Source organism: Mauremys mutica, chromosome 7 (assembly GCF_020497125.1).
Source record: "Mauremys mutica isolate MM-2020 ecotype Southern chromosome 7, ASM2049712v1, whole genome shotgun sequence".
Classification (NCBI taxonomy): Eukaryota; Metazoa; Chordata; order Testudines; family Geoemydidae; genus Mauremys; species Mauremys mutica.
The window spans coordinates 118,855-642,863 of NC_059078.1; the positions used below are offsets into that span (position 1 = coordinate 118,855).

Consider the following 524,009-nt stretch of genomic DNA (forward strand, 5'->3'; position numbering starts at 1 on the left):
CAGGCAACTCAGCTGTAGGCAAGTTTACAGATTTTGACATGAATGGGTGAATTGTCACTTGGGCCTCTGGGTTGATGAATTTGGGGTCCACTAAGGAATGGTGGATAGCTGACACTTGTGCCCCAGTGCCTCTCCACGCGATAACCTTCTTTCCACCCACTCTCAAGTTTTCTCTTCACTCCGAGGGTATTTGAGAGGCATCTGGGCCTGGGGATCTTTGGTGTGATCGTGGTGTAATGAACTGTAATCGGTTGGGGTTTTGGGGGCAGTGGGCTTTTATATGTCCCAGTTCATTACATTTAAAACATCGCCCAACTGACTGGTCACTGGGTTGAGGTGGGTTGCTGGAGGCTGGTGAGGTGGGACAATAGGGTGTCTGGGGCTTTCCTTGGGTTGTAGGTGGGGTCTTGGGTTGCCCCCGGTGATAGGGTTTATTTTCGGTTTGCCCCCTCATTTTCCTGCTTTCTTGTGCTGGCCACACCCCTCTGCAGTTCACTGAAACTGGGATGCACTCAGCTCAGGGCTGCTTGGTTAACAGAGACTTTCTAAGGGCTTGGCTACACTTACAAATTTGCAGCGCTGCAGCAGGGTGTGAAAACACACCCTCTCCAGCGCTGCAAATTGCGGCGCTGCAAAGCGCCAGTGTGGTCAAAGCCCCAGCGCTGGGAGCGCGGCTCCCAGCGCTGTACGTTATTCCCCACAGGGAGGTGGAGTACGGACAGCGCTGGGAGAGCTTGCTCCCAGCGCTGGCACTTTGACTACACTTAGCGCTTCAAAGCGCTGCCGCGGCAGCGCTTTGAAGTGTAAGTGTAGCCAAAGCCTAACTAGCTATACCCGAGAGGTAGAAAGAAAGAAAACAATTCAGCTTGTAAATTCCTTTTGCTGGCTGCTTGCTCACAGCTTGAAGCCTCCTCTTAACAAAGACCCTTGTTAAAAAAAACTTAACACCTCTGCCTTCAGGCTGCTTTCTAAGCAGCTAGAAAGGAGAGAAAAAAATCCTACTGGCTTTTGGTTCCTAAAAAATCCCTCACCGCTGCTCACCATGTCAAGGTTCCTCCCCCACTCTGAACTTTAGGGTACAGATGTGGGGACCAGCATAGACACTTCTAAGCTTAATTACTAGCTTAGATCTGGTAACACTGCCACCATCCAGAAATTTCAGCGTCTGGATCACTTTCTGTCCCCCCAAAACCTTCTCCTCCCTGGGCAGCCTTGAGAGGCTTTTTCACCAAGTTCCTGGTGAACACCGATCCAACCCCTTGGATCTTAACACAAGGAGAATTTAACCATCCCCCCTCCCTTCCCCCACCAATTCCTGGGGAGTCCAGATACAATCCCCTTGGATCTTAACACAAGGAGAATTTAACCATCCCCCCTCCCTTCCCCCACCAATTCCTGGGGAGTCCAGATCCAATCCCCTTGGATCTTAACACAAGGAGAATTTAACCATTCCCCCCTTCCTTCCCCCACCAATTCCTGGGGAGTCCAGATCCAATCCCCTTGGCTCTTAACACAAGGAGAATTTAACCATTCCCCCCTTCCTTCCCCCACCAATTCCTGGGGAGTCCAGATCCAATCCCCTTGGCTCTTAACACAAGGAAAAAAATCAATCAGGTTCTTAAAAAGAAAGCTTTTAATTAAAGAAAGAAAGGTAAAAATTATCTCGGTAAAATCAGGATGGAAAATACTTTACAGGGTAATCAGATTCATATAGCCCAGAGGAACTCCCTCTAGCCTTAGGTTCAAAGTTACAGCAAACAGAGGTAAAATCCTCTCAGCAAAAAAGGAACATTTACAAGTTGAGAAAATAAAAATAAGACTAACACGCCTTGCCTGGCTATTACTTACAAGTTTGAAACATGAGAGACTGATTCAGAAAGATTTGAAAGCCCTGGCTGGGATGATTTAGTTGGGTTTGGTCCTGCTTTGAGCAGGAGGTTGGACTAGATTACCTCCTGAGGTCTCTTCCAACTCTGAGATTCTATGATTCTATGAGAGCCTGGATTGATGTCTGGTCCCTCTTAGTCCCAAGAGCGAACAACCCCCAAAACAAAGAGCACAAACAAAAGACTTCCCTCCACCAAGATTTGAAAGTATCTTGTCCTCTTATTGGTCCTCTGGTCAGGTGTCAGCCAGGTTTACTGAGCTTCTTAACCCTTTACAGGTAAAAGAGACATTAACCCTTAACTATCTGTTTATGACAAACCCCCTGCTCAAAGAAGGACCAATTCCCAACTAAATCATCCCAGCCAGGGCTTTCTCAAGCCGGGCCTTAAAAACCTCCAAGGAAGGAGATTCTACCACCACCCTAGGTAACCCATTCCGGGGCTTCACCATCCGCCTAGTGAAAAAGTTTTTCCTAATATCCAACCTAAACCTCCCCCACCACAGGCGCCAAGTTTTCCCGGCGCCGGTAGGTGCTCGTGCACCCTGCCCTGGCCCTGCCCCGACTCCACCCCTCCCTCGGCCCCTCCATGCCCCTATTGGACCCCTCCTTGAATCCCCTCCCTGGCCCCGCCTCCCCCTGAGTGCCACATCCCGCTCCCCTCCTCCCTCCCAGCACTTGCTGCCGTGAAACAGCTGTTTTGTGGGGCAAGCACTGGGAGCCAGGGGGAGAAGCAGGATGCGGTGGTGCACTCAAGGGAGGAGGCAGAGTGGAGGCGGAGGTGAGCTGGGGCAGGGCGGGGAGCTGCCGGTGGGTGCAGAGCACCCACCAATTTTTCCCCATGGGTGTTCCAGCCCTGGAGCACCCACGGTGTCGGCACCTATGTCTCCAACTGCAACTTAAGACCATTACTCCTTGTTTTGTCATCTGGTACCACTGAGAACAGTCTAGATCCATCCTCTTTGGAACCCCCTTTCAGGTAGTTGAAAGCAGCTATCAAATCCCTCCTGATTCTTCTCTTCTGCAGTCTAAACAATCCCAGTTCCCTCAGCCTCTCCTCATAAGTCATATGCTGCAGCCCCTAATCATTTTTGTTGCCCTCCGCTGGACTCTTTCCAATTTTTCCACATCCTTCTTGTAGTGTGGGGCCCAAAACTGGACACAGTACTCCAGATGAGGCCTCACCAATGTCGAATAGAGGGGAATGATCACGTCCCTCAATCTGCTGGCAATGCCCCTACTTATACAGCCCAAAATGCCATTAGTCTTCTTGGCTACAAGGGCACACTGTTGACTCATCTCCAGCTTCTTGTCCACTGTAACCCCTAGGTCCTTTTCTGCACTAGTAATTAATGCAAACTGAAATCTAGCTATACATTTCCTAAATTCAATCTTACACATAATTTATTGTTGATTAAGGTTACCATTCTGGATGCTTTTGTAACTTTTTGAGATTCTGTTCACACTATGTAAGCATTCCCACTGACTTCATTGGGACTACCTGAATGAGAAAGGCAAGGAGAATTTGATTCTCTCAGTGTAGTGTAAAGAAAAAATGCTGTGAATCTGAATTGTGATGCAGAGAGAGAGAGCCCCACTGTTCACTTCAGGAACAGGATGATATCTCTGAACTAATAATATGCCTCAAGACAGAGAAGAAGGGATATTGGTTTGTTCATAACGTCTTTGAGTCTGATATTTTATAGTCACTTTGCAACTTGCTAACTACATGTATCCTGTGTCATACAGAAACGATGTCTCATTCAGCCAGAGTGCAAGGGTGCTCTACAGTTACTGACCCATAACTGTACCTTTTGTGATTTTTAATTCCCTGCACTCTTGTTCTGGATGTCTGTTTACATGGTCACTGTATAGTTAATTATTTCACAACTTTCCAATGTGCAAATCTGTGTAGTCTGCGTTCCTGCCATCCATTAGCTATAGCACAGGGATTTCAATTTTCATTGTACAGTTATTTCTTGATAAACCTTATGTAAGTATGCAAGTCTCTCTGTTCTGATAGGCTACTATAATTCTGCTGTTTTGTTTGACTTTTGTGCTCAGCACCTTCCAGATGTTCGCCAACAATATACACCTCTATCCTGATATAATGTGACCCGATATAACAGGAATTCGGATATAATGCGGTAAAGCAGCACTCCCGGGAGACGGGGCTGTGCACTCCGGTGGATCAAAGCAAGTTCAATATATTGCAGTTTCACCTATAGCACAGTAAGATTTTTTGGCTCCCGAGGACAGTGTTTTATCAGGGTAGCCGTGTATTTCTTATTACCATCACATGTATCGTAGTGCCCCATAATTGTAAGGGATATATTTGGTTCTTTCTGAAAGGGTAAACTCTTTTCCTTCATTAGTGCAGTCATGTCGGGGATAAATAAATGGGGGGAATTGCTAGCCAGATTTTTGGAATGTGATTTTGTAAATGGAGTATCTGAAGCTGCACCCTCAAGTGGTGAGATTCAGGGCTCAGCCTATACTGGTGGCCAAAAGTTTTGCAGCCGTGGACTCTCCACTGATAAACACTTTGCTTCCAATTCTTGTGTAGATTAATTTAGGCTCTGTCAGAGCATCCTTTTGACTGCTGTTCATGCAGTACACCCTGCGCAAGACAGTCGTGGTGTGTGTTGGGTCCTAGCCCATTTTTATGTGTACAGATAAGGTGTGACATACCAGGGTACAGTCCAGAACAGTGGGGGGAGGGGGGCTGTGTCACCCCTGCCCTACAATCTTGGGTGCCTTACAATGCCTTGCTGAAATAGCTCCCACCTGGGCCACTCACGAAGAGCCTTCCAGCATGAGTGTCCATTTGTAACTGCAGTCTGACAGCCACATTTGAGTTGCACGCTGGCTCTCACCAGCCTTGGTTATACTGCAGGGTGACTACAACACACCCCCAGTCTCAGATTTCCCCCCAGATATGTATGTCCTGTATGTCCCAGCCCTCTCCCAGACAGTACAAATATTTTAAATCTATTATTCCTTTAAGGGAATAAATGCCAGTTTATCATCTCAAGTAGTTATTCAGACACTTCAGTTTAAACACACTGGATTAGGTCAAACAAGTTTATTAACTACAGAGAGAGAGATTTTGAGTACAAATAATGAGGCATAAAAGTCAGAAATGAATAAAAGAAATTAAAGTTAAGAAGTTTACTGCTATGTAAGTTAACAAACTATATCAGATTCAAGCAGAGTTTCTTTCCACTTTCTTTCACATCCTGTCAGCAGTTTTACTCACCACCCCTGCAGGTCAGGACCCCCTCCTCCAGAGGCCAGTGAATGCTTCAGGTGCAGTGAATGTAATGGGCAGGGAAAGAGAGGGGTGCCTTGTGGCGTTTTTCCCTCCTTTTTATAGTTTAAATCCCCCTCTTGAAACTATTTCCATCTGGGAAGTAGGAGACAGTCTATGTGGAAGGATGTTTCCTGTTGGCATGTTCTCACCTGTTTGAGCTTTCCTTGTTTCCTTTCCTGCTTGATTATTCTGTTTACTGCTTAAATGCAAATTAAGCAGAGCACGCATTCCTTTGTCTAGGACAGACTTGTTTGCCGACTTCTGTTTGGTCTGGGCTGTGGGGTTGGAACATGTATTAATAACACAATACACCTCTACCCTGATATAACGCGACCCGATATAACATGAATTTGGATATAATGCACTAAAGCAGCGCTCTGGGGCGGGGGGAGGCCTGCACATTCTGCGGATCAAAGCAAATTTGCTATAACGCAGTTTCACCTATAACGCAGTAAGATTTTTTGGCTCCCAAGGACAGCGTTATATCGGGGTAGAGGTGGACAGGGAAATCTCATAACTTTGCTGAACAAATTGTGTTTTCAAATGATACCTTACAAAACATGCCTTGTACAAAAAATATTACAACAGTGTGTATGGGGTAAACAAACCGACCTGGCCTGCCAGGGGCTTTCCCTGAACAAGCGGTGGCCCTAGTTTGAGAACCACTGATCTAGTCTGACCTGCATAATACAGGTCACAGAATTTCACTCAGTTACTCCAGTACTGTGCACAGTACCTTGTGTGTAGCAAAAGCATATCGTCCTCAAAGACATCCCAACTTGCTTTGAAGACATAAAAAGAGGAAGAATTTACCACTTCCCTAGGTAGTTTTTTTTCCAATGGTTATTCATCTTCACTATTAAATATGTGCATTATTTCTAATTTGAATTTGTCTGGCCTTAACTTCCAGGCAGTGATTATTATTTGCTATATTCAAGAGCCTTTCAGTACCTGGTATTTTCTTCCTGTGATGATACTCATACAAGCTAACCAGATGACATCTCAATCTTCTTCTTGAGAAACTAGATTGATTGAGATCTTTAAGTCTCTCACAGTAAGGCATTTTCTCCAGCCTTCAAATAGTTTTTGTGGCTACTCTTTTCACCCTCTTCAATTTTTCAACATCCTTTAAAAAATGTAAACGCTAGAATCCTGTTCCAATAGCTGTTTCACAAAAGCCATATACAGTCACTTCTCCACTTCTACTCCCTTGTTTATACATCAAGTATTGCATTTGCTCTCTTAGGTGCAGTATTGCACTGGGAGCCTGTGGTCAGTCTACCATTACCACTAAATACTTTTCAGAGTCACTTCTTTCCAGGATACAGCCCCCCATTCTGTAGATGTATGATCTTATAGTGTATGCAACTGCATTTTCTTGTTTAACTGATGCATAATTAGCCTGTAGAACTCACTGCAATAAGCTCATGGAGGTCAAGACCTTAACAGAATAAAAAGAGTTTGCACATTTATATGGATGAGAACATCCACAGTTATACAGATTATAAACATTTTAAAGGACATAAACCCTCACATTTCATAGTAAAATAAATATTTTTAAATGTATTTCTCATTCATTATTTCACTGCACAATTAGCATTGCATTTGCTATCTAACATGGCAAAGAATAGAAAATTCTGTGATATGAAACCCTAACTCCTAATATACAACAAATTCAGGATCTGTTTCAAGGAACTTGCTTAATGGCCCTGTATCACAGTGTGACAATAGACCTGGACACGTAGGCATTGCAGGCAGTAAAAGTTTGAGGTTATACTTTATTAGTATTCATGGGCTGATTTCCAACATGCTTCCTAGAGAGAAAATTGACCTCACCTCATGAGCTCTAATTATCAATTTAGCTTGTGCCTCCTTTCCAAACTTGCAGCATTTGATCTCCAAGGCAACAGCTTGAAAATAATCAGCCTTAAAACTAGTCTGCATAAAGGAGAAAATGGATTTTCTTTAGACGTTCTTTCAGGTTATGTAGCCATTTATGTAGTATCTTGCGGTCCAAGGTCATAATTTCCATGTGACTAAGACCTGTATGAACAGAACACAAAGAGAGCCTGCTTGTTAGCATTTGGCTCTAGTACTATACAAGCTTCCAATAGGTACACAGCATTGCTCTGTGCAGGGGCATCAAATTTTATCTCTTTTCTACAAAACCCAAGTGCTGGAAAGGATTCTATATCAAGCTATATAATATTTGTTGTCTGATGGCTTCTTCTTGTTTATTGTAATGTTTTGCTTTAAGTTAAATTAAATTAGGAAAATGTGTTCCCAGATGGCTATAATGAAGGAACTGATTAATTTCCTTACCTAATTTGGGGGGTTACTATACCAGGAGCTGAGGGAGGTTGTGTGGTCTCTGGAAGGCTGGGATTCCTATCATACCAAATTGTTTGCTTCTCCCTCCTAGTACTTTAGGCCTCTCTCCAATGTCACCCCTTACATGTGGAGCTTCCGCCTCAAATCAATTAATGCTCCTGCTGCACTGTCTCCCTTCAGATTCCCCTTAAGGCCCACTCACACCACCAGGGCCGGCTCTGGCTTTTTTGCCGCCCCAAGCAAAAAAAAAAGGGGGGGGGCGGTGTGGCGTGGAGCATCAAAGCAGGAGGGGGAAAAAACCAAACAAACAAAAAAACCTGCAGCGCGGCGGGAGCAGCGGGAAGGAGGGACCTGCAGCGCTGCCGGAGCGGCAAAACAGGAAAAAAAAAAACGGCACGGCCGGAACGGCAAAGCTGGGGGGAAAAAACAACAAAAAACCCCCTGCCGGGCAGCCGGAGCCAGGGTGCAGGGGGACTCCCTGTGCTGCAGACGTGCAGCGGAGTGCACACCCAGTCTAGCGGGGAGGAAGGGGGGGGAGCGGGGGAGAGAGAGAAGGGGGGCGGCCAGGGCTTCAGTGGGGAGCTTATCCCGCGGTCCCGACCACTGTGCCGCCTGCCGAGAGGGCTCCGCGCCGCTCCAGTCGGCAGAGAGGGAAGAACAGGGGCTGCCCTGCCCAGTTTGCTGCAGGGCGCTCCCCTCCTCCGCACTGCTGCCCCCTACAGGGCGGCCAGAGCGGCAAACCAAAAAAAAAACAAAAAAACCCGGCCGTGCTGCCCTAGGTTTGGGCAGAATGCCGCCCCATAGAATATGCCGCCCCAAGCACCAGCTTGCTCAGCTGGTGCCTGGAGCCGGCCCTGCACACCACAACCATGAGAGGACGGATGATCCAGTGGTTACGACATTAGCTTAGGTCCTCCACTGACTTCCTGTCTGACCTTGGGCAAATCGCTTAAAGTAAAATTTTCAAAAGTTCTTGAGTAAGAATTTGTCTCATTGAAAGTCAATGGAATTTAGACACCTAAGGCACTTGGGTGCTTCTGAAAATATTGTCCTTAAACTGTCTCTCAATTTCCCATCTATAAAATGGGGATAATAGCACTGCCCTGCCTCACAGGTGTGGTGCAATGATAAATACACTAATTAAAGAATATGAGGCACTCACACAATGGGAATGGGTGCCATATATGTACGTTGGACAGCTGGCCATGGTAAACTGCCTCTTAGGGTGTTACCCACACACAATTCTCTGTTACTTGCACACTCTAGGGGTGGGGCACCCACCTTTATGCAGTTCTGGGCTCAAGGCGTAACCCTCTTAATTTAGGCACCCACCCTTATCCCATTCCTAGGGCTCAGGACATAACCTTTAGGGCACACACCTTTACCCTTCTATGGGCTCAGGGCGTAACCTTTCACTATGCAGGTTTGCAGGGTCTTTTACCAGTGAAAGAGCCTTACACAATAATATCCTACTTTACCTCTATTTATTAACAGTCACCAAAACAGAACACACACCCTAAGCATATAATGCTCACCACTCCCAATAAGGCAGATTAACTTTTCTTGTTGGCCAGTCAGGATCAGGTCATCTGGGTGACTCCAACTTCTGCTCAGTGTGGTTGGCAGGGTGTTGAGGTCTGGCAGCTCTGATCCTGGGGCTGTGTCCTGGAGTTGGGTTCAAAGGACTTCCTTTTGGACCCCAGTTTATATAGCGAAACTTGAGTCTTGCTTAGGTGTACCTTAACCAATCATTTTATTAAAATATTACTAAACAATTTTCTAACCAATTCTAACATTATAAAACAATTATTTAACCAATCATACCCCATCACATTAATTGATTTACACCAAGCAAAATTAGTATGCAACAGACAGAAACAATCAAATAACCAGAGACCATATAGCTAAACAATAGAGAAGTAGGGACCATAAAGGCAAAACCATAGACGTATAGATTTTACAATCACAACGGTTGATAAGTGATTTCTTGCCAGACAGAATGTTATCAAACAAAGTTTTCTTTAACCATCTTAAGATTTGTTTCTATCTGGTGATAGCAGGTACTATTAAAACAGAATCACCTTCTTAACCGCCTGATATTACATTGTTTTAATGTAATTTAGATGGAATGTGAAGATGTGACTTCCTGTTTCTTAGCTCATGGCTGCACCTTTCCTAATATGACTGCAGACAAAGGCCTCAGACCTTACAATATGGCTACAGGAAAAGGCCATATCCATACAAGGGCATTTAAGGGAGTTTGGGCACAGTTCCACTCACGCCTAGGGCCAGATGAACACAGGAGCTTTAGGGGCTGCACCCAGGATGGCAGCCATGGACCAGATCCAGTCCCCAGGGGCCTTCCCTTTGATCAGCCACCTGGCATGAGCTGTTTCTTAATGCCTTCTGGGAAGCAGCTGCTCAGGAAGCATAAAGGTATTTCCCACCCCCCAGGACCCTAGCATATTCTCACAGGATGGGAGGGAGGAGGAGTGGAGGAACCATCCCTCCTCACAGGAAGGAGGGAGGGAGCAAACAGAACTCTACAGCTCCAATGCCTCCTCCCCCTCTGCGAGCAAGGCTGGCACCTCCATCCTCCTTACCTGCCTCCTTGTAACACCTGGCCTGAGGCTGGGGAAAGAGGTGAAGAACCCATGGAGCTGTTCCTCGTGCATGGAAGGGGAGGGACCCTGCTGCAGCCCTACCTAGCTCCCAGCCTTGGAGAGGGGTCTGAAGAACCTCACTAGGACCAGAGGTGAGGCTGGAGGTGGGGGGGCATAGTTGATGCAGGGAGTTGGGCAGATGGGGGTGGGCCAATTCGGGGGACTAGAGGGCAGAACCAATGGGGAGAACTGAGACCTGATTGTTTTTTGGGGGGAGGGTCACAGATCAGCAAAGAGGTACTAATGCAGAGGATCAGCAAGGGCCCAAAGCATTACCGTAGAGGGAGGGTTTCATTCTATGGAGGTCTTTATAATATGTGTGTCACCATAGATTACTGAAAAGCACTTTAAATGCGGCTAGAGAGACAAGGTAGGTGAGTTGGACCAACTTCTGTTGGTGAAAGAGACAAGCTTTTGAGCTACACAGAGTTTTTCTTCAGGTCTGGGAAAGGTACTCTAAGCATCACAGCTAAATGCAAGGTGGAACAGATAGTTTAGCATAGGTAAGGGGCCATTCAAAATATATTAGCTTGTTAACACCTCTGCAGTTACAGCACAAAAAGAGGGGTTAGTGGGTTACAGATTGTTGTAATAAGCCATAAATCCAGTGTCTCTGTTCAGTCCATGATTTTTAGTGTCTAGCAGAGCTACCAAGTTAAGCTCCCAGTCTCATCTTTTGAAAATGTTGTGCAGGTTTCCCTTAAGAACAAGGTCTGATAGGTCAGACATAGTGTGGTGAAGGTGGTTTTGAGTGTGTTAAGGTGTATATCCTGGACTTTCTCCTTGGAGCATATTCTGTGGTATCTGAGTGTCTGGCTGTAGATAATGGATTTCTTGGTGTGTTTGGGGTGGTTACTGGGTCTATGAAAGTAGATGTGGTGAGCTGTGGGTTTCTTGTATAGGGTTCTCTGTGAAGTTCCATTGTTGAAGTTGATTGTGATGTCCAGGAAGTTGATGCTAGTGTGTGAGTGTTCCAGAGAGGGTTTAATGGACGGGTGGTGGTTGCTGAAGTTGTGATGGAAATCTATGAAGGAGTTTAAGCCATCTGTCCAGAGGATGAAAATAGCATTGACATATCTCAGTTATATCATTGGTTTCATGGTACATTTGTCCAGAAATTCTTCTTCAAGGTGGCCTATGGTGAAGAGCTTGGCATGTTGGGGATCCATCCTAGTACCCAAGGCTGCATACTCAAATGGGGCTACACATTTATACTATTATGAAGCATAATCTAATAAACACAAATACTTTGATTTGTAACAGTTAGTGGCATACAGTTCTTGTATACAGTAGATTGCAAGGCTGCTACTATCAGGTCAGGCTCCTGTACCAGATATGGACTGAATACAGAGAGAGGTCTAGAGCAGGGATACTCAGACTTAGCCTTAGCAGCCACAAGTGGCTCTTGAATCTGTCTCCTGGGGCTCTTTGCAGCACATGATATTACAACACTGTGATTTAATTATTAATCAATATAAGTTATTAACCATTCAGGATGCTTTTATTCTGTTATTAACCAATTGTGGAATACTTGGTCAGTAATTTTGCTGTGAGAATTTATATATATATATATGAGAGAAAGAGAGAGAGTAAATGAAACAATGACTTCACACTAGTGTAGCTCTTTTGGGTAATGTTGATCGCTAATTTGACTCCTGAACCACTGAGGCCTGAGTATCACTGTACTAGATTATGTTCTCTGTGGGATACTTTATGCACTGCCTGGTATGGTTGTTACCAGCTAAGATAAGTTATGTTACATATGTAACACCTAATAGACTAACAGTATACTACAGTTTTAGCATTCCATTGCATCTCCCCCTTTAAGTTTTAAATTCATATCAATTACAAAATTTACACTTTGAAGTTCAGTACTATTAGTCTGTTGAGTATCAGAGGGGTAGCCGGGTTAGTCTGGATCTGTAAAAGCAGCAAAGGGTCCTGTGGCACCTTATAGACTAACAGATGTATTGGAGCATGAGCTTTCGTGGGTGAATACCCACTTTGTCGGATGCATGCAGTGGGAATTCACCCATGAAACTCATGCTCCAATATGTCTCTTAGTCTATAACAGGGGTAGGCAACCTATGGCACGTGTGCCGAAGGTGGCACACGAGCTGATTTTCAGTGGCACTCACACTGCCCGGGTCCTGGCCACCAGTCCGGGGGACTCTGCATTTTAATTTAATTTTAAATGAAGCTTCGTAAACATTTTAAAAACCTTATTTACTTTACATACAACAGTAGTTTAGTTATATATTACAGACTTATAGAAAGAGATCTTCAAAAATGTTAAAATGTATTACTGGCACACGAAACCTTAAATTAGAGTGAATAAATGAAGACTCGGCACACCACTTCCAAAAGGTTGCCGACCCCTGGTCTATAAAGGTGCCACAGGGCTCTTTGCTACTTTTATTAGTCTGTTAAGTGTCTCTGAATCATACCAGTGTTTAAATTACACGACCTGAACGTATAACAACTTGGTCAGCTGTCTGTTATTTTCAATGACTGTCTCCAGTCGTTTTGGAATCTTTGAGTTGTCTCCTTCTTATTCTTCCATCTGTAGAGTTTGTTCTGCTGCTATTTCATTCTAAGGAGCAAACAGAAGATGTTGATGGTTTCTACTGAACAGTTCACTATCTACGTCAATCACATATGATCTGGGTGCTGAAGTCTTTTGCTTTATGACAGCTGGAGTTCTCCATCCTTTATCTCCATCCAGTTTGACACAAATATGGCCATGAGTTTATAGACCCGGTAGTTCTCTGAGTGATGTCTGTGTGTGTTCGTAAGTTCCTTTGATTTTTTTTTAATCCAGTTTGGCTACTCTCTTCATGTCTACCACTTTGGAAATAGATTCTTTGCCAATGTCAGAAAAGTAGTTCTGAGTTGTCTTCCCATCAGGAATGGTGCTGGACGGTATCCAGTAGCAGTTATCAGTGTTAATCTATAGCCCAAAGAGCAAGGAGTGGATTTTCCTGCTGCAGGATTTCCTGCTGCAGATTCCTCTTCATTCGCTTGTGGGTATGATTCAGCCACAGGGGGTTGGGGCTGCAACTGCAAGATGGGGGTAGTCAGGGCTCTGGGTAGAGCTGGGGGGCTTTAGACCTGAGAGAGTGCTGGGGCTTCAGCCCCTCAGCTCCGTTCCTGACATCACCACCTTAGAATCATAGAATCATAGAATATCAGGGTTGGAAGGGACCTCAGCAGGGCTGGCTCCAGGCACCAGCATTCCAAGCTGGTGCTTGGGGCGGCATTCTGCAAGGGGCGGCAGTCCCTGTGTTTTCGCCCCAAAGCAGCACACTGAATTGCCGCCGTGGACAGCGGGGGCAGTCCGTGCGCCTTTAGGACAGCAGGCGCATTTCCGCAGTGGCGGCAATTCACCAGCAGCTTCTATGTTTAGCTGTCCGCGGCGGCTTCAGCTAAACATAGAAGCTGCCGCCTAATTGCCGCCGCCGTGGAAACGTGCCTGCCGCCCTAAGGGCACAGAAACTGCCCCTGCTGTCCGGTGGCAATTTGGCCGCTGCTTGGGGTGGCGAAAACTGTAGAGCCAGCCCTGGACCTCAGGAGGTATCTAGTCCAACCCCCTGCTCAAAGCAGGACCAATTCCCAACTAAATCATCCCAGCCAAGGCTTTGTCAAGTCTGACCTTAAAAACCTCTAAGGAAGGAGATTCCACCAGTGGTTTCCCCAGGAATTGAAATTAGGGGGGGTGTTCGAATTTACAGGGGGGGTGTCAGGACCAATGAGATATGTAAAAGAGATATGAATAAAGTAAATGTTTTGTTAGGATTATGCAAATTTAACATAAGAATAATGCAAGTTACACCAAAACATATAACAGGTCTAGATTTCTAAAAAAAACTATACATTTAAAAAAAAAGTATTTAATTTAAATTGACTTTTGAAAAGTAAGCCATCATAGGGTAAGAGGGAAGATCCTCTCATGGATCAGTAACTGGTTAAAAGATGGGAAACAAAGGTTAGGAATAAATTATCAGTTTTCAGAATGGAGAGAGATAAATAGTGGTATCCCTGAGGGGTCGGTACTGGGACCAGTGCTGTTCAACATATTCATAAATGATCTGGAAAAATGGGTAAACAGTGAGGTGGCAAAATTTGCAGATGATACAAAACTATTCAAGATAGGTAAGTCCCAGGCAGACTGCGAAGAATTACAAAGGGATCTCATAAAACTGGGTGACTGGGCAACAAAAATGGCAGATGAAATTTAATGTTGATAAATGCAAAGTAATGTACATTGGAAAACAATCTCAACTATACATACAAAATGAAGGAGTCTGAATTAGCTGTTAACACTCAAGAAAGATCTTGCAGTCATTGTGGATAGTTCTCTGAAAACATCCACTCAGTGTGCAGCGGCAGTCAGTGATTCCCAACATTCTGTTTGCTTCTTTAAAAAGAACAGGAGCACTTGTGGCACCTTAGAGACTAACAAATTTATTTGAGCATAAGCTTTCGTGGGCTACAGTCCGCTTCAACGGATGTATCCCACAAAAGCTTATGTTCTTTTTGCAATACAGACTAACACGGCTGCTCCTCTGAAACCTTTGCTTTTTTAAGAAAGGGATAGATAATAAGACAGAAAATATCATATTGCCTCTATATAAATCCATGGCACATGTACACCTTGAATACTGTGTGCAGATCTGGTTACCCTATCCCAAAAAAGACATACTGGAAATGCAAAAAGTACAGAGATGGGCAACTAAAATGATTAGGGGTATGAAACAGGAGAAGAAATTAAAATGACTGGGAATTTTCAGCTTAGAAAAGAGACAACTAAGGGGGGATATGCTAAAGGTCTATAAAATCTTGACTGATGTGAAGAAAGTGAATAAAGTAAATGTTTTGTTAGGATAATCCAAATTTAACATAAGGAAAATGCAAGTTACACCAAAACACATAACAGATCTAGATTTCTAAAAAAAAAAAATTTAAAAAAAAGTATTTAATTTAAATTGACTTTTGAAAAGTAAGCCATCATGGGGTAAGAGGGAAGATCCTCTCATGGATCAGTAACTGGTTAAAAGATGGGAAACAAAGGGTAGGAATAAATTATCAGTTTTCAGAATGGAGAGAGATAAATAGTGGTATCCTTGAGGGGTCAGTACTGGGACCAGTCCTATTCAACATATTCATCTGGAAAAATGGGTAAACAGTGAGGTGGCAAAATTTGCAGATGATACAAAATTATTAAAGATAGTTAAGTCCCAGGCAGACTGCGAAGATCTACAAAGGGATCTCACAAAACTGGGTGACTGGGCAACAAAATGGCAAATTAAAGTCAATGCTGATAAATGCAAAGTAATGCACATTGGAAAGCAATCTCAACTATACATACAAAATGATGGCATCTGAATTAGCTGTTAACACTCAAGGAAGAGATCTTGGAGTCATTGTGGATAGATCTCTGAAAACATCCACTCCATGTGCAGCAACAGTCACAAAAGCAAACAATGTTGGGAATCATTAAGAAAGGGATAGATAATAAGACAGAAAATATCATATTGCCTCTATATAAATCCATGGTACGTGCACACCTTGAATAGTGTGTGTAGATCTGGTCACACATCCTAAAATATATATATTGGAATTGGAAAAGGTACAGAGACGGGCAACTAAAATGATGAGGGGTATGAAACAGGAGGAGAGATTAAAGTGACTGGGAATTTTCAGTTTAGAAAAGAGATGACTAATGGGGATATGATAGAGGCCTACAAAATCTTGACTGGTGTGAAGAAAGTGAATAAGGAAATTTTATTTAATCCTTCACATAACACAAGAACTAGCAGTCACCCAATGAAATTAATAGGCAGCAGATTTTTAAAAAACAAAAGGAAGTATTTCTTCACACAATATAAAGTCAACCCAGGGAACTCTTTGCCAGGGGATGCTGTGAAGACCAAAACTATAACAGGATTTTAAAAAGAACTAGATAAATTCCTGGAGAACAGGTCCATCTGTGGCTATTAGCCAGGATGAGAGGGATGCAACGCCATGCTCTGAGTGTCCCTAGCCTGTTTGCCAGAGGCTGGGAATGGGCAACAGGGGATGGATCACTTGATGATTCCCTGTTCTATTCATTCCCTCTGAAGCACCTGGCCTTGACCACTGTTGTAAGACAGGGTACTGGGCTAGATGGACCATGGGTCTGACCCAGTATGACCATTCTTATGTAAAAATTAATTATAATAAAAATGTTTAGTACAGAAACTCCCCAACATAATGACCTCTCAAGATAGCAACAATGTGAGATAACAACCTTGGCAAATACTGCATTTTAAAAATCTTGGCCTACTGGGAAACATATTTATATAAGTTTCCATTCCCAGTCACAAATCTAGCATTCTGGAGCAAAGTGACTAAATTATAGTCCAACAAACAAATGTTTATTTAACATGCCCCTCACTTTTCCCTCCACCGCACTCCACTCACCGGTGTTGTCCTTGGTCAGTGGAGACTCAGAGTTCAGAGGTGCTTTCACGTGAGTACACCTTCCAGGTGGGGGACAAAAAGGCACAGTTTGCTCTGGCCATGGCTGTTCGTTGTGCCATGGTTCACTTTACCACTCTGTTGCCAATGGCCCTGCACAGTCACCTTCTGCTGTCACCTACCACTGTGACCTCTGCGAGTTGGTCTCTTGAGGTTCCACCAGCTCTCAGTGATTTCAGCTGAGCTCTCAGTGCAGGAACCTTGCTGCTAGTGCAGTCTGGGCTGTCTCTTACACAAAAACACTGTACCCACAGGAACACTGTCCCCACAACAGGACTAAGCAGATTGTCAGTGATTTCAGCTGCAGTGGTCACTTAACAGAACAAAAGACTATCTATAGAGCCTAATCAGCTCTGTCTTTAAACAGTGGAGAGGGACAGGTCCCCACCCTCTCTCTTGATGCCTTAAAATCATCACAGACTAAGTACAGTTCTACTGCCCTTTACTCATACAATAAGAACAACATTTCATCCCCCCTTCCCCGACATTCAAGTGGTTTGTAACCCAACCCCAGCCAAAATCTATCACTTGGACAAGACAGCTCTGTTTGCTGGATACCTAGGTAGATTAGGTGTGAATGTAAATATAATCTGGCCCTGAAGCCTTAGCCCCCAGCTCATCACTAGCTGTCAGGGAGAACTCATTTAGACTTTGCTTACAAATCATCATTTGAAATTATTAGGTTGGCCAACATCAACTAAATGAATGCACTGACATCATAAAAAACAGCTGTATAAGGAAGCAAGGAAGCTAGTCTATGTTCATACTTTTCAAATATATTATACTTTTTCAGATACACATATTTTATCAGCAAAGAATCCTGTGGCACCTTATAGACTAACAGACGTTTTGCAGCATGAGCTTTCGTGGGTGAATACCCACTTCTTCGGATGCAAGTAGTGGAAATTTCCAGGGGCAGGTATATATATGCAAGCAAGAAGCAAGCTAGAGATAACAAGGTTAGTTCAATCAAGGAGGATGAGGCTGTGAATGGCTTGCCAACTACAGAACCAGTTTCTCCTCCCTTGGTTTTCACACCTCTACTGGTAGAACAGGGCCTCATCCTCCCTGATTGAACTAACCTCGTTATCTCTAGCTTGCTTCTTGCTTGCATATATATACCTGCCCCTGGAAATTTCCACTACTTTCATCCGAAGAAGTGGGTATTCACCCACGAAAGCTCATGCTGCAAAACGTCTGTTAGTCTATAAGGTGCCACAGGATTCTTTGCTGCTTTTACAGATCCAGATTAACACGGCTACCCCTCTGATACTTGACATATTTTACCATACACTGTATAAGCTTTTAAAGTGTGTATTAATGTTTCAGTTTAAATTCAGATTTCCAAACAGTCACTAAATTGGTATGTAACTAGCTCACAAAACTTGGGGGGGTGTTGGGAAAATTCAGGGGGGGTGTACACCCCCCCTGGGGGGGGTGTAGGGAAATCACTGGATTCCACCACCTCCCTAGGTAACCCATTCCAGTGCTTCACCACTCTCTGAGTGAAAAAGGTTTTCCTAATATCCAACCTAAACCTCCCCCACTGCAACTTGAGACCATTACTCCTTGTTCTGTCATCGGGTACCACTGAGAACAGTCTAGATCCATCCTCTTTGGATCCTCCTTTCAGGTAGTTGAAAGCAGCTATCAAATCCCCCCTCATTCTTCTCTTCTGCAGACTAAACAATCCCAGTTCTCTCAGCCTCTCCTCATAAGTCATGTGCTCCAGCCCCCTAATCATTTTTGTTGCCCTCCACTGGACTCTTTCCAATTTTTCCACATCCTTCTTGTAGTGTGGGGCCCAAAACTGGACACACTACTCCAGATGAGGCCTCACCAATGTCGATTAGAAGGGAATGATCACATTCCTCGATCCGCTGGCAATGCCCCTACTTATACTGCCCAAAATGCCATTAGCCTTCTTGGCAACAAGGGCACACTGTTGATTCATATCCAGCTTCTCGTCCACTGTAACCCCTAGGTCCTTTTCTGCAGAACTGCTTCCTAGACATTCGGTCCCTAGTCTGTAACAGTGAATGGGATTCTTCCATCCTAAGTGCAGGACTCTGCACTTGTCCTTGTTGAACCTCATCAGGTTTCTTTTGGCCCAGTCCTCTAATTTGTCTAGGTCCCTCTGTATCCTATCCCTACCCTCCAGCGTATCTACCACTCCTCCAAGTTTAGTGTCATCTGCAAACTTGCTGAGAGTGCAGTCCACGCCATCCTCCAGATCATTAATGAAGATATTGAACAAAACCAGCCCCAGGACCGACCCTTGGGGCACTCCACTTGAAACTGGCTGCCAACTAGACATGGAGCCATTGATCACTACCCGTTGAGCCCGACAATCTATCCAGCTTTCTATCCACCTTTATAGTCCAATCATCCAGACCATACTTCTTTAACTTGCTGGCAAGAATACTGTGGGAGACTGTATCAAAAGCTTTGCTAAAGTCAAGGAATAACACATCCACTGCTTTCCCCTCATCCACAGACCCAGTTATCTCCTCATAGAAGGCAATTAGGTTAGTCAGGCATGACTTGCCCTTGGTGAATCCATGCTGACTGTTCCTGATCACTTTCCTCTCCTCTAAGTGGTTCAGAATTGATTCATTGAGGACCTGCTCCATGATTTTTCCAGGGACTGAGGTGAGGCTGACTGGCCTGTAGTTCCCCGGATCCTCCTTCTTCCCTTTTTTAAAGAAGGGCACTACAGTAGCCTTTTTCCAGTCGTCCGGGACCTCCCCCATTCCCCATGAGTTTTCAAAGATAATGGCCAATGGCTTTGCAATCACATCCGCCAACTCCTTTAGCACCCTCGGATGCAGCGCATCCAGCCCCATGGACTTGTGCTCGTCCAGTTTTTTTAAATAGTCCCGAACCACTTCTTTCTCCACAGAGGGCTGGTCACCTTCTCCCCATACTGTGCTGCCCAGTGCAGCAGTCTGGGAGCTGACCTTGTTTGTGAAGACAGAGGCAAAAAAATCATTGAGTACATTAGCTTTTTCCACATCCTCTGTCACTAGGTTGCCTCCCTCATTCAGTAAGGGGCCCACACTTTCCTTGACTTTCTTCTTGTTGCTAACATACCTGAAGAATCCCTTCTTGTTACTCTTAACATCTCTTGCTAGTTGCAACTCTAAGTGTGATTTGGCCTTCCTGATTTCACTCCTGCATGCTTAAGCAATATTTTTATACTCCTCTCTGGTCATTTGTCCAATCTTCCACTTCTTGTAAGCTTCTTTACCAGCTCCAGCTAAATTCCAAACACCACCTGGGGTGAAACAGGATTGGAATTTAACAACAGTTCCAGCCCATCTCAATGAATGTCTCATTTCCCCAACAGGAGAGTTATTGGCATCTACTTGTCAATCAAGGATTTTTTCCTACTAAAAACCCTCTGCAGCTAAAGGGAAGGGGAACAAGGGATGTTAATATTAACGCCTTGCTTTATACTTTAAATTTAAATTGTGTTAACTGTTTTTCTCCCTCTTTTCTTCATTGTTAATAAAAGGTTACAAAGATTTTGTATGTTATGTTTGCTGTGGTGCTAAAAAGGCTGTGGTCTCTGTATATCAGACCCTGAACCTATTTTAGCATTGTTTAATATTGGACAGTGACTGGATTATGTTAGCACCCTTGGCCCATATATGCCCTCTAAATTAATACAACAGTTCCCATAGCCAAGAAGTGTTGGACTTTAAAGGTTAATTCAGTGGTTTTGTCACTGTAGAAAGGTCTTGTTGTAGCTATCAACCAAGGTAATTTACCATCCCCAATACATGTCTCAGTTCTGGTGTATTCGCTCGTGGATTTGTAACTCTTCCACCAGGTAGAGTCGACAGCAACAAGGGCTGGGTTCAGTATCTAGGGGTTCCTCTTAACAATACAAAACAGAACTGGCTTGAGCCCTTACCCAGTAAACTGGGAAAGCTTAGCATCACCCTTGGGCAGCTTTAAGAGTCAATATTTCCCCTCTCGCATGCACTGAGTCTGTGTACAACAAAAGAAAACTTTTAATAAAAAAGAAAGGGCACCAAGCATTAGTTTGAGAAAATACCACAACCACATTCAAAAGCATGCAGCCATAAGCAAAAACCCACCCCCCCACCTTAAGGGCATGTCTACACTACAAAGTTGTCGATTTTATGTAAGTTAACATTGAGCCTCCGATTTAAGCAAGTCGATTTTGCATGTCCCCACTATGCTCATTGTGTCGGTGGAGCGCATCCTCACTAGCAGGGCTTGCATTGAAGCACAGAATGCTACACTGTGGGTAGCTATCCCATAGTACATGGAGCCGAGTGGAATTTTGGGTTGGGCTTGCAAAGCCTTATGGACCAAAACGTTTGTGCAAGTGGTTATGGGAACATGGCATAAGCCTCCCATGATGCACTTACCTATCTACCTCCCTTCCTGAAATCAATGGCAAAGAAATCAAGCCTTTTTCACCCCTTTTTTCCTAAGCCTGGGTTACCCGCACTGTAGATGTGTGGACTCACCCCTGCAGCGCCTCCTGCTGGTGACTTCTGGGAATTAGCTCGATTCAGCTCTGGAGCGCCCTCTGCAGGCCAGTGATCCACCTGTCCTCTGACCCCCGTGTCCCTCCCAGTACCCGGTGCCCTTTTACCTGGGGTGCTGCCCCCTGGCAGTAACCCCTTTCTCTCAGGGTCTCCCCTCCCCAGGGAACCCCCACCCTCTATCCCCACCTTGCCTCAGTATATGGCTACTGCCAGTCATCGTCTAGCCCCACGCCCTGGGGCAGACTGCAGTATCAGCCACTCATCACTGGCAAGTAGAGTTTAGACCTGCTGCCTTGGCCTACCCCTGGGCTGCCCTCTGCAACCCCCAGTACCCCTTGGCCTTCTGCTAGGCCACAGCCTGGGGCTTTCCAGGATGGAGCTCCCCAGCTCCTCTGCCTTTCCCCAGCCCTGCTTCACTCAGGTACCCTGTCTCTAGCTCCCTGCAGCCAGGCCCTTCTCCCTCTACAGACAGAGGGAGATTGTTTGGGCTTCTGGCTCACAGCCTCTTATAGGGGCCAGCTGGGCCTGATTGGGGCATGGCCACAGCTCAGCCTACTTTCCCCAATCAGCCCAGGCTTCTTGCCCCAGCCACAGCCCTCTCCTGGGCTGTTTAAAGCCCTTCAGGGCAGGAGCAGGGGACCACCCTGCTACATGCACAGATGCCATAGTACGGCAAGCATGGACCCTGCTCAGCTGTACGCTGTAGTTGTGAGCATTACAAACACCTCACACCTTATCCTGCAGTATTTATTTAGCCAAAGCAGGAGCTGCCATGTGGAATAATGTGATACCACCAAGCAGCCCTGCTGGAATCCATGGATTGGAGCAATTCGGAGTTGCTGGCGACAGTCACACATCACCTTGACACAGTGGAGCGCCACTTCTGGGCACAGGAAACAAGCACTGACTAGTGGGACTGCATCGTTATGCAGCTATGGGATGATGAGCAGTGTTTTTGAATGTGTGAGACCACTATCATGGAACTGTGCGAAGAGCTTTCCCCAGCCCTGAAGCACAGCAGTACTAAAACAAGAGCTTCTCTGACAGTTGAGAAGCAAGTGGCAACAGAGCTGTGGAAGCTTGCAATGCCAGCTTCCATCATAAGGAAAGCAGCAAAGAATCCTGTGGCACCTTATAGATTAACAGACGTTTTGGAGCATGAGCTTTCGAGGGTGAACACCCACTTCGTCGGATGCAAGTAGTGGAAATTTCCAGGGGCAGGTATATATATGCAAGCAAGAAGCAAGCTAGAGATAACAAGGTTAGTTCAATCAGGGAGGATAAGGCCCTGTTCTAGCCTGCCCCTGCCCAGACTAACACGGCTACCCCTCTGATACTTGACATCATAAGGAAAGGTACTAGAGATGTGTTCTCTGTGAGATATTTTATGCACTGCCAGGGATGGCTGTTATAGCTAAGGCAAGGTATATTACATATGGGATCACCTCGTGGCTAGCCATTACAATACAGTTTTAGCATTCCATTACAGTTTGGGTGTGTTCCTGATGCCAGCCTATCAACTCAAAACCTGAAAACTATGAAAATAAGTTAAGGGGAAAGTCTCCTGCATTCCCTGCTGCTTTCATATTGCCTACAACTTTATCAATAACACATTCCATAAGGCTTCTGCTTCCACTTCCAACAAGTACCAAAAAAACAACACATACCTCTGTTTCATCAAACTTGCCCTCGGGCACAAAACGTCAATGGTAGTCTCAGATTCTCTTGCATCAACAGATGGGTACATGCGACTTTCAGATGTTCCATACTCTTGGAAGTTACTCTACCTTAACATTGGTGAGGTCACTGTTAAGGTTTTGCACTAGAGTGCTAGTCACTGGAGGTCTAGCAGATCACTTGATATTGGCTGCTTTTTGGTCCAGCTCTTTCAATGCCTGTAGAAAGAGCTGTAAACAAGAAGGAATTAACAAAGTTGTCTTCACTGGAGATTGATGCTATGTGAAGGAAAACAGGAGCCACCCTTGGTGAATGAGTTCTTTGGCAGGACTGGAGCTGCCATCCACTATCATGAGTTACTAGAGGGAGAGAAATGTCCAGTGGAGAAGGCAACCAACTGTCTGGGCAGTACGTTCAGGGGGTTAGACAGCCAGACAGCACGTGCTGGATAGTAGAAGAATCAAAGAGCTGGGCAATATACACAAAGGAGCGGGGAGTCAGGTCTCTGGGATGCCTGGGCAAGGGAACAGGGAGAAAGTAACCAGGGGGCTGGGCAGCAGGGCAGGTAAGGGAAAAGAACTGAACAGCTATGTGGATGGATGAAATGAAGAGCAAAGGTCAGTGTAGTGTCGTTTTGGTTTCTTTTTTTTCCCTCCCAACCGTCTATGTATTCTTATGCCATGGCCAGCACACTGGTATGTGAGCTGCCCAGATTATTAAGGATAACATGAGAATCTCTCCTTCCCTTTCTGCAGGGACTCTGTTTTTGGAATATGGGGTCTTGGTGAGTATGGAGGAAACAGTGAGTGGAGTTAGTTTTATATTTAATGCTGAAGATGCTGGTGTTTGTAAGCATTGTGGCCTGGAAGGACAAAATGTATCTAATTAAAGTCAGTTAAAAATAAAGTTTCCTGACATGATTTCTTCCATGTAAACAGTTTCTGTAGCTGTCACAAGGATGTTGGGTGCTCACTAATGGGCCTGTGAATGAGGATGGGGGAGTGGAAGTGTCCACCTCATTGCTTTACCATGATAAAACCGCGTAAGACCCCCCTGTGCAATCCTCCCCTGCTTTGTGTATTCTTAGGTCTCTGATTTCCCCCTCTTGTCCCTTTTCTCTTCTCCCACTTCCTCTCCTCTCACTTCTTGTCTGTCTTCTCCTCTCTTCTTATAAAGTAACCTCTCTCGTGACTGTTCTGTTCACAATTCTTAGCCCCCCTTCTTCTCCCCTCTGTCTCCTTTCACACCCTCCCCCCACCTCAGTTCCTCCTCAGCCTCTCACAGTTTCTCTGGTTCAGTCTGCACCCAAGCCTGGCAGCCTCTGAATGGAGAGCAGTGTTTGCAGATGAATGCTCTGGGCTGTGACAGACAGGCAGTCCCTCTTACTGAAAGCCCTGTCTCTACACTGCTCCAAAGATACAGAACATACAAACACAGTTCTCCACTCCAGACCGAGCTTGGGACAGGAAGAAAGGCTACTCTTTTCCAATCCTCTTTCATGTTTTTCTTCTCTGCTCTTTAAATGAAGCTTGCAGAAGCTCTGTACCAGACTGAAGGGGCTGCAGGTTTGGACTGGCTCTGGAGGAGAGGTACAAAGGGGATTAGTGTTTAAAGTCATGAATGGATTGGAGAAAAGTGAAAATGTTTCTTGCTCTGTTTCCTAGTTACCAGTTTGGATTTTTGTGAAAGTAACTTGCGTTTAGATACAATGCCTCTCTGATTAGAGAAAAATGTCTTTGTGACAGGGTCCCCGTAAAACAGATACAGTCCTAGTCAGAGCAGCATTTTCTGTGAGAATGACCGTAGAAGTAGAATGTATGTCTGCGTGGGTGGGGTTGAAAGGCAGATGTAGAGGAGCAGCTAGAGTGTCGTGAATCTTGTTTGAAGGGCTTTGCTGGGCTCAGGCTATGTGGGCATAAGCGACTCTTCAGCACTAACAAAACTCTAGGAAACTTGACCCAAAGATTGTTACCAGCCCTCCCCTCTTAACACTCATACTTTGTAAGGGCCACTGAGAGACTGTCAGATGCTAAATCAAATAACAGGCACTAAACTGTTTTTCCCTTCACATCCCTATGGCTGTTGAGAGAGGAGGCACAGGCAGAGTAGTGAACGGGAAGGAGAATAGATATTTGGTGACACTTCAAGAAATGGGACTTCTACAAGCTATAGTCCTCTGAAATATCAGAAATATGTGTAAGAGGCCTCACAAACCTATAGAAGGGCCCATGTCTCTAACATAGTGGAAGGCAAGCCAGACATTCAGCTGCATCAGAGGAAGGAAAGTTGATGGGCATTCTGGGCAGAAGGCTAATTCTGTATTTTACTAGAATTCAGTCCAGCCTTTTTTTGATTTCCTAATAGCTCATTCTAATCTTGTTACTGCTGCTTTTAATGATTGCTGTATAGACTTAGGCTAAATTAACAGGAAAGATCAAGAGTCAACTTACATTAGATACTTCTACCTCTGAAAACCCAGTCGTACAACATGGTTGTCCCCTGCCATGGTTCCAGTTTGAAGCATACATAGGCCCTTAATACTGTTCTGTAACCAGGCTAAGGCATAGCCATGACCAAAGCTTTAGTCATGTTATAGAATCACAGTTAAGGTCAGCCTATCTTATAACTCAGAAGTGTGTTGTTGTACCTGAGTCCCTTAATATGACTATATTTGTAGGATAGCTGTGGCCCAAGTAAGCATATAGCTTACACGTTCCAGTCCCCTTAGCATGTATGTTACACCAATTTAGACTCACTCACTTACTAATCTATAAGAGATGCCACCGCCTTACAGCACCTCTGAATTTGGCCCATTAGATGAATTTATCACACTCAGGGTACGTCTACACTACAGGATTATTCCGATTTTACAGAAACCGGTTTTTTAAAACAGATTGTATAAAGTTGAGTGCACGCGGGCACACTAAGCACATGAATTTGGCGGTGTGCGTCCATGTACCGAGGCTAGTGTCGATTTCCGGAGCGTTGCACTGTGGGTAGTTATCCCATAGCTATCCCATAGTTCCCGCAGTCTCCCCCGCCCATTGGAATTCTGGGTTGAGATCCCAGTGCCTGATGGGGCAAAAAACATTGTCGCGGATGGTTCTGGGTACAGCCTCACCCCTCCTTCCGTGAAAGCAGCAGCAGCCAACCGTTTCGTGCCTTTTTTCCTGGGTGAACTGTGCAGATGCCATAGCACAGCAAGCATGGACCCTGCTCAGCTCAAGACAGCAATCATGGACATTTTAAAAACCTCGCGCATTCTCGTGCACTCAATGCTGAACCGGGACCTGCAAAGCCAGGCGAGGAGGCGGCGGCTATGGCAGCGTGGCGACGAGAGTGATGAGGACATGGACACAGAATTCTCTCAAACTACGGGCCCCTGCGCTTTGGAGATCCTGCTGGTAATGGGGCAGGTTCTAGCCATTGAACGCCGATTTTGGGCCCGGGAAACAAGCACAGACTGGTGGGACCGCATAGTTTTGCAGGTGTGGGACGATTCCAAGTGGCTGCGAAACTTTCGCATGCATAAGGGCACTTTCATGGAACTTTGTGACTTGTTTTCCCCTGCCCTGAAGCGCCAGAATACCAAGATGAGAGCAGCCCTCACAGTTGAGAAGCGAGTGGCGATAGCCCTCTGGAAGCTTGCAACACCAGACAGCTACCGGTCAGTCGGGAATCAAATTGGAGTGGGCAAATCTACTGTGGGGGCTGCTGTGATGCAAGTAGCCAAAGCAATCACTAAGCTGCTGCTACGAAAGGTAGTGACTCTGGGAAATGTGCAGGTCATAGTGGATGGCTTTGCTGCAATGGGATTCCCTAACTGTGGTGGGGCGATAGATGGCACCCATATCCCTATCTTGGCATCGGAGCACCAGGGCACCCAGTACATAAACCGCAAGGGGTACTTCTCAATGGTGCTGCAAGTACTGGTGGATCACAAGGGACGTTTCACCAACATCCACGTGGGATGGCCAAGAAAGGTTCATGACGCTCGCGTCTTCAGGAACACTATTCTGTTTAAACGACTGCAGCAAGGGAATTACTTCCCAGACCAGAAAATAACAGTTGGGGATGTTGAAATGCCTGTCGTTATCCTGGGGGCCCCAGCCTACCCCTTGATGCCATGGCTCATGAAGCCATACACAGGCAGCCTGGACAGTAGTCAGGAGCTGTTCAACTACAGGCTGAGCAAGTGCAGAATGGTGGTAGAATGTGCATTTGGCCATTTAAAGGCGCGCTGGCGCACATTGCTGACTCGCTCAGACCTCAGCCAAACCAATGTCCCCTTTGTTATTGCTGCTTGCTGTGTGCTCCACAATCTCTGTGAGAGTAAGGAGGAGACCTTTATGGCAGGGTGGGAGGCTGAGGCAAATCACCTGGCCGCTGATTACGCACAGCCAGACACCAGGGAGATTAGAAGAGCACACCAGGAAGCGGTGCACATTAGAGAAGCTTTGAAAACCAGTTTCATCACTGGCCAGGGTACAGTCTGACTGTTGTGTTTCTTTTTCCTTGATGAAACCCTCCCGCCCTTGATTGACTCATTCACTGTAAGCCACGCCCCCCCCCTTCGATCACAGTTTGCTTTCTAAGGAAATAAAGTCACTCTCGTTTAAAAATCATGTATTCTTTATTACTTAATTATAAAAAGAGGGAGAGAACTGACAAGGTAGCCTGGGTGGGGTTTCGGAGAAGAATAGTAGGGAAGTAAAAGGCCACTATAAAAATTTCATAATTTCATAATAATGAGAGCCTTTTGGTTGGGCTGTCCACTGGGGTGGAGTGGGCGGGTGCATGAAGCCTACCCCCACGAGTTCTTACTCGTCTGGCGGGTGAGGAGGCTAAGGAACATGGTGAGGGGGGAGGGTGGTTATACAGGGGCTGCAGCGGCACTCTGTGATCCTGCTGCCGTTCCTGAAGCTCCACCATACGCCGGAGCATGTCAGTTTGATCACGCAGCAGCCCCAGAGTTGCATCCCGCCACCGCTGATCTTCCTGCCGCCACCTCTCATCTCGAGCATCTCTCCTCTCATCTCGAGCGTCTCTCCTGTCCTCATGTTCGTCCCTCCTATCCTCACGTTGGTCCCTCCTGTCCTCACAGTCACTGGCATCTTTCCTGTACTTTGCTACCACATCCTTCCACTCATTCAGATGTGCTCTTTCATTGCGGGTCACTTCCATGATTTCCGAAAACATTTCTTCTCGCGTCTTTTTTTTCCGCCACCTTATCAGAGATAGCCTTCGGGACGGAGTAGGGATGCTTGAAAAATTTGCAGCTGCATGAGGGAGGGAAAAAAGGGAGAGGAGTATTTAAAAAGATACATTTTAGAGAACAATGGTCATACTCTTTCACGGTGAACAACACTATTCACCTTACATAGCACATGTGTTTTCACTACAAGGTCGCATTTTGCTTCTTAATATTGAGTGCCTGCGGCTTTGGTGTTACAGATCACAGACGCAGGTCCGGGCATCAGAATTCTGCTTGCATGTGGCCATGGTAAGCCATTGTCTTTCATCTTCTGCAGCCTTCATCTATCCAGCGCCCTCCTTTCCCAAATACCAAGCAAAGCCCATTGAGTGCTGCTTCTTTCCTGTTAACATGCAGCAGCAGAAACCACCCCGTGGCTGGTATCATGGAAGATCACTGCTAAACACCCCCATTTCCACCACCACCCCCAACCGTGTGGCTGGTAGCAGGAAAGATCCCTGCTAGCCAAACGCGGAAAAAAGCAGCGCCAATCGCGCCCCCCTTTCCCCCCGCTTGCCTACCTGCAGGGAAGGATTTCTTTTAAGCAACAGGCAACCAGCCCAGTAGGAATGGCCCTATCTGTCCCCTTACTTAAATTCCAGAATTTCAACCAGGTTACCATAAACGATATCACTCTCCTGAGAATAACACAGCGAGATAAAGAACGGCTGTTGCTTGAATGCCAGCAATCACCGGGACAATACGCAGGTAGGCTTTGTCATGCAATGATACCAGATTACTTGCTACATGCATGGCGTGGTCAAGTGTCCTACCATGGAAGAAGGAATAAAGCAGCGCTGCCCAGAAACCTTCTGCAAAGGCTTTTGGAGTACCTCCAGGAGAGCTTTATGGACATGTCCCTGGAGGATTTCCGCTCCATCCCCAGACATGTTAACAGACTTTTCCAGTAACTGTACTGGCCGCGAATGCATCCCAAGTACTCAGGCCAAATTAATCATTAAAAAACGCTTGCTTTTAAACCATGTCTTATATTTACAAAGGTACACTCACCAGAGGTCCCTTCCATGGCTTCATTGTCTGGGATAGTTGCTTGGGAGGTCTGGGAGGGTAATTCCGTCAGGGTGAGAAAAAGCTCCTGGCTGTTGGGGAGAACGGAGTGCTGTGTGCTCTCTACAAGCTTGTCCTCCTCTTCCTCCTCATCTTCCCCGTCCGCAGAATCCTCAGCCATGGCTGAGATTACCACCCCCACCTCGGAATCCACGGACAGGGGTGGGGTACTGGTGGCGGACCCCCCTAGAATTGCATGCAGCTCAGCGTAGAAGCGGCATGTTTTCAGCCCTGCCCTGGACCTTCCGTTTGCTTCTTTGGTTTTCTGGTAGGCTTGTCTGAACTCCTTAACTTTCACACGGCACTGTACTGAGTCCCTGGTGTGGCCTCTCTGCATCATGGCCTTGGAAATTTTTTGAAATGTTATTTCATTTCGTCTTTTGGAACGGAGTTCTGTTAGCATGGAATCCTCTCCTCATACAACGATCAGATCCAGTACCTCCCGTGCGGTCCATGCTGGAGCTCTTTTTCAATTCTCAGGAGACTGCATTGTTACCTGTGCTGATGAGCTCTGCGTGGTCACCTGTGCTGATGAGCTCTCCACGCTGGCCAAACAGGAAATGAAATTCAAAAGTTCGCGGGGCTTTTCCTGTCTACCTGGCCAGTGCATCCGAGTTCAGATTGCTGTCCAGAGCAGTCACAATGGTGCACTGTGGGATACCGCCCAGAGGCCAATATCATCGATTTGCGGCCACACTAACCCTAATCCGATATGGTAATACCGATTTCAGCGCTACTCCTCTCGTCGGGGAAGAGTACAGAAACCGGTTTAAAGAGCCCTTTATATCAATATAAAGGGCCTCGTTGTGTGGACGGGTGCAGCGTTAAATCGGTTTAACGCTGCTAAAATCGGTTTAAATGCGTAGTGTAGACCAGGCATAAGTTGCCATTAACACAGATAAGAGAAACTGTATGATTATCTCCAGAGGAGACTTGTAAGTTTAAATCTTAAGTCAGGTCTGAAGTCAGCTAAAATGTGACAATTTTTTTAAAGTGCTTACATACAAATACTAGAAGTCTAAATAATCATAGAATCATAGAATATTAGGGCTGGAAGAGACCTCAGGAGGTCATCTTGTCCAATCTCCTGCTCAAAGCAGGACCAACACCAACTAAATCATCCCATCCAGGGCTTTGTCAAGCCAGGTCTTAAAAAACCTCTAAGGATGGAGATTCCACCGCCTCCCTAGGTAACCCATTCCAGTGCTTCACCCCTCCTAGTGAAATAGTATTTCCTAATATCCAGCCTAGACCTCCCCCACTGCAACTTGAGACCACTGCTTCTTGTTCTGTCATCTGCCACCACTAAGAACAGCTGAGCTCCATCCTCTTTGGAACCCCCTTTCAGGTAGTTGAAAGCAGCTATCAAATCCCCCCTCACTCTTCTCTTCGCTGACTAAATAACCCCAGTTCTCTCAGCCATCCACCAGAGCTTCAAATTAAATCCATATAATGCCCTGGCCTGAAGACTAACAGAGAGCTCAGGATACTGGTAACTGACAAGTAGTTTTGGAGACTAGATTTTGCAATCTTTTTGATTAATTTGTTTAAATAAGGGAGGTTAGACATGAGGTGACAGTTTGTGAGGTTTCTAGTCCCTTACATTCTCCTGCAAACTTAGTTTCCATCCTGCTCTCCATATTTCTCTTCAAACCATTGTTCCCTAACACAACACTTTTTCTGTCCGTTCCAAACCACGTAACCCAGGGGTGGTCATTTTATGAGAGCAGCCTTTCTTCAGTCTCATTGAATGCAATGGCTGATAGTGGCCTTTCTCTACTAGACGCAGAATCATTGCCACTTGCAAAGGCTGTAGGGAAATGGTGGCCATCTTAACTGAGAGCAACCTGTGGGCTCATACCTGCTGGAAGTAATAGAGTAGGGCCAGGACAGATAAGGGCAATCTTCTCAAGGATGCTGCCCGATATCAGATCTTGAGAAACTATTTGAAAAACAACCTGAAAATCATGAGACTTCCAGTACTGTTGACAAGCTGATGACAAATAAGGAAATATTCATATCTGCAGGGGGCAAAATTGTCACAAGAACTAGTGAAAGACACTTGAATTCACTGCCAATGAAATAAGAACATCCACCTCCCTCACAATGTTCAGAACTAAATGCAGGCCCCCTCCCCCTTCTTTGACATAACTTTCCTGCAATATCATTCTCAAGTCCATCAGCATCTTCACACTGGATACTTTTTAAAAAAAAAACCAACAATAATAATTGGAAGCTTGCTCCTGCCAGAAGAGTTGAAGGTGAGTGAGTATTTTGGTTAACTTTTTGTGGCATGCATGCATATGGTGATGCATAACCTTATAAATATTTAGATAGATACAACATTGTGAGAATTGATATCTGGCACATTGGTTGTTTTGACTGAATGTTCCTACACTACACTGTACTGCCCGGCATGCCACAACAGCACCAACTATAGACTTCCCACCCTCCATCTGGTACTCAACTGGCCAGTAATTATCTGGGGTAGTCCGGTTCCATAGGGCAATTGTTGCTCGCTTTCATGGTGAAGTAGGCTCTTAGATGTGATCTGGAGCTAAGTGTCAGGTTTAGCTTGCCACACAAGTATAGAGATGTCTCCTTCCTCCTCCTGAAGTTCTGTGGACACTGATGGTTATTTCATGTCTTGAACAACTCAGTTCACTGATATGTGCTTATAAGGCACCACACAGTGGACATCATTCCCAGATACTGGGTGGTGCTGGGCAGCATGTGCATGCCTTTTGCAGCAAAAACTCCATGGACTACTGGTCTTGGCCTCTGGTTTTCTACAGGTTCTGCCAGAATATCTTTCACCACCTTTCCTCAAGATACCTTGTGGCTGCTTTTCAAAAACTCCAGCAGAAACATTTATTATATAATGGCATTTCTTTGCTGCACATGCTATAGTTAAGGTTATTTTGGGAGTCTCCTTAATTCCGCCCTCCTGCCCCCTCCCTCTTCTAATTTGTTCACAATTTTCTGACAGTAGCACCTGTTGGTCTGGAATTTCTCAGGATTGGTGTCAACTGAAAAGTGACTTCTTTTTAATTGAAAGCTTCAGCAAAATTACTTTGTCCATTTCTGAGGTGTGTGGGTAAAAAACCTAATGCACACACAGTGCAGGATAATCTGTGTACAATTAATAAATTTGAAGGCCAGAAGGGAACATTATGATCATCTAATCTGACCTCCTGCATAACAGGGACCATAGAACCTCACACAATAATTTCTGCACTAAACCCATGCAACTGAATTCAATCAACTGAACCCAATGAGTCTTTTGTGGGGTGTAGCCCTGCCTCCCTGTTCTCCCTCCTCAATATAGGGCATAGCTTTCCTGTCCATGGGTATATTTTTATGTAGGGTATGCAAGTCCCTGTATTTAACTGGCCAATGCAAGATCATGCATAGAGGACCAAAGAATGTAGTCTGTACTTAAAGGAAGGGGGAGTGTAACCTGGAAAGCAGTGCTTTGTAAAGGACTTGTGGTCATGATAATCAACTGAACAGTAGCTCCCAGTGCAATGCTGTGATTGAAAAGTGTAATGCAACATATATTTATATGACACACACATAAATATAAAAATCAGGAATAGAGAAGTGATATTACCTCTGCATACAGTATTGGTGAACCTACTACTGGAATACTGTGTCTAGTTCTAGTGATTGCACTAAAAAAAAAGTTGAAAAATTGGAAAGAGTTTAGAGTGGAGTCAGAAGAATAATTTGAGGATTAGAGAACATGATACATAGTAAGAGACAATTTAAAGAACTTGTTCTGGTTAGTTTGTCAAAGATAAAGTTAAGAGATGAGTTGATCACAGTTATAAGAATCCAGATGGAGTGATTTCTGACAGCTCTTTAATTTAGCGGACAAAGGTAAAAACAGCTTCCAGTCATTGGCTCTTGAACTGGACAAATCTAAACTGGAAATAAGGTGCAAATTTTTAACAGAGAGTTTAATCAACCATTGGAAAAACGTATGTAAATATAAGGTTGATTCTTTATCACTTGAAAGGTGTAAATCAGGACTAGATGTTTATGACTGTAACTTAACTACAATTTATTGTGCTTGATGCAGAAATTACGGGCGAATTCTCTAGCTTGTATTATGGCGATCAGACTAGATCAGTAGTTCCCAAACTTTAACAACCTGTGAACCCCTTTCACTAAAATGTCAAGTATCACGAACCCCCTCCTAAAAATGAATATTTCCAGGGATTTTCTCCTTTACCTGAGTATAAATTATAAAAGCAGTGATCTTGGAAATATTTTTATGACATGCTTATTACACATTATTTATCATTACAGTATTTTGATCCATATCCCAACTGCCCCCCTGGCCTCTTTCCCTCCCCTGTATCCCTCTGCCCCCCACATAGCCTCCTTCCCTCCCCCGTATCCCTGTCCCCCATAGCCTCCTTCCCATTCCTCTACCTGCCCCCCGGCCTCCTTCCCTCCCCCATATCTCTGCTGCCCCCCATATCTGCCTTCCCCCCCCGCTTCCTTCCCTCCCCCATATCCATCTGCCCCCAGGATCTCCCTCCTGTCTATCTCTGCTGCCACTCATGGGCTGCCTCTGTCCCCCATTACCTCCTTCCCTCCCCCATATTCCTCCCCTGAATACCTCTGTCCTCCCATGACTTCCCTCCGTCCTGCCTGGCCTTGCTAGGTTTTTTATGAATTTGCCAGTTGCCAGAAAAATAATTTAATCTGCTGGGTGTTTCTACATGGGTCTAAATATTTGCATTATTTTCACAATACATTGCGATATCTAATGTTAAAGTTTCTGTGTCCAGCTAAAGATGCTGCAGTGTTTCCACCTCTGCAGTTTAAGTAAGAAAGTGATGTTATCAATCTTAGCTATATGTGTTACTTCTCTAGATGCTGTAAGTGTCTGTTAAAGGGGGGGTTCTGGAATTGCCTTGCAGTTGGGGTTGCCGTGGGTTTGCATGGTGGTGGTAGTGTGCTATTTTTTTTTTGGCCTCCTCCTCCTCCATCCCCATGGCCTCCCTCCCCCCATCCCTGCTGGCCCCACAGCCTCCCCCCCATCCCTCTCCCCCCCATCCCTGCTGGCCCCATGGCCTCCCCTCATCCATCTGCCCGCCACGGCCTCCCTCTCCCCCCATCCCTGCTGGCCCCATGGCCTCCCCCCATCCATCTGCCTGCCATGGCCTCCCTCTCCCTCTAGGCCCTTCTCCCCCCATCAATCTGCCCCCCATGGCCTCCCTCTCCCCCCATCCCTGCTGGCCCCATGGCCTCCCCTCATCCATCTGCCCGCAATAGCCTCCCTCTCCCCCCATCTCTGCTGGCCTCCCCCCATCCCTCTGCCCGCCAAGGCCTCCCTCTCCCCCCATCCCTGCTGGCCCCATGGCCTCCCCCCATCCATCTGCCCCCCATGACCTCCCTCTCCCCCCATCCCTGCTGGCCCCCGTCTCCCCCCATCCCTCTGCCCCCCATGGCCTCCCTCTCCCCCCATCCCTGCTGGCCCCATGGCCTCCCCTCATCCATCTGCCCCCCATGGCCTCCCTCTCCCCCGATCCCTGCTGGCCCCATGGCCTCCCCCCATCAATCTGCCCCCCATGACCTCCCTCTCCCCCCATCCCTGCTGGCCCCCGTAGCCTCCTCGCCCCATCAATCTGCCCCCCATGACCTCCCTCTCCCCCCATCCCTGCTGGCCCCCGTAGCCTCCTCGCCCCATATCTCTCCAGGCCTCCCCTGTGGCGTCACTCCTCCCATCCGTATCCCTTCCATTGGACACTCAGGAGCCAATCAGATCTTCTCTCTGTTCTGTAAGACGTGAACGAGTTACTCAACACTGGAGCCACGTGGGAATCCGGGGGCGGGGCCAGGCTTGGAGGAGGAGTCGTCTGTCCCAGTGAGCCGGCTACTGGTAGCGTGCGACGCTCGGAGGCGGGTCTCAGAGGAAGGGGCGGGGTCGAAGTGGGGCTCGTACTGTGGTTGGCTGGAATGGGTGGGGATGCGGCGTTAGGCTCCTGGGGGCGGGGCTTAGAGTCCACTGCCCGCGGAGCGGTTCGGTTCGGGGGCGCGAGCCGCCGCCGGGGGGAGCTGGGTCGAGTTCCGCTGTTCGTCACAGCGGGTGGCCAGGTAAGGAGCGGCTGCTTGCGCGTGGCCCGGCGTGACAAGGGGTCCCCGCCTGGGCGCCGCTGGCTGCTGCCCCGCGTCCCTCCCCCGCGGGGGTCCCGGCGTCGTGCCCAGGCGGCCGGCGAGCGCGCGACACGCGCCCCTGCGCCCTATGGACGAAGGTTCGTTACCCGCTGGCGCGCGCTGTGCCCAGCCCGGTGGGACGGACGGGCCCTGGCACCTGCCTCGCGTGGCTCACGAGCTGCGGAACGGCGCCAGGGCCCCCGAGGGGAGTCGGCCAGAGCTGCCTGGCCCGGGGAAGGGCTGAGGCGGATGCATCTCCCGGCAGGACTCTCACCCGCCGGTCTTCTGGGCCTTGAATGCGGGAGATGCTCGGATACATGGCCCCGTTACCTAGCAAGTCACTGGAGAGAGGTGCCGACAGTCAGCCCCCGCCCGGATCACAGCACCTCACCCCCACCTGCTGCCCTCGACATTACCGCCGAAGTACTATTCCCTTGTGCCTCTCCCCAGCCCCCCCAGGTATCTATGCCTTGGATAGATTTGGGGGTTGAAGGGAGCTCTCCCAGCTCCTGGATGACTCTGCCTTGGATTGCAGATGGTGAGGGAAACTTCTGGGTCTGGAGCTGAATGTCTAAGAACTTGCATGGCACAAGGAGCTGGATGCCGATGCAGTGCTTAATTTGTAATGAAAGAGGTGCCCTGGGCTCAAGCAATTTTTTGACTTTCATAATTGACGTAGCAAGCCCAGAGGTGCCAGGGCTATGAACTGCCAAGCCTAGAGGTGCAGGGCTCAGCCCTGGCAAGCCCTGGCACTAATTAACCACGGGTGAGATGGTGAGGGTTTGGCAAGGAGGCATACAGTGTAATGAATTAAAATGATATTTTAAAATGAAGCAGAAATGTGTTATCTTAATTCTAGCAGAAAAGAGAAGGGTTTGAATCTAGTTACCAGGATTTGACTCAACTCCGGTTTATGCTGCAATTGATCCTAGAGAGAAGTGTGGTGGAGGGTATCTTATACCCTTATTGTGTGGATGGGGTCTCTCATAAACTATCTCAGATCATCTTGGAGGGGGCTGGAGTTCGCCACACAAGTTTTAAGGGAGCTCATTTTAGTCTTATCTCAGGGTATGTCTACACTACGGGATTATTCTGATTTTACAGAAACCGGTTTTTTAAAACAGATTGTATAAAGTCGAGTGCACGCGGCCACACTAAGCACATTAATTTGGCGGTGTGCGTCCATGTACTGAGGCTAGCGTTGATTTCCGGAGCATTGCACTGTGGGTAGCTATCCCATAGTTCCCGCAGTCTCCCCTGCCCATTGGAATTCTGGGTTGAGATCCCAATGCATGATGGGGCAAAAACAGTGTCACGGGTGATTCTGGGTAAATGTCGTCACTCAATCCTTCCTCCGTGAAAGCAACGGCAGACAATGATTTTGCGCCCTTTTTCACCTGGATTGTCCTGGCAGACGCCATAGCATGGCAACCATGGAGCCTGTTTTGCCTTTTGTCACTGTCACCGTATGTGTACTGGATGCTGCTGACAGAGGCGGTACTGCAGTGCTACACAGCAGCATTCATTTGCCTTTGCAAGGTAGCAGAGATGATTACCATCCCTATTGCACCGTCTGCCATTGTAAATTGGCAATGAGATGATGGTTATCAGTCATTTTGCACCGTTTGCATTTGGAAATTGGCGATGACGGTTATCAATCCTTTTGTACCGTCTGCTGCTGTCATGGGTGCTCCTGGCTGGCCTCGCTGAGGTCGGCCGGGGGCGCATGGACAAAAATGGGAATGACTCCCTGGGTCATTCCCTTCTTTCTGTTTTGTCTAAAAATAGAGTCAGTCCTGCCTAGAATATGGGGCAAATGTACTAGAGAACCAGAGAGCACAGCCGCTCCGTGTCAGAGCCCCAGAGATCCCGCAGAAATGATGATGAGCTGCATGCCATTCTAGGGGGTGCCCCTGCAACAACCCCACCCGTTACTTCCCTCCTCCCCAACCCTCCTGGGCTACCATGGCAGTGTCCCCCCATTTGTGTGATGAAGTAATAAAGAATGCAGGAATAAGAAACACTGACTTTTAGTGAGAGAAAATGAGGGGGAGGCAGCCTCCAGCTGCTATGATAGTCCAGGCAGTACAGAATTTTTTCTTTAGACATGAAATGGGGGGGGCTGATGGAGCTCAGCCCCCAGTTGTTAGGATGAGGATGGTTACCAATCCTTTTGTACCATCTGCTGGGAATGACCGGGAGTCATTCCTATTTTTACCCAGGCGCCCCCGGCCGAACTCACCGAGGCCAGCCAGGAGCACTCACGGGCTGCTGCTGCTGATGGATAGCAGTCATATTATACCGTCTGCCACCGGGAAGGGGATGCTGGTGTTCAGTGCTGCAGCACCCCGTCTACTAGCAGCATGCAGTAGACATAGGGTGACATTGAAAAAAGGCAAGAAACGATTTTTTTTCCTTTTTCCTTCGGGGGGGGGGCGGGAGGGTGTAAATTGATGACATACACCCTGAAACACCCGGGAAAATGTTTTTAACCCTTCAGGCGTTTGGAGCTCAGCCAAGAATGCAAATGCTTTTCGGAGACTGCGGGGACTGTGGGATAGCTGGAGTCCTCAGTACACCTCCCTCCCTCCATGAGCGTCCATTTGATTCTTTGACTTTCCGTTACGCTTCTCACGCAGCACTGTGCTGAGTCCCTGCTGTGGCCTCTGTCTATCATAGCCTGGAGATTTTTTCAAATGCTTTGTCATTTCGTCTTCTGTAACGGAGCTCTGATAGAACAGATTTGTCTCCCCATACAGCGATCAGATCCAGTATCTTTCGTACGGTCCATGCTGGAGCTCTTTTTGGATTTGGGACTGCATCGCCACCCATGCTGATTAGAGCTCCACGCTGGGCAAGCAGGAAATGAAATTCAAAAGTTCGCGGGGCTTTTCCTGTCTACCTGGCCAGTGCATCCGAGTTCAGATTGCTTTCCAGAGCGGTCACAATGGTGCACTGTGGGATACCGCCCGGAGGCCAATACTGTCGATTTGTGGCCACACTAACCCTAATCCGACATGGCAATACCGATTTCAGCGCTACTCTCGTCGGGGAGGAGTACAGAAATCGGTTTAAAGAGCCCTTTATATCGATATAAAGGGCCTCATTGTGTGGACGGGTGCAGGGTTAAATCGGTTTAATGCTGCTAAATTCGGTTTAAATGCGTAGTGTAGACCAGGCCTCAGAGTTTATGGCTACCTGCCTTTGATGTACTGCAAAATATCAGTTATGGAGTGAGGCCGATCTGGGCTGGAAACTAGTGTCTTTATTCACTGGAAGTCAGAAGTAACTAATTCCTTAGCTAAATAACAAAGTTCTAGAACTCTCAGGTGTGTTTGGTGGTGAAGTTGGTTTACTACACTGGGCACCTAAATATATACCTACCTAGTAAACTGTTGTTCTCCCTATGACACCCTTCCCCCATGTTTCAGAACAGGAGACAGAAAAATATTTGTGGTTTGAAAGCTGGAACAGAGAGAAGGCTGTTAATAGAATCTCTGAACTCCATTTATGTTGTACTGAGCTGGTCTTTCACTTTCATTCACAGCCAAGTATTTGTCAGAAATGAAGCTAATTTTTATCAAGGAATTGAGATCCGTAAAAATCCAAAGAAAGTGGAAATTTGGCAGTTTTTTAGTGCTCTCTTCTTAGATTGTTGTGAGATTTGCCTTTTTTTTAACTTGGGAGTCATTCAGCAGTCAGAACCTGCTGAAGTGTTAAGAAGCCTAGAAACTACCTTTTTTTTTTTTTTTGGGTGGGGATAGGGAATGGTATTTTTTGTCTAAATGACTTAAGCCGGTGGTGGTAATTTTGCAGAGTCAGATGTGGCACAGTAGGCCTAGCAATCGGCTCTTCAGGAAGGGTCTGTGCCATTTAAAGGGTGCCGAGCTGCTTGGTGGTGTGGAGGAGGAGCTCCTGAATAAAGAGAAGAGAATCAAAGACTGCATTCCAGTTCCCTTCCCACGACTTTAACTCTATCTGCAAGCAGGGAACCACAGTGTAATTGGGTCCCTGGCTCATTTTTGTTTGTTGTGTAGATGGGCCCCTTGTGTTATTACGTGGAGTTTGTGTTGTAGTAGCTGGAAGCCGATTATGGTGTCTGCTTGTTACTTTCCCAGGAGATGAGTGTTGAGCTACCCGGCTGGCTAATGGAGGGAAAGCAAAAGAAGAAAAGAATCTGGCTTTGTTTCTGTTGTCGGGCTGGAGGTGAATGAGCAGTGAAGTGGGGGATGGGCACAGATTTATCCTCTAGGTCTCATGGTAACAGCTGCTGCTTAAATACTTCATCTGACCCAGCCCCTAGGGTGGAGAGTGAAGAGGGGGGCTTATGCTTGTCGCCTGGATCAGTTCTGCACAGGTCACTATAGAGATGGAAACACTATTTTCAGTTCAGACTGTTTTCCTTCCAGATAGCCAGTGGGTCCTGGGTGATGTGTAGTTGTGATAATGATTTTGTGTTAAGTGCCTTCTAGCTGCAGTCAAGAGGAGTGCTTTATAGAGTCCTAGAAGCTGGAACACACTTGTAGTAATATTTCTGCTGGTTTTAGTTGTACCTGGTGTGTGTTTTGCAGGGCGCCTCAGGGAAGGTTGTGCCTCCTGTTCTAAAGCAGTGGTTTTCTACCTTTTTTAATTTGCGGACCCCTAAAAAATTTCAAATGGAGGTGTTCGACCCCTTTGGAAATCCTAGACGTGGTCTGTGGACCCCCAGGGGTCTGTTGACCACAGGGCTCCGTTGAAAAACACTGTTCTAAAGGATTTCTGTCTGCCTTGACTCCTCTTGATTGGGGAGCAAAGAGTCTCAGATTTAAAAAAAATGACATCTGAGATGGGACTTCCTAAACATGGTTCAGATCCATTTCCCTTCAGTTAACTCTTTAGCACCTGGAAACCAGTCTGTTCTCTTGTAGCTGGAAACTGCCTCTTCTGGTTTTAGTTTTCTTCCCCAGGAGCCATGAAGGATTCACTAATATTGGATTTCACTTTGTGTTCTCCTGGCCTGTGCTTTTTGCACCACACTCCTCTTTGTTACTGGTTCTCAACTTTGCAAGCAGTCCAGGAGCCAGGTGAATTGGGTAGGAACATATTTGTGGGCAGAGTGGGAACTAGCTGATGGTCTGGGCATATAAGGAGTAGGTCAGTAGTGGAAAATCTGGCTCAGGATGGGGTGAGTTAGAGGTCATTATTCACTTATATTATTGCTCGGAGACTTCAATCACGCTGAAGGTTTTTGTGCTGGGTGCTGTACAAAGCCGTAAGAAGACAGTCCCAGCCTTATGTTTTGAAAACCACTCAGCAGTGGGAAGTAGGAAACTTTCCCAGGGAAGGAGGAGTCATCATTTTCTCTCTTTGGACGTGCATTGTTAAACTTGTCTGTCTGCTGTGACTGTAATCTTCCTCCCCTTAGGCTCTTCATTCTCCTAATCTCAATCCCTTATATTTCTAGAAAAAAATATAGTGGATGAATCATTGGTAGTATGTCTGGTGTGAAGTTGAAGGATCTGGTTTTGTGGAACATTGGACCAAATCCCAGTGTATTACTGGGATGGCCTATATCTTCCAGGTAGTGGGGGCTATTCTTCTTCATTGAAGACAAGCTAGAGCAGCCAGAAGGGTTTTAAACTAACAACACAAAGGGGAGGGTGCTAAGGAGGCCTAATATGGTATAAACTTCGACTCAATCAAAGAATGTGAGTGAAGAGAAGAAATGTTTGTTGTTTATATACCACTGCTAGGAATCTGGACACCTAGCAAGAGGAGCTGGACGTTCTTATTGATGAGAAAAAACTTCATATAATTGGCATTGCAGAAACCTGGTGGGAGGATTTACATGACTGGAATGTAAAATCCTGAGAAGGACAGAATGAGTGAGAGGTGTGTGGTGGCGGTGGCATCATACACGAAAGACATCATTACCTGATTTAAAATTATTGATAATTCAGAACCACAAAGTTTTTTGAATGCATATGGATGTGCTGACTGACAAAGTACAGGCTGGTGAGGGTCTGTTACACACCACAAAATCAAATCAGAGAACAGGATGAGTTTGTAATTAAACACCTGTATGTAATGTGTAGAAAGAAATTGGTATTATGGGAAACTTCAATTTGGGAGACATATGCTGGAAGTTTCATACAGCCAGTAGTAAAACATGATAAGTTTCTGAAACTTTTAGGTAACTTTCTAATTCAAAAGGTATTGAATCTAACATGAGGTAATCCTATTTCGTACCTCACTGTGGCTGATAAAGATGAATGAGTCACTGGACTGGAAGTTGGTGTCTGCCTAGGGACAAGATCATGGCGTAGTTACATTCAAAGTGCCAAACAGAGGAAGAGCCAAACCAGTAATCTGTATACTTGGTTTTTCAAAAGGGTTACTTTCCCAAAGCTGAAGGAAAAATTTAGACAGAAAAATGTGAAAGATTGGGAGTTCTTAAAGATGATTTTATTAGATGGACAAAAAGCTACAATTCCACAATCAAGAGAGAGGACAACTTTGGCTAAAAGCCCATCCCGGTTGAGTGGTAGTAATTAGAACATCCTGGTAGTAATTAGGGGGGAAAAAAAAGGAGCAAATAGGAAAAAGGAGAACAGATATCAGTTGATATAAATTAGAAGTTATGAAGTGTAGAAAACTGATAAGGGAAGCTAAAAATATCAGGGAAAAATTATGCCTGGTAAGGCAAAGAACAACAAAGAGTTTAAGTGTATTAAGAAGACAATAAATTCTAGCAATGGTATAGGACCTTTACTAAATGAGGATGGTGAAATTGATGATAATGATGAAGAAAATGCAGAAATGTTTATTGAATATTTGTTCTGTGTTTGGAAAGATGCTGGATGATGTACGTACTTCACTTGTGGATGAGCAAGTACTTTCTGGTCTCTTAATAATAAAGGATGATGTTAAACAATATCTACAAGGGATAAATGTTATCCAGGCCTGCTGATTTAAATTGACCCAAGAATCCTAAAAGAAGTATCTGTACCAGTGATAACTTTTAATACATCTTGCAATGGCAGGAAATTTCCAGAAGACTGAAAGAGTACCAATGTTGTGCAAGTATTCAAAAAGGAAGTGGGATGACCCAGGTAACTATAGGCTGCTTAGCCTGACATTAAATCTGGGCAAAATAACGGAAAAGCTGATGCAGCATTCAGCTGATAAAGAATTAAAGGATGGGAAGGTAATGAATGTTAGTCTACATAGTTTTCTGGAAAACTGGTTTTTTTAAACCTGATTTACTTCTTTGAGATTACAAGTTTGAAAAGGTAACTGCATGGATGTAACAGACTTTTGTAAGGTGTTTGACCCTGTGACATTCCAAATCAGTAGTATACTGTATAAATAATGCACATGTTAAATGTATTAAAAACTGTCTGTCTAATCTCAAATGTAGTTGTTGACAAGCATAAGCGCCGAGTTGCTGGGTGGTGCTTGACCCACACTCTGCCCTAGGCCCTGCCCTCACTCCCCCCCTTCCTCCAAATCCCCACCCCTGCCCCACGTCTTCCCGCCCACAGTTCACCTCAGACCCTGCCCCCACTCTGCCTCCCTCCAACCGACCCTTACCGCTCAGCAGGCACCCGAAGATGAGGCTGCCCGGGGCACACAAGCTGCAGAGCGTGCCCATGGGGCGGAGGGGAGCGCCACCGGGTCTTGAGCACTGCCCACCCCTCCCAACCCCAGCTTGGCGACGGGCTGCATTCCTCTCGTGACAGCGTTACACGTTGCTGCCCTGGTCTCCGGCTCCAGCTCTAGCTCTGCCCAGACCTGCCCCCATGAGGCACACTCCAGGCACGGGACTGGAGACAGGGTAGCAGCATGTGGTGCCGGCAGGAGATCGACGCGGATGGGCAGACAGACACAAAGCCAGGGTTGGGAGTCCCAGCCTGCAGATTTGGGGGGCTCTGGTCCTGAGGGTGGGCTGTGGTCAACCCAGGCCCACCAGTGGCTATGCTTCCCCAGGTCCCTGCCCCATCCCGCCGCCTCCACTTCTCCCTCCACCAGCGTCGTGGAACAGCTGATCATCGGCGGGCAGGAGGCACTGATCACCGGAGGCACTAGGGAGCGGGGGAGGCGCTGTCCCACCCACTGTTTTTTTTTCCGTGGGTGCTCCAGCCCCAGAGCACCCACCGAGTCGGCGCCTGTGTCAACAAGGAATCGTCATTGAATGGTGGTGCTTCTAGTGGGGTTTTGCAGGGCTCAATGCTAGGTCTGCTGCTATTCAAAATTTTCATCAGTGGATCTCATGTTCTATGGGCCTGTGTTAGACAGGGTGTCAGACAAGATGATCACAGTGGTCCCTTCTGGCCTTAAAATATGAATCTAGAAGTAAATATAAGATCACGGCTGATGAAAATTTGTGGATGACACAAAGATTGGTGGAGTGGTAAGTAATAACATAGGGCAGTCATGCAGAGTAATCTTGCTCACTTGTTAAACTAGGCCTATTCAAACAAAATAAATTTTAATACTGTCAAGTTCTAGGTTAGACATCTAGGAACAAACAGTGCATGCCATACCTACAGAATGGAGTACTGTGTCATGGAAAGCAGTGACTCTGAAAAGTCTTGTAGGGATCATAGAGTACAAGGAACTGAACATGAGCACCTGTGGCAAAAGTGGCTAATGCAATCCTTGGATGTGTAAAAAGGGGAGTAGTAAGTAGAGAGATGATTTTGCCTCTGTATACAGCATTGGCGAGACTTATGCTGGAATACAGCATCCAGTTCTGGTGTCCACATTCTTAAAGGATGTTGAAAGATGTAATTGTGTACAGAAAAGAGCCACAAAAAAGATGAAAGGGCTGAAGAAAATGCCTTAGGCGTAGTCAATCCTAGAAACTTACATTGGTATAGCTACGTCTCTCAGGGGTTAAGTTCCCTGTAAGCTGCACTGCGGCCTATTAAGCCCCGCTCAGGGCTGCGGCAGGGAGAGATGCCTCTCCCCACTGGCCCCAGCGTGAAGCTGCTGCGTCCGGGGGAAAGGCGCCTCTTCCCCTGCCCTGAGCTGCAGCAACAAGAGATGGCTGGGGGGAAGTCCTCTCTCCCCACTGCAGCCCTTGGGTAGCCTGCAGCCCTGGGGCAGCCTACACCCCCCAAACCCCTCATCCCCAGCCCCACCCCAGGGCCTTCACCCCTAGCTGGAGCCCTCATTCTCTCCCACCCAACCCTCTGCCCCAGGCCTGAGCCCCCTCCTGCACCCCAAACTCCCCAGCCCCATCCCAGAGCTCGCAACCCCAGCTAGAGCCCTCACCCTCCTTCCCCCCACACCCCAACTCTGTGCCTGAGCCCCCTCCCACACTCCAAACCCCTCAACCCCACCCACACCACATGAGTTTTGTTATGTGCACCAATATGAAGGTGGTGTGTCGCACATCACCTCTATATTGGTGCACATAACAAAATTCATTCCACAGATGGACATAAAAAATAAGAGGGATTACGGCTCAGGGGTGTGAAGAATCCACATCGCTGAGAGACATAGCTATATCAGCCTAACCCTCAAATGTGGACAGCACTAGGTCAATGTAAGAATTCTTCCCTCAACTTAGCTACTGCCTCTCTGGGAGGTGGATTACTTACATCAATGGGAGAAGCGCTGCTGTGCCACTGTAGCATTTTAAGTGGAGACATACCCTCAGAGTGAGAGACTTAGGGTGATCAATCTGTTTAGCTTATCAAAAGGGAGATTTAGAGGTCACTTGATTACAGTATATAGGGGCAACTCTTAAAAAGTTGCAGCAGTGCAGCTGAACTGCTTCAGTGAAGACACTACTAGGTCGATGGGAGAAGCTCGTCGATATACCCCACCTTCCCCACTCCATTCATTTCTCCTGTTTTCTCTCCTTCCTCATTCTCTGATCTCCACAATCCTTTTCAATTCTTAACTTTTGGAGGCAAGGAGAGGAAGTTATTTCTGTGACCCCAATTTACCAACATCTGTCCTATGTCTTAGAACTGCTACACCTGCTCTGGGGAGAGCACATTAAAACAGGAATTAAACATACTATTAACAGGTGGCTCGGTTTAAGGCTCCTACAGCCATGTTACCCAGCTTTGACATTGGCTGACTTCTGTGTGTTTAAATTCTCATCCTAAAGTAGCTTTGCATGAATACCTTTGATTTTGTTGCTTCTTAGGCCATTTTCTGGTGTCCCCCCCCCTCCCCGGGGAGGGACTCTTTGCTAAAAGTAGATAAATAAAGGTTATCTTGGGTTTAAAACATTGCCTGCACATGGTGTTTGTTATAGTTTTTATGACTTGCCATTTTTGCCACTATTTCCTGGTGCATTTTTCTAAAATTTTCAATGATAAAATTAACCCTAGCAGCCAGCTCCTTGTGCTCTGATACGCTGCTGCCTAGCTAAAAAGAAAAAGTTGTCCTAATAAAATTGCCTTCTGCAGAATCCAAATTTCATGATTGACTAAGTAAACCGCTGATTACGCGCAGCCAGACACCCGGGCGATTAGAAGAGCTCTGATGCACAGCGTGCCCTGCTGTGAAGCTTTGAAAACCAGTTTCATGACTGGCCATGCTGTGGTGTGAAAGTTCTGTTTGTTTCTCCTTGCTGAACACCCACCTGCTTGGTTCACTCTGCTTCCCGGTAAGCAAGCCAACCTCCCTCCCCTCCTTTGATCTCCGCTTGCAGAGGCAATAAAGTCATTGCTGTTTCAAATTCATACATTCTTTATTAATTCGTCACACAAATGGGGGGATAATTGCCAGCATATCCCAGGAGGGGTGTGGGAGGAGGAAAGCACAGGTAGTTGTAGGGGTACCCCCTAGAATGTCCTGCAGCTCATCATAGAAGTGGCATGTCTGGGGCCCTGACCAGGAGCGGCCATTTGCCTCTCTGGTTCTTTGGTAAGCTTCATGCAGCACTGCTGCGGGTCCCTGTTATAACCTCTGTCCTTCATGCCCTTGGAGATTTTTTCAAATATTCTGGCATTTTGTCTTTTGGAACGGAGTTTGGATAGCACGGATCTGTCTCCCCATACAGCGATCAGATGCAGTACCTCCCGTTTGGTCCATGCTAGAGCTCTTTTGCGATTCTGGGTCTCCATGGTCACCTGTGCTGATGAGCTCTGCATGGTCACCTGTGCTGATCAGCTCGCTACGCTGGCCAAACAGGAAATGAAATTCAAAAGTTTGCGGGGCTTTTCCTGTTTACCTGGCCAGTGCATCTGAGTTGAGAGTGCTGTCCAGAGCAGTCACAATGGAGCACTCTGGGATAGCTCCCGGAGGCCAGTACCGTCGAATTGCGTCCACACTACCCCAAAGTTGAACCAGCAGGGTCGATTTCAGCACTAATTCCCTCATCGGGGAGGAGTACAGAAATCGATTTTAAGAACCCTTTAAGTCGACACAAATGGCTTCGTCGTGTGGACGGGTGCAGGTTAAATCGATCTAACGCTGCTAAATTCGACCTAAACTCGTAGTGTAGACAAGGGCTAAGTGCTTGTATCCTTTCTTCAGTTCTACTCTGAATGCATTTTTCTCATTCAAGACACAGCAAATGCTTTGGAGCCGCCCTGAATAGGTGTTACATGTGTTACATCCATGCAATTAGAGATATTCCTTGAATCTCTAATTGTAAACTAGCTGTTGTCACTACTTTACCTCACAGGGGGAGTGGGCCTGGTGTAGAATTGGTGCCGGGAGCAGAATCTAAAGTGTAGCAATAATAGAGAGTGGAATCATTATCCAGAATGTGTGAGAACATTTGATGCCATCACTACAGCTAATGTGAGCATTCTATTCTGTAAAGTTGGCTTGTCTGCTGTGCACATTTGTGTTCTGAGTTTTTGAACAGAGCTGAAGTCACAGGTATCCTGTGTCCTGTCTCACATGTTAGACTCAAATCAGTGGGCCTTAAATTAATGATGCATTTTTTACATTGCCAGATGATGGTGGGGTCCTCTGACACTAACACTGATCCAGAAAGAATCTAGGAACTCAATGTGAGCTGCTGTTAGGCTGTCTTGCATTCTAAGGCTGACGGGGGTGGAGCAGAATTAAGATCACTGTCCTCAAGGTATTCAAAACTTCAAATTAAGCATGGGATTGTGTGCATAGGTGCCGACTTCCTCTCTACCCTGGAGGTGCTCGGCCCACCCCCATTCCACCTCTTCATCCAAGCCCCCACCCCTGCCCTGCCACTTCCTGCCCCTGCTCCTTTCAGGCCCCGCTCCCACTCCACCCTTTCACCCAAGGCCCTACCCCTGCCCCGCGTTTTCCACTAGGTAGAAGAGAGGGAGGGAGCTTGGCTGCCGGCAGGTGCTAAACCCTGGAGCACCCACGGAGTCAGCACTTATGATTGTTTGGCTTTGCAGACGCCACCCTGAGGGATTAGAAGTGACTTGAAGAATCCCTGAGTGGGGATGGGGTAGAAAGAATTGGGCTTTAGGTAGAGTAGGTATCTTGGTGAATGTGCTGTGGCCTGATTATACATTACACTGGCTGGTGCAATGTATAATCAGACTATGTTCAGTTGTGAGTGTGGGGCTGAATTGGAGTGGGGACTTGTTCAGAATTGGAATTTGATCAGAAAGCATGTAACATAGTGATGTTCATATATGAACATTCTCTTAATTCTTTTCACACGTTAGAGGAAATGTTATGTTAATACGATTAACTTAAAAATAACAGTAAGATTAAAATTACTGGCATAACTCTCTCAAGTGAGGTGGGTACAAACTGTCAGCAGTTAACCCTTCAATCAGTTTTCCACATAATTGGCTATAAAGGGAGTTTGGCTCCTAGATCCCATCCACTTTTCTGGCTTCGCTGCTTTCCTGTTTCATGACTTCAAAAGGCAAATTCTGTTCCTAGCTGGCTTGCTATCCAGGTATTACCTTGTCATTTGCATTGGGTAGCACAATGTGGCCTTCTATGTGATGCCTGAAATTAAATTCTCATAAATCCAGATGGACTATGTGGCTCAGAGGATTGCTGAAATTGCCTTTTCCTTCACTTATTAGTCCAAATAGTCTGGCTTGCACAAAATGAGTTCGGGTGAAGTGTTGAACCATTTCCTAGTCAACCCATTATCTGCTTGATGAAACGTCACAGCTGGCACTTGCTGGCATCTTGGCAGTGTCATGAGATGGGGTAAGCACTAAGTGGGCATGGAAATCAAACTACCCTGTTGTTTTTAGAGATGGTCCTTGTGGGTAAAGTCAGTGTGGTGGTGGGGAGGGGTGGCTAAGTGAGCACTTCTGCTCCTGTGCTGGACTTGTTCTGTGTATAATCTGCATCTGAGGTACCAGTCATGTGAACAATGTTAGTCAGTCAGGTGATGACTAGTCCCAGCCAGGAATTTTTTGTACCCAGACCCCCTCCTTACAGGCTTTCTCTGCAGCTTTCCTTCAGGTACTGTCACTACTTCTCAGAGCTGGCTCAGCTGGCAGCAGGATTGGTCCATTCCCAAATAAAGCTGCAGCATCAGCTATAGAGGACAAGCTCAGATGACGAAAGCTTGGAGGAAGATGAAGAAGCAGCTCCCAACCAGTGCTTGTTGTTCCCAGTAGGGAAGGTCCTAGGTTGGAATCAGTAAGCCTCTACAATCTGTCTTCTCTTCTGTCTCTCCCCTTCCAACCACTCAAATCCCTTCAAAGGAAGCTCCTGATGAAGCCCTATCCTCTCAACCACTCCCTCTGTTCTTTTGGGGGGGTCTGTCTATTGGCTTTTCCAGTGAACTTCTGCAGTTTCCAACTGCCTAATTAGGTACCAAAGGCTTGTGGAGGAAGGTGAACTGGACTTAGACCTTGATCCCATCCCATTTCTCCTCTGTCTCAACTTGTAGATGCTGCCAGATGGCAAATATCTTTGGACAAATAGGCCTATCAGCTCTCTCATATGGCTTGTCTCTTAATATCTCTGAGAGCCAGAGCTAGGAAGAGGATGATGGACAAGCTATTTTCTTTCTTAAGTTCTTCAGAGAGCCATATTCTCCTATGTGAATGTTGGAGATCTGGTGTGCTGCTCTGACCTCTCCTCACTGTTCCTAGTAAACTGGAAAAGCCCTTCAGATTAGATTGATATATTCCATGGCTCTTCATTTGTCTCCTATGAATCCTGCAATCAGATACCATTTCTTCTGAGGAACACTTCTCCCCTGCTATCCAGCAAGTCCAGGATGGGGCAAGTTCTGCTCTATTGGCTTCAAGACAGCATGCCTCCAGTTGTGGGTGAAGAGCTTGTCTTAATATCAGTCTTCTGTTTAGCCTGTCATCTGAGTTTCCTGAGAGGCCCTGGCAGTGTTGATAACTTCCTCAGAGAAGAAGGAATCCATATCTTTCTTTACTTGGATGATCTGGTTTGGTCCCAGTGCTGGCAGACTACCCTGGGGAGTCTGAGTTATCAGGTTATTCAGGAACAAGGATTTGTGATCAGTTGAGACAAATGGCTTGTCTGCATTTGAAAGCTGATGTGGACTAAGGCAGGGTGTGAATTTAAAGTGCAATAGCTGTTCCTTATCAATGCTTATGTGTAGACAAATCCAAAAGCTACTTATTATTTCTTTCAGGGGGGCTAATTTGTCTGTGGGCCAGATTGTGCAGTCTTTTCAGCAGTGGTACAAAGGTTAGAAATCTTGTGCAGACATTGCTCCAGCACCTCACTGGGTGATCAGGAAAGGCCTTCAGCTTCAGCATCTGAAGGTGTTGTGTTCAGGTACAATCCAGAGGGTCCTCCCAGAGGCCTCTGCAAGCATTTCTGCTATCTGTGTGGGATCACAGCCTAGAAACCCCTATACAATCAATCTTGTAGAAGGAGAATATAATATGGTTCCTTCAATCTCTGGGATAGTGGACACATCTGAAATCTGTCCAGGAGGAGCCTTTGGCATAAATGCTGATAGTCAGGTTTGGTTTTGTGTGGAGTAGCACCTTAACAGAACACATCCTGTTGTTTTTTCCTAATGTTTGATTTGGTGGTTTTGAAATCCCACATTTTAGGGCACATGTAGTAGAATGCTCTGTTGTGCAGCAACAACTTTAACTCCATCTTAATGAAGGTTTTGTAAATTAATTTGACTTTATTATTGTTCCGAGAAATGGCTGAACTTGTTTGCTGAAATAAAAAAAAAAAATCAACCTGAGCCAGAAATGAAGCATGGAAAAACTTCAGCCTGAATGGATAGTTTGTTAGTTATAAGCAACTGAAAACAGGAGCTCTGTAATGGGGAGTGTTAGACAACCTTAACTTTAGGCATTGCTCTGCCTATAATAATGAGCAGGGAGGCGGATTGGGTAATCTAATGGGACGCTGTCTCTTAATTTTTGATTTTTGCCACACTTGATAAGGATGTCCATTGAAGAGATTTGTGCAGTTTTCATTTTGATTTTTTTCAATGTTTGTGCCGTGTCCTTCAATTGTATTTGTTCTTTGTGCAATTACTGCAGTGCACAAATGGCTCATAAATTGTACAGGAGTATAGCACTGAATGGATGGCCCTGTCAGAATTTGACAAAGTTTCTTTCCTTTGGGAAACTATAAGCAAAATGCACTGACCCGTGGTGACATGCATCCGTGATTAATGGATGAGTCTCATAATGCGTTGAGGTGCTTTGTGTTTCCCCTTTGCTTAAATAATGGAATCTAAGGCCTTGCCTTCACTGCTGAAAATGTAGTTTTGATGAGTGAGCTATCCCCATAGTAAAAACACATGGGCATAAGTCACTTTAGTGTTTACCACAGGGTAAACTAGGTGAGACCAACCTAGGTGGAGGGTTTCGTGCTGACCTCATCTAGTTTACCTCATGGTAAAACTAAAGGAACTTGTCTTCACTGTGTGTGTGTGTGTGTGTGTGTGTGTGTGTTTTAAAAACAACCTTGGGATAGCTCATGTATGTTAGTTACCCAAAGGTGAAAAATGCACCTTTTTTAGCAGTGATGAAAAAGCCTGATCTTTTGATATGAAGAGGGGAAAACCATTCCATAGATCAGACTTGGTACATTTTGGAAATAGTAAGCATGGTGAGGAATGAGGGTATGTCTACGCTACGAAATTAGGTCGAATTTATAGAAGTCGAGTTTTTAGAAATCGATTTTATACAGTCGATTGTGTGTGTCCCCACTCAAGACCATTAAGACCATTAACTCGGTGGAGTGCGTTCACAGTACGGAGGCTAGCGTAGACTTCCAGAGCGTTGCACTGTGGTAGCTATCCCACAGTTCTTGCAGTTTCTGCCGCTCATTGGAATTCTGGGTTGAGCTCCCAATGCTTGATGGGTCAAAAACATTGTCACGGGTGGTTCTGGGTACATGTCGTCAGGCCCCCTGTCCGTCCCTCCCTCCCTCCGTGAAAACAACTGCAGACAATCATTTCGAGCCTTATTTCCTGGGTTACCCATGCAGACGCCATACCACGGCAAGCATGGAGCCTGCTCAGCTCACCGTCACCGTACGTCTTCTGGGTGCTAAAACATGGCACTGCATTGCTACACAGCAGCAGCTCATTGCCTTTTGGTGCATTATGACTGGTAGCCATCGTCGTGGTCTCCTGGGTGCTTTTTTAGCCGACCTCGGTGAGGTCGGTCGGGGCGCCTGGACGTAAATGAGAGTGACGAAGACAGCAGCAGGACTTCGGCGGCAGCTTAATTGGCTGCTGGTGCCTTTGGCGGCACGTCGGCGTAGAGTCCTTAGGGACGTTGTGGGGCCCTCTTAGGGGCGCGGGGCCCGATTCGGGGGAATCGCTCTAAAGCCGGTCCTGCGCCAGGTCATTCTCTTTTTAAGTTTCGTCTCATGGAGATTCAGTCCTGCCTGCAGTTGTACTGCACCGTCTTCTGGCGAGCAGCCAGGAGATGAGGATGGCTTGCAGTCATACTGCATTGTCTGCTGCTAGCCTAAGATGTATAAGAGAGATGGAGTGGATCAAAACAAGAGAGAGACCAGATTTGTTTAGTATTCATTTGCCCCTCCCCTCTTCCCCCCGAATAGTGGGGGGAGGGATAGCTCAGTGGTTTGAGCATTGGCCTGCTAAACCCAGGGTTTTGAGTTCAGTATTTGAGGGGGTCATTCTGTGTGACAGTTGTGTGTGTTTCTCCTTGATGCAAACCCACCCCCTTTGTTGATTTTAATTCCCTGTAAGACAAGTCGCCCCTCCCTCCGTCAGACCAATGGCAGACAATCGTTTCGCGCCTTTTTTCAGCGCAGACGCCATAGCACAGCAAGCATGGAGCCTGCTCAGATCACCACCGCAGTTATGAGCACTGTAAACACCATGCACATTATCCTGCAGTATATGCAGAACCAGAACCTGCAAAAGCAAAACCAGGCAAGGAGGTGACAGCAGCGCGGTGACGAGAGTGATGAGGACATGGACACAGACTTCTCTCAAAGTACAGGCCCCGGCAATGTGGACATCATGGTGTTAATGGGGCAGGTTCATGCCGTGGAACGCCGATTCTGGGCCTGGGAAACAAGCACAGACTGGTGGGACTGCATAGTGTTGCATGTCTGGGATGATTCCCAGTGGCTGCGAAACTTTTTCATGAGTAAGGGCACTTTCATGGAACTTTGTGACTTGCTTTCCCCTGCCCTGAAGTGCAAGAATACCAAGATGAGAGCAGCCCTCACAGTTCACAAGCAAGTGGCAATAGCCCTGTGGAAGCTTGCAATGCCAGACAGCTACCGGTCAGTCGGGCATCAATTTAGAGTGGGCAAATCTATTGTGGGGACTGCTGTGATCCAAGTAGCCAACGCAATCAAAGAGCTGCTGATATCAAGGGTAGTGACTCTGGGAAATGTGCAGGTCATAGTGGATGGCTTTGCTGCAATAGGATTCCCTAACTGTGGTGGGGCAATAGACGGAACCCATATCCTTATATTGGCACCGGAGCACCAAGGCAGCGAGTACATAAACCGAAAGGGGTACTTTTCAATGGTGCTGCAAGCACTGGTGGATCAAAAGGGACGTTTCACCGACATCAACGTGGGATGGCCGGGAAAGGTACATGATGCTCGCGTCTTCAGGAACTCTGATCTGTTTCAAAAGCTGCAGCAAGGGACTTTCTTCCCAGACCAGAAAATAACCATTGGGGATGTTGAAATGCCTATAGTTATCCTTGGGGACCCAGCCTACCCCTTAATGCCATGGCTCATGAAGCTGTACACAGGCAGCATGGACAGTAGTCAGGAGCTGTTCAACTATAGGCTGAGCAAGTGCAGAATGGTGGTAGAATGTGCATTTGGACGTTTAAAAGCATGCTGACACAGTTTACTGACTCAAATAGACCTCAGCGAAACCAATATTCCCATTGTTATTACTGCTTGCTGTGCGCTCCACAATATCTGAGAGAGTAAGAGGGAGATGTTTATGGCGGGGTAGGAGGTTGAGGCAAATTGCCTGGCCCCTGATTACACGCAGCCAGACACCAGGGCAGTTGGCAGAATACAGGCAGGCGTGGTGTGCATCAGAGAAGCTTTGAAAACCAGTTTCATGACTGGCCAGGCTATGGTGTGAAAGTTCTGTTTGTTTCTCCTTGATGAAACCGGCCCCTGCCCCTTGGTTCACTCTACTTCCCTGTAAGCTAACCACCTTCCCCTCCCCCCTTCGATCAGCGCTTGCAGAGGCAATAAGGTCATTGTTGCTTCACATTCATGCATTCTTTATTAATTCATCACACAAATAGGGGGATAACTACCAAGGTAGCCTGGGTCGGGTGGGGGAGGAGGGAAGGACAAGGCCACACTGCACTTTAAAACTTATTGAACGCCAGCTTTCTGTTGCTTGGGCAGTCCTCTGGGGTGGAGTGGTTGGGTGCCCGGAGGTGCCCCCCCACCGCATTCTTGGGTATCTGGGTGAGGAGGCTATTGAACTTGGGGAGGAGGGCGGTTGGTTACACAGGGGCTATGGCGGCAGTCTGTGCTCATGCTGCCTTTCCTGAACCTCAACCTCAACCATACGCCGGAGCATATCAGTTTGTTCCTCCAGTAGCCTCAGCATTGCCTCTTGCCTTCTGTCACCAAGCTGACTCCACCTATCATATTCAGCCCACCACTTATTATCTTCAGCCCACCACCTGTCCTCGCATTCATATTGTGCTTTCCTGGACTCTGACCTGTCTGCCTCCATGCATTCTGCTGGGCTCTTTTCAATGTGGGAGGACTGCATGAGCTCAGAGAACATTTCATCGCGAGTGCGCGTTTTTCACCTTCTAATCTTCGCTAGCCTCTGGGAAAGAGAAGATAGTGTGAGCGTTGAAACATTTGCAGCTGGTGGAGGGAAAAAAAGGAGAGCGGTAGTTAAAAAGACACATTTTAGAGAACAATGGGTAGACTATTTAAAACGGGTTGGCAATTTAAAAGGAGGGGCTGCGGTTTTCAGGTTAATGTGCAGCACAAACCCAACTACCCCCCTCCCCCAATTCTCTGGGATGATCGCTTCACCCCTCCCCGCACCTTGTGGCTAACAGTGGGGAACATTTCTGTTTAGCCCCAGGCAAACAGCCCAGCAGGAACAGACACCTCTGAATGTCCCCTTAATAAAATCACCCTATTTCAACAAGGTGACCAAGAATGATATCACTCTCCTGAGGATAACACAGAGAGATAAAGAACGGATGTTGTTTGAATGTTATGCAATGATTCCAGACTACGTGCTACTGGCCTGGCATGGTAAAGTGTCCTACCATTGAGGACAGAATAAGGCTGCCCTCCCCAGAAACCTCTTGCAAAGGCTTTGGGAGTATATCCAGGAGAGCTTTATGGAGATGTCCCTGGAGGATTTCCGCTCCATCCCCAGACAAGTTAACAGACTTTTCCAGTAGCTGTACTGGCCGCGAATACCAGGGCAAATAAATCGTTAAACATGCTTGCTTTTAAATCATGTACAATATTTACAAAGGTACACTCACCAGAGGTCCCTTCTCCGCCTGGCGGCCCGGGAGGCAACCTTGTGTGGTTTCGGGGGGTACTGACTCCAGGTCCAGGGTGAGAAACAGTTTCTGACTGTTGGGGAAAACGGTTTCTCCGCTTGCTTGCTGTGCGCTTTCTTCCTCGTCCCCAAAACCCGCATCCCTGTTGTGTGCTACTCCATTGACGGAGTCAAAGCACAGGGGTGGGGTAGTTGTAGAGGCACTTCCTAGAATGGCATGCAGCTCCTAATAGAAGCGGCATGTCTGGGGCTCTGACTCGGAGCAGCCATTTGTCTCTCAGTTTTTTTGGTAGGCTTGCCTCAGCTCCTTAAGTTTCATGCGGCACTGCTGCAGGTCCCTGTTATAGCCTCTGTCCTTCATGCCCTTGGAGATTTTTTCAAAACATTTTTTCAAATGTTTGGGCATTTTGTCTTTTGGAGTGGAGTTCTGATAGCACGGATTTCTCTCCCCATACAGCGATCCGATCTTATACCTCCCGTTCTGTCCATGCTGGGGCTCTTTTGCAATTCTGGGACTCCATCATGGTCACCTTTGCTGATGAGATCTGTACTCACCTGCGGATTGCCACGCTGGCCAAACAGGAAATAAGATTCAAAAGTTCGTGGGCCTTTTCCTGTCTACCTGGCCAGTGCATCTGAGTGGAGAGCGCTGTCCAGAGCGGTCACAATGGAGCACTCTGGGATAGCTCCCGGAGGCCAATACCGTCGAATTGCGTCCTCACTACCCCAAATTTGACCCAGCAAGGTCAATTTCAGCGTTAATCCCCTTGGCGGGGGAGGAGTACAGAAATTGATTTTTAAGAGCCCTTTAAGTCAAAAAAAGGCTTCATCGTGTGGACGGGTGCAGGATTAAAACGATGTAACGCTGTGAAATTCAACCTAAACTTGTAGTGTAGACCAGGGCTGAGACATGTTCAGATGTGGAGGGACTTAATATTTTTGATCCAGGAGCAGTCAGATGTTCATGGATCCTGCAGTGAAGTCATAAAGAAAGCTCCTGGTGCCCTAAGTTCAGAATTATTACTTGACTGTGAGATCCAACAGAAAGCTGTGAAGTGGAAAAAGAGTTTTATGTTAGTGAGGGTTCTGGTTGGGACTTTATGAAGTCAATGGAGATGTTTTAGGGCAAATCTTCTAATCACTTTTTAAAATCCTAAGGAAATTCCCTGATGCAAAAGTTTCTGAAGTAGAATGGTGGGTGTAAATGTGAAAAATTACTTGTGTTTTTAAATTACAGTATTTTAAGTGTCTGCACAAGTCTTTCCCCCATAAACATGTAAACCTGACTTTTAAGTTGAAGTTTAACTTTTTAAAACACCAGAAGTCGCCTACTACAGGACAGGCCCAACAAAGAAAATAGCAGAACGCCACTAGCCATCACCTTCAGCCCCCAACTAAAACCTCTCCAGCGCATCATCAAAGATCTACAACCTATCCTGAAAGATGATCCCTCACTCTCACAGATCTTGGGAGACAGACCAGTCCTCGCTTACAGACAGCCCCCCAACCTGAAGCAAATAGTCACCAGCAACCTCACACCATACAACATAAACACTAACCCAGGAACCTATCCTTGCAACAAAGCCCGATGCCAACTCTGTCCACATATCTATTCAAGTGACACCATCATAGAACCTAATCACATCAGCCACGCCATCAGGGGCTTGTTCATCTGCACATCTACCAACGTGATATGTGCCAGCAATGCCCCTCTGCCGTATACATTGGCCAAACCGGACAGTCTCTATGCAAAAGAATAAATGGACACAAATCTGACATCAGGAATCATAACATTCAAAAACCAGTGGGAGAACACTTCAACCTCTCTAACCACTCAGTGACAGACTTGAAGGTGGCAATTTTACAGCAAAAGAACTTCAAAAACAGACTCCAAAGAGAGACTGCTGAACTTGAATTAATATGCAAATTAGATACAATTAACTTAGGTTTGAACAGAGACTGGGAATGGTTGGGCCTTTACACTAATTGAATCTATTTCCCCATGTTAAGTATCCTCACACCTTCTATGGGTCATCTCGATTATCACTTCAAATTTTTTTTCTCCTGCTGATAATAGCTCATCTCAATTGATTGGCCTCTTACAGTTGGTATGGCTACTTCCACCTTTTCATGTTCTCTGTATGTATAAATATCTTCTTGCTGTATGTTCCAGTCTATTCATCTGATGAAGTGGGCTGTAGCCCACGAAAGCTTATGCTCAAATAAATTTGTTAGTCTCTAAGGTGCCACAAGTACTCCTGTTCTTTTTGCGGATACAGCTGCTATTCTGAAATTTTTTAAAGAAAACAAACATATGATGAAGTGATTAATTAAGGTCCCCAACACTGCCATTATGACCCATCACCCATAATCACAACTTTACAGCTGCTCACTTTCTGTCGTTTACTCCGACAATATGAACTCTATGTCCAGTATGCTGTACCAAATTCTGCATGATCACAGACTTTCTTCTAATTAACCTTCCACCATCTCTGATAGAAAAGCTATGCTAGCATTTTGTTTTACACCTAATATCTACAACAGAAATTGGTCCAGTAAAAGATATTACCTCATATTGTGTCTCTGATATCCTGGGACCAACACAGCTACAACAACTCTGCATATCCAATATCTACAAACATCTCTGTTCCCATCCCACCTTCGTGGAGTTCTCTCATCCTTGTGGCTTTGGGGGAATTTTAACATAATTTAATTGGTTCTACTTTAGGCAGGCTTCTTGTGGCAATGAGCTTTAATCCCCATATGCCCTTACAGTTCTTCTACGTATATGTTCAATATCACAGTGAAGGGGAGCCAAATAAGTATCTAGATACTATGCTGCAACTGTCCTTTTAAAATCTGTAGGCCAACACCAGATTATATAGGATGTGAGAGATGAAATTATCTGGGATGTCTATAACAAGTACACCTACACAGGATGATAGGGATGTGGAGGTGAAGTTGGGGGATGTACTTGTCATCTTAATTCTGAATTTCAGGACTTTTTTCAGCATTTGAGAGTCTCAAGTTTTGGAGATGGATTTACTACCTTAACTCAGTATAACTGCTCGGGAATTCAGTTAATAACAATGGGAGTATGTTTCTTTGTCAAACTTGTTCCAGTGAAAACTGCCCTCTAATGCCCTCAGCCCTTTGCCTCTGGGCACTACAGGCAGGAGTACAGCTATCCTCCTGCTGTATGGTAAGGCAATGGGGTATGGGTTGCTTGTTCAGAATCTGGGGGAGAGCTGACTACACTTTTAGTTCTTGTCTACCTGGAAACGTCATTTTTGAAAGGTCATTTGGGCCACTTGGTATTGGCCACTGTTGGAAGACAGGATACTGGACTAGATGGACCTTTGGTCTGAACCAGTATGGCCGTTCTTGTTTTTATATTTTTAATAACTAGCTTTTTGGAGCCTTCTGTTCACATACAAATTATATTTTTGTATTTGGTGTCTTATCCCACACTAGTTAATCTGCTTTGGAAGTGAAATAACGCTATTCGAGAATGAGTTTTCAGTGTAAGATTTGTGTGGACACATCTGTGTTTTGGATTAGCTATTCTGCTTCTGTCAGTCCTTTCTGCTGCTGTTCCACACTGCTTAGGCTGATCCAGAGGTAAACAGTCTACCTCTGTGCCCTCTATTGTTCTCTGGTCATCTTGATCGGATGTCACCACTTCCATTTAAATGCTGGCATGTAGGCAGATGCACCCCTTTGTGGTTCCAGCTTATGGCAGGTTCACACACATGGAATCAGATACCCATGATAGCAGCTATGCTCCACGTTTCTTTCTGGTCCCATCAGTATTTCCTGGACTTCCTTGCCCTCTACAGAGAGAGACATGTCCAGTCTCATCTGAATAGAGGTCACTGGAATTCCAAGCTCTATAAGCAGTTGGCACAGCAAATGGAGGAGGAGGAGTACTCCCAGGACATGGCCCAGTACAGCTTCAGAGCAAAGGAGTTCTGGCAGAACTGTAAGAATGCAAGGGACAAGAACAGGACTTCCAACAGTGCTCCAAGTACTTGACCATACTATGAGGACGTGGATTGGATTTTTGGAAGGGCGGCCACCGCTGAAACCCAGAATGGAGTTCTGGACAGTTTGGAGTCAACCAAGGAAGGCACCCAAGCAGCTACAAACCTCAACCAGGAGAAGATTCCCCTGGACAGCCAAAATCTCTTTTGTACGCCCAACCTACAGCCAGAGAGACCCAGGTGTTGGAAACGCCCTCGGAAATTCAGGCAGACACCAGCCTGAGACTGAGGGGAGCTCTACTAGTAAGTATTGTGTGCTTTATTACAGTACATATGTACAGGGGGATTTAAACAACTTTGTTCTGCTACCAGGTGGGCACCACCATGTTGAGCAGATGTGAGCTGTGAGCCTCTCTGCATGCTCAGCCCCCATTCCCTGCGAGCATGCTCTAAGTGACCTCTGTGATAGAGAACTTAAGCTCCAAAATGTTTATTTCCCTGAATTATCAGATTTCCCCCTTGCCATGCTGCTTCAGCCCCTCCCTCCCCCCTTATGTTGCCTTATGTTAATTCTATAGCTAAAGTACTGGTGATGGACCTCCTTCAAAGTCATCCTAAATTACCTTTTGTTCCCTGAGGAACTACAACTTGTCAAAAGACATGAAATTGTATAAAAGATCCTTGGGTCCTGATTCTGTCATCTCAGATCTTCTTAAGCTTCATCGGGGGAAGTTTGAGTCTCAATACTGAGGTCCCAGTTATGCTGCTATGCCCTGAATATGGTATTTGGACATTGGATTATAACATATGAACTATTTCTGAAAGAACTCATTGCTACTACAGAGCTCACCATCTCTGCTATTAATCGGAATCTTAAGAATTGAACTCATGTCTGTATGTATATTGATCTTTTAACTATCTCTCATTTGTTTTTAACTAAACAAAAATGTATTAAATAAGAATTGGCTGTAGTGTGTGTTTGAGTAAGATCTGGAATATTCATTAACCTGGGAGGTAATGTGTCTGATCCTTTGGGATTGGTAGAACCTTTTATTTTATATGATGAAATAAGATTTTCAGAAATCCTCATATTTGACTTAGGTACCTGGATGAAGGCGTGAGGCTGGATCACTTTAAGGGAACTGTGTTGTTTGAATTTCTGAGTAACCAGTAAGGTAATAAAGAAGCTGTTTATACTGGCTTGGTAAATCTAAGTACTGGAATATCCACCAGATTTTTGAGGATTGTCTGCCCCATTCTTTGCAGTTCACCCTAATTGAGTGACCACAGCTGGCTCCCTATTAGGACCCTGGTCACACCTGGACAGTTGGGGAATCTTGCAGATGCACCTTCTCTGACTGTTCATAACATATAGAAAGGCTCTCCACCTCTGCCTCCCACTTATTGGTGAGGCTCTCTCCCTTACTGTCACAAATATTATGCAAAACAGTAAGCACATATCTCATAAGGCAGATATTGCTCATAAGTAAGGATAAGATTTTATCATGGAGGTCATGGATTCCATGACTTTCAGAGACCTCTGTGACAGCTTCAGCCCCGGGACAGCGGAGCTGGAGGCTGGGGAGGCCGAGCGGCAGGGGGCCCCAGAGCTGTCAGCCGCCCCTATGACTGGCTTGCATTAATTTTTGTTTTTGCCCATGACCTGTCCTTAACTTTTTTACTTAAAATAACCGTGACAAAATCTTAACTTTACTCATAAGCAGCCAGCCTTGTCATGAGCCAGCTCCACCTTCCCTTCACTCTTCCAAATATGTGTTCTGTTGTCATTCTGCTGCTTTGGTTAAACAACTCCTTTCTCCTGTCCAAGTGTTCAGTAAAAGGTTTCATAAACCAGGATAGCAATGGATATAAACTGGGTCCCCCCGAATGACAGTATTAGTTGGAACACCATTAATGTCCATAGTGATCCTGGAAGCAAATGTTCAATTTAAGGAAACAGGCTAGAGTTTCTGACGATCCTAGGATTGTTGACCTTTGCAGACCATCCTACGTATATATTGGTGGACCTTCTATGGTGAAGAACCAGGCCTTGTAGCATCATGGAGAAATGGAATTTCTGTAGCTGGGACTCTAGGCCTCATGTGGGGGGCAAAGAATAGGCAGGTGGGTCCCATCAATGGTCCCAGTATAATTCAGGAATCCCGACCATGTAAATCCATCAGTAACCTCCTGCGGATTGCTAAACTTTATGATCTAGGCTTCTATCTCTGGATAGCAGTGTACACCTTGATGACAACAGCCCAGGCAGCTAATTTACCACACCAAATTGGGTTGCTGCTGACCTGTAGCAACTGAGAGGGGTGAGCAGATGGTGATGGGCATGTGCTTCTCCATGCTGAGGGGAGCTCACATTGCTGCAGCTCCAAGATGACTGCACAGATTTCTAGGAAAGTAGCTGCCTGCATCCTGAAGTTATGTTGCCGTTGCTGGTCATCTCAGGTCTGTGTCACTATTCTGTCTCACCACAGAGTGTCAGTTGGCTGAGCCCAGAAGCAGCAGTCCAAGAGAGCTGCTCCTGGAACACATCTTGCAGAAGTAACCTTTGCATCCTCCTTTACCTATGTCACTGAGGCATGCAATGGTTATCTCACAACCCCTCCAAAACCATCTCACTGCATGACACCCACCTCCCACATACATATGGAGCAGCCTGTTTGCATTAATGTCAGTCAGGATTGCACCACTTAGCCATGTTCCCTGTGTGCTGCCTGACAGCAGTTTGAAAATGGTACTGGCTTGCAAAAAACAGATGAATTATGAGGTGTCCGAAGAGGAATTATAAAAGTTTGTTTAGTTTGAGCCTGAGTCCCCAAATTCAAGTAGGTTCCAGAAGGCATCCTACAATTAAATCAAAGAGCCTTGTCTCAGAATGCTGTACTATCAGGTATCTCCCCAAGTGATGTATAGTTATTTCATAAAAGCACAGAACTGTATGGATGTAGTGATTCACCAGGGAAAGTTTAAGCTGGCATAAACAAAGCGGAGTTATTCCACTTTAATTTTGGTGGGAAAATTTTATGAAAAACTCTCCCATGTAGACAAGTCTTAGGCATCATGTGCTTAGTCAATGTCTGTCTAGCGCCACTTTAACAATCTTGCCCTGTCATGCTACCTTACTTGCTGTGAAGCTGATGTAACCATTAATGTGCAAGATCATGCACCTTGGGTCTAATAATAAGAATTTGTGCTATAAACTCTTCAGTTAAAAGTGATTGAGAAGGAAAGAGACCTAGGTGTGTTGGTTGGTCACAGAATGACTATGAGCTACCAAGATGATGCATCTGTGAAGAAGACAATGCAATTCTAGGAGTATCAGATGAGGCATTTCTCATAAAGAGAAGTATTAATACCATTGTCCAAGGCACTAGTGAGACCTCATCTGGAATACTGTGTACAGTTCTGGTAACTGCATGTTCAAGAAAGATGAATTTGACTGGAACGGGTGCAGAGAAGAGCTACTAAGATGATCAGGGAGAAGGAGAGCTTGTCTTATGAAAGGAGACTAAAAGAGCTTGGTTTGTTTAGCCTAACTAAACTATGACTGAAAGGGGATATGATTGCTTTGTAAATACATTAGGGGAGTATAAACACTAGGGAGGGAGAAGAGCTCTTTAAATTGAAGGACAGTGTTGACACCTGAACAAATAGGTATAAATTGGCCATGGATACATTTAGTCTGGAAATTAGAAGAAGGTTTGTAACAACAGTCAAGGGAGGTTCTGGAATGGGATCCCTATTGGAGTTATGGGTACAAACAATTTGAGAGACCGTGACAAATTAATAAGTGGGATTGTAGGATGGGGTTCTTTGTGCTGGTGGGGGACAGGGCTCTGCAGCCATCAGAGCTCCTTTTGGATTGTCTTACATTCCTAAAGTCGCATGCTTCAGTCAAGTATCAGAGGGGTAGCCCTGTTTGTTTTTGTGGATACAGACTATGAGGAGTCCGGTGGCACCTTAAAGATTAACAGATTTATTTGGGCATAAGCTTTTGTGGATAAAAAACTCCATTTCTTCAGATGCATGGAGTGAAAATTACAGATACAGGCATAAATATACTGGCACATGAAGAGAAGGGAGTTACCTTACAAGTGGAGAACCAGTGTTGGACAAGGCCAATTCAGTCAGGGTGGATGTGGTCCACTCCCAATAATTGATGAGGAGGTGTCAATACCAAGAGAGGGAAAATTGCTTTTGTAGTGAGCCAGTCACTCCCAGTCCCTATTCAAGCCCAAATTAATGGTGTTAAGTTTGCAAATGAATTGTAGCTCTGCAGTTTCTCTTTGAAGTCTGTTTTTGAAGTTTTTTTGTTGAAAGATGGCTACTCAGAGCTCTTGTCTCAGCCCTTCCTTGGGATGTGGGACGCTGCTGTCCAAGGAAGGGCTGAAAACATGTGCCTCAGACCTCCCAAGACCTGGAAACATGTGCCTCAGACCTCCCAAGACCTGGAAACATGTGCCTCAGACCTCCCATGCCCCCATTGCTGTTTACACATGCTCCCCCGGTGAGTTCCACCTAGCTGTGGACACCCTGACTTGTAGTTTAAGCCCTTAAGGGACAACCTGGCAGGAAAGCGAGGAACACAGGCTTAGCAGAAATATTTCTTAGGGATGGTCTACACTACGCAGGTTGACATAAAGCAGCTTATGTTGACCTAATTATAAGTGTCTACACCATAGTCTTCCTCCCATCGATGTAAGTGGTCTACTACACTGACATAATAATGCCACCTCCATGAGAGGTGTAAGGCTTATGTCAGTGTAGTTAGTGACAGTGTCTGTATAGACACTGCATCCCTTAAATCAGCTGTCTTGTCAATTTCATGCTGTGAAATTGACAAGAAACCTCCGGCTCCCATGGAGAGCTGGTCAGTTGGATCTTGCTCCCAGCTGGGAGTTGGGGTGAGCCGTGAAATTGACAGGGCTGCCCTGCTTCTGGGGGATGGGGGGGAGCAGGTGGCAGGGGCTGAGAAGCCAGTGCAGCTAGGCCCTGCTCCCTGGGAGAGACACCTCATGCAGCTTTCCCTGGCTCCTGGGGTGGGGGGAGAAGAAGGGAGACAAGAAGCCCTGGGCGGCTTCCACCTGCTCCCAGCAGGGAAGGGGGAGAAGCCCTGGATGGCTTTCCTTGCTCCCGGCAGGGAATAAGGAGCGGGGGCAGCCCGCTGGGAGCCTGTCGGGCAGCCAGGCTACTGTTAGAGAGTTGCCAGTGGAGCTGAGACCAGACTTTCAATGCCCCGTGCTGCCCCTTTTAGGTCATTGGAAGTACTGCTGTTGAGGCCACGCACCACTGACCAAGGAGAGTAGTGTGGACATGCACCACTGCATTGCGGTGCCTATAAGTCGACCTAATGTAGGTTGACTTAAGTTTGTAGTGTAGACATACCCTTAGTGATGGTCACTTTACTCTTGAAAAGCCCTAAAGAGTTACATATCTTTGAAAAATAACATGCCACTCTCAGGTCTGATCTCACTCCTTCTGAGAGTCCAATGTCTCTTAGCATTTCAGGCTGGGCAGAGTCCCTCCTACCTTCTTTCTCTTTAGCCACTCCTGCTTATGGGTGATAGTAATCTGCTCCCCTGCTCAGAGAAGCACCCCCCCCCCCTTTTAAATATAGTGTTTCCATTTGCCATATAACCACACTGAGAAGCTGCAGAACCAACAGCTTTGCTGGTGCCCCTATGTAGAAAATCCAGTGTTGCATGGGTTTGGGGCCAGCAAACTTGAGACAGTTGAAGTTGATGGCTCCAGATTGCTCTGTGGTGGTTTCTCACTGATGGTCCTTCCTGGGCAGGGCGGCTATCTGGAATGCAATTCAATAACCTTACCTTGGAAAATGTTAGAAGTGTTCAGCACACAATACAAAATGGAGATCACAACTTGATACAAACACATCAGTGAGTACAGACTGACTTCTTGATGGGAATGGGAAAATTATTTATGATGCAGGAAAAAAAAAGTGTTCAATACATATATCTATTTTCTGTATTTGGAAAGAAGCATCATATGATGTACCTGTTTCATATAAGCATGTTTCCAGTACACTAGTAACTGAGAATGTTAAACAACATTTATTAGGAATAAACTTTTTAAATCAACAGGCCTGGATAACTTGCACCCACAAGTTTTAAAAGAGTTGTCCAAGGAAATCTTTGGTCTGTTGATATTCATTTTAGTAAATCTTGGAATAGTGGGGAAATTCCAGAAGACTGGAAGAATGCTAATGTGCTAATATTCAAACAGGGTAAGCAACTTGACCCCAGTTACTGTAGTTCAGTTAGCCTGACATCAGTCCCAGGCAAAATAATGGAAAAGCTGTTACAGAATTCAGTTGATTAAATAATCAAAGGATAGAAATATAATTACTGCCAGTCAATACAGTTTTATGGAAAATGGCTCTAGTCAAACCTGATTTCCTTCTTTGTTATTATGAATTCCTTTGATAAAGGTAACTGCATAGATGTAATAGACACAAACTTTTGTAAGGTACTTGACTTCGTACTGCACAATGTCTGACTAAAATATTAGCACTATACATATCGCTAAAGCACATGTTAAATGGATTAATAACTGACTAACTCATCTGAAAAAATAGTTGAGAATACAGAATCATCATTGAATAAGTGTGTCCACTGCAGTTCTGCAGGGATTGGTACTGGACCTGACACTATTCAACGTTTTCATCAATGGTCTGGAAGGAAATAATAAAATCACTGCTGATAAAATATGTGAATAATGCTAATATTGGTGGAGTGGTGATAGGGCAGACATACAGAGCCATCTGGATCACTTAGTAAACTGGGTCCATTCAAACAAAATACATTTTAGTATAGCTAAATGCAAGGTCACACATCTAGGAACAAAGAATGTAGAACATACCTACAGAATGGAAAGCAGTGACTGAAAAATATCCTAATGATCATAGTGGACAAGCAACTGAACATGAGCTCCCAGATATCCTTGGATATATGCATTGGGGGAGTAGGAAGGTGATTTTTACCTTTTTATACAGCATTGGTGAGACTGGTAGTGAAATACTGCATCTAGTTTGTGTTCACATTTTAAAAATGATATTGAAATGTTGGAGTGTGTTGTGAAAAGAGCCACAAATAAGGATTGGAGGACTGGCGATATCTGCTAGTGAGAGACTTGGAGCTCAATCTGTTTATCGTATCAAAAAGAAGATTCGAGAGGTGATTACAATGTGTAGGTATCTTCACAGGGAAAAAAATAAAGGGCTCTAATCTAGTGAAATAAGGCATGACAAGAATCAATGACTCAACGCTGAAGCCAGACAAATTTAAATTAGAAATTAGGCAGAATTTTTTAAACAGTGGGGGTGATTAACCATTGGAACAAACTACCAAGGAAAGTGTTGGATTCTCTGTCTCTTGATGTCTTCAGATCAAGACTGGATGCCTTTCTGGAAGATATGCTTTAGCCAAACACAAGTTAAGGGGCACAAGTACAAGGGTAACTGCATGATATTTAATGGTCAGTGCTACATAGGAGGTCAGACTAGATGATCTATTCTAGTGGCTCCTTCTGGCCTTAAACTGTATGAATCTATGAATATCCCATGCCGTCATAGTAAATTCTTTACTATGTTGCATCTAGTACATTACTCAAGGGCCAGTGCAGGATTGTTTAAGGTACAGCTTCTAGGGTTTTGTCCATTTCTAAATATTCCATGCTGTGAGGCTACTGGCCCCTCCTGCCAGGAAGCTTCTCCTGATATTCATCCTAAACTTCCTCCTCCCACCACCCAGTGCCTTTAAATCTCACTCCTGTTGCTGTTTCTTACAGTGCTTATTGGTCTCACTGATGCCATTCTTGTACCTGAATTTGATTTGTTGGTGCTGTAGCAGTGTGATTTTTTTTTTTGCCTGTAAACTCTCTGGGAAGTAGGAATATTCTTAGGAATGTGTTTGTAAAGCACTGTGTATGTCAAGGAGTTATTATTTAAAATTGCAATTTCGGCCCATTACTTAAGTTACTCTCCTTTGTACCTCCCTAAATAACTGTCTGCAAGGAGGTAGAGTAATCTGGATGCAGAACTCCATGTCGGATTCATCCCTAGATCCTTGTAAGCAAGACTCTCCCACCCTAATTGATGGCCTTGCAAATACAGCCCAAAATCACATTTCCTTTTAATCCTATCCATTTTGTTGTCAACTGTCCACAAGCAAACTGAAAACTGGTGAATTATTGAATAAATTCAAAATGTTCTGTGAATTTCTTCAACAAATAAGTGTTGGTCTGCGGATAGTCAGAATGAACTGCTTGAAATTATTAACTTGTGCTGGGTTGGGTACTTAATAAGTAATGTGGTATTGGTTCTTTTTGGTCCTTGATTGAATGGCCATGATGCAGCTGACATCAGAGTGAGTTTTAATTTGCATATTTGAATGTAAAGTCTGTTAGTTAATGAATTTCAAATTGCATTTCCTCAAACATTTGAGCTTAAAATTTTTGCTTTTTTGTATTCGCACTAGTAATGTTAGAATATTCATGGAAAGTGAACATAAGAGACTTCAGGGGAAGACTACCTTGTACAGAGAAGTGAAACCACATAAAGGGGAGAAATGGCAGACTGTAACCTTGCACCTCATGCGATGGTGTGATGTCCCTGATAGGTGGGCATAGCCTCAGGGAAGCCTGTATCCCCAATAGATGCTCCATTTGCCTCTCCTACTCTTGTGCCCAGAAGTCGAGAGATGTAAGGCTCAAACTGCACCTCTTGGAGCAATCCATGTGGGTTGCCTCAGACTCCGGTGGTGAAATCTTGTCAAGATTGTTTTCTGTGAGTGCCCTGGCTATGAGGTGCACCTCTGTTCCAGTGGGGAGAAGGGACCCAAGGGAGTGGCTAAGCTATAATCGGATCATCTGGCACCAATGGGCTCATTCTGTGTGCCAGTGTTGTCGGTTTTGACATCTTCAGTACGGAGTTCAGGCCAGAGGGACACAGAGTCCTCAACCTTAGGCACTAAACCCTGACAAAGTAGGCACATCTCAGAGCACATATCACACCAATGTAGGACATAGGACTCAGATTTAGAGACTAACTACCAAAGTCCTCACATTCAAGGGATGGTGGCAAGGGACCTCTTATATTCAGGATGACAATGCTTGCTTTCATCATTCTCGCTCAGGACTGGTTTGTAGATCTTTATTTACAGGATGCATACTTCCACACTGCCATCCATTTGGCTCACAAGAAACATCTAAGATTTGTGGTGGGGCTGAACCACCAAGAGTACAAGGTGCTATCTTTTGCACCAAGGGTCCAAGTGTATTGCTATCATAATAGCACGCCTACAGAGAAGGGGGTTGATGAGAATACCCTTACTTAGACTACTGGTTAATCAGGGGATGACCTTATCAGGAAACACTTGCAAACTTGGACTGAGCACTAGCCCTCTTTGTTCAGCTAAACCTCTAGATCATTCCAGAGAAATTGTCCCTGACTCCAGGGCAAATGTTAGAATTCACAGGAGCCAGAATAGGCTCTAAAGCATTCCAGTTGTGTGAATCATCCCACCACATTTCAATAATATCAATTTGATCAAATTTTGTCAAAGATGAAATGTATGCTCTTGTTTAATACTAATATTAGGAGCCTGGGTATCAGCAGTTCAGGAATGTTCTCTCTTCATGTCCTTTAGTTTCTTGATTAATTTTTCTTCTCAACATCTCAATTTTGTGCTAACTGAGCACTCGTATCTTTCATCTTTTTCCCTCTTCATATGCTGTTAGTTTAACCCCTCCTGACTAGTCTAGCCAGTCTGTCCCCAAGGAGATTGGTCGTCCTCCTACTGAGATGGAGCCCATTCTAACTGTACAGGCCCCTCTCCCCGCAGAAGGTGGACCAATGTTCCACAAAACCAAAGCACTCTACTGTACACCACTTACTTAGCCAATGATTCACTTCCAGAATCATTTGACTTCAGTCTGTCATTGCTAGAGGGAAGGAGATGAGGCAAATGGTGTGGGACTGAATTCCTGTCTTTATATCAGATTGAACTTACCTCTTTCAAGCAATGCTTAAGGCTGATTTTTATCCTGGTTTTAGGTTTCTAAGGCTTCATACCCAGAACTCCTGATTCATGGCACTAGGAGGGGTAATGTACAATCTTGCCATTATTGGTGCAAGAGCTTTTCCTATCCATCTGGAACAGCCTCCTTTATGTGTTTGACTCAGAGACTTGAGTATCTCCACCATCCTTGGTTTTGGGATCTGAATGTGTCTCCCCTCTCCTGCTCTATTTAAAAAAAAAATAGAATTCACTTTGAGGGGACAGTGTGTATAAAAGAAGCTATTGGAAAAACAAACAAATAAAATTAGGGTTGAGAAACTTGTATTGATAGGGAGCAACTATAAATATTGGATGGGTGGGTGGAGTTGCAGCAGGGGACTAGGATGAGATTGCTGCGGGTCTGGAATGGGTGTTGGAGAAGTGTGATTTACAGTAATAAATGTAATAACTTCCAAATCCCGTTGCCTCCAAATCAGATTCTGTTCTTGCTTCTGTCTCCAACCTTCCTTGCAATTTATATAAATAGCTAACACCCATCCTATTAGCGGCCCTTGTGGTGAGCTATTCCAGGGGTGAGTTCCTGTGCTACTGCTAAGAACAAATTCCTGAGCTCTAGCCTTGATAAGAGCTGCTCTGAGCATTTCTGTGATAGGAACCTTCCAAGCTCAAGTGCTTTTGCCAAGTATGGGAGAGGGCAGTTCTCTTGTGGAGGGGACCACCACAGCCATACAGGCATTATCCCCTTGCTGGAAGAAGGAATCCAGACTCCCTGGAAGGGAGGGTGGGGGGGATGGGGAGATTCAGTGCAATTGGCTAATAGCTTGGCCTTAATTTCATGATATTCTCTCCATTTGCCCTGGGTGCCAGGCGGTGACAGCTTGTGGGCAACTGGCCAAGCTATGAAAGGAGGAACGTGTGAGGCCTTCAGTTTTCACATGCTTTATCAAACTGCAAAGAATAGTGTTAGATTTAACCAGCATCATACAGGCCAGGAGAATCGGGATGCTAACCTTAACTCCTGAAGTGCTGGATTTGTGAGGAGGAATTCATCTGGCAGGACCATATGAATGAGGTTCTGAGCAGGAGGAGCAGGTCTGATGAGAGAATTGCGAACAGAGGAGGTGAAGGGTATTCAGGTCTCTGGCCAATGAACTGAACGGTTTCTACTGTACCTCTCTTGTGAGGAAAGGTGACAGTCTCTGGGATGGACATTACTGGACAGCTTTGTGTGAAGATGCAGGAGTGGTGAGATGAAAAGAACCCTTTTGTTTCCCCACTTGTCTCCTCAGTGTCAGTCTGGTCAGTAGGAAGCGCTATACTCTGATGGGACTGTTACAGGAGAGTCCCTTAGCAGGGAATGAATGGGTGGTTGATAAGAGTAATCACAAGGCAGTGGGTCTAACCACCCCACTCTCCTAGCATTTGCTTGTGGTGAAGGGAAGAGAGTGACCTTGACCCCATGTGTGGTGTTTGTAAGATATGAGGAAGTGCCAGCCCTGTGAATCTGTACCTTTGTAAGAGCTATCAACCCCTTGGTGTTAGTGATACAGCCACTGCACTGCCTTGGAGCAGTATGCATCTCTATGGAGTGCTTCCAGACAGCATAGAGAGAGTTAAGTACTTGTCAGCTGTTTCTGGGTGAGCCTACCTCACTGGTAGTGAGCTCCATTCCCACGGCTTTTCCTTTTTGACTAGGGCTGGGGGAGGGAAATAATTCCTGGAATGATGCTAAATTGTCCTGAAGTCAGAGAACAGCACATCAGCCCCCTCTAGCTTTGCTCACTGGACTGGGAGAAATCTGAGCTAATGGATGCTGTATAGAGATTGCCAGCCAAGGTTGGTTTATATCATTGTTCATTCAACAGCCTTCAGTGAAGTGCTTTGTTGCGAAATAAGCAAAGGTTAGAAATACTTCCTTTCCTAAGGCAGAGAGTGAGAGGGTTTTCAGGGTGTCAGGTCCCTGGGTAGACAGATTGGAATTAACTTACTTTTCAGCTGGAAACATGCTACCAGTGCATGGTGGGAAGTTCTATTCCAGCACTTCCATACACAGTTTACACCTCAGAATAATATAAGGCTCATCTGGCTGAGTCAGTGCAGCATTTGAAGAAGCATTGTTTACCAGAGAATGTACAAGTCCCTCAACTGCGTGAGTCACATTCCTAACTGCAAAATAGAGTATCCTTCATTCCCTAATATAGACCCTGCCATATTCCTTCACCCTCTTTCAAACCATTTTCTGGGGTGGTGATCAAGAATTTTGAAATCACTTGGAGATGGGGAAGTCTGACAGAAGTTTAGTTGGGGAGGAAAGATAGGTGGGAGGGAGTTAAAGTACAGCAGGCATCAGAATTGCAGGCTCAGTTTAGGTGGACAGTTTTCAGGGTGGATAAAAATCAATGATTAAAAAAAAAATCTGAGTTTTATTTAAAAAGGGTTTTTTGGATAGTTTTTTTCCTCAAAAAGCATTTTATCTAAAGATTACAGCTCAAAGATATCTCATCATGGAATGGGATTATAAATTCAAATTCTATAGTATGAGACAATATATTCATGTAATGTTTAAGAAAAGTTTTGTAAATGAGTTCCAATAGTTCATGGATTAGGGACCCAATTTTATGGGGTTCCAGAGGCTTCTGTATAGATTTAGGTTAATCTTTCTATCTACCCAATGGGACTCAGTCCTCAGTCTAGAGGATACCATCAGAGATGCTTAGTTTTGCAGTTCTCAAACTGTGGATTTGTGTCTCCAGAGATAACGTGCTTGTTAACAGCAAAAATGTTTTAAAATAAATATATAGAGTTGAGAAATAACAGACCTCAACCCTATTGTCCCTCTGCAAAGTTGTGTACACAGAGTCAATACCTTACCTCTCTCTAAAGTACAAAGTTTCAAAAAGTTCAATGAATAGAAGATTGTTGGGGCCGGAATTGGTCTGGACAAGGAGAAGAAGTCTGGAGATAAATGTGAGAAGAGAGGGACAGGCAGTAGAAACAAAAGTGAAACTGTTTGAGCAGCATATTCCAGAAGTCTTGAGGTCTTTCTGAGTGTAGCCTTAATTGATTTGACATCTTCCATACCATTCTCTCACTAGAAGGGAAAACCTATAATGGCAGCAGGCTGTAAAAGAAACCCAGTTTGGGAATATTTTAATGACGTTCCTCTACCTGTGCGTAAGACAGGCATGTATGCAAAATGCAAACAGTGCAACAAAGAAACGCAAGGCCTGGTTGCCCGAATGAAACAACATCATGAGAAGTGTTTCTTCTCAGGCGGAAGCTGTGTTCAGATGATGAAAGGAACATGTCTGAACATGCAGGATCTTCAGGTTGGTAAACTTTTTTATTTCTTACTTCTTTCTTAAGGACTCCCTGTCTTCTGGACTATTCTAGAATTCTCATGTTTGAGACAAAAATATAGTTGTTACTCTATGGTACTATCATTTTAGATGCAGTTGTGATAAAAAATAAACAGCTGAAATAGGCAGATGTTCCTTTTACAATTTCACCTTTAAAGTAGTACTGAGTGTCAATGAATGCAATGAGGAATACTAAATGAACAGTATGGTAATAATAATTAAATAACTGCATTGACTTATTTTATTTAGGAGAATCCATCCTCAACATACAGGATTCTGAAGACTATCCAGCTTCAAGATCACCATTTTCTATAGTTTCAGAGTTATCTGCCAATGATAGTGTTTCAGTCACATCATATATGTCACATAGCCACAGTATATCACCTGTAGCAAAAAGAAGAAAAAATCTCCATCATCCAGAAACAACCATAGATAAGTTTGTGATAAGAACCATCAGATTACAAAAAGAGGTAATTGATGAAAAAATTGCCCAGTTTGTTTATGCAACAAACTCTCCTTTCCACATGCTTGAGAACCCATACTTCATTAACATGGTTCAGTCATTAAGACCAGGATACAGTCCACCCAACAGAGCAGATGTCGCAGGCAAATTGCTGGATAAAGTGTATGAAAGAGAAATTGAGCAGTGTGCAAAAGGTCTAGAGGGTGAAATTGTTAACCTGAGTCTTGATGGGTGGAGCAATGTCCACAATGATCCTGTTGTATGTGCTTGTGTGACAACAGAAGAAGGGAATGTCTTCCTTACAGAAACAATTGATACATCAGAAAATGCACACACAGCAGAATACTTAAAAGAAGTAGCAGTAAAAGCTATAACAAACTGAAAAAAATTCAAATGTCTGGTATGCAGCTTGGTCACAGACAATTCTGCAAATGTATCCAAGATGAGGTGAAATTTAGAAGAGTGAAGAGAGTCCCAAGCTAATAACTTACGGTTGCAGTGCTCATTTGATGCACCTCCTAGCCAAAGACTTCAGTGTTCCAGAAATAAAGGCTAATGTTGAAATTGCAAAATACTTCCATAACAACCACTTTGCAGCAGCTAATCTGGAAAAAGAAATGGAAGGAATCAAGCTAACGCTCCCACAAGATGTGCGATGGAACTCAGTAGTGGGCTGTTTTGAGCACTATATCAAGAACTGGCCTAATCTGATGACAATTTGTGAACAAAATTGTGGAAAAAAAGATGGCACTGTCAGAGCCAAAGTTCTCAACATGGGGCTTAAGAGAAATGTCGAATTCATGCTGAGTACCCTGAAGCCTATTTCTGTAGCCTTGAACAAAATGCAGGGAAATAGCTGTTTTATTGCTGATGCTGTTGAAATTTGGAAGGAACTGAGTGAAATCTTAAAAAGAGAACTATTCAATGACAGAGATAAATTACAAGCATTAAAAAAACAAATGGGACAAGCACTATCTCCAGCTCATTTTCTTGCAGATATTCTCAATACTTGGTACCAGGGTCAAACCTTAACTACTGAAGAAGAAGAGTTGGCTCTGACATGGACATCCAGCAGTAATCCCTCCATAATGCCAGCTATAATAAACTTCAGAGCTAAGGGTAAACCATTCAAGAAATATACGTTTGCTGATGATGTTTTAAAGAAAGCACACCAATGAACTGGTGGAAGTCACTTAAGCATCTGGATTCAGAGACGGTTGAAGTGATAATCTCCCTTTTAACAGCAGTAGCTTCTTCTGCCGGTGTAGAAAGAATATTTTCTTCCTTTGGACTAATTCATTCCAAATTGAGAAATCGTTTGGGACCTGAAAAAGCAGGAAAGCTTGTTTTTCTTTTCCAGATTATAAACAAACAGAAAAATGAAGGTGAAGATGACTGTGTTAGCTGCAGAAGCCAATATTTTAAGTTTCTCATGTTGACCTGGCTGACGTAGTTGCTTTAATTTTTGGTTTTGTTTTTTTTAAATATTTCATGTAACTATTTTAGGTAAAAACAATTTTAACAAAAACCTGATTTTAAAAAACGTGAATGTTTAACTAAATTCAAAAATTCATATGCTTGTTTTGTTAAAATATTGTATGTTTGCAGTTGAAGAAAAAAAATCCAGAATACATAATATTGTTGTTTTAGTTAAATAAAACAATTTAAATGTCTGTCTGGTGATGTTCTCTTCCTAATACAGCATGGCAAGAAAATCCTCCAAATATTAATGATTAACCTGTTGAATTGGAGATGGTTCACCTCCCAATGGTTTCATAAATATCTGCTTCAATGAAATAACCAATCATTCCTTTTCTGATATAGATGTAAAACTACTCTGAAAAGTTTTCAAAATAGATAACTTTAAAAATGTATAGTGTGTGCTGTCTAAAAATGAAACCTATATCTATCTCTGAATTGTGAAGAATATGTATTAAGGTTATAACAACCAACAAGAATGCATTTTTATGTAGAAATCCATGATTAAATCGAGTCTTCCTAACTAGTGATTTAAATCATGTTTTTAATCAATTTGTTTTAAATCAAATCCATCCTGGCAGTTTTTGAATCTTAAATAAGGATAGGTATGATGCAAACTAGAAGGGAACTTGCTCATACATTACAGGGCTCTTCGTTTTCCTCTTAAGCATCCAGCATTGTACACTGTGGCTGGAGCAGAGATTGAACTCTTGGGCTGTTATGGTCTGCTTTTTCATAGGGTGGAATCTATGAGGGAAGCACAGAACAGAGGCCACCTCCTGTAGCAGATGTAGGTGGGACCTCACTGTATTAGGAGCTGCCCCATGGGGGTTGGATTTCATAGATTCTAAGGCCATAAAGGACCATTGTATTCATCTAGTCTGACCCCTTGTATAACATAGGACATAGAACTTCTCCAAAATAATTCCTAGAGGATATCTTTTTTTTTTTTTAAAGACATCCAATCTTGATTTAAAGATGGTCAGTGATGGAGAATCCACCACAACCCTTGTTCAGTTGTTCCAGTGGTTAATTACGCTCACCATTAAAAACTTCCACCTTATGTACAGTCTGAATTTGTCTAGCTTCAACTTCCAGACACTGGATCATGTTATACTGTTCTCTGCTAGATTGAAATGCCCATTATAAAATATTTGTTCCCCCATAAGTACTTAAACTGTAATCAAGTCACCCCTTAACCTTATCTTTGTTAAATTAAATAGGTTGATTTCCTTTAATCTATCACTATAAGGCAGGGGTTGGCAACCTTTCAGAAGTGGTGTGCTGAGTCTTCATTTATTCACACTAATTTAAGGTTTCGTGTGCCAGTAATACATTTTAACGTTTTTAGAAGGTCTCTTTCTATAAGTCTGTAATGTATAACTAAACTATTGTTGTATGTAAAGTAAATAAGGTTTTTTAAATGTTTAAGAAGCTTCATTTAAAATGCAGAGCCCCCTGGACCGGTGGCCGGGACCCAGGCACTGTGAGTGCCATTGAAAATCAGCTCGCGTGCCATAGGTTGCCTACCCCTGCTAATAAGGCATATTTTTCTAATTCTTTAATCATTCTCGTGCCTCTTTTCTGAACCCTCTCCAATTTATCAACAATCTTCTTTAATTGTGGACACCAGAACTGAACACAGTATTCAAGCAGCAGTTGCACCAGTGCCAAACACAGAGGTAAAATTACCTTCATACACCTATTTGAGATTCCACGGTTTATGCATCCAAGGATTGCATTAGCCCTTTTGGCCACAGCATCACAGTGGGAGCTCATGTTCAGCTTATTATCCACCACGATCCCCAAATCTTTCTTAGAGTTACTGCATCCCAGGATAGAGTCCCCCATCCAGTAAGTATGGGCTACATTCTTTGTTCCTAGATGTATAGATCTTTGTTTAACCTAATTAAAAAGCACATTGTTTACTTGTGACCAGTTTACCAAGTGATCCGGATCTCTAGGAATCAGTAACCTGTCGTCTTCATTATTTATCACTCCCCAATTTTTGTGTCATCTGAAAACTTTTAATGATGATTTTATGTTTTCTTCCAGGTCATTAATAAAAATGGTATAGTGTAAGTCAAAGAATTTATCCCAGCAGGACCCCAATGGAAACATACGCACTCGATGACAATTCCCTGTTTATAGTAACATTTTGAGACCTCTCAGCCAGCTTTTAATCCACCTAATATTTGCCATGTTAATTTTATATCGTTCTAGTCATGCCGCACCAAGTCAAATGCCTTAGAGAAGTCTAATATGCTGTCAACACTATTACCTCGATCAACCAAATTTATAATCTCATTTAAAAAAAACTCAGATTAGTTTGACAGAATCTATTTTCCATAAACCCATATTGATTTGAATTAATTACATTACCCTCCTTTACTTCATTATTAATCAAGTCCTGTATCAGCTGCTCCATAAGCTTGACAGGGATCAATATCAGCCTATAATTACCCAGGTCCTCCTGTTTAACCTTTTTAAACATTGGTACATTAGCTTTCTTCCAGTCTTCTGGAGCTTTCCCAGTATTCCAAGACTTATTGAAATGGTAATGGTCTAGCAAGCTCCTCAGCCAGCTCTTTTAAAACTCTTGGATGCAAGTTATCTGGACCTGCTGATTGTAAAATGTCTAACTTTTTTAGTAGCTTCTGTTTAACATTCCCCGCAGATACAAGTGGAATAGAAAGTGTTTTCATCACCATATGGTGAGACTATATCACCTGTTCCTCTTCAGAAATATATATTGAACACTTCTGCTTTTTCTGCATTATTATTATTATTAATAATAATTCTACTATTTCCATCTAGTAATGGACCAACCCCATTGTCAGGATTCCTTTAGCTCCCAATGTAGTTTAAAAAATTCCTTATGATCCTTAATTCTGCTGTCCTTAGACTTCTCCTTGTGTACTTTTGCTTCCATTATCAATTTTCTACAGTTCCTAGCTTCTGATTTATGTCAACTTCTTCTTTCTTCCATTTGTTACATATTTTTTATTTTTTTACAGCTGCCTTCACTTTGCCTCAAAACCAGGTTGTTATTTTAAGCCGCACGACCCTCCTTCCTCAATTGTGGGATTGTGGCTTTTGGGGCATCTGGTAATATGTTCTTAAATGATTCCCAATTATCATTCACATTTTTCTGATTAAATGCTTCTTCCTAACTGATTTGGCTCATAATTGTTTTCAGCTTTGAAACTGGTCCTATTAAAGCACCAAGTGTGTGTGTATATATTACTGGTCAGGACTTTATTCTGCTTGCACATTAGAAATGTGATCAAGTCATGATTGTTTGTACCTAAGTTACCATTAATTTCTAATTCTGTGATCAGTTCCTCTTTATCTGCTAGGACACGGTCTAATAAAGAATTCCTCTGTTTTGGCAAAAACACTTTTTGAGTTTGGAAATTGTCATCTGTAATGTTTAGCAATGCCAAGAATGTTGTTGTACTGGCAGCATGAGCCCTCTAGCGTATGTCACTCAAATTGAAGTCCCCCATGATTATGCAGGTTTTTTTCCTACATGTTGTAGATAGGTGCATAATGAAGTAGCCATCCTGTTCCCTACTGTGATTTGGTGGTCTGTAACAGACACCAATAAGTACCCCATCTCGTGTTTAATGTTAGGACATTGGTCCATAAACATTCAGGATAATTTTTTTCTGAGTTATCAGTGATTCAGAAAGAAGGTATTGTTATGTTTGACATAGAAAGCCACTCCCCCTTCCTTTTTGCCTACTCGATCCTTTCTAAATAGGTTGTAACCATTGATTTTAACATTTCAGTTGTCATCCCACCATGTTTCTGTAATATCAACTAGATCAAATTTATGCTTATAAAGGAGCAATTTCAATTCTTGTTTGCTACCCAGTCTCCTAGTGTTGTATATAAAAGAATTTCTTTTCTTCACTTCCTTTGGGTCCTTGATTAATTTTGTTCTAAACATCTCAGTTTTATGCAGAGTTCTCCTCTTTCCTTTTTACCCTCCCCATTTGTTTGTAGTTTAACCCCCTTCTGACTAGCATTTTGTGTTCACATTTCACATGCTTGCTTTTGTTTAGTGAGTGGAGCATAGCACTTAGTAAAAGAGGATGGGACCCAATTGTGCATGTTCCAGTTTTGAATATTAGTGCTTGCCAGTGTCCTCACCTTATTGTGCTTTCTCCCTGAGCTATTTCATAATCATGGGGGTAAGTGTTGTGAGAGAGATTGTGGGCCTGACCTGTAATCCTTGGGGAATAGCAGCTGTTCAAGGGAACAACTAGAATAGATTGAATTGAACAAGTTCCAGGCTGCACAACTCTGAGCTAATCTCCCAGAAGCAGAGACATTACTCACTAATCAGGAATGTGTGTGTACTTTTCCTAATGAGAACAAAACATTTTATCCCTGTTCATTAGAAGAAAGTTAGGGTGTACTGTTACTATGACATTCCTGAGGACCCAGTTGGGGATGTCTTCTGTACCCTTGCTTGGAAAGGTGAATTGGACTGCTAGCCAAAATCTTGCCCTGGCAAGAAATAGACTCCATTGTTTCCCTGGATTTCCTGGACTTTGTGCAGCTGGCCCAACCTTGTCTTCTGTAGGGGAAAGAGCCCACAGGAGGGCCCAAGGGCAAAGAAGGTTTCATTTACTGAAGAAAATAGTCTTCAAATTTTATGTTGTCTGTTTTTTCCAGCTTGAGGTACGTTGATCAATAAGAGAAATGAAGGTGTCTCAAGGCCGCCCAGAGTCCAAATGGTAAGTGGAAAGCATCGGGATTCTGTACTGTGCAACTCTATAGACTAATGCTACAACTCAGGTTCTAGGGGATGGGCTCTCCTTTTCCATTCATGTTTCTGATTATCTTAGTCAGTGTGATGAGTGGAATGGCCATCAGGTCTGTCAGCTCCTTTGTAGTGTCTGTTTCATGCCAAACACATCAGACCTAATGGTTGCCGCTGAGTTTCTGTTTAGCTGGGCTAGTGGGTTTCCCAAGCACATTTGAGTGTGTGTGTACCCTTCATAAATAGAAACATTCACATTCAATGCTCTTTCCCCTTTTTCATCTTCCAATCTTTGTCCTGGCTCTTCTTCTCAGCAACCACTTCCTCCCATCCTAGGATTTGGTATATGATTTATAAACTAAAGCAGTACCCAGACCTACTCTGTGTGCTTAGTGCCAGAAGTCTCTGCACATCAGATTCTGAAGCTTGTTTCTTGAAGTGTTGGAATGTAACAAGTGACTTTTAAAGTTAGAAACTGTTGCACAAGTGGATGGTTTTAACCTACCAAAAATGGAGCTTTCACAGGACACAGGCCAGCAAATATCAGACAAACTCCTACTTTTCCTGCCGTGATTTATGCCAAGGCTGGGCCAGACAGTGCTGCCAAATATGCTGCCTCAGGGAGCCTCACTCCTCCTGGAACAGGTAGAGATGCTAGTGTAATGTTTGCTGCTTGTACTCCATTGCCATATGTTGTGTGGTGTGAGCTGCCTTGTGCTTGCTGAGCTCTGTGGTGGTAATATCTTGAGCCCCCTGGAAAACTGATGTCTCCCCGAGGCCAGATCACGTTTTTGCTCTCCTGTTCATCAGGAAACCTCCATCTCCCCACCCTGTAGGAGCAGCTCCCTCCCAGTTAGCAGGGAGAAACAATTTGGTGTAGGTGAGTGAGAGACATCTGGATACCAAATTGTGGCTATTACAGCTGAGAGCCCCAACTGATTGGCTTTGCAAGGGCCACAAACTGGATCTCACTTCCATCCTTTCCTATCCTTTGACTTTCCTGTGAGTAATGCAGCTAGCAGACCCCTGACTGTCATCTATTAGACTTCCCTTCTTCTAGGGAAACCCCTGAGACAGGGTGCACACTAAATGAAATTCATGGAGTTTTGCACCACACAGAAAGGGGTGTTGTACTGGAGCATGAAGAATGTGCACGAAGGAGCCTTATATCAGGAGGCTGGCAGAAGGCTATTTACTGTACAGCTAGCTACTATAGTGAGAGTACCACTAAAATACATTCAGAGACCATAGTGGGGGCAGCAGTCTATAAGGCCATCTCTTTCAGGAGTACAGTATAGATTCAAAGATTCTAGGACTAGAAGGGACCTCGAGAGGTCATCGAATCCAGTCCCCTGCCCTCATGGCAGGACCAAATACTGTCTAGACCATCCCTGATAGACATTTATCTAACCCACTCTTAAATATCTCCAGAGATGGAGATTCCACATCCTAAATTGTATTTGCCTAGTTTATCGATAAGAATATCATGCAAGACCATATCAAATGCCTTACTAAAGTCTAGGTATACCACATCCGCCGCTTCTCCCTTATCTACATGTTATGTTATGTCTTGTTCCATCTCAGCAGTAAAACTGAGTAAACTCTTGGATGATAAAGATCAATTGGTAGGAAAATGTATTTGGGATGACATATCCAAAAAATAAATCCTAATATAATCACCAAGATTGGGGGTCTGGCTTTGCTCAGCTTTACATTATACCATTGAGCAGTGCAAATAAAACCAGGTTGAACACTAAACCAAAATGACAAAGATTGTGTTTTAAATAGAGAATAAAGAAATAACAGATTATTTAGCTACATAAGATTAGCTTTTCTGGACCTATAATCAGATGCAGCATAGAAATAAAGGAATACAGACAGAGGACAGAAGCCTGTCAGTGTCCAGAATCCCCCTGATAGTGCAGGAAATGTTAACTGTAGGAGACACCCATCTGATCCTACCAAATGATCTGTACTCAGTACGCCAGTGGAAGAGGAAAATGCCCTTGTTTCCTGCTTAGGGAAAATTCTTTCCTGAACCTATAACTTAGCATTGTTTTCAGCTCTACTTGGGAGCACTAATCACCATGGATAAATCATCTCATTTACATACCCTGAGTTATCACTCGTATCCAAGCAACGGTCCACTATACTCTGACACTCCAGTAGTAGATATTCTGCCAGTGTCTCCTGGGAGAAAGGCTGTCACTCCCCTCCCTCCATTTCCCTGTGATGGTTAGGGGAGAGAAAAGAGGTCCTGTGCACGTAAACTTCATTGTTAAAAAATTTCCAGTAGAGCTAACCTGTTTTCCCACTGAATCAAAGTAAATCCAAAACTACTGTGCTGCTCCTCGTAAGGTCCTTGTACTCTTCAGGAGCTGCCCCCAAACTCTCATCACCTCATCTCTTATCAGAGAAGTTAGATGAGAAGGACTGATTGGGCTATCTACTCATCTTCTCACCTCCCTGGACCCCAGACAGCATGAAGGATGCCATTTTGAAGAGCACTGTACATGTGAGGTCACACTGCATGGAAGAGGCCTCTGCACAGCATACCCTCATAAGTATTGGGAGTGCTTTGTGGAGGATGCCATTTTGTAGAGCAGAATGGTATCCTCCATCCATCATGATCTCGTATGCTCCATAAACGTGAGGTCACGCTGTGCGAAGCTAAATGGCATCCTCCGCACACTAGGGATTGACACAACCCCATCTGCTGATGGCACATCCCCATTTGGGGTCACGACCCACAGTTTGGGAACCAATGCCCTACTGTCTCAGGAAAAGATCTAGCAGTCTGAAGGTTTCTGCTGACTGCCCTGTGATGGTTCAGAGAAGTGGGTGGATTGGTTGGTATTTTTGTTTGTTAAATGTGGGAGAGGGAATGGCTGTGGATATAATAAATCAGTGTTACAGCTGTCCTGTGCATCCTGCTTTCACATCTTTGGATAAGTTGTCATAAAAAAGACACAGATGAACTAGAGAAGGTATAGAGAAGGGCAGTAAAAATGATTACAGGCAACAGAGTGGGTTGGTCCATATGAAATGGGATTAAAATCACTATTGTTGTCTAGTTTAGAAAGAAGAAGAGAAGGATATAAGGTAGGTTGGTTTATTTGTTTGAAATCTAAAGGGTAGTTGAGGTCTTGTTTTATTCTTTCCTCTAATATAAGCAGGGCCGGCTCTAGGTTTTTTGCCACCCCAAGCAAAAAAAAATTTGGCTGCCCCCCCGTCCCAGCCCTGGGCTCCTCGCTGCACCCCCCTGCTGCCCCAGTCCTCAGCTCTCGCCCCCCCCCCCGCTGCCCCAGCTCTGGGCTCCCCCCCCCCACCTCCTGCCACCCCAGCCCTGGGCTTTCTTCCCCCCCCCCTCTCTTTGCACCCTCTGTCCGCCGTAGCCCTAGGTCACTGGTAACTCGCTCCCAGGGCAGGTCATTCAGCAGGAATTTTAGATGTGCACATAACACAGACAGGATTGGTTCCCATATGGTTACAGGACTGCAGTAAAGTAGAACAATTTTCAGCTTGTGTGATTGGAGGATATCTGGATGCATATTATAAGACTGTCCTACATAAATGAGGAAAAGTTGAGGTGCCTTTATTATTCTTTTGTTCCACTCTTTCCTTCTATGGGGAATTTGCCAATGCAATATCACTGTCTTCCTTTTAAACAAACAAACAAACAAAAAGGCAATGGCTGTTGAAAATAGCAATTCCAGCCCTAATAATCACTGGGAAGCATTTCTTGCTCACTTTTATCCTACTTTTTCTACAGCAAGTTACAGTGGATCAGTATATTTGATTTGGGAGAAATGAAGTAACAGCTGCCCAAACTGAGCTTGAGCACTCCTCAATTTTGAGCTGTTCCAATGCGGGGGGCTGTGGCTCCGCGGGGGAGCACGGCAGCATGTATGCAGCAGCGTGTCTGGTGCTGCACAGAGCCAGAAACGCTGGTCTGAGTGGCACGGTAAGGGGGCTGGGGGGCTGGAGAAAGGGGTAGGAGGTTCTGGGGGGGGCAGTCAAGGGACAGGGAGTGGGGGGGTTGGATGGGGTGGAGGTTTGGGAGGGCAGTCGGGCAGGGAGAAGGGGGGGTTAGATGAGTCAGGGGTTCGGGAGGGGGAATCAGGTGACAGGCAGCGGTTGGATAGGCATGGGAGTCCCAGGGGTTTGTCAGGGGACAGGTAGGGTGCTAGGAGGGAAGTTGGGGGGGGGGTCTCAGCAGGGGGCAGTTGGGGACAAGGACCAGCGGCGCTTAGATAGGGGGTGAGGTCCTGGGGGGCAGTTAGGGGCAGGGGTCCTGGGAGGGGGTGATCAGGGAGCAGGGGGGTTGGATGGGTTGGGGTTTCTGTGGGGGGCAGTTGGAGGGAGTGGATGGTGGCAGGGTGGGGCTACCTTCCCTCCCCGTTGGAGTATCCTGTTTTTTGAATGTTAAAATATGGTATTCCTACCCTTCACAGTGCAGCTCTCCATTCACAGCAGGCTGCAGCATGAGGTCTCAGCTACTTCACTCCCTCCCCCTTCCATTCCAGTTGGTAGTGGCCAACGGAATGCTGGGAAATGTAGTTCTTTCCCTGCTCCAGGGCTGGCTATATATGCAGGGAGCTAACCAAGGAACTACAGCTCCCAGGGCTGCCTGTTGGTTCTCAGCTCCCATGCTGGATCCCTGCTGCCCTTGCAAATAGGCTGCACCAAGCACGTGCTTGCTTTGCTGGTGCCCAGAGCCGCCCCTGAATATAAGAGCAAGGGGGAACTTGAAGGCACCAAATTTAAGATTTCATACTTTTTGTACTCCTCATACAGTTAATCTCTGGATTTTTGTGCTCCAGAGCATAGAGGCAAATAGTTTGATTGAGAAAAGGGTTACATTATTTATATGAATAAGAGCAGCAATGCTAATTAGGATAAAAATTACAGACTTCTGATCCACATGATTCAAGATGTTAACACATTGCCAGGTATTCTCAGGAAGGAATTTCCCCCATATTATAGTACTTTATGCATCTTTTGAGATTTCTGATATTGGCCACTCTTGGAGAAGGGAGATTGCTCTAGTTGCCCATGTTCAAGAGGCCTGGAAAACTTCAGTTTTGAAAAGCTTTTAAAACATTTTATCTTATGAAATATTTAAAAATCCACAAAGCTGCCCACTTCTGCAGAAAGTGCAGATTTTCCTGAACCCATTGGCTGGTTCCAGCGAGATTCTGTGGCTGCTGTGGCATGACATGCCCAGAAAAGTACATGCTTGCACACCACTTGGAACAGGAGCCTGAGAGCTGAAACATGTTTGGATATGGGTGACCTAAACCAGGTAGGTTTGAGGTTTCACTAAGTATCTGCTGAATATTCTTTCTCTGGTGATTTATTTGGAGTATTCAGCACAGAATTGTAATCTAGATTGGCTTTGTAAATCATTTTAAAAGAATAATGGAGAGCCTGGTTCTCATTTACCCTAGGACCACTATACACTGCTCTTGTTGTGTAAATGTAATTAGTCAAGCAGTGTAAAGGGACCTTAGTGTAAATAAGAACTGGGCCCCATATCTCTGGAAAAACCCCAGGGACTGGCTCGTGCCATGTGGAGAGGTTGCCCATCCAGAGGCAAGTCAAGATGAGCAGGGTAGATTTATATAGATCTTGATGCTGTAAGAACTTTCAAATACCATATACTTTTATAAAGGTCAAAAAAGAAAGTAGTTAACACCAGTGATGGGTGTATTTCAAACCTTGGGTGTTGGCATGTTAGTGGAAGGGAAAGTGAAAATCTTTGTTTTGCATGGAAGGGAAGTCAAGAGTCCTGGTTCTGGTACATATTGCAAAAAAACTCCCACAGCTCGGGAAGACTGTGTGGAGGCGAGTACTCTGAGCAGAGAAGAATTGTGGGGCACTCTTCCACTGCAAGATGTTTTTTGTTTTTGGTTTTTTGGTTTTTTTTAAAGCTCTGAGCTGTTGTAACCCTCTCTCCAACAAGAATTGCTACTTAAAGACGAACCATCTCATACAATGCAATTTCAAGTGCATTCTTATTACTCATACCCTGAACACTGAAAAACGAAAATGGAATAAAATCCTGTTTGCGTCAAATGTTGTATGTCGTTCAAAAGGGTTTATTCATCTGGCAGTGTCTGTCTCATTATTAAATTACAGTTGCATCTGAACTGAGCTGAGATGTATAGCAAGACACAGTTCCTATTCCAAACAGCTTGCAATTTAAAAGGTTAAAACCTAAAAAAGGCCACATTTTTAAAAGGGCTCAGCACACTGGGAGCATGTTGAGTGCTGAGGACTGGTGAAAATCTAACCTTGATTTAGGTGCCTGAATAGAAGCTGAAATTATCTAAAAAATATGGCCCTGAGCTCTTTTGAAAATCTGATCCCATGAAGTGTGTGATGAGGGAGGAGAAGGGATACAGCATACAAGCAGAATGCAGGCTAAATGGTAAATGTTTGTTGTATCACACAAATATCTGTATGAGAAGTGATTTCTAATGTCATCTATTCTGTTACCCTGTAGTGTGCAGGATCAATCTTACTCCTAAACCATCTTTGCAAATAGGTGTCATTTCTTGATCCCAAATTTTTCCAATTCAGAGGATTTCATGACCTCCCTTGGCAGCTTGATCCATTGCGGAACTGTCCCTATTGCTAGATAATAGATACCAATACTTGTAAATGTCTTGCAGCGGGGACATGTCTCTAAGCTGGGGTCTGGGACCAGTGGAACCCCAGCTCCTTGGGTGTTTTGTGTACATCTCTTTAATTTTAGATTATTGTAATTATTTGAATGTGAACATCTCTCTCCTTCTGGAGACATCTTCCCATTTCTCTTCTGAAGCGGAAGGAGTGGAACAGTATAGAGCTTCTGCCTTCTCCCTCAACCTGAGAGAACATGGGTATTTCTTATTAAACTCATTTGTCTTCTTCCTCTACTGTATCCCCAAAATCACTCTATCAGTCATGTTTGGAGGTGGTTGCATAGGTGTCGCTGTGGCAGTGCTATGGGGTGTGGATGGAGAGGAGTGGGACTTTTGCAGCTGTGCAGAGAAGATTGGAGGATGGTTGGTCCCGCCTGCCTGTCTCACACACTCTTCTCCTTTTCAGCCCCTCCCTCTCGTCTTATAACCAGGCTGGGTCCAAAACTCACTGTGTCTTCCTCTGCTGCATTTAGAAGATTCAGTCTTTTCCCCCTCAGTCCTCACAGCTCAAAACCGTACCCATATGTTGCCCATATATCCCAGCCTGTTCCCTGCAGCTGCCTCCCTCACACACACCCATACACTGCTATCTTAATTTGGCCCCTGTGTGTGTGTGTGTGTGTGTGTGTGCGCGCATTATGATTTCACATGTCCTAATTTTTAAGTGCTCGACTCTTCAACTTTAATGACATTCTCTTAACATAGTTTCGTCTTTTATAGGCTGGTCTGTTAGCATCGCCTTTTCTTAAGGTTGCCTGACCCTTCTCCTTAAGACCTAGTTTTCAGTTGCTTATAACTATGCCAAATTTTAACTGGACTAATATCTTCCATGCCAGGTGTCAGCCTCAGTTAAATTAAAACAATTCAGCTGTTTTCAAGAAGGTGACTAGAGGAAAATACGATGTTTTTTCCATGTTAAAAAATCTGACCGCTTTTTCGCCCCCTATTCTGGAAAGCAGGAAATAGAAATTTGGTGGTGGTGGGGAGGTTGCATTTGTGAGCAAATCTTCACAACTTTGACCAACTTATAAGCCTTTGAAAAATTGCAGTTTGCACATGCTCAGTGACTTACTGTTTGCAGGTAATTCTGCGAAGATTCCATAAGTATCATGTATCGGAGGGGTAGCCGTGTTAGTCTGGATCTGTAAAAGCAGCAAAGAATCCTTTGGCACCTTATAGACTAACAAACGTTTTGGAGGATGAGCTTTCATGGGTGAATGCCCACTTCGTCGGATGCAAGTAGTGGAAATTTCCAGGGGCAGGTGTATATATGCAAGCCTGCTTCTTGCTTGCATATATATACCTGCTCCAAAACGTCTGTTAGTCTATAAGGTGCCACAGGACTCTTTGCTGCTTTTACATAAGTATCATGCATGCTCCAGCCTGGTTCTGAGCAGTACCTTCCCTGCAGTTACAATTCTAGGCTGCTGTGGTTTGGATCAGGACCAGGCACTAGCACTGAGGTCAGGGAGCCTCAATCTCTTGTGCTCTCAATTACCCCCCTATTGGGCCCAGACAGTGTGGAGGAGGAAACTGTATAATTATTTACTCCTGGGGAAATTCTGTGCCACTGTGCATGCACAGAAATTATGTCCCCTGCAGATTTCTCTGCTTCTTCACAGAAAAATAACTTTTTGATGGGGAAGCAAAGGGAAACCACAAGAGCAGTCAAATGACTCTCCCCAGCGGTGTGTTTTGGGTGCCCAGGGCAGCCAGCAGAGAGGTAAATCTCCATGGGGCAGGGAGGGGACTGGGGAAGACCCAGCTGATAGCTCTTACCCTGTGCCGGGCTCCGCTGCTAGACCTGGCTGGGCTGGGGAGGATGGGACTTCCTCTTCCCTGCATAGCATCCAGGGCTGTGTCAGACCCACCCCCAGATTTCTCCCCCGGCTGTAGGAAACTCTGCCCACTTCACACCCCCCCCCCCCCCGGTTTCCTGCACTCATCGCGCCTCAGCTGCAGGGGGAGGGATCACTGTACTGGGAGCTGTCCCCCAATCCCCATGCATCCAGACCCCCTCATACACAGACCCTCCTGCCAAGCCTGACTCCCCCACCGCCGCACTCCACCCTACTGAGCCCCAACCAGCTGCACCTGGATCCCCACCACAGTGAGCCCCACTCCCCCAGTATCTGGACCTCTACTGAGTTCCCCTCATCCAGACCCCCCTTCCGAGCTCTATACCCCCCACACGCAGATCCCCCCCCCCCTGCTGAGCCCCAACCACCTTCACCTGGACCCCCCCCCCCACAGAGTCCCATTACTGTTGCACCCAGAACCCTCCAACAATCCCCTTGTGGATCCAGATCCCCCCTGCACCCGGATCCTCCACTGAGCTGTCCGCACCCAGATTGTGCACACCCACACCTATACCTCCCACACTAAGGCCCTCCGCACTTGGATTTTGCCTTGCTGAACCTGCCTGCCCACACCTGATGCACCTGGCATAGAGGGGCAGAGCCCTGGGGTGTTTCGGGCTCTGGTCCTTGCACTGTGTCAGGGTTGGGTGCAGCCTCACCGCTGAGTTCGTGTCCCAGAGGGGGGCTGAACATTGATCTCCCACCTCTGTACAGCTAGGGGCCTGTGCTCCCCAATGCCATGCTGGAGCCTCCACATTTATTTGACAAATAAAATTTGCAGAATTTTAAAATATTGAGTGCAGAATGCCCTCAGGAGTCATAATTTGAATCTAGAAGAGACAAGAGCCAGATCTGTGGGGAGGGGTAGATTGTGACAAAGGGGCGAGGAAGACTGGAACTGGAGGCTGGCAAGAGGGACTGGTAATCACTGGGCAAAGAGGCTGAGACTGGGAGCCAGAGGAGACAGATCAGTGGGGAACTAGGAGGAAACTGGGACCAGCTGGACAATGAAACTGGGACTGGAAGAAAGAGGGCAGAGACTGGGACTTGGACAGAGTTATGGAGAGGGGTGAGACTAGAACTTGCTGGGCAAGGAGGCTGGGACTGGTATGAGAAGCCTGAGGAGTGGAGAATTGTATTGGCTAGGTGATGAGAATGGGATTGGGAAAGGAGCCAGGTTTTGGGGAAGACACAGATGAGAGGTTGGGGCAGAGGTCAAACTTGGGGGAATGTGCAGAAGTCTGTGCCCATTAGAACACACTTCCTTCAGAGCCTGGAATGTAACCAAGATTCTGGAGTGTTTCTGCTTCTCTGCTGTTAGCAGATCTCTGTGAAACCCTCTGATAGAAATTCCCATCCCCTTCTAATGTTGGTCCACATAGACTCTATAGAGGATGACCGGCTGTTACTGCTGTCAGTTACTCTGTTAGCTCAAGGGGCAGAGGTCTGTTTGTAGAGCAAAAGATGGATGCTGGATGACACCACATGCTGGATGACCCAAGTATGTGATGTCAGTATGATGCCACATAATGGCATTTTTGTTTTTTTGTTTACTTTGGTATAATCCTCTTCTCCCCCCCCCCCCACCCCAGGAAATTGTACGCAAAAACTGTTAAAATATTGTTGTTAAGGTTGCATAGTCAAGCACTCAAAAGTTAGGAAATGCCTGTGTAACCTTAGTTTGTTCCCCTTGTGCATGTGCATTATGATTGCAGACTTTAATTACATGATTACATGCAGTCATTTCCACAAGACCTTTACTTCATTCAGTACACAGGCTGGACCTGTGCTGGGAATGAATCAGGAATATGTAGTGAAGGAGACTGTTGTCTGTAGGATCCCTGCTTCATTTGTTTAGTGGTTGGAAGGTGTGTAGTGAAGAAGTAGGGATTGCTGGAAGAGAAAGGACAGCCTCACATTTAAGGGAGTTGAGTGCTATCTTGGAGAATTGGACTTTGTCCCTGTCTTTGCCACAGAGTTCCTATGTGATGCTGGGCAAATCACAAACTTTTCACAGGGAGTCACTAACTGTGTCTTTCTCTTTTTTCTGTGCCCTGATCTGATTTGCACATGTGCTGAGCACTCATAGTTGCAACTGAGGTCAATTGGAGCTGTGCTTTGAACATATAAAGTGCTGTGTTCTGAAAAGTCAGGTCCTAGGTCTTTCAAATTGGTCCTTAAAATAAGTGTATACTCTTGACCTTAAACTCTGTGCCTCAGTTGTCCATCTGTAAAATGGGGATAACTGCTCATCTCACAAGGGTGTTGTGAAAATAAAACCATTGATGTCTGTGGAGCACTCAAATAGCATAGCAGTGAGCATCAGAGCAAAGCATATGTGGCAATTAATAATTCGGTCTTCAGAGAAGAATTTGAATAGCGTGCAGCATGAGCAACCTTAATTCTGGCATTGCATAGCTTTTTAGTGTTTGACTTTGTAACCTAAATGATTATTTTTAATATAGTTCTGCGTGTGTGAGTTCATGTGTGACAAATATTATGACCCACTACAATGTGTTCATGGCTAGACTGAATCACTGCATTGTTCCTTTCTTTCTCACTGTTTCATTTCCCATTCCCTTGTCATGTCATATCTAAAAGATGGTGTCTTTATTTATCCCATAAAGTGTTCAGTCAATAAATAGAGATCTCATCAGTCTGGAGTAGCAGAAGGAAAATTCCTTCCTCAGTTTAGCCACATTATTGGCTCAGTTGGTGTTTCTTTCAGTTGTTACTCTGATCCTTCTGTGACACTCTGACATCACTAGTTATCCCCATTCAGTATTTATGCATTTCAGAAGTTGACCCACTTTCCATATGTCCCTGTTAAACTAGTTGCTGGACACTTCAGCTTCTTTTTCCAATTTATCTATCAAGGTCATGCATTGTTTAGATTCAGTCCTTAGTCTCTGATCTCTCCAAGCTTTGGCTCATCCATGAATTCGACCAGTGTATTTCCCCCTTGGCCCTGTAAATATTTAATTAAAATATTTAATGGTATTGGATGCCTGCCAGGCCCACTTGAAACCTCCTCCCAGCATGACATTGAACAATTGATCGCTGCTTACTTTTTTTGTCAATTTATATCCCTCTCATAATAGTGTTGTGTAGCCCACAGTTCTGTGCTTTCTTTATAAGAATTATTTATTTATATTATGATAGTCCTATTGAAAATGGCACTTTCCAAACACAGAGGAAGATGCAGTCCCTGCCCTGAGGAGAGTGTACAGCATAAAAAGACACGGGGGGTGGGAAAGCAGTATGCTGTATAAGTAATATGATTTATTTATCAGTTTGTTTGCTTTTGCACTTAAGTTCTCCTCACCAGCCTGTCTGCTCTATCCAATCCCTTCATCCCCCTGCCCACAGTCAATGCCCAGTTGCAGTTCCAGTGCCTTGTATTCCCACCCTTCCAACAGTCAATCCCTTCCCTCCACAGAAATGAAGTATTACTTATCAGTGCATTAGATAATAGATTCAGGGAGTTAGAGGGCCATCAGGAGGGAGTTAAATGAAGGTGAAAGTAGTGGCTCTTTTTGAAACTAGCCGACAACTGTGTCACATTTGTGTCATAGCAAAGTGACTGTTATGTTGGTGCCATCCAGGCTATAGGATGTTTGTTCCAGTCCTTAGTTTTGTCATTCATCAGTAGAACCCGCTGCTGCTTCCTCTTGCCTAGTCTCCTTACACCACTTTCACCTCCTGAGTGTACTTCATTTTCTTTCCTCTACTCTTCGGATGAGGTGCTTCGCTATGGCATTGAGATTAAAAGACTTGGACTGTAAGATATTTGGGGCAGGGACTGTCTTTGTTGTATGTTTGTGGTGCCTAGCACAGAAGGGCCTTAGCCTCTAAGCACTACCACAATATAAATTAAAGAGCTTTGAATTCTCCACTTCATCCAGCTTGCATCAGAGATCCTTGCAGCAGCAGTCTCTGTGTTGGTTCTTCTGGCTGCCTGATGTGCCTCAGCCTCTCTAGTTTTCACTCAAGTCTGCAGCAGCCTGCTCTCTATAAAGGGAGTAATCTATGGCTTTGTACTCAGGCATGAACCTGGTTTGTATTCCATGCTGAGATGCTTTCTTCCCTGCATATGCCATTAAGTTGACTTGTTTATCTTGTTTTAGTAGCTAGACTTCTCTATAGCTCTTGGCCTAGGAGTTAGCTGGTAACGAACTTCTGAATCAGGCTTCCATGAAAACTAAACAACCAGCACCTATTTTTTAATGTTAAATAATGATCTAGCTGTTCCTTTTGTCCCTCTCAGTCAATTCTTCTCCTTAACTGCATCTGTTTAAAATAAGATACTTCCTCTTCTCTGACTTCTTGCCCACAGCAAATGTAGCTCTTTTCTTTTTCTTTGTGAAAGGAACCTTGCCCCACTCTGGCAGTGCAAAAGAACTGGAAAGCCGACTTGACTGGCTATCTGAGGATTCCCTGAGTGGTGTAAAGCCATGGTGGAGTGGGAGCTGCCATACTTCCCAATCCTGGAATGGGAAGGTGGCTGGGGAGCCATTGTGTCTTCTGTATTGGCCTGTTGGCATGACATTTTAGAGAATTAATGAGGGCTCTAGTTATGGGGAGCAGGTGGTTAAAGGTAGCTTAAAGCCCTTCTCTATCCCTTCTCAGAGCTGCCCCAGGTGCAGAAGGGCTGGCCGCAAGGATCTGGCCCAGGTCACTGGGGTCTGGGTGTGTATCTAATGTTCATGTAATAGAGCCGATAAAGAACACAATGAAGTACACACTAATTCCAGTCTGGCTCCCTCTCTCTTTATAGAGGACGGTGACCCTGGCACACTGGCAAAGAGATGGACATTCCCCAAGAAAAAAGCAATTACATTAAAAATGTCTGGCACTGTCCTAACTATTGGTAGAACAGTCGGTTTAAAGAGCTTCAACTCTGAATGATCTGTCCCAGCTCTTTTATGCAGATTTGTCTGAGGCTGCACTTTAACTTTCCCATCAGTACTGTCAGGAACCTAATCTGAGAGCGGAAGGAGACCCTGATAAGAGACTAGTCAGAGGTACTAATGGCAGAAAGGTCCATAGGGTTGGGAATGTCTGGCTTTTGTCCAAAGATGAATGCTTGTGAAACAGATATTAACTTTGCTTGCAATAATGTTCAAATCAGTACTGGGTGATAAGATTTTATTGGCAAGCTCACTGTGACCTAGATCAGTGTTTCTCACACCTAGCTAAAATAGTCTGGCATGCCTTTGTTTTCCCTTATCCATGATTATATTAATACAGAACTTTGATCTGCCTCTTCCAATAGAGGCTTTTCAGAACAGTGATAGCAGACATACCATTTTAGCAATCCAGTGTACTCAGTTTCTTTAAACTTTCCCCAATCAGCCTCTCAGTGAGATGCTCCCAACAGTTCTCTAGTAAACACAGGGTTAATGTGTGTCCCAGAAAGAGAGCATGTTTTATGTGATCTAAGTGGATGGAGCACAGGAATTGGAGTATGGAATTCCTGTGTTCTAATCTTAGTTCTGCCACTTAATTGCTGTATTGGCCTTCTGCCTTAGTTTCCCAGTCTGTAGAATGCAGATACATCTTCCCTACCTCACAGGTATGATCTGAGGAGTAATATTTGTGCCATGCCTTCAAGGTGTAATATGCTATATAACGTCTAATTATTATTATAGGTCAGTCTTTTAAAAATAACTTGTATGGCTAGGTTCTTAGGTACCTAAATATGAATTTAGGAGCCCAGTTTTAGGCCCCTATTTGTTTGAAAATCCCAGCCACAATTTAATAATTCACCATAGAAATGAGCAGTTTCAGTTGAATAGACAGTGTAGCCAGTGTAAACTACAGTTGCCCCTACACAGATATGAATCAAACAAAATCTTGTCTCAGTTTGAAATGTTTACGTGTGAAGGATCAGTTAACTTGAATCCAGGAATTTTAGAGTTGGTAGAGGGGCTCTCTGACCCATTGAGGCTGATTTTTTTTTCTTTACAAATCTTGGAGCACTGGGGAAGTTCCAGGGGACCAGGGGAAAAAAGCTAATGTTCTACCAGTTTGTGAAAAGAGTAAACAGGAGGACTCCGGTACCTATAGGCTGGCTAGCTTGATGCAAAATCATGGAAAGGATGATAGGGGACACAATCAATAAATAATTAAAGGATGGTGGCATAATACCAAACCAACATGGCTTTATAGACAAGGGCTTGACTTTTTTTTTAATTAAATTATAAATTTGTTTGACCAAAGTAACTGACCTAATATAGTTAGACTTCTGTAAGGTATTTGATTTAGTATTGTTCAATATTGATTAAAAACGTAGAATTATACAAAATCAATTAGTACATATTAAACCTCCCCCACAGCTGCCCAGCCATGGTGGGCAGCTGGCAGACCCTGAAGCTGTCCAGCTACAGTGGGTGGGGAGGGCACCCCCCACAGCTGCCCAGCCCCTGCAGGCAGGAAGACCACGGAGCTCCCACTCCCCGCAGCAGTGGGGGATCCAGGACCCACAGCAGCAGTGGGTGCTGAACCCGCTTCCCCATTTTGTCAGGGATAATTTTTAGAGAAATTCAGGAATCGGTCATGGGCTTCTGCAAATTTTTGTTTATTGCCCATGACCTGTCCATGACTTTCATTAAAAATATCAGTGACAAAACCTTAGCCTTACTTATCTGTAATTTCTTGTACATAGTTTAAATTAGTTAGCAAAGCAGTGTTAGTTAGAGTCCCTGCAGGGACTTGTCCCAGAGACAGGGCATGCCCTGGTCCCCGGACTTCAAACCATTCTCAGTTTGCAATAAGCTGATGATGGTTAGTGACTTCAGCAGCTGCCTGAAGTGTTTGAGGGAGTCACACATGAAGGAGAAGTGCAGGATTTGTAAAAATTTTAGGTCAAGGACCCAGAAAAAATGGGACATATGTCTAAAAGCCCTCCTCATGGAGGCTACACTTTGCCTGGTATTGGAGTCATCCTGTTCTGACTCGACTCCAAGCAAGTCTGCAACGGTGTGGAGTGCTCCTCCAGCACCGAGTTCTTCCCGACACTGTTCCCCCTCACCATTGCCTAAGAAGTTCCAAAAGAAATAGTGGGGTCGCTCCCCAGCACCAAGTAAAGAGGGAAAAGCAGTGGCAAGCAAAGGACCCTGTTTGGGCTGCCTGTCCACCCCAGATTGTCAAGGGGCCACTTCCCTGTCAAGACCCCTGAGTCCTCTCAGGGATCCGTCTCCGACTCCAGGGAGCAATAGGGGACCCCGGCACTTGATAGTGCCTTTGACGCCCGAGGCCTTCCAAGTGGCTAGGGACCTAATGGCCCTGCCTGCACCATGGCCAGTGGGAGAGACCATGAAGGTTCCTCCATCCAAGGGCAAGCCCATAATGGGACCACCTCCAAGGGGCAATGGGGCATCATCGGTCCTTGGAGGAGAGACGTCGGTCCATGACTCCGTGGTCCCAACCCCCGGCACTGCAGCTGTGGTTCCCGATCAGGTGACCCAGGTCTGCAGCACAGCATTTGCGCTCCCTGCTATCGCGGGGCGGCTTGCTGGCTTTGAGATGCCGATCTCTGCCCTCCCAGTACCGCCCTGCCAACTGCCGCCTTGCCACAAGTCGGTCTCCGTTGCACCAGTCACTGCCTATTTGGGGTTATTCTTCAACTTCACACTGCCTGTCCCCACCTACCCCGCACCGATCTCCAGAGACGCATCGGTCACCCACCCTTGGTGGCAGCCATCGGGGGAGGCTCTCAGGGCCCCACTGTGGTCCCTGAGGGATGGCACCTCTGCAGAATTGGAACGGGAATTTAGCCCCTCTCTGCGCAAAAAGTGGTCGGCTTGGGTACTGGACATCAGCGGGGATCCTGCGGCAAGTGCATGGCAGCAGGGTCATTGGCCAGCTCAACGGCCTTATTGGAACCCACGGGGTCTTCTGATGATGCCAGTGCTGTACTCTCACCACTCCTCCATGGTTGCATCAGAGAAGTGACCTACTGCACTGCTGACACCGGGTTCAGACCATGACTTGGGCTCTGACCCGGGGGCCAAGGAGCACGTACCCACAGTATGGGAAACCTTCCCAGTGAGGGAGAGTGCCCCAGCCCCTCCCCGTGTTGTACTATCATCGTCCTCATCACTGGATGAAGCGGTGGTGGGGCCCTCTGGCTGTCTCTTACCCCTCCCCAATGACTTTAGAGCATGTCAAGCTCTGCTTAGGAGAGTGGCTTCCAACTTGGGTCTGGAAGCAGAGGAGCTCACAGAACCCACGGACACCCTTTTTGACGTCCTAACAGCAGCAGCCTGGCTAGGGTTGCATTGCCAGTGCACGAGGGGGTCTTGGGAATAGCTAAGGCCCTTTGGTAGACCCCGTCCTCTATATCACTGACATCCAAGAGGGCGGAAAAGAAATACAACTTTTCTGCCCAGGGGTTTGGATATCTATACACCCATCCTCCCCCTGGGTCGCTAGTGGTATCTCTGGCTAATGAAAGGGACAGGCGGGGTCAGGCAGGCCTGTTCCTAAAAATGAGGATGCAAAAAAATTGGACCTTTTTGGGAGAGAGGTTTATTCGCTGGCTAGTCTCCAGCTCCGGGTGTCAAATGACCATGCCCCGTTGGGGAGATACAGTTTTAATTTGTGGGACTCCCTCAATAAGTTTAAAGACTCTCTTCCTCAGGACCTTGGTCCAGAATTTGCAGTCATCCTGGAGGAGGGCAAGGTGGTGGTGAGGGGTTCCCTCCAGATGGCATGGGATGCGGCTGACTTGGCAGTCAGAGTTGTAGCCTCTGCCATGGCCATGAGGCGCAATTCATGGCTGCACTCCTTCGGGGCTCTCCCATAGAATCATAGAATATCAGGGTTGGAAGGGACCTCAGGAGGTCAGCTAGTCCAACCCTCTGCTCAAAGCAGGACCAATCCCCAACTAAATCATCCCAGCCAGGGCTTTGTCAAACCTGACCTTAAAAACCTCTAAGGAAGGAGATTCCATGCTGACTGTTCCCAGAGATGCAACTGTCCATTCAGGACCTCTCATTCAAGGGGAATGCTCTCTTCTCAGAGCAGACTACTGCTAGGCTGCATGGCCCAAGGGACTACGTTATGCTCTCTGGGTCTTCACACACTCCAAGCTGCTAGGAAGCAGTACCGACCGCTTCCACCACCCAGATCCTGGGGGCTGCCATGGCAAGGCTCCTATAAGAGAAAGGAGTGGGATAAAGGGTTTAAATGCCATCATCTCACTTCATCTTCCTCACCTGCTCAGTCTGGTCCTGCATGACACTGGGGCCACGGCAGGCATTTTGATGGTGTGCAAAAGGATGGCACCCCAGTGGAACTTCAGGATCCATCCCCTCATTGTTTTTGAACGGGTTGTGTCTCTTCCTGACTGCATGGGCCTGAGTAACCTTAGACCGTTGGTGCTCAACACAATAGCATCGGGCTATACCAGGGGTAGCCAAACTTACTGACCCTCTGAGCTGCATACTACAATCTTCATAAGTTCGAGAGCCGGAGTGTGCATGTTGGAGCTTGGGGCTTCAGCCCCACAAGGAGGGGGTGTCTTGGGGTGTTAGCCCTGCGGGAGGTGCCTGCCAGGGTTCAGGGCTTCAGCAGGAGTGAGGCTGAAGCCCAAAAATCCCCCTACCTGCAGAGGTGTCATGTGGGGAGGCACATGGGGTCACATACCCTTCCCAGACTCTTTTGCCTGGGTTTGCTGGCCCTGCTTGGTCACATGGTGCTGCCAGGCTCCCTCCCTGCATAGCAGCTGCTGGAGCCGGCGAGGTGGGAGCTGTAGCCATGGGAAGAGGCAGCAGAAAACAGCTGGGAACTGCATGGAGAGCTGCTGCTTTTGCTGCTGCCTCTCCCCACGGAGCTAAAGTAGCAGCTTCTCCCTGCAGCTCCCAGCTGTTTACCGCTGCCTCCACATGGAGCTAACACCTGGGAGCTGCAAGGAGGGGCCGAGTATGCCTGGGGTGTGATTCAAGCTGTTGGAGGGGCCAAATCTTTAAATTGTGCCCCTCCACTTTCAGCAGGCACCAGTCATCTCTGGCAGAAACCCCTAATCCCTACCACTCCACTGCAAGGCAGAACCCCTGAGCTCTCCCCACAAAGTCTGGTAAGCAGAGAATGGGGAGGCATGGGGGGGTCCGTGAGCCATACTTCAACTGTAAAAGAGCTGCATGCAGCTCACGAACCACGGTTTGGCCACCCTGGGCTATACTCTGCAGTTCTCTGCCATTCCCTATCCCTCTTCAGGGACCCTTCTCACGAGCAACTTCTCGTTGAGGAGGTGGAAACGCTCCTACGACTGGGGGCAGTAGAGGAGGTCCCTCACGATATGAGGAGGAAAGGGTTCTATTCCTGATATTTCCTAATCCCGAAGGCTAAAGGAGGCCTCAGACCCATTCTGGACCTGCGTTGCCTCAACAAATATCTCAAGGGGTTGAAGTTTTGCATGGTTTCCCTGGCCTCCATTATTCCCTCCCTGGATCCAGGAAACTGGTATGCCGCCCTCAACCTGAAGAAGGCATATTTTCATATTTCCATTTTCCATGGACACAAATGATTTCTCTGGTTGGCCAATGCCATTTCCAGTTCGTGGCACTACCCTTTGGCCTCTCGTCTGCCCCAAGAGTTTTCACAAAGTGCATTGCGCCAGTGGCCACTTACCTGAGGCGTCGCGGAGTGCAGATTTTCCTGTATCTCAATGACTGGCTCATCAAGGGAAGATCACATTCATAGGCCCAGGTGCAAAGAAGCCTCAATCTGGTGTGCTCTACTTGTCAGGATCTGGGCCTGCTGATAAATGGAAGAAATCAGCTCTGACCCCCATTTAGCATATAGAGTTCAGAGGGGCGATCCTCGATTCTATGCAAGTTAGAGCTTTCCTGCCGGAGACCTGCTTCCAGGCCATGTCCAGACTAGTCTCCCACATGAGAGCCCACCCTCTCACGCATGTGCCTCAAGGGGCATATGGCAGCATGTACTTACGTGGTCCGGCAAGCATGGCTTCATCTCAGATCCCTGCAGGCATGGCTGACATTGGTCTATGTTCCCAACAGACACGATGTGGACCAGGTGGTGATGGTACCGGACCACATCCGGTCATCCCTGGAATGATGGACGGACCCCAGCTCGGTATTGGAAGGCGTTCCTTTTGTGGCCTTATTCCCTTCAGTGAATCTGGTCTCTGATGCCTTGGATCTGGGTTGGGGAGTCCACCTTGGCAGCCTTGCTATGCAAGGTTGCTGGGTTGGAGGAATATCACTCTCTCCACATAAACATCAGAGAGCTCATGGCGATATGCTTGGCCTGTCAGGTATACCTACCCAACCTGACAGGCAAGGTGGTTCAAATCCTAACAGACAATACTGCCAGGATGTTCTATATTAACAAGCAAGGCGGCGCCCACTCATCACCCTTTTGCCAAGAAGCTCTCTGATTATGGGACATCTGTGTGGAGCATGCCATCCTCTTGGTGGCCTCGCACTTCCCGGGGGCCAGGAAAGGGCTAGAAAATTGCTTCAGCAGGACCTTTTCATCTTACCATGAATGGTTGCTTCTATAGTAAGAGGAGGCCCTGAGATATAAACCTTGGTATCAGAGGCCCGGTATGAGGCCTAAGGCCTGAACTAAAGTAATGGACAAGACTTTGCTAACATAAAGCAAAGTTAAGCTGTGAGCCAGAGGCAGGCCCTGCTCACAGAAGCTAGCAAGGAAAGGGCTGATGCTGCAAAAAGAGACATACCTAAAAGGTACTGACACCAGATACCAGAACATTCGCATACTTGTACAGTCCACACAGATAACAAGGAACAAGCTGACCTATCCTAAAGACAGGGTCAAAAGGGTAATATGACAGATAGAGTTGTTTTGTTTGAACCAACATGTACACGGTGAGAGGCGGCACCTTACTACGTAGAGGGGTTGTACCTTGATACGTCAGGAGTGATGTGTGACTTGTTTGTACCTGTGTATAAGAATGCATCCCTGGGATGGTATCTCTGTCCGGCCTAGGGCGCAGTGGAAAGTCCCGCCACTGACTGAGCTGAGTCCATTGTCAGGGAGCACATAAGTACTAGCTAGCAGCACTTTAGCAGCACCTTGGACTTCTGTGCCAGGGAGCTGGAGATTGTGTTCCTCTTCGACAATAAACTTGGCCCGGGTGCCTTTGTACCTTACTAGAGTCTGTGGTCATTGGGGGTTCTCTCAGGGTCTGCTGTGTCAGCTATCTGCGCAGAACTGGGGCAGCACACAGAGGGAACATGCACGCAGCCGATTGATATCAACATTGAACAGAGCAGAGCACCACTCTGGTAGCGTCTGACGACAGCTTCACCTGGAAGTAGTCAGCGTAGTCTTCCAGAAGTGGGGGACTCCCCAGATGGGCTTGTTCGCATCCAGACAGAACAGGAAGTGCCATAATTTCCACTTGATTCATGTACTTGCCAGAGGCTCCCTATCCGACACCTTCTTGCTCCCATGGTCAGGGGCACTACTGTACACCTTCCTGCCAATATCACTGGTGCACAGAGTCCTTGTGAAGATCAAACAGGACAAGGTGATAGCTCTGACATGGCTCTGCCAACACTGGTTCGGAACACTGCTGGAGCTCTCGATAGTGGCACTGCTGGAACCACCGCTCTAGCTGGACTTACTTTCCCAGAGCCACGACCAACTACTGAACCCAAACCTAGCAGCCCTGCACCTGACAGCATGATTTCTGCATGGCTGAATGCAGAAGAGCAGGCATGCTCAGCCCAAGTTCAGTGTGTCCTGATGGGTAGCAGAAAGCCCTCCACCAGGGTGATCTACCTAGCTAAGTGGAAGCGCTTTGTGTGTTCGGCACTGGTCCGGGATCTTTCGCCTCACCAGGCCTCCCTTCAGTCGATTCTGGACTACTTTTTGCACCTCAAGCACCAAGGCCTGTCCTTATAGTCAGTTAAAGTCCACTTGGTGGCCATTTCAGCCTTACACTCACCGATCCAGGGCAGGTCATTTTTTCCCCAGGATATGACGGTCAAGTTTCTGAAAGGTCTGGAGTGACTTTACCCTCAAGTTTGTGACCCTATCCCACCTTGGGATCTGAACCTAGTGCTCTCAAGACTCACAGGGCCACCCCTTGAGCCATTGGCTTCTTGTGTCATCTTGCTCCTCTCATGGAAGGTGTTCTTCCTGGTGGCAATTGTGTCGGCCCAGAGCGCTCACATCAGAACTGCCCTACATGGTGTTTTATAAGGACAAGGTTTGACTGTGACTGCACCCAACTTTTTTCCCTAAGGTGGTGTTGCAGATTCACACTAATCAGGACATATTTCTGCCAGTCTTTTCCCCAAAACCTCATAGGTCTAACAGAATTGCAGGTTGCACGCTCTGGATGTCAAAAAAGCACCTGGCCTTTTACACTGAAAGAACCAAACCATTCTGTAAGTTAATGCAACTTTTCATCGCAGTAGCGGACAGAATGAAAGATCTGCCTGTTTCTGCTCAAAGAATTTCCTCTTGGATATCTGCCTGCATTAGGTTTTGTTATGAACAGGTTGAGGGTGCCACCGCTGGCGATTGTAACCGCCCATTCCATCAGAGTGCAGGCCTTGTCAGCAGCCTTCCTGGCCCAGGTGCTGATTCAAGATATCTATGGAGCCACTATCTGGTCATCTATCCATACCTTCACGTCCCACTATGCCATCACCCAGCAGGCCAGAGACGACACCAGCTTTGCAAACAGAGAAATCATAAGTCCGAGCCCACCTCCGGGAATACTGCTTGAGAATCACGTGGCATGGAATTGACATGAGCCAAGCACTCGAAGAAGAAAAGACAGTTACCTACCTTTCGTAACTGATGCTATTTGAGATGTGTTGCTCATATCCATTCCATGACCTGTCCTGCTGCCTCTCTGTTGGAGTTGCCGACAAGAAGGAACTGAGAGGGTGTGGGGCCCCGGCACCTCATATACTGGCGTATGAGTGTGGGACTCCAGAGGGTGCCAGAGCCGGCCCTGTGGATACCGCTAAGGCAAAAAATTCCAACGACGGTGCATTTGGATGCACACACACCTACCATGGAATGGACATGAGCAACACATCTTGAGGAACAACAGTTATGAAAGGTAGGTAACATCTTTCCTACAGAATTATCTAGATCTCATGGAAAATTGGGCTTGTTTGAACACCACACATTTAATAGAGCTAAATGCAAGGTTATATAGGAACCAAGAATGGAGGCTAAGATGGGGGACTGTATTTTGGACAGCAGTGACTCAGAAAAGGATTCTGAGATCATAGTGAGCAAGCAACTGAACATAATGTGAATCCACAGTGCAATGCAATGGCTAAGAAAGCAAATGTGATCTTTGGATATATAATCAGGCGAATATTGAGTAGAAGTAGGGGAGATGTTATCACTGTTTACTGCATTAGTGAGATATTAGGCCAAAATCCACAAAGGTATTTCAAAGGAAGTTAGAAGCCTAAATACCGTTGTGGATCTGGGCCTTACTGGCTACTATGGGGCAGGCTGGTCTGTTAGGATATGTCTGCGTAGCCTGTGGAAGCAAGTTTTAGGCTGGAGCACTCCCCTCCCTAGGTGTCAGCCTGAACTGCAAGTGCAACAGCTTTTCTTAGAATGCAGGCACAAGCCCCACTAACCTAAGTGTTCAGCCAGTAAGGCTCAATGCTGCAGGCTGTGTAGACATACCTGTAAGGGGAATCAGGCCCCTACCTCACCTGTGACAGTCAGTTATCCTCCCAGCTGATCTTGATTGGCTGCAAATCAGATGCTCTTGTTTAATTATTAGGGCTAGTTGGGAAGGGGGTCCTGGGAAGCCTACAAAGGGTGAGAGCTCTCAGTCTGGGGGTGTTGCAGAATCGCAGTTGAGTCTTGTGGTAGGCCCTGGAGAAGGGTAAATCCCAGGCAGATAGACTGGAGGAAAACTGATGCTTGGCTACTTTGACTCCACCTGGGAGAAGGGGGACTCCCAGAGGGGAAAAATCCAGCTACCCTACAAAGCACTGATTCACAGAGTGAGAACTGAGCCCAAAAGGGGCCAGAGACCCTCTTGTTTATGTTGCCTGTGGGACTATTGTCTGTGTCTTAGCAGCACTTTCCAGGTGGTGCCTGGAGAGTTTCCCTGAGGTGGGAGGGAACTGAAGTAGGGTGAATAGTGCCCCAGTAAGCACAAAGGCACTGTGGAAGCTGACCCTGCCATGTGTGTTCAGTTCTGGTGTCCATGCTTTAAAAAAGGGTATTGACAACTTGGAAAGGGGTCGGAGAAGAACAACGAGAATGATCTGAGGTCAAGAAATCATGCCCGATAGTGAGAGACTATTCAGTTTATCCAAAAGGAAAGTCAAGAGTTTACTTACTCAGTCTATAAATACCTACATTGGGAGAAAAATTCTGATAGTAGAGAGCTCTTTAATCTAGCAGTGGTTCCCAAACCTTTTCATGCTGCGACCACCTTTGTGTTCATCTCTGTTAATGCAAACCCCCGGTTCTTAGTATTCAGGTTGGCTTTGCACAATCATAGACGCGTAGGACTGGAAGGGACCTCAATAGGTCATCTGGTCCAGTCCTCTGCACTCAAGGCATGACTAAGTAATAACTAAACAATTCCTGACAGATGTTTGTCTAACCCGTTCTTAAAAACTTCCATGACAGAGATTCCACAGCCTCCCTAGGCAATTTGCTCCAGTGCTTAACCACCCTGACAGAAAGTTTTTTCCTAATGTCCAACCTAAACCTTCCTTGCTGCAATTTAAGCCCATTGCTTCTTGTCCTAGCCTCAGAGGTTAAGGAGAATAGGAGAACAATTTTTCACTCTCCTTGTAACAACCTTTTATGTACTTGAAAATTGTTATCATGTCTCCCCTCAGTCTTCTCTTCTCCAGACTACACAAATCCAATTTTTTCAATATTCCCTCATAGGTCATGTTTTTTTAGATCTTTAATCATTTTTGTTGCTGTCCTTTGAACTTTCTCCAATTTGTCCACATTTTTCCTGAAATGTAGCACCCAGAAGTGGACACAGTACTCCGGGCGAGGCCTTATCAGTATGGAGTAGAGTGGAAGAATTACTTGTGTCTTGCTTACAACACTCTATGCAGCAAGCATTCTCTACCCAGTGGTTTTTGCCTATCACCCATTGTGTAAATAGCTCTTAGATAAGTAGTTTTTATTGTTCTCTTGATAGTTAGCTTAACAGTGACTGTAGATAAGTTAGAAAGTCCCCTGAGGGACTTTACCCCAGGGACAGGCCATGCCCTAGGCTCCGGGCTTCAAGCCTTGTGACCTCTGCAAAAGGCCTATGTCGGTCAGAGACCCACATCAAAGCTGCTTGAAGTGTTTGGGAGAAACCCATGTTAGTGACAAGTGTCACATCTGCACAAGCTTCAAGCCAAGAACTAAAAAGGAGTGGGACATAAGACTAAGAGCGCTCCTCACGAAGTCAGCTCTCGTGCTGGTCTTCGAGCTGCAGAGATCAGACTCTGCACCAATGCAAAGTCTGCCACTGGCACCAGTCTCTGCCTGGCACCAATCCCTGTCCACGGTGCCTGCTAAGAAGCAGAGGAAGCACACAGGGAGAGAGCGCTCCCCAATGTCCCATATGAGGAAGGAGAAATCCAGAGAGGAGCATAGGCCTACGCATGGCAGTACATCTTTTGTGGAGCTCAGACAGGCTATCCAGCCCCCCCAGGGACCCACCAGCCACTCCAGGTAGTGGCAGAGATCCCTGGCACCTGGAGGTTCCATCTACGCCAGAGGTTTTCCAGGCTGCTAAAGACATGTCTTTGCCAGTGCCACCGATGCCCCGTCAAGATGTCATCTTCTCGAGAGTGAAGCTGGCACTGGGGCCTGCGCAAAGTTCCCCATCCATGCGGCATCACTCCCTGGCACTGCAGCAGTTGGCGTCGAAGCAGTGATCCCTGGGGACACGCTTTTAGCTCTCCCCCACTGACCAGAGCTCCTGGCACCATTTGCCTGTCTCTGCATTGGTCCCCTGAGGCATGGCATTGTTCGCCGGACAATTGGCACGGAACAGAACCATGCCACCGGTTGCTGGAGCATGGTTGTCATTCCTTGGGGCAACGGTGGTCACCGGAGCCAGGGCAATGGTGTTCATTGGAGCCACAACATTGGTCCCTGGAACCACGCGGCTGGGCCTCAGATCGGAGACGCTGATTGCCAGACTTGTGGCTCTGATCCGTGGGGTCGAGATGGTGCTCTCTGCTATTCCATTCTCATTCGCTGGAGTCCCGGTACTGATCCCAAAGCTCCAGGTGGTCGATTGCCAGTGTACTGTTGCCGATCCGCCGAGCTCCACTGCCAGTCCCGGGACAGAGGGCACTGAGACCCTGAACCCCGGCACCTCCCCTCCAGCGGCAAGCGCTTGGATGGTAGGGGCATAAGGGATTTGGACACAGCGTTTGCACCATCATGGGCTCTGTGACACTACATCCCATATTCTTCATGGAAATATTGTTATAATATTACTTTAGCATAACTAGGATGTATTTTATACAAGATGCGTCGTGAGATATCATTGGAAAGGTTATGATTTACTGAATATGCTTATCCTATTTGTATGCATGTATCATTTCTGTATTTGACGTTAGGAATATTGACTATGTATCAATTACAAGTGGGTTTACACCTGGGGAACTGCCCACCAGATAGAATGCAATTAGTCTGGGTGGACCATTAGGGAGAACAATAGGTCTTTGAAGATGCTAATCTCCCACCTTCCTGAGAAGTTTTCTGGGATGCTGCAAACAACTTTTGACTCATGGCTACTTTGACACTGCAGGGTCATGTGATCATGTCACCTGGTACTGGACTCCATGATAGAATACTAGTATCTTTCCATGGGGGGGCAGGAGGGCAGACCACACTGGAAAACAAAGGGTTCCTGCCACATGTAAGACCCACTTAAGGCTAGGGAGTGACTTGATCAGTGTTCGTTCTTCACTGAATCCCCGTCCAGGATGATGCTGGAAATGTCTAAGAAACAAAGGAAAAAAGTGGGGGAGAAGAGCTGAGCCCAGGCTGGAAAAGATGTCTGACTTGTGAAAGAAATGCCTAAAACAACATTTAGGGTGAGAAATTACTACTTGTAACCAGTTTAAGCTTAGTTTGCATGTTTGTTTTATTTGTTCAGTAATCTACTTTGATGTTTGCTGTCCCTTATAATCACTTAAAATCTATCTTGTAGTTAATAAACTTGTTTTGTTTTCTCTAAAACTAATTTGTGGAATTCATAACTGGGGGGGCAAAAAGCTGTGCATATCTTCCTCCACATTAAGGGAGGGGGAGAATTTCATAAGCTTACACTGTACAGTTCTCTGTGCAGCACAAGACAATACTATTTTGGGTTTGCATCCCAAAGGGGGTGTGCACTTAAGTGCTGCTTGAGGGCCTGGCTCAGCAGGACAGTGTAAGGGAGTCCAGGCTGGTGGAATTGGCGGGCTCAGTGGTACCCCCAATAATCACATAAACCCAACTGCAGTTAACATGCACAATCCCTTACATAATTCACCTAATAATCACACGACAGCTATGGGCACTATATTCAATACATGCACATAATTCTAGGGATGAAGTGGAACCAGTTCACAGAACATAAATTGTCACAACCATCTCCCTGTTTCTGAGAGGTCCAGACCTCTCAGATCTGCCGTCTCGCTGTATGGCGTTCCAGGGAAAGTCTTCTCATCAGCCAGTACCTTCTCAAATCACTGCTTTAAGTATTCATTTTGAAGCCCTTTCACTGGGGAATATCTTTAAACCTCTCACCCTCTGGAAAGCAAGAAGAAAAAATGCTTCGGACTTTAGAGATTATGGCTTAGGGCTATGCAACGTTCCAGGGCTCTGTCCTGAGCAAAATGTCCAACACATTAAGTGTTTTTAATAATGGTCTATGTGATAGGCAGAATATTTAGGACTATATATGGTAACCAGGGGTGGCTCCAGGTCCCAGCACGCCAAGCGCGTGCTTGGGGCGGCATGCCGCAGGGGGCGCTCTGCCAGTCGCCGGGAGGGCGGCAGGCGGCTCCAGTGGACCTCCTGCAGGTGTGCCTGCGGATGCTCCACCGAAGCCATGGGATCAGCGGACCCTCCTCAGGCACGCCTGCGGGAGGTCCACCGGAGCCGCGAGACCGGCGATCGGCAGAGCGCCCCCCCGCGGCGTGCCACCGTGCTTGGGGCGGTGAAATGGCTAGAGCCGCCCCTGATGGTAACTTCCCTGTCACAGTTATGGGACTAGCTGCACCTCTGTCCCTTTTCTGGTCTCTCAATGCTCCCACCACTGGTGTTCGGCCACTCCCCGTTTGTGCGTTCATTTACACCAGTTCCACATTCCATGTGCTGAAACTGAAGTTTATACTGAATTTTTAACATGGTTAGCCTTTAGAGTTAACAGTTGATTAAAGTAGTGCTTTGCAGTAGAACTCACACATCTGTGAGCCACTGTTTCGAGCTCTTCGCAGAGTCAGGAAAACAACACTGTCTCACTTTATACTCAGTATATATTTGGAAGATTTGCTTCACAACGAGGAGGAATAGAATCTTTTTTTTTTCTTTTTTTCTTTTTTTTTGTAAAGTAAAATCTTAAGTACTGCAGAATCTGAATATTCCATATGACCAACAGACAGATGGACATGCCTCAGGACTAACAGCTTGTGTGTTTCAGTTGTATTACTGTTAGATGCCCCACCTTATTATCTATCAGTCAGTCTTGTGTCTCAGGAACTTTTTGTTGTGAGAAGGGGACCTTTGCTGGGAAGATGTAATTGGAGAGTTGGGGGTTAAAAGGAAGAGCAATGGGCACTTATGGACACAAGAAGATTAGGAAGGCCCGAAGGTTACAAAGGCCAGCAGGCCCTCCAGAGCCTGCAGGACCTTCCAGGATCACAGGAAATTAATCATGTTAGATATACTGACTTAATTTTTTTCAGAGTGGTATCTGTGTTAGTCTATACCAGCAAAAACAACGAGGAGTCCTTGTGGCACCTTAGAGACTAACACATTTATCTGGGCATAAGCTTTTGTGGGCTAAAACCCGATGAAGTGGGTTTTAGCCCACAAAAGCTTATGCCCAAATAAATGTGTTAGTCTCTAAGGTGCCACAAAGGCTCTTAGTTGGTTTTGACTTAATTTTCTTAACGTTGATGTATAAATGTCATAATTTCCTCCCCTGCTTTGGCTGCTTTAGGAGTCTGATATTATGACATTGACATTATGTAAAAGTTCCATAACAACTTGCTTATTGACTTTAAGAAATACCTATCAACAGATATAAATGTTTCTCCGTGACAGACACTTCAATAAAATCCTTCAATCCACTCCTTTCCCGTATACTAGAGGGAGAACCTGAGGTGAGTCCAGTGTTGTTTGAGATTCCTACCGAAGCAGTTTCTGTCAGAAGTGTTGGGAGCAGCGAATTCTAAATGTCCATTATCCACTGAGCATAAAAGCCCCTCTCTGTGTGTAACCTAAATGTAACCAGTGCTGGTGTGATGTGAATCAGTGTATGTGTGCGTTGAGGGCAGCGTGCCAGTGCTTCATGTCTGTGTGTGTCCTGGCAATGCTGTCTACTTACCTACAACAAGCACATGGAGTGTTTTCAGAGCTTCATAAAGCCCTGTAATTAATAGTGGATAGTACCTGTAACACTGTACACCCACAGAGCACCACAGACCATCTCTTTGTGGCAGGGCAGTAATATCTCCATTTTACAGGGGTAATAGCAGAAAGGTTATATGATTTGCCAAGTCAGTGGCATAGCCAAAATTAGAACCTGGCTTTTCCAGTTCTTACAATTACTATTATTATCTGTACTCGGTTGGTGTGCTGGGTGCTGTATCGAACCCAGAGGGGAAACAGTCCCTGTGCCAAGGAGTTTACTATCTAAAGTAGATACATCTCAGTTGAGTCTCACCGTTCATCAAGTGGTGATCTTCCCTCACAGCATTGCAGACTTGTTTTCTGCTGTAACGATCCTTGACGAACAGCATCATTTTGAGCTCAGCACAAAGATCAAATGGAGTCAGATTAGGGGTGGGGAGAGAAAAGTGTCAGTATTCGTCCAAGTTCTACCCACAAATTGAGCTCCGCCCATGTGAGCTGTCAAAGTGAGACACTGCTCATGGTAGATTGTAAGAACAGTCAAAATACGATGACGTGTGCTCTCTGAGGGCAAATGGGCACCTGAGCTTCAATATACTCATGGCTTCAGTGAGGCTTCAGTATACCCAGGCTTTTGCTAAGCTACGTGGGCTTGGCTACTATGTTGGGGGAAAAGAAAATCAGTGGTGGCATTCAGCATGCACCACCCCGTGTGGCACCAAAATGAGATGCTACTGGCAGCAGTTTGTACAAATCTGTGACCCACCCTCTCCTTTTTTGCATGAGGAATTAAATCATTAATACGCTTGACTAGGCAGCTGAGTTTACACTCTGATGAAATGAAGGGGCCGTTCACACCTCTCAGCCTAGGTGCGGGAACTAGGGGTGCAGGGGGTGCTTCCGCCTCACTGCCTTGAAGTGGTTTCCATCATATACAGGGTTTACAGTTTGTTTCAATGGCTCTCAGCACCCCCAATATACAAATTGTTCCAGCACCCCTGCCTCTCAGAGCTATTGTTCCAGACTCTGCATCAATTACACATTTGGCTCACAGTTGTGAGGTTTTCTTTGCAACTATAACAGTTGAAGGGTTTGTTTGTTTTTAATGAAAGCTGGGGTTTTGGAAAGCAATTTAATGCTTTCCAAGAGGTGCCAGGATAGAATGTGGAGCTTGCTGGTTGTTTCCAACAGGTGATGGGAAGTGATAACTTTCCATGAAGAAAGAGCTGTGGCCTTGCCAGAGAGTGACTAGCCTATGGATTCTGAAGAGATGGACAGTTCCTCTGAAGGAGGCTCGATCTTGCCCTTTTTCATAGTCATCTCCTATCTGCCCATTTCTGGCTGTTGCTCTTTAAGACTGATTTTTTTAAAATTACCTTTCAAGATTGGGCAGAAGTGCCTGCAGAGAACAAATGAGGGCCTGCAATGTGTCCCAAAATAACAGCTCTGTATTTCCACACTGGCTTAGTTGCTGCCTGGATAAGTCTGTGCAGGAAATAAGGAGAGAGCTGCTGCTACTCAGAGACTCGCAATATAAATGAATTATAATGTGATGCTTTGTCCTTAGAGAATTTAATACACTAAGACAGGGGTGGGGAATCTATGGCCTGCTGCTTCATTTCATCCAGCCCGCAGCAAGTCTTCGCACTGTGGGCTGGAAGCCCCCTTCAGGTAGTTGAAAGCAGCTATCAAATCCCCCATCACTCTTCTCTTCTGCAGACTAAACAAGCCCAGTTCCCTCAGCCTCTCCTCGTAAGTCATGTGCCCCAGCCCCCTGATCATTTTTGTTGCCCTCGGCTGGACTCTCTCCAATTTGTCCACATCCTTTCTGTAGTGGGGGACCCAAAACTGGACGCAATACTTTAGTTGTGGCTTCACCAGTGCCGAATAGAGGGGAATAATTTTCCCTCAATTTCCTGGCAATTCTCCTACTGATGCAGCCATTAGCCTTCTTGGCAACAGGGCACACTGCTGACTAATATCCAGCTTCTCATCCACTCTAATCCCCAGGTTCTTTTCTGCAGAACTGCTGCTTAGCTAGTTGGTCCCCATCCTGTAGCAGTGCATGGGATTCTTCCATCCTAAGTGCAGGACTCTGCACTTGTCCTTGCTGAACCTCATCAGATTTCTTTTGGCCCAATCCTCCAGTTTCTCTAGATCACTCTGGACCCTATCCCTACCCTCCAGTGTACCTACCTCTCCCCCCAGCTTAGTGTCATCTGCGAACTTGCTGAGGGTGCAATCTATCCCATCGTCCAGATCCATTAACAAAGATGTTGAACAAAACTGACCCGAGGACCGACCCCTGGGGCACTCCACTTGATACCGGCTGCCAACTGGACATTGAGCCGTTGATCACTACCTGTTGATCCCGACAGTCTAGCCGGCTTTTTATCCACTCTATAGTCCATATGGGGCCTAGGGGCCTGATATGCCGTCCGCTTCTGGGAGCAGCATGGAGCCTGGGCAGGCAGGGAGCCTATCTTACCCACTGTGCTGCTGACCGGGAGCCGCCTGAGGTAAGTGCCCAGCCAGAGCTTGCACCCCAAACCCCCTGCCCCAGGTCGGAACCCCCTCCTGCACCCTAAGTCCCTCCCAGACCCCAACCCCCAGCCCTGAGCCCACTCCTGCACTCCAGACCCCTTGGCCCCAGCCCGGAGCCCCCTCCTGTACCCCAAACCTTCCCCTGCTGCAGGGGGGAAGCCCCAAGCCTCCATGCCCCCCACCCCTTGCGGGGCTGTATGCGGCCCGTGACTGATTTTTTTCTTTGGGTCAATGGCCCCTGATAGAAAAAAGGTTCCCCACCCCTGCTCTAAGAAATGAGGTTTGAGTTATTGTCCAGTTCAGTCTCTCCAGAAGGCCTGTGATCATATTCAGGGCTGAATAAAGTAGCTATCTTTCTGAAAAGCAGCTAGGAGACTTTGTTTCCAAAGGATGCAACGAGAGAGGGGCACAGAGAATAAAACCCAAATACAGTGTGATGCTCTGGCCTGAGCGGACTGTCCGGTGCCCTCAGACAGATTGGAGGGATCTGTCTCAGTTTTACATTTTGATAACATTTGCCATGACCTTTAAATATTATTAGAGTAAGATGCATCAGGGTTGGGAAGGAGTGATCCTAACAGGGATATTCCAAAGGGCCTCAGGGAAATGAGTGCTGCTGATTTTTGAAGCTTCTCCCTGGGGTTCTACTGGTACAGCTGAGCCAACTATGACCTTTCACACTTAGATGGATGGTTACCATAGCAATGGATGCAGAATAGTGTTAGTCTGTGAATTGGTCAATAATAGAGAAACCTGGTTTATTTTGTTCCCTTTATTGGACTAGTGCTGAGGCTCAATATTGATTGCTGCAGATGTTCTTTAATAGGATATGAATGGAGCTGGAGGAAATGTATGTTTTTTACCTTGGAGGATGTGTAATAGGAACAATGCTGGTTCTTGGGAGCTTGTCAGGGTCTGTTTCGTATGAGTTTGAATAAAAAATCCAGAACAGGAACTATCCTTGTGAGACTTTCAAGTGACATTGATCTGAAATCTGAAATGCTACTATATGGGGTCAAAAATCTGAGGAAGAGAACTTGAAGGTAGGATTGGATGTGTGAGAAGAGAGGGAAGAAGTAGGATGCAAAAAACAATACTATTTCTCTGAACACTTACCGTTTTGCATGATTCAAATGCAGAACAGTTTGATTCTATAAACTGAGACCCACCTATACTGTACAAAAAAGTTTAAAATATATTTCAGTTCTATGGTGTAGCCAGAAATGAGCTGTATTTTTTTCTGAACCATGGTGTGTTATCATCATGATTTATTGCTCTTGAGTAATACCCATAATGTACTAGGTTCTCTCTAAACATATGGCCCCTGTCCTGGAGAACTCACAATACACATCCCTGCTAAAGCCTATGTCTGTAGTACAGTCCAGGAACATGGTTAAACAAGGCTCACTTCTGTTTGTATTGCAAGGACATATTGTGTTTTAGCTATTGTGCGGGGTTTCTGAGTTTGAACCAACTCCCTGACGTGCTAGTTTTTACAGTATAAATGGGATCTTCTGCCAGAGGTGGCATTGTTGGGTCAGAGGATCTATGCTTTGGCCAGATTTCTCTTGAGGAAACATGAATATTGATTCCCTGTTTCTAGGATAACCAGTCCAAGTTCTGGGCCTACAATGAAAATCTTGGTAATGGGGATCTCCACCAACAAATGAAGTCATCTGGTAAAAGTGTCCCAGGAATATCTGTAGTATTTTAGCCTCTCAACAATTTTATTTTACTCTGTGCTTGTCACCTTAACACCCTGCTGCACAAACAAAGCCATTGATGCTTCCATGGGCTTCCTGCTTTTGATATTCTTTAATAATTTTTCATTTGTTGTTATATCTCTGGCTATTTGGTCTCTAGATTTAGCCACTGTTCTCTTCACCGACCTCTTCTCATAATAAAAGTACAATGTTGAAGGACTGATTTGTGTAAACCTTCGCTCCTAGCTCCAAAGGGTAACAGCTTTCTCTCTCTTGCAGAATGTTTACCATGTCTCTGGGAACTTTCCTTCTTCCTGCTCTCTGTTTCCTGGGGGCAGTGATTCCAAGGGGACTGCAGTATGTCACCTTTTCACACAACAGCACAAAATTCCTTCACCTGACTATAGACTCTGAGTCTGGGACCCTTTATCTGGGGGCCACCAACTTTCTTTTCCAATTGACATCAGACCTGATGATGGAGAGCGCAGTTCAAACTGGGCCAGTTTTGGACAGCAAAGATTGTCTCCCCCCTGTCTCAAAGCTGGAATGTCCCCAGGCACACAACACTGACAATCACAACAAGCTGTTACTGGTGAATTCTGTGCAGGAGGAGCTCATTGTGTGTGGCAGTGTGCACCAGGGGATTTGTGAAAAAAGAAGCCTCAGATCCATTGACCACGTTCTCTTCCGACCGGAGAGCCCTGGAGACACTCAGTATGTGGCTGCAAATGACCCAAATATCACTACTGTGGGACTAGTAAGCCACTCAAAAGATGACGTGCCCCTGCTGTTTGTGGGACGAGGGTATACCAGCAGAGGGGTTGGAGGGGGTATCCCTCCTATTACCACCCGAAATCTCAGGACCCATGGGGGGAACATGCAAGAGGCAGACTCTCACTCCATCTTCTCCTATGAAGAAACGGCTAAGTTGGCTGTGGGTCGGCTCTCTGAGTATAACCACCATTTCATCAAATCCTTTACCCACCGATCCAGCGTTTACTTCCTGTTTTATCGCCGGGATCTGAAGTCCCAGTCACGGGAGTACAAGACCTACATCTCACGAATCTGTCTGGATGACTCTCACTATTACTCCTATGTGGAATTACCACTACTCTGTAGGAGCAAAGAGAAAACATACAGCCTACTGCAGGCTGCTTATGTCACCCAACCAGGCAGTGATCTGAGAAGAGGGAGATTCAGCACCCAAGGAGAAGTGCTGTTCACTGCCTTTTCTGCCTGGCAGGCTTCGTCTGGCAAACTGAGCGAGGAGTCTGCACTCTGTGTCTATTCAATGGAGGAAGTGGACCAACTGACCACTCGGACCAGGGATGTTTGTTATACGAAGGATGGGAAATCAGAGAATGGGTTAGAAGTGGCATATATTGAATACGATGTCAGTTCCAACTGTGTCCAGCTGCCAGCGGTAAGTGGCTGTCCTGAGCCTGATTATTGTTTACACTGTGTCTGTTTTACATCGCTCTGGCAGTGTAAATAGGCCTAAAAATGAGTGTAACTGACTTTGCACCCTTTTCAAGGCTTCTTTACAGTGGCAGAATGGGGTAAAGGTGCCTTCCTGTAAAGGGGAATCAAGACGGATGTGTGTGCATGTGTGGGTGGTGGTGGTAGGTCTGTAGTGGCTCTCTAATGCCATGCGGCGCTATCTGCAATTCCAGTGTAAACCCCATTTTCCAGGGATTTATAATTAAATATGTTATGGGTTGAGTGCCATCCCCAGCTGTGGGTCTGTAGGAGATAGTATCTTAAAAGACCTTGAAAGAACAGTGTATAGCTCCCATGCTACTATTAGAATATGATGTGGGAACAACTGATACTTTCCTTTCAAACTCAACCTCTCCTATCTCCCTACCACCGCTTGTTGATGCCTCTGTTCTTTCACTCCCTCAGCAGGTTTACCAGCAGAGAGAACTGAAAGAATTGGGTCACATCCTGCCATGTGGGATGCATATGGAGGGGCCAGCTTCCAGGATTGGATTCAACCTGTGGAAACATTGATTCTTGAAACCCCTAGTTACAGTGTCTTGAATTGAAGTTTGTAATGATTTTGCTGAATCTGTTCCATAGGGTGGGGTGTAGTTAAGTGCCTGCCCCCTTGGATCCCAGACGGATGTCAAGAACACAATATACATTATAGAGGTTTCATGTTAAAGAGAACAGGAACAAAGAGATAATTTAAACAAAAGCAAGTCTCTTTGGCAGCAATTCTTTCTTTCCCCATAAATCACTAGTCCTGGAAGATTTTGTGTTTGAAGAATAGTTGTCCCCACAACCTAGCTCCTCTTTCTTTTGGAAAGTGCATAATCCTCTTTACGGGCATCACTTACATTTCTATGGCAACAGAAGGATGGGACATATTCACTGCAGGAAAATGGAATATGAGTCGATAGTATGAAATAGCTTGAAAACCCTGATTCAAATAGGTATACTAACTGTTTTTGTTTGTACTGTGATGTCATCAGCACTTAGAAGCTAAATAGGAGTTGACCTGCTCTGTTCTTGGAAGGGGGACTGCTAAGGAAAACCTAAATAGGGCAGGAAGTGATGTTGGGTCTCGCCTCTGAGACACTACTGGATTCAGTGCTCCAGCATGGTGCTGGAGATTACTTCTTTTTTAATCTGAGGACTAAAATCTGAGGCCTTGGCCACTTGTGGTTACTGAAATCCCTATGCCAGTTTTCAGTAGAGTAGGATGTTAATCTAGTGACTTCCTTTAAAGAATAGTACATAGTATGCAGTCATCTTCTAAGTGTTGTTTTACAAAGCATGCAAGATGTACTGCAGACTTTAGGTCTCAGAAATAATGTTTATGTGGTCCAAAAGCACTTTTGAGAGTGTACTATTTCTGCTGTATTTGTAGCAGAGTTTAGAAGGCTGGCAGGAGAGCTTAGGAGTGAAGGGAGAGGCTCAGAGCAGAGGGGGCCTGAAATGAGGAAGAATATTTGTGAGCTGAGAAGCAGGGGACCCCGTTGAGTTCATGTAGAGATTCTTTGATAGAGTAACAAGCCTTGTGGATGGGGGGAAGCAGTAGACATGGTATATCTTGATTTTAATAAAGCTTTTATACTGTCCCACGTGACCGTCTCATAAACAAACTAGAGAAATGCAACCTACATGCAGCTACTATAAGGTGGGTGCAAAACTGGTTGGAAAACCATTCCCAGAGAGTCGTTATTAGTGGTTCAGAGTCATGCTGGAAAGGCATAATGAGTGGGATCTCGCAGGGATCAGGTATGGGTCTGGTTCTGTTCAATATCTTCATCAGTGATTTAGATAATGACATAGAGAGTACACTTATAAAGTTTGTGGATGATGCCAAGCTGGGAGGGGTTGCAAGTGCTTTGGAGGATAGGATTAAAATTCAAAATGATCTGGACAAACTGGAGAAATGGTTTGAAGTAAATAGGATGAAATTCAGAGTACTCAATTTAGGAAGGAACAATCAAGTGCACACATACAAAATGGGAACTGACTGTGTAGGAAGGAGTACTGCGGAAAGGGATCTGGGGGTCATAGTGGATCACAAGCTAAATATGAGTCAACAGTGTAACACTTGAAAAAAAACCAACACCATCATTCTGGGATGCATTAGCAAGAGTATTGTAAGCAAGACATGAGAAGTAATTCTTTTGCTCTACTCCGCTCTGATTAGGCCTCAACTGGAGTATTATGTCTAGTTCTGGGTGCCACATTTCAGGAAAGATGTGAATAAATTGGGCAGAGTCCAGAGAAGAGCAACAAAAATGATTAAAGGTCTAGAAAACATGATCTGTGAGGGAAGATTGGAAAAATTGGGTTTGTTTTGTCTGGAAAAGAGACGACTGGGAGGGGACATAATAGTTTTCAAGTACGTAAAAGGTTGTTACAAGGAGGAGGAAGAAAAATTGTTTTTCTTAACTCTGAGGATAGAACAAGAAGCAATGGGCTAAATTGCAGCAAGTGGGGTTTAGGTTGGACATTAGGAAAAACTTCCTGTCAGGGTGGTTAAGCACTGGAATAAATTGCCTAGGGAGGTTGTGGAATCTCCATCATTGGAGATTTTGGGTTAGACAAACACCTGTCAGGAATGGTCTAGATCAGGGGTAGGCAACCTATGGCATGTGAGCTGAAGGCAGCACTTGAGCTGATTTTCAGTGGCACTCACACTGCCTGGCTTCTGGCCACCAGTACGGGGGGGGGCTCTGCATTTTAATTTAATTTTAAATGAATCTTCTTAAACATTTAAAAAACCTTATTTACTTTACATACAACAATAGTTTAGTTATATATTATAGACTTATAGAAAGAGATCTTCTAAAAATGTTAAAATGTATTATTGGCACGCGAAACCTTAAATTAGAGTGAATAAATGAAGACTCGGCACAGCACTTCTGAAAGGTTGCTGACCCCTGGTCTAGATAATCAGTCCTGCCACGAGTGCAGGGGACTGGACTAGATGATCTTTCGGGTTCCTTCCAATTTTATGATTCTAAGATCATCAGCTATTTACCTGGCCCTCCCCCATGATTCCTGAAGTCACCTTCCCCTCTACTCCACAGCTACCCTCTTCTTCCTATTCTACCTAACAAACTGACATGCAGATGGTCAGAGACATGCACACACCATGGTCATCCACGGGGGTTGAACCCAGACCTTCATGTTTTTATGCATTTTCAATACAAACTGCATGCCGAAGTTGTGGTGCTGCACAGAATGAATGAAATCAAAGAGTGGGGATTTCCAAAGTGCTTGAGGGAGTTAGATAACCAACTCTCACAGGCAGTTTTGAAAATCCTCCTTCCAAAACAAATAGCGCAAAATACTGTCCTGATTGAACTGGATGGGAGGGGGATATCGAGGGGTCTAGTATTCCAAGGTCCCTGCTGTATAGTTCAGGTCTTATCTGCCACATAAGACATGGGATCTTATTAACAGATTTATCCAATGGCATGTGAATTTCTCAGCAGACTTCATCCTCCACCATTCAGTGTGTGGACGCGGTTGTCGTTAAAATTGTATCTAACAGCATGTATGCTTCTGTGCCAGCTCCAGCCTGCTTCATTCAGTGTGTGAGTGGAAGCGGCTGTCAATGAACATTTTATTCAGAGGGAGTTTTAACTCCTTCAACTTCAATGGCGGCAGCTCATGCATTATTTAGGAATAATGCTAATTAAATGTGTACTTTGTGTCTCCTTGTAAACTAGCTTCTGCACAAGGTTTATGTTGTAAATCTTTTCCCGGGTTAGCATCAGACTCTGTTTTCAATATATGGGGATAGAAATATTAGACATTTCACAACCATTTCAATACAGCCCGTCAGGGTGGATTTGATTTAAATCAGGAAGACTCGATTTAATCATGGATTTTTACATAAAAGTGCATTCTTGTTGGTTGTTATAACTTTAATACATATTCTTCACAGCTCAGAGATAATGTGGGTTTCATTTTAGAAGGTACACACTATAGATTTTTAAAGTGATCTATTTTGAAAACTTTTCAGACTAGTTTTACAGTTATATAAGAAAATGAATGACTGTTCGGTTATTTCATTTTACCAAAGGTAATTGAAGCAGATATTTATGAAGTCATTGGGAGGGAGGTGAACTATCTCCAATTCAATAGGTTAATCATTAATATTTGGAGGATTTTTTTGCCATGCTGAATTAGGAGGAGAACATCACCAGACAGACATTTAAATTGTTTTATTTAACTAAAACAACAATGTTATGTATTCTGGATTTTTTTCTTCAACAGCAAACATATAATATTTTAACAAAACAAGCATATGAATTTTTGGATTTAGTTAAACATTCAAGTTTTTTAAAATCAGGTTTGTTTTTGTTAAAATTGTTTTTACCTAAAATAGTTTAATGAAATATTAAAAATAAATAAATAAAGCAACTACATCAGCCAGGTCAATATGCGAAACTTAAAATATTGGCTTCTGCAGCTAACGCAGTCATCTACACCTTCATTTTCGTGTTTGTTCATAATCTGAAAAAGAAAAACCAAACTTTCCTGCTTTTTCAGGTCCCAAACAATTTCTCAATTTGGAATGAATTAGTGCAAAGGAAGAAAATATTCTTTCTACACTGGCAGAAGACGCTACTGCTGTTAAAAGTGAGATTATCACTTCAACAGTCTCTGAATCCAAGTGTTTAACTGACTTCCTCCAATTCACTTGTGGGACTTGCTTTAAAACATCATCAGCAAACATATATTTTCATAGAATCATAGAATATCAGGGTTGGAAGGGACCTCAGGAGGTCATCTAGTCCAGTGGGTATCAGACTAGGGCCGCCACTTGTTCAGTGAAAGCCCCTGGTGGGCCGGGCCGGTTTGTTAACCTGCCGCGTCCGCAGGTTTGGCCAATCGCTGCTCCCACTGGATGCGGTTCGCCGCTCCAGGCCAATGGGGGCTGCAGGAAGGGCGGCCAGCATGTCCCTCGGCCCGCGCCGCTTTCTGCAGGCCCCATTGGCCTGGAGCGCGTAACCGCAGCCAGTGTGAGCCACGATCAACTGAACCTGCAGACGCGGCAGGTCAACAAACCAGCCCGGCCTGCCAGGGGCTTTCCCTACACAAGCGGCGGCCCTAGTTTGAGAACCACTAATCTAGTCCAACCCCTTGCTCAAAGCAGGACCAATCTCCAACTAAATCATCCCAGCCAGGGCTTTGTCAAGCCTGACCTTAAAAACCTCTAAGGAAGGAGATTCCACCACCTCCCTAGGGAACCCATTCCAGTGCTTCACCACCCTCCTAGTGAAAAAGTTTTTCCTAATATCCAACCTAAACCTCCCCCACTGCAACTTGAGACCATTACTCTTTGTTCTGTCATCTGGTACCACTGAGTACAGTCTAGATCCATCCTCTTTGGATCCTCCTTTCAGGTAGTTGAAAGCAGCTATCAAATCCCCCCTCATTCTTCTGCAGACTAACTAGGCCCAGTTCCCTCAGCCTCTCCTCATAAGTCATGTGCTCCAGCCCCCTAATCATTTTTGTTGCTCTCTGCTGGACTCTTTCCATTTTTCCACATCCTTCTTGTAGTGTGGGGCCCAAAACTGGACACAGTACTCCAGATGAGGCCTCACCAATGCCGAATTGAGGGGAATTTGTCTAGGTCCCTCTGTATCCTATCCCTACCCTCCAGCATATCTACCACTCCTCCCAGTTTAGTGTCATCTGCAATCTTGCTGAGGGTGCAATCCATGCCATCCTCCAGATCATTAATGAAGATATTGAACAAAATCGGCCCCAGGGTCAACCGTTGGGGAACTCTGCTTGATACCGGCTGCCAACTAGACATGGAGCCGTTGATCGCTACCCGTTGAGCCCGACGATCTAGCCAGCTTTCTGTCCACCTTATAGTCCATTCATCCAGCCCATACTTCTTTAACTTGCTGGCAAGAATACTGTGGGAGACTGTATCAAAAGGTTTGCTAAAGTCAAGGGATAACATGTCCACTGCTTTCCCCTCATCCACAGAGCTAGTTCTCATCATAGAAGGCAGTTAGGTTAGTCGGGCATGACTTGCCCTTGGTGAATCGATGCTGACTGTTCCTGATCACTTTCCTTTCCTCTAAGTGCTTGAAAATTGATTCCTTGAGGACCTGCTCCATGATTTTTCCAGGAACTGAGGTGAGGCTGACTGGCCTGTAATTCCCCAGATCCTCCTACTTTCCTTTTTTAAAGATGGGCACTACATTAACCTTTTTTCAGTGATCCGGGACCTCTCCCGATCACCATGAATTTAACAGGTAATCCTGCCATCCGTCTCCACCCTCTGACAAACAGAGGCTAGGGACACCATTCCTTACCCATCTTGGCCAATAGCCATTAATGGACTTAACCTCCATGAATTTATCTAGTTCTCTTTCATAGAGGTTAAGTCCATTAATGGCTGTTAGCCAGGATAGGTAAGGAATGGTGTCCCTAGCCTCTGTTTGTCAGAGGGTGGAGATGGATGGCAGGATTACCTGTTAGGTTCAGTCCCTCTGGGACACCTGGCATTGGCCACAGTCGGCAGACAGTATGGTGGTCTGGATGGACCTTTGGTCTGACCCAGTATGGCCATTCTTATGTTCTTAACTTTTCTTAAACATTACATGAATATATTGTCTCATACTATAGAATTAGAATTTATAATCCCTATTCCATGATGTGATGTCTTTGAGCTATAATGTATATTAATTAAAACCATCTTTAGATAGGTTTTTTCCTCAAAAAAAATTTTATCAAAAATATCCGATTTAAATAAAAAAATTGATTTTTTTGATTTTTTTTTAATCATTGATTTTTATCCACTCTGCAGTTCCTTCAGCTGGAAAAGCATTTACTCTGCTCTCTCTAAAGTTTTCAGGAAAAGCAACTTCACCCTGAAAGTTTGTTGGAACATTCTGAAAACATACAGGCTTTTTAATTAGATTTAGGGTGAGAGTATAGAAAATAAGCCTTATAATTAAATGCTGGTAGCAACCTTACTTATACAGAGGCTATTGGTCACCATTAATTAAAAGCATGAATGAGGCTGCTGCAGGACTTCTAAGTTCTACATAGCTCTTGTGAATGCTGCACAGAACCAGGGACACGACAACGAGGTACATGATATGTGTTGTGGGCTCAGTACTCTAACCTGACTGCATTGCAAGGAAGGCGGGGGAGAGAGAGACAGAGGACGGGGATCACACAGCTTGTGAGATCTCTGGCTTGAGGTATTCTCTGCTACATTTCTACTCACTGAAATCTTTTCACAGGCTATAAAACTATCAGAATTATTGTCAATGAATAAAAGAAGAGCCTCGGTCCTATTCTGTGGAGAGGGACAAATATTCATCGTGTTCCATTGGTTGGGGTTACATAGTTAATCCCACGCATGGTCCCTGCAGTGCACTGATACTGATGGGAAGTTTGTGCAAAGATCATCTCCTTATAAAGTAACCAGACTTTGTTAGAAAAGTTGCTGTTGCATTCACCATCACACAGAGGGAATGATGATGCTGGGTAGTTTTGGGCACAGCTGTTTCTTCCTTTTGGCTGTTTACCTGTTTTTAGCTTTTGGTAAAAGTTGGTCATCATTAGGGTTCAGTGTCAACACTCAATTAAGATAAATGGAGTAGTCCACACATTTTGTAGAGCTGCTGGTTTAGGATGTATAAGACAGTACAGCATCAGGGTCCCATTCAAAAGGCTCTTCACAACTATAAAGGCTTGAAACTTTTTTTAAATGGTAATTTAGATGTGGTACAATCTCAGTCTGCCATATGGACAGTGTAAACACATTTTGTGGCTAGGAGCATGACATCCCAGCTATACAGACTTAAATGCCTAACATTATATATGGTGAAAAGATTACTGGCTGCAGTTTTAAAAACTGCCTAATAATTGGGTAACCGGATAAATAAAAAAGCATAAGTCGCCAGGCCTAGATGGAATACACAGAAGAGTTCAGAAGGAGCTTGAGAATGAAGTAGCTGAGCTGCTAGCAGAAATATGCAATCTCTGATTAAAAACGGGTACTACATTTTGGGATTAGATAACAAATATTGTACCCACTTTTTTAAAAAATTCTAGATGTGATTTGGGGAATTACAGACCAATAAGCTTTGCATCTAAACATGGTAAATTGTTTAAAACAGTAATTAAAAATAGGATAATACCACAGCTGGAAGATCATGATATGTTAGGGTCTAATCAGCATGGTTTTTGCAATGGAAAATCATGTTTTGCTTATATATTATAATTCTTTGAATGTGTCAATAAAGTAGTGGGTAAAGGAGAAGTATTTCACAGAATTGATTTAGACTTTCAAAAGGCCTTTCACAGGGGTCCTCTTTAGAGGCCACTAAAGAAGTTAAGTAGTCAGAGATGAGTAACCAAGTATTGTCCTTGATCAAAAACTAGGTAAAAGATTGGTAAATAATAAAAATAAATGGTGAATTTTAATAATGGCAGAAGGTTAACAGGGGTTGCCTTAAGGTTCAGTACTAGGTCTGGTCTTCTTTCTCATATCTATTAATGACCTGGAAAGGGTGTGAGTTGTGTGGTGGCAAAATCTGTAGATGCCACAAAATTATTGACATTAGTTAAACCTGGAGAAGATTGTTGAGCCCTTCAGAGGGTCCTGATCAAGTTAGGTGAATGGGCAACATGATGATGGCAAATGAAGTTTAGTGTTGGTAAATGCACAGTAATGCACATTGGAGAGAAAATTTTGAATTACTCCTACATGTCACAGGGTTCTAAATTAATGATATTGACTTGGGAAAAGGACCTAGGTGTCGTCCATGAAGACTTCTGCTCCATGTATAGCTGCAGTTAAAAAAATGTAATTGGGAATAATATGAAGAATATCATAATGCCGTCATATAAAGCAAAGGGTTTTCCTCAGATGGAATACTGTGTGCAGTGTAGTTCACCCAGTCGCACAAAGGATATTGCAGAATTAGAGGAATTCAGAGAAGGGTGATAAGAATGATTAGGGACATGGAAAAATGCTTAGAAAAGTTTGGGTTTGTGTAGAGGAAAAAGGGGAGCATACTAAAATAAACAAAATGGTAATGCTAGAGAGAAGGTGAATTGGGAGCGTCTACTCTCTCTGTTTTTATATACAAGAAAAGGGAATATTCAATAAGATTGAAATGTGTGAAGTTAAAACAGATAAAAGGAAATAGTTTTTCCATAGGCACTGGTTTTTACTTTTCCCCAGGGGTGCTCCATCCCTGCTTCACCCCCAGGCCCTGCCCCTCACTCCGCCCTTTCCCCCAGGGCCCCACCCTCTCATTGCTCTCTGCCCTCCCTCAAGCCACTCCCCAGATGAGATGATTGGCGACGCCCTAATCAGCTGTGGCTGGTAGGTGCTGAGCACCCACTATTTTTTTTCCATCGGTGCTCCAGCCACGGAGCACCCATGGAGTCAGAGGCTAAGAGTCTTTCACACCAGGCATAATTGGATTGTGGAACTCACTGCTGCACAATATCATTGAAGCCAAGTATTTAGCAAGATTCAAAGAGTGATTTACTTATGGAGGCACTGGTTGTGACTCCGTATTTAAGATGGAGTTACATTGCGAACTTAAAGCAGGGATTCCCAACCTCTTGGTCTGTTTGAAAAATACAGAATATCCTACCCACAGCTACTGTACATGTTCTGAAGACTTTATGGCTTATTACAACAATCTATAACCCATTAACAACTGCCCCAGCTGCTTTCCCTCCTGTGGTCCCCCCATAACTGGGAGGGTGTTAAAGGGCCACTTCACCCTGAATGGTCCCTTGAAATAGATGTTAATTACTTATGCTAAACAATCTGTTCCACCTTGTATTTAACTGTGACACATTTCTCAGACCTGAGGAAGAATTTTGTGTCACTTGAAAGCTTGTCTCTCTCACCACAAGAAGTGGGTTCAATAAAAGATATTCTGTCTCCCACCTTGTCTCTCTAAACCTAGGAAATTCAGTTAATTCAGTTACCTTGTTTGTGTTTCTTTTAGGTGTAAGGTGAATAGTGCACAGGGCACTCAAATATTCTTCACTCTGTCCCCTGCAGTGATGCCATGAAGGGAGAAGAGGAAAACAATCAAACATATCTAGAAACATCAGTTTAGTCAAATCTGGGAGCACAAAAGTAGCCCTAGCCCTCTGACTATTGCCTGGAATCGCTGCAGGATGGAGTGAGGGCTTGGGGCCCATAGCTGGGCATTGCTTACCTCAGGGGTTCCCAAACTGTGGACTGTGGCCCAAAAATGGGCTGCAACACAGTCCTGCATAGTCTGCTGGTGCAACAATGTGAGGCATTTGAGAGGGACATAGAGGGTGTTGCTCCCCGAAACTGTATAAGTTGATATTGGGGGGCACAATTTAAAGGTTCAGTCGCTCCCTGAAAAGCTCGAGTCACGCCCCCCCCATCTGGCAGGCCCCCTCCCATCTGCAGGGCACCTAGCACCACCATGTCTGACTGGTAAGCGGATGAGGAGGAGGAGGAGTCCCAGGCTGGGAGCTGGCCACCAATCCCCTTCGCTGGTGGAGTGGTGGCTGGGGATGGCCCCTCCGGGCCAGAGGAGCCCAGCACTCCAAGCGGGCAGCAGAGGGCATAGTGGAGCCGGTGGGTGGAGGCAAGGAGAAGGGACCAGTCCCAAGAGGCAGCGGCTCCCAGGGCAGCTAGAGGAGGCTGGAGGGTTCACAGCAGTTACCACTCTGATCTGCCAGAGCCTGAGATCTGTGGCTATCGGGCCCTCCGGAGTATCAGCCCCGTGGCCCCCCTGGGACTGGGGCTCGGCGGTGCTGCTCTGTTTCCGCCTGGACAATGCTGTGATCAGGATCGTCACAGGTAATGGCTGGGCCTGGCCCGAGCCCATGCCTGGCCCCCGGCACTGGCAACCCCCAAACCTTTCCTTCCTGGGCTTGGGGTGCCTGTGAGGTGCATCAGGGTGGTGGGTGGGAGACTGTAGCTGGACTGCCAGGTGACGTGCTCAAGGTACTCAGCGGGCTGCTGAGGTGGACGGTGTTGGCGGGGTCTGGCTGTGGCACCTGCATGGCCTCTTCACCCTCTCGCTGGCCCTGGTCCCTGCTGAGGTGAGGTGCCACGCATGCCCCATGATGCCCCTCTCTCTGATGGATGTGTAGCAGCCCGGGGAGGCCAGGCTGCGTGCTTGGCAGCTCCTTGCCTGATTTCCCATTTGGTCAGTCTAAGGATAGCTTGCCTGCCTGGTGGGCGAGGTGGGAGGAGGCACTATCAAACTGTATACGTTGACATAATGATTAAAATTAATACTTTTCCTCAAGGAGTGTTGATAGTAGGCGGCAGTGCCTACTGCAGCTGCACAGATGGGCCTCAGGGAACAAAGTTTGAAACCTCCTTGCTTACCTCACACTTTGGATTGAAGTGTAACCTTCCCTTTGGAGTTCCTGGGCTTGTAACACTTGGTTCTGAGGTAACTATGTCATGGGCTCACTCTAAGTCTTTCCACCACAACCCCAGCTGGGAATAAAATCATTAAAAGGAAGAGGCAGTGACTCCCCTGGCCCAGAGAGAGTGAGAGTGGAGCTCCTGGCACATAGGCCTGTGGTTAGCCGAGTAGGCCCCAGTCCATTGTCTCTTGTGTGTTTAGGAGTGGACCCGAAGGGGTTCGGCTCTGCTCAGCTGGGAGTCTCCCATGCCTTCTCCAGGGAGGCAGCTTTGAGCCTTGTCCCAGCATGAGGCCTCTGGGTGTTGCCTCAACAGAAATCCAAACATTCCTTAGCCCCACCCTGCTCCTGGCGGTTGCACTAGGACCCAGGTGTGTGGGAGCAGCAGCAGGAAACTGGGCTTGAACCCACCTGCCCTTTGCCTGGAGGGCAAAGGGCAGGGCTGGGACTGGGGCAGTGTGCAGTGCAGCACAGACCAGAGCACTGAGCTGCGTTCAACCAGCTGGGATCCCAGGGCTGTGCTGGCTATGCCAACCCCCTCTGCACGGTGCCTGGTTGGGGCTGGGGGGGCTGAGTGGGAAGCCCTGAGTCAGGTGCTCTTGTTTTGGGGGTTGGCTACTTCCTGGAGGACCCAGGACCTGGGAGCCTTCTCTGCAGCCTTAAAATACTGTATGGGAGTATTCTTTTGGGGTTTCTTGTTTAGTGTCCATATATGAAACATCATAGGGTAAAAAAAACTAATGAAAATCCGACCCCCCACCCCTAAAAAACCCCTAAGTTACAAAGGAGTTATGGTTGAGAGCACCTATCAGTAAGTTAATGGTTAAACATATTACAGGATTGTTGTAATTAAATTCTTTAATTGTCACACCAATGCTAGGAGCTTGAATAACAAACAAGAATGGGAATTGCTCTTTTATTAGCATAAATTTGATCTAGGTGGTGTTACTGACGCCTGGTAGGGTGATTTGCCTCACTGGAATGTTAAAATGTTATTATCTAGTTAGGAATGATCAAATGGGCAAAAGGAGAGAGGGAGTGGCACTCCATGCCAAAAATGGAAATACTTGTTTCTGAGTCACTGATAACTTGGAAGAAAAGATCCTGAATGCTTATGGATCTCTGTCTTAACAGATAAACCACAAGATCGGGTACTAATGTGTGTCAGCTACAGAGCATGAAATCACATTAGGGAACAGGATTGCTTCTTAAACACTTATGTATAACAGGGAAAAATCTGCATGATTGTGGGGGACTTCAGTCTGAGTGACATATACTGGAGGCCTCATGCTGCCATTACTGAAACACCCTCCGAATTTCTAAATATTATAGATGACAATTTCCTAACACAAAGTTTGCATCCGACATAGGGAATTTTGTGTTAGACCTAGTACTGACAGATTGTGATACTTCTGAGACTGCTTAAGCCTGATGAGTCAGCCCTGAGCCAGAGTGTGATGAGTCATCAGAGGCAATTACCTGCAGGTTTTGTGATAGGCCCTATGCCATTCAGGCAGGGTTCAGTCAACCACAGGTGAGGACCCATGATCCCAAAGCAGGTATATAGGCTTCTAAGGGAAGCAGTCTCTCCAGTCTGCTCAATATTGCTATCTGACTGGGAGCATTCCCATTGCCTGTAGTTTCAACAGGAGCAGGGGGGGTTGAATTGGTTGGAGGTTCTGAGGGGGGCTGGGAGAGGGCGGGGGCAGGCTGTTTTGGGGGGCACAGCCTTCCCTACCTGGCCCTCCATACCGTTTCGCAACCCCGATGTGGCCTCGGGCCAAAATGTTTGCACACCCCTGGACTAGATTATCACAGAGGTCCTTTCTGGCTTTGGAATCCATGAATATCTCAAAACCAAGTGTTATAAACCCAGAGAATTCAGAGTTAAGGTTACAGTTAGGCCTGGACTATACTTAAAATTTAGATCAATGTAGCTGCATCACTAAGGGTGTGAACAATCCACACCCCTGAGTGAAGTAGCTATGCTGACCTAGCCCCCAATATAGATTCAACTAGGTAAATGAAAGAATGCTTTCATTGACCTAGGCCTGGTCTACACTACGCATTTATACAGAATTTAGCAGCGTTAAACCGAATTAACCCTGCACCCGTCCACACAACGAAGCCCTTTATTTCGATATAAAGGGCTCTTAATATCGATATCTGTACTCCTCCCCAACGAGGGGAGTAGTGCTCAAATCGGTATTGCCATTTCGGAATAGGGTTAGTGTGGCCGCAATTCGACGGTATTGGCCTCCGGGAGCTATCCCACAGTACACCATTATGACTGCTCTGGACAGCAAACTGGAGTCGGATGCACTGGCCAGTGCATCCAGGAAAAGCCCCGCGAACTTTTGAATTTCATTTCCTGTTTGCCCAGTGTGGAGAGCTGATCAGCACAGGTGACCACGCAGAGCTCATCAGCACAGGTAGCTATGCAGTCTGAGAATCAAAAAAGAGCTCCAGCATGGACTGCACGGGAGGTACTGGATCTGATCGTTGTATGAGGAGAGGATTCTGTGCTAACAGAACTCCGTTCCAAAAGATGAAATAAAAAAACATTTCAAAAAATTTCCAAGGCCATGATGCAGAGAGGCCACAGCAGGGACTCAGTACAGTGCCATGTGAAAGTTAAGGAGCTCAGACAAGCCTACCAGAAAACCAAAGAAGCAAACGGAAGGTCCGGGGCAGGGCCGAAAACATGCCGCTTCTACGCTGAGCTGCATGCAATTCTAGGGGGGTCCACCACCAGTATCCCACCCCTGTCCGTGGATTCTGAGGTGGGGATAATCTTAACCGTGCCTGAGGATTCTGCGGACGAGGAAGATGAGGAGGAGGAAGAGAAGCTTGCAGAGAACACACAGCACTCTGTTCTCCCCAACAGCCACGAGCTTTTTCTCAGCCTGACAGAAGTACCCTCCCAAGCCACTATCCCAGACAATAAAGCCATGGAAGGGACCTCTGGTGAGTGTACCTTTGTAAATATAAAACATGGTTTAAAAGCAAGTATTTTTTAATGATTAATTTGCCCTGAGGACTTGGGATGCATTCGCGGCCAGTACAGTTACTGGAAAAGTCTGTTAACATGTCTGGGGATGGAGCGAAAATCCTCCAGGGACATCTCCATAAAGCTCTCCTGGAGGTACTCCAGAAGCCTTTGCAGAAGGTTTCTGGCCAGGGCAGCCTTATTCCGTCCTCCATGGTAGGACACTTGACCACGCCATGCATGTAGCAAGTAATCTGGTATCATTGCATGACAAAAAGCCTAGCTGCGTATGGTCCCGGTGTTTGCTGGCATTCAAGCAACATCCGTTCTTTATCTCGCTGTGTTATCCTCAGGGAGTGATATCGTTCATGGTAACCTGGTTGAAATACAGGAATTTAATTAAGGGGACAGAGATGGTTGGGCTGTTTGCCTGTTGCTTAAAAGAAATCCTTCCCTGCATTTAGCCAAGTAGGGCATGGTGGGTAATTGGCGCTGAGCTTTTTCGCGTTTGGCTAGCTGGGATCTTCCCTGCTACCCGCCACGCGGTGGGGGGGAGGGTGGCTAGCAGCGATCTTCCATGATACCAGCTACGCGGTGGGGGGAGGGGTAAAGCGATCATCCCAGAGAATTGGATGGGTGCGGTTCTGGTGCTGCACGTTAACAGGAAAGAAGCAGCACTCAATGGGCTTTGCTTGCTATTTGGGAAAGGAGGGCGCTGGATATATGAAGGCTGCAGAAGCCAAAAGACAATGGCTTACCATGGCCGTATGCAAGCCGAATTCTGCTGCCTGGACCTGCGTCTGTGATCTCTAACACCAAAGCCGCAGGCACTCAATATTAAGATGCAAAATGCGACCTTGTAGTGAGATCACATGTGCTATGTAAGGTGAATAGTGTTGTTCATCATGAAAGAGTATAACCATTGTTCTCTAAAATGTATCTTTTTAAATACTTCTCTCCCTTTTTTCCCTCCCTCATGCAGCTGCAAATTTTTCAAGTCTCCCTCCTCCGTCCCGAAGGCTAACTCAGATAAGGTGGCAGAAAAAAAAGACGCGAGACTAAATGTTCTCGGAAATCATGGAAGTGACCCGCAATGAAAGAGCTCATCTGAATGAGTGGAAGGATGTGGTAGCAAAGTACAGGAAAGATGCCAGTGACTGTGAGGACAGGAGGGACGAACATGAGGAGAGGAAAGACGCTCGAGATGAGAGGTGGCGACAGCAAGATCTGAGGTGGCGGGATGCAACTCTGGGGCTGCTGTGTGATCAAACTGACATGCTCCGGCGTCCGGTGGAGCTTCAGGAACAACAGCAGGATCACAGAGTGCCGCTGCAGCCCCTGTATAACCACCCTCCCCCCTCACCATGTTCCTTAGCCTCCTCACCCACCAGATGACTAAGAACGTGTGGGGGGAGGCTCCGTGCACCCGCCCATTCCACCCCAGTGGACAGCCCAACCAAAAGGCTGTCATTATTTTGAAATTTTTTTACTGGCCTTTTCCTTCCCTCCTATCCTCCTCCCAAACCCCAGCTGGGCTACCTTGTCAGTTCTCTCCCTCTTTTTATAATTAATTAATAAAGAATACATGATTTTTAAACGAGAGTGACTTTATTTCCTTAGGAAGTAAGTGGTAATCGAAGGGTGAGGGTGGGTGGCTTACAGGGAATGAGTCAATCAAGGGGCGGGGGGGGTTCATCAAGGAGAAACAAACACAGCAGTCACACCGTACCCTGGCCCGTGATGAAACTGGTTTTTAAAGCTTCTCTGATGCGCACCGCTCCCTGGTGTGCTCTTCTAATCGCCCTGGTGTCTGGCTGTGCATAATCAGCGGCCAGGTGATTTGCCTCAGCCTCCCACCCCGCCATAAAGGTCTCCCCCTTACTCTCACAGAGATTGTGGAGCACACAGCAAGTAGCAATAACAAAGGGGACATTGGTTTGGCTGAGGTCTGAGCGAGTCAGCAATGTGCGCCAGCGCGCCTTTAAATGGCCAAATGCACATTCTACCACCATTCTGCACTTGCTCAGCCTGTAGTTGAACAACTCCTGACTACTGTCCAGGCTGCCTGTGTATGGCTTCATGAGCCATGGCATCAAGGGGTAGGCTGGGTACCCCAGGATAACGACTGGCATTTCAACATCCCCAACTGTTATTTTCTGGTCTGGGAAGTAATTCCCTTGCTGCAGCCATTTAAACAGAGTAGTGTTATTTCGCCCATCCTATTTCTTGTGGTTATAGACTGGGTGATGCGGAAAGCCACCGAAGATAGGCCAAGAGGGATCACATGGGGACCCTCTGGTCATATTGAAGATTGTGACTTTGCGGATGACATCGCCCTGATTTCAAGCTCTCAGATGGACCTCCAAGAGAAGACTGATAGAGTAGGTAGAGCAGCAAGGTGCGTGGGACTTAATATCCACGCCGGTAAGAGCAAAACAATGAAAGTAAAAACAGCCAGCTCGATGAAGACAGTAGTATGTGACGTAGAATTGGAGGAGGTGAACGATTTTAAATATCTTGGTAGTTACATATCGGCTGATAGTAATATTCAGAAGGAGATATCTACCAGAATCGGTCTTGCAGCAACTGCATTCTATAGACTTCAGAACATTTGGAGGTCGGCCATCTTGCAAATGAAAACCAAGGTAGAGATCTACAGGTCGAACGTCCGCTCTGTGTTGCTTTATGCGGCGGAAACATGGAGGACCAACAAGAAGATAGAAAGTCGGCTTCGGGGTTTTGAAGGAAGGTGTCTTAGGCGAATTCTTAACATACACTGGCCGCAGCGTATCACCAATGTTGAAGTGAGCCGATTAACGGGCATTAACAACATAGTGGATGAAGCCAAACAACGAAGATGGAGATGGTTGGGGCATGTGTTGAGAATGGGTGCTAATAGACACCCTCATATTGCCCTACGATGGACACCACAAGGAAGAAGGAGGAGAGGTAGACCATTGGGGACGTGGCGAAGGACCATTGAAGAGGAAATGAAAGGCATGGGAATGAAGTGGGATGAAATTTGCTGCCTCGCTCAAGAACGAAATGAATGGAGGAGAATGGTTGACGCCTTATGCTCCACTGGGAGTGAATAAGAGGAAGAGAGTGTTCCTGAAGACGCGAGCGTCATGAACCCTTCCCGGCCATCCCACGTGGATGTTGGTGAAACATCCCTTGTGATCCACCAGTGCTTGCAGCACCATTGAAAAGTATCCCTTGCGGTTTATGTACTGGGTGCCCTGGTGCTCCAGTGCCAAGATAGGGATATGGATTCCATCTGTCGCCCCACCACAGTTAGGGAATCCCATTGCAGCAAAGCCATCCACTATGACCTGCACATTTCCCAGAGTCACTACCTTTCGTAGCAGCAGCTTAATGATTGCTTTGGCTACTTGCATCACAGCAGCCCCCACAGTAGATTTGCCCACTCCAAATTGATTCCCGACTGACCGGTAGCTGTCTGGCGTTGCAAGCTTCCAGAAGGCTATCGCCACTTGCTTCTCAACTGTGAGGGCTGCTCTCATCTTGGTATTTTGGCGTTTCAGGGCAGGGGAAAACAAGTCACAAAGTTCCATGAAAGTGCCCTTACACATGCGAAAGTTTCGCAGCCACTGGGAATCGTCCCACACCTGCAACACTATGTGGTCCCACCAGTCTGTGCTTGTTTCCCGGGCCCAAAATCGGCGTTCCATGACTAGAACCTGCCCCATTACCAGCATGATCTCCAAAGCGCAGTGGCCCGCGGTTTGAGAGAATTCTTTGTCTATGTCCTCATTACTCTCGTCGCCGCGCTGCCGTAGCCGCCGCCTCCTCGCCTGGTTTTGCAAATCCTGGTTCAGCATAGACTGCATGAGAATGCGCGAGGTGTTTACAACGTCCATGATTGCTGTCTTGAGCTGAGCAGGCTCCATGGTTGCCGTGCTATGGCATCTGCACAGTTCACCCAGGAAAAAAGGCGCGAAATGGTTGTCTCCTACTTGCACGGAGGGAGGGGTGAGGCTGTACCCAGAACCACCCGCGACAATGTTTTTTGCCCCATCAGGCACTGGGATCTCAACCCAGAATTCCAAGGGGCGGGGGAGACTGCGGGAACTATGGGATAGCTATGGGATAGCTACCCACAGTGCAATGTTCCGGAAATCGACACTAGCCGAATTAATGTGCTTAGTGTGGCAGCGTGCACTCAACTTTATACAATCTGTTTTAAAAAAACGGTTTCTGTAAAATCGGAATAATCCTGTAGTGTAGACATACCCCTAGTTACCATCACTTGGGGAGGTGGAGTTCCTACACCAATGGAAAAGTCCCTTCCATTTGGTGTAGTCTGCATTGTGCCAATATAGCTACAGTGCCATAGTTTTGCCAGTATAGTCCCCTAGTGTAGACTTAAAAAGTAATGTACAATTAGGGCATTCAGACAGTCTTCACTCTGCCTTGCAATGATTCCAAGAGGGGGAAGTATGTATGAAAAAAGTCTTTAAGAAAATCAGTTTAATCTAAACTCACCTGCAAGATGATAGCACAGCATCTCCTAGAAACACACTGGGGTGGTGTTTCAGAATTGTCTCAGTAAAAACTTCTCTGTCCTGAATTTCCAGCACCTAGGTGTGTCTCTCAAGTATTTACCTAAGCCACAGGTCTGAGTACTAGGAGACCTAGATTCTTCTGCAAAGGAATAAAGTGCTTGGGACGATCCAGTATCTGTTGAGGGGGAGTGATGTCTGCACTTGGCCTCAAACTGTCACTGATTGACAGTCAGGTCTTGGGTTTATCCCTTAACCTCTCTGTGCCTCACCTTCCTTTGTAAAGTGGGGATAGTACTGATCTGCCTCCAAGGGGATTTAAGGCTCAATTAATTTACATTTGGAATGCACACTGAGATGCCTGGGTGGAAGGGGATAGGGAGGGCAAAGGAGTAATAGATGTTAAAGATCCTGGTTTCCTTTTTGGAATGGTCTCTCCTTTCTTCTTTCCTTCCCCACAAAGGACACTTTGGACGCGTACCCCTGCGGCTCGGACCACACCCCCAGTCCTATGGCCAGTCGGGTGCCTCTTGAAACAGCCCCCATCCTGGAGAAGCCGGAAGCCCGTCTGACTGCTGTGGCCGTGAATGTGGAAGATGGCCACACCATTGCTTTTCTGGGGGACAGCAGAGGCCAACTGCACAAGGTAGGAGTTGGCTTGGACAGGCAGCACGAAGAAAAGGCATTCTTCTTCGAGTGCTGTCCCTGTGGGTGCTCCACTGTAGGTGACGGTGCGTCCCGGTGCTGTCGATCGGAGATTTTCGGTAGCAGTGCCTGGTTGGGGTGCACGCACCCAGGTGGTATCTCCCGTCCAGTTGGACTCTTCCAGGGTGCGTGCGCCCCACACCCTCCTCAGTTCCTTCTCAACTGTCCTCGGCTGAAGACGGGACTCGGGGCAGTGCTACCTTCTCTTCCCTGATTTCTATGGAAAACATAGAAATAGTTATTAATTAATTCCCAGTTGTTTCCCTTCCTTTAGTATAGTTACATAGTTACTTAGTAAAAAAAAACCCTCAGGCTTGTCTCCTCTTGAGACACTTTCCTCGCCTATCTCAAACTCATAATGCCAGGAGCTTCAGGCTTCAAGAAATGCATCTCCTGTCAGGACTCCATGCCACGGTCAGATGGTCACTCCCAGTGTGTAAAGTGCCTCGGGGACACCCACATCCCCACGAAGTGCCAACACTGTGCGAGCCTCAAAACAAGAGCTCGTCGTGACAGGGATCTGCGCCTCAAGATCATTATGATGGAGAAATCCCTGCAGCCACTGTCGGAGATGGGAAAAGTGGAACCCGCTCCCACACGCTCCCCAGCCAGATCAGATCCGGTGGGGAGCGTCGCTTCACCCTCCCTGGAGCGGAGGCACGAAGCACAAAAGTCTCACAAGCGAGACTCTAACAAGGGTAAGGGGTCTCCTGTGAGATCCCTACCCCCTCTGCTGACAGCGCGAAGTACTGCTGCTTCAGCCTCTTCACATGCCTCAGCTGCTGCTTTGACAGAGCTGACAGGCAGGGACCAGACTTCCCGCGCTGGGAAGCTACTTACTCGTCCAGTTCCCTCAGCGCCGCAAACGGCCGCGGCGCGGACTCCTCGTTCCTCCTCAGCAGCAAGGAACGCTACGGCACCGGCACCACATACCTCGGCACCAGCAACAGCCGCGGTGCCGACAGCGTAGTCAGCACCGGCACCAGGAACAGCCGCGCTGCTTTCAGCCTGGTCAATTTCAGCGCTGAAAGCAGCCGCGATCCCGCCAGCGCGCTCTGCCTCAGCAACAAAAATAGCAGCGGTGCCGACAGCGCGATCAGCCTCGGCACCGCGAAGACCGTCGGCACCCAGCCACTCTGTGACCCGTGCACCAGCAGCGGACCCCCTGCAGGGCACGTCAAAGCACAACTCTACAGGAAACTCTCTGTCACTCTCTCCTAGCAAAGAGCTAGAGCAGGGAGCAGACTTAGTTCAGCTTAAAGAGCAGGAAAAACAGCTGCTCACTCAAAGTTACCTTTTAGTGCCACCTGAGCCTCACTCTCCGCTCCTGGATGTGGATGACTCCTTCCTTGACTTGCCACTTTCTCCACCTGAACTGGCTTTCACCGACGGGGACCTTGAACTACAACAGCAAGCGGAGTTCTCCCCTCCTGCTTCTCCTCCACAGGCACCCATACCACCTCAGGTCACGCCTCAAGTTCAGCAGCCTCAGTTTCCCTATGTTGCCCCCCCGTGGATGATACCTGAGTTCTCCTACCCCAGGCCTTGGCCGCAGTGGTACCCCTGGCAGAATCCTCCTACCAATCATCTTCCTTCGGTACCTCAGTCTCCTGCTCCATCCACTTCCAGGGTGCCTGAGCCCCCTCCTGAGCCGGGGAGCTACGCACCATATCCTGACTCCCCTAACCCTAACTCTCCACCAGCCTCAGAGGAAGCCATCCTCCCTTCACCTCCACAAACCGTGGATGACTGCAAACAGTTCCAAGAACTCTTTAAGAGGGTTGCACTCAGCCAGGATATTCCCTTAGAAGAGGTTCAGGAGAAGCAACACAAACTCCTTAAGATCCTTCAACCGTCTGCGCCATCTAAAATCGCGCTCCCTATAAATGAAGCACTCATGGAGCCAGCTGACACTCTCTGGCAAACCCCAGCTTCTTTGGTACCAACCTGCAAGAAGGCTGAACATAAATACTACGTTCCTGCAAAGGACGCGGACTTCTTATTTTCTCATCCACTACCGAACTCCCTTGTCATCGATGCAGTTGCACAGAGGACCAAACAGTCACAATATCGACCCACCCCTCAAGACAAAGACCTTAAACGTCTTGATGTCCTCGGATGCAAGGTTTACACATCATCTACACTACAGTTCAGGATTGCTAACTATTCTGCCCTCCTCGCTAGTTATGATTTCGACAACTACAATAAGCTTTTCGAATTTGCCTCCTACATACCAGAGGACAGAAGAGCAGACTTCAAATCAATCCTGTCTGAGGGGCAACTGATCTCCAGAACGGCCCTACAGGCGTCTTTAGACACGGCGGACACAGCAGCCCGTACTACCGCAACTGCTGTGGTCATGCGCAGAACCTCATGGCTTTCTGCGTCCGGGATTCCTAAAGAACTCCAGACTAAAGTGGAGGATCTCCCCTTTGACAAGGACAAACTCTTCTCCCAAAAAACTGATGAACTCCTCCATACCATGAAGGATTCCAGAGCGACACTGCGCACCCTGGGCATTCAACCATCTCTCCCCAGGAGACAGCGATACCAACCCTACCAAAGACCACGCACACATCAGTACTATCGCCCTCAATCCAGACCATACGACACAACTAGGAATTGTACTAGACCACCCAAGCGCAGACAAAATCAAAATCAAGCCACCACCTTCCGTCCACAGGGCAATAAACAACAGTTTTGAAGCTTTGGTCGAGGGTCTGCACAACCACCCTTTGATTCCACCACTTACTTGCCCATTTGGCCACCGCCTCCAGTATTTCCAACGTGCCTGGCAGCGGATCACACAGGACCGCTGGGTCCTCGAAATAGTTCAGACCGGCTACTCCATCCCTTTTATATTCTACCCCCCTACCCTTTCCCCTTCCCCGTCCCTCTTCAGGGACCCCTCCCACGAGCAATTACTTCGCACAGAAGTGGCTCACCTTCTGCAACTAGGCGCAGTGGAACCTGTACCTCCGCAACACCAGGGGACAGGTTTCTACTCCCATTACTTTCTAACGCAGAAAAAGACCGGAGGATGGAGGCCTATATTAGATCTACGCCGACTGAACAAATTTGTGAGGACACAAAGATTCAAGATGGTCACTCTGGGCACAATAATACCCGCATTGGATCAAGGGGACTGGTTCACAGCCCTCGACCTACAAGACGCTTACTTCCACATATCGATTCATCCAGCTCACAGACGCTTCCTACGATTCACAATCGGTCAGGATCATTTCCAATACAGAGTTCTTCCTTTCGGACTCTCCACGGCTCCAAGAGTTTTCTCCAAGACCCTAGCTGTCGTAGTGGCTCACCTCCGCAAACATGGAGTCACATTTTTCCCCTGTCTGGACGATTGCCTCATCAAGGGCGACTCCTATGGCGACACACTTCAAGCCACGCATCTCGCCATCTCCCTCTTTCACAGCCTAGGCCTCCAAATAAACACCCAAAAATCCACCCTAGTAGCCACGCAACAGATAGAGTTCATTGGAGCTCATCTCGACTCAACCCAGAGCAAGGCCTCGCTCCCATACAACAGATTCCTGGCTATCACACAACTCATACGCACGCTCTCTACTCGTCCCAGGACGCAAGCAAGAATCTGCCTACAGCTCCTTGGCCACATGGCAGCTACCACCTTCGTGGTTCAACACGCCAGGCTACATATGAGATGCCTCCAGGGCTGGCTCAACTCCAGTTTCAAACCGAGCAGACATCAATTAGGGATGCTGTTAACTCCTCCTCCCAATGTTATAACTTCCCTACAATGGTGGACAAGTCCAGAAAACCTCTGTGCAGGGGTTCCCTTCGAGCAACGATCCCCAACGCTCATGCTCACCACAGATGCTTCCCTGATAGGTTGGGGAGCGCATCTAGGGGAACACAGGGCACAAGGCAGATGGTCTCCATCAGAGACGCATCTACATATAAATCTCCTAGAGCTCAGAGCAGTGAGGAGAGCATGCCTTCACTTTCTTCCCCTTATAAAGGACAAATACCTGCGAGTTTTAACAGACAACATAGCATGTATGTATTACATAAACAGACAGGGGGGTGCCAGATCACATTCCCTCTGCATGGAAGCCATTCGACTCTGGAATCGGTGCATACAACATCGAATACAGATCATCGCCTCCTATCTACCAGGCTGCCACAACACTACTGCCGATGCACTCAGCAGGCACTTCTCCACAGAACACGAGTGGGAACTGCACCCCACAGTACTCCAACACCTTTTCTCCCACTGGGGCACTCCATCAATAGATCTCTTTGCCACGACCCGAAATCGAAAATGCCCCCTGTTTTGCTCCAGGGCAGGACTCGGGACTGCATCCCCAGGGGATGCATTCCTCATTTCATGGAACAGTTACCTCCTGTACGCCTTCCCGCCCGCCTATCCCTCTACTACACAGGGTTATTCGGAAGATCGCGGACGACAAGGCCCAGGTCATCCTTATTGCCCCGGCTTGGCCAAGACAGACGTGGTACTCTTACCTTCTCCGCATGTCCTCCCATCACCCATGGGCTCTCCCCAACAGGCCAGACCTCCTTTACCAGGACAACGGGCGGGTCCTTCATCCCCAAGTCCAGAAGCTCCACCTCACGGCCTGGTTCCTTCATGGTTCCAAACCCATGAACTAGCCTGTTCCGAACAAGTCTTACATGTCCTCCTGCTCAGTAGGAGAGACTCCACCCGCAAAACCTACCTTCAGAAGTGGAAGCGCTTCGCTCTTTGGTGCTCACATAAACATTTAGCACCCAACAATGTGACCCTTCCTAACATTCTAGATTACCTCCTCGAACTGAAACGGGACGGACTTTCGCTTAGCTCCATCAAAGTGCACCTGGCAATGCTTACCACCTTCCACGAACTATTGGATGGGTACTCACTCTTTACACACCCCACCATTAAACACTTTCTCTCTGGCCTGCAAAATCTCTACCCTGAAATTCACACAACAGTGGCTACATGGAATCTTAACCTCGTTCTGCATGCTCTCATGAAACCTCCATTTGAGCCCTTGGCTACCTCCTCTGATCTCCATATGTCCATGAAGGTGGCTTTCCTAGTTGCCATAACGTCAGCAAGGAGAGTTGGAGAAATAAGTGCCTTGATGGCCCACCCTCCATACACAATCTTCTCCAAAGATAAAGTCACTTTGAGACCACATCCTCAATTTCTTCCTAAGGTGGTATCGACCTTCCACCTCAACCAACTTATATATTTACCAACTTTCTACCCCAAACCTCACAAAACGCCACAGGACGCAACCCTGCATACTCTCGACGTCAGGCAAGCAATTGCCTTTTATTTAGACAGGACTAAACCATTTCGCAAGTCTCCACGACTCTTTGTTTCAATTGCCGAAAGATCAAAAGGCACGGCTATATCTAAACAAAGTCTATCCAAGTGGATCTCTGACTGCATCAGATCCTGTTACCGTGCGAAGAATCTTCAACTGCCCGAAGGCATAAGAACTCATTCCACTAGAGCCATGTTGGCATCCATTGCCTTCCTACACAATGTTCCCATTCCCGATATCTGCAAAGCAGCTACATGGTCATCTGAACACACGTTTGCAAAACACTATGCTTTAACGCAAGACACCACGGCAGACACAATAGTAGGTCATACAGTACTATCTTCAGCACTTCCTCCCGTATCTCCAAAGTCCCGCCAACCGTAGTGGGTACTGCTATACATTCACCTAGAGTGGAGCACCCACAGGGACAGCACTCGAAGAAGAAGAGAAAGTTACTCACCTTGCAGTAACTGAGGTTCTTCGAGATGTGTCCCCCTGTGGGTGCTCCACTCCCCGCCCTCCTCCCCTCTACTTTGGAGTGCTGAGATACTCTCCACGGTAGAGAAGGAACTGAGGAGGGTGTGGGGCGCACGCACCCTGGAAGATTCCAACTGGATGGGAGATACCACCTGGGTGCGTGCGCCCCAACCAGGCACTGCTACCGAAAATCTCCGATCGACAGCGCCGGGACGCATCGTCACCTAGAGTGGAGCACCCACAGGGACACACATCTCGAAGAACCTTAGTTACTGCAAGGTGAGTAACTTTCTCTTACTGGTGAGGGTCAGGCGTGGAGTGGTGACAACTGAGGTGCTCCTATTGTGTGCCGGAGTCCTAAAAACAGAAGTGTCAGAACCCCAGAGGTCGTGGAAGCTCACTTGAATAGGGGTGGAGCTGAGGTACATATTGGGGCAGGAGGAGGCAGTGCAATGTCCTAGGAGGGTGCACAGGAGCAAAGGGGGCTAGAGGTAGTTGGGGGGAGGTGGGAGGATGATAGGGGGAGGAGGCCCAGAGGAGCAGGGGGTGACTCCCTGCATAGCCCATCCCACCCCTGCCTTCTCCCTATGTTTGCCTAGCTGGGGGCTCTGCTTTCTGGATGGCTTTTCTACCTAGCTCCCAACATCGCCCAACTCCAGTTCCGCCCTGGGCTCCTGGTGGATCTGGCCCCTAAGCTCACTTGCCTGGTCAGTTGTTATGCTTATAAGAAGCACATAGGATCTTTTTCAGGGGAAAAGGCAATACGCTGCACTTATTGGAGATACAACAATTAGCATATGCATTCAATCACACACACGTACACACACACACACACACGTACACACACACGTCCCTCCAGTTGATGTTATAGTTACCAATCCAGAGTCCAGATCAACCTAGTGTCCAGCTAGGTTGATCACGGGTAGAGAGGAGCCGGGTTCTGTCGGTTGCGACACGATGCTCTGGGGAAGTCGTGGCAGGATGAACCCAAAGTTTCATGGCAAAGCACCTTGTTTATATAGTGATCTTCCTTCATTGGGATCAATGAGCTTTGCACCATCATGCTGTAATCAATTGCTGTTTGACGAGTGCTTGTTTTCTTAAATTGTTCTTCTCATCCTTTATTTTGTTCTTTCATCAGTCTCTCAGGGAGTTACCCCATGCTGGTTTTGATCACAGCTATCTTGTCCCCATTGATAGGTGCCTGTCTCATCTTTTAGAGTTCTCAATCTGCTCTCCTCTGACATCTCAATAGGGGCATGTTGCAACCTCCCGGCGTCTTTCCATCCGTCCCTGATTCCTCCCTAGAACATCTGGTCCGGTGATGGCCTTCACACTTATCTTCTAACACACGCGTTCCTCATTCACACACAAAACCAGATTGATTTACACAAAGCATTTGAACAGGAACATCACATTGCAATGCAGGAGAAAACAATCATTGCATTCTTTTACTTATTTCAGAATGCTAAACCTACAACAAAATGGTGACCCTAAAGGTCTGTCACTGCCTTGAAATCAGCTTCAGACACAAGATTCTGGCTGATGCATCTTTACCTATGGCACACTAGGCCATTCCTTTCTGCTTTCAGAAAGGGTGGCTGGTAGGATATGGTCAAATCATACATCAATACATTTAATGCATGCTACATTATTATTCTTTATCCTTCATTCTAAATTATACAAAATACAAACATAAAATCCTACTACTACACAGCTACAGCATCCCAGGCTCTCTCTGTGCTGACCCATCTCTTGAGTGCCCCCTACCGGGGCCCAGCACCTGCTGGCTTGGAGGACTCTTTGCATCCAGGGAGGGGAGGGAACCCCCTGGCCCAGGACTGGAGCCCTCCACCAGCACTGGAATTGGGGCCCCATTCAACCCCTGCACAGAGGCTCGGAAGTGGTTAGAATGAGCAGAAGTAGCAGAACGCTGTTCCCATTCCCCAAAAGAGTGCGGGAATGGTATTCCAGAGCACTTCGGCAGGACTGGAACACTGTCCTATTTTGTGCCCATTGTTTCTTTATCTCTGGGAGGAAGCATGTGCTTGTGGTACACATCTTGGAGTTGGGATCTGGCTTTGGTTCCCAAATTTTCCACTGACTCCATAGGTGACATGTCACGTCTCTGTTCCTCAATTTCCTCCTCTGCAAATTGGGGACAATAATGCTGATCTACTTCACTGGAGCTTGGGAAAGACTGCAGAGAATCATAATTCCCAAAGTAGAACTGTTTAGTCACTCAGATCAATTATCGCGACAAACCTATAAGAAGACACTGAATTGTCCTGCCTCCCTGTGATGTTTGTCACTCACATGCCACAATCTATTACTACTAAGGGCTGAAACAACTTCTGTCTTGCCCATTCACCATTCCAGAGAAGTAAGTCTCTGCTGGATAGCAGTGCCATCTGATGGCTTGTGCTCAAACTCAGCATGCTCTCAATTAAGAATAAGTAAGGCTACAATTTAGTCCTGGGTATTTTTAGTAGAAGTCATGGACAGGTCACAGGCAATAAAAAACAATTCATGGCCTGTGACCTGTTTGTGACTTGTACTATAAATACCCCTGACTAAATCTTAGCTGGGGGGCTGCTGCTCGAGGGGGCGGAGGCCGAGGGGGGCACCTCTCGGAGATGGGGGCCCTGGGGCTAGTGGCACCAGCTGCGGGGGGCCGCTGAGCAGTGGCTGCTCTGGCCACCCCTGGGGCCGCTACTCAGGCAGTCCTTGGGGCCAGCTGAAGCAGCTGCTGCCCGGGGCTGCCTGAGCAGCAACCAGTGCAGCTGGCCACAGAGCCACTCCAGCAGTGGCCAGTGTGGCTGTCCCCAGGGCCGCCTGAGCAGCTGGCCCTGGGGCCAGCTGCTTGGCCGACCCCAGGGTTAGCCACACTGGCCACTGCAGAAAACCTGGAGGTTATGGAATGTCACGGAATACGTAACTTCCTTGACCTCCATGACTGACATGGATCCCTAAGAATAAGCAGAACTGCTTATACAAAACACATTTTTTGGTTATAATTTTCTCTGAGCCAGTACTGGTGCTACTCTGCAAGGCTTTTAAGAGTTGTACTCTACTCTTGCTTTAAACCTCTTCTTTGAGTGTCCATCTCTATGACTGCCACTGAGTGTTTGAGTCTGCCATATAAATACATAAATTTGTAACACACAGAAAAAGCCCTCTATCCTGGGCCTGAATCTAAAAATAATTACTCTTTTTTAAAAAAAAAAAAAAACCTTCATTTTCCCCAATCCACAAAATAACCCACCACCCCAACCCACCTGCAAATGCCAGTGATCTTTCTTAGGTATATGGCATCCATTACCATAGTATCTGAGCACCTGAGATCTCTAATGTGTTTATCCTCGCAATACTCCAGTGAGATAGTGTAATGCTATTATCCCATATTACAGTTGGGAAGCTGAGACATGGAGTGACTAAGGCCAAGACCCACAAATGACCCCCTTCCTAACAATGGAAAGAACCTGAATACCTTTGGGAATCTGGGCCCAAGTGACTTACACACAGTCATATAGGAGTTTGTGCAAGAGCAGGGAATTGACTCTGGGTTTCCTAAGTTCCAGGCTAGCATACTAACTACTCAGCCATCCTTTATCCCTTTTGTGTCTTGTATCACAACCGTCCTTGAATACATAGGTGAGGCCTTGGTTGCTGACAGGTTAGTGCAATCTGAGATCAGCCATGAGAATAAATTCCACATGGAGGCCCCTTACGGAGAATACCCTGCTGGCAGTTCCCTCTCTCTTATACCAACAGGACAACCATTCCGGTGCCTTTACTGGCCAGTTACAGCAGTATGTCTCTGTCTAGGTGCTTATATAGTCCTTCTGACCATGTCGTTAGAGCCTCCGAAACACGAATTGTTCCTCACAGAGCCCCTGAAATAAAGAATATTCCCCATTACATATGGAGAGCTGAGGCACAGAGTGATTTGCCTGAGGTCACACAGAGCCTGTGACAGAGCTTTGAACAGAACCCAGGTGTCCTGAGTTCCAGTCCAGAACCTTAACCACATGGTCATCCTTTCTCAATATAATATAACTTAAGACATTTAGGTCTCTATAGACCAAACTTAGCTTCTATAAATTTCCCCTAGAAACCTGTAGGCAGCCAGTACAGGCCTTAGAACAAAGGCTCCATATGCTGCTAGCAAGAGGCACACCACGTACCAATTAGGTTATCACAGTTTCCACACTTTTCAGTTTCTGGGTTGATTTAAGATCATAGAATCATAGAATTCAAGATCAGAAGGGACCATTATGATCATCTAGTCTGACCTCCTGCAAGATGCAGGCCACATAAGCCGATCCACCCACTCCTGAAATAATTCTCTCCCTTGACTCTGCTGTTGAATGCTCCAAATCATGATTTAAAGACTTCTAGTAGCAGATAATCCACCAGCAAGCGTCCCCTGCCCCATGCTTCGGAGGAAGGCGAAAAACCTCCAGGGCCACTGCCAATCTACCCTGGAGGAAAATTCCTTCCCGACCCCAAATATGGCGATCAGCTGAACCCCGAGCATGCGGGCAAGACTCTCCAGCCAGACCCTCTGGAAAAAGGCTAACAATATCCTATCATTGACCCTTTGTACTAATTACCATTGTGGCATGTTATTGACCTATTGACTAAACCCGTTATCCTATCATACCATCCCCTCCATAAACTTATCTAGCTTAATCTTAAAGTCATGGAGGTCCTTTGCCCCCACTGTTTCCCTCGGTAGACTGTTCCAGAATTGCACTCCTCTGATGGTTAGAAACCTTCGTCTAATTTCAAGCCTAAATTTCCTGACTGACAATTTATATCCGTTTGTCCTCGTGTCCACATTAGCACTGAGCTGAAATAATTCCTCTCCTTCCCTCGTATTTATCCCTCGGATATATTTAAAGAGTGCAATCATATCTCCTCTTATCCTTCTTTTGGTTAAGGAAAACAAACCGGGCTCCTCCAGTCTCCTTTCATACGACAGGCTTTCCATTCCTCGGATCATTCTAGTGGCCCTTCTTTGTACCCGTTCCAGTTTGAATTCATCCTTCTTAAACATGGGAGACCAAAACTGCACACAATACTCCAAATGAGGTCTCACCAACGCCTTATATAACGGGACTAGCACCTCCTTATCTCTACTAGAAATACCTCGCCTAATGCATCCCAAGACCGCATTAGCTTTTTTAGCGGCCACATCACATTGCCTACTCATAGTCATCCTACGATCAACCAGGACTCCTAGGTCCTTCTCCTCCTCCGTTACTTCCAACTGGTGCGTCCCCAGCTTATAACTAAAATTCTTGTTAGTCATCCCTAAATGCATAACCTTACACTTTTCACTATTGTATTTCATCCTGTTACTAATACTCCAGTTTACAAGGTCATCCAAATCTCCCTGGAGGATATCCCGATCCTTTTCCGAATTGGCAATACCTCCCAACTTTGTGTCATCCGCAAACTTTATCAGCCCACTCCTACTTTTGGTTCGAGGTCAGCGATAAATAGATTGAATAAAATCGGACCCAAAACCGAACCTTGAGGAACTCCACTGGTAACCCCCCTCCAACCCAACAGATCACCCTTCAATACGACCCTCTGCAGTCTCCCCTTTAACCAGCTCCTTATCCACCTCTGGATTTTCATTTCGATCCCCATCTTTTCCAATTTAACCAGTAATTCCTCATGCGGTACCGTATCAAACGCCTTACTGAAATCAAGATATATTAGATCCACCGCATTTCCCTTGTCTAAAAAATCTGTTACTTTCTCAAAGGAGGAGATCAGGTTGGTTTGGCACAATCTACCTTTCGTAAAACCATGCTGTAATTTGTCCCAGTTGCCATCGGCCTCAAGGTCCGTAACCACTCTCTCCTTTAAAATTTTTTCCATGACTTTGCATACTACAGATGTTAAACTAACAGGCCTGTAGTTACCCGGGTCACTTTTTTTCCCCTTCTTGAATATAGGAACTATATTAGCTAATCTCCAGTCAAACGGTACAACCCCCGAGTTTAGAGATTTATTAAAAATCATCGCTAACGGGCTTGCAGTTTCACTTGCCAATTCCCTTAATATTCTAGGATGAAGATTATCCGGGCCCCCCGATTTACTTCCGTTAAGCTGTTCAAGTTTGGCTTCCACCTCAGATACCGTAATGTCTACCCCCATATCTTCATTCCCATCAGTCCCTCTATCACTATTCCTTAGCCCTTCATTAGCCTCATTAAAGACCGAGGCAAAATATTCCTTCAGATATTGTGCCATGCCAAGATTATCCCTAATCTCCACTCCGTTTAAAGTTTTAAGTGGTCCCACTTCTTCCTTCTTGGTTTTCTTCCTATTTATATGGCTAAAAAACCTTTTGCTATTGGTTTTAATCCCCTTCGCTAGGTCCATCTCCACCTGGCTCTTTGCCTTTCTCACTGCTTCCCTACACCCTCTGACCTCAATAAGGTAGGTTTCTTTGCTGATCCCTCCCATTTTCCACTCCTTGTACGCTTTCTGTTTTTTCTTAATCACTCCTCTAAGACGCTTGCTCATCCAGCTCGGTCTAAAACTGCTACCTACGAACCGTTTTCCCTTTCTCGGGATACATGCCTCTGACAACTCCTGCAACTTCAACCTGAAGTAATCCCAGGCATCATCTGCCTTTAGATCCCTAAATATGTTAGTCCAATCCACTTCCCTAACTAGTCGCCTTAATTTAGTAAAGTTAGCCCTTTTGAAATTGTATACCTTAGTCTCAGATGCAATTTTGATTATCCTCCCATTTATTTTGAAACGAATTAGTTCATGATCACTCGAGCCAAGGTTGTCCCCTACAACTATTTCCTCAACAAGGTCCTCGTTACTCACCAAAATCAGATCTAAAATGGCATCCCCCCTCGTCGGTTCAGCAACTACTTGATGAAGGAATTAATCAGCTATCACGGCTAGGAAAAGCTGAGCCCTATTACCTCCAGGTAGATATACCTCCAGGTAGAGCATGTTGCACTGTCTACTGTCAAGGCATAGAGATTCATAGCTAAAAGAGATAGTCCCAACCTCATAGCCCCACGTACATGGATGAAAGTAACTTAAAAGTCTTACTGGCACGGGGGCCCGGCTCAGAGCTCCTGCAAGGGGCGGGGCCTCAGCCTCCCCCAGCCAGCCCTTCAGCGCTGCCCGGCCTGTGCTGGCAGGGGCTCCAGTGGCGATTTAAAGGGCCTGGGGCTCTGGCTGCTGCCACAGTAGTGGAAGCGGCAGCCAGGAGCCCCAGGCCTTTTAAAATCTCCAGGACCCAGGGCAGCTGCCCCTTTTGCCCCGCTCCCCTCCCCCAACAGCCCCTGGGGTGAGCAAAAGGGGTAGCGATGTTAAAGCGCTGCCACGTGCGGCAGCACTTTAACATCACCTATGTACAGGCCCGTACCAGCAGCCACCTCTTACTCGTACGGCATACCGGCCCACTTTCACCTCTGCCCACATAGCAAAGAAGAGTAATTCTCACAACTGCTGTTATATGGTAACTCCAAAGCAGCGTAGGTCCAACTGCACCCCCTGAATGCAAACTTGTGTGACATATGATGGAAAAATAGTCTCGGCTAACGGGGAAGATCTTTTCCTCACTGTATCTTCCATCTATTTTCCCCAACATTTCCCTGCCTTGTCTCCCCCTTCCTAGTGCCACAAGGACCAAGATCCGAAACTCTCACCACCAACCCCCGACTCCAGACCTTAGTGTTCCCAATAGGTAGCAGTGGTGGATGTGATTACAGTATGTTCTCTCATGATGGTCACTCAGTGGCTTGATAACTAGTTCCTTCCACAGCAAGTGTACGGTTCCCAGATACCCATGACTGACCACCTCAGCTATAATCTCAGGGTTTTCATGGGACTGGTGTGGCCAGGATGGGGCATCCTACACCCTGTGAACACACAAACTATCCTGAAAAATCTTGTGGTTTAAGCATTACATCAGTCAATAGCTATGTTCAGGAGGTGGCAATTATTGCCCTGCTAATTTCATTCATTCACTTTTCTCCTGTCCACCAGACCACTTGTTCACTTATTGACTCATCCGCTCGTTTTTGCACTCCTCTCTGCCTGTTCAGATGTCTGCCCATCAGCCCTCAAACCTGTTTGCAAAAGCTCACTTTCCCCTTCGCCTGCCCACATACCTACCTGCTCATCCATTTGTATATTTCCTTTCCCCATTATTGTTATACATTTACATTTCTGTAGCACAAAGGTCCACCAATCAGGCTGTCAGAGCCCATTGTTTTGGGCACTGTACAGATACTCAGTAAAGAGACCATCTCTGCTCCAGAGTAATTACAGTCTAGTTTATGACAAGATGTAACAAGGAGATAAGACAAACAGCAGCTGCCCGCAAACCTTCTGACCACCCACTTCCATCTTCATTTTGCCTGCCTGCCGACTACGACTCTGTCTCTTACAGGTGTACTTAGGAGCAATGGGAGATGCTAATGCATATGCTTCTCTAATCATCCACTTGAACAGCATGGTGAGTGGAGACCTGCTCTTTGACCAGTCGCAGCAGCACCTGTACGTCATGACCCAGTCAATGGTGAGAGCAATGAAATCCCTACTGCAAAGGAATGAAAGCATTTGGGGCCCACAGTACTTCCTGAGGGAAAGTGGTGTCTGTAGTCAGCCTCAGGCTGTGGCCACAGGGGCGGCCTCATGCCATGGCTGTGAAATATGATGGGAATCCTGCCATCCCAGGGATTGGTGTCCCAGCCCTTGGGCATCCTTGTGCACCAGTCATGTAGTTATGTCAGCAATGATGGATGAGTGTAAAAGGTAGTTGTTATGTTACAGAGACCAACAGTTAGATAGTAACAGGTATGTTAGCAGTGTGGAGAAAAAGGCCTAGGGTCTGTAACAGGGCAGGCTCCTTTCCTACCTTGCCTTGGGTTCACTCCCAAACAGTCTTGGATGCCTCTTAATTGTGAACACTTCTGTGAGGTTTTTATTTATGTAACCACCACCAAGCCATCGTCGCAATCCCTGTGCAGCACATCTACCTACAGTGTCCTTCAATCCTCATTCCTCTCTCCAGGGAGAGGAAGAGCCCTCAACAGCTGGTGACCTAGCTTCCCCTAGGGGGTAAATAACACTTCCTTATTCACTTTCTCCACACTATTCATGATTTTATAGACCTGTCTTCTGCGCACAGTTGCCAGGAAAATTTCCCTCTGTGGTAAGGGTCAGGTCATGGCACAGTATAAGGGGACTGGCTGACCCCACACCCTCTTCTTCCTTCTTACCACCGCTGATGATTGCTGGAACTGTTCCTCTTGCTTCAGCAGGTGATTCTCAGTGGTTCTTGCTGTTTCTCTATCCCATTTCTTTCTTTCTCAACCAGTTGTTTCTCAGGTAGGACTTAGTTGGACTCTCACAACTATTAGTAGAGTTTCCGGCGCGCTCGTAGCTGGACATGCCCCAGTCTCCGGGCTTCAAACCCTGTGCCTCCTGCGGCAAGCCCATGCCTTTGAGCAACCTGCACTCCAGCTGTCTAAAGTGCTTGGTTGAGATTCATGTATGAGATCACTGTCAGATCTGCTGCCAGTTGAAGCTGGGTTACGAAGAAGGATTGGGAAGCCAGGTTAAAGTCTCTCCTGATGGAAGGGGAACTCAGATCAACTTTGGAGCCAAGTTGGTTGGACTTGGTGTCAAGTACCTCAGCGTCAGTAAGGAGTGCTCCTCCTGCTGCACAGGACTCTTGGCACCACACTGTTGCCGAGAAAGAAGTATAAGAAGCAGCAGTCTGAGAGGGGGCATTCCCTAGATCTAAGAAAAAACAAGCACAAGAAGCGCAGTGGAGTGCTGTCTGTGTCTGGCCATTCCCCTGCCCCTGCCCTGCTGGTTGCAACGTCAAGTCCACCCTGTTTGCAGGCTGTGTTGAATCCAGTGCCAGATCAGCCATTGGCACCTGGGGAACATCATGGTGCCTCCGAGATGGTGGGATGCGTTCATTGCGGCCAGGGACTTGCTGGTGCTTTCAGCAGTGCTGTTACCAGTGCCCCACCAGTCAGCCCTACATGGCAGTGGATCCTGGTACGGGGGTTCCTCCAAGTTCCTGGTGCAGTGGGCATTGGCCCATGCAAATGCAATGGCTTTTTTGAAACCCATGGGGTTTTCCCCCCCAATGCCTGGCCCTCGTTCAAGCTGTTCCTGCTTGATGGTGTCGGAGAGGCGGACTCCTCGGTCACACCATGCAACGTCTGACCCAGACTCCGGTACCAATCCTCAGGCCCTGGAGCAGTGGGTTCTGGTCGATGAAGAAGGAGAGGAGAGCCACCTGCCAGTGTAAGCCTCCTCCCCAGACAAGGCAGTGTTAAGGATGTTTGATGTCAGTGTTTGAGGCCCCAGGACAACTTCAAGAAGGAGCTATTGAAGAGAGTGGCCTTGAACTTAGGGCTGGAAGTGGAGGTAGTTATAGAGTCCTCACGCAGCCTGTTCGACATCTTGGCTGTGGTGGCCCTGTTGAAGGTGGTTCAACCTCTCAATGAGGTCATCATGGGGCCAGTCAAAACCCTCTGGCACACACTGTCCTCACTGGCCCCCAGTTCAAAGAGAGCAGAGAAGTACTTTGTTCCCACCAAGGCTACAAGTACTTATACTCCCACCCACCTCCCGGTCCCTTCTGGTCTTGAAGGTCAATGAAAGAGACAGGCAGGGGCTGCAAGGGGCCACCCCAAGGCAAAAGAATTAAAAAAGCTGGACATTTTTGGTAGAAAGGTTTATTCTACTGGTGGTTTACAGCTCTACATCTCCAACTAGCAGGTATTGCTAGGGAGATACAATTTCAACGTCGGGGACTCCATATCAGAGTTTAAGGTTCAACAGTCTCTTCAGGACCTTCCATTCAAGGGAGCTTCGCTCTCCTCGGAGAAAACAGACACAAGGCTCCAAAGCCTGAAGGACTCCAGAGCTAACCTCAAGTCTCTGGGTCTCTATGCCCCGGCACCTTCAAGGAAGCACTTCAGGACCCAACAACTGGTCCGCTTTTCACCTCCGCCATCCTGTCAGGACCTGTTCAAAAAGTGAAGCAGAGGTTATAGGCACAGACAAATGCCCTGTCCACTTCAGTCTCGCTACCTGGCCCTCCCAGATTTTCAGGAGGCTCCAAACCTTTTGATGAGGTGCCCGAAGGCGTTATACCAGTTCCTATACCGGATCCTGTTCCCCTGTTGTTTTTGGACCATCTCTCCCACCTCAGCTTGGCATGGTCCCTTATCACCACAGACTGTTGGGTGCTGAGTATGGTGGAGGAAGGTTATATGCTTCCAGTTTATTTCCTCCAATCTCTGTCCCTCTTCAGGGACCCTTCTCATGGGCAACTTTTATCCCAGGAGGTGCAAGACCTCCTCTGGGTAGGAGCCATGGAGGAGGTACCTCAGAATCTGAGAGGAAAAGGATTTTATTCTTGCTGTTCCTAATTCCAAAGGGGGATTCCGACTCATCCTAGACTTGCTTTGCCTCAGCAGTTATCTAAAAAAGCTGACATTCTGCATGGTCTCTCTGGCCTCCATCATTCCCTATCTGGATCCAGGGGACTGTTATGCTGCCATCAATTTGCAAGTTGCCTATTTCCACATCTCCATTTTCCAAGGCCACAGAAGATTTCTCAGGTTCGTCATGAACCAGACCCACAACCAGTTTACCATCCTCCTGTTTTGCCTCTCAGGAACCCCTAAATGCATGGCAGTAATGGCAGCTTTTCTGTGAAGGCAAGGGGTGCAAGTATATCCATACCATGATGACTGGCTGATCAAGGTCCAAGACCCTGGTGAAAGCCAGAATCTACCTTGTCCAAGTAACCTTTCGAGCACTGGTCCTGCTGATAAACTAGCAGAAGTCAACACTCCTCCTGGTACAGAGAATAGAGTTTATTGGAGTGGTGCTCAATTCTACCTGAGCCAGGGCCTTTCTCCCAAAAGCCCACTTCCAGTCAGTGGTGTCACTGATATCTCAGGTCAAAGTCCACCCAGTCACAATAGCCAATTTCTGCCTCAGGCTGTTGGGTCACATGGCTGCATGCACATCATCATTTGGACTTGGTGCTCACAGTTCCTGCCCCCCTTGACTGGTGGAGGGACTCCTGTTCAGTAGGCTTGGGCGTTCCCTTCATCAGACCCCAGCCCTCAATATTCGTAATCTCAGATGCATCCAAGCTGAGTTGGGGGCTCACCTGGGGCACCTCAGGGCACCAAGTCTGTGGCCCCAGGAAGAGTTCTTCTTACATATAAATGACAGAGAGCTCAGAGCGGTCCGCCTAGCATGGTAGGTGTTTTTACCCTACATTGCAAGCAAGCTTGAACGAGTCCCTACAGACAACACAGCCACCATGTTTTACATCAGCAGGCAGGGAGGGGCCCGCTCTTCCCCTCTCTGTAAAGAGGCCATTTGCTTGTGGGAGTTCTGCATGAAGTACTCATTCCACCTTGAAGCTTCTCACCTTCCAGGAGTCCAGAACGAACTGGCAGTTCAGCTCAGCAGGTCTTTCTTCTCTCCCCAAGAGTGGTTCCTTTGCCCTGACATAGCAAGGATCATTTTCCAGTGGTGGGGGAATACCCTGATAGACCTGTTTGCGACCAGGCAGAACAGGAAATGTCAACAGTTTTGCCCTCTGTGTGGCCACAGACCAGGCTCACTCAATGCCTTCCTACTCCCTTGGGCAAAGTACCTGTTCCATGCCTTTCCCCCCATTTCTCTCGTGCACAAAGTCTTACTGAAGGTCAGCCGGGACAGGGCAAGGGTTATTCTTACAGATCCAGGCTGGCCACACCAGCACTGCTTTGATATGTTATTGGACTTGTCAGTATCGACCCCAATGCCACTCCCTCCCCTCCTGGACCTGATCTCGCAAGATCACGGCTGAATGCTCTAACCGAACTTCAACACCCTCCACCTGACCATGTGCAAGTTCCATGGTTAAACGCCTGTTCGGAGCAAGTCTGCCATGTTACCTCACCAAGTGGAAGCGTTTCTCCATTTGGTCATCCAATCGAGGCCTCTCGACCATTAGGTCACCTCTCCAGCCTCTGCTGGAGTATTTTCTTCAGATGAAACACTAAGGCCTAGCTATTTCATCTATTAAAGTACAGCTAGCAGCCATCTCAGCTTTCCACCTTCTGGTGGTGGGTCGGTCACTTTTTTCACACGAAATGGCCATTTGCTTCCTCAAGGGCTTAGAAAGGCTATACCCGCAGATCCAGAAACCCATTCCTCTGTGGAACTTAAACCTGGTCCTGTCAAGACTCCCACGTCCTCCCTTTGAGTTGCTGGCATCATGCCTTCTATTGTAGGTTTCCTGGAAGGTCACCTTTCTGGTAGCAATTACCTCAGCAAAAATGGTCTCAGAGATTAGGGCCCTTACTTCATAACCCCCGTACATGGTGTTCTTTAAGGATAAAGGTACAACTTCACTCCCAACCTGCATTCCTCCCGAAGGTGATTTCACAGTTTCTTAATAATTAGACCATTTTCCTGATAGTTTTCTTCCCGAAATCTCATAAGAATAGGGAGGAGCAGCATCTGCATGTGCTGGATGTTAGGCATGGCCTAGCTTTCTATATAGAAAGGACCAAGCGATTCCGTAAATCCACACAGCTCTTTGTGGCAATAGCAGATAGGATGAAAGGCCTACCCATTTTGGCTTAGAGAATTTGATCCTGGGTCACTTCCTGCATTCACACATGCTGTGAGCAGATGGGCATCCCAACACCTGCCATCCTGACTGCCCATTCTATGAGAGCACAAGCTTCCTCCGTGGTGTTTCTGGCTCAGATCCCAGTCCAGATAATTTGCAGAGTGGCGACCTTGTCATTGGTGCATACTTTTTCTTCCCACTATGCCGCAACCAAGCAAGCTATTGATGATGCCAGGTTTGGTACGGCAGTGTTGCAGTCTTCATGTCCATGAACTGCAAGCCCACCACCTAGGGTACTGCTTATGAGTCACCTAACATGGAATGGACCTATGCAAGCACTCGAAGAAAAGATAGTTATTAACCTTTCTGTAACTATTGTTCTTTGAGATGTGTTGCACAGGTCCATTCCATGACCCACCGTCCTACCCCTCTGACAAAGTTAGTTGGCAAGAAGGAACTGAGAAGGTGTGGAGTTGGCCAGTCCCCTTATACTGCTCCATGAGCGCATGGCACCAGAGGGTGCTAGAGCTGACCTGATGTGTACCACTGAGGGAAAAATTTCTGGCAACTATGCACAGGGCATGCACACACCTAACGTGGAATGCACATGTGCAACACATCTCGAACAACAACAGTTATAGAAAGGTTAGTAACGGTCGTAAATTCCTCCTCAGTCATCGCTTTTCCAAACTGAGATGTGGCGACCAGAACTCCATGTAATATTCAGGGTTAGGGTGTACCATGGATAGATAAAGTCGCATTATGATCTTTTCTGTCTTCTTATCTTATAGCCTTTAAGGTCAGAAGGGACCATTATGATCATCTAGTCTGACCTCCTGCACAATGCAGGCCACAGAATCTCACCCATCCACTCCTGTAACAAACCCCTAACCTATGTCTGAGTTATTGAAGTCCTCAAATTGTGGTTTGAAGACCTCAAGCTGCAGAGAATCCTCCAGCAAGTGACCCGTGCCCCATGCTGCAGAGGAAGGCGAAAAACCTCCACGGCCTCTGCCAATCTGCCCTGGAGGAAAATTCCTTCCCGACCCCAAATATGGCGATCAGTTAAACCCTGAGCATGTGGGCAAGACTCACCAGCCAGCACCCAGGAAAGAATTCTCTGTAGTAACTCAGATCCCACCCCATCTAACATCCCATCACAGACCACTGGGCATATTTACCTGCTGATAATCAAAGATCAATTGCCAAATTAATTGCCAACATTAGGCTATCCCATCATACCATCCCCTCCATAAACTTATCAAGCTTAGTCTTATCTATCCCTTTCCTAATGGTTACTAACATTTTGTTAGCTTTTTTTTACTACTGCACATTGAACAGGTGTTTTCAGAAACTATCCACTATAACTCCAAGATCTCTTTCTTGAGTGGTAACAGTTAATTTTGACTCTGTTATTTTGTATGTATTGTTGGGATTATGTTTTCTAATGTACATGACCCTTTGCATTTCTCAATGTTGAATTTCACTTGCCATTTTATTACCCACACACCCAGTTTTGTAAGATCCCTCTGTAACTCTTCACAGTCTGCCTTGAATTAACTATCTTAAGTGATTTTGTATCATCTGCAAACTGCCATCTCACAGTTTACCCCTTTTCCAGATAATTTATAAATATGTTGAACAGCACTGGTCCCAGTAAGACTCCTTGGGGAAACCCACTATGTACCTCTCTCCACTGTGAAAACTGACCATTGATTCCTACCCTTTGTTTCCTATCTTTCAACCAGTTACTCATCTGTTAGAGGACTTCCCTCTTATCCCATGACTGATTACTTTGCTTAAGACCCTTTGGTGAGGAACCTTGTCAAAGGCTTTCTGAAAGTCCAAGTACATTATATTCACTGGATCACCCTTGTCCAATATGTGTTGACCCCCCTCAAAGAATTCTAATAGATTGATGAGGCATGATTTCCCTTTACAGAAGCCATGTTGATTCTTCCCCAACTTTTCATGTTCATTTGTGTGTCTGATAATTCTGTTCTTTACTATAGTTTCAACCACTTTCCCTGGTACTGAAGCTAGGGTTACTGGCCTATAATTGCCAAGAGGGCCTCTGGAGCCTTTTTTAAAAACTGGCTTTATATTAGCTATCCTCCAGTCATCTGATACAGTGGCTAATTTAAGTGATAAGTTACATATCACATTTAGTAGTTCTGCAGTTTCACATCTGAATTCCTTCAGAACACTTGGGTGAATGCCCTCTGGTCCTGGTGATTTATTGCTATTTAATTTATCAATTTGTTCTAAAACCTCTTCTATTGACACCTCAATCTGAGAAAGTTCTTCAGATTTGTCACTTAAACAGAATAGCTCAGATGTGGAAATCTCCCTCTTGTCATCTGCAGTAAAGATTGATGCAAAAAATTCATTTAGTGTCTCCTCTTCAAGTGATCCTCTGATCCTTCAAGTGATCCATCCCCTGTCACCCATTCCCAGCTTCTGGTAAACAGAGGCTAGGGACACTTCAGAGTATGGTTTTGCATCCCTGCCCATCCTTACTAACAGCCATTGATGAACCATCTCCTTAGTGGTCTTGTCTTCCTTGAGTGTTAAAGTAGACACCAACACAACCTTAACTCTGCCCCCCCCCCCCCCGAGCTGGGAATAGCCCCAGGGAATTAACTGCATTCTGCATTCGCTGTGTTAAGAATAGCTATACTGAACAGTGGAGGCATTAGCTGGAGAGCTTGATAAGAGATGTGATTTTGATCTGAAGAGGTCTGGAGATTTCTTTGAGGAGCATCACACAGCTATGATGGTGATATGAGGACATGTAAGTCTTTGCTCCACCATATGTGATCAAAGGAATGCATCAGTTCAGCACCGAGTTGTGTACGTTGTGTCAGGAGTGGGGTTACAGGGCTCTGCTTGCCATGGGGATTGTCAGCAGTGAGGTGGGATATGAAACCCAGTCAGTGTGTTTAATGATAGGTAAATGAAAGTGTAATGTTAGGTGGAATCCTATGAGTAAGAATGAAGGGAGTGTAAAAGGGGGTGAGGGGTTGTAAAATTTAACCAGTGTGTGGTTGCCCAGTGCTTGAGTGTAGAATAGTGTAGGTAGCCCCTGTTCAGAACAGCTCACCTAAAAACAAATTTTATCTTTGAAAAGAGAAGGCATATTACTCTGCTACAGTTGTCACATGCCCAATTCCCTGAGTGATATGCACTTTCTGGAAAAGCAGAGTGCAGGTGTGTGAGCTATGGAAGTATTGGGTCATTACTCAAAGAGGGCAGATTTAACGTTTTGTTGGCATGTATTTCCTCTTTTTCAAAGGTTTGACTTTTGCTGAACTTGATATTCTTGAGGACATGAGATACCACCAGGCAAACTTAACTCTGCATTAATGATGTCATCCATCAGTGAATTTCCTATTTTTTTTTAAAACAGAAAGAGGAATGTTTGTAGGAGTTAGTAGCCATTTAAGCAGTTGTAGTTGTCACAGATCCTAGCGAGCACTCCTTCCTGGCTATCCACTAGGACTGCTGTGAGGAGAATCCAAGCTTCTGAGCTCTGGATCCCCTGGTGTGTGTTACACTTCTAAAACCTCAGCAGGCTGCAGCACTGCTTCCTCCCTTAGCTTCTTTGGCATATTTCCCGGGCACTGACTCTCGGACTGCTACCACATCTTGGAAATGGGGCTTGTCACAGGGGGCATCGCTCGCTGCTGGGCTGGTGCCTCCTCCTGGTACTCCGGGGATTAGCTTGAGGCCGATGCTGCCCCCATCTCCCAGCTGCAGTTTGCACAGTGTCATTTCGTCTCTGCTATCTGCTTGCAGCCCCTCTCGCAGCCTCAGGAAATGCAATATCCTCTCCATGGCTTGACCCTCTGGCCATGTCACTATCTGTGTTCTCCCTTTCTGGGCGGGGTTAGCTCCTCAATGGTCTGAGGCAGTCTTCCCGCTCACTGTCTTGGTGCCACTCGCCCAGTGGCTGGTAGGGGATCCTGGGTCCTCCATCTTCTCTGGGTTCAGCCCAGCAAACAGGGCCCTCTCTCTCTAGCCTCACTGCTCTATCCCTGGGCTACTTCCCACTAATGGTTTCCCTTTTCTTTCTAGGCCTACCAGTTCCCAAAGCCTCCTCCCTCTTCCCAGGGATTGACTGCAGGCTGCAGTCTCCACTCATTCCTCCCTTTCTCCTAGGAGTGTCTGCCTTACCCCAGCAGCCCTTCTGCTTTCAGCTGCCCAGCTGAGCCTCCTTCATTAGCTACCTAATTTGTTAATTGGCCCATCTGGCTTGCATTAAACCCTGCAGGATGAATGTGCATCACAGGGCTTCAAACCCACCTGTCCTAGGACCCAGGATCAGCACTGATCTCAGTTACGTAAACATCCCCCTCTCCCAAAACTATGCCCCAAAGAAGTGAAGTTTCTGATGTACAGTTTGATTCTCAGGGGCATGCAGTAGTTCTGAAGCAGACAACACACATGCACTTTGTATAGTCTAATGCCTTTATGCTCTTTTATACTTAATCATGTAAAGCACAGGAGAATCCAGATCATACAAAACATGAAAGACTAAACACATGTCCCTGCCTCAGTTTCCTCAGCATTGCAGGGCATTCTTTTGGCTGGGGTATGAAACCCTTGGGTTGTCCAGAGTTCTTGTGGTTATCTGGCCTCAGGAAACGGGGCAGAGACCCCCTGTCTCATGAGGCTGCTAAATGCTGAATGACCTCTCCCTTAGAGCCCCTTATCCAGCTTCCATGACCATGCTCTCTCTTGCCCCAAGCTACTGCTTCTTGTCTGACTCCCCCTGTTCTTGTGTATTTATTTTATTTAAACCTCTCCTGGTCACCTGGTCTTTTTTTTCTACTCCTGGTAAATTGCCACTGCTCCTACCTCTTCCCTCCTCCTCCCTCGGAGGAGTCAGCTAAACTGGTTTTCTAAGGATGCAGCTCACCCACTGTTCCCAGATGTTTTCACCACACTAGGGTGGTTAGGGCCTAAGCACCTTTTGTAGTATCTGTCTGGTGTGTAACCGCTACAGGTCCTGTCAGCTATGGTGGATTGACATACGTATAAGCATTCATGATAAAGCAGGTTTTCACAGTACAACTTCACAATATCAATCAGAATTCATAATTTGAACAGACATAACCCCAGTTCATCACAGTTCTCATCTAGGTTTGCAGTAGATAAACTACTGTGTCTAAACAGTAACAAAAAGACCTAGCTTTTATATAGCGCTTTTCATCAGTACATCTCAAAGAACTTTACATCCATATCCCCATTTTACATATGGGAAACTGAGGCTCGGGTCCGTAGATTATTTACAAATTCGTAGATTCTAAGACCAGAAATGACCATTGTGGTCATCTAGTTTGACTTCTGTATAACACAAGCCATAGATTCCCTCAAAATATTTCCTAATGCATAGGTTTTAGAGAAACATCCCCTCTTGACGTTAAAATTGTCGGTGATGGAGAATCTACTGCGATCCTTGGTAACTTGTTCCAGTGGTTAGTTACTCTCACTATTACAAATTTACATTTTATTTCCCGTCTGAATTTGTCTATCTTCAACTTCCAGGTATTGGATTGCGTTACACCTTTCTGTGCTAGATTGAAGAGCAGATTGTTAAATATTTGTTCCCCATGTAGGTCCTTATGGACTGTGATCAAGTTCCCCTTTAACCTTCTCTTTGGTAAGCTAAATAACTAGAGCTCCTTGAGTCATGTTTTCTAATCCTTTAATCATTCTCATGGCTCTTCTCTGAACCCTCTCCAGTTTATCAACATCCTTCTTGAATTGTGGCAGCAGAACTGACCACAGTATTCCAGCAGCGGTCACACAAGTGCCAAACACAGAGGTCAAATAACCTCTTTACACCTACTTGAGATTCCCCCATTTGTGTATTCCAGAATTGCATTAGCTTTTTTGGCCACTGTGTCACACTGGGAGCTCATGTTCAGCTGATTATCCACCAATCCTCAAATTGTTTTCAGAGTCACTGCTTCCCAGTATAGAGTCCCCCATCCAGTAAGTATGGCCTGAGTTCTTTGTTCCTAGATATATACATTTATGTTTAGCCATATTAAAATGCACATTGTTTACTTGTGCCCAGTTTACCAAGCGGTCCAGAGCACTCTGAATCAGTGACTGGTCCTCTTCGTTATTTACCACTCCCCCAATTTCTCTCTCATCTGCAAACTTTAAATAGCATAGGTCCAAGAACTGATCTCTATGGGACTCCACTAGAAACACATCCATTCAATAATGATTCCCCATTACAATTACTTTTTGAGACCTGTCAGATAGCCAGTTTTTAATCTGTCTAATGTGTGCCATATTCATTTTGCATCATTCAGGTTTTAAAATGTCATGCCTACTAAGTCAAATGACTTACAGAAGTCTCCGTATATTACATCTGCACTATTACCTTTATCAGTCAAACTTGTAATCTCATCAAAAAAAGATATCAAATTAGTTTAACAGGATCTGTTTTCCATAAACTCATATTGATTGGCATTAAATATATTAACCTCCTTTAATTATTAATCGAGTCCCATATCAGCCGCTCTGTTATCTTGCCGAAGTTGATGTCTGAATGACAGGCCTACAATTACCTGGGTCATCCCATTTATCCTTTTTCAAGTAGCTTTCTTCTAATCTTCTGGAACTTCCCCAGTATTCCAAGACTTATTGAAATCAACATTAACGGCCCAGCAAGCTCTTGAGCCAGCTCTTTTGAAACTCTTGGATGCAGATTATCTGGACCAACTGATTTTAAAATATCTAACTTTAGTAGTTGCTGTTTAACATTCTCCTGAGATACTAGTGGAATAGAAAGTGTGTTATCATATGATATGACTACATCATCTATTTTCTTCCCAAATACAGAACAGAAATATTTATTGAAGACATCTGTCTTTTCTGTGTTATGATAATTCTACCATTTCCATCTATCAATGGACCAATACCATTGTTAGGATACTTTTTGTTCCTAACGTACTTAAAAAGCGCCTCCTTATTGTCCTTAATTCTGTTAGCCATAGATGTCTCCTTGTGTCCCTTTGCTTCTCTTATCAGTTTTCTACAATTCCTTGCTTCTGATTTATATTCATTACTATCAACTTCCCCTCTCTTCCATTTGATATATAGATCTTTAAAAAAAAAAATGTATAGTTGCCTTCACTTCCCCCCTAAACCAGGTCAGATTTTTAACCCTTTTTCCTCAGTTGTGGGATGGTGGCTTTTTGGGCATCTATGAAAGTGATCTTAAACAATTTTGGATGATCGTTTATATTTTTCTGATTGAATTCTTCCTCCCAGCTGATTTGGCTGATAAATGTTTTCAGCTTTGTGAAATTGACATTTTTAAAGCACCAAGTATATATTTAAATCACTGGTCTGGACTTTATTCCGGGTCCACATTAGAAATATGATCAAATCATGATTACGTGTATCTAAATTACCATTAATTTTAGTTCTGTGATCAGACCTTCTTTATCTGTCAAGATCTAATGTAGAATTCCTCCATGTTGGCTACAACACTTGTTGATTAAGGAAAATGTCAGAGAGGTGAAGAGACTTGCCCAAGGTCACTCAGCAGGCCACTGCCAGAGCCAGCAATAGTTGCAGTGCAGGAGTCTCTAGACACCATTACTCTGTGCTCCTCTCTCTCCTGTACATTTTGTGATAGTGGAATGAGGATAATAATCATGCATTTAAGTGTGTAGTTGTTAACAGAGCCAGTGAGAGAAATTCCAGACATCTATATGTCCCAAAATCTTGAGAGCTTTATTACATGGGCTTAATAAATTTACATGCATGAGAGAAGACGGGGGTGTTTCTTTTCTTCTCCAACCTCTCCCCTACCATTTCGTACAACATGTAGACCTTCCAGCTCAGACCTTTTCCAGATGTTTGCCTTACCGGGGATTTGAAGTGTCATTAGCTGGGCACAGTTTAGGATCTAAGTCATCTGCTTATCCCCATAAGCTATCTAGGTACCATGAAACTTCCTAAACTACAAACCCTCTTGGCTTCTTTATCTTTGCATGTTCAGTGTAATCTGATTTGCTTGTGAGCATTAGGCATGAGGGTAAATTGGGAGCCAAGCTCTTCAGCTAATACCATTCTGAATTTTGTTCCCCCAGAAGGCTAGTGGGTGCCATACACTCTTTGGGGGAAACCCTCAAGTGAGGGAGAGCCTTGTATCAGGGTCAGAGCCATGGTTTGATCCCCAGTTCTGAGCAAAAATATGTCAACATTAAGAAAATACTTTTTGGGGGGATTGTATTTTGGGAACCCCTTGGTCAAAATGACCACAAATTTGGAACACCCTGACCAGTGCCCAATGAGCCATGCCAAATTTCAGGGCAATCTGAGTAACCATGTAGATTTTAGAGCACTTAGAAGAATTGAGGTTTAAACAAACAGCTGGCCTAGACCAGGCGGTCCACAATAATATTTATTGAGAACTGAACTGAAGCACATACTGCAGGAGGTCATCAAGGATCCATTGCATAACTCTGTACTGCAACAACTTCTGTGAGAAAAGAGGGATGGAATCTATTGTGCATCAGTCTTTCTGTGACATTAAAATCTGACCTTTTCACCATACCAGAGTTTTCTGCTTTTGAAAAAGATTGTACTACTAGTAGTTTATATAATAGCAGCACCTGTGTCTTAGCTCTGCCTTGGCATTTTTGTAGCAGCCAACACCATCCAATGGAACAAATTTCTCTTCTACTAATATGGGAAACAGCCACTTTTGAATATTTGGCTCCTATTTCTTTAGTTTCAGATGATTCTGGTAGCTAACAGAATGTTGAATGAGCAGAAGTTGTAGGACTTGTGGGTGGAGCTGCTAGGTTTTCAGCTGGAATTTCACTAGATTAATTTGTCTTTCTCTGGCAGGTGGTAAAGGTTCCCATATTAGAATGTTCACAGTACTTGGATTGTGAATCGTGTTTGACACTGAAAGATCCATACTGTGGCTGGTGTGTTCTCCAGGGACGGTAAGATCTCTGATCACTTCCTCAACAAGGCTCTTCAGAGAAATGATTATTTGGGATTAGCTAATTAATTTTCTTTTGTTTAGTTCTGTCAGTTTTACTAAAATTCCAATAAGGTACAGTATGCGATGATGTTAACTCTTCTGTTCGTACATTTATATGATCTTGTGCAACATATATTTAGACTTGTATAGCCCTACTTAGAATACTTTTAGCTGCTGCATGTGGTACATACATCTCCTCTGAGTTCATTCATTCTTTAATCCCTCATCCTTCTATCATCCGATTCTGTCTTCCCACACTACCTCCCTGAAATGCCACCATTAGTCAACAGCTGCTTTTTCTCTGGCACCTTCCAGTTCCTGCAAATTGGAGCCACTGCATTTCACTCAGTTCTGCGCTTGTCTTCAGTCACCATGCACTGTATCCTTCCCAGTGGATCTCAGTCTGGGTTTCACTGACCACAGCAAGGAAACTAGTCTGTTCCATGCAGCTAACAGCCTTCTCCTTTCTGCTGCTACTGGCTCATCCTCTCTCCTCATTTAGCCTTCAACACTCTGTTCCAGTCCTTGGTAGTGGATCCAGCAATGCTGTGAACTCCAGCTCCCATCAAACAGGGTTCTAATTCCACTTGGCTATCCTTTTCTCTGTTTCTGTCTATGCAGTGCCACAGTGTTCAGTTCATAACCCTCTGTTGTGTCCCTTATTCCCCTCAGGTTTCTCACGTCCACCTTTAATCTTAGTGGCCAGGTTTACTCAGCTGTAAACTGTAACTATAATTTACAAAACAAAGTTGTGCTGTATCTAATGTACCCAGTGTTGCCAAGATTTCCATACATGCCCAAATTTGGATTGCCATAGCACAGTTGGGGCTATTGAGACTACATGCCTTAGCTTGTTGTCACTACTGTAGTTGGTGTGTTTGGTTTCCCTACCACTCTTGCTGGGGAGAGTCCTGCTCACAGGAATACTGTAGCCAAAGAATGCATCCCCTCCTCAGTTTTGGAGAGCACGCTGATGGTTTCCTAAATCTCTTTCTTTAGGTGCAGTCGTCGCTCTGAGTGCTCCAGATCCATAGTGAGTGAGCAGTGGCTCTGGAGTTTTAATACTACACAGCAATGTTTATCCATCCAGTCACTAAGCCCAGCTAATATCAGCAGAGAAGAAAAGAGAAATGTGAGCAGTGACATTGTACTTGGAAAACATACCCCTGTGATAAAAATGGTGGCTTTCTCCTTTCATATTTGTAGATGGTCGGCCATCTTCCATTCTGGTGTAAATGAGAAAATCTCCTATTGATTTCAGTGGAAGCTGAATCACTGAGCTTTTGAGTTCATCAGAGTGTGCCTTACTCAGGGCACTTACGTGCCATAGTGGCCCCAGGAGGGATGGGTTCCATCACGGCTTTGTCAAGTCAGATGTCTATGCATATATTATTATGAGAGTGATGCATTTTGAGGGTTCTTACTTGCCTTGTGCTGCTACTGCAAAGTCTGTCCTTGGCTTGGCATGTGTAAGCATGCCTATAGATTTCTAAAGCTTCATGATGCTGATTATTAAAAAGATAACGAAAGAAAGTTAAAATCATCAAAAGGGCAGCAAGGATAATGAGATTAGATACAATAGTGGGAGCCATCTTAGAAAGACAGTGGATGGATGGATCAATTACTTGTTTCTGTGTCTCTTAAAATGAGAGATGAACATAAGAACGGCCATACCGGCTCAGACCAAAGGTCCATCTAGCCCAGTATCCTGTCTACTGACAGTGGCCAATGCCAGGTGCCCCAGAGGGAGTGGACCTAAGAGGCAATGATCAAGTGATCTCTCTCCTGCCATCCATCTCCACCCTCTGACAAACAGAGGCTAGGACACCATTCCTTACCCATCCTGGCTAATAGCCATTAATGGACTTAACCACCATGAATTTATCCAGTTCTCTTTTAAACGCTGTTATAGTCCTAGCCTTCACAACCTCCTCAGGTAAGGAGTTCCACAAGTTGACTGTGCACTGCATGAAGTAGAATTTCCCTGTATTTGTTTTAAACCTGCTGCCTATTAATTTCATTTGATGACCTCTAGTTCTTGTATTATGGGAATAAGTAAATAACTTTTCCTTATCCACTTTCTCCACATCACTCATGATTTTATATACCTCTATCATATCCCCCCTTAGTCTCCTCTTTTCCAAGATGGAGAGTCCTAGCCTCTTTAATCTCTCCTCATATGGGACCCGTTCCAAACCCCTAATCATTTTAGTTGCCCTTTTCTGAACCTTGTCTAGTGCCAGTATATATTTTTTGAGATGAGGAGACCACATCTGTACGTAATTAGGAAAACAAAATTATATTGACTAGAAAAATGTGAATTATGAAGGGACAAATTATGGATTTATATTAATATTTGATTGGCAGATTTTCCTCACTATCTTGGATTTACCATCCTTGCATGAGGAAGAAGCCTATTCATGTTACTTTGAAGACTACGAGAGTCCAGCAGTTCTGACAGAGTCAGGCATCGTGTGTCCCTCCCCAGATCCCAGCCAAGCACCAGCTTTGAAAACAGGAACAGGTCAGTTCAACATTTTCTGTAAATGAAGTGACTGGTAAACAAAATCATCAGGAGAGGGAACAGCAAAGTTTGTCAGAATCGTGTGGTGAGGTAGAATATGAGAGAATTCTAATGCTTTAGTGATGGTTAAGTAAAAGTGTAGGTTGAGTTGGTATCCTGTGAGTAAGTATAAGGGAGTTTTAAAATCTGTCACATGGTTCTTAAATTGTACACATATGGTATTGGGGAGCTGGATGAGTGTCAGTGTTCACCAGCTCTGGAACCCCTGAATCGTAAAGTGTCAAGGGTCACTGTGAGTATGTGCGCATTGAAGCATTGCTCAAAGAGGGTAGACAGAAGGTGGTGTGGGCAACCGTATTTTTTTTCCTTTCTGTCCATTTGTCCTGTGGGTGAGAGTGAATGGGTTGTAAAGGAGGTGAAGAACATCTATATTTCAGTCACTGTTGGTGGAGGAATGGTATATGTGTGAATGGGGCATGCTGGGATATTTCTGAAAGAGGGCAGAGTTAAGGTTGCATGGGCAAACCAAACCAATGGAAATCATTATATAAGGGAGGATGAAAATCGGGCTTATGCTGGGAGGCTCGCTTCCCAGCTAAACTATGGAGACAGTGTGTCCCTCTATAAAGCGTACCATATGTCTGTCTGTCTAATAATGCTGCAGCATGGGGACCTGTCACAGCTCCAGTATTTTAGAGGTGCAATTTTTGTTTCCCTTTTCAGAGCACATAACTGTAAAGCTAGTGGTGCGTTTCCATAATGTCTTCATTGCTTCAGTGGATTTCTCTTTCTATGACTGTGCCGCAGTGGCCTTGCAGTGGAAGTCAGCACCGTGAGTACATGTTGGTTCCCTGTCTAAAGGCTTTGGCCATTCCTATCTGTCTACTGGACTTCCTCAGAGGCTAATCTTGTACTGTTGTTTCAGGTGTCAGGGATGTGTGAGCAGTCACTGGGGATGTAACTGGTGTATCCACCAACACCTCTGCACCCACAAAGCAACTTGTGAAGAGGGGACCATTATCTACAATGAGAGGGTTTGTCTCGTGCATAGATCCCATCTGCTAAGATTGCCACTGAAGTCCAGAAAGATTATGTTTTTACTCAGATTAAAATGGCAGCCATCTTGCTGCTGTGGGCTGAGAGTATCAAGAGGCGTATGTGTCCCCTTCTGATACTAAAGCGGGGCTCCTGATCCCTCAGAGCCTGGCTGCTTTGTAGAGTTTTCTCAGGTATTGTGGGATGGGGGCTGAGGAAAGATTTCCAGCAACAGGGCAGTGAGGCAGGATGGGCCTCTTATTCAGAGTGAGTCATAACTCATCCAGAAACCCCCCCTCATGCCCAGCCTGCAATCGTGATGTAAGGGATCTGGGGAAACTATGAGGCATCAGGAGTCTGGGAGAAAACCATCAGGGAACTGATAATAGGGAGGCAGGCAGGGAGCAAGAGAGAATTGGCCTGGGGAGAAGTGTATCAGGCTGGGGCACATTGCAGGGTGAAGAAGATGAGCAGGGAACACCAGCTGGGAGGGACAGGTGTATCTTGGTGTGGGGAAGGGTGGATGAAGTTGTGCAAGAGGAGAAGCTGATAATTGAGTTAATCCTTCATACTCTGAGAGTTTCAGGCCCTCAGAATCTCTCTGTAGGATGTGCAGTGTTAGCCTTTATTCCCTGTGCTCAGCGAAGCCAGCTGGTGTGAGAGGCTTATCTCTCTCTCAGTAGAAATCTCATAAGGGTAAAATGGCCTCCTGGGAATTCCCTTTTGCCATGGAATCTGACTGACTGTTGTTTTTTGCTTCTGTCTTTCTCTCACATGTTGCTGTTTTCATGCTCACTCTGTGATTCTCTCTCTCTGCCCCCATCTCAATGGCTCCCTTCAGACACAAATTCCAACCTCAAGTCCATTTCTTTCTTCAGCAGCTTCCACCATCATGACCTCCACCAACACGCTGACTGTGGCCACCAAACCCATCACTCCCCCAGTCACTATGGTGGTTACCGACACTCCCATCACACAGTCAGTCCCCACCACCACCACTCTGCCTGCAGTCTCTGCCATGACTGCTCATCCCACAGGGACCTTTAGCCCCACACACGCAGCAACTCAAACTACAGCCATTCTCACCTTTCTCAAGATCACCACTGAATCTATGGCGCTACCCCTAACAGACAAGCCCACTACTACCAGCGTTGCCACAAATCCTACTGTAGTATCTGTCACTACTAGCCCCGCAAAGACTACAGACCATACAGCTCTGCCTACCTCTGAACCAGTCCCAGCCCCAGAAGTGTGGTTCACTGACCCACCCACCACTGCTGCCTTCAATACTCTGCAGCCAGTTGTGGCAGCATTAACCCCTCCCCCTGACATTACAAATTCCACATGGCCTCCCACTACTACTTTACCAACCTCTGAGGCACCCACATCTGCCATCCCATCTTCTTTTACCCCCAACCAAACTTCAAGTGCCCCCACCTCCTCTGCTGATTTCCCAGGAGACCTAGAGACAGAACTGCCTCCCTCTGAGGTCCCATCTTCAGTCCTTCCTGACTGGTTACTTGGGGAAAGCACAGAGCTCAAGGACACAGAGGATTGGATGGATTCACTGCAGACCGAGAATGATACGTCACCCTTCTCTGCTTCCACTCTTCTCTCAGGCGATGGAGACTCTTCAGAGAGGGATGCCCCTGATTTCCCCAGAATTCTGCACCCTGGTTTTGACTATCAATATGATGCCCCTGGATTTTTGGAGTTGGTGAGTCTCTGATGCAGCTCTCAGACCTACCTTTAGAGCTATGATCTACTTTGAAATTCAGATGGAGGTCACCAAACTCGGAGACACTACATCACAGGAAGGAAGATAGGGTCTTCTGGAGGAGAGGGCGGAGCCAAAGGATGGTGATGTGTTCAGAGTGGGAAATGGCAGCCTGAGGAAGGAAGGGGGCTTTGGTGTTGTAGCGTGGCTTTTTACCTGGAAGCTGCACAGTGCCCAAGCAACGGGTTTCCTGATACACCATTCCTAGGGCTTGCGTAGTGTCTACTTCCTCCTGCTCGCTGTCTTTGGAGTCTTATACTGCTCTTCTTACCCCTGTAGTAAATGGCTGGGTCTACACTATGAGCTAGGGTGTGATTCCCAGCCTGCATACAAATACTCGCTGTAGCTGTCATTGAGCTAGGTTGCTAAAAAGAGAAGTGTAACTGCAGTAGCATGGGCAGTACCAAGGAGGCTATGGGCTAGCCATGCTTAGTACAAACCCGTCTGAGCCTGTTGCTATGTACTTGGCATGGCTAGCCCATGCCGCCACTCACCACTGCCTGGCCTATCCCAGCTCTACTGTAGTTCTCAGCATGCTAACTCAATGAGTACGAGTATGTCTAGGGTAGCTGGCAATAAGCTCCAAGTATAAACATACCCAGTGAGCCCAGCTTCCCCTTCTGTTAGGATGAAATTTCATTCCTGTATTTGCCTGTGTTAATTGCTCCAGTCAAGTTAAATTCCCTGTGCCGTGGGTGCTCTCTGTGGGTATTTGTTTTTCAGAATGAGGAGTTTAGCTGGGGTCCTGGAGCCTGTCCCTGTGTGCAGGGCATTCAGGGATCCTCTCTGCTCCCAGTCAACGTGGAGCAGACGATAACCCTGCTGGGGAAAAACTTCCATCTGTATCAGGTATGTGCCTGTTGTTTCCCATGAGCACTGAGAAGAGGTTTGCTTGGAGCAAGGCACCCTGTGGGCAGCCTCTGGCACCTCGGTTCCTAGATGCGTCAAATTTAAGGGCACCTCACTGAAGCATGTGGGGACTGCATATCCAAGGTGGATCCCTGCTGAGTCCCTTCTCATTCCATTTTAAACCTCAAAAGCTGAGCGCAGTTCTTCCATTTTTCGTTTGCCTGTCCCCTTCTCCTGATGTAGTAAAATGTCTGTGTGGCTATTCCACATCTGAAGCTTCTACAACAGAGTTAAAATTAAGCCTTACAGATCCTCAAAAACTCTGGTTCCTTTGGGCTGCATTTACAGTCACAGGTGAAAATCATATTTGTCTCCAAAGTTTGAAGACTACTTCAATAACCTCTCTGGAATGATAGTCCCTGATAGACTTTGTACAAACTACAGCTGGAACCTGATAGGCTACATGCCCTGAAATCTATTTCTCTCAGTTACAGTCTAATTGTTACCTTTCTCTGTTGAAGTGTTTATTGTACATACAAGAATGGTTGGTGACTGACACATACCCTGGCTCATTTTTCTAACTCTCTTTCTCTAGTGTTTTTTTTCCTCTAATCCCCCTGCTTCTGGGCTGAAGTCTTTTGATAGGAACCCTCTCTTCTCCCCAACATACAGTATCGTCTGGGAATTAATTTGTTTGTGGTCTTGATTTGATTCCTCTCATGTGGAGATCATGAAGAAGGGAGAGAATAGGAGGGACTAGAACGCAGGAGAAAGGTGGCATGGCAAATGAGAACAAGGAGCATGTTGCATGCGTAGGGAGTAGTATGGAAAAGGGCACTGAGATGGGAACAGGAGGAGAAGTTTTATGGGGGAGCATAGGTGTGTGTGCCTGAAAGTCTCTGTGTGTTGGTTTGGTCATGTGAGTGGATACTGGTGAAGCTGTCTCTCTCTTCCTGGCTGTAGGATCAGCAATGGGACTATGAGTGTGTCCTGATCGTGGAGGGGAGGACAGTGGTGATGGATGCTTATGTTGAGGGGGAGGAAGCAAACCGATCACTCTGCTACATCACGTGTCAGCTACACCAGGTAAGTATTTGAGATGGCAGAAGCTATCCAGACTTCCCACTAATCCAATCTCAACCAGGTTGTTGCTTATGATCCTTAGTCTGACTGGAGAGAAGACTAAAAACTAGTTAAATTGTGAGCTCTTTGGAGCAGAGACCATCTTTCTGTTCTGTGTTTGTATGGTGCCTGGCACAACGGGGCCCTGATCCCTGAGGCTGCTGTAAGACAAGTAATAATAATTAAGTCTTCTGCTAACAGAAGGTTAGTTTTATCTGTACCATAGTACAATGATAATGCCATGATTGTGGCAGAGAACAATGCCATCCTTGTAACATCTCACTACCATTCCTATGATATCCAAAAGGTTAGCTCCATTGCCATTTCATTTAGCACTCTGTCACTCCCACTAGCAGTGCTTTGTTTACCTGTTTGTGGGCTCTTCTGGGATTGGGGACAGCTCCTTTGCAGAAAGCCTCTGGGAGAAAACCAAAATAACAGAAAGTAAGATAGATGCAAGCATGACATATGTAGCATGTACAATCCCAGCCCGCTGAGAGTGCTAGAGTTATAGATAACATTAAAGTATTACGCCTGGCCTTTGCAACAGGAGAGAGAGGGATACTGGCCCAGAGATCATGGGCTGTTTCTACCAGGATGAGAGATTGGAGGGGGGTGAGGAAGCTGTGTGCTGCTATGTGGCATGTGGAGAGGATTTGTAAATAGCCTGGAGTGGATGGCGCATGCTGCAGTCCCTAGAGGTCCCTGTCTGGGCATCCAACTGCTGTAGCAGCTTCTCTGACTGCCTTTGAGAGGCCTAGAGGGTTGAAACATGGTAATGGCTTTGCCTGAGGACTTGGAGTCATTTGACTCCTGTGGCTGTCATGGAAGGCTAGGCGAAGATGTTATGGTGAGGAGGTCGAGGGTAAAGATCATGGATTCTTCAAGTGCTTGCTCATGCACACCATTCTAGGTTTGTGCACGCCCACTTGCATAGTTGGAGATCTTTGCCTTAGTGGTATCCATAGGGTCAGCTGTGGCACCCTCTGGAGTGTGCGCTCATGTGTTGGTATATTTGGCGCCGCCAGCCCCACGCCCTCTCATTTCCTTCTTACTGCCCGTGGTGGTTGGTCAGAGCACCTTTCCCTTGCCTAGCAAGCAGTCGCTGTTTTTTCTCCTTTGCTTCACATTTTAGTGTTGTAACTAGTTTGTTTACAGTAGTTAGCTAGTGAAGTAGTTGTTAAGCACTGCAGTTAGTAAGTTAGGGTCCCGGTAGGGACTTTGCCCCAGGCGGAGGGGCATGCCCTGGTTTCTGGGTTTTAAGCCCTGCGCCAACTGCAACAGGCCTATGCCTGATAGTGACCCCCATAGCAGCTGCCTGAAACGCTTTAGGGAATAACATGTACAAGAGAAGTGTTGCAGCTATAAGAACTTTCGTCCCAGAACACAGAGTGCGACATCCATTTGAGGCCTATCCTCATGGAAGCTGCTCTCCGCCCAGCCTCGGAGCCATCCCAGACAGAGTCAAATCCCAGTACTTCGGCCTTGGTGTGTAGTGCACCCCGGCACTGGGCTTTACCCAGCACCTCTCCCCTTCGTTGGTGTCGAAGAAGCATGACCCGGCACCGCGTACCCTGGAGCTACATGGGGGTGCATCCCCGAGGTGGTCAGTGTGATCTTCCGAAAGTGGGGATCTCCCTGAGTGGACTTGTTTGTGACTTGCTAGAACTGGAAATGCCACGTGTTCTGCTCGGTTTGGGGATCGACAGGGGCTCTTTGTCAGACGCCTTCTTACTCCAGTGGTTGGAGGCTCTGATGTATGCCTTCCCAGCAGTGCCATTAATCCAGAGTCCTCATGAAGATCAAACAGGACAGGGCGAAGGTGATCCTGATAGCCCCGGCTTGGCCTCGCCAACATTGGTTCGGCACGCTGCTGGACCTCTCGGTGACCCCCCCGCTGTAGCTGCCTCTCTGGTCGGATATGCTGTCCCAGAACTACGGCAGTCTCCTGCACCTGAGTCTGGCAGCGCTGCACCTGATGACTTAGCTGCTGCATGGCTGAATGTGCAGAAGAGGAGTGCTTGGCCCGTGTCCAACCGGTCTTCTTGGGCAGCAGAAAACCCTCTACTAGGGCAGCCTACCTGGCCAAATGGAAATGGTTCATGTGCTGGGCCTCGGACCAGGGTATTAGGCCAGAGCAGGCCTCACTTCAGTTGATCTTGGACTACCTTCTACATCTCAGTCTCCAGGGCTTGTCCCTTTCATAAATTGAGGTCCACTTGGCCACTTGATCAGCCTTTCACCCTCCATTTCAGGGCAGGTCGGTCTTCGCCCACAACATGATGATCCGGTTTCTAAAAGGTCTGAAGCGACTCTATCCTCATGTCTGGGACCCTGTCCCTGCTTGGGACCTGAATCTAGTGCTGACACGGCAAGTGGAGGGCCCCCTTCGAGCCATTAACTTCCTGTTTCCTTCTTCTGTTCTCCTGCAAGGTGTCGTTCCTGGTGGCAAGAACATCTGCCCATAGGGTCTCTGAGATTAGGGCACTTAGTTTGGAGCCATCCTATACAGTGTTTTTCGAGGACAAGGTCCAGCTGTGGCCGCACCCAGCTTTCCTGCCCAAGGTTGTTTCGCAGTTTCACGCAAGTCAGGACATATTCTTGCCGATCTTTCTCCCAAAGCCTCATGAGTTTGAGGAGGAACATAGATTGCACTCGGTAGCCTTTTACATTGAAAGAACCAAACTGTTCTGTAAGTCAATGCAGCTGTTCGTCCTGGTGGCAGGTAGAATGAAAGGTCGTCCAGTGTCTACCCAGTGAATTTCATCCTGGATCACTGTCTGCATCCAATTTTACTATGAACAGGCGAAAGTGCCTCCACCGGCGATTGTAACCTCCCGCTTGACTAGGGTGCAAGCCTCATCGGTGGCCGCCTTCTTCAAGTGCTTGCTCATGTCGATTCCATTCTAGGTATGCGTGCCCACATGCACAGTTTTCGGAGACTTTTGCCTTAGCAGTATCCGTAGGGCTGGCTGTGGTGCTCTCTGGACTGGCGCTCTCGTGCGGCGGTATATCAGGCACCGCTGGCCCTACACCCTCTCAGTTCCCTCTTATTGCCTGTGACGGTTGGTTGGAATGCCTGGTCTTGCTTAGCAAGAGCATTAGCGGGTCTTCACTGTTCAGATCGTTCTCCTTTGTTATTTAGTCAGTGATTAGTTAGCTGTTAAATGTTTTAGTAGTAGTTTAGTAGTTAGAGTCCCGGAGCGGGGCATACCCCACTCCCCGGGCTTTAAGCCATGTTTTGGGTGCAGCTGGACATTGCCAATCAGTGACCCTCGCGAGAGTTGTCTGAAGTGCCTGGGGAAGTCCGTTCGAAAATACAAGTGCCAGATCTGCAAAAATTTTCACCCCCAAACTCAAAAAGAGCGGGACATTCGATTAAGGGCCCTCCTGATGGAGGCTGTTCTGTGCCCAGCATTGGAGCCCTCACGCTCAGACTCCACACCCAGTACTTCAGCGTTGGTACACAGTGCACTGGCACTGGGATCCACCTGGCACCATCCCCCCCTCGCCAGTACTGAAGAAGTGGTCTAAGTCGTCTGGTCTGCAGACACCGCGCAAAGGACCTGAGCTAGGTCTTGTGCCTGCAATGGAGGCTCTCAGGGGTACCGCTTGGTCAGACCCCCTGGTCCAGCCAGGGATCCGCCTCTGACTCTGGGGAGCAGTAGGGGGTCCTGGCCCATTGCAGGGCCATTTGTGCCCAAGGCGGGCCTGGCAGCCAAAGAACAGTTAGGCCAACCAGCACCGCTGATGCCTGGCCACATGATAGATCCCACCAAGTCACCAGCTCAGATGACCAAGCCGGTAATGGGACTGCCCCTAAAGGCAGTGGAATGCCCCCAGTCCCTGGACTGAAGGCGTCATTTTCTTTTGCCACAGCCAAGGACCCTGGTACCGCAACCCTGGTCTCCGGCCAGGAGGCCCAGGTCTCCAATGCCACAGTCTCCGCTTACAAGACACAGGACTCTAGAGTCACAATGGCAATCCCCGTATTCTCGGTACTGATGGTCCTCCCACCAGTGATCACCAAGATGCCAGTCACCATCGCCTTGCAGATTGCCTAGGTGTTGGTCTCCTCAGACGCGAGACCGTTCCTGGTCGCGGCACCAGTCGCCAGGGCTATGGTACCATTCTTCGGGCAGGAACTGGCACTCGCCTTCCCTGTACCAGTTTCCGACAAGAGTCAGTCGACAGACTCAGGCTTCCACGGCCCCGCCCTGGTCCCCAGAAGAACAGTGGTCTGGGTTGGAGGGACAGTTTAGTCTTTCCCCTGTCCAGGACAAATCGTCTCCCAGCTGGGAGCCCGCCAAGGCACCTGTGGCACCAGCATAGGTTTAGGGGCAATGGCCCGCCCAGTGGCAATACTGGAATCCACGGTGGGTGCCTGTAATGCTGGCACCATACTCCCACCGCTCCTCTCAGGTGACATTGGACAAGCTACCCCTGGCACAGCCGGCACTGGCGTTGGAGCAAGGGGCCCAATCTGAAGCAGTGACCACGAGGGAGGCCCCGGCAACCACAGAGCAGTTCCCAATGCAGCAAGGGGACGCCCCGCAGCCTCCAGCAATGCAGTCATCCTCATCGTCCCCAGATGAGGCGGTGGTGGGGCCCTCACAAACTAGCTGCTCCTCTGATGACATTAGGGAGCACTAAGCCCTCCATAAAAGGGTGGCGGCCCACATGCATTTGGAGGTCAAGGAGCTAGCTGAGGAGCCTGATGACTTCTTCAGTGTCATTCCCTCCTCTGCCTCAGCCTGGGTCACATTGCCTGTTCACCAAGGGGTCCTGAAGATCGCCAAGTTGGTATGGCAGACCCCATCTTTCATTCCTCCCACGTAAAAGAAGGCAGAAAAGTAGTACTGTGTCCCCACCCAGGGGGTTGAATATCTATGCACACACCCTCCTGCGGGGTCCCTGGTCATGTCTGCCATCAACGAAAGGGCCAGGCGAGTGGCATCCCCAAAAATAAAGATGCCAAGAGACTGGAGTTATTTGGCAGAAAGATTTGTTCCACAGTGAGCTCCCAATTCAGGGTCTCTAACCATCAGGCGCTACATGGCAGGTACAATTTCAACCTGTGGGACTCGGTCAGCAAGTTCAAAGAGAGCCTCCCACAGGATCAGGCACAGGAGTTTGCCACTCTGATAGATGAGGGCATGGCGGTAGCCATGGGTGTCCTCCAAATGGCCTGGGACGCCAAGTACTCAGCATCCAGGGTGGTTGCCTCTGCAATAGCCATGAGGCGTAGCTCCTGGTTACAGACCTCCAGGCTATCCCAGGAGATGCAGTATACCCTTCAAGACCTCCCTTTTGAGGGAACGGGGCTCTTTTTGGAGCTAACTGATGCTAGGCTCCACAGCCTTAAAGATTCCTGGGCCACCTCCGCTCCTTAGGCCTTCATGCTCCTCAGCAGGTCAGGAAGCTGTTCCGCTCCCTGCCGCCTCCACGAGGTCTTGGGGTCCCCCTCGTTCCAGCTCCTAAAAAAAGGAGGACAAAGACTGGTTTTAAGCGATGCCACCAGTTGTCGTCTCGTTCACCTGCTCAGCCCGGTCCTTCCAGGGATCAAGGCAGTCAGCAGAAGTCATTTTGAGGGTGCGCCCAAGGATGATGCCCCAGTTACTGCACCGGATCTGCTCCCCATCTTCCTCAACCGCTTCCACCTTTTCTGGTCAGCCTGGTCCCATATCACCTTCGACTGCTGGGTGCTCGACACAGTCTCATTGGGTTATACCCTGCAGTTTGTAGCCGACCAAACTGTCCATCCCCCTTCCCAGTCCCTCTTCAGGAACCCTTCTCACGAGCAACTCCTCATTCAGGAGCTTGAAAACTTCATGAGCCTAGGGGCAGTGTAAGAGGTTCTACAAGACATGGAAGGAAGAGGGTTTTACTCCCTTTACTGCCTCATTCCAAAGCCAAAAGAGGGTCTCAGACCCATCTTAGACCTGCACCGCCTCAGCAAGTCTCTCAAAAAGTTTTTGTATGGTCTCCCTGGCCTCCATCATTCCCTTCCTGGATCCGGCAGAGTGGTAGATTTAAAGGACGCATACGTCCGTATTTCCATATTCCCGGGAAATGGCGTTTCCTTTGTTTCATGTTGGGCCAGTACCATTTCCAGTTCATGGCATTGCCCTTTGGTCTCTCGTCTGCCCTGAAAGTGTTCACAGACACTCTACGCGGCTAGATCTGGGGAGTCCAGATCTACCCGTACCTTGATGACTGGTCGATAAGGGACCAGTCCTTGGATCAGGTGCGGAGGCATCTCAATCTGGTCTGTTCCACCAGCCGCGATCTGGGCCTATGAATAAATGACAAAAAGTCGACCTTCACCCCAGTGCAACATATAGAATTCATTGGGGCGATACTCAACTCCACTCAAGCCAGAGCCTTCCTCCCTGAAAGCTGGTTCCATGCCATGGTGAACCTCATCTCATCTCTGCGTGCCCAACCACTCACCATTGCCCACACATGCCTGAGACTGTTGGGTCACGTGGCATTATGCACTTACATGGTCTGGCATGTGCGACTCCGCCTCAGGCCCCTACAGGCATGGCTGGCGTCGGTTTATGTCCCCAACTGGCGCAGTATGTATCAGGTGATCAGGGTGACGGACAGCATACTGTCGTCCCTTACCTGGTGGCAAGATCCCGCATCGGTGCTGGAGGGAGTCCCTTTTGCGGCCCCAGTCTCGTCAGGACTCATGTCTCTGACTCTTCGGACCTGGGTTGGGGAGCCCACCTGGGTGATCTTAGTACTCAATGCTGTTTATCCAGTCACAATCGGTCTTTGCAGATCAACATCAGGGATTTCTGCCTGCAGCACGACATCTACCTCGTGGCCGCTCACCTCCCAGGGGCCAGGAACGCTTGGGCAGACCACCTCAGCAGAACATTCTCCTCTCGCCACGAGTGGTCCCTTCACCTGGAGGTGGTCAGTTCTATCATCTGCAGGTGGGGAACTCCACAAGTGGACCTATTTGTGTCCAGGAAGAACAGGAAATGCCTCATCTTCTGCTCATTCCAGGGCAGGGACAGGGGATCCCTGTCAGACGCCTTCCTGCTCCCATGGTCGGGGCTCTGATGTACACCTTTTCTCCAGTGCCGTTGCTGTGCAGAGTCCTCATGAAAATCAAGCAGAACAGGGTGAAGGTCATCCTCATAGCGCTGGTGTGGCTGTACCAACACTGGTTCAGCACTCTGCTGGATCTCTTGGTGGCGACCCTGTTCCAGATACCGCTCAGGGCGAACCTGTTGTCCCAGAACCACGGCAGTCTCCTGCACCCAAACCTGGCAGCGCTTCATCTGATGGCTTGGCTGCTGTGTGGCTAAACGCACAAGAGCGGCAGTGCTCGTCTGAGGTCCAACGAGTCCTGTTGGGCAGTAGAAACCCTCCACTAGGGTGACCTACCTGGCCACATGGAAGCTATTCACCTGCTGGATGGCAAATAAGGATGTTTGTCCCGAGCGAGGCCCATTGCAGATCATTCTAGACTACCTCCTGCACCTCAGGCTTCAGGGCTTGTCGCTCTCATCCATCAAGGTCCATCTAGCAGCCATCTCGGCCTTCCACCCACCACTCAAGGGCAGGTTGGTTTTCTCTCAGGATATCACAGCCAGATTCCTCAAGGGCCTGGAGTGTCTCTACCTGCACGTCAGAGATCCTGTTCCTCTGTGGGACTTGCATCTGGTGCTGTGAGAGCTCACGGGTTGCCCCTTCGAGCCTTTGGCTTCCTGTTCTCTCCTCCTTCTCTCCTGGATGGTCACGTTCCTGGTCGCGGTCACGTCAGCCCGCTGGGTATCTGATATTTGAGAGTTCACCTTGGAGCCACCTTATATGGCTGTTTTTACTATATCATAGTCAGCTGCTTGTGCATCACTCAGTGCCACGTAGGCAGCTTGTGCCTCTCCCAAGTGTAGGGAGCTAATTGGAGGGCCCATACTCTCTTCTCCCAGCCCACTCCTCATGCCACCCTCTCGAATGTCAACAAAAAGGCATCAGGGTTATCCGTTGGGCCCATTTTGCACAGTCTTGTGCCCACCACCTGGTTATCACTCCCTTCCATGGGATTTACCAGCTTCTCCATGAGCTATTGCTGCACCTGCGCCCGCTGTGCAAAAAATTGTTGTGGGTTCTGTTGTTGTTCCGCCTGTCAGGAAAACAAAGACTGTTTTGCTTGTTGCTGGGTCTGCTGAAATGCTTGAAAGATTTTCTGAAACTCCTTTTGCTGTTCCACTGCCCAGCACAGAAGATTTCAGACAAGCCCCCAGTTCTCATAGGGTGGGGTTCCCTCACACTGGATTCCTTACTGCAAAGAATCCTCATGCACGCCAGTGACAAGTTCTGTGCTTTATTTACAATGTACAAGTGTTTGTTCCCCATAGGATAAAGCTTTTCCCCAAGTCTTTCCCTACTACCAAGGCACGGAGTGGGGTGGGGGAGGAAGAGATCACAGTTGTCTGAGATCTTAAGCTTCTCTGGCCCTTCCTTCCAGCCCTCCCCATCTCTTGCTGTCTCTTTCAAAGATGCTCAGCTAACGAGCTGAATCCCCTTGTTGATTTGGTAATCACCTGCTACTTAATCAATGCTTTCATCACTTTGGTTCATGTGGGAACACTAACCAGGTTCACAGAGAGGTGAGTCATACTAATTCTGTCATAAGATGTCTCAGCTGGAGTGAGTTTTTTGCACAAATAACACATGTTAACATGCAATTGAGCATTTCCATCTGCAGGTGGTCAGTTAGGCACACAAATAGCCATTTGCATGCACATATTTACATGTTCAATTACCCTGCCCATCTTTGAGAGTCAGGCCCTTTTGTCTCTTAATGAAAGAGGCAAGTTATTTGCTGCAAGGTGTGTTAAACTACTGTGTGAAGCACTGAGGCACTTCTGTTTATTCACCCAGTTAGCTAGTGGCCTCATTTGGTCCCTGTGATACCCTGACATTCTGGTCTCTTTGCAGTATAGTTACTTGGCACCTCAACTTGAATTCAATGCTGTGATGTTTGTGCAGAGGAAGCAACACCTCCGAGTGGACAGCGCTGTGGATCTCTATGGTAGGAGAGTGACACCTCACCAGCAAAAGAGGGATTTAGGAAATGGGACAAGGGGTAGCTGGGAAAATTTTTAAATTGAGACTGTTGGTGTTCAGTGTGTCCCACAATAGTCCCATCACTGGGAAATCAGGGGCAGCCCTTAAGCTTGGATATTACAGGCTCTGAGTTCTTGTTATTTTGTTTGTTGGTGCCAGATGCTTGGTTGCTGGGGTCATTCTGTGCATTGTTGGGATTTTCACAGATGCCCTTTTGAATGTTGTTCCTCTGCAGTAACTCTCTATAACTGCTCCATGGGACACTCTGATTGCAGCCGCTGCCAAACGGCTGACTCCAAGTATAACTGTGTGTGGTGTGGAGGGGAGCGGCCCAGCTGCATCTTTCGAGGATCCTGCACAGAAGAGATAGTGGACATATGTCCTGCACCACTCATTTATTCAGTGAGTAATCACTACTCTTTACTGTACTGCACTCAAGGGCAATGGGGGTTCCACAAAGCAGCCAAAAAAACCTCACTGAAAGTCCAAATAGCAACAGCGGTTCCTCTCCCACTGTTAATTCTTCAGCACTGAGAGTTCAGAGAGCCTGACGCAAAGTGTTAGAGTGCAACCAATCTGTAGTAGCCAAGATGAAAGAAACAAATGTATACCTGTAGAGGTGCAGACTCACCCCTGTGGCACCTCCTGCTGGTGACTTCCGGGAATTAGCTCGTTCCAGCTCCAGAGCACCTTCTGCAGGCCGGTGATCCGCCTGTCCTCTGGCCCCTGTGTCCCTCCCAGGACCCAGTGCCCTTTTACCTGGGGTGCTGCCCCCTGGCAGTAACCCCTCAGTCTTAGGGTCTCCCCTCCCCGGGGAACCGCCACCCACTATTCCCACCTCGCCTCAGTATCAGGCTACTGCCAGTCATCGTCTAGCCCCACACCCTGGGGCAGGCTGCAGTATCAGCCTACTCATCACTGGCAAGGAGGGTTTGGACCTGCTGCCTTGGCCTACCTCTGGGCTGCCCTCTGCAACCCCCAGTACTCCTTGGCTTTCTGCTAGGCCACAGCCTGGGGCTTTCCAGGCTGGAGCGCCCCAGATCCTCAGCCTGTTTTCAGCCCTGCTCCACTCAGGTACTCTGTCTCTAGCTCCCTGCAGCCAGGCCCTTCTCTCTCTCTGAATGCAGAGAGAGAGTTCTTCTGGGCCCAGCTGCAGCCACTTCCTAATCAGCCCAGCTTAGCAGCTCCCAGCCATAACCTTCCCCCAGGGCTGTTTTAAGCCCTTCAGGGCAGGAGCAGGATAACCACCCTGCTACAATACCTCAGATCAATTGAAACCAAAATGCAGGAAACTGCTGGATCCAGGAATTGGGGATGAAGTCCAAAGAGTGGAGTCCCCTTGCTGTCCTAAGCCAGTGATTGGGATAGACTAGCATAGTGATAGCCGAGCCTGAAATAATGAAGGTGCACAGGATGGAGTGACAGTGACTTGGCAGGGATGGAAGAGGGAGCAGAGGTTAATAAAAATTCTGGTTTATTAAAAAAAATAAAAAATCTTGTTGACCTGTCCCTTGCTGAGTACCATAGAGTATGTGTCCTAACCCTCTGTTTCCCTTGCTGTGACATTGTCCTCCCTCCAGTTACATGCTATACCCACTTGATGCTTCTTGTCATAATTTATCCTATATACTCTTTGGGGCATGAACTGTCTTTTGATTGTGTTTTTTGTGCAGCACCTAGTGTAGTGGGGCACTGAACTCATGGGAGAGCCTCTGGACACTACTGCAATACAAGTAATAGATAACAGCTTATATAATAGCTCCTCATCACCAGAGCCCCCAGAGAAGCAGTCAGTGCAGCAGTGAGTAGGCAAAGGATGGGCTGCCACAGCTGTTCTAAAGGGGAATTTAATGGAAATATACCATTGTGAAGATCGGTGATAAGACCAAAGTGTGGGAAGGAGGAGGGCACGGATCCTAGGTCTCTCATTTACAGCACTCTACTCCTGCTGGAATTCTGCACCATTGTACAATGCAAAATTTGTGCAGAATTAATGTTCCTCACAGAATTTTTTTTTTTCATGCAGAATTTGTGATTTCCCCTTGAGCACTCCCACCTGCTGTCAGCCCCGGGCATCTGGGGCTCCCGTTGATTATATTGTATTATTTTGACAAATAAAATATGTGGAATTTTACAGATTTTAAAAATATTGTGCACAGAATTTTTTATTTTTTGGCACAGAATTCCCCCAGGAGTAGCCCTTCCTGCTTATGATGATAGAGCAGCTACTCTAGAGCAAGAGAACCTGACACGAGTCTTGGCCAGCAAAAAGTGTCTCCTATGTCCATCCCAGGAAGAGGACAGAACTTAGGCTTTTTTGGATCTGGCATCATATTAGGCTGCCAGCATCTGAGGTGCTATGAAATGAACACATGCTTGGGTATCTTTGCAGGTTTATCCCCTGTCTGGACCAGTTGAAGGTGGCACTAGACTCACTATTGCTGGCTCAAACCTCGGCCAGAAACATCAGGATATTGCAGAAACTGTTACAGTTGCAGGAATTCCTTGTGCTGTAGATGCTCAAGAATATGAAATCTCCAGCAGGTAGAGTATCTGTGAAACTCCCTCAGAGAATGAGACATTGGGTTTCCCACTGGGCCACTGACATCAGAATGGGGTAATTTCCCACCCCCTCCCTAGCCATGGTAACCTGGATCAATACCTTCTGCCTCAGGAACTGAGATGCCTTCTGCACCTTCCAAAGGGCATTGACACCTGAGTAAAGCAATTTTCCCCACCTACTCACCACTTGGGCACTGAATTTGAACAGAAGCTGTTTATTTTTAAAGAGGTCTGACCTCTAGCACTCCTCACTCCCAACACAAACAGCTCATGTAATACAGTCTTGATAAAAATATCAGACTGAAATAAACACGCTCTGAAAAACAGGGAGGGAAAAGGAGGGAAGTGATCAAGAAAAGCCAAAACACCTTTGTTGGCATCAGTTAAATTTTAGGGGCAAGAGGCTGAGACTAATGTGAATGGGGAGTGAGCTCCTCTGTAGCAAAGACCTCATCACCTGACAACCTGAAATGAGGCACTGGGATTCCTTATAGGGAGAGGGTGCCAGGTACAACCTGGCAGGATGAGTCTCAAAGAGGAAGTCTGAGATACAGCCAGGGCCTACTTCTAAGGGCTTTAAAGACCATTGAGCTCAAGGTTAATCCATCACTTTACAGGCATCAAATGTAAAGAGTTCTGGGGTGGTTTAGTTTGGTCACGTGTACTCAAGCCAGTGAGCAGATCATGCTGTCACATTCTGAACAAGCTGCCAGTGCCAGAGGAGTGCTTCTCCTGCTAAATAAACCATGTAACCCAAGGTCAGGTGTTGCTGTTGCTTGTGCAAGTTAATCACAGCGTAGAAAAGGCTGTTGCTTGTGCAAGTTACGCAGCTGAAAAAATATTCTCTCATACCACAGCCAACAGGTAGCTTAATATGGGAATAGTGTTGATGAAGGTGACACCATGATTGTTATTCCTGCTCACAACCTCCAGACAGAGCTGGAGCATCATCATAATGACAATCTCCACCTCCCAGCAAAACCAGGGTGAAAATGAGGCAGCTTTCAGATGGCAAAATCCTCTTAGGCAGAGATAGTCAAACTGTTCTCCATGGAGCCCTGGTGGGCCCCAGATGACTTGCTGGTGGCCAGCAAATGGCTGGCAGGGCACATGATGCTGGCACCTGGTCCTTGTGTCAAGGCTCTTCATCACAAACTGGAGTCTAAAGATTTCTAGAGGCATCTTTAAAGGAGAAGGAGGAAGGGAAACAAGATCTACCTTCAGAGACTGGAGCCAGAAATGGCATAGGAATGTCCATGAGAAAAGAGAATCAGGAAGCTGGACAGTATGTCTAGGGGATCAGGTGAAGGAAGGGGCCATGAGAATGTGGCTGAGCAACACGGGCAGGTGAGAGGAGGCCTAGCCCACAGGGAAACAAGTGTAGTGGAGCAGGGCTGCTGGGAAGCACAATCAAGGGAGCAGGCAGAAAGGAACCAGGGAGTATGGCAGCAAACACAGGAGGATAGCAAGGGAGCAGGCATCTGGGACACATGAGCAGGGGAGGGAGAAGAGCTGAATGGACATGGGAGGTGGAGCAAAGAGCAAAGCAGAATGTCTGAGTAACCTCTTATCATGGCAAGGACTGTTACAATTACATTGCTTCTGTCCCATGTCAGCAGCTCCCTTACCCCTGGGAGTCGAGTAAGATCCTCTGGGACGTGGCCATGGGAACTCCTGTCAGCCGTAGCTCCAGCACCAATCGAAGGGCTCACAGGGCAGGAGGTGCACTTGCACGTTATCCGTGAACGGATAACTCTGTTCAGCATTTAGTAATGTCTTGCCAAGAGGCCTTATACTTAGGTCAGAGACTGTAGCACGATGGCTCCCCCTTGTCGGTAGGGTTGCCTCATGGACATCCCCCGTCTATTTCCCCTTCTTCTGGGTTCCTTTAGGAATTCACACAGTCTCCAGTGACCTTTTAAGTTCAATCTTTTGATTTCCCCAGCTCTCCTCAGGCTGCTAACAGAGTTTGTCACAAGAACAGCACTCAAAAGTCCAAAGCAGAGTTTTTCAGTTCATCTTCCTTCTTTAACTCCCACTCCCAGGCTTGTCTAGCTAGGGCTCTGGAAGAGCCACACTTGCTCCTCATAGTTACTCTTTCTACCAGATTCACAGTCTCCTGAGCTTCCCCAGTTTATTACCAGGCTTCCTGCCTCTGTCAGTCTCATCTCAGCTACTCATTCAGTTGCACTCCTCCCTGCAGCTTCCTGCTGCTGTTTATATCAGAATCCCAGATTCACCTCAGATGGGGCTTATTTTATAATCAGGGCAATTGATCTTTGGTAAGTATGCCCAGTGGTCTGTGATGGGATGTTAGATGGGTGGGATCTGAGTTACTACAGAGAATTCTTTCCTGGGTGCTGGCTGGTGAGTCTTGCCCACATGCTCAGGGTTTAACTGATCGCCATATTTGGGGTCGGGAAGGAATTTTCCTCCAGGGCAGATTGGCAGCGGCCATGGAGGTTTTTCGCCTTCCTCTGCAGCATGGGGCACGGGTCACTTGCTGGAGGATTCTCTGCAGCTTGAGGTCTTCAAACCACAATTTGAGGACTTCAGTAACTCAGACATAGGTTAGGGGTTTGTTACAGGAGTGGATGGGTGAGATTCTGTGGCCTGCATTGTGCAGGAGATCAGACTAGATGATCATAATGGTCCCTTCTGACCTTAAAGTCTATGAGTCTTTGAAAGCCATCCTGTTACAGGGACCAAATAGAAAAGAGGGCGTAGCCAATCAGGAGCCACCAGACAAGTTAAGAAAGCTTGCCTGCTTCATCTAAGGGGAGTGCTGGGTGGACCTAAGTTGGAAGATTTGCTCCACAGGCCTAACCCAGGGTCTTGGTCCTGGTCCTAACAGCTGGTGCACCTTCTGGTGCCACCACCCAGTAAGTTTTGGTTTGAAATTTAAAGGGCCAGTTGGCCAATTCTTTAAGTTTAACTTTAATTTACTATTAGACTAGTAAAAACTCATAAGAACGGCCATACCGGGTCAGACCAAAGGTCCATCTAGCCCAGTATCTGTCTACCGACAGTGGCCAATGCCAGGTGCCCCAGAGGGAGTGAACCTAACAGGCAATGATCAAGTGATCTCTCTCCTGCCATCCATCTCCATCCTCTGACGAACAGAGGCTAGGGACACCATTCTTACCCATCCTGGCTAATAGCCATTTATGGACTTAGCCACCATGAATTTATCCAGTTCCCTTTTAAACATTGTTATAATTCTAGCCTTCACAACCTCCTCAGGTAAGGAGTTCCACAAGTTGACTGTGCGCTGCGTGAAGAAGAACTTCCTTTTATTTGTTTTAAACCTGCTGCCTATTAATTTCATTTGATGACCTCTAGTTCTTGTATTATGGGAATAAGTAAATAACTTTTCCTTATCCACTTTCTCGACATCACTCATGATTTTATATACCTCTATCATATCCCCCCTTCGTCTTCTCTTTTCCAAGCTGAAGAGTCCTAGCCTCTTTAATCTTTCCTCGTATGGGACCCTCTCCAAACCCCTAATCATTTTAGTTGCCCTTTTCTGAACCTTTTCTAGTGCTAGAATATATTTTTTGAGGTGAGGAGACCACATCTGTACACAGTATTCGAGATGTGGGCGTACCATGGATTTATATAAGGGCAATACTATATTCTCAGTCTTATTCTCTATCCCCTTTTTAATGATTCCTAACATTCTGTTTGCTTTTTTGACGCCTCTGCATACTGCGTGGACATCTTCAGAGAACTATCCACGATGACTCCAAGATCTTTTTCCTGACTCGTTGTAGCTAAATTAGCCCCCATCGTATTGTATGTATAGTTGGGGTTATTTTTTCCAATGTGCATTACTTTACATTTATCCACATTAAATTTCATTTGCCATTTTGTTGCCCAATCACTTAGTTTTGTGAGATCTTTTTGAAATTCTTCACAATCTGCTTTGGTCTTAACTATCTTGAGCAGTTTAGTATCATCTGCAAACTTTGCCACCTCACTGTTTATCCCTTTCTCCAGATCATTTATGAATAAATTGAATAGGATTGGTCCTAGGACTGACCCATGGGGAACACCACTAGTTACCCCTCTCCATTCTGAGAATTTACCATTAATTCCTACCCTTTGTTCCCTGTCTTTTAACCAGTTCTCAATCCATGAAAGGACCTTCCCTTTTATCCCATGACAGCTTAATTTACGTAAGAGCCTTTGGTGAGGGACCTTGTCAAAGGCTTTCTGAAAATCTAAGTACACTATGTCCACCGGATCCCCCTTGTCCACATATTTGTTGACCTCTTCAAAGAGCTCTAATAGATTAGTAAGACACGATTTCCCTTTACAGAAACCATGTTGACTACTGCTCAACAGTTTGTTTTTCTATGTGTCTGACAATTTTATTCTTAACTATTGTTTCAACTAATTTGCCCGGTACCGACGTTAGACTTACCGGTCTGTAATTGCCGGGATCACCTCTAGAGCCCTTTTTAAATATTGGCGTTACATTAGCTAACTTCCAGTCATCGGATACCGAAGCCGATTTAAAGGACAGGTTACAAACCTTAGTTAATAGTTCCGCAACTTCACATTTGAGTTCTTTCAGAACTCTTGGGTGAATGCCATCTCGTCCCGGTGACTTGTTAATGTTGAGTTTATCAATTAATTCCAAAACCTCCTCTAGTGACACTTCAATCTGTGACAGTTCCTCAGATTTGTCACCTACAAAAGCCAGCTTAGGTTTGGGAATCTCCCTAACATCATCAGCCATGAAGACTGAAGCAAAGAATCCATTTAGTTTCTCCGCAATGACTTTATCGTCTTTAAGCGCTCCTTTTGTATTTTGATTGTCAAGGGGCCCCACTGGTTGTTTAGCAGGCTTCCTGCTTCTGATGTACTTAAAAAACATTTTATTACCTTTCGAGTTTTTGGCTAGCCGTTCTTCAAACTCCTCTTTGGCTTTTCTTATTACACTCTTGCACGTAAGTTGGCAGTGTTTGTGCTCCTTTCTATTTGCCTCACTAGGATTTGACTTCCACTTTTTAAAGAAAGTCTTTTTATCTCTCACTGCTTCTTTTACATGGTTGTTAAGCCACGGTGGCTCTTTTTTTAGTTCTTTTACTGTGTTTCTTAATTTGTGGTATACATTGAAGTTGGGCCTCTATTATGGTGTCTTTAAAAAGGGCCCACGCAACTTGCAGGGATTTCACTTTAGTCCCTGTACCTTTTAACTTTTGTTTAACTAACCCCCTCATTTTTGTATAGTTCCCCCTTTTGAAATTAACTGCCACAATGTTGGGCTTTTGAGGTGTTCTTCCTACCACAGGGATGTTGAATGCTATTGTATTATGGTCACTATTTCCAAGCAGTCCTGCTATAGTTACCTCTTGGACCAGCTCCTGCGCTCCACTCAGGATTAAATCTAGAGTTGCCTCTCCCCTTGTGGGTTCCCGTACCAGCTGCTCCATGAAGCAGTCATTTAAAGTATCGAGAAATTTTATCTCTGCATTTCGTCCTGAAGTGAAATGTTCCCAGTCAATATGGGGATAATTGAAGTCCCCCACTATTATTGGGTTCTTAATTTTGATAGCCTCTCTAATTTCCCTTAGCATTTCATGGCATGAGACACCTTGCTCTGAGTGAGCTGTCACAGGCACCCTGTATCAAACCCCTTGTTACTGACACACAGGCAAGGCTGAAGTGATGCTGGTCATGGGGAAACGATTTGAAGAGCTAGCTGGTATGCTGCTCCACCTTAGGTTGAAAGCATCTAGCCCCATTTTGCCAGAGCAGTGCGAAGAGTTGACATGCTGTCTGAGTCATCATTGAGTCTACGTGGCAGGTAACCTCAGTGACTAAAAACTCCTTTCACCTCCAGCTCACTAGAAAACTCCACCTTTTCCTCCTGGGCGAGGACCTGGCCAGTGTGATCCATGCACTGGTCTGTGGTTCACTGTATCTGAAGTTGAAAAAGAAAGCAATGCATAGATTCTAGATGGCACAAACACAGCTTTCTGTCTTCTCCTTGCCATCATCCCTCTGTTCTGATCCCACTAAGGGCCTCTGGACTGTTTCCATTGTCAGCTTAAGACTTTGGTTCTGATCCAAGGCCATTAATGACTCAGTTTTCCAGCTATATTAGAACCCACATCTCCATCTATGAACTGCCAAGGAAGTGGGACCTTGGTTGTTAAATTGGATTTAGAATGGACTGTGTTGTTCAGATGGCACCCTCTCTGCCCTTCTGTGACCCTAAGTTCATCCCAATGCCAGAGGGTAAGAGACTCCCTGGTATCAGGTATCAAGTTTCAGCGGGCTTGACCCGTTTAGTGTATTCCAACTCACTTATGTCATAATCTGTATCTAATAGGTATCATTTTAGTATCTTTGGAAAACCAATATCACACTGATCATTAATATTCTTGCATGGTGCGTGTGGCAAACGCCCAAAGAACTGTATAAATGGGAAGGAGATATGGGACTAAAATGAGTTTGAACCAGACCAGTTAGAGGAGTGAATAAACAGGATTATTTTCAAGCAAAGGAAAGGCTGACATCTCCATCCAGGTGCAATCACAGTCAAGTTGCCAGTCATTGGCGTATTGGAGGCTACAGAGACAGATCAATTTGCATTGTAGAAACCACCAGCAGGGAAGAAACCAGGGTGGAACTGTCTCCAACAGACTCCATGGCACCTTTCCTCACCGCAGGGTCACTGAAATTTGAGAAGGATACATTTAAAACATTCACTGGGCTATAAAAGAGAGGGACAAAAAAAACCAAGTGATCTTTCGCCTAAGAAGACAAGGAACCAAGCACTTTGGATCTTATGGGAGAGCCTGACCAAGGGGGTTGTCAGCCATCTGGCTGGAAGGAGTTTGGGAAGAATCTTACCTTGAACCAAGACTGTGGCTTTATTAAGGCTTAGTCACTAGAAAGTGTTTTTCACTTTTATTTGTTTGTAGCCATCTGATTTTATCCCTTATACTTGAACTCAAAACCTTTCTCTTTCGTTAATGAACTCGTTTTACTTTTATTCTAAATCAGTCCAGTGCTGTGCTTGCCTTGAAGTGATTGTGACATTCTGTACCTCGGAGGAGTGTCCTGTAACCCCCATATTCCTCATTTTTATATAATCGTGATCTTCCCTTACAAGGCAGCTTTATGTGTATCAGGACAGGTTATGATCTGCTGAAAGTCATTTCTCTATCCACATATGTATATCATTAATGCTTATGAAGTTATAAGAATTGTGTTGTATGCTTGTCACTAAGACATGCTGTAAGTTGGGGAATCAGCCAGATACTAGCTCCCCAGAGCAAGGAAACGCCCCTGCAAGTGTCAAACAACCATCAGCAGCCATTGTCCAGCAAGGGAGCTACAATTCAATGACTCACCTGCATAAGGCACACCAGAGGAATTGCTCAACCTTGCCTGGAGACTCAGCAATGCTCCCCAGACAAGCCTGGACTTGTTCCCCAAGCACATGGGACAGAGGGTATAAAACAGAGCACAGCAGGCCCATGCTTTGCCTTTCCCCTTCACCCACCTACACTGCAAGCAACAAGGACACTCTGAAGACTCCAAGTGAGGGGACTGGCCCAGATTTCAAGGGTGAAATCTGTGTACTATGAACTGCAATATCCAGTGGGGTGAGAAAAACTGCTTAATCTAAATGTTCCCTAGTCTAATAGGGTTGAGAGTTTAGACTGCGTGCTTATATTTTATTTTATTTTGGTAACTAACTGACTTTTTGCCTATCACTTATAATCACTTAAAAGCTATCTTTTGTAGTCAATAAATTTGACTGTTTATCTTTACCAGTGAGTTTGCCTGAAGTTTGGTAAATCTGCTCAGGTTTTGCAAAGGCTGGTGTCTGTCCATTTTCCATTGATGAAGTGGTGAACCAATTAATAAATTGGAACTGCCCATCTTGAGCAGTGCAAGATGGTGTATTCTTGGGGTACAGTGCTGGGAGCTGGGGGGATTTGGCTGGTGCCTTTCCCTGTGTGATTCATGAGTGGCTCTGGGAGCATTCGTGTAATCTAGCTGGGTGGGGGGTTCCACGTGCTGTTGTGCTGAGTGATAACAGGGCCTGGAGGGGCTTGCTGCTTGTCACTAGCAAGGCATTGTGAGAGACAGCCCAGGCTGGAGAGGGTTCAGGAAGGCACAGTGTTCCCACAGTCCCAGGCTGCACCCCGGGGATCCCGTCACAGCGAGTATTAACTCCAGTTAAAGTATCAAACTGCTATGCTTTTGTCTCTTTAAAGGGTCAACAGACCTTGTTAGTCCTCTGAATGTTCCAGGAGAGGGCTGGACACATCAGGGCAGATGGTTTTGGGGAAATTCAGGATTGGGGTGTGTTGGGAGTCAGTGGGCTACTAGTAACCAAGACTGGTGGAGACCAGAGTGTGGCTGTAGTGTAACAAGCAGGTTGCTGGAGTCAGAGATGCTGGACCATGGTTGCTCTACACACAGACAATCAGTGTATCCTTGTGTACTGGCTGAGAGCACCCAAACGAGTGGCTATAGCAGCAGAGCATTTGGGGGCACTCAGGGTTACAGGACAAGTGGTGATACAACTTCCCACTGGTCTGGGATGAACCCCAAAATGTCACAATGGCATAACTGGCAGGATTTACACACAGCTTGCTGTTTTGACTGAAATGTTATACTTACACTTGCAGAACAGTTTTAAGTGATTCTCAAGTGATAAGACGGGGAACAGTCAAAGAAAGGTTACAGTTTTATTATTTTCTGTTTATTTTGGGCCAGGGAAATAGAACAAAGGAAGTTGAAAATGAATTACAGTGAAACAATCACTAAGCTAGAGTTGGCTATATTGGAAAGGAGCAAAAAAACCCTAAAAAGAGAGGCTGAGTATGCAGCATGAGAACTTCAGAAATGGGAAGCAGAATAACAAGCGAGATTGTGAATACTAAAAATGGGAAAAGGATAGAAGCCAAAGAATAAGAAAAAGCACACAGACGGGACCTGGAAGCAGAAGCAGTTGCCCACCAACAAGCCATAGAGCTGAAAGACAAAGAAGCCCTGGAAAAGGAGAAGAGAGGTTGTATGAATTGGACATGATGGAAAGGCATGGACAAATTCCACAGCCCACAAGTGTACTCTCTTTCCCCAAGGAACACCCAGCTGGGACAAGTTGTGTCCTGCATACAAAGGAATCATACTGTATTGAAGAATCCTTGACCACTTTTGAAAGGCTACTTGAGATGCATAAAGATCCAGAGGACAAGAAGTCCCAATTTTCATTAGTAGGCTCTGGGGGAAAGCTTTAAATGTGTTTAATGAAATGGAACTTGAACAAGCATTGAAATATGGTAAATTTAAAAAGGCTGTATTGCAAAGGTTCCAGATTACTCCTGAAGTGTATAGAACAAAATTTAGAAACCTCAAAATGAATGATAAGATGAGTCATAGAGAATGTGTATATAAATTGTGTGAATTGAGGAAAAAATGGGTCAAGGGGAATAGGACAGAGAGTTATGAACAGTTGTTTGATCTTTTTGCACAGGAGCAATTACTGCAGCATGTTCTGAAAAAGTCAAACAAGCTATTTGGGATAAGTACCTGGACTCTGTCCAAAAAGCAACAGATCTGACTGATTCCTCTGCACAAGCCAGTGCATCCAGTGAGTGCAAACCACAGAGGGAAGGGCAGAAGCCCAGTGTTAAGTGGAGGGCCCCATTTTGTCCAGGGGAAGAGAGAGGGTGGTTGTGAGCCAGGAATTTACCTCCCCAGAATTCATCTCCTCCTAGAAATCCCCATCACAGACCCCCTACTTAGCAGAATGGTCCAAGAACATGCTACCAGTGTAATTCCACTCAGCACATGAGAAATAATTGCCTTAAACTAAAAGAATCTAAGCCCTAACCCATATTAATGCATTTGCCATTAACCGAGGAGCCTAGAGGCCCCTGATTAAATTTGTGAGGTCTGACCCAGATGTGGTAGACATGGAATTTATTAAATTTGAGATTGCATAATATGGCGTGACAGTGGGGCTCAGATTTCTTTGGTCAGGGAAAGCACGGTCAGAGAGAGTGACATTTTGGTGTTGGGAAGATCTTAAATTCCTGTACACTTGTCTATAGTGCATTTGGATGGAAAGGCACAGAAGGTATCTTAAGAGTTGGGATGTTGGATTGCATTACTATGGAAATGCTGGTGGGGACTGACGACTTAACCATGATTCAAGCTGTTCATATTGTAACCCATAGTAAAAAGTAATATTGTTCTGTAATCCCAGATGAGAATGGTGAAAACACAGAAACTACTGTGGTGGGAGAAGAATATACTTCCACCTCTGTTTCAGCAGAAGAAAGCAGTGTGCATTCAAGTGTTGGAAGGGTTGATTCATACTCCTGACTCAGAGTGGTAGCAGTGTTAGTCTGTATCAGCAAAAAGAACGAGGAGTACTTGTGGCATCTTAGGCCTGGTCTACACTATGGGGTTAGGTCAAATTTGGCCGTGTTAGGTCCATTTAAAAATGAATGCGTCCACACAACCAACCCCGTTCCGTCGACCTAAAGAGCTCTTAAAATCAACTTCTGTACTCCTCCGTGGCGAGGGGAATAGTGCTAAAATCGACTTTGCTGGGTCGAATTTGGGGTAGTGAGGATGCAAATCAACGGTATTGGCCTCCAGGAGCTATCCCAGAGTGCTCCATTGTGACCGCTCTGGACAGCACTTTGAATTCCAATGCACTAGCCAGGTACACAGGAAAAGCCCTGGGAACTTTTGAATTTTATTTCCTGTTTGGTCAGCATGGCGAACTGAGCAGCACAGGTGACCATGCAGTCCCCCCAGAATTGTAGAGCATAGAATGTTTCTACGCTCCCCCTATCATCTCCATCCCTGAGGTTATTGCAGATTAGAAGGCGAAAAAAACACACTCGCAATGACATGTTTTCCGAGCTCATGCAGTCCTCCTGCACTGATAGGGCACAGCTTAATGCATGGAGGCATTCAGTGGCAGAGGCCAGGAAAGAATTAAGTGAGCGTGAAGAGCAGAGGCAGGATGCGATGCTGAGGCTAATGGGGGAGCAAATGGACATGATGAAGCGTCTGTTGGGGGAGCAAACGGACATGATGAAGCATCTGTTGGAGCTGCAGGAAAGCCAACAAGAGCACAGACCCCCGCTGCAGCCCCTGTATAACCGCCTGCCCTCCTCCCCATGTTCCACAGCCTCCTCACCCAGACACCCAAGAACGCCGAGGGGGAGGCTCCGGGCACCCAGCCACTCCACTCCAGAGGATGGCCCAAGCAACAGAGGCTGTCATTCAAACAGTTTGGTTTTTAGTGTGGCTACAGTAAGTAATGTGGCCTTGTCCTTCCCTCCTCCCCCACCCCACCCAGGCTACCTTGTCCGTTATCTCTTTTTTTTTTTAATTAATAAAGAAAGAATGCCTGGTTTCAAAACAATAGTTACTTTATTTCGAAGGCAGGAGGGTGTTTGGCTTACAGGGAATTAAAATCAACAAAGGGTGGGTTCACATCAAGGAGAGACACACACAGCTGTGACACCGAAGCCTGGCCAGTCATGAAACTGGTTTTCAAAGCCTCTCTGATGCACAGCGTGCCTTGCTGTGCTCTTCTAATCCCCATGGTGTCTGGCTGCTCAAAATCGGACGCCAGATGATTTGCCTCAACCTCCCACCCCGCCATAAACATCTCCCCTTTACTCTCACAGAGATTATGGAGAACACAGCAAGCAGCTCGCTGCTGGGGAGCAGAAGAGGAGAGTTGCAGGGGAAGTGATGGAGCCGTACGCCATGCCCTGGAGGTTGCTAGGAGCCGGGCAGGGAAGATGTTCCCAGAACCCCCGGCCAAGCTACATGTCCGATGAGGACCGTTACCAGTCCTACTGCACCATCTGCTGCCAGCAGCACCCATGAGGACCAGTACAGATCTCCCGAGCTCGTTGCTTGGGAGCAGAGTTGCAGCGGAAGCGGTGGACGGCGACAGTTAGCAGTCCTACTGCACCGTCTGCTGCCAGCAGCACCCAGGAGGACCAGTACGGATCCCCTGAGCTCGTTGCTGTGGAGAAGGAGAGAAGAGTTGCAGTGGAAGCTGTGGATGACTATGGTTAGCAGTCCTCCTGCACCGTCTGCTGCCAGCAGCACCCAGGAGGACCAGTACAGATCCTCTGAGCTCGTCGCTGTGGAGCGGAAGAGCAGAGTTGCAGTGGAAGCGGTGGATGACGATGGTTAGCAGTCCTACTGCACCGTCTGCTGCGAAGGCAAGGAGCTGCTGCTGTGTAGCAATGCCAGCTGCTGCAGGTGCTTCTGTGTCTAATGCTTGGAGGTCCGGGTAGGGCAAGGTACCTCGGCCAAGGCAAAAGAGCAAGAGCCCTGGAGCTGTTACATGTGTCAACCACAGAAGTGCTATGGGGTGTTACAGCGCTGACCAGACTGGAATGTACAGCTGCAAGACTTCTTCACCAGCGACAAAGGACAGGGATATGATCCACCTAAAATCTAAAAAGGCCCGCACATTTCCCAGACACTACACTTGGTAACAGAACATCAATGATTGCATTGGCTACTTGGATCGCAACTGTTCCCGCAGTAGACTTGCCCACAACAGCAGCGGTGATGGTGAGCTGAGAAGGCTCCATGCTTGCCGTGATATGGCGTCTACATGGGTAACCCAGGAAAAAAGGCGCGAAACAATTGTCTGCCATTGCTTTCACAGAGGGAGGGGCAACTGACGATATGTACCCCAAACCACCCGCGACAATGTTTTTCCCCATCAGGCATTGGGAGCCTAACCCAGAATGTCAATGGGCAGCGGAGACTGGGAACTGTGGGATAGCTACCCATAGTGCACCACTCCATGAGTCGATGCTAGCCACGGTAGTGAGGACACACTCCGCCGACTTAATGCGCTTAGTGTGGACATATGCAATCGACTATAAAATCAATTTCTAAAAATCGACTTCTATAAAATCGACCTAATTTCGTAGTGTAGACATACCCTTAGAGACTAACACATTTATTTGGGCATAAGCTTTCATGGGCTAAAACCCATTTCATAGCTGCATGCAGTGGAAAATACAGTAGGAAGATATATATACACAGAGAACATGATAAAATGGGAGTTGCCATACCAACTCTAACGAGACTAATCAATTAAGGTGGGTTAGTCTCTAAGGTGCCACAAGTACTCCTCATACTCCTATGTAGCAGAAGAAAACATGCTCTCAGAGCTAACAGAAGGAGTTAAGCCCGCTTACTGAAGAAGCTATCCCTATTGTCAGCTGGCAGTATTTTGCAGATGAACAAAGGACAGATCTCCCTCTAGGTTCTATAAGGGGACAGGTCCTACAGGGGATCCCAGTGAAGGGCAATGTGGAAAGGACGAAAGTCCTGGGAAACCTTACAAGCAAATAGTTGTGCCTGCCCAGTACTGTGAGGATTTAATGTTGCCAGCCCACAACTGCACTTTTGCTGGTCACTTGGAGGCACTGAGAACCTACAATAGGTTAAAGAAGAATTTTTACTGGCCAGGAATATAGACTGATGTGGGAGACTTTTGTAGATCTTGTGAAGAAAGACCTGCAGGATCCCAAAAAGTCCTACACCCCTTGCCTGTGATATAGGAATAATTTTATGGGGTAGAAATGGACACTCTGGGCCCTATGCCATATCTTACCCAAAGGGCAAAAAATATATCCAGGTGTTAGTGGATTTTGCCAAAGTAGTTGCTGTAACTAACATAGAGGCTGACTCTGTGGCAAAAGCCCTTTTCACTATTTTCAGCAAAGTGAGTTTCCCTGAAGAGATTTGATCAGATTATGAGTCAAATTTCATGTCCCAGCTATTCAGTGAATTATGGAAGTTGTGTGGAGTGAAACAACTAAACGCCACCCCATATCATCCAGAGACAAATGGTTGGGTGGAAAGGTTCTATGGGGCACTGAAATCAACGCTGGGAATGTACGCAAACAAGAGAGCCAGTGACTGGGATGAAATGTCATCCTGTTCGCTTATAGGGTGGTTCCCCTGGAACCCACAGTGTTTGCCTCATTTGACCTATACAGAGGGAAAGTGAGAGGACCCCCAGATCTCATCAGGGACACCTGGGAAGTGGACACTGAGGCAGAGGGAGAACCGGTAACTGAATATGTGCAGAGATTCAGGAAGTAGTTAAAAGACATGATGGGGATGGTTGAAACTAACCTCAGTGACAGCCAATACAAACAAAAGGTGTGGTATGATGAACATATTTGAAAACGTTCTTTTGAAATAAGGGACTTGGTGTTAGTGCTAAGCACTGTGAAAAAATACAAAATGCAAAACTCATGGGAGGGACCTTTTGAAGTGATAGAAGAGGTGAATGAAGGTATGTGTCATGTTAAAAGACCTCACAGTAAAACAGCTGGTTCACATAAATAGGTTTAAAAGCCTATCACAGCAGGGAAGCTGTGGTAACATGATTTGTTGTGTGGAAGGAGAAAATGAGGCATCCACCTCATTGATTTAATGGTTGAATGCCAAAATGACTCATCACTTGATTGTATTAAAATAAGCAGTCAGTTTGGGAAGATACAAGGCAAGAGAAGAAGCCATCTTGGCATCCATCACTGGACAGATACAAGGGGCCAGATGACTTTTTCAACCAAGAGGGTTGAAGACTCTGGGAACTGAATATAAATGAAAAACCTGCTTTGGCAAAGATTTTTCACCTGGGAACACAATGAAAACAAGCACCTTGTACAGCTGTGGAAGAGCCTGACTCAGAGAGAGTCAGCCATGGCTGGAAAGAAAAAAAAATGATAAGAAATCTACCTTGAACCCAGCTGTACCTTGATGAATTAAGTCTCATCCACTAGAAGTGTATCTTACTTTTATTTGCATGTAACTATTTTTCTTTATCCTTTGTATTTGAATTCACTTAAAACCTGTCTCTTTTGTTAATAAACTTGTTTTATTTTTGATCTAAACCAACTCAATTTTTTTTAATTGAAGTGATTGTTAACTCCAGTTAAGGCAACAAGCTACTGTGCTTTTCTCTCTTTAAAGGAGCAACAGACTTTAGTCCAGCAGAAGGCTGGACATTTCAGGGCAGATGGTTTGGGGGAAATTCAGATCTGGGGTTTGTGTTGGGGTCAGTTGGCGAGTAGTAATCTAGGCTAATGGAGACCAATGTGTGGCTCTGGTGTAACAAGCAGGCTGCTGGACTGCTTAACAAGACACTGCATGCTTAGATGCTGTCTGGGAGCATGCAGGCCAGGAGCTGCAGCAGCAGAGCATTTTAAGGCTCTCAGGGTTACAGGACAAGCAGTGACACAACCTCTCACTGGTCTGCATTGCTCCCCAAAAGGTGACCTCTACAGTGACAATGTTCTCTGATTTCGCTGCAGTATTGTGTGCATCACCGGTGGAAGCTGGGCTGAGAGATCTGGGCATGTTGCAGTGGAAGTACCTGGAGGAGGGCATGGAGTTTCTGGGCACATATTTGCCTATCAGGTAACATCTCAGTTCAAACTCCTATCATACTGCTTCTATAAGACTGCAGCTGCACTGCTATTCTCTGTTCACAGATTCTCTTGGAGAGAGGGAGTTGTGTAGGTCATAGAATCATAAAAATGTAAAGGTGAAAGGGACCTCAAGAAGTCATCAAGTCAGGTGCCCTGTGCTGTGGCAGGGCCAAATACACCTAGACCATCCCTAAAGGGTTTCAGAGTAGCAGCCATGTTAGTCTGTATCTGCAAAAAGAACAGGAGTACTTGTGGCACCTTAGAGACTAACAAATTTATTTCAGCATAAGCTTTCGTGGGCTACAGCTCACTTCTTCGGATGCATAGAATGGAACACAGAGACAGAAGATATTTATACATATAGAGAACATGAAAAGGTGGAAGTACGCATACCAACTGTAAGAACCCAATCAATTGAGATGAGCTGTCATCAGCAGGAAATAAAAAAACCTTTGAAGTGATAATCGAGATGACCCATAGAAGATGTGAGGAGAACTTAACATAGGGAAATAGATTCAATTAGTGTAATGACTCAACCATTCCTAATGGGTGTTTGTCAAACTTGTTTTTAAAAGCTTCCACAACTTTCCTTGGAAGCCTATTCTAGAGCTTAATATCTAACCTAAATTGCCTTTGCTGCAGATTAAGCCCATTACTATTTGTCATACCTCAGTGGACCTGGAGAACAATTGATTGCTGTCCTCTTTATAACGACCCTTAACATATTGGAAGACTGTTATCAATTTATCCCTCAGTCTTCTTTTCTAAAGACTAAACATGCCCAGTTGTTTTTTTTAACTTTTCCTAATAGGTCAGGTTTTCTAAGCCTTTTATCATTGTTGTTGTTCTCCTCTGGACTCTTTCCAATTTGTCCACGTCTTTTTTTAAATAGAGCAGGACAGTTACCTCCTGTGTCTTCCATACAACACTCCTGTTAATACACCCCAGAATTGCATTAGCCTTTTTTGCAGCTGCATCACATTATTGACTCATATTGAGTTTGTGGTCCACTATAGCCCCCAGTTCCTTTTCAGCAGTACTACCACCTAGACAGTTTCTCCATTTTGTAACTGCCTTTGATTTTTTAGCTTCCTAAGTGAAGTACTTTATTGAATTTCATCTTGTTGAATTCAGACCAACTCTCCAATTTGTCAAAGTCATTTTGAATTTTAAACTTGTCCTACAAAGTGCTTGCTATCCCTCCCAGCTTTGTCATCTGCAAATTTTATAAGCATACTTTCCATCCATTAGCTAAGTCATTAATGAAAATATTGAATAGTACCAGACCCAGGACTGACCCCTGCAGGACCCCACTAGATATGCCCTCCCAATTTGACAGCAAATCATTGATAACTACTGTTGGAGTGTGGTCTTTCAACCAGTTGTGCACCCACCTTATAGTAATGTCATCTAGACCACACTTCCTTAGTTTGCTTATGAGAATACCATTCAGAACTGTGTCAAAAGCCTGACTAAAATCAAGGTATATCACATCTACTGCTTCCCCCCTAGCCAATAGGTCAGTAACCCTGTCAAAGAAGGAAATTAAATTGGTGTGGCATGATTTGCTCTTGACACATTCATGTTGACCATTCCTTATAACCCTATTATCCTCCAGGTGCTTACAAATTGGATTGTTGAATAATTTGCTACAGTATCTTTCCAGGTATTGAAGTTAGGCTGACTGGTCTATAATTCCCTGGGCCCTCCTTGTTCCCATTTTTAAAGATAAGTACTATGTTTGCCTTTCCCCAGTCTTCTGGGGCCTCTTCCTTCCTCTAGGCGTTCTCAAAGATAATTGCTAATGGCTCAGAGATTGTTTAAGCCAGTTCCTTAAGTACCCTATGATGAATTTCATCAGGCCCTGCTGACTTGAATATATCTAACCACCTCTGGGCCACTGGCAGCACCATTGACTCCACCCTGTGGGTGATTGAGGCCAGTGTGGGACCTGCTACTGGCACCAGGAAGTCATCACAGCACTATCAGGATCACAGTGCCTTCCACCCGGATAACTTTGCAGCGGCCAGGGACCTACTATCACTCCCAGTACCAGCATCCCTGATGTGGCAACCACTGGCTCCGATGAGCATGACGAGCAGAAGGGAGCATGTGGCTCTGAGCTCTTACCTGGTACCGGGGCCCACAGTACCAGACAGAGACAAACTGGCCCTTCTATCATCTATGAGGTCATCCCCAATATGGTACTGGTTCCTGGACTCATAGCACTGACCAGCGGAAGTGAGGGGTGCTGGTCCCCCATGGTTATCTCAGGAGGACTCTTCAGAGTCAGAGGTGGAACCCTATGCCCATCCTGAGCGCTGCTGCCAGTACTCATCTTATATCCCTTCAGAACCTGGTGTAGGTCGCCCCACTGGCACCTGTCAGGAGGAGAATGGCCGATACAAGTCCAGTGGCCTGGAGTCCATGGAGATTTCCCTCGGTACTGGGACTGCCATCCCACCAATCCTACTCCGATGCGTCCGAAAGGCAGGCTTCAGCATCGCTCTGTTTGGCACCCAACCCTGACTCTGGTACTGAGCCCAGTACCAACACAAAAGACGTGGGCCTATGGGATGTAATAGGGGCACAAGAAGAGGAGGAAGCTTCACCTCCAGTTCAGGCCTCTTGCTCTTCCTCCCCAGATGCCACAAGATGACTTTAGAGCCCATCAAGATCTTCTAAAGAGGGTAGCTTCTAACTGCGGGCTAGAGATCGAGGTACTCAAGGAGTCTTCGCATAGCCTCATTGACAACTTGGCTGCAGCAGCCCCATCTAAAGTGGCCCTACCCATCAACAAGGCCATTATGGTTCCGGTCAGAGCCCTCTGGCAGACCCCATCTTCTCTCCCTCTCACTTCAAAGAAGGCAGAGAAGAAATACATGCCGGCCAAGGGGTACAAATACTTACATTCTCACCTTTCTTCCGGGTCCCTAGCAGCCAATGAGAGACAGACAGACAAAGCCAGGCAAGCGCTACCCCCAAACAAAACGACTCAAAGAAGCTAGGCTTGTCTGGCAGAAAAAATTATTCAATGGGCGGATTACAGCTTTGTATTTCTAACCAGCGAGCTGTGCGTGGGAGGTATGATGACAATTTGTGGGACTCTGTAGCAAAATAGCTCTAACCATCAGAGGAGTGCAATTCTGGAAGAGCCTACCGAGGGAAACAGTGGGGGCGAAGGACCTCCATGACTTTAAGATTAAGCTGGATAAGTTTATGGAGGAGATGGTATGATAGGATAACGGGCTTAGTCATTAGGTCAATTAAGTGCCACACTGGTAATTAGTACAATGGGTCAATGATAGGATATTGTTAGCCTTTTTCCAGAGGGTATAGCTGGAGAGTTTTGCCCGCATGCTCGGGGTTCAGCTGACCGCCATATTTGGGGTCGGGAAGGAATTTTCCTCCAGGGTAGATTGGCAGTGGCCCTGGAGGTTTTTCGCCTTCCTCCGAAGCATGGGGCAGGGGTCGCTTGCTTAGGGAGTGGGTGGATCGGCTTATGTGGCCTGCATCTTGCAGGAGGTCAGACTAGATGATCATAATGGTCCCTTCTGATCTTGAATTATATGATTCTATGATTGAAAATGTAAAGACTCGCTGCATCAGGACTCCAGGCAAGAGTTTACTTTCCTTTTAGATAGATATTAGTTAGTATACAAGGTGTTTCTTGTTCACTGGGAGGCTATGTCCGGTTCTACCAGTTTCAAATGTTGTCTGTCATGCCCAGAGGCAATCCCAGTAAGTAATGGGCACTCCTCGTGCATCTGTTGCCTTGGGAAATCACACATTGCCCAGAAGATTAACATCTGTCTGGCATTGAAATCTAGCGCTAGAAAAGACGGGAGGTCAAACTTAGTCTCCTCCCCGGCTTCTGACCCAGGCCCAGGGACTGTGTCCGTCATCCCCGCCCCCCCCCCCCCGCTCCCACCCACCCCCACATACACCGGTCTGCGAGCAAACCAGCTGCCTCCACTGTCTCTGAGCACTCCTCCAAGGCATCTAAGAGGAAGACACAAGACTCCTCTCTTAAGTCTTCCCAAGACTGTGCCTCAAATTTACCAGGTAGGGAATCTACCTTGAAAAAACCGAGGTTCTCAGTGTCTTCAGCTACTTTAGCACCATCCGCACTCCAGTCAGATACACACAAGGCTGCTGGTTCCTCGGGTACTCAGGGCACTGCTAGACTGAAAGATGGCAAAGTCATGGGCCCGGTGAGACCATTGGTACTGTTAGTGGACCAAGGGGGCAAGAGGAGCTCCTCTGCTTCCTTGGTACCAAAGAAGCCCACTCAGGCTCTGACTGCATTTCCTTTGGAGTGGCTGAGTCTTATGGTACCATCAGCTCCCTTGGCCACTAATACCTTGGTGCAGATCATGGATTTGGTAGTGATAGTATGCTCGGTACTGCAAGAGTTTTGTTTTCCCCAGGACCTGGGTGTATCTGAGGTGCCCAATTCTCCACTCCTCCTCTCTGACGTATTTTCGGTACTGAGGACATCAAGATTGCTGGAGGATCACCTGGTACCGACGGTTTCACCTCAGATTTCTCCAAGCGCTCCACTATTCCATAGTGAGTTTGAGGAAGAGGATTCTGATGAAGACTTTGCTTTAGTATCCCAAATATTGATTTAGGGCTCTCCTCCTCACCTGTATAGAGGCCTCCTTTCCAAAAGTCTCTGATGAGGCTGTGACCACAAGGTCACAGCCACTACCTTGCTGGTGTGAGCACCCATGGATGCCCCCTCCTATGCCTTATGCACCTCCTCCTGGGCCATACTGGAACCCTTGGGCACCTCTCACCAACAACTTTCCAGGGCTTTGAGTATCACAGATTGCAAAGATAAGCAACCATCATTGCCTGCCCTCTCTAGGAGATCTGATCCTCGGAAAGAAACCTTTGAGGAGAAGGAACCTAGAGCTGATGAAGAGGTATCTCCTCCAGCCAACAGCTCCTCTTCATCTCTGGATGAAGTAGTCCTGCCTCCTCCTCCATCCTTAGCAGATGATTTTAATTAGTTCCAGGATCTGATCAAGAGAATTGCTGACTCCTTGCAAATCCCTCTTGAGGAGATTAAAGCACATCATTGTAAGTTGCTTGATATCCTTCGTTCACCCTCATCTGCCCACATAGCTTTGCCTGTCAACAAGGCCCTTTTGAACCACGTGAAGATTGTCTGGCACACCTCAGCTGCTATTCCACCTATCTACAAGGAAGTGGATAAGAAATATTCCCTGGAAGGCAGCACTATGCTAAATCCACATCCCATTAAAAAGACCATAAGCATCTAGATGTACTTGGTAGAAAATCTTATTTGTCAGCCTCCTTACAATGTAGAGTCACCTACTACCAGGCATTAATTGTGAAATATAATCATGTAAATTACAGCACACTGAACTCTTTTTTGTTGATCGCCTACCAGCAGAGCATAGAGAGCAATTCTGGCAGTCATTGTGGAGGGTCAGCTACTTGCCAGAACATCTCAACAAGCCTCCCTTGATACTACCGCCCATTCTTTCTCTCCTGCTGTAGTTATGAGAAGAGCTTCGTGGCTCCAGCTCTCTGGCTTTCCAAAATAGGGTAGAGGACCTTCCTTTTGATGGATCTAAACTGTTTGCGGACAGCATGGAGAAATCTCTGTGCATGTTAAAGGACTCTAAGGCTATTTTGCATTCTCTTGGGACCTATATACCTGCCTACAAGAGAAGGTTTAGCAAGTCCCAAACGGTTCAGAGATCCCATCCTGCTCAATTCCTGACATCCCAGTGGCTCAAAAGAGACAGAAATTCCAGAGTAGGAAACCATCCACCTCTCAGCCTTCCACCTCACATCTTTCTTCCTCCAAGGAGCAACTTTGACTGGCTGGTTGAAGGCCTGAATTATGATTTTCATCCTTAGCAGCTGCACCAATTCACCTGCCTTCCTCCCTTCGGCAACTGGGGAAGACTTCATGTGGTCTTGGGAGTTGATCACTATAGATAAGTGGGTTTTGGAGACCATCTCCAAAGGGTACACGTCCACGTTAAATCCAGTTTTGGAGATGGAATCCTCTAGATTGTATCCAGCATATTTAGTTGATTTTCACTGTTATTACAGTCTGTTTAAACAGTTAATCTCAGACTCATGTCTGAGGCTGATATTTCTGTAGCCTGCAATATCCATCTTTGTTCATAGAGAGATTTTGGTGCACAGCTAGTGTTTCCTATTGGTACCTTAATCCCCCTCTCTGCTGCTTCTATTCATTAACAGCAGAGCTGCTAGAACACAGCCAGATACATGTGTATGGTTAGAACATGCAAGCTGCAGTCTCAGAGCACATGGAATTCATTATCAGGGTCTCACTACAATGTCTTTCCTTCACTTATTTTGCTAAGTGTTTCTCATTCATTCATTTCTCTCTTTTCTTTCCATTCAGAACCCAGACCTGAAGTCCGTTGCTCCATCTCAAGGCCCTAAAGCTGGAGGAACCTGCCTTACCCTGCTAGGCTCCAAGCTGCTGACTGGTCGCCCCAGTGAGATCAGCATTCTAATTGGAGACCTCCCTTGCCACATGTAAGAGCTGCTGTCTAGTTGCAGATTGTAACTGTAAACAAAGTGTCATGTGCCATTCCCTTCAGGTTTGGCACAGGCTTATCACTAGAAAGCACTTCAGCCATTCACTCTAGCAGCAATGATGGCTAGCTCAGAAATTTGTCTTGAGTGCTTCTGTTTGTAAGGATAGTAGATGGGACACAAGGCCTTTAAGAAGGTGGGTGTTAAACCTGAGAACAAGCTGGGGGGATGCTTGGAGCTCTTTCAGCAAAATAAAGGGCACCGCAGCATTTCAGAGGATGTTTCTACAATAGCTGTGTTAACCCTTTATTGGTTTCTCCTCTGTGTGTCTCTTAGTCTCTCTGAGATGCAGGAAAATCAGCTACAGTGTCAGACAAGCCCCAGTAACATGTCTGTGGAGCTTCCAGTAACTATCAAATATGGACACACGGAACGGAGATTAGAAGGTTTCCTCTTCAAATACACTCTGGATCCCAATATCACTTTTGCAGAGCCATCCAAGAGCTTCCTCAGGTACTGAGAGATGCACCCCTGGCACTGCAAGTGCACCACTCTTCCCACAGGGCATCAGGGATACTGAGAGCTGCGCATGCTCACACACTCCCACAGCAGGTACCAGAGCATTAACTGTGTCTATATGGATGTCTAAGTAGTTTTACTGCACTCATCACCTTAGTATCTGAGCATGTGGATAGAGTGAGTCCAGACTTGTGCATTGAGCCATCGGATGGATGCATTCCCTACAAAGGTTGGCACCAACCATAGGTCGGGGATGACACAGCTCGGGGGTTGTTATATGGTGACTAAATATGTGACTCTGACTGCTTCTGTGTGTTGCAGTGGTGGGAGAGTGATCCGAGTTCATGGACATAACCTAGATGTTGTACAAAATCCAAAGATCCGGATTACGGTTTCACCATCAGAACGCCGCCGGCGAGGGCTGGGGAGATGGCGTAGGATCATGCCAGAAACCGAGTGCCCACAGAATGCCCTGTGCAGCATCCAGCAGGTATCTTGACCTTTGTGTTGGCAAAGCATGCAATAGAATTGAGGCTGAAGGCCTCTGTCAGTGCTACTGACCTAATGGCCAGAGGCCTCCTATATCAGAGGCTCTTGTGCCCCTTGTTATAGCCTTCTTGGGTCCTACAAACTAACTGTGAACATGAGAAACAAAAAGTCTTCCTCGGTGAAATATTGTCCTCCAAATTCAAAGTTTAACACCCCCCTCCTCACTTTGTAAAGTTCCAGCTCCCAAATCCCCATCTCTCCCCAGAGCCTGTGCAGAAAATTCCAGTGTGGGAGACAGAAATGACATGACAGCAGCAGAAGGCATGAGGAAATCTGCAATTACATTGTGAGGCCTGGCTGCACAGTGCCCCCACAAAAACAGACTGCACCTTATCCTAGCACGGCTCTGCCTTAGCAATACCAAGGTCCTTCCCCACACAGAGAGATGACAACAAAATCAAAGTTAAATGAAGTTGTTATGCCCACAATTCTGCCTGCCATTTACAGTACCTCACCTGCCATCATGACTACCCCAGAAGAAGAGTTCCAGTGAGAAGCTGCTCTAGTGTCTCAGACTGTATAGAGTCCATGTTGGTAGGGGCTCCAATGTAGTAGGATTTCATTTAACAGCCTGATAGCCATAGCACAACATCAAGCTGGACCTCCACTGCTGCACATGTGCTCTACATTTGTGAGGATATGTGCAGCAAAGGAGGGCTTGGTGTACATCCCCACTTCCTCTGAAATGCTGACCTCTGCCCATCCCCTGCCGAATCCTATTGCACAGTTGGCAGATTGCATTATCAGGTGGCCACTTTTCTCTGAGATAGGTGATGGTGCATTATTATTATACTCATTTAAAAAGCACTCGTGACCATGGAGTGAATCTCTCTGGGTATACTAGGTACATCCTGGATTGTCACCTAACAGGATGCACGACTGGTGAGGCCATTGATCTGCTCCGTTGTGACAATTCATATGCTTTATTGAAAGCCATATTTCCCCATCATTCTGGACAGGTTTTATTGTGGCTATGAATTCCAGTGGGAGAACAGAGACTATCTGATATACTTAGATATTAATGTTTTGCCATGTTTACAAAATGTAAAAATATTGCAACAAAAGGAACAAAAATCATTGATAAATCGAAGCGGCAGCATCCTCAGCCCCCTAGAAGTATGGAGCTTCCCAGGCAGTTGAACCACGGAAAACCCCAGTGAACACATGGGCTTTGCAGCTGGCCACAAAAGTAAATAAACGTGTTTTGTCAGATCAGTGGGGCTGTGAATGCTAGAGCTCAGAGCTCTATGGGGAATGCCCCGCCCCGAAGAGTTGGGAGACCACTAAAATCACCTGGAGAGTCCCTTAAAGTTCAGACTTGTCCTCTGCATCTGGGATGGGTGACTGGGATGGCACCTAGACAGGGTGAGTGCAGGGGATCCCTGTGCTCTGCTTTACACTTGTCTCACAAAACCCTGATGATGGGATGCCACAAGGGAGCAGGAGTGTTAGAACAGAGGCTGACTTATTCTTTCAGATTCCTGACTCTCTTCCCTTCTGCTCCTAGTTTGAAGAACTGTGTCTCATTAATTCCTCCTACCTTATCCTGTGTAAAACTCCGGCCATTAACCTGCTGTTGCGGATTGTCCAGGTCAAACTGGAATTTATTCTGGATAATCTAAGCTTTGATTTCAAGTCCTTGCATCCCACACCCTTCTCCTATGAAGTTAATCCAATCCTGAAACCCCTGAATGCTGAGGACCCTGCCAAACCATATCGGCACAAGCCAGGAAGTGTCATCTCTGTGGAGGTAAGGCTACAACCAGCTCAAAATCTCAATAAACGCCACATAAACCTACTTCCTAGGTGATGGCCTGGGACTGTTCTGATATCCCAGCAGTGCCATAGGTCTTAAATGGCACTTCACTGGCATACGGTAAGAAGGGCAATCCCTGCTTTTAGCAGCCTACAGACTGAAGGAGATACAGTATGACACATAATGAGAAATGGCCAACAGTTGGGGAAGGGGTGCAACAAAAAAGAGCCCTGTGCTGTGTGCGTAGCTTGTTAGTGGCATGCATTGTTGCCTGCGGGTTCTATGGGGCTCAAGGAGAGCAATTAAAAATAAAACGGCAATACAGAACAAATGGGAAAAAGGGGAAATAGACAGCAATCAATAGCAATTAGAAGTTATGAAGTGTAGAAAATTGATAGGAAAGATAAAGATATCAGGGAAGAATCTATGACAGGCGAGATGAAGGACATTAAAGGGTTTTTAAATATATAAGGAACAACAAATCCTAGCAATGGTATAGGCCCATTACTAGATGGAGATGGTATAACTGTTAATAATGATGCTATCATGGGACGGCTTGCCCTTGAAGGGGAGTTGTGCCCAGCTTCGCCTGTGACAGATCAGCTACTTTCCCAATTGGTTATGATTGGCTAGGGATCATGTGGCCCTGTTAAATTCTTAGGCCCGGCTGATGTGCCTACTGAGAGCTCAGTTAGTAGTGGAAGCTGCAAAAGAACTGTTGGCTTCTCTGCTAGGTGCTGTGAAAGGGTAACTTCCAGACAGATGGTCTGGAGGAGGACTGAAGAGCAGCAGGAGAGAGACAGACTCTTGCAGTAGGCTCTGAGATAGGCAAAGGGGAAAGCCACTGGGACCTATTGCCCAGGGTGGGCTCAGGAACTGTTTGTGTTTGAGGTTTTGCATTTGTAGGATAAAACTGTGTCTGGAAGAAGACTCTGGGTGAGGAGGCCAGCTGCATACAGAGTATGAAAAGGAGTGTTCAATAACTTTGTCTGTTCTGTATTTGGAAAGAAACAGGATGATGTACTCGTATCACATGAAGATGTTGAACTACTTTCCTGTTCATTAGTAACTAAAGAAAATGGTAAACAACATCTCCTAGGGATAAACATGTTTAAGCCACCAGCCCCGGATAATTTGCACTTAAGAACTGTAAGAGAAGTGACTGGGGAGATCTCCGTCCCACTGATGTTAATTTTTAATGAATGTTGGAATAGTGGGGAAATTCCAAAAGACTGAAGAGTGCTAGTTGTTGTGCCAGTAGTCAAAAAGCGCAAATGGGATGATTCAGGTAACTATAGGTCAGTTAAGCTGATGTCAGACCTGGACAAATAATGAAAAAGCTGATACGGTATTCAATTTATTAACAATTAAAAGATAAGAATATAATTAGTGCCTGTCAACATGATTTTATGGAAAATAGGTCTTATCAAACAAACCTGATTTCATTCTTCAAGATTACAGGTTTGGTTGATAAAGCTGTAATATACTTAAACTTTTTACAGCACTTGACTTCGTACCCCGTCACATTCTGATTAAAAAATTAGAATCATACAATATCAACAAAGCACATAAAAGAATTGTAGTTGTCACGAGGAGTCATTATTGAATGGGAGACTTTATAGTAGGGTTCTTCAAAGGGTCTGTATTAAGTCTGGTGCTATTCATCAGTGATTGGAGAGTAAATATAAAATCACTACAGATAAAATTTGCAGCTGACACAAAGATTGACAGAGTATTAAATAATGATGAGGCCAGGGCAGTCGTACACAGCAATCTGGATCATTTGATAAGCTGGGCCCATTCAAGCGAAATGCATTTTAATAGAGCCAAATGCAAAGACAGTATCCTGGAAAGCAGTGACTCTGGAAAGAATCTCAGAGTCCTAGTGAACAAGGAATTGAACTTGAGCTCCCAGTGCAATGCTGGGGCAAAAAGGACTAATGTGATCCTTGGATGTACAAACAGAGGAGCAGTGAGTAGGAGGAAGGAGGTGATTTTATCTCTGTATACGGCATTGGTGAGATTGATACTGGAATACTGCATCCAGTTCTGATGTCCACATTTTAAAAAGATGTTGGGAAAAAATGAAGAAGGTGCAGAGAAGAGCCACAAAAATTATTAGAAGGTTCGAGAAAATAGATTGCAGTGAGAGACTTAAAGAGCTCTACCTGTTTATCAAAAAGAAGCTTGAGAGGTGACATGACTACAGTGTATAAGTACCATCACAAGGAAATAATACCCAGTACTAAAGGGCTCCTTAATCTAGCAGAGAAAGACAGAAAAAGAACCAATGGCTGGAATCATGGAATCATAGAATATTAGGGTTGAAAGAGACCTCAGGAGGTCATCTAGTCCAATCCCCTGCTCAAAGCAGGACCAACACCAACTAAATCATGGAAGCTGAAGCTAGACCCATTCCAATTAGAAATTAGGCACACATTTTTAACAGTGACATCCTATAATGATGGATGAGATTTTTTTTATGTAGGCCCTTTTCTTATTTGAATATCTGCAAATTTGGTTTCCCATAATCTCCAGTGCAGAGGATGCCTGTTCATGCATAGCACCTTCATCTTCTTAGGATTTCATGCTGCCTGCTCCCAGATGGCAAGCTTACTTCCTGGTGAGACTAGGGAGAGCGTTAATAGGGCATTTGTAGAACTGTCAGCTTGCCCTGTTGTGGTTGACCTGTTAAATCCTGTGCAGCCTCTCTAAAGTGAGGAGTTAGGCAGAGCTGCCTTCCCAGAGAGGCCCAGGTTTTATATCCATTTCCACCTGTATTCCAGGGTGAAAATCTGGACCTGGCCATTTTCAAGGAGGAAGTGGTGGCCATGATTGGGGAAGGGGTCTGTGTTGTAAAAACCCTGACAAGGAATCATCTGTACTGTGAACCTCCATCCGAGCAGCCAGCTCCACAACATCGCACAAAGCCGGAGGGAACAGACTCGCTCCCAGAGTTTACAGTAAGAGCTCAGCTAAGCAGCAGAGACAGCAGTGGGTGTGGGAGTGTAAATACTGAAACAGTGGGGGAAGAGATCTACAAAGCAAAAAAAAAAAAAACCCCACAGCAATGCGTCTCAGAGCCTGGGTTAACTGACAGAGCTTGTTCTATGCTCCCCGCTTCCCTTGGCTGAGAGATCCTCCCCACCTTCCCTGGGCTCTGAGACCCTTTTCCCCTTCCCTGGGGTTCAGCACTGTATTTTTTGCTCCATAGCTTGAGCTGAAGTCAGTTGACCCGTGCCTTGAGACTTGCTGCTGCGGGTCTTTTATTTTGCAGAGGCCCTGGTGGTGGGGAAGGAGGAGGCGGAGGCGCTGGTGGTGGGGAAAGGGGGAAATGGAGGTAGGGGGAAGGGGGAGGGGGTAGGGAGACAGGTTCTAGTGGGGAGGGAGGGAAGAGACAGAAGCACTAATGGTGGTGGGGAAAAGGAAGATGGAGGCATTGGTGGGGGGAAGGGAAGATGGAGGCACTGGTGAGGGGAGAGGAAGAGGAACACGGAGCCACTGGTGGGGGAGAGGGAGAGTCGGGGGCGCTGGTGGTAGGGGAGAGGGGGAGACGGAGGTGCTTGTTGTGGTGCTGATAGTGGGGTGGGGTGGGGCGAGACAGTCAAGCATTCCCCTTGGAGTCCATGACTCAGTCTGCAGGATGCGGAGAGTCTGACGTGCTGATCTTGCCTGGTTGCATTTCTTCTGCAGGTGCAGATGGGGAATTTGAACTTCCTGCTGGGCAGAGTGCAATATGACACAGAGAGCCAGCTCACCTTCCCCCTGGAGGCCCAGATTGGCTTGGGTGTTGGAGCCTCCTTTGTTGCTTTGATTGTCCTGATCATTGTCTTCATCTACAGGTGAGAAGTGCCTGAGGGTGTGTCTATGCTGCCTCTGGAAGGGTGATTGCAGATCTGGAAGGCATACCCAGCCTAACTGCAATCTCGCTGAAAATAGCAGTGAAGACATGGCTGCACAAGCTTCAGCAACATGAATATGTACCCAGGTCCCTGGGTGTCTTGCACTGCCCATGCTGAAGCCTGTGCCACTGCCTCTTCGCTGCTATTTTTAGCATGCTAGCTAGCTTAAAGCTAGCTTGGATATGCCTAGCTGAGCTGCAAGCACACCTCGTATTGTTTTGTAGACATACCTTCAGTGATGGTCTGCAGGATCTTTTGGCACCCTGATCACCTTCAACAGGAAAGTCCAATGGGCACGGCTAGGCCTCTACATTTGGGACCTAATTTAGTCCCTCAGTTTTCCTTACTTTGGGTGAGACTCTGCAGCCTTCCCATTGGACTTCAGAGGGTGCAGATTTGGCCTTGGTGACAGAACTCCCACCTGAAAGGCCACTTGCCTCTGGAGTTCAGAGTTTGCAAGTAAACCCCAGACACACCTTCCAGTGTAAGCTGAGGGTTTGCAGAAGGATTTATGCCACTGGCCTCTGCTCTTGGGTGTTATGGTCTATCCAATGTTCAGAGATACCTCCCCCTATTTTGCTCCCTCTTGGGGCACATGGATTTACTGTGACAGACCCTCCTTTGCCACCACTACCAACTCCACAGTTGAGATCTTCCGGAGGAGCCGATGGAAAGAGAAGGCAGGCTCTAAGTTCATTTCCAAAAAATGCTGCAGATAAAAAATTAATTAGACGCGTGGTTGAATTTTATGGAAGCCCCCAATGATACACTTAGGATTGCCTCCATATAAGACATAACACAGAGTCGGAAACTGGAAACCAGAGAGTTGCTCCTGTGCAGAAAATGATTACATAATCTGGTCTAAAAAAGGCTGTCAGCCTGGGAGTTCCAGTGTAGGATGCTGTTATTAGCAGGTTGGTCTGGAGCAGCCTGGAGTTATTAGCCAGGAATTTTGTCCCCTCTTGAGGAGCAAGGATGAGTTTGAGCCTCAAAAGGGAGAGGCTCCTCCATTCTTTTATAGAGGATGGGCCCCTCATACCCAACTTGTGATCCAGCTCTGCGCTAGCTTCTTTTGCCCAGCCAGCCCTCCGTTCTTTAGCACATGTGATAAAGCCCATCCTTTTCTCAGTTTGAGGAACAGTTTGAGGGAACATCTTTTCCCCTGAGATGTGTAGACATGGGGTAGTTTAGAAACCAAAACCTAAATTATGTTAAATTAAACCCAGCCTGATGGAAATCCCATCTGCAGTGAGTCAGCCGGGTGGTCTCCAGCTCTCCTTCCCATTACAGGAGGAAAAGCAAACAGGCTCTAAGGGATTACAAGAAAGTTCAAATCCAGTTGGAAAATCTGGAAACAAGTGTTCGGGACAGATGCAAAAAAGAGTTCACAGGTAAGAGAACTTCCCTCCCCTGCAGCTGCAAATAGAGGTGTTGGGGAACCATCTCTGGCCCTTCCATCTCTCCCAGACCCTACGGACCTTGTCTCAGTAGCTGCCTCTGTGTGAACAATCATACACCTTCCCATGTCAGTGTGTTAAAGTTTACAGCCAAATTCTGCTCAGCTGCCCACATGCCCTTGAGGTCAGTGGAGTGGCACTTGTGTAACTGGGAACAAAGTTTGGCCTATACTGATCTCTGCAATTCTTCATCTGGAACATCAGAATCTAGAGATGGGATCATTAGTGTCCCCCTTTATCCACAAACTGCAATTCTATCACTAGCAGCAAGGAGCACGGGGAGGGGAGGACACTAGGAGCTACAGGAGAGACTATTACTGTGATTTTTAGTTAGAGGTGGAAAGCAATGAGACACGTGAAAGTCATGGTGCTGCAGTGACTGTGTAATACTGTGTCTCTGTCCTGTGATACCGCCTATTATCATTGAGCCTGATTAAACACAAGGCCAATCCTTTAATAAACAGCATCCTTTAGCAATCACTAGTTTGCTTGGTAGAGCTTTTTCTGCATTTTTTAAACCCAGATGATGTCCCCCAGCTGTAAACAAGAATAACAACGTGTTAGACCTTCCAGTCCCTCCCCAGGAGCCAGGGCTGGAGAGCTCCCTACAGAACATTTGCCAGTGCTCCAAACAGTCTAGTTTTAAATGCCCCACATGACAGGGCTTCCGCGCCTTCCTTTTGGAGAGGATTCCACAGGATGAAGCATCTCACTGATATTTAGCTTGTCTGTTTCCTTTGTCAATTCCATCCCATTAGATCTAGTTACCTCCCAGCCCACAGCCCCATGTTCCACACTCTGGGACACACTTTGTAACACAGAAGCTCCCTTTATTTTCAGACCTGATGACGGAGATGATGGATCTCACCAGTGACCTCGTTGGTACCGGAATTCCCTTCCTAGATTACAGATCCTACGCAGAACGCATTTTCTTTCCAGGACACCGTGAGTCACCACTGCAGAGGGGCCTGGACATGCCTGAGTGTCGGCGGCAAACAGTGGAGCAGGGCTTGGTGCAGCTCTCCAACCTCCTCAACAGTAAACTCTTCCTTACCAAGGTAACATCCCTTCCTTAGTTCCCTGCAGTAGCTGGCTCCTCCTGTGCCATTTCACAGGCAATTGTTGCCAAGAGAGACGTAAGGGACTGTGAGCTCCCTTACAGCATTCTTTAAAGTGCCTCCTGATGGAAAGCAAGAGACTGGAATAGCTGGATGTTCCCCATATCTACAACACTTCCTACAACACCTCCTACTGGGAAAGTCCATAGCTGTGGTTACCCTATTTTAATAGTTTAGAGCATTCGTTCATCTTTGACACACACTCTCTCTCTCTCTCTCTCTCTCTCTCTCTCTCTCGCTCTTTAGTTTATCCACACTCTAGAAATCCAGCGCACATTCTCTCCAAGGGACCGGGCCTATGTGGCATCCCTTCTCACTGTCTCATTGCATGGGAAGCTAGAGTACTTCACTGACATCCTAAAGACTCTTTTGAATGACCTCGTTGAGCAGTATGTGGCCAAGAACCCAAAGCTGATGTTGCGGAGGTGAGTGAGTCATTCAGTAATAGTCCCACTGTCTTCAGGCTGGTTCCTGGACAGAACTTTTCTTGGCTGTCATAGAGCTCCATAATCCCTCTGTAGTAACAATGAGACAATGTGCTGTGCAGCCGATACAGATCCAGTAGGTGTCCAGACATGAAGCTCTACCAAAGAGGAGGCAACAGAAATCAGAGATCCCAGCTGTAGACAGTGATGAGACAGAGCAAGAATCCTTCATTCAGATCCTCCTTCCTCCACGTTCATGCTATACACTGAACTCTCTTTTTTCTGCTCCCATTTCCCTTTTTCAGCTTCTCTACCATGTGGTCATTCTTCTGTCTCCCCTTGCCCTGGGCTATGCTGAGCCCTTAGCCAACTTTCATATCCCTTCCTGTCTTGTCAAGCACAATCCCCTTTTGATGGTTGCTTATATCATCACTTTCTAAATGTCACTGGGTCTGAAACGCTGTGGGCAGACACTTTCTCAAGGAAGCAGAGCCATGGCAGCCCTATCATTTGGCACCTTCACTAGCTTCCTGCCCTTCTCTGAATCCTATTCTGAATTGTTTCCCTGGTTTTCAAAGCTCTCCAGGGACTGGCATCTTCTCAGCAGCTTCCTGCCTTCTGACTCCTGCCGCTCTAATCCTATCCCCTTCTGGTCCCTTCCTGCAACAATTAGAGGTGACATTTAATTTGTGCTCCCTCTTCTGTCTAGGTCACTTCCCCTTTGCTGCTGAGTCATTTCACACAAGAAGTACCTTGAAATCTCCCTATGGGTCTGTGTGTGATGTTGTGGGGGGCAGGGAGCTTGGACTGTGGGTCTGTGTGTGATATTGTAGGGGAGGAGCTGGGATGTGGGTCTGTGTGAGATATTGTGGGGGAGGAGCTGGAATGTGGGTCTGTGATATATTGTGTTATATTGTGGGGGGCAGGGAACTCGGACTGTGGATTTATATGTGATATTGTGTTATATAGCATTTGGGAGCTTCTGGGACTGGGGTGGGCTGAGTAGAATATTGTATGATATTGTGTGAGGGAGAGGCTGGAACCAGGGCTTTTAGGGAGGCATTTTTGCCATAGAGTGGATGAGGAGGTGTGCAACAAGCCATCTGGAAACACACAAGTCTCAGTGGGAATTTTTTGGCAGATCTCATCCTCCCAATTCCCAGATATTAGCTTCCCGCCAGGGTTTTGTAGCAGGTGCTGCTGGATGTTACAGGGCAGCATGCATAGGATATTTCCTCATGGAGGGTGGGGTTTCTCACAGCCTTCAACATTGGCTTAACTCTGCTCCTGTTAAAGTTGTTGGGAGTTTAGCCCGTGATTTCAGTGGGAGCACAGTTAGGCCAACACTGAGCTTTTTCTAAACCCTGTTCCCTCTGCAATGAGCTGGTGGCATGTTTGGTACCTTGCAAGATATCTGGTCCTTTTATTCCTAAATCACTCTTTCTATAGGTCTGAGATATAGCAGAGGGGCATAGACACCTGACTGCCCTGTTGTGAGTTCTGTCCCATTGCAGGGAGTTGGAGATACAGCACAGAATTCTATGTTTGGGTCCTTCGGGCAGCCTGTAGAGGCATTAATGGCCTCTTGTGACTGCAGGTTAATTGCTTGCCTTACTGTTCACACACCAGAAGTTCTGTGCCTCATTCAGGCTGAAGCCTTGAAATTTGTACTTGGGTGGGGTCCACAAATGGGCTTTGCCTAGAAAGCATGTCCTGATCCTTATCATCCACCCCACTCTCTGCTCTAGCTCCTCTCCGTGGAGGGTAACATACAGTAACCAGCCTGGGGTTCTCTTTCAGGACAGAAACAGTAGTAGAGAAGCTGCTCACCAACTGGATGTCCATCTGTCTGTATGCTTTTGTAAGGGTAAGAATTCTCCATCCCTGGGAAGGGTGGGGAAGCCAAGAGAAATGGAGACTAAAAGAATGCCCCAACCCTGCTGCACTAATATAGATCAGCAGTCTGAGCACCTGCTAAAATGGTGTCACAAATTACCCTGTGTGCAGTGAGCAGGAAAGAAGAGCTGGGTTGCTCACAGCATAGATTGCACAGCATCCAGCACTTCATCAGCCCGTCTCATCTGCACTTTTCCACAAGCCTGCCGCCAAGGGCTGAGCTGGACTCTTGCATGCCCACATGTTGGTCCGGCAGAGACAGCCTGACCACTGTAATAGCTGAGTGTCTCACACACATTAGTGGGATGAGCTGCACAACACCCCTGTGCGGGAGGAAAGGTGTGAGCTTGTGTTGGGGTTTACAGACCCCACACAAAGGCTAAGGCAGTGAAGGAGCAGTTGTGGGCCAAGAGGGCCCTACCCCTTGGCAGCTGGCGAGCATGCTCCAAATGGAGGACCTGCGTAAAAGGAGACTCTGACAGTCAAGCAGGGGGATAGTGAAGGAGAGGCTGACTGTAGGGAGGATGCCAGATGGCTGCTTCTGGGAAAGAGCAGCCTACAGGAGAAGGGTCTGGACTGTGGGTAAGACCTGGCCAGAGGCCCCTGCTCCCTGACAATGGAGAACACCTGGACCCTGAGAAGTGAACTGAGAAGTCCCCATTTGGCTGTTTGAACTGTTGAGACTCATTGGGAACTCTGCTCGGGAGAGGCAGAGTGCTGTGACCACATCCCAAACTGAAGAGAGAATGGGGAGGTAGGAGTTGGCCCAGCGGAAGCTGGTCTGATGAATTGGCCAGAGGGTGCTGAAACACTCCTTGCCCCTTCCCCTTTGGGCCCTGCACTGGGACCTGGTGGAGAGGTCCCATGCCTCCGTCTGGTTGGGAGAACCTGGGGCGCACTGGGGAATGAAGGACCATAACCCAGATGCTAGGTTTGTGGACTGCCTAGCAAGGCCATCCCAGACTTTGGGGGACGGTTGAGCCACAATCTGCCCCAAGGCCTATGCAGGCTTCCAAGTGAACCTGACTACAGACCTCCATTTTACAGATGAAGAAACTGAGGCATGGTGTCTTGCCCCAGGTCACTCGGGGATGCTGTGGCACACATGGAATTGAATCCAGGTCTCAGGAATTCCAGTTCAGTGCCTTAGCCACCAGACCATTTTTCCAGAACATGGAGCAGGGATGGGGTGGGTGGAACCTTCCAACTTGGATTCTTTGAGTTGCTTTGTTGACTGGTGCCTTTGGCTATGCTCCTGGGGGTAAAGGAGTCCATGTTCTGAGGCCTGAGGTCACTGTCAGGCAAAATGAGAGTGACTTCTCTCAAGAGTTGAGCCTCTTTCTGTCTCTGCCAGGACTCTGTCGGGGAGCCACTCTATATGCTCTTCCGGGGAATCAAGCACCAAGTAGATAAGGGACCAGTGGACTGGGTGACAGGGAAAGCCAAATACACCCTGAATGATAACCGCCTTCTGCGAGAGGATTTGGAGTACCGGACTCTGGTGAGAACTCCCTACTGCACATCTCTGTGCATTCTCTTCCCTCCTTGTTCTGTACCAATGAAACACCATCCTAATCCAGTGGTTCTCAACCTGTAGTAAACGGACCCCTGTGGGTCTGTGGACTATGTCTAAGGGGTCCACGAAAGACTTAGACTGAAAACTAAGTGAACGGAATTCAACTATATATACAGAGAATAGATTTCCAAAGAGGTCCTCACCTTCATTTGAAATTTATTAGAGATCTGCAAATGAAAAAAGGTTGAGAACCACTCTCCTAATCTACCCTGAGTCAGGACTAAAGCCACTCTCTTGCTAGTGTCCTGTTACTGCTCCCTGGAAGCCATAGCTTTACACCAGGATCTGGGATTGGCATAGTTCCCAGTGTAATTCAGAGCTGCTCTGCTATTGATGGCCTAAAGAGATCAAGCAGCCAGGGACTGCCAGAGCAGAGCAGTACTCTAGCCACATCTCCTCCTCACCGGCTACATCCACTGCGGAATCATGGGAGAAGGAGGAGGGGCCGTAAGAGTCTACAGCAACTCTTTGCCAGCTGAGGAGGCCCCCTACATAGAGGCAACCTTCAGGAAGCCTGCTGAACCAGCTCTACATGCCCTTCATGCCACTGAAGCAGGACTGAGAATCTGGCTCATTATATTCATGGTATTCCCTTCCCCAGTGGTCTGGAAATGTAAAAGGTTTGTCATTAATATTATCACTTATTAGTGGTTTGCTAATGGTAAGTGTAACTGTGCGGGGAGGGGAGTGCAGGTGTGATTGCTAATCAGGCTCATCGCTATATGTAGCCGTTTCAGCTATCTTTTCTTTCCCCAGACTTTAAATGCTCTGACTCAAACTGAAGCTACTGTGGGAGAGGCAGAGGATTCTCAGTGTGTCTCTGTGAAAGTGCTAGACTGTGACACTATAACACAGGTGAAGGAGAAAATCCTAGATCAGATCTATAAAGGAACGCCATATTGTCACCGCCCAGACCCAGACTCCCTGGACCTTGGTGAGCACAATTCATTGATGCCAAGACTCAGTGATGAGGTTGAAAAGTGGAGTTATCTAATATATCTAATAACTGTCTCCTGTGCCATTGGTGTGCCTCACACTGTTCATTCAGTGAATGGAGACAGTCCCTGCCCCAAGGAGCTTACGTTCTAGCCTGGATTCAGTGTGACATCATCAATGGGGGAGAGGGATAATAGCAGGAAGTGGAGCGGAAAAGAGGATACTTATAATCTGCTGCCGCCACCTCTTGTTTGCATGGTACCTTGTGTTCTTTTCACCTTTGTCGCTGGAAGTAGCTACTGGGCCTGACTGGTTATTATCAGAAGGGTTGTAGAGGAAGGTGGTCTTTTGAGGAAGGATTTGAATGAGGAAAGGGATGTTTATGAAAAGCATACAAGATCAGAGAGGGCACTCAGGGTGTAGGGGACAGCATGGGATTAGTGCAGAGGTGCTAGAAGGTTATGGGCTCAATCCTGCTCTTATTGAAGCCAGTGGCAGAACTCCCATTTACTTCAGCAGTTCAGGATCAGGCCCTAAGTGGGCTAATGAAATGCAGGGCTCTTGTTGGGGGGTGAGCTCTCCAGTTTTTCCTCCTCTTTTGTTCCTTTTTCTCAGTTGGCAGCAGTGAGACATCTGCACACCGCTGTATTCATAGGACATGCTCTCGCTCAGTAATGCATTGCGTTATTCAGAGATTGCAGTTTACTCTGGGCACACTTCTTGTCATGCCTCCCTCTTCTCCCATCCATCCTGGCCTCTGGGATGTGGAGCCATCTTCCTGTCTATAATTGCCATTGCTTGGTCAGGAGGGAGAGGATGACTATGGCCAACAGAATTACTATGAGTAATGATCCCATATTGATGCTGAAAGCTCAGGTTTTAGATTGGCAGGGAAGGCTGAAAACACAAGTCTGAGTTTCCCCTATATTGAATTCTGTAGCACTTAGAACTCCACTCTTCATTAAAACCATTCATCGCCATTGCAGCAATTAATCCACGGATGCAGACAGGTAGAAAGAAGGCAGCAGGAGCAGCAGCCGCAAACAGGTTGTTGGGCCTTTCTCTCCTATGCACAGAGAGGCTGCTGTGATCACAGCTTTAGAAAGTTTGTAGCCTATGCACAATGAGTGCCAGGCAAGGGTAAGATGCCCATGTCTGCACTAGCAGGGTGGCTGGGATGCCTTTACTCATTTAAAGTTCTTTCGGGGCAAGGACAATATCTTCATATCTTCTGTGACATTCCAGACATTCTGACAATAATCTGCTGCCCTGTGTCAAATAATGTTATAAAATAGTAAGTAACAATCCTAATAGACACAGGGCCTTTAAACATACCTTTTTCTTGTAACATATGCTGCACATTTGTACTGTTTTGTATTACAGCATAGAAGTTGCGTGGTTACATTATTGCGATGTACATATCCAAAGGGATAGAGTTTGTTGCTGCTGGAACTTTACCCCGCGTTTCCTAACAGCTACGAGATTAAACTCTCAGCACTCATGCAGTGCACTGCTGATACAGTTCTGGCATGTTGTTAGTCTTACCTGGCATTGGTTTCTGCTTATTGAAAGTGAAATATACAAGAAAGTGTTAAAGACGGTTCAGCTTTCACAGTAAACATTTTATTTTTATTTTTCGTTTTCTATGTTTTGATGACTGTAGAGTGGAGATCAGGTCTGGCTGGTCACCTGATCCTTTCCGATGAGGATGTGACCTCTGTCATTCAGGGAACCTGGAAGCGCCTGAACACTCTTCAGCACTACAAGGTCAGAACTGAGCATCCTTCTTCCCTTCCCCTTCTCAGTGACCTTCAATTTCAGGTGTACATTCCACCTCTAGAGCTGACTCCTGCCTGATCCCATTTAAAGAACCTTTGTAGCCCCACCTGTGATGTGGTGAAGCCTCTGACTTGCTCCTGACACAGGAACTGCTGTTCAGACAGTGTAACCTCCTCTGTATTCTGCATCTCCACCTCTGACAACCTGAGGCATGGATGCTGGGGAGGCAAACAGGTGTCTGATGTTTTGAATATATATCCCTAAGCTAATTTCTGGAGATGCTGTAATCAGGGCAGGCTTGGTGGATCTGTTGGTTAGCGCCTGAGTCCTTTGACTCTGGAAATTGAGACACAAATTCTACCTTCACTCACAATTGAAAGCAAATTTGGTGCACCTCTTCCTACTCCTACCATAGATTTGTCACCATCAAAGAACCAAGCAGCAGTCACACAAGGATTTTGGGAATGTGAGGAAAAATGGTTTAAATAAAATAAAATAATTGGAGATATACCAATCTCCTAGAACTGGAAGGGACCTTGAAAGGTCATCGAGTCCAGCCCCCTGCCTTCACTAGCAGGACCAAGTACTGATTTTTGTCCCAGATCCCTAAGTGGCCTCCTCAAGGATTGAACTCACAACCCTGGGTTAGACAAATGGGTCCCTTTCTGGGCACTTGGAAAATTTGTGGGGCTAGGAAACAGCAACTGTGCTGTTCAGCACTTAATTCTGTGTAATTGATTCTAAGGCCAGAATGGACCATTATCTTCCACTTCTTCTTTAGCCTCTGTCAAATGCACCCTTCACCGCAGTATCTGCCAACACTCTCCCTCTATACTGCTCACCCCCTTCTTTCCCAGTATCTTCTTTTATTTAAGGTTGTAGAACAGAGGTCGGCAACCTTTCAGAAGTGGTGTGCCGAGTCTTCATTTATTCCCTCTAATTTAAGGTTTCGCGTGCCAGTAATACATGTTAACGTTTTTAGAAGGTCTCTTTCTCTAAGTCTATAATATATAACTAAACTATTGTTATATGTAAAGTAAATAAGGTTTTTAAAATGTTTAAGAAGCTTCATTTAAAATTAAATTAAAATGCAGAGCCCCCCCAGACCAGTGGCCAGAACCCGGGCAGTGTGAGTGCCACTGAAAATCAGCTGGCATGCTGCAGGTTGCCTACCCCTATTGTAGAAGTTGGGTTGCACTAGACTGTATCTCACTTCTGTCATTGTCGATACACCATGTTGCAGACCTGCAATTGTGTACCTCTTCTGTCAGCAGGAGACAGGCTTACTGGTTGAAGTCAATATAAGGGCTCCATGCCCAGTATAGCAGATGGTGGTCTCCAGAGCTGGGATCAGGCTTCTGGAAATGAAAAATAATGCTTAAAATACCTTGCCTCAAAGCACCTGACAGACATCATTGATCCTCACAGCCCTTTTTACAGATGGGGAAACCGAGGCATGAAGTGTTGAAGAACCTTTACCAAGCTCACAGAGTGAGTCAGTAGCAGAGCCAGGAATGGAGCCCTGGGGCCTGAGTCCTAGTCCCCTTTTCTAACCAGGAGACCATTCCTCCTTGTGGGTGGGCTGTTGTACTTTACAAAGTCTGCCTGTCACACTGAGAAGGAGAAATGTGCAGAATATTGTTAACCCGAGTTCTGCTTGTACACAGGTGCCTGATGGAGCAACTGTAGCTCTGGTCCCACGTCTGACCAAACATATCCCCAGGGAGAATCAGGATTACATCCCTGGAGAGAGTGAGTCTGATGCTTAAGGCCTCATAAAATAGTTTCACAGAGCCCATCAGCTGGCAAGCTAGGACTTTGTTCTCCCAGGCAATAGGCCTAACTTTATGGTAACACCCAATAGCTACTGGGTGGGTTGGGCCTTTCTCACTATTAGCATTGTCAGGATATCCAAACTGTCAGCACAGGGGGCTTCTGTAAGTGTCTGGGAGCCAGAGGCCCCTAAAAACAGGGAAGCAGGAAGGGCCAGCAAGGAGAGTCCAGCTTGAGCTGGAATCTTCTAGTTGCTAACTGCAGGGGCTGGGTGCAATCCATAGCTAATAGGCCCACCAGTTAATAAACCTAGGGCCTGGGCACAATCCCTATCTTGCTGCATGTTCCCTTAGTGCAGAGAAATCTTGTTTTTTCTTGTAAGGGCAGCAAGTGGCTCCAAGCAATGTGGCCAGTCTCTGAGGGGAGCCTGCAGATTTCAGTAGTATTTGTGTTTCAGAAACACCGATGCTGGAGGATGCAGATGAGGGTGGAATAAAACTTTGGCATCTAGTAAAACCAACTGAAGAGCCAGAGCTCCCCAAACACAGGCGAGGAAGCTTACGGGATCGGGAGCGAGCCAAGGCCATTCCTGAAATTTATTTGACACGTCTCCTCTCTATGAAGGTAGGAAAGAACATAGTGTTGGATTAGCTAAACTAGGTCATGCCTAGGATACTTCCTTCCACAATGGCCAAGGCTTGGTGCTTTGGTGCTAAACCCTCAAGCCCCAGGGTGTGTTTTGCCAGCTGTGCAGCACTGCACATGAGGAAATAATTCTTTGCTGCCAAGATTACTGATGTATTTATTTGTTGGCTTCCCTGTAACTCCAGTACCATAATATCTAAGTTACATATGCTAAGGGAGTTAGCCTTCCAACAGCCTTCTAAAGGAGAGAAATGTTGTTATTCTCGTATTCTTCTTCAAGTATGTGTCCATGTGGATCCCACTTTAGGTGGATGTGCCCCATACATGTGAGATCAGAATCCTTTGAACATCAATGTCCATTGGGTCATGCCTGCTCCATGCACATGCTCATGCACCTCTCCACCAACAGCATAAAAGGCAGGACAGTTGGAATCATCATTCAGTCCCTTCTTACCTCCTGCAGCAACAGAATGGAATGAGTGGCATTTGCCTGCTGCCCTTAGCTTCAGCTGCAAAAAATTAGGTAGTTATGGTTAACTCTCTTTAAAATTCCCCCGTATTTTATTTTATTCTAGACATATAAAAAACCCAAAAGCTAAATTTGATTTGTCCCTTGGGCCTCTGTGCCTCTGTCTGGGCCAAAATGCCAGATTCAGAGCCCTTGAGCATCAAACCATGTCCATCCTGCAATGGTCTCATTCCACTCCCAGATGGCCACAGTCACTGTATGGTTTTTGTCTTGATGAGAGCCATGTGCTAGGTTGCAGCTCGCTGTGTTTTTCATTCTCCACAAGAATGAGGAAGACCTGGGACACCGCTCTGAAGCTATAACTCCTCAAACAATCATCAGGACCCCAGTACTGAACCCAGCCCGCCAGGTTCTTAGGTGCCAGCCTTAGCTGCTGTGCCATGGCGATGCATTGAATCAGCGCCACTGACCAACAGCCTTCATGCTAAAGGCCTAAAGGAGCCAGGCCCCTGAGTGAATGGATAGGCGACACTCTTATTGGGTACCTGTACGATATAAAAGTCTTAACAGGAAGAGGAAGCTGTCTCAGCAGCTCTTGACTACTGCTCTGGACTGCCCCCCAGCCCACCTCAGCCCCTGGGCATTACAGTTTGCTTAGACCACTTTGGTCTCCTCATAGGCTTATCTTACCAGAAAAAGGTATGGAGCCCACAAGTACAGCACCGCAGGGCCCATGGAGACACTGAGCCTCCAGGAGCAGATCACTGGTCTACAGGCAGAAAAACCAAGCCTTACTGGCCACAGTGGATCAGCTTCAGGCAGAAAACCGCTCCCTGCAAAAACAGACCACAGGACTGCAAGCGGGAACGTCTCCCACAGCCCCATGGCCCATGTTGCCTTCAGAACCCAAACCCAGGGTATTGCTACCAGAGTGCTACGATGGGACCCCTAGCAGTTTCAGAGTTCTATGAGCCAGTGCAGGCTCAATTTCCTGCTATGGCCCAATGCCTGCCTGATGGATCAGGCAAAGGTGGCATACTGGCCACTTGGGACACTTTTTTGAGGGTCTTTGTGACAACCTTTGGTGACCCACGCTGAACTCACAATGCAGAGGTGGCTCTACAGGGAGTCTGGCAGGCCTCAGGGTCAGCTGCAATGTATGCAGCCTGCTTCTGGTGGCAGGTGTGGCTTGGAATGAGCTGGCCCATCTACGCCAGTTCTGTTTTGGCTTCAGCAAGGAAATAAAAGATGAGCTTGCCTGTGGGATTGCATTATCCCTATGCTGCCTTGGTGGAAAGTTACGGCAGCGGACATCAAGGACAGTGGGGTGAGATAAAGTTGTTGTGAGAAAGTAGGGAACTGCCAGAGGGAGCCAGATGCCAGGTGGCCTAGCTGGGATCGGTTTTAAGGTGATAAACAAGTCCATAAATCAGATGAGTTGCATGGGAAATGGGAAATCAGTAAGCAAAGGGCCATGCGAGTGAAAAGCGTGTGTATCGGACAAAGAACCAATCAGCAGCAATGTGATGTTGGTGGGTCTGACGTTTGCTAATATGGAGAAGTCTATATAATATGATGCATTGTACATAATAAACGATTCTGCTTGCAATCATATTGGTTGTTGTGCTTTATCCGTCCCGCATGAGATGCAACATATGGTGACCCCGACGTGATGCGCCTGTTGTGACAGGGTAAGTGCGGGGGGTTCGCAGCGCCGGGAGCGATTCCTTTCTGCCGGCACTGGGGCCCACCTACCGTCGCCCCCCGGTTCTGCTGCTTCCCCGTCCGGGGAGGCGGGAGCTCCTAGGCGGGCGATCCGGGGGAGGCAGTTTGGATCGTTCGCTGGGAAGTGAAAAAGCGGGGATTACAGCCGGCAGGAGGTACCGTGGAATAGCGGCTCCTGGGTGTCCGAGAGAGGCGCGGTTGAGCTCACAGGTGAGCGGCTGCGGGTTACAGCCGCTGCAGGAGGTACCGTGGAATAGCGGCTCCTGGGTGTCCGAGAGAGGCGCGTTTGAGCTCATAGGTAAACGGCTGGCTAAGTTATGAGTACCGCTGTATCAGCTGAAGAAAAGATAACACAGAAGCTTTTATTGTACATCATGAACCGACAGGGGGAAAGAATCTCCCCTGCTGCACTGACTCACTTATTAAGAAAAGAGGGGGAGCTGGGGAGGCTCCTCCTAACCACCCTTCGGGCACAGGACGAGGAGGTGCTCCGCTGGAAGCGAGCCCTGGACGGGAAGACGTTGGAGTGCACGGCGCAGGCAGAGGCTCGTGCCATGGCCCCGGAGGTCGTTCGGACCTACAAGCAAGTAAGTTGTTTTGGCAGGAGCCTGGAGAAGGCGTCCTATGCTGGCTGGTCTGAGCCTGGGACAATGCCGAGAAAACCGTTATGCTTCTCCGGTATGAGCTGTAACAGCTGGGTGTTCTGACACAGGATGCACAGATTAAAAGAAGCCAAGCAGGGAAGGAAAAAGAACAGAATGAGTTAACCGAAGAAAGTTCATTCTTTTCTCGCCCAGTCAAGGACACATTGCTCACAGCCAAGACTTGGCGGACAGCCAAGACAAAGGGGGGCTTGACTGGGCCCAAAAAGCTATGAAAGCTGCAAAACCCTGCCAGGCACTAACGGAATGTGTTAGCTGTCTCTTCTCACAGGTATGGAAGAGCTGCCCAAAGATCCTAGCAGCCCTGCCACTCCTTGGAACCAGGAGACTGACTGCCTGGACCCATGATTCTCACTGCAAAAAGACCCCTCCACATCAGAAGAATTCTCCTGCTGATGGTTAGCCTATTTTCTTTTCTAGCTTTACTGTGTTTCTGGACAGCAGGAAAAAGGACAAGGTGACGTGCTGGTTAACCTCTCCCTTGTCCGCTGGCAGCCCCCATTGTGTCATTGGATTTCTTTTGAAAAAAGCTAAACCACTACAGGATGATGTCCTGGTAATCTCCCCCGTAGAAGCTGAACCACGACGGTGGTGGAAAAGAAGAAAAAACACTCACATCACTGACATTGCCAAAGTCCAGAAATTCCTGACTAAAAGGACATTGAGAACTGACCCTGGTGAAGAAATAAATAATTGTACACTGGCAGGAAGAAATTTGGGACTCCTGCTGAGAAATGTGGTATTGATTGGATTTTGGGGTTTATTTTACAGGCTGCGCCCTGTGTTTTGGATAAATCCTTCAGTATGTATTGCCCTCCCTAATTGGATTGTAAATGATATTGCCCTTATTCAGTTTTTTATTGTTGGAGCTCCGCTAACCCAAGTACAGGCTGGAGTTGGTGAGTTACATATCATTTTCGCCATTAGTTTTATGACCCAGAGGCTATTGGCAGAGATGGTATGGGCTATTACTGAGGCTGGAAAGGCATTGCAGTGGGAGCTAGTACGTTTGAAATCCTGAATGACCAGCGGATGGCCATTCGGAGTGATTTTAAGCACCAGGATGGCCCACTGCCCTTAGAGATATATTAGGAGTACCATCTGATCTGGGGTTGTAGAGACATACCTGGACACTGTCTGGGTGGAAGTGTAAATATTTGCAGTGCTTCTCCCCAGCATGTGGACCGGTTAGGGTGGGTGTGGGCTCTCACATACCGAATCCTGCTGGGTCCATGGGCAGGATGAATGTGGAACTAATTACCCCCTCATTACTAACCCCAGCTTCCTAGAGTTTAATTGTTTTTTGTTTTCAAAGTTTGAGAAGACTCAGCCAAAAGTTTGTTGAGTATTCTCAAAGGGGGGAGTTGTTGGTGTTACTAGGCATAAATCTAGGTAACTCGGGAGAATGGCTTTGGGCCTGTGTGACCCAAAGTACCTTTATGTAAAGTGCTTTTGTTAGCCTTACCTGATTTTTGTAATTTCTTGTGTTATGTGCTGACTATTGGCAGTTGCAAGGCTGTTTGATACTAGATGTAGCCAATATTAAATGAGATAGGCGGAAAATAGATGCTGTGATTAAAGTTGCATGCATGAGTATGTAGCCCCCACAGTGGGAAAGTACAGATAATTGTTCACAGAAGAATATCAGAAGGTTTGGGGCTAGTTAAAAAGCCCATTCTCCTAGCTAAATTGGTAGTAAAATAAGTTGGTACCCATGGAAGCAACGGTTTAGCAAGAGGAAAAAAGGATCGGGCCCAGGCGGGCAGGCAACAGACAGAAAGCTTGGAGAGCAGGTTGGAAACTTTTAAGGGTGTAGTGGAAAGAAGAAGTAATTAAGCACAAGCATGGGAATTTTAAATATTCAGGAGGATACTTGAAATGGTAATTTAAGTTGAGAAAAGTGGTTGTTGGAGAACAAGGGAGTGATTTAAGGCAGAGTAAAAATTATGTTTTGTGTTTTATGTTTTGTTTTGTGGTGTTTGTTTCGTGGCCAGAATTGTTGTGTTTAATATTTTTATGAGATGGTCTGATTTGAAATTAAGCTGAAGGGTTAAATTGAAATGCAGATACTGGTTTTATTTAATTTAGAATACAAAGTGTTTGGATATATTAGAAGAAAAATGTGATATGCTAAAGTTTAATATATTTTTTTTAAGTAAAAGAGAAATTTTATTGGCCAAATCCTTTATTTTGGAATGGTTATTAAAATTTGCATACCAATAGTTTTGGAAAGCAAGGATATGGTTGTAAGAATTTTGAAGGTATGTGTTGTATAGATTTATTTAATTATTTGCATTTTATGTATGCGTTGTTTTAGCAATTGTAGAATAATATGCATAAGCATATGCATGATTATAATCCTTTGTGGGACTGGCTTAATGGTTTTGGCTGGCCCACTTGGGTTATTTTTCTTCTTCATATGGGAATAATTGCGTTGGGAGTTGTTTTTTGTTTTTTATTTGCTTGCCCTGTTTTGTACGCCCTTTGCAATGAAGTTTGGAGAGGTTTATTGGATGTCTCTTTAAGAAAAGAGGGGGAGATGTGGGATTGCATTATCCCTATGCTGCCTTGGTGGAAAGTTACGGCAGCGGACATCAAGGACAGTGGGGTGAGATAAAGTTGTTGTGAGAAAGTAGGGAACTGCCAGAGGGAGGCAGACGCCAGGTGGCCTAGCTGGGATCGGTTTTAAGGTGATAAACAAGTCCATAAATCAGATGAGTTGCATGGGAAATGGGAAATCAGTAAGCAAAGGGCCATGCGAGTGAAAAGCGTGTGTATCGGACAAAGAACCAATCAGCAGCAATGTAATGTTGGTGGGTCTGACGTTTGCTAATATGGAGAAGTCTATATAATATGATGCATTGTACATAATAAACGATTCTGCTTGCAATCATATTGGTTGTTGTGCTTTATCCGTCCCGCATGAGATGCAACACTTGCCCTCATGGAGCCTCCTGTAGATCTAGGTGCATTTATTGTTCAGGTGAAGAGCCACACTTGAACCACTCAGGAGCCATCCCCACACCCTACGTTTTGGATGCTGGCTTACGTTCTTCCACTAGGCATGGATTCTGATAACTTCCAGCACTCTTCTGTCTGTTGTCTCTGATGGCTATACCATCCAATTTCAGGCCTTGCCCCACATCCCTTTTCAGGGCAAAAAAGCCAAAGATGTATGTGGCTTCTCTGCTTTGCCTAGGAGCCAAAGAGGAGGCATCTCTGGAGTTCAGAGGAAGAGGTTCTATTCTTGATATTTCCTTATCTTGAAGCAAAAAAGGAGGGGGTCTTTATCCCATGCTAGACCCAAGAAGACAGAACAAATGCAGATACCATCTCACATTCAGGGTGGCAGCGCTTGCCTCCATCATCCCTTCTCTCAAGCTCAAAACTGGTTCATGACTTCTGACCAAGACTCATATTTCTCTGTTGTGATCCATCCAGCCCACAGGAAGTATCTGCGTGGGGCCCAATCACTACCAATACAAGGTGCTGCCATTCAGTCTCTCCACCTCAAAGTGTCTTCACAAAATGCCGAGCTGTGGTGGTGGCACATCTGAGGAGACAATTTGTTCGTGTCTATCCATACCTAGATGATTGGCTGATCAAAGGCAGGTCTCATTAGGAAGTCACCACAGCCCTAAACTATGTCCTTTGCCATTCAGAGAGCTGGGTCTCCTGGTGAATTCACCCACATCCATTGCTCGGCTGGCTGAGAATAGTGTATCACTCCATGAGACATCAAAAGAACAAGCACATTATGCTTCCAGCTTACTTCCAATTGTCACTGAATTGGTGGTCAGGCCCCCAAGAACTTTCAGAAAAGGGTACCTTTCTCCACACCTTCATGCTGATCACAGATGCATCTGGACCAACTTCAGATGCACTGAACTTGGTCCCAAAAAGGCACGAACCTGCATCTAAATGTTCTAAAATTGCAAGTGATCTTGTTAGCTTCTGTAGCATTCCGTCCTGTTTTACACAATTCCACCATGCAGATTTTCAGACAACACATCTACAGTGTACTATGCAAACAAGCCAGGACTTGCCCATTCATCACTCCTGTGTGTCAGGAAGCAATCAGTTTATGGCAGTGGTGGGCAACCTGCGGCCCACAGGCCGCACCCAGCCTGTCAAAGTAATCCGCTGCCGGGCCGCCAGACAGTTTGTTTACATTTGCACGGCTGCCTGCAGCTCCCGGTGGCTGCAGTTTAACGTTCCCAGACACTGGGAGCTGCGGGTGGCTGTGCAAATGTAAACAAACTTTTACCCTGACAGGCTGCGTGCGGGCCACAGGTTGCCCACCACTGGTTTATGGACAGGGTGTCAACAATAGTTGGGTTTACACTAAATGTCAAGGAGTTAAAGTAGCTGCACCTTGGAGAAGGGGACAACAGATTGTGTTGAAATGCAGCAGTGGTGAAGTTGTAGAACAAGTGATGTGTACCTAGGAAGCTTGATCAGTGCTGATGGATTCCATCAAAGATGAGGCCTTAGCCACAGGTACTGCACAGAAACTGACAGAATTATGGATGACTGAAATCACTACCTTTGGTACCCCAGTGAAAATTTATCACACCAATGTACTAACAGTATTACCTTATGGTATGGAAGCAGCTGTATTAAATTAAACAGACATCGGAAGGTTAGATGTAGTGGAGAGGAGAGTTCTTCAAAAGATGGGCAGGTTTAAAGTGGAATGATTTAAAGACACATGAAGAAATTAGAAGGCGAGTAGGATGTGAAATGAGGATATGGGACTGGCTGCAATCAAAAAGAGATGATGGTAGAGAAACTGCAGAAGACAAACATGACAGGATGCCAAAGACGATAATGCAAACCCAACCAAGGTCAGTCCAAACTAGAGGCCAACCACCAATTAGATGGAGGGACACTATACATAGGGATGTGATGATACTGGGCTTAATGGAGGAACAAGCCATGGACAAGAATGAATAGTGACACTATACTGCTCCCCATGCCTGTAAGGATGCTGTGGGATGAAAAGAAATGTCAACAACACAGGATAACCCCAATAGCTCTTCATCTTCCAGGAGCCAGCAATGATTTACAGAAAATCCATTGCCAACCATGAGTGGAGCTCTATAAAGCTCCATTGTCACCCTAATATCACAGAACCAAGCTCAGATACTTCAACCAGATAACAAATCATTGTCTCAACCAGCCAGTATCCAGGCTGTCCGAGTGCTACCGACAGAGATTGCGCTACAAGATACCCTACTGCAAAGAAGAAAGTTCTCCATGAGGAAGACTTACTCCTCTAAATGGAACGGATTTTTAATTTTGGGCAGCCCAACACAACCGTGAACCATTGAAAGCCTCGGTACCTAAAATCCTCGATTTATATTCTGCATTTTTGAAACTCTCTGGATGCTTGTTCAGCTCCATCGAAGTCCATCTTGCAGCAATCTCAGCATGCCCCTCACCCATGTAGTCATGTTCATTTTTTTTTCTGTATCCCACAGTATCTAGATTTCTACTTGCTTATCTGCCAGTCAGAGAACCCCCTCTGACCTGGAATCTTAATATTGTCTTAACAAGCCCCATGAAGCCCCCCTTTGAGCCTCTCTCTGTATGCTCTTTATAGCACCTTACTCGGAGGACGTCTTTTTGCTCCCCATCACATCAGCCAGACGGGTCAGTGAATTTGCATTGCTCATGGCTGACCCTCCTTACTCAACATTCCAGAGAGAAAGGCGGTGGTGACACGTCATTCCCAGTTTTTTCCTAAAGTTGTTGGACCTCCTTTGAAATGAATCTGTTAATCTTCTGCTTTCTTTCCCAAACCTCATTCCTCTCCAGAGACAAACTAACTTCGCACCTGGGATGTTTCACGAGCCTTGTTCTATTATTGGAAAAGGACAAAGCTCCTTGTCTTGTCGCCATCTCTGGTGCCTCTCAGGGGCAGGCCATCTCCCAGAGAATACCTCCATGGATTACCTGGTGTATTTCAATCTGCTATCACATGGCTGCTACCCTTCTCCCTCCAAACATCAGCGCTCATTCCAGGGAGCACAGGCTGCGTCCTCTGCCGTCTTCAGCTATCTGAACCCAACAGGGCAGCTACGTGGAGTCAGCCCCATGCTGCTGTTAACCACTATGCCCTTGGCCTGGGGCAAGATGAGATGCCAGATTTGTTAGGTAGCGTCACAGTCAAGGTTCAGTCAGTGTCAGTTTGGATGCCTCAGTGTCACCTTCCAGATGGGCCACTGCTCATCAGACACTTAGGAAGAAATCCACATGGACGTGTACTTGAACTGAAAACAGTTACTTACCTTACTGCTTTGACATGTCATCCTCCCGGATCCCACGGCCCACATTCCAGCCCTGCTTTTTGCGAGCCTCTTTCCTGCCATTCTGAATTAGTGACAGAACTGAGTGACGGTTGTAGCTGCTCTGCCCTTTATGCCCTCAGGTGGGGGACCAGGGCACGAGGACACGCATGGTGCAGGCATAGTTGAACAGCCACTCCTGTTCAAATATTCTGATATCTCATTCATGGGGCACATGTGTACCTACAGTGGGATCCATGCAGACATCCTCGTTGAAGGTAAGTGACCATTCTTTGTAGATGGGAACTGAGTGTAGCCTTTTATTTTATTTTAAGTGAATTTTGTAATGCAGTATTACACTACCGTGGGTTCGGCTCTGGTGGCTACAGTTTAAAGCTCAACAGAGTGAAAGTCATCTTTGCTACTTGCTTCAGATATAGTCTCAAGGAACACATAAAAGACCCAGGATAGTGACCACACATGTACTCACAAGTATAAGGTCTAGTCTGTTTTACAAGTTTTATTAAAGGGACAGTTAAAGTTATGATTAACCAAACATACAGAAATTCTATACAGACCTACGCACAAGTTACAAATATAGTCATACTCGCATTCTTTACAATATTCTTAAATTCTGATGGCTGCCTTGCTAATTGATTAGCAGTAGAGGGATGGTTCCTGCTGGAGTTTCCTCTAGGGATCTTAATTTTCCTAATCTGGGCACCTTCTTTTTTATAATGTGATTTTGACTATTCCTAATTAGCATGTATGCAAATAGTGTACCTGCAGTTAGGGCATGTGTTAGAAAAATGTGACTACCAGGTATCTTGTAAGCAAAAAAATTACTCTTACTGTTAATTTTTCTCACTATCACTCATTGGTACATCTTTTCCTATAATCTTGTGTCATAGGGTCATTCTCTGGTCCCTTATTTATGTCAAGCATTTCTTAAACCTATGGCCTAGTATGGCTAAGCTAAAATCTCACAGGCCTCACCTTGTAGGCCTTGCATTTCAGCCCTACTTACTTAGATACCTAATACATAATTATCCCTTCTGACTACTGATCAATCTTATATTTCTATAATCCTACAATTTAAATCTGTTTGGGATACAATGATTATATATGATATTTTAGTTAATCGTAACATCGCACAATAAATGAACAATAAACTAAAATCATTGGCTACATGAGACACATGAGACACATGAGACACAGTGATACTACTAACAGACGTTTTGCAGCATGAGCTTTCGTGGGTGAATACCCACTTCTTCGGATGTATTCACCCACGAAAGCTCATGCTGCAAAACGTCTGTTAGTCTATAAGGTGCCACAGGATTCTTTGCTGCTTCTACAGAACCAGACTAACACGGCTACCCCTCTGATATAGTGATACTACTGTCTTGCGCAGGGATTCTGTGACATGGCTGGGAAAATAATCTCTTGAGTCTGTCCAGTGCCTTAAACACAAGTCCACCCTTCTTCACATGCACCCAGTTGTGGAAGGTTGTGTTTCCTTGTTCTTAGCTTACAGAAATAAAGATATGCTCAGCAAAGAATCCTGATCTTTTTCCCCTCCCTTATCCTTTCCCCAATAATAGTCGTCTTTACTGAGTTCAGTCTGGATTTCACTGAGACCATAGTATGGAAATTGCTCTCCTCGTGTCTGAAGAAGGACCCTTTTCCCTCTTATTCAGCTTGACCTATGAGCAGTCTTCAGCATGTGGATTGCACTATCTTGCTGGTTACTTTTGTTATGAGCCATCTCTGACTCCTTCCTATCATGGTTCTGCTCACTTTACCCACCCTCAGACACCTCTGGTTTCCCAGCCATTTGAGGATCAAGTTCAATATTCCCCTTGCATATAATGTGGTTCTGATTTGATGGGAGGGCTACTTCTGAATGAAGGGAAGTGACCTGCAATGAGCTGAAAACAACTGAGCCAAATCAATTGGGATGGAAGAAATTAATCAGACAAATGGGAATGATAATTGGGAATTGCTTAAGAACACTTCACTAGATGCCCAAATGCCACAATCCCACAGTCATTGAAGAAGCCTGTACTAGTTAAAGAATTGACTAGGTTTAGAGGGGAAGTGAAGGCAGCTATAAACAATTAAACAATAATATATAACAAATGAAAGAAAGGGAAAATTGATAGTAATGAATATAAATCAAAAGCTGGGACTTGTAGAAAACTGACAAGAGCAGCAAAGGGACATAAGGAAAAATCTATGGCCAGCAGAGTTAAGGACAGTAAGAAGTTTTTTAAGTAAATTAGGAACAAAAAGAATCCTAACAATGGTATTACTAGATAGAAATGGTAGAATTATGAATAGTAATCCAGAAAAGGCAGCAGTGTTCAATAAATATTTCTGTTCTGTATTGGGGGGGAAAACAGATGATGTCATATCATATGATAACACTTTCTATTCCACAAGTATTTCAGGAGGATGTTAAAGGACAGCTATTAAAATTACACATTTAAATGAGTAGGTCCAGATAACTTGCATCCAAGGGTTTTAAAAGAGGTGGCTGAGGAGCTCGATGGACTGGTAGTGTTGATTTTTTTCCAGTAAGACTTGGAACACTGGGAAAGTTCCAGAAGACTGGAGGAATGTCAGTATTTAAAAAGAGCAAAAGGGATGACCCAGGTAATTATAGGTCTGCCTGTCTGACGTTGCTCCCAGGGAAGAAAATGGAGCTGCTGATACAGGACTAGATTAAGAAAGAATTGAAGGAGGGTAATATAATTAATGCCAATCAAGATGGGTTTATGGAAAATAGATCCTTTAAAACTAATCTGATTTTTTTTATAAGATTACAAGTTTGGTTGATATTAGACTTGGTACCAGTATTAGACTTGGTACCACATGACATTTTGATTGGTTGGGGGGAACTAGAAAGATATAAAATTAACATGGCACACATTAAATGGATTAACAGATGGCTAGCTCTTTGGCCACAAAATGTAATTGTAAATAGGGAATCGTCATTGAGTAGGTGTATTTCCAGTGGGTCCTGCAGGAATCAGTTCTTGGCCCTACGCTATTTCAAATTTTTATCGGTGATCTAGAAGAAAACACAAAATCATTTCTGATGAGGTTTTCAGGTTTCCCAAAAAATTGGGGAGTGGTAAATAATGAGGACAGGTCACTGATTAAGAGTGATCTGGATTGGTTGGTAAGCTGTGCTTAAGCAAACAACATGCATTTTCATGTGGCTAAATGTGAATATATACATGAAGGAACGAAGATAGGGGGACTATCCTGGGACACAGTGACTCTGAAAAAGATGTGGGTGTCATGGTGGATAATCAGCTGAACCTGAGCTCCCAGTGCAATGCTGTGGCCAAAAGGGTTAATGTGATCCTGGGATGCATAAACGGGAATTTTGAGTAGGAGAAGAGAGGTTATTTTACATCTATATTTGTCACTGGTGTGACTGCTGCTGAAATACTGTGTCCAGTTCTAGTGCCCAGAATTCAAGAAGTCTGTGGATAAATTGGAGAGGATTCAGTGAAGAGCCACAAAAATGATGAAATAGAAAACATGCCTTATAGTGATAGATTGAGCTCCTTGAGTCTATTTGGCTTAACAAAGAGAAGGTGTCATGATTACAGTCTATAAGTACTTACATGGGGAACAAATATGTGATATGAGGCTCTTCAGTCTATCAGAGAAAGGTCTAACACGATCCAATGGCCGGAAGGTGAAACTAGACTGAAAAGTGTAAATTTTTAATCGTGAGGGTAATTAACCATTGGAACAGTTTACCAAGATTTGTAGTGGATTCTCCATCACTGGAAATTTTTTAATTAAGATTGGATGTTTTTCCATAAAATCTGCTCTAGGAATTACGTTGAGGAAGTTCTCTGGCCTATGTTATACAGGAGGTCAGACTAAGTGATCACAATGATCACTTCTGGCCAGGGAATCTATGAAAACCTTTTCCTTACCCACTGCTGAAATTTGTTTACGTTCTTCCTATTCATTTTGCATTATCTTTGTTTGGCTTGTCCACAGGGGACCCTGCAGAAGTTTGTGGATGACTTGTTCCAGGTGATCCTCAGCACCAGCCGCCCTGTCCCTCTGGCTGTCAAATATTTCTTTGACCTGTTAGATGACCAAGCAATGCATCATGGAATCCTGGACCCTGAGACCATTCATATCTGGAAGACAAATAGGTATGGAGCCAAAGTTGCAGCCTGACACTTCCCTAGAGCAGAGAATCTCAAACTGTGGTCCCTGGATTACTTGCTGGTGGTTACAAGGTGCTGGCAGCTCCTATTTCCATTGCAGAGAAACAGAAGAGATGGATTGGGGGAAGTGAAATGCAGAGTAGTGTGTGTGAAATTACCTTTCTTCTTCTTTGAGTATATGTCCCTATGGGTGCTCTACTGTAGGATGAGTGCACCCATGCACTGTCGATTGGAGATTTTCGTTAGCAGTGTCTATAGGTCCACACCTGGACACTAGACATCCTCGCGCTCTGTTGTGAGCATATATAGGGAGGCGCAAACTCGCCACTACTCCAGTTCCTTCTAAGCTGCCTTTGTCTCGAGACAGTTCAGAGTAGTGCCCACTGCTTTTGTAGCTTCTTTGTTGTTTTAGGCTTAGTTTGTTTCTCACAGCTCTTTGGTGGTATATGCTGTCAGTGAAAGATTGTGACCAGCACACATCAAATTCTCTCACAACACTTTAAGGAACTTCCATTTTGAGTCTATGGCTACATATTCATTCCTCTGCTTCTTGTTCAAAACATCATTTATGGTAGCCATCATGTCAGACAGAATGGTGGGCAAGCTAATGGATTACTGATCTCACCTCCCCCACCATCACTAAATTCTACAATGATAAGGTGATCCTATGCCTTCATTCTCTCTTCTGCCACGGTACCTGTGGTTATCACTGAACAGGACAGGGCAACTGTGCAGCCAGTGATTGGCTGCAATCAGGGCCGGCTCCAGACCCCAGCGCAGCAAGCACGCGCGTGGGGCGGCCCTTTCCCGGGGGGGCGGCAGGCTGGGCCGGCGGACCTGCCGCAGTCATGCCTGCGGGAGGTCCACCGGAGCCCCGGGACGACCGGACCTGCCGCAGGCATGACTGCGGAGGGGGCGCTCCTCCCGCGGCACCAGGGGTCCACCCGCAGGCATGACTGCGGACGGTTCGCTGGTCCCGCGGCTCGGCTGGACCTCCCGCAGGCATGACTGCGGCAGCTCAAGCGGAGCCGCCGGACCTGCGAACCGTCCGCAGCTGCGGGAGGTCCAGCCGAGCCGCGCGACCAGCGGACCCTCCGCAGTCATGCCCGCGGGAGGTCCGCTGCTCCCGCGGCTCCGGGGCGCCTCCCGCTCCTGACTGCTTGGGGCGGCCAAAAAGGCAGAGCCGCCCCGGCTGCAATCTCTTTAAATGTTTTTTTTTAAATGATCCGTGATGCAGCTGTGGTAAACATCAGACTATGTTGTATAGCTTTGATGAGTGCCCACTGACTTATTTTGGTGGTGGGCTACCAGATATCCACCTGGCTGATGCTGACGCCATCAAATGACTGGGCACATTGCACATACGGTGATATATTTCTTCTCTTCGTGCCTAAGGTCTCCTCAGAGTTTCATATCAACCAGGACATTCGACTTCCAGTGTATTTTACCCAAAGCTTCATTCTTTGAGGGGAAAAAGTTAGTCTCAATACTCTGGATGTAAGGCAAGCACTCACCTTTCACCTTGACAGAACTAAGCCTTTCAGGATTCCTTTGCTAAGAGGATGAGAGGCCAGCTGATCTCAATTTAGAGACTCTGTGGGTATCTGGATGTATGCTAGCTTGCTATAAAGCTTCCGAGGTGGATCCTACTCCGGGAGTGACTGGTCATTTGATCAGGACTCAGTCCACCTTGATAGCCCTTCTCAATGACATTCCTGTCGGGGACATCTGTGTGCCATGGGGAGGCCACCACACGATCCTCCGTCCACGTGTGTGACGGAATCACAGGTCTGATGCTCTGGAACTGCTCCATGTGAAGCCAGCCAGGACTCTGGGTAGCAAGGCTCTCCTCAGGGCACTCTGTCCAGGACAAAAAGCCTCCTTGGCTACATCCTTCCCAGTCTGACCTCGGAGCATTCAGCATCCCTGTTCCCTTCACATACTTCCCTTTGGTGGGGGAAACCAGAGGGCCCTGCACCCCAGCTCTGCAGTCATTGGTGCCTCTCAGCAGAAGGGCTTATTGGTCAACAGCATCACACAAAGCTTGTTAGCTCAGAAGTCAGTTGTCATCAGACGTCACTGGTGTGGTGCTCTGTTCTGTTCAATGACGATAACAGTTGGCTGCGTGCATGTGTTCCCTCTATGTGCTGCCCCGGTTCTGCAGATTGCTGGCACAGCAGACCCGGAGAGAACCCCCAATGACCACAGATTCCAATAAGGGTACGAAGGCACCTGGCCAGGTTTATTGTCAAACGAAGCACAGTAATAGTTTCCAGCAGACTCTAGAGGACGTACTACGAATATGTGCCCCCTGACAATGGACCGGCTCAGTCAGTGACAGGACTCTCCACTGCCCCCTCTGCCAACTCCTCAGGGATGCATTCTTATACACAGGTACAAACAAATTACACATCACGCCTGACGTATTGAGGTACAACCCCTCTACGTGTTAGGGTGCCACCTCTCACCTGGTACATGTTGGTTCGAACAAAACAACTCTATCCATCATGTTATCCTTTTGACCCTATCTTTAAAATGGGTCAGTCTGTTCCTTATTATCTCTGTGGAATGTGTTTGTACCGGAATGTTCTGGTACCATCCTGGCACATGTTCATCTTACTAGTACTTGGTACTTTTTAGGTATGTGTATAATTGCAATTATCAGCCTTCTTCTTGTCAACTTCTGTGAACAGGGCCTGCCTCTGCCCCATCGCTTAACTTTGCTTTATGTTAGCAAAGTCTTGACTGTTACTTTAGTTCAGGCCTCATGCCTCATACTGGGCCTCTGATACAAGGCTTATGTTTCAGGGCCTCATCTTACTACATTAGCAACTTTCAGCAGAGTCCATCTTGGGAGAACCCCAGGCCAGATGGCCTGGACTCCCATCTCTTCTAGTCCCTCACCGCAGACTCCCCTGGATCCTCCTGCCTGGCTGCCGACCCACCTGTTGCTCCTCATCTGGTCTTTTTCCTGCTTCCTGGGCAGTGTCACCTGGTTGCACCCCCCTCCTGGGTCTCAGGTTACACAGGGCATGGGCCATTGCCTACGTGGAGGCAGCTGGGCAGCTTCACTTGCCCTGAGGGCCTCAACAAAGATCACACACCCAATTCCCACCACCTAGGCACTGGTGCATTACACAGGGAAACTGAGGTACATACAGTATTAGCATAGGACAGTGAGACTCACATGCAACATAACAAGGTGAATAAAACCCACTTTGTCACAACATGTTCTCCAAGCATTACATATCACCCATGCCTCCAGTTCCACATGGCCTTTGGTGATGCCTCAGGACTATGCTGGATCCCCCTTCTCAGCACTCACCCTCATATTAAGAAACTGTTTTTGGAGTCTCCTACAGTAGTGCACCCATAGAGACATATACTCAAAGAGAGGTTACTTGCCTCTACAATAACTTGAGTTCTTCTAGATGTTTTGTCCCTCTGGGTGCTTCACCTCCAGCCCTCCTTTCCCTCTGTTGTGGAGTCTCTTTGGGCTTTGTGGTTGAGAAGGAACTGGAGTAGCTGTGAGTTTGCACCTAACTATATAGCCTTGCCCTGGAGCAAAAGGATGTGTAGTGGGCAGGCACAGACTCTGCTAACTAAAATCTTCAATTGAGTGCACAAGGGTGTACAAATCTTACAGTGGAGCACTCATAGGGACAAAATATGTTGAACTTAAGTTACTGAACAGGTAAGTAATTGCTCCTTCAGAGGACAAAGTACTTAATGCACTAAAGACAGCTATAAATTCAGGAGTACTGCCCTGAATGTGAGCAAGGGCATTAAGTGGTGGTGAGTGAGATGGGGAAGGTGCTCAAGAGACAGAATCTTTGTAAAGATGTGGTCTGCACTAGGAAAGTTGGAGAACCACAACCCTAGATCTACCTTGAGATGTGTTTGTAAAAGAGGAGATTAGTGACTCAGCAGTAGAATAAGATGGGGTTTCCAGATTTGCAGAATGGCCTTATTAACCATTCTGCAAATGGCTCCAGATCTCACAGCTCCAGATCTCAGCTCCAGATCTCAGAGATCTCAGCCTGCAGCTCCAGATCTCAGCCTGCAGCTTTTGACGTGAATGTGGCTGTCCATAGACTCTGGGTTTGAGAGAGGCCTCACAATAAGCAGGGTTAGTACCTTCTTTGAGGGCGTGATACTCATCCCTGCCTCTCCTCATCTCTCCTCTTTGCAGCCTGCCCCTCAGGTTCTGGATCAACATAATCAAAAATCCACAGTTTGTGTTTGATGTGCAGACATCGGACAATGTAGATGCCGTGCTCCTGGTCATTGCCCAGACCTTCATGGATTCCTGTACTATTGCCGACCACAAGCTGGGGCGGGTAAGCATGGAGGTGGGGTGAAGCAGCCAGTGTGTGCAGCACAGTGAGATTTTGAACGCTATGTATCCTCCAAGCTGCATCTTGTTTTGGAGTGCTGTAGAGTTGCATGCTCTAGGGAGGTGCAGGTTCAGTGGGGGGGAGAACAGTATGTGTTACTCCATTCAGGTAGATGGATTGGATCCCTTCGCTACTCTCTGTTTGCATATTGGGTGCTATCCCTACAAACTGATGAGAGAGTGAGACATTTGGCCTGATTGTTAATGTGACATTGGAATGGTGCCCAGGGTGTGTGAGGTGCCTTCCCATCCCTGCCCAGGTAGCTGAAATACTTCTATGGATATGATGTGCCAGACAGGTTCCGAGACAACAGTGGGGCTGGGGAGGAGGGATAGATGACATCAGTAACATTTCTAGAATGATCAGAGAAATGGAGGGCCTACTTTATGAGAGAAGGCTAAAAGAGCTTGGTGGGGCTTGTTCAGCCTAGCAAAATGAAGGCTGAGAGGGGATCTGGTTGCTCTATATAAATGCTCATGGGGGTAAGCACCAGGGAGGGAGAAGAGCTGGTTAAGCTAAAGGACAACATTGGCACCAGAACAAATGGGCATAAACAGGCCATGAATAAATGTAGGTGGGAAATTAGAGAGAGGTTTCTAAGCATCAGAGAAGCGAGGTTCTGGAGCAGTCTCCCAATAAGAATAGTGGGGGCAAACAACCCAACTAGTTTTAGATTATGAACAGAATTCCATGACAGGGCCGCCTGTGATAGCAGGGGATTGGACTCGATGATCTAGGATCCTCCTTCCAGTCATTTGTTCCTACATTACAGGGTTACACAACAAGGCTAACTCACAGCATGGGGGAGGAAGGGCTGTTTGACTTGTCTTTCAAATTTGATTAAATAAAATTTTCAGCCAGCTAATTTCCTGTAGATGTCATGAAAATGTGGCTGGCTGTAATAAAAGAATTAGGAGCAATGGAGCAATTTGCTTGTCTGTACAAGGTTAATGCTATGAGGAGTAGGGGAGATGGGCCAAAAAGCAGGAATGACTAAATATCAAACCTGGGTAGAACCATATCACTCTGGTGACTTGTGGCATCTCCGGCCCTGTTTGGTGTTTGTCACCCTCTCTTTTGAGTGATGAAAGGAAACAAGTTCTGTTTCTCTTTACTGAGGGGTCAGTGACTGCAGATGGATGTGAGACACTCCGGGAGGGCACTCCATGCATGGGTGGGGAACTGAGGCTGCAATGATGATGCAGAGAGACGTGCCATGAGAAGAAAAGCCAGGACAGAAATGTTAGTGTTCTCTGGAGCCTATAGCACTATAATTAGAGTCTAGGCCAGGGGTCGGCAATCTTTCAGAAGTGGTGTACCGAGTCTTCATTTATTCACTCTGATTTAAGGTTTCGCGTGCCAGTCATACATTTTAACGTTTTTAGAAGGTCTCTTTCTCTAAGTCTATAATATATAACTAAACTATTGTTGAATGTAAAGTAAATAAGGTTTTTTAAATGTTTAAGAAGCTTCATTTAAAATTAAATTAAAATGCAGAGCCCCCGGACCAGTGGCCAGGACCCGGGCAGTGTGAGTGCCACTGAAAATCAGCTGGCATGCCACATTCAGCTCGCGTGCCATAGGTTGCCTACCCCTGATCTAGGCTATGTCAGGGTCACCTTTCCCTGTTGGAGACCAAGCTAGATGGAAATCCCTGAGTCTATGTTAATGGACAGAGGTGGCCCTGCCTGACATTTGAGGTCATCACTTCCTGTTCTTTAACAGTTAGTACAGCACATTTCCTCTGTTAGGCAGGGGTGCTAACTAGCCCATTAGGATGCTGCTGCCCCAGGTCCTTAGTGTATCTGTCTGGGGGCCTCCCACTAACAGATACAGATTAGATACAGCCATGTGATGGCTGTTGTCTCAGGTACCCACTCCCCACCCTGAAGGTGGCAGGGAATGGTTCCTAGTCTGTGCTCATGTTGAGAAATGTTTGCATAATTGGCGACCCTTGTGGGTACCTGGAACCTGGGGCATGGCCTCCCTGCCCCTGTTGTGGGAGGGGATTGCCTCTTCTCTGCACATCTTGTAGGGAAGGGACAGGTTCTGCCCACCTTTATGAGAGCAGGGGAGGGACAGAGGCTGCCTGCCGCCGTGGGAACCCAGCGTTTGTGTCTCCTCTCCCTGGTCTTGGTTTCTGTAACCTGTCAGTCTGTTTCTGGCCTTTAAAGGACTCGCCAATCAACAAGCTGCTCTATGCCCGGGACATTCCTCGCTACAAGCAGATGGTAGAAAGGTAAAGTCTGAGTGAGCAGGTGGGAACAGCTGGGTTGTTTGGCAGGGGGAGGAGGCAGCAGAGGAGCAGATACCACATTAACTGCCCGTGCGCTCCCATTGCGTAGGTACTATGCTGACATTCGCCAGACCATCTCCGCCAGTGACCAGGAAATGAACTCTGCCCTGGCTGAGCTGTCAAGGGTAAATAAAGCAACTTATTTCAGAAATCAGTGCATTTTCCATTGGGTCCCACAGGGTGGGCAGTCTGCCTCCCTGACACAGGGTCTGCATTAGCCTTTTTCCCTAGAATATCCCACTAGATTTCCAGTGTTAGTGTCTGCAGGGGCCAGACATTTTAACCACTGCATCAGGACTTGGCTCATAGGAGGTCAGTTAAAAAATAGCGGTTGCTGGTGTCTTGTCTGTGCTAGCCTCAACACCATTGCTAGCACCAGTGGAAAGTTTTAGAGGGGAAAAGACCAATGTAGCTAAGGTTTCTGAATGCAGGAGCAACTGGGTCTCTGCTCCCTTTCCCCTTAAATGTGATCCATGTGTGCCACTATTACTTTCTAGGTTTTTCTCTAAATCCCTTTGCCCTTGCCCCCAAGCTGGGTTTAGAGGCTTTTTGTTGCTTTACCCAGTGAGCTCCCAGGGCAGCAGAACTTGGGTGAACAATTGTCTTGGTGTCGCCCAGAGATTTTTGGCTAATTATGTGTTTGTTATATTACCATAGAATTACTCAGGTGAACTCAATTCCGTGGTGGCTCTGCATGAACTCTACAAATACATCAACAAGTACTATGACCAGGTGAGTGCAGCTCTGGCTTACTGGCCCCAACCTCAGTGGGTGATTTCATACACGTCCCTCCCCGCTGTTATCTTATGCTTGCCCTTCATAGGTTCATCTAGTCCTGTCTCCTGTTGGATTTGTGAATAAAGAAATTAATACTTAAGGGCATCATAAATGTTCCACTGCCCTCATAGTACATAGGCCCATATTTTTAAAGGTATCTAGCAATACTGCGCTCAGTGTTATAACTCTTGGTGACTGAAGTGCCCAAATCTCACTTTCAAAAGTGCTTTAGGTACTTAGAGCCTAAATCCCTTTTGAAAATGAGGTTTAGACTCCTAAATCAGGTGGTGCCGTGCTGAGTGCAGCAATGCCTAAACACATTTAAAAACCTAGGCCAGATTGATTGACCTCATCGAATAGGAAGAAATGTATATTTTGTCACAACAAAAGAGCCTTCACTCTCACCCAGGGATTGTCAATATTGATGTGTTTTTGTTATCTAAATATTTTAGTTTAAGGCATAGCTTAAAAGGGAAATATGATCAGTTAAAATATTTATCAATTAACCATAGAAGTATTTGAGATTGCAGTTTCTTGATATTGTTATGTGTATTTTAATAGGTAAAGTGTACAATATAGATTGGTATGGTGAAAATTGTGCACGAGGACTTACATTTGAGACTGTTTAATGTTTACATATTTAATTTTTGTTTCTTTTTCAGAGGGCTTTGTGTTAGTTGAGATTACTGATGAAAGAATATTATCTACTTTGGGGAAGAGTTAAGGCTGTTTTGCTGTAATGAGACATGCATTTCTTTGTACTTAATGAGAATAGTGACTTTGTTACATTTTCAGTGCAAGATGTATGCATTTCCGTGTATCTAACTGTTAAGGAAATGACGTTAGAGAGACAAGAGTCGGTGAGGCAATATCTTTTATTGGACCAACTTCTGTTTGGTGAGCTTAAGTATGAAAGCTCGTCTCTCTCACCAATCAGAAATTGGCCCAATAAAAGATGCTACCTCACCCTAATATGCTGGGACCAGCATGGCTACAGTAACACTATAAACTACAGAGGAAATGATGTCAAGTGACTACTCTATTGTCACTTAGCAGTTTTTATTGGCTTTTTTAAAATGAAGATTTTTTGCCTTTAGCACCCCCCCTTGGTTTTTGCTTAACTTTTTTCTGTAGGTAAACAAAATTATTTTAAAAACATAAACAATAAAAGGGATGAGCATTGTTTGCAGGAGAGGAGTGGGTGATGGCACAAAGGAAAACATAGGGTGCCCAGAGGGGACTACCACTGGGATGGCAAGGCTGCAGAAGGGCCCTCTGAGACATACCGTCACTGTGGATCCCAATACCCACAGCTGCAACGGAATTGAGGCTTGCTCTCAGCCAGGGGAATCTGCTTCTAATAGTATTCTGTGCACAAGGGAGGTTGCCAGTGAGCTCTGAGTCTTGTTGCAGATCATCACAGCCTTGGAAGAAGACCCGACAGCCCAGAAGATGCAGCTGGGATACCGACTGCAGCAGATCGCAGCTGCTGTGGAGAACAAAGTCACTGATTTGTGACCCAGACAAACAGACTGTGATGCTCTTGGGTGGCTGAATAGAGGTGAATAGTGCTGCTCATTGGAACTTCATAGCTACACACAAGGTGTCCCACTGCCTTTGGAACCAGACACTCTGGGGAGCTGGCATGTGACACAGGAGGAGGTGGCCAAGAAAATGCAAAGTACAAACGTCCTTACATCTCAGAGAATATTTTTTTACAGATTTTTTTCCTTTTATAAAATGTACTTTAAACTCTGGGAGTTTCTACAAACCACAGTGAGAGAGAGAGAGAGAGAGAGAGAGAGAGAGAGAGAGACCAAGCACCTTCTTCCCACATGTTGTGAATGTGCCAAGTTTCCAAACAATATTGCAAAGGAGCTGGATAACACAAGAGCTTCAGAACAAAGCTAAAGACCATACCTGGCTTCATGTGAGCCTCTAGCCTCATTTTGGTACTAGCACCAGGGATAGGAGAGACTAGTGCTGTGCCTGCTGCCCTGAACATTGTATAACCACCACTACTATGATGGTAATAGCCCAGGCTACTGCAGTCATGGTAGTGCTGGACAGTAAGTGTGTAAGCTTCCTGAGCCCTCATGGAACTAGTTGGGGCATTAGGACTGATTTCGCCTGTTGAGAGTTTACCACGCCTGGGCCAATCCCTAGGGACCAAAGTGTACTCCTCTAGCATACAGCCCTAGAAGCAACCCGCCTGCAGTGTGGCCCACCTGTTCCATGGTCTGAGCTGAGGAGCATCTCCCACAGCACGAACATCAGTGCACTGGAGGGGTTGTGCCTGGCACCCCGAAATACTGAATGTAGGGTTGAGAAATAGACTGAGGGGGAGATGAGAAAAGTCACTTGGTCCCAGGATTCTAGTCTTCCTCACTGCTTGTCAGTGACTCATGCTAATGAGACTAACATGCTCACCAGTTCCAAATGTTGACCCAGTAGGCTCAGACTAGTTCTAGTGTAAGCAGACACCATGCTGCTGACATCTATGGAGCTATACTCACTTTTCCCTGGACTGAATTTAGCATGGCTTGGGGAGGGGGCAAAGTGAACTTACTGAAGTGCCTCTAACCTAGATATATGTCTGGCCCTCTGGTTCTCTGTGGTCAGATGCTGTCCTGCCACTTGGAAAGCACAGTGAAGGCCTTGTACCTATTTCCTTTCTCTGGCTTGTAGCTATTTTGGTACTATGAACTGGATCTGTAAATACCCTCAAAATTACAAAGTATTCACATGCTCAAGGGGAATGTTAATTTTGTTTTTCTGAGACAATACTTCACTTGGATGAGCACCTCCTTGGACACTGTCATCATCACAAACTCCCCGGGCTAAGCACTGCCTGTGTCAACCTGCTTCTGCCTAGTCTCTGCCCCACTGGGCAGATCGAGGGCTTCTGACTTTTTCAGAAACATCTGGAGTTTCACAACAACAATTGGCTTTTCCCCAAATTTCCCACTAAGCTGAAATGGTTTCAAGGCTCAATCTCACAGCCAGATATACCTTCCTGACCTTTATCTCAGCCTAAAATGAAACTTCAAATACGCCCCTGAAGCTGAATTTCTTCTTCTCAAATTCTCCTGTGTGGCTCCAATTTAGTGACCTGCTGCCCACTTAACATCTTAGTGGAAATCCTGAACTGTCGCCTCAGCCCCCAAAAGAGCAGAGCAAAGGAACCAAGTGGCCAGGAGCCCCAGTGGATGAGCACCAGGAGAGGGTACCAAACAGCGACCATGCTCTGTAAATGGACCGGCCCTCTGGCAGGGTTCCCTCTTTCCAAAATGAATAGAACCAAACTCAGGCTGTGCCCTAGACCCTCCCACCCTTGGTCTGAGTTTGGTTCCATCCTCTCAGAGAGGACTAAAGGAGTTCCCCTCCCTCCACACCTAAGCAGGGCTTGAGGTAACCCTTGCTTCCTTGCTGCTCAGAGGGGAGGGATTTCTCTCTTTCATTCCCCCAGCCATGTCTCCCCAACTGAGCATGTGGGGGAGTGTCTTTGGTTTCCTCTTACCCACTTGTCCCCCTCTGTGGAGCCAGGAATAGCTTCAGTGCTGAATGACACCAGCTCTGTGTAGCTGAAACAGACCCTGTACAGAGCGCAACTTCGACTGCCAATTCACTCCTTTTGCCTGGAACTGATGATCACATGGAGATGGTTAGACTCCAGCAGAGAAATACGGTGTCTCTGTTGTTGTTTGTGTTACCTGGAGGTGCCAGCCAGATGAGAGCCCTGTTGGGCTGAGCCGTGTGCAGTCATACAATCAGGGGCGGCTCTAGGAATTTGGCCGCCCCAAGCACGGCGGCATGCCGCAGGGGGCGCGCTGCCGGTCCCGCAGCTCCGGGGGACCACTTGCAGACGTGCCTGCAGAGGGTGCGCTGGGAGGGCGGCAGGCGGCTCCGGCGGACCTTCCGCAGTCATGGCTGCGGGAGGTCCACCGGAGCCGCAGGACCAGCGGACCTCTCGCAGGCATGACTGCGGAAGGTCCGCCGGAGCCGCCTGCCGGCAAAATGCCACCCCAAGCGCGCGCTTGGCGCGCTGGGGTCTGGAGCCGGCCCTGCATACAATAAAAAACAGCACCGGCCCCAGAGAATTTGCAAGTCTAGGTTCAGGCAAAACTTAAGAGGCAGGTGAAACAAATGTGGGAGGGCGAATGGGTAAGAGTGATGATCCCATTTGTGCAGTGCCAAGCAAACCTCCCAGAGTTGGGGAGCATGAGATTCAAAACTCTTTTGGCATCTGTTTTTATAACTTTTCCAACCAAACACCAAGAGCTGTCAGACTTTCCTCCGCTGTTTGTGGCCCAGCATTGCCTTTTCCTCTCCCACATTGTGGAAAATCTTTTCTCCCCTCCTGTCAGTCAATTTGAGAGGAGGGGAATTCTCTTGTTTATCCAGGATTTACATGAACCTGAAGTCAGGTGCTAGTCTCTGTGACCAACCTCTCCCCGCCAGCTCTTGGCTCCTACTTGATCCATCAGCTTCTCCCCTTGAATTTGCCTGCCAGAGCGTGATGGCAACACAGTTCAAGGAGTGTACACCTTTGTCTGTGTACCTTGACCAGGACTGAGGTGGGTGTGGGTACCATTCAGTGCCTCTCCGTGGAGATAACAGATTTCTTGTTTCTCCAGGGATGTGCGTGTGATTTGCCCATATAACAATAATATTAACAAAAAGAAGAGTCATTTAAAAACACTTCAAAAATGGTGTCAAAAGAAAATAAACTGCTTAACATCTCCAGATTGACCCGTGTCAAATGCTAAATAGGATATGACATTCTCAGCTTAGTCACAGTGAAAACAGAAAAGTTGATAGCATACATTTCTCCTCCAATCTGTCACCATCACACTGTCAGATACCAACTCCCTCTTGCTGTATCTTGGACCCACTTTTTAATATCCCTGTGACTTGGTCAGTTTGCAGGTTCAGACATGCCCCTTCTGGTCTCTCCATTCGTGCCTCTCCCACATGGTAGAGTCCATTACCTCAACAGAGTGAGGTTTCATTAACGCTTATACAAAAGTCTTTAATAAGAATTCCTGTTGGGGGGGTGGTAGATTCCTAATTACCTCTGGGAGGTTCCACTCAGCCTTCCTATCTCCATGGTTGCTGTGTCAAAAGCCCCAGGGATTTCTGTTTCCTTAGATTGCCTTTGGAAATGTACCATGTTCCTACAGGACATAGCTTCTATTGGAGCTTGGTCATGCCGTCCTGCTGCATACACCTAGTCTCTGTCTCTGCAGGACACAGAGATAGCTCTTTACATTTGTTTTATTAATTTCTTGCCATGAAACATAACTTTTTGACAGACCTTAGATCCTCTCTCTCAGATACTAAGTGGTTTTTGCCTGGGGGATGAGGGAGAGAAGTTAGCTTCCAGCTGTCAGAATAGGGGAGGGGAAACTGAAATGGTAATCAGTGTTGCAATATAAATTGTCATCAATAGATTTCAGTTAACCCCCCCTGACATGATGAGACTCTACAGTTTGTCTCTCCAGCTTCAGATTCAAGCTGGCCACAGGTATGGGGGTCACATTCCGAAGTTTTTCTTTACAACCATAAGCACTTAAAAATGTGTAATGAAATCTTAAATTCTGCAGAAGCTGATGGGATCTGGTTCAATGAAGCACCATGTGCTGCCTCAATCTGATCCCTGGTTCCCATTAGATGTCACTTTTTGGTGCCTTTCTCCCTGGGCTGATTTCTCTGGGTTTTCAAGACACCAGGTGCATTTGCTTGGTTATTTCTGCCCCTCTGGCAATGGGAGGGTTGTAAATACACATCCTCCCTTGACTTAATTTTGTATTTTCCAGTTTGTTGTGGCCTGGCCAACCCCACGTCCACATCCTACCCCTTCTTTTTGAGTTCTTGGAGCTCCCAGCATGCTCTCTTTCTCAACAAATTGGAATTAATAATTAATATAAAAAGCTTGAAAACATGAATGTTGTTACATAGTGTAATAACTGTAGATACTGTTGTGAGATTTAGGAATCTATTGGTGATACAAGAGGTTATGTCTGTAAATAATCAGTTTAGAACCCAAATGATTTTAATAAAGAGAGAATTCTTACATGAGTGATTCAATAAACATTAATATACAACGTGGAATGGGTGTCATGGTTTTGTGTCTTAAAATAATTTGGCTGCTACTTATGCTCCAAAATATGGTGACCTGAAGTCAGCACTAAAACATTGAGACATCTGTACCAGGCAACATCCACACAATCTCCACATTCAGTGTTAAGCACACTACTGCTGCCTAAGGCAGCAATTCTCAAACTGGGGTCCGTGGGCCCCCCTGATCAACTCCTCCGCCTTCCTTCCAGCGCCTCCTTCACACCGGGGAACAGCTGAGAGGGAGGGGGAGGAGTGGTCACAGGTCGCACAGCACATCCCTTTCAGCTGTGGGGGAAGGGGGTCTTTGTGTGCTGCCCTTGGCCTGAGCGTCAACTCTGCAGCTCCCATTGGCCAGGAACTGCGGCCAATGGGAGCTGCGGGTGCGGTGCCTGCGGGCAGGAGCAGCGTGCAGAGACCCCTTAACCCCCCACCTAGGATTCACTGCCAGAGCTGTGCTGGTCACTTTGGGGAGCTGCCTGAAGTAAGCGCCACTCCCATCCCACACCCTACCCTAGCCCTGACCCCCCTCCAGCACCCCCTCCTGCCCTCAAACTACCTCCCAGAGTCCACACTCCCTTCCACACCCAAACTCCCAGCCCAGAGTCCACACCACTCACTCCCTCCTGCACCCAAACTCCCAGCCCAGAGCCTGCACTCCAACTCTCTGCCCCAGCCTGGTGAAAATGAGTGAGAGCAGGTGATGGAGAGAGGGGGCGTGGCTTCAGGGAAGGTGGTGGGGCAGGGGCTGAGCAGGAGGGATTGGGGGAGGCCTGAACATTTTTAAATCAAAATGGGGGTCCTTGGGTTGCTAAAGTTTGAGGACCGCTGGCCTAAGGCACCAATCCTGCAAGTTTCTTCAGGTGGCTGGATAGACCCCTGCATCTATGCAGAGCCCCCCAGTCACATTGAAGGTGCTGGGGAGGAATGGGGTCCCTTTCAAGTATGGCATGCAGTTCATTGTAGAAGCTGCAGGTCCCTGTTGCTGATGTGACTGCTGCCGTTCCCTGCTTTCACCAGGCACTGAGTCTCATCCCTCTCACATCCCGTTTTGCATCCTCTTGCAATTGCATGTAGCGACTATCTCTGTTCCTCCAGTTGCTCCTTAGCTGGGTTTGTGCCACCTCCAGCGTGTAAGAGCCAAGACGGCCCAGGACTGCTGCTGTGCTCCAGGCCGGGGCAGCCGGTGGAGGCGGCGCGCTCTGCACTGACTTGGCACAGGTGTTTCCAGGACCCGCTGCGGATGGGAAAGGGGTGGGGGGTGTCTCCCCCCAGGGGAAGGCCGCTGCCCTGGGGCCCCCTGCAGTGTCTGCTCAGGCGCTTTGGCCGCCCGCGATTGGGGGAGCTGGGAGGGGGCGTGTCACGGTAGCGGGGCGGCAACTCTAGGGGGCACCAGCGCCCGGAGCCTGCGCAGGAGGGGCCCGATGCGCGCTCGCGCCGCGGGCTGCCGGACGGGGCTCCTCGCGCGGCCGCGCTCGTGTCACGTGGTGTGTTGCCGTTGACAACGCCGCCCTGGCGCCGGGACAAGGGGCCGCCGCCGGGCCCCGGCAGGTAGGTCGGGCGCTGCCAGGGACCCCCCGCCCCCGCCGCTTGCCCTGGGGCGCCCCGAGGGGAGGGCGGCTCCGCTCCCGCCCGGCCCGGCCCGGCCCGGCCCCGGCCCCGGCTTTGTCCCTTGGCCTGGCTGGGCTCTGCCCGGGGCCCGCGGGCCGGAGCGGGGACCTCGCAGCTAACGCCTCCCTCCGGCCTGGCTCAGCGCCGCCGCAGGGTTCCTGGCCCCGCCCTCCCTGGTTCCAGTCACGGCCTTGGCCTTCAGCATCCCCTGGCAGCGAGTCCCGCGGGCCCGGGCCCGTGTGTTCCGAACCCGCCGCCCGCTCATTGCAGCGGGTGACCCCCGGCTCCTGTGTTACCAGAAGGGGGGGGGGGGGGTAACACTTCCCGCGTCACTTGCTCCGCGCCAGTCCCGTCCCGTCCCCCCGCCCCCTCCCCCCCCCGAGTTGGCTCCTTTCCAAGCTGAACGGGTCCCGTTCCTTTCATCTCGCCACATGTCGCAGCTGTTCCATATCCAGCATCGTTTTCGTTGCACTTCTCTGTACTTTTTCCAATTCTAATACATCATTTTTGAGAGGGGGTGACCAGGACTTTGCAGTATTCACAATGTGGTTGTACCATGAATTTATATAGCGGTGTTATGATATTTATTGTCTTATAATCTTGCCCCTTCCTAATGGTTCCTAAACTGCCGCTGCGGTCAGCGGATGTTTTCACAGAACTAGCCTCAATGACTTCAAGAGCTTTCTTGAGTGGTAACAGCTAATTTAGTCCCATCATTTTGTATGTTGGGATTATGTTTTCCAATGTGTGCATTTATCAACACTGAACCAGAGGGGCCGGAAGATCTGGTGCCCCACGGGCATCGTCCTCATTCTCTTCGGATGACGTGGTGGCGGGCACTTCCACCACACTGCCTGCCATGAACAACAGGGCACACCAAGAGTTGCTCAAGAGGGTGGCTCAAAACTTTCTGGTCCCTGGAGGTCCTTTGAGCGTGGCTTTGCCCCTCATTAAGACTGTCCATAACACCACTAAGGTGTTGTGGGGAACACCCACCTCTCTTTCCTCCCTGCCCCCCTGGCAAAAGGGGTAGAGAGGAAAATACTTTGTGCCCTCTAAGGGGTGTGAGTGCCTGTTTACTCATCCTCTGCCGGGTACTCTGGTAGTGGAGGCAGCCAGCCAGAAAGAAAGGCAGGGACAACCGGGGCTGACGCCTAAATCCGAAGAAGCTATGTCTCTTTGGTAGGAAGGTGTATTCAACCGGGGGGCTTCAGCTTTGCATTGCTAACTAGTTATAATTCCTGGAACATGCTGTCCAAGTTTCAGGAACTGCTTCAGCGGTAGACTCCCACTCAGAGTTTGTGGCTGTCCTGAAGGAGGGCAAGGTCGTCACAAAGACCTCCTTACAGGCCTCCCTGGACTCAGTGGCCTCAGCAACCCAGACAATGGCAACTGCGATAGCCATGAGATGGAGCTCATGGCTTCAAGTGTCAGGGCTCTCGCACGACATCCAACACACTATCGAGGACTTGCCTTTTGACTGTTCAGGACTATTCTTGATGCTAACAGACACTAGGCGCCACAGCCTGAAAGACTCATGGACAACCCTGAAGTCCCTTGGGGTTCATACGCCAACCCTCCAAAGAAAGCCTTTTAAGCCACAACCTGCCCCTCGTTTCTATTCAGCTCATCCTAGGCAGGACTATAGCAGGAAGTGGGGCAGGAGTAATAGGCAGAGGACCTCTCAGTCCTCCTCTAACCAGAGCCAAGGCACAGCGAAGCAGCCTTCAGCCTCCAAACCAAACTTTTGAAGGTATGCCCGGGGGCGACTCACCAGTTGAGAGCCCAGATTCTTCCCCTCCCTTTGTGAATCATCTGTCCCATTTCTACCATGCCTGGGCTCGAATCACCTTAAACCAATGGGGCTTGAGCACAGTAGAATTGGGATATTCTCTCCAATTCTGATCCCTCCCGCCTTCCCACGCATGCTCCCCATCCCTCTTCAAGGACTCTTCTCACAAGCAACTTCTACTGCAGGAGGTGCAAACGCTCCTACAATTCGGGGCGGTAGAGGCGGTCCCTCTGGAGTTCAGGGGCAAGGGGTTCTACTCCCAGTATTTCCTAATCCCTAAAGCCAAGGGTGGGCTCAGGCCTATTTTAGACCTGCGAAACCTAAATAAATTCATGAAGAAATTGAAGTTCCGTGTGATCTCCCTGGCTTCCATTATTCCCTCCCTGGATCTGGGGGACTGGTATGCCACCCTTAACTTGAAAGACACGTACTTTCAAATGTCCATAATCCTGTCGCACAGATAGTTCCTCCATTTCATGGTCAACAACACCCACTATCAGTTTACGGTCCTTCTCTTTGGCCTCTTGGCAGCTCCTCAGGTGTTAACCAAGTGCATGGCAGTTGTGGCAGCCTTCCTGCGGAAGTGGCAAGTGTAAGTATTTCCGTACCTAGACAACTGGCTAATCAAGGGCCGCTCCTGGGCCCAAGTGGAGACCCACGTGAGCTTGGTGCAGACGACGTTCCACAGGCTCGGCCTTATTTTGAATGTGGCAAAGTCAACCATAGCCCCCACTCAGAGGATACAGTTCATCAGCATTCTCCTAGACTCTGATTAGGCCAGGGCAGTCCTCCAGGTATCTCGCTTCCTTGCCATGGGCACCATCATAGAGGATCTATGGTGCAAAATTGCCTGAAACTGCTCAGGCATATGGCTCCTTGCATGTATGTGGTACAGCATGACAGGCTGCATCTCCATCCCCTTCAGGCTTGGCTAGCCCAGGTACACAGGCCGAACCAAGACCGCCTAGACAAATTGGTCACACTCACTCCTCAAGTCCCTCTTGTGGTGGCTCGACCTGCAAGCAATATGTGCGGGAATACCCTTCTCCAGGCCTCAACCATCGCTGTCTCTAGTCACAGATGCGTCAGCGATGGGATGGGGGGGCGCACCTAGGAAGACTCAGGACCCAAGGTCTCTGGTCCCAGACGGAACTTTCGCTGCACATCAACGTCAGGGAGCTGCGTGCGGTTCGCCTCGCTTGCCAGATGTTCCAAACCCATCTACAGATGTGTATTGATATTGTCCGACAATACCACAGCGATGTTCTATATAAACAGACAGGGTGGTGCTCGCTTCTCTCACCTGTGTCAGGAAGCTCTCAAGCTGTGGAACTTCTGCATCACCCACTCAATACATTTGGAGCCTTCCGGGCTCGCAGAATGAACTGGCCAATCATCTCAGCATGTCCTTTCAGGGCCACGAGTGGTCCCTCCGCCTGGATGTCACTATCAACGTCTTCCAAAGGTGGGGATTTCCCCAGATAGATCTATTCACAACACGCTGCAGCAGCAAGTGTCAGCAGTTCTGTTCCGTCCCATGAAGGCCTGGGTTCACTCATGGACGCCTTTCTCTTCCCTTGGAAGGGGCACTTGCTCTATGTGTTCCTGCCCTTCCCATTCGTTCACAAGATCCTGCTGAAGGTCTGACAAGAGGAAGCATCAATAATCTCGATCGCACCAGCATGGCCAGGTCAGCCACTGGTTCACCATGCTTCTAGACTTGTCGGTGGATACACCTATAACTCTGCCCCTGGTCCCGGACTTCATCACGCAGGACCACGGCTGCCTGCAGCATCCTAATCTGGAGTCTCTCCACCTCATGGAATGGAAACTCCATGGCTAATCCCATTAGAGCTTGCATGCTCAGACTCAGTTAGGGAGGTTCTCCTTGGCAGCAGAAAGCCATCCACTCGGGCCACTTATCTAGCTAAGTGGAAGAGGGTCTCGATTTGGTCACTGCAGAAGGGTACTCTTCCGTTACAGTCATCAATTCCCTTCATTCTGGACTGTTTACTTCACCTAAAACAGCAAGGCCTGACGGTATGATCAGTCAAGGTGCACCTGGCCACTATTTCGGCTTTCAATCCCGGCTCAGCTGGACAGTCAGTATTCGCTAACTCCGTGGTTGGCCACTTCCTCAAAGGGCTACATAGACTGTACCTTATGCCCATGTGCGGAATGAATTATGGTATGTGCCCCAATATGGAGGTGATGTGTTACACAACAAAATTCATGTGGTGGGGGTGGGGCCAAGGGGTTTGGAGAGTGGGAGGGGGCTCAGGGCTGGGGGGAGGGTTGGGGTGGGGCCAGGGATGAGGAGTTTGGGGTGCGGGAGGGTGCTAGGGGCTGGGGCAGAGGATATGGGGGGGGATGAGGGCTCTGGGGTGGGGCCAGGGATGAGGAGTTTAGGGGGTGCAGGCTGCCATATGGCTGTGGTGGGGAGAGGACTCCCCCCAGCCCTCTCTCTCTCTCACCGCAGCAGCTTGGGGCAGGGAGAGAGGCGCCTCTCCCTGGCTGTGGCAGGTCCACGCTGGGGCCGGCGGGGACGGGCACCTCTCCTTGCTGCGGCAGGTCCGTGCTGGGGGAGGGCATCTCTCCCCACCGCAGCCCTGAGCCCCTGCATGGGGCTTAATAGGCAGCTGCGCGGCCACGCAGCTTAGAGTGAACTTAGCCCTCAAGTAAGGCAGCCAATTCCCCCATGGGATCGCAACCTTGTGCTCTCATGGCTGATGGGTCCTCCCTTCAAGCCCCTAGCAACAAGCTCTCTACTTTACTTTTCTTGGAAGGTGGCATTCCTAGTGGCTATAACATCAGCCAGGAGGGTATCTGAGCTCAAGGCCCTGAGATCCGAGCCCCCTTATACTGTGTTTTATAAAGACAAGGTGAAGTTGTGACTGCACCCAGCTTTCCTCACAAAGGTAGTTTCGCAATGTCATGCAAATCAGGACATTTTTCTGCCAGTGTTCTTCCCTAAGCCACATCCTAATAACCGGGAACGGATGCTCCATTCCCTGGATGTCAGACAAGCATTAGCCTTTTACATTGAGCGGACAAAGCCATTTTGGAAATCAACACACCTCTTCATTGCGATTGCTGAGCAGATGAAGTGGCTCCCGGTGTTCTCCCAAAAGATCTCTTCATGGATCACGGCTTGTATCAGGGCATGCTATGACCTAGCAGAGATACTGGCCCCAGCCCCAAAAGCGCAAGCTTCATCTGCAGCATTTCTGGTGCAGGTTCCTATTCAAGACATCTGCAGAGCGGCGATGTAGTCGTTTGTTCACACCTTTACGTCACACTATGCCATCAAACAGCAGACTAGAGACGATGCCACATTTGGCAGAGTGGTGCTGCAGTCTGCGACTTGGTGAACTCCGACCCCTCCTAGGGACTGCTTGGGAGTGGAACCAGCTTGGAACTATGTTACTGTTTGTTCATGTTATGCTTTACATCAGAGACTTGGTCTTGGGAGGGAGTGTGTGGTTCCTCCTAGGGCACTGAACTGCAAATGTGTAGGATGGAAACATAAGAATGGCCATACTGGGTCAGACCAAAGGTCCATCCAGCCCAGTAGCCTGTCTGCCAACAATGGCCAATGCCAGGTGCCCCTGAGGGAGTGAACCTAACAGGTAATGATCAAGTGATCTCTCTCCTGCCATCCATCTCCACCCTCTGACAAACAGAGGCTAGGGACACCATTCCTTACCCATCCTGGCTAATAGCCATTAATGGACTTAACCTCCATGAATTTATTGGGATTCACAAGCTTGAATTCGAGATGTGTTGCTCATGGCCATTCCAAGACCCACCCGCCTCCCCTCTGTTGGAGTATCCATCAAGAAGGAACTGAAGAGGTGGCGGGTTCGCAGGGACCTATATACATATACCTCCATGAAAGTGCGACTGTAGGGGGCTCTCCAGCCAACCCGACAGGTACCATTAAGGGAAAAACCTTCCGGCAACTGTGCATCCAGCACGCATACACCTACTTGGAATGCATGTGAGTAAGGCTGTGTTTTAGTCACGGATATTTTTAGTAACAGGTCACAGGCAATAAACAAAAAGTCACAGCCCCATGACCTGTCCATGACTTTTGCTAAAAATACCTGTGACTAAATCTTACCCTTTGGGAGGGGGGGCGCTCCTGAAGACTGCTGTTGGGGTGGGGGGACAGCGTGAGACGATGCTTCTGCTGGGGGGGCAGCCCGGGGCCCCCTGCTGCTGCTTGGGGGGGTGGCCCGGGGCCCCCTGCTGCTGCTGCTGCTGCTGCTTGGGAGGGCAGCCCGGGGCCCCCTCCTGCAGCTGCTGCTTGGGAGGGCAGCCTGGGGCCCCCTCCTGCTGCTGCTGCTTGGGAGGGGGCGGACCGGGGCCCCCTGCTGCTGCTGCTGCTTTGGGGAGGGCAGCCCGGGGCCCGCTGCTGCTGCTGCTGCGAAGGGGGCAGCCTGGGGCCCCCTGCTGCTCCCACTCCAGGCGGGTGGCAGCCGGGGTCCCTGCCACCACCGCTGCTGGCCCTGGACTGCTGTCCCAGGGCAGCTCCGGGGACAGCTGCTTGGGGCTGCCAGAGCAGCAGCTGGTACGGCTGGCCCCCCAGGGCTTCCGCAGCTGCTGGGGTGGTCCTGGGGTCAGCCACACCAGCACTGCAAAATTCACGGAGGTCATAGAAAGTCACAGAAGCTGTGACCTCCGTGAATGATTCGTAGTCCTAGACATGAGTAACACATCTCGAAGAACAACAGTTACAAAAGGTAGATGGGGGGGGGGGTTATGCAATGTTCTTGCTAAGAGTGACTACTTCATACATTTTCTCACTTGTCTTATGTGTTGAAGCTGTACTGAATGGATGCCTCTGGGCTTCCATCTTACCATAGAAGAAGCAGGTGTCCCTCGTGAACACATGCCATGGGACCCTAGTATAAGGCGAGTCTCACCCACAGCTGGTATTTTTCCTGGCATATTCAACCTTTTTCCTGATGCTTGATGTACTTCCTCTCCAATCTTGCTAAATTCAGTTATGGTGCACTTTTTATGTAGAGTGCCACCAAGCATTTTGTTAAACAGGTCCTCCATGCTGGTATTCTCCAAAGATTCAGCTACTAGTCGGTAATCTTCATCTTCCCATGGAGGCCTAAAAATGATCAGCAGGCAGAAGCCATTGGACGGAACCCCAGACCGGCTGAGCTCCTATAAATGTAAAATGTGTTACTGGAGCGCAAAACCTTAAATTACAGTAAATAAATGAAGACTTGGCACACCACTTCTCAAAGGTTGCCGACCCCTGGTATATGGCAACCAACTGTCACTAAGTCCAGCTTGCCTGAGTGGCAAGATAGACTGGAGTGCCCAATGGGACTGTTCGTGACTCCATGGTTAGACTGTTTATAGTGCTTCAGGAGTTCACATTTGTGAAGTCTAATTTTTGAGCATATAACGAGTTTGGCATGTCTGCCCTGATATTGGCCGTGAACCACTCCAGACAATGTGACAACCCAGAGCCTCATTATAACTCTTTTGGCACAATAAAGAAAGCTGATAAATACCACTGAACTGGCTCTTTTTTGTCCATGATGGTAAATCAACTTGAAGCATTCCTTCCATTTATAGTAATTGGAACATTAAAAAAATTAATCGGTATCATGTTGTGAACATTAACTATAACACAGTACTGTCAGTTGAGGGCCACAAATTAACTTTGTTAGGGCTGGACCTTTGACATACCTGTGTTAAAGCGTAGTTAAAAAAACTGATTTTAAAACATTTTCTCAACTGTCTGTCTACATAATTGTTCTAGGTTTGTCATGCTTGGTATCATTGTGTTCATCTGAGAAAGGGCTTTTGAATGAGACCCCAACTTGGTCCATTTCCAACAATGCTGAGTTATCAAAATTTCTACCAACTGAAGGATCTGGAGCCAGGGAGGAAGGGAGACAGTGAGTCCCCCTGCCACACCACAAAGGGTGACACCACTGAAATTATGATTCTGTAGATTTTTACAAAACAAGTGACACCTTCCTTACTTTTTGTCATTAAATTTCCCATAGAATTACACATGTTCCCAAACTATTAAAAGCTTTTAAAGGAGGCTCAGGCCATTGTACTGAAGTCTAATTAAATTCCCCCTTTGTCTCTTGTCATTCTTGTAGATGCCTTATTTCTTTTGCTAGCTAATGTCTAAAGCCATGAAATCCTATTAACCTGAATCTACCCCACAGGGTGTGATGGAGGGAGGTGGAGAATGTGGGAGCTGACACTTTCTCCTGAGTGTGCCCTATTTTCTCTTTGTTAGTTTAGGTGGATGGTGCTTATTGAGAGAGATTTCTTCAGGTGAAGGAGATGGGCTTCTACATCAGCTCCTTGTCTAGAGCCACCTGCGGCAAAGCACACCCCGACTCCCAGTCATCCCCAAGACATTATCAGGTGGCTCCAAGCTACAATTACAGATGGACAGATCTTCACTACGAGGCTAGCAGGGGCAACATGGAGAAACTGCAACAACTCCTAGTGACCTCAGGTATGTCATTCTCCTAAAGCAGGGCAGGCGTGAGAGAGCCCTTCCTGGCTGCTGGTGTTATAGTGAATGCAAACATTCCCATAGGGACATAAGAGTTACCAGACTGGATCAGAACGATAGTCCATCTAGTATAGTGTCCAGTCTATCAGTGACTGGTACTAGATATTTAAGAGGAAAAGTGTCTCTTGTCTCTGCTGTTTAAAGGTTTAAGATTCAAATACCCTAGTTTAAGCCAGCCTCTAGCCAGACCATCATGGCCAGTTGTCTGTGCTAGAGGCAGCTTCCCTGTGAGCTTGCTGATGATGTCCCTTTGGTTTTCAGACAGGGAGCTGGTTGACAGAAAGGATTACTATGGCAAGACTCCACTCTACTGGGCTGCGTATAAAGGGCAGAAGCTTTCCATGGAGTTACTGCTGCAACATGGAGCCAGTGTGAACACGTGCTGTAAACATGGAGGAACGCCCCTTCATGCAGCCATTGGCCTCTTCCCAGACTGCACTCTACTGCTGATACAGGTCAGGTGTTTTGAATCCACCGCCACCTAATCACAATATGATGTGGCACCTGTTGCAATTCTCAGACTGTCTCTGAACTCGAATGTGGAAAATCTTCTAACTGGGCAGCACCTAAAACAGCGCAATTCAAGGCCCCCGTTATGCAAAAGGGGATACTAATAATAGGTGTCTCCCTTTTTAGATATTCAATTTAAGAATATAGGGGCCTGATTTTTCTCAGGGTGCTGAGCACCCACAACTCCAAGTGAAGTCCAAGGGAGCTGCACCTGAAAATAGGCCTTAGGTGTTTACAATTAGACATCCAAAAGTGCAAGTACACAAAATCAGCGCTCACTTTAGGAAATTTGAGCCTAAGCTTTTTGCCATCCTCCACCCTGGGCCACACGTCTAATTTGTATCTTGGAGAACAGAGTTTCCAACCATGCTAGGAAGCTATTTGTGATCAAAGAATGTTCACCTTAAAATCCTTCCCCCTTTGGAAGGAGCAGCCATTTAATGTATTATGTGTTTGCAGCTACAGCTGCACGTGACAGTCCACATCTCAGCAGTGGCCTTGAACATCTGGATGGGGGTCAGATCCAGGATGCCTCAGCAAGGAAAAGTGGGTCAAGTGAAGCTTTCCTCCCCTCCCCCCATCTCTAGCAAAGAAATGTGGAGCCTTTCCTTGAAGTAAAAATAACACCTAGTAAATATAGTAAAGCTGGTCTCAGAGTGCTAATAGGAGAGGATTTATCACAGTAGAGCAGTGACACTCAGGCTGACGTTTGGGAGCTGCAAGTGGCTCTTTAATGTGTCTTCTGCAGCTCTTTGCAGCACATTATGTTAAAACACGATGTGATTTAATTATTAACCAATCAGGATGCTTTCAATGAATTCTCACTTCTGTGGCTCTTTTGGGTAATGTTGATCACTAATTTGGCTCATGACTCTCTGGGGTCTGAGTATCACTGCATAAGAGATATCAGTAACCCGTGCAAATCCTCTTTCTGTGCCAGATGCTTGTAACTCTTACTCGTCAGTGTCCCACTGAGATAGCTGGGATGAGTCTCTTGTTTGCAGGGATGGGAAACAAATATTAAAGCAATTGTTTTTATTTAAATAATGAAACAGAATGATGAGAAGCTTCCAAAAAGCTAATAAGAGACCAAGGCAGGTCCTGCTCATGAGTCCTTCTGTAATAACCCTTCTACAATAACTCATATGTCCCCTGAAGTTCTGAGGCTGCCCTATTTGGCGTGGGGACCCTGTACTGTGCAATCAGACACACAGAGTACGTGGCAGACTGGGCTCATAACTAAAGAGAGTTGCAGAACTCTGATCTAATTTGGGTTCTGTCCTGATGTCTGAATGTAGGAATTGCCACACTGGATTGGACCTAGGGTCCACCTAGTCCAGTCTCTTGTCTCTGACAGCGGTCAGCATCAAATGCTTCAGAGGAATGTGCAAGAATGCCAAAATAAGCAGTTGTTTTATAATCTGTCCCTATGACTGTCTCAGATCTACTGCCCATGTTACACTGTGGGCGAGTAGCAGCAGCTCCACGTGCATCTGACAGGGATCTGATTATACAGGCAGCAGATGGGAAAGATACAAAACAGTTAGTGACTAGTGGAGCTGGGGCTGGGAAAAGGAAATAGAGCAACTCAAGAACTATTTCTGTCTCCAGCAAGGAAACCCAAAGACTTTCCCTGCTACTATGCAAGTGGTTCTCAAACTTTTCTACTGGTGGCCCCTTTTACACAGCAGGCCTCTGAGTGTGACCCCCCCTTATAAATTAAAAACACTTTTTAAATATTTAACATTATTATAAATGCTGGAGGCGAAGCAGGGTTTTGGGGTGGAGGCTGACAGCTTGTGACCCCCCCACGCAATAACCTCGCAACCCCCTGAGTGGTCACAACCCCCAGTTTGAGAACCCCAGTTTTCTTCTGAACTGTCTGTCTCATTCAGTCACTCAGGGCTTGCTCACTTTTCTGCCTGCTCAGGCCTGTAGTATATGCTATATGCCTTTGTGTGTGATCTTTAGCACCAACATTAATTTCAAGACTCAATGACCATTGTAGAGCAGGCATGGGGGTGCCTGTATGTCTGGCCACCTTGCCTGATTATTGCAGCTTTTTGGTAATTCAGACATGTATGTAATTTTAAAGTGGAGTTGTTTTCTCCCCTTCCCTCAGCATGGTGCTGATGTGAATCTTCAGGATAACTGGGGAGTGACTCCCATGTACCTGGCAGCTTGCAGTGGGCAGATAGAGTGTATCCGGCTTCTGGTGCAGGCTGGTGCTGACATCACTTACAAGAACAAGGTATTTAAGTTTCAGTGAGACATTCACAAAGGCGCATGAGAGGCTCTAAACCTGGTCTGTAACTGCCCCACCATGAGCTGGGCTCTTATCCATGTTCACAACCTGAGCACAACTGGGTTTGGTTGGAACTCAAGGAGGGAGATTACCATAGGAACACCTACATGCTATGGGACGTGTCAGTAAGTGGCACTTTTCCCTCAGTCATCTCTGAAGCGATGCCCCAACATGGTGCTGGAGGTGCCAGCTTCCATATGAGAACAAAAAGCAAGGTCCTGTCTGTCTGTTGTCAGTAAAGGTTACATGGAGCTTTTGACAAGAGCTGGAGTGTTAGCCCCAGTGCCCACATGGATTATTACATTCTGCCTTCCTAGATTTCCCCTGCAGTTTCAATTGGATATGGGATTCTTCACTTCCTAATATAAACTGATCTGTACTGTTGCTTTATGCTGCTGCGTTTTCCAGCCCTCACTTCTCATGGGTGTCTGTAAAACTGTATAAATAGTTGTAAATGGAAGGTGCTCTAAAAATGTGAAAGATTAAGAAACAAAGGAATGGCCATACTGGGTCAGACCAAAGGTCCATCTAGCCCAGTATCCTGTCTACTGACAGTGGCCAGTGCCAGATGCCCCAGAGGGAATGAATAGAACAGGTAATCATCAAGTGATCCATCCCATCGCCCATTCCCAGCTTCTGGCAAACAGAAGCTAGGGACACCATCCCTGCCAATCCTGGCTAATAGCCATTGATGGACCTATCCTCCATGAATTTATCTAGTTCTTTTTTGAACCGTGTTATAATCTTGGCCTTCACAACATCCTCTAGCAAAGAGTTCCACAGGTTAACTGTGCATTGTGTGAAGAAATACTTCCTTTTGTTTCTTTTAAACCTGCTGCTTATTAATTTCATTTGGTGACCCCTAGTTTTTGTGTTAGGAGAAGGAGCAGATAACACTTCCTTATTTACTTTATCCACACCAGTCATGATTTTATAGACCTCTATCATATCCCCCCTTAGTAATCTCTTTTCCGAGCTGAAAAGTCCCAATTTTGATTAATCTCTCGTCATACGGAAGCTGTTCCATACCCCTAATCATTTTTGTTGCCATTTTCTGAACCTTTTCCAATTCCAATACATCTTTTTTGAGATGGGGCAACCACATCTGCATGCAGTATTCAAGATGTGGGCAGACCATGGATTTATATAGAGGCAATATGATATTTTCTTTGATGTTCGTATTATCTGTCACTTTCCTAATGATTCCCAATATTCTGTTCGCATTTTTGACTGCTGCTGCACATTGAATGGATGTTTTCAGAGAACTATCCACAATGACTCCAAGATCTCTCTTGTGTGGTAACAGCTTATTTAGATCCCATCATTTTATATGTATAGTTGGGATTATGTCTTCCAACCCTAACCCCAACCCTAACCCGACCCTAACCCTAACCCAAAACCTCCTCTAATGACACCTCAGTCTGGGACAGTTCCTCAGATTTGTCACCTAAAAAGAATGGCTCCGGTTTGGGAATCTCCCTCACATCCTCAGCCATGAAGACCGACGAAAAGAATTAATTTAGTTTCTTCGCAATGGCCTTCTCATCCTTGAGTGCTCCTTTATCATCTCAATTGTCCAGTGGCCCCACTGGTTGCTTAGCAGGCTTCTTGCTTCATAGAATATCAGGGTTGGAAGGGACCTCAGGAGGTATCTAGTCCAACTCCCTGCTCAGGGCAGGACCAATCCCCAACTAAATCATTAAAACCTGGAGTTGCTGGGGAATGAACCCAGGACCTCATACATGCAAAGCATGTGCTCTACCACAGAGCTACATCCCCAGACAAATGCTGCTGATGTACTTACAATAATTTTTGCTATTACTTTTTGAGTCTTTGGCTAGCTGTTCTTCAAATTCTTTTTTTGGCCTTCCTAATTATATTTTTACACTTCACTTGCCAGAGTTTATGCTCCTTTCTATTTTCCTCACTAGGATTTAACTTCCACTTTTTAAAGGATGCCTTTTTGACTCTCACTGCTTCTTTTACTTTGTTGTTTAGCCACGGTGGCACTTCTTTGGTTCTCCTGCTATGTTTTTTAATTTAGGGTATACATTTAAATTGAGCCTCTGTTATGATGTCTTTAAAAAGTTTCCCTGCAGCTTGCTGCGATTTCACTTTTGGCACTGTACCTTTTAATTTCTGTTTAACTAACTTCCTCATTTTGTGTAGTTCCCTTTTCTGAAATTAAATGCTATAGTGTTGGACTGCTGTGGTGTTTTCCCTGCCACAGGGATGTTACATTTAATTACATTACGGTCACTATTACCGAGCAGTCCAGCTATATTCACCTCTTGGACCAAATCATGTGCTCCCCTTAGGACCAAATCAAGAATTGTTAAATTGTTCCATCATCCAACACTATTACAGCACCTTCCATCCCAAAGGGCTTTACCTACCTTGTTACAATGACATCATTAATTTGAAGAATCACATTTCTATCTGAAAAATATGTTGTACCTACTATTGTTACAAATATCCCCCCAGTAAGTTTATTCCAGGGTGTTCCTTTTGGGTTTTAGTGTGAATTCATGCTGAAATTTACAAAGTTCGGTCCCAGCAACTCCCCTCACATGTGCAGTCGTCCCCCACCTCTCTTCTCAGCGTGGGATGTCACAGCAACTCCTCTCGGACGTGCAGTCCTCCCCTGCCCCCTCCCTCTCAGTATGCGATGTCCCAGGGACTCCTCTCACATGCACAGTCGTCCTCTGCCCCCAGCAACTCCCTTTACCTCACCCCACCCTTTCCCAGCGTGCTGTGCTTAGGCTTTAACCCCCTCCCTGCTAATCAAAGCAGGCGGACTGAGACCCTTCTGCTTGAGTATTTATTCACTCTAAACGCTGACTTCGCTCGCTCGACCTCCTGTGGCCTCTCACAGCACCCCCTGGCCTTCCTCACCCCTCAGCTCCACCCCACCTTCCCTACCTCAGCCGTACTCCACAAGCACCTGCCCTCGCCCTCTAGCCCCACTCTCCTCCCTCAGTTTATTTATCAGATGATGTTCATCCAGAACAAAGCCTGACCCTAGCTGCTTTCTTTCTATCGCAGAAGACAGGAGCCCCCCCTAAGCGTCTGGTCTCACAAACTGCACTGATATCCTGGATCGAATCCTGCTGCCGGCAGCCGCGCTCCCTGAAACACCTCAGCCGCCTGCGTATCCGAACCACCCTTGGGCATCAGAGGCTTGAAGCCATTGGGGGATTTGACCTCCCACCCCCACTGAAGCGCTACCTTATGTATGAGGACCTTGTTCTGCAGGATCGCCCATAGTGGTGGGAAGTCTGCCCAGTCTACACCTGTATCCACAAGGACAAAGTGACAGTGGGGAGAGGAGCCGACACTGTTTTATCTTTTCAGTCATCTGCTCCTCAAAGCCACAAGAGAGATGGATTTTGTGTTGTCATCTTACCTTTCTGTGGCCTAATCTGAGCCCCACCCTGGAACGGGTCAGAGGGTGCTGTCTGCAGAGACTGCTGGTGATTCTTAATCTGGAACATGCTGGTAGCTCCAGGGTGCATTCTGAGGAGAGCAAAGCTCTGTCTCCTGCCCTGAAGAGCTTGCTAGGTAACATGCTACAGCAGGAATCAGAGAGCTGGTCTCAGCCAGGAGGAGAGAAGGGGCTCCTCTCCCTTCATTTCTCGTTCAGGTATGAGTTTGACAAGTGTTATAGGAACAAAAATGTGCATACAGGCTCCCACCTGCAGTCAAACCTTTTACTGTCGAAATACTGTCTGGCCCCAAAGGAAGGCACTGGGGAGTTGCTGTGATTCTCCATTCCGTCCACCTGCCCAGGTACTATAGTATTGGAGCACCAGTGATTCAAGGCAGGAAGGAAGGTGGCCACTGACCCATTGCCCTCCCCTACTGATCTGCAGCAGCTGGATCTGTTTTTACATGCCCCTTTGACTCACGTCCCTCACTTCACTGCCACCACATTCTGACCTCCTGTCACTTGCTGCACGTCCATCAGTTTCTGCCCCCTGTCCTCACTCCCCTCCCACGTTACTTGCTTACATGAGTCAGGCAACTTGTTCTCCATGAAGTGTGGTAGAGGACAGAAGAATCAATTCCAGTCCACTCTCCATAAGGCCAGATTTTCAGCTCCCATGGGAAACAATCGTGACCCTCTGTCTCTGCTCCATTGAGGAGAATCAGAGGTTCTGGGTGGGGAGCCCTTTTGGAAGTCTAGCCCATAGCGTGCCAGTAATTGTTGGGTTCACTGGATCTGATTTCCCTGTATTAAAGGCTGCCTCAGGTCCCTGGGCAGAGCCTGGACCAAATGTCAGCAATTAGAGCTGTACAACTAGGACATGTGATCTGAGTCTTCATAGCCTGTCTTGGCCACAGAGCTAGGTCAGGGGCAGAGCCTGACTTCTATGTAAATACTGTAAAATTATTGCAACTAGTTGATAATAAACAGTGCCCTGAAGCCAATCTTGTGCTGACAGGAGATGGGGGCTGCTAGGGGTGTGGCTGGCTGGTGCAAAGAGCCGTGGGGTGTGACTGTGTCCTCATTCAAACTAAAATACAGGCAAAGGCTGCCTGAGTGTTTAAGAAAACACAAGCCACAAGGTGGGGGAGCTCTGCCCCCTGCCTCAGTGACCTTCCTCATCTGAGTCACATGGTGGGGGGCTTTCTATCACAACTGCAGGCCTGTCTGTGTGCCCCTTGTAGGTGTAGCCAGTCCAGGATGTTTGGCTCTTTGGCAAGGCCCAGCTCCAAATTAGGAATGAGGATTTCTCTAGTGGGGTTGGAGTGAGCCAGTCCCAATAGGGATTTTCCTCACTGTACTCTCTATCTGCATTGGCAGTTATTCTTAATGCTGGAGGAAGAAGGGTTAGAGGTCAGGGAACAGCAGCTGTGGGAGGGAAGACCTACTCTCTTTAACTCACAGCCTGACCTCCCTGTGCAATGTTGTGGCTTAGCTGGAAGATCTAATTTTAGGAGGTGATAACCCCTCCCCGTGACTTCCCCAACAGACAGCAAGTCAGCTTGTGCAGCATTAGCAAGACATATTTAGGAATAAGATCCAGGTAGGGGTCCCTGGAAGAGAGAAGGACCAAAGAATGCCCAGCTTTACTGAAAGGAGGTAGTGCACAATGGTGTCATTTTAATACCCTTGTTTGCAATTTTTCCTGTTGCAAATATTAGCTGCTATAGGACCTGAAGGAATAGGTAGGGTGTAAGGGATGTGGGTCTCCCAGGACTCAGAGCTGGAGCTCAGAGTAGGGCCCTCTATAATGTGATTATACAACTGTATAAAGGGTCCCACAATTTCTTTCTGCCAGGATGGTGTATAAAATCAAATCCATTTTCCAGCCCTCAGCTTGTCTGCTGCTGTATAGGAGCTTGCAGGAGGGGGAAACTCGAGCTGGCTGAAGAGCAGGGGACCTGCAACAGTATGGGGTAGAGGGGGCTGATCCTGTTTCCTCCAAGAAAGTGTGAGGTGGCTGACACTTGGAACTCTTCAGGCACTGAACTCTGGCCAGCTAAGGGCTATGTCAGATACCATCCCCAGCTTTACATCTCTTGATGCACTGCTCTCCCTTCCAGCCTCTTAAGATGCCCCCACTGCCTCTCATGACAGTGCCTGCCCCCTACTTCTCCCTTTCTGCTTGCAGGTGGCTGCTTCTTCTTTGCAGGCATCTTGCAGCTTCTGTTCTTTAATTTAATTCTTTAGTTTATTGAATGATTTTGCACAGGGCCACCGGGGGTGGGGGTGGTGCAAGTGGGGCAGTTTGCCCCAGGCCCCGCAGGGGCCCCCATCAGAATATAGTATATTCTATAGTATTGCAGTTTTTTATAGAAGGGGCCCCCAAAATTGCTTTGCCCTAGGCCCCCTGAATCCTTTGGGCAGCCCTGATTTTGCCATTAATATTGCTGCCTAGTACTGCAGAGCTCATTGTAGCCCACTCACTGAAATAAGGAGTTTCGCTGCATAATCTAAGATTTACATGCTGAATAATACAAAGGCTGAGGGTCTAGGAGGAATGGAGAGCTCCTAGTGTTACCCTAAGATTTCAAAAGCCAATTACGTTACCTACAATAGCACTTTTAATTTCCAAAAAATGGGTAACCAAGGTTGTGTTCTGCCCTAAAGGAACTGCCAGAGTATTACCGGGGGGCTTGTCTCTGACCTGCCAAGGGCTCCCCAGAGCAAGCTAGTCTTGCTGACCCCTGAAAGGACATGGGTACAGCGCCTTCTGCTCAAGGCTAGACCCCACAAACAGTCATTCTTCAAAAACAAATTATCTTTATTAAAAAGGAGATAAGTTACAGGAAATTTAATAAAGGAAGAAAGAATGTTTAGAACATAAGGAAACACAATAGGATTACGTGTAATATAATGGTGCAGCAAAATAAAAGACAGACTATAAGAAAAACACCTAAAATTATATAAACAGTTTCAACGTAGCATGTATATAGAGATTCCACATACACACAGGTTTTTCATTCTAGTAATACTTAATACAATGAAATATGCGTGGCCTCTATATACACCTATGAGTACATTCACAGCTAAAAGCAAGTACTTAACAGTCACATTAATACCTAGCATTAGACATTTAACATTTGATTAACATTTAACTATTCACACATAACAACTAACCCTTAACATCCTAACATTTAACATCCAGGAAGCACTGGCCAGGCGATTATCAGATGGGTAGTAGGGGAAGATCTCACTCAAACCACAGGCAGTCATCTTTATTTACAGGTGAAACCCATACACTCTGGGATAGTAAATAGAAAGAAGATTAGGCTTACACAGACACCACAATTCCCTCTGATCGTCTAAGAGGGTAGTTCTCAAACTCCCCCCCCACGGACCACTTGAAAATTGCTGAGGGTCTCAGCAGACCACTTAATGATCTTTCCAAGTGTCGTTTGTACCATTCGTTAACTATTGTAAAGCTCTTTGGATAAAAGCGCTATAAAAAATTTTTTTTCTATAAATAAAAGCACAAAACTCATATTTTAATATCAGTAGTCGTGCCCTCTCTCCCCCACCACAGCAGCCCCTGAGCTGGGGCCGGGAAGGAGGGGGGGGGGGTGTCTCTCCCTAGCAACCACAGCCCTGGAGCTGAGCAAAGTCACCTCTTTCTCTGGCTGCTGCAACCCTGCACATCCCAAATTTCCCCCACTCCCTCTTCTCACCCGATTGCCCCCTCCCACCTACCCCTATTCCCCCCCAAGGCCACCACTTTACCTTACATGTGAGTCTTCTCCAGGGTCCAGGAACCTAATTAGTGAAGCCACACCTGTGTGGCTCCACTAATCAGGTGGGTGGCCCTTCATTTTTTTGTGTGCAGCCACCCAGGTGCGCATCTTAAAGGGAACTATCCACGGACTACCTGAAGGGAGCTCGGGCCACAGTTTGAGAACCTCTGGTCTAAGAGGTCCTTCTGTTCTGTCAAGGAGTCCATTGGTTTTGAGAGTAACGGTTATCTGCTGCTCTGGTACAGATGGGTGCTTCAGCAGGAGCTGCTTGCTGCGGTGGCAACTACCATTGAGGTAAAGGCGGCTGCAGAGGCAAATGCTGCCTTCTGGTGGCAGATACAGAAGCCTGCTGAGGCTGTTTGGCAGCTGCTGCTGGAAAAGCCTGCTGGCTGAGTTGCTTATGGTAGTAGTTGCCAGGGCAACCTCAGAGTTCTCTTGCTGCTGCTGAAGCTTCTGCTTGCAGGTGGCTGCTTCTTCTTTGCAGGCATCTTGCAGCTTCTGTTCTTTAAGGTCTGAACCCACTACTACTAGAAGCTCAGCCTATTTGCTGCTGCGTTTATATACGGTGTGCTCTCTCGGTTCAATCCTTTCAGCCAATCAGCTTTCTAGCTCCTCCCCAGTCCCTCCTTTGTGATGTTAGCCTTAAGCCCCTCCTAGTCAGATGGACCTGTAGATCATCCTCTTTTGATATCATCTTTAAGCTCCTCCCCTGACGCCATCTTGGATGTGAGGGCTTTTTGCTGAGTCATTCGCTACAGGAAGTGGAATTTCCTAGTCTGTCACAGGAAATGTAATTTCCCACTGCTTCACACTGTATCTCTCAGAGATGGAATCTTCCCCTAGCCTTTCCCTATATTTGTCATTTTGGTCAGCCATGTTGGATTTTCTAAATTTAAGTGATCATTCATTTCTACTTAATTAAAGCCTTTATCTTAAAACTAATTATTCTTTTATGCAGCCCAAAGGGTCTTGATACTGTTACCACTCTAATTATTTCAATTGGGGGAAGTGAATTTTACAGCAATTATAAACCCCTTCCAAGTTTTTTCTGCAAGGTGCTGCAAGGTATTTCAGAACATCTAAAAGCACAATCTCTTGGCACACCAGGGAATGTACTGCAAAACTTGAAAGAGAGGGTGTGGTAGAGAAAAGATGCAGAGCCACTGCTGGAACTCTGCATAACCAGCTTTTTGTGGATGCACATAAGTGCAAATGGGAGTCTGGTTCTGGGATGTGTACGGTAGTGATTGCACAGATAATTCCATTCACATTTCCTGGCATACGCGCCAACTTCTCCTGGTGCTGGTGGGTGCTCGTGACCCCCCAGCTCTGCCCTGACCCCATTCCAACCTCTTTCCCAAATTCCTCACCCCAACTCCACCCCCTCTCTGCCCCTATTGGACTCCGTCCCCAAATCCCCGGCCCCGCCTCTTCCCTGCCTCCTCTCCTGATCACGCCGCATTCCCGCTCTTCCCCCTCCCTCCCACAGCGTGTTACACCGTGAAACAGCTGTTCCGCGACTGCAAGTGCTGGAAGGAGAAGAGGAGGCGGAGGTGAGGCGGAAGCGGAGGTGAACTGGGGTTGGGGGGCGGGGCAGGGAGCTGCAGCTCCGGAGCACGCACGGAGTTGGCGCCCATGTTTCCTGAGCTGCATATGCCAGAGCGTGCTGTCCCCGCACAGAGAAAGGAGGGGCAAGGGGCCTACTAGAAAGGCCCTGTCTGCTGCTCATTGTGTGCACTAGGACTACGTTGAGCTGTGTGCGTTATGACCCCTGGGATTGAGCTGTTCAGCGTTGAGGAAAGATTTTGTATTTCCATCTCAGCTAAGCTGTCAACTTTGTTCTATAAATAGGGTGACCAGACATCCCACTTCTAAAGGGACAGTCCTGAATTTAAGCCCTCCTGCAGATGTCCTTACTTTTTTAAAAAATGGGCAAATTGTCCCATACTTTCTGTCTCCCCCCACATCAGAACTGGCAGGTCCTGCTGCTGATCGGGTCTGTGCTCGCCAGCCGCCCGCCCGCCCATGGCCAGGGCTGGGGGTGGTCCAGTGGCCGCCAATGGGGGTGGGTATGCAAGGCTGGTTGCGGGGCGAAGATGCAGCGCATAGGTCCAGACACTCCCCCTGCTGGTCTGTCAGCGCAGCCCCCGCTGCATACCGCTTCTCAGCCAGCAGGGCCCTGTCCCCCATCCCGTTTCCGGCCAGCGCTGGCTGCGCACTGCAAGCTGCGGTGGCTGATGAGTGTGAGTAGGTGCCAGGTGGTGGCCAGTTATGTGTCGCCTCTGCTGCCCACCCATTGGCCCTTTATGTGTTCCCCCTGTTCCTGTCCTCTCCCTGCTTTGCTCCTTCACCCCTGCAGCCTCGCTGCTCCTCCATATCCCCCCAGCGGGTCTTGTCCAGCTCCCACCACTGTGCACAGAACCAGCCCCTGGTTGGAGTGCTCAGCCTGGCCGGCAGGCTCCTTCCTTCCCTCACTGCCTGCCCCAGGAAAGCCCAAGACTCTCTGACCCAGGGCGCTGGCCAGGAGGCGCTGAGCCCTGCATTTGCCACCTCTCAGCTAAGCTCTGGAGTGGCAGGGAGGAGCGATTTCCAGCCTGTTCATGCCCCGAATCTTCACGCTGCACAGCAGCCCCCAGGGCAGGGGCGTAGCACCCTCTTCACTTGCCCCTGCCACCCACCCCCAGATCCTGTCCCATGGAGTGCGGGGCTGCTCCATCCCCTAGACACCCTCCTCTGCTAAGTCACCTCTCTGGCTGGGTTCGCTGAAACCCCTGCACTCAGGTTTCCTGGGCCATGGTGCATGGGTTTGGTGCTTAACCCCTTCCTGCCCGTGCTGTAGCCGGGGGACAGGAGGCAGTTGGGTTATGTCGGTGGCCAGCAGCAGCCTGGAGGTGTTAGCTGCCTTTTGACACTGTGCAGGCAGGAAGGGACCAGTTGCTTCTAGCCACATGGGCTGGGGTGGGAGGAGGCGAGATGAGCTCTGCAAAGACTTGTGCCAGGTAATTTCTTCCCCCACCTCCCCTGCAGCTGGAAGCAGCTCCCATCCCTTCCCTCCTGCACAGTGCCAAAAGGCTGCTGCTGGCCACATTCTGGTGTGAACCGTGGCAGAAATCTGGAGAGTGGGGGACATGAGACCCTGCATGCCCCCTCATATGTTGCCTTGGGAAGACGCGGCAGCAGGTGCTGGGATAGGTGAGTCCATGCCAGGGGCCCAGCCAAGTATGGAGGTTGGAGAGCACCAGGCATGGAGGGGAGGGTCAGTTGGTCACCCCCGCTGTGTGAGAGAGGTAGGTAGGAGTGGGGGGGGGTTGGAGTGTGTGTGTCACCCCTCCCCATGTGAACCCTAAAGCCTTAAAGATAAGATAAAAAGAATCCAACTATCCAGTATTTCTTTTTAACAGGGGCTCAGTCAACTTGATGTTAATTTGAATGTTTGTACTGCATAGTTCTGATTGATTGCCATTGAACTCGCTTGAATAACAGTAATTTTACCAGGCGTCCCGTATTCAGCATAGGAATATATGGTCATCCTCTCTATAAATAGCCTCCAGGGAGCTTTCAAAGGGTTTACTTTGTGGCTGGATAGACTTGCTGCTAGGAGAGAGTTAGAAGCAGGAAACAGGTGCACAGTTATGAGTACAGTAAAATGACCCTATCCCAAGCTGTCCAAGGTCTTCTAACTATTCTGAAGCCAGTGCTGTTTCCACAGGGGCTTTGCTGTGATCTGATCCCATGTCCCTTTCCTCACCACATACCTCTGGTGGTGCAGAGGAACTCGCTCCACTCAAGGATACCCCTCCCATCCAAACCAGACTAAAAAGGAAAGCAGGAACTCTCGGTATCACACTTCCAGGAGCTCCTGAAGGCCCCAGGTCTCAAGTAGAGCCATGAGCTCTGCCTCCATGAGCTACTACATGGTAAGTCTATCAAGAACCAATGGTATTTAGATCCGCAAGGGGCTGCTTTTACTGCATGTGCCAAGGCTTGCAGGGATGCTTACTTAGAAAGCCCTGCCCAAATTGTGTCCTGGCATATGTCTCTTTCACACATGAGAGAAGAAGCTACTGCTCTCTGTGGGTTCAACGGCTTTACTCTCTACAACCATCTTCCCAAAATGAGTATGACAGGTATCCTCATGTACCTCACAGGGGTGCCTGCAGATGGCGCAAACCCACGAGAAGGGCTGCTTGCCCCTAGAACCACTCTGGGACACTGGAAGATGGAGCTTGTTGGCTTGTGCAGGACAGCATCTCCAGCAATGTAGCACTACTGCTCCTTTTGCAGATTATTTTTAAGCTAGAAAGGACCAATATAATCAGCTAGTCCAAGGGTGGGAAAACTTTTTGTCCCACGGGCCACATCTGGATATGGAAATTGTATGATGGGCCATGAATACTCACAAAATTGGGGTTGGGGTGCAGGAAGGGGTAAGGGCTATGGCTGGGGGTGCGGTCTCCAGGGTGGGGCCAGAAATGAGGAGTTCAAGGTGCAGGAGGGGGATCCGGGCTGGGGCAGAGGGTTGGGGAGCAGGGCGGGTGAGGGCTCCAGCTGGAAGTGCTGGCTCTGGGATGGGGCTGGGGATGAGGGATTTGGGGTGTAAGGGGGTGCTCCAGTCTGGGACAGAGGGGTTCGGAGGGTGGGAGGGGGATCAGGGCTGGGGCAGGGGATTGGGGACCGAGAAGGGGGCGGGGGTGCAGGCTACAGACGGTGCTTACCTCAAGCAGCTCCCAGAAGCAGCAGCATGTCTCCTTTCCAGCCCCTATGCAGAGGTGCGGCCAGGCAGCTCTGCATGCTGCCCCGTCTGCAGGCGCCGCCCCTGTAGCTCCCATTGGCCGCAGTTTCTGGCCAATGGGAGCTGCGGGGGCGGCGCTTGGGGCAGGGGCAGCATGCAGAGCCCCCTGGCTGCCCCTACGTGTAGGAGCCAGAGAGGGGACATGCCGCTGCTTCTGGGAGCTGCACAGAGCTGTGGCACGCGTGGAGCGTCCCCACCACCCCTCTCCCCGGCTCGAATGCGGGAGCAGGGCAAGCCCTAGACCCTGCTCCCTAGTGGGAGCTCGAGGGCCAGATAAAATTGGCTGGTGGGCCAGATGTCGCCCATGGGCCATAGTTTGCCCACCCCTGATCTAATCTGACCTTCTGCATAACACAGTCTAGAAAACCTCACCCAGTGATTTCTGCATTTATCCCATAACATGTGTTTGAGTTATAACATCTCTTTGTAAAAAGATACATAGTCTAGATTTGAGTGCTGGAGAAGCCATCACAACTCTAGGTGATGCGTTCCAATGGTTAATTACTCTCACTATTCAAAATGTGCATCATTATTTCTGGTCTGAATTCAACTAGTTTCAGCTTCCAACCACTGGCTCTTGTTATCCCTTTTTCTGCTAGATTAGAGATTACTATCAGCAACATCTACCCTGTGTAGGGCTTGTTTCTAGAGCATTGCGTACCTCTTAACCTTGTTTTTAGTGATGTAAATAGTGAGAGATGTGAGAAGCTTCATTTATAAGGCATGGTTTCCAGACGTCAAATCATTCTTGTAGTTGCTCTTTAATGCCCTATCAGAGTGGTAGGAGATAGATGGCAGGGCTCTGTGCTGCTCTACTGGCATGGCAGTAGATTGAACAGGCCCAGTTCTTTACTCACCCCAGTGCAGGGATCACTCCAGTGATTTCCGTGTTACATTGGTATGAATCTGGTCATGGAAAGTTGTTATTTACAGGAGAGTGACAAGTGAAGGATGGGGGCTTCTGGAACTTTGTACCTAAAAAGAGACAGAGGCTTGAAGTAATGCATTATGCTTCAGTTACAGAACTAAAAAGGGAAGTGGGTTAGAGGCAGCCACCTTCCCTTTTCATGCTGCATTCTAATCTGTTCTTCCTTGCTTCAGCCTCAGGCAGGGGAAAATAGAGCAGTGGAGACTTTTGCAGTCCCAGACTCCCTTTACAGAAGTGTAGCCACAGGCCAGGGAATCTGCTCATACCTCACGCTCGCCCAGCATCAACAAGAAATGCAGCTACCCCTTGTAAGGTTTGGTCCTTAAAGGCAGCTTTGTTGCTAACAAAGGAAGAGCAGGAGGTGGTAAATGCTCTTAGCTGAAGAACCAAAAATGACAGAAGAAGCCACAATTCCATTCCAGAGTTGCTGGGGAAATGCTCTTATTGCTTGCCTACACTTGGTAATACCAGAATAGCTATGCTGGAATAATTATTCTAAAATACACCGTTACCTCGATATAACGTCACCCAATATAACACGAATTTGGATATAACACAGTAAAGCAGTGCTCCGGGGGTGGGGTGGCGGGGCTGCGTGCTCCGGTGGATCAAAGCAAGTTCAATATAACACGGTTTCACCTATAACGCGGTAAGATTTTTTGGCTCCCAAGGACAGCATTATATCAAGGTAGAGGTGTAGATATTCCAGATAAATTCTCATATGGACACTCTTACTAATCTAGTACATTTCAAGTGTTGATTAGCCCTTGGGTTTCACCAACTAACTCTTCAGAATTTAAGGGCAATATTTCTAACATACTAGTAATCTAATCAGACTAACTAATATCACATTTGTTAGGATTCAAGTTAGTGAAAATTGCCAGATGGCCACTACACAGACAAATCCTTAGCATGAATCACTACGTTGGGTGTTATTTTTAAAAGGTTGACTCCTAGTGTGCCAAAAACAGTGGTCTCGCAGAGTTTTGGAGCATTATTTCAAGATAATCTGTTATAGCCAATTAGCTTTTGTCCTGGGCTGGGCTGCAAAGTACTGGAGTTTCCAATGCATAGAGACTATTTAATACTAAAATAGAATGTGAGAATCTGCAGCTCAATTAGACAGTGTGCACATTAGAGACCTGCCCTTTCCCTCTGTCGAGCTTGATCTGTGTGCTCTCTGCAGGAGGCCAGGCCTGTCAGAGGGAATGCCTGGCCCTTTCCTTCAATCCCCACTAATCCTTTGGAAATCCGAGCAAGGCAGCAAGAAACCTGAGACTCCTGCCTCTCTCTGTTCTAGCTGCACCCAGCAAGGAGCTCTGCTCAGCTTGAGTCATCTCAATGTCCCTATTTTGAAATCTTAAAATAATCTCTAATCCCTCAGGAAACGCCAGACATTTTCATAACCCAGATCCAATTCTGAGGAAACAGAGGGGAAGGAACAAGGGCTGTAGAGGGGAGAGGGGTCAAAGATGAGATCTGAAAAGCTGCAGAGCGGCGGGCACGGGTGCTTGGCTGAAATACCAGTAGGTATGCACATACATAACTCTATTTACAGGAGTAAAATGCTGAAGATCGTGCTGTGTCTGCTCCAAGTGTCAGATCCCTGTTCCCCCTCACCTGCTCATCCTGAGGACTGCAGCAAGCCTCTGGCATGGAGGGGTGGGGATGCCAGGAGGACCCTGCAGAGTATTGTGCAGGTGAGTCCCAGGAAGTGTTACCAGTTTGGTACCCAAACTTCCTTGCCATTCAGCCTGGGAGATTTGTAGACTCTGGGCTGAATCGTTGAGGTCAGTCCTCCTTTCTGTTTGGTAGTCCCACTAATGGGGCTATTGGTGATCCATCTCTGTAGGAGGCTACTACCCTGTGCAGAAGGGAGACACATTCAGTGGAAGATACCAGGTGGTGCACAAGCTGGGCTGTGGCTACTTCTCTACAGTCTGGTTGTGTCAGGACATGGTGTGAGTAGCACAATAGAGACTATTCCAAAGGGAGGGGAACTCTGTAGAATGGGGCTGTAAAGGGATGTTCAGAGTCCATCCAGGGGGGAAAGGGGAGGAATTGACCCTCTCTATCTGGGCAGAGGAAGGAACAGCCCAGAGGAATAGCCTGCCCTGAAGGGAGGGATGTGGGTGTTTGGGTGGTGGTGGGAGGGGATCAGCAGAGCTAGGTAAGCTGTGAGGCATTATTTCCCAAGCAGCCATTACAAGAGGGCTCCACTGAAGTGAGTGGGGGTGAGTCTGACATCAAGAATCAGAGGGGAAGGATCTCTAGGAAGGGCGCTGGTGCTTGGACACTAGGCAAACAGCCTAGGTTAGAGAGAAGTGAGATGACATTGGTGAGTGGATTGCTTTGTAGTCTGCGGTGCTGAGCTGTGCCTGCAAGAAACCCTACTGGATTCGTGTTTGGCCCTGAAGGGGACAGGTCTTTTTTTATATTTACTTTTCTGATTTATAATATGCTCTGTCTCCACATGGCCAGACCTCTCTTGCTCTCAGAGGGCGACGGAGCTCTAAGATTAAAGTAATAGTTGCCAGAGGGAGATGAATACAGGTCTCCACCCTGCTGTGTGAGGTATGAGGGTGGGGATGTTAGAGGCAGCAGAGAGGTGTAGGGCAGCCTCTCTCAGTACAGAGCACAGGCATTAGGGTGGGTCACTACAGGGTAAGGAAAGACATGGAGACTCCTCCAGGCTGCATGATGGGAAGCTGGGCTGGACAGAACTTTTGTGCACTGGTCTGCTGGTGTGATTCCTTTCACAGAGAGAAGAGGCGTGTAGCTGTGAAGGTGGCCAAGGGTGGGGAGAGCTTTGCTGAGGCTGCCCAGGATGAAATCTCTCTCCTCCAGTGTGTATGTACCTTCCCTGGCTGCACTCCAGGGAGCATGTTGGCTCAGTCAGTTTCTGCACTGTGGGGATTGCAGCTGTTTTCAGAGCTCTGCAGTACTAGTCCACCTCCTCTAACAGGTCTCAGCCTGATGGGAGCCTGGCTGGCAGCAGGGAGAATACATCAAACTCTATGTAGAAAAGAGCCTCAGGCAGTGGCGTAGGCAGGTTTTCAGTGTAGGGGGAGCAAACATAAAAAAGGCGCCCTCCCTCGGCTCCCTCTCTGGCCACGCCCCCTTAGCTCCTCCCATTTCCCCCCCAGCTTAACCCTGGGACCGGCTCAGGACTCTTGCGGGCTTCCCAGGGGTGCGGATACCCCCCCATCTCCCCGCGGTCCTGGGAGAGTCTCTCCTGCCCAGCAAGCTCTGCAGGTATCCCCCGCCGGGCTGTGCCGCCCGGCCCCACCCACGGGGTCCCGTCCCCCCCGCCCCAGGCTCCTGCGCCGCGCCAGAGCCCCCCCATCCAGACAGCACAGCCTGTGCCCCTGCCCTGTGGGCCCAGCCCCGGGGAGCCCCTCACCCGGACCCGCCCCCCCGCTCACCTTCCGTCCTGCGCCGCCGCCTGTCCCTGGCCTGCTCCCGGCACTCGGCGCGCTCCATGCGGGGCTCGCCAGCCAGGCGGCCTTAAAGGCTCAGGGGCCCTTTCACCTCCCCCTGCCCTCCGCATTAGCAAGGGGCAGGGGGCGGTGGGGAGCGCTTGGCTGCCAAGCCCTGAGCCAAGGAGCCAGCTCCCTTGCTCCTCCAGTCGCATCTGCCGCCCCCCCCACGGCTCCTCCGGCCACGCTGCTGGCAGCGCCAGCCCGGCAGGCACCACTTCTGTGCCTGCCGCCCTGAGAGGAAGCAGCAGCTTCCCCTTAACCCCGCTAGCTACGCTACTGGCCTCAGGTCCAGCATTTGCTTCTGAAACAGCCTCCCACCCCAGGGATTCTATTTCTGGTATGTTTAGGATCATTCTGTTCTTCTTTGAGAGGGAGCAGACATGTATTCCACTCAGGTGTGCATGCGCCTGGTGCACTGAAGCTGGAGAACTTTGCCTAACAGCACCAATGGGCGGTGCTCATGCCTTGCCCTTCCCCAGCTATTTAAGGATAGCGGCGCTTTGACCCCTCTCAGTTCCTTCTCACTGCCTCTGGCTAGAGTCTGAGCATTCTGTGGTGCTGTACGTTATATGTTTTTTCCTCAGTTTCTCTAGGAATTTATTGTATATCGTTCATTGTTAATGTAACTTAGTAGTGCTGGCACCATTCCAGTCTGACCCAGCGTGGTCGCCTGGCAGGGAGGTGTAGTGTTGCAGATGAGTCCTTATTTGATCTTCCCCTCACCTAGCATTTCAACATGTTCAAACAGCCCTTTTAAGTGCTAACGAGCAGCTCCTTCTGGACTCCTGGTGCCAGTCCATCTAACTACCTTTGGTTTTGGCCATGGGACATCTGTTGAGTCTGGTATTGATGATGGCAGCATCGGCAACATAGAACCATAGGACAAGAAGGGACGGCAACAGTCATCTAATCTAACCCCCTGCCAAGATGCAGGATTTGTTGTGTTAAACCATCCAAGACAGGTGGCTATCCAGCCTCCTTTGGAAAACCTCCAGTGAAGGAGCTTCCACGACCTCTGTTCCATTGTCCTACTGTTCTTATAGTTAGGAATTTTTTTCTGTGCTTTAATCTACATCTGCTATGCTATGGTTTGAGCCCATTGCTTCTTGTCCTGCCCTTGGTGGCAAAAGAGAACAACTTTTCTCCATTTTTTTGGTGGCAGCCTTTCAAGTATCTGAAGACTGCTATCAGGTTCCCCCCACACACACACTTTAATTTCCTCTTTTCCAAACTAACCATACCCAATTCCTTCAGCCTTTGCTCATATGGCTGCATTCCTTCCCTTTGATCATCTTTGTCACTCACCTCTGGATCCTTTCCAATTTCTGTACATCCTTTCTATACATTGGTGACCAAAGTTGGACACCGCTACTTCAGCTGAGATCTAACCAGCGCTGAATAGAAGAATACTGTCATCTCCCATGACTTGCATGCTATGCTTCTGTTAATGCAACCTAAAATTGCATTTGCTTTTTTTTTTCTTTTTTGCAACATCATTGCACTGTTGACTCATATTGAGGCTTTGATCCACCACAACTCCCAGATCCTTCTCAGCAGTGCTGATGCCAAACCAATTTTCCCCTATTCTGTATTTGTACATTTGTTTTTTCTTCCCTAAGTGTAGCACCTTAGATTTGTCTTTGTTGAATCTCATTTTGTTGCTATAGTCCAGTTCTCCAATTTATCAAGATCCCTCTGAATTTTAAGATCTATCCTCCAAAGTATTGGCAATCTCCCCCCACCCCCGCCAGCTTTGTGTCATCTGCAAACTTAATCAGTATGCTCTCTATATCTGCATCTAGGTCATTAATAAAGATGTTAAACAACACTGGACCTAGAACAGAACCCCAGTTGAGACCTCCCACCAACCCGACATCATTCCATTAATAGTTACCTTTGTTTGCAGTTGTTTAACTAATTATATATTCACTTAATGGTAATTCTGTCGAGCCTGCTTTTCTCCAGCTTACTTATCACAATGTCATGTGGGACTGTGTCAAAAGCCTTGCTGATGTCCAGGTATATTATGTCCACCGCATTCCCCCTATTCACCAAATCAGTTACCCTGTCAAAGAAGGAAATCAAGCTGCTTTGGCAGGATTTGTTCTTGGTAAATCAATGCTGGCTGCTGGTGATCACCCCTCTGTCCTTCAGGTATTCACAAATGTAATGTTTTATACATGGCTCTCGTAGCTTCCCAGGTATCAAAGTCAGACTGACTGGTCTATAGTTCCCCGGCTCCTCCTTTCCCCCCTTTTTTAAAGATGGGCACAACGTTAGCCCTTCTCCAGTCTTCTGGGAGCTCTCCTGTCACCCATGAGTTTGTAAATATTATTGCCAGTGGCTCCACGATTTCTTCAGCTAATTCCTTCTGTACGCTTGGGTTAATAGCATCGGGCTCCGCTGATTTGAATTCATTCAAATTGGTCAGAAGATCTCTGACGTCCTTTACTCATCCCAATCTGCATCCCTTCCTCTTCATTGTCTGTGGTAACTTTTGCTAATCATCTGGTCACGCTTAATTTTTCTGAGAAGACTGATGCAAAGTAGGCATTGAGCAGCTTTGCCTTCATATCATCTTTCATGTCCCTCTTCCATTTCCTGTATTTATCCCTTTGGGGGTTTAGATATCTAAAAAGCTCCTTGTGCAATCACATTGGCTTCCTGTGGCTTTTCTTGTGTTTCCTCTGCAAGATGTTGAGCCTCTAGTATTACATCTTTTAAGAACTTCCAGCCCCCTTTGACTTCTTTTCTTCCTAATTGGCCTTTCCATGTGACCTTGCCTGCTATTTCTCTGAGTCAAAGGCAGATTTCAACTCTGAGGTTCAGTGTCCTTGTTTTGCTGTTCTCACATCCTCCTTTCCATAGAATCTTGAATTTTATCAGATCATGATCACTTCCTCCCAAGTTCCCAACCACCTTCACGTTCTCAACTAATTCATCCCTGTTGGTCAAAACCAGATCCAAAATGGAGACCTCCCTAGTTGTTTCCTCAACTTTCTGAATCAGAAAACTGTCCCCTACACGCACGAAGAATTTGCAGGACGTATGATATTTGGCTGCAATAGTCTTCCAACAGATATCAGGGAAGTTAAAATCCCCCGTTAATACTAGCTCATGTGAGTTACCTAATCTTATCTACTTGTAGAATGACTCATCCACTTCCTCTTCCTGATTTGGTGTCTATAATGGACCCTCACCATAACATAGCTACTGTTCCTTTCCTTTGTTATCCTCACCCAGAAACTCTCAGTGGGTCTGTTGCTCACGTCTCCTTGGACCTGAGAACTAGTGTATACATTCTTGACATACAGCACAACGCTACCTCCTTTTTTCCCATACCTGTCCTTTTGGAACAAACAATAGCCCTCAATGCTGGTACGCCAATTGTGCTCGTTGTCCCACCGAGTCTCTGTGATGCCAATTAAGTCATAATTTTCTTCCTATACCAGGACTTACAGTTCATCCTGATTGTTCCCCACACTCCCTGCATTTGTAAACAGGCATCAAAGATATTTTGCGGATTGCCCTGTTGCTTTTCTTTTTCCTTTTTAAAAGCAGTTGTGATTTCTAGATCCCTCTTCTGAAATCAGCCGCTTCCCCTTTCCTTTGTTACTTGAGCCTAGATGTGCATTGCCTGTATTTTTTGTCACCATCCCCCATAAGACCTAGTTCTAAGCTCTCCTCTCCTTATCAAGTTAACCAGACAATGTCCAAAGATGCTCCTCCCAGTGTTTGGTAGATGGAGCTCATTCTAGCACAGTAATCCTCATTCCTGGAACATCAGCTTGTTGTCAAAGAAGCCAAAGCTCACACCACTTGCATAGCCATGCATTTACTTCCACGATTCGATGGTCCCTGCCTGGCCTTTTCCTTCAACCATCTCCACACCATTGGCATATTGGCCAGCGTCAGACCTGCTCTGCCGTTCCATTCCTGATTCCCCTATAGTTCAGGGGCTGTCTGTTGCTGTGCCTTCTACATCGTCATCTTCTCCTGCACTGTTGGCACCGTCTGGTGGGGTTAGCTTCATCACTTGTTGGCACTGCATTCCGCACCCTCTGGGGCTTGGACAGCAGAGTTGCAGCCATCATCCTTTGTGGTAGTGAGGGGCATATTGGCATGGATGCTGTCTTCAGCACCGATGCTGTCCTTGCTACAGCCCCCTTCATCGGATTCAGTACTGACTCGCTTCCAGCACCCTCATGTGCTCCTGTGCCAGCTACAAGGGTGATGCCTCTCCTGGTACCAAGCACTCATGCATCCTCGGCACCAATGATTTCTTCATGTTTGGTTCTGGACAAGGCTGATAGTTTGTTTGATCTCTCAGGGGTGGGATGCTCCATTCCCACCGGATGACTCCCAGGGCTCCTCAAGTTCTGCTGTGGGGATGACTACTTCTACTTCCCCCTCACCTTTGAAGCACTGTTCTTGATCCTTGGATCACCAGTGGTACCAGGATCAGCACTGTTCTTGCAGTAGGGATAGGGATCCTGGGTTACAACCTATTGGCCACCAATGCCTTACCCTTGTTGTTCCAGTGGCCTCTACGGGATCATTGGGTTGTGCCTTGGTCTGGGAGATCTTGCTGTTTGATGCAGTCCAGGTCAAGATCAGTAATTCCAAGTAGCAGTTTCTATCCATGAACCACTTCTATTGCAAGTGCAGTCAGAGGTTATTCTTCCTGAGCTAGCCCAGACTGAACCTCTTACGTAGGAGCTGCCCCCATCCCCAACAGTCTCCATTGGCCCTGCACTCTTCTTCTTCTCCTCTGGGTGACTCTGCAATACTGGATTCTTCCTTACTGGTGCCTGAGGACTTTGTCATATCAGGACCTTCTCAGGCATACAGCTTCCACCTTGGAAATCCAGGCTGAATACGGGCAAAAGAACGTGCATAAGTTGCTGGATATCCTTCAGTCCTCAGCTCTGGGGAGAATGGCTCTCTCAATAAATGAAGCTCTTTTGGAGCCTGCTAGGTCCCTTGCGAATACCCCAGTATTGTTACCGCCTACAGCTAAGTGGTGTGAAAAGTGGTATTATGTCCCCATACAGGACTTCAAGTGTTTTTACTCTCTTCCAACTCCTAACTCTCTTGTGGTGATAGCAGTAAACGAGAGATCACAATAGGGGAGATCCTATCCTTTGGAGTGGACTTGTGAGTCTGAGAGGTTAGACTTGATTGGGAGGAAAACGTACACCTCTACCCTGATATAACGCTGTCCTCAGGAGCCAAAAAATCTTACCGCGTTATAGGTGAAACCATGTTATATCGAACTTGCTTTGATCCACTGGAGTGCGCAGCCCCGCGTCCCCACCCCCAGAGTGCTACTTTACCGTGTTATAGCCGAATTCATGTTATATCGGTCGCGTTATATCGGGGTAGAGGTGTATATGACTTCATCAATGCAGATGAGCATTAGAAATCAGCAGGCTCTACTAACCAGATATGACTTTCTTAATTGGGATGCTATGTCCAGATTCACAGAGAAGTTGATAAAAGTCTCCTGGGAGGAATTTAAGGCTTTTGATACAGAGGCCCGTCTGGAGGCCAAGACTTCGTTGTAGTCAGCTCTGGACATGGCAGATGCTTCGGTTGGAATTATGGCACCAGCTGTGACCATGAGGAGGGCCTTGTCATTGCAGAACTCCAGCATAGCTTGTGATGCTCAACGGATCATAGAAGACTTATCTTGATGGTCATTTTTGTTTTCAGAAATTGACAATACTTGACATTTGTTTAAGCACTCCTGGGCTACTTTGCATTCCTTGGATATTTATACCCCAGCCACAAAGAGGCACCGCTAGGAGAGGCAGTACCAATACTACTAACAGCATTTTTGCTGCCATTCATCCTTTTCTGAGAAACAGCAGATTTTTCCAGGAAGGGTCATAAGATGGCAGAGGAAGAGGTCTTCTGGGTGGAATTTCAACCAGCCAGATAGTCCTCCTCCAGTGTCCAGCAAGCCTCTATTTTGACTTGCCTGTCCAGGGCAGCATTCTAGTTGTGACCTCCCCATCTACGTCTCCTCAGTTCAGAGACAGGCTGTCTCACTTTTACAGTGCTTGGGATATGGTTACCGTAGACAAAGGGGTCCTAAGTACCAAGTGATTGGGTCATGCCATAATTCCTGGCCATTGCCCTCTACTCCATCCCTCTGCAGGGACCTCTCTCATGAGTCACTGCTCCTGCAGCAGGTCCAGAGTCTGCTTGCACATGGAGCCATAGAGGAGGTTTCTCTACAGCATCAGAAAAAGGGGTTCTTTTCCTAGTATTTCCTGGTCCCCAAATTCAAAGGAGGGATGAGACCTATTATTGACCTCCACAGCCTCAGCAAATACACTAGATATGTAGGAATCCATATGGTCACCCTAGCAACTATGCTTTCTGCACTGAACCACAATGACTGATTTGCTACCCTGAACCTTCAGGATGCTTATTTCCATATGGCGATTTTCCTGAGCCACAGGAAATTTCTGAGATTTGGTATGACGGGGTAACACTATCAGTACACTGTGCTTCATTTCAGCACCTCACATTTTTAAAAAATACATGACTGACTGTAGTGTCAGCATACCTCAGAAAAAGAGGAATTAATATTTTCCTGTATCTGGACTATTGATTAGTGAGAGACAAGTTCAGAGAACATGTGTTCTCCCAAGTCACACTACATCTAATAGAATGTTAGGAACCATTAAGAAAGGGATAGATAATAAGACAGAAAATATAATAATGCTGCTATATAAATTCATGGTATGTCCACACCCTGAATACTGAGTGCAGTTCGCAACATCTCAAAAAAGATAAATTAGATTAGAAAAAGTACAGAGAAGAGCAACAAAAATTATCAGGGGTATGGACAACTTCCATATGAGGAGAGATTAAAAAGACCTGGACTATTCAGCTTGTAAAAGAAATGACGGGATATGAAAGAGGTTTATATAATCGGGACTGGTGTGGAGAAAGTGAACAAGGAAGTGTTGTTTACTAATTCACATAACACTTGAACTGATGAAATAATAGGTAGCAGGTTTAAAACAAACATGGAAGTACTTCTTCACACACAGGGGCGGCTCTAGCCATTTCGCCTCCCCAAGCACGGCGGCACACCGCGGGGGGCGCTCTGCCGGTCGCTGGTCCCGTGGCTCCGGTGGACCTCCCGCAGGCGTGCCTGCGGATGCTCCACCGAAGCCGCAGGACCAGCGGACCCTCCGCAGGCACGCCTGCGGGAGGTCCATCGGAGCTGCCTGCCGCCCTCGCGGTGACCAGCAGAGCGCCCCCTGTGGCGTGCCGCCCCAAGCACGCGCTTGGCGTGCTGGGGCCTGGAGCCACCCCTGTTCACACAACACAAAATCAACCTGTGGAATTCATTGCCAGGGCTGATGTTGTGAATGCCAAAAGTATAACTGGGTTATAAAAAGAATTAGGTAAATTCATGGATGATAGGTCAATCAGTGGCTATCAGCCAAGATAATCAGGGATGCACCCCATACTGTGCATGTCCCTAAACCTCTGACTGCCAGATGATTGGACTGGATCACAAGGGATGGATCACTAGATAATTGCCCTGTTCTGTTCATTCCCTGTGAAGCATCTGGCATTGGACACTATCTGAAGACAGGATACAGGGCTAGATGGACCATTCGTCTGACCCACTATGGCCATTCTAATGTCTCTTCTGTCATCTGGGACTGATATTGAACAAAAAGAAGTCAGTGGTAGCACCAACTCAAAAGATCATGTTCATTGGGGCCATATTAGAGTCTACAAATTTGAGAGTGTTTCTGCTGAATGAATGATTTCAAACAATTCAGCATCTATGTCTGGCACTACAATCTCAATCTTCAGCTCTGGTCCATGTATGCCTGAAGTTACTAGGTCATATGGCTGCATGTACTTGCATCATCCAGCATACAAGACTGCGCCTTCGCCCGCTTCAGGTGTGGTTGAAATTGGTCTATTGCCTAACTTGTCATTCTTTAGACAGGTTTGTCTGCGTTCCTCTGAAGATCCTAATGGTACTGGACAGTTCAGAGTAACATATGCCAGGGTGGTCCCTTTGTGCATCCTCCCCCAGCCAGGACTGTAGTCACCAATGCCACCTCAGTGGGTTGGGGAGCACATCTAGTGGTGTTAAAAGTTCTTGGCTTGTGGTCAAAACAGAAAGTTTCCCTCCAAATCAACATTCTGGAGCTCTGGGCCACTTACAATGCCTGCCAAGCTTTTCAGGATCACATATGGGGCACACTGGCTCATATACTCACTAACACTACCACCGCAATACTATATGAACAAGCAGGGAGGAACCTCCTTCAACCAGCTGTGTCAGGAAGCAATAAAGTTACGACAGTTCTGCATCATGGAGAGCATCGTTCCCACTAAGCAGCTCACTTACCTGGGGTCCAAACTAACTTGGCTGATCACCTCCGCAGGAATTTCTCCCACGATCACATGTAGTCTCTGAAGTCGAGGGTGCTGAGTCCATCTTTGCAGAATGGGGCATTCCAACTATCAATCTGTTTGCAATGAGAGACAACAAGGAGTGCCACCAATTTTGCTCTCAAGTTGGTCTCAATACAGATTCCCTAAGTGACACCTTCCACCTCAAATGCAGGGGTCTGCTTTGAGGTACGCCTGCTCTCTAATCCCAGAGGTCATTCTCACACTAAAGTTGAAGCATACCAAACTTATTCTCAGTGCTATAGCTTGGCTCACGCAGTGTTGGCTCTCTGACCTACTGGTCTATCGGTTTGACCTCCCATATCACTGCCTCTTCATCCCGATCTACTGACTCAGCACTATGATCAAGTTTTGCATCCAGCAGTCACCCTCTTCATCTCATGATGCTGGATGCTGCATGGCTAGATGAGGAGGAAGGATGTTTGGAATGTGTTGCATTGCTATGGCTTAACAGCAGGAAAACCTTTACTAGGGTAACCAAGTGGAAGTGTTTTTCAGCATGGGCGCTTGCTCGGAGGAAGCCAGCTGATGCTTGCCTGTATTCAGGACATTTTGGCATACCTATTGCACCTTGAGTCTTCTGATCTCTCACTCAGTTCATTGTGGGTTCATTTAAATCTTGCCATTTCATCTGCCTATTGGAGATCAGCCACTTTTCTCGAACCCCGTGGTGGTTAGGGTTCTAAGGGATTATTTGTTTCTACTAGGGTGACCAGATGTCCCAATTTTATAGGGACAGCCCCAATTTTTGGGTCTTTTTTTTATATAGGTGCCTATTACCCCCACTCCTGTCCTGATTTTTCACATTTGCTCTCTGGTCACCCTAGTCTCTACCCACCTGTGAAAGAGCAGGTTACATTGTGGAACCTTAATACTGTCCTGGCTCCCCTCATGGGTCCTCCTTTTGAGCCCCGGCAACCTGTTTTCTGTCCCTCCTGTGCCAGAAGATAAGCTTCCTTATGGCTGTAACAGCATTATGCAAACGGCAGGCCTTAATGGCACAGCCCCATACACAGGTTTTCAAGGACAGTGTGGCCCTGGGGCGGCAGCCAAATTTTTTATCAAAAGTAGTTTATCAGTTTCACCTTAACCAACTGATTTATTTTCTAGAGTTCTTTCCTAAACTGGACTCCAACACAAATGAACAGTGGCTTCAGATGTTGGATATGAGGCGACGCTTGCCATTCTACCTACACAGAACTAACCCTTTTCGAGCATCGCCTCATTTGTTTATTTCCTATGTGGATTGAAGGAGAGGGGGTCAGGTGGTCTCTGTGAAAACCATTTTCAAATTGATAAATTCTTGCATTACACTAGCATCTGAAGTAGCTCAGGCCAAGCCTTCACAGAGCTTGTGAGCTCATTTGACGAGGGCCCTTGCAATGGCAATAGGATTCCACAGTGATATTTCAGTATTGGACATTTGCAAGGCTGCTACCTGGTCATCTATACATACTTTTACTGCATCTAGATCTGATGCAAACTTTGGAAAGGCAATCCTGCAGTCACTGCTTAGGCAGATTGCGAGCCCCACCTCCTATGAAAACTGCTTGCGAGTCACCTGAATGGAAAATACGTCTGCACTCATGCCTCAAAGAACAACAGTTACAATACCAGTAAGTAACCATCTTTTACGCTGGGAGCCCCTCTCCCTTTCTGCTGCAGGAAACAGAGACCATCTCTCACTGCACTATAACACTCATTATCCTGAGTTGTTGAATATGTTGGTGGTTGTTCTCCTGCTGCTGCTTCCTCTTCCTCCATCCCGTAGTCCTTACTCTCAGTATGCACAGGGTGAGCTGAGCTGTTCCACTCTGGCCTCATTCCCACAAGCTGCTCTAGACATCCAATAACAAACTGAGGGAGCACCTCAGGGTGGGGGATCTCCACCTTTGCAACTGGAAAAGATCCTCAAAGGTATTTAGGTGCCTAAATGGAAGATCTGGGTCATTGTCTTTAAATGAAAAGCTTGGGGGGGGGCGTATTCTGTGTTTGTACAGTACCTAACACAAAGGTCTCTTAGGCACTATGGCAATACAAATAAGTTATAACTTTTGCAAAAAGTACACAATGCAGCAAAAAGTATAACAAGACACTAAGCTTGTAGCCTGAGTTTCCTTGTGTGCTCATGCCTATCTCATCCATTAGTTGTACCTATTAATAATGTCACTAATTGTTCCTGAAGATGACCTGAACTTTTAGGTCTATGGTGGTGGTCAGGGCCAGTGCAAGGATGTTTTGCGCCCTAGGTGAAACTTCCACCTTGCGCCCTCCCCGAGCCCTGCGGCAGCTCCCTGCCCACCCTGCCCTGAGGCAACCCCCCATGGCAGCTCCCCCACTCTGCCCTGAGGCGCTCCCCCTGCGGCAGCTCCCCCACTCTGCCCTGAGGCACCTCCCCCTGCGGCAGCTCCCCCCTCTGCCCTGAGGCGCTCCCCCTGCGGCAGCTCCCCCCCTCTGCCCTGAGGCGCTCCCCCTGCGGCAGCTCCCCCCTCTGCCCTGAGGCAACCCCCCATGGCAGCTCCCCCACTCTGCCCTGAGGCGCTCCCCCTGCGGCAGCTCCCCCACTCTGCCCTGAGGCACCTCCCCCTGCGGCAGCTCCCCCACTCTGCCCTGAGGCGCTCCCCCTGCGGCAGCTCCCCCCTCTGCCCTGAGGCAACCCCCCATGGCAGCTCCCCCACTCTGCCCTGAGGCGCTCCCCCTGCGGCAGCTCCCCCCTCTGCCCTGAGGCGCTCCCCCTGCGGCAGCTCCCCCCTCTGCCCTGAGGCGCTCCCCCTGCGGCAGCTCCCCCCCTCTCCCCTGAGGTGCTCCCCCTGCGGCAGCTCCCCCCCTCTACCCTGAGGCGCTCCCCCGGCGGCACCTCCGCCCCTCTGCCCTGAGGCGCTCCCCCTGCGGCAGCTCCGCCCCTCGCGAGTGAGGAGCTCCGCCTGGGGCAGCTCCCCCCCTCTGCCCTGAGGCGCTCCCCCTGCGGCAGCTCCCCCCCTCGGCCCTGAGGCGCTCCCCCTGCGGCAGCTCCCCCACACTGCCCTGAGGCACCTCCCCCTGCGGCAGCTCCCTACCCCCCCTGCCCTGAGGCACCTCCCCCGCAACAGCTCCCCCCCCCCGCCCAGGGAGGCACCTCCCCTGCAACAGCTCCCCGCCCCGCTGCACAGCTCCCCACCCCAGCTCACCTTTGCTCCACCCCCTCCCCGAGCCCTGCGGCAGCTCCCCACCCCCCCTCCACCCTGAGGCACACCTCCCCATGGCAGCTCTCCCCCCTGCCCAGGGAGCCGTGCAGCAGCTCACCCCCCCCCCCGCCCTGAGGCACCTTCCCCACGGCAGTTCCGCACCCCCCCTCCACCCTGAGGCACCGCCCCTGTGGTAGCTCCCCTCCCCAGCCCGGGGAGCCGTGCGGCAGCTCCCCGCCCCAGCTCACCCCTGCTCTGCCTCCTCCCCGACACGCCGTTGCTGCTTCACTTCGCCCGCCTCCCAGGCTTGCGGCGCTTAAGCTGATTGGCACCACAAGCCTGAGAGGCGGGAGAAGTGAAGCAGTGACGGCCTGCTCGGGGAGGAGGCAGAGCAGGGGTGAGCTGGGGCGGGGAGTTCCCCTGTGTGCCGCTCCCCCCCTTACTTGCTGCAGGCGGCCTTCCCCGCACCCCCCCTGCCCCAGCTCCCTCTGCCTAAATGCCGGCGGCAACCGGGGCGGCCGAAGATCCGGTTGCCACCGAATAAAATGCCGCCCCCAAATCCTAGTGCCCTAGACGACCACCTAGGGTGCCTAATAGGTTGCACCGGCCCTGGGGTGGTGGCAAATCTTAGGACTTGTCTACATATAGAAGTTGCACCAGTTAATTTAAATTAGTTTAGTTAAATCAGTGCAACTTTGTGTCTGAACTTTATAGTGTGGGCCTGTAAATTTACCAGCCCAAGTTAAACTGATATAAGACAGGTTTATAGTGATATGAGTCCACCCACAAAGTTGCAACAACTTAATTATATTGGTATAAAATCAGGTATATCGGTGTAACTTTGTAGACCTGGTCTTAGTCTTAATTTAGAAATAGTTTTGTTGTAAATCCTTTCTATTTAGCAGCGTAGCAGACCACAATTCTCCAGTACTAGGCCTGAGTGATATTACAAGTAGGGCTGTCAATTAATCACAGTAAACTCACGTGATTAACTCAAAAAAATTATTCGCGATTAATTGCACTGTTAAAATATACAATACCAATTGAAATGTATTAAATATTTTGATGTTTTTCTACATTTTAAAATATATCAATTTCAGTTACAACACAGAATACAAAGTGTACAGTGCTCACTTTATATTATTTTTATTACAAATATTTGCATTGTAAAAATTATAAAAAATAGTATTTTTCAATTCACCTCATACAAGTACTGTAGTGCAATCTCTTTATCATGGAAGTGCAGCTTACAAATGTAGGGTTTTTTGTTACATAACTGCACTCAAAAACAAAACAATGTAAAGCTTTAGAGCCTACCAAGTCCACGCAGTCTTACTTCTTGTTCAGCAAATCGCTAAGAGAAACATATTTATTTACATTTATAGGAGATAATACTGCCCACTTCTTAATTACAATGTCACCTGAAAGTGAGAACAGGCATTCGCATGGCACTGTTGTAGCTGGTGTCACAAGATATTTACATGCCAGATGCGCTAAAGATTCATATGCCTCTTCATGCAAATGCCTGCTCTCACTTTCAGGTGATATTGTAAACAAGAAGTGGGCAGCATTATCTTCTGCAAATGTAAACAAACTTGTTTGTCTTAGCAATTGGCTGAACAAAAAGTAGGATTGATTGGACTTGTAAGCTCTAAAGTTTTACATTATTTTTGAATGCAGATTTTTTTGTACATAATTCTACATTTGTAAGTTCAACTTTCATAATAAAGAGATTGCAGTACAGTACTTGTATTAGGTGAATTGAAAAATACTATTTTTTTACAGTGCAAATATTTGTAATAAAAAATAAATATAAAATGAGCTACTGTAGACTTTGTATTCTGTGTTGTAATTGAAATCAATATATTTGAAAATGTAGAAAACATCAAAAAATATTTAAATGGTATTCTATTATTGTTTAACAGTGCAATTAATCGTGATTAATCTTTTTAATTGCACAATTAATCACGATTAATTCTTTTAGCCCTAATTACAAGAAATTATTTAAGTTTCTAAAAGGAAACATGCCAACATGCTGACATATTTTTACTGGCCAACGGAATTTGTTATATCAGATGATGGGCCAAAAATTCTAATCCTCAGGTTCTCGAAGTGATACCATTGTTGTTATTTGTTACCTGCACTGCAGTAATGTCTAGATCTCATCCTCATTGTGCTAGGTGCTGTACAAACAAACAGCAAAGAGATGGTCCCTGCCCCAACGAGCTTACAATATAAACATAAGCCAAGAGAGAACAACTGGATGAGGATGCACAAGGAAACAATGAGACAATTCTGATGAGCATGATAAGCTGTGGCCATGTGGCAGAACAACCTTTCCATATATGTGGGCAATACCCTTGGAAGGGAGTCAGATGTGATGGGTTTAGTGGTGGTAAGTACCCCCAGAGGGGGATTGTCAGGAAATATCTGAGCTGATCAGACACAGCCCTAGGCCATTTATGGGGAATTGTGTCTACCCTTCACCTGGGATACGGCTGGATAATTGTGAGGGAATTCACCATAGGAGATCGGACTCCACTAATGTAATTGGAGTTGAGTTTGTTCAATTCCCTCATTGCTGGGTTTCACCAATAAAACAGACATGAAAGCATCCAAATTACGTAACCATCCACTAACAATATACTCCAAGCAGAGCTATTAGCCCAAAAAAAGGTGGAGAGACTTACTATAGAATCCTAGGGACCTTGCTATTGATTTTTACATGGAAGAGGCTCAGATATTATGGTGGTGGATGACAGGATAAAATGCAGAGAGCGAGATCCGATACATGTATTCCACTAAATAAGAGGTTTTTTTGACCACTCTCAGGTGAGCAGCATGAAGAAGAAGGACCGGGCAGGGGAGAATATTGTCCATTGTTTAGATGACTTTAAAATGATTGGAGCAAATGGCTTCCATATCCTTCAGCTAAGAATAGTGGCTTTCACTGTTTGCAATGCCATCAGCCAGACAGAATGCTATGCTGTTGAAAAGACTGGCTGTGCCCTGTGAGAGGGGCAGGCCTGGAATTGGGAGCAAGGGGCCAGCCTGGGGTATGTAGAATGGCAGCTGGGAGTGGGAGAGAGAGGCTGGACTCGGGGATGGGGGTGTGGGATGGCAGCTGGGAGTGGGAGAGAGAGGCTGGACTCGGGGATGGGGGTGTGGGATGGCGGCTGGGAGTGGGAGAGAGAGGCTGGACTCGGGGATGGGGGTGTGGGATGGCAGCTGGGAGTGGAAGTGAAGCACTGGCCAATGGGGCATAGGATGGCAGCTGAGAGCGGGGGCCAGTCTGGGGGGCATAGGATGTGGTTGGAAGCGGGAGCCAGGGGCTGGCCTGGGGAGTGGGGCATAGAATGGTGGCTGGGAGCAAGGGGTGGCTGTGGCTGTCTAGTTAACATCAAAGTGAATGGGGATAGCATTCTCTCTCTCTCTCAGTGAATCCCTGACTTTCCTACATGTGTGCTTGGTATTTGAATTGCTGGGTCCTTCTCTGCGATGTCTGCTGAGGAGCCATGGAGCCCAGGGTCTCCCCTTGCCCTTTGTGAAAAAAGCCTTACAGCAGGTGAGAGCTCGGAGCACTGGAAGGGTGAGGACACAGAGGGACGGGGGAGGCCTGCGGGGTAGAGAGGATAGCTGGGCAGATTGGGTGTGCAGTGGAGGAATCTTTTAGAACACTCAGGATTATTTTACTAAAGCATAAAATCCAAATGTGGTTTTGTCCCAAATTTAAATACAGTTCCTGTGAGATGGAGATCATTTCCCTACCCAATGACACATCTGGCCTCTCACTTACACCTCGTAGGCTGGTGTGTTTTTATCTTCCAGTGAAGAGGACAGGAATAGCTAGCTATATACTGGTTGGGTTTGTCTGCCGTTTATTCCAGTGTGATTAAAATAAATCCACAGAGGAACAGATCAAAGAGGTCAAACCTATTACAAGGCAATACTGGCCAGTTGTCCCTTTATGAAAGAAAACAAAAAGTAAAAATGTGACATAAATCCAAGAAAGAACAAATAGAGCAAAAGCTGTGCCTGGGTCTCATCTCTTGGGATATCTGGACCATTTGCTATTCTTCAAAACCCATAAAGCCATATCAGCCTGCCAGGTCTCAAACTAAGCAGCATCAGGTTGCAGAACAGACCCTGAGGCGCTTCTTTACTTTATGTATTAAACTGATGTGTGCTGTTACTGTGCACTACGAAACAACTTCCTCATCTTGCTCCAGAGGTGCCTGCACTTCAGTGGCAGATGTAAGCTCTGTCTAGATTTATTTGTCAAACGCATCAGGACTTTTTGCTATGAAAAGTCAATAAAAATCCAAGATATTTTAAAGACATTACCAAATTAGTTAACAAAAAATACCAAAATGATGAAATAACTAAAAAGCTGATAGCTAACAGGAAATACAAATATATGTTTTAAACTGAATTGTGTGGCAGTACCTAATATTAAAATGCATACGGTGAAAAGAGTCATCAATGTCCTTACATGATCTTTGGGTTGCCTAGCCTACCCCCTAATTTTACTGGAATTTTGAAAGCGCTGCTTGTTCAGATTTCAGTGGCCTTTTGTAGACCTGTGCCTGGGAAATTCACTACTGATATTGTTGAGGTTACAAGTTGCAAAATGACATATTTAGAAAGTTGGTTCAGCTCAGAATAGTCAGTATTATGGTGTGTTACTTCACTGAGCAACTCTTGAAAATTAATCTGCTGCCCACCGGGACACATGAAACAAACCTGCTGTCATCCATTCTGTCTGTTGACATAAGAACCTCCATCCAGCTGCTGTAGCTTTGACATCATCATGGAAAGTTCTTTTTTTCCTCCCTCCACAATTAAAAAAACTGCTGTTGACAAGCTGGCTTCAGTATGCAGTCATAGCCAGCACTGAAAGCAAGATAGACAGGGAGACCACTTAGTTAAAGAGTCTTGAGTGGGCTCCAGTTTGGCTGTGAGGTTTGTCTATATACCTTTCTTCGTGGTATTACAAATTGCTAGCACTTTGCTCCATAGCTCTCTCTCTTTCCTTCCACGCAACACGACCAGAGGCCTGGGCTGCAGCAAGTGCCATGGCTGAATGATGTTTTAATTTAGGGAGTGATCCCCCATGCTCTGATCAGAACCATAATGTTTCTCCCTCCTCTGCATAGTCTTGGCATTTTACTTAAACAAACGTGCCAGAAACAGCATTTCTTACACAGTGTCCATGAGCTGCTAGGGAATGAAAAAGGCTAACTGAGATCTCAAAGTTCAGTTATAACTACACGGTACATCTCAGAACTCTGCTCTTTGCTGATCCACTTGTCAAGATGTCAGAGAAACATCTTGACAAGTGGACAGATTGGGTGTGCAGTCCAGCACCCCAAGACCCATCCAGAGGCTTGGTGTAGATGAAGTGGACTCTTCCTCCTTTAGCCTGTTTCTCAAATAGCATCTGAAATCCTCTTCAGGTGGGAATTAACAGGCCATCTTACTCTGAATTAACTCCTGCCCTCATGGGAAAATTCATCTGAACATCTTGGAACTAACAAGCTGTGTGCTCAACTTCACTCAAAGGTTGCTTCTCATTGTATCCCATCCTCCATCCATCCTTTGTCTATTTAAGACTGTAAGATCTTGGGGCAGGAACCTTTGTCTTCATATCATAGCTGTATGTAAAGTGCTAAGCAAACAATAATTCTTATTTCTATAGAGTGAGGGACTGCTGAGGTGGCATTTTTCTTCTGTTCCCTCCATTTGAAGTGGGTTAGGTATCCTTCCCCCCACAAATTATCTTTGAGGCTGAAATTTCGCCTCATTTGGCGTGTAGCCCACAAAGTGGTTTATTTTGAAAGTGTTAAGAAAATCTGTCAACATGTGACTTAGAGTGTAAAACAGGACTTTTCAGTAGCCATTCTGCTGCTACTGATATTATATTTGGCTAACTCAGAAACAATTTGGATTTAAAACTTCAAAAGTGTCTTGTGAGTATCAGTGAGTCTGTTAAAATCTTCATTTCCTAATCAATGTTCATTAGTGAGTTATTCTCCATGTATAGAGTATGTTCTCTTCCCAACCAGTTAAGTCCCTAAATTCTTGATTCTTCAGACTCTCTGTGCTCCATAACAAGGTATCCTTTTCCCACAGGGATGAAGCGTTGTCCTTCTCTTTTCCCTACACACTTTAACAAATTCTATATATTATTGTTTGGGTCTCTCCCCAATGCCATTGCAGGTTTTATTTCTGCTCATTTGTAATGTGGTAGCACCTAGAGGCCAAGGCCTCTTTGTGCTAGGTACTGTAAAAACATATATACTGTCTATACGCGTTCATAAGCTGAATATTTTTGGTAAAAAAATGATGCATCAAAGAGCGGGGGGTCGGCTTGTAAATGGGTCTACACCAAAATTTGATGATTTTAAACTCTATGGAATCATTGAATTGAATATCTAGTACATTGTCATTTTGTTTACCTGAAGCATTCACAGGCACGGAGCCCCTCAGCTCCCAGTGGCTGAGGTTTGCCGTTCCCAGCCAATGGGAGCTGCGGAAAGTGGCAGGGCCAGGAGCCAAAGTTTTTCAACCCCTGAAATACAGGGTCGGCTTATGAAAGGGTCATACAGTTTTTGCTATTTTTACTATCCATTTTGCGGGGTTCAGCTTATAAACGAACAGGCTAATGAACGAGTATATACGGCAGCAAAGAGAAAGTCCCTGTCTCAAAAAGCTTATAATCTAAGTGTAAGATTACAGACAACAGGTTGATGCAACAAACAGTTGTGGGTGAGGCAAGAGAGATCAAGAAACAATGAGATGATGTTGGTCAGCATGATAATTAGTGATCACAAATCTGAGCCAGTTCATGAAAAGCCATGTCTTGTTGCTTACATTTTTCCTGGTCAAATTATATCCTTTTTCACCTTAATTATAGTGTCCTCAGCCACTTCCTTACAAATGGATTGTAATACTTCCTTCCATTGCACCTTGCTACTTGGTTCCCCAAAATCTACTTTCATTGTACTAGTGCAATGTGTGAGTTTTCCATTTCTCACTAAATCCAAGGAGCTCAGACTTCACTCCATTCTTTCTAGGTCCAATGATGAAACCATTAGTTGTATCACACCACTTGCTCCCATAATACCCCTCTAGCCAGTCAAGGTAGGTAAGGTAAGACTGAAACATCTGCCAGTATTTCTCTGCTGACAGCCCTATGCGGTCTAGGACAGCTGCCTTCACCGCCTCGTAGCCCTTGGCCTGGTTGCTGCTCAATGCCATATAGGTTGCTTGAGCCTTGCTGGCCAGAGAGGGAGCCAGTTGTAGGGCCCAGGTTTCCCTATCCCATCCGGCACCCATGGCTACCTGCTCAAAGGTATAAAGAAAGGCGTCCGTCCGGGTCATCGGCAGGGCCCATCTTACATAGGCCTAACGTCGTTGTGCGGGTGCCCTCACCTGTCCCCAGTCTTTGTAGGAGCTGCTGCACTTTGGCCTGCTCCTTTATAAGTTCCTGGAGAGTTTTCTGTTGCTCCGCCTGCCAGGTGAGTAAGGCCTGCCTCTCTAGCTGGTAGGATTGCTAGAAGGCTTGCAGTGCCTTCTGCGTCTCCTCCTGTTGCTTTGCTAGCAACTGCAGGGTTCCCTCCATCTCTGGGCCACCAAGATCTTGCGCTGGCTTCAGATCCCGGACAAGCCCCCACATGTAGTGAGGTGCACACTGGGACCCTCTGGTTTAGGCCCCCATTGCCCTCTCCAATCAGTCAGGAACACCTCAGCTTGATGCAACACCAGAGTTCTTTATTTACAGTTGTTTTCCTGCCACCACTTTTCACCTATGTACAGGTTTCGCAGCCAATTTTGCCAAGTGCAGGCCTGGCCAGCAACAGACCAGAAGACTCCCACCTCCCTCTGTGCCTGGCCTTTCTCTTGCCCACTTCCTCTGGCTTCCTCCCAGCCTTTATAGCCATGGCTAATGAGGCTGGCAGGTGCTGCCTGTTACCAAACAGACACAGGGCTATTCACCCAGCCCCAATCCATTCCCCTTGATTGGGGCTGGAGTGGCAGGGGCTGAGTAAGTGTTTCTCACTCTGCACCCTGTCACAGATGCTGACTCCAAGCAGACGCATGGGATTCCCTATATAGGGATGGCCTCCTGCACAATCTTCCATGTCATCTGTGTCTCATTCTTCATAAACATCAGAATATGTGTGAAACACCAAGTCTATTATGTTGGTCTCTTTCTCTTGTGACATCATCTAAAGCTGCTCCTAGGAGTGGTCTCTGCATTCCTGATTGTTAATCACCATCTCTGGTTCACACAGGTACTGGCAGGGCTGCAGTTCCTGCATACAAATTGTCGGATTATCCATACAGACATCAAGCCAGAGAACATCTTGCTGCAGTTGGATGAGGAGAGTCTCCAGAAGCTTTTGCATGACACAGCTGCCTGGAGCCAAAGCATAAATCTGGGCCTAAAGAAACCAGGTAGGTAGAAAGGGTAAAGATGTGCAGAGTTTAGTACAGGAAGTGGACTAGGATTCCTGCGAGGAACAAGAACATTCCTGCTTACTGCACCCCAACCTCAGCCTATGGAGATTTCATACCAAGGGTAAATATACAGTAGGATAAATTCCTGCATTGGCTGATGAGAGGCCATTGGCCTAGATGACCCTGTATTGGTAGGCCTTTTCCATCTCTTGCTTCTAGGAGTAAGCCCATCTGTCTCATATACCAACCACTCAAACCCCAGTCTAGGTCTGTTTGTGTATAGACATGCTGCTGCAGATGGGTTTGTGTGCAGGAACAACTGGAAAATTATGAGCATTTGCTGATGCCTTTCCATCACTTCTGAGCAATTACTCACAGCCTTACAGTACAATACAGCTCCACCTTGTATAGCACTTTTCATGCTAATTGTAACCCAAAGTATTTTGTTTTAACCATGCAAAGGCCCATCTCCGGTATCTGATGTTTAAGGAGATCTGTGTTTACTGCTCTTCTTCAGACTTATATAGGCATTGCAATGACTTCTCAGGGTCTCTTCATCTCAGTGCTTCCTCTGGTTGTGGATAGTACCTATGCAACTCAACGGGCTAATGTCTTTCCTGTGTCCTCTTTCACCTGGGGCAGTCTGTGAGGCCAGGAATCAGTGCAGCCAGACCAACAGCCTTCATAAAGAGCAAAGGCTGGAAAATAAAACCTTCCCTTGTTTTTTGTTTGTTTGGTTTTTGCTTTATGCACTGGCTTCTGTGACTTTAAAATAAAACATTCTCATTTGTGACTTCTATTTTCTCCAAGACAGTTTAACAACAGCCACAGTCAAGATCAAACTCCTGTTTCACAAAGCTCAGTGTCCTGGCAGCAAGAGCTGCTGGGACAGGCTCTCGTGTCTCAGAGAGTACAGTTATCCAAATAAATGTCCTTGCCTGACTGGGGCACCAGCAAGGCCCACTTGCTTTCCATTAGTCCCAGCAAAATTGACGAAATAGGAATTCCTATCCAGCCACTCTTTGCCCAGTTAAATTTATCACCATAGATCTGAGAACCATGTCTGACAACCAGAATAAGAGAGGGGGATTGTATTTGCACAGGAATGGAAACAAATCTGATCTGCTGAAAGGTAGCAGCAGCCTCAAAACTATGCAATTCATGGGGACATCATGATGAGATGGACACACAGCTCCCCCTGCTATTCTGACTCTGTTGATGCCCCTCAATCCAGCCCTGCAGCATCTCCCCCACTCCCTCCTACAGATCTGCTGATGCCCTTTAGTCCTGCCCACACATATACACAGCTCTATCACTGCAAACTAGTCCTCACTTGTGGTCCAGACAGTCACATTTGACAAGAAATCTTCAGAGGAGAACATCTAGTTCATGTTCTCAGTGTGTTAAACTACTACATTCTATTCTGTTCTATTTAGGTTCTTATTCTGAGAATGCTACTTCCTTTCTGTAATTTAAACACAACACCAGCACTTGTATTCTGAGTCTTTGCACCAGAGATATTCCTCACCTTCTAGGAATGATTTGGGAGATGTAACACATTTTATGTCAGAGCTTGTCTTGTGATGCTGCTGTTTCATGGACCTAATGTTTTGGGGTGAATGGTGACACTAAATTACTGGTAGATTTTTGCTTGAATCAAGCTTGCATGATAATGTATGACATATATTGACAAGCACTTCATTGTAAAGTAACATAATCTGCAAGATATTTGAGGGAAAGGGACGTCTTTTCCAAGATAAAAATCAAAAGGTAACTGGTCACCTTTCAATTTTCAGAGCAGATTCTGTCTGCCAGATGTCAGTACCCTGCAGGGGTCACATTTCCTCTTGCTGATGTTGTCAGAGGAGAAAAGCCAGTGCTATCGCTGTGATCTGAGGGACTCAGTAGGACATGCTCTTTCCTGAGTCAGTGTTGGGCCCCAGTGCCTCGGCTTGGTGCGAAGGGAACTGTGACAGGTTGGATCACAGAAACTCTCTTGGGAGCTGCTACCTGTTGCACCAAGACTACCTCTACCCCTGCTTTCCCTGCCAGCTCAGGACCCCAGCACCCTGTGTTGCTGAGCCAGACACTCCTGTCTGCTCCAACACAGACCCAGGGTCTGAATTACTTGTCCCAAAGCTGCAGGTTTACCTGAAAGCAGCTAACAGAAGTGTGCTTGTCTTTAGCACTCAGATGCCCAACTCCCAATGGGGTCTAAACCCAAATAAATCCGTTTTACCCTGTATAAAGCTTATGCAGGGTAAACTCATAAATTGTTCACCCTCTATAACACTGATAGAGAGAGATGCACAGTTGTTTGCTCCCCTAGGTATTAATACACACTCTGAGTTAATTAATAAGGAAAAAGTGATTTTATTAAATACAGAAAGTAGGATTTAAGTGGTTCCAAGTAGTAACAGACAGAACAAAGTAAGTCACCAAACAAAATAAAATAAAATGCGCACATCTATGTTTAATCAAACTGAATACAGATAATCTCACCCTCAGAGATGCTTCAGTAAGTTTTTTTTTTTCAGACTGGACACCTTCCAGGCCTAGGCACAATTCTTTCCCCTGGTACAGCTCTTGTTCCAGCTCAGGTGGTAGCTAGGGGATTCCTCATGGTGGCTCCTCTCTCCTCTTTGTTCTGTTCTACCCCTTTGTATATCTTTTGCATAAGGTGGGAATCCTTTGTTCCTCTCTGGGTTCCCACCCCCTTCTTCTCAATGGAAAGACACCAGGTTAAAGATGGATTCCAGTTCAGGTGACATGATCACATGTCACCGCAAGACTTCATTGCCCACTTGCCAGCACACAGTATACAGGAAGACTTACAGGTAAAACACACCCATCTGCAGACAATTGTCCTGGTTAATGGGAGTCATCAAGATTCCAAACCACCATTAATTGCCCACACTTTGCATAATTACAATAGGCCCTCAGAGTTATATTTCATATTTCTACTTTCAGATACAAGAGTGGCAAATTTATACAAATAGGATGATCACACTCAGTAAATTATAAGCTTTGTAATAAGCAACAAAGAGTCCTGTGGCACCTTATAGACTAACAGATGTATTGAAGCATAAGCTTTCGTGGGTGAATATCCACTTCATCAGATGTATTGGAGCATAAGCTTTCGTGGGTGAATATCCACTTCGTCAGACGAGCTTGTGCTTCAGTATATCTGTTAGTCTATAAGGTGCCACAGGACTCTTAGTCTGGATCTGTAAAAAGCAACAAACACAGCTACCCCTCTGAAGCTTTGTAATGATACCTTACAAGAGACCTTTTGCATGAAGCATATTCCAGTTACATTATATTCACTCATTAGCATATTTTTATAAAATTATATAGACTGCAACGTCACAGGAACTGCGATGCAGAGTGGGGTGAGTGACTGAATAGGGGCGGTCTTCCCTCAGAGTTGGTGCTGACCCCAATGCTCCACTTCAGACAATTACAGGCTGTTCTTCTAAAATCCTCTTTCCAGTCTAACTGGATACCAGATTCTTCTTTGTGTCCTCTTCTTAGCACATAGAAGTTTCAGCGGTGGGTAAAGAGGAATCACCTCTCTGTAAAGCACTGTAGGATTCTTTGGGCTGAAAGGCATTAGATAAAGGCAAAAACATACATGAATGATCTGTGTTGAATGATATACCTGTTAGTTTGGAGACAGAGAGACAAGAGGGGTGAGGTAATATCTTTTATTGGACCAACTTCTGTTGATGAGAGAGACAAGCTTTGGAGCTACAGAGAGCTCTTCCTAAGGTCTGGGAAAGGTACTCAGCATGTCACAGCTAAATACAAGATCAATCAGATAGTTTAGCTTAAGTGCTTAGCACATATTCTAAGGGATCATTCAAAGTGAAGTGGCTGGATAACACCCCTGTAGTCATAGGACAAAAGGGGGATTAGTGGGTTGCAGATTGTTATAATAATCCATAAATCCAGTGTCTCTCTTAAAACCATAATTTTTTGTATCTAGAAAAATTGTGAATTTAAGCTGTTTTTTTTTCATACAGGAATTCTTGCCAATCAACTGGATCATTGCAATATAATGAAAATGGGAGTGAAAATTGCAGACCTAGGCAGCGCATGCTGGACCGTGAGTCAGTTTCAGCTCTCAACCCCCAGGATCAAGGAGCCTGTTCTCTCTTTTCTGACTCTGATCTTAGTGTCTGCCCATCATTGCACATCTCCTTGAAAAGTTTTATTGTGCTGTGAAAGAGAGATTGATTTCATCTTGTAATATGTGTTTGTCCTCTGCACTCCGAGCTCAGAGCTGAGCTCTGTACTCTGGGCCATGCTGCATGCTTTGGGCAAGCTTATATGTGCATACAGTTAGCTTCTACAACTAGAAATGTCAAACAATGTCAGTCCAGTAGAAGGTTTCAGAGTGGTAGACGTGTTAGTCTGTATCAGCAAAAACAATGAGGAGTCCTTGTGGCACCTTAGAGATTAACACATTTATTTGGGCATAAGCTTTCATGGGCTAGAGCCCACTTCATCAGATGCATGGAGTGGAAAATACAGGAGCAGGTATAAATACATGAAAGAATGGGAGTTGCCTTACCAAGTGTGAGGTCAGTATAACAAGACAAATCATTTAACAGCAGGATACCAAGGGAGGAAAAATAACTTTTAAAGTGGTAACGAGAGTGGCCCATTTCAGACAGTTGACAAGAAGGTGTGAGTAACAGTAGGGGGAAATTAGTATTGGGGAAATTAGGTTTAGGTTTTATAATGACCCAACCACTGCCAGTCTTTATTCAGGCCTAATCTGATGGTGTCCAGTTTGCAAATTAATTCCAGTTCTGCAGTTTCAAGTTGGAGTCTGTTTTTGAAGTTTTTTTGTTGAAGAATTGCCACTTTTAGGTCTGTTATTGAGTGACCAGAGTGATCACACCTTCTTGTCAATTGTCTGATATGGGCCACTTTCGTTACCACTTCAAAAGTTATTTTTTCTCCCTTGGTATCCTGCTATTAAATGAATTGTCTCGTTAGACTGACCTCACACTTGGTAAGGCAACTCCTATCCTTTCATGTATTTATACCTGCTCCTGTATTTTCCACTCCATGCATCTGATGAAGTGGGTTCCAGCCCACGAAAGCTTATGCCCAAATAAATGGGTTAGTCTCTAAGGTGCCACAAGGACTCCTCATTGTTTTAGTCCAGTAGAAATGTCTAATCATGAAGAGAATGAAGGGAAATCACCCCAGGTGTTGTGGGGCTCAGCCTGTAGATCTGCTGTATCCTGCATGAGATTAGGTGTATGCATTCAGCATGTTCCATCCATGGTCTGTACCACTATGTCCTGGACTTTGCTGTGATTTTCTTTGTTTTTAATCAGTTGTGAACCACTAGCCATAGTCCATCCTTTCTGTTTCAGTACAAGCCCCTTTCCAAAGAGATCCAGACCCAGCCATATCGAGCCCTAGAAGTTCTTCTTGGGTTAGATTACAGCACTCCTGCAGATATCTGGAGCACAGCCTGCCTGGTAGGTACTCTCAGCCCAATGGACATGGTGATTGCAGAGCACCACAGATGTGAACATGAATGACACACCAGCAACCCCGTGAGAATATCTGTCCTCAGCCATTAGTTTATTTTACTGCATTTGTGAGTAAGACGAGTCTGGTCTGAAGAAGTCATGTGATAAAAATAAGCACTCTGCAAATACCAACTTCTGTTCAAAGTTGTACTGCAGATAAACCTCTTAATTGTTTTGTCCCTATATTGATTACAAGGCAATTAATACCCTATATATGGAACCTAACATATGTCAAACTGAACCAGATATACACTGAGATTTACCCAGGCAAAGGGGAATGTGATGTCTGTGGTGGCAGAGCAGGGACTGTCGGCACCTGCATGTGTTTCCTTATCTTAGGAACACTCCTGTGTCATGGAGTATTGGAGAAGTGAAAAATGGGGTGGTGCTGAGGGAGTGGAGGGACTGGTGAACAATGGCTCTCTTGATTGTCTGGCTTGGGCACTGAGTGGATTAATAGGCTACTTCATTTCCAGGCATTTGAAATGGTGACCGGCGAGTGCCTTTTTGAACCCCAGGCCGGGAAATATTTCTCCAAAGATGATGGTAGGATTCTGTCATTTTCAGTGACTTCATTGATGAAAGGATCATAAAAATCTAAATATCCAGCTTCTTGTTTTCCTCCATTCTCTCTCTCTCTCTCTCTAGATCATGTTGCTCGTATCATTGAACTCCTGGGAAGAATTCCTCCTAAAATTATTTTCTCCTGGAAACAGTCATCAAAATTCTTCAGCAGACAAGGTGAAAATAGGAGCTGGGGAGTTATCCAGAAAGGCATAGGCGCTGACTCCGTGGGTGCTCCGGGGCTGGAGCACCCATGAGGAAAAAATGGTGGGTGCTGAGCACCCACCGGAAGCCCCTCTATCAGCACCTCCCCCTTCCCCCCCAGTGCTTCCTGCCCAACAGCGGGCCCCGCCAATCAGCGCTTCCCTCTCCTGCCTGCCGCAATCAGCTGTTCCGCGGAGTGCAGGAGGCTGGGGGCGGGGAGGGAAGGAGAGAGGATGCAGCACACTTGGAGGAGGGAGCGGAACGGGGCGGAGCGGGGGTGGGAAGATGCGGGGCGGGACGGGTGTGGCCTCATGGGAAGGGTGGAGTGAGGGCAGGGCCTGGGGCAGAACCAGGGGGTCAAGCACCCCCCAGCACAATGGAAAGTTGCCACCTGTGCAGAAAGGTGCAGATCACTGACCCACCCCTAAATAACTTGCTCTTTGAAAAACAAACAAAAATCTATCTTAAGCAAAGTTCTCTGTAAGCAAGGAGGAGAGCTGAAGACTCCAGGAAGTCCTCTAGGACCTTGCTATGCCAGCCTATTGACTTGAGAGTTACTCAGGAGATGAATGCCAGTACAAAATTCTAAAGTTGGTAGGAGTTTCATAGTCAGTGAGGACTAAGAAATATCCCCAAAGGACCTAGATAGAGAGTCGAAACGTGGGATGAAAATAACTAAATGAGAGTCAAGCTGGAAGAAGCCTGAAATTCGGGCATTATGCTGACAGAGGACAAGCACATTCTCTTCCCAACTCCACCGCCTTTGCCTCCAGCCCAGTCTGTCTATAACAGGGGTAGGGAACCTATGGCACACGTGCCGAAGGCGGCACACAAGCTGATTTTCAGTGGCACTCACACTGCCCGGGTCCTGGCCACCTTCACACTGCAGATCGCTGGAGTTGCAGCCCAGATCCTCTCAGCCTCACTCTCGGTCACTGGTACCGTGATCACGGTCCCTGCCGTCTTGAGGTGGATCGCCTAGAGGGAGGTGCCTGTCTCCGTACTACCAGCACCATTCGCCCTCCCGCCGGTCATCTTCTCAGCACAGATCTCAGTCGCCTGCCCTGCGGGAGCGCTCCCCCTCACATCTCTGTTCCCCCCCTCGATACCAGCACCGATTCTCTCGCTCCGGGCACTGATCTCCAGTGGTGACAATCAGCAGACAGATTCAGGCGTCGACGGCCCCACCATGGTCACCGGAAGGGGATTCCTCTGGCATGGAAGAGCAGCTCAGCCCCTCACCTAAACTCTACCGGTGCAATTGGGCACCTGAGGCCACATCGACATTGACGGCACCATCTTGGCAGCATGGCCAGTGGCCAGCGCAGTGGCCTTATTGGAGCATGTGGGGAGTGCTGGTCATGTTGATGCCCTCTTCACACCGTGCATCTGCCGCCGCCCTGGAGCAACAGTTGGTGGCACCAATGGCACCGGGCTCGGTTGGTGCATGAAGCGAGCCCTTTGGCAGCCCATCCAGGGTCTGCAAGGAGAAGGGATAGGGACAGAAGTTTCAACCGTTGCTGCCGTCCTTTCTCCTCCCACTTGCCGCACAGTCCACTCCTGCAAAGCAACTCTGGGGTCAGAAGCGCTCATTTCGAGGGGGCGCTCAAGAGCGATGCCCCAGTCAGCTCCCAGGTTCCCAGGACCCTGTTCTTTCCTCAGCCAGCTTCGGCCTGGGCGCAGGTCACCCCAGACCACTGGGGTGCTGGACATAGTGTCACAAGGCTACAGTTTTCAGCTGCCCCTCCCTCTCATCTCCCCTGCTTCCCATCCCTTTTCCGGGACCCTTCTCACAAGCAACTCCTTGTTTTTGAGGTCGAGAACCTCCTGTGCTTGGGGGCAGTGGAGGAGGTCCCTCAGGACATGACAGGAAAGGGGTTCTACTCCCACTACTTCCTAATCCCGAAAGCAAAAGGGGGCCTCAGACCCATTCCGGACCTGTGATGCCTCAGCAAGTCTCTCAAGAAGTTGAAGTTTCGCATGATTTCCCTGTCCTCCATCATCCCCTCCCTGGATCCAGGAGACTGATACGCCGCCCTTGATCTGAAGGATGCTTATTTCCATATTCTAAGGTTTCAGGTGTTTCCTCTGTTTTATAGTGGGCGGACGCCATTTCCAATTCACTGCGCTCCCCTTTAGCCTCTCATCGGCTCCAAGGGTCTCCACAAAATGTATGGTGCCAGTGGACGCTTATCTGAGATGTCGAGGGGGTCCAGGTCTTCCCGTATCTCAATAACGGGCTCATCAAGGGCAGGTCTCAGGAACAAGTGCAGAGAAGCCTCGATCTGCCATGACCTGGGCCTGTTGGTAAATGAGAAAAACTCCACCTTAAGGCCAGTCCAACGCATAGAGTTGATAGGGGCGGTTCTCAGCTCGACGCAAGCCAGAGCCTTCCTTCCAAAGGCATGTTTTCAGGCCATGTCGGACCTGATCTCCCATGTGAGACCCACCCGTTCACCACGGCTCACGCCTGCCCATGGTTTTTGGGCCACATGGCCACCTGTACATATGTGGTAAGTCATGCCCATGGGCGCCAACTTATATGGGCTCTTGGAGCTAAAGCCCCAGGAATATTCATAATCAGGGGCTCTGCTCCACCAATATTTGGAGCTAGATTTTTCCCCCTCCCCGGAGCTTCCCTGCCTGAATGTAAAGAGAGCGCACAGCTCGTCTCTCTCTCCTTTGCTGCTGCTGCCGTAGCCTAAGGGCTGCAGCATTAGCATAAGAGGAATGCTAACTGCTGCTGAAGCACTCAGGAGGGGGAGGGGAGTGGAGGGGGCCTCCCCTCCCCTCCCCTCTCCTGCCCCTACCTGGAGGAGACACAAACGGGCCAGGAGACAGACATCACTCACCTTAGCAGCTGTTGGGGCTTCCGTGAGTGTTTGACCCTATGATTTTTTATTATGTTTGAGTGTTTGACCCTATGATTCCCCCCCTGCCCCAGCCCCAGTCCCAGCCCCTACTCCTACCCCCAGTGAGGCACAGCAGGCTGCACAGGGGAGGTAGGAAGCCACATGTGAAGGCAATGCCCCCTCCCCCAGCACCCACCAACCCACCCGCCACAGGAGGGATGGGAGAGGGAGGCTTCCTAGACCTGAGCAGCTGGGGCTTGGGTGAATTTTATGACACCCTGCTCCCCCGTCCCATAGCCAGCCACCACCCTGCCTACCCCACTTCTGCCCCATGCTGGGCAAGGGGCAGCCCCATCCACAGTGAAGTTATGGTGAGGGGCAGCAACATGGAAGGCCACCTGTGCCCCCCCCCCCAGTACCCATCATAGGGGAGGTGAGTGAGCTTTCTGGACCTGAGAGGGGCCCTAGGAACATGTGCAGAGTGTGTGTGCCGTGGGGGGCAGGAGGGGTCCCTCCCCTGGAGCTTGCTGCTGCCAGTGGTGGTGATGGGGAGTCCTCTCTGGCCCTAGCCCTGGGGCAGCCTGTCTGCACCCCAAGTTCCTCATCCTCAGCCCTGCCTCACCCCAAAGCCTGCACCCCCAGCACCGAGCACGCTCCTGCACTGTGAACTCCTCATCCCCAGTCCCACCCCAGAACCCTCACCTGAGGGGAAAAACATGCAACTTAAATTTGGTGGTCAGTTTGGAGTATCATTGTATTTAGCATAATATTTGATTATTTTACACCCTTCAAAGTATGTAACTGGTCGTATACAGGTGTTTTCTCTGAATACTGTCTGTGTGCCTCAGTTTCCCCAATGCATTTCTTAAGGCTCTAGATGGTGGGATAAGGGGGTGTGATTGTTGTAAAGCCCTAGAGGGCCAGTGTTATGCCGTCTGCACAGAGAATGGCTGCAACCCTGCCTCCAGGCAACTGATGGCCTGGGCCACTCTCCTGCAAGGTGCCAACTGAAGGTGTTGGAGAACAAAGAGATCAGGTGGCCTCCTAGTGCCTGGAAAAGAGACAAAGGCCAGAGGAGGGAGTGTCAGTGCCTGTGCAGACTTCCGGGAAGCGCATGGTGTGGAAGGGGATGCTGGGATGCTTTGGAACAACTCCATACAAAGCCAGTCAGGACTCTGGGGGAGCCTCCTCTCTGAGCATACTGTCTCCAGGGCAAGAAGCTTACACCTTCCTGGGTCTGACCTCGGAGCATTCAGCATGCCCTTCCACACCATGCACTTTCCGCAGCGAGTCTGCCCAGGCAGGTCCTGGGGCAACCAGAGGTCCCTGCACCCCAACTCCGCAGTCAGATGTGACTCTCAGCCAGACAGTAAAACAGAAGGTTTATTAGATGACAGGGATACAGTCTAAAACAGAGCTTGTAGGTACAGAAAACAGGACCCCTCAGTCAGGTCCATCTTGGGGGGTGGGGAGCCCAGACCCAAGTTCTGGGCCTCTCCCGATTTCCCCAGCCAGCTCCAAACTGACACTCCCTCATCTGGCCTTTGTGTCTCTTCCGGACAAGGAGGCCACCTGATCTCTTTGTCCCCAACACCGTCAGTTGGCACTTTGCAGGGGAAACTGAGGCACCCACACAGTATTCAGAGAAAACATTAAGAACATTCCCACTTTGTCACAACAGGTGCAACAAAATTTAATACCGTATATTGAAGCAGGCAAGTGCTGCTTCTGACTTTCCACTTTTAATTGACCCTTGTAATCTTGTGGTGCTGACGCATTGTAGCTTCATTTTATATCAGCTTACAGGGTGAGAGCGGGGGGGGGGACCACCATTTTGGGCCCCACCAAAAATTATACGAACCTGCCGCCTATGGTCGTGCCAGGCTCCACCTCTGGCCTCTGCAAGTATGGCTGGCATCGGTTTACATCCCCAACAGGCATGACCTAGACTGGGTAGTCAGGGTGCCGGATCACATCCTATCATCCCTGGAATGGTGGATGAACCCCGGGTCAGTGTTGCAGGGAGTTCCCTTCGCAGCTGCGTCCCTGTCAGTGACCCTGGTCTCTGATGTTTCGGGCCTGGGCTGGGGAGCCCCCCTGGGTGAGCTCAGCATGCAAGGTCTCTGGCTGTGAGATGATCTGGCCCTCCACCTCAACGTCAGGCAGCTCAGGGGCAAGGTGGTGCAGGTCCTAACAGACAATACTGCTGCGGTGTATTACATCAACAGGCAGGGAAAAGCCAGGTCATCAGGACTTTGTCAAGTTCTCAGCCTTTGGGACTTCTGTGAGTGGCAGGCCATTCATCTGGTAGCTGCACATCTGCCCAGGAGCAGGAACGTGTTTGCAGATCGCCTCAACAGGACCTTCTCGTCTCACCACGAGTGGTCGCTCCATCTGGAGGCAGCCAGCATGATCTTCCGGAAGTGGGGGACTCACCAGGTGGACTTGTTCGCATTCCATCAGAACAGGAAATGCCACGTGTTCTGTTCACTCTGGGGGATGGACGGGGTCCCCCGTCAGATGCTTTCCTGCTCCCATGGTCAGGGGCCCTGATGTATACCTTCCTGCCAGTGCCGTTGATCCACAGAGTCCTCATGAAGATCAAACAGGACAGGGCGAAGGTTATCCTGATAGCCCCTAAGTGGCTTTGCCAGCACTGATTCAGCACACTGCTGGACCTTGTGGTAGCCGCCCCACTGCGGCTAGCTTTTTGGCTGGACGTCCTGGCCCAGAACCATGGCAGTCTTCTGCTCCCGAACTTGGTGGAGTTGCACTTGACAGCATGGCTATTGCATGGCTGAATGTGGAAGAGCGGGAATGCTTGGCCCGGGTTCAACAGGTCTTGCTGGGTAGCAGAGCGACTTACCTGACCAAGTGGAAAAGGTTCATGTGCTGGGCTTCAGAACGATGTATCCAGGCCGAGCAGGCCTCGCTGCAGGTTATTCTGGATTATCTTCTGCACCTCAAGATCCAGGGCTTGTCCCTGTCATCAGTCAGGGTCCACCTGGCCACTATTTTGACTTTTCACCCTCCATTCCAAGGCAGGTCGGTCTTCGCTCACAACATGACGGCCTGGTTTTTGAAAAGTCTGGAGCGTCTCTACCCTCATGTCCAGGAGCCTGTCCTTCCTGGGACTTGAATCTCACGCTGTGGAGGCTCATGGGGCCTTTCTTTGAACCTCTGGCTTCCTGCTCTCTTCTCCTTCTCTCCTGGAAGATTTCATTCCTGGTTGCAGTGATGTCTGCCCGCAGGGTGTCTGAGATCAGGGCTCTTATTTCAGAACCGCCTTATATTCTACCAGAATAAGGTCCAGCTGCGACTGCACTCAGTGTTCCTGCCCAAGGTAGTTTCCCAGTTTCATACCGGCCAGGACATGTACTTGCCTGTCATCTTCCTGAAGCCTCATAAATTGGAAAAGGAATGCAGGTTGCATGCCCTGGATGTTGAGAGGGCGCTGGCCTTCTATATCGACAGGACAAGGCCATTTTGCAGTTCAATGCAGCTGTTCGTTGCAGTGGCAGGCAGGATGAAAGGTCGCCCAATGTCTGCTCAAAGGATTTCATCCTGGATCACAGCCTGCATCTGATACTGCTACAAGCTGGTGAAAGTGCCTGCACCGGCAATAGTCACGGCGCACTCAACTAGAGTGAAACGTCATCAGTGGCTTCTTGGCTCAGGTGCCCATCTAAGAGGCCTGTAGAGCTGCTACCTGGTCATCTGTCCACACATTTACATCCCATTGTGCGCTTACCCAGCAGGCCTGGGACGATGCTGGCTTTGGCAGAGCAGTGCTGCAAGCTGCAAGACCATGAACTCTGAGCCCATCTCCATTGGCACTGCTTGTGAGTCACCTAGAACGGATTCGACATGAGCAAGCACTCGAAGAAGAAAAAACGGTTACCTACCTTTTCGTAACTGTTGTTCTTCAAGATGTGTTGCTCATGTCCATTCCATTATCCGCCCTCCTGCCCCTCTGTTGGAGTTGCCGGCAAGAAGGAACTGAGGGGGCGTAGGATCGGCAGCGCCTGATATACTGGTGCATGAGTGCGGTACTCAAGGGGGCGCCACTGCCAACCAGTGTTCCCTCTAAATTTTCCCACCCATGTGTGGAATTTAATTTTATTATGTGCTATGGAGGTGATGTGTCACACACCACCTTCACATTGGTGCACATAACAAAATTCATGTGGTGGTTGTGGGACCGACGGGTGCGGAGAGTGGGAGGGAGCTCAGGGCTGGGACAGACGGTTGGGGTGAAGGTTTGTGAGGGCTCCAGCTGGGGGTGGGGGCTCTGGGGTGGGACCAGGGATGAGAGGTTTGGGGTGCAGGAGGATGCTCTGGTAGGGAGAGAAGACTCCCTGCAGGTCTCTCTCCCCGCAGTAGCACCTGGGCTGGGGGGAGAGGCATCTGTCCCCACTGCAACAGCTCCGGGGATGGGACTGCAGGATAGATGCCTCTCCCCCAGTCCCAGCATGGCTGCATCTGGGTCCTGGGCCAGGCCAGCCCACCCCAGCAGGTCTTGGCCGCAGCGGAGTTGGGGCCGGTGGAAGGGTTCCCTGGCCACGGCAGGTCTGGGCTGCCCCGGCTGCAGCAGGTTGGCAGCCAGGCTAGGTGGGGGCTGGGGAAGGGGCGTCCCTCTCACGGCTGCAGCAGGACCCCGTGCAGGTTCCCTAAGTGCTTACATGGCGCTAAGTAGATTGCGGCTGCGCAGCTTACAGGAAACTTAGCCGCTGACCCTACGGATACCACTAAGGCAAAAATCTCCAACAACCGCGCACATGGGCACGCGCACACCTAGAATGGAATAGACGTGAGCAACACATCTTGAAGAACAACCATTACAAAAAGGTAGGTAACCATTTACAGATCCAGACTAACATGGCTACCCCTCTGATACAAAAAGATAGGTAACCGTTTTTTCCTTCCATGGTGCCAACAAGAAGTGAGTCAAAAGATAGTCATTATTGATATTTTTCTCATTAATTGTGTATATTTGTAAATTTAATTGACCCATTGGGTACTGAACGTGCCTAACCTAACTGCATGCTCTCTGGGCAAGGACTGTGTCTTCTGTTAAGTGTCTACCAGACTTCTGGGCCTGTAAAAGCAACAATCATAATAAAGAAATTATACATGAGTTTGCAGTGAGATATGGCAACAAAAAAGGGCCAATGCATTTTTGGGCTGCATTCACAGAGGTGTCACGGAGCAGGGAGGTGATGGTCTCTGACTTTATGGCCCCTGGTGTAACTGCATCTAAAATATTTATTTCACTTTTGGGCATATTACCACCAGAGCAATGTTGACATAGTGGGGGGAGTTCAAAGATCAGCACAACTGGCTGACAGGTGGCACTTTACAGGTATTGAATAAGTATAAAGAGCGAAGAGCAGGAGAATTATTTAAGATGGTACAGGGAGAATCCAGGAGGAGGTGGTGTGTAATAAAGCAGCAAGAGGAGAGGGATTTAGGAGACTTTTATACGCAACGGTGAAGTATTGTGCTTATGTCGTCTTTGGTAGGTGCTCTCCTACGGATTTCCAGGCTTTTCCCCTGTACTCTATACAACACCCTAATGGACAGATACAACTGGACAAAGCATGAGGCTGCTCCATTTACTAGCTTTCTTCTGCCAATGCTGGAATACACACCAGCCAAACGGACAACAGCAGTGAAATGCCTCCAACACCCATGGCTGAGTACCCAGTGTCCAGATCAGCCTTGTGACTCTTTCTCTGGAGATGGAACACAGAATATAAATTTATTCCACAGGACATAGAACTATACCAGATGGCAAATCTGTTGAAGATGCAGGCCATAGAATTCATAGCGCAATTCAAGCATTGGCAGCCTTTCTCTCTCCCACTATGTTCCTGTCCTTTCACCAGGCTCCATTCCCCTAACACCATAATCCAAGTAGCCTGATTGTCTCACTCTCTTTCCTCAGCAGCTTGTTGTCTGTTACAATGGATCCATCTCTGTTCCTGAACCTAGGTGCTTTTACTCCATTACTTTCCCATTTATTGCCACATCTATGCACCTGCCACCAATCTGTCTACGGAGATGGCACAACTAGGGTGACCAAATGTCCTGATTTTATAGGGACAGTCCCGATTTTGGGGTCTTTTTTCTTATATAGGCTCCTATTACCCCCCACCCCATCCCGATTTTTCACATTTGCTGTCTGGTCACCCTAGGCACAACTCAACTTCCATATTGGTTTCTGCAGAAGCTAGACTTCCATTAAAAGAACAGGAGTACTTGTGGCACCTTAGAGACTAACAAATTTATTTCAGCATAAGCTTTCATGGGCTGCAGCTCACTTCTTCAGATGCATAGAATGGAACACAGAGACAGAAGATATTTATACAAACAGAGAACATGAAAAGGTGGAAGTACACATACATACATCTCCTGCTGATGATAGCTCATCTCAATTGATTGGCCTCTTACAGTTGGTATGGCTACTTCCACCTTTTCATGTTCTCTGTGTGTATAAATATCTTCTGTCTGTGTGTTCCATTCTATGCATCTGAAGAAGTGAGCTGCAGCCCATGAAAGCTTATGCTGAAATAAATTTGTTAGTCTCTAAGGTGCCACAAGTACTCCTGTTCTTTTTGCGGATACAGACTAACACAGCTGCTACTCTGAAACCCGTCATTAAAAGAAAAGTTAGGTTCTAGTCCTCTGTGCAGAGATCTGCTGCCTGCTAAATGTGGAAAGTCACAAATAGCTAATGCTGTAGTCTTCTCCCTCAACAGGTATAGAAGAGCTAAGCCCACTGTAGTTTCTCTGAATCAGAGTACAAGCTGCGCGAGGAGGATCCACAAAGGGGTTTAATGGTCTGGCAGCGGTACTGCTGGAAGCAGACCTTTAGGCCTAGCTCCCTAACCAAGTAGGGAATGTTCATGGACGCCATCAGTTACTCTAGATGTGAGAAAAGCCCCTTTGCTTGACTTTTGCTTGGGGCAGGAACGAGGAAAAGAGGGGACCAGCAAGTCTTTAGTGTGAACTATCTAGTACAGGTTCTCAAACTGGAATCCACGAGGATACTCCAGGGGGTCTGTGAGTCACGTCCAGGACCACCAATCAACTCCTCTCCCTTCCTCCCAGTACCTTCTGCAGGCCACAGAACAGCTGTTCAGTGGTGTGCAGGAGATGCTGGGAGGGAGGGGGAAGGAGTGGGGATAGGGCTTGCTTGAGGAAGGGGAGGGGCAGGGGTAGAGCGGGGGTGGGAAGATGGGGTGGGGCCCTGGGGGAAAGGGTGGAGTGGGGGTGGGGCCTGGGGCTGGGCAGGGGTTGAGCACCCTGGGGAAAATTAGAAGCCAACTTGGGGGTCTATGAAAAGTTTTAAATCAAAATGGGGGTCCTCAGGTTCTAAAGTTTGAGAACCGGTGATCTAGTACATTTTGATAGGTGTTAACTCTGAGTCTAATGATGATGAGTTGCATGTCAACACTGTTAACTATTTCCGTACTGATCATTTTATCAATGTTACTCAGCTCCTCTGGGGTTACAAGTAGGATGGGGGAGAAGAAGAGAACTACCTTCTCCTCTCCTGTTATCTGATCCCAGTACTGCACTCCCTGATGCCATTTCCACAGCCCAGGTACCACATCTGTGGATGCTCCTATCTCACTGGCCTTCCAGGTAGCATTGCATTTGCTGAAGATTTCTTAGTCAGATACTTCATCAAAGGATATTCCAGATGTTTTGGCTGCAGTGTCTTATTCTGAGATGCGTCTGTATGTTCTTTACATTAAACAGGCATAATTCTGAAAAGGCTTCAGTTTAATTAATCCCCTTATTCCTGAATGGTTTGTAAGCATATGCAAATACCACACTTTGATGGGTCTTGGGAATTGAAGGGTAAACACACTAAATACAGTAATACCTGTAGGGACCCTGGATTCAGTTTGGCAATTCCTCCGAGTGGTCTGTCTAGACTAGTATCCTTTCTCAGATATTGGCCAGTACTTCATGTTGCAGAGAGAATGAATGAAACCTCATAATGGACAATTAAGCAGCAACCTGCCCCAAAAGGGAAATTTCTTCTTAAACCTGTTTAGTTGGCAGTTGGAGGGGTTACAGACTATTCCTTTTTAATCCTGTTTCATGTAAATGCGGACGTTCATGTTATCCATATATTGTTCAGTATCTTTCTGACTTCAGTTATATCTTGTGCTGAGTTCCACATGCTGCTGCTGTGTCTGAGCAGCATTACAATGCACGCGTGGGTCAGATTCACACGGGTGCCATCTTTCCTCTCCCCGGCTCAGGCCCCCGTGCCTGAGCAGCCCGTGCCTGGTGCCTGGTGCCGGGCGGGGGAGAGCGGCCCGGCCCAGCGGGGTAGGGGCAGTGGGTGACGGTCGGGCCTGGGTCCGGGCAGGGAGGCCAGCGGGATTGGGGCAGTGGGTGGCGGTCGGGCCTGGTGCCGGGCGGGGGAGAGTGGCCCGGCCCAGCGGGGCTGGGGCAGTGGGTGGCGGTCGGGCCTGGTGCAGGGCGGGGGGGTGGCCCGGCCCAGCGGGGTAGGGGCAGCGGGTGACGCTCGGGCCTGGTGCCGGGAGGAGGTGGCCCGGCGGGGCTGGGGCAGCGGGTGACGCTCAGGGCTGGGTCCGGCGGGGGGCGGCAGCAGGTGATGCTCGGGGCGGGGGGGGGGGTGGCCCGGCCCGGCGGGGCTGGGGCAGCGGGTGACGCTCAGGGCTGGGTCCGGCGGGGGAGGGGCAGCAGGTGACGCTCGGGGCGGGGGGAGGGGTGGCCCGGCCCGGCGGGGCTGGGGCAGCGGGTGACGCGCTGGCTCTGGCTGGGGTTGCGCGGGGCGGGGCGAGGCGGAGCGGCCCGGCCGGGTGTACTGGGGTGGGTGGGGGGCGGTTGGAGGCGGGGTCAGAGGCGAGGGGCGTGGCGGGGGGGACGTTGGGTTGCGGAGGGGCGGGGCAAAGGGGTGGGAGGATAGTGGATGACGGGACGGATTCGTTGCAGGTGTGTGGGCGTGGCCGGGAATCACATGGACGCGAGGCGCAAATCGGATTGGCCGTGCCATGCCGGCCGCAGCCAATAGGAGAGTGGAGCGGCTGCAGGTCGCGCGGTGGGATGGAGGTGGATGAGGCGCTGCTGCCGCCGCTGCGGGAGCTGGGGGTCCCTGAGGCGGCGGCGCGCCGGGTGAGTCCGGGGCCGGGCCGAGCCTGGCCCTGGCCCTACGTGGGCGGAGCCGGGGGCGGGGGCGCGCCGGGTGAGCCCGGGGCCGGGCCGGGCGGACGGGGCCGGGCCTAGGTGAGCCGGGCGGGCGGCCGAGGCGGGGGCTGGGGGTCCCTGAGGCGGCGGCGCGCCGGGTGAGTCCGGGGCCGGGCCAGGCCGGGCGGACGGGGCCGGGCCTAGGTGAGCCGGGTGGACGGGGCTGGGCTGGGCCGAGGCGGGGGCTGGGGGTCCCTGAGGCGGCGGCGCGCCGGGTGAGCCCGGGGCGGGGGCTGGGGCCGGGGCCGGCTTCACGACGCTCTTCCCCCACTGCCCCCCAGGCGCTGGCCCTGACCGGGAATGTGTCCGCGGAGGCGGCGGCGCAGCTCTACTTCGGCGGCCTGGAGACGCAGGTAGGTCCCCACCTGTCCCGCGCAGAGCCCGGCCCTGGCCGCCCCCGCGCGGAGCCCGGACCCAGCGGCCCATGCCCAGGTTTCTTTTTCAGGAGCAGGTGGATGGCGGCGGCTGCTACAAGATGGTGTTTGTGGTGAACACGGAGCTCGCCATGGGCGTCGGGAAGGTAACGTGCTGGGAAGCCCAGATTCTAGCCGGCCAAGCAGCGGCGCCGGGGTTGGTCGCCTGCCCAGACTGCGGAGCCACCTGTGAAAAGAGCTGGGTGCCAGCTCATTGCGTGGCCCTGTAGAGAGGGACCTGGCCTCCCTGTGCTGCTCTGCCCAGTTCCCTTGGGTTGCACACACCACTGGGACGTGAATAAGCATTTTGTTACGGAGGGGGAAATGAGCTTGTCCTTCTCTTATCCCCCCGCCCCCCATCTGGGAAGGAGATGGGACTGGCTCCTGCTGAAGGCTGTATGTGAATGCAGAGGACTTGTGCCCCTATTATCACACAGTGGGAGGAGTGGCTTCAGTGGCTCACCTGTTCAGATGTAATGTTTCCCCTTACAGATAGCAGCCCAGGTCGGACACGCAGCTGTTGGCCTGTACCAGTTAATACAAGAAAAATCCACTGGGAGGGAGATGATCTGTCAGTGGGATGAATATGGGTAAGATGGCAGTGTGTGCATGATAGACAAGTGTCCAGCCAGCCCATTGAATATATGTTGTAAAATTCAGAGACAAAACGGAGCGCACTGACTCATGTTGGTCAGGCTTCCTTGTTGGGAGGGAGGGTGAAGGATTGAAATAATGGGCAATATCAAAGACTTAGCTTGAGGGGCAGCAGCTGCAGAGCTTTCACAGAACTTCACTGCATTCCCCTTGGTTGTCCCTCTTAATCTCCCCTTTCACTAATTTTGCATTCACTCTAAATGGTTCTTCAAGCAGTTGTCTGAAATGGTTAAACGGATAAAGATGAGTAGACATCAGAATGATCCTCATTCTACTTGGTAGCTGAAAGGGCTAAAGGAGGGAGGCCCTTTCTTATCTGGACTTTTTGTGTCTCTTGTAGATAATTTATCTGAAATTTAACTTAATAAATTAATCTAGAATAACTGTTATGCTCATATCTGAAGCAAGTGGGTTTGCAGTTGCTAGAGATGGATATCTAACTCTTGTTAGGCCAAAGACTTCCTTAGCTTGTACACTGCTCCCCTAGCCAAGCAGCTTGTGATAAGAGGTTGTGGGATAGTATGAGCTCTTTCTGATCACTTGCTTTTTCCTTGTTAGTGCGAAGAAGGTTGTAGTTCAAGGATCAAACACTGCCCACCTCATGGATCTGCAAGCATTGGCTTTGAGCCTGGAGCTGCCAACATACCTGGTGCAGGATGCAGGGAGAACACAGGTAACCAAGCTAGGAATTGAGTGCATGTGTGTAACTAATACAATGCATTTGTCTCTTTAAAAGGGTCAATGTCCCAGAGCTTGAAAACATTTGTGAGCAAAACTGATTCGGAGGAAGAACTTAAAACAATATGAAAAATAATTGGAAGTCAGTCTAAGAGAACTTTACTAGATGTCTTAAAAACCCCATAATTCAGCAATTATCAAACGATTCTTCAGTTAAACTGTTCTAGTTAAAGGATTTGAAAGAAGTGATAAAATTTAAAAAAAAAAGTTGGAAGGGGAAAGTAGACACTGGTAGCAATGACAACAAATTAGCAGTTATAAAATGAAGACCTTGAAAAGGGAAGCCAGAAGCCTGTAGCCTGTAAGGCTAAGGACAATAAAAAGGAATTATTCAAATATCGGAAACAAAATAAATTCTAGCAATGATGTAAGTCTGTTGTTGGATAGGGATGGTAAAATCATAGAATCGTGGGACTGGAAGGGGCCTCGAGAGGTCATCCAGTCCCCTGCACTCATGGCAGGATTAAGTATTATCTAGACCATCCCTGACAGGTGTTTGGACATTTTTAAGAGCAGGTTAGACAATGATGAAGATTCCACAACCACCTTAGATAATTTATTCAAGTGCTTAACCACTCTGACAGTTAAGCTTTTTCTAATGTCCAACCTAAACCTCCCTTGCTGCAATTTAAGCCCATTGCTTCTTCACGTATCCTCAGAGGTTAATGAGAACAATTTTTTTTCTTCCTCTGCCTTATAACAATCTTTTATGGACTTGAAAACTGTTATCATGTCCCCTCTGTCTTCTCTTCTCCAGACTAAACAAACCCAATTTCTTCAACCTCCCCTTGTAGGGCATGTTTTCTAGACCTTTAATCATCTTTGTTGCTCTTCTCTGGACTTTCTCCAATTTATCCACATCTTTCCTGAAATGTGGTGCCCAGAACTGGACACAATACTCCAGTTGAGGCCTAATCAGCGCAGCATAGAGCGGAAGAATTATTTCTCGTTTCTTGCTTACAGCATTCCTGCAAGTCATGCCAGAATGATCTTTACTTTTTTGCAACAGTGTTACACTCTTCACTCATTTAGCTTGTGATGCCAACAATTATGCAAAAAAGCAGAAGTGTTCAATAAATGTTTGATATTTGGAAAGAAGCTGGATGACTTTTTACATCCTACCATGGTGATGGAAAACCTACTACTCTGACAGTAACTAAACAGGGTGTTAAACAGCAACTGCTAAAATTAAACACTTAAAGATTTTCAGTGGATATCTTGCACCCATGGGTCCTAAAAGAGTTGGTGGAAGAACTCTGAGCCATTGATGCTGATGATTAAATATTTGAACACTCTGGAAGTTCTACAAGATTGGCACAATGTTCTTCTTTCCGCCAATATTTTAAAAGGGTAACCTGAGTAACTTTAGGCCAGTTAGCCTGACATTGCTCCCATATAAAACAATGGAACATCTGATCTGGGGTGCATTCAGTAAAGAACATAAGGATAGTAGTATAGTTAATACCAAACAACATGGATTTATGGAAAATGTTTCTTGTCAGACAAACTTGATAACATTTGTGAGATTATCAACCGAGTTTATAAAGATAATTAACATCATGTACTTAGACTTTGGTAAGTCAAATACTTAGTACTCATGACTGTCTGGAAAATATATATATACAAAATCATGAAGTGAATACATTTAAATGGGGGAATTGTTATCCAATAGAGATGTTTCTGTTTGGATATTGCAGGAATCTGTTTCTGGGTCAATTTTATGTAATATTACCAATGATTTAGAAGAAAATATAAAATCATTGTTGGTCAAGTTTGCAGATGTCAGTTTCAATATAATGAGGACTGCTCAAAACAGAGCAATGTGCAGTGTGTGGTAACCTGGAATCAATGGGGGGAAGGTGTGTGTGTGTGTGTGTGTGTGCGCGCGCGCGCCTGGTTTGAGCATTGGGCTGCTAAACCCAGGGTTGTGAGCTCAATCCTTGAGGGGCCAAGGATCTGGGGCAAAAATCTGTCTGGGGATTGGTCCTGCTTTGAGCAGGGGGTTGGACTGGATGACCTGAGGTCCCTTTCAACCTTGATATTCTATGATTCTATCCCAAACACAAGGTCATATATCTAGGATCCAGGGATGTAGGTCCTAGGGATGTAAAAGATTAACCGCTAAGCATTAAGCTTACCATTAACTGAACCTTAACCATTCGCCCTGGCCACGTCGGGCCAGCCGGCTGAACCCACTTATAGGTTGGGGGACTGCATCCTGGAAAGCACTTACGCTGATAGTGACTTAGGGACTAGGGTGGAAATTAGCTGAATGTGAGGTCCAGTGCAATGTTGTGGTTGAGCTAATGCGATTCTTGGATGATGCAGAAGTAGGGAGGTGGTATTAACTTTATATACAGCATTAAGGAGACTATTGGAATACTATGTCCAGTTCTGTTGCCAACACTCTAAAAACATGTTGGAAAGGGTTCCAACAAGATCCAACAATTTGCGTTCTTACTGTGTATACTTGCTAGACTAAAAAAACTAAATCTATTTAGTTTATCCAGGAAGTTGAAGTGACTTGATCAATCTTTAACAGGGGTGGGCAAACTTTTTGACCTGAGGGCCATATCTGGGAATAGAAATTGTATGGTGGGCCATGAATGCTCACAAAATGGGGGTTGGTGTGGGAGGGGGTGAGGGTTTTCATTGAGGGTGCGGGCTCCGGGGTGGGGCTAGAAATGAAAAGTTCAGGGTGTGGGAGGAGGCTCTGGCCTGGGGCACAGGCTCTGGAGTGGGCTGGGGATGAGAGGTTTGGGGTGCAGGAGGGTGCTCCAAGCTAGGATCAAGGAGTTTGGAGGGCAGGAGAAAGCTCAGGGGTGCAGGCTCTGGGCGGCACTTACTTCAAGCTGCTCCCAGAAGCAGCAGTATGTCCCTTCTCCAGTTTCTTCACGGAAGTGTGGTCAGGTGGCTCTGCGCACTGCACTGTCCACAGGCATTGCCCCTGCAGCTCCCATTGGCCAAGGTTCCCGGCCAATGGGAGCTGCGGTGGTGGCACTTGAGGCGGGGCAGTGTGCAGTGTGGAGCCCCCTGGCTGCCCCTATGTGTAGGAGCCGGAGGGGGACCATGCTGCTGCTTCTGTGAGCTGTGTGGAGTGGCCCCAGCTTCCCAGCTGGAGAGGAGCAAGCCTCAGACCCCACACCTCAGCGGGAGCTCAAGGGCTGGATTAAAACAGCTGGCGGGCCGGATCCAGCTTACAGGCTACAGTTTGCCCACCCCGATCTACAAGTACCTACGCAAGGAGAAGATTTGGTGGTGGACTCGTCAGACCAAGGCAAGACAAGATCCTATGGCTGGAAACTGAAGCTAGACAAAGGCCTGCATTGTGCAGGAGGTCAGACTAGATGATCATACTGGTCCCTTCTGACATTAAAGTCTATGATTTCATGAATTCAGACTAGAAAGGGTGCAAATTCTTAACAGTGAGGATTAATCATTGGAACAACTTATGGACATGGTAGACTCTCACTTTGAAGTCTTTAAATCAAAACTGAATGTTTACCATCAACTGAACTGCACGTTTATCTCTCCACTGTAGGTTCCAACTGGATCATACACTGTCCTTGCCATTATCGGAGAAGAAGAAATAGTGAATCAGGTGACTGGGAAGCTGAGGCTGTTGAACTGAGAGCAGCACCAAAGCCTATTATTTCGTGCTGTACCTGACTACACGCTGTGGAATTTGAAAGCAACCTATGTGCAATGTGGAGAAAGAAGCACCTGTTAACAGTATCTCAGGTCCTTCAGAGAGTCATGGGAACCAGACAGCTACTCTCCTTTCTACCTGCTGAAGCTGCAGGGGAGCATGGTGCTAGGGTGAGGAGGCAGCTCTCTTCCTTTCATTTGAGGGAGTCTGTCTTGCTAGACCAGGACTGTGAGAGGTAGTATTGCTGATCTACTGCAGGTGGATTAGAGAGACTGCTGCACATTTCTACCTCTAGCTTCCCTAGAAATTGTCTTGGAAAAACAAGGCTTGTATTTTCTGAAACGTGCTTATGAACAAGATGAAATTCTGACAGACACCTTGCCTTTCCTTGAAGTCTCTGTGGTGAGCTTGTGGCTCTGTTAATTCATTGTGGCTTTTTATTTTTGTGGGGGGAGATGTATGTCCTTTAATCTCTTGCATAAAAATGGGTTTCAAATATTGGATGATTAAATGACTAAGAACATACACAGTTGTATTAGGTAGGTTTATGGGGGTCAGCTAGATATGAAGGGAGAATAAACCCTCCTGTTTCAGAGCTGGGAAGAAATTTCCATTATGGGCAGGTTATTCCATAATTGCCTTCTACAGGAATTTCTTGCACTTGTGTATCTGAGACTAGCCATTGTCAGAGAGAGGATATAGGATTAAATAAACCCTTGGTTTGGCAATTCCTATCCTTCTAAAGCCTATTCTGGTAGTATAAACTGAATAGTGGCAGGGATGCAGGCTTGATCTTGTTATGAAATGTACTGTTGAAATAATTACTCTAGGTGAGGAAAATGGGCATTAAATTAGGATTAATATTTCACATTCAAGAGGGGAGGAAGGTAATTTTTTTCCTCACCCCTAACATCCTGCTTTTAGGTCTTGGTTGTGGTTTTGTAGCACATGTGCTTTAGGTGGAATTTCTAGTGAACTTTATTTAATCCAGTTGGTAGAAAATAGCCGTGGGTGTTTTAGGCAACAGTAATAGCTTTTAGTTGTGTAGGCTTGGCTGATTGTGTCTGTCTGTAGGTACTGGCCCATGGCAGCAGCATCCAAGTTTGCATGGTTCAAATGTGTGGGGTTTTTTCTTTGCCCATAACACCTCCATTCCAAGTACACCGTACACACAGTTCTGGAATTGGAAGAGGTGAAACTGGCTGTCCCATGAACTGGATCTTACTACTGGTGGTCTGAACTTCCAAGACACCTTCTTTTTAAATGTTACATGTACTGAGGGCAGAAAGAAGCAGAGGCATTGCTTTGTTGTTAGGCTTGTGACCAGAACCTGCTCAGACCTCCTGTATTCCTATGGAGAGGCTTTTGGCTTACAGGATATGGTCTCCACATTAAACTTGGATGCTTGTTGTTAATAAGCAAGGTGTTGACGTGCCTGAATAGTTTCTTGGGGGTAAATCATCATGCTTGTCTGTAGTGTCAGTGTTAGAACATAAGAATGGCCATACTGGGTCAGACCAAAGGTCCATCCAGCCCAGTATCCTGTCTTCCAACAGTGGCCAAAAAGGAATGAACAGAACAGGTGATCCATCACCCGTTCACAGCTTCTGGCAGCGTAGGTGCCACTTGTTATCTGTTTGTACTTCATCTGCATAGCAAATATAAGACTTTTCATCAAATTGTAGGCATGTGCCCATGTTGCAGTAGAACATGCAAGCAGTTATGGAATTAAGAACCTTTGCTGGAGTAGAGGTGACACAGAATTTTTATGTCAGTCACAAACTCCCTGAAGTCAGGGATGACTTTTAATGGAAACCATGCTGTTAAGCACACAATTATCGAGTAAATAAGTAATGTTGGATATTTATAGTTAACTGTAGTTGCCTGACAACTGGTAGATCTGTTTTCTGCATCATATGTTAATTTAAGGAGAAAAGATGGAAGGTTTGTGAATGAGAACCAATGGGTGCCATCTGAATAAGATGCTCTACCTGTAAGAGTTGGAGGTGCCCTATAGAGGGGTAGAATAGCATTACAATTGACGCACTAGACCAGGACTCAAGACATCTGGATTCAGTGCCTGGTTTTGCCACTTTCTCCCTGTTTGCTCACTATCCATAGAAATAGAGGGTGTAAAAGTACCTAGATTTACAAAGTGATGCTGCAGAATAACCATGCAACTTACATTGCACTAGTGGCCAGAGGCTCCCAGCAGCTCCTCATTATGCCTGGTGCAGTACAAACCTGATATGGTTCCTCTCCCAAAAAGAGGTATTTCCTGATTGTTGTACTGTTCAGATTTGGCTTTGTTACCACTTGTTTATTTGCCTTCAGGAAAAAAGTAGAATATTCCACTGCTGCTTTCCTTCTTCCACTTCCCTTTTCATGGGGGAAGGGGGAGTGGTTCCTATAATTGCCTGACTTATTCAGCACTCCCTTTTGTGTATGTCTTGGGGGCAGTACAGGAAATGCTCTTGTGGTAGATTCTTTGCTTTGGCTAAGATTCTGGGAAAAGGAGAGAACCCACTAGTTCAGTGGGGTCCTGAAGCAGCTGCATGTTGAATGATAATTTGAATGACTACCTGTTTTGAACATACCTGATAAGAAAAAAGCACACTTGAATTCTTGCCTGCTGATAGCAGTAGATTTGTTTAGGCTGTTGCTGGGTAAAATGTAACCAAATCATACCCGACAGCAGTGCTCGCAACATCTGCTTTGGAAGAATCATCAGATGAGATGTTGAAAGCTCTGCATAGTCACCCTTGTGCTCTAGGTAAAACCAGGGGGACATGTGGCCCACAGCAGTTCAAGATATTCAATGCCAGACTGTATATCCTTCCAGAGTTTGAGACTGTTCCACGTGACATCACATGATGATGCAGCTAGAGAATTTAATGCTTAGGAAACCTAAGTGTTTTGGCAGGTCACTCTCCCAGAAAGGTGGGAGAGATTGGGGTGGGATTGTCTGCAGAATCTCATCTGGCTCCTGCTGCTCTAGGTGGCACTCCTGTTGTGTCCTGTCTGCTACTCTCAGTGGATGCAGCAACAGAGAAATCTTCAAAGCGGCAGTAGTGATGAGGTGGAAAACCCTTTGCCACAGCAGCTTTGCTAAAGAGGCAGTAGGTAGGTGAAGATATTGACTGTCTGTTGTGGGCCGGGTGGGGGAGATGGCACTTGAAAGGGTCATGGGGAGAGCAGGCCAGGGTAGTATCCCCTTAGAGTGAAGGTAGCTAGACTGGAAAATGGGACAGGGTGCCTGCTGTAGTGGAGATGAGGATTTCACGGGAGAGTGCTGAGCATGTTGACTCACTGAGAATCCTAAGGGTCAAGGCAAAGCTTGAATGAACTCTGAATTAAAGAACATAATAGACCTGTTGCAGTATAGAGGGGAGTAAGATGCCACTTCTGCTGTCTGGGCACATGCTATGCCCTAAGTGCTCAAAATGACTTCTTCACAATAGTATCTTGTTCTACCCTGTATGCAGATACTGCACTTCCTCCACAAGATGGCCCTCGATTGTGTTTCAGATCAGACTCTGGGAAGCTACATCAGTTTTTTATGTTCTCTAGATCCTGCAAGAGGATGGGAGGAGATAGGCATAACATGCAACAGCCTAATTCTAAGTGAATCAGGCTTGAGTTTTTTTTAATTAAAAAAAAACAACATTTTCTAGCCTTGTGCTGACATCTCTGAGATTAGTGCAGTGACTAAAGTGACAGAAAGCATGCTGGCTGCACTGCTATTAGATGTTTCCTCCATTTGGCTCAGGAACAGAGCCATGAGGAAAAAATGTATTACTTTTACTGAACATTGTTGGCAACATGAAAAGGTAGCTTGTACTAGAGACACCACAAAGACCTTGGGGAAGATAAGGCCACTTTTTCAGTTGGGAAATCAGTGAGGAACATGCTTCAACCAGACTTATCCTTCAGCTGCAGCTAGGAATGTTTCCAGGGAGACTAATTATAGTGTGCAAGGGGCACATATTGTTATAATTAAGTCCCCTCAAAGCATCAAGGAATTAGTGTTCACTTTCCTACAGCGAGAGGAGACTGAGTTTAGAGGGCATGGCCTAGTCAACAGGTGCATGTGCTTTTCCCATGATAAGATGACTTCCTCATGCAGAGGGCTATGGGCAAATCATTGCCTTGTCAGTCTTGAAAAATTGTTTGCCTGGGACAGGTCATTCCTTTTTTAGAGGGGCAAACAAATTTGTCACTCTCTCCTTATCACAATCATGGTGTAAAAAATATACATATATAAAAGACAACTAAACTTCAGTTAGCATGTGCTTTGCTAAATCATAGAGTCATAGAACTTAAGATCAGAAGGGACCATTATGATCATCTAGTCTGACCTCCCGCAAGATGCAGGCCACAAAAGCTGACCCACTCACTCCTGAAATAATTCTCTCCCTTGACTCAGCTGTTGAAGTCCCCAAATCCTGATTTAAAGACTCCAAGTAGCAGATAATCCTCCAGCAAGCGACCCCTGCCCCATGCTGCAGAGGCAGGCGAAAAACCACCAGGGCCACTGCCAATCTACCCTGGAGGAAAATTCCTTCCTGACCCCAAATATGGCGATCAGCTGAACCCTGACCATGCGGGCAAGACTCTCCAGCCAGACACTCAGGAAAAAGATTTTCAATATCCCAACATTGACCCTCGGTACTAATTACCAGCGGTCGCATGTTATTGACCTATTGACTAAATCAGGTTATCCTATCAAACCATTCCCTCCATAAACTTACAAGTTTAATCTTAAAGCCAGAGAGGTCCTTCGCCCCCACTGTTTCCCTCGGTAGGCTGTTCCAGAATTTCACTCCCCTGATGGTTAGAAACCTTCGTCTAATTTCAAGCCTAAACTTCCTGACTGAGTGAGGAGTTTAACACAATCATCTGCTGCCAAGCTTTTTTCAGGACTTACTCTCAGCTGTGGAACTCTTGGCCAGGGGATGTTGTTGAGGCCAAGAATTTTAGCAGGATTGAAAGAAGGATTGGATGATGTTCTGCATAAGAGTATTCAGTTATTTAAAGGCTTTTAAATAAGTACAAAGCCTTTTGCTTCAGGCCTCCAGGGGGGTCTCTGGGGTGGGGGTGGGTTGCTCTATTCCAGCTCTGCCTGCTGGGGGTTCTTGCACCTGGCCGTGGCCCCTGCTAGGATGCGGGGCTGAAGGGGCAGCTGCTTTGAGCGAGTCGAGCCCTTGGCCCGGCCCCTTTTCAGCGCGGTCGCTCTGTCTGGGCCGGCCTAGGCCGGGTCCCTGCGCCGGCCGGGAGATGCTGGAGGCGTTTCCTGGTGCAGCAGTCAGGTGAGTTCGGCCGCTGCATCACAGCAGTGCTGGGCGCGTCCCGGGCTCGCGGCGATGCCGCAGACCAGCGCGTGACCCGCTCTAAAAGCGCTGGGGAGCCAGGCCCGGCACAGCCGCGCGCCCTACGGGAGCCCGCAGGGGCCGTTCCTCGGGTGGCGCGGCCCCCCTTCCCCGGCTGGGCGGGAGGCTGCGTGCGCGTGCCTTGCGAGCGCCCCACCCCTTCTCTCTGCCACGTGTCCCGGGGCGGGAGTTACACCCCGGGAGAGAGTCGTCCCCACGTGGTTCAAGCGGCGTCGAACCAATCATAGGCCGGCTCCGCCCCCGGTCACGTAGAGCGGCTAACTCAGTGCGCAATGCCGATACTTGTCCCTAACTGACGGGAGGTTCGGCCAACCAGAGCATATTTTCAAGACGGCCTGATACACCCCATAGCCAATAGGAGTCGCCCTCAAAGCTGCGGCGGGGCTCTTGTACTAGCAGTAAGGCAGCCGCTCGCGCCTTTTCTCTGTCGTCGCTACCCCCTTCAAAGTGGCAGCTTGCGACACCAATAGGAAGCCGCCTCTGTGGCGAGAGCGACTGGGCGGGCCAACTGTAGCCAATGCGATGTGGGCATGGGCGTGGCCTGCTCAAGCGGGGGCCAATCGAAAGTGTGAATAGGTGAGGCTCGAAGGGGTGCTGCTGCCAGTATATGGTTGAAATGGGTGGAGCTAGGCGACGGTGCAGCCAATGGGGAGTGGTAGTGGGCGTGTCCGGATAGCCCCTGGCGCCAGCGCTGGGGCGCCCCGTGCGCTCAGTGCTGTTTCCGCCAGGCCCGTGGAAGAGGCACAACCACTGGCGCTGAGGGGGAGGGGCCGAGGCTGCCGCCGCCGCAGAGGGTCTCGGTCCCGTCTGCTGCCCAGGAAACGCCGTGGCGCCGAGCCGGGCCTAGTGGCGCGCGGGGGCCCGGGCAACGGGCCGGCCAGGTAGGGGGTGGGCTCTGGGGGGAAGGGAGCCCTGGGGCGCCCCGCGGGGTGACGGGCCCGCGGCCTACGTCCCCGGCAGCGCCTCGCGGGTGCCGGCCGGCTGCAGCCGCTCCCTACCTGCCTCTGCTCTTGGCCCGGGATCGCTCTTGCCGCCGCCGCTCGCTGCCTTGTCTCCGTCCCCAGGGGCCTGCGCGAGAGAAACTCGGCGCGGGGCAGGACGAGGCGGGGACGGCGCACGGGGCCCTCGCAGCCGGGCCTGGGATGGGAAGGGGGGTGATGAGCGGGCAGAGCCGCGGGGCGCCCGCAGCCGAGCCGAGTGGGGGTGGGGTCCCTTAGCCGAGCGCGGGGGGCTCCTATCCGACTCGGGGGTGCCCTGGCCGAGCCCGGACGGGGGGAACCGAGTGGGGCGCGGGGGCTGGCCGAGCCCCGAGGGGGGGGGCGACGACCGAACCCTTGTGGTGGAAACGAATGCGCGGGGGGAGCCCTGGCTAAGCCCTGAGGAGGGTGGGGGAGCAAGTGCGAGGAGTGTCTCGTCTGGATGTGGGGAGGTGTTTGTATAGATGGGAGCCCCAGCCAGGGTGTTGGGGACTACCCAGCTCTGGGGTTGGTGAGGACGGGGACTCCTAGTTAATTGCCAGAGGGAATCATGGCGTTTCTCCTCAGTGTGTGCATCTGCCTGTCTCGGGAGGACCGAGTTGTCGCTATCATGGTAGAGAGAGAGTTAGATTCTGATTAATTCAGTTTGTTTTGGTTCCCAGGCAAGTCTCTGTGTGGGTGGTGGTCGGTACAGTGGAGGGCTTTGTCAGTTGCCTTTGAGCTGCTTGTAGAGAGGAGAGGGGAAAGTCACTGTTGTGGGAAAGCTCCCTTTTGTGCTAATCACTTCCACGCCAAGATTATTGCTTCACAGGAATGAGAGGATCACCCTCTGTCTTGAAGCAGCCTGCTCTGGGCTGCTGTTTCCTTTCCTGTCCCTGCTGTCAGCTCCGAGCTGCTGGTCCCTTCAGGGTATGTGGGAGGAGGTGTTTGACCTGCATTTTCTGCTTTCTCATGGTGCCTGTACAGTGTGCTCACTAATAATCCTCTCCTCTTTTCTTGCCTTGTGCTGGAGGCTGCAGCACGGATTTTCCTGCATTTCGTTGTCTGTCGTGTTTCTCCTGCTGGGTGGATTCCCAGCCTCCCTACCTGGCTGTTTAGGCTCAGGACCTAACTAAAATACAGTTCATATTTTTAACAGCATACAGCTGTGACAAGGTCACCTGTGTCTCCAGCAGCTCGTCCTTGGATGCCAATGGCCTACTGTTCAAACAGAGCTCCTTTGTTGTATGTCATATGTCTTGTAAAATGTTGGGCTTGGCTCTCTAAGCTGGAAAGTGGCTCTGGGAAGAACTTTACGTTCCTGTTCCCTGACAGAAGGAAGGAACTGAGATGTGGTTCCTTGTGCTTCTAAGCAGGGAAAATTGATGTAATGAAGGGGATTCTCAACAGGCAGCAGATAGTCTGTTGTGCAGAGGGGTCCTGGGATTTTATTGTACAGTGATTATAATATACCATTGGGATTCTTCCAGCTCTCTGCAGAGGCCAATGATGTTTTAAGGAGATAATAGCTCTTTGCAGGCCTTGCAGTGGCCTCCTGCAGTCTCTCTCTGTCCCATTATGTAATTGGAGTGTTTAAGGTTCACTCAGGCAGAGGTTGTGGGCAGGAGAGTGAATTAATATCATATTGTGGGGGATGGGACTATTGTTGCGAAAACCATGATTTTGGCAGCATTATTTTTTTTTAAATTCCAAATTGACACTCTGGAGGTGCTGCTGTTAAAAGCAAAAATCTAAGGCTAGACAAAGAGTTCAGTATTTCCTTAATAGGGGGTAGGAGTTTCCCTTTTCACCTATGAAGGAGGTACAAGGAATTTTTCTGTAACTGGCCCAGGAAGTCATTTTGTTTCCAGCCTTCTGGCTTGAAGCACAAAGGTGAAGGAAGTAAGGAGGGTGTTGCTTTGCTTTGGATCCTGTGGGTAAGTGTTCAAGGCAGTGACAGCAGCTGCAGTTGGCTCGGGAGCTCTGGTTGCTACGTGAGAAGCTTCAGTAGTGTTGGCTGCTGTCTCCAGGGAAGGACAGCAGAGCAGCCTCCATTAGTACAGTGCTTAGGAGATGCCTGGTTCCTGTTCAGAAAAAGGGCTTTGCTTTTGCATTTCCACAGCTCTGAAGCAAAAGTGTGTAAATCTTGCTCCAGCTGGATAAAACTACAGGTTGGATTTCATTGTTTGGTTCTTAGAATTGCACTAGGATGTGGGCTGGAAACCCTGAGCTGGCTTTTTTAGTTGTTTCCAGTCTGTTCAAAACTAGTTTCTACTGTTATAGCCGTGTTGGTCCCAGGATATGAGAAACACAAGATGGGTGAAGTAATATCTTTTATTTCACCAACAAGAGACAAGCTTTTGTGCTCCAGAGAACTGAAGAGTTTGATGGAGCTTGAAAGTTGTCTAGTAAAAGGTATTACCTCACCCATCTTGTCTCTCTCTCTGCAAAATTAGGGCAATGAGAATTGATATGATTTTCCTATAGCAAGAGAGACAGTTGTAGCCTTGGATCTGGGACTGCAATCTACATCTGACTCCAGTCTCCTTTCCAGTTAGTCATACAGCCAGATGCTTTCCTTATTGTTCGTATGTCTCCTTCCTCCCCTTCCATCGGCTGGGCCCCATTTGCCTTATTGACTGGAATTTCTGCTGTGTGCAGTGGGTGTGTGCTGCAGACACCAGCCTGCTACTGCTGAGAGGGGATTTTCCATTCACAGAGCAGAGAACAGTCAAAATAGTGGCCCAGCTCAACTTTGGAACTAGCAACAAAACACAATCTAAAGAACTTTCCCCCTTTTGCTGTACTCGCAGAGCAAAATATATAGCATATAGCCTCTTCTGCAGTTGGATGCCTACCAAAAGATGTAGGAAATACTTTCCCTCAGTTACTGAGCCATTTTCCCTGCTGTAGATAGTGAAATATATGGCAAATGCCACCTCTGCAAACATGTTACTCTGCCTCCAACATTTAATGTAGCAACAATTTGCAGTATCTGTGGCAAAGGGCCATTTTTGCCATGACTGTGTATTGTGTGAAGAGCAGCTGGCAGGCACCACACTGCAGTGGACTGTCTAATTGGTTTTAATAGAGATTTCCTTTTTAGGAGAAATAATTGACTTTTAAAAAAACTATTTAAATCTAATTACTCTAATTTTTGAGATACATCTTGTGTTGGACATTGTCTGTACCATTTTGAATAACAGATAAAAATATATTCCCAGTTATAATATATTTTAAAAATTAGTACATCTGAAAACTTGAAATTTGTATACAGAATTCATGTAACAAAATGATAAAGCAATATGTAAAACAAGTGTACCCAAATGTTTGAAAACAGTCATGGTCTTTGCAAACACCCATCTGGTTTGTGCTAACAAAATCTAACTACTAAGCTTTTTTCATAAAATATCATGTTAGTTTGTAGTTTTCTGATTAACTGTACATTTTATCTGAACTAATGTTTGTAATAAATGTGCTTGACTGTCAGGAATCATTTTCTTATTCCAAAACAATATAATTGGTGCATAACATCTTATATTTGAGATGTAGATTCCACAGTATTTTAGAAAGTAAACTTAGACTAATCTCTGCACAGACAACTGAAATGCAGCCACCTTGTGGGTGGAACGTGGCAGTTATTTAACTTTTAGATAATGTTTTCACCCCTCATACACTGCAACAGGACAGCAGTAATTTCCCGATTTAGAATTTTGCCAGGACACCAGATCTTACTTCCTTGCTCATGTAAAAAGTATGAAGGGATCTTCACTAGTTGCAAGTCAGCCTTTATTTTGCAGTGCCCCCAACACAATAAATGGGGCATTAATTCACCGCTGACTCAGTGGGAAGACATAACTGATAACACTTTCTAGACCACCCTGGGATTTGTTGGAGTTGTCCTGACCTAACTGCAATACTGATTAGCTAATGATATCTGAGATTACAGTCCAAGGTGGTATGACCACATCTTACATATACTTTAATTCCCTTTTACAGGTAGCTGTTATTTGCAGCCAACTCTCATTTTGAGAGACATTGTTTTCATTCAAGCTAAGTTAGAAAAAAGCTTATTAATGCAATATTAAAGAGATACTGTTGGATCAGATTTCACCCTGTTTATGCTCTTTAAAAACAAACCTTTAGAAAATTTCAGATTAGTAGAAATGTTACATGGAATATACAAGTATTTCCAGTGGAAACAGGTTTTTTAAAATACAAACATTCCCCTGCACTTTCTGTAGCTGAAATACTGGGGTTTAGTGCATGATAACCTAAAAATAAAATTGACAGACTGAGGTGTCTGTCTTTAGTGTCCCAGCTGGGAGAAATGCAGCAAGTCAACTTTTTAAAAATATTTAATTTTTTACTGCCATAGTAGACAAAAATGTGGATTTTAAATATCTTGAACGGTGTTCCTTTAAGGCACTGTGGTAATACAAACATAACAAATGCACAAAGTTCAGGAAATTCAAAAGTCAAGGTTCACATAAAGTTACTCTGCTCCTGTGCATGCACATTGGACTCATTCTTTGAGCTGTTAAATGCATAACTTAATATATGTAAAATATGCTAATAAAATATTAAGGTTATAAGTTTTTAGTACACAAATCAGGATATAGGTATGAAGGTTTTTATAGTAACATTAACATAATCAGTATTGTGAGCAAGTAATGAATATATATTTAAAAACACCGCTACCCCGATATAACGCTGTCCTCAGGAGCCAAAAAATCTTAGCGCGTTATAGGTGAAGCCATGTTATATCAAATGTGCTTTGATCCACTGGAGCACGCAGCACCCCCCCTCCCCCCCCCCGGAGCGTTCCTTTACTGTGTTATATCCGAATTTGTGTTATATTGGGTCACGTTATATCAGGGTAGAGGTGTAAATACACATGTGATATGAGCAAATGAAGATTAATATGAAAACCTTAACAGTTCTGTCTCTTCACTTATTCACCCTTAAATAAACATATTACATTAACAACTTTTGTATTTAATTTTTTTGGTCTTTTACATATGGTTATTAGGCTAATACAGACTTTAAAGTTCATGCTTCATTTAAAGGAATAGGATGTGGCAGCAGTTAGTTTGTAGCACCTCTGCTGCTTATTTCATTTGTAGACAGTACAAGTCTGGGGTAAAATGACAATGACACCGTTTACATCCGAAAGTATCTTGACAATAGGAAAAGGGAACTTTTTAAAAAATGAAAGATTAGAATTTTCAGGTAAGTGGAATGCAGAAAAAATTAGACACCTAGAAAGTGTGGAATCTACAATTTTTCATGTCTTCAGTTTTCTCCTTTCCTTGCTGAAGTTGCTATTTTGCAGGAATTTGCTCTTTCAGTGGCACTTTTCCAGTATTCCTGCAGCAAGTCTTCCTAGCAGCAACTCCTGTCCCTACTGGGCAGGGAGAATATGCAGTTTGCCTGGCCTCCTCACTGAGCTACAAAGGGGTGGGGCTTATTAAGCTGCTGAACTCTTAGCTAATTCCCACTGAGCATACTGAAGAAACAATTTTTCAGCTGCTCCCAGTTTCTAATTTTTTCTGTAATTAGCAAAGAAGCATTCTTCCTCTTGGAGGATGAACTGTGTGGCAAGTCTGTAGATTTTTTGTTCAGCCAATTTTCAGTTACTGGAGTAAGGTTATAATTTTCCTTTACTTTTGAAAGTGGCTAAAGGGATTTTTTAAAAACGTCTTCTAAGGGCTGAGATCAAGATTGAAAAGTTATAGCCCCCCCAAGGAGAGATTTGCAGAAAGTGAAAACAAGTTACATTGGAAATGTGTACATAACTTTATCACTAACATTTGCAGCTGTGAACCTTATAAAATAGTATGTGCAATGTGTTCTAGTGAGCATTGTTCTGGAAATCATAAATGTCCACATTTCTGAAATTCTAAGCTTAAGTACTTAGGTTTAGTGGTTCATAACTTGCAGTGGGATGGATGGTCCAGTGGTTAGGGTACTGGGAGACCTGGATTCATTTCTCTGCTCTCTAAAATCTTCCTGTGTGACCTTGGACAAGTCACTTAGCCTCTGTGCTGTCGTTTCCCAGCTATAAAATGAAGATGATGATGCTTCCCTACCTCACAGGGCGTTGAGAGAATAAGTATATTAAGGACTGTGAAGTGCTTTGAGATCTGTGGGTGAAAACCAATATAACACATGGGCATTATTATTATTACTTGGAAGGGCTATGTTTGAACAAAGCTGGTATTTCACACACACACACACACACACACACACACACACACACACACACACTTTAAAACGGAAAACTTTGTTTACCCACCTAACTCCAAACTAGCTGAACTGATTCCCCCCCCCCACTTAAAAACAAAATCTTCTGGGTTGAGATAATCTGTGAGAAATTTTATCCCTTAAAGAATTTTAAGAAAACTATTAATTGAAAAGGTGTTTAGAAGAATGGAACACCCCATATCACCCTTAGTGTGTTTATAGTCAGAAGAGTGACTGAAAATGGGACCACTTTACCCATTGTAAACAGATGTTTTGTTTGTCATGGCTGCTAACTTACTGATTCAAACAAGCTTATTCCCGTTGGCCTTGCAGAGCTCATACCACTCAAGGAGAGTGACCTAGGTTCTCTTCTGTCTTGGGCATCAACAGGATCGCAATCTTTTACCTGTTATATCAGTGGCAGAGGAAAAAGTTTGGAGTGCTGGTGCTAAGATAATCCTTTTTTGTCTTTTAAAGTGAACCAATTTGGTATGCAGGTCTCTGATAAAGAATGAATATGAAATCACATATATAACCATGCTTTTTAACTAAAGCATATCTATTGGTACCACAGGACAAGATCAAGTTTAAGGAGGAACTTGGATTTTTTCTTGACAATACTAAACGATGTAGGTTTTTTTGCACAGGCTTCCAGTGTTGTAAAAATAATTTGACATATAAGTTCCCTATGTATTGTATGAAAATGTTTTATTCTTTTGTTGAATGAGCAAAACATTTTATTAAATTTTGAATGCCTCTGGAACTAAACTTGCAGTTCATATATTAAACAGTAAGCTCATCTCAACCTTAAATATGGTGGTGTTGCTTCCCCTTTGTGACATTGTTTTTAATACTTTGTCATTTAAGTTAATGAAACAGTATCGGAGTTCTCTAACGACCAAAGTATGCCTTTAAATCACTATGGCTTTTAACCAAAGACGCTGCTTAGTGAATAAGTTTCTACTTTGTTTTCAAGGTTTTGAGTTCAGATCCTGAAAAGTTGCACTTCATAATACATGTTTCCAATAATATGATTGTAGATTAATTTTTAGTATTGCAGTAAGTGTGATCCACTACGTTCTGCTATACTTAAAAAAAATAAAAGAAAAGGTTTACCGTAGCTATAGCTTTAGGAAAAGGTTACATGTTTAAATGGGCAAGTTAAGTAGGATGTGATTGGGATTCACTTGGCTTCCCATGTGCAGTTCAAAGCATCTTTGTAGATTTATGAATTCTAAGGGTGCAGGGGATGTCGTTAGGGTGCTTGACTGGGGCTCAGGTGGTGTGATTATTTGGCTCTGCTATAGTCTCCCTTGTAACTTTGGGCTAACAGTCTGCATTTGACTTCCTCATGTAAAATGGTAGTAATGCTTCCTTTCTTCCTCCTTGCTTGTCCTGTGTTTAGGTTGTAAGCTCTTCAGGGCAGGGACCTTTACTAAGTGTATGTACAGTGCCTCCCACAATGGAGGTTCAATGTCAGGTGGGGCCTCAAGGTGGTGGTGTAATAAAAATTCTTGTTTAACTTGAGTTTTAAAATGGAAAAACCTTTTAAATATTTTTAGAAAATGTAAATATAAAATTTTACTGATCTGCACACCCCATAATTTGCACATATGAGGCAGTCTCTCCCCATTTCTCACAAGACTTAATAGCAGGGAACTGCAGTGATGTCTCATTACATCTGTAAAATATATAACAGAATATTCTTTAGTACACTATACTGTATTGTAAACAAAACTAAATACTTGTCAAATAAATGAACAAAGTACATTTTGTGATGGATTATCCCTTTTTTACTCAGAAATTAGCTAATTCCTTATTTCACAGTGAATTTTTGCAGTCATCTGTTTTGTTTGTAAAATATCAAAGCACTATAGAAAATTGTGAATTACTGAGTCTCTACTGTAATATAGTCACATTTATGTATAGAAATGGATTAGTAAGAAGTCAGGGTTATCGATATCTTCTAGATACCTTTGCTGGAAAGGACTTTTCTGTAAAATAAGAGTATGGCTGAACCCAAGGGGGCTGCGCTGGAAATTTGTTAGGGGACCACCTCTAACTTTTGTATATGATAGTGTATTTAAGCTTCTTGTCTTTAATGTGGAGAGGTGGCCTATCCAACTACAGATCCTCGCATGCAATGCTCCAGTCAGGCATCTTTTTCTTATTGCATGCTGGGACTTGTAGTCTCTATAGATAAATACAGCCGTTTGGCCATATTGTGTCACTCAGGCATTACCCTGGTCTGGAATTAGGTTATTTACAGCTTTAAACATGGCCTGCAAGATCGGCAAGTGCACTTGCTGCTTTATAACAGCAGTGTGGAGCATAGGTGTCACCTATTATGACAGGCAAAGGCCCCTAATCAATTTTGGTGGTGAACTATTAACTGCTGCAGTCCTATGGAAAACTTTCAAGGGTACCTCCAAATAAACCATGTTACACTAACTTCACCAGGTCATCATCATAATCTGGATTGCAGGTTGTCATCTGCTCATAAAAGTTGCAGCTTCTCAGTTTGGTGCTGGATCTGCTGTTGGTATGTGCGTGGGGGTGTCCCGTCTGCTGTTAGATGACCTATAGAGCTGCTGTCACATGGGGTCTTGTCTGTGGTCATGGGTACTATAGGAAAACCTGAGTGCTGCAATCCAGCACCATATGGTAAAATGCGGTTTGTGATGGATCTGATAAGCAGGGGAGCACAACTCTTATCAACCCCTTTCCCACTACACTGCTTTTTCCCCTGGCTGGGTAGGAGGAAGGGCTTTAACCAAGATTTGAGTGAGCTCTCTGTAGGGTGACCAGATGTCCCGATATTTAACCCTTTGTCCCACATCCCAATCAATGTATGATCAGGATGCCATTTGTCCTGATATTCAGGTAAGGAGGCGAGCGAGAGGGAGGTCCCGACTCCGTGGGTGCTCCAGGGTTGGAGCACCCATTGGGAAAAATGGCAGCCAAGCTCCCCCCTCCTCATCTCCTTCTTCCTCCTCCACCCCCATGAGCGTGCTGCACCCCCGCTCCTCCTCCCTCCCAGCGCTTCTTGCTGTCTAACAGCTGTTTAGTGGTACTTAGCACTTTCCAGAAGGGAGGGGGAAGGAGCAGGGATGCAGTGCGCTCAGGGGAGGAGGTGGAGAAGAGGCAGGGCGGGGGGGGGACTTGGGGGAAGGGGATGGAATGGGGGCTGAGCGAGGGCAGATGCTTGGGCGGGAAGAGGTGGGGGGTGGGTGAGCACCCACCCGGCAGAGAGGAAGTCGGTGCTGTAGGGGTGAAGAGGCGGGTGGGGAGGGTGAAGAGGTGAGTGGTGGGTGGGGCACTGAGGAAGGATGCAGCAAGCCAGTAGGGGACTGGGAGATGAGGAAGGGCATGGTGGGGGGGGGGGGGGCTGAGCGGGGCAGGGAGGGGGCGGGACTTGGAGGCAGAGTGGGGGGCGGAGCCTGGGTGGACTGTGGCCGGGGACGACAGCACCCCAATGTGTCCTGATATTTTAGTGTTGTGAACTGGTCACCCTAGCTGTCTGGGAAGCAGGAGCCAGCAGCGTTAGTTAGGAGCTGCTGAGAAGCACCTCCAGGAATTATGCAGAGAGCCACAGGTGGAACATGCTGTGACTGTTGGGCATTACAGCTGGATGCAGGTCTGCATGGGACATGGGGGTGAGCTGTAGCACTTGGGCTGGAAGCCAGTGCAGTGGAACCCTGTTGAGAGAAATACCACTGAGTCTGGCCTGGAGACCTGCGAGTTTCTATTGGCTTGACTAGAAACTGAACTGGAGAGGGCCTCCCAGGCACTGGGCCTGAAGAGCCCTAACTGCCCTTGGGGCCCACACAAGAACCACTGTTGCTCATTTTGAAGTGTACCTGTTTAAGCCTCTACACTTATGGTATTTGCAACCTATCCCTTTTTTGTGCTGCTCCCCACGCCCCAGGAAAGTTCCTGCTCCTGTAGCCATGTGTCTGAATGGTGGTTTGAACCTACCAGGGCTAGCACCAGCAAGGCCTAGCTGCTGAAGTACTTAGAGTGCTTGCTTCAGAATTGTGGTATCTCTGCCACGCTCTTGCTACCTTGGGGGTTTAGTGTATTCCAGCACTGAGCAGCTATAATTACAAGATCTTGACATCTAATGATTCAGCTGAGGCTTGGGTCTTTCTTCAGTTGGCAGTGTGCCACCAGAAGGTGGCAGATTCCATTGAGTACAAAGAGTGTTCTTTTTCTGTTCCTCTTGATATCTGAGGGTCTTTTCAGCAAGAGAAACTTTGCCTGAGTTTTCAGGGGAACAGTGAAACTACCTCACACAAAATGCTGTTCAATACACAAAGGGAAGACACTGGAAAAACAAATATTTTTTCCTTTAAATTTCAATTTTAGTAACTATAGACATTTTAAGTATAGTAGGTACAAGATTTTCCGGACATGGAATTTAAGTTGATAGGATCCCTTTACTTACTTATGAAGTTTATAATTTGTTGGCTCTGCTAGAAAGTGGTATCTTTTTCTAGATTGGTTCCCAATGTACTTTGAGCATAGGACAGATTAGTAAAGGAGCAATAAACATCTGAGCAGAGAGGCTCCAGAAGCTGGCATGGGACTGCCTTTTGGTAGATTCTAATTGGCTACTGGAGGTCTGATATGGTCCTTGATTACAGTTCAGTTTAAAACACCTTCACCTGGAAATTAAAGTCTGCAGAAAGATAAATTACCAAATAACTGCTCACAAAAACCACCATAATACTTAACAGTAAAACCAACATGCTCTATAATCCCTATCTCATGGCCCTATATTCCTGATCCTTCCCTAAATGTGTGTGAGTAAAAAGACGGGCATTACAGCATCCCTGGAAAGTTAACCAATCTGGGCTTTGGCATGCCAAGAAGTGGCAGTGCATTCCAGCATCATTGGCCCCCTCACAGAATATATCCTGCCACTACCCTCCCTTCATCTTTAAATCGGAGCTGCTAGTTTGAGTGCCTCTGGTTGCAGCTATAGTGGCATTGCATGTAGAGATTGGGTCTCTTGAATAACTCACAAGATATGTAAGTGGCTGCATATTAGATGACCTTTGAGACCACTGCTGATTCAGGGCTTTTGACACTGGGAATGTTATCTGCAGATAAAACCACTGGGTACTCTGGGTAGAATACTTGTAGTTTTCAGCTAGAACCCACCAGCTGCTGACCATTTCACTTGAGCTAATCAGTCTCAGGAAAGGAATCAAATCTGAAACTTAATGGTGTCACTCTAACGCAAGAGTTTGACTCCCTTCTTCCATGCACTTACAGGTTCACTTCTCTTTACTGTGCGGGCGTGAGAGCCAGTGTAACATGCTGAAGGGATTATGCCATCAGTTTTTGAGCAAGATGACAGACAAACCAAAAAATGGCCTTGATGTATATTCCAAAAGTGAAGACAAATTGACAATCTCTTTTAGAACAAGCATAAATGGTTTTTTGTGTGGCTCTTTGAAGTTTAAGAAGAGGCTTTTAGGCAAGGGTAGTGTGTGAGGTTAATAAATAAAAATGTACCTTGAGTAATCTGAGCTGCTGCAGGATGTCATTAGAAGTGAAAAATTTTGATTTAGGCCTTGTTTATATGAGAAGTCATACTGTTTAAGTAGAATTAAAATTTATTTAGCTAAGCCAGTCAAAACCCTCTTTATTGACAACTTAAACTAGTTTAGCCAATGCTTAAACTGGTTTAGCTTCTGTCAGTGAATTATCAAGTTGCCAGACTGATTTAAGCAAAGGTTAAACTGGTTTAAATGTCTTTCTGTTGGACTTTGCATTGGTTTATAGAGATTGCTTTTAGTTAAAGCAGTGCAACATTTCTCTTAATAATTACCTGTTGTACAGTGCTTTTCACTAGGAGCTCACAAAACAGTCAGTGTCACTGTCCCTATTTTACACATGGAGAAACATTGGCAAAGAGAGTGGAAGTGACTTGCCCAAGGTCATCCAGCGGGCCAGTAGCAGAGCCAGGGATATAATTCAGGTCTCCTGAATCCAAGTCTAGGGCTCTGTTTACCACAGGACCTCCCATGTAAACTCCTATGACTTATTTAGGCTGCCTTAGACTTCTCTGCCACCTCTGTGCTTAAAAATTAGAATGTTAGTATAGGCCTGTGTGTAGCTGGTATGTTACAGAGCTGCCACACTTGCATTCATCCCTATGACTGCATACAGCAGTATAGTACAACGATGCAAGGACACTGCCCTCTGTGACCCTCTACCAGAGTTCCTGGCACAATTGCTATGAGCAGTGGCTGGTGTACTGTGGTACAGTAGTACGTATAATTGTATTGTGTGAGCTAATTTGCTAGTTCCTGGGTACACTAGTACTGTAATATTACAAGATGGCTCAAAACAATTATTTAGACTTGCAGGCATAAGGACTAACAAATGGTATTAAGCTCCCCTTAGAATATGTGTAGCAAATTTCTGTGTAGATGCTTAGTGTTCTAGAGTCTAGCAACATTTAGTATGCCATAATTCACCAGTAACTTCCCACTGCCAAAATCCCAGATTCCGAGATTTCTCCTTTTTTCATCTGTAGGGAAATGAACTCAGTCCTTAGTTCGCTAGTGTGTGTGGAATTTCCTTTGACCAAAAGCTGCTGTTATGGGTATTCTCTATAGTATTTGTGCTGGGAAAAATTCAGTATCTCTGTAGCTGTTTGAAGGTGGTGGTGGTGGGGGGAGGGGCAAAGGAAACAGTACACCTCCGGAAATGCTGGCTCTAGAGATTTGGCCTTTCTCTAGAATGCAGCTTCCAGTCTTGTAGCAGCTAAAATCTCTGTCCCAATAGATACTGTGACATGGTCATCTTCCTTTAGCTTGTGTAGAATGCTTCTAATCTACACAGTAAATCCCCTCCCTCCTGACTAAAGCAATGTCTGGTGAAAACTGCTTACCTGAGTCTGTAGCTGACAGCCCATCTCCATCATGATGCCAGACCTGATTATTCACGTGATGCCTCTGCCTTTGGACCCTGGTCCGCATGCCCCCCAGGTTGAGAGGCTTCCAGCTATTGTCAAAAGGGGTGCAGTCTGTGATCTGAAGCAGGAGTGACAGCGAATGTGGAGGGGACTACAAAGGCTTGTCTACACATAAAAGTTACTGTACCAGTATAGTTAAAGTGGAACAACTCCCCTAGTTTGGACTCACGTGTATTGATCTCAAGCTGCTTCATACCATTATACCTATTCCTGTATGGGAAGGGTACTAACTGTTCCAGTGTGTCATCTTCACACTGGTATAACTCTGTTCACATTAGGGCTTTTGCCCGTGTAATTGCGAGGGGAAAAATTCACCCCTAGCTGAAATAGTTATCAGTAAAACTTCTAAGCATAGACCAGGCCTAAGAAGTAGAAAAATATGCTTTCTTCAATCAGAAGTTACTGTGCTAGATGTAGGAATGACTAGGTAAAATTCTCTGGCCATCGTTATGCAGGAGGTCAGGTGATGATCATAATGGTCACTTCTGGCCCTCAAATATGTAACATTTGTGTAGTCTGAGGCCTCAGGAAAGGGGATGGAGGTGAGGATGCACTTAGGGCCCCAGGAAAGGAGATGGGAGTTAAAAACTAGTAGAGGCAGGGTTGTGTTTGCTTTGGGGCCCTGGATGGGGAGGGCAGAAGTTAGAGGAGAGAACAGGACACATATTGAACACCGGGTGGCTGTGGGTGGGGAGTGATGGTAGAGAAAGCTCTGTGTGCAATGAGATCCCAAGTACACAGTTTCTCTGTTAGGATTCTAAGAATAGCTAATTCCTGTTCTCAAAACAAAGTTAAGATTAAGAGTCTGATGGGTGAAGGGCCTCCCCATGTTCATAACTAAAATGCAAAAGTAATCTCTTCCCTATGGCTTTCCCTCAGCAGTTGGTTCTGTCTCTTCTGTAAACAAGCTATTCCTCCTATGGGCTGAGAATGAAAAGAGAAAGAAGAGTCCAATTTTTAAATACTTGAGTGACATTCAGATGTATAGAACTAGAAAAATCAACACAGATCTGTTTGGTTTTAAAAAAAAAACCAACCCAAGACATGAATGCAAAGTTAAGATTAAATCTTATATCCCATAACTTCTGAAAACTGTGCATTTTCATGTTAAGTTGGCTTAAACAACCTCAACTAATGATTCATTGAGGACAATCAGAAACTTTGGGACAAATTTAATCATCCATAATAAATGTAAATTTCATCAGGAAACAAGGGTCGCACAACTCTCTGGTTGTCAAGTTTTACAAAAAGACGCTCTTTCCCCACACATCAGTTATTTGTCCAATGCTTGAGATTACAAGTTTGGTTGATAAAGGTAGTAATGTTGATATAATATACATAGACTTCTGTAAGGTGTTTCACGTGTGTACCCTACAACATTGTGATTACAAAAAAGTGAACAATATAAAATTAACATGGCACATAAGTTGGCTAATTGGTAGTTCTCAAACTATAATTGTAAATGGGGAATCATCATTGAATGGGTGTGTTTCCAGTGGGATCCCAGAAAGATCAGTTCTTGGCCCTACTCTAATTAATATTGTACCAATGGCCTGGAAGAAAGCATAAAAGCATCACTGATAAAGTTTGCAGATGACACAAAAAGTGAAGAGGACAACTCACTGGTACAGAACGATCTGGACTGGTTGATAAACTGGGTGCAAGCAAACAATATGTGTTTTAAAATGGCTAAATGTAAATGTGTACATGTAGAAACAAAGAATGTAGTCCATACTTACAGAATGGTAGACTCTATTCTGGGAAGCAGTGACTGAAAAAGATTTGGGGGCTGTGGTGGATAAGCTGAACATGAGCTTTCAGTGTGACCCTGTGTCCAAAAGAGCTAATTCAATCCTGCGATGTGTAAACAGAGGGGATTCTCGCGCAGTAGAAGAAAGATTATTTTACCTCTATTTAGCACTGATGTAACCGCTGCTGGAATACTGTATCCAGTTCCAGTGCCTGCAATTCAAGAAGGATGGTGATAAATTGAAGAGGGTTCAGGGAAGAGCCACGGAATGATTAAAGGATTAGAAAACATGCCTTGTAGTGAGTGAGCTCTTTAAGTCTATCTGTTTAGCTTAACAAAGAGAAGGTTAGGAGGTGACTTGATTACTCTATAAGTACCTTCATGGGGAACAAATATTTAATAATGGGTAAGGCTAAGATTTCATCATGGGCATTTTTAGTAAAAGTCATGAACAGGTCACAGGCAAGAAACAAAAATTCACGGCCCCTGGCTTGTCCATGACTTTTAGTATAAATACCTATGATGACTAAATGTCTGCTCCTGGTGCCCTGCTGCTTTGGGGAGCCCCTACTCCAGCGGTGGGCACTGACTGCCCCAAGGCCCCCAGGGGCCACTCTACTGATGACCTCTGGGGCCGCTCCTCTACCCATCCCCAGAGCTGTTGCTGCTTGGGCGTTCCCTGGGGCCGCCCCCGGGGCTGATGCTCCTGTGCTCCCCTAGGCTGCTCCTCCGGCCACTCCCAGGACCACTGCTGCTCGGGCATCCCCAGGGACAGATAGTATGGCTGGCCCCAGGAATTGCCCAAGCAGCAGCCAGTGTGGCTGGTCCCGGGGCCACTTGAGCAGCGGCCGGTGCGGCTGGCCGCAGCACACCTGAGCAACTGGCTTTGGGGTCAGCCACACTGGCCGCTGCAGCTGCGGAAGTTGAAGCTAGACAACTTCAGACTGCAAATAAGGTGTAAGATTTTGATTGTGAGAGTAATTAATTGTTGGAACAATTTCCCAAGGGTTATGGCACATTCTCGATCAATGATAATTTTTAAATCAAGATTGGATGTTTTTCTGAAGGATATGCTCTAGGAAGTATTTTGGAGAAGTTCTCTGGCCTGTGCTATTCAGGAGGTTAGGCTATTTTGACAATGGCCCCTTCTGGCCTTGGAATCCATGAACCAGGGTGGATTTGATTTAAATCACTGGTCAGGAAGACTCGATTTAATCATGGCTTTCTACATAAAAATGCATTCTTGTTGGTTGTTATAACCTTAATACATATTCTTCACAACTCAGAGATAGATGTAGGTTTCATTTTTTGGAAGGTACACACTTTAAACAATGATTTATTTTGAAAAGTTTTCAGATTAGTTTTACAGCTATATCAGAAATTAATGATTGTTTTGGTTATTTCATTTACCAAAGGTAATTGGGAGGTGAACTATCTGCTTCAATGACTTCATAAATATCTCCAGTTCAACAGGTTAATCATTAATATTTGAAGTATTTTCTTGCCATGCTGTATTCGGAGGAGACCATCATCAGACAAAAGCAGCAAAGAGTCCTGTGGCACCTTATAGACTAACAGACGTTTTGGAGCATGAGCTTTCATGGGTGAATACCCACTTCGGCATGCATCCGACGAAGTGGGTATTCACCCACGAAAGCTCATGCTCCAAAAGGTGCCACAGGACTCTTTGCTGCTTTTACAGATCCAGACTAACACGGCTACCCCTCCGATACTTGACATCATCAGACAGACATTTAAATTGTTTTATTTAACTAAAACAACAACGTTAAGTATTCTGGGTTTTTTTCCTTCAACAGCAAACATATAATATTTTAACAAAGCAAGCATATGTCCCTCGCTTCTCACATTTATCTCCAGACTTCTCCTTGTCCAGATCTATTCCGCCCCCAACAATCTTCTATTCGTTGAATTTTTTGAAACCTTGCAGTTTTAGAGAGAGGTAAGGGAGTGGACTGTGTACACAAATTTGCAGAGGGACAATAGAGTTGAGGTCTGTTATTTCTTACCTCTATATATTTATTTATTTAAAAACATTTTTGCTGTTAACAAGCATGTTACCTCTGGAGAGACAAATCCAGTTTGAGAACTGCAAAACTAAGTAGCTCTGATGGTATCTTCCAGACTGAGCACTGAGTCCCATTGGGTAGATAGAAATGTTAACCTAATCTATGCAGAAGCCTGTGGAACACCATAAGATTGGGTCCCTAATCCATGAACTATTGGAACTCATTTACAAAACTTTTCTTAAACATTACATGAATATATTGTCTCATGCTATAGAATTAGCATTTATAATCCCTATTCCATGATGAGATATATCCCTATTCCATTTGAGCTATACTATATCTTTATCTTTAGATAGGTTTTTTCCTCAAAAAGCATTTTATCAAAAAAATCCGATTTAAATAAAAAACATCCAATTTAAATAAAAATGTTTTTTGTTTTTTGTTTTGTTTTTTAAAATCATTGATTTTTATCCACCCTGCCATGAATCTATAAATATTGTTGTTAGGACTGTCACATGATTTAAAAAAAAAAGCAATTAATCATGAGATTAAAAAATATAGTCACATTTAATCACAGTTTTAATCGCACAGTTAAACAATAGTAGACCTATTTAAATTTATTATATTTGTGGATGTTTTTCTACATTTTCAAATATACTGATTTCAGTTTCAACACAGAATACAAAGTGTATAGTGCTCACTTTATATTATTTTTTATTATAAATATTTGCACTGTAAAAAAGATAAAAGAAATAGTATTTTTCAGTTCACCTCATACAAGTCTATTCTGTCCTACTTCTTGTTCAGCCAATCGTGAAGACAAACAAGCTTATTTACATTTATGGGAGATACTGCTGCATGCTTCTTATTTACAATATCACCTGAAAGTGAAAACAGGCATCCATGTGACACTGTTATAGTCGGCATTGCAAGGTATTTATGTGGCAGATATGCTAAACATTCGTATGCCCCTTCATGCTTCGGACTTGTAGGCTCTAAAGTTTTGTTTCTGAGTGCAGTTATGTAAAAAAACCCTCCATTGGTAAGTTGGACTTTTTTACGATAGAGATTGCACTATAGTATTTGTATGAGATGAATTGAAGAATACTGTTTCTTTTGTTTATCTATTTTACAGTGCAAATATTTGTAAAAAAACATATAAAGTGAGCACTGTACACTTTGTATTCTGTGTTGTAACTGAAATCAGTATATTTGAAAATGTAGAAAAAATCCACAAATATTTATAATAAAATTTAAATTGGTATTATTGTTTAACAGTGTGATTAAAACTGCAATGAGTCACGGCTATTTTTATCTAGTTAATTTGTTTTGCGCTAATCACATGCATTAACTGATTGACAGCTCTAATTTTTATCAATAATGTAAAATCTTTGCTGGTAAAATGCAAATGAAACAGATTGGAGGGGATAATAGTGAGGAGGGCAGGTTACTGTTAGTTAATGATCTGAATTACCTAGTTAAATGATCACAAGCAAACAAAATGTGTGTGAATAAAGCCAAATGCAACATAATATATCTGGGAACCGAGAGTGCAGGCTATGCCTACAGGGTATGAGACTGTCTTGAAAAGCAGTGACTCAGCTATGTCTAAGGTAAGGGTCTCTGATGGCACAGCTCTATCAGTCAGGGGTGTGGAAAGATGTGGTCCCTGACCAACAGAACTGTATTGGCAGAAGCCCATAGAGCCGACTCAGTTATATTGGCAAAACTGCACTTGTACCAGTGTGGCTTGTTTCTCTTGTAGGGGTGGTTTTATTATACTTGTACCTGGTGCAGCTTTCCCAGTAGAATTGCATCCGCACTAGGAGTGTCTTTCTGATCTAGTATACTGGTAAAGTGCTCCTAGGATAGGCATAGCCTCAAAAACAGACTTAGCAGACATTGTAGATAATCATGTTGGCACTAGCTCTCAGTGCAGTCCTGTGGCCAAACAGACTAATGCAATCATTAGACGTACAAAAATGGGAATAGCAAGTCAAAGTCGGGAAGTCATTTTGCCTCTGCATGCAGTTTTGGTAAGACCTCTGCTAGAACACTGTGTGTTCTGGTGTCTGCACTTCAGGAAGTGTGTGGAAATACTGGAGAGAGAGTTCAGAGGAGGGCCGCAAAATGATCCAAGAGCTACAAAACAAAACTTACAGTGCGAGGCTTAAAGAGTTCAGTCTTTTCCGTTTATTAAAAGAAGGTTGAGAGGTGATTTGATCACTGTATGTAGGTACTTATGCATGGCAAAGATACGTACATTTGTCTGTGTGTGTAATCTTCCATACAAAGGCACAATAAAATCCCGTTATAATATGGGGACATAAACATAGCGACCCAGGCCCTAAGCAGCAACTAGAGCATGGGAAGTCCCCCATTTGTTGTGCTCCCACTGCATCACATACAGGTCCTCTCTGGTAACTGTGGAGGACCAGGAAAACTCTAACTGCTGCACATCTCCCTTTCTTTATAATGAAAGATTAAAACTTGCATTATAAACCTCTGTGTGTGTGTGTGTGTGTGTGTGTACACACAATAACTTAAAATAAACTTCAAAATTTTTAAAACTATTTACGCTACCATGTGCCCTTATAAACTGCAATTAAGTAGTTCTGAGCAGTATTCTAAAGATCAGATCTTTGAGGGGCTCTGATCAGTCTTCCACACCATGTTCTCACTTCTATTGAATTTGCATGTGGAGTTCCCTGTGGAGGGATTTCACTTTGACTGAGTACCCACAGGCCCCAGACTCTTTTTGTTATGTTGGGAAATGTTGAAGATGAACTCCATTCCTCTGGAGAAATCCTTTTGGAGTCTGCAGTAGGTAGAATCTGTGAGCTTCTGCCAAATTTTCAACAGTTCCTTAAGTCTGGGAGCCTTGGATCCACAGTTTGTTCCTTGGTTTCAGTTCAGGTAGTGCTTGTGTTCTATGACAAATCTTGAAGTTTTATTGCTGCCAAAGTTTTATTTCAGCATCCTGTTTTCAAAATTCCTTCAGGTTGGGCCACTTAGGTGTAAGCCGTAACAGTGCCACAGGCAGAAGCATTCTTATTCATCTTCCCATCAGGAGTTTTGCTGGAGACAGTCCACACACAAACGGTGTTGACGGCATGGCAGGAATGCTTAATGTGGGTCCACTGATCTTTGCAGAAATCGTTTAAAAATCTGTGGGTAAAGTGCACTACTAGTCTTATATTCAAAATCAAAGTTCTGTGCAGATGCTAGCTAGGAGTGTTTCAGAATTAAATTGAGGCCCGTTATCAGATGGGAGGGCTTCAGGAATTCCATGTCTTGCAAATATTAACTTTAGTTTCTGCGTGACCTGTGCCGTTGAGATCTATGTAAGTGTATCCAAGTCTATATGTGTGGAGGAATAACTACAGTCATGTGGGTGCCCTTTCCAGAAAAAGAGATCTGTTGCTACATGCTGCCAAGGTCTGTAAGGTAGCTTTGTAGAGTACTGAATATTCTCGTACATAAGCCGAATGTTTTTGGTAAAAAAGTGATGCATCAAAGAGCAGGGGTCAGCTTATAAATGGGTCTACACCAAAATTTGATGATTTTAAACTCTATGGAATCATTGAATTGAATATCTAATACATTGTTGTTTTGTTTACCTGGAGCGTCTGCAGGCATGGAGCCCCTCAGCTCCCTGTGGCTGTGGTTCACCATTCCCAGCCAATGGGAGCTGCGGGAAGTGGCTGGGAACGGCACAGCGTGGCCACAGGGAGCCGAGGGAGCATCTGCAGGAATGGAACCCTGGTAAACAAAATGTCCCGACCCGCCAGCGGCTTACCATGACGTCCGGGAGACAAAGTTTGCTGACCCATTAATGATGTCAGTACTGCAGCCTTTTAAAGTTGCAAAGGCTTTGTTTAGTGGACTAGATTTGCTTGAAAGGAATACCAAAAGAGCAGTGCTGCAGATCTGCATGACATTTGACCCATGCATTTCACAAAATGCTACACTTTACAAGCCAATCAGAGAAATACAATGAATTACAGTACTATAACACTGGTGTCAGTCTGCTACTGTGTAATTTGATCTCTTCATGCATTTCTACCGTTGGACCTTATAAGTCTCGAGCCAATATAAAAATATAATGTGTTAAATTGATGAAATCTCTAATAAAATTGAAATAACCTGTTAACCCCACAGACATGCCAATCTACAGGGCTGCCTTGACATAAACAAAGAACAATAATAATTTGACAGTGATAAAGCAGGTGACATTCCTATATAAAGTCCTACAAAATCTATAACTACAATAATAATTTATTTTCATACTAGTATTTAAAATGAACAATGGTAAATCAAAAGAGAAAGGTCTGCTTATCACACGTGTTCAAACTTAAAGTTGTTGAATATGCAGAAGTAAACAATAATTGCGCCGCTGCTCGTGAATTCTGTATCAATGAGAAGCAATAAGAGAACGGCGAAAAAATAACACACTAAAAGACATGCCAAGAAGCAAGAAAAAAATGTCCAATGAGGTGCGCTTCATTTCCTGAGCTGGAGAAAGATCTCAATTGGGTTGTTGAATGTCGACAAAATGGGTACATTGTCACTAGAACTGGAATTCGTCTGCGTGCTCTGCAAATGTTGAAAGACGACAAATACAAGTCAGTAAAGCTGTCAGTGTTTGTCGCATCAGTGGGTTGGTGTACTTGGTTCATGAACTGTCATGGTCTCTGTCTTCGTCAGCAAACAAAGATAGCGCAAAAGCTGCCGAGAGATCTGGAAGGAAAAAATCAAATCTTTCCAAAGGTTTATTATAAAATATCCAAAGGAATATGCATTTGAACTGTCACAAACAGGAAATATGGACAAAACAACGATGACATTTGATCTCCAGAGCAACAGAACGGTAACCGGTGTTGGTGAAAAAACAGCAAAGAATCCTGTGGCACCTTATAGACTAACAGACGTTTTGCAGCATGAGCTTTCATGAAAAAACAGTTTTAATTAACAACAACAACAGGTTTTTCGTTTGATTACATTAAAATAATTCTAGCAAAACTTTTGAGTGTTTCTTGTGATGCCAGTTTTTAAAATATAGCAGGGGTTGGTAAACTTTGGCTCCCGGCCCATCAAGGTCGGCCACTGGCGGGTTGGGAAGGGGGCCAAAGTTTGCCAACCCCTGAAATATAGGGTTGGCTTATGAAAGGGTCATACAGTTTTTGCTGTTTTTACCTAAATATCTTGGGGGGTCGGCTTATAAACAAACGGGCTAATGAACAAGTATATACAGTAACTGTTCCGGCAATTTGTTTTTTGCTTTGTTCTTTTCCCCCTAGTTACATACCACTCAGCCCTCTACTAAGGTCTGAATTTGCCTACTCAGACTAGGGGCTTGGCTACACTTACAAATTTGCAGCGCTGCAGCAGGGTGTGAAAACACACCCTCTCCAGCGCTGCAAATTGCGGCGCTGCAAAGCGCCAGTGTGGTCAAAGCCCCAGCACTGGGAGCGCGGCTCCCAGCGCTGTCCGTTATTCCCCACAGGGAGGTGGAGTACGGACAGCGCTGGGAGAGCTCTCTCCCAGCGCTGGTGCTTTGACTACACTTAGCGCTTCAAAGCGCTGCCGCGGCAGCGCTTTGAAGTGCTAAGTGTAGCCACAGCCTAGGCCACAATACGAATAATTGTGCTCATGTTCTGCACTTTTACATTGGTGTTCATGGTTTTTGGAGAGCATCCGTTTTTAGAGTACCATAGGGATTAAAATGCACCATCCTGTCTGTAGCAGGCCAGTGGTTGTGCAAAGATAGTTTTGGTCCTGGCAGTGTGGTGGTAAATTTGTTGGAAGTTGACTCCTTCAAACTCACATTCTTTGGCAGAGTTGAGTAAGTTTCTGGCATTGTGTCATCCTTTAATTGTTTATCACTAATTTGCTGAAGTTGGTGGACAAACACTAGAATTGCTACTGGAACAAGGTCAACATAGACTTAGACATCTTTCATAGAATTATAGGACTGGAAGGGACCTCAAGAGGTCTTCTAGGCCAGTCCCCTGCACTCAACGCAGGACTAATCTAAACCATCCCTGACAGGTGTTTGTCTAACCTGCTCATAAAAATCTTCAATTATACAGATTCCACAAGCTCCCTAGGCAATTTATTCCAGTGCTTAACCACACTGACAGGACATTTTTCCTAATGTCCAACCTAAACCTCCCTTGCTGCAATTTAAGCCCATTGCTTCTTGTCCTAGCCTCAGAGGTTAAAGAGAGAAATTTTTCTCCTTCCTCCTTGTAACAACCATTTGTATACTTGAAAACTGTTATCATGTCCCTTCTCAGTCTTCTCTTCTTCAGTCTAAATAAACCCAATTTTTTCAATCTTCCCTTGTAGGTCATGTCTTCTAGACCTTTAATCATTTTTGTTGCTCTTTTCTAGACTTTCTCCAGTTTCTCTACATCTTTCCTGAAATGTGACACCCAGAACTAGACATAATACTCCATCTGAGGCCTAATAGCGCAGAGTAGAGCAGAAAAAAATACTTTTTGTGTCTTGCTTACAACACTCCTGCTAATACAGCCCAGAATGGTGTTTGCTTTTTTTGCAACAGTCTTACACTGTTGACTCCTGTTTAGCTTGTGATCCACTATGATCCCCAGATACCTTTCCACATTACTCCTTCCTAGGCAGTCATTTCCCATTTTGTATGTGTGCACTGATTGCTCCTTCCTAAGTGGAGTACTTTGCATTTATCCTTTTTGAATTTCATCTTATTTACTTGAGACCAGTTCTCCAGTTTATCCAGACATTTTGAATTTTAATCCTGTCCTCCATAGCACTTGCAACCACTCCCAGCTTGGTATCATCCGCAAACTTCATAAGTGTACTCTCTATGTCATTATCTAAATAATTGATGAAGGTATTGAACAGAACTGGCCCAAGACCTTATCCCTGCAGGACCCCAGTTGATATGCCATTCCATCTTGACTGTGAACCACGGATAACTACTCTCTGGGGGAACAGTTTTCCAACCAGTTATGCATCCACCTTATAGTAGCTCCATCTAGGTTGTATTTCCCTAGTTTGTTTATGAGAAAGTCATGCAAGATGGTATCAAAAACCTTACTAAAGTCAAGATATACTACATCTACTGCTTCCTCCCTATCCACAAAGCTTGTTACCCTTCAAAGAAAGCTATTAGATTGGTTTGACGTGATTTGTTCTTGATAAATCCATGCTGACTTATCACCTTATCTTCTAGATGTATGCTAATTAGTTGCTTAATTATTTGCTCCATTATCTTTCCGAGTACTGAAGCTGACTGGTCTGTAATTCCCTGGGTTGTCCTTTCCCCCATTTTATAGATTGGCACTATTTTGCCTTTTTCCAGTCCTCTGGAGTCTCACTTGTGTTCCATGACTTTTCAAGGATAATCGCTAATGGCTCGGATATCTCCTCAGTCAGCTCTTTGAGTATTCTAGGATGTATTTCATCAGGCCCTGGTGACTTGAAGACATCTAACTTGTCTAATTTTAAACTTTTCCTATTTTAGCCTCTGATCCTACCTTATTTTCTCTTGCATTCAATAAGTTAGATGTCCAACTGCTACTAACCTTTTTGGTGAAATCTGAGAGAAAGTAACTTAGCAGTTCTGCCATTTCCACATTTTCTTTTATTGTTTTTTCCCCATCATTGAATAACGGGCCTACCCTGTCCTTGGTCTTCCTCTTGCTTCTAATGTATTTGTAACATGTTTTCTTGTTACCCTTTATGTGTCTAGCTAGTTTCATCTCATTTTGTGCCTTGACCTTTCTAATTTTGTCCCTACATACTTGTGCTATTTGTTTATATTCATCCTTTGTAATTTGACCTAGTTTCCACCTTTTGTATGATTCTTTTTTGAGTTTCAGGTCATTGATGATCTCCTGGTTAAGCCATGATGGTCTCTTGCCATACTTCCGGTCTTTCTCTAAAGCCTTTTTTTCTTGGTGGCTGCTTAATCAGGGTTCTAGGTAGTGTGCCATCTGCTATGAGTTCATTCCATGGTACGTGTTCAGCATTTAAAAAAACTTGCATCTGCTGTAGTAGCGATCTTTGAATCCTAAGTTGAAGATCATCCAGTGTTTTTTAAACCCAGTAATGCCAATAAGGGCTTGTAGTCTGCTCTTTGTTAAAATCCAAGCTGAGATATTCACTGAGCTGTTCGCAGGCCCAAGTGACTCCTAAAGCTTCCTTTTCCACTTGAGCCCACTGCTGCTTGGTTTCTGTGAGGCTTCTTGATATAAATGCAACAGAGCTCTGGTCTCTTCCTGTCTGCTTTCATTTGATCATTGTTCCTAAACCATATGAAGATGCATCTGCTGCTACTGTAGTTGGATAGTTTACTGAGTATTGTGCCAAAACAAGTGGAGATGTCAATAGTTCATTTATTTTATTAAATGCATTTTGTGATCTGCTCCCCTATATCCACATTTTGTGACCAGTATGGAGATCTCTTAATGGATATTTTTAAAAGAAGCTGCATTTGATAAGAATTTTCCAAAATAATTTGTCATGCCTGGGAATCTTCTTACAGCAGAAACATTTTGGGGTTCGCAAAAGGCAAATAATACATTTAGTTAGTCTGAATCTATTTGAATTCCCTGTTTGTTAATTCTGCATTGTACACATTTTATATGCTCATTTTCAAATTCACAGTTTTTATTCAGAGGGAGGCTGGTCTGTTGGAAGCATCTCAAAACTGCACGTAGTTGCTCATCATGTTCATTTTTATCTCTGCCATTTACCAACATGTCATCTGCATGGAAAAGGATGCCAGGCAAACATGACATAATCTGAGAGATTCTTTTGGAAATGTTCTGGTGATGAATATAGGCCAAATGGAAGCTGATCAAAACAGTACTTCCAAGTGGGGTGATGAATGTAGTCATTGTTGACACAGGTCCACACAAGTATGGATATTGATATTGGGCTTTGGTACTAGAACCATCCCCACACAATTTTCCATTCTCCTTAATTCTTCCCTAGCAAGGGTATAGGGATGTGGGACTGTGAAAGCAAATGGAATCATTGATGGCACCAGTTGTTTTGTACTCCCCTGACAGCTTTCCTAGATCTGTGAAGACATAGATATGTTTCGTATATAGTTCTCTTTCTGCCATTAATGCATTCCAGTTTCTGTATTAGGTGTTGTCCTTGTATTGCTGGCAACTCTAGCAGAGAAGTGTTAGTCCTTGTATTACATATTATTTGTTGAAGAGCTTGTTCCGTCCTTTCTCCAGTTTCTGAGGGAACTGTCCATAAACATCCAATGTATTGTTACTTAGCCCTATGTTAATCTTATTTGGTCTCTGCAGATCTCCATCCCAGGATCGTTTCTAATATTTTTTTGGAATTGCAGAGACTGCTGCCCCAGTATCAATTTTTAATTTAAGGCTTTGACAATGTAGGTTCATGTTAGTTTACCAAGGTGGTGTGTGTTCTGTTGAGGACATAGTCTCATGAAGTATGGACTTATTGTTTTCCAAGGACAACCCTGCCTCTTGAATTGTTTCCTACTGCTCTTGGTGTCCTGCATGCTGTTGTAAAATGCCCCATTTTTGTGGCATCTGCTACATTCTGCTTCTTTTGCTGTACATTTTGCCAGCTGTGATTTGGTGTCTGGCCATATCTTCCACAGCTTCTCTATTCTTCCTTCCTGTCAAGATTCTTTGGTCTCCGGCTTTCTAGTTGTGCACAGTTCTTACATTGTGAATTTGCTCTGACTGTTCCTTTCAATATTATCTGATGCTGCTAACATGTAAGTCGCATTGCTATTTCAGTATGGATTCTTGCTTTTGCTAGTGTGAGATCAGGGTCTAACTGAAGCTGTGATGGTAAATTGAAGTCTCTTATACCAATGACTATCCCAGAGGTCGGCAACCTTTCAGAAATGGTGTGCTGAGTCTTCATTTATTCACTTTAATTTACAGTTTTGCATGCCGGTAATACATTTTAACGTTTTTTAGATGGTCTCTCGCTATAAGTCTATATATTGTATAACTAAACTACTGTTGTATGTAAAGTAAACAAGGTTTTCAAAATGTTTAAGAAGCTTCATGTAAAATTAAATTAAAATGCTGATCTTACGCCGCCGGCCTGCTCAGCCTGCTGCCGGTCTGGGGTTCCGTTCACCTAGTCTGGCAGCAGGCTGAATGGGGCCAGCGGCCAGGACCCCGGCTGGCAAGGGGCTGGCAGCCAGAACCCCGGGTTGGCAGCAGGCTGAGTGGGGCCAGCAGCCAGGACCTCAGCTGGCAAGGGGCTGGCAGCCGGAACCCCAGACTGGCGGCGGGTTGAGCGGGGCTGGAAGCTGGGACCCCAGACCAGCAGTGGGCTGAGCGTCTCAACCTGCTGCTGGTCTGGGGTTCTGTCTGCTGGCTCCTGCCAGCCAGGGTCCCAGCTGCCAGCCCTGCTCAGCCCGCTGCTGGTCTGGGGTCCCAGCCCTGCCCGCATAGAGTGGGTACCTACCTTCTCCCTGGTTCTGGCCCATTCTCTTCCTCCCTCTCTGCACTGCAGGAGTCAGGACATGGGGTGGGGGGGGGCTGGGTATGTGTGGAGGGTGCAGGAGTCAGGGCAGGGTGTGTGTGAGGAGGGTGCAGGAGTCAGGGCAGAGGGCTGGGGGCATGTGAGGGGTGTGCAGGAGTCAGGGCATGCGGTGCGGGGGGGCTGGGTATGTGTGGGGGGTGCCGGGTATGCGTGGGGGGTGCCAGAGTCAGGGCTGGGGTTATGGGGGGGGAGTGCAGGGGTCTGAGCAGGGATCGGGGGAGTGCTCCCAGCCCCCTGCCTTGAGCGGCTCATGGCAGGGGGCTTGAGGGATATGCCCTGATTCCACCACCCCCCCCCTTCCCCAAGCCCCACTCCTGCTTCTTCTCCGCCTCCTTTCCAGTCTGAGGAGCGCTTCGGTGGCAGGGAGGGAGAGGAGGCGGGGCACGACGCAGCATGCTGGGGGAAGAGGCGGGGGAGGGGGAAGCTTGGCTGCTGGCGAAGCCTGCCCTACAGCAGCAGCCGGCAGGACCAAGCTTGCTTCTGCCCCTGCCAGAGAGAGCAGTAGGCGAGGTGGGTGGAGAAGAGCAGGCTGGGCCGGGCAGGATTTTTAATGGCATGTTGCTGCCTGCTGGGGTTCTGGCTGTCGGCCCCACTCAGCCCGCTGCCGGGGTTTGGCAGCGGACTGAGCAGGGCCAGCGGCGGCCGCAGCGTGCCATTAAAAATCGGCTCGCATGCCGTCTTTGGCATGCGTGCCATAGGTTGCTGACCCCTGGACTATCCTGTCTCTTACTAGTTTTTTTAATGTTCCATATTTGAAATGTTCAGCAAGACTATGAACTGCAATAATAAAAGTATCAGCTATTTCCCCGTTCCTTGCACCTTCCATTAAATTTGGCCCTTTTCTCTATTCTGTCTCTCTGATATGGGCATCGAAAGCGTCTTTGACTTTGATGTGTTCTTTTCCTCACCATGACATGCATCCGACGAAGTGGGTATTCACCCAAGAAAGCTCATGCTCCAATACGTCTGTTAGTCTATAAGGTGCCACAGGACTCTTTGCTGCTTTTCCTCACCAGTGATGGATACAGTACATAGGAGCAGCAGCATCCTTGCCAAATATCAGGACATTTACTTGGTACTCTTTGGCTTTCTCTGGTAAATCAGAAGCCATCTGCAATCACTCATCTCCGAATCCAGCATGGCCAGCAGCCAGAGATGCCAAAATTCAACTTCTCTAGCAGCCATTTGTACTATGGGATCCATTGTTGTGCTGAGACAGGACTGCCTCTTTCTGCTGCGGTTTTCATAGAACTTCTCCCTGATTTTCCACTTTTGTGACACTCTCCCTACTCTGGAATTCTGGAGATCTCTCTCCTTTCCCTTATTCCTTCTTTAGAGAGAAGGATTCGCTCACTTCTGACACCATGTAGTGTAATCACAAAGAGCCATGCCCCTGAGCAGCAGCAAGAGAACCCCCATAACTGGGAAGTCCCCTTGTTTATTTTGCTCCCCCTGCAACACATCCTGGACCTTTCTGATAACTGTGGCGGACTGGGAATTCTATAACCACTCTACACCAATGGCTGGAAGTTCAAGTTTGACAAATTCAACCTTGAAATATGATACAATGTTATAGCAGCAGCAAAGAATCCTGTGGCACCTTATAGACTAACAGATGTTTTTGCAGCATGAGCTTTCGTGGGTGAATACCCACTTCTTCGGATGCAAGTAGTGGAAATTTCCAGGGGCATTTCCACCTGCCCCTGGAAATTTCCACTACTTGCATCCGAAGAAGTGGGTATTCACCCACGAAAGCTCATGCTGCAAAAACATCTGTTAGTCTATAAGGTGCCACAGGATTCTTTGCTGCTTCTACAGAACCAGACTAACACGGCTACCCCTCTGAATGTTATAGCAGTAAGGGCAGATTAAACACTGAGAGTGTTGGAGTCACCATCAGGTGGAGTTCTTAAAATGAGGCTAGATATCTTTCTAAAAACCTTTTAATCCACCTTCTGGGGAAAATTCTATGGCCTGCATATACAGGAGGTCAGACTAGATGATCTTAGTGGTCCCTTTTGGCTTTAGGGTTATGTCCTATTCAGGAATTGCTAGAGCGAGTGCATGTGTGCTTACACACCATTTAACATAAAAAGAGCAAAGTTAGCCTGGTGACAAAACGTTGCACCACGTTTGTGTGAAACCAACTATAAAATGTATATTCTGGTTCACATTTTCAAAACTCCACCAAAAAGCTGTGCAAGTATGGTATCTTCAGCCACACCTTAAATGTGGAGAGGACTTCTGAAAGCTCATAGGAGGAGAAGGAGGAAGAGATGGCTGTCACTATTCATACAGTAGCTTTTCCAAATTCTAGATGCTCACAGCAGAAGCCTATAATAATATATGGAGATATACCTATGTCATAAAACTGGAAGGGACCCTGAAAGGTCATTGAATCCAGTCCCCTGCCTTCACTAGCAGGACCAAATACTGATTTTGCCCCAGATCCTTAAGTGGCCCCCTCAAGGATTGAACTCACAACGCTGGGTTTAGCAGGCCAATGCTCAAACCACTGAGCTATCTCTCCCCCTAGCCCTTAGCAAGAGTCAGACATTAAAAAATAATGTATCTCACGAAGTTAGTATAACTAGTGGTGCCACTGGGGGGGGGGTTATGCTATTTGACCATAAATGTACATTTACATACTTTCAGAAGTTTGAATTTCTTTTAATTTTAACCTGAAATCTGAATGTTCTGATTTCTAGTGCTTTTTTTTATAAATACAATGCATTTGTAAGAGCTTTTATCCTTGAGTTACTGTAATGCATGCTCTCAACCTTAACTGCAATTTAATGGTTTTTTTCTTATCTGGGAATTTTCTTATATTTGAAAAAATGCTTAAGAATTGTCCAAAGACAGGATTTGTGATGGAGTCTGGATACTTGCTTCACTGTGTCTTCCTGCTGTTTGAATTGCAGTCCCCTTCAGAGCTTTGGAGCACTGAAAGTTCATGCTTTTCCCCTTGCCTTATTTCCTTCTGAAACTTAGTGGCTCCATTGGTGATTTCTCCAGCATGTGTGTTCCTTACATGCTCGCTCACTCATTCAGTGCTGTTTGGATCAGTGCCTGGGAGTTTCTGCACTCCCCAGGCTTCCTTGGCCCTAAATTCTGCTGCAGACCTGTGGTGTTCTTAAGTTCTCTCCTGAAGCTCTAAAGAACAGCTACTTCTTGCAGCCAGCCTTCACCTCCTCACCTGCTTCATTATTTTTGGTGCATTGGTCATTTGTAGGCCTACTTGCTTTGCTATGGTTTATCTTCCTGCTGGCTGCAGTTTTGATGGCTGTAGACTCCTCTGAGTCCACAGAAGGGAAACAGTTTATCTGTGGACATGAAAAGTTGAGCAGAAAACTAGGGGATATGCTATAGCTCCAACCTTATTTGAAGTATACAGATTTTCCTTACCCCGGATCCAGCACTGGAGGACTTGGATGTTTTGTGCTCTGTTACTTTGTGTTGCTTAATCATTACCAGCACACCAACTATAAAGCAAAGAGGAAGTACTTTAGTAATTGTCCTCTGGCAAAGATAGGATGCATCGAAAGGCAGCTGCAATTTGTACCCAGAATCTGCTCATGGAAACTCTGAGCTGTTCTTCTGCAGGAAATAGATTGTTTAGTAACTGTGAATTTCCTTTCTTAATGCCAAAGGAATTGCTGGAGGAAAAGCTCTGGGCCTATGTGCAGCAAAGGCTTTCAGCTTCAAGATCTAATGCAGTCTCCATTGCTTACCATCTCTAATCAGCCTTGTCTGTTCAAATCTGCAGGAACTACTAATAGGAAGTAGGACCCAAAAGACAGCTTGAGGGTGGATTAGAGAAGAAACCTCCTTTCTTACAACAGCCAGGAGATTGGGGCAAGGATAGACTAGAGGAAGGAAAACCCCGCCTCCAAAAGTAGTAGCCAGGAGACTCTGAAGTTAAGGAAAAGACAGAGCGTCTCCATTCCGTCAACTGTAGAAAAAGGGTGAGTGAGAATAAAATTTGACTGGTATAGGCCAGAAGCTTATACTTAAGATGGAGCCCCTGAGCAGTGTTCAGGATCAACTCCAGATAGGAATCCTAGCATCTGGGGATGACAGAGGATTTGGGCTTCTCATCGTGACATTGTCTCTGGACCTTGCTGGTAGGTATCCACACCACATCTTTTGTATCTACGTTTGGCTAATGGGTTTAGCCCTGTGGCTAATAGGTGTTGAGTACATTTTTCAAGCCTTGTATTACTCTCAGTGCTTAAAATGACCAGAAGCACTTTGGCACCTCCAGTGTCTGGGACAGTACAGCAGCCTGTGGAATTCTATAGCAGGCCTGATGGTCTGGTCTGCACCTAAAACTTAGGCCAACCTAGCTACATCACTCAGGGTATGAAAAATTCACATCCCTAAGAAGTCAACACCACCACCCCAGCATAGACACCACTAGGTTGATGGAAGAATTACTCCATTGACCTATCTACCACCTCACTAGGGGGTGGATTTACTGCGACGATGTAAAAATACCTTTCGTCGCATTATAGCTCAGCTGTTGCACTTGTTGTGTAGACAGAGCCTGAATGTGGTGATATTAGGGTACTGTAGCAGTCTGAACTTAAAGATTGTATGAGCCCATTATTACCTGTGAGAAGTTCATGGATTTTGATGTCTTTGCCATTGCATAACTTTTAAATGTGCTTTTGAACATCTGCAGTCATACTTCGCATTTCTTCAACATACAAAGATCTTTCAGCTTACCCCCATTTGAAGTGTCTTGGACAAGCTGTTTTTTAGCATTAGGATAACTCGCAAACTAAGATTAATATTATTTTTTCTTTCCCCCATATCTTTTAAAAAGTTTATTTGAATAACCTCAATTCTGGTTGAAAAAATGAATAAATTACTGCTGTCCACAGGCAACACATGCTCAAATTGAAGCTTGTAAGAATATTTAGTGGTGATTTTAGCAGGGGAGAGTTAAAATGAATCTTACAATGGAAAGTGAGACTGAACCTTAACTTTGGAGTGGCTCCATAATTGCCACACTGTATTGTGTTGCCATGGTTCCTGTGCTGTGCCTGTGTATGGCTTCCTGATTATGAGAGTGGTACTGAAGCTAGCAGTCAGAGTGGAGCTGCTGTATGCGTGCAGGGAGTTTAGTCTTGCACTGGCAAGAAGGTGATTACAGAGAGATTCAGAGCTTGGGTTTTTGAGACTTTGAATAGTAGTTCAGTTTCTTGCCAGTCTGCACTCTCAAGTGGGTTGCAGAGTGAACTCTAGTATTACAGGAGGAATTAATTTTTTGTTGGTCTTTCATCATCCTCTCCCTCCCTGTCATAGGATCCCTTTTTATTTCTCTGAAATGGGGGATTCTTGATATATTGCATCCAGTGAGGTTGGGGGTTGGGGGCTTGCCATGTTTGGATTGGCTCAGAAGTGTTTTGATCAGAGATCCTTGGCTGTCTTGCCATCTGCATAGGCTGTGAATACTTTTCTCTGGCACAGACCTTGTTCCTCAAGGTTGCATCATCTCTGGGAGACTGGCCAGGCCCGGAGCCTTAGTACAAAGACTTTCTGAAGCAGATGAGGCTTGTTCTGTCTCTGAAGTATCTGTTCTTCCTGTCTGTCCTTTCCACAGGATTCCTGAAACAAACTTGTTCTAAGAGCCTCTCAGTAAGTCAGCTTCCCTCTTCCAGCGGCTTCCTGTACACCTGGCTGATGCAATGTCTTTCTTGAAATCCGCTCTAGAGCTGTTTTGTTTGCTCTTTCTGGGAGTGGCCAGGCAGTCAGAGTTCTGTGGATTGTCACATGGGGTCCTTAAATAGATGTATAAAGGACATACAGCCAGACTTGAGATGTGGAGTCTTCACCAGGATCAAGAAATCCTTTCCAGTCCTAGGACTGGTGGTTTCAGTCATTTCCAAACAAATTATGTTCATGATCAGCCTTCCCCAGTCACAATTTCTGGAGAGTGTTCAGTGCCAGTGAATTCTGCTGATTCTAGTTCTATATTCAGTGACTTCCCGTGACTTCATGTGGACTGTTTGAATTCACCTAGGAATTGTGATGCTGAACATAAAAATGGCCATACTGGGCCAGACCAATGGTCCATCCAGTCCAGTGTCCTGTCTCTGACAATGGCAAGTGCCAGATGCTTCAGAGGGAATGAACAGAAGAGGACAGTTTCAAGTGATCCACCCCCTGTCGTCCAGTCCCAGCTTCTCGCTGTTTGAGGTTTAGGGACAACCGGAGTATGGGGTTCGGTCACTCACCATCTTGGCTAATAGATATTGATGGAGCTGAACTTATCTAACTTGAACTTATTTAATTCTTTTTTGAACCCAGTTATGCTTTTGGCCTTTCCATCATCTCTTGGCAATGAGTTCCACAGGTTGGCTGGGTGTTGTCCAAAGAAGTACTTCTTTTTGTTTGTTAAACCTGCTGCCTACTAATTTCATCAGGTGACCCCTAGTTGTTATGGTATGTGAAGGGGTCAATAACATTTCTTTATTGACTTTCTCCACACTGTTCATGGTTTTATAGACCTCTGTCATATACCCCCTTTTAATTTGTCTCTTTTCTAAACTGACCAGTCCCAGTCTTTTAATCTCTCCTCGTGTGGAAGCTGTTCTATACCCCAATCATTTTTGTTGCCTTTCTCTGTATTTTTCCAATTCTTTTTTTGAGATGGGCGGGGGGGACCAGAACTGCACTCAGTATTCAAATGGTGGGCATACCATGGATTTATGTAGCTATTTTCTGTCGTCTTATCTATACTTTTCCTAATGGTTTCTAACATTCTGTTAGCTTATAAAAGTCATGTTGACACTTCTCCAACATACCATTTTTATCTGATAATTCTGTTCTTTACTATAGTTTCAACCAGTTTGCCTGGTACTGATGTTAGGCTTACTGGCCTGTAATTATCAAGATTGCCTTTTGAAGAATTTTTTTAAAAAATAGGCATTACATTATCTACCCTCTACACATCTGGTACAGAGGCTGATGTAAGTGATAGCTTACATATCACAGTTAGTAGCTCTGCAATTTCATATTTAAGTTCCTTCAGAACTCTTGAGTCAATACCATCTGGTTCAGAGACTTACTGTTTATCAGTTTGTTCCAGAACCTCTGCTACTGAAACCTCAGTCTGGGACATTTCCTCAGAATTGTCACTTAAAAAGAATTTCTCAGGTGTGGGGATCTCCCCCACACCCTCGGGATTGAAGACCAATGCAAAGAATTAATTTAGCTTCTGTGTAATGGCCTTGTCTTCCCTGAGTGCTCCGTTAGCACCTGGATTGTCCAGTGGCTACACTGTTTGGCAGGCTTCCAGCTTTTGATGTACTTCAACTTTTTTTTTGCGGTTAGGTTTTCAGCTTTTAGCTAGTTGCTCTTCAATTGTTTCTTGGCCTGCCTTTTTATTATACTTTACACTTCGCTGGCCAGAGTTGGTGCTCCTTTCTCTTCTTCTTACTAGGATTTGAGTTCCAATTTTTAAAGGATTCCTTTTTGCCTCTAACTCTTTTAGTCTGCTATGTAGCCAAGGTGGCATATTTTTGATCCTTTTACTGTTTTCAGATTTGGGGTATACATTTAGGTTGAGCCTCTATTATGGTGTTTTTAAATAGTCTCCATGCAATTTGCAGGTATTTCACCCATGTTACAGTTTCTTTTAATTTATTTTTAATTAACTTTCTCACCTTTGTGTATTCCCCTTTTCAAAGTTAAATGCTACTGTCATGGGTTTGTTTGGCATTATTCCCCTTACCATGATATTAAATTTAATTACATTATGGTCTCTGTTACCAAGCAGTTCAATACCTCTTGGCCCAGATCCTGTGCTCTACTTAAGACTAAATCAAGAATTGCATCTCTCCTGGTGGGTTCCAAGACAAGCTGCTCCAAGAAGCAGTCATTTATGTCATCTAGAAATTTTATCTCTGCATCCTTTCCTGAGATGATGTATGCACAATCAATATGAGGATAGTTGAAATCTTGCATTATTATTGCATTTTCTGTCTTTGTGGCCTCTCTAATCTCCCTGAGCATTTCACAGTCACCATCACCATCCTGGTCAGGTGGTTGGCAGTATATTCCTCCTGCTATATTCTTCTTGTACAAGCATGGAATTTCTATCTATAGAGATTCTCTGGTATACTTTGATTCATGTAAGAGTATGCCAAGATAGGTTTGAATTCCATCCTAGCCATTGCCCTTTATTGCACCATTTCGCTATGACCCAGCAGGCTTCATAGGATTTTCATTGCAAGTCCTTCAAGTCGGTGGCCCCACCAAACTTTCATTTAAAAAAAGCACGCCTTCTTTTGTCTGACAGCCTCTTTAATTTAGGGCTTGTCTTTGCAAGAAACTTTGACCAGTTATGCCAATATAAATCTCTGTGTGAATGGTCTTATTTCAGTGTAGTAGTGTCTTATTTTTTGGGGGTTTAGTTTAGGCCCCTACCCGCATGTCATAAGCTAAACTGAAAAAGGCACTCTCTTGTACTGGAGTGAGAATGTTCACACAGGGAATTTTATTGGTATCAGTTTGAATTCACGTCTTGGTTTATGCAGTGTAAATTTCCCGTGAGGACAAACCTCTTTAAATTTTAACCTTTAATTTAGTCTTAATCTCAGTAACTACTCTAAAATATTTTAAATTTTTATTTTTCACTCACTCTTGTGACACATTGACGTCTGACAGTTTTCTTCCACCTTTTGAGAGGGAGAGAATGATAGCATCAGAAATTACAAAAGAAAGAGACCCATTAGGACAGCTAATTTCTCCAGCTGCTTGCAAAATGTGTTTTCCCTATTATTGTCTCTTATCTAAGATTTCTAAAACTCAACCTCCTCCTCCCCCCCCCCCCCCGTTCCTTCTTACTGCTTGTGGCTCGAGTCAGAGCTTTGTGTGGTTCCTAACCTCACAATTTTTTAAGTTTATATAGTTAATTAGTACCCTTAGTATACTGTTGGTTAGCTTAGTTTAAGTATTTCCCTGGTGATGGACCTCATCAGGGTTTAAACACTGTCTGTCGTGTGTGGGAGAACTGTGCTTAGGTGATACCCACATCAAGAAGCAGGGTTCAATTTGCAAACCATTCACAAAACGGACTCGGGTGTTGAGAGAACTTCATCTAAAGCAGCACTGCTTGACCAGGCCATGCAACCTGCTTTGGCACTGAGCCTACATTGGATCAGAGCTTGCCCTCGGGTTCTGAGAGTGCTGCGACTTAGCATCCTGAAATTAGAGGTTCTCCAAAGAGATGGAGGCATTGCTCCCCATCAAGTGTGCTGAGGGAAAGGTCATATAAGACTGATTGTGATCACTCCATCTCGTGTGGGGAATCATCTGCTTCCTCTAAGAGGAGTATGGACCAGTGTTCGCTCTTAATTTTTTGTGTCCATGTGCGGAATGAATTTTATGTGCACCAATGTGGAGGTGATGTGTGACGCCACCTTCATATTGGTGCACATAACAAAATTAATGGGGGTGGGTAGGTCCGAGGGGTTCAGAGTGTGCGAGGGAGCTCAGGGCTGGGGCAGAAGGTTAGGATGCAGGGGTGTGAGGGCTCCGGCTGGGGGTGGGGCCTCTAGGGCGGGGTTGAAGGGTGGGGTGGGGGTCTGGAGTGGGGCCAGGGCTTAGGGGTTTGGAGTGCAGGCTGCCCCGGGGCTGCGGTGGGGAGAGAGGGCTCCCCAAGCCCTCTCTCACCGCAGCAGCTTGGGGCCGAGGGAGAGGTGCTTCTCCCCGGGCGCAGAAGCTCCAGCGGGGCTGGGCTGGGCCGGGGCAAGAGAGGGGTTTCTCTCCCCCAGCTGCGGCACGTCTGGGGCAGGTCCGCACTGGTGCGCCTCTCCCCACTGCGGCAACTCCATGCTGGGTGAGAGGTGTCTTGTCCTGCCTCAGCCTTGAGCCCCTGCACGGGGCTTAATAGGCAGCCATGCAGCTTAGAGGGAACTTAGGTGTGGACTGGCACCGTGTAAATGCTGGTGCACGGGATGGAGCAGGTCCCATTACCCTGGTACTGCGCAAGTATGTCTGAGACCCTATATCATCGACTCTGATTCTGGCCCCAGGACATCGGTTGAGTCCGGCACTGGCTGTTTCTGAGCCAGCAGCATATAAGGTGGCAATGGACCTCCTCTGCCTTTCTGTCCCGACCTCTCGCTTGGTTCAGGACTTTGCCAAGGCGGTGTTGTATAGCCCCATTGGCTGGTCGGGCTACTGAATTTGTCGGTCTGTCTCACTGAACCCTGATGTTTCCCTTCCACTGTCTGTGGAAGTGAGTACAGTGCAGGGCTCAGCACAAGGGATGTCCTTGGCGCTGGGAACTTCTTTGGCACCCCTGCTGTCAGCATTGCCAATGCTATCGTGGCGGCACTCTCCGCCCTTCACCACCATCAGTCACATGGGAGGAATTTGGGCATTCATCATCGAAGGCTGCTTGGTGGCTAAGACTGCATCACGGCCTCAGTGGTGACCATGAGAAGGTTGTGGAATTTGTTGCCAGGGGATGACTGTGAAGGCCAAAACTATAACAAAGTTCAAAAAAGAACTAGATAATTTCATGGAGGATAGATCCATCAAGGGTTGTTAGCCAAGATGCTCAGGGATGCAACTGCATGCTCTGAATGTCACTAGCTTCTGTTTGCCAGAAGCTGGGAGTGGATGATGGGATGGATCAAATGATTGTCTGTTCTGTTCGGTCCCTTTGAAGCATCTGGCATTGGCCACTATCGGAAGACAGGATACTGGACTAAGGTGGACCATTGGTTTGACCCAGTATGGCAGTTCTTATGGTTATATTGAGATCCTTACGGGTTGTGCAAGAAGTGCACCGACAGAGTTTTTCTCTCTCCCTATATTGGAGGGATTTTTTGTATCTTCATAATTACTGTAGGAGATGCTAAAGTTTAGTACTTTTCCGTCAAGTGATTTGTGCACATATACATTCTACTGCCAGTATATGTGCACCCAGTGTACTCAAATCAGAGACTTTTGCCAGTAGGACAACTAGGCGGCACATTCACCTGGCTCACCTCGTGCTTTCAGGTGAGGGTATAAAAGTGGTGTGTCCACCACCTCTTTCTCAGTTCCTTCTCATTGCCCATGGCGAGAATTGGAGCTCCACATAACATTTTCTTCTGTTATCCAGTTCTTCAAAACTCTTCAGTGTATATAGTTCTAGTTAGTAATATTTAGTGTAATATTATTAGTTTAGCTGCAGTTTTAGTAGTTACCTGGAGGGTTTATGATGAAAAAAATACTTGGGTTTTAAGCAGTGTGCCACTTGTTATCCTTGTCACAGATAGGCACAAAATTTGTTTGAGTTGTCTTGGTGAGGAACAGATGCCCTGTTTGTACCTCCTTCCCCACCAGGACTAAAAAACAGATTTCCACCTCAAAGATAACTTCACAAAAGAGGAGATGCATCCTGCATTGGAACCAAGGCCTGACTGCAAGGCATCGTATTCCGAATCGACAAAGAGCACCACTCTAGCTGAGGCACAAGCCTGGTGAGAAACTTCACTCTTCACCTTTGTCATCAGCTTCTTCAAAGCACTCCAAGCATTCCGATGCTTATCGTCCCATCCTACAGAGGTACATGTGTGATGGACAATCTGTTGCACCCGAAATCATCAGGCCTTTCTATTAGTTGCATCAGAGTCCATCTGGCTTCCATTTCTGCAGTACATCTGCCAGTAGAGAGGTTTTCCATTTTCTCTCTTCATTTATTGTTTTTGAAAGGTCTACTCAACATTTATCCTCCTTTGTCTGATCCTGTACCTGTATAAGTTCTCAACCTACTCCTCTCTGAACAGATAGGACCTTTCTTTGAACCTGTGGCTACAACCTCACTACCTTTGTCTATGAAGACTGTTTCTGGAGGCAATCACTTCCACAAGAAGGTTTTCACAATTTCAGGCTCTCCTGGCTTTGACCCTTCTTTCATGGTCTTGCATAAAGACTTGGTTTCCCTCAGATCACAGCTTAAATTTTATCCCTAAATTAATGTCAGTTTCCATCTGAACTAAGGACTTGTCTACACATATAGCACTGCAGCGGTGCAGCTGCAGCACTTAGTGAAGACACTACCTATGCTGACTAGAGGTTCTCCCATCGGTGTAGGTACACCACCTCCCTGAGAGGCGGCAGCTATGGCCATGGGATTTCCACACCCCTGAGGGATGTAGTGATACAGACATAAGTGTGTAGTGTGTAGACCCAAGCCTAAGCTATTAATCTTGAAGTAGTTTTCCTGAAACCCCTTTATTAGCACTTTGGCATTCTACCTGGACCACACTAGGTTCTTCAGAACCTCTCTGAGCCTTTTTGTACCCTACAGTGAGAGAGTTAAGGGTCAGTCATTATCAGCTCAGCAAATCTCTGACTTCATTAAGTTCTGCTACAGTCTTGCTAACATCTCTCCTCCATTGAGGAAAAACAGCTCTACCAGGGCTCAGTCCATTTAATCAGCCTTTCTGAGCAGTATCCCAGTAGCTGATACCTGCACAGCAGCAACACGTTCATTTGTACATACCGTCTCCAGTTACTGTGCCATCACTCAAGCCTCTTGTGATGATGCCAGCTTTGGCAAGAAAGTATTACAATCTTTGTTCAGGTGATCCAGAGTCTCTCCACCTGTAAGGGAACTGTTGATGAGTCACCTGCAGTGAAATGTATATGTGGACATTCACAATAAGGAGAAAAAAGCATTTACTTACCTGTACAGTAGCTGTTCTTTGAGGTACGTTGTGCACAAATGCAATCCATGACCCTCCTACCTTCAGCACTACTTTGGATGTTACCTCTGTGATGTAACAGAGGAGTCAGCAGCCATACCTCTTTTATGCCCTCACCTGAGAGCACAAAGAGAGCAGGAGCACATGTGCTATCTAGTGGTGCTAATGGCAAAAAGTCTCCATTTGAAGTGGATTGGATGCACATACATCTTTAGTGGACCGTATATGTGCACAACACATCTTGAAGAACAACAGTTACTGTATAGGTAGGTAAACTCTCTTCTCGTTACACCCTTGAATGAGTTTCACAATTTTAGGCCAGCTCCTGAGAGTGCTCATTTGTGCACCTCCTAGTTTCTTGTGGTTGATCGTTCCATTTTTCATTGGTTCTTTGTTGTGATAGGCAGTTGTGATCACAAAGGTGAGGCAGTCCCTTAGGACTTAGGCATTGTCTACATAGGCAACTTGCACTGGTTTAACTAAAATCAGTTTCTCGTTAAATTAGTGAAAACCCATGTGTGGACACTTAAGATTTGTTTACAATTGGCTCAGTAGCATAAGGGAGGTAACTGTGTAGGTTTCAGTAATTTACCAAATTAAGCTGAATTGATGTAAACGATTTTTTAAGTGTGTCCACACAGGGCTTTGTACATGTTTAACCAAATCAGTGACAAAACTGATTGTAGCTAAACAGTGCAAGTTGTATGTGTAGGCCAACTTTAGGTAGCTTCAGGTGCTTCTATGGGTAGCTTTGAAGATGAGAACAGAAGCCTTTAACTCGACTCTGTATCCCATAGGGAGCTAGTGCATCACTGAGAGTTTGTCTAGACATAGAGTTAGGGCATGGAAAACTGGGATGTAAATAAATCTGCAGTGCACTGGTGTGCCACACGTTTGCTGGCCATGTGGACCCCGCTACTGCACACCATGGAACTTCTAGTGTGCAGTAGCAAGGTCCACATGGCACGTTAGTGTGCTATAGATTTACATCCCAGCTTGCCCACTGTCCATCTAGACAAGCCATGAGGTGCTGTGTTCTGAGTGGGCTGTTTTGTTTTGAACCAGATAGTGTTTTATGGCTGGCGTCTGCATTTCCGTGTATAATGCAGTAATCAAACCAGAGGTCACTAATGTGTGTATCACAGTGCCCAGGTCCAACAGAGGAGGGCAGCGCACTAGCACCCTGCTGGATACGGAGTCATATTAGAAGGGTGGGACTGTTTTATATCTTGCTCTTGTCTCATTAGTCAGCCAGCAGATTGTAGGTGCTACTGATAATTAATAATTGTGCATACAAATAATATTTTTGCCTGCCATTCTGAGCAACCACCGCCTGACACAGCTGCTGCAGATAAGGCACTCCCTTGCCAGCTATAGTGGAGTCAACCTGCTTTCACAGCATAATTGTGGATTCAGATTGGGAGCATAAGGCATAACCCAAATAATTTTTAGAAGTCCAAGTCCTACACAGTGTGTTGGAGCTAAGTTATTTGAGGCTGTATCTGCGGTGAGCCTATGTGTCTGTCTAGGTACATATGAGAGACCCTGTCATCCTAAGTGTCTGAGTGCCTTTCAGCGTAAGAGTAATACATGGTAAGCATGGGCTTTATTTTAATGCTTTCTGGCTAGTTGTGAGACTGTCCAGGGAGTATAAGGTTCCTTGAAGACACTAATAATTGAAACAGACTCAGGGGAGGGGAGACTGTTTTTAGTTTTAATAAGTTAGTTCCCTCTTTACTGTGACTATCTGAACCCTGCATGAGGAGGGTTGGCATATGGCTTATGCTGGAGAATTGGCAGTGCTTGCTCTTCAAAGGGTATGTCATCACTGCAATGGGGAGACACAATTGCAGCACACATAATCATACACAAGTTAGCTTTGATCTAGATCGCTTGCTAAAAATAGCATGGGCTAGTGGCGCAAGTACAGTCCTGCCCAGGATCCTAGGTACATATTCAGGTGGCTAGCCCATGCCATCATATGGCTTCTTTATTATTTTTATCAAGCTAACTCAGTCAAAGCCTGCTGGTGTTATGCCTACACAGGCTGTACCAATTGCAGTGGTCCCTGGTCCATGACTGGGGTCTCTAGTTGCTACCACAATCCAAATAAGTAATAACATGGTGGTAAAAAACTGATGGCTTGTCTGCATTAGGGCTTACAGTGGTGGATCTGTAGCATTGGGAAACTTTAGGTGGGGGAAAAACCAATGTAGACTCAGGGCTTGGCTACACTTGCAAGTTACAGCACTGGTAGAGGCTTTCCAGCGCTGCAGTTAGTAACCGTCCACACCTGCAAGGCACATCCAGCGCTGCAACTCCCTGGCTGCAGCGCTGGCTGTACACCTGGTCAGGTTGGGGTGTAGCGATTACAGCGCTGGTGATCCAGCGCTGCTCATCAAGTGTGGACACACACCAGCGCTTTTATTGGCCTCCAGGGAATAAGGAGATATCCCAGAATGCTTTTAACTAAATTACTCTCTTTGTTTTGTTATGCAGCCTCTCTTTGTTTTGTTGTGAACTCCGGTCGGAGCTCTGTTGAACTGCTTATCTAAAAAAACAAACACTGATCACAGCAAACAGGAGCTATCTGTACCTGGCTGTGAATGATCAAATGAGAGGCAGGGAGTGAATGTTTGCTTGACAGAGAAACAGCGTTGGATGCAGGCTGTTTGCAATTAAGACTAAGGGTTCGCGAACATTTTGTGATTTTTTTCAATCCAGGAAGCTAACACACAGTGTTGGCTCCAAAAATCCACTCTCTCTCTCTTCCCCACTCCCTGTCACAGTACACCGCAGGGAGTGAGTGAAGCAGCGGGGAGTCCGTGTTGGAGGCAGGCTGTTTGCAATTAAGAGTTAAGACTAAGGGTTCGCGAACATTTTGTGATTTTTCAATCCAGGAAGCTAACACACAGTGTTGGCTCCAAAAATCCACTCTCTCTATCTTCCCCGCTCCCTGTCACAGTACACCACCCTCCACCCCCCTCTTTTGAAAAGCACGTTGTTGCCACTTGAATGCTGGGATAGCTGCCCATAATGCAGCACTCCCAACAGCGCTGTAAATACTGCAAATGTGGCCACACACCAGCGCTGGTAGCTGTGAGTGTGGCCACACACCAGCGCTGTTCCTGCACAGCTGCATGACCAGCGCTGTAACTCCCAGCGCTGCAACTTTCAAGTGTAGCCAAGCCCTCAGCCTAGTAGACTCTGGGAACAACAATTGTTTCAGTAGTGGTTACTTGTGACCTAAGCCAGGGGTTCTCAACCTTTTTCTTTCTGAGCCTCTCCCTCCCCCCCAACATGCAATAAAAACTTCATGGCCCCTCTGTGCCACAACAACTCTTTTTCTTCATATAAAAGCCAGGGAGGCATTAGAGAGGGTAGCAAATAGGACAATTACTCGGGGCCCCACACCACAGGAGGCACCACAAAGCTAAGTTGCTCTGGCTTCTGCTTCAGCTCTGGGTGGTGTGGCTTAGGGCCCAGGCTGCAGTCCTGTGCTGTGGGACTTTGGCTTTCTGCCCTGGGCCCTGAGAGTTTAATGCAGGCCATGCTTAGCGGCCCCCATAGTTGAGAATAACTGACTTAGGCAACCCCACAAGAAATGTTCCAGAGCCAATTTTCTAAGCCTTGTCTTGACTAGAATTTAAGTGTACAGTAACTCCTCACTTAACTTTGTAATTATGTTCCTGACAAATGCAACTTTAAGTGAAACGATGTTAAACAAATCCAATTTTCCCATAAGATTTAAGGTACATGCGGGGGATTAGGTTCCAAGGAAATTTTGGGGGGGGCAGAAAAAGGCATTATATGCTGTGCTGTACTGTACTGTGGTTGGGAAGTGCCCCTGGCTTACCCCACACAGGCACAGCCCGCTGCCGGCCAGGATGCTAGGAAGCACCTTCGCAGCAATGGCAGCTTCCCCAGAGAAGAACAGGTGCCAACTTTGCTGGGAATGCTCCAGGCCCGCCTCTTCCTGTCCCAGCTCCACCTCCTCTCCGGAGCACGCCACATCCCCGCTCCTTCCCCCAAAAAAGTCCTGTTTGGCGGGGCTTACGATTTTCTGAGAGGGAGGGGCAGGAGTGGAGACGTGGCACTTCCCTGCTCCTCCCCCTTCCTCCCCTTCCTCCCCCTCCCTTCCAGCGCTTTCTTGCTGCCAAACAGCTGCTTGGTGGTGGGGGAAGCGCTGGGAGGGAGGGAGGGAGAGGAGGCGGATAAGAGGATGCTCCCTTGTAAAGTCACTGCTCTTCCACAGAATCTTACAAGCAGTGGACAGAGCAGGCAGCCTAATGATGTTATAAGGGAGCATTGCACAACTTTAAATGAGCATGTTCCCTAATTGAGCAGCGACGTAACTTTGAAACAACATTAAGCGGGAGGACATTAAGTCAACATAAGAACGGCCATACTGGGTCTGACCAAAGGTTCATCCAGCCCAGTATCATGTCTGCCGACAATGGCCAATGTCAGGTGCCCCAGAGGGAGTGAACCTAATAGGTAATGATCAAGTGATCTCTTTCTCTCCTGCCATCCATCTCCACCCTCTGACAAACAGAGTCTAGGGACACCATTCCTTACCCATCCTGGCCAATAGCCATTAATGGACTTAACCTCCATGAATTTATCCAGTTCCCTTTTAAACCCTGTTATAGTCCTAGCCTTAACAACCTCCTCAGGCAAAGAGTTCCACAGGTTGACTGTGCACCGTGTGAAGAACTTCCTTTTATTTGTTTTAAACCAATACTGCCCATTAATTTCATTTGATGGCCCCTAGTTTTTATATTATGGGAACAAGTAAATAACTTTTCCTTATTCACTTTCTCCACACCACTCATGATTTTATATACCTCTATTATATCCTTCGTTACTCTCCTCTTTTCTAAGCTGAAAAGTCCTAGCCTCTTTAATCTCTCCCTATATGGGACCCGTTCCAAACCCCTAATCATTTTAGTGCCCTTCTCTGAACTTTTTCTAATGCCAGTATATCTTTTTTGAGATGAGGAGACCACATCTGTACACAGTATTCAAGATGTGGGCGTACCATGGATTTATATAAGGGCAATAAGATATTCTCTGTCTTATTCTCTATCCCTTTTTTAATGATTCCTAACATCCTGTTTGCTTTTTTGACTGCTGCTGCACACTGCATGGACATCTTCAGAGAACTATCCACGATGACTCCAAGATCTCTTTCCTGATTAGTTGTAGCTAAATTAGTCCCCATCATATTGTATGTATAATTGGGGTTATTTTTTCCAATGTGCATTACTTTACATTTATCCACATTAAATTTCATTTGCCATTTTGTTGCCCAGTCACTTAGTTTTGTGAGATCTTCTTGAAGTTCTTCACAGTCTGTTTTGGTCTTAACTATCTTGAGCAGTTTAGTATCATCTGCAAACTTTGCCACCTCATTGTTTACCCCTTTCTCCAGATCATTTATGAATAAGTTGAATAGGATTGGTCCTAGGACTGACCCTTGGGGAACACCACTAGTTACCCCTCTCCATTCTGAGAATTTACCATTAATTCCTACCCTTTGTTCCCTGTCTTTTAACCAGTTCTCAATCCATGAAAGGATCTTCCCTCTTATCCCATGACAACTTAATTTACATAAGAGCCTTTGTTGAGGGACCTTGTCAAAGGCTTTCTGGAAATCTAAGTACACTATGTCCACTGGATCCCGCTTGTCCACATGTTTGACCGCTTCAGAGAACTGTAATAGATTAGTAAGACATGATTTCCCTTTACAGAAGCCATGTTGACGTTTGCCCAACAAGTTATGTTCTTCTCTGTGTCTGACAATTTTATTCTTTACTATTGTTTCAACTAATTTGCCAGGTAGTGACGTGAGACTTACCGGTCTGTAATTGCCGGGAAGTGAGGAGTTACTATATTGTTAGTGTTAGCTAACACATCCTATGCTTCAAATCAACCCGTTTAACACATTTTAAAGTCTATACTACAGTATAGAATGTATTAGCTAATATCTTTGTATCCTAATCAAGAAAGAAATCCTTATGCCCTCTGTTTGAAGCAGAGCTGTCTCCTAGCTCAGCATTTCTCAAAGGGGGGTCCGCAAGGATACTCCACAGGATCTGTGGGCCCTGCTGATCAGCTGCTCCATTGGCATGCAGCAGGAGCAGGGAGGGGCTGGGATCATGTCTGGGGCTGCCAGCCCTGCTGATCAGCTGGTCTCCCGGAATCAGGCTCTGTCTCCCGGAGGCTACTGAAGCCAAAGGAGAGATTTTAGGTACTAAAAGTCCAGCAGGGCTCTGGCTCCGCGCTGCTCCTGGAAGTGGCCGGCACGTCCCCGGGGGACCAGGGGGGTCTCTGTGCACTACCCCTGCCCCAAGAGCAAACTCCTCAACTCCCATTGGCTGGGAACTGCTGCCAGTGGGAGCTGTGGGGGTGGTGCTGGCGGGCAGGGGCAGGGCGCGGAGACCTCCTGCTCCACCCCCCACACCTAGGAGCTGCTGCCAGAGGGATGTGCTATTCGCTTTAAGGAGCCGCTCAAGGTACGTGCCACCCGCCCGGAGCCCTCACCCCCTCCCGCATCCAAGTCCAGACCCTGTACTCCCTCTTGCACTCAAACTCCCTGTCCCAGCCTGGTGAAAGTGAATGAGGGTAGGGGAGAGCGAATGACTCATAGACTGTAAGGTCAGAAGGGACCATTATGATCGTCTAGTCTGACCTCCTGCACAACGCAGGCCACAGAATTTCACCCACCTACTCCTGTAATAAATCTCTAACCTATGTCTGAGCTGTTGAAGTCCTCAAATCATGGTTTAAAGACTTCAGGGTCAGAGAATCTTCCAGGAAGTGACCCGTGCTCCACGCTGCAGAGGAAGGCGAAAAACCCCCAGGGCCTCTGCCAGTCTGCCCTGGAGGAAAATTCTTTCCCAACCCCAAATACGGCGAACAGCTAAACCCTGAGCATGTGGGCAAGACTCACCAGCCAGACACCCAGGTAAGAATTCTCTGTAGTAACTCAGTTCCCACCCCATCTAACATCCCATCACAGGCCATTGGGCATATTTACCGCTAATAGTCAAAGATCAATTAATTGCCAAAATTAGGCTATCCCATCATACCATTCCCTCCATAAACTTATCAAGCTTAGTCTTGAAGCCAGATATGTCTTTTGCCCCCACTGCTCCCCTTGGAAGGCTGTTCCAGAACTTCACTCATCTGATGGTTAGAAACCTTCATCTAATTTCAAGTCTAAACTTCCTGATGGCCAGTTTGTATCCATTTGTTCTTGTGTCCACACTGGTACTGATCTTAAATAATTCCTCTCCCTCCCAGGTATTTATCCCTCTGATATATTTATAGAGAGCAATTATATCTCCCCTCAGCCTTCTTTTGGTTAGGCTAAACATGCCGAGCTCTTTGAGTCTCCTTTCATAAGACAGATTTTCCATTCCTCAGATCATCCTAGTAGGTCTTCTCTGTACCTGTTCCAATTTGAATTCATCCTTAAACATGGGAGACCAGAACTGCACACAGTATTCCAGATGAGGTCTCGCCAGTGCCTTGTATAATGGTACTAACACCTCCTTATCTCTACTGGAAATACCTCGCCTTATGAATCCCAAGACCACATTAGCTTTTTTCAGGGCCATACCACATTGGCGGCTCATAGTCATCCTGTGATCAACCAATACTCTGAGGTCCTTCTCCTCCTCTGTTACTTCCAACTGATGAGTCCCCAGCAAATAACAAAAATTCTTGTTATTAATCCCTAAATGCATGACCTTGCACTTTTCACTATTAAATTTCATCCTATTACTATTACTCCAGTTTACAAGGTCATCCAGATCTTCCTGTATGATATCCTGGTTCTTCTCTGCATCGGCAATACCTCCCAGCTTTATGTCATCTGCAGACTTTATTAGCACACTCCCATTTTTTGTGCCAAGGTCAGTAATAAAAAGATTAAGTAAGATAGGTCCCAGAACCAATTCCTGAGGAACTCCACTAGTAACCTTCCTCCAGCCTGACAGAGAGAGGGGGGATGGAGTGAGATGCGGGGTGGGAAGAGGTGGGATGGGGGTGTGGCCATGAGGGAAGGAGTGGAGTGGGGGCAGGGGCCTGGGGCTGAGCAGGAGGGTTGGGGGTTCCTGAAAATTTTTAAATCAAAATGGGGGTCCTCGGGTTGCTAAAGTTTGAGAACTGCTGCCTGGGCAGTGGTTTATATGCTGCGTGAAGAGGATTGCAAAGCAATTTGTGAGAGGAGTGAATCTTAACAATGACAGTTGTGGTGGTGGGTGTTCATATGAGCCTCTCTCTTGCTGGTGGTAGGAAGCCCAGGGGTCTTTGTATCAGTATGTCTGATTAAAGAGGCTGGGAGGCTTGAGATTGAAACACAAAAGTACTTATTTGAGCTACTGTGTTCTCATAAACAATAAACAATTTGAGTCAGCCCCATATTAACAAACACAATCCCTGCCTCCACCTGGCAGGAAACCACCTTGTTTAAAATGACATCCCCTGCATAACAGCACAGCAGCAAAGAGCAGTTGGGTGCCCTCCAGACCCACAAAAACCTAAGGAACCAGTTCTGCTGACACTCCATGCCATAATAAAAGTTTGGTGAGCTTCAGGGTACAGCACAAAGCTTCTTTGCTTCATCATAATATAGTATAATTGAAGCATGGAGTGTCAGGAGAGCTGGTTCCTTAGGTTTTTGTGGGTCTGGAGGGCACCCAACTGCTCTTTGCTGCTGTGCTGTTATGCAGGGGATCGAGTGAGGCAGAGGGAAGTCTCTTACATAACTGGGTCCCAGATCATTCAAAGTTCAACGATTATAACTCTCCTCTTGGACTGCACCTGGAAGTGAATTAGTAGATGTTCTGAGCTCACAGCACCTCATCTCACTGCATTGGCTACAGCACTGACACTTGGTTTCTGCACTGGCTACAGCTTTTGGATGCTTTGCGGATGTAGTCTTAAAATGAGCAGATTGCCATAATCCAGCCTGAAGGTGACAGTCATAGATGACTAGTGAGATCTTCATTCAAGAGGAACAGTTCAGGGCAACCTGGTCAGATTTAGATGAGAGTGGAATTACTAGCTGTTGCTACTTTAAGATCTAGGAGCACCCATGAGCCAGCATGATCCTGAAGCTGAATCATGTTGGCAGACTGAGCATATACCCACAGTAATGCTGCACAACCTCTGCCCTTTCTTTCTGTTCTGTTCTATTCTATATAGGTTCTTATACTGAATCCTCATGACTGTAGTATCTTAGGCCTGGTCTACACTACGCGTTTAAACCGAATTTAGCAGCGTTAAACCGATTTAACCCTGCACCCGTCCACACAACGAGGCCCTTTATATCGATATAAAGGGCTCTTTAAACCAATTTCTGTACTCCTCCCTGAGGAGAGGAGTAGCGCTGAAATCGGTATTGCCATGTCGGATTAGGGTTAGTGTGGCCGCAAATCGACGGTATTGGCCTCCGGGCGGTATCCCACAGTGCACCATTGTGACTGCTCTGGAAAGCAATCTGAACTCGGATGCACTGGCCAGGTAGACAGGAAAAGCCCCGCGAACTTTTGAATTTCATTTCCTGTTTGGCCAGCGTGGAGAGCTCACCAGCACAGGTGACCACGCAGAGCTCATCAGCACAGGTAACAATGCAGTCTCCTGAGAATCGAGAAAGAGCTCCAGCATGGACCGCATGGGAGGTACTGGATCTGATCGCTGTATGAGGAGAGGATTCCGTGCTAACACCACTCCGTTCCAAAAGACGAAATGAAAAAACATTTGAAAAAATTTCCAAGGCCATGATGCAGAGAGGCCACACCAGGGATTCAGTACAGTGCCGCATGAAAGTTAAGGAGTTCAGACAAGCCTACCAGAAAACCAAAGAAGCAAACGGAAGGTCCGGGGCAGGGCCGAAAACATGCCGCTTCTACACTGAGCTGCATGCAATTCTAGGGGGGTCCACCACCAGTATCCCACCCCTGACCGTGGATTCCAAGGTGGGGGTGGTAATCGCAGCCATGGCTGAGGATTCTGCGGACGGGGAAGATGAGGAGGAAGAAGAGGAGAACGAGCTTGTAGAGAGCACACAGCACTCCGTTCTCCCCAACAGCCAGGAGCTTTTTCTCACCCTGACGGAATTACCTTCCCAGCCCTCCCAAGCCACTATCCCACACAATGAAGCCATGGAAGGGACCTCTGGTGAGTGTACCTTTTGTAAATATAAGACATGGTTTAAAAGCAAGCGTTTTTTAATGATTAATTTGCCCTGAGGACTTGGGATGCATTCGCGGCCAGTACAGTTATTGGAAAAGTCTGTTAACATGTCTGGGGATGGAGCAGAAATCCTCCAGGGACATCTCCATGAAGCTCTTGTGGAGGTACTCCAGAAGCCTTTGCAGAAGGTTTCTGGCCAGGGCAGCCTTATTCCGTCCTCCATGGTAGGACACTTGACCACGCCATGCATGTAGCAAGTAATCTGGGGGGAGGGATAGCTCAGTGGTTTGAGCATTGGCCTGCTAAACCCAGGGTTATGAGTTCAATCCTTGAGGAGGCCACTTAAGGATCTGGGGCAAAAATTGGTCCTGCTAGTGAAGGCAGGGGGCTGGACTAGATGACCTTTCAAGGTCCCTTCCAGTTCTAGGAGATTGGTATATCTCCAATTATTACCTTTTTTATCATTGCATGACAAAAAGCCTAGCTGCGTATGGTCCCGGTGTTTGCTGGCATTCAAGCAACATCCGTTCTTTATCTCGCTTGTTATCCTCGGGAGAGTGATATCGTTCATGGTAACCTGGTTGAAATTCAGGAATTTAATTAAGGGGACAGAGATGGTCATTCCTACTGGGCTGTTTGCCTGTTGCTTAAAAGAAATCCTTCCCTGCAGGTAGCCAAGCAGGGGGGCAGGGGGAGTGATTGGCGCTGAGCTTTTTCGCGTTTGGCTAGCAGGGATCTTCCCTGCTACCAGCCACGCGGTGGGGGAGGGGGGGAAGAGGGGTGTTTAGCAGTGATCTTCCATGATACTAGCCATGCGGTGGAGGGGTAAAGCGATCATCCCAGAGAATTGGATGGGGGTGTGTGGTTTCTGCTGCTGCATGTTAACAGGAAAGAAGCAACACTCAACGGGCTTTGCTTGGTATTTGGGAAAGGAGGGCACTGTGTATATGAAGGCTGCAGAAGCCGAAAGACAATGGCTTACTAGGGCCGCATGCAAGTTGAATTCTGCTGCCCGGACCTGCGGCTGTGAGATCTCTAACACCAGAGCCGCAGGCACTCAATATTAAGATGCAAAATGCGACCTTGTAGTGAAATCACATGTGCTATGTAAGGTGAATAGTGTTGTTCACCGTGAAAGAGTATAACCATTGTTCTCTAAAATGTATCTTTTTAAATACTTCTCTCCCTTTTTTCCCTCCCTCATGCAGTTCCAAATTTTTCAAGCCTCCCTCCTCTGTCCCAAAGGCTATCTCAGATAAGGCGGCGGAAAAAAAAGACGCAAGACGAAATGTTCTCGGAAATCATGGAAGTGACCCGCAATGAAAGAGCTCATCTGAATGAGTGGAAGGACGTGGTATCAAATTACAGGAAAGATGCCAGTGAATGTGAGGACAGGAGTGATGCTTGAGATGAGAGGTGGCAGCAGGAAGATCAGAGGTGTAGGCAGGAAGATCAGCAGTGGCAGGATGCAACTCTGGGGCTGCTGCGTGATCAAACTGACATGCTCCGGTGTCTGGTGGAGCTTCAGGAACAGCAGCAGGATCACAGAGTGCCGCTGCAGCCCCTGTGTAACCACCCTCCCCCCTCACCATGTTCCTTAGCCTCCTCACCCAGACCTGTAAGAACGCGTGGGGGGAGGCTCCGTGCACCCGCCCACTCCACCCCCGCAGACAGCCCAACCAAAAGGCTGTCATTATTTTGAAATTTTTTTAGTGGCCTTTTCCTTCCCTCCTATCCTCCTCCCAAACCACACCCGGGCTACCTTGTCAGTTCTCTCCCTCTTTTTATAATGAATTAATAAAGAATACATGATTTTTAAACGAGAGCACACAGCAAGCAGCAATAACAATGGGGACATTGGTTTGGCTGAGGACTGAGCGAGTCAGTAATGTGCGCCAGCGTGCCTTTAAACAGCCAAATGCACATTCTACCACCATTCTGCACTTGCTCAGCCTGTAGTTGAACAACTCCTGACTACTGTCCAGGCTGCCTGTGTATGGCTTCATGAGCCATGGCATCAAGGGGTAGGCTGGGGCCCCCAGGATAACGACAGGTATTTCAACATCCCCAACTGTTGTTTTCTGGTCTGGGAAGTAATTCCCTTGCTGCAGCCGTTTAAACAGAATAGTGTTCCTGAAGACACGAGCGTCATGAACCCTTCCCGGCCATCCCACGTGGATGTTGGTGAAACGTCCCTTGTGATCCACCAGTGCTTGCAGCACCATTGAAAAGTACCCCTTGCGGTTTATGTACTGGGTGCCCTGGTGCTCCGGTGCCAAGATAGGGATAAGGGTTCCATCTATCGCCCCACCACAGTTAGGGAATCTCATTGCAGCAAAGCCATCCACTATGACCTGCACATTTCCCAGAGTCACTACCTTTCGTAGCAGCAGCTTAATGATTGCTTTGGCTACTTGCATCACAGCAGCCCCCACAGTAGATTTTCCCACTCCAAATTGATTCCCGACTGACCGGTAGCTGGCTGGCGTTGCAAGCTTCCAGAGGGCTATCGCCACTCGCTTCTCAACTGTGAGGGCTGCTCTCATCTTGGTATTCTGGCGTTTCAGGGCAGGGGAAGCAAGTCACAAAGTTCCATGAAAGTGCCCTTATGCATGCGAAAGTTTCGCAGCCACTGGGAATCGTCCCAAACCTGCAAAACTATGCGGTCCCACCAGTCTGTGCTTGTTTCCCGGGCCCAAAATCGGCGTTCAATGGCTAGAACCTGCCCCATTACCAGCAGGATCTCCAAAGCGCAGGGGCCCGCAGTTTGAGAGAATTCTGTGTCCATGTCCTCATCACTCTCGTCGCCGCGCTGCCGTAGCCGCCGTCGCCTCCTTGCCTGGTTTTGCAGGTCCTGGTTCAGCATAGACTGCACGATAATGTGCGAGGTGTTTACAACGTCCATGATTGCTGTCTTGAGCTGAGCAGGGTCCATGCTTGCTGTGCTATGGCGTTTGCACAGTTCACCCAGGAAAAAAGGCGTGAAACGGTTGTCTGCTGCTTTCACGGAAGGAGGGGTGAGGCTGTACCCAGAACCACCTGCGACAGTGTTTTTTGCCCCATCAGGCACTGGGATCTCAACCCAGAATTCCAAGGGGCGGAGGAGACTGCGGGAACTATGGGATAGCTACCCACAGTGCAACGCTCCGGAAATCGACACTAGCCTCGGTCCATGGACGCACACCACTGAATTAATGTGCTTAGTATGGCCGCATGCACTCGACTTTATACAATCTGTTTTAAAAAACCGGTTTCTGTAAAATCGGAATAATCCTGTAGTGTAGACATACCTTTAGTGTCTTCCAGTAGTGTGATAAGCAACGTGACAAATGTCTGTCACCTGATGCTTTTTTTTTAATCAGTTTACCTTGTTTCAGCCAGCAGAAGGCAGAGAAACAACAGCAACTGGCTTTTAACACATACAAAAAAGCTGAGTGTCTTCTGCTTCCTGGTAGTATTGCAGCTCATAAAATCTGTTTCCCCTAGTGGCACATCATATTGAACAGCAAGGGAGAGAGAGAATGGAATGTGCAGGGGCCCTTGGACACAGTTGTGAGCGTTTACGCTGGTCTGTCTCTGCTGGAGGGACTATAACCATTTTAAAGGTCTGGCATGGAAGTCTTAGAGTCACAGTGACATGGAAGGCTGCAGATAGATCTAATAATTATGATGGATTGATTAGCTGCATTCTATGCTAGGAGGAAAAGGTGAGGCACGACTAACAGTTCAGTCTCCATGCCATCCCTATATCTAAATTCATATTGATAGGGATCCAGAGAATCTGTGGAGTGGCCACAATCCCTTTTTCTCAATAGTATTCCTCAAAAGAAGGGAGATCCAGCCTTTGTAATAAGCAGTGCAGCTGTTGCTGCTCAGGTGATTTTGAGCTAGAGTATAACCACTGGCATTAGCCATTCTTGTCCATGTATCCCATATCTCATCCCTAGTTTTCATTCATCTGGAGAGGAAAGATTTAGATCAGAAGTGGTGGAACACAATTGTACAGCATCTCTAGTGCATCCAGTAGCAGTTCTGGTCTCAGAACTCAGCCAGAGAAGATGCTGATAGTTACCACCTTTCTCAGGCCTTGTCTACACTACAAGACTATTTCGAATCTACTTAAGTCGAATTTGTGGATTCGACCTTATGAAGTCGAATTTGTGTATCCACAGTAAATACACTAATTCGAATTTCTGAGTCCACAGTAACGGGGCTGGCGTCGACTTCGGAAGCGGTGCACTGTGGGAAGCTATCCCACAGTTCCCGCAGTCCCTGCTGCCCATTGGAATGCTGGGTAGAGCTCCCAATGCCTCCTGGGGGAAAAATGTGTCGAGGGTGCTTTTGGGTAACTGTTGTCATTGAACCGTCAATCACGCCCTCCCTCCCTGAAAGCTCCGGCGGGAAATCTGTTCGCGCCCTTCTCTGGTCGGTTACAGCGCGGACGCCACAGCACTGCGAACATGGAGCCCGCTGCGATCATCGCTGCACTTATGGCCGTTGTCAACTCCTCGCACCTTATCGTCCACCTCTTCCACAGTCAGCTGCTGAGAAATCGGGTGAGGAGGCTCCAGCAGCGCGGTGAGGACAGGAATTCACAGATTGGCGCAGACCTCTCACAAAGCAGGGTACGCCGCGCCGTGGAGATCATGGTGGCAATGGGTCAAGTTCATGGTGTGGAACGGCGATTCTGGGCCCGGGAAACAAGCACGGACTGGTGGGACCGCATAGTGCTGCAGGTCTGGGATGAATCACAGTGGCTGCGAAACTTCAGGATGCGTAAGGGCACTTTCCTTGAACTGTGTGACTTGCTGTCCCCTGCCCTGAAGCGCCAGGACACCCGGATGCGAGCAGCCCTGACTGTGCAGAAGCGAGTGGCCATAGCCCTCTGGAAACTTGCAACGCCAGACAGCTACCGGTCAGTAGCGAACCACTTTGGCGTGGGCAAATCTACCGTGGGGGTTGCTGTGATTCAAGTAGCCCACGCAATCGTTGAGCAACTTCTCTCAAAGGTAGTGACTCTCGGAAACGTCCAGGACATCATAGATGGCTTCGCCGCGATGGGATTCCCAAACTGCGGTGGGGCTATAGATGGGACTCACATCCCTATCCTGGCACCAGCCCACCAGGCCAGCGAGTACATTAACCGAAAGGGCTACTTTTCAATGGTGCTGCAAGCACTGGTAGACCATAGGGGACGTTTTACCAACATCTTCGTTGGGTGGGCGGGCAAGGTTCATGACGCGCGTGTGTTCAGGAACTCTGGTCTGTTTAAACGCCTCCAGGCAGGTACTTTCTTCCCGGACCACAAAATAACGGTTGGGGATGTGCAGATGCCTACAGTGATCCTCGGGGACCCAGCCTACCCACTAATGCCCTGGCTCATGAAGCCCTATACAGGCGCCTTGGACAGAGAGAAGGAACTCTTCAACTACCGGCTGAGCAAGTGCAGAATGGTGGTGGAGTGTGCTTTCGGACGTCTCAAGGGGAGATGGCGGAGCTTACTGACTCGCTCGGACATCAGCGAAAAGAATATCCCCGTAGTTATTGCTGCTTGCTGTGTGCTACACAATCTCTGTGAGAGCAAGGGCGAGACCTTTTTGTCCGGATGGGAGGTTGAGGCAAATCGCCTGGCTGCAGTTTATGCTCAGCCAGACACCCGTGCCGAGAGAATATCCCAGCGGGAAGCGCTGTGTATCCGGGAGGCTTTGAAAGCAAGTTTCCTCGGAGAGCAGGGTAACCTATGACTCTCCACTTGCTTTCAAGAGAAACTGACCCTGGGCCTGTGTCTGTATGTGTCGATTTCGATCTGCGGTTACATACCCCGTTCTCCAAGTTTCCCCCACTTCCAAAGCACGTTTTAAAGCAAATTAATTGTTACACTCATTATTAATAAATCTTTGTTTTACTTTGCATTTCTGTTCAGGTGTTGAAACATGGACGCATACTGTGCTGGGCACGGTGTGCACTGATGTACAGACCGCTTGTTCCATAGAGGAATGACATCCTCCTGCTCCTACATAGGTCTCTGGGGTGGGGGACGGTTGGAAGTGGTTGTGCATGAAGGGGAGGGATTGCAGGAAGGGGTGGGTTTGCAGGAAGGGGCGAGTGGTGCCTTCTTTGGATAGGGGTTTGGATGACGGCAGTGAGCTGCGGGTTTGGGCGTAGGAAGGGGTGAGGGGTGTGGGGGAAGGGTGAGTATCTGTCCGTGGATGAGGGCTCTTGTTGGGGCTCAGGGCAGCGGAGAGGCTCGGTGCTACGGTGGAAGTGCATGGTAAGGGCAGCGTGCCTTAACATTAAGGGGGTGGCAGGCGCTAGGACCCTGGACAAGCATACACATCACAGAATGACCCGGGGCAGCATACACCACACAGAGTGACCCTGGTGCCTACTGACTGCAGTGTGTGTGTGCCCTGCAGTTGATCATGCCCCCAAGTCTGTACCCTGGTAATGTAGGCTATACCGTGCAATTATAAATCCCCTCCCCCCCCATACACAAAAAAATCCTCTGACACGAAAGACGTGACCGAAACAGTGAATAACAGCAAACAGCTTTTAATAATCTAATACACAATGGGGGGATGAAACTCGGATTTGGGACTGGGTGAGCCTGTAAGGGAAGCACTTCTACAAATGTATAGCGTGAGAGGTGTGTGGTACATTAGCGCTATGCAGTGGTGCAGTGACAGTTCTCACGGCCCCTACCGCCCCTCCGTCTTGTACTTTTGGGTGGGGGGGGCAGGACTTCTTGGCGGGGGAGGGCGGTTGCAGATACACTGCAGGGGGGCTCTGTCCTCCTGCCTGCGGTCCTGCAGAACATCAACAAGGCGCCGGATCGTGTCCGTTTGCTCCCTCATTAGGCCAAGCAGCGTTTGAGTCGCCTGCTGGTCTTCCTGCCGCCACCTGTCCTCCTGTTCGATGTGTGTGCGATGCTGTTGACATAGGGTCTCCCTCCACTGTCTCTGCTCTGCCGCCTCGGCTCTGGAGCAGGCTATCAGTTCCGCAAACATCTCGTCCCTAGTCTTTTTCTTTCGCCGCCTAATCTGCGCCAGCCTCTGCGAGGGGGATGCCGGGGCAGTCCGGGAAAGAGCCGAAGCTGTGTGATGGGAAAAGTAACTGATTTCCTTGAACAGATACATGTTTGCGAACAGTGAACACAGTCTAGTCAGTTTCTCTGAACAAGACCATACAGGGCAACAAGTCTCACGAGATCTCAGGACAAGTTCGAGATTTCGGAATACGCTCTCATTGGCTGCGGCATTGCACAGGAGAGCGGACAAGTGGGGAGAGACAGCTGAATCCGTCTAGCAGACAGTCCTGGTAAGCCTTACAGTACATTCTGCTTATCAGTTAATGGATAGCTGTGCCCTCCCGCTAAAGGCAATCTGGAAATCATATACTCTGACCCTTTTCCAGCCACTCCCGCCAGTGCACGGGAAAGATCAATGTATGCTTTTCCTATGTGGCCTACAACACGTGGCTGTTAAGCGAGGGTCATTGTTATGCAAAGTAAAAATCAACCATTCACAACAGTAACAATACACTAATTGCCCTAATTAGATGCAGCATTTCATGAACGAGATCACCCTGATGCGGGTCCCTCGGAGTCACAAAGAGCGGATGCTAAGGGAAGCCCTGCAGAGACCAGGACCATATGCGGCCATGCTTGTGGAGGCGATGATTCCCATCTACATAAGGATGTCCTGGCGCGGAAGAGTGTGCTTCCACGGAGCACCCAACAAGGCACCTCTCCCCAGGAACCTCCTGCGGAGGCTTTTCGAGGACCTAAATGAGACCTTTCTTGAATTGTCCCTGGAGGATTATTGTTCAATCCCTATATGTGTGGACCTACTTTTCGTATAGTTTTTCATTGAAAATTTTATATATAGCATTTCTATTTTTTTATACCTGTTTTATAAAAAATAAATGTTTACATATTTATAGCACTTACCGCCAGATCCTTCCTCTGATTCAGATTCCGGGTTAACGGCCGGGGAGGGTTGGTAGGGGATCTCTGTGAGGGTGATGAAGAGATCCTGGCTGTCAGGGAAAACGGTTTTGTGTTCGCTGTCGCCTGCGCCGTCCTCCACAGACCCTTCCTCATCTTCCCCATCGGCGAACATCGAGGAGGAACTGTCCAGGTTCACTATGCCATCCACTGAGTCCACGGTCACTGGTGGGGCAGTGGTGGCAGACCCACCTAGAATGGCATGCAGTACCTCGTAGAAGCGGCATGTCTGGGGCCGGGCTCCGGAGCGTCCGTTTGCCGCTCTGACTTTTTGGTAGCCTTGTCTCAGGTCCTTGATTTTCACGCGGCACTGCATTGCATCCCGGCTGTATCCTTTTTCTATCATTGCTTTGGAGACCTTCTCGAAGGTCTTTGCATTCCGCTTGCTGGAGCGCAGCTCCGACAGCACAGACTCCTCGCCCCACACACCGATCAGATCCAGGACTTCCCGGTCTGTCCATGCTGGGGACCTCTTTCTATTCTTGGATTGGCCGGACTCCTCTGCTGGAGAGCTCTGCATCGTTGCAGGTGCTGCGGAGCTCGCCCCGATGTCCAGCCAGGACGTCAGATTCAAAGTGCCCAGACAGGAAAAGGAATTCAAATTTTCCCGGGGCATTTCCTGTGTGGCTGGTCAGAGAATCCAAGCTCCGACTGCTGTCCAGAGCGTCAACAGAGTGGTGCACTGTGGGATAGCTCCCGGAGCTACTAAGTTCGATTTGCATCCACACCTAGCCTAATTCGAGCTAGCCATGTCGAATTTAGCGTTACTCCACCTGTCGGGGTGGAGTACCGAATTCGAACTAAAGAGCCCTCTAGTTCGAATTAAATGGCTTCCTGGTGTGGACGGTTGAGCGGTTAGTTCGAATTAACGCTGCTAAATTCGAATTAAAGTCCTAGTGTAGACCAGGCCTCACTCATACAGTATTCAATATGCTTGCTCAATCTGTCTCCCTTACAGGCACATACATATTGAACAGGAAGGGTGAGATTGTTGGGGGAGGGCAGGGGGGTTGTCAGAGAAGTAGTCTGAAAACTCCTCTGAGAGAAACTCCAGTCCGTTAGTGTTAAGTCTTCCTAGATTTACCAGACTACCATGGCTCTGAGCACTGGTTTGGGCTTCACTGATTCAGTGGTGGAATAAAATTACAATTTAGACTCTGTTGTGTCATAGGATACTAAATAGTCTATTTTCTGTAGTCAGTGTGATGTGGAGTAAGATTTCTGCACAGGGCCTTGTGAGCAGGAAAGAGTGCATGTCCCTATCTAAGGGAAATATTAGTGTGTGGCTGGAGCTCTTATGGATGGATAAAAGAGACGGGTTGTGTACAAGGAAGGGTGGATTGGATAGGAACTAACAGAGTAGAGAAGAAGGATCATACAACCCACTTCCTTTGTTCAGATGTGTGTAGTTTTCCAGATTTGTGTAGTCCTGCCTGCTGTCTTGGTTTACCAGTCATCTTTCCCTCAGATCTATACAGGACACTGGCCCAGAGGTTTTGGGGACTTTACATTCATAGGTCAATATAAAGGTGATTGAAACAGAATAACTCTGCCAAACTGTTTATCTTTGTTTTTCTTTGTTCATGGTTATCTCAGCTGATGTTTTTCCGGTAATAGGAGTTTACTGCTGTGGCAATAAAATGGTTTGGGCATTTGAACAGTTCTGGTAAAAGGCTAGCAAGATATCTGATAAATTACAAAAGGTCCTGGAAATATTGAGCCCAGCACCCACTCTGGAAATCTCCACCCTTGTTGATTTACAAGCAACTAAGAGGTTAGAAAATGCTCTCCTGGTATGACTGAGTCTCAGGCTGCTGACAGCCAGCTATTGATCAGAGTAGGGGCAAGAAATCAGTGCAGAGATCTGAGGATGTATTAAAAAGATAAACAGTGATCTTCTGCCTCTTCCAAAAGATGCAATCGCACCCTCCTGTTGTGGAACTTGCTTCTAGCCAGCATTCACAGCAACTTATGACTCTGATGGGGGTGAAGAAAGGGATGTAGGGGAGAGATTATCTGCAGTCTTTGGGGTTGAAACCTCCTAGCCAGAGAAGGAGACACCCAGTTTTATTGTCTCTTCAATTTCAGAGGTGTTATCTTTCATCTGGTTCCTTTTGCCCCCTCTTCTCCAGAAGTCTAGCATAAGAAACTGTGTGAAAGGAGACACTGTAAACAAAGATCCAGGTCTTTTGTTGCTTGTTCTTCCTGAACAACCAGCTAGATTTGGATTTGATGGGTTGCCTTGTGTGCTTCCCCTCCCCTCCTTTCCCCCCTCCATTCTGAGACCATTTGAACCATTTCCTTGTGGTATGGCATGAAATTACCAGAGAGCACTATGTGTTGGCGATAAGCCAATTCTCTTCCATGTAGTACTCCTACCGTCTATCCCACTGCAGGCATCCCTCTCACAAGATATTGCTCAGAGCGAAGGTGGATTCTTTATTAAAGGAAAGAGCAATAGAAGAGCCAATGCAGTGCAGAGGGAAAGTCTTTGTACTGCAAGAGAGATGGCCTTCATATCAGACCAGCTCATGGAAAGTAACTGCAATTTTGCATGTGAGACAATCACTCCACTGAGTGCCTAGCTAGTTAGTAGCATACCTAAAACACCCAGGGAGTAAGTGGGTCTCTACTGAGAAAACTGTCTAATTTGGACTGGCAATCTCCAAGCCGTAAAGGAATCCCTGAATTCGATACAAGTCAAGGCTTTCCTTCCAGAAAAGAGGATTCCTCAATGACTGCATGTCCACCAAGTCTTTCCTGTCCCTCCCCTTTGGCTTCAGCTCTGTCTGTGTGCGCATCTGTGAAATGCAGCAGAGTTGTGTAAAACTTTTTGGGGGTTGCATAAAATAAAAGTTAAACAGGAGGTGGTGTTCCCATCTAGTTCTCTGTAACACTTTAGATTCATTTCATTTAGATCCTTCTGCTAGCTTCATATATGGTTCTATTACCATTTTAGGATATCACAAACACCTTCCTCCTACAGTAACTTTTATATTCTCGAGTTTGTTTTCTAAGCAGGGATTTACCCTGGGTTTCTACCTAGTTCAGTATTCTCCCGCTGAGAAGTCTTTGACATTTTCATCAATTCCATATGCTTTCTTCGCAGAAATTTTGAGCAGCAGTGAATATAGAGGTTAAGCTTGATTTTTCTCTTCACAGCACTGGGAGTTCTCTTCACTCCACACACTGCAGAGTTGTAGGCCATAACTGCTCTCTCAGGGTGAAGTGATCATGATTCCACCTTTTTCTGAAATGAACTAGTAAGGCTGTAGTGTTCCTTATTGAATTAACCCAGGGGTCGGCAACCTTTCACAAGTGGTGTGCCGAGTCTTCATTTATTTACTCTAATTTAAGGTTTTGCGTGCCAGTAATACATTTTAACATTTTTATAACGTCTCTTTCTGTAAGTCTATATGATATAACTAAACTATTGTATGTAAAGTAAACAAGGTTTTCAAAATGTTTAAGAAACGTCATTTAAAATTAAATTAAAATGCTGTTCTTACGCCGCCGGCCTGCTCAGCTCGCTGCCAGCCTGGGGTTCTGTTCACCTAGGCCAGCAACGGGCTGAGCAGGGCCTGTGGCCGGGACCCCAGACCTGGATGGGGAGGTTTCAGGGATCAGGGCAGAAGGCTGCGGTGGGGTGGGGTTCAGGGATGAGGGCTGGGGCTGTGACGATGCAGAGCAGAAGGCTGGGTATGTGTTGGGGTGGGCGGGGTTCAGGGCAGAGGGCTGGGGGCGTTGGGTGGTACAGGACAGAAGGCTGTGTGAGGGGGTTTCAAGGGTCAGGGCAGAGGGCTGGGGGGTTTGGGGGCTGCAGGGCAGAATGCTGAGTGGGGGGGGTGTAGGACAAAGACAGTGTGGGGGGGTCAGGGCAGAGGGCTGGGGTGCTCAGCTCGTAGGGGTGCTCCCAGCCCCCTGCCCTGAGCGGCTCAGGGCAGGGGGCTGGAAGGGATGTGCCCTGTTCCACCCCCTTCCCCAAGGCTCCGTCCTACCTCTCGCTGTCCCCTCTAGGGAACTGCCTGCACGCTGCTGCTCTTCCCCCTCCCCCTCGCTAGGGCCATCAGCTGATTGGCATAGGGAAGGAGAGGGGGCGGGGCAGGAAAGCACCACGCTGGGGGAAGGAGCGGGGGAGGGGGAGAGGGAGAGGAGGAGGGAGAACCAAGCTTCTGCCTCCTGCCCCCGCAGGGGAGAGCGGTGGGGGAGGGGGGCTGAGTGGGGCTGGGGGCCAGGACTGCGGCAGGCGGCTGCGTGCCGCTCAAAATCGGCTCGCGTGCCAAACACCGCAGGTTGCTGACCCCTGGATTAACCTATCAGAAAAGAATCTAATATCTGACATAGCTTGGCTGTTAGGAGAGGTGCAAGATGGGATTCAGGAAGCTTGGGGCCTTCTGTATCAATGAGCTCTGTCCCAAGTAATCTGTACAGAATTCAGGGGATGGGCTCTCGTATAAAGAGCAGCCTTGATTGTGATAGAGACATAATCTGCCCATGGCAGTGTATGTGACGTGAATGTAAATACAGATTTCTGGCTCCTTATTGCCCTGCCACTCAGAATGGGGTTTGTTTGTATTGTGGGGAGTGGATGGGACAGTTTCATGAAGGGCTGTGGGGCTAGATAACAGCTGTTAGTAATTGGATGCAAAAGGAGTGAACAGCTTGTCTGTTAATCAGCACTGAGTTTAGTTTGGGGAAAGTAGACCAGTTGAGGCTGGGTTGTAACGAAGGGCTTTGGAGCTGCAGGTGATCGTTCAGCGACAAGCACAGGTGGTGGTTCATGCCTCCTGCTGGAAAGTTGCTTTTTCTCTCTCTCTCTCTCTCTCTCCCCTTCTGCTGGAAGTCCCCATGGGGGAGTGAGTATGGGGAAAACCCTGTGCATATAACAAAGGTTAACAAAAATGCAACATACTGTTTTTTCCCGGCTAGGTTTCCCCATGTCCGTGACGTGTTGGCCGAGGCTTTGCGGCTCCTCCCCACCCTTGGAGCGGCCAGTCGCTACCTTTTGGACTCCGTGATCCCTGACGGACGTCATGAGCATTGCAATCCCTCTGGGAGTCACCACACCAGATACATCCTACTCAGATATGGCTGCAGGATCCGAGTAAGTGGTATTTCCTCTGAATATGTGTGAGTGAATGCAGAGGTGAGCTCCCTTTCAGACTCCAGCATGTTTGGCAAACTCAGAATGGAGGGAACAGATGAACTTGAGACAGCAGATAGAGGAAGGAGGAGCTCCAAAGGTATTGGATTCCTCCTTCCCAAGGCCAATACAAAAGATATATGCTGCTCCTTTTACTAAAACTAATACTAAAACAGTGTGTTTTCGGTGGAAGTGCTTGGGAAATCTCAGCTCAGGTTAACAAGGGCTGTTGCATATCCACTACCCTTTGAAAGAGTGGTGAACTAATTAATGAGCTTGCACTGTCCAAGGGAGTCTTGAGCAGTGTAAGACAGTATATTTCTGGGGAGAGAGGCTGAGGACTGCGGTGATTGGCTGGAGCCTCTCTGTATAATTCATGACTGGCTGAGAGAGCATTCATGCAATTTAGCTGGGTGTGGAGCTCTACATGCTGATGACTGAGTGATCACAGCCCCAGAGAGGGGTTTGTTGTTTGTCACTGGCATAGCATTGTGTGAGACAGCCCAGACTGGAGAGTTAAGGGGGCACAGCAGTCCCACAGTTCCAGGTTGTACCCCGGGGATCCTGTCTCACTGTCTTAACAAGCTAAGTGTCCTTAAAAGCTAGGTTTTGTCTCATCATATGCTGATGTAAATTTCACAGGCTGGGTCTCTCTTCAGCCTGGGACCACTCTCCCTTAGTTCAGTTCTTTGAGAGATGCTGATATCATGAGCAAAGAGATGGGAGGAGAGGTGAAATGGAGGCCACGGGGTCTGTCTCTTATATCACCCTCCCCTCTTTGAGGATTACTCCCATCTGGGGTGCAGGCAATAATAGTAGTCTATTGTGGATGTGAGGGTTGAGCCGTCTCTGTGATGAAATGTAAATTTCTTGTTTATACTTTCCTGTTGCTGAAGAATGGCTGTTTAAGCTGGTGATTGCTCTTTAACACCTAGCTGGGGTGCTAGTATGTCTTTGTCTCTGAAAAACTGGTTTGGACCTGACTTTCTAACTCTGGAACATGTGACAACAAAGTTATGCAGTAGAAACATATAACTTTACGTGCAATGTTGATACACATATTTTACCAGGACAATAATGTTCAACAGATTGAGTTTTCAAATGATGCCTCACAAGGCATTCTTTGTACAAAACTTATCATAGTCTTGTAAAAGTGGTGATCGTAATAGTATAGATCGTCACACCGGTATACTTCCAGCTTCTATTCCCCTGTATCTCTCAGTGAAGTCCTGACTGCATCTGCTCTCTCTTGAGAGATGGGTCACTTGTGTTTTGTTTTTTTTTCTTTGCATTTTCCTATTCTCTAAGGATATCATCAGCACAGGATTCTCATACCTAGGTTTTATGCTTCCCAACATCAGACAGTCCACCCCAAGCTCTGTTAGGACTTTGGGTTAGGATGTGAACTGTCCCTTGGAATCTTGATTGTGCTCAACCAAGAAGCTCCCCACAGGAGATGCTGCTCCTGCTCTTTATCTCTCAGGCCTAGTCTGCACAACAAAGTTAGGTCAATGTAAGTTGCCTTGCATGGGCCTGTTTATGCCTCTATGCTCAAATTTGTCTCTGACTAACGTAAGTGACCCATTACAGTGACACAGTAAAATCACCTTCCTGAACTGTGTAAAACTATGATCGATCTACTTTGGTCAACGCCGTGTAAGTGTAGAAGACACAGCCTGACCCATGTCAACACTAACAGTCCTCCAGCCAATGTCCCACAGTATCCCAGGCCACACAACAGTGACTACTCTACTCACAATTTTAAACTCCATTACCTAGGGGTGATAGAAACTGAAAGCCCCCCACCTTTAGATACCTTATGTGTTTTTTGAAATGCCCTTTCCTGGTTGCCCATCTTGGTAAGCATACCTAGCAGCTCACCTTTGTTTGTGTCCAGCACATACAGAGAGGTACTAGATGCACTCCTGCCTGGAACAGGCAAGAAGTGTTGCATCTCCGGGGCCTGTGGAGAGACGAGGCTGTGCAAGCTATGAGGAAGTGGGTTTTTTCCCCTTATGTTGTACGTGAGCCTTAATAACAAGGAGTCCGGTGGCACTTTAAAGACTAACAGATTTATTTGATCCTGGAGGACTTTGGGTTAGGATATGAACAGATTTATTTGGGCATAAGCTTTTGTGGGTAAAAACCTCACTTCTTCAGATGCATGGCTCCATGTGAAGATACAGACTGTTGTTTTTGTGGATACAGACTAACACGGCTACCCCCTGATACTTGACACCTGTGAGCCTTAATGTTTTGCATGAATACCGTATGTACCTCAGTTTCCCCTGTGTATTACACCAATGCCTAGGTGGTCGGGATAAGGGTGTGTGTCTTTTGCTGAGACCCCCGGGGGCAGGTGAGATTGCTTCAGCTGCCTGCAAGTGGACAATGGCCAAACCCCTTTGTAACCTGAGAACGAGGAGGGAGATGCGACCAAATGACACTTTGCCAGGAAACAAGACACAGACTGGAGGAGGGCAGTGGGCATGTTGGAGGCCAGGCAGCTGGAAGGGGTCAGACTCAGGGGAAGGGTCAGGATCCCACGATTCTGGGGTTTCCCTCTCCCCAAGGTGGACTTTACTGAATGGTCCTACTTTCTGTGCTAACAAGATCCGTTCTAAGCTATGTTCCTGTTGACTAATAAACGTTCTGTTTTACAACGCTGGCTGAGAGTCATTTCTGACTGCGACGTTGGGGTATAGGGCCCTTTGGGGGTGTTCGAGGCTTCCGCAGGCATCCTATTCAGGTGGACTCACTGCGGGGAGCTCACGGTGTGAACAGGAGTGCTGAATGCTCCGAGATTGGACCCAGGAAGTTCCAAAGCCAAGGAGGTTTCTTGCCTGGACATCATGTCATGAGGGGAGTCAAGCTGCACCGGAGTCTTGGCTAAGCTGCTCCCAGAGCAGTTCCAGATTACCCAGCCTGTGAGACCCGTGAGGGTCCCAAGCAAGTGGACTCCCAGAAGGGGCCCACGGCGAGAAACAGGCATAGAATCATAGAATATTAGGGTTGGAAGGGACCTCAGGAGGTCATCTAGTCCAACCCCCTGCTCAAAGCAGGACCAATCCCCAACTATTTTTTTTGCCCCCTATCCCTAAATGGTCCCCTCAAGGATCGAACTCACAACTCTGGCCAATTAGCAGGCCAATGCTCAAACTACTGAGCTATCCCTCCCCCTATGCTGGAGGTTCAGAGAGCTGCGGTTCCAGGAGGCACTGGAGCCCAGGGCTTAACCCCCCCAATAAAGCATGGACCCCACCCGAGAAGGGCTGTCATGATGAAGGGGGGTTCCTCCTGGAGACCGTAAGGAGCCGAGAGAGCCTAGGGCCTGTGAGTCCATGACACAAGCACAACTACGGAACAGCTGTAGAAATGGCAGATTGCACTGGGGATGCAAGCAAAGGGGTGTAACAGGGATCAGTAGCAGTGCCATGTGAAAGCGAAGGAACTTTACCAGGGATACCACAAGGCAGGGGAGGGCAACTCTTTCTCTTTGTGGCCTTCCCTTCCCAGTCCAGTGGTTTTTAGTATGGTTATTTTTCATTGGTTCTTTCATTAACACCCAATATAAGAGTAAACAGTGTAACACTATTGCAAAGGAAAAAAGGACATAATTTTGAGCTGTATTAGCAGAAGTATTGTAAGCAAGATATGAGAAATAATTCTTCCACTCTACTCAGCACTGATAAGACTTCAGCTGGAGTATTGTATCCAGTTCTGGTCACCACACTTCAGGAAAGATGTGGACGAATTGGAGAAAGTCCAGAGGAGAGCAACAAAAATGATTCAAGGTCTAGAAAACATGATTTATGAAGTTAGATTGAAAAAATTGGGTTGCTTTAGTCTGGAGAAGAGAAAGTGGGGGAGGGGGTCGGATGTGATAAGACTTCAAGTATTGTTCTCCTTAGCCACTGAGGACAGGACAAGAAATAGTGAGCTTAAATTGTAGCAAGGGGATTTAGGTCAGACATGATGAAAAACTTCCCGTCAGGGTGGTTAAGCACTGGAAGAAATTACCTAGGGAAGCTGTGGAATCTCCATCACGAGATTTTTTTTTAAGAACAGGTTAGACCAGTGGTCCCCAACCTTTTTCGTCTGGCGGCGCCATATGGCGAGCCACAGAGGACTGTGGCGGTGGATGAGCCTCCGCCGAAATGCCACCAACAAGTGGCAATGTCAATAGGTGTCGCCGGCGCAATACCGCTGACAAGCAGCGTCATCCAGAGGCGTCGCCGTCTAAATGCCGCTGACGCCTCTGGATGACGCAGCTTGTTGGTGGCATTTCGGCAGATGCTCATCTGCCGGCCTGTACGTGGACGCACTTAGACGCCCCGTGGGCACTGTGTTGGGGACCCCGGGTTAGATAAACATCTGAGATGGTCTAGGGTTCTCAAACTGGGACGGGCACGGAATGTATACTTGGAAGGTGTGAGAAGGCAGAGTGGAGAGCAGCGGCTGCTGGCCTGGTATCCACCTCTGAAGGCAGCACCGCCACCACCAGCAGCGCAGAAATAAGGATCGTATAGTATGGTTTTGCCACCCTTAGTTCTGTGCTGCTGCTGGCGGTGGCACTGCCTCAGAGCTGGGTGGCCAGAGAGCTATATACTATATATTTAAATAGCTCTGTTTGAATCAATGCCTTATTGTTTTTAATATTTAGTGAGAGTTGCACGTTGATTTTTTTTTTATCAGTATATGTACTTGTGTATGGGGATAAACTACTACAAACACGAAGAAGAGAGGCGCGATCAAATAGGTTTGAGAACCACTGGTCTAGATAATACTTAGTCCTGTCTTAGTGCAAGGGACTGGACTAGCTGACCTACTGAGTTCCTTCAAGTCCTACACTGTTCTGATTCTATGATGTGAAGGATCATTGACCTCCAGAGACCTCAGAAGGTCTTTGGGCCTGAGTCCAGGACTACTGCTTTATTTCTAGCTTCGTAACCATCAGTACCTCCTACCTCGTGCCTTATTTCACTTTGAAGTCTTGGCTCTCAGTAACTTTAAACTGCAGCAGGAGAATGTTGGTAACAGGCTAAGCCATTCAGCATGTTTTCTGCCTGGAGATTGAGTAGGACATGTAGGGGAGTCGGATCTACCTGCACATGTCACTCAAAGCATTCAGAATCCCTCCAACCCTTCTACAGGGCACAGTCTTCCTTCCCCAGCTGTGAGACTTCCATATGTCCAGCATAAAGCTAGCCTGATGTGCTTTGAAAGAAAAATCCTCAAAATGTAAACCTGAGTTGGCTTCAACTGCTGTGTGCCAGGACTCTGGTGGTGCCACCCACCTCAGTACAGTCCTAGCAGAATAGGTTTGCGTCTGAAGCATCCTGCACCAATCTCTCAAAGCTAAGGACTTCCCCACATGCAGAGTCCCTGAAACCCTGCAAATCTTGGCACGTGAAGCTGGTGGTAGCTAGGCATTGGTTCTGAATAATAAGCATCATCTGGCTGCACTGTCATTGATGAAGCTCCCAGTGCCAGGCAGTGTGTTGTAAGGGTCTTCAGCATCAACTTATCCTTCATGTTCAGGGTAGAGGTGGAAACCCTGAGTGGCAGTGTATGTTGAAGGGCCTGGCCAAGTTAGCCTTGTTTATCTCTGAAGCTGCCTTGGAGGCTGCAGTTGCTATTTCACCCTTAATTCAGTTTAGCTTTATTCATAAACCAAACTGAGGTCTTGGCTACACTTGTGAGGTAGAGCGCATTAAAGCAGCCCCGGGCACCCTAACTCATGACGTGTCCACACTGGCAAGGCACGTAGAGCGCCTGGACTCCACAGCTGGAGTGCCCCTGGTAATCCACCTCGACAAGAAGCATAACGTTTGCTGCGCCCCCACTGGAGTGCTTCAGCGCCAGTGTGGACGCCCTGGTCTGTTAATGTGCTCTGATCGGCCTCCAGAAGTGTCCCGCAATGCCTGTTCTACCCACTCTGGTCATCACTTTGAACTCTACTGCCCAGCCCTCAGGTGACCAACCATCAGACCTGCCCTTTAAATTCTCTGGGAATTTTGAAAATCCCCTTCCTGTTTGCTCAGCCAGGCGTGGAGTGCTCTCAGCGAATCTTTCCAGGTGACCAGGCCTCCACGCACCAGGCGATCCCCAGTATGGAGCAATGGCGAGGCGCTGGACCTCATCAGTGTTTGGGGGGAGAAAGCTGTCCAGTCCCAGCTGCGCTCCAGCCATAGGAATTATGATACCTTTGGGCCGATATTAAGGGACATGATGGAAAGGGGCCATGACCGGGACGCACAGCAGTGCAGGGTTAAAGTGAAGGGGCTGCAGAATGCCTACCACAAAGCCCGTGAGGCAAACCGCCGCTCTGGTGCTGCCCCCGTGACCTGCCGTTTCTACAAAGAGCTCGACACAATACTTGGAGTGACCTCACCTCCACTCCGAGGACCACCATGGACACTTCAGAGCCCAGTTCAACAAGGCAGGAGGAGGAGGTAAGCGGGAGCAAGGGTTCTGAGGAGGAGGAAGACACCCCAGCATTCCTAGATGCATGCAGCCAGGAGCTGTTCTCAAGCCAGGAGAAAGAGCCAGTCACAGCAGCTGGTGCTTGGGGAAGGACAAACACTAGAGGAGGTGCCTGGTAAGCGGCTTTTATTTTGGGAGGGAAGTTGTTTGGTGTGGGCTCTTGGGGTGAGGAGGGTTAGGGCCCCATGCCTGCCTAGATGCGGAATAGGGCGTTAATGTGCTCTCTCACATCACAGTAATCTGCCTCAATGAGCTCTTCAAAGGTCTCATGCAGAAGCTGGGCAAATTCCTTGGGAGAGCCACTGTGGTCCTTGTCCCAGTTAGGCTAACATGTCCACGCCACTGTGCTGTGAGGGGCCGGGGGACCATTGCTGCACACAGGCAAGCTGCATATGGGCCAGGGCGGAAGCAGCATTGTAGTAGAAGGCCCTCCCTTGCTTCCCAGGTCACCCTCAGTTGCAAGGTATCTTCCAGGACGAACTCCTGTGGAAAATGTGGGGACAGTATTCAGTATAGGGACCCCTGTAGCTGTTAGCTCTCCCCAAGGCACAGAACCCCAGAGAACAGACACTACGCTTTTGATCTTAGCTCCAAGGAGCCGAGTAGTATGGCCCTGAAACAATCAGTCCCCCTTGCCCCTGTGCTTACTCACCATTTTGGGGCTCCTGTGGTTTGTGTGCGCTCACTTTGAGATGGGCAAATTCTGCTATTGTGTAGACTGTGCTTGCCTTTAAATACGGGCGAATCATTGTCTGGTGTGAACAGTGCTGCCTCTGTTAAGTGTTGCATTTTGCCTTTACAGATGCAACTTTGAGATCTCAGCCGTCCGTGTTATCACCAGCTGAAAGACTCAAAAGAATTAGGAAGAGGCCATGCTGCATGAAGTAATGCAGCAGTCCCTTAATGAAAATCAAAAAGCGCAGGAGTGGTGGGAGAGTGAAAGGGGGGTCTGCCAGCAGAAAGCAGATCACTGGCACCAAAGCACAGAGCAGCTGCTAAGCATTATGGAGTGCCAAGCGGACTCCATACAGGCACTCGTAGCCATGCAGGCGGAGCACTACCATGCCCCCACCCACACCCCTCCAGCCCTTGTTCCAAAACTCTTTCCCTTGTGCCCCCATGTCACCTCCAATCTACTTTTCCCCACATCCGGGTTCCTATCGCCACCAGCTGCCTCCAACACCTGTAGCTTCACCACCCAGCCCTGCAAACTATGACCATTACCCACTGCACTCAACCCCCATCACCATGCATTTTAGCCAGCCTGAAGTGAAGCACTCATTGCCCAGCACTCCAGACAGGAAGGCAAAGTAAGATAACTAGGAGGGAGGAATAGCTCAGTGGTTTGAGCATTGGCCTGCTAAACCCAGGGTTATGAGTTCAATCCTTGAGGGGGGCCACTTAAGGATCTGGGGCAAAAATCAGTACTTGGTCTTGCTAGTGAAGGCAGGGGGCTGGACTCAATGACCTTTCAAGGCCCTTCCAGTTCTATGAGATAGGTATATCTCCTATTATTATTATTATTATTATTAATAGGACATACGCAAATCTGTGATTGAACCATTCCCCATCCCAATCCCTTGCCCTTTCTGTTTCCCAAGCAGTTGTGTTTCTTTTCAATAAATGAATTTTCTTTTCAATAAGTGGATTTTTTGGCTTTGAAAACATTCTTTATTATTGCATTAAGTAGAAGATACCTTAGCCCAGGAAAGCAACAGGCACTGCAAGTCAGCGTAGCAAACACAGATTCCTACTAATGTTGGAACCACCACTCTTCAGTCCCATGCAGGGCACCAAACATTACTGGTGGCTTTCAGCCTCAAATTGCTCCCTCAAGGCATCCCTAATCCTTGCAGTCCCGTGCTGAGCCCCTCTAATAGCCCTGCTCTCTGGCTGTTCAAATTCAGCCTCCAGATGTTGAACCTCCGAGTTCCATGCCTGAGTGAATCTTTCACCCTTCGCTTCACAAATATCATGGAGGGTACAGCACACAGATATAGCCGCGGGGATGTTGTCATCAGCCAGGTCCAGCTTCCCATACAGACAGCACCAGCAGCCCTTTAAACGGCCAAAAGCACACTCCACAGTCATTCTGCACCGACTCAGCCTGTTGAACTGCTCCTTGCTGCTGTCAAGGCTCCCTGTGTAGGGTTTCATGAGACATGGTATTAAAGGGGTAAGCGGGGTCTCCAAGGATCACAGTGGGCATTTCAACTTCCCCTACGGTGATCTTCTGGTCTGGGAAGAAAGTCCCAGCTTGCAGCTTCCTGGAGAGGCCAGTGTTTCGAAAGATGTGTGCGTCATGCACCTTTCCGGGCCAGCCTGCGTTGTCAATGAAATGCCCATGGTGATCCACAAGCGCCTGGAGCATCATAGAGAAATACCCCTTTCGATTAATGTACTCGGAGGCTAAATGGGCTGGTGCTAGAATTGGAATATGCATCCCATCTATCGCCCCTTCGTAGTTCGGGAAACCCATTTGTGCAAAGCCAGCCACAATGCCATGCACGTTACCCGGAGTCACGGTGGTTCTTAGCAGGATGCAATTAATGGCCCTGCAAACTTGCATCAACACGATTCCAACGGTGGACTTCCCCACTCCAAGCTGGTTAGTGACCAATCGATAGCTGTCTGGAGTTGCCAGTTTCCAGATTGCAATAGCCACCTGCTTCTCCATCAGCAGGGCAGCTCTCAATCTCGTGTCCTTGCGCCACAGGGTGGGGGCGAGCTCAGCACACAGTCCCATGAAAGTGGCTTTTCTCATCCGAAAGTTCTGCAGCCACTGCTCGTCATCCCAGACTTGCATGATGATGTGACCACTCAGTGCTTGTTTCCCGAGCCCAAAAGCGGCGTTCCGCGGTGGTTAGCATGTCTGTGAATGCCACAAGCAATCTTGTGTCATATGCATTACGCGAGTCGACATCGTCGGGCTCCTCACTGTCAGTTTGTAGCTTAAGGAGTAACTCGACTGCCAAATGCGACGTGCTGGCGAGACTCATCAGCATATTTCTCAGCACTTCAAGCTCCATTCCTGCAGACTGAAAAGGAAGACAGAGCGCGCAGTACAAAACACGTTGAAAGATGGCGCCAAGTCTATGGAAGCACAGGGATTGCTGGGATGCGAAGCGATGCAACACGGGGCATTGGGACAGGACCCAAAATGCCTCACAACCTCTGCCCCCTTCCCACAAGCTAGAGCGCCGGAATGGGAAGAGGTGCTCTGTGGAATAGCTGCCCATAATGCACCGCTCCAAATGCCACTGCAAGTGCCGCAAATGTGACCCCACCAGTGTGCTTGCAGCTGACAGTGTGAACACACTGCAGTGCTTTCCCTATTGCGCTTTCCGAGGGCTGGTTTAACTCACAGTGCTCTACATCTGCAGGTGTAGCTATGCCCTGAATTAAATGCTTAATGCAGTTTAATTAATCCACTTTAAATTCACACCTTTAGTTAATGCATATTAATTTTCCTAAATGTCCCTGTATAGACGAAGCCTTAGGCCTGGCCTACACGACAGAGTTAGATCAACTCAAGGCAGCTTATGTCAACCTAACTATGTAAGTGTCTACACTAAAATTTTGCTCCCGTCGATGTAACTGCCTTGCTACACTGACTGAATAACTCCACCTTCACAAGCGGTGTAGAGTCAGTGTTAATGTAGCTAGGTCAATGCAGTGCCAGTGAAGACACTGCATTCCTTACATCGATTGTTACTGGCTTTCAGAACCCATCCCACAATGCCCCACACTTGACAGTACAGTCAGTACAAGCGCTCCTGGTGAGGACATGCCCCATTGACACAAGGAATGTAGTGTGGACACACAAAAGTGATTTAATTACTGTGGCGATGTAACTGAAGTCAACATAATTTTGTAGTTGAGACATGCCCTTAGTGTTAGTGTTTAGTGTGCAGGCTTCTGCTGGATTCACACTGGCAACACAAGACCCCGGAGTGAGAATCCTGCTTTTCTGTCTGCTTTGCCCCTTCTCCCATGCTGTAATCTTGGAAGGGGAGACTGGGGCCAAGTCTACATTATAAACTTACATTGTTATAACTACGTCGCTTAGAGCTGAGAAAAAGCCACACCCCTGAGCAATGCAGATGTACAGACCTAACCCCCGATGTAGACAGCGCTATGTTAATGGCAGGTCTTCTCCCATCTACATAGCTGCTATCTCTTGGGGAAGTGAAGTACCAACACTGATGGGAAATGGCCTCCTGCTGGCGAAGTAGCATCTTTACAGAAGTGCCACAGCACCGCAGCTGCACTACTGCAGCGTTTTAAATGTAGACCTGCCCTGGAACTACAGATGTGATTCAGTTATTTCCTGTGTCATTTCAAATGCAACCCATAATTGTACATGTGCAGTAATACATCCTTCCATCTCCTGTTTTGGAATGCCTCTCAATTGAGAGGATATTTCCTTTCTGGTATTCTGTCGCTGCCCTCCTTATCTACTGCTTCCCTGTGCTGAATTGCAGCTATCCCTCCTCTGCTCAGGACTCCTGCAGTCCTTCACCAATAGCACACTTTATACTTGATTTTGACCTGATATTTTTCGCCACCGTGTGGTGAAAATATCCATTGTCATTTTAAGTTAGCAACAAAATTCCCATTCAACACATGTTGATATGTAGGAAGCATAAAGCCAACCTGCTTTGCCTATGGCCCTTTTCTGTCCAAGCCATGAGTTTTATTGACCCTTCTTTGCAACATGGAATTACCTTAACCATCCCAAACTGTGCAAGATGTTTTTAGGACAACGGTAGCTTCCTTACAAATTATATCCCAAAACAGTGAAGTTAAGTGACACTAAGGCTTTGTCTTCACTAGCACTTTTGTCGGCAAAACTTTTGTTGGTCAGGGGTGCAAAAAACCCAACCCCCCCGACTGACATATTTTCACTGACAAAAGTGCCGCTGTGGACAGCGCTATGTCGGCAGGCAAGCGTCTCCTGCCGACATAGCTACCACCACTCATTGGGGGTGGTTTAGTTATGCCAGTGGGAGAGCTCTCTCCTGTCAGCATACAGCGGCGTCACAGGAGACCTTACAGCAGTGCAGCTGCAGTGATACGCTGTCCCTCTGCAAGCGCCGTAGTGTAGACATAGCCTTAATAGCTGAGGGGAAGAACAACAGGCATAAAGGCAGGAGAGGTGTGTTCATCTGCAATTTGGGGATGCTCTTTTTGGATTTAGAGGAGGAGAAGGTGGTGGTGTGTCAGTGTGGTGAGACTGAGACTAAATCAGCACTGGCCAGGCAGAGGGCGTGGAGTGGGGGACAAGAAGGGTGTGATAAGGATCATAGGCCCAGATAGAACAAGTCCATGGAGGGTTTTAAAATCAAGGTAGGAAATCTTGAACTGTATCTGGAGGTGAATGGGAAGATAGTGGAGGAATAGGAGAGTGTGCACATAATGTGTCTGGCTGTGTCAGCATGTTTCTTACTCCTCTCCTGCTTCAGCATGAGGAGATGAGTTAGTTACCCCTTATCTAGCATGACCCCTGCTTAGCTGCCTGTTCTGTCAATCACAGGTTTATCCTACACCCCCATCCTCCATGTATGGGCCACATTGTGAAGTGGATAATGTACCTCAGTTTCCCTGAGATCTCTTAACAGTGTGTTTACAGTTGTGCCGAGTGGGAAAGAGGAGAATGCTGAGATATTGGCAAGTGCCTGACAAGGGGAAATTTGGTTCTACACTGATGAGTCTGTCTTCTGGCAATTTTCTGCAGCCCAGAGTCCGTGGAAGCTAGTCCAGCTGTCGATGAGAAGAATGTGTACTCCAGTCATGGCTATGAGGCCACCCAGAGGCACAGCTATCGAGGGCTGCCTTATGCAGTGAGTAGTCACTCCTTAATCTGCAGAGGATTACACTGTGCCAGCCCCTTACTTTACACTCTGCTCCCTTGCTCCTTCCGTAGCCCTTTCCCTACATAACACTGAACTGCTGTTTTGTTTAGCTCAAACTTTGTAGGCTGCGTACTATGTAGTCTACTGTGTACCCCCATCTGAGAGAGACAGAGGCGATGCGTGGGTGTGGGCATGCGGGGGTCAGGTGCCCCCCCCCCGATTTCTGCCTTCCCTTTATCAACAGCTTCTAGAGGTTTACTAACTGTTGGGCAAGCCTCACTTCAGCGGGCCACCCAGTCTGTCTTGGTTGAGCGGGGCGCAACCAAAAATTGTACCTCCAAAGGGAGGCTCAGCTCAATTGGCCCGGTAAGGAATAGAGTCGGCGTTCCCTCCCCGAGCCACACTGTGCAGGGCTGGTGTTGCTGCTTGCCCCCCAGAATGTTCCTCCTTGCCCCCCTAGTACTAAACTTCTGTACTAAATAAAATGCGTTGTCTTCCATTACAGGATTTTTCTCGCATACCTCCTGATGAGAGCTTGTGTACCCCTAGGGGTACATGTGCCCCAGTTGGAAAACTGCTGGTTTAGCTTATTTTGGGACAACAGCAGTGTGAATGAGTCCTGCCATACTTGCTGCATTTTGTGTGTTTGTTACTCTCAAGGCCCCATGTTCTCTTCAGTAAGCTTGATGTAGATTCAGTGGCAAGATCCCCTGGTTCCTGCAATGCTCTGTGAGGCAAATAGGAAAATCTGCAACAGCTTCCTTTAAATTTTAAAATGGAGGATTTTGTTGAACAAAGTATATGAATGTGTAACACCTTCCACAGTATCCTCGCTGGTGGTGTCTGATACCAACTGCAATTTATTTTACACTGTCTTCACACTTCGTTTTCAGCGTGCTGAAAACACACACCTGTCAGAACTTGGGAAGGTTGGAGACGACATCTGCAGAGGGAAAGCATGGAAAGTAGTTTGAGATTGGGATAAGCACATTAGCTGGATGTTTTTTCAAAACGATTAGCAGTGCAACAGTCAATATTGACATCTGAATTGTTCTCAGAGGTTTGAGAAAAACAGTGACAAATAGTACAAAATTGAGACAAATAGTGCAGTTCACGCCCTCAGAGCTATTGCTTCAAGCTGTTTGCAGACTACTGTTTTCCATTCAGATTGTTTGTTAGTTTCCTGGGTGGTTGTTGAGTTAGAGCTGAGTTTTAGGCTATGCCTACACTATAAATTACTTTGGTATAATTTATGTCGCTTAGGGGTGTGAATAATCCACACCCCGGAGTGACAAATTACACCAGCCTAAGCAGCAGTGTGGATAGCACTATGTTGGCAGGAGAGCTTCTCCCATCAACATAGCTACCGCCTCTTGTGGAGGCAGGAGTTATTAAGCCAATGGGAGAGCACTCTCCTGTTGGCTTAAAGTGCTTTCACCAGAAGTGCTGCAGCAGCGCAGCTGCAGAGTAAACATACCCTAAGACTTTGAACCCCCTATGTTCAAAATAATACTGATGGAGATGTTTATTTTCAGGATCATAATTATGGAGCTCCTCCTCCTCCCACCCCTCCAGCATCTCCCCCAGTTCAGACTATCATCCCTCGTGCTGAGCTGAATGGCTTGCACTCACCTGACGAGGAGAACTCTGGGGACAGTGAGAGCTCCTCAGAGGGAGAGTCCATTCCCAGCTGGTGTCACTGCACTCTCTCCCAAGATGGCTTCCTCATCAAGTGTGACAAATGCAGGTAACTTCTGATGCATCGCAGAACAGGGCGGCTTCTCCTGCTTTCACTTCTAATGCCAGACTATCACATTTGAGTTGGGGATGGACTTCCTGTTGCTGGTTGAAGTGTTCTCTCGAGTGCTTTGCCAAGTATCGGCCCTCCCCCTTTGCTCTGTCAACCTGACAAGTGTTGGTGGCACTAGGAGTGGAGATGAGAATGATAAATTGATGCTCTTACCACCCTAGGCTCCTTAGGAGGCATGCAGCTTGTGACATCTGGTTGACTTTCAAGTTGACTGACCCTTACAAAACTGGCTTCAATTGTCCATTCTCCTTTTGCAGGGGAATGAGCAGAGGGAAAGTGATCAGACTCCGCCGCCGGAAGCAGGACAATGTGTCAGGTAAGGCTGCGATTATGCTGAGACTAATGATGACACTGTTGTCTCCTCCAACAGGGCCAGAAGGTTCTTTGTTACTGTCTCTCAGTGCTCTAATCACCTATAGCTGTGATAAACACACTAATGTGTCTTTTCCTCTTCACTGTTGGGACTTGAGGGATGTGGCAAGTTCTCTGGGAGGGCAGAGAGACCAAATATGCAGTAATGTCATCTCATGCAGCGTCAGAAGGTTGGGAGAGTGGTGGAGGGGAGGTTGAGCTTGCGGGACTCTCAGGTTGGGGAGCAATGTCTAACTAGCAAATCATCGTGAAGGGGGACCAAGGGGCATGCAGATCTCTCCATGATAGACATAAAGTTGCTAACATGATACTCCTCCCTGCAGGTGGAGACAGTAGTGCAACTGAGAGTTGGGATGAGGAGCTCTCCCCTTCCACAGTGTTGTACACAGCTACGCAGCACACACCCACAAGTATCACTCTCACTGTTAATCGGGTCCGTAGAAACAAACCTAAGAAGAGGAAGAGGAGTATGGAGAAAGCTCGCACTGCACCAAAGGCCAAGAAAATCAAGGTATTTAAGCATGGCAGAAACAGCCCAGACCAAATGCGGGACACAGTATTGGTGAGTGCAGGCTGATCCCTGCTGTGGTCAGCATGCCCAAATGTGGGTCATCCTTTGGTTACTCTGCGTAAGCAATGCCTGTATGGGCAGGAAGTTCTCATGTCCCACCACTGCCTCATCTTTATGAGCTGTTTGGCCACCCCAGACTGGAGCTTACAGATTGATCTGTCTTCCCTTTTGTTTCCCTACACTGCCCATTGGCATTCAGAGGCTTTAGGTTTGGTTTTGAATTGCATTTCCATTCCCCCTGCTGGTTCATCAGAGTTCAGAAAAACCTCTTCAGGGGTCCACATCTGCCTGTGGCAGAGGGTTCACTGTTATGATGGGACTGAAATGTTAAGAGGACTCTGTTCTTTCTCAGAGGTGTGTGCTATGTGTCTGGGATGCAGTTACTGGTGGGAGTAGGCAGAACTGTTCTGCATGGGGTGAGCTGATTCTTGGGAAGGAGATCTCCATGCGTGCTTTTCATTGTCTAACAACTCCCTTTCTGTAATACCCACAACTTGTGGCACTTCTGGGTGGCTTTCTTTGAGGTGGTATGAGTCTGATGAAAGGGTTTGGGGATTTTGAATAGCTTTGGATTGTTCTTCATCATGCCTGTGTGTGTTGTGAAGCAGACAATACTCACCAGCAGCTTGATTAGTGTAATTTGCTACTTGCTTGGGCTTTCCTTGAATTTGATCTGCAGCCACAGAGATAACAGAATACAGCTTACTCAGGGTTAAGGAGTTGATAGCACCAACCCTCTGCGATCTGCAGTGGTTGTTGATAAAACCAATTGGTTCAATTCGTAGTATTACTGAATAATAAAGCTCAATGAGAGATGGTCCCCGACCCTCCTCCTTACCAAGGCAGATGAGATTGGTCAGCTCGCTCTTTCTCGTGGTCCCAAGGTTTTGCATTAGTCAGGTCGGGGGGCATGAACTTTCTCAGTTCAGAATGTCTGCTGGAGTCCTTCTGTGGGGCTTTTCTGTTCAGGTCCAGCACCTCCTGTTTAAATCTTCCTGTGGCTTCAGCCATCTTTTGTGAAATGCTGTGATCTCTGGGCCATTGGGCTGGGAGTAATTTACATGTTTAATGTTATCTAATTTAAATGTGATCCTTGGACTCCATCGAGTGGGCGGAGAATGCTTTATAGAAATCTAAAGAAAGGGTATAAGTACTGATGGGCAACATTCTCTTGTTTTGGGCACAGGCCTTTCGAGAAGGTTCACGGAAATCTCTGCGGATGAAGGTGAGTGGAACCGAGCTGCCTGCATGATTGTGTCACTTCTCTCAGTAGTTTTTTTTCCTGATTTGTCTGTCTGGGGCTCTCTGATTCTAACACTAGCTTCTGGATAAACCCCGACCTAATGTACTTGTAAGTTGTCTATCACTTTGGTATCTAATACCATATAAGTTTAAATAATATTGGGGTCCATAACAGAAATGGTGTTATTCCTCTCCATGCCCCATGAACTGGGATGGATGAATGTAAGTATTCAGGCTTTCTGGATTGGTAATGGTTGTCTCACAGGTACCATTTCTGGGGAAAGGGTTACATTTGGACCAAAGAACTGTCCTAGAAATGTGGCATTTATCTACCAGATCAGACCAAGGTCCATCTGTGATGTACCAGGATACAATCTAGACTAATGAGCAGCTGTGTCACCCCTGCTCTGCAGCTTTGGGTGCCTTATAATGCCTTGCTGAAGGAGTTCCCACTTGGGTTGTTCACAAACAGCCTTCGAGCATGCAAGCCACACCCTGAGTGTCTGTGTACAACTTCAGCCTGTCAGCCACGCTGGGGTTACTCTCTGGCTCTCACCAGCCTTGGTTAGACTGCAGGGTGATCCCAATACACTCCCAGTCTTAGATTCAATCACAGAATCATAGAATATCAGGGGTGGAAGGGACCTCAGGAGGTGTCTAGTCCAACCCCCTGCTCAAAACAGGACCAATCCCCAACTAAATCATCCCAGCCAGGGCTTTGTCAAGCCTGACCTTAAAAACCTCTGAGGAAGGAGATTCCACCACCTCCCTAGGTAACCCATTCCAGTGCTTCACCACCCTACTAGTGAAATAGTGTTTCCTAATATCCAACCTAAACCTCCCCCACTGCAACTTGAGACCATTACTCCTTGTTCTGTCATCTGGTACCACTGAGAACAGTCTAGATCCATCCTCTTTGGAACCCCCTTTCAGGTAGTTGAAGGCAGCTCTCAAATCCCCCCTTATTCTTCTCTAAACAATCCCAGTTCCCTCAGCCTCTCCTCATAAGTCATGTGCTCCAGCCCCCTTAATCATTTTTGTTGCCCTACTGGACTCTTTCCAATTTTTCCACATCCTTCTTATAGTGTGGGACCCAAAACTGGACACAGTCTCCAGATGAGGCCTCACCAATGGCACACTGTTGACTCATATCCAGATTCTCTTCCCCCCCCCCCCCCCGCCCCACCCCCCGAAATGTATGTCTTGTACTGTCCAGCCCTCTCTTGGGCAATACAAGTTATACTAAGTCCATTATCTCCTTATAGAAATAATATGAGCACAGCTTGCCACCCCAAATGGAGTTTCCGGAACACTTCAGTATAAACACACTGAAGTAGATAAAACAATAAAACAAGTTTATTAACCAGAAAGAGATTTTAAATGAGTACAAGTAATGAGGCATAAAAGTCAGAAAGGGTTATAAGAAAATAAAGTTAAAATGCTACTGGTGCCTAACTTAATAAACTGTAACAGAGTCGAGCAAAGTTTCTCATCATATGCTTTCAGCAATCTCACTGACCAAACTTCTTAGGTCAGGACCCCTTCTCCCGTTGTCATTTCAGGTGCAGTGAATACAATGGGCACTGAGGGAGAAAAGGGGGTGCCTTGGCATGTTTGTCCTTCCCTTTTACAGTTTCAGTCCGTTCTTGAAAAAGATTTCCAGTTGGGTACCAGGAGACAAAAAGTCTAGGGGGAAGGATGTTCCCTGCATTAACTCAGCCCGTAACATTGTGGACTCATAGAGTCCCATATCAGTGGTGAAAGCAGATTTTTTCTGTGCATCCTTTTTGAAAGGAATCTGTCAATAACTGCTAGTTAAATCAAAAGAGCTGAGATATTTAGCTTTGCTTAAAATGTCCAGCATATCATCAGTTCTACGCATGGGATACACATCTGGCTCTGTGACAGCACTGCATTTTCTACCGTCAGCACAAAACCTTACAGTGTTGTCTTTGAGAGACCCAGATTCCAGGCGAAGCCCAAGAGCTGTCAGAATCTTTAATTACTCCTAGGTCCAACATGCTTTGTTTTTCTGTTCCTGCACCTTGTCAGTGGGCCCTGGTCCTTCTGTAATGATTTTTTTATAGGTTAGCAAGTGTCTTCCTTGGCTTGTTAGAAAACCCCTCTTTGTGTTCTTGCAGCACAGACAACACCTCTCTTTGCCATCACACTTGAGACTCACTTAAAATTTGGTATACCAGTGCTTAAAGTGTAAACCTCATTTAAAATAACAAGCTGTGCATAAACTCTGCTTGCTGAGCCACTTCAACATACATGGGTAGAGTCCAGGCTGGAGGCGACAGCAGCAAAGCATTGTAAAGAGCACCCCACGATAGAGGGCAGGGGTGACACAGCTACTCATTAGTCTGGATTGTACCTGGTATGTCTCACCATCCTAGTTCAGTATCTTGACTCTGATAGTCGCCAGTACCAGATGGTTCAGAGGAAGTTGCACAAAATCCTGTATTGGACAGTTATATATGTAACTCATGTTTCTGAATATTGTTATCCTTTGTTTATCTGATCTAACATAATTGTGAATTTTCTTATTATGCTCTGAGGTCATTCTGTGGTGCCTGTCACTGAGTTATCAATGCCAAAAACATTTCAGTCCTTTATGAATCCTTCTAAGTTCTTGGCCTCAGTATCTTGTGTCAGAGAGTTCCATGGGTTAATTATGTAATAGAAAAAGAATTTCCCTGTTAAATTTATTGCCTTCCAATTTTATTGTTTGGCTCCCTTGCTGTAGTCTTATAAGAGAGGGTAAACAGGAGCACCTAATTATATTCTCTCATATTCACTTTTAATAATGCCTTTATCGTGGCCTCATTCATTTCCTGTCAAAACTACAATCCCAGCCTTCTCAATATCATCTCATGCAGAGGTCTTTCCATGCTTCTAGCTGATTTTCATTGCCCGGTTCTGCACCCACTCTATTTGTGCTCAGGATTAGAGACCTCCACTATGTTGGGTGCTGCACAAACATGTAAAACACGGTCTGGTTTAAGAGAAAATGCAGCAAATCAGTGTGAAAACAATGGAAGGGAAGGTTGGACAAGCTAACAGTGCTAATATTGTATACTTACATATTTATTTTACAATTATTTATTAATTACATCATTGTCGCACCTAGAGCCCTAGTCATGGACCAGAACTCCATTGTGCTAGGTTCTGTACAAACAAAGAACAAAAGACAGTTCCTGCCCCAAAGAGCTTACAATCCAAGTGTGAAACAAGAAACAGATGTATACAGACGTGAGATTACAGGGAAACTATGAGACAGTGCTAGTGGTAGGCAGTGGTTTTAGCACACCAGCAACCTGACTGTTGTCAAGTTCTTTGTAGGCATCACAACAAAGGAGCATTTGAAGGAGGATAATGAGGTAGCTTTGCAGATGTTTATGGTGAGTGCCTCGCAAACGCAGGGGTTAGCCTGGGAGAAAGCATGAAGGTGCATGTTTATGAAAACTTTACAACTAGGTGATGGAGGCTGGAATCATGGGTCAGTTGGAGGCAGGAGTTGGCAGCAAATGAGAAATTATATGTAAAGTGGGGATTGATCCTGAGTGGCCTTGAAAGTGAATACAAACTACTTATGTTTAATTCGGTAGAGAACAGGGAACTGGTGGAGAGATACCAAGAGACATGGTCAAAGTGACAGGCTAGGAAAATGATCTTAGCAGCAGCATTCTTAGTGGATATGAGCGGAGCAAGATTGCATTTGTCAAGATCAGAGGACAGGATGTTGCAGTAATCAAGACACAGAATGATGAGCGCTTGGACAATGGGCACACCTGTAATGTTCCAAACCGGAGTGAAGTGTTTGTTTATATTTTGTTATTTTTAACTATTTTATTGTGTCTATTTCTACTATTTAATCCTCCACCTGTTCTGTTATTTCTAAGTTTCCCTTTTTGCAACCTCTACACAAGTGTGCATTTTTACTAGCATATTTCTACTTTTTATTCTTAAACATTTACCTTTTTGTGTTTTGTCCTTCCTGTTTTTGGGGTTGGGAACTATAGAATGAATGTTGGGGCGAGAGCAAAATGAGGAGTGGGGAAAAAGGGCTGGAAGGGGAAGAGTAGGCAAGAGGAGCAGGGGGAAAAGGATGTCAGGAGGCAAGTGAGAAAAACTGGTCTTGTTTCTCTGTTCCCCATGCCTCTGAGTCTGTCTTCTCTCCATATAGGACAGTTCAAGCAGTGTGTCCCTTATGGGTTTCATCCAATGCAAAATTTTCCATGGCTCACTATAAGAAGCATCTTTATGCTCTGTGTTAGAGGGTGTAAAATGTAATGGTACCATCTCTTGGGTACCCATGTGATCATCTGAGTATTTGAGTGGGGCCCAGGGCTTGGTGAGCGATTCACTTTTCTAGTTCTGGCAATAGAGGAAGAAGGCTGGTGAGCTCCAGCACTTCCACCAGAGATTCTAGGATCAAGTTTTCTCCCAGCAAGTGCTATTCATTCACCCTATGTTCTTTGATGCAGAATTCGCCTTCTGAAGCACATGCCCTGGATGAGAACACAGCTGAGGGGTGGGAGAACCGGATACGGCTCTGGACAGATCAGTATGAAGAAGCCTTTACTAACCAGTACAGTGCTGATGTACAGAACCTCCTGGAACGGCATCTAAGCACCAATAAAGAATTTGTGGGCAAAACTGCTGTGCTGGACACAATCAACAAGACAGAGTTGGCCTGCAATAATACAGTTATTGGGTCCCAGATGCAGGTAAGAACCTGTGTGAATATAGGAGCAAATGGAGGCCAATCCCATGGGGTCCTAGGTGCAAGGTCTGGGCTTGGGTGAGCAAGAAAACCATTTCAAGTCCCAGATGCAGATAAAGGCATATATGTGTATAAGTATTTGCAGAAGAAATAGGGAGGTATGCTATTGTTCAAGGCATTGGTAAAACCTCATCTGGAAAACTGTGTGCAGTTCTGGTCATCCATGTTCAAGAATGATGAATTCATACTGGAACAGGTGCAGAGAAGGGCTCCAATGCCAGTCAGGGGAATTGAGCTTGTCTTACAAGAGGAGACTAAAAGAGTGTAGCTTGTGTAGCCTAGCAAAATGAAGGCCAAGAGGGGATATGACTGGTGTCTATACATACACCTGAGAGGAGATGAGCTATTTAAGCAAAATGAACTTTTACTAATAATATACCTGACAAAGCCCAGCTGCGGGGTCCCCACACCACCTGCAGAGGTTTGGCAGCTGCGGGGCCACTCTGGGGGCCCTCACCACTTGTGGGGGCTCGGAGCTCCAGGATACCCCCACGGCCACTCAGAACTCCAGGGGCCGCGCTGCTCACAGCAGCCGGGAGCTGCAGGGCGGGAGGGGAGCCCTGCCGCCTGCAGCAGTTAAGAGCACCATGGGGCCCACGGCAGCCGGGAACTCCAGGGGAGCTGTGGTCCCCCTGCTGTAGTTCCCGGCCGACAGGGCTGAATTCATGGAGGTCGCTAGAAGTCATGGATTCCGTGACTTCCACGACCTCTGTGAAAAAATTGTAGCCTTATTCATGAGACATCAGGCCAAGAGTCTTTACCACTTCTTGCACACCCTTCCCAACTCTGTTTATAGAAGAATGAGGCCCTTCTCAGGGATAGGTCCAGAAATCTTCCTGGCCTAGCCAAACCATTGCTGCTACGTAAGGGATGTTTTATGCATTCCTGGAATATATTTTCTTTTCATGCTAAGGTCCACACAACCATTGCAATGGGTACTTCAGCCTTACAGATTGGGGCAGAATCAGACCTGTCAGTCTCTGGAGCAGGGGTCATTTCCTACTTCCTGATGTTCCCTCCCGTTTTTTTGCTTTTACAGTAGCCAGTGGCTCAACCAGCCCTTCCCGCTGCAAAGGTTTTCTGAGGGAAATTCCAAATTTTGCTTCAAATTTTTAGACCAACAGTTGGACTCAATGTGTCTTGTCTAATTCCCAGATGTGTCCCAGGGCTGTACTGGATTTTTGAGGAGATTGTCCCCTCAGCTTCACTTCTTCTTTGGAGGCATTTGAATCAACTGGTGCCCTGCTGGCTTCAGGGAGCAATCTAGGCCCAGAAAGGCCAGCAATGAAAGGAAAGGTCTCTGTCTCCTGCTCTCCCTCTTATCGAGTGTCTTGCTGCAGAGCTCAGCTGGCCCTGCTGGGCAAGATGCAGCCCAGTCTAGATGGGGTTGCCTTGGCCCCCCATCCCCTGGCAGGAAGGGAGCCTGGCAGGATTGGAAAGAGGTGGCTCTGGGGCAGGCAGTCCCCCTCCCCCATCTCCATGAGGAGAGTGATGTCAGAAGGATAGAGCACCTGGTGGAAGATAGTGCTGTAGTCTCTACAGCTCGCAACAGCAGTCATGCCTTTAGCTGTGGAGCTTGACAGCTTCCTCTGTCTTCGCTTACGCTGTGGGTTGCAGATGGAGGGCACCAGATACAGCACTGGTGCTGCCAACGCTGGAGAGTTCAGCAAGGGGTCTGCAAGCCCAACTCCTTCCCCCTGCTGACCCCTATAACACACAACTGTCCTTCGATGGAAACAGACTTCTATGGCTCATATGTGGTGGTGGAGGTAGAGCTTCGGAGGAGCCCATCTAGGGTGACCAGACAGCAAATGTGAAAAATTGGGACAGGGGATGGGGAATAATAGGAGCCTAGAAAAAGATCCTAAAATCGAGACTGTCCCTATAAAATCAGGACATCTGGTCACCCTAAGCCCATCCCTGAGCCCCAGGCCAGTACCTTCCTTGACAGACCTATAAGGGCCCATGCGGGGGAAGGGAGACAAATAAGCCCAACCTCCTTGAGCACAGCGATTGCTATCCACTTGAAATGTTTTCAGAGCAATCTCTGAGCTCAAGTTTGCTACTCTCTCTGAAGCAGGATCATAGGGACAAACTCCCAAAGGGGCATAAAATGAATAATCCATTTAGCACCATTTCCCTCCTCACCTTCAGAGTGCAGCATGGCATATCAGTGTAGAAAGGACCAGACCATAGACATGCTGATTCTTGAAGCATGCAGATCTCTCCCACCAACAGGGGAATTCTTCCTCTTTAGGAAAGGAAGGTCAGCATTTCACACCCAAGTTAGAGAATAAAATCGTAAACTATAATTTTTTTTATCTAAACCAAATAAAGGAGAGACTGTCAGGCAAGAGTGTAATGAGTTCTGTAAAATTACCCTTGGAAGGTCTGCATTCCCCTAGATGATCTATAACTATCTGTTCTCATACACACTGGAGAGAGATATAAGAGGGGCAGAGGTGTCCTGACAGACCTACAAGACTGAGAAAGGATCAAGCTGTCATCATCAGCTGCTGCTGCGGGTCGCCCTGCCCCAGCTCTTGGGCTGCCGTTCCCAGCGGTTGCTGCAGGTCGCCCTGCCCCGGCTCTTGGGCTGCCGTTCCCAGCGGTCGCTGCGGGTCGCCGTGCCCAAATATCCAGGTTATTGCTCGAGCCTTCTGCTGCAGGCTGCCACGCCTCTCCTCCACTTCCTCTCCCCCAGCAGATAGCTGTGGAGTGATGAGCGTGACAGCTGCCCAAATGTGGAAGAACTGATAGGCCATAAGGAGCCTCCACCATTTGCTTCTTTCGAACCCACCAGCACCTACACAGTCTGAAGTTTATAAGGCCAGAAGGTTCCTCAGTACACACCAGACAAAATTCGTCCTGTTGTCACTAACAAAAATAAGTGTGGCTATTATCCCTGGTGGTCAAGGACTCAGCATTTCTAACTGGGGGAGTTTTTTACCAGACAATGGCCTCCTCACTATGTAGGCAACTAAGTCCAGGCAGTTCTGGCCTCAGACCCCTCTTTCGAGCATGAAAACTCTCAGGCGGCAGGCCAACACAAACAATCAAATATGAACTGTCACCTGCCACCTTTAGCACCCTTGACTCTCATCAGGGTGGACAATATTACAAGCGTAGTCTTCTCAACCTAAAGAAATTCACACAGCTGAAGGGCTTCTCCCTGAAAAGCGAGAGAGGGAACCAGGGACTCAGCTCTTTTACATGCAGGTAAATGGGGCCTTGAAACTGATTTGTTTGAACATCTGATCCCCAGATGTCTTAGTGATACAATGGGAACTTTATGGAAACCTGAGGCTATTCAGAGTCATCAGAAAAGTTGGCTTTTAATTCTAACTCCTACCAAACACTATAGAAAGGAATAGACATAATATGACAAATTGAAGCAATCTGTGAAGTACAATAGAAGAAAATATCTCTTTGCAGTGATAGCTAGGACAAGTACAGGGTCAGTATCTGCCCTCAGTTGCCTCAGAGCTATCTGCGGGTCTTCTGACCAGCGTTATTTGGAGTTAGACCCCAGACTGGTGCTTGGCTCTTTGAATTTGAGAGCAGAAGGGCTACCTATAACTTTGACTAAATAAAGTCATTGGACTTTGTCCAGAGAGGACTGTGCAAGAATGCCAGGATGAACTTTGTCCCATTCACAGTCTCAGCAACCGATGGAAAAGCTGTGACATGAATGAAGGATTCAGAATCATTGGGGTTAGAAGGGACCACAAGGGTCATTTAGTCTAATCCCCTGCCAACGTGCAGGATTTGTTGTGTCTAAATCATCCAAGAGAGATGGCTATCTAGCCTTCTTTTGAAAACCTCCAATGAAGGAGCTTCCATAACCTCCTTAAGCAGTCTGTTCCATTGTCCTACTGTTTTTACAGCTAGGGGAAGTTTTTCCTGAGATTTAATCTAAATCTGCTATGCTGTGGTTTGAACCCATTGCCTCTTGTCTTGCCATTGTGAATTTCAGATCAGAGCACTACAACCTGATCCCCATCCTATTTTTAGCCTCAAAAAAACATGAACAAGCAGAGACAGGCCCTGTCTGAAACATCTGCTTGTTCGTGTACATTCCATGCTAGGTGTGTGCGCGCACCACGTGCACTCTTGCTTGAGATTTTTCCCTTAGTAGTATCCATTGGGCTGGCTCTAGGGCCCTGTGGTGCTGCAGGTTATGCAGTGGTATAAGGGGCGCTGCTGGCCCCTCACCTCTCAGGTCCTTCTTACAGCCTGTGACAGTTGTTAGAACAACCCTTCTTGCTTTGGCAAGGCTTCTTCCTTTTGGTGCCCGCGGACTGAAGATGCCATTGACCCCGGAGGCTTTTCAGGTGGCTAGGGACCTTCTTTTTTCCTGTCCTGCCAACACCAATGGGGCACCCATCAGCTGTGGCGACTGGAAGCAGGAGGGAACAGGGTGCGTCAGGCACCTTCCTAGCACCGGATCCCCCAGCACCACCTAGGGCAAGGGTCTCCAAACTTTATGAGACGAGGGCCATATTAGATTTTTGAAGGGGCTTCACGGGCCAAAGCGACTGTGAAAGAAATTAAATATATGCAAATATATGCAAAATCATTAAACAACACAACTCTACTGTGTCAGTGTTGCATTAAATTCTAAGTCAGGGATAAAAGTTAATGGATGCATGTACTGTGAAATCACACAAAATATTTGTCAATACATTAAAAATCATTTCACATAATTTTTTTTATTTTATTTCTGAAAACTCACATTTGTATCATACAAATACTGTTTGGTTCTATTAGTGCTGTAGTTAAAATTTAACCATTATGAAATTGTTAATTTCCATCTTCTTTACTCCATTTATTGGAGATGTAATTAAGCATCTGGCTTGTATTTTTACTCTGAGCCAGGGGTCCATGCCTGCTCAGCTGCAGCAGCAACTCTCCCCTAAATTGGCTCCCCTTCTGGGAGGACACGGGCTCCTGGGGGCACTCACCCCTCCGCACAGCTCAGCTGTGCTGCCGCCCCGTGTGAGCTGCTGCCGGCAGCCCCTCCCCCTGCCTGCTCCATGTGCCTACTCAGCTGCAGCCTGCCAGTTTGCTTCTCCCTGTACCTGCTCAGCTGCAGCAACGACTCTCCCCTAAGTTGGCTCCCCTTTTCAGGGGACACTGGCTCCTGGGGGCACTCACCCTTCCGCACAGCTCAGCTGTGCTGCCGCCCCGTGTGAGCTGCTGCCGGCAGCCCCTCCCCCTGCCTGCTCGGCTGCCTACTCAGCTGTTCGCTTCTCCCCTATTGGTTGGAGGGCCGGACAAATGGAAGCCCCGGGCCGGATCCAGCCTGCGGGCCGTAGTTTGGAGACCACTGACCTGGGGGAAAGCTGCATTTGATCCCAGCATCCCGATCTCTGGCACACCACTGGTCCCCGGAGCCCCAGCACCACATGGAGGCAAAAGTGGGTACTACTCCACTGTGGTTGCTGAGAGAAGAATCCTCTTCAGAGTCTGAAGGGGAACGTCATGTACCGCCAAAAACCCACCATCGGTACCCAGCCTATGCTCCACTGAGCTTCAGCACCAGTCCTCCAGCAGAAATCTGGCCAGCGGGTCACTGGCCTACGCAGTGGCGCTATTGGAACCTCTGGTGTTTTCCCCCGACGCTGGGTCCTTCCTCCCACCAGTCCTACTCTGTGGTCTCCAAAAGATGGGCTACTGCTCCTTCCCACTTGGCACCGATTCTGTTACTGACTCCAGTACTGACGTCCAGGAGATGCCTCTAGTGGACATAGTCAAAGCAGAGGAAGGAGGAGCTCTTCCTCCGGTGCAAGCCTTCTCCTTGTCCTACCCAGCCAAGGCTATCGCGGGTCCCAGTAGCCTGCTTCCACAGGATGATTTCTGGGCCCATCAGGACCTTCTGAAGTGGGTCGCTTCAAACCTGGGCTTGGAGATCGAGCTGCTCAAAGAGACATCACACAGTCTTATTGATATCCTGGCTGCAGCAGCGCCATCCAGGGTGGCCCTGCCCATCAATGAAACTGTGATGGAACCAGTCCAGGCCCTGTGGCAAACTCCTCCTCCTTTGGCCCTCACTTCAAAGAGGGCAGAAAATAATTCTGTGCTGGCAGGCGAGTTTGAATACCTGCACTTGCTTTGCTGGGGGGATAAGATTTTAATCTGTGGGACTCCCTGAATAAATTCAAAGACTCTCTGCCCCAAAAGTCAAGACAGGAGTTTGCAGCCCTCCTAGAAGAGGGTTAGAACGTGGCCAGGCCCTCTCTCCAGGCGGCTCTGCATGCTGCCGTCTCAGCAGTCCGGACAGTGGCTTCTGTGGTCACCATGAGGTGCTGTTCCTGGCTCCTGTCCTCTGGGCTTCCCAGTGAGGTCCAACAGTCCATCCAGGGCCTCCCCTTGGAAGGCTCCTCTCTTTTCTCGGAGCAGATGGACACAAGACTTCATGGACTGAAGGGCTCAATGATCCTTAGGCCCGTACACTCTGTCTGCTTCCAGAAAGCACTTCAGGCCCCAGCAGCCTACTTGGTTCTCGACACCTCCAAGGCAGGAGCCTTACAAAAGAAATGGAAGGAGTTATAAATGGCGCCAACCATTTCTGCCCACCTCAGCCTCCCAGTCGGGTCTCAGAGATACTCTGGTCGGCCCAAGCAGGCTTTTTGAAGGTGTGCCCAATGGCGCTATACCAGTCACAGTGTCAGATCTGCCTCCCCTTTTATTTTTGGACCCTCTGTCGCTCTTCAGCCTGGCATGGTCATTCACAACATTGGACCATTGGTCCTGAACACAGTGACAGCTGGTTATACCCTGAAGTTTCTGCCCTCCTCTTCCCCCCCCAATACCTCTTCAGGGACCTTCTTGCAATCAACTCCTCCTCTAGGAGGTGTAATCCCCTCCTACGTGTGGGGGTCACGGAGGCAGCTCCTCAAGACTTGAGAGGGAAGAGGTTCTACTCCCGGTATTTCCTAATGCCAAAGAGGACCTCCAGCCCATCTTGGACCTGTGTTGCCTCAACAAATATCTCAGGTAATTGAGGTTCCACATGGTCTTCATGGCCTCCTCCATTCCTTGTCTGGATCCAGGGGATTGTACACTGCCCTCGACTTAGAGGACTTATACTTTCACACTTCTATCTTCCATGACCAGAGAAGATTTTTCAGGTTTATAGTGTGTCAGCGCCACTACCAATTCACCGCCCTTTTCTTTGGCCTATCGGCAGCCCTGCACATTTTCACAAAGTGTATGTTGGTTGTTGTAGCCTTCCTCAGGTGGCGAGGCATACAAGTTTACCTGAACCTCAACGACTGGCTGATCAAAAGTTGGTCACAGGCTCAGGTACAGAATAGCATCAGCACAGTCCGAGCCACCTTCTGAGCACTGGGCCTGCTGATAAACGAGCAGAAGTCAACTCTTGTTCCAGTTCAGAGAATGGAATTTATTCGGGCTGTGCTCAACTCAACCCAAGCCAGGGCATTCCTGCTGGAGGCCCGTTTCCAGACCATGATGGACCTGATATCCAATATCATGGCCCACCCTATCACAACAGCTCAGGTGTGCCTCAAGCTTCTGCGTCACATGGTGGCTTGTACTTACATGGTTCAATACACAAAGCTGCGCCTCAGGCCCCTCCAGATGTGGCTAGCGTCACTTTACTCCCCTGAGAAGACACCACTTGGACTCAGTGCTTACGGTCCCTCCCCTGGTTCTCGCCTCCCTGGACTGGTAGAAAGATCCAAGATCGGTAATAATGGGGGTGCCCTTTGTTACCCCACAACCATCAGTATTCTTAGTTTCGGATGTGCCAAACGTAGCGTGGGGAGCCCACCTCAACAACTTCAGGACTTGGATCCTCTGGTCCCAGGAAGGAACTCTCCCTGCTCATAAACATCAGGGAACTCAGAGCGGTGTACTTAGCATGCCAGATGTTCCTTCCCCAGATCTCAGGCAAGGTGGTACAAGTCCTGACAGACAATACAGCACTAGGTTCTATATCAATAAGCAAGGACGGGCTCGATCCTCTGCCCTGTCTCAGGAGACCATCCATCTATGGGACTTCTGTGCGAGACGCTCCATTCATCTCTAGGCTTCACATCTCCTGGGAGCCTGGAATGTATTGGAGGATCACCTCAGCAGATCCTTCTCTTCTCACCATGAGTGTCCCCTTCATCCAGAGATCATCAAATTCATCGTCCAAAAAATGGGGGCCTCCCCAGGTGGATCTGTTTGCCATCAGGCAGAACAGAAAGTGCTATTGTTTTTGTTCACTGCACGGCACAGCCCAGGCTCCCTTTGCAGCACTTTTCTGCTCTTGTGGGCAGACCACCTACTGTACGCCCCCATCCCCTTAGTGCACACAGTTCTTCTAAAAATCAAGCAAGACAAGGCATGAGTTATCCTCATAGCATCAGCGTGACCATGCCAGCATTGGTTCAGCATGCTCCTGGACCTCTCGGTGGTAGCTCCGCTCTCTCTCCCACTCCATCCGCACCCGATTTCTCAAGACCACAGCTGGTTTCCTCACCCAAATCTCACCACCTTGCACCTAACTGCATGGATGCTATATGGCTGAACCCTGAAGAGCAGGTCTGCTCAGAACAAGATCAGATGGTCTTGCTAGGTAGTAGAAAGCCTTCCGCCAAGACTACCTACTTGGCCAAGTGGAAACGTTTCACTTGTTGGGCTTTCGAACGTGATCTCTCTCCATCTCGATCTTTCCTTCAGTCTGTCTTGGACTATTTGCTCCACCTAAAACAGCAGGGCCTGGCCCTCTTGTCTATTAAGGTACATTTGGCAGCCATCTCAGCCTTCCTCCACCCCACCCCCAGTGAACAGCAGATCACTGTTCTCCCACGAAATAACAGTCCAGTTTCTCAAGAGGCTGGAAAAACTGTATCCTCAAGTTCACAAACCAATCCTCCCCCCGCTCCCCCCCCAGGGAATTTAAATTTGTTCCTGTCGAAAATCATCCTCTTTCTCTACCTCTCCCCCCCTTGAGTCATTAGCATAGTGATCCCTGCTACTTCTCTCTTGGAAGGTCACCTTCCTTGTGATGATCACCTCAGCCAGAAGGGTCTCTGAGATCAAGGCCCTTGCATCAGAACCACCTTACATGGTGTTCAAGGACAAGGTCTAGCTGAGCCCCCATCTGGCCTTCCTGCCAAAGGTGGTGTCACAATTCCATAACAACTAGGTCATATTCCTACCTGTCTTCCCAAAAACCTCTCAAGAACTCTGAGAAACGATGGCTTCATTCATTGGACGTTAGGCAGGCCTTCACTTTTTATATTGAGAGAACTAAACCCTTCTGCAAATCCATGCAACTCTTTGTGGCAATAGCAGAAAGGATGAGAGGGCTAACCGTGTCAAGCCAAAGGATCTTGTCCTGGATAACCGCCAGTATTGGGCTTGTTATGAGCAGGCGAGCGTCTTGTCTCTGGCCATAGTAACCGCTCATTCCACAAGAGCCCAGGCTTCATCAGTGGTGATCTTCATGCAGGTCCCAAACTAGGACATCTCCAGAGCCACAACCTGGTCTTCAGTGCATATCTTCATGTCCCACTATGCCATCACCCAACAGGCCCGAGACGATGCCAGTTTGGAAGAGCAGTGTTGCAGTCAGCATGTCCATTATGCATGGGGTGTGCTATAGACCGCCGGGATCTAGCCTGGATATGGATAGAGAACTCTTTAATGTTTTTAAGGAGGTAAATACTAATAGGAACTGTATGATCATGGGAGACTTTAACTTCCCGGATATAGATTGGGGAACAAATGCTAGTAATAATAATAGGGCTCAGCTTTTCCTAGACGTGATAGCTGATGAATTCCTTCATCAAGTAGTAGCTGAACCGACGAGGGGGGATGCCATTTTAGATTTGGTTTTGGTGAGTAGTGAGGACCTTGTTGAGGAAATGGTTGTAGGGGACAACCTTGGCTCGAGTGATCATGAGCTAATTCGGTTCAAAATAAATGGAAGGATAAACAAAATTGCATCTGAGACTAAGGTTTACGATTTCAAAAGGGCTAACTTTACTAAATTAAGGCGCCTAGTTAGGGAAGTGGATTGGACTAACATATTTAGGGATCTAAAGGCGGAAGACGCCCGGGATTATTTCAGGTTGAAGTTGCAGGAGCTGTCAGAGGCCTGTATCCCGAGAAAGGGAAAACGGTCCTTAGGTAGCAGTTTTAGACCGAGCTGGATGAGCAAGCGTCTCAGAGGGGTGATTAAGAAAAAACAGAAAGCGTACAAGGAGTGGAAGATGGGAGGGATCAGCAAAGAAACCTACCTTATTGAGGTCAGAGGGTGTAGGGATGCAGTGAGAAAGGCCAAAAGCCGGGTAGAGATGGACCTTGCAAAGGGAATTAAAACCAATAGTAAAAGGTTTTTTAGCCATATAAATAGGAAGAAAACCAAGAAAGAAGAAGTGGGACCGCTTAAAACTGTAAACGGAGTGGAGATTAAGGATAAACTAGGCATGGCACAATATCTAAACGAATATTTTGCCTCGGTCTTTAATGAGGCTAATGAAGGGCTTAGGAATAGTGGCAAAGTGACTGATGGGAATGAAGGTGCGGGGTTGGAAATTACAGTATCCGAGGTAGAAGCCAAACTTGAACAGCTTAACGGTAGAAAATCAGGCGGCCTGGATAATCTTCATCCTAGAATATTAAAGGAATTGGCGAGTGAAATTGCAAGCCCGTTAGCGATAATTTTTAACGAATCTCTAAACTCGGGGGTTGTACCGTTTGACCGGAGATTAGCTAATATAGTTCCTATTTTCAAAAAGGGGAAAAAAAGTGACCCGGGTAACTACAGGCCTGTTAGTTTAACATCTGTAGTATGTAAAGTCATGGAAAAAATATTAAAGGAGAGAGTAGTTACGGACCTTGAGGTCAATGGCAATTGGGACAAATTACAACATGGTTTTACGAAAGATAGATCGTGCCAAACCAACCTGATCTCCTTCTTTGAGAAAGTAACAGATTTTTTTAGACAAGGGAAATGCGGTGGATCTAATATATCTTGATTTCAGTAAGGCGTTTGATACGGTACCGCATGAAGAATTACTGGTTAAATTGGAAAAGATGGGGATCAAAATGAAAATCCAGAGGTGGATAAGGAACTGGTTAAAGGGGAGACTGCAGCGGGTCATATTGAAAGGTGATCTGTCGGGTTGGAGGGAGGTTACCAGTGGAGTTCCTCAAGGTTCGGTTTTGGGTCCGATCTTATTCAATCTATTTATCACTGACCTTGGAACCAAAAGTAGGAGTGGGCTGATAAAGTTTGCGGATGACACGAAGTTGGGAGGTATTGCCAATTCGGAGAAGGATCGGGATATTCTCCAGGGAGATTTGGATGACCTTGTAAACTGGAGTATTAGTAATAGGATGAAATTCAATAGTGAGAAGTGTAAGGTTATGCATTTAGGGATGACTAACAGGAATTTTAGTTATAAGCTGGGGACGCACCAGTTGGAAGTAACGGAAGAGGAGAAGGACCTCGGAGTCCTGGTTGATCGCAGGATGACTATGAGTCGGCAATGTGATGTGGCCATTAAAAAAGCTAATGCGGTCTTGGGATGCATTAGGCAAGGTATTTCTAGTAGAGATAAGGAGGTGCTAGTCCTGTTATACAAGGCGTTGGTGAGACCTCATTTGGAGTACTGTGTGCAGTTTTGGTCTCCCATGTTTAAGAAGGATGAATTCAAACTGGAACGGGTACAAAGAAGGGCCACTAGAATGATCCGAGGAATGGAAAGCCTGTCGTATGAAAGGAGACTTGAGGAGCTCGGTTTGTTTTCCTTAACCAAAATAAGGTTGAGAGGAGATATAATTGCTCTCTTTAAATATATCAGAGGGATAAATACCAGGGAGGGAGAGGAATTATTTCAGCTCAGTTCTAATGTGGACACGAGAACAAATGGATATAAATTGGCAGTCGGGAAGTTTAGGCTTGAAATTAGACGAAGGTTTCTAACCATCAGGGGAGTGAAATTCTGGAACAGCCTACCGAGGGAAACAGTGGGGGCGAAGGACCTCTCTGGCTTTAAGATTAAGCTTGATAAGTTTATGGAGGGAATGGTTTGATAGGATAACGTGATTTAGTCAATAGGTCAATAACGTGCGACCACTGGTAATTAGTACCGAGGGTCAATGTTGGGATATTGAAAGTCTTTTTCCTGAGTGTCTGGCTGGAGAGTCTTGCCCGCATGCTCAGGGTTCAGCTGATCGCCATATTTGGGGTCGGGAAGGAATTTTCCTCCAGGGTAGATTGGCAGTGGCCCTGGAGGTTTTTCGCCTTTCTCCGCAGCATGGGTCAGGGGTCGCTTGCTGGAGGATTATCTGCTACTTGAAGTCTTTAAATCAGGATTTGGGGACTTCAACAGCTGAGTCAAGGGAGAGAATTATTTCAGGAGTGGGTGGGTCAGCTTTTGTGGCCTGCATCTTGCGGGAGGTCAGACTAGATGATCATAATGGTCCCTTCTGATCTTAAGTTCTATGATTCTATGATTCATTAACTCTGAGCCCACCTCCTGGGGGTTCTGCTTGTGAGTCACCTAGTATGGAATGGACTTGAAGAAAAAATGGTTACTAACCTTCTGTAACTGTTATTCTTTGAGATATGTTGCTCAGGTCCATTCCATGACACGTCTGTCAGAGTTACAGGTAAGGAGGAACTGACAGTGTGCGGGGCCGGCAGGACTTCTTACACTGGCACATGTGTGCAGCTCCAGAGGGCGCTACAGCCAGCCCAACAAATACCACTAAGGGGAAATTCTCCAGCCACGGTGCACATGGTGCACACACACCTAGCCTGGAATGGACATGAGCAACACATCTCAAAGAACAGTTATAGAAGGCTAGTAACAGTTTTTTCCTAAAGGAGGCTTGTCTTCTGTAGCCTGATTTAGGGTATACTAATAATATTAATTTGGATAATATGGGAATTTAATTTAATTTAATTATAATAAATTATTAATATTAATAGTATGGGTTTTAGGCTCGCCAATCTGTTTGATCAGAAGATAAAAGTTCTTGTCCCGAATCAGGCTCCACAGAATTTATAAAGGACCCTCGGGGGTATGACAGGATGCTTACACTGAGAGATATAGTCATAAAGACTTTTTATTAAAATAATTGAAATAGTAAGCAAATGGTAAAATAACTTAGGGAAACCCAGATTAGCCTAGTTCCCTTGAAACTTAAAGTTTAAGAAGAACAAGTACAGCGTAGTAATAGTAGCAGACATTGTAGATAGATAGAATAGATAGAGAGAGTGGAGGAAGTGGGTCACTTCTTTTATAGGGCACAAGTGCTGGAAATCCTTCCTCCTATGCCCAAATTTCATTCCTCACCCACAAAATGTTAGGGTATGCTTACTCCATAGGCTAGTATGTACGTGCGTATTGATGACATGTACATACGCACATACGTTTCATTGTGGTGTACCTGTTAAGTCTGTGGGTACAAATTGAAAAAAAGCCCTGTGCCATTCTTCATTGTCTATTGGTCTAAATAAAAGGTCCTTGACATAGTCGTGGGTACTTACCTATTTAGGTAACAAGCTATAAGTCAACTTTACTTTTCTGGGTAAAAGGTCTTAATATAGATATGCTAACTTTGCCTTAGCTTAACATACAGGATATGGCCTGTAGGTCTCTTGCCTTACAGCCAAACTTACTTTAATATAAATCTATAAACCTATTACAATAGACCAAATACTTAAACTATAAGAAAAGATACATATTTGCAAGCAAGAAGGTTAATCCTATAGGGTACACTTCAAAGCATTGCACTCCCACTTAACCATGTTCTGGTCATTCCTGTGTTTTGTAGATGGGTGGCAGCCTCTTTCCTTTCCCAGCTTTGATCTTTACCATTTGATCTTCCATGTGCTCCCAGAGTCTCTCTCTCTCTCTCTCGCAGGATCATGGTAGCAATAATGTTGGATTTAGGGAAGAAGAAAGTCACTTATCTGTTCTTAGACAATATTCCTAATAAGATTCTGTACAGAAAAGTGGAGGAAGCACAGGGATATGGTTTCTAGAGAATCTTGGATCAAGGACAGATTCATGGTGCCAGGAAAGTCTATCATAGGCCTGGACTGAGGATATATACTATCCGGAACAAGGTCTCAGATCAGAAAAAACATTGACATAAGATGAAGATGGCTATAATGGAAAACAAGAAGTATCACAAACAAAAATCCAGTTCTTACAGGACCCTGTTTGGAATTTTGATCTCATACACAGGCATGCTTCAATGATCCAGGGATTGTGAGATATCTCTCCAAATTCCTGGTATCCCCTCTGCATCTCACCCTCTTCCATACATTGGCAGAGATCTAGTTCCAGTTGCATACTCTTCACTCCCACAACTGGTGAATGCAGAATATCAATTTTTTTTAAGTGATTTTCCAAATTCAGAGAATGAATACCAAAAAGAGAATACAGCATCCACCAGCTGGAACACAATGATTCTTTCTTTGTGTTTTTTCCATGGAAAATGAAGCTGTTTTGGTCCAATAATCAATGTGTCTGATAGGATTTTCATAATAACAAAGAACACAGAGAGAAATTCTCCTGTCCTCGGCAGAGCACAGTTTCCTATCTGTATGTGCACTGTCCATTAAAGGATTAGCAGAGTGGCTCCTACACCCGGAAATATCTTGTTCATCTTTTTTTGTATCTGGAAACAATAAAGTACCCTGCGGGGTCTCAATGTAACAGGACCTGGAATGTGAGGAAGTGAATGACACTTCAAAAGCTGGGTAAGTTCCCTCCAGTATGCCTTCCTACCTTTTTCACTGCTCCCTGGATAGGAAGGAGAGAGCAGCAGTGATACTGTTTATCTTTCCTGCTGTAGAGGCTATGACTCTTGGGCCTGATTAACCTAGTATTGGCACTTTGGATGTGTCTCTCATAGAGGAGGTCTGCTGTTGAAAGCAGTTTTCTATCCAGAACCAGACTGGTTTAAAATAAATACTCGGATGAAGTGATTATTGCTTTCACAAACCGCAAGAGAGAACTTGTTCTACTGGCTGGTACAAAGTCCATAATTTTAAATCCATGTTAAACTAATGAAGCATAGACTTGAAATCCTCCAGAGGGGTTTATTATGGGTGTACAAGAGTGTCCAAGCAAAACGTACAAATCTCTATAGTACAGTGTTCTCAGCATGTTCCAAAAGGAAGTTTTGTACAAATCTCAACATTAAACCTTTGGGCATCAGTCTTATGCTAATCCTGCAAAGTCATAGAGCCACGACCTTGAAATCTCATTCTGCTCCTTACAGCCTAGATTGAACCACTGCAGGAAGTGTTATTACAGCCGTTAGGAGCACTGACAGTCTCAGGGCAGAGAGTCTCATCTTGAGTATTGAGATTTGCAACACAGATATTGGGCCATCAATACATAAATTCACCAACTTTCTATATTGGTCATCCAGTCTTAGCCAATGCCTTTTTTTTGGGGGAGGGGGGGGAGAACAGAAGTCTTCTGTGTGAATTGGTGTCTGGGGGGAGATGGAGGAATGATTTATGTATAATTTACCTTGTTTTGAGTGTACACATTTAAAAGATGATCCTGCTTCCCACCCTGGAGACACACTGCTTTGACAATCCCACTGTAACAGCTCTGTGGACCTTAGCATGAAGAAGAATAGGAAAGTTTATCCATGCTTACTTGAAAATTTGCTTTCTTCAAATATTAAGGTCCTCAGATCCTGGAGACAAATGGGTCATCCAGAATAGAGAAGGAAATTGACATGCAAGGATTTGGGTTTGTTGTCATTAGGAAGAATTTACCATGCTCAGGAGTGAGAGAAATTGTGCTTTTTCCTCAATTTGTAATTTAGGAAAGTAGTTTTGAATTATCCTGGCTGTGGAAATTATCTCAACTAGAGGGAAGGAACTTAAGGAGGTGGGGCATTCTCCTACTGCCAATGATTGACAGGTCTGGTTCTGCCCCCAAGCTGCAATCAGGCTGAAGTACCAATTCTAATGGATCTGTTGACCTTATTACTCAAAGAAAGGACATTTTTGGGTAAGCACAGATACATTTTCCTATTCCCATTGAATAAACATTATTTCCAAATCATTGTCTGTTGCCCAAATGTCTGTCTTGGAGTGAGTGGTTAATGAGCTGGTCAGAATTCCCAGGTCCTGTTGCTAGAAGCCAGTTTGTTCATATGTAAATCATAGGATAAAATCTACAGGGCTGTTGCCTGAGGTTCCATTTTGAGTTCTCATATTTTGTTCTGGTTTCCATTGCAGTTGCAGCTGGGAAGAGTGACTCGGGTTCAGAAGCACCGGAAGATCTTGAGGGCAGCAAGAGACTTGGCATTAGATACCCTTATAATTGAATATCGAGGAAAGGTTATGTTAAGGCAGCAATTTGAGGTCAATGGGCATTTCTTCAAAAAGTAAGACTGCTATTCAATGACCAGTGTGAGGGCACAGGGGGCATGGAGTGATTGAGAACTGCTGTGGGGGAACCACACACTGCCAGAAACCCTGCCACAAGGGGTCTTGCAGTTGTGCCATGCATAGAAAAGTAAAAAAGATACAAAATAGCCCAGATCAAGTTGAAGGAGATTCCCACAACTGAGCCATGCTTTTTAGGTGACAGATCTGAGGAGCTGTCCCAGACTGAGGTGTCATTAGAGGAGTTTTGGAACAAACTGATAAATTAAACAGTAATAATTCAGGACCAGATTGTATTCACCAAAGAGTTCTGCAAGAACTCAAATGTGAAATTGCAGAACTGCTAACTGTGGTATGTAATGTATTGCTTAAATCAGCCTCTGTACCAGATAACTGGTGAATAGCAAATGTGACGTCAATTTTTAATAAAGGCTCCAGAGGTGATCCTGGCAGTTACAGGCCAGTGAGCCTGACTTCAGTACCGGGCAAACTGGTTAAAAATATAGTAAAGAACAGAATTATCAGACACACAGATGAACACGTTATGTTGGGGAAGAGTCAACTCAGATTTTGTAAACGGAAATCACACCTCACCAATCTACTAGAATTCTCTGAGATGTCAACAGAGATGGACACGAGTGATCCAGTGGATATAGTGCACTTGAACTTTCAGAAAGCCTTTGACAAAGTCCCTCACCAAAAGCTCTTAAGCAAAGTAAGGAGTCATGGGATGAGGGTCCCCTCATAAATCAGTAACTGGTTAAAAGATAGGAAACAAAGGGTAGGACTAAATGGTCAGTTTTCACAGTGGACAGGGGTAAGTAGCGATGTCCCCCAATGATATCTACTGGCACCAGTGGTGGTCAACATGTTCATAAAGTATCTGGAAAAAGGGGTAAGCAGTGAGGTGGCAAAGTTTGCAGATGATACAAAATTACTCAAGTTAGTTAAATCCAAGGCAGACTGGGAAGAGTTACAAAGGGGTCTCAAAACCAGATGATTGGGTAACAAAATTGCAGATGAAATTCATTGTTGATAAATTCAAAGTAATGAACATTGGAAAACATAATCCCAGCTATACAAAATGATGGGCTCTGAATTAGCTCTGACCACTCAAGAGAGAGACCTTGGGATCATGATGGATAGTTCTCTGAAAACATCTACTCAATGTGCAGCGGCAGTCAAAAAAAGCTAACAACATTAGGAACCTACAGGAAAGGGATAGGTAATAGCACAGAAAATATTATGCCACCATATAAATCCATGGTACGCCCATACCTTGAATACTTGTGCAGTTCTGGTTGCCCCCATCTCAAAAAAGATATATTAGAATTGGGAAAGTACAGATGGGGAGGCAAGAAACGATTAGGAGTATGGAACAGCTTCCATATGAGGAGAGTAAAAAGACGGACTGTTCAGCTTATAAAAGAGATGACTGAGGGGGGATATGATAGAGGTCTATAAAATCGGGACTGGTGTGGAGAAAATGAATAAGGAAATGTCATTTACCCCTTCACATAGCACACAAACCAGTGATCGCCCGAGGCAATTAATATGCAGCAAGTTTAAGACCAATATAAGGAAGTACTTCTTCACACAGTGCACAGTCATCTTGTGGCACTCATTGCCAGGGGATGTTGTGAATTCTAAAAGTATAAAAAAGAATTTGATAAGTTCATGGAGGATAGATCCATCAATGCCTATTAGCCAAGATGATCAGGAACCAGAGCCCATGGTCTGGGTGTCCCATAACCACTGTCTGCCAGAAGCTGGAACTGGACAATAGTGGATGGATCACTCAATAAATTGCCATTTTCTGCTTACTTCCTCTGAAGTATCTGGCACTGGTCTCTGCTGGAAGACAGGATACAGGGCTAGATGGACCATTGGTCTGACTCAGTATGGCCATTCTTATATTCTTATGTGTTTTTCCATTTATGGAATACAAATCTCTTCTCTTTTCGGGGTAGATCTGTTGTATTCTGAGTTAGGAGCTGCATGAACTGCCTGAGTGAAAGAAGCAAAGGAAGAGCTGCTTCCCATATTCCTGTTGAGTAAGGAGTGGCTGTTATATTGGTGGTGGGAATTGAGTCTGAGGGGACTACAAGAATTTGTTACTTCCCTAGGCCATACCCCTTTGTGCTGTTCTACTCTAAGTTCAACGGTGTTGAGATGTGTGTGGATGCCCGCACCTTTGGCAACGACGCCAGGTTCATCAGGCGTTCCTGTACACCAAATGCAGAGGTAAACTTCCTGCTCCCCCTTCGGTTGAAACACAGGCCAGCAGTGCACAGGTTTTTAGTATAGCCCTTTTCACAAGCATTCAAGCCCTGAATAAAATGCAGTGGCCACAAGTAATGTCAGTAAAGAAAAGGGAGAGAACTTGATAATCCAGCAAAGTGTTGTACAGATTTTTCCCATTTGGCTGCCTGTAGGCTGAAGATGGGGGGGACAGGGAGGGAAGAGGTTGGGGAGCACAGGGCCTTTCTCCCGAAGGCCTAAGAGAGCTAGAGAAGGGAAGACTTGTAGGTTTCCTCTGGTCAGGGCATGGGAGTGATCCAGGATAGGACAAAAAGTAAAGGATACGGAAGGGCAGCAAAGCAGGCTTTTTTCTTGGGCGAATTGAGAGGGTAATTTTAGCATACCCTTCCTGGTAGGAGACTGCCCCTTTTGGAGTGAGGAACATCTCTCTCTTGGGGTGTCAGTTTCTGTCTGCTTTGTTTGTGAAGGTCCGTCATGTGATTGCTGATGGAATGATCCACTTGTGTATCTATGCGCTCGCCACCATTGCCAAGGACACAGAGGTCACCATCGCCTTTGACTATGAGTACAGCATCTGGTGAGTCCCTCATCTCACCAGCCTGCACTGATCTGGCACAGACATCCTCCTCCTCCAGCCCCTTCCTCTTTTCTTACATTTTGCTCCATTATCTGCTGAATTGTATTTTCATGTATTTATTCTGCCCAGTTCTACTGGTCTCTTCTGTGATAGAGGCTGGAAGGTAGCAGGCTCTCTTTGCTTTGGCACCTGGCAAGATCTGTAGTAGCAGATGCATTGAATGTCTCTGTAGGAGGGCTGAGAAATGAGGAGTGACACAGATATGTTTGTGTTTTGGACCAGCAACTATAAAGTGGACTGTGCATGTCACAAAGGGAACAGGAATTGCCCTGTACAGAAACGGAACCCAAATGCTGCAGAACACCTCCCTCCACCTGTTCTAGGCACACTGATGATGGGGGCAGAAACAAGGCGTCGGAAAGCCCGTAGGAAGGAACTAGAATTGGAACAGCAGGGCATTGCGTCAGATGAGAACAGCAACCAGCAGGTGGAGGATGTTCCAGAGGGACCTGCTGCAGCCAGTGACAATGAGGTAAAATTTGACACTTTATAATGCCAGGTGTTTGGTCATTCACTGTGGAGGAATTTGGTCCTTCAGGGCGCTGATATCTCTAGAACCAGAACTGCAACAGCTCTTTCTTAAGTTTCACTCTAGTGAGATACCAAAACTAATCCTGGTAATTTTCTAACTGCTCTATATTTTCATTTTGCAATGGTGACTGTTCTGAGTCCTGGCTTCTCTCTGCTCTCTTCAGGCTGCAGATAAAGAAGAGAAGCAAGAGGAGGGGGAGAGAGAGGAGGCTGTGGATGAGCAGGGAGCCCTGGTTCACAGCAGACGGGTGAGTACCTCTTCTACTCTGATCCATAGTTTTGTTTTTCGTGGCAGGTGTATAGGATGGAGCAGGTCACGCAGGGCAGATTGGTTGTTTCTGTTGTTTAGTGACATGATTCCAAATATTCAGAAATCACTGACTTTTGTCAGGAAGGGTGAACCAGGCAGATTTCACATCCGAGGGTGTCTGTACACAGCTGGTTAGGCTCCAACAAGTTAGAGATGGAGAAAATCTAGCAACTACCATTTGCTTTGGGGGACTGTGCCACAGGTACAACATCCAATTGGTAAGAATGTTTTTCCTTTCTTGGTTTCATTCAGTTAGTCCTAGCTCCTTTCTTGGTCACTAAATAATTTCTCTTTACTCCCTGGTGTCCAAACTCTTCAAAGTAAATATTGTTAGGTTACTATCATGTCCCTATGCCTCCTTCCTCCTCCTCCCTCCATCCTTTGTAGCCTAGCCAAGCTTATATATACTTAGCTGTTTTAATCTTTCATCACACCCATACATCAATCCCTCCAGGTCCCTGATCATTTTGCTTTTTTTGAATTTCCTCCAACTTTTCTGCAAGGTTACTAGCTAATGCCCTAAGAGGCATGTCTTTCCCCATATCTTTTATTAGTGATCCTTGTTTTGCACACACATGGTTGTAAAAGTCCTTCTTAGTCTGCTTAGATTTTTGGCAACACACAGTCCATTTGCTCTTTTACTGCCCTTTTCCTTGCAACCCTAGCTGGTATGGTTTTCTGGTGTGGTTACTTGCTGTATATACTCAGATCTTTGAGGAGACCCTTGAACCAACACTACAATCCTTGCATTTTTCCCAAAGATTTGTAGTCTATTGTGCCTTCTTTTGGTTTTCTGGATGGTAGTTTTCTGTATAACTAAGAACTAGTTTTTTTAATGTATGTACTTCAAGAGGATGTCTATCCTGAGATGTGTCATTGACATTAATTGAAAGTGCAATGAAAATAACAGCAGTACATACTCCATTCCCCCTTGTATCGACCACCAACCAACACTTATATCAAGTCAAAATCTCCCACCTTTCCTGTTCCCCAAAAATGCTTTAGCCCTCTCTGAAATGCCTGCCTCAACAGATTGGGTTTGTTTCCAGGAGGGTTCTGCAGGGATCAGTTCTTATCCCGACTCTTACTAACATTTTTGTCAGTGACTTGGAAGAAAACATAAAATCATCATTTGTAAAGTTTTCAGATGACACAAGAATTGGGGGAGTGGTAAATAATGAAGAGGACAGGTCACTGACTCAGGGTGTTCTGGGTCACTTTGTAAACTGAGTGCAAGCAAACATTATGTGTTTTAATCCAGCTAAATGTAAATGCATGCATGTAGGAATAAAGAATGTAGGTCATATTCACAGGATTGAAACTAGGGTTGAGTTTCGTAGGGGATTCAAGCAGATGATGGAGAGAAGGCAAAACGAGGTTGAAGGGAAATGTCAAGACTCGCAGATGCAAGCTGGACTGGAGAACTGTGAGGGTAGGCTGCTGGGTGAGGAAAATGGCCAGTGGAAACATGTGACTACCAGAACCAGCAGAGGAAAAGACCAGCTAGTGAAGAAGAACTAGAGCTCAGGAATATGTTTGCTAAGTTGGAAAATGGAGAAGAGACGCATCAGGCGTAACAGAAAGTGGGAGGGCAAGGAAAAAGAGAATAGCGGCTGTTCCTATAAGAAGAGGGAAAGAGTCAATGGTGATAGCCAGAGTTTGGTGCCCCAGGAGTATACAGGATAACTCTCAGAAGATTGCAAAAGAGAACAAAAGACAAGAGGACTTGCAATCAGAAAGAACAGGAGGAAGGCTGGAGAATCACACCAACACCAGGAAGAGGCAGATCTATGTGATTGGTAACTCCCTACTAAGAAGAGTCACCAGGCCAGTCACCTGATCCGGAAGACAGAGGGGTGTGCTGTCTGCCAGGAGATAAGATACAGGATATGGAAGTGGTGAGGCTGAAGAGAATCCTAATGGAATCAAGAAAGAATCCACTGATTGTCCTTCACATGGGAACAAACGATACTGCTAGATTATCGCTAGAACATATCAAAGGAGATTTTACCAGGCTGGGGAAGATACTTAAAGAAATGGAGGCTCAGGTGACCTTCAGTGGGATTCTGTCTTTCTCTAGAGGAGGAGAACGAAGGCAAGACAGGATTATGATGATCAATAGATGGCTCAGGCAGTGCTGCTATAATAAGGGCTTTGGGATGTTTGTCCACTGGGAGGCATTCGTGGACAGAAGAGTGTTCTCAATGGATGGACTCCCGCTGAATAGGGAGGGAAATAGACTTCTGAGGTGGAGGTTGGCACAACTGATTAAAATAATTTTAAATAAGGAACTCCAGGGAGACGATTGAGAGATGCTCAAGTAATCTCCGCACCTGATTCTAATATTGACCAGGAGGAAAAGAGAGAGAGAGAATATAGTAATGGAGAAAAGAAAAAACAGTGAGTAAGAGAATGGACATTAAGAGGAAAGATAGCTTCATTGGCACTAATGGTCAGGTAGGCGATACTGGCAGTAGAATGACTACCCAGTTGGGTGAAGAATGTGGGCAAAGCCAAGCAGAAACAACTAAATTGTATACCAATGCAAGGAGCCTGGGTAACAAAATGGAGGACTAGAACTACTGGTGCAGGAAGCGAAAACAGATACTATAGGGATAACAAGAAATGTGGTGAAATAGTAGTCATGACTGGAATACAGGTGTTGAAGGGTATTGTGCTGTTCAGGAAAGGATAAAATGGAGTCTGCTTGGGTCAAAATCACTTTGGGGAAGAAAGATACCAGAGGTTCCCCTTGGATAGTGCTTGGGGTCTGCTACAGACCCCCAGGATCCAATTTGAGACGTCTTTAAAGTTTTTAATGAAATAAATACTACTGGGAATTATGTGATTATGGGAGATTTTAACTTCCCAGATAGAGATTGAAGGATAAGTGCTACTAATAACTAGATTTTCCTGGATATGATGGCTAATAGATTTCATCACTAAATAGTCGCTGAACCCAAAAGAGATTATGCCATTTTACATTGGTGTGGTGAGTAGTGAGGCCCTCATACAAGGTTGTAGGGGACAACCTTAGTTTGAGTGTTCATGAGCTAATTCAGTTTAAACTAAATGGAAGGATAAACAAAAATAGATCTGCAAGTGGCATCCCCCTGATTTCAAAAGGGTAAACTTCAAAAAAAATTAAGGGAATTAATTAGGGAGATGGACTCAACTGAAGAACTTCAGGATCTGAATGTGGGGGAGACTTGGGATTACTTTGTCAATGTTGCAGAAACTATCTGAAGCCTGTATCCCAAGCAAGGGGGGAAAAATCGTAGGGAAGGGTTGCAGACCAATCTGGATGAACAAGCATCTCAACAGGTGATTAAGAGAAAGCAGAAAGCGTACAAGGAAGGAAAGACCAGATGGATCAGCAAGGAAAGCTACCTCTTGGAAGTACCTATTAAGAAAGAAAAAAAGTGATCCAGGAAATTACAGGCCTGTTAGTTTGACCTCAATTGTATGCAAGGTCTTGGAACAAATTTTGAAGGAAACAGTAGTTAAGGACATAAAGGTGAATGGTAATTGGGATAAATACAACATGGTTTTACAAAAGATAGATCATGCCAGACCAACCTGATCTCCTTCTTTGAGAAGATAACTGATCTTTTAGACAAAGGAAATGCAGTAGATTTAATTTACCTCGATTCAATGAGGCATTTGGTACAGTTTCACATGGGGAATTATTAAATTGGAGAAGATGGGAAATAATATGAGAATTGAAAGATGAATAAGGAACTGGTTAAAGGGGAGACTACAATGGGTCATACTGAAAGGTGAACTGTCAGGCTGGAGGAAGGTTACTGGTGGAGTTCCTCAGAGATCAGTCTTGGGACCTATCTTACTTAGCATTTTTATAAATAAACTTGGCACAAAAAGTGGGAATGTGCTAATAAAATTTGAGGATGACACAAAGTTGAGAGATACTGCCAATGCAGAGGAAGACCATAGAAGATCTGGATGACCTTGAAAAGTGGAGTAATAGAAAAGGGATGAAATTGAATAGTGCAAAGTGCAAGGTCATTGACTATAACAGCGTTTAAAAGAGAACTGGTTAAATTCATGGTGGTTAAGTCCATAAATGGCTATGAGCCAGGATGGGTAAGGAATGGTGTCCCTAGCCTCTGTTTATTAGAGGGTGGAGATGGATGGCAAGAGAGAGATCACTTGATCATTACCTGTTAGGTTCACTCCCTCTGGGGCACCTGGTATTGGCCACTGTTGGTAGACAGGATACTGGGCTAGATGGACCTTTGATCTGACCCAGTATGGCTGTTCTTATGTTCTTATGCATTTAGGGACTAATAACAAGAATTTGTTGCTATAAACTGGGGGCTTATCAGTTGGAAGTGACAGAAGAGGAGAAAGACCTGGGTATATTGGTTGATCACAGAATGACTATGAGCTGTCAGTGTGATGTGGCTGCAAAAAAGGCTAATGTAGGCCTAGGATGCATCAGGCGAGGTATTTCCAGTAGAGACAGGGAAGTGTTAGTACCATTATACAAGGCACTGGTGAGACCTCACCTGGAATACTATATGAAATTCTGGTTTCCCATGTTTAAGAAAGATTAATTCAAACTGGAACAGGTGCAGAGAAGAGCTACTAGGATCATCCAAAGAATAGAAAGCCTGCCGTATGAGAGGAGATTCAAAGAGCTTGACTTCTTTAGCCTACCCCAAAAAAGGCTGAGGGGAGATATGATCGGTCTCTCTAAATACATCAGAGGGATAAATGCCAGGGCTGGAGGGGAGTTTTCTAAGTTAAGCAGCACTGTGGACATTGGAACAAATGGATAGAAACTGGCCATCAACAAGTTTAGGCTTGAACTTAGATGAAGGTTTCTAACCATCAGAGGAGTGACGTTCTGGAACAGTCTTCCAAGGGGAGCAGTGGGGGCAAAAAATCTAACTGGCTTCAAGACTGAGCTTGATAAGTTTATGGAGGGGATGGTGTGATGGGACTGCCTACAACAGCATGTAGCCGATCTACAACTGCTAGCAGCAAATATCTCCAGTGGCCGGTGATGGAACACAAGATGGGGAGGGCCCTGAGTTACTACAGAGTGTCTGGCTGCTGGGTCTTGCCCACATGCTCAGGGTCTAACTGATCGTGATTTTGGGGTTCGGGAAGGAATTTTCTCCCAAGTCAGACTGGCAGAGACCTTGGATCGGGGGCTCACCTTCCTCTGCAGCATAGGGCACTGGTAACTTGCAGGTTTAAACTAGTGTCTCTGTAACTTGAAATCTTTAAATCATGGTTTGAGGACTTCAGTAACTCAGACAGAGGTTAAGGGTCTGTCACAGGAGTGGGTGGGTGAGTTTGTGTGGCCCGTAATGTGCAGGAGATCAAACTGGATGATCCTGATGGTCCTTTCTGGCCTTAAAGTCTATGAGTCTATAATTGGGGATTCTCTCCTGACAAGCAGTGACTGAAAAATATTTGGGTGTCATAGTGGATAGTCAACTGAACATGAGCTCCCAGTAAGAAGCTGTGACCAAAAGAGCTAATGTGATCCTGGGATGCATAACCAGTGGATTCTCGAGTAGGAGTCGAGAGGTTATTTTACCTCTGTATTAGGCACTGGTGCGACTGCTGCTGGAATCCTGGATGTATAAATGGGAGAGAGTTCAGAGGAGAGCCATGAGAATGATTGATAAGCTCGAAAGCTTGTATCTGTCATCTACAGAAGTTGGTCCAATAAAAGGTATTACCTCACCCAACTTGTCTCTCTGAAGGATTAGAAAACATTCTTTATGGTGATAGACTCAGGGAGCTTAATCTATTTAGCTAAACGAAGTGAAGATTAAAGAGTGACTTAATTAGTCTGTAAGGACCAACATATAGTGAACAGATATATGATGATGGTTTTTTCACTCTAGCAGAAACAGGTGTAACATGATCCAATGGCTGGACATTGAAGTTAGACAAAGTCAAATTTCCAAGAAGATGTAAATTTTTAATTGTGAGAATACTTATCCATCGGAATAATTTACCAAGGGTTCTGATGGATTCTCCATCAGTGATTTTTTAAAATCAAAATCGGATGTTTTTCTAAAAGCTCTGCTGTAGGAATTACTCTGGGGAAGTTCTCTGGCCTGTGTTATGCAGGAGGTCAGACTAGATCAGTGGTGGGCAACCTACGGGCCGCATGCAGCCCATCAGGGTAATCTGATTGCGGGCCATGAGACATTTTGCTGACGTTGACCATCCACAGGCGCAGCTCCTAGTGGCCGTGGTTTGCCATTCCCAGCCAATGGAAGTTGCGAGAAGCGGCAGGCCGCAGGGACGTGCTGGCCACTGCTTCCTGCAGCTCCCATTGGCCAGGAACAGCGAACCACGGCCACTGGGAGCTGTGGACGGTCAACGTCAACTAAATGTCTCACGGCCCACAATCAGATTACCCTGATGGGCCGCAGGTTGCCCACCACTGGACTAAATGATCACAATGGTCCTTCTGGCCTTAGTCTATGAATCAATGAACAGATGAGATTTACAGCATGCCCAGAAAATCAACAGATTCAGAGTATGTCGAACCAAGCAGGGTGGGAAGCAGTGAATTCAAAAGTTGAAGGCCCTTCATGAAGGATGCCCCATCAGCAACTCTCATATGCTAAGGTTTCTGCACTCAAATGCCTCACTGATACTAACTGAGGCAATAGTAAAATGTCTGACTTCTGTTGTTCATGTTGGAGATGCATGCTAGGTTGTTTGGGTTACTTAAAAGGTCTCCTCCTCTCCAAACAAGTCTGCCAGTTCTAATGCCAGGAGGCTGGTCCCTTACTGGTTTAAGTTGAGACAGACTGATTCAAGCAGTCTCCTTTCATTATGAGGCATTCCAGTTCTCCATGAATCCATAATCCCCTCCCAGGCCTCTTCTGCACCATCACCTTTGTGGACCATATGCTGTCCAGGGCCTCTCCCCCACACTGTACTCCTGATCTTTTTCCTACCTCTTCCTGTCCTTTTGCTTGCCTGGTATTGCTGACCTGGACATATTCTTGTGTATGCTAGTCCCGGGAGGAGAGGAAGGTAGAAGCCATCATGCACATGTTTGAAAACTTGGAGAAGAGAAAGAGAAGACGAGAGCAGCCATCAGATCGGAGCAGCACAGATGCTGAATTCAACGTTAATCCTGAGACTTCTGAGTTGGAGGAGGTGAAAATGGAGACTCCTGAAACTGAAGACAGCAGTTCAGCTTTAAGTGGGGCTGCTCCAAGCACTCCTAACAGCAGCAGCAATGTTGGGGTGAACACACGGAGGTCCACACAGACAGTAGTAAGTTGGAGGTAGGGCTGTTGCGTAGCTTACACCAAGGCGAGTTCAACGCAGCCCCTTTGGTGCCTTGCAAGGGTTAATATCTAATGGCCAAGGGTCTGGATCTTTTAGTGCACTGATGTGCTCTCCAGCTGGCTGCTGACACTGGAGCCATGGAGAAAGGTATTTGCTCCGTTTCAGTTAATAAGTCCATGCTGGATCTGAATTCCCATTGCCAACTGTCCGGTGGTGCTGAGGCTGTGGACAGATCATTGTCTGGGACTGAATCAGAGCTATCAGTGCTCAGGAATGGCAACAGTTACTTTCAGACAGGGGGTGAGTCTCATGCTGCTGCTTTCTGATATGTGTCTTGTTGAAGCCGAGATCACTCTTGAGTGTGCCAGTCGGTCCCTTTTCCAGACTCCAGAGTGGAGATGCAAAGGGGAGAAAAAGCAATAAAACTGAGGCACAAATGTGTCCAGCCCTTCAAGAGGATTCACAAAGCCATTCCCAGCCCTACCCTCTCAGAGCCCAGCATTAATGGGGACCAGTCTGACAAAGCTAGCTAGACAGTGCCAGAAAGTAACTGTCATTCCTAACTCCCATGTGCAGAATAAAGGAGACGAGGGGAGAACCTTAGAAATTCTCAGACTGATGATGTGGTTTGCATTGTAGGATGCAATTCCAGAAAAGACCATCACTAAGCCAGCTCCAGCCAAACCCTCCAGGCCCCGACCCAAAAGCCGTTTTTCTCGATATCGGACCAGTTCAGCACAGAGATTGAGACGGCAGAAGCAGGCCATTTCCCAGCAGACCGAGTTCTCCCAGGCTGTCCCAGAGGAGGGAAGCAGCATCAGCACAGTAACTGCCGCAGATGTCAGCAGCATAGAGGGTCCAGGAGAAAGTAGGCAGTTGATGGGGTCTGACCCAACTGTGATGCTGGCTGCAGGATTCCAGTCTAACCGAGCCACAGTAAAGTACCCCAAAACTAAAAAGGTAAGTGGCATGAGAGTCTTCATCAAACATGGGAGGGGGTGGGCTCTGCCAAGCCCCTGGGGAGAAGGTTGGGTCATGCAAAAGGAGTCTCTGGAAGACTTGCAGTGAATCTGATGCACAGTGCTAACAGTTCTTCGCCAGTGTGTTTCCTTCAGGACATTGCTGCTCTCTGTGATGAGATATATCAGGTGCCTCACCCCTGTGCATTTTCTGCAAAACATAACTGAGCTCTTGGTGTGGTGGCGTCTTGGGCAGTATGCCCTTACATACTCTGTTTTATTACTTTCATTCTTTGCCTGCTCCTGCTGTATTCATAATTGCTCTCTTCTTCAGTATCTAGTTACAGAATGGCTGAATGACAAGGCAGAAAAGCAGGAATGCCCCATCGAGTGTCCTTTACGTATTACCACAGATCCCACTGTTTTGGCAACAACCCTCAACATGTTGCCAGGTCTTATCCACTCCCCACTGATTTGTACCACACCCAAACACTACATCCGCTTTGGCTCACCTTTCATCCCTGAGAGACGTCGAAGGCCTCTTCATCTGGATGGGATATTCAGCTCCTGTAAAAAGGTATGTCTGCTCATTTCCTCTTCTGTCAGGGCTTCAATGCCCACCTTATATTATCATCAACACACGCTTGTAAAGGCTTGTCATGTCAAGCTTGTCGCTATGCAGTCACAATGAGTTAGCCCTGCCCAGCATATTTCTGCATACTCTAGCACAGTGTTTCTCAACAACCGGTCCATGGCAACCTCTTTGCCAGTCCCTGAGATTTCCCTGACACAGTTTAGAACGGCAGCAAGCCAGTCCCTGGAATCAAAAAGGTTGAGAAACACTGCTGTAGAGTAAGAGGTCAGTAGAGTTGAGAGTGAACACATGGTGTGTTAGTGCATGTTCTCAGTCTCCTTGTGGACCATTCCCAGAGCTCACAGAAAAATAAAATAGCAACAAAGAAGGAGATTGGAGTCTGGGTCTGAATGTGCCAGAGTGCCCCTTGGAGTGGGTGTGCCAGGGCTGTATGGGAAGCAGAGAAAGAAACCTCTCTTCTCGTGTCTAGAGGCGTTGAGGAATTGCTCAGGGAGAAGCTCAAGTGTTAGAGAGCCTGGTGTGTTCAGCACCTGAGCAGAACTCTCCTGTCCCCTCTGAGATCCAGCGCACTAGAGCCCAGGCTCTCCTGTGCCTAGCAGGCAGCACCAGAGGAAAGGGAGAGGAATGGGCTCGTGCTCTTGCTGAGTTGGACTTGGAAGCAGCCAGCCTGTGGGTGAGATCTGGGCAGGGAGCCTGGTTAGTTCTCACTGCCTCCTTTGTGGAGTAAGGGGCCAGCCTAGCTGAAAGGCTGAGATCATCCTCTGAAACTCAGTCCCGCCTCTCCCAATGTGATGATGGGGACGGTGATGACTGAGCAGCTCCAGGGACAGTCACATGATGTGGGATTTTTCATCTTCCAATGTTGCTGCAGGTCCTAACCTGATATAGAGGTCAGTATTCTGTATGATGGATTCCACTGTTTTAATGAGACCGTAGGAACTGGATTTGGTCACAAGGAGTTCCTGAATCCACTACATGGATTAGTTGGTTGGACAGGATTGCAAGAGTGAATCCCTGTATTTCTTATGAGCTGGTCCTAGTCAGTGTAAGGAGTAATACAATTAGCCTTGAGGCCTCTCCTGTTTACTGTTCCACGGAGAGTGGTTCTGTCACTTCTGATTATGTATGTCAGGGTGGCCAAACCACGGCCTGCGAGCTACATGCGGCTTTTACAGTTAAAGTGCAGCTCGCAGAGCCCCCTTATGTCCTTCTTCCACCCCTCCCCCCAGCATTCTCCACCTACCAGACTGGTGTGGGGAGCTCGGAGCCTCTTCCTTGCAGTGGAGTAGGGGCTTCAGCCCCACAGGGCCACCTACCAGAGCTTGGGGCTTCTGCAGAAGCAGGGTTGAAGCCCCGGCAGGCACCTCCCACGGGGCTGAAGCCCTGAGCCTCAGCAGGTTTGCCCTGGCTCTTGAACTTCTGAAGATTGTTGTGTGTGTCTCAAAGGGTCAGTAAGTTTGGCCACCCCTGATATATGTGAACCTCTAACACTGTCATCCAACCATATTTGCTCTGTCCTTCTGCTTGGCTGAAATTTAGAATGAAAATCCAAGCAGATAAAATTAAGATATTGTGTTGTAAGCAGTGGTCTGGAGGAGTTTGATATTTGTTTGTAGAGTTGTTGTAGCCATGTTGGTTTCAGGATATGAGAGAGACAAGGTACGTGAAGTAATACCTTGTATTGGACCAATTTATGTTGGTGGAAGGGACAAGCTTTTGAGCTTCACTGAGCTCTTAGTCAGGTCTGTAGAAGGTAACCATAGTGTCCAAGCTAAATACAAGGTGGGGCAGATTACTAAGCATAAGAGGTTCACACATGCTGTAGGAGACCACTTAAAAGGAGCCATAAAACCAGAGTTTTTAAGTTTTTTATGATTTTTGTGTCATTTTTGTTCCCAGCTTGAATGTAAGTGGTAAGTTCTTGTAGGGATCAGATGGGGCATTGTTACCTCTGAAATGTTTGGTAGCTGAGCTCTTCTCTGTCTAGATTCTGGCCTCACCGTGCTGAGCCAAGCCTTTGTGGGCTCTGTGTTGTATTACTGTACTGCACTTCATTTAGGGATCCCCTTGAAAACTGTTTATAGGCTTTAGCTTTTACAGAAGGTGGTAGCATAACTGCTCAAAGGCCTTCTTATGTCAGAGATGCACTTCATGTGAGCTGCTATATCTGCTGATTGTCCAGCAAGCATGATTCAAGGCTTTTTAAATTGTTAAAAGTGAGCATGGAATGTGTACGTTTCACCATTTGGCTTGTCGAAGGAAAGATGCCCCTGTGGCTTGCTGATCTGGGAGTCTGCTAGATCTGGGTTCTTTTTCTAGTTTTTCCAGACTTGGTGAGTGACCTTGGTCAAGTCTTGTTCTGTGCCTCAGTTTACCCATCTGTAAAATAGGATTACACCCCTCAAGAGGGTGATATGAGGCATAGGTTGGTAAAGTGCTGTGAGATCTTCAGGAGGGACTATATAAACAAACATCAAATTCAATGCTAATGTGGTAAAAACTGCACTTTGTTGTCTGTTCCTGAAATGCTGACAAATCATTGGTGTTATCTTTAATTCGGGTGTTTCTCTCCCTTTCTTCTCGGGTTTAGTTTCACTGTCACTTTACTGTCACACCGATGTGGTCCTTAGCACTTCTTGGCTTCTCTCCCCAGCTTCTTACATTACTTCAAATAACTGGAATCAGTTGGAAGAGCTCTTGTGCTGTCAAAGGTCACTTGCTGCAGAATTTTGTGTTTCCACACAGCTGCATTGCAGCAGGTGGGGAAGCCAGTAAATTTGGCAGGTGAGGTGATGTAGATTGGCTCTTCTCCACATATCCATGGGGAATCATCTTCTCTTACTCTATGCTCTCCCCTGCTATGATTTTTCATATATTTTCCCCACCACCACTGCTCAGTCTCCTGAGGAGGGTCCACTTTGATTTTTCTCCTCCTGGCTAGCCCCTGTTAAATTGTAGGTTTCAGAGTAGCAGCCGTGTTAGTCTGTATCTGCAAAAAGAACAGGAGTACTTGTGGCACCTTAAAGACTAACAAATTTATTTTAGCATGAGCTTTCGTGAGCTGCAGCTCACTTCTTCGGATGCATAGAATGGAACACACAGACAGGAGATATTTATACATACAGAGAACATGAAAAGGTGGAAGTATGCATACCAACAGGAAGAGTCTAATCAATTGAGATGAGCTATCATCAGCAGGAGGAAAAAAAATTTTTTGAAGTGATAATTAAGATGGCCCATAGAAGGTGTGAGGAGAACTTAACATAGGGAAATAGATTCAATTAGTGTAATGACTAAATTGTTAAATTGTAGTTCACACACTATCAGGTTTGCATATTCATTGCTGCTCTTTGCCAGCAAACACACTTCTGGGAGAATTGCACTAAAGTCAACTTGTCACTTCCTTGCCCTATGTGGTAGAGTAGAAACTCTTCTTGGTTCTGATGCGTCTTCCAGAGCAAGTGGAGTGGGGATCAGAGTGCTTCCCCGCCTGTGCATGAAGCCGGGCTTTGTGCAGAAGGCATATTCTCTGGGCAAGTTCTGAATAGCCATACTTTCCTAAATTGCTTTAAAAACCTCTGCTTAGAGTTCCCTAGCTTCATACTCTCTGGGTTTGGGAAGTCTGTGCTCCAATGAGGTTGTACCCTTAGATTATTGATACAGATTTATTACCCTTAGCACCTGTCTCATCTAGAGCAGCAATTCAGAACCATTCATAGTCGTCTTTGGGCCCAGCTTTAACAATTCTACCATACCAATTTTTTTGGCTGGGAGCACATGACACAGTTGCAGAGCACTACAAGCATTTGCCCTGCTCTACAAATGTTTAGGAGTTCTTGAGTACACCTGCATATGTACATGTAAAGCACTGGGGGACTGCATGTTGATGTAGTCTAGTTCTGTTGCAGCGCTGGATGAAACAAGCCCTGGAAGAAGGGATGACTCAGACCTCATCTACTCCACAAGAGAACAGAACCCAATGTCTATACCAAAGTAATGAGAGCAGCAGCTCTTCTAGCATCTGCAAGGACAATGCAGGTATGTATCCAAAACCCTCAAATGCGGTGCTGGGATGACTGGTGAATGCATTTATAGGAGGCTATGGGCCATTAAAGGGTATTGACGCACAGGATGAGACAAAGGCTTTGCAAACATGCATTGTTGCATGTTGGTACAGGTTTGTGGCAGGTGGGGATGTAGCTTTATCACCCAGCCCAATTTCCACAGGCTCATCCTAGCTTGAGGCATCCCAACTCCTTTGCTGTGACAGTGTGGTGATACTGCATCTCTCAGCACTCTCACCAGAGTTTTATGATACAGAGTTTGTCCTGCAGGACAAAGGTAAACAGTGTCATACTGTCATGTGTGACAGCTGGCTATTTTATGTATGCTGAGAGAATTAACAAGGGTCAGCAGGTACGTAGGTAATAGGCACAGGCTTAAAAAACAGCTACTCAAAAACATTGGCATTTAATCTGTGAGAAAAGCAGTAGTCGAGTTGTCAAATAGTTAATTTGCATCTGTCTTTACAGAGGAAGAGGGTGGAGATCTGCCCAAGTCAGGGATCAGTTTTCCAAGGACGACAGACGAGGAGCTAGACAGTGTACAGATAACAACAGAATTGGTTATTAAAAGGTTAGATGCACTTAAAGTGAACAAAACACTAGGTCTGGATACTATGCATTCCTGAGCAAAACCTGAAGAAAGTGAGCAAAGAAACTAGAGAACTTCTAAGACACTTTTAAAAACAGAGAGAATTTAGGATAGGTTCCTGAGGTCTGGAAAGGGGCAAACAGCATCACTTTACAAAGGTCATGACACCAGGAAACAGAGCATCTTGTTTCTAGGGTTTCCCTGATTGATCATAAGCTCTTGCATAAAGGACCTAACAGGTCCTAGGAAGCCCAGTTGGCAGCTGGCTTTGCCAAGGTGGATTCAGGCAGCAAAGCGTGTGTGTGTAACAGCAGGGGACCTGGGAGGGTCTCACTGCAGAGAAAGGGGAAACCAGGGATCAGCAGAGAGCTGGTCTAAACAACGGACAGGATTTGACATCCCAGACAAATGGCTCATGGCAAAGCACAGGAGTAGGAGGAGAGACAGGGGAACTGGCTAGAAAAGTGTGGGAGCATGAGACAAAGGGGGCTCTTAGTAGGAGACTCACCCAGCTCCAGAATGGCTGAGTTGAGCATTCAGGGTGGTTCTAGGATCTCTACCCATCATGGAACTGCACTGAATGTGAGGGGATTGAAAACAAGCTCTCTGGGCTCACAGGCCAGACTGACTGTGGGGGCACCGCACATAATAAGGACACAGGGAGATTCCAAAGGGATGCCAGGGTTTGGAGGACTGGACAGCAGTGGGGGAAATGCAGATCAATGGAGACCAGTGTAAAATCATGACTCGGGGAGCAAGGACTGAGTCTAGGGAATATGAGCTAACTGGACCAACCACAGAGCACTCAGGTCTTGAGAAGTTTCCAAGATGATTGTGAGGAAGCAGCAAACCTGGCAGCCTGGTAAAAAGGCAAATGAAATACTAGGCATAAAGGCAGAATCCCAGACGAGGTGCTGCTGTTAGTCCCTGTCTGTGAGCGCTGGCTACCATCTGACAGGAAGAAGATTACTGCACTATGGGGATCCTGGGTCTGAAGAAAGGAGTCAAATTTCTTCTGCTTAGAACAGAGGAGACTTGCCTCATTGCGGGCCTTTAGAGCTGAGAAAGAGGTCAAAATTAATTCAGAAACAGTAGGGGCCAAGACCTAGCAGTGAGGATGCTAGGGATAAACAGGTCAGGAAAAGCATGTGGGGAAAGATGCCGGGGAAGGCAGCTGCAGCACGGAGGAGTTCCAGAGGGGTCCGGGTAAACTAAAGCTCAGTAGTTGGAGGGAGTCCGGCTGGGAGTGAGGAAGCAATTTGGGCTAGGCACACTGATGTGGAAGGGGGATAATGGTATTGAGGCAACTGGAACCCTACCCTTGCTCCCTGCACAGAGGAGCTGGGGGCACTGTGTGATAACACTACATCAGTGGTCCCCAACCTTTTTGGCTGGCGGGCACCAGCCGAAGGACCACTGCAGCGGTGGAGCACCCGCCGAAATGCCGCCGAATTTCGGTGACATTTCGGCGGCGACGCCTCTCGATGACATCGCTTGCCGTCGACAAGTGACGTCATCGAGAGGCGTCCCCGCCGAAATTCAGGAGTGACACCTCTCAATGATGTCACTTGTCAACGGCAAGCGGTGTCAACGAGAGGCATCTCCGCCGAAATTCGGGGGCGACGCCTCTCTATGACATCACTTGTCGGCGACAAGCGGCGTCATCGAGAGGCGTCCCCGCCAAAATGCTGCTGCGGCATTTCGGCAGGTGCTCTCCCGGGGCCCAGGACGCACTGCGTTGGGGACCCCTGCACTACATGGTAGTGATCTGGAAATGTCACATTGTTTTTTTTCTCTGTAGTGTACGGCTCAGATTTCCTGCCTTGGCAAATTATTTTCTGTATCTCAAAATAGGTTGTGCTCTTCACAGAAAACCAGGCGGAGGCTAGCCATTGCCCCAGAGAGCTTACAAGTAATTGAAAAGTGTGGTGCAGTGCATTTAGAAGGGTAGGGCTGAGGCAAGGGTTCCTCTTTGTGGGAATGATCCTTTCCGGGGGGGTTGTGTTTATGCGAACTCTAGAGACATTGTGGAGCTCGGCTGGTGAGAATTATGCTGTGCTGTGGTTTATCCACAGCAGTCATAGAGTGAATTCATCTTGTTTTTGTCACCTCTTTGTGCCAAGAAATGTAATATCTCTCTCTCTCGCCTTCTGTTTCAGTCCTGTCCTGACACCACTCCCTGCACCTGGCCATGTTGTTTCCCACATGTCATTTATTGTAACTTAGTTGTTTTGTTACCTTTGTTACATGTCTCCACATTCCTTTGGGATGAGAAGGATTTTAATTGCATTTGGGAGCTCCTCATTTTTTAGGGGCCTTTAATGGGATGCAGTTAGAGGCTGAGCATTCATGGGGCTCTGGCTGGGAGGGGGACTGTTCATGGTTTGGTATTAATAATGGTGCATCATGATTCTCAGTTCAGTTGTGTTCATGTTTCACAGACTTGCTGAGCCCCCTGAAGAAGTGGAAATCTCGCTACCTGATGGAGCAGAATGTTACCAAGTTACTGAGGCCACTATCTCCAGTCACACCTCCACCTCCTGGCTCAATGAGCCCACAACTCACCACGCCCTGCTCATCTCTGCCAGGAGAGGAGGAAAGTCGCAATGGTTATGGCATGATGTTCTCACCAATTCCCTCTCTGGCTGCTAGTCGCTGCAATACTCCACTACAGTTTGAGGTAAATTGGGATAGAGGTCTGGGGGCTCCAAAAGGGGAGAGACTAGAAGAGGTGCATTGGGTGCAGTCTGCTTTCAGACACATGGCTAGGTTCCTGAGCAAGACCCCAAGTGTCCCACACAGGGGCAGCTATTACTTCTCTCCTCTGTGGCACCCTTGGCTGTAGCAACTCTCTCGCTCCGCAAGGCCATCAGAGATCTGGTAGCTCCTGCTCCCTCAGTTACATGTCATACTTCACTGCAGTGCAGCAACCCTCTTGCTCTCCAGGGGTATCAGTCAGCATAGCCTGCATTCCCTTTCCTGCTGCACACAACACAAAAGCTCACTTTTGCTTGCACCCCCCCCCCCTGCTGCAGCACAGCAATCCCCTTGCCTACTGAGACAGCACATTCCCCCATGCCCTTTCTCTCATAGTGCAGCAAACCCCAAGCTCTCAAGCTTGTCAGACATACCACAGCAGCCCTGCTCCCTTTCTCTTATGCAGCAGCCCCCAAGGCCTCGGGGGACATCAGACATTTCAGATCCCAGCATTGCAAGGGCTTACAGCTCCCTCCACCCAGTGTTTAATGTCCCAGGTGGTGTACTGATTCTTGTTGTGCTCCCATTATATGCATTTGCCTTTGATTTTGTGGTAGCCTCTATCTGCAGGAGTTTAGGAAGCATTTAAAGAGCTTGGCGGGTGTTTTTCCCTGCTCAGCACTATCTGAGGGGGACTTGCCAGTGCCTCCAGTCTGGAGTTTCCTCCTCCCTCTTGCCATGTTCCATCTCAGTGGTTACTGTTGGCAGGAAGTGCCAGGTGGTTTGCAGTTCTCTTTTTATTTTCCATTATTGCTCATTCTCATTGGAAAGTGGAACTCTCCAAACCTGCTGCTGCCATCACACTACCATTTAGACCCAGGTGGGAACAGTCCAGTAAATGACAGCCTGGCCACTGGCTTGAGAGAATCCTGCAGAGATCCCTCCTCTGCTCTGCAGCATTGCAGAGTCCTTTGCCGATGGGGTCTGTTAGCTTGGTGCTTTCGCTTTTACTTTGAGAGCTCTTTGCTGAAAGCTGTTGTAGAGGGAGACTTGTCAAGGCTAGTGGAGAAGATTGTTTAGTATTGAGGAGTAGGAGGAAGGACTGATTCAGGTATACAGCTTGAGCTGGCAATTATCCTTGGGCTCTGCACTGGTACAAGTTGAATGTATGAGGGTCAGTGGCACCATGAATCTCAATAGTCTAGCTACAAACCTCAGTCCTATGTAAAATAGCGTTAGTTGCTCCTGCTGCTGTGTATGACAGAGAAGAAACTTAGAGCCTACTGGGCTCTGTCTCCCACTTGCTCTTGCTGCCTCTATTTCCCTCTAGGGAACAAACCGAACAACTTGGTAGACCATAGGCTTCTGTGTTCAAGCTTTATATTTCACTAAATGCAGCTCATTTGTAACATTTCCATTTTAGTGTCTTGTCGGTTTCATTTAGTTACCACCAGTTCTAACTCAAGAGAATGCATCTCACCATGTATATACACTGTACACTTCAGTCCTATGACCATGGCCCTGGGAGAAGAGAACAGGGGGAGGGTCTTTTATCTGGTTACTAATAGGACAGGCTCCTCGATTAGAGAACTGAAAATGATCAGACAATGGGTTGATGGGGAATTTGGTGCCTCTTTAAAGCTTGATGTTAACCAGATTTTAGATGGTTCTGAGTGCCACTTTTGAGATGCTCCATATTGAATTAATCTGCTGCATCTGCTCTTCTGGGGAGCTTGTCCCACAAACTCCTGAAGCCTCTAGCAGGTCAGGCCCTTACGGACCAAGGCTTTAGAGCTAATTCAAGACCAAATGAGGTTGGGACCTCAATTTGGATTTGCTTGGGCCAGTTAACATTTGTAGCAGAGACTTGGAGCATAGTATCCTTCATCTGCTTTATCCCTATGGAATCTGCCCATCCAAAGTCTCCCCAGTTGTCTGAGAAGGTTCTGAAAGTCCTTATCACTTTGGGTTTTTGTATGTACTCCTATCCAGCAGGATCCAGTCAACCACACCCCCCGTCACTGGTAGTACCCTACCTCTGGAAGAGCTTCCCTCTTTCTGACACTCTGATGGGGATGTTCTCTAACACCAAGTGAAGGTGGAGAGGCTTCTGCATACCATTGCATATGGGTGGATTGCTCTCCCTTGCACTGTATCTAGCTGTGACCTCTGTAGCTCCCTCAATCAGTTTATACCCATTCCTTTGATAGTACCTAAGAGAAAATGCATGGTGAATTGAAGGAGCCATTTTATTTCCCCCTTGTTTGAAGTCTAATACTAACTACAGCATTTGGGGAATTTTCCTTAGGCAAAGCCAGGCTTTCCACTCCAGCCTTTCCCATGTCATTGGACTAAATGCCATACATGGATTTCTCTATATTTCCTGGTGTAAACTCTTTAGCTAGCAGCATCAGAAATATAAAGAAATAAATACTTCTGGCTAACATTTCTTCTGTTCTCTGGTTTGGATACTAAGTTGTGGCATGGAACACAATAACCCAGTCCTGTCTTTGTGCTTCCAGGAGGCTTTAGAAACTATTTAACTCATTGAGTCCCCCTCTAATCACTGAGGCGAATTCCTGGGGGTAGACTCTGTTTAGAATAGCTGTGGCTAACCTCTGTGCTTGTTTTTACTTTATTTTATTTTGCTTCTTGACTTTTTAAGTAGATGAATAACAAGATGCTTTTCCCTCCTCTAGAACGTATCCTCCCCTGAGAGTTCCCCTGCGCATAGGCCCGAGTCCCTGTCACCCGAGGTAGTTATCACACCATCTCAATTGCACTCTGAGGCTGTGTATGTGTGTGTGCGTGTGTGTACCAGAGGTTCTGGAGGGTGGGGTGGAGTGAGAGTGAGGAGACTGCAGAGGAGAGTGAGAGAACGGGAACGGAGAGGGAGGTGGGGCACCAGTCACAGTAAGAATGCAGAGAGACTGCAGGATTGTCAAGGGAGACTAAAGAAAATAAAGTGGATTTATTTGGAAAGCGGATGTATTAATAATACTGCAGATGCTGATGGGAAATGGAGGCAAAGTGTGAAGAACCAATGTCTTGGTTATTGAGGTGAAAGGAAAAAGGTCTGGGGATCCTGGAATTATAATGATTGGCATCAATTTCAGCTCAATAGAAGTGGTTTATATGGTGTTTACTTCTTGTAGCAGTAAAGGGGGAATTTCGATTGAGGGAGGAATGGGAGAGCCTTGTCCCTGTTTCAACTGAGGGATGTTGGAGCAATGAGAACTCTGTCCAGAACCTTCAGCATCTTCATCACTCATTGGTTTTGATCAGCTTCTTGGGACAAGGTCATGTACTTGACCTGCTGTGTTCAGACAGAATCATCACCTCAGTGCAGCCTAAGTCCATCAAGCAAGTACCAGGGGAAAAGTCCAGATAACTGCAAAGCTGGTGTAAAAAATGTGAAGAAGTGAAACAGTCATGATTCCATTCCTGGGAACAGAGCTGTAATATAGCAGAGGGTATGCCCTTATTAATGGAGGTACTATAATACAGTGAAAGGAATGCAGTTGGTACTCATTGCCCAATGTTCCAGGAGACACTAACGTGGAGGGGGTGCAGCCATGACTCAGTGCAGGAGGTTCCTGGGAGCTGCAATATAGCAGAGGAGATGCGTTGTGATGTAGCAGAAAGGACACAGCCATGTTTTGGCTCCTTAGCACTGTAATAAGAAAAGGGGGTGTACTCCTGTTTCAGTCCTGGAGGTTCCTGGAGGCTGTAATTTAAAGAGAGGATGTATTTGTGTCTTGGTTCTGGGTGTTCCTAGGTGCTGTAAATATAGCAAAGGAGTTGTGGGTGTGTCTCAGTGCCAGAGGCTCCTATGGGATGTGATGTGTCAAAGGGGACACAGTTGTGTTCATTGTCTGAGATTCCCTGAGCTGTAATATAGTGAAAGGCGGGATATTGTCTTGGTACTGGAGGTTTTCAGGTGCTATCTTGTAAAAGAAGGAATGAAAGTGTGTCAGTGCCCAGAGTTTCCAGGTACTGTGATAGAACAGAGGATGGCAGTTGTGTCTCACTACTGTAAGATGCTGAATTATAGTGCAGATGAAATGAATCTGTTTGTACCAGCGGTTCTCAGGTCTTGTGATCAAAGTGATGGCACATGGCTTGGGGTTCCTGAGCAATGTACTGTCATAGCAGAGAGAAGTTGTAGGTGGATGCTTGCAGTTTTCATTACTGGGTATTCGGATAATCAAGAAGTTGACTGATAAGACAGCCAGTGAGCAGTGAATGTCCGTGAACTATTCTTCACGTTTAGTGGACGGGTAGTTTAATACCATGTGTTAATGTTGCATGGGGCCAGCTGAAGACATCAGTTCTTTTTCAGCGAGCACCTAGGCTTGAGCACTAGGGTCAAGGCTACCCAGTTGGAAGGGAAAAGGCCCAGCAGACTGAACAGCCATGTTTGGATTATTCTGTAATGCTCAATTCCGAGCCATTTTCTATTTAGGCTATGTGTACATGGGATTATTTAAAAAAAAACAAAAAACGCAGCTGACTTAGGCTTGTGGGACTCATGCTCCGGGGCTGAAAAATTGCTGTGTAGACACTCGGGCTGGAGCACCTCCACCTTTGCAGGAACCCAGGGCTCAGACTCCAGCCCGAGCTCGAACATCTACACCGCAGTTTTTAGCCCTGCAGCCCAAGTCAGCTGACCTGGGCCAGCCGCAGCTGTGCCGTGGGGATTCGATCCCCATGTTAGATGAACCTTAAAAGGCTTCAGAGCAGTGCAAGAAAGGACCCGGGGGGATCGAGAGGAGCTGGAAAGGAGTGAGTTGTCTTTGGAGCAAGTGTTTCCTGACTTTAAAAGTTTCTCTCCCCACCTGTGTCTACCCCTTCTCCTGATTTCCCCTCCCTCTCCTACCCCATGTCTTTGTTGGATTTTCTAGCTCTGCCTTCGAACGGACCTGGATTTGGCAAAAGTGGGCTACCTGGATTCCAGTGCTAACACCTGTCCAGAGAGGCCATCGCTGCTGAGCTCGGGCCACTCTGATCTGGCTCCACAGTCCTCCATTCACTTCACTTCTGAGACCAACTTCCCAGGAAAGAGTGGAGAGGCACAGCTGCTGCTAAGAAGCTCCGATCAGGCTTTTCGGACAGAGTTTAATTTAATGTATGCCTTCTCCCCTTTGAACGCTATGCCCCGTGTAGATGGATTGTTGCGGGCTTCCCCTCAGGTGGGAGACAGGAAGCCCCTGAGTTCAGAAGGGGGATGTTGCAGTTCTCCTGCAGATGGATACTTCAGCAGACATGAGCCGGGGCTTCTTAAAGAGACATTGCATGGATCCATGTCTCCTGGTGGTGAGAGGGTTTGTGAAGGAGTAAAATCTGCTCCCCAAAATCCACCACAAAGGAAAAAGGCAAGTATTCCCTGCTAAAGAAATCACAGATGACACTAAATTGAGAGGAGTGGTAAATACTAGTGAGGGGAGGAGTAACTCAAAGGATCTAGAGCAGGGGTTCTCAAACTGGGGGTCGGGACCCCTCAGGGGGTCACAAGGTTATTACTGGGGGTCGCGAGCTGTCAGCCTCCACTCCAAACCCCACTTTGCCTCCGGGATATATAATGGTGTTTGTTTTTAATTTATAAGGGGGGGTTGCACTCAGAGGCTTGCTATGTGAAAGGGATCACCAGTACAAAAGTTTGAGAACCACTGATCTAGAGAGAGTAGAACCATGGGCAGAAATAGCTAAAATGAGATACAACTTGGAAAAATGAAGCTAATACGTCTGGGGGAAAATAATCCAAACTCCCGTGCTGACTGGGAGTGAAAAAAGACTGAGGCAGAGACCTTGGGAAAGGAGGCAGCAAGTTGGGCAAGATTTTGAAATGAGGTATGGCAGCAGAAGGGCCAATGAGAAGTATCATGTCCAGGAGCAGGGAGAGAAGAGTGCTGCAGTTTCACCTTGGTGAAATAGGAATAGCTTGGCTAGGTGACGATTAAGCTGGGCTGTCACACTAGCTTCCTACAGCAGATCTTATAGAAAAACATCCAATCTTGATTTTAAAACTAGCAGTGATGGAGAATCCACTGCAGCCCTGGGTAAATTGTTCCAATGGTTAATTACTCTCATCATTAAAAATATATGCTTTACTTGCAGTCTGAATTTATCTAGCTTCAACGTCCAGCCATTGGATCATGTTATGTGTGTGTCTGTTAGATTGAAGAACCGATTATTAAATATTTGTTCTTTGAGTGCTTGCTCATGTCGATTCCATTTTAGGTGTGCATGTGCCCACATGTGCGATTGTCAGAGATTTTTGCCTTAGTGGTATCCATAGTGGTGCCCCCTTGAGTGCCGTGCTCATGTGTCAGTATATCAGGCACTGCTGACCCTCTCAGTTCCTTCTTACTGCCCATGGTGGTTAGTCGGAGTGCCTTTCCTTGCATTGCAAGGGCTAGCAGGTTGTCTTTTACTGACTTGTAAATAGTTTGTTAGTGTTAAGTAGTTGTTAAATGTAGTTAGTAATTAACAGTTAGAGTCCCAGCAGGGACTTTGTCGCAGGCGGGGCATGCCCCGGTCTCCTGGGTTTAAACCCCGTGGAGACTGTAACAGGCCTATGCCAGTAAGTGACCCCCCACAGCAGCTGCCTCAAGTGCTTAGGGGGGAGTCACACGTTAGAGACAAGTGCTGAATTTGTAAAAACTTCCAGCTCCGCATGCAGAAGGAGCGGGATATTTGGCTACAGGATCTTCTGGAGTCCACCCTTCATCTGGCTTCCGTGCCCTCCTGCCAGAACTCGCCGAGTGCCTCAGTGCGCCCCTGGCACTGGGCTCTGCCTAGCACCATTCTCCGTTGCTGGTGCCCAAAAATAAGACCAAAAAGCATGGCTCCCTGGCACCAGGAAAAAAGGCCATGGGTCATTAGGCAAGGGACACACGTCGGGCCACCCAGCCACTCCAGAGCTGCCTGCTTATACCTCCCTGGTTGGAGCCTTTAGCCCTGTGAAAGGTCCACCACCGACTCCCAGGAGCAGTATGGGACCAAAAACCCTGGTGGCACCGACACCTTCACAGGCTCCCCCGGCGCTGAGAGAGCAAAGGCCTCCGCCCACACTGCTGATGCAGCATGTGCCCCAGAAACCGGCAAAGGCTCCCCACAAGGGCAAGCCAGCCGCTAAGACCCCTCGGGGAGGGTGGAGCACTGCCGATCCCCTGAGATAAAGCAGTACTCTCCATCTTCACCCTGAAGTCACAGCCCAGATTCTCTGGGGCTCACCCTTGGTCACCGGCACCGCGGTCACTGCCGTCTCGACACGGATTGCCTACAGCAAGATGCTGGCTTCCGTCCTACTGACGCCACTTGCCCTCCCGTCAGTCTTCTCGGCACAGGTCACGGTCACCTGCCTTGTGGGAGCACCCCCAGTTGTGTCTCTAGTTCCCCTCGCTCCAGGCACCGGTCTGCGATGGTCAACAAACAAACCCAGGCGTCGATGGCTCCACCGTGGTCACCAGAAGGGGAGTCCTCTGGCACAGAAGCCCAATTCAGCTGCTCGCCTAGACTGCACCAGCACAAATGGGCATCTGAGGCCACGTCAACAGTGCTGACTTGGCAGCACGGCCAGTGGCCAGAACAGTGGCCTTATTGGAGTGTGTGGGGAGTACCAGTTGTAGCGATGCCCCTTTCACACTGTTCATTGACCGCCGCCTCGGAGCAACAGTTGGCAGCACTGATGGCAACAGGCTCTGTGCACGAGGTGCGCTGGGTGGTCAAGGCAGAGGCACTGCCCACTCCTAAGCCTGCCTCCCTCCCCTCTGGAAGAAGATGCCCTGGAGCCTCCGCCAGCAGTGCAGTCATCATCCTTGTCCCCAGATGAGGCGGTTGCAGGACCTTGAGGGGCCAGCCCACTGGACGATTTCAAAGAACACCAGGCCCTGCTGTGTCGGGTGGCCGAGAACTTGGGCCTGGAGGTAGAGGAAATGGCTGAGCAGGCAGACACCTTGTTTAATGTCCTGTCAGCCTCTACCCCAACCCGTGTCGCACTACTGGTGCATGACGGTGTCCTGAAGATTGCCAAGGTCCTCTGGCAAACTCCTTCCTCCATTACTCCCACCTCAAAAATATTTTGTCCCAGCCAAGGGGTTTGAATACCTCTATACCCACCCTTCCCTGGGCTCGCTGGTGGTCTCTGTGGCCAATGAAAGAGACAAGAAGGGCATACTAGTTCAACCCCCAAGAATAAAGAAGCCAAATGGTTGGATCTGTTTGGAAGAAAAATTTATTTGACAGCCAGTTTGCAGTTCCGGATGGCAAACCATCAGGCCCTCTTGAGCCATTACAACTTCAACTTATGGGACCCCTCAGTAAGTTCAAGGAGTCCCTTTCTCAGAGTTTGGGCTAGGAATTTGGCACCCTGGTGTAGAAGGGCACTGCGGCTGCCAGTTACTCCCTCCAGATGGTGTGGGACGCGGCAGACTTGGCAGCCAGGGTGGTCACTTCAGCAATGGTAATGAGGCCCAGCTCCTGGCATCAGACTGCAGGTCTCTCCCAAGAAATGCAGAGCTCCACTCAGGACCTCCAATTCGACGGGAACGGTCCCTATTCCGACCAGATGGATGCAAGGCTGAATGGGCTAAAGGACACCAGGACTACCCTTTGCTCGCTGGGCATGCATACACTGCAGCCTGCAAGAAAGCAGTTCCGGATGCCTCCGCTGCCTAGGCCTTGGCAGTCTCATCAGGAATCTGCAAGAAGAAGGGACAGAGACACTAGTTTCAGCCACCGTCGCCCTTCCTCCTCCCGCTCTCCCACACAGCACCGGCTCGGCAAAACACCCCAGGAGCCAGAAGTGCTTGTTTTGAGGGTGCAGTCGAGAGCAACACCCCAGTCATCTTCCAGGATCCACCCTGCTCTTTCCTCAACTGTCTTCGTCCCTTCTGTTTGGCTAGTCCCAAGTTACCTTGGACCATTGAGTGCTGGACATAGTGTCTCACTGCTACACCCTTGCAATTTTCGGCTGCCCCTCCTGCTTCAGGGACCCGTCTCATGAGCAACTCCTTGTTCAAGAGGTCGAGAACCTCCTGCACCTGGGGGCAGTTGAGGAGGTCCCTCGGGACATGAAGGGAAAGGGGTTCTATTTCCGCTACTTCCTAATCCCAAAAGCAAAAGGGGGCCTCAGACTCATTCTAGACCTGCGACGCTTTAACAAGTCTCTCACAAAATTGAAGTTTCGCATGATTTCCCTGGCCTCCTCCATCCCCTCCCTGGATCTGGGGGACTGGTATGCTGCCCTGGACTTGGAGGACGCCTATTTCCATATTCCAAGGTCTCAGACGTTCTCTGTTTTATAGTGGGTGAATGCCATTTCCAATTTATAGCACTCCCCTTTCATGGCCTCTCATTGGCTCCAGGGTCTTCATGAAATGAATGGCGCCAGTGGCCGCTTACCTCAGACATCAAGGGTCTTCCCGTGTCTTGATAACTGGCTCGTCAAGAGCAGGTATCAGAATCAAGTTCAGAGAAGCCTCGGTCTGTTGTGTTCCACCTGCCATGGCCTGGGCCTGTTGATAAATGAGAAAAAAATCACCTTAAGACTACGTAATTCCCTATGTAAAAGGATAAATGGACACAAGTCAGATATTAGGAATGGCAATATACAAAAACCTGTAGGAGAACACTTCAATCTACCTGGACACACAATAGCAGATTTAAAGGTAGCCATCCTGCAGCAAAAAAACTTCAGGACCAGACTTCAAAGAGAAACTGCTGAGCTTCAGTTCATTTGCAAATTTGACACCATCAGCTCAGGATTAAACAAAGACACTGAATGGCTAGCCAACTACAAAAGCAGTTTCTCCTCCCTTAGTGTTCACACCTCAACTGCTAGAAGAGGGCCTCATCCTCCCTGATTGAACTAACCTCGTTATCTCTAGACTGATTCTTGCCTGCATATTTATACCTGCTTCTGGAAACTTCCACTACATGCATCTGACGAAGTGGATATTCACCCACGAAAGCTTATGCTCCAATACGTCTGTTCGTTTATAAGATGCCATGGGACTCTTTGTCCCTTTTTACAGATCCAGACTTACACGGCTACCCCTCTGATACTTGACACCTTAAGGCTAGTTCAACACATAGAGTTCATAGGGGCGGTTCTCGACTCCACGCGGGCCAGAGCCTTTCTCCCGGAGGCGCGTTTTCAGGCCTGATCTCCCATGTCAAGAACCACAGCTCACCCCTGCATGTGGTTGTTGGGCCACATGGCCGCCTGTACATATGTGGTCAGTCATGCCCAGCTCCACCTTTGGCCTCTGCAAGGGTGGCTGGCATCGGTTTACACCCACAACAAACACGATCTAGGCCGGGAGATCAGGGTGCTGGATTGCATCCTATCGTCTCTGGATTGGTGGTTGAGCCCCAGGTCGGTGTTGGAGGGAGTACCCCTTGTGATCCCCTCCTCATCACTGACCCTGGTCTCCGATGCTTCGGACCTGGGCTGGGGAGCCCAGCTGGGCGAGCTGAGCATCCAGGGCCAATGGTTGCAGGACAATCTGGCCCTCCATATCAACGTCAGGGAGCTCAGAGCGATTTGCCTAGCCTGCCAGGCGTTCTTGCCCCACCTGAGGAGCAAGGTGGTGCAGGCCCTGACAGACAATACTGCCGCAACATATTACATCAACAGACAGGGCAGAGCCAGGTCGTCAACCCTTTGCCAAGAAGCTGTCAGCCTTTGGGACTTCTGTGTGCAGCAGGCCATTCATCTGGTAGCCGCACACCTGCCCGGGACCAGAAATGTGCTAGCAGATCACCTCAGCAGGACCTTCTTGTCTCGTCACAAGTGGTCGCTCCATCCGGTGCCAGCCAGTATGATCCCCCGAAAGTGGGGAACTCCCCAGGTGGACTTGTTCGCGTCCCTCCAAAACAGGAAATGCCACATGTTCTGTTCACTCTGGGTGATGGACAGGGTTCCCTGTCAGATGCTTTCCTGCTATCGTTATCCTGATAGCCCCCGAGTGACCTTGCCAGCACTGGTTCAGCATGCGGCTGGACCTTTCGGTAGCCGAGCCACTGCGACTCCCTCTCTGGCCAGACCTGCTCTCCCAGAACCCCAGCAGTCTCCTGCACCCGAACCTGGAGGCATTATACTTGACAGCGTGGCTGCTGCATGGCTGAATGTGAAAGAGCAGGAATGCTCGGCCCACGTGCAAAAGGTCTTGCTGGGTAGTAGAAAGCACTCCACCAGAGCAACTTACCTGGCCAAGTAGAAAAGATTCATGTGCTGGACCTCAGAATGACACGTCCGAGCTGAGCAGGCCTCGTTGCAGCTGATCCTGAACTATCTTCTGCACCTCAAACTTCAGGGCTTGTCTCTGTTGTCAGTCAGGTCCATCTGGCTGCTATTTCGGCTTTCCACCCTCCATTCCAAGGCAGGTCAATCTTCGCTCATGACATGATGGCCCGGTCTGGAAAGGTCTGGCGCGTCTTTACACTTACGTCTTGGATCCGGTCCCTCCCTGGGATTTGAATCTCATGCTGTCGAGGCTGATGAGGTCTCCCTTCAAACCTCTGGCTTCCTGCTCTCTTCTCCTTCTCTCCTGGAAGGTTGCATTCCTGGTGGCGGTTACATCCGCCCGCAGTGAGACTGAGATCAGAGTGCTTACGTCAGAACCACCCTATACAGTGTTCTACAAAGATAAGGTCCAGCTGCGGCCACACTCGGCATTCCTGCCCAGAGTAGTTTCCCTGTTTCGTACCAGCCAGGACATTTTCTTACTGGTCTTCTTTCCGAAGCCCCATAAATCCGAAGAGGAGCACAGGTTATACACCCTGAACGTCTGGAGGGCACTGGCTTTCTATATCAGTAGGACACGGTTGTTCCATAAATCAGTGCAGCTGTTCATGGTAGTGGCAAACAAGACGAAAGGTCACCCTATGTCTGCTCAAAAGATTTTGTCCTGGATCGCAGCCTGCATCCGATGCTGCTATGAGCTGGTGTAGTCTACCAGCAATAGTCAAAGCACAGTCGACTAGAGCACAAGCGTTATCTGCAGCCTTCTTAGCCCAGATGCCAATCCAGGAGATCTGTAAAGCTTGCTTACCTGGTCATCCGTTCACACGTTTATGTCCCATTATGTGCTGACCCAGCAGGCCCGGGACGATGCTGGCTTCAGCAGGGCAGTGCTGCAAGCTGCAAGATCATGAACTCTGAGCCCACCTCCATTGGCACTGCTTGTGAGTCACCTAGAAGGGAATCGACGTGAGTAAGCAGTCGAAGAAAAAAAACAGTTATCTACCTTTAATAACTATTGTTCTTTGAGATGTGTTGCTCATGTCCATTCCATTACCCTGCCTCCTGCCCCTCTGTCGGAGTTGTCAGCAAGAAGGAACTAAAATGGGGTAGGGTTGGTGGTGCCTGATATAGCTCAGTGGTTTGAGCACTGGCCTGCTAAACCCAGGGTTGTGAGTTCAATCCTTGAGGGGGCCACTTAGGGATCTGGGGCAAAAAATTGGTCCTGCTAGTGAAGGCAGGAGGCTGGACAAATGACCTTTCAAGGTCCCTTCCAGTTCTAGGAGATTGGTATATCTCCAATTATTACCTTTATTACTGGCGCATGAGTGCAGCACTCAAGAGGGCGCCACTGCTGACCCTACAGATACTGCTAAGGTAAAAATCTCCAGCGACCACACACGTGGGCACATGCACACCTAGAATGGAGTGGATCATGAGCAACACATCTTGAAGAACAGTTATAAAAGGTAGGTAACCATTTTTTCCCCATTTAGGGCTGTATAGACTAATCAAGATGCCCCCCAACCTCTTTGTTAAGCTAAGTAGATGGAGCTCCTTTAGTCTATCACTGTAAGGCATGTTTTCTAATCCTTTAATCATTCTCGTGCTCTTCTTTGAACCCTCTTCAATTTATCAACATCTATCTTGAATTGTGGGCACCAGAACTGGACACAGTATTCCAGCAGCAGTCACACCAGTGCCAAATAACTGAGGTAAAATAACCTCTCTCCTCCTACTCAAAATTCCCCTGTTTATGCATCCCAAGATCACGTTAGCTCTTTTGGCCTCTGTGTTATACTGGAATTTCAGGTTTGCCTGATTATCCACCACAATCCCCAAATCTTTTCAGAGTCACTGCTTCCCTGAATAGACTTCTTCTCTGTCCCCCCACACCCTATCCTGTAAGTATAGCCTACTTTCTTTATTCCTGGATGTATGAATTTACATTTAGAGGTATTAAAACACACCCAGTGCCCAGTTTACTAAGTGATCCAGATCACCCTAAGTCAGTGATCTGTGCTTTTCATTATTTACCACTCCCCCATTTTTTGTGTCATCTGTCATCAGTGATTTTATGTTTTCTTCCAGGTCATTGATAGAAACGTTAAATAGCGTAGGGCCAAGAACCACACCCTGCAGGACCCCACTGGAAACACACCCACTCAGTGATGATTCCCTGTTTACTGTTAGCCAGTCTTTAATTCATTTAATGTTGCCATGTTAATTTTATGTCCTAATTTTTTCATCAAAAGACCATGTGGTACCAAGTCTACGTATATTTTGTCAACCAAATTTGTAAACCCATCAAAAAAAGACACCAAGTTAGTTAGTTAGTTTGACAGAATTTATTTTCCCAAAACCCATGTTGATTTGTATTAATTACACTACCCTCTTTTAGTTTATTATTAATCAGCTCCCATATCAGCTGCTCTGTTATCTTGCCCAGGATCAATGTCAGGCTTACAGGTCTATAATTATCCATTTGCCCTTTTTAAAAATTGGCACATTAGCTTTCTTCCAGTCTTCCGAACCTGCCCCATTGCTCCAAGACTTAGGCAGGAGGGATAGCTCAGTGGTTTGAACAGTGGCCTGTTAAACCTAGGGTTGTGAGTTCAATCCTTAAGGGGGCCATTTAGGGATATGAGACAAAAATCTGTTGGATGGTTTAAATGGGGGATTGGCCCTGCTTTGAGCAGGGGATTGGACTAGATGATCTGAGGTCCCTTCCAACCCTGATATTCTATGATTCTGTGAAAATAAACCTTAACGGTCAGTCAGCTCTTTTAAAACTCTTGGATGCAAGTTATCTGGATCTGCTGATTTTTAAAATGTCTAACTTTGATAGCTTCTGTTTAATATCCTCCAGATATTCTAAAGGAATGGAAAGAGAGTTATCTTATGAGACTATGTAATGTGTTTTCCCCCCAAATACAGTTGACTTACAGGATCCTTTGCATTGTGCCTTTGACCAAAAATCATGAGTGTGGCAATTTTGCAAAAGTTTCCGACTTTTGCGAACACTAGTTCAGTTCTTCTGGTGTTAGCAGGATTGGAAGCCTTGAATTGGCCATTGGCTGCTGCTGCCTTTTTAATCACTTTGTCAGATAGATCTGCTCTGAACAGGATGCGATGACACAGCCTAAAATGCTACAGACCATGTCTACACTAGGCCTCACAACACTGCTAACACTAGTGGAGCAGAGCCAATGTGAGCGATGGTGAGAATTTTTTTGCAAAATGTTAGTGGTGTAGATATGCATATGTATTAAAATAAAATGCCCAAACAAGACACCCCACTGCATATGTTTCACCCCTGGGGGCAGGATGAGAGAACAGACATATGACAGATGTTAGTCACATTGTTTAATGCAGTGCTGGAAGATGCTCAGAGCCTGTGGTGGTGAGCATGGTGTAGGCACCTATATAGAATAGAAGTAGAGAACATTTTCGTTTTCAGCTTGCAGAGTGCTGCAGATTTTGATACTGTGTGGACAATTTGTCAATTGCACAAGTTGTCAGGAGGATGCTGCAGGTTTGGCAACTGGACAGAAGCCATTGAGGCTTTTGACAATTGGGGAGGTACAGGAGGAAGTTTGGGATTGTGAGATAAGCACACTACCAACAGCATATTTCTTCTGAAATGATCATCCATTAAATAGTTAAGTGTGGAAAAATACGACAGTCACACCTCTGAGCTGTTGTTTCAGTCTGTCTGCAAATTCAAGAAGATGTGACTCCAATATAAAAGGATGCAACCTTTGTTTTCTTTGTACATTGTTCTAAATGAACATTTAAAACCACACTGAAACCATTTCAATTCTGCAGCCCAATTCTGAGGCTGGGGTGGATTCTATGGTAAATTTGCAGTCACTTCATGGGGTTCTGATTATAGGCTTAAAATTAATGACCATATTTTTCATAATTCCGTATTTGTCAGTAATATCATGCTAACTATGATTTGTTGATGGTATCTAATCTGTCATGTGGGGTTTTTCCCTGTTTTGGTGTATGATTCTTATAGACAAGTCATTTAATCTCTGCCTCTGTCCCATCTGTAAAATTCCTACCTACTTCCCAGGGGAGGCTTCATTCATGTTTGTAACATGCTTTGAGATCCTCGCATGAAAGGAACTATAGAGATGCAAATCATCTCTTGTTTTTCATAAACAATTTGTTTTTCTAGTCCTGATTATAGCTCAGGGATGCCCTATCCTGTGGTTTTATGCATGTTAAAATGTTTACTTGTATATGTAGTCAGTGCTCCTAGGGCAGCATATGAAGGGATAGCATCCTTCCCCCCGGACCTGCCAACTTAGTGATTTGTCTGTTCAACAGCCTCAGTCCCCCAGGCTCATGGTGATGTTTCTCTCTCAGGTTTCTCTGCTGGAGTACCGCAAGCGAAAACAGGAAGCCAAGGAGGGAAGTGATTCAGTGCGATGCACAGTGACTCCTACCCGACAAGGCAGCAACAGCTTTGTGACTGACACAGATGCCAGCAGTGTGCAGGGCTCAGTAGTCCGAGCCCCATCCTCCCCACAAAGTGGCTGTTCTCCCTCACATCCCCACCTGCCTCACATAGAGGAGATCAGCCCACCAGACCTGAGGGTGGCTAGTTCCTCAACCTCACACTGCAAATCCCAGGAGAACATCAGCAGTAGGTGGTGAGTGTTCGCTCTCCTGACAAGGTGGTTGTTGCTTCATAGGAAGTGGGTCAGACTCTCTGCTTGGGGCTTTCCCAAGAAGATGTGTGTAAAGGCCTACAAATAGAATCCATCAGAGAGTCAGACAGCACTGGCAGGTGTCTGCTCACCCTGGATGGATTCTGGTTAGCCTTCTTACGGAATGGCTCTAGATAGATCGCCTGGCTTTAGAGTGGGGCCACAGCACTGATTCTGGTTGACTCTATAGGTTGAATTCTACAGTATAAACACAAGTGATCCCAGCAGCCTCTTGAGCCAGCCCATTTGTAGATTAGATGCTAAATATCTGTGGTGGAAATTAAAAAACAATGTGAAGTTTCTTTTCTCCCCCAATTTTTCTTTTTTTGGGCTTATTCTCCAGACTCTAGGACCATGTGCTTGCCTGGGGATTTGCACCTTAGCCTTTTACTGCCAGACCTTGACTCTGAGTGTGTGTTGCTGTGACACCTTAATGCTAGCTTTTATTGAAAAAGATATTAATAATACACCTCCCCATGACCTCCAAACAGAGACTTATACCTTTGGCACGATGGCGCATGAGGGAGATGAGAGGCAGCACTTGTCACATCTCTAATCTACATCATGTGCAAATACCCTAGAGTATAGGTTCACAAACTGTGCTCCAGGAACCTATTGTGGTCCACATGGTGCTTGCCAGGGTTCTGTAGAGATCTGGTGTCACATGGTGCTGGCCTCACCTTATTTCCATCTGTTAAATTGCATTAAAAGTAGGGCTGTCAATTGATTTAAAAAAATTAATCACAATTAATCGCACTGTTAAACAATAATAGAATACCATTTATTTAAATATTTTGGGGTGTTTTCTAAATTTTCAAATATATTGATTTCAAATACAACACAGAATACAAAGTGAACAGTAGCTCACTTTATATTTATTTTTATTACAAGTATTTTCACTGTAAAAAAACAAAAGAAATAGTATTTTTCAATTCACCTCATACAAGTACTGAAGTGCAATTTCTTTATCATGAAAGTTGAACTTACAAATGTAGAATTATGTACCAAAAAATCTGCATTCAAAAATAAAACAAAGTAAAACTTTAGTGCCTACAAGTCCACTTAGTCTTATTTCTTGTTCAGCCAATCGCTCAGACAAACAAGTTTGTTTACATTTGCAGGCGATAATGCTGCCCACTTCTTGTTTACAATGTCACCTGAAAGTGACAACAGGCATTTGCCTGGCACTGTTGTAGCCAAGATATTTACGTGCCAGATGCACTAAAGATTCACATGTCACTTCATGCTTCAGCCACCATTCCGGAGGACATTCGTCCATACTGATGACAGGTTCTGCTTGATAACAATCCAAAGCAGTGTGGACCGACCCATGTTCATTTTCATCATCTGAGTCAGATGCCACCAGCGGAAGGTTGATTTTCTTTTTAGGTGGTTCGGATTCTGTAGTTTCCACATGGGAGTGTTGCTCTTTTAAGACTTCTGAAAGCATGCTTCACACCTCATCCCTCTCAGATTTTGGAAGGCACTTCAGATTCTTAAACCTTGGACAAGTACTGTAGCTATCTTTAGAAATCTTACATTGGTACCTTCTTTGCTTTTTGTCAAATCAGCAGTGAAAGCGTTCTTAAAATGACAAAATGTGCTGAGTCATCATCCGAGACTACTATAACATGAAATATATTGCAGAATGTGGGTAAAACAGAACAGGAGACATACAATTCTCCCCCAAGGAGTTCAGTCACAAATTTAATGAACACTTTCTTTTTTTAACGAGCGTCATCAGAGTGAAAGCACATCCTCTGGAATGGTGGCCAAAGTATGAAGGGGCATACGAATGTTTAGTATCTGGCATGTAAATATCTTGCAATGCTGTCCACAAAAGTACCATGCGAACTGCTGTTTTCACTTTCTAGTGACATTGTAAATAAGAAGTGGGCAACATTATCTCCTGTAAATGTAAAGAAACTTGTTTGTCTTAGTGATTGGCTGAACAAGGAGGAAGACTGAGTAGACTTGTAGACTCTAAAGTTTTACATTGTTTGTTTTATTTTTGAGTGTAGTTCTGTAACAAAAAAAATCTGCATTTGTAAGTTGCACTTTCACAAAAAAGAGATTGCACTACAGTACTTGTATTAGTTGAATTGAAAAATATTACTTTATCATTTTTACAGTGCAAATATTTGTAATAAAAATAATATAAAGTGAGCATGTACAATTTGATTCTGTGTTGTAATTGAAATAAATATATTTTAAAACAGAAAAACATCAAAAAATATTTCATAAATTTTAATTGGTATTCTATTGTTTAACAGTGTGATTAAAACTGCAATTAGTCGTGATTAATTTTTTAATCATGATTAATTTTTTAGAGTTAATCGCATGAGTTAACTGCGATTAATCAGCAGCCCTAGTTAAAAGGCAAAAAGACATTCGTTCCCGATACTAACTCTGTGTGTAGGCAATTGCTGTTGTTGACACAGGGGGAGGGAGTTGGGTCTGGGCAATGCGGTGTAGGAAGTGGGGTCCACGAGAGTTTCTATTAAGATTTGATCCACAATGGAAATGCCTGAGAAGCCATATGCTGGAGTGAGTTTACCGCAATGACAACCCCACAGAAAGGCATGAAAGAAAAGAGTTTGTTCTTTCAAAAAACAGTGTGTCTTGCCCTTCGGTCTCAGTGCTCCACACACAATGGAGATGCAGGGAGAAGCTGGGACTGGCTGAGCTGGGGCCCTGCACAAAAAAAGATGGTTACTCACCTTTATGACAGTTGTTCTTCGAGATGTGTTGCTCATATCCACTCCAATTAGGTGTGCGCGCACTGCGTGCACGATCATTGGGAGATTTTTACCCTAGCAACACTCGGTGGGTTGGCTGTGGCGCCCTTATGGCGCTGGATATATGCCCCTGCCGACCCAGCGCCCCCTCAGTTCCTTCTTGCCGGCTACTCCAACAGAGGGGAAAGAGGGCGGGTTTGGAATGGATATGAGCAACACATCTCGAAGAACAACAGTTACAAAGGTGAATAACCGTCTTTTCTTCTTCGAGTGCTTGCTCATATCGATTCCAATTAGGTGACTCCCAAGCCTTACCTAGGCGGTAGGGTCGGAGTGAGATGTCGCGGAGTGAAGGACCGCTGAACCAAATGCAGCATCATGCCTGAACTGCTGCACTATTGCACAGTGGGAAACAAAGGTACGTACTGATGACCAAGTTGCTGCCCTACAGATCTCCTGTATGGGCACATGAGCCAGGAAGGCGGAGGATGAAGCTCGAGTCCTAGGAGTGGGCAGTAAGGTGCATAGTTGGGATACCAGCCAAGTCATAGCACACACGGATGCATGATGAGATGCGCTGTGTGGAGACCCGGAGGCCCTTCATCCGGTCTGCCACCACTACGAACAGCTGGATCATCCTCCTAAAGGGTTTTGTTCGTTCGATGTAAAAGGCGAGGCCTCTGCAAACGTCTAGGGAATGCAGCTGTTGCTCTCATCACGAGGCGTGCGACTTCAGAAAGAAGACCGGAAGGAAGATGTCTTGGTTGACATGGAAGGCAGACACCACCTTAGGAAGGAAGGTGGGGATTGGTTGCAGCTGTACCTTCTCTTTATGAAACACCGTATACAGTGGGTCCGAAGTGAGGGCTCGAAGCTTCGACACACGTCTCGCCCAGATGATAGCGACAAGGAAAGCTGTTTTCCAGGAAAGGTACAGAAGCAAGCAAGTGGCCATTGGCTCGAACGGGGCACCCATGAACCTGGATAGGACCAGGTTGAGGTCCCACGTAGGGGCCGAAATGCCGAATTTGTGGGTACAGACGTTCCAATCCCTGGAGGAATCTGTTGACCATAGGATTGGAGGAAACCGAGCAGCCGTTTTCACCCGGGTGGAAGGCTGAAATTGCTGCTAGGTGTACTCTGATGGATGAAACTGCTAGGCCTTGCTGTTTCAAAGACAAGAGATAATCTAGGATGGTAGGTATTGGCACCTCCAGAGGGGCAGTATTGCTCAGAGCACACCAGCAGGAGAAACTCTTCCACTTGGCCAGCTATGTGGACCTAGTAGAGGGCTTTCTGCTACCCAAGGGTATGTGCTGCTCCAAGCGGGAGCAACGCAGCTCAGATTGAGTTAGCCATGCAGCATCCATGCTGTGAGATGGAGGGATTGCAGGTTCGGATGACACAGTTGGCCGTGCTCCTGAGTGATCAGGTCCGGCCACAACGGTAGTGGAAGCAGCAAAGAATCCTGTGGCACCTTATAGACTAACAGACGTCTTGCATCCGACGAAGTGGGTATTCACGAAAGCTCATGCTGCTAAACGTCTGTTAGTCTATAAGGTGCCACAGGATTCTTTGCTGCTTTTACAGATCCAGACTAACACGGTTACCCCTCTGATACTTAACGGTAGTGGAATTGGTGCGGTCACTGATAGATCGAGGAGAGTGGTGTACCAATGTTGCCTGGGCCATGCTGGGGCGATCAAGATTAAGTGGGCCTTGTCTCTTTGCAATTTGAGAAGGACCTTGTGGACTAATGGGAATGGAGGAAAGGCGTAGAGCAGATGGTCTTTCCACGGCCTCAGGGAGACGTCCGATAGGGAGCCTGGGGAGCACCCCTGGAGACAGCAGAACACCTGGCACTTCCGATTCTCACAAGAGGCGAAAAGGTCTATGTGGGGAAACCCCGACTTCCGGAAAACAGAATGGATAACATCCGGGCGAATCGACCACTCGTGAGCCAGGAAGGACTTGCTGAGGCGATCTGCCAAAGTGTTTTGGACTCCCAGGAGAAATGACACCACCAGGTCGATCGACTGGGCTATGCAGAATTCCCACAGGCGAATGGCTTCCTGTCAGAGGGGGGACGATCGTGCTCCCCTTTGCTTGTTGATGTAAAACATGGCCGTTGTGTTGTCTGTGAAGACTACGACACAACGGCCCTAAAGGTGTTCGCGGAACACCTGACACGCCAGGTGTACTGCTCTCAGTTCCCGTATGTTGATATGCAGGGTTATCTCTTGTGTGGACCAAGGACCCTGTGTGCGAAGGTCCGCAAGGTGAGCGCCCCAGCCCAGAGATGATGCGTCCGTGGTTAGGACTAGGGAGGGCTGTGGGGCATGGAATGGCATCCCCCCTCATACAAAGTTGGGGTTCAGCCACCAAACCAGGGAAGTTAAGACTGCCGTCAGTACCGTGAACACCGTGTCCAGATTGTCTCAGCCTGGACGGTAGACTGATGAGAGCCAGGCCTGAAGTGGACGGAGGCGTAGTCTGGCATGTCTGGTCATGAAGGTGCAAGACGCCATGTGTCCCAGTAGACTGAGGCACGTGTGTGTTGTCGAGGTTGGGAAGCTTCGGAGGCCATGGATAATGCTTGCCATGGACTGGAAGTGGGCATGCAGTAGGCATGCCCGGGCGAGATTTGAATCCAGGACTGTTCTGATTAAGTCTGTTCTCTGGGTCGGCTGCAAAGTGGGCTTTTTGACATTGAATAGCAGGCCCAGCTGTCTGAACAAGCTCATGGTGAACCGAACATGAGATTGCACCTGGAGCTCGGCACAACCCCAAAAGAGCCAGTCATCAAGATACGAAAACACTTGGATCTGATGTCGACGGAGCGAGGCAGCTATGACAGCCATACACTTTGTAAATACCCTCAGTGTCATGGATAAGCCGAAGGGGAGGACGATAAACTGGAAGTGTCATTGACTGACCACAAAGTGAAGGAAGCGCCTGTGCGGCAGGTAGATCGCTTTGTAGAAGTACGTGTCCCTCATGTCGAGAGCAGCGTACCAGTCTCCAGGATCCAGGGAAGGGATAATGGTCCCCAGGGAAACCATGCGGAACTTCAGCTTTACCATAAATTTGTTGAGTCCACACAGGTCCAGAATGGGCCGTAGCCCGCCCCCACCCCCGCCTTGGGGATTAGGAAGTAGAGGGAGTAAAACCCCCTGCCCCTCAGATCCCTTGGAACCTCCTCTGTAGCTCCAATAGCCAGGAGCGTCTGCACCTCCGGTAGAAGGAGTTGCTCGTGAGGGGAGTCCCTGAAGAGGGACGGGGGGGACGACAAAACAAATTGATTCGGTATCCACTTTCCACCGTGTCTAGGACCCAGCGGTCTGACGTTGTGCGGGACCACGCCGGGAGGAAATAGGAGAGGCGGTTGGTGAAAGGTGGGGAAGGATCCTCTAAGGAGACTGGTGCTCCGCCCTCAGGCGCACCTTCAAAAGTTTTGTTTGGGGGGGCCCTGGTTCTGGCCCGTCTGTGAACCAGATTGCCTCCTCCTACCACCGCGACTAGGGTATGCATGCCCAATGAGAGCATGATGGCCCGGTTATCCTTCGGACTCTGGAGTCTGAAGTCCGTTTTGTCTGAAAATAGCCCCTAGCCATCAAAGGGCGGGTCCTGAAATGTTGTTTGCAGCTCCAGTGGAAGACCGGACACCTGCAGCCACGAGATCCGGTGCATAGCTACGCCTGAGGCTAGAGTCGTAGCCGCCGAGTCTGCCGCATCTATTGAAGCCTGCAAGGATGTCCTGGCTACTTTCTTGCCCTCCTCTAGCAAGGCCCCAAACTCCTCCCTGGACTCCTGAGGAACCAGCTCTTTGAACTTCCACATAGAATTCCAGGTATTATAGTTATAACGGCTCAAGAAGGCCTGCTGGTTAGCCACCCTAAGTTGTAGGCCACCAGTCGAATAGATCTTGTGCCTGAATAAATTCAGGCGTCTAGCGTCCTTGGATTTAGGAGCAGGAGCTTGTTGACCGTGTCTTTCCCTCTCATTGATGGACTGTACAACGAGGGAGCACAGTTGGGGGTGAATGTACAAGTACTCATAGTCTTCGGAGGGGACCAAGTACTTCCTCTCCACCCCCTTGGCAGTGGGAGGAATAGACGCCAGAGACTGCCGGATTGTATGGGCATTAGCCTAGATGGTCCTAATAAAGGGCAAGGGGGCATCGGCAGATAAAATGTCCACCACCGGATCCTCGACCTCCTCCACCTGGAGGTTCATGTTTTAAAGGTAATAATTGGAGATATACCAATCTCCTAGAACTGGAAGGGACCTTGAAAGGTCATCGAGTCCAGCCCCCTGCCTTCACTAGCAGGACCAAGTACTGATTTTTGCCCTAGATCCCTAAGTGGCCCCCTCAAGGATTGAACTCACAACCCTGGGTTTAGCAGGCCAATGCTCAAACCACTGAGCTATCCCTCCCCCCTACAAAGCAAGTCTTGGTGCGCACGGAGGTCTATAGGTGGTGGGCCAGAGGAGGATGTGCCCGCCACCGCCTCGTCAGGGGAGGATGAGGAGGATGCGCCCAGGACTAATGGGTCCTGGGGCAAGTCCTGCCGGGTGGGGGGGTCCTGCCCTAGGTCCTCTGTGCTAGGGGCATGGGCCTGAGCTGAGGGTAGGGCCGTCGCCTCTGAGCCCCCTGGGTGGGGGGAGACTGACAGTGGCCTCCGGGACCCGAGATTCTGAGTGGGCAGAACGAGAAGCTCCCAATGGGACACCTTGGACCTGATGGTATGCCCAAGGGGTCCAAAAGGACCATTGTGGGGGTTCCTGAGCAGGATCCTGACCCTTATCATGCCATTGGCTAGCTCCGTCTGCTTCTTGGTCATGGATGCGGTAGCCACTCTCCGCTTGGGACAACTTTGAGTTGGGGCGGGAAGGCCAAGGTGGAGCCGATCACTCATGCTGGGTTGCACTGTCATGCGTTGTTGGCCCACGCCGCAGGGACAGAGATCGGCGCTGCGGTCTCGAGCAGTACTGCGATCTGGACTGGGACCAACAGTCGTATCAGTGCCAGAAGGTAGAGCTGGACCTTGATGAAGATCTACAGGCGGAGCGGCGCCGGGGATGACTTTGAGGAGACCGGCGCTGGGATCGGTGCCGGGAGCTGGACCAGTACCGACCGTACCGAGAAGAAGATCTTCTTGAGGCGGCGCGGCACAGTTAATATGACCGGCGCCAAGATGGTGATCAGTGCCGGGACTGCGAGCGGTGCCATGGAGGAGACCAGTGCCTGGATCGGGACCGTGACCTGGACTGGGACCAAGATCGGTGCCTACCCTTCTCGCTTTGCGATAGAGGGCGCATCACAGAGGGCTTCCCTATCGACGGAACATCCCGCACTGATGGTACTGAAGTTTGTGACAGTCCCGGCTCGGTGAGCGCAATCAGGTCGCGAGCAGTGGAGAAAGTCTCCGGGGTGGAAGGCAGGCCGAGCTCGACCATGGTGCACACTGGGGACTCAACAGTGCTTGCGGCGCCGGAATCAACGGTGCCGGAGTTGGAGCCTTCGCGGGGCAGTACGGCACGGGGCTGCTCCAAGGGGGGCACAGGCAGTGCCGGCAACTGTACAGGAGCAACAGGTTGCTTGTGCTGCTTCTTGGCTCCTGGAGACAGTGAGCGGTGCTCGCTGGTAACGGTGCCGGAGACATCTGGTGCCGGGAGTCTTTGTCGGTCCCAGGTCAATCCAGTGCCGGAGGTGCGCTTCGGACCGATGGCACCAGGTCTCAGCATGGGGCAGAGGGTGTTGGGCAAAGTGCCGCTTCCATGAGGAGCTGCTTCACACAAAAGTCCCTTTTTTTGTCCGAGGCTTAAATGCCTTACAAATGCGGCACTTATCTGATTGATGGGATTCCCCCAGGCACTTCAGACAGAAGTCGTGTGGGTCTCCCGCAGGCATCGGCTTGAGGCAGGCCGAGCAGGGTTTGAAGCCTGGAGACCTAGGCATGGGCCCAGTACCGGGAAGGGGAGAAGCCCCTTACCTCCAATTACTATATACACTAACTACAAAACTACTATTAACTACAACTAGAAACTACTAACAACTACACTATAACTACTATCTAGAGGTATAAACAAGCAAAGAGCTAGGGAAGTGGAGATCAGCTATGCCACGCTCCACAGTTTCAACGACCGTCCTGGGCGGTAAGAAGGAACTGAGGGGGCGTGGGTCGGGAGGGGCATATATCTGGCGCCATAAGGGCACCACTCCAGGGGGCACCTCAGCCGACCCACCGAGTGTTGCTAGGGTAAAAATCCGACGATCGTGCACGCGGCGTGCGCACACCTAATTGGAATCAATATGAGCAAGCACTCGAAGAAGAATGATTGCTCACTTTATAGCCTGTTTTGTAAAGGTTTAAAAGCAACCCCACACACACATCTGTGCCATCCCTTCCTGCCTGGGAGAGGGGCATGGCTGAATGCAACAGCCACCCATAGGGATGTGGGACCACCTCTCCACATGGCAGCCAAGCTCCAGTGTCCACCTTTACATTACCTGCTTAATTCAGCTGCTCTGGGTTTGGTTCCCACTATGGCCTCATGAGCCAGTATCACTGCCTAAGGCTGGGGCCATAGTGCCATGCGGTTATCAAGTGTGAAGTGTTATCAGTATCTGTTTAAAATGAGATTAACCATTTTGCTGCCTTTCTTATCCTATTTACTCTTCCCTGTTTCTAATGGGTGTGGCTTGAGAGTGGACAGTCCCATTTCACTTTTAAATGGTGTTACAGAAGGCTCATGCTAGAGTAAAGGTTATAAAACAGTTTCATCCCAAGCCCGCTGTTTACACCTGTACACAGCTCCCTTGTACATTTCCAGACATACTTGCTGGCATAACAGGGACAGGAGGAAGTGGGAGCTAAAATTACTTGCTGTGATTTTTGGAGGTCTCCATAGTTTTGCTGCATTCTACAATATCTGCAAATAGCTTTCATTTAAAAAAAAATAAGTTTCTCTCTCTTTCAGTTGCCAAGATACAGCCATCACAATGTAAACAGATGTGCTGCTGCCCTGTTAACCCAGCCTTGCTGAAAACTGTCTCCAGCCAAACAATAGCAGCAAAGAAGGTGTGAATTCACCCCCCCTCACCCCATTCACCTCAGTGAGGAGTGAACTTTGCCCCTACCCCATTCACCTCACTGAGGTGTGAATTTCAGTGTCCATTTTGGGCCCTTAAAATGCTAATGTTGAGCACAAATTATATTTTCCTTTAGTTTAAAAAAAAAAAAGAGAGAGAGAGAGAGAGAAAATAAATGCAAAAATCACTTAATACAATGTTGAGGCTGCACAGTTTAATTTTTATGTTTCCTCTGTAAGCTCCTGCACAATGTTAATCCAGCTACACTGCACATCTATGTTTTATGCTACATATTTACTGTAGAAAAAACATGGGCTTTCTGTTATCGATGTACAGTGCCTAGAATAATATGGCACCACACCAATCCCTGATTGGGGCACCCACGCACTTCTGTATTACATATTAAATAACAAACATACACATTTAAGAAACTGCATGATCCACTGGACAGACTGTTACCCAGGAGACCTTGGTTCTCTTCCTGGCTCTGCCATTGTCCTGCAGTGTGACTTGTGGCAAGTCACTTCATCTCTTATTGTCCTCTTTGGGGCTGAGACTTTCAGTGTGTGTTTGGACTGTGGGTAACACTATGTTGTACCAATTTTGTGTGGGGCCTCTAAGTGCTACTGTGTTAAAAATAAAAAACAAATTCGACAAGGAAAACAGGAATGGAAAGTAGCATTTATAGGTAAAATGGCTAAGTTAACACTGCTCCAGGAACCTTGCTTTTGCTGATTATATTTTAACAAAGCTACCTTAATGTTGTATTATTATAGAGTGTTGCAATAAACTGCTTTTTCAGTGCAAAAAAAAGTCATTTCCATATGGTGACTATATCTAGACTTATGTATCCTAGGATTTCCAAAATGCTGTTAAATCTTGATACCCTTTTCTGAGAGAGGAGGACCCAAACTCACTTAGACCACAATGAAACATCAAATATCTTGCAATCATTTGACAACAAAGAGAAGAGATCTCATTGCCACAGTGCAGTGCTTTAGAAAACACTTAACAGTAGTCATATTTGGTAGCCAGCAACTGATGGAATAAAATCCACCAGGGTTTGTTGACATCACAAAAGCAGTGCAGAACCTTAATTCTCATAATTGTTTGGTGAACCCATTCTTCTACCACCCCTGCACCTCTGTATGGCAGGGACTTGCACTCCAGCACTGACTTCATGCTAATCGTTCTAAGCAGAATATTTTAAGAGCTTAAAAACAAAGCCCTCTTGTAATTGTGTCAAGGGGCCCACAACCCCCACGCCTTGGTCATTGTGCTCAAAGATGTGTAGTAATAGCCCTCAACTGTTATTGCTTCTTCTTTCAGGATGGTCCCCACATCTGTGGAGCGGCTTCGAGAGGGCCGTGGTATTCTTGAGAAGGTTCTGCGCAGTGGTGGAAAGATATCCCAGAGAGGAGAGCCCTCGCCCACGGGTGACAGTGCTGCTGAGAGAGATCCAGGTAAACAGATGAGCCTTTTGAAGGAGAGCTGCATTTCATATTTAGACAGATGGAACTGACTCTTTTAAGAATAGATTTAGCTGCGGGCTTGGCTCTCAGGTAAGTGGCACCTCCATGTTTGACATCACCAGTATCCTATGGGAGCCTTTCCCTGAGCACATTTCCTCGTGAGTCAGACAAGACCCTTAAGTCTGCTTCGGTCACCCTTCAGGCCTAGAAAGCCTTGGAGTTGACTACAGCATTCGATCCCACAACTAGATCACAGATTTTCTCTTTGACCTTGGACAAACCACCCTAAGCCTCAGTTTTCCTGTTCCTGAACGATGGGGATAGTACTGGCATCAGGAGGCTGGTGGAGTTAATTAGCTGTACAGTTCTCTGAAGATTTCCTCACAAAAAGTAAGCTGAGAATTATAGACACTTTAAACTCAGGAAACAGATAGTTAAGGTTCCAATCATAGTCTTAATTCTGCCCCTTTATTCCCTGCCGCCTGCCAAGTGAATATCGTGGTCAGTTGTAAAATTCGCCTGACCTCTTGCGTATATAATTTTCAAGAGTTTGACCTTCAGTTACATGTAGCCATCCTTCCCATCTCTGGGTGTAGGGGAGCCCTCACTGTGTGTCAGGATTCTGGGGTTTGAGGGAATGCAGGAAAGGGGTCCCTGAATGCTCTCACCCTCTGCTTACTAAGACGCCGGGTGGATCTACAAATATAACAAATGACCCTGAGGTGTCAGGATCAACTGAACTGAATTGAGCTCCTTCAACACCACCCTAGTGGTGTACCTACCGTCACCAAGCAAAGGCCTGAGATCAACAGACTCAGGCTGTATCAGAGCAGCGGGGAAATCAAATACCAGCAGCACTGTGATGTTATGGTTGAAATCCTGGCCCAATTGAAGTAAAGGGAGTTTTATCATTGACTGACTTCAAAGGAGCTGAGATTTTACCACAGAAGAGATGATGGTCTTGTGGTTAAAGAACTGGACTTGGACTCGAAAGGTCTGGATTTAATTCCTGGTTCTTGGAACTGGCTCCCAGTATGACCATGGACAAGTCACTTAATCTCTGTGTCTCAGTTCCCCATCTGTAAAATGGAACCTTTACCCTTTCTGTTTAGATTTCAGACTTTTTAGGGCAGAGATTCTCTCTTACAATGCCCAGCACAATAGGATTCTGATCTCACTTGAGACCTAGAATAAATTATTGTGGACATTATTAAGCAATTTAGAAATACTGGAGAGAGAGAGCAAACTTTGCCCCTAGTTGCTTATATCTAGAAGCTCATAGAAGAGGCACCCCAGTGGATCTCTCTGTCCATTGGTAGCTTGTGGGAGGGGCTGAATGTCTCAGGTAGCCACGACCCAAGTCATGTGGGGTTTTATAGATCAAATCAACACCTAGATTGCACCTAGAGGTAAGCTGGGAATCAGTGCAGATTCTAGAGAACAAGCATTATGTTCCCTCCAGCTAATGCTAGTTAGCAGGCTTCTGCATTCTGCACTAGCTGAAATTTCTAAGTGGTTGTCTTCTTCTCCCACGCAGCTGGAGTAAGTGTCTCCACCTCCCCTTACTGAAGAGCCATGTTCAATCAGCATCATTGTGCTAGTTCTTGTTTTAAAGCAAGTTTTTTGAGTTACAAATGGACACGGGTTTTCAAACAGCTAAATACTCACTATACAAGAAGTGTCCTTAGGGGTGCTCAACTTCAGTATGTGTGTGCGCCTGGACATTCCTGATCAGAAACGTTCATCAGAACTGTCCTTAGGTCCACAGCTGCGCCCTACACATCCTCATGCTCTGGTGTGAGGGTATAAGGGGGTTGGGCTCACTGCCACTCCAGTTCCTTCTCAGCTGCCTGCAGCTTGAGAGGGAGTGTTGCAGCGTCCACTATACATAACCATGTGGTTTTCTGCTTTATTTTCTTATTTATTCTTATGCTTCTTTCTTAGTAATTTTTTAATATTTAATTTTTCTGTTTAACACAGTTTTGTGGTTTGAGGGGTTTACTCCCTCTTTCCTTTGTTTGCCCAATCTGGGCTTCTGGATTTGGCCTCAATCCACTACTTCAACTAATTGGTTATGCCCAAAATCCCTGTCGGACCTGTCCCAGGTCTCTTTCCCACAATGAGAGACATGGAATCTGCCTCTGCTGATTTGAAGAGACCCACGTTCCTATGGTCTGCTCACGTTTTAAAAGCAGATTACAAAAACTTGAGGAATGGCTGAAATTGTTGATGGAGCATTCCAGGCCCGCGCGCCCCCCCTCCCCAGCCCCGAACATCAGCTTTGGCTGCTTAAAGAGCTCCAGTGACTGTCTGCTGCAGTAAGCAGAAACCCTGGGGCCCATCAGAACCATCCAGACCTTTTAAAAAAAATTCTCCAGAATAAGAATCTAAGAGAACCGCAGAATTGTAGGACTGGAAGGGACCTTGAGAGGTCATCTAGTCCAGTCCCCTGTACTCATGGCAGGACTAAGTATTATCTAGACCATCCCTGACAGGTGTTTGTCTAACCTGCTCTTGAAAACCTCCAGCGATGGAGATTCCACAATCTCCCTAGGCAATTTTCTCCAGTATTTAACCACCTTGACAGGAAGTTTTTCCTAATGTCCAACCTACTGCAGTTTAAGCCCATTGCTTCTTGTCCTAGCCTCAGAGGTTAAAGAGAACAGTTTTTCTCCCTCCTCCTTGTAACAACCTTTTATGTACTTGAAAACTGTTATCACCCCCCTCACTCTTCTCTTCTCCAGACTAAACAAACCCAATTTTTTCAATCTTCCCTCATAGGTCATATTTTCAAGATCTTTAATCATTTTTGTTGCTCTTTTCTGGACTTTCTCCAATTTGTCCTCGTCTTTCCTGAAATGTGGTGCCCAGAACTGGACATAATACTCCAGCTGAGGCCTAATCTTGTGTCTTGCTTACAACACTCCTGCTAATACAGCCCAGAATTATGTTTGCTTTTTTTTGCAATAGTGTTACACTGTTGACTCATATTTATCTTGTGATCCATTATGACCCCCAGAACCCTTTCCACTGTACTCCTTCCTTGAAAGTCATTTCCCATTTTGTATGTATGCAACAAATTGTTCCTTCCTAAGTGGGAGTACTTTGCTGAATTCCATCCTATTTACTTCAGACCATTTCTCCAGTTTGTCCAAATCATTTTGAATTTTAATCCTATCCTCCAAAGCACTTACAACCCCTCCCAGCTTGGTATCGTCCACAAACTTTAGAAGTGTGCTCTCTGTGCCATTATCTAACACATTGATGAAGATACTGACCAGAACATAGGAAAGTCAACCTCTTGGTCTGTGTCTTGTGTCCCGGCACTGGTACTGCTGTGGCTTCCACCTTCTCCAATATTAAGAACCTGACATCAGTTTAAAAGGCCATGCCATGTACCAAGAAGTCATCTGTTAAACAACATAGAGTGGTATCGCTGTTAGCACCAGACTCAGTACCTTTGAAGAATAAAAACTCTTCTAAAACCAAGCCAGAATCATCACTGGTACTGTCTTCTGCAACCAATCGAGGAAAATGCCCAGACCACACTTCTGTACTGTCTCCAATACCCCTACATGTACTGACTCCTGAGGTTTCCTATCCAGAGTCCCTCGTACTGTCCAGGCTCCTTTTCCAGAAGGACCTTCAAATTCTGAGTCTCCATTGCTGAGAGGTACTGAGACACATTCCCCACCAGTACTGACTTATCTCCCAGAGTCAACTTACCCTCTGGTCTTATCTACAATGCTGACTTGTCCTCCAGTACCGATGCAGTCACCAGCCCCATACAGGCATTTTGAGGTTACTAAGAGGCATTTTCAGCCAGTACCAACATATCCTCTTGTGGAATTATTTTACCAGCCAGTGAAGTCTCAGCTTCCATACCAATGCGGTTACCAGACCCTCTCCAGCCCCCAGTACCAGCAGTCAGTGATAGCAGCACCGTTTGTCCCTCAAGTGGACGCAGGAGATGACGATGACACTGACTCTGATTCCAAGAAGTCCATACAGGGCTCCTCCACCTTCCCATTCCAGCTTCCCCCCTTTGAGGTGCACCCCCAGGAAGAAATTCCCAGCAGAAGATGCACCCAGCTATCTTGGGGTCCTAGCTTTTCTCTTATCCCCCACCACAATGGGCTTATTAGAACCCATGGGCCTGGTATGGCAAGCAGTTGTACAGGGTTCCATCTCGTAAGAGGGCATGTCAAGAGCAGCAATCGCCGACCCTGGTTCCTGCTCGACAGACGGACTTATAGAGCCGCAAGAGCCAGGTGGGGAAGAAGAAGAAAAAATCTTCCCATAAATCCTCCTTGCCACACAAGGTTGTTATCCCCCCCTCCCCTCCCCAATGGTTTCAAAGGCCTTTGAAACGGATCGCAGAGGCCTTGAAAATTCCTTTGGAAGAGATACAGGAACCTAACCTTCTCTGTTGGACATTCTCCATATGCCTCCTCAGGGCAAAATTGCCTTTCCCATCAATGATGCTCTGCTGTCTCCAGCCCCTAAGGAGTGAGGTAAACTCCAGCTACTCTGCCACCTACTTGTAAATGTGCTGATTAAAAAATGCAGCATTCCACCCAAAGGCTCAGGGTATTTTTTTCTCTCACCCTATACCTAACTCCCTGGTTGTCAAGGCCTATGATGAACGAAACCAACCACATCGGTCCTGCTCTGTGCCATCCGAGAGGGAGCAAAAAGGCTAGATCTTGGCCACAAAAGCTGCTCCTCAGCCGCTTTGCAGTGCAAAGTAGCCATTTACCAAGCCCTGATGGCAAAACATGATTTTACAAATTGAGTTTTTGTCTTTTGAGCACCTGCCACAGGACCAGAGGGAACAATTTCACCCAGTGATAATGGAACCCCAGACAATCTCCAAAACTTCTCTCCTGGTCTTGCTCAATGCTGCTAATACAGTTGCATGTTCTGTATCTATGGCAGTGGTCATGCATCAAACGTCTTAGTTCCAGTTTTCCCCAGGAGGTACAAAACACTGCTGAAGACCTTACCTTCAAAGGACCCAAGCTATTCAGTGAGGCCACAGACAGATCCTTTCATTCACTAAAAGACTCCTGGGCGACATTGTGATCTCTGGGCATCTATATGACTGTGACAAAGAAAATATAAGATCACAGGTGGCTCAACAATCTTGCCTAGTCCACTATCAACCCATGAAACCATCTGAACCCCCATCTCCCACCAAGAAGGGGCCATCCTCCATAGTCAATGACATCCTAGAAGCAACCATTTTGACCTGTTGGTTGAAAGTCATGCACTATCTCCTATTCCGGATCCAACAATGCATCTTTCTCCCATCCACCCTTATGATGATTCTCTCAACCACTTTCTGTCCTTCTGGGAGCTCATCACCTCAGACAAATGGATCCTGGAGGTGAGTTCTACAGGCTATTCCATCCAGTTCAGCTCATTCTGCGTGCCCTCCCTCCCTGTCCATCTTCAAGGACCCTCCACATGAGTCTCTTGAGGCAGGAGGTACAGTTCTACCTAGTCAAATGTGTTCCACTGGTCTTCATCAGGAAATGATCCTATTCCCAATACTTCCTTGTCCCCAAGGAAAATGGGGGGTGGAGACCAATTCTGGATCTCAGGACTTTAAACGTCTTTATCTGGTCTCAACAGTTCAGAATGGTAACTCTATGTCCCTCCATGGATCCAGAAGATAGTTTGGTTTGTTTCCCTTGACTTTAGGATGCTTATTTTCATATAGCAGGCTACTTCTTGTACAAACGTTTCCTACGTTTTGTGGTTGGCAGGGACCACTGCCAATATCATGTCCTGCCCTTCGACCTCTCCACTGTCCCAAGGTCTTTATCAAAGTCCGCTTGGCCATCGCAGCCTATCTCTGCCAGATGGGAATAATCATCTTTTCTTACCTGGACAATTGGCTCCTGAAGGGTCACTCGTTTCTTGAAGTACAAACAGCAACCAACAGGGCCCTATTTCTGTTCCATTTCCTGGATCTCTGCCTCGGCGTGGAAAAGTCTACACTCTCTCGCACAAAAAACGTAGACTTTGTTGGGGCCATGCCAGATTCCTCTACCACCACCAGAGCATACTTGCTAACGGACAGGTTTTCCACAATATCCAGCCACATTTCAACAGTACAGCAGAGCCTGCAAATCGCAGAAATGGCTTGCCTTCAACTTATGGGTTGTATGTCAGCCCGTATGTTTGTGACACTCTTAGCAAGGATACGCTTTCTGTGTCTTCAAGCCTGGCTGAGAACCATCTACATTTCCAACAACACAGTCTATCCAAATGGGTGTCCATACCTCAGAGAGTACTCGGTGGAAAGGTCCCCAAAAGGTATGGGTGGGAGTTCCATTTTAGCAGCCCCTTCCCACAAGGATCATCTCTACATGTGCCTCCCTGCTAGGCTGGGGTGTGCACTTCCAAGGCTTCACAGCGTAGATCAGAGTGGCCCCACAGGAGGCAATCCTCCATATCAGCATACTGGAACTCAGGATAGTGTTACGCTTGCCAGCAGTTCCTTTCCCATGTCAGGGACCACCCAACCAGAATAATGATGGACAACAGAAAAGCAATATATTATCTCAGTTGACAAGGAGTAGCAAGATCCCAGTTGTTATGCACCGAATCCATAAGATTGTGGAACTGGTGCATATCACATCACATACAGATCTCAGTGGTTTACCTACCAGGACTGCAGAATACAGTGGCAGACTCCCTCTGCCTCAACCACAAGTGGGAGGTGAATGATATGGTATGCCGAAGGACACATCTTACCTGGGGCCATCTGGAGGTAGGTCTGTCCATGACACCATCCAATGCAAAGTGCAGATGATTCTGTTCAGGAGGTGAGGGGGCACAGTGGCCACTTGATGGGAGGTGCCCTAGTCATCTTTTGACCCCATGTGTCTCTGCATGATCATCTCCCGACACCATCACTACTCAAGGTCCTGATCAAATGGAAACAGGAGAAATTAGTAACCCTCCACATTGCAGCATCATGACCAAGGCAGGTATGGTTTCCAGAGCTTGTTTGCGTGTCTCAGCAACTGCCTCCACCTTCCCCTGACAGTAGAGTTCTTCACCAAGGAGTTGGGATTGCTCCCTTCCTCCCCCAACCTTCCCCTCAAGGCATGACTACTAGATGGCTCTCTGGTATAGAACAAGACTGCTCTCCAGAGGGACAAACAGTGCTGCTCCACAATGGAGAACCTAGCTTTAGCAGTGGAAAAATTTTCATGTTTGGTGCAGCCACCAATCTATGCTTCCTGTTAAGTCTTGTCTGACACACATTCTTCATTATCTGCTAAAAAAATTTTAAAAAGGATTATAGCTGAGCTCAGTTAGTTAGTTTGGCAGCTATCACAACTTTTCACCCCCTAGTAAGGGGTTTTCAGTCTTCACCCATCCAGTGACTGACATTTATTAAAGGCCTGTTCATCCATTTTCCTCCTCTCAAAGAACCTACTCTACAGTCGGACCTCATCTTAGTCCCTAATGCGCTGCGGAAACCTCCATTAGAACCTATGGGGAGCTGTCCCCCTCCAAGGGTGACAGCTCATTCCACCAGGCCTCATCTACCTTGTAGCCCTACTAAAAACATATGCATCTCAGACATCTTCAAGACAGTCACCTGGTCTTTGGCACGCCCTTTCCAGCGCTATACTCTCATACCTGCTTTCAGGGCCAACACTGTCTTTGGTGATTCTGTTCTATACTCTCTACTCAATCAGCCTCTTTAGCACCGTTCTCCATAATTGAGGTACTGCTCAGGAATCACCTCATGTGGACAACTTTTATAGGGACTCTACTTGAAGAAGGAGAGGTTACTTACCTTCTAAAGTAACTGGAGTTCTTCGAGATGTGGGTTTTCCACTGCCCGCCCTCTGTTCCCTCTGCCTTGGAGTTTTCTCAGTGTTCTTTTCCAGTTAAGAAAGAACTAGAGTGGCAGCAGGTCCATGCGCTCACCCCGGAGCATGACAGCGTGTTGGTCACAGGCTCTGACCTGCAGATGCTGCTGCTGAAAATCTCTCATCAAGAGGGCATGGGCATGGGCATGTTCTCGTGTGGAGCACCCATAGGGACGTACTTCTCAAAGAATTCCAGTTAATGTACAAGGTAAGTAACCTCTCCTTTTTTTCGGCTTTCATAACTCAGAAAAAGTCTCCTCTGATTAGCTTTAAATTTGCAAAGAAATTCTCCTCTGGCTGGAGTTTTATTAATGCATGCAGCACTCTCAGCCTGCATGGCACTTTACAGACATAAAGCAACAGCTCCTAGCGCTGAGGGCCTTGCATCTAAATTTGACATGTCAGAGCAGAGGATGACTATAAATGGGGAGAGCATTAGAACGTGGGTTTTAGCTCTTGGTCTTATAAAGTCTTTTTTAAATGTTTGGTCTTTAATTTTAAAATTAGGAACAATCTCTGGCATGACTGTTGGGTGACGGTTAACAATGGAAGGGTTTGGAAGGAAGTGATGCATGCGATATTGCCACACAGAAGAGTGGAGGGAAGGAGGTCAGATTAAGACTTAGAATGGAAACCTGTTATCCTTACTGCTGATCTGCAGTGTCTTATTCTTCATGTATGGCAGTGTAGAGCCCACTGTTGCTGCATGTGCGCCTCATGCACGTGACAGCTGATTTTTGTCAAAAACCGGGTCCTTTGGGGCCACGTTTGCTGCCTATGCCACCTCCCGCCTCTTTACAGGGGCATAAAGGCCAGGGCAGCCATAACGCTCTGTTCTCTCTTACACAGCACTGAGACAGAACCTGGCAAGTGTCCAACCTGCTAGTTCTTAGCTTTGGCTAAATTTCTTCAAACTCTTCCCAAAAAAACTCTTCATAATGCTTCTGATTCTCTGATGTACAACCTCCTTGAATTAAATCGACCCACCTGTACTGAATATTTTACAGTCAGCATCTCTGTACAGGGATTCTCAACATGATGGGCTCAAACCTTCAGGCTTCAAACTGCGCCCATCCTGCAATGGAGTAATTCCTCAGAAATATGGATACAACAGGTGTCTCGTCTACTTAGGAGAGTCCCAGAAAGCAAGCAGATGCTCAGTATGACATTCTTTCTCTGTAAGAACACACAAGCTTAAGGAAGCATGGTTGAAGCTTTGTTTCTTGGAACAGTCTATGAAGGTCTCTTCAGATTCTGAGAAGATGAGATTCAGGGTCCAAGTAGTGGACAAGGCAGCTTCACCAGCATCCAGTCTAGCAAAGCAGCAACTCCAAAGACCAGCATGGAGAAGAGACCACTGAGGAAAGATCCGGCACCAAAGCAGGACCACACGAGTGCAGCAGGTGCTATCAGCACCAAAGCAGATGATGACAGTCTCAGGATCAGTCTGGCACTGAGCAAGGCTGCTTCAAACACAGAGGAAGAGCTCAGTATCCTTCCATGAGGACAGACCACCTGATGCCTCAGAAGATAAAGCCACCAAACCCCACACAGCATTTAGGACTAATAAGGAATACCCTGCAGCACAAAATAAGCCTTCTCTGACACTGATCCCAGCTCCAGCAACTCATCCCGAGCATCAGCACCACAGCTGAAGATGAGCTACTAGGAAAACCAGGGCCATCAGTACTGAGGCATCTACCGGTACCAGTGCAAAGCCTTGAGTGCACTGTATACGTTGGCAGCAGGGCAGAGCAACAGCAGCATCCTGTTTCACTCCCAAAGGTCCTGTCTTCTTCATCACCCAACAAGACAGTGATCTTAGCATGAGATGACTTCATAGATTCCAAGGCCAGAAGAGCCCATTGTGATCATCTAGTTTGACCTCCAGTAGAACACAGGCCAGAGAACTTTGCCAATGTATTTCCTAGAGCTCCTTATAAGAGTTGCTGAGACTCTGGAGAGAGAGAGAGACTTCAGTCACATCAGAGAAATCTCATAAGTTGTTTGTTCTGACAGCTCCTAGTCCACCCAGAACCATCCTCTACATAAATGAAGAGTTGCTCGACCTGGCAAAGACCCTGTAATGGTCGCTGGCCAAAGTAACAATGACTGCAAAACGGCTGGAGAAACGGTGCCAGGTCCCTCAGCCTGGGTTTGAGTACTTGGCTCCTTAGTCATTACAATGCTCCAGGAAAAATCTAAATCAAACAAGAGAACCCCTAAGGACAAAGACCCAAAACAGCTTAACCTGCTCTGGAGAAAATCTTACTCCTCTGCCTCTTTATAACTTCAAGTGGCAAACTGCCCAGCATTCCTGGACAAAAATGACTTTGAGCTGGGGTAACATTGACATCTTCTCTCTCAAAATATGGGCAGTAATCAAGAAAGGCTAGTTGGTAGCAGACAACTTTACAGGCAGGATTGGACGTCTCCGATGGTGCAGCCAGATCTATGGACATGGTGGTGACTGTGCACAGAGCATTCTGGCTCCAAGCATCAGGCATCGCTAGGGAGGTACGGGCCATGATCAAGGATGCCCTTTGAGGGCACAGACTCAAAGCCCACCTGGGAATTTGCACACCAGCCCCATATCACAAGCCTTACCACCCTTAACCCAATAGGCACCATCCTGTCACTCCAAGCAACCCAAGTACCGTTCCATGAAGAAGCCAAGATACAATAGAAGTTGTCAGCTTCTGCCTCAATGACATGCCACACTAGTTCCAGGCCAGAGAGCACCCCTTTGGAAGCTAGCTCGCCCCATGCCACCGAGCATGGTCAGCAATGACATCAGACAGATGGGTGCTAGAGATCATCTCCTCCTCCAATTGCACTGCCTAATTCAGAGGAACAGGCTTCTGCTCTGAGTGTTTCCTTATTCAGAAGAGGGCTCCATCTTATCCTAGAGCAGAGGAGACTCAACTAATGCATATGCCATCTCAGGTTTAGGATGGTAATGCTCATATCCACCATTCCATCTCTCTAGGATCTAGACTAGTTCTTGGCTCTTGACTTGCAGGATGCATACATCCACCTTGCCATCCACCTCACACACAGGAAGTATCTGAGATTCATACTGGGAGCCAATCATTGCCTATGCAGGTGTCACATTCTGGGGTGCAATCCAGACCAGTGAGAAGTTGTCACTGCCTGCCCTTTAGCCCTGAGTGCCTCACAGTGCTTTGCTGTTGTGGCTTCCAGCCAGGGCTACTCACAACTAACCTACCAGCATGCAGGTCATACCCTGAGTGTCTGTGTGCTAGACAGTCCTGGTTCAGCAGCTGTGACCCCAGCAGCCTGTCAGCAGAACACTTTGGCTTCCACCAGCTTTGGTAACCACTAGCAGGGTGACCCCAACACACTCCCAGCCCTGAATTTTCCCAGAAACCTGTGTTGTGCACTGTCTATCTCTCTCCTTAAAGTGTAAACCTCAGTTAAACTAGCAAGTTGTATATAAATCCTATTCCAGCTACACCACTGTCACATTCTGGGGTGCAATCCAGACCAGGGATCCACACTGGGAGCTGGAAATGCAAAGCATTGTGAGGCACTCAAGGCTAAGGGACAGGTGGTGACCCAACCTCTCCCTGGTCTAGATTGCACCCCAGAATGTGACAACAGAGTACTGCCCCTTGGCCTCTCCACAGCACAGGTTGTAGTCACAAAAAGCCTGGCAATGGTGGCAGCAGCTTAGGGAATTGATGTGCACTTGTGTATGAACTATTGGCTGATAATGGGCAAGTCCCAGCAGGAGACAGCAGCAGCCCTGGAGTAAATTCTCATGAAAGCTCCTTCACTGGAGGTTTTCAAAGGAGGCTGGAGCCACCTATCTTGGTTGGTTTAACACAACAAATCCTACACCTTGGCAGGGGGTTAGGCTAGATGACCCTTGCAGTCCCTGCTAACCTTGTGGTTCTATGAAATGCTCTCTGTGCTCTCCTGGTGAGGACTCTGCGAACTACAAAGCTGGGAATGGGTGACAGGGGATGGATCACTTGACAATTACCTGTTCTGTTCATTCCCTCTGAGTCACCTGGCATGGGCCACTGTCGGAAGACAGGATTCTGGGCTAGATGGACCTTTGGTCTGACCCAGTATGACCGTTCTTATGTTCTTATGATAAATCATCTGTCACCATCACAGACAATAGAGTTTTAGGAGCCGTGATTGACTCTTGATCACAGAGAGCTCACCTGCAAGAGGCCAGGTTTCAGACACTGGCAAGGGACTGTGACAGACCCAGACCGGTGGGGTACAGGAGTCTGGCAGAGGGCAAATATACTGGTCACTGGATGAGTAGTTTTCTGTTCCCTGAGTGACCAGAGCAGGGGCTGCACTAGAGTAATCAGGACCCTGCTAGAACCAATTAAGGCAGACAGGCTGATTAGATCACCTGCAGCCTATCAAGGCAGGCTAATCAGGGCACCTGGGTTTAAAAAGGAGCTCACTCCAGTCAGGCGGAGGGGGGAGCCAGAGGAGAGGAAGTGCGTGTGAGGAGCTGGGAGCAAGAGGCACAAGGAGCTGAGAGTGAGAGGACGTGCTGCTGGAGGACTGAGGAGTACAAGCGTTATCAGACACCAGGAGGAAGGTCCTGTGGTGAGGATAAAGAAGGTGTTTGGAGGAGGCCATGGGGAAGTAGCCCAGGGAGTTGTAGCTGTTGCACAACTGTACCCGGAGGCACTCTAGACAGCTGCAATCCACAGGGCCCTGGGCTGGAACCCGGAGTAGAGGGCGGGCCCGGGTTCCCCCCCAAACCTCCCAACTCCTGATCAGACCAAGGTAGAGGAGGAACTTTGTCACAGGACCTATGATTGAACTCAACAACAACAGTACGTTCCTGTCTGAGGCTGCTCAGCTGCATGTCAGCATGCATGTATGTGACACTCCCATGATAGATCTGTTCACCACCAAGTGCCCATAATTCAGCTCCAGAGGAAGCATGAGTCCACGCTCCTTACCAATTGCTTGCCTGCTACAGTGGGCTTCAAACTTCCTGTATGGCTTTACCCCAATCTCCCTGATCTCCATAGACAGCACAAGGCCGCACTGCTCCTAATAGCTTCCTACTGGCCTAGGCACATCTCCATCCATCTCCCAATCTACTCAGACATGATATCCCAGCACAGTGGCCCAATATTTCACTTTGACCCACACTAGTTGCATCTGACCTGAAAGTTGGCTGGCTGCACGCCACTGGCAGACTTTTCTCGATAAGAAATCCTCATACAGTGCAGGAAGCAGTCTGTTGGGAAGACCTACTCCTTCAAGTGGAAATGGTTCTCCACATGGAAAATCCAGCATCATCTGGAACCCATTGAGGCTCCGGTACCCCAGATTGTTGACTGTATGCTGCACCTGAAACAGGTTGGCTTGGCATTTAATTCAGTCAGAGTCCACTTTCCAAACAGTATTAGTGTGTCACGCTCCAATACAGTCGTACTCAGTCTTGTCACATCTTACAGTATTGAGATTCTGCAAGGGCCTGCTGCATACTTACTTATCTGGCAGAGACCTGACTCCTACATGGGATCTCAGCATACTCCTCTCAAAGTTCATGGAGCCTCCATTCACGCCACTATCAGAGTGTTCGATAAATCGTCATACACCTAAAGTAGTCTTCCTGGTAGCTATCACAGCACAGTGTGTCCACTAGCTCCATGCCCTCCTGGCCAGCCCTCTTTACACTTCTTTCTCAGGGACAAGCTGGTTCTGAGAAGTGACGTTTCTTGCCTGTTTCCAGTGTCTTGCTCTCTTACCTGGACAGGACCAAATGCTTCCTCATCTCTTTGTGGCTATATCTGGCTTGTTGAAAAGCAGCCATCTCATCACAAGAGAATTTAAGTGGATCATAGAAATGTAGGGCTGGAAGGGATTTTGAGAGGTCATCAAGTCCAACCCCCTTCACTGAGGCAGGACTACACCATCTCTGACAGGTGTTTGTCCAACCTGTTCTTTAAAACCTACAGCTACAGGAATTCCACAACCTCCTTCAGGAGCTTATTCCAGAGGTTCACTACTCTGTATAGTTAGAAAGCTTTTCTTGTCTCTAACCTGCATCTCCCTTTCAGCAGATTATAAGCCCAATACTTCTTGTAATACCTTTTGTTGTCATGGAGAGCTGTTGATCACTCCTCTTTATAATAGCTCCTAACATATTTGAAGACTTATCAGGTCCCTCCTCAGTCGTCTTTTCTCAAGACTAAATGTGCCCAGTTTTTTAGCCTTTCCTTATAGGACATGTTTTCTAAACCTTTTATCGTTTTTTTTTTTTTTTGCTCTCCTCTGGACTCTCACCAATTTGTCCACATCTTTCCTAAAGTGCCAGAATTGGGCACAGCCCTCCAGCTGAGGCCTTGCTAGTGCCAAATAGGGTAGGACAATTGCTTCCTGCGTCTTACATACAACACTGCTCCAGTTAACGTGCTCCAGAATATTAGCCTTTTCACAACTGCAGCACATTGTTGACTCATTCAATTTGTGATCTACTATAACTCCCAGGTACTTTTCAGCTGTATTACTGCCTAGCCAGGTCGCCCTCATTTTGTAATTGTGCATGTGATTTCCCCCCCCCCCCCTTCCTAAGTGAAGTACAGAATCATCGAATCTCAGGGTTGGAAGGGACCTCAGGAGGTATCTAGTCCCACCCCCTGCTCAAAGCAGGACCAATCCCAAACTAAATCATCCCAGCCAGGGCTTTGTCAAGCCAGGCCTTAAAAACCTCTAAGGAAGGAGATTCCACCACCTCCCTAGGGAACCCATCCCAGTGCTTCACCACCCTCCTAGTGAAAAAGTTTTTCCTAATATCCAACCTGAACCTCCCCCACTGCAACTTGAGACCATTACTCCTTGTTCTGTCATCTGCTACCACTGAGAACAGTCTAGATCCATCCTCTTTGGAACCCCCTTTCAGGTAGTTGAAAGCAGCTATCAAATCCCCCCTTATTCTTCTCTTCTGCAGGCTAAACAATCCCAGTTCCCTCGGCCTCTCCTGATAAGTCATTGCTTCAGCCCCCCCCAGTCATTTTTGTTGCCCTCCTCTGGACTCTTTCCAATTTTTCCACATCCTTCTTATAGTGTGGGGCCCAAAACTGGACACAGTCTCCAGATGAGGCCTCACCAATGTCGAATAGATGGGAATGATCACATCCCTCGATCTGCTGGAAATGCCCCTACTTATACAGCCCAAAATGCCATTAGCTTTCTTGGCAACAAGGGCACACTGCCGACTCATATCCAGCTTCTCATTCACTGTAACCCCTAGCTCCTTTTCTGCAGAACTGCTGCCCAGCCATTCGGTCCCTAGTCTGTAGCAGTGCATGGGATTCTTCCATCCTAAGTGCAGGACTCTGCACTTGTCCTTGTTGAACCTCATCAGATTTCTTTTGGCCCAATCCTCTAAATAAAAATATATGGAGATGTACCTATCTCATAGAACTGGAAGGGACCCTGAAAGGTCATTGAGTCTAGCCCCCTGCCTTCACTAGCAGGACCAACTACTGATTTTTGACCCAGATCCCTAAGTGGCCCCCTCAAGGATTGAACTCACAACGCTGGGTTTAGCAGGCCAATGCTCAAACCACTGAGCTTTCCCTCCCCCCTAATCTGTCTAGGTCCCTCTGTATCCTGTCCCTACCCTCCAGCGTATCAACCACTCCTCCCAGTTTAGTGTCATCTGCAAACTTGCTGAGGGTGCAGTCCACGCCATCCTCCAGATCATTAAAGTACTTTGCACTTGTCTTTATTGAGTTTAATCTTCTTGGATTCAGACCAATTCTCTAATTCAATGTTTCCCAAATTTGTTCTGCCGCTTGTGCAGGGAAAGCCCCTGGCAGGCTGGGCTGGTTTGTGTACCTGCCGCGTCCGCAGGTTCAGCCAATCACAGCTCCCAGTGGCCGTGGTTCGCTGCTCCAGGCCAATGGGAGCTGCTGGAAGCGGCGCACCACTTTCCGCAGCTCCCATTGGCTGGGAACGGCAAACTATGGCCACTGAGAGCTGAGGGGCTCCGTGCCTGTGAACGCTCCAGGTAAACAAAACGACAGTGTATTAGATATTCAATTCAATGATTCCATATAGTTTAAAATCATCAAATTTTGGTGTAGATCCATTTATAAGCCAACCCCCACTCATAGACTTTAAGGTCAGAAGGGACCGTTATGATCATCTAGTCTGACCTCCTGCACAATGCAGGCCACAGAATCTCACCCATCCACTTCTATAACAAACCGCTAGCCTATGTCTGAGTTATCGAAGTCCCCAAATTGCGGTTTGAAGACCTCAAGCTGCAGAGAATCCTCCAGAAAGTGACCCGTGCCCCATGCTGCAGAGGAAGGCGAAAAACCTCCAGGGCCTCTGCCAATCTGCCCTGGAGGAAAATTCCTTCCCGACCCCAAATATGGCGATCAGTTAAACCCTGAGCGTGTGGGCAAGACTCACCAGCCAGCACCCAGGAAAGAATTCTCTGTAGTAACTCAGATCCCAACCCATCTAACATCCCATCACAGACCACTGGGCATACTTACCTGCTGATAATCAAAGATCAATTGCCAAAATAATTTCCAAAATTAGGCTATCCCATCATACCATCCCCTCCATAAATTTATCAAGCTTAGTCTTAAAGCCAGATATGTCTTTTGCCCCCACTACTCCCCTTGGAAGGCTGATCCAGAACTTCACTCCTCTAATGGTTAGAAACCTTCGTCTAATTTCAAGTCTAAACTTCCTAGTGTCCAGTTTATATCCATTTGTTCTTGTGTCCACATTGTTACTAAGCTTAAATAATTCCTCTCCCTCCCTAATATTAATCCCTCTGATATATTTAAAGAGAGCAATCATATCCCCCCTCAACCTTCTTTTGGTTAGGCTAAACAAGCCAAGCTCTTTCAGTCTCCTTTCATAAGACAGGTTTTCCATTCCTCAGATCATCCTAGTAGCCCGTCTCTGAACCTGTTCCAGTTTGAATTCATCCTTCTTAAACATGGAAGACCAGAACTGCACACAGTATTCCAGATGAGGTCTCACCAGTGCCTTGTATAACGGTACTAACACCTCCTTATCTTTGCTGGAAATACCTCGCCTGATGCATCCTAAAACCACATTAGCTTTTTTTACGGCCATATCACATTGGCAGCTCATAGTCATCCTGTGATCAACCAATACTCCGAGGTCCTTCTCCTCCTCTGTTACTTCCAACTGATGCGTCCCCAATTTATAACCAAAATTCTTGTTATTAATCCCTAAATGCATGACCTTGCACTTTTCACTATTAAACTTCATTCTATTACTATTACTCCAGTTTCCAAGGACATCCAGATCTTCCTGTATGATATCCCGGTCCTTCTCTGTGTTAGCAATACCTCCCAGCTTTGTGTCATCCGCAAACTTTATTAGCACATTCCCGCTTTTTGTGCCAAGGTCAGTAATAAAAAGGTTAAATAAAATTGGTCTCAAAACTGATCCCTGAGGAACTCCACTAGTAACCTCCTTCCAGCCTGACAGTTCACCTTTCAGTATGACCCGTTGTAGTCTCCCCTTTAACCAGTTCTTTATCCACCTTTCAATTTTCATATTTATCCCCATCTTTTCCAATTTAACTAATAATTCCCCATGTGGAACCGTGTCAAATGCCTTACTGAAATCGAGGTAAATTAGATCCACTGCATTTCCTTTGTCTAAAAAATCTGTTACTTTCTCAAAGAAGGAGATCAGGTTGGTTTGGCACGATCTACCTTTTGTGAAACCATGTTGTATTTTGTCCCAATTACCATTGACCTCAATGTCCTTAACTACCCTCTCCTTCAAAAATTTTTCTAAGACCTTACATACTACAGATGTCAAACTAACAGGCCTATAGTTACTCGGATCACTTTTTTTTCCTTTCTTAAAAATAGGAACTTTTTGATGCATCACTTTTTTACCAAAAATATTCAGTTTATGAATAAGTATATACGGTACTTAAATAATCTCTTCTTACTGCTTTTTATACTCTTGCTAGTGTAACTCATTTTGTGCCTTGGCCGTTCTGATTTTGGCCCTGCACACTTGTGTTTTTCTTTTTACTCCTCCTTAGCAAGTTGTTCATGTTTCTGCTTCTTGTAGGATTCCTTTTTGATTGTCAGGTCATACTGGCCTCTGAATAGTCTTCCTACCCTTTCCTTTACATCAGGACAGCTTGTAATTGTGTGTTTAATATTGTCTCTTTGAGGAACTGCCAGCTCCCCTGAACTCCTTTATTCCTTTGATTTCCCCATGAGCCCTGACCTACCAGTTCTCTGAGTTTGTTTAAGTCTGTTTTTCGAAGTCCGTTTTCCTTATTCTGCTGCTTTCACTCCTTTCTTTCCTTAAAATAACTAAACCTGTCATTTCATGATCACATTCACCCAAATTGCCTTCCACCTTCAAATTGGCAATCAATTTCTCTGTTGATCAGAATCAAGTGAAATGGCTGTCCCCCTGGTTATTTCTTCCACCTTCTGCAATGGGAAGTTGTCCCCAATACAGTCCAATAACTTACTGGAAATTTTGTGTTTTGCCATATTACTTTTCCAACAGATGTCTGTGTAGTTGGTCCCTAATTACTACCAACTCTTGTGTTTTGGATATTTCTCAGGTTTGTTCTAGAAATGCCTCATCCCCCTCCGGTCTGTGATTTGCCTATAGTAGAGCCCTTGCCACGACATCATCCCTATTTTCCCCTTTTTATCTTTACCCAGAATCTTTCAACCAGTCTGCCTCTCATCTCCTTCTAGACCTCAGAACAAGTCTGTATATTGTTGATACATAATGCAACACCTCCTCCCTTTTAATCTTGCCTCTTTTTCATAAACAATCTATATCCCTCCATGCCAATATTCCAGTATGAGACTTGTCCCACCAAGTGTCTGTGGTGCTAATTGTCATAATTTATCTTATCTACTAATACTTCCAGTTCTTCCTGTTTATTCTCCACACTCCTTGCACTTGTGTAAAGACATCTAAGATGTTGAGCGGATTCCCCCACTGTCTGTTGCTCCTATGACCTTATTTTAATTTTCCATGTCTTCCCCGACACAGCAACATCTAGTCTTCTGTTAAGATTATCTTTTTTATGCTTACCTGTGAGCTTTTGTCACCTGGCCTCTTTGAACCTTAATAATAATAATAATTGGAGATATACCAATCTCCTAGAACTGGAAGGGACCTCGAAAGGTCATCAAGTCCAGCCCCCTGCCTTCACTAGCAGGACCAATTTTTTTCCCCCAGATCCCTAAGTGGCCTCCTCAAGGATTGAACTCACAACCCTGGGTTTAACAGGCCAATGCTCAAACCACTGAGCTAGCCCTCCCCCCTTAAACCTTGTTTAAAGCCCTCTTTGCTAGGTTGGCAAGTCAGTGCATGAAAATGTTCTTTCGCTTCTTGGTCAGGTGAACCCTGTCTCTTCCCAGCAGACCTCCTTCCCAGAACAGCACCCAGTGGTCAAGGAAGTCAAGGCCCACCTTCTGACATCATCTGTGCATCCATCCATTCAGCTCCAGGATGTGCACGTCCCTGCCTGGGACCTTACCCTCAACCAGGAGGACAGACACCACCACCACCACCACCTGCACGCCCCTGTAGTCACTGCTGATCTGCCCAGGGTCAGACCTGGCAGTATTCGTGCCCACATGGATGAGCAGCATGGACTAGTGGTCAGAAGGATGGAGGAGCCTCAGCAACCTTTCAGAGATTGCAGTATGTCCACTTGGCATCGATTGGCTACTGAGCCTTTCCCTTCAAATGTCAGGGCATGCTCCACCCCAAGGAAGAGGCAGGGTCTTCCACCTGCTTCAGAAACTTGCCAGTGTGTGAGATCTGTAAAGCTGTGCTGTGGAGCACCCCACTCTGTTTTGTCAAGCATGACGCCTTGGATACCATGGCTAGTCTGATGCCAGGTTCAGAAGAGCAGTATTCGAACTGGTATTTGACTGACGTGGCTGGCACGCCTCAGTGCCACTGCCTAGAGGGGATACTGTTTGCCAGTCACCTCCAGGGGGATCCACTTCAACACTTACTCGAAGACCGGTTACTTCCCCCACAGTAACTGTGGTTCTGCAGGATGTTGTAGTCCCTATAGATCCCACAGCCTACCCTCCAGACCAACATTTCGGAGTCCTTAGCTTCACGGCTGTAACGAAGCTGCCTCTGGCAGAACACAGCTGAGAGTATCAATTCAGGACAAATTGCTCAGAGCAGGGCAGTTACAGCCCAAAGCTGGAGTTCCTTTACTATTAAGGCACCAAACCAGCCAAACAGAGAGGACTTCGGTCTCACCCCACTAGCCAACCATAAGTCACACAAGCAATTCCCTTAAACACTCCAGTTTCCCAGTATCACCACCAGTGCCTCTTGTTATGGGGACAAATGGTTATGAATACCAATATCCCAGTAAAAGGAAAAAGATTCTCCCGATCCCAAAGGACCAAGTTCCAGACCCAGGTCAATATATAAGTCAGATCTTACCCACAAATCACGCTGTTGTCAATCCTTTAGAATCTAAAATCTAAAGGTTTATTCATAAAAAGAAAGAAATATAGATGAGAGCTAGAATTGGTTAAATGGAATCAAGTACATACAGTAATGGCAAAGTTATTGATTGAGGCTTGTAGCAGTGATGGAATAAACTGCAGGTTCAAATCAAGTCTCTGGAACGTCCACAGCTGGGATGGGTCATTCAGTCCTTTGTTCAGAGTTTCAGTTTGTAGCAAAGTTCCTCCAGAGGTCAGAAACAGGATTGATGACAAAATGGAGGGGTTTCCAGGGCCTTTTATATTCTCTGCCCTGTGGAAGGGCACCCCTTTGTTCTTACTATGGAATATCACAGCAGCAAGATGGAGTTTGGAGTCACATGGGCAAGTCACATGTTCATGCATGACTCAGTTTGCAGGTGGCAGTCATGGCTCACATGCTACCTTGAACGTTCCCAGGAAGACTCATGTGGATTGGAGTCTCCCAAGGTCCATTGTCAGTTAAATGTTTCTTGACTGGGCACTTAATTTGCAAATTCCTTTCTTAAGAAGCTGACCAAATGCTTCACTAATGCTATTTAGGGTATGTCTACACTACCCACGTTACAGCGTGGCTGCAGCAGCGTTGTGACGTGGGCAGTATAGACACACTTTATCGCCAGGGGAGAGCTCTCATGGCGATTTAAAAAAAAACAAAACACCCCTAATGAGCGGTGGTAGCTCCCGGCAATAAAACTCTGTCTATACTGGCGCTTTTCAGCACTAAAACTTTTGTTGCTTGGGGTATTTTTTCACACCCCTGAACGACAAAAGCTTTAGCACTGGAAGTGGCAGTATAGACAGCCTTTGAATCAAACACATTGAGGTACAAGTACATAGCCAATATTTATAACTTCAACTACAAAAATGATACACACATACAGATATCATAATCATAACCTTTTTATAGACACCTCACACAACAACCTTTGTACAATATTTGCAGCAAATATATAACAGTGGTTGCAACAATGATCGATATGGTCACAGTTTGTCAATACCATAACAACAGGTTTGAACTGTGAGGGAACTGAAGGAGGGTTGTGGCTGTCCCACCCTTCATGCAGAAGCACGAGGAGGCTCAGAGCACAGGCTGGTGGCTCTTGTGGGGTGTTGGGATTCTCCAGATTGCCGTTAGTTAATTTCTTTTGGCTTCTGAGGGCCCAATGACTTGAGGTGCTGGGTGGTGCTCTTGCCTTACCTGCAGCAGGACTGTGGAACAAGATAAGGGGTGCACACAGATGAGCTTAGGAGAGATCAGTTGTGGCCCTGGTCCAGGAAGTGAAGTTTAAGGCTTGACTGTGCTATGCCTTCTAGGTACTGCTGATGGAGATACCCCAGAAGTTCTCAGTTCTGCACTCAAAGGACCAGCAGTTTACAGCCCTTCTAGATACAGCTACCAGGTAAGATCCATCATTGATTTCTAGTCACAGGCAAGCATCAGAACCTGCAGTTTATTGTCAGCAACTGATCAGGTTGCTTGAACAGCAAACAGTGTTGCTAAGTGGGGGTTAGAGAGAAGAGGAAATATTTGTGCTCTGACACTTTTTCTCTCCCTCCCACAACCTTCTCCAGCTCCTGCAGGCTGACAGTCCCCGAGCAGAGTCCCAGGCTCTCCTTCAGCAGAGTTCCTCCCCCTACAGAGGACACTCTACTCCGTCTCCTGGATACAGCTACCGAGCAGCTCCACCAAGAACAGGACACAACCCCGCTCACTGCTCGTCGGAAGCGTCCCTTTCGTCCACCTCCTATTCCAGCCCTGCCCATTCAGTTTCCACGGACTCCCCAGCTCTGTTTGCAGGGAATTCTGGGTATTACAGCAGCCAGCAGCACTCTGGAAGTAGCATTAATAGCAGCCTTCTGAAGAAGAGTCACTCTGCTGCTGCCAGTCCAGCACAGCAGGTTGCTGCAGACTTAGTATCCTTGGGGTCGGTTTCTCAGCCCTGCACAGGAGCATCAGGCTCCAGCTCTGCTCCCCAAAGTTCCAGATCGTTGCAGTCAGACTTGCGGACTATCAGCCTGCCTAATTCTGGGCAGCCTGCTCTCCACCAGAGCTCCAGAGGGTCAGGGGTTTCCAGTTCACAGCACTATCCACACCGTGGGGGAGGCAGTGTCCATCAGTATAGACTGCAGCAGCTTCAAGGTCCAGGAGTAAAGACTCAGACAGGACTTTCCTAGGGTTGCCTGGATTCAAAGAGGACCGAATTGCCCATAACTCCTTCCAGCTGCCTCTGGAAGTGGCTTCTGGGCCAATGCTGGGAGCTTGCACCTGATGCTGGGAGTGCAGGGGGTTGGAGGCTGGAGTAAATGAGTGAGACTTGTGAGCAGAGGCAGCCTCTGCCCTTGGAGGAGGATGCAAATTTCTCTGAGGCAGAGACTGTAGCAAAGCTGGGTACATTGTAGAAAAGCAAATGGTTCTAAGTGCAATGACTGTGATGCAGCCTCTGTCTCCTCTCCTTGCCCATAGCCGTACTCACTTGTGCAGTAAGGACGTCTTTTTAAGTATGAAAACAATTTAAAGAAAAATCTGGGGGAAGTTAAACTCCATTCCCAAAGCTCTCTTGTAGGTCAGGTTCTCAGTGCATCGGGGCGGGGGGAGGCAGGGGGGGAGGGCTTTGTTATGATCATTCCAGTCACAACAGACCAGCACATGCACCACCTTTGGGCCTGGGCTGTGACCCCCCCACAACCAGACCCATTTTCATTGTGATAGACTCCAAGAACTGGTCAGTTAGCACTGGGACTAGGAGAGAGTGAGGGTGTGTGACTATCGCTGACAGGTGGGTGTCGGGGCTCCGCAGGATGTAACTAAACGGGGGCGGCTCCTGTGAATGTCACTATCGGGGATCTGTGAATGTTTGTCACTAGCTGGGAAACTCTGAATTGGTGTCGTATGCTGCAGTGTATCATCAACAGGAAGGTCTCCATGAACATTGTCACTGTGTGAGACTGGGGGGGTTGAGTAGGGGTGACGCTGTGGCGTCACTGCTCTGGGGCTGTCCAAATGAGTCATGTTTGTACTGGGGTCTGTGCGTGGGCTGTGGAGTGTGTCTCCCAGAGTGCATGGTTGGTGGGGACTCCAGGCCTTGGTAAGTTGGGTGCTGTAGGTGTAAAGTATCACACAGAGTGAATCCTCCCGCCTAGGGATAGAGTGGCGCCAAAGCCAGCCCAAAGGGGGTGTGCTGTCAGTTCAGCTCCATACAATTGCCAGCTTCTTTCTCACTTGTTTACTGTAATATCAGGCGTGTTTTTATTTATCTAATTTTATATTCAGTTATAACCATATTAGGTTAGCTAATATACAACAGGTAGAGTCCCTGGTGCTGCAGTGGGCCTTCTCCTTTTTCTGTTGGACAAGATAATGCTGTGAGTCTGTCTCCCTGTCTTTCAAATGCACAGTCTTCTTCCTTTTGTAGGGCTGTTACAAGTTCTCTAATTCACAATTGAAATCAGGTGTTTGTTCAAGGTAGGGGAGACTTTTAAAATATTAAAACAAAGTAACTTTCTCCAACAGTCTGGCTGAGTGTGTGTTGGGGATTGAACTTGTCACCTGGAATGCGGGTGTCTCTGTATACTGTATAAAATAGGTGTAAACTTCACTCAGTTTAGACCTGGGTGTGTAGTCTCCCATTTCATGCTGTGTGCAGCATGGGGCAGGCAGGCTCTGCCCTGCCTAGTGGCAGCAGTGGATTTGGGGGTTGGGAGCAGCGTGCAGAGGTTCCAGCACCTCGGCATGTGCAGGGTGCAGAAGGGAGGCACCCTGGAAAGCTCTTGGAAAGGTGGGGGCTGCAGCTTCTGACTCTAGTGGGGTTTTTACACCATGCTGTAACATTTGAACTTTCACAAGAGATGTAATAATTTTGATAATAAAAATACTTAACTTGAAAATCAACATTTTGGAATTTCCCTTCCTATTTTTTTAGCGGCATTAATGTCCTCACCTTGAGCACAGACCTACGGCCAGGGATTTTATGCCTCTCTGCCCTGTTTTGCCCCCCTACCCTTAGTTGCAGAACAAATCTTGAATTCTGATTTGGGTGATCATGGGCAAGTCACACAACCTGCTTATTTGTCAGCTCAGCTGGAATATTGAGTGAAAATCAAAATCCCCAGTGATATCACATGCTGCCTTGGAATCGAACTTTCCCAGGGATTTGTGAGTTGCTTCCCTTGAATCATGAGATTCCCTATAGTTAGCAACCCACCATTTCATCAGCCCATAGCAGCTAGTGATGTGTACTGATCTGAAGAGGGATAGCCTTGAGTTGGCATCGTACTGGGATACGCAGTAGAATTTAAAAAAAAAACGGAAATGCTCACAAGATAGGGGAAAAGTCAACATAGCATCTTCTGGAAGACACAATAACTTTCAATGAAGAGAATTAATAACTTTCCACTTTACAACTTTTATTATGTAATTCTGCTGTTCGAAATTATCAGGCTCTAGGTGTTGAGATTCTGGTTCTTTACATAGATCCAATACTTCCTGAATATTGAAAAAAAATCTTTTTAACATTTGTGCATACGTCCTACATCACTGGGTGTCAAAACAAGAAAACAGTCTCTCTGGCCGAGCTGCACAACATTGTTCCACTACACAGCTCAGTAGTCTGAGTCTTCAGCTCCCTTCTCCCAGTTGGCCTTTTCATTTAAAAAGCCTTTGACCAGACTTCATATCTCACAGAACAAAGATCTACCTTGTGTAAATCATAGTTTAGCTGTGTACAGGAAGGTCATAGGTGATCAGGCTTCTAAATACTTGTTTTATTGAAAGAGATCTGAGGAAAACCTTTCTCTAGGATAGTGGTGAGTGGCCCCAAGATAGGGGAGTTAGACTTTTTTTTTTCCCTCCCTTACTACTTTCTTGATTCTGACTTTACAGTAACTTCATCCTCTAAAGCTACCACATGTTTGGGATTCTCACTCCTGCCTCTGAGCACAAGACTGGCAGAAATCCCCTAGTTTTTGTTGGTTTTTTTTACCCTTGAGGTAGAGTTTGATAGCAGGGTAGAGCACAGGCCAGGTGCCTACTAGCTGTTCTCTGTCACACTCCTGAATGTTGCAGCCAGTTCCTCCAGTTGAGCAGGAGGTAAAGGAACTTCCTGCAGGGGAATGCACCTCATGAGCCATCCCGCTCCTTGCTTGTGACACTTTAATGGATACTTTTTCCATATCTATCCCTGCCTTCCAGTCAGATCTGGTTAGTTGTCTGAAAGGTTTGAGGCCTTTGCTTCAGTTTGGGACACTTTGGTATGGTGGGTTGGTTTTTTTTGGATGGTGTTGCTACTAACGTAGAGAGGGATTGTTTCCAGTTGAGTCCTCCAGGAATCTGTTCCTGGGCCAGTGCAATTCAATATCTTTATTAACAACCTGGAAGAAAATATAAAATTATTGCTGGTAAAATGTGTAGATAAAACAAATTCATAGTGTGGTAAATGATGGGGACAGGTCAGTTATACAGACCAGCCAGGATTGCTTGGTAAAAGGGACTAATTTAAACAAAAGATGCAGTGTAATACAGCTAAATGCAAGGAAATATATCTAGGAATAGAGAGTAGGTCACACATAGGGTGTGTCTATACTAGTGACTGTTCACTTCACTTCTCCATGCTGTGGTTGTGCCTTAACCTCCATGTTGTCCACCCCTAAATCCCAGAAGCACGTGTGTGAAGGCGAGTAAGCTAGCACACATGAGGGGTGTGAGTGAATGCACAGCCCCATGGCAGTGTGGATGGGGGTTAGGGTACCTAGTCTCAAGCATCTGCAGTCCTCCATCCCCATTCCCATAATGCACTGAACCCTTTTCTTCCGGACCCTTACCCAGTCTACAAGGTACCCATCTCCCTGTTGTCACAAGCCGTAGTGAGCTGCGCTGACTACTGCAGGACAGCTTTCCACAGCACTCTACGCATTGTTCAGCAGCTACCTGGCCTGCTGACCACACCCAGTGCAGATCAATGTGGAGTGGGATTACACCATCCTCCACAACTTGTCCTGGAGCAGTAGGAACTCCTGTACTGCCAAGTTTCATGGAGGCTGGAGCAGGCAGGTGTTTGGTTGGCTCTGGTCCATGAAGCACTTGAGGCTTCTGTATAGGAGGGCCAAAGACTCCAGCAGCGACTTCATGAGGGCTCATTGTAGGTGCAATGACCAGGTGCTCTCAAGGGGTCCCTGTACAAAGCCTGAAATGGCTCACAAGCCCCTCATCAACCATACTGGCCTCATTGTCCAACGGGATGCTGATGAGGGCCAGGGAGAGAGGGCAGCAGGGACCATGGAGGATGTCCTGCAAGGAGCATGTGATTCTGCACCTCTAACCAGAGGAGCTGGTGGAAGAAGCCCCCCTACCTCCTCCCCCTGAATCTGAGGAGGATCCCAAACCACAGCAGGAACCAGAACCTGAGGCTGGTAAGTTAAAATGGACCCCTACCCTCCCTGCCAATTCTCACCTCTTGCTCTGGTGCTAAATTCCTGATGTTAAGATCCAGGTCATTTGAAGTACTGTGCTTACCCTCCATGGATAATATGCCATGCACTGCTCTGCCTCTGAGAGATTGAACTGCAGCACTGACGCCAAGGCACTGTCGTGCCCCATCATCTTACCAAACTTCAACGTCCCCTCGCCATCCAGCCCCAGCTCTGCTCCACCCTGAAATGGGCCCCGAGCAGGAGATGGTTATAAATCAATTATTTTATTGATTTCTGATGAACCACAGTTACACGTTAGGCTAAAGCTATTTCTTAAAAACAGGTTAACAGAACATCACTGTGCCCCTGTGTCTGCGTTTCTCGGCCAGCATTCAAGCAGCAATGGGCCCATGGCTACGTGGACTGGGAGAAGGGAGGGGCATGTTAGAAAGGTCCCAGTTGGGGATGGGACAGTAGAAAACGTATAGTTGGTTGTCTAAAGTTAGTAACAGTTTTCTTTCTTTCCTTGGAAGATTAAACAGTTTCAGTGCTTCTCCTGATCTTACTGTCCGCTTTCAAACGGGAGCTGCATGGATAAGGATGGGAGGTGGAGGGAGAGGGAGAGGGAGGGAAGAGATTGCTACCACAGTGCACTGCTCTCCGCGTCAATGCAAGAACTGCTAGTGTGGCTGTGCTCTGCTGACACAAGGAGCTAGTGTGGACATGCAACAGCGGTTTTAATTAAAGCGGTATAACTTCTGCCACCAAAACTTTGCAGTGTAGACAAGGCCTAAGCCTTGCAGAGCAAGGGACTAGTAACTTTTTCAGTTTACAGACTCACCCCTGTGGGCTAAATCGTGGGATATGGATGTCAGCTACAGCCCCTGCACAGTTTGAAAGTCAAGTCCTAACCCTAACCCTAACCCATCTATTATTTCTGGAGCTTTTCTTATGGCAAGCACCCATTGGTAGAGCAGTGTTACCTACACCACTACACTGTCAACCGTAGCTTTTCCACCCCCCAAGTGGAATGCGACAGACCTCTAGCTGTCTGTTGTAGCCAGCGTCCTCATGGTAATACAAACCCACTTTGGCACTGCTCTGGCTTCCCTGACTCAAATGTTCTGCTGCTAGAGGTTTAGTGCACGCTTCTTGCACAGCTCAGGAAAGTCTGTTTCCGCATCTGGCAGTTCTGAAGCCACTACTGGTCATCCCTGGTTTCCAAAACAATGTGAGTCTACCACACTGCTCTGGTTCTCCTGCACCAAATTGACCCTCTGCCCCAACAAGGGAATACCATGGCAATACTGGCAGGCACCATATCTGTACCATGAGCACTGGGTAAAGTGTCATTGACCCTCAAGGACAGCTGTTTTGGATGGGTCAGAAAGTTTTGTCCAAATTCCATCCAGGAGCTCATTGACTTCATTCTCTGCTACATAACCATTTGTCCTGCAGTAAGGTGCAGAACCAGATAGTTTTCCCAATGATCCACATCTTCCATCAAGTTTGGCAGGAAACAGGGCAATGAGCCGGAACTGCTATTGGCAAATGTCTGATGGGCCAATACCAACAACATACAGCAAAGTGATTACTAGAGGGTCTCCTTGTCTACTCTGAACCCTGGGGTACTGCCCAAAAGTAGCAGCACAAAACACTGGGCACGGCTACACTTGCAGATGTAGAGCGCTGGAAGTTAAACCAGCCTTTGTAGAGCTCAGTAGGGAAAGTGCTGCAGTCTGTCCACACTGACAGCTGACAGCGCACTGGCGTGGCCACATCAGCAGCTCTTGCAACGGCCACACAGAGCAGTACATTGTGGTAGCTATCCCAGAATGCAAGTGGCTGCAATGTGCTTTTCAAATGGGAGGGGCGGGTGTGGTGGAGTGCGACAGGGAGTGTGTATGTCAGGGAAGAGAGTGGGTTTTTGGGGGGCTGAGAGGATGTCAGCATGCTGTCTTGTAAATTCAGACAACAGCAGACCCCCCCCCTCCCACCTCTCTCTCTCTCACACCATTCCACAGCAATGGTTGCTTTGTCTTAGAGCAGATAAGCAGCCTGCTGTCAGATGGAGCTTTCAAAGGGCATATCCAAAACAATGAAAAGTGGTCACTTAAGAGGATTATGGGATCTTTCCAGAGGCTGATCAGAGCACAGTAATGCAACACCTCATTCACACTGACGCTGGGGTGCTCCAGTGGGGGCGCATCAAACGTTATTCCACTCACTGAGGTGAAGTACCAGCAGCGTTCTAGCTGCGGAGTCAGAGCGCTGTATGTGCCTTGCCAGTGTGGACGGGGAGTGAGCTAGTGTGCCCGGGGCGCCTTCAATGCGCTGTAACTTGCAAGTGTAGCCAAGCCCATTGTGTAACAGTAGCAGTGAGGACCCTCCGTGTAGGGCACATGTCCATGGTCCAGTATGCTAAGACATGCACAGGAGTAAGCATAGCCTTACAGAAAGCAGTGACGCTGAAAAGGATTTAGGGGCTCGGGCTAGATAACCATGTGGGCATGAATGTCCAGCGCGAATGCTGTTGCAACGCGGACAAACTCGATCCTTCTGTGGAGGGACTAGCAGGTAAGAGTAGAGCAGTGTTATTACCTCCGTATACAGTACTTGTGAGACCATTACTGGATACTGTGTCCCAACCTGCTGGCCACACATCAGAAAGGATGCTGAAAACTTTACAATGGTTCAGAAAAGAATGCTTAGCAGATGGGGAGGGGGGAAACTGCCTTTATAAAGAGTGATTTAGGCAGCTCAATTTAGTTTATCCAGCTGAAGATTAAGAGGTGACTTGAGCTTGGTTTAAAACTATCTACCTGGGGAGGAGAGTCTGGTAGGAGAGGGCAGAGAAAGGCAGAACGCGATCCAGTGTTTTGGAGGCTAAAGCTAGATAAACACAGACTAGAACTCAGGTGCAGGTTTAGTGCTGAGGGTGATTAACCATTAGAACAACTTACTGAGGATGAGGTAGATTCCCCATCACTGGAAGTCTTCAGCTCAAGCCCAGGTGTCTCTCCCACATAACTGCTGTAGCACAAACAGCAGCTATAAAGCTCATGCTCCAAAATGTCTGTTAGTCTATAAGGTGCCACAGGATTCTTTGCAGCTATAAGTTTGTTTCACAGATTACTGGCTGAAGCGCTGGCCTGTGCTGTGCAGGCAGTCAGACTTACATGGTCACACTGGTCCCTTCTGACTTTACAAATCTATAGGAAAACTGTGAGCTCTGGACCTTACAGACACCCAAACAGGGAGACTAAGCACTAAATTTCTGTCTTGGCTTTTGGGTTGGCATCTACTCCCTGTGTTGTCACTAAATGCTTGTGGCCTAACTGCCCCGGCTGGGACGCTGATACCGCTCTTGAAAGTGCAAATCTGTGTCATCACCAGGGGCTTGAGATTCATGATAAAGTGCCAGTTTTTCCCCAGCAGATGATTTGTGTATGTAGGATCTATTGTAATACTTGAGGCTACAAATGTACCCACTTGTCCCAGGAAAGTGGATAAAAGTTTATGATGTGGCACAATAACCTATAACAATAAACGTTCATGAGGAAAAGGAGATGGACTGAATTCCCACACAATCTCCTACAGATATACAGCAAGGACTGTGTTAAGATGATGTCTGGTAAACAGAAAGTTGTGGGACTGGCAATTAAGTAACCAAAATTGGTGTATTGGAAATTAAGCCTAACTTAACAAAATAAATGAGGGGCCTGACCGAAAGGAGCAAGCTCTACCATTGTGGCTGCCAGTCCCACCGGCTCCTGGGACCCCCCACTATGCCGTCTTCATTCTCAGCTATGATTGTGCTTTGACAGTGCAGCCATTGCTATGAGTATTGGATCTGATGGGTGCATCTATGGCTGCAGTATCCAGGGCACATCTCCACAGCAGTTGCAAGCTGTACACTTTCCTCGTTCACATGGACAATGGCTGACACTGGCCTACTCTGCATTGGGTGCAGCACAGGACCTCTCCAATCAGATTTGACCTTTTAGACTTTCAGTCAAACTTCTTGTAAAGGAGCAGCATGTTCAAGAAGGAGAGCTCACTCAGCACAACCATCCGCAGGACTGGGCTCTCTAAGCACAAGTGCACATGGACAGTATGATGGTTCAGGACCACCCTCATCTACTATGGCCTTGGTATCCCAAAATGTGGCCTTTGAGCAGAGAGGCCCAACTCTCCGGAGCTACATACTTAAACTGGGCAGCTAGAAGTCTCCCCTCCTCTGTTAGGATTGCAGCTGGAGAGCCCCCATGAGCAACGCCTAGTGTCTGTGTGCCTGGCAGGAAAACAAAACCTGCTCATAAAGCGTAAGTTGACTAGTAGTGGAGTTTGAAGCAGGAGCCCGGCGAGCAAGCCGTGTGTTTGCCCTCACAACTGCACAGCTACCAGTGTTCTGTACTGGGAACAAAGGCCTTCCCGCCATACGGCCTCCTCCAGTCCCGCAGCTATCAGCAGCTTTGCTCAGGCTCTGCTCTCCACCAAGCCACCCTACTGGGTGTGAGTCTTGGCATGCGGTAGGAACAGGGTGGCCCAGCCCATAGTGCAGAGAACCTGATTGACCGTCTTTGTAACAGTCAGGATTCCCTTCCCATCACCATGCTGAGGAGCAGACGCATGAGGAAATGGGTTTATGGGACGATCGAAGGTGCTCAGCTGCCTATCATGACACAAAAAGCGGACATTAGGTAAAGGCTTGTGGCCTGTGCCAGAGGCACATTTGAAACCTTTCTTTTGCTCTCCCACAAAATATGATTTACCCTATCTCAGATGTGAGTCTGCATTTAAGAAGCTTCCCTCAAAACTCATTACCTGGCGCCTATCTGTTAAATTAGCCACTAGAGGGGGCCCACACAGCAGAGAAAATGGCAGCATTCCACCGGGAGATGACAGATGTTTTGTTGACCAGATAGGTATTTGTAATGCGATATATCTATATTATCCACACCGTACATATATCAGGCTATATTAAGCAGACAACAGTAACTTGTCTGCTTAATATAGACTGATATATGTACGGTGTATAATTGCACCCTCAGCAAGTTCGCAAATGACACTAAGCTGGGGGGAGAGGTAGATACGCTGGAGGGTAGGGATAGGGTCCAGAGTGACCTAGAGAAATTGGAGGATTGGGCCAAAAGAAATCTGATGAGGTTCAACAAGGACAAGTGCAGAGTCCTGCACTTAGGACAGAAGAATCCCATGCATGGTTACAGACTAGGGACCGAGTGGCTAGGCAGCACTGCTGCAGAAAAGGACCTGGGGATTACAGTGAGTGAGAAGCTGGATATGAGTCAACAGTGTGCCCTTGTTGCCAAGAAGGCTAATGGCATTTTGGGCTGTATAAGTAGGGGCATTGCCAGCAGATCGAGGGAAGTGATTATCCCCTCTACTCAGCACTGGTGAGGGCCACACCTGGAGTACTGCATCCAGTTTTGGTTCCTCACCCCCACCCCCACCCCCAACTACAGAAAGGATGTGGACAAATTGGAGAGAGTCCAGCAGAGGGCAACAAAACGATTAGGGGGCTGGAGCACATGATTTATGAGGAGAGGCTGAGGGAACTGGGATTGTTTAGTCTGCAGAAGAGAAGAGTGAGGGGGGGATTTGATAGCTGCTTTCAACTACTAAATTGTCTTATGCTTTTTATATAATTCTGCTCACTTATGCTAAGTATCCCGTAACCCCTTGCAGTCATTTAAGTAAGTTTTGTTTTATGTAAGTAGGGCAGTTATCAAGGCCAGACTCATGAGAGCTTGACCATAGCAAATAGGACAGTGGTTACAGTCACTGGAATGTCCCAAAAGAAAAGCACAAGACATATGATTGGGCTACCCTAGTACAGACCTAGGAGCTGCCTTCACACTCTCTGCATGTGTTCAGAACAAATTGGTATGGGATACACCATAGACCAGAAAAATATGCTAGAAAACTGATTGGTTAACTCTAGTTTCAGATGATGTAGACAGTTCCTTTTACCTGTAACCAGGTAAAATAGATGGCTTTTGGGTTGTAACTTCTGTGTAAAGTGAATGTACCAACACTGCTTGAGACAGCTTACTGGAGACTGATCTCATATTGTAACTTATTCTTATTGGCTTTTAGCAATAAATCTGACTGGCATTGTTTATTTGGTCTCAAATTTTATAACGAACCAAAGTGTAGGTAATTGATTTGACTATAGATACTATTGACAAATTGGTGAGGCATCCAGGAACCATCTAGCCAATACCAGCAGTCAAATCAAGCAGTGCAAGGTCATGACCACACTGCCTGGCAGGGATAGCATTCAGTATGAGGTGGGACTCTAGTGTTTGTTACTCTCATGTACACTTGTGCAGCTGGTCCCAGCCAGGCCAATGAGCGCTGTAAGTGCTCCTACAATTCCAGTACATGCAGGAGGTGCTACTGTGACTTCTTTATAAAGGTGCCACTATGGCAAAACAGCTTTTTTAAAAATAACCAGTTTTATAGAAAGTGCCTGATAAAGCACTCTAGGTGAAAGACAAATATTTTAGGAATTCCTGGCTAAAAGTCATACTTTGAGAACATATAAAGGTTAATTACAAGTGAAACTTTTCTGGGCAAAGTGCCCAGATACAGCAAAGGCTGAAACAGCAAAGCCCAAGAATTAGCTGTTATGGCAGCCAAAAATAATCAAGGAGCTCTTGAATCTTTGTAAGCAAATGTGTAACTAAATATAAGGACAGTTCATCTGTGCAGGACAGGAGCAAAAAAAAACCAAACCACCCACGCACCCACCCCATCTCACCCAGGATTCAGTATATGAAGTAAAAGTTAAACAATAAAACTATAAGAGACAGTTTAAAACTAGAACAAAATCAAAATAGGCAATTAAAGCAGCAGGTGGAAAGCATAAGCAACTGTAATACCCCTCTTATCTACTCTTCCCTTAATTGCCAGGAAGAGGGAGAAAATGTATTGTGGCAAAGACAGGCTAGAAATCTTATAAACATGTATGAATTGCCTCAAAACAGTTAATTGCAGCAAGGAAGAGCACTCCTATGATCAGCTGGAAGTGCAGATGAAAGCAACAGGTACTTAGGGAACAAATTCAGGTTTTGTGGGAACAGGTAGCAACCCCCTCCTCCTCCCAGACCTGGGTTAAAAGCCAGAGGTCCCAGTTCCCCCATTCCAACCATGGAACCCCCACAGAGCTAATAATATAACCTTACTCAAATATTTTTATGTTTTTCTTTTATCGCCTTTCTCAGTTTGCTAAACTCACTGCCCCTCCAGCGTTAATTACACTTCTTTGGCTCATGTCTCCTTCCCTTCCTACACTGCTGTCTCCTCACTTCTGCCCTCCCTTTGTGTTAAAGTTATTACAGAGGTCTACACCACAGAGAGAGACAGGAACAGAGAATCAAAATGCTTAAGGTAAAAACTTTATGTCCCTTAAGAGTAATTATTTTAACCCTTCAGGAATGCAACAGCTGAAGATACTCTTAACTTTCTTGAAGTGCCAGAAGATACCGGTGCACAGTGACAAAACCCCCAGGCAGTAGAAGAAGAAAAGATAAGTGTTTTATAAATAACAGGCTGGTCAGCTACACATCAACCTACCATATATAAACAATTGGGTGTGCAGTCAAGTATAGAAGTATTATAAAAACTACTAGCTGGACCAGGTCTGTTATTTAAAGTGTATATTATTAAGCAAAGTGAGTTTATGCATATACCTGTGGTTTTGAATTTCTCTCATTGAAATATGGATGAATTTGGTTATTGTGTAAAAGGAAATGTATCATTACTGTACATGTCTTTGTAATTAATATAACAGCATCTTATCAGGAATGTGCATAAGACAATGGCTGCGCAAAAGACTAGCCTGCAGTCTGGTATCTTTCAAAATAGGCGACTCCAAAGTCTAGATGGAATTATTGGTTACTGCATCAGAGCCTGCTCACTTCTGCCTCTACTCAAGTCTTCAAACACCTCAGAGACCTTTCTGGTGGTTAAACACTTCATGCAGCTTATTTACAACATAAGTTTCCACCAGACTTTACGTTATACAGCCTGATGCCTACAGTGCTGGGGAGCCCTCAGCTCCTGAGGCAAGCAGAGAAGAGCAATCTCGCCCTCTCTCTTCCGGCTTTGCCCCTGCTTTCCCCACTTGCACCCTGTGCTTTTTGTATCACCTGCCTAATGGCCTAATTAGCCTCTTAGTTCTCCTCAGCCCTTCAATTAGGCACAGCTCTTCTTAATGAGTCTGCTCTGAAGTAATTAATTAGCAATGCAGTGATCAGAGTGCTGGCTCAGCTGCTGTTGCCCAGCTCTCTGTCACGGTTACAATTCAGGATTGACTCTGGAATGTCTGTTGGGAGAGAGAGAGAGAGAGAGTGTGTGTAAAAAATTAACTATTTTGAGCATCAGGCAGCAGACACCATCGCTAAAACGATAATTCATAGCATTGAGGGCATTGCTACTAAAATAACAGTATGTGGTGTGTAATATGCATAACATTGTTAAGCTGTTCAACCAAACACAAACACATTTTAATAAATTAATTGCAACAAATAATAAGTAAAGGAAAATCAGGCAAGTAAAGAAATTCTTTGTGCAGCTTATGGAAGTTATATGTTAACTAGCATAACCAACTCATTAGGGAACATTGAAAAAGGAAAATTGCCTGACCGTATTAGCAATAAACAGTGAAATGGCATTGTCCTTAATGTACAACAAAAACTGGTAAACTGGCAAGGTGTGAAATTGCACAGACAAGTCCCCTTCAGTACTATTTGTAACCTGGGGTTAGTGACATTGAACCCTAATCAAGGTTGATGTTAGTCAAACCAGTCTCCCTCAGTGTCTGGATCCACGTACATTTCCCGTACGGTATCACTACCACCGCTGAATCACGACACAGCAATACTTGATAAATTAGTCACTGTCCATTCAGTAGGTCACCTGGAAGGGACTGGCTCTACCTCGACTATTGGCATCTCGCACAGCCTGTGGATGGTGTGTGGCCATGATGGCTTAGACCAATACACTAGGACAGAGAAGCTTGCTGCTCCTCTCTCCTGCCTGGTGAAGCTCACCAGATGGCAACAACCAGCAGTAAGGATGACCTATAGCATGGACAGACAGTGCTGTGCAGTAACTAGTTACAAGGACTTTATACAGGGAGACCTCACACACAATGTCACTACTCCAAATTTCTGTTTTACTCCTCATGGATATAGCACTGTGGGACACACTCTAATAATGACTATCCTCGTTTTCAAAATTAATCTATTCTCCAAAGTAAGCCCCCAGATCAGGATGTAGTTGAAACTTACCTATTAGTTTTAAACACTTACTTTAAATTTAAAAATGTTACTAGATTGGAAACACACGCACAATTCCAGTTAGCAATGACATGTACAAAGAAGGACAAGCCTTGAATCCCCTTATCCATGATGGGGACTTGAAATCCTGATTTCCCACAATTGGAGAAACATTGCATTTAAAGCTATGCATGTGCTACACGGGGTATAAGTTCTGCTCATTGTGTATTGCCACGTAGTCAATTTGGTAAAATGCTTTAAATTAGCTATAAAGGCCCTATCACTGCCACATCTATTAACTGGTAAAGATGTTGCCTTAACTATAATCAATTATCAAGTTGACAAGTGGGAGGGGAGCTGTTGACTAATATATGCTGGGCTAGCATGTCTGTATCATATTATCAGTTAGGGGGGAGGGATAGCTCAGTGGTTTGAGCATTGGCCTGCTAAACCCAGGGTTATGAGTTCAGCCCTTGAAGGGACCACCTAGGGATCTGGGGCAAAAATCAGTATTTGGTCCTGCTAGTAAAGGCAGGGGGTTGGACTCAATGACCTTTCAGGGTCCTTTCTAGTTCTATGAGATAGGTGTATCTCCATATATTATTAATATGTATTATCTGCAGCCTGTATTAAGCTCATGATAGTAAGATAATAGCAGTTATGTAGCCTAAATTGGACAATGCTTTTTTTATATAACCCTGCTCGCTTATGCTAAGTATCCCATAACCCTTTGCAGTCACTTAAGTAAATAATGCAGCTGTCGAGCCCAGACCCATGAGTGCTTTACCATAGCAGTAAGAAGGGAGTTACTCTCACAGGCCTGTACTGGAATGTCCCAAAAGAAAAGGACGAGACATATGATTGGGCTCCCCTAGGAGCTGCCTTCATGTCCTCTGGTTCTTGCAATGTGTGTTCAGAACAAAGAGGTAAGGGATACACCATGTAGCAGAAAAACATGGTAGAAAACTGATTGGTTAACTCTAGTTTCAGATGACACAGAGAGGACCTTTTACTTGTAACCAGGTAGGGTGTAACAATATGACTTTTGGGTTGTAACACTGGGAGGTAGCCACAAAGTCCTGAATTCATCTGCAAATCGTGTGGCTTTTCCAAAAAATGAAGCTCAATTGTCTTTTTTTCTGCAGGTTCCTCCTGAGCCCCTGCCTTTCCTAGCGCGTCTTGCGGCTCTACCCGGAGGAAAGCAGTCTAGCAGTATGTGGTCTCTGGTAATGGCTCTCCCAGTCCCAGCAGGAGGAGCCGGGCTCAGGCCCAAGAGCTGCAATATAGGACTGGGCTGGAGAAACCCTCTGAAAACTTGATCCAAATCCAAACTCATGCAGACTCTTGGAGGCAGCGTCTGGCTTCCCAGAGGCAGCAGCAGCCACCACACTGCACAGCCCAAGGAGACAACTGAAGCCAGCGGGTTTTTCCACCTGTTACAACTGCCTCATGAAGAAACCCAGGTAGGGGTGAAAGTAACTCACAGGAATTACTGGTACAGCCGGAGTCCTGAGGTGGGGGCTCATCTGGAAGAGGCGGGGCCTCAAGATTTAAAGGCCCCGAGGCACCAGCTGTGGCTGGGAGTCCCAGGGCCTTTAAATCACCCGGGGGCTCCCAGCTGCAGAGGTGGCTGGTAGCCCCTGGAGTGAACTAAAGGGCCTGAGGCTCCAGCCGCCGTGGAGCTCCGGGCCCCTTAAATGCCAGCCCCAGCCTGGCCGCCGGAGCTGCAGGCCGGGGCCAGGGCCGGGATTTAAAGGACTCCTCCGAGTTCCCCGCCGCCTGGCCCGGCCGCTGCGGTGGGCCGGGGCCGGAATTTAAAGGGCTCCTCCGGGCTTCCCACCGCAGCAGGAAGCTTGGAGGAGCGCTTTAAATGCCAGCACCAGCCCGGCCACCGGAGCTGCGGGCCGGGATTTAAAGGACTCCTCCAAGTTCCCCGCCACCCGGCCCGACCCAAGCCCTTTAAGTCCCTGCCGCAGAAGCCGATGCGGTCCGGCACGGCGTACTGGCTCTTGCCGGTACGCCGTACCGTACCGTACCGGCTTACTTTCACCTCTGAACCCAGGTTAGGCCTGGGCCCAGCATGACTCTCCAGATTGCCTCTCCTTACCTCTCTGCAGAAGCAGCTGGAAATTCAGGTCCCTTTCATCTTTCTGCACATGGACTGGATTCTGTCTGAGTAGCTGTGTTGCCAGTGGCCACAGCTCTCTCTGGGTGTCAGGCAGGGATGTATTCGGGGGGGCAATGGGAATCCCTGGCCTTTCTCAGAGTGAGGCTGACACAGCTGTCCTCAAACACATCACTCAAAAGCCAGGCCCAACAGTCAGTCTCTCCCACCCCGGCCAAACCCCACAGCCAGTTGCAGAAGGGATGGCCTCAGGTGCCCAGGGGCTGCTGGGGCAGTGACACTGCTGGACTCTTGGGCCCAGAGAATGTTTTTCTCACTGGAAGTAGCCAGCTGGGTCCCACCCTTGCACCTAAGCCAAAATGAGAGATGGCTCCAGCTCAGTGCTCTGAGCCCGCCTTGTGACTCCTGTCAGTGTGTCTCGCTGCACAGGGGGGACAGAACAGGGTCTCTCTTGGTTTGGGTGGGAACCTCGGAACCTGGATCCCCAGCACGGCCCAGAGAAACAGCATGAGCTTCCCAGAGGCAAGTCCTGCCCTTGTCCCCTCTCAGCGGCCTTAATCCAGCTGTGCAAGGTCTTCTCTACATGCAGCATCCATGGTCCAGTCCCCAGTCCTTGAGCTCTCTGGTGAGATTGCCAACAAGCAGGGCCCTGATCGGCCTATTGTGACTACGGTCGGTGACATGGACACCTGCCCACCAGGAACTAGGCTGACCCACTGGTACTCTTCACTCTTCCACAAACAGTATCAGACCCTGGCCAGGCTGACTTCCTGTGCACAGGAGCTGCGGCCTTAGAGGCCAAAGCTCCTCTGTCTGTCATTCCCAGGCCACTGGCCTCTCTGGGCGTCTGAGTGGGGCTGAATCTTACATAAAGCTAGAAACCAAATCTTAAGGCTGTCTGGAAGTATCCCCTTACCCAGTCTACCCTCCCTCCAGCCCCTAGTGCTGTCATAGTGCCAGCAACATCATCATCTCCATGGTTACGCTAGCTGGCTTTCCATGGCAACAGCAGGAGAATGCTATTGGCAGACCCCAGCTCCAGGTGTAACAGTGAGTCACCGTGGAGATGCAGCAGTGGCTTGGGGAGCATCTCAGTTCCTCACTTGTGCTGAGAAATGAGAAATTGTGAAGTGTGATTTCCCATTTCTGGTTTCTGACTTTACAGATGTCCTCGCTCCTGTCCCAGACCCTGGCTGCTTATCACCAGCAGCTCCTCTTCAGACCCATCCTTTGTCCCTCATCTGCCATGCAGCCAAAGGCAGTGCGGGGCACTGAACTGTCTCTGCCCCTCACCCAGGCTAGGAGAATGCAACCACCACACCCTCACTGAGGATGGAGACTCCTGATTCAGCCTGGGCTTCCTGCACCAGCCTGCGGGCTGACATTTAATCGGCCTGGGGCAGGGCTTATATGCAGAGTTGTGCAAAAAGCAGCAGGCCCTCCTGTGGCACTATGTTCATGATGTTAAATTGTGAGTCTGCATCAGCACCAGCAAGACCAGGGCCTGCTGGGAGCGGCAGGTTCCTGGGCGTCTACCTGCTGCAGAACTTCCCCCACAGCACAGACTCATCGGCATTGCCCCATCTTTGGGGTCTGTAGCAGCCTCAGTTGGGGCAGCACATTGGCTCACCCTGCAGCTCCTCTACAGAGGATGGGTGCAAGATAAGCCAGCAGGGAATTGTGGGACAGCAGAGGACAAGATGACTAAGGAGTGCCCCCAGTCTGAGCAGAGGCACTGGGGCTGTTAAACCAGCTGCAGCTGTCTGCCTTGCCTGCCTTCAAGCAGTTCTGTGCATCACAGAATTTTAGAAATGTCGGGCTGGAAGGGACCTTGAGAAGCCCAACTTGGGTGACCAGATGTTAAGGGGAAAATATCGAGACCCGATAAAATATCGGGACCCGCAGGGGGGACCTTTTTTTTTTTACACTCACCCGTCTGGGAGTTTGGTGGCAATTTGGCGGAGAGTCCTTCAGTCGCAGACAGTCTTCAGCGGTATTTCGGTGGCGGGTAATAAATCTTGCCGCCAAAGACAAGCACCCGCCGCCCAAATACCACCAAAGACCATCCGCAACTGAAGGGCTCTCCACCGACTTGCCACCAAAGACCAGGAAACAAAATATTGGGACAAATGGCATGCTGACCGTACTCTGGTCGAGACGCGGGACAAACTCCTCATATCAGGACAGTCCCAATTTTATCGGGATGTCTGGTCACCCTAAGTCCAACCCCCTGCACTGAGGCAGACCTAGTATCTAGACCATCCCCGCTAAGTGTCTGTCCAACCTGTTCTTAAAATCTCCAATGATGCGGATCCCACAGCCTCCCTTGGAAGCCTATTGCAGAGCCTGGCTTCCCTGAGAGTTGGAAAGGTCTTCCTAATATTTAACCTAGATCTCCCTTGCTGAAGATATGAAGCCAATTACTCCTTGTTCTACCTTCAATGGACTTAGAATCGTAGAACTGGAAGGGACCTCAGGAGGTCTTCTAGTCCAGTCCCCTGCACTCATGGCAGGACTAAGTATTATCTAGACCATCCCTGACAGGTGTTTGTCTAACTGGCTCTTAAAAACCTCCAGCAATGGAGATGTCACAGCCTCACTAGATAATTTATTCCAATGCTTAACTACCTTGACAGTTAGGAAGTTTTTCCTAATGTCCAATCTAAAGCTCCCTTGCGGCAATTAAGCCCATTGCTTCTTGTCCTATCCTCAGAAGTTAAGGAGAACATGGAGAACAATTGATCCCCATCCTCTTTATAACAGCCCTTAACATATTTGATGACTGTGATCCCCCCATCCAAGTCATCTTTTCTCAACACTAAACACTTCCAGTTTTTTTAACCTTTCCTCAAAGGTCAGGTTTTTCTAAACCTTTGATCATTTCTGTTACTCTCCACTGGACTCTCTCTGATTTGTCCACATCTTTCCTAAAGTGCGGTGCCCAGAACTGGACACAATACTCCAGCTGAGACTTCCCCAGTCCCAAGTAGAGCAGAACAATTACCTTCTGTGTCTTACATACAACACTCCTGTTAATACACCCCAGAATTGTATTAGTCTTTTTCACAACTGCATTACATTGCTGACTCGTATTCAATTTTTGATCCACTATAACCCCAGATCCTTTTCAGCAGTGCTACCATCTAGTCAGTTATTCTCCATTTTGTAGTTGTGAGTTTGATTTTTCCTTCCAACGTGTAGTGCTTTGCAGTTGACTTTATTGAGTTTCATCTTGTTGAATTCAGACCAATTCTCTAATTTGTCATGGTCATTTTGGATTCTAATCCAGTCCTCCAATGTGCTTACAACCCCTCCCAGCTTGGTGTCACTTGCAAATTTTGTAAGCGCATCTCCACTCCTTTATCTAAGAGCATGTCTACACTACAAACTTACGACAACCTAAATTATGTTGGCATACAGCCGTTGGAGTAATTAAATCACTTTTGTGTGTCCACACTACATTCCTTGTGTCAATGGGGCATGTCCTCACCAGGAGCGCTTGTTCTGACTGTACTGTCAGTGTGGGGCATTGTGGGATGGCTTCTGAAAGTCAGTAACAGTCGATGTAAGCAATGCAGTGTCTTCACTGACACTGCGTCGACCTAACTTAATCAACATTGACTCAACTCCATCTGCACTACAGGCTTTGCCCGAGTCTCTAACACCAGCTCAGCTCTGGTCCTGGGCTTTAGGAGCCCTGGGCATCGGCTGTAGAGCAGCTGCGGTGTTTTAAGAGCTGCTCCTGTTGCACAGTGATAAGGACCCGAGCAAGGTGTTTGCAGGGCATAGGGTGGGAGCCCTCCTGGAGTCTGAAGGTGGTTAGGCAAGCAGAATGTGTAAGAGAAGACAACCCACCACCCTCCCTCCTCACACCCAATCCGCTCTCATCCCTTTCCCCTCCTCCAGGGGCAGTTAGCAGGCCTACTTCCCTACAGCTTATGTCCTTAGGGTGCCAGCAAGGAAGGCCTGCTTCCCCTTCCCAAACACACAGGTACCCTCTGGGGGCCAGCATCCCACACCCCTCTTTTGTGTCACAGCAAAACCATTTCGGGGGCCCAAGCTAGGATGCGGGGCCTGTGCAGGGGCAGCTGTGGAACCCCAGAAACACTTCCTGGTTCTGCTGCTGGGGGACATCTCTCCACCCCTTTGCCATGGCTGGGGGAAGTGGGCTGCCCATCCCCCCACAGAGGCAAGCACTTCCCCAGGTAAGGTGCAGGGAGGCCTGGGCTGGAGAATCCAGCAGAGAGAGCATCTCACTGGCGTGAGCAACACTCCCTCAGCCCATTCCTCAGGCCGCTCTGGGCTCAAACTGCCCAATAACAAACGGCACTCGACCTATCCATCCCCGCAGCATCCCCACGCCTGCTCCCCGGCCCTTCTGCCAGAATCTGCCTAGGAGCAGGACCTGGGCTCTGGCGCGACAACAGGGAAGGTGAATTCCTCACCCAAGGACCTCGCCTCTACCCCCTTGCCATTAAGCCAGGGTCTGCTCACTAGAGCACCCCCTCCACTCTGGGTTGTCTCACAAGAGAGGCAGCCTCTGCCTGGCTCTGGGCCATGGGGTTATTCTGTGTTCTGGCTGCATGTTCCAGGCCTTGAGCACCGTGGTAGTGCAGTGCATTGGTGCAGATGGTGAATGGCACCCATCAGGCAGCAACAGCAACAGCTGAGAGTCTCCTGAAAGCTGGGAATTGTCCAGAGAGCACCTCCAGCCCAAGGGGCCTGCGCGAGAGCCAGGCATGAGGTCCTAGGGGTAATCCAAATGTTCCTGCTTGGCCTCCCCTTGCCGGCGCCATGGCAGGGTTGTTTGCAACAGGCTGCTCCCTACTGTTTCATCGAGTCTCTTTTTAACCGCCCCATGCAATGGGACTCCCACCTCCTCAGAGTCTCTTCTCCAGTCTCACGCACTTCCTGGCAGGAAGTGGTTCCTGGTCCTTAGCTTCCATTTGTCTTTCCTTGTGTTCCCCCGCCCCCTCCCCCGCCGAGATAATTCCCCTTTCTCCTTGGGGAGACAGAGTGTCCCCATGAATCCTTTTCACCAGCCACCCAACAACTCGTAAGCGGGGTCTGAATGAACTCTCTCCCCTAACAGCTAGTTCAGGAGGGGGAGAGACTTCAGGGGCAAACTGCATTTACGTGAATTCACCTACTCTGCATAGGTATTTAGCAGACAGGAGCTCTGTAGGTCCAAGTGATCAGTTTTGGCTGGTGTTGGGTTACAAATCACTTTAGTATATTGAATGCAGGGATAGTGAAATGTTATCAGTATTGTTATCTTCATTGTCTGACTAAAGGGGAGCAGAACCGTGCTGAGCTTGTCACTACTGAGGGTCACCCTCAGCTGAAAGGAACTCGCTAAGCCAGGGGCTCGAAATGCCAGAGCCGTGTGAAAGTAAGAGGAGTGTGGACAGGTATCCCAGCTAGGCAGTGTGAATTCTCCCTAAGGGTCCCGAGTCTGCTTTAACCTGTTCATCCCTGTAACAGGCCGGTGTGGCTCCCCTCCTCCCCAGAGAGGGTTGAGCCCCGGACACCAGAAGGGGCGGGGATACAGAGCAGTGAGCCCGCCCCTCAGAGAGTCAGGTGGCAACCCGGAAGCATAAAAGCCGGCCATCAGAGCTCAGTCAGGCCCCAGCCACCGTCGGGAGCAGACCTGCCTGAGAGGGCTCGGGACTGGGAAGCCGCTGCGGCCCAGAGCAGTTGCCCAGACTGGCCGGAGCTTCCCCTCGCTCGCTACTGGGAGGACCCGCCGGAGCTTCCCCGGGCCACCTACGAAGAGGAGCCACTGGGGACCTCCCCTCTCCCTTGCTGTTACCCTGAGGAACCCCCGGGGCAGAACTGGCCGGACTTCCCCGAAGAACTGCCGGATCTACCCCCCAGCCCGGGCTGCGAGGAGCCCATGCTGTTGGACTTCCCGGGAGTGGACGCCATGGACCAGGTCGGCCCAGAGGGGGAACTGGAAGTGGCCCGGGGGCAACTGACTTCAGTCAGGCTGCAGATCAATCAATGCCCATGTCAGTGTGTTGCGGCCAGGATCCCCACTGACCGTCAGCGGTCATAGCCGCTGCCTAGGGCCCCGGGCCGGGACGCAGTGGAGTGGGCGGGCCTGCGTCCCCCCTGCCACCCCACTCACGGGTGGCAGTCTCCCCCTCACCTCAGTGCTCAGCCCCTGCACCCACGGGCCTGAGCCCTGACTGTTGTCGCCCCGCCCTAACTTAGGGCCTGGGCCCCTATACTAAATTTTTGTACTGTTTGCTGCTCAGCCCCTGCACCCAAGGGCCTGAGCCCCTTTGTACTGTTTGCTGCTCAGCCCCTGCACCCAAGGGCCTGAGCCCCTTTGTACTGTTTGCTGCTCAGCCCCTGCACCCAAGGGCCTGGGCCTTCCCGAACTGTTTATATTGTTGCTCAGCCTTGCCGCAGAAGGCCTGAGCCCTAACTGTCTTTTTGTTACTGTTGCTCAGCCTTGAAGAAACAGGGCAGGAGCCGAGTAAGAACCACAGGCCGGTGTGGCTCCCCTCCTCCCCAGGGAGGGTTGAGCCCGGGAGCCAGACGTTTACAATCCCCCTTGTTTAAAGACAGAGCTAAATGGGCTTCATTAGGAGCCTTTTTGTTATGTTAAAGTGCTCAAATGAGAGCGGAAATCAGTTGTGATGGGGCAGTGTTTCTGCTCAGTCTGAAAAGTGCTGAAAATCACTAAGAGACTGACGTGCAGAGGTCCAGTGCCTGCTTTTCCCTGTTGGGTCTGCCCCCCGTGGCACAGTGCCCTCCTCCCTGGTCACCATGTCTACACTGAGGGGTCAAAGGGGGCAGAAGCCACAAGGGTGGAGGCGATGCTAAAGCTGAGGGCCTCCAGGTGGGTGAGTGCCTCACTTCTCCCCACAGCTCTGGCCTCTCTGTGAGAGCCTGACACGCTCATAGCCTCTTCCCTGGAGCTTTGGGGCTATCTCTTGCTGCCCTCCGGAGGAAGATGATGTCCCCTCCCTGGCCTTTCTCACCCATGCAGAGGGAGCCTGCCTTGTCCTGCTCGCTGTTTGGAAGGGGCATGTCCTGTGCCTAGGAGGAGGACAGCACAGGTGCCAGCAGTGTCAGCTCCCCTCCCCACCACGGTTCCAGAGGGTGGCATGTGCGCCCAGTGTGCTGAGGACGAGCTGCTCTGTAGCTAGTTAGGAACTGGCGTGGGATCCAGCCGGCCTGTGTCATGCAGTTGACCAAACAATTCATCAGGTGGGTGCACCTGTTGGTCCCTGCTGGCCTAGGCTGGCAGGACGCAGCTTCATGCTGGTTAGTGTTCTGGCCCTAGCTTTGGAAATGTTCAGCTTTGTTTATCGTGTGCCTGGAGGCGACTTAGGAGCTGAGCCTGCACCCAGCCCATCTCCCACCCCTGCCTCAGTGGGTCAGTGCAGAACATAAGAACGGTCATACTGGGTCAGACCAAAGGTCCATCCAGCCCAGTATCCTGTCTGTCAACAGTGGCCAATGTCAGGTGCCCCAGAGGGAGTGAACCTAACAGGCAATGATCAAGTGATCTCTCTCCTGCCATCCATCTCCACCCTCTGACAGACAGAGGCTAGGGACACCATTCCTTACCCATCCTGGCCAATAGCCCTTAACGGACTTAATCTCCATGAATTTATCCAGTTCCCTTTTAAACCCTGTTATAGTCCCGGCCTTCACAACCTCCTCAGGTAAGGAGTTCCACAAGTTGACTGTGCGCTGCGTGAAGAAGAACTTCCTTTGATTTGTTTTAAACCTGCTGCCCATTAATTTCATTTGGTGACCCCTAGTTCTTATATTATGGGAACAAGTAAATAACTTTAAATTGTTCCTTGTCCCAAGCAATGGGACTCCCGCTGCTTCCCCGGGATGGCAAAGCCCACGCTCTGGTACGTCTGATGGGCAGCAAGACTCGCCTGATAACAAGCCTGAACCTCCCCTTTCTGAAGCTCCACCTGCTGTTCCCACTGGGGGAGGGGCAGGGCAGAACGTGCTCCTTTGGCGCCGCAGTAAAATGAGCCTCCGAGTGCATCCCTTCCTTCACCCTCTGGCCTTCACTGTGCCAGCAGGGAAGCACCGGGGCACCACCCAGCCATGGCCCGCCTTCGCCAGCCCCCTTGCACAGCCACACTGAGGAAGGAGAGCCTTCAGCCCTTGGGATCTGCATACTAGTTACCTGTCATCAGCATATTCCCCTCCTCCCTGTTAGATCAGCAGATTTAGGTCCTTTAATCTTGCTTATGAATCAGACCCTCCATGCACACCTTGATCGCTGGCTGCCTCTCTGACTGCCCTTATGTCTGTGGTGATGCGGAAAACAGAATTTTAGGGGATAGCTGCTACGGAGCCTTAACCAAGGGGCTGCCACCTCTCTGCTCCATGACTCCTCTGCACATGCAGCCCAAATCATGGCTTTGGGGTTTTTTCCTACCATATTACATTGCAAGCTCCTCTTCAAATTTTCCTGTGCAATTGCCCCAGTCTCTTTCAGCATTACTGCTGTCCAGCTCTCTCTTTGACTGAATAACTGCTTCCAATTATTTTTCCCCAGATGTATTAGCTGCATTCTTACAGACTGCTTCTTGCTCTGTTGCAATCTGCCCATATTTCTATCCTTTCCATAACCCCTCGTATTAGTTCTTTGCCCTTGTTGGTCTTTGCAACTCCTCCCAAGTTACTACGCTCTCCTCTCTCAATTTAATATAGGAGCTCTTTGTAAATAATCCCAGGTTCATACCAGTCCCTTGCTGGACACTGCCCCTCATCAAACATATTGCCAGTCTCACACCACACCATGGGGTTCCGATCCAATCCAGTTTGAATTATATTTTCCAGTAAGGTTTTGTGAAACACTGTATCAAATGTTGTACTAAAATACAGATATATTACAGCTACTGTATCCCCTTCTCCACTTCAATCAACAAAACCAATCAGATTTGTCTGACATGAGCTGTCATTTGTATCCCCCTATATGCAGAATCTGCTAGGTCAGTGGTTCCTAAACTGCTCTGTGGAGAACTGGCTGGTTGCTGGGTGTTGGCGCCATCTCCTTGGTTCTTGCGGCTAAATTGCTTTAAGAGAAATTTATAAATTCACCAATATTTTCCTGTTGACTTCTCCGCATAAGCAATAGCAGTCATTGCTACAACAACGTTATGCTGATTGTGAATAGAAGGGGAGAAGGTGCTGGACGTGATGCTTACCAGGAGCGTGTCAGTAAGAGACCTGTGGGCGTTTGAGATCCCCTGCTCTAGATAT

General features: G+C 46.9%; 4 protein-coding genes and 3 long non-coding RNA genes across 22 annotated transcripts; 4 read left to right on the top strand and 3 right to left on the bottom strand.

The window, feature by feature from the left end:
* Positions 1-9,103: 9,103 nt before the first annotated feature.
* On the bottom strand, positions 9,104-23,122 carry LOC123373914. Its single transcript, XR_006580936.1, has 3 exons — positions 22,905-23,122; positions 20,631-20,707; positions 9,104-9,268 (listed from the first exon to the last, which is right to left on the bottom strand). It is a non-coding gene; the product is annotated as an uncharacterized LOC123373914 (long non-coding RNA).
* Positions 23,123-35,265: 12,143 nt separating this feature from the next.
* Positions 35,266-246,412, top strand: PLXNB1 (plexin B1). Of its 8 annotated transcripts, none has more exons than XM_045023174.1 (38): positions 35,266-35,347; positions 79,315-79,376; positions 113,066-114,209; positions 133,656-133,838; positions 148,133-148,261; positions 162,236-162,336; positions 163,377-163,509; positions 164,745-164,901; positions 165,625-165,733; positions 165,827-165,935; positions 166,778-167,653; positions 168,437-168,562; positions 169,526-169,648; positions 178,646-178,739; positions 179,010-179,176; positions 181,167-181,318; positions 196,702-196,807; positions 203,234-203,370; positions 203,707-203,883; positions 204,211-204,379; positions 205,946-206,188; positions 208,981-209,157; positions 209,888-210,036; positions 211,387-211,487; positions 212,394-212,611; positions 212,918-213,096; positions 214,897-214,963; positions 216,347-216,493; positions 217,325-217,502; positions 219,168-219,271; positions 220,951-221,035; positions 221,514-221,680; positions 234,877-235,037; positions 239,245-239,392; positions 241,624-241,688; positions 241,795-241,870; positions 242,403-242,477; positions 243,936-246,412. In XM_045023174.1, the coding sequence occupies exons 3-38, from the start codon at positions 113,067-113,069 to the stop codon at positions 244,038-244,040; spliced, it is 6,636 nt and encodes a 2,211-aa protein (XP_044879109.1). In that variant the 5' UTR covers positions 35,266-35,347; positions 79,315-79,376; position 113,066; the 3' UTR covers positions 244,041-246,412. The 8 variants fall into 8 exon arrangements, with proteins under 8 accessions (XP_044879109.1, XP_044879113.1, XP_044879115.1 ...); XM_045023176.1 differs by lacking the exon at positions 35,266-35,347 and adding an exon at positions 35,390-35,505; XM_045023175.1 differs by lacking the exon at positions 35,266-35,347 and adding an exon at positions 47,333-47,447.
* Positions 246,413-250,040: 3,628 nt separating this feature from the next.
* Positions 250,041-313,418, top strand: LOC123373923 (SRSF protein kinase 3-like). 7 transcript variants are annotated; one of them, XM_045023206.1, is made up of 17 exons: positions 250,041-250,193; positions 258,334-258,553; positions 258,875-259,068; positions 261,246-261,374; positions 264,474-265,071; positions 272,356-272,563; positions 275,925-276,066; positions 276,219-276,327; positions 277,129-277,216; positions 292,305-292,392; positions 292,931-293,037; positions 297,770-297,932; positions 301,961-302,043; positions 303,329-303,436; positions 303,967-304,036; positions 304,139-304,231; positions 312,633-313,418. In XM_045023206.1, exons 7-17 carry the CDS (start codon positions 276,021-276,023, stop codon positions 312,887-312,889), a joined length of 1,212 nt encoding a protein of 403 aa, XP_044879141.1. In that variant the 5' UTR covers positions 250,041-250,193; positions 258,334-258,553; positions 258,875-259,068; positions 261,246-261,374; positions 264,474-265,071; positions 272,356-272,563; positions 275,925-276,020; the 3' UTR covers positions 312,890-313,418. The 7 variants fall into 7 exon arrangements, with proteins under 7 accessions (XP_044879141.1, XP_044879139.1, XP_044879142.1 ...); XM_045023204.1 differs by having other exon boundaries at positions 250,042-250,193; positions 258,329-258,553; XM_045023208.1 differs by lacking the exon at positions 250,041-250,193 and adding an exon at positions 257,846-257,972 and having other exon boundaries at positions 258,329-258,553.
* Positions 313,419-315,698: 2,280 nt separating this feature from the next.
* Positions 315,699-322,527, top strand: LOC123375052 (probable peptidyl-tRNA hydrolase 2). The gene is made up of 7 exons (XM_045025628.1): positions 315,699-315,745; positions 316,090-316,269; positions 316,623-316,694; positions 316,787-316,861; positions 317,247-317,344; positions 317,967-318,081; positions 321,688-322,527. The coding sequence occupies exons 2-7, from the start codon at positions 316,201-316,203 to the stop codon at positions 321,775-321,777; spliced, it is 519 nt and encodes a 172-aa protein (XP_044881563.1). The 5' UTR covers positions 315,699-315,745; positions 316,090-316,200; the 3' UTR covers positions 321,778-322,527.
* Positions 322,528-327,899: 5,372 nt separating this feature from the next.
* SETD5 (SET domain containing 5) lies at positions 327,900-500,811 on the top strand. Of its 3 annotated transcripts, XM_045023004.1 has the most exons (24): positions 327,900-328,066; positions 391,551-391,725; positions 403,988-404,093; positions 405,641-405,852; positions 406,173-406,231; positions 406,611-406,798; positions 408,045-408,083; positions 412,591-412,833; positions 429,136-429,284; positions 431,412-431,529; positions 432,015-432,124; positions 432,407-432,656; positions 432,880-432,963; positions 440,043-440,306; positions 440,961-441,281; positions 441,615-441,857; positions 445,784-445,913; positions 448,970-449,208; positions 451,925-451,981; positions 454,130-454,600; positions 464,851-465,137; positions 476,358-476,491; positions 498,237-498,322; positions 498,495-500,811. In XM_045023004.1, exons 2-24 carry the CDS (start codon positions 391,655-391,657, stop codon positions 499,095-499,097), a joined length of 4,464 nt encoding a protein of 1,487 aa, XP_044878939.1. In that variant the 5' UTR covers positions 327,900-328,066; positions 391,551-391,654; the 3' UTR covers positions 499,098-500,811. The 3 variants fall into 3 exon arrangements, 2 of the variants coding, with proteins under 2 accessions (XP_044878939.1, XP_044878940.1); XM_045023005.1 differs by lacking the exon at positions 451,925-451,981; XR_006580878.1 differs by lacking the exons at positions 498,237-498,322; positions 498,495-500,811 and adding an exon at positions 474,917-475,017 and having other exon boundaries at positions 476,358-476,488.
* On the bottom strand, positions 359,103-368,486 carry LOC123373838. The gene is made up of 4 exons (XR_006580883.1): positions 368,393-368,486; positions 368,209-368,309; positions 364,348-364,384; positions 359,103-359,179 (listed from the first exon to the last, which is right to left on the bottom strand). It is a non-coding gene; the product is annotated as an uncharacterized LOC123373838 (long non-coding RNA).
* Positions 479,741-486,406, bottom strand: LOC123373837. Its single transcript, XR_006580882.1, has 4 exons — positions 485,386-486,406; positions 483,266-483,438; positions 481,507-481,604; positions 479,741-479,910 (listed from the first exon to the last, which is right to left on the bottom strand). It is a non-coding gene; the product is annotated as an uncharacterized LOC123373837 (long non-coding RNA).
* Positions 500,812-524,009: the final 23,198 nt, after the last annotated feature.

What these genes read in the sequence shown, in the direction of transcription:
- PLXNB1 (XM_045023174.1), top strand. Translation starts at nt 113,067, where the DNA reads ATGTTTACCATGTCTCTGGGAACTTTCCTTCTTCCTGCTCTCTGTTTC. An exon ending in AGCTTTGAAAACAGGAACAG is followed by an intron (nt 164,902 to 165,624) that starts GTCAGTTCAACA and finishes TTCCCTTTTCAG; the next exon opens with AGCACATAACTGTAAAGCTA. An exon ending in GAATATGAAATCTCCAGCAG is followed by an intron (nt 181,319 to 196,701) that starts GTAGAGTATCTG and finishes ATTTCGCTGCAG; the next exon opens with TATTGTGTGCATCACCGGTG.
- LOC123375052 (XM_045025628.1), top strand. Translation starts at nt 316,201, where the DNA reads ATGGAGGTGGATGAGGCGCTGCTGCCGCCGCTGCGGGAGCTGGGGGTC. An exon ending in CTGAGGCGGCGGCGCGCCGG is followed by an intron (nt 316,270 to 316,622) that starts GTGAGTCCGGGG and finishes ACTGCCCCCCAG; the next exon opens with GCGCTGGCCCTGACCGGGAA. An exon ending in TCGGCGGCCTGGAGACGCAG is followed by an intron (nt 316,695 to 316,786) that starts GTAGGTCCCCAC and finishes TTTCTTTTTCAG; the next exon opens with GAGCAGGTGGATGGCGGCGG.
- SETD5 (XM_045023004.1), top strand. Translation starts at nt 391,655, where the DNA reads ATGAGCATTGCAATCCCTCTGGGAGTCACCACACCAGATACATCCTAC. An exon ending in CAAAGGCCAAGAAAATCAAG is followed by an intron (nt 406,799 to 408,044) that starts GTATTTAAGCAT and finishes TTTTGGGCACAG; the next exon opens with GCCTTTCGAGAAGGTTCACG. An exon ending in CTTCTAGATACAGCTACCAG is followed by an intron (nt 498,323 to 498,494) that starts GTAAGATCCATC and finishes AACCTTCTCCAG; the next exon opens with CTCCTGCAGGCTGACAGTCC.
- LOC123373923 (XM_045023206.1), top strand. Translation starts at nt 276,021, where the DNA reads ATGGAGGGGTGGGGATGCCAGGAGGACCCTGCAGAGTATTGTGCAG. An exon ending in AAATCTCTCTCCTCCAGTGT is followed by an intron (nt 277,217 to 292,304) that starts GTATGTACCTTC and finishes GACCACTCTCAG; the next exon opens with GTGAGCAGCATGAAGAAGAA. An exon ending in TGAAAAAAGCCTTACAGCAG is followed by an intron (nt 293,038 to 297,769) that starts GTGAGAGCTCGG and finishes TGGTTCACACAG; the next exon opens with GTACTGGCAGGGCTGCAGTT.